Source organism: Rhinolophus ferrumequinum, chromosome 10 (genome assembly GCF_004115265.2).
Source record: "Rhinolophus ferrumequinum isolate MPI-CBG mRhiFer1 chromosome 10, mRhiFer1_v1.p, whole genome shotgun sequence".
NCBI lineage: Eukaryota > Metazoa > Chordata > Mammalia > Chiroptera > Rhinolophidae > Rhinolophus > Rhinolophus ferrumequinum.
Window position 1 is genome coordinate 41,020,870 of NC_046293.1, and position 576,716 is coordinate 41,597,585.

The following is a 576,716-nucleotide window of genomic DNA, read 5'->3' on the forward strand; positions in this document are numbered from 1 at the left end:
AACAGAATGGTTCCCAGAAGTCAACTGTAACAATAATCCCCTGTAGGCTGACAAACACCCTACGTCCTGCATAGAAAAATATAAAACTTCCATATTCCTTCTCATCAGTGCAACTGTCTACTCTAGACTCTGCCCCTGGCAAGTACTCTGAGAGTATTTCTCTTCTTAAATAAAATTTCTGACTTCTACCCCTTTGTGCCTTGTGAATCTTTCATAACCCATGAGCGACCATGACAATCTCAAGTGACCTTGTCTCCAGCTAACTATTACTAACAGGAAAGGGGAACAGAATATAAGGGATAATCAAGAAAAGAAAAGACTTCATTTACAACTTACAATTATTTATTTACAATGAATAATACGCATCTTTTGTAAGCTAGCATAATTTTGTTATAAATAAAAGGCCAACATAAGAGATGACAAACATTATTTGAATCCAAAAGAATAGCTCTTTGGGAAGCACTGATTCAGGAAGAAACTCAAACAAGTGTTCTGGCTAGGAAGGCAAAGGGTGTTTATGAAAAAGAGAAGGGGAACAATTGTATGAATAGAAGGAATTTCTGTAGGTATAGATAAGCTAACATAGTGATGCTGTTAAGGTCTGGAATCGTCCACCCCTCAGACAGACAGAGGACACACACGATAATGCAAGTCACACAGCGAGGTTTATTTCCAGCTAGCTGGGGTCCGAGTCTCTGCCCGACGCAGCGGGTTTTAACAAGGACCCCAAACACTTAAAGCCAAGGGTTTATATAGCATTTTCAAGGCACTCAGTAATTTTTCATAGCTTTAGAGAGTACAAGATAAACTACAGGACTTACATAGCTTCAAAGAGTATAAGATAAGCTACAGGACCTCTGGTCTCCATGCTGCAAACTGCCCACATCTTGGAATTTACAATTAGGTTGTGTTTCAAGCCAGGGGCTATTAACCCTGACCTTAAGATAGCAGTTCTCATGCTAACGGTCTCTTACATTTCCTCCCTGTTTGTTGTTTATAATGAGGAATCTTGCTCATGTGCGGGCCAGCCGTAGAGGTCCTCAGGGGCGGGCACTCTCTCATACTGTTGTCTTAGGACCATGAGCTGGACAGTATTAATACGATCTTTCACAAAATTAATAAGCTTGTTCAATATGCAAGGGCCAAAGGTTAAAATAAGCACAAGCAAGATAATCGGGCCCACTAAGGTAGATACTAAAGTGGTGAACCAGGGGGATCTATTAAACCAAGCCTCAAACCAGTTCTCCTGAGCTTCCCTTTCCCATTTTCTCTTGGCTAACCCTTCTCTCACTTTTGCCATGGATTCCTTTACTACATCAGTATGGTCAGCATAAAAACAACATTCTTCTCCTAGCGCGACACACAGTCCCCCTTTTTGGAGGAACAACAAATCAAGTCCTCTTCTATTCTGGAGTACTACCTCGGATAGGGAGGTGAGCGACTTCTCTAAATGACGAATTGAGATTTCCAATCTTTCTATATCCTCATCTATGGCCCGCCCTTAGGGAGGTCATTCCTGATTGTTGAGTAGCCAGGTAAGCTATGCCGGTCCCCGGCTCCGGCTATTCCCAAACTGAACAGGGTGGCAATGGTTAGTGCAGTGATGGGCTCTCTTTTACTTCTTGTACTTGTGTCACCATCCCAATGCGAATACATACTCTCCTCAGGGTGATAGAGGATGCGGGGCAGCACAGTTACTAGGACACAGAATTCATTGGCGGCATTAAAGACCGAGGTAGATAGGCACGGGGTGAGGCCAGTCTTTGAACATATCCACCATCCATCAGTTCTGGGGATTAACCACTTAGTGTCACTTTTCCAACTAGGAGTGCTGTCTATGGAGGCACATAAACTTTGTTTAGCCTGGGGCACCTTCCCTAGACAGGTACCATTGCCACTCACTAGTTGCAGGGTTAAGCCAATTTTACGATCCCTCCATGAACACTGAGAGGGTTTCTTACCGTTGTAGGTGGCATTAAGTCCTATTGCCTCATAGAACGGGGGCTTTACAGCATAGCACAGCCAACAGGAGGTTGTGAGGTTAGGACTGGTGGCATTAAGGGTCTCATATACAGTGCGCACCAGTTTCCGCAATGAGTCTTCGGTTGCCTGCGTAGCAGATGTCGAAGGAGTTACAGAGGTCTTGGGCTGGGTTCCCGCGATCCCTCCTGCGGTGTCCTTATCCCTTGATATACCTGGGTTCTTGGTAGGGACGAGAGGGGCCAGTACCTTATTTGGACCTACCTGAGTGCTGATCGTTTTGACTGATAGTTGAATAGTTAGAAGACTGCCAGGGTGGGGGCCTATCCATGCCCAACGGCCTACATCTAATTGGAACCCCCAAGTTAATCCTGATAACCAACCACGCTCTTTTTGTGCCGCGTCTTGATTAAATTGGACACGTACCTGAGGTACCTGGTTGTGGGGGTCCCTAAAGGAGAATTTGACTAGATCCCTGTTTCCCAACGTCCCACTGTCGGGGGCCCGTCATTGGAGGTGACACAATTACAACTACCACAATAGTAGCGGTCTGGGCCGCCACAGTTTTCCAATTGTTTCTTAGGTTCCCTGGGCAGGCCCAAAACCCTTGTGCACTATGTCCTTGAGAGGTGTCGATTACGGCCCGCTTGGACCTGACTGAGTAGTCATACTGCCATCCACGTTTAGAGCCGAAAATGTCACGCAGGTCGAAAAACAAGTCTGGCCACCACGTATTGACTGGGGAGGTATGTGTAGTGCTATTAAGGGTTGTTTGGGTCTGTCCCATCTGTTAGGGTCCATGTTAGCTTATGGGGTTGGTGTGGGTTAATCCCCGCGTGGCTCTTCTCCCAGATGTTGAGCAGAGTTAGGGCTAGCAGCCATTCCTTCGTTAGCTGAGGCAGGGGGCTTGACGCTTCCCCGAGGTCGGGAGAGTTGCAGCTTCAGAGGGTTATCAGGGTGTCGCCGCACGGTCCACTCCTCAGCTTGTGTCTGCTCCAGCTGGTTGGCTCGGCGCACGTGAGAGTGATGGACCCAACGCCCGGTGCCGTCAACGTTTAAGGCAGTGGGGGTAACCAGAATAACCACATAAGGACCTTTCCATCTTTCCTCCAGTGTCCGGGACCTGTGTCTCCTTACCCATACCCAATCCCCGGAACAATGCCATGTTCCGGGTTCGGTGCGTCCTTAATTTCATACAGGGAACGCACTAGGGGCCATATCTCATGCTGGACCCCCTGCAGGGCCTTTAAACTGGACAGATAACTTGGGGCCACATTGGGGTCATGTTCTGGTAGAGTACGAACAATAATGGGGGGTGGTGCCCCATACAGAATTTCGAAAGGTGTCAAACCATGTACATATGGTGAGTTCCGAACCCAGAAGATGGCATAGGGTAAGAAGGTAACCCAGTTCCCGCCAGTCTCGATGCCAGTTTGGACAAGGTCTCCTTTAGAGTCCGATTCATTCTCTCTACCTGCCCTGAGCTCTGGGGATTATATTCACAATGTAACTTCCAATTGGTCCTATTGCTCGGGCCAGTCCCTGTAGGACGTTACTGATGAAAGCTGGGCCGTTATCGGAGCCTAAAACCTCGGGGACCCCATATCTGGGAATAATTTCTTCTAGTAACGCCTTAGCAACAACCTGGGCAGTCTCCCGTTTCGTGGGGAAGGCTTCCACCCAGCCTGAAAATGTGTCAACCATTACTAGCAAGTACTTATACCCATACCTCCCAGGCTTTACCTCAGTAAAATCCACTTCTCAACTCCGTCCCGGCACTCTTCCCCGTACCCTCGTACCTGTATGTTGGGGTCCTTTCTTACTGGTTTTATAGCCTGGCACCCAATGCACTGATCTACGATCTCCTGGATCTGAGCTGCTTGTCGGGGAAACTGGAGGCGGGCGGACTCGAGAATTGTCAGCAACTTCTTTTTCCTAAGTGGGTGGCTTGATGCAGGTTGGAGAGAAGAAACAGTCCTAGCTGTGCTGGCAGTATCAATCTTCCTTCTGCATCCCGATGCCACCCCTGCTGATCAGACTCTGGGCAGTGGTGGCTCTGGATCCATCGCAGGTCTTCCGGAGTGTAGTCAGGTCGCGGGGGCAGGCGCGGGAGCTCGGGTGTGGGCAGGGTGAGTGCTAAAGCTGATGAAGCTACTGCCGCTATCTTGGCGGCTTCATCCGCTTGCCGGTTTCCTTCAGCTTCCGGGGTCCGGGCAGACTGGTGCCCAGGGACGTGGACAACTGCGACTGCCCGGGGGCATTTGCACGGCCATCAGCAGTCCTTTGTACCTCAGGGAGATTGCGCAGAACCTTTCCTTCCGCTGTAACAAGCCTCTCTCCCGGTAGATAGCGCCATGCACATGGACAGTGCCAAAAGCGTAGCGGCTGTCGGTGTAGACAGTCACTCGTCTCCCTTCGGCCCGTTCCAGCGCCTCCACCAGCGCGATCAGTTCGGCCTTCTGGGCTGAGGTCCCCGGGGAAAGTGAGGCACTCCAAATGATGCTCCCCGCCTTGGTCTACCACCACCGCGCCCACCCTGTGCACACCGTCTATAACGAAGCTGCTTCCATCAGTGTACCATACCAACTCGCTGTTGGGTAGTGCGGCGTCCTGGAGGTCGGGGTGCACCTGGGACCTTCTGCCATGATCTCTTGGCAATCATGCAGGGGAGCTTCCAGATCCGGGGGTCGGCAGCAGGGTGGCTGGATTCAGAGCGGTGGGTTCAGCGAAGATGATCCGGGATGCATCTAGCAAGAGTCCTCGGTAATGGGTTAGGCAGGCATTGGTCATCCACCTACCAGGGGGATATTTCAGGACCCCCTCGATCGCAGGGAGGGGTCACCAACCTTCAGATGTTGCCCAAAAGTGAGTTTATCTGCATCCTTCACCATTAGGGCTACTGCCGCGATGATCCTTAAGCACGGGGGCCATCCTGCTGCAACTGGATCTAGCTTCTTGGATAAATAGGCAACCAGACGTTTTCAGGGCCCCAGACACTGCATTAGTACCCCTTTCGCTATTCCCCTTCTCTCATCAACAAAGAGAGTGAATGGCTTCAGGAGGTCTGGCAATGCCAGGGCCGGGGCTCTTAAGAGAGCAACCTTGAGTTTATCATAGGCCTTCTGTTGGTCTGACCCCCAGGCCCAAGGGACCTTATCCTTGGTTGCCTCATACAGAGGCTTCGCTATTTCAGCATACCCCAGAATCCACAGCCGGCAGTAGCCTGTCGTCCCTAAAAACTCGCGGACCTCTCGGGCTGAGGTCGGGACTGGAAGTCTAAGAATAGTCTCTTTTATGGCCTCTGTCAGCCATCTGGTTCCTTCTTTCAGCTTATATCCCAGGTAGGTGACTGTTTGCCTGCATATTTGAGCCTTTTTTGCACTGGCCCAACTGCCCCAGCTCCTGGAGGAGGTCTCCAGTGGCCCGTGGGCATTCAGCTTCGGAGGGGGCTGCCAGAAGCAAGTCATCTACATGCTGCAGGAGCGTAACTGAATTATGGCTCTGACGAAACGAGTCCAAATCCTGATTTAGGGCTTCATTAAACAGAGTTGGAGAGTTTTTGAAGCCTTGCGGTAGTCTAGTCCAGGTCAGCTGCCCGGGGGTTCCTGTATTGTCATTATGCCATTCGAAGGCAAAAATGTGTTGGCTGCTGGGTGCCAGGGCTATGCTAAAAAATGCATCCTTTAGGTCTAAGGTAGTATAGCAGACATGTGAAGGGGGCAAGTGACTTAGCAAGGTATAAGGGTTGGGGACCGTGGGGTGGATGTCTTCGACCCTCTTATTCACTTCCCTCAGGTCCTGGACTGGCCTATAATCTTTTCCCCCTGGTTTCTAACGGGGAGAAGTGGGGTGTTCCAGGCAGAATGGCAAGGTTTCAGTATTCCAGCTTCCAGTAGACGGTTAATGTGCGGGGCAATCCCTTTCCGCGCCTCTGCAGACATGGGGTACTGGCGGATCCGGATAGGCTGGGCCGAGGCTGTAAGTTCGACCACTACTGGTGCTCGGCGGGCCGCCCGACCCACACCTGCTATTTCCGCCCACGCCTGAGGGTACGTTGTAAGCCAATAATCCATATCACGGGGCCATTCTGTAGAGGAGCGTTTGTAGGGGTTGTCCTGCAGGGCGAACAGGCGATGTTCATCCACAAGAGACAGGGTCAAAATATGGAGGGGCTGTCCCTGGCCATCCAATACCTTGATGCCATCCGGCTCAAAATGGATCTGGGCCCTGATCTTAGTCAGGAGATCGCGCCCCAATAAGGGGGCAGGGCATTCAGGGATAACCAGGAAGGAGTGGGTTACTTGGTGGCGGCCTAAGTCCACTTGGTGCCTACTGGTCCACCGATAAGCCTTGGACCCAGTTGCCCCTTGCACCAAACTGGTTTTCTGAGATAAGGGCTCCGTAGGCTTGTTCAAAACTGAGTACTGGGCTCCTGTGTCTACCATGAATCCCACTGGCTTCCCCTCTACATACGCGGTTACCCAAGACTCAGGGAGGGGATCCGAGTCCCGTCCCCCCTAGTCACTGTCCATTCCCGCCAGCAGAACCCGTGCGTCCTGCCCGATCTGGCCCTGGCGCTTGGGGCACTCCCTCTTCCAATGTCCATATTTTTTGCAGTTTGCACACTGTCCCCTATCCAGTCAGGCCGCGGTCTCTACGGTCGGGCTGGTCCGGCTGGACTCAGTCCCGCCCTGTGTGTGCCTTGCACGCCTGCCAACAAGATCTTGGCCATCTCCCTCTGCTGCCTCCTGTTTTCCCTACTCTGATGCTCTCTGTCTTCCTTCCTGATTCGTTCCTGTAACTCCTGATTTTCTTTCCTAATTCTATCCTCCCTTTCTTCGGAGTCTCTCGAGTGTTGAAGACTCTCTCCGCTACTTTCATCAAATCCTGAATGGACATCTCTCCCAGTCCCTCCTGTTTATACAATTTCTTCCTAATATCTGGGGAAGCCTGGTTTATAAAGGACATAATTACAGCCGACTGGTTCTCCTCTGCCAGGGGGTCCAACAGGGTGTACTGTCTATAAGCATCATAGAGGCGTTCTAAAAACACAGCCGGGCTTTCATTTTCCCCTTGCATTATAGTTTTTACCTTGGCCAAATTGGTGGGGCGGCGTGCCGCCGCTCGGAGACCCGCCATAAGAGTCTGGCGGTAGACTCGGAGACACTCCCTACCTTCTGCGTTCCCAAAGTCCCAATCCGGTATATTCAGGGGAAAGCGCTCGTCGATCAGGTTCGGCAAGGTCGTCGGCCGCCCGTTGTCGCCGGGGACATTCTTTCTGGCCTCGGTGAGGATCCGCTCGCGCTCCTCGGTGGTGAATAAGGTCTTCAGAAGCTGCTGGCAATCATCCCAAGTGGGACTGTGTGTGTGCATGACAGACTCGAACAGGTCAGTTAGGCCTTTCGGGTCCTCAGAAAAAGGAGGGTTTTGGGCCTTCCAGTTGTACAGATCACTGCTTGAAAAGGGCCAATACTGGTATGCTCGCTCTCCATCTGGACCAGTCCCTCCTAGTGCTCACATGGGGAGAATCGGCGCCCCAGCAGAGGTGGAGGAGGACGGTTCCTCCTCAGGGGTTTCCTCCCGGTGTCTACGAGGCCTCAATCCCCTCGCCGGTCCTTGGGCTGGGGCAGGGGGACCCGGGGGAGGGGGAGCCATCGGGGAGGCGGTTGAGTGAGGAAGCTCGGAAGCGGCGGCAGCCTCAGGCTTGAGCGGTGCCACAGGCGCGTAAGGAGGGGGGGTCTCTTCCAGATCTAGGTCTATCAGGGAGGGATATGTGTCTGCCCCTTCCTGCAGGATGGGTCTTTTGGTCGGCTTCTCCGGGGGTTTTGGGCTGGCAGTGGGCACCGCCGGCTGGCGGGAGGGTCCCGAAACGGTCAGGACCTTAGGGGGATCTTCCGGCTTTTCGGGGATAAAGGGTTTAAGCCAGGAGGGAGGACTCTCTACTAAGGCTTGCCACATCAAAATATAGGGATATTGGTCCAGATGGCGCCAATTAATAATATCTCGGACCTTCTTAATAATGTCTAGGGAAAAAGTCCCCTGCGGGGGCCAGCCCACATTAAAAGTAGGCCATTCTGCAGAGCAGAAGGTATCAAACTTACCTTTCTTCACTTCCACGCCATAATTACGAGCCTTGGCGCGGATTTCAGGAAAGTGGTTCAGGAGCAGGGTCTTAGGTGTTACCTGAGCCTGTCCCATAATGGTCACAAAGAGAAACCAAGAAAAGACAAAAGAAAGGACAAAAGACACAGTGCCAGCAAATACACAACTTCGCACAGGACTTTTCAACACCCCACCGGCCGGTCAACCACACCACATCCACAGGCGCCGTTTCAATCACACCAGTCACACCATGCTCAGGATCCTTACCCAGGGCCCGTCCAAACGGCGTCCACTGCGGACATCGCTGGGCCACCTTCTCGTCGGGGACGTCTCCCACGACTTCCAGTAATGGAGCCTCCAGGGTCGTAACCCGCTCCTTCCTTCCCGTGAGAATTCTCAATTGGGATTGGGTAGAGACCTGTTTCAGTCCTCCCCTATTTGGGACCAGGCAGAGACCTGTTTCAGTCTCTCCGGTCGAGGACCTGTTTCAGTCCTCTCCTCTCGGAGGTGGCCAAACCTCCTACCACGGTTCCCTATGTAAACCTCGGTATCGGGAGTTGTCTGTTTCCCTGAGGGGGGTATCCCGGATGAGCCCCCAAATGTTAAGGTCTGGAATCGTCCACCCCTCAGACAGACAGAGGACACACACGATAATGCAAGTCACACAGCGAGTTTATTTCCAGCTAGCTGGGGTCCGAGTCTCTGCCCGACGCAGCGGGTTTTAACAAGGACCCCAAACACTTAAAGCCAAGGGTTTATATAGCATTTTCAAGGCACTCAGTAATTTTTCATAGCTTTAGAGAGTACAAGATAAACTACAGGACTTACATAGCTTCAAAGAGTATAAGATACGCTATAGGACTTACATAGCTTCAAAGAGTATAAGATAAACTACAGGACCTCTAGTCTCCGTGCTGCAACTGCCCACATCCTGGAATTTACAATTAGGTTGTGTTTCAAGCCAGGGGCTGTTAACCCTGACCTTAAGATAGCAGTTCTCATGCTAACAGTCTCTTACAATGCTAATTATAATGAATGTCTAATTTTCAGCCTGGTAGTCAGGGACTGCTTTCCTATTATTTTTGCAAACAGTTGTTAGGCCCAATCCAAGCTTACTTTGCCCAGTTTTAATATTCCAAATGTTTGAGAAGTCAGACTTACAAGATAGTTCCTCTGGGATAGCGGTCCTGACTCCATTTTTGAAGTGTCTCCATGTTATTTTTCAGTTTCTTACTATAGATATGCTAATAATATCATGCACTTTTCTAAACCTGTTTGTTTTATAAGTTTCAGAGTTAACAAGCCTTAAGCTACCGTGTTTCCCGCAAAATAAGACCTAGCAGGACCATCAGCTCTAATGTGTCTTTTGGAGCAAAAATTAATATAAGACATTATATTATATTACCCTGCTGTTCGGATGACGAAGGTTCTTTGTCACACTGAGTTGTAAATGCCAGAATGAGAAGGCAATGTAAAACCCAGACATTGATTAAACTTACTCCGGGATAGTGTGTCCTCCCTTTGCAAGTCTCCTTGCTGGTGACTCCTCAAGGCTTCTATATTGATGAATGTGTTGATGGAAGAATGTCCAAACCCGTTGAGAATTTTTACTTTTATTTCAGCCAACCTGATGACACATCAGGAAGCTAGATCTCAAATGCTCCAGAGAATGAGAGTTTTGCGGTTCTTTTTATACATTTGGAATTAAGGAGGGAATGTAAGTACAATTTACAGGAACGTGGGAGAAAGTAAGGCAGGGAAATCTGATGATTGAACTACAGGATAGTTCACAAGATCATCAGCTCCCTGGAGGGTGGTTACAAGAATGTCTGGAAAAGAGGATTACTTTTTGGCATTTCAAAGGTATGTTAACCTAGATGCACAAGAACAATGGACAGGGCTTGCTTAAGGCAAAGATAAACCTTCTATAAGCCTGGGGGTGACTATGTACCATGACCTATCCAGTTAGGAATTTAGGATCATATCACCCTGTGAGGTTACTTTCAGTCACTGAATTTGTCAGATTTATTACATAGCCCCTTTTCATTCACAAATGTCAGTTGCATGTTAGGATTGGTGAAAAGACCAAAAACTTTTGGAACACCAGACAAGCTTTACTTATCTAAAGGAGACAGGAGAAAGTCAGCACAAACACAGACAAAGATACATGGTAGAGAGATCAGCAACATCATCCCAAATAGACTTGAAGTTTCCTGGGCATTAAATCTTACTAGGCATTAAGCCTTTCTAAGGCTATATGGGAGTGGGGTCCTTATCAAACTTTCTGGCAGCAAAACACCCTCTCCCTTGGGTTCATTTCTGCTTGCTGACCTATGTGGCTTAGGTTCTGGAAAAACTCGTATCTGAGCTAAGTGCACCAGCCCATGTTCCAGGATCTGCTCTAGGTTATGTATCAATTCATTTCACTGTCTCAGCAATCATATGAAGTAAGTATTAGTGTTAGTCTCGTTTTACAGATAGGAAAACTGGGCAGATACAAATTGCTGTGAGCGGGATGTGACTATCAAAGTAGCAGTCTCACACACGTTTGTGTCTTTCCACAATGTCAGATTTTATAGAATAAAGCCATGGATTTAGTCCTACTGACTCGCTTTACCACGGGCATTAACACAAGGTTCTGGCTAGAGGACTGCCTCCAATACTGGAGGCAGAGTGGTTTCACACAAGAGGGTCACACAGGTTTGCAAGCAATAGGGGTAAGCAAGGTGAACAGAGTCTCAAGAAAGAAGGATGAGAGAGAAAGAGTCCGATGTTCAGAGTCCTTGTGGTGCTGGGGTACACAGTGTTGGGCCTCAGGCCTGGCTGGTGAGACCATCAGGAGGCAAAGGCTTCAAAGTGCTCCTTCTGGGAGGAGTGCAGATGCAACTGTCAGCTTCTCAGTTGAGGTCTGAGCCACCAGCCGTCAGAGAGCTCCGATTTTATGCTCAGGACTGGGTGCGGTACACCAATCTGCAGTCGATAAAGCCATCCAGCTGGTCACACTCCACCCTGCTTTTAGTTATCTGGTTAGGGCGTTCGCTGGGTACACCTTTCACGTGATGCTCTGGCATGACTGTCACTTTGTAACTGACGTAACTATCAGAGTCATAATTAATGCTCTATACACAGGTTAAGTAATTTTCCCAAGGTTGTATGTCTAGTGAATGGCAGAGCCAAGAACTGAACCTCAAGGGCAAAGGAATATCCTGCCCTCCCTACGGCAAGAACCAAACATCTCTGCTTTTTCTCATTCTTAATTACTCGTACAGGATTCTCTTGTTACTTCCTCCTATGAAAACCCTCTTGTAAAAAAGCCTATTTTCTTTTCTTTGAGAGGGTTCCTCTGCTGAATGGACGTTCTCTCTACTGAATTTGGATCTATTGAATCGATAATTTTGCAGGCGTGCGGTGGTGCTCTTCCATCCCTTTTTAACAAGCCCTCCGAGCGATTCCGATGCAAGTTAAAGGCAGAGAATCACTCACTCACTGCTCGAGAAGTTTTCTCCATTGGATTAGTGAAGGTGTTTTGCAAACAGCGGCATGATCCACTGGGGGGCGAGGCTGGCTGCCTCGACTACTTATCTGGAGCGCACTAGGACCGCGGCAGCGCAGGCCTCGGAAGCGGCCGCTGGGGCGGGGCCCAGCTGTTCCGGGAGCCCCGGGTCTTGCAGCTGGACCCGCCCCTGAAGGCGGACCGGAGTTGACTTAAACTCTGAGGCCCGGGAGGCCGGCTGGTCCTCCTCTCTTACCCCCGCCTGGGTTCGCGCCTGTGGGTAAGTGTAGGACTGGCTACCCCGCTGTCCCTCGCTCGCCTCCCTCGGGTCTCCGGCGGGGTGGTGGGTGCGGGCAATCCAGGTGCCCGCGGGCAGGGGCAGGGCGCGCGCCCGACGAGCGCTTTTGTTCTGAGGCGGGGACGGAGTCGCGCGGCTTGCGGGCTCTGGGGCGGCTCCGGGCCTGGATCCCCGCGCGCTCGCGCGTCCCGCAGGCCGCCACCCGGAGCTCGGCTGGCCTATCCCGTGCGCTGCCTTCCTCACGCTGCGAGGACCGGCTCTGGCCAGCCCCGGACGCCGAGCTGGAGCCCGAGGGCGCCGCCTCACCGGGTGTTTTCCTTAAATTGCCTTACCTTACTGTGGAGGTCGCGGGTGGCGTCAGCGAGGACGCATTTTGTTAAACTACGGGGCGCTTGGTTAGGCGGTTGGGTGTAAAAGTAGGTTCTGTTTTTAATTATTTCCTGTCGCTGGCGTGAAGAAAAAAAAAATCTTTGTTTTGCATTTAGTGTTTGTCAAGCGTTCCCTTCCTCCCCGCCCCCATTATGCTGTTCCTCCCCGAAACAAATACTCGGCTTGCATCTCTAAGTGGCCCGCGAACGCCTCGATACCAGAGACGTTTTCTATTCCTCAGCAATAGTTCGTTCCTACAGGCGTTTTTAAATGCACAAATGCATACCGGTTTTAGGTGTTCCTGAGGGACGCAGATTCCCTAAATACGTGTCCTTAGGGTCCTGAGTTCAGCTGCAAGCTTTTGGAGAATCAGTGAAGCCAAGTTATTTGCAATACTTTCAGTGCCTGTCTTCAAAATAAAGAGAACAGCAGGGGATATTGTATGAGCTTGGGGTGCGTTTTAATGGGCAGGTCGCATAGCTTGTTTGCGGATTTTCTCCTTAATGTATTAGCTGTAAATCTTTTCAGTTTTATTCAGCGTTAACATGCACGAATGTTACTTTTTTTTTTTTGTACAGTTGGATTCACTTACTAATCTTAACAAAACTGCCAAAGTGAAATATTTTTGTTTTAGGATGAAAGGAATATAGTGGATCTGGAGGAGGTCACATTAATTGGAATTCTAAGTTGAAAAGTGAATGGTATTTTAGGTCAGCTCTAGTTTCTATTTTTGTTACTTTGCACACTTAAGAATCAATAAACTTAGTATGCTTTTGGTGCAACCTGAAGTAACAGTTTTGCACAGCATTGCCATATCAAGTAAACAGATGAGAATGTACTTTATTATAAATTTAATATAAATAAAAGTGACAAACTTTATATTAAATAATTATTACATAATGTTTCACTATCCTTGCTGTCCCTAGGACCAAAGAAGTAAATATTGGAGGGACAGTGACGTGTTTGGAGGGAAAGGGAACATATACAATAATGAAAGAGTAACTTCTTATTTAAAGGTAAGTATGTCGGTCCCCTCTCTAAGTAGCCTACTCCAATTTATCTATTACGGAACAAAATTATTAAGTGAATCAGCATTGATTAAAAATTAAACTATAGGACACAATAGATTTGATGACAAAGTTTAGGGAGAAATAACGTGACTGGTTTAGCATGGAGTATTCAGTTCATCTTTGCAAGATTCAGAAGAGGAGATTTTTCATGGCCAGGTGACTGGGGTCCAAGTTACTAAGGCAGAGGTCTACTTAAGGTTATTCTCTACATGCTCTGTTTCTTGTTTGATTGTTTTTATTTTATTATTTCTGGCACATGGTGTTGGGGGGAGGCAGCACAGCACAACTCTGGAAGAACCATTCCTGTGATACCAACCTATAAAGCCAAAGTGATCATCTCCAGGGCTTCCATCTTATAAACACCAAGTGTAGGAAACCTTATGTAATGATTAAGAGCATGGTCCGTGCAATCAGACTGCTGATCTTCAGATCTTGGCTCTATCACTTACTGTCTATACAAACTTGGGGAAATACTTAACCTCTCTGCCTTAGTTATCTCATCTGTAAAAAGGAGGTAACAGTTGCACCTACCTCATAGGATTTTCGTAGTAAAATAGCACGTTTGGAACAGCTCCTGGCACATAGTAAGTCTCAGTAAATTTTAACTGTTGTCATATTACAGGAAATATATTTTATAGCCTAAGACAATACTATGTCTTACAAGAAATTCAGTTTGCTAATTGGAGCTCTCAATCAACTTAACCAATTTTGTGTTGATTAAACTTTCCTGAAGATTCCTGTTGTAGGTTCTGTTTTTGTAAGGAAATACCAGACATGACTCCAGTTTTTACCTGCAGTCTTATTTGAAATCAAGAATGCCGCCATTTAATTCTCTACGCAGGGCAAATTTTGCCTCAAAGCTTTGCTTTCCATATTACTTCTGTGATGTGCTAGAAGCTCTCTCCCGTTTAGGTTATCAAGGTCTGGACACAATTGGAGCATAATGTTTAGAGAATTAATCTAGCTTATTGTTTAAAAGTGTTATAAAGGTGAATTTCAAGAAGATTTTATTTTCTAGCCAGTTCTTCACCCACCTCCATCCTCCCACTGTCTGCAAATAGACAAAGAAAGCATGAGATAAAGAGGCAGCAATTACCAACCATGGTTATAGAATGCAACTTAAAATTTAATTTGTAATAAGCTTTGTAAAGAAAGAATCTTGTGGACCTGAAGAATTCTAATGCTTTGTTGGGAGGCAGCTGTGGTATTATGTGTATTCTTAATACCCTAAGTGTTGCTTGTAAATTGAAGAGCAATGTTGGAGGCGGGGCCTGTTGAAGGAAATGTCTCAAGTGAGACATTGCTCAGTTACAATAATTGCAGAGATTTAATGACAATCACTAAGATTCTCTCAAGGTAAATTACAAGTCTTAATTGTAAATTAACTTGTGGTTAAAATTGCAAACTGGTAATAAAAATTACATTGTCCACCTAAGTTTGAAGAAGTAGAAATCATAAGCAGATCATTTTTTAAGACCCAGAAGAGAATTTATTTCCTCATATAATTTAAAAGTCATGTAGCTTGACTGGGCCCAGCTTGGCTGTATCCAGCATCTGAAAGAAAGTCTGAAAGACGTGAGACACCATCTTTGAGCTCAATGAAGTCAATGTTTTTAGCATTGACTTCATTCTCAGGCACACCTCCCTTCATTGGGTGGTCCTTAGTATCTCTAGGTATATTATCTGTTGACATGAAAACAATCCAAACCTATTAAAATTTTTATGAGTTTATTAGAATGTATTTGAGCCAAATTGAGGAGATGCTTGGAAGCAAGGTTTTCAACAATGGACTGGAAAAATGCTCTGGAGAATGGCAATTTTCTAGTTCTATGCATTTGGAATCAAAAGAGGGAAAGTAAGGAGGATTACGTGAAATCCATTGGTGTTAGATTATGGAGGCTGGAGAAAACAAGGGCAGGAAAATCACTGTGACTGGATAAAAAGTAAAACGGAGAGACACATACTTCTTTTATATTGGTTGGTACAGGATAGTTAACATTTACAGTAAGTAGGGATGGAATACAGGGAACAGATCATGTGCTCCCTGAGAGTGGTTACACCTCCCAGGGGTCTGGAAAAGATTACTCTGGGATTTCAAAGATTTGTTAACCTAGATGCACAAGAACAATAATGGACAAAGCTTGCTTAAGGCAAAGATAAACCTTTTATTAAGGAAGTCATAGGCCTGGGGCGTGACTACCCACCTTGACCTGCTCAGTTAGGAATTTATGATGACATCATCCTGTGAAAGTTACCTTTGTCACTGAGCCTGTCAGATTTATTACATGGGGCCTTCTGTTGTTCATTTATCTAATCAGTTTTAACTTGCATGCCTTTTTGTCCGGTTGCTCTATCAAAAGTCTATAAATAAATTTCATTGGCTCTCAGTGGGTCATGATTGCTAATAACAGGGAAATGCCGTTTGGTTTTTTGATTTTCGTTTGTTTTTTTTAAACCAGCTTAAGAGATGTAATTCATATACCATATTCATGTAATTCAATTCACCCATTTACAACGTACAATGGTTTTAAGTATAATTTACATATAGGTATATTTGTGCAACCATCACAATTTTAGAATATTTTCTTGGCCCTCAAAATGATGTAGGATGTTCCTTAGTGTATGCCGGGTTCATAGTCTTGTGGAGCCAAAAAATGGATACACGGACCAAGGAGAGGCAAAGAGTTACAGGAAGACAGTTTATTATAGCAATCAAAGACTTATAGCTCTGGAGTGGGCGGGGGTACCTGAAACTGGGATGCCTATTAGCTCAGGCAAAAAGCTTGTGTTTATATACTTTTATTTCTACCTGGGAGGGGTTATGCTGGAATGTTCGTTGCTTATGGATAGTGCTTCTAAGACTCGCTGTACTGCTCAGCCTGGGGGAGACCTTTGTAAATCCAGTTGCCCCAGAGCATGACTGATGATTTTGCTCTGGTATGGTTGCCCTGGTACAGTTGCCTGGTATGGGTAAGTTATTCAGTGTTCTGTTTTTGCTCGGTCTACAAAGGAATTTCTAACTGCCTGAATTATACTGACTAACCTGCCTCAAAGTGAATCTCCATACTCATGTGCAGTCCACTCCCCATTATCTCCCAACCCACCCATCCACAGGCAACTATTAATGTAGTTTCTGTCTCTAGATGTGTGTATTCTGAATATTTCGTATAGATGAAGTCATATGCATGGTCTTTTGTTGCTCTTCTCTCACCTAGCACAATGTTTCAAGGTTCATCCATGTTGAAGGCATATATGTACATCACCCTTCACCCCTTTTTATTGTCAAGTAATATAGGTATTGTGCAGAGATGACACGTTTTGTTTTTATCCTTTCATAAGTATGTTTATTGTTTATCCTTTCATAAGTATTGTTTATCCTTTCATAGTATTGTAAAACAACACATTTGTATTGTTTCTACTTTTTGGTGCTGTGAATATTCATGTACAGTGTTTGTATGAACATACATTCTCAGTTCTCTTGTGTACATACCTAGGAGTGGAACTGTTCTATCATGATAACTATAGTTGACCTTTAAGAAACTATCAGACTGTTACTCAGTAGGTGAGGCCATTTATATTCTCAGCAGCAATGCATGAGTTCTGTTTTGTCCACATCCATATCAACACTTGTCTTTTTTATTATAGCCATCATAGTGATGTGCCTGAAGTGGTTTCTCACTGTGGTTTTTGATTGCATTTCCCTGAGAATTAATGATGTGAAATATCTTTCATGTGCATATTTGCTATTTGTATATCTGTTTTGGAAAATGTCTATTAAAAACCTTTAGATACTTTAAATTTGAGTTGTCTTTATTGTTGAGTTGTAAGAGTTAGTTATATTTTCTGGATTCTGATTCCTACTAGTGACCATAAATGTGAGGGTTTGTTTTCGTTTCTATCACATTGATTAAGGTCTATCCTGTATCAATACCACATGGTATTGTTTACTGTAGTTTTGTAGTTTATAGTATTAAAAGTAAAATTAAACAGTAAATTTGAAGATCTGATTGGATTTATTGAACGATTCATGAATCAGGTAGCATCCCGTTCAGTAAATAGAGAGGTGCTCCAAGAAGTTGTGCCAAATTAATATAATTTATATGTCAGCTATAAATGAAAAATTAAAGAAGTGCAAAATGGAAGGGTTTTATAGCAAACTGGGGGGAGGGTGGCAGTGGTCTTATCAGGCAGATTACCTCAGTAATGTTGATCAGGAAATTCCAGCTTAAATTTTACTCCTAGGAGGGCTGAAAATGCAGTTAATTCTTGGTTTGCTGTCCTGGAGCAAGTGATCCCACCTTTGTCCTGTTTTTCTTTACTAGTCAGTTTTGAAATTGGGAAGTATGAGTCCTCTAATTTTACTCTTTTTCAAATGAATTTTAGGATCTGGTTCTCAATTTATGCCAAAAAAATCTGAGATTTTGGTAAGGATTACACTGAATCTTAGATAAATTTGGGGAATGTTGCTACCTTAACAGTACTAATTTCCAATCCATGGATGGGTTTTCTCCCCCCCGTTTTTTAGGTCTTAAATTTCTTTTAGCAATGTTTTATAGTAGTATTCACAGTAAAAAATTTACACTTGTTAAATTTATTCAGTTTTATTGTTGTTACTATAAATGAATTTTTTTTTCTAGATTAAATGTTTTAGAGAAATACATTTGGTTTTTGTATATTGAGCTTTGTATTAGGCAACTTAGCCAAACTAGTTTGTTAGTTCCATTAGTTTTTTAGTGGATTCTTTACAATTTTTTTATGTACAAGATGATGTCATCTGCAAGTAGAGATAGTTTTACTTCTTCATTTTCAGTCTGGATATCTTTTCTTTTTTCTTTTTTGCCTAATTGCCATGGCTAGAACTTCTAGTATAGTGTGAACAGAAGTGGCAAGAGCAGACATCCTTGTCTTTTTCCTAATCTTAGAGGGAAAGCATTCAGTCTCACCATTAAGTATGATGTAAGCTGTGGGTTTTTTTTTTTTATAGATGCCTTTTTATCAAGTTGAAGTTTCCTTTTTCTAGTTTGCATGTTTTTATCATGCAGTTACTGGATTTTAAGATAGCATTTAATTTCAGTCACATTGTATCTTGACTTCCCCTGCTGAGATGATCATGTGAGTTTTGCCCTTTAGTCTGTTGATATGTTCTATATATAACATTGAATTTTTTTAAATGTTGAACCAATCTTGCATTTCTGAAATACATCCCACTTGGTCATGGCATACAATTTTTATTTGGTTGCTAGTATTTTTGTTGAGGATTTTTACATCTATATTCATAACAAGTGGTCTGTAGTTTTATTGTGATTTCTTTTCAGTAATATTGGCCTCGGAATTGAGTTGGGAAGTATTCCCTCTTCTTTTATGTTTTTGAAGAGTTTGTAGAATTGGTTTATAAATCTTTAAATTTTTGGTATGATTCACCAGAATGCCGTCTGGGCCTAACTATTTCTTTTGGGTAGTTTTTTTGTTAATGCAATCTTTTTATAGGTTTATTTAGATTTCCTATATCTTCTTGAGTCCGTTTTGGTCAGTATGTCTTTGGGGGTGTCTTTTGGGGTTCTATACCCAATTCCAACGTGTGTGTACGGGAAAAGAAGTTTACCCCCCACACCAATAACAAGCAATTATTTGGGGACAGATTTCATAGGTTAAGGGCTGAGTCCCACTAGACTGCCCACCACACACACTCTGTAGATGCCAGTGGCAAGATCATGTCGTTACTTGTGCTTCTGACATACCAACTGCAGATTGAAGGTCCCACAACCCGCTCCTCGGACTTCAGATGCTAGTCACAAGTTCAGGTTATTACCTGTACTTCCTGTCAACTGGCTATGGATGAGGGTTTTTAAACCCCGTCCTTGAATTTGATTAATTTGCTAGAGCAGCTCACAGAACTCAGAAACATTTTGCTTAGTAGATTACTGGTTTATTGCTAAGGATAGAATCGACAGCCCGATGGAAGAGATGCACAGGGTAAGGTATGTGGGAAGGGACTTCCATGCCCTGTTCTAGCAAGCCATTCTCCCCCGATCTCCCTGTGTTTAATCCTGAAGCTCTGAACCCTGTCCTTTTGGGTTTTTCTGGAGGTTTTATTATGTAATCAAGATTGATTAAATGAAGACACCTTTATTGCTCTCATCACTTAGGAAAATCCAAGGGTTTTAGGATCTCTGTGCCAGAAACGGGGATGAAGACCAAATATGGTAAGTCCAACTTAAGGTCGATAGGGTGCTGCGACTTAAATGAAATGACTGTAATGAAACTGATTTTATCATAGGTTAATTGGTATAAAAAAAGTTAAGTTTCTAAGACACCTCATCAATGTTATAATGAAACAATGTTATTGGAGGACCTGCTGTACATATTTCTTACCAATATCACAGGGGGTTTGTCCTTTTTATCCAAATTATTGAATATGTTGGCCTACAGTTCATAATATTCTCTTTTTTTAATGTAAGCTTGGTATTAATGTCCCTATTTCATTGCAGATGTTAGTAACTTGAGTCTTTTGTTGAAAGAAAAGACTGTTGAGGTTCTTGCAACCCTCTCAACAGAACCTGGGACCACCAGAGTGAACACTGGGATGTGGTCTACAATAATGAGTAACTAACGGAATAACACTTTTATGAGATTTCTCGTCAGAGGCGTTTCAGCGTCTTTTATAGGAGCTGATCAGTTTTACTCAAGGAATTTTTTCCTCTCAGGAGATACAGAATTGGCTCACTCTTTTAATAAGTGATACTTAAACTCCTAATAACAGTTTGGGCGCTGACAGAATACTGCATACAGCTTATACTCCCCCGGTAAACATTACTCGTGTACTTGAGGCAGTTGTCAGAGATGTCTAGATGTTTGAGACCACCACCCCTCTAATGGGTCATGTTTCCTTGATGTGGGTACCTAGAGGGCTCTTAAAATGAGTTGTTAGGCAGACCTCCATGGAAGGATAACTGACTTCACGTGTACTCTATGATCTTTAATTCCCACTTTAGGGAATAACACAACTAGAAAAGATGATCTGAAATTTGTCTTGACACATCTGGAAACAACAACAAACCCCAGTTGACCCTTGAACAACATGTCTCTGAACTGTGAGGGTCCACTTATACATGGATTTTATTTTTTCAACAAATACATAGTACTGTAAATGTATTTTTCTCCTGTTCATGATTTTCTTAACATTTCTCTAACTTTGTTGTAAGAATATAGTATGTATACAATAGAACATACAAAGTATGTGTTGTTTATGTTATTAGTAAGACTTTCCATCAACAAGTAGTTTTACGTTTTTAGAGAGTCGAAAGTTATGCTCGGGTTTTTGACTGAACGCAGGGGCTGGGAGGTCACTGCCCCTAACCCCTGCTTGTTTACGGGTCAACTGTAGTGAAAACTCTAGTGTCAGGATGGGATGCATGGGATTACCAGCACCCCACGCTATACCTGGATTAATCAATCAGGAAAAACGGCATTTTATTTCCCTCTACCCTGTTCTTCATGGGGGCTCTCACTGGTGATGCCAGCCGGTACATACTTAGCTGGCTCCATACGGAAAGCCTGATTGTCGCCTGACCTCCAAAAGGCCTGATCATCCTGCTGGGAGCACAGTCCAGTCACTCAGACCCGGTATTGTTTAAGAGAAAGTACAATTTGATAGTTTGGCCAGTGCTTCTGAATAGACTTTGTAGCTGGATACATGAAAAGCAGGAGAATAGAGGTCTAGGTGAACAGCTTTACCATGGTCCCCGTCTCTTCTCATAGGCTGCAGTCAGTCTCAGTCTGACCCACACCTTGGCAGGACACACTGCAAGTCCTCCTAGAACAAAGGTTGATAAACCCACTGGAGAAATAGCCACAAGGCTTTTCTCTTGTCTGTCTTCCTGGTTTCAGTTGAGCACAGAACCTGACCACCTCCTCCCTTCCCTTTGGGGTGTAGCTGCAGGCTACACAATGGCTGTAGTTGGAGCAGCCTTGTATTCTCGTCCGCCTCCATATCACCTCCTGGGACTAGGGACACCGATGGTTTTGCTGTTTGAGTAAGCAACACACTGTGCATCCATTTCGTCTCGTCTCTCTTCTAACTATATGGCAGTGTGCAGAACCAACATAGCTGTGATGATAGGACTCCCAGCCCTGCTAGCCATGGTGCCGCCCCTTAGGGAAGACTGCTTGACTTCATGAATTTGTCGTGACAGTTAAATGTGAGAATGTATTTAGAGCATTCAGCATAGTTCTTGACATACAGTGAATTCTCACATGTTAAGCTATCATTATTTATAGAGTTGTATTATAAATAATGTAAAATTTAGAATCTATTCTTGAAAGCCTATTTTAAGGCTTTATTAGCCTTATTTCTCCAATGACAGGATACAAAAAGCCAGAGCTAGAATAGGTTCAATAAATCCTAATACTTTTAGAATTACTGAAAAGTGGCTTTTACACTGAGGTGTTGTTGTTTGTGGTTTTGTTGTTTTTTTAATAGAAATATCTATAGCTTTTTCCAATACGAATGAGTTTTCAAATGAAAAATGCTGGCATTCCTCAATTTAACCACATCGGTAGACACACTCTGAATAAACTTTGGCTTGTGGAACACATTAGAGGTGGAACTTACAAAGCCATAAGGGAAAGGTCCAATTAAAAATGCCAAAGCAGGTTTGTTTTTGTTTTTTTTTCAGGTATGAGAAGAGTGTTATTCATACATAAGTGTATATGTCTGTGTATATGTATATATATGATTTTCTTAAGAAGTCTTACATTTTTGAGGTACTAAAATGCTTAGGTGAAATTACGTAATGTCCATAGTTGGCGTAGATGTGAAGAAGGATGAAGTGGGACTTTTTCCCATCTATAAGTTTAAATAAGGACTTCTCTTTAATTTGGTGTTCAGCAATTACAGATAATGTTTATTCATTCAACAAACATTTATTGAAACCTGCTAGATATTGTCTAGGTACAGATCTTTGGGTTGTCCCAAGACAGTCTTTTTTTATGCCTATTATTTTGGCTATTTATAGCACTATCTTTCACTCTAGTAATGTTCCAGTTTCTTTGATAAAAGCACTATCTTTCACTCTAATAATGTTCCAGTTTCTTTGATAAAATAACGGTCACACTTGTATATAAAACAATTCTTGATATGGCAGTTTTTCCTTTCATGTTCTGTTTCTTACTATTTCATTTTGCCTATAGAAGGCCTGGCCATTGCCAGCCATAATATAATAGTTCCATTTTCATAGAGTTCTTTCTGTTCATGGATATATATACCCATGCATGTGTATTTAAGATACTAGTGTTGATTATTCCTCAAAGGTATGATTTTAGGTGATTTTTGGCTTTGTAATTTTTGTAGTAAGGCTGACTTTTAAATAAAGGAAGCTGCTGGGTTGACAAGTTTTCAGTTAAAAGTACATTCTTTGCATTATATGGCTATAGAATACTTTCATTTATTTATTTATTTATTTTTATTGGAGAATATTGGGGAACAGTGTGTTTTTCCAGGACCCATCAGCTCCAAGTCAAGTTGTTGTTTTTTTTTCAATCTAGTTGTGGTGGGCGCAGCTCAGTTCCAAGTCAAGCTGTTTTCAATCTAATTGTGGAGGGCACAGCTCAGCTCCAGGTCCAGTTGTTGTTTTTACTCTAGTTGTGGAGGGCGCAACTCACTGGCCCATGTGGGAATCAAACTGGCAGCATTGGTCTTATGAGCACTGTGCTCTAACCAACTGAGCCAACCGGCCACCCTAGAATACTTTTAAATGAGAAAAGTTACACAAGTATTTTCTTAACCATTGTGAGGTCTTTATGAAATTTTTATGTGAAATCCGCATGCATTCTTAGATTTATAGTAGATTTATAGCCTCCTGCAGCCATTCACTTCCTTTGTTTCCCCTCTGCTTCACAAATTAATTTGATTTTTGCAGTTCACAACTTGCTATTCACAACTTCCCATACTTTGGATTTTTAGAGACTTGGTTTATTCCCAGTTTTCTCATAGGAGTAAGAATAATAATATCATACAATATTAAAAGCCTGAAACTGTCAGACCTAAAAATAAACCCTGTCTATCTCCAGGATGCAAGATGTTTTCTTACATTCAAAATTTAAAAAGACTTTTAATGATGACTCACAGGAAACGTCCATGGATTCTCTCTTTAGAAAGGAGTATGTATGAATTATGTCTCTGAATTCCCCCAGTTTGGGCCACAGCACTTTATCAATGTCAACACAGAAGGAGAGCTGCTTGCCTGCCAGTGAAGACTACCACGTTATCACCATGCACATATTAGTATTGTCTCTTCAGTGAACTGTAAAACCTACAGACAGATAGGTGATGTTAGAGTAGAGCCAAACTTTGTGTGAACGACCGTGTTTCCCCGAAAATAAGACCTAGCCAGACCATCAGCTCTAATGCGTCTTTTGGAGCAAAATTAATGTAAGAATAAGACCGGGTCTTATATTAATTTTTGCTCCAGAAGATGCATTAGAGCTGATGGTCCGGCTAGGTCTGATTTTCGGGAAAACGGTATATCTAGGATCACAATTTAGAGTTTGCTAATTTACCTATAGCCAGTTATAGTAAGGATGTTCCTAGGAGAATTCCCCACAACAGAATATAAGAATCCAGTCCTTTGATGGCTTGATGGTATCTGCTCGCATTACTGGGGTGCTTGCTGACCCTTTCACCATTTCACAAAAGTACTGGGACTATTGGATCCAGCTCACAGTAACTGCCAGAGAGGATAGAGCCATAAACCTACAAGGCAACCAATGGACAATTCACTCACCTACAAGTTAAGGTACTCCAATTCGTTTTCTTTAACCCCACTGGAAATGAATGTGAGAGTGTATAATTTGTTCAGAACTTCTATTTGTTGATTTTTCTGTCAGTTCTATTCATTATTGAAAGTGGGGAATTGAAGTCTTGATGAAATGTCTATTTCTCCCTTATGTTTTTGTTTCTTATATTTTGATGTTCTTTTAGGTGCATATATGTTTATAATTCTTATATTCTCTTGGTAGATTGACCCTTGTATGGGTCCTTCTTTAGCTTTAGTAACATTTTTTTGTTTAATTCTTTTTTGTCTGATAATTAGTGTAGTCTACCTTTTCTTTTTTTTTTGGTCAGTCTCTTTCTTTTGGCTGTGTTTTGCATATCTTTTTCTGTCTTTTTACTTTCAATTTGTTTGTATCGTTGGAACCAGAGTGTGTCTGTTGGAGACAGCGTATAGTTAGATACCATTTTAAAATCTAGTCTGACGACCACTGTCTTTTGGATTGTTTAATCCTTTCAGATTTAATGTTATTACTGACATAGTTGAATTTACATCTGCTATTTTTACTTTTTGTTTTCTATTTCTCATGTGTATGTTTCTCCCTTACTATTTTGCATTAAGTGAATATTTTCTAATGTAGCATTTTAATTTTTTTAATGATTTTTTTTCACTGTATGTTTTTAACTTTATGGAAGCACAAATTATTTTAAAAATAATTTTTATTTCTACATTTAAAGGTATTAAGCATTTAAAATTTGATTTATTATAGTTTGTGATTTTTAACCAAGTTCAAAGACTATCACTGGTGTGGGGTGAAGAGGTGAAGAATGTGGGGCCCAGTGAGGTTATTTGCTGTGTTTTTTTTTTAATACCTGCAACCCTAGAATCTGTGTATATGTGCATACCCATGTGTGCGAATGACCTAATTCAACAGAGACGTCAGTACTAGTAATAAAGGGAAGGGAAATAAGATTTTTAAATTTAGAGATTTGATAGGAGAAAGATCAGCTCTGTCACTGTAAATGCAGATTACATTTACAAGGATATGTGTTTCTCCTGAGGTCTCTCTCCTTGGCTTGCAGACAGCCACCTTCTCTATGTGACCTCACGTCATCTTTGCAACGTGTGCATAACATCCTGTGGTTTTTTTATAAGGACACCAGTCCTGTTGGGTTTGGGACCCACCCTTATGACTTCATGTAACCTTAATTACCACCCCAAAAGTCCCCATCTCCAAATGCAGTCACATTGGGCGTAGGGCTTCAGTCATAAGAATTTGGGGCAGACACAGTTCAGTCCATAACAGCCTCCCATCCCCAGGTTCACATAAAGGGTTATTTGTTAGGCATCATTAACTCTTTAGAAGTGCTGCTTTTTCACTTTGTATTATACTTCTACCTGATCAATCAGTTGTCTTATTAAGGAGCTTTCCTGGGAGAAGGTCTCTGAGGAATAGATAGATCTTTCTACTTAGGACTTGTTTTTAATTTTAAAAAGTACATGACTTCAATCTTGTTTTTCTCGTGTTAATGAATATACTACAACTTATTCTGCCATCCAGCCTGTCCTAATTCACATGTTCATACATGCAAAAGTTTGTGTCTTATTCTTGCTTATTTTGCATTTCCATGTAAATTTTAGAATCAACTTATAAATTGCTACCCAAAAAAAAAAACTCTCAAGATTTTTACTTGGATTACATTGCATTTATAGATAAATTTTGAGATAATCGATACTCCTAATTGTCTTTAAATATTTGAACATGGCATATCCTTACACTTTGTTCATTTTAATCACAGGTCTTGCACATATTTTATTTTCTAAGTATTTGATTTTTTTATGATAGTGAAAATAGTATTTTTTCCTAATTGTTGCTGGTGTTTTCTTGTATATTGACCTTGTTTTCAGGGATTTTTTTTTTTTTTAATTTTATTGGGGAATATTGGGGAACAGTGTGTTTTTCCAAGACCTATCAGCTCCATGTCAAGTCGTTGTTTTTAGTCTAGTTGTGGAAGGCACAGCTCATTGGCTCATGAGGGAATCAAACTGGTGACCTTGGTGTTATGAGCACTGCACTCTAACAACTGAGCCAACCGGCTGCCCCAGGGATTTTAATAAATTATAACTTTATAGGCTAAAAGATCTGTAGATTGTTTTGCGTTTTCTACATAAATAACCTCTATGAGTAGTCAGTTTTATGTTTTCTTTCCCAGTTATTATTTTCTAGGCTCTCTGATACAATGATGGGTAATAGTGGCATTTTAATCTTATTGTTAGTCTAAATTTTGAAATTACCATTTATCAAAATTAAGAAAATATCTAGGTTTGATACAATTGTTCTTTTAATGAATGGATATGGAATTTTATCAAAGTTCTTCCATCTATTGAGATGATCACATCATTTTTTTTTTAAATTACTATATGTAATTACTTTGGTTAATTTTCAAATGGCAAACCTATAATGAACCTAATTTGATCATGACGTATTATCCTTTCATATATCACCCTACTGGGTTTGCTAACATTGTGTGTAGGATATTTTGCATCTATCTTTCTGATTAAGATTGGCTTCTTAATTTTCCTTCTTTTCAGCTTTTGGTATGCCAGACTCGGTAAATGAGCTGTGAAGTATCCCCTTTTTTATCCTTCAGAAGAAGTTGTTTTGGATTATTTCTTTCATAAATGATTGGTAGACTGACTACTCCATAAAGCCATATGGGCCTGGTGTTGTCTTTATGAAAAAGTACTTAATTATAGATGTAATTTCTCCAAAAGAGATGTGGTATTTTTATGTCAGTCTTGGTTAGGTGTGATTTTCACGGAACTTCTTCATTCCACCTAAATTTTAAATGTACTGGGATAAAGTTACTCAATACTTATTATTTTAATATCTATAGGGTCTAGTGATATCCTCCTTTCCTAATACATATTTTTTCATGATTAGTGTTGTCAGAGTCTTAAAGACTTTTATTCTTTTTAAGGAGCCAGTTTGTGGCTTGTGGAATCTCTATATTGTGCATTATTTTGTTTTTTTTTTCACTGTCTATTTCTTCCATTTCTGTGGTTTAACTTATTCTCATTTGTGATGAATGTGGAGACTGTTTCCCAGTCTTTTTAAAATAAGTCTATTTAATGCCATAAATTATTTTCAAGTTATATGTGAACATGGGGTTGGGAACCTTTTATGGACTGGACTGTGTGACCATCGCCACCCCATGACGCAGTTTATATGTTGAAGCTTTTACCAACAATGTGACTGATTATATTTGGGGAGAGGACCTTTAGAGAGGTAATTAATGTTAAATGAAGTCATAAGGGTACGTCCCTAATTCAGTAGGACTGGTGTCATAAGTAGAGAAGAGACACCAGAGATCTTTTTCTTTAAAGTGCATTCCTTATTTCTCAGTTATTTTACAATTTTGTAGTTACCTTTCCCCTGTAATTTCTAGATTAATTCCACTTTGAATTATCTGAATTATTTTAATCCCTTGAAATTTGAGATATGTTTATGGCCCAGCCATATGGTCAATATTGGCAAAAATCAATGTACTTGGAAAGAATGTATATTCTGAAGTTGTTGGGTGTACTGTTAATATGTTTAAATCACGTTTGTTTATTCTGTCTCCTGTCATTTACTATGATTTTGGATTTGTCCATTGTTAGACTTGTCAATATACTGTTGGTGAGCGTAACTTATTTCATCCTTTTTGGAAGTCAGTTTTTCACTGCTTATGAAAATAATTTTAATGTCCTTTAACACATTGTTTTACTTATAGGAATTTCCAGAAACATTTAGCAGAAATATTTAAGCATAAATACACAAATGCTTAGTTTAGTTTATAAATGCAAATACTTTAGAAAACCAAATAAGGTATATCTCTGTGATATTGTCAGTTCAGTTACAGACCACTGCAATAAAGCAATAAAGTATCATCGTAAAATGAGTTGTAATCTTTTTACCTGTGGAGCTTCTTGCCTTTGATTTGTAAAAAAAATGCAACCTTTGTGAGGCTCAACAAAGAAAAATGCAATAAATTTATAAGGTGTGCTCATCTTCAGATAATAGAGGGTTGGTTAAAGGGAGATATTCCCAAAACGTGGAATGCTGTGCAGACAATGAAGTAGCTATATGTCTAGTAAAATGATAAGATATACTGGGTATAAAAATGAAAGTCCAGCAAACTGTAGACAATGTGTTTCGTAGGATTCCATTTGTTTAAAAGATGAAGTTTTATTTATGTATTAGCATTTTTTATGTATAGAAATTTTCTGAAAGAGATGGTAACAGTAGATACCCTTAGGGAGTATATAGACACTGGGAATGGACACTAATACGTTTAAACATTTTTTTTAATAGGGAGCATGGGTTACTTTTAAAGAGCTAGTAACAATAATAAAAGTAGAAAGTACTCACCACTTAAACGTAACAAACAAAATGCTAACTGTTATGTAGAATGGATTTCTGTCACACACCCTGGAAATTTAATTTACATTTGCCATATTTATTGTTGCGTTCTCCTTTGCTATTCCTCTTTACCAAATCAAAGATGAGGATTTGTCTAGTGAGGTTTTAGGAATTACAGATATAGTCAGCATTAGTGTTAAGGTAAACTAATTTTCTTCAAAGTTCTATCTGGGCAAAACAGCTTGGTAACAAAAGATCTTTATTTTCTACAGATTCCTGATATTCAAAAGAACTGACTTTTAACACACTGCTACTACATCAAATCAACCATGAATTGGAATGCAAAACCAGAGAGTGTTGCCTTACCCCCAATATATCCTAAAAACCCGTCATCTTTTTTGGAGCCGACTTTAATAAACACACCATCTCAAAGTTCTTTACATTATCCTGGAACTAACCAAGAAGCATGCATGTTTCTCAGTAATTCAAATCCAGTCTCACAGCCACTCCTCAACTTCAGAAATTATAAAACTCCTCAACAAATCTCTGTATCTGATATGCATAGTGGGACATTTGTGGCCTCACAAACTTCAGTAGAAAGAACAACATATTCAAATGTAAAAGGACGCAAACAACTGAATCACAATTTGCAAATGTCTCCAGGAGTTGCACAAAACGTATGGTTGAAGTCGCCAGTGAGGAATTCTATGCCTTGTCATACAGGGGCAACTATGCCTCAACAAACTGGTTTTGGAACTAATATACCCAAGGTACTTGTACCACAGAATCAATTTGTAACACCAGATACCTATTCTGTGCAAGTACATATGATCCCTTCTAATCCTGCAAGAGTTCCTGTAACTTATCAAGGAAACCGGGGACTTAATTCATCTTTATCAGAGCGACAGGGTGACTGGGCACAACAGTATGCATCCAGTGGACTGACTCATCAAGATTACAGACTACCAAAGCAATACATTTATTCACCACAAAACCTTTTGCAAGATCCTACTCTTCAGAAACAAAATCCTGTGCCACCGATATCATTACAAGTTAAAAATAGTCATCCTCCAAATTCTGCACTGACTTTGCAGCCAAAGCAGACTGCCACTGTACAGTCCTTTCAATATGCAGTTACTCAAACTGACAAAAGACCTCCTCCTCCTTATGACTGTAGATATGCAAGCCAGCCTTTGCAAAGTACTCAGCATGAAGTTCCTCAGAGTCAAGAAACACATGTACCTGAAATGAGGAAAGACTTTTGCAGAGGCTTTCAACAGCAGTGGCAAAACCTTAATGAAAATGTCAGCACAGTTGGAAATTTCAGTAACTTGAAAGTAAATACTAATATCAGTCAGCCTTTTAATGAACCCATTAGATCTTCTATGGATGGTGTTGAGATACTTGCTCAAACTAACCAAGAGGAAAGAGTGGATTCTTGCAATCTAACTTCAAATCAAGCACTGGACACAAGTGCCACAAAAGAAAAGTTAGTGAGGGATATTAAAACATTAGTAGAAATGAAGAAGAAATTTTCTGAACTGGCAAGGAAAGTTAAAATTAATAAAGATCTTTTGACAGCAGCAGGTTGTATTAAAACAACTAAAACCTCTTATAGTGAATCAGCTCAAAATTCTGAACTGTCTCTGAAACAAACTGCCAAAATCCAGTCTGGACCACAAGTAACCGTAGTTACTAAGGAGCCTGCAGAGGATAAACCACCAACAGTAATGGACACTGCAGAAGAAACAAATACAACACACAGTACATTGAATTCCAACATTCAGGATACCAAGTGCAGAAATTTTAACCAGGTCAGTTCCATTTTTTTAAATCCTGTGTGTTCGGAAAAGTTGCCAATGCCAGACAAATTACATGATTTGAAAGTTACGACTTCTTTGCAGACAGCAACTGATGGGAGAACCCATGCAATGTTAAATAACACCCAGTTTTCATCAGGAAATTTTGTCAACATTGAAGAAAATGTGCCAACACAGCCTGAAAAAACTTCAGTTCCTCACTCTAAAGCCTTTGAGGAATGTGCTTCAAAATATCTAAATAAAAACAGGCTACTTCTTAGTCTCCTTGCACATGGAGATAAAATTGAGGAGAAATTATTAAAAGATGTTCATGAAACTATTCAGGATTCTAAGCCACTTTGTTTTGAAATGAATCCCAATACCCAAATCACTGGTAACCAACTGTACTTGGAAACTCCAAGTACTTGTAATATAAATGCCAAAATTTCGGACAGTTCTTTTTGTCTTGAGCGTGAGTCCTTAACACATGGAATATCTCCAAAAAGTGACAGTCACTGTTCCTTGGAATTGCTAGCAACATGTCTTTCTCTGTGGAAAAAGCAACCTTCAGAACCTACAGAAAAAAAACAGTGTAATGAGTCGAGAACCAACAGAACAGCAGTTGATGTTTCAAAGCCTGTGGATATTTCTGATAAGAGTCCATTTTCATTTGTAGGAAATTCTCAGAATAAGATAGTAAACAGCTCACAAACAACTTTGTCAACGGCAGTGCAGAATTATGAGTCACCAGGTGCCACTGTTACAAAGGGAGCAGAACTTCAGGTTGCTGTAGTATCACCCTTAATTCTTTCAGATGTGAAAACGTTGCCAGTCAAAGGAATAACATCTGAAGCTTTATCTGAAACAATGTATCCAGTTATTAAGGAAGGCAGTGTTTGTAGCTTACAGAATCAATTGGCAGAAAATACAAGAATTACTACTTCTTTGAAAGTTAATGTTAATGAAGCAGTAGCAAGTATGACAAGTACCAAGATTTTTCCACTTATACAGAAGGACAAGCAAAATGAGTCCACTAATGGTAATTCAGAAGACATACCTAATACCAATCAAGGAGAGCACATCAAATCAGAACCAGATATTCACTATCCTGTGAGTGATCAGCAAATGAGTAGTGATATGTTACAGATTGACAATATTTGTTCTCTTGTGGAAGGTGATCTATCTTATAATTCCCAAATAGCAAAGATATTCAACTCACCCCCTGTGAAAAAGGTTGAGCCACAGAAATCTCTACCCAATCACCAAGTGATTAGTAGTAAACAACAAAAAGAACAAGTAGATAGTATCACTGTAAAGAAAGACTTTGGTTTTCAAAAAGATAATTTTGTTCAGTGCACAGACATTTCACTTAAAATACCTGATCAGTCACAGTCACTGCAACCTCCAGAATCCAATAGTGAAATTCTGGAGGAAAACGATTTGGAGCATATCACTAAGAAAGAAAACACCGCGAGAAGTATGTGTTCATCAGCTGCTATTCACCAAGATAGTAACTCTCAGGAAATTGATGTGTTCTGCAGTTACACTGCCGAGGATCCTGCAAGAAATGAGATTCTCGGTAAGACATCCATCTTATACTTACATGATCAGCTGTCGGAACTTTTAAAAGAGTTTCCCTATGGTATTGAACCTGTGAACACACATGAAGGTTCTGTAGCACAACAATTAACAGATCAAATCTCAAAAGATCAGACTTGTGATAAAACCAGCTGTGACTCCAAAGACTCACCAGACCAAATACAAATTACAATATTAAACTCGGAGCAAATGAAAGAATTATTTCCTGAACAGGACGATCAATCCTGTGAGGTAGACAAATTGACAGAACCTCAGAAAGCAAAGCCTATCACAAAAGAAGGAAGCCAGTGTGACCTACAAGTGCATACAGATGGAGAAGGTTGTAATTCTGTAGTGGATTCGGAGAAAGATGATGTCGGTTGCTGTGCCTTGGGGTGGCTTTCTATGGTTTATGAAGGAGTACCCCAATGCCAGTGTAATTCCATCAAGAACTCTACTTCAAAGGAAGAAAAAGGGAAAGATCAGTGTTCTCCTTTGGAGACCAACAGTTGTAAGCAAGGAGAATGTACCTCTGATAGAGATGTTCTGACTGGATTTAGTCCTCCAAATAACAATCCAAAGATTGCTCTGACTTTCCCGGATGGGAGAAACGATTTTCCTGAAATAGAACAAAGCAAGACTGCAAAAGATACATACAAAAGAAAACATAACAGCCCACTAAGGATGCAGCAAGAATTATCTGGTCAACCTTTATCTAAAGGTGATAAAAACCTAGATTCCTCGCAGAGTCGCAAAAGAAAAAGAAAACTGAAATTTCATGAGATAATTTTCCACTCTAGTAATAAAACAAAATTTTCTCAAGAGAATCTGCAGAGGAAGCCCATAGCACAAAACTCATATCCACTAAAAGCAAAGACGGGTTTTTTGACAAACAAAAGTAAAGATCTGCATATGAAGAATGGTTCCTTGGTACAATCAATGCCAGAAAAGAGAAAATTGAAAGTAGGTGACACTGAACAAAAAGTTGCAGAAAAAAGGAAGTCAGACAAAGGGAGTATACTTGATTCAGAGATAAAGAGGATGAAATATGATAAACAAGAGCAGAATAAAAATGGAGGTGGTACATTTAAAATATGTAATTTTTTGTCAACACCAAGTGAAAGAGCCAGAGTTAAAGAAAAGATAGTATCAAGTAAGTCCCCAGGCTCTAAGGATAGTTCATCTAAAGTTAATAGAGTTCTGTCACAGAAAGAGTATTTACAAAGGAAGAAGCATAAAGAAGCAATGAGTGGCAAAGCGTCAAAGAAAAACATACCACGTGATTCTCAATACATGAGGTCCAGTAAACTTTCTTTGCAAGTAGGGAGTTGTGGGAAATCAAACGAGAGACACAGTAGCAGTGTACAGACTTCTAAAGAAACAAATATTTGTATAAGCCATGGTAAAAACCTGAAAATCCACCATTCTGAGGAGTCTAAAACACACATTTCGAGAAATGTTAAAGGAACAGTTGGTGGAAAGCAACCTGACAAAATGTGGCTTGATAAAACCAATTTAGCGGAAAATGTAAACAATATAAATAATGAAATTGAATTCACCCAGATGTCTCCCCAAGCAAAGGAGCAAAGAAAACAGTATCTGAACAGAGTTGCATTTAAATGCACTGAAAAGGCGGGCATTCGTCTTACATGTTTTGAGAACTTACCCAAGAAGTTCAATACAGAGAAGAGACTGGAAGGTGAAACTAAGAGCCTTTTACTTTTACCTATGAAAGATTCCACAGAAAAACAAAGCATGCTTCAGTTTAAATTATGTCCAGATGGGCTGATTAATAAAAGTACAAACTCTGCTGAAGACCAGAAGGATCTGCAGCCTTGTCCTAGAAAGGAGCAAGCCCCCTTGCAAGGTCCAGTATGGGTTTCTTTTTATGGTGTCTACAATGTTAGAAAGCATTGTAGGTTAAGTGGGTTAGCACCTCATGCCATCTGGGTAGCTAGGAAAGACTTGAATGCATTTTGCCATTACTTACTTGTTTTTCTCAGAAAATCAGTGGTTCATTGGGCAGTATTTAAGTTTATGCCCCGTATTGTAAATTGTACTAAATTTGTACAACTGATGAAGCATATAAAATTGTAAGGTCTGCCAAACAAAGATTCCCTTCTGTACCAAGATGCCTATAATGTGAAAAATATTTATTGTGTCGTGTATACATTATTTCAAGAGTATTACTTTTTGTTGATTCCCCTTTGGCCTTGCAATTTCAAAGTCCTGTGAATTTGAAATTTTGGTCTAAATGTTAGGAGATATGTAATGATTATTAGTCATATCTTTTTATATATGTTAAATGGTTTAATTTATTAACCATGTTTGAAGCAGTTGGTGACTTATCACTAAAGTGGTAGCGTCCTATCTATGTAGGAAAGGGAGGACCATGAAAGTAGTATTGTCCAGTGTTAAGTCCCTAAACCCAGAATGGCAAGCATGACTATTGATTAGCTGAATGATAAGAGTTCTCAGTGTAGTATAGGAGGGAACGACAAAATAGATGACTAATTATTTGTGGTAGTAAAGAAACATGTAGGTGTTGTGGATATTATATATAAAACATTGTGCTGAGAAACCCAGATTGGAAAACTAAAGGATTTGAATGGAAATCTTAGTTTCTCCTGTACTTTTCAGAGAGTCTTTGTTCGGGTGCATAAAGTTACACCATAAATAAGGTACATTTTCTTGGAAGGCAATAGGGATCTGTGGTTAAGTGGAATATTAAAATTCACTTTGGAAACTATTGGTGATTTCACTTGGTGCCTATAACTAGATGCTTAGGCATGGATGTAATGGGAGCACTGAAAGTGGGTCGGGGCAATGTGAACGTCATTTTCTATCATGTGCCCTGAAATATCTTGAGATGTGTTGGTGTTCACTCCAAGTGGGTGAGACATAACTACATAGTGAAGATGAACTTTTAAAGCAACTCATTTTTCTAATGGGAGATATTTAGGCACCTCAAATGAGAGAAGGCGTTTTTCCAGACCATTTTTAGAATTATGCTATGTAGATATATTTAATACCTTCTAAAAATTATTTTAGGGTTATCTGATTTTCCTTCATTACAGTACTAAAAGTGAGTATCAATGTCTAGAGATCTCAAAATGAATATTTAAATGGTTTCAGGAATAAAAAGTACAAAAGAAGACTGGTTAAAAGGTACATCTGAGGAGAAAAGGATTCCAGAAGCCAACCAAGAAATCGGTAAAATTATCACCTATCTATTTAATTTTTTATTTTACTTCTCTTTTACTCTGTCATGTATTAGCTGGATTATACTTAGGAAACTATTGTGAAGTTTTATTTTCATTCATATTCATTTTTATTTTATTTTTTTCCTCCCCCTTTCTTCCATTTCCCCCCACCACTCCGTTTCAGGCCATTGTTTTCTCAGTCTAGTTGTAGGACTCAGCTCCCTGGCCCATGCTGGTATTATGAGCTTTGCCGCCTTCTCCCCCCCGCCCCCAGGCAGTCGGTGCCAGTTGTCAGTCGGCCGCTCACAGCAGCTCCTGGCTGCTCACAATGGCTACCAGCCACTCACGCCTGCTGCCCGCCAGTAGCCCACGGCAGCACACAGCTGCTTACTCCAACCACTGGCTGCTAACGGCAGCCCAGCTTCTGGGAGAGCTGCTCTTTACAGTCTTAGCTGTAGAGGGTGTAGCTCACTGGCCCATGTGGGAATTGAACCAGCAGCCTTCGGGCGTTAGGACCACGGGAGCTTCAACTGCCTGAGCCACTGGGCTGGCCCCCACATTCATTTTTAAATGATTCAGTGTTTGTGTATGAGTGGTAGAAAGACATTCTCTCCTATTTTCTCTCATCCAATGGCGATGGAAGCAGTGATATCTTTCCTTTTAATAAGAAAATAATTCTCACCACAATGAGTTAGATACGGGGAGGCATACTTTTTCTCTGTAGGGCTAGACAGTAGATACTAGGTTTTGCAGATCATAGCATAGGGTCTCTCCTAAATACTCAGCTCTGATATCGGAGTGAGAAAATGGCCATATAATAATAAATAAATGACTGTGGGCTCTGTTGCAATTAAACTTGATTTACCAAAACTGGCTATAAGCTGGGGTTGGCCTGCGGGCAATACCCTATTTGCCAAGCCCTGGATTAGGTGATTTGCAAGGTAATTAATTTAATCCTCAAAACCGAGTAGGCAAGGATGTTCCCATTTTATCAATGACACAGGTTAGATCATTTGACTAAAGTTACATAACTAGTAACTGAAAATATCAGGGATTTGAATTGGGTTTCTTTTTTTGATATTAAGTGTGGAAAAGTTATTTTTGATGAGAGACTGATATTCCCTGGGTTTTGTTTGTTTGTTTTTGCTAAGGAGTGATTTGGCTTGAAGTTCCAACCAGAAAAACCAGAGCTTTTAGTATCCAATTTAATTAGTGGAATGAAAGTAGTTTGTTTTTAGGATTTTGCATTGAGAACTAGAAGCTAGAGTTCGAAAGTTTTTTCTTGGTTTTGGTTATGAATGTGTAAAGACAAGGGTTGAGAGCCGCTTGAAAATGGAAAGAAACAATTTCACCATGAGTAACAATAAAGAGAAGCATATTTTTTTAAAGCGGCATATGACAGGTTGAGAGAAGAGCTGAAAGCACAAATGCAAGTGGAAATGGAGTCATACACATTGAAAATGCATATAGGAAAAAACTTAAGTTGACTCAAAGGAGAAATGCACTCTTACTCAGAACAGGAAAACAACCAGAAAGTGGGATCTGAGAGTATAAAAAACACTTAAAGTTGGAATACAGTGAGTCAAAAATGAGAAAGATGGAAAGATGGGCATGTAGATTGGAGCAAGAAAGATATGAATGTAGCCCCATAGAGGTGGTAGAGAGACATAAATATTACCCCTCGGAGAAGGTGAGAGGCATAATTGGAATCTGAATATGAAAACATTCAGAGGACAGATGCATGCACAGGTTGACCAAAGTGGCTCAGAGATGAGCATGAGCTAAATGACAGAGGCATAAAACCAGTCACAAACAGGATGAGCAGTAAACAGTGAAGGTGGGACATTGATACTTAGAAACATGAAAAAAATACCACAAACCAGGGTATAAGCACAATGAGATCAGCAACATGAGAAAACCAAGATACAAGTCTTAGAGCTCTGTCAAAGTCTGATGCGACTCAGAGCAAGAGTGAAAGATAAAACATACACCAAGATGAAGAAGCAGGAGAATGTGAACCTGTGTGAAGTGGGATGAAAACAAATGTCATGAACTTCCAAACAGCTATACAGAAACATTTTAATTAAGTATACATCTAAATTTGGTAGCAAAGTTTGGAGTGTGGATGGAGTAAGTTATAAAACTATCAGTCAGGATAAGGTATAATAGAAGAGGAAGTAATGGAATCCAATGGAAAGCAACAGAGAGACCTACCTCAGGTATCAGTGTTACTGATGTTATGAAAGAAAGATAATGAAGGTGTAGAAGAATTTGGAAGTCTAGAAATGCACAGAACTATGAAAACATGGGCCCATCAAAAGAAGGAATAGTGAGGCTAATGCACACGGAACCAGTCTGATGAAACAAGTACAGGCATGTCTTAGAATCTAACGCATAGCAAGGCCAGAATTTTGAAACTATCCATTCACTGTTTGCAACTGGCTGATGTTTGTGCTCTTCACATTGCTAGTTTTAAATTGTTAGGAAGGTCATATTTATTATAGTGCGCAAATGATAAATTGAGGTTTTTATTGAGCAAGGAAAAAGGTAGAGCAGAACAGGCCTGGGCAGTAAAGACAGGAATGAAAGTAGAAAACAGTTCCCAAAGAAGAGGTATGAGTCCCGTGTGTGTGTAATTTATAATTTGATCAGAAAAGAGACATACTTTATTAAATTTAACTCTGGCCTGATTTTTTTATCCCAGGGACGAATGTGTGTTTTCCATTTCTCTTTTTTTTTTTTTGGCAAAACTGAAGATATATTGACTTATATAACCATTACTAAGACTAAGAATTTTGAAAAGTTCAAGAAGAGAACATTTTTGAAAATAATTGAAATACATTTTTTAAAAGGGAGGTGAAATTAAGTTGGTTTTGTGGCACGTAGAATTGTTTCCAGTGTTGTCCAGACCATCTTGAGGCCGTGTCTATAGTATGCAATGTATATATGCTTCCATTTGTAAACAGCATCAGTAAGAATAAATCCATTTTCGGGTGGCCCCTTAGCTCAGTTGGTTAGGGCGCGGTGCTCATAACACCAGGGTTGCCGGTTCGATCCCCACATGGGCCACTGTGAGCTGCGCCCTCCTGAGTCCTCTGCTTAGGGCTTCATAAAATTGTCGTACAGCCCTCAGATCTTACCAGAGGCTCAGCTGGGGTAGGGTCTGCTTCCATCCCCCTCTCTATTTTAATTGATTATATATTGGTTATTAACATTAACTAATAATAAAGTAAATAAATGAAATTTGTTTCCTTAGATGATAATGTTTCGACTAATTCAAGAATTGCCAAGAGAAGCTCCAGTGCAGATGGATGTGAGACACTACAAAACCCAGTGAAGGATTCAAAAGCAATGTTTCAAACCTATAAAAAGATGTACATGGAGAAGAGAAGCAGAAGCCTTGGTAGCAGTCCTTTAAAATAATTGTGAGACTTGAGTTCTTCTGATGGTTCTGTAATTGCCACGAGAAAACTTCTGTCATTTTCTGTTCAGAATATTTTGTTGGAAATACTCAGAATTGCTATGATAAAATGTCTTAGAGAGTTTGGTTACCACTTAGGTTATGTATGTCAATGACATGAAATTAGTTAAAATAGCCTGAGAATCTTATTTGTGGGTAACTGATGTAGATGGTATTTGTCAAAGAAACCATAAGGTATTGAATTTCAAAATTATTGAGCCAAGTTTACCATGTTTTAAAACAAATTCTTAAATGTTATTTTGAAATGCTACCCATTCTGAGGGAGGATATTCCTCAGTTAAGGACTTGTTTATTTTAGCTGGGACTGCAAATGTATTTTTGTTTTTAAAACTTACTAGCAAAACTTAGTTTTCTTTCAAAAGTGCTTACTGTGAATGTCAAAATATATTCCTAAGTATTTTATACCTAATTGTAAACTTTTTGTCAAAAGTCTTGTTTTATACTTGTTAAACTGAACAGAATTTTGGATAATGTTTAAACGTTACTTTTCATACTTGAAATAAACATTTATTTTTTAAAAAAAGATATTTGAAATCATAATGGATTGATTTGTGTTTGATTTCCTACCCTCATGACAGGACACATTTTAGAAAGGTGTTTTTATTTTACTTTTTAAATTTGTCAAGGTAACATTGGTTAATAACATAAATTGCAAGTGTACAATATATTTCGACATCTCTATACTCTTGCATACTCACCTCCCAAGATGTAGCAGCCATTACCATATTTGACCCCCTTTACCCACTTTGCCTTCCCCTCTGGTGGCCACATTTCTTTTTGTATCTATGAGTTTGTTTTTGTTTGTTTTTTTATTTGTTACTTTTTGTTTTATATTTCACATGAGTGAAATATAGTGTTTGTCTTTTTTCCATCTGACTTATTTCAGTTAACAATACTCAAAATCCAGCGATGTCACAAATGTCACTATTTAATCTTTTTTATGGCTGAGTAGTAGTCCATTGTGTATATGTAGTTTGTGTGTGTCTGTTTGTCTCTGTGTGTGTCTGTCTCGCATCTTTATCCAGTCATCTGTCCATGGATACTTACATGGATTTCCATGTCTTGGCTACTGTAAATAATGCAGTGAATATAGGGGTACATATGTCTTTATGAATTAGTCTTTTCATACTTTTTGGGTAAACATCCAGAAGAGAAATTGCTGAAGCATATGGTAGTTCTATTTTCAGATTTTTGTTTTTTGTTCCATTCTGTTTTTCATATTTACAATCTCAATAATGTACAAGGGTTTCCTTTTCTCCATATCCTCTCCAGTATTTGTTATTTCTTATCTTTTTGATAATAGCCATTCTAACGTATAAGGTGATATCTCATTGTAGTTTTCATTTGCATTTCCCTTATAACTAGTGGAGTTGAAGGTCTTTTCATGTTTGTTGGCCATCTATATGTCTTCCTTGGAAAAATGCCTATTCAGGTGCTTTGCCCATTTTTAAATTGGATTGTTTTGTTTTGGTTGTTTTTGAGTTCTTCATATATTTTGGATATTAGCCCCTTACCAGAAGAATTCTTTGCAAGTATTTTCTCCCATTCATTAGGTTACGTTTTTGTTTTCTTGATGGTTTATCTTGCTGTGTAGAAGCTTTTATGTAGTCCCATTCATTTATTTTTGCTTTCATTTTACTTGCCTTTGGGGTCACAAAAACACCTCCGAGACCAGTGTTCATAATCTTAGTGTCTGTTTTCTTGTATGCATTTTATTGTTTCAGATCTTCAATCCACTTTGAGTTAGCTTTTATTCATATGTACAGTGTATGGTAGTCTAATTTCATTGTTTTACATATGGCTGTTCAGATTCCCAACACCATTTATTGAAGAGACTTTCTGCATGCTATATTCTTGGGTCCTTTGTCGAGAATAGGTTGCCCGTATATGTATGAGTTTATTTCTGGGTTCTTAAGTCTGTTCCATTGGATTGCGTGTCTGTTTTTCTGCCAATACCGTACTGTTTTGATTAACTTCGTAGTATAGTATTATTTGAAGTCAGAGTGTGATACTTCCAGATTTGTTCTTTTCTAATGATTACAGTGAATACAAACACTGTATTTCACTCATGTGAAATATAAAACAAAAAGTAACAAATAAAACAAAAACAAACTCATAGATACAAAAAGAAATGTGGCCACCAGAGGGGAAGGCAAAGTGGATAAAGGGGGTCAAATATGGCTATTCAGGGAATTTTGTGGTTCCATACAAAGTTGGGAAGTTTTTGTTCTATTTCTGTGAATAATGCCATTGGGATATTGGCAGAGATTGCTCTGAATCTGTAGATTGCTGCAGGTAATATATTTGGACACTTTAACAACATTAGTTCCTCCAATACATGAACATGGAATATCTTTCCATTTCTTTGTGTTTTCAACTTCTTTCAAGAATGTCTTGTAGTTTTTAGTGTATAGGTCTTTCCTTCACCTCCTTTGCTAAGTTTTTTCCTAGGTATTTTATTCCTTTTGGTGTGCTCATAAATGGGATTGTTTTCATTTCTCATTCTAATATTTTATTGTTAGCATATAGAAATGCAACAAATTTTTGTATATTGATTTTGTCTGTATTTGTTCATTGTTTTCTAATAGTTCTTTGGTGGAGTCTTTAGGGTTTTCTATATATGAATTCATGTCATCTGCAAATAGTGGCAGTTTACGTGTTCCTTTCCAATTTGGATGCCTTTTATTTCTCCTTTTTGCCTAATTGCTCCTGTTAGGACTTTCAGTACTGTATTGAATAACAGTAGTGAGAGGGTGTCCTTTTCTTGTTCCTGATCTTGAAGGAAAAGCTTTCAGTTGATCACCGTTGAGGATGATGTTAGCTTGTTACAGATAGCAGGACCAGAAAGAACCCAAGCGGCACTCAGAGAGTTAGGAGAGTCAGCTTTATTACGCTGGTGGGCTCAGCGGAATCCTTCCCAAAGACTGAGCCCCTAGCAAGGTTTTGAGTAGGTTTTTATAGGTTGGGGACTTCCTTGAGTTGGGGAAGGGGTAGGTGTCGTCTGGTGATTGGCTAGGGGTATGGCTTGGAGGGGGCTATGCGAAAGTGGGCTGGGGCTTAGGCTGGGGACTTCTCTCTCTGCTCGGGCCACCATTTTAGGTCAGTTCCACATGGCAGGGAACCAATTTAGATCAGTTTCTCCATCAAGCTGAGGGTTTTTCACATATGACCTTTATGTTGTGGTACCTTCTTTCTATATCCGGTTGATTCAGACTTTTTATCATAAACGGATGTTGTGTCTTGTCAAACGCTTTTTCTACATCTATTGAGATGATCATACGTTTTTATCTTTTGTTAATGTGTATCACATTAATTGATTTGCAGCTGTTGAACCATCCTTGCATTCCTAGAATGAATCCCACTTGATTGTGGTATAGCCTTTTAATGTATTTGTTGTATTTAATGTGTTAGTATTTTGTTGGATTTTTTTTTCAAGGTTGTTGAGGATTTTTATATCTATGTTTATTAGAGAAATTGGCCTGTAGTTTTCTTTTTCTGTGATATCCTTGCCTGATTGGTATCAGGGTAATGTTGACTTGTAAAATGAGTTAGGAAGCATTCCCTTCTCCAATTTTTTTGGAAGAGTGTGAGAAAGAAGTATTAATTTTCTTTTAATATTTGGTAGAATTCACCAGTGAAGACATTTGTTGAAAATAGGATGCCCGTACATGTATGAGTTTATTTCTGGGTTCTTAATTCTGTTCCATTGGTTTGCGTGTTCCATTTGGTCATGGACTTTTGTTTTTTGGGAGATTTTTGATTACAGTTTCAATTTCCTTACTAGTGATTGTATGAGTTAAGTTTTCCAATTCTTCATGATTCAGACTAGGAAGGCTGTGCTTCTAAGAATTTGTCCATGTCTTCTAAGTTGTCCTATTTGGTGGCATACAGCCTTTCATACTATTCTTATATAATCCATATAATCCTTTGTGTTTCTGTGATGTCTGTTGTAACTTCTCTTGCATTTTTTATTTTGTTTGAGTCTTTTTTTTCCCTCAGTGAATCTAGCTAGAGGTTTGTCATTTATATTTTTCTTTTTAAAGAACCAGCTCTTTGTTTAATTTTTTTTTGTTGTCTTTTTGCTTAATTATTTCCACTCTAATTTTTTATTTCCTTATTTTCTTGACTTTTGGCTTTATTTGTTTTTCTAGTTCTTTACAATGTAGTCTTAGATTGCTTATTTGAGATTTTTCTTGTTACTTGAAGTAGGCCTGTATTGCTATAATCTTTCCTCTTAGTACCATTTTGCTGCATCTGGATGGCTCAGTTGGTTAGAGTGCGAGTTCTTAACAAGGTTGCCAGTTCAATTCCTGCATGATGGAATGGTGGCCTGCACCACCCGCAATTAGATTGGAAACAACTGGACTTGGAGCTGAGCTACACCCTCCACAACTGGATTTAAGGACAACGACTCGGCTTGGAGCTGATGGGTACTGGAAAAAAACACTGCTCCCTAATATTCCCCAATAAAAAATTTTTAAAAGTTTTGGAATGACATGTTGTCATTTACTGTATATTTTTTGATCTCTTATTTCTTCTTTGACCCAGTAGTTGTTCCAGTAACATGTTTAATCTGTACATTCCAGCTTTCTTCTTGTAGTTGATTTCCACTTTTATACCACTGTGGTCAGAAAATATGCTTGGTATGATTTCAGTCTTTTTAAATTTATTGAGTCTTGTTTTATCCCCCCTTTTTCCGCATTCCCCCAAGCCGTTGTTCCACACTCCAGTTCAAGCCATTGTTTCTCAGCCTAGTTGTGTAGGACACAGCTCCCTGGCCCATGCTGGTATGAGCCTTGCACTTCCCCTAGCAGTTGGTCACCAGTCATTGGTCGGTCACTAACAGCAGCTCACGGCAGCTCTTGCAGGCTGCCGGCTGCTCCTGGCAGCACACGGTAGCCTATGGCTGCTCACACTGGCTGCTGGCCACTCACACCACCCGCCGCTCATGGCACATGGTATCCCACGGCAGCACTCAGCAGTTCATGCCAACGTCCGGCTGCTCACGGCAGCCCAGCTCCAGGGAGAGCAGTTATTTACAATTTTAGCTGTAGAGGGTGCAGCTTACTTGCCCATGTGGGAATCAAACCGGCAGCCTTTGGCATTAGGAGCACGAGCGCTCCAATTGCCTGAGCCACCGCGCTGGCCCTGAGACTTATTTTGTGTCACAACAATGTTCTGTCCTTGGGAATGTTTGATGTGCACTTGAGAAGAATCAGTATTCTGTCGTTTGGGGATGGAAAGTTCCCTAAATACCAATTAAATCCATCTGGTCTAATGTGTCATTTAAGGTTGGTATTTCCTTATTGACTTTCTGGATTATTTAGTTGTATAAGTGCAGTATTAATGTTCCCTACAATTGTATAATTGTCACTCTCCCTTTAAGTCTATTAATTGCTTTTTTTTGGTGCTTCCAGTTGGGTACATACACAGTAATTAAGTGATGGGTTGTCTCCCTTATCATTATAAAATGCCTATCTTTGTCACTTGTTACCTTTTTTGTCTTGAAATCTATTTTGTCTGATAATCTGTTAAGTCTGGCTACACCCACTTTTCCCTGGATGTCATTTTCCTGTAGTATCATTTACTACCCCTTCACTTTAAGCCTAAGTTTGTCTTTGGTGCTAAGATGGGTCTCCCAAGGCAATAGTTGAATCTTGGTTTTTAATCCATTCTGCTACTCTGCCATTTGATTGGTAAGTTCAGCCCATATACATGAGGGTGATTATTGATATATGAGGACTTACTGTTAGATTGGTGCAAAAGTAATTGTGGTTTAAAAATTTAAAAATAATTGCAAAAATCGCAATTTTGCACCAACCTAATTAACCACTTTATCTTTTGTTTTCTGGTTGTGTTTAATACCCTCGTCTGAATTAGAGTGTAATTTCCTCCTTCTGTCTGTCTATCTTACTCAAAAGTTTTCTATACTTTCGTCTTTTATTTAAAGATTTTTTTCTTTTTATTGGGGAAGGGGAACAGGACTTTATTGGGGAACAGTGTGTACTTCCAGGACTGTTTTCCAAGTCAAGTTGTCCTTTCAATCTTAGTTGTGGAGGGTGCCGTTCAGCTTCAAGTTGTCCTTTCTGCGTCTTTTTTTTAAGGTTGAAGAGTTCCTCTAAATATTTCTTGTAGTGCAGGTCTTGTGGTGGAGGTAAGTTGCTTTAGCTTTTTTATCTGGTAAAGCCTTTATTTCTCCTTCATATTCTAAAGCATAACTTTGCTGAATATATTATTCTTGGCTGGTGGCTTTCCTCTTTTCGATATTTTGAATATATATAATTCTACTGGCTTTTAGGGTTTCTACTGAAAAATCTGATGATAATCTGATGTAGTTTCCTTTGTAGGTTACTGTTACTTTTCCCTCTGGCTTCCTTGGGATTTCTGTCTTTGTCATTAACTTTTGACAGTTTTAATATGGTTTTTAGAGAAAATCTTGTAGTTGAATGTCTAGCTCCTTCCACAGGTTTGGGAAGTTGTGATCAATTAGTTATTTGAATAGGTTCTCTGTTCCCGTCTCCCTCTCTTCATTTGGTATTCCCATTATCTTTATATGGCTTTTTCTATGAGGTCAGATAGTTCTTGTAGAGTTCTTTCATCTTCTAAAAATTCTTAGTTGTCTCTCCTTCCACCTGAAATATTTCTAGGTTTCTATCTTTGAGCTTGCTAATTCTCTATTCCATCTAGTCTGCTCTGTTTCCACTGTTCTTTAATACACTCTTCATCTCATTTATTGAGTTTTTCAGTTCCAGAATTTCTGTTGCTTCTTTTTATGGTTTCAGTCTCTTCCGTAAAGTACTCCTTTTGTTTATTAATTTTATTCCTGAGCTCATAGTGAACTGTGCTTTTGAGTTTTTTTGTGTCTTGTTGAGTTTCTTCATAACTGCAATTTTGAATTCTCTATCTTTTAAATCACAGTCTTCCATGACTTGAGTTTGGTCTCTGGAGCCTTCATTTTCTTTCTTTGCTACCATGTTACCTTATTTCTTCATGGTACTTGATGGATTGTTTCTCTGCCTGCACATTTGAGGTAGTGAACTCTTGTTTTAAATAGTGTTTTGCTCTTCAGCAGGTTGATAAGTAGAGTTCTTTTATTTTCCAGTAGATGGTGCTATAGTGCAAGTTTTTGTTTTATCTGTACTAGTGCCTCCCGGATTGAAGTGGGACTGCGTTGCTTCTGTTGTGGAAATTTCCATGTACCCACCAGGTTGGTGGGTGTCCCCTCTATGTCTGGCTTGCCTTGGTCTTGGGCACCACCTCCGTGGTGGGAGGATGTAGTGGGTGTTGGGGAACCAGGTTTGCAGGCTCCCAGTGCTGCCTCATTGTTACTAATGGTCTCTGATCCTGCTGTGCTGTGCTGTTTGCCATGTCTCTGCTGTCTCTACTGGGTTCTGCCAAGATGGATGCGGAAAGGGATGCATGTTCATGAATCTGTAGCACTAACTCCTTGTTAGTAATGTCTGTTGGCACCACTGCGCTATTTAATGCATCTCAGCTACTGCTACCAGGTTCTGCCACAATGGGATGTTGGGGAGCAAGTCAGCTTCATAGGCAGGGATGATGGTTCTGTGCTTCTTACCCTCTGGGCTGTATATATTAACGTGCATACACAGTCCGGCTTCTCCACTGCTACACAGTTAGATGGGGCTGTGGCAGGTGCTGAACTGCATCTATAGCCACCGTCCCTGTCATCCACCTTCCCCACCACCACCACCCCTACTCATTCTAATATGCTCTCCTTCAGATGTACCAATGTATGGATCTCTGAGGCATGTTTGTGTGTTGAGCAGAGGCACCTCTAGAATTACAGATGTCTGATTTGTAATTTTAAGGAGAGATATAAAGGGGTCCTCTTTCTCTGCCATGATGCTGATGTCTGTGTTTTTAAAAGGAGAAATGTTAATTAAGCTGTCACAAGTAAATATTTTCAGGTTTCATTCAGAAGAGCAGCAAAATTTTTACTAAGTTCAGGAAATTGCAAGAAAGCGCAGAAGGCGAAATGTAACTTCTTTTGAGGTTTTACTTTGTGACTACTAGAAAAGTGTTACTTTTATAAAATCTTGTATACTCACTTAAAAACTACATTTCTGGGAGTAGGAAGAGATTGGAAGTTGTTCAGTTGGTATATAGTTTCAGTTTTGCTAGTGATAACATTCTTAACTACTGAACTGTACACTTCAAAATCCTTAAGATGGTAACTTAATGTGTATTTTATCACAATTAAAAAAATATTTTGAAGACTTAAGACTGGGCTTCTCACAAAATATGCAGCATGCTTCTGTAGGAAAGGCAGCTGTGCTCATCTTGAGTATTTGGTGGTTTAATATCAATAAAATATTTGGTTAGAAAAGCAGTGGTTAAAACTGCTGGCGCCATAGGACCAGTCAAGGCAATAGCTCCAAACTGTATTAGTAGTCACTGTATTCACCATTGTGTTTTTTACTATAGGGAACTCTCAGAATTCAAACAAAACAAAACAAAAACAACTCTCACTTCAGAATATCGTTTTTTTCTTTTTGGAAGAATTTTATGGTTTTGTTAAAATACAATTTGCACACGAGCAGACTATTCATTTTCTTCACTGCACAGCTGGGCATTGGGATTGGTGACTGACGGCCAGCTGGGCTGCTCTTTCCACAACAGCTTTGTGGTTCTTTGAGGAGACGTTGTGAGCAATCTCAGCACAGTAAGGTTTGTTGCACATCAGCAGCACTTCAAGCTCCTTGACATTGTGGAACTTCCAAAATCCACTGAGCAGCATGTGCTTTGTTTTCTTGTTACTCCCATAACTAGTGTTGGGCATCACGATCTGGCCCTTGAATCTTCTGCCCACCATATTGTCAATGCCTTGGGGATTTCTGCCACTTACGCTTAAATTTGACATGTTGGTCTTACTGGTGCCCTATAAACTTCTTGGTCCTCTTTTTGATGATCTTGGGCTTCATGAATGTTCTGAAGGCAGCCATGATACCGTGTAGGAGATGAGTGCCACCTTCGTAGGCAGCGCAGAGGAAAAGGGGAAGGTGACGTGCAAGGGCTGATGGGAACCAGAATATCTTTGATGAAGCAGTGAAAGTTGTTAACGTTATTAAATCTCAGCTCTTGAGTACATGTGTTTTAAACATTCTGTGATGAAATAGCAAGTACACATAAAGAACTGCTGCATGCATTCAAGCTGCATTTGAAGCAGAGAGACAGAAGCAATGATGTGTGATGGTCATCAAGCAAAATCACATGGAAATGTTTGACTTGTAAACTGAGCTAGTCCCGTGAAACATCAGTTTTACTTGAATGAATCATTGACATATTTCTCAAACTAATTCATCCTGACATTTCAAGGAAAATAAAAATACTTGTTGCCAATGATAAAATTTGAGGTTTCCAAGAAAAAATAGGATTTTGGAAAACTTTTATCTAGAGATCCTGAGCTTGATAGCATCCCACTATGTTGGGATGTGTGCTAAAATATGTCAATATTTGGAAGATCTGCATAATTTAGTGAACCAATACTTTCTGATGACCAATGCAAGGCAATAAGAAATCCATTCAAAAAGAAGAAGAAGAAGATCCATTCAAAAAGCCAGGCACATCAATGGATTTTAATAGAACAATATGAAAATGTCCTTGTTGTTTAGCTTCCATATTGCAACTAACCTGTAGGAAACAACTGCTTGTTGGCTTTTGGTGTAGTATCAAAGAATATGTATGACTATCTGAAAAGGCTATTAAGAGCACTTGCTTTGTACACATAAAAAGCTGTGTTATGTATTTGACATTGTATTTTCTTAACATATATCAAGCAAGACAACATAGCTCAACAATAGAACACAGGTAGGTATGAGAATTTAGTTGTCCTGTAAGAAGTCAGGCATTAAAAGATTTATGAAAATACAAAACAACACGATTTTTTTTCAAACTTTTTGTTTTGATAATTATTTTTCATAAAAATGTTATTTACATAACCATGTAATGGGTTAATTTTTAAATGAAAAATACTTTAAAATTTGTTTCAATTTTTCATGGAATAAATATTGATAAACATTTGGAAATTCCTCAGTTTTTAAGATTCCAAAAAAGAATCTCTTAGAATGTTTACAACAGTGATTCTGGAACAAGCACAATTAAATGGATATGTTCAGTCTTGCATTATTGCCAAAAAGTCAACATTGATTTTCAAATACTTAAATCATATCAAGCATTTAGAGATGCATATAAATACTTAACAATGTTGAATTGGCTGCTATCATTCTTAATTGTTTAATAATTAATGTTTTCACGTTAGGTGTGACTTTTACATGTTAAGGCTAGAACCTATAGGTGCCAATGAATATTTTATGACATTTTATTTCAAAGGTTAACTTCAGGCAAGAAGGAGAGAAAACTATGTATATCCTTCCAAGGAGGTGACTACAGAAAGAAAGCAATAATAAATGAAGGCTAATTTTAGAGCAAAAACACAGAATGAAAAATCCATCTGAATGGTAACATTGATTAGCATGTTACATATGCCTTATTTCCTGGAATAAAATTTGCAAATATTAAAGACCTATAATGTAAGAAGCTTATGGAAAACACGCTGCTTCTATAGAAGCCACAAAGATGAGTAAAAACAAGTTCTTCCTCTCCTTAGGAAACTGCAATCTAGAAGAGGTGAGAAAACAAGTGTCCAGATGTCAGTTGATATTTGTTAGAGACATAAATGTTATGGGCAGTTAAATGAGAGATGAAAAACAATGACATGCTTGAGATGTTTTCTTATGGACACTGGGATGCCTTATATTACCTTACCACAGCCAAGTTAATGCCTCTGCTTGCCTATCCTTATCTAGATGAAAGTGGTCAACTCTACTAGTCTTACCAATTAATTTGTTTTGAGGTTCTCAACAGGAGAGTCTAGAGATAGAAGCACAAATAATATTGCTTTGTTATTACAATCTACGCTTGTACATGTCTCAAGTAAGGCATTCAAAGTTGATTCCCTTCTAACTCTAGATGTTTACAAGTGAAACTTGGAGAAGTAGTTAAAGCTCCTCTATGTTATGTGTAGATTGTGGAGTAGAGATTATGGAGTATGAGTCAGGATTTCACCTAAACTATATACTTAAATGAAGACTGTCACATCAAAAACAGTCACGAGGCCATCAGGACCCAAAAAGCCTCAGATATATGAAGGAAACTTGGGAGTGAACATCAGATTCTGACTTCAAGATGGGAAGGTGCTCTATTAAGGGAATGGATACACTTTTAAGAAAGAATTTCTAGGGAAGATTAAGAATGATGCAAGCTGATAGCATTTTGGTAGCCCTGTAATCATAGTAAACATACTATAAACACAAGTTACCAAAAAGTAATCAACTAGAGCTTAACTATCCAATATGGTAGCCAACAGCCATATGTGGCTATTGAGAACTTGAAATGGGAGCTGGTCCAAATTAAGATGTGCTATAAGTAAAATGCACTGGACAGTTTTAACCTATGTTCTTGGGGGGAACGCCAATAGGACTCAATGGTTAGGTGGATAAGGGAGAAGAAGAGGGAGAAATCTTGTTTCTGGATTGTGCCACTGAGAGGGGTGAGAGGGCTGCCTTGCCTGTGTGATTTAGGGAGTCTTCAGGCTGTCTGGTGATTGATTACCTTAAGCATGTAGCTCCAAGTTTCCATGGAGCTTTGTAAGGGCCGACTCCTTTTCCTGGAGGCCAGCCTGTAAGCCAACAGTCTCCAACAAGTTAACCCACACCTCTTAGAGGTTGAGTCAACCCTACATAGAATCTAGAGAGGAGTGGAGTCATGAATTTGTGCTCAGGCCACCATCTTTTCAGAAAGATCATTATTTTCAGAGCTGGTATTTCAGGGTAAATTGTAATGAAATAAATGTCTGAGGTTTAATTTGGTATCCTCATTAATTTGTCATATCTCTTGCTTTGCCTGAGTAGGATGAATTTGTCTATGATATAATAGAAGTTTTTTTAGTAGTAATAGAAATCTAGATTGTTGACACAAATTGAAAGAGTTGAAAGGGGTAGGAAAAGAAATTTAGCATTTCCTTTGCTAAGTCCCTTCAGTTTGCTTCCTTCCTCTCTCCTACTCTCTGATCTCTCTGTAACTACAAATTAATAATTTGCTTGGGATTCCAGGCTACTGTAATTGTGGGGACCAAATGATAAGGGAACTGATACTGTCACTGTGGCAGCATTTTAGATATGTTAAAGCCCATTGGTCATTGGGAATTTTCCTGCTCTGCTTTGAACTACATATCTAAAATGTGGCTTTTACCTTGTAGTATTGTATATGTTCCTGGGGTCCAAACTCTTAATTATTTTTAAGACATTAAAATATCAAATATAAATCACATACTACTTATAATGTGGCTGCATGGGCTGAGCAAAAAATTAAGTTGTTATGCATGGGGGGAATTATTTTAATTTAGTTTCTCTTGGATGCTTCAGAGAATCTTGTGGGAAGCAAAGTTTCTGGATAGTTATGTGGTTGTGCTCAGGTTCAAGTACACCCTTTATTAATTAACCTTTACTCATTGCCTCACATTATTCACAATAAACCAGTCAATTATATTGCCCTTTTTTTACATAAAAGAAAACTGAGTTACAGAGAAATAACTTAAGGTCAAATAGCTTTTAAGCAATAAAAGTGCACCTAAGAATGAATATAATTATCACACTACTTCAAATTTGATCCAAAACACCAGAGTCTGCAATTAAAATCCATTTCTTACCAAAGAACATTTCCATTACATGATTTGAAGTTCTGGACCAAGTGGCCAGAATATGCCTGCTGAGGAATCCCAGCGTGCACTCACCCAGACTGTCCTTCAACTTCTACCTGTCTTTGGCTTTGCACTTAGAATTTCTAGTGGCCTTGTGCTTTCCTTTCTAACCTAACTTTTCCTCTCTGGGTCAGCATGACCTTAACTTCCCTTACTGCCTCCCTGTTCGTTTTGTGATTTAATACCACAAACCAATTTCAAGAAGCATTCAGCAAAATTATCAGCGGATTTTTGGCACCTATTTTTGTGTTGGTTTTTATGGAACCAAGTTTGGGGACTTGGAATTCGTTTACAAGGAACCTGAAATAACCAAACTTTCAGAGTTTATCTCACAGATTGGAGGGATTTTATGGAGAAAGATTTGGAGAGGATGTGGTTGAACTAATCAAAAATTCTAATCCTGTAAATAAGTATAAAGTAGATTATGACATGATGACGTCCATGGGAAACTTCATGAACAATTCAAGCGGAAGACCATTCTGAGTATTTCTCATGTTTTTCCTTATATTAAGACAAGGGTCCATGTCACTCACAAAGAGGAAATAACACCAATTGAAGTTGCTATTGAAGACATGCAGGAAAAGACACAGGAGTTGGCATTTGTATCACATCAGGACCCTGCGGATCCCAAAATGCTTCAGATAGTACTCCAGGGATCAGTAGGTACAGCAGTGAATCAGAGGCCTTTGGAAGTCGCACAGGTTTTCCAGTCTGAAATACTCAGAGACCCAAAACTCTTCAGACATCATAATAAACTGCAACTCTGCTTCAAGATTTTACTGAAAGCTGTGAGGATGCCTTAAAAAAATAAATAAATAAAGGCTTAATTGGGCCAAATCAAAAGGAGTATCAAAGGGAACTGAAAACTACCATCGCCTTATAGAGGCTCTACAGCCTCTGCTAAACAGAAAGATCCCTCAGTTACACAAGGCAGTATTACCTGTCACCTGCCACAGAGATCCTTCAGTCGAATGAGTCTGCACAAAATGGATCTCTAAAAACAAACATACATGTTTTATTCAGTTGAAAGGAGCCACATATTTAACACTGAGTGTGAAAAGATCTATTGAAAAATAAGACTTGGGACTTAATTCTGGAAATTATGAAATTAATTTATTCATTGAAGAATGCAGTGCTAAAACAATATCAAATGTAGATTGTTGAAGTTTGAGAATCATGGCGATGGCTTCTAATGTTCTGGCAATATGCTGTTATTTTTTTTTGACATTTTAATAACAGGTACACTGCACATTTACCATTGTTTATAACATAGCTAATATTACATTTATTTAAGTTTGTATACTTTAATTTATATTACCATCTACAGATTTACTTTTGGAACCATTTTAAATGTAGTGATGTTTGTTGTAAAGTTACTATTAAATATGTGAACGTTTACCCTAAAACAAACCAACCCATAAACCAGCTTCATATATTTGGAACTTTCGTACTATCCTCATGCGCTTCTTTTGCAGAATGAAGCTCATTGTTAGTGTTCTGCATCAGTTATTGTCACTGTGTAAGGCTTAAAATACCAAACATTTATCACGTCACAGTTCTTGTGGGTCAGAAACCTGGTTGTGGCTTAGCTGGGTGCCTCCTTAAGACTGCAAGGGTGCCTCCTGAAGGGTGCCTCCTCACAAGACTGCAATCAAGGTGTTTGCTAGGACTGTACTCTCATCTGAAAGTGTGACATGAGGAGGATTCGCTTCCAAGCTCACATGACTGTTGGCCTTACAGGCTGTGAGATGGAGGGTCTCAGTTCCTTATCAGCATTGGCCAGGGGTCTCCTTCAATTCCTTGCCATGCTGGCCTCTTCATAAGGTAGCCTACAGCATGGCAGCTGACTTTCCTCAAAGCAATCGAACGTGAGTATGAGAAAGAGCACCAGGCGAAAGTCACAGTCCTTTTGTAACTTAATCTCAGAGGTGACATCTTATTGTTTTTGCTATCTTCTGTTTGTTAGAAGTGAGTCACAAAGTTTCAGCTCACACTCAAGGTGAGGGCGTTATCCCAGGGTGTAAATATTATCGGGTAGGGACCAACCTAGAGGCTGCCTACCACACTTCTTTCCTAAGTTAACCCCTAAATTGTTCCTTTTTTGTATGGGAATGGAAGCATGACCTTTCTGTTAGATTCTAGTAGCTCTCTGCTTTTTCCAGGGAAGCCTGGAAGTCTGCTCCTTGGCCAAGATGAGAGTGGACAATGATGCACCTGGTTAACCTTCGTAGCCTGCTTTTAGCTGCTTGGTACAGAGTCATAAAGACCCCTCAATAAACTCGTGCCTCAGCATCCCTGAGACTACAGTATCTCACTACGTTGGTGGTTCACACTCTGAAGACAAAGTGGGACTGACAGAGGGCCCTGGGAGCTGTGCCCAGAAGCCTCAAGTCTGTCTCTCTCTGACTTGCTTTCTTTGTCCTCCTGTACTGTGTCCTTCACTTTTATTAAAACCATACCTAAGTACACCCTGGTAAGCCCCGTTAGTGATCAGTCCGGTGTAATTGCTGCAATTGGGAAGTACAGCAGGTCCTTGAATAACGTCGTTTCGGTCAACGGTCAATGCTGTTATAACATTGATGAGATGCTGTAGGAACCTACTTTTGTTTGTATCAATTAGCCTATGGTAAAGCTTGTTTCATTATAAGTTCTTTTACCGCACTTCCAAGAACCTATTGATGTCGTTAAGGGAAAACTTACTGTGCTACCACCACTCTGTGTGCACTGCAGATAGAGACACTGTGTCTACATTCCAACCGCATTCAAGTAGCTTTGGAAACGCTCCCGGCATCAGTCAAGTAATCCACAGGGCTGCAAAGAACCTCATTCCAAACCTTTCCTTCAAGTCCATTTTTCTTTGAGGGGAACGACCTTTTTCTGTCCTGTTCTCCATGTCACTCTTTTCCATTGTTCTTTTCTTTGTACAGTACCAGCTTGCTTTTTTTTTTATACTGATGTAAGAATGCTGATCACATTATATTGTAATGAATCTCAATTCCTAGGCAAATTAGGAGCTCCTTGAGTGCAGATATCCTGTCTTAGTTGTATTTGTATTCACAGTGCCTGTTGTCTAGCACAGTGTTCTCCAATAGAAATGAAATGTGAGCCATATATGTAATTTTAACTTTTCTAGTAATCACATTAAAAACGAGTAAAAAGAAACTGGTGAAATTAATTTTAATAATACGTTTTATCTACCCCATATATTTAAAATATATTGTCAACATGCAATTAATATAAAAATGAAGAAGATGTTTTACATTCCCCTTTTTTGGTACTGAGATTTTGAATTCTGGTGTGTATTTTACATGTACAGCACATCCTAATTTAGATTAGCATTGCAAATTCTCAATAGTTATATAGTCACAAAGTTGTGTGACCATCACTACTGTCTAATTCCAGAACACTGTCATCACCTCCAAAAGAAACCCCATACCCATAGCAGTCACCCTCCATTCCCCCTCCCACCAACCCTAGGTAACCACTAATCTACTTTCAGCCTTTATGGATTTGCTTATTTGGGATATTTTATATGAATGAAGTCATGTAATTTGTGGCCTTTTGAATCTGGCTCCTTTCATTTAGCATGAAGTTTTCAAGGGTCATCCATGTTGTGCATGTATTAATACTTCAGTCCCTTTTATGGATGAATAATATAGTCCATTGTATGGCCTTTAACTTTTAAACATAATAATCCACTTAAGGAAAATTTTCTTTGCATTCCATAATCATTGGGCTGAGTGGGTTTGAAGTTTCCAGTGCCAATGAAAGAATGTTCCACTAGTGAGCACTGATATAATTCTGTTAATTTAGAAGTTGATACTCCCTCTTACCATATTAGTTTCCTCATGCCACTGAAATAACAAGAAGGGGAAAGGGGGTCATTCATTGTACTGGCTGGGAGATGAATCTTGATTACCCAGGGAAAATTGGGTTGCTACTAGCTAATGGGCAAAGGTGGTCAGTCCAGGTCTGCAACCCATGGAATGAGGGAACAGATTTCAGAAATGTACAGGAGGAGGTTGTATTGCCAAGATGAGATGTAGGAATTGAGAATAAGTAAGGACTCTTCATTTAGTGGTTTTTTTAAGTCTATATCCTTTTTTTGTTGTTTGTTTTCTGTTGTTCTATTAGTTACTAGGAGAGGAGTGAAAAAATAACCAATGCCAATTGAAACATAGTCCAATTCTCTCGGTGTTGTCACCTTCCCTCCCCCCATGTAACAGTATGTTTTGAAACTATTATTATTAAATACTTTTTTTTCACTTTAATATTATGTTAGAATATCTTTTTTTTTTATTTTTTATTTATTTATTTTTTAAAAATTTATTGGGGTGACAATTGTTAGTAAAATTACATAGATTTCAGGTGTACAAGTCTGTATCACATCATCTATAAATTACATTGTGTGTTCACCACCCAGAGTTAGTTCTCCTTCCATCACCATATATTTGATCCCCCTTACCCTCATCTCCCACGCCCCTAAATACTTTTTATTAAGAGTTTTTACTTACGGTATTAACTGTAGTTCTTTGGTTTTCCACATTCTCTAATCATGGTTTTCAGAATATTATATGTCCTAATTAGCAGGTGTTGTCATCATCAAATAATAATAGATATTTTAATTATTCCTTTTTAGTACCGAGGAAAGAAAAATGAAAATTCATTGCTTAATTACAGCTTTGTGTTGTGTGAGTTTATTAACAAATAGCTATATATAGGTCATTCTTGACAAACTAACATCCCTGAAAAACTGTGAAATTTGATTTTTTAATATCCTGATTAATATATTGTGATTTTAGGCCCTTTTTATGTGCTTCACTTTGATAGAGTTAATCCATAAAATTGCTTTCTACTTCAGCTTATAGAATGAAGTATTGTTGTGTGTACTGGAGGCCAAAGGGTCAAACTTTTTCACAGGTTTTTGAAACTCCACTTGTCTTTACTTGTTTTGGTCAGAAGAACTGGTAATTCTGTTGGAGTCTTGTATATACGTGCCCAAATAATAATTTGTGTCCTCTCTTTCTTTTCTTAGTTAGCCTGAGTAGAGGCTTATCGATTTTATTGATCTTTTCAAAGAACCAACTTTTGATTTTTCTGTTTTGGTTTTATTTTGATTTGTGCTCTAATTTTCATTATTTCTTTTTTTTCTGTTTTCTCTGCATTCAATTTGTTCTTCTTGTTCTAGTTTCCTAAGGTAGAAAGGTTATTAGGTTATTGATTTTGGATTTGTTCTCTTTTGTAATATATGCATTCAATGCTATAAGTTTACCTCTAAGCACTACTATCACTGCCTCCCAGAAATTCTGATAAGTCGTGTTTTCACTTTCATTTAGTTCAAAACATTTTTAAATTTCTCCTTCAACCAATATGTTATTTAGAAGTGTGTTGTTTACTCTCCACATATTTTGGTATTTTCCAGTTATCTTTCTGCTATTGATTTCTAGTTTAATTCCATTTTGGTCTGAGAGCAGACATTGTATGATTTCTATTCTTTTAAATTTGTTAAGGTGTGTTTTATGACCCAGAATGTGGGTCTATCTTGGCAAATATTCCATATGAGTTTGAAAAGAATGTTTATAAAGTCTGACAATTAAGTTTGTGAACTTGTTGCAACAATGTTGCTCACCTTTTTTTGATATCAGAGGGATTATTCATTATGAATTTGTACCAACTGGACAAACAGTTAACCAAGTTTACTATTTGGAAGTGCTGAAAAAGTTGCATGAAAAAGTTAGATGACCTGAACTTTTCGCCAACAATTCATGGCTCTTGCATCACGATAATGCACGATAGTTCACATGGCACTGTCTGTGAGGGAGTTTTTAGCCAGTAAACAAAGAACTGTGTTGTACACCCTCCATACTCACCTGATTTGGTCCCCAATGACTTCTTTCTTTACCTGAAGATAAAGGAAATATTGAAAGGAAGACATTTTGATGACATTAAACACATCAAGGGTAATACCACGACAGCTCTGATGGCCATTCCAGAAAAAGAGTTCCAAAATTGCTTTGAAGGGTGGACTAGGCACTGGCATCAGTGCATAGCCCCCCAAGGGGAGTACTTCGAAGGTGATTGTAGTGACATTCAGCAATGAAGTATGTAACACTTTTTCTAGGATGAGTTCGCGAACTTAATTGTCGGATCTCATATATCGAGAAGATGGATTGCTGGATAATACAGTAGTTTTATTTTTGGTTGTTTGAGGGGCAGGGAAGTGGGGGAAATGGGGACATGTTGATTAAAGGATGCAAAGTTATAGTCTGTAGTATGAGTAAGTCTAGAGATCTAATATTATGGCTATAGTTAATAATATTTATTGAATACTGGAAATTTGCTAAGAGAGTGGATTTTAGGAGCTCTCATCACACACAAAAAATGGTAACTATGTGAAGAGATGATATTTTAATTAGCTGACTATAGTAATCCTTTTACTATATATATGTATATTAAATCATCATGTTGTACACCTTAAGTATATGCAATTTTTATTAAAAAATGAAATAAAAAAATGCCTCTTTTGTAATGAAAAACACAGAATATAAACAATATCACTTCTCTATTGTCCAGCCAAGATTAAAAAGGGAACAATAGATGAAGTGCCTTGCAAAGAGGAACTCTTGCTGGATCTACTATGACTGTATTTTGCATAGTATGCTGTGCCCTAAGTCTTGCTCTGAGCTGACAAACAAGCTTGCCTCTCTCTGTGATCCAAAGAAATGTGGTCATCTGACTGACTGCAGTGCAGCAAAATCCTAAGTCACATGAAAATTAGTCATGCTCTGAAGATGGGACCTCCCTAGTTCCCTGCTGGTTGCTGGCTTATCTTGCCCGCTCCCTTCCCCTAAGCCTCTGTGTTCCAGGAGCTGGAACCTTCCTATCCTTGAGCACAGGGTGCTTGTGCAGCAGCAGGAAACAGCAATGGGAAGAATATGAGCAACAGGTGCTGCAGACTTGTCAATTAGGAGCAGGGTGTTACTTTCATGTGAGGATATAATGACTCTCATGTGAGGATACATCATGTGAGGATATAAATCATGTGAGGAAAGACGCCGGAGTTCAAGACCAGAAAGACTAGGTTCTACCTCCGGCAATGCAACCATGTTCAATGGCATGTTTACTCTCTGTTCTCCTGATTTGTGTATCTTCTAATGCAGCAGTTCTTTCCAGTATAGTCCAGACACCGTGGAGATCCCTAAAATCCTTTCAGGGGTTCCACAAGGTCAAAACTATTTTCAATATAACGCTAAGCCATTATTTGCTTTTTTGACTTTCATTCTCTCATGAATGTGAAATGGAGTTTTCCAGAGACTGTGTGGCATGTGGTATATCACAACAGATTGAATAGATAGCAGATATGAGAATCCAGCTATCTTCTAGTTGGCTAGACAGCAAAGAGATTTGCCAAGTGTAAAACAATGCCTCTCAGAGAAAATTGTTTTGGGATTTTAAAAAAATACAAATGTGTCATTTGTGATTATTGTTGCTATTTAAAAACTGGATTAATAAATATTTTTAAGTCCTTAGTTTTAATTTACAGTACAGTAACTATTGATACATATAAACTACATAAATAAAAGTTCTTTGGAATCCTCAATAATTTTTAAGAGACGAAATGTGTCCTGAGCTGCTAAAACATTTGCTCGTTTGTTTAACTAATAATAAAACTCCCTCATCTACTATAAATGATAGGTTTCTGGTTGAGTTTTCTTCCATTCCATGGAAAGAGATTAGATTCTACTATCACATTATTTTACTACTGATTTTGTATTTAACCATTTGCATTGAAATCTTTTACATCTAGTTTTGTGTTAATTCAGAAGCCTTAAATAATTGCACAGTGATACAACTTATTTATTATTAGAAAATGTTTGTTAATGAACTAGAGGTCTGTTCTTCTTTAAATTATAAATGGCATTACCAATTTTTCCCTCTTTATTTTTCCAAAAGATATATATCAGTGAAAATCTATGGGAGTGAGGGGGGTTGGTCTTCTCTCTGCAGCTGCTAGTTACTTGAATGAAGGTGATTTGGGTTATTTCTAATTCTGACATTTTATTCACTTGAGTTCCCACTGAAGCAGACCCTGAGGAAAGAATTTGAAAGCAAGTAATTTATTTGGGAGGTGATCCTAGGAAACACTGATAGGGGGATGAAGAAGTGAGACAAAGATGGAAAGGAAAGTAGTTAAGGAAAGGGTGAGATATCAAGCTGGCTACTACTGTGAGCATAATCCTCCTGGGGAACTCTGGCAGTCATTGCAGAAAGCCTGCCCCCCAGTCATTGCATAGAGGGGTGAGGGAGCTGGGGAATTTATACACCAACCGACTTCAGTCATTGGTGATAGATTGCTGGAGGAGTGTTTAAACTCAGACAGTTAGAAATCAGCCAGGCACACACTATCGAATCAGGAGCATGGATGGGAGCATCCACTGTGGCAACAGCAAACACAATGCCAAGCTTTTCATCATAAACACTATGGTTTTATATGTTTTGGGAGATTTAGATCATTTGTATCAACTTACCATGAGAAGGTAAGAGTTGAAGACGGAGACTTGAGGTGGTTCCAGATGGCAGATTGGACTAGACTGTATGGAAATAAACAAAGACCACTCAAATGCGAACAAGTCAAAGGCTATTTATTCAGAACTTGCTATAGCAAGGGAGTCAGCCACTTGCATTTTACTCAACTTAAGGCAGGAGTGGGAGGGCTTGGTAGTGGAAAAAGGGAAGTCTTTGGGTATGCTCTGATTGCAGGGTACTGGCATGGAAAGTTGTAGGCTGGCTAACCAGAAATGGAACATCTGATGTGATTGGTTAGGGCAGCATATTTGGTTTTCTTTGGTTGGTCCTTAGTTGGAAGCCAGGGCAAAAATTAAGAAGGCTGGCAGTTATGGACCAAAGCAGGGACGTCAGGACATACCTGAAGTCTTCCCTTTGTGCCTCTGTAAAGCTTTCCCACTCCGCCGCCTGCCTTTGAGTCTCCACCAAAACAAAAGTGATGGTGGCTGACTCCCTTGCTGCAGCAAGCTCTGAAAAAAATAGCCTTTGCCTGTTCTCTTTTGGTTGACTGTTGTTTATTTCCACAGACCAAACTATTTTTACTCTTACCCCCTTGTTCCTATCATATATTTCATTTGTTCCAACTGTGTTAAACTTCTCACTTCCCTCATATGAACACATCAGGCTCTGGCATGTAGGAGCTGCCTGCCCTTGCTCATGTTATATGTCTCCTCTGCCTAGAAAATCCTTTTACTGATTCTCCAGCTGATGGAGCAAATCCTACTCATTCCACTCCAAAGCCCAGCTCAAATGTCATCACCTCATCTGTTAAGCATTTCCTAACCATTGCAGGGAGAAGTAATTGAGCCCCACCTCTGAGATCCTATTACACGTTACTCATGCTATTAGCGTAACCCTTCAAATCCTAGTACAGCCATAGTTTTTCAGGCAGTATCTCTATCCCCTCAGGGAATGGGAACTCCTTTAGGCTAGAGAAAATTAGTTTACCTCTTTATATTGCTCCTCACACTTAGAAAATGCTCAGTAAATGTTTGTGAAATGAAGTTGAATTAAATTATTACTCTAAAACTCATTTTTGCTATATTCTATAAAACGAAAGGTGAAGGAGAGGATTGGTTGTTTTCTAATTAATTTTATTGGCTAAACAATTACTTTGTGCCTCAAAATATATTTAATTTAATTTTTTTTTTTTTTTTTTTTTTTTTTTTTTTTTTTTAGATTTTATTGGGGAAGGGGAACAGGACTTTATTGGGGAACAGTGTGTACTTCCAGGACTTTTTTTCCAAGTCAAGTTGTTGTCCTGTCAATCTTAGTTGTGGAGGGTGCTGTTCAGCTTCAAGTTGTTGTCCTTTCAGTCTTAATTGTGGAGGGCGCAGATCAGCTCCAGGTCCAATTGCCTGTTGCTAGTTGCAGGGGGTGCAGTCCACCATTCCTTGTGGGAGTTGAACCGGCAACCTTGTGGTTGAGAGGATGTGCTCCAACCAACTGAGCCATCCGGGAGCTCAGCAGCAGCTCAGCTAAAGGTTTCGTATTCAATGTTAGTTGCAGGGGGTGCTGCCCACTATCCCTTGCAGGACTCAAGTAATCGAACTGGCAACCTTGTGGTTGAGAGCCCACTGGCCCATGTGGGAATCGAACCGGCAGCCTTCGGAGTTAGGAGCATGGAGCTCTAATTGCCTGAGCCACCTGGCCAGCCTATTTTATTTAATTTTTAATCTATGTCATTTGAAAGCATCTTCAAGTTCAACAAATCTATCATTGCCATCTTCCCCTCTTTCAAAGTCCTTTTTCATTTGAAAAGAAGCTTCTGTTTGTGACTATTTTCTCCCATTCTGTTGATTGCCTTTTCCTTTTGTTGATTGTTTCCTTTGCAGAAAGATTTTAATTTGATGTAGTCTCACTTGTTTATTTTTGCTTTTGTTGACTGTGCATTGGTGTAAAAACAAAACAAACAAACAAACAAAAAAACCATTTCCAAGATCAATGTCAAGGAACTCTTTCTCTATATTTTCTTCCAGGAGTTTTACAGATTCAGGTCTTACATTTAATTCTATAATCCATTTTGAGTTGACTTTTGTGTATGGTGTGAGATAAGGATCCAATTTCATTCCTGCATGTGGGTATCCAGTTTTCCCAACACGATTATTAAAGAGACTATGCTTCCCCCATTGTGTATTATTGGTGCCTTTGTCAAAAAGTAGTTGTCTAGTATATGTGTGTGAGTTTATTTCTGGGCTCTCTATGCTGTTCGATTCATCTATGTGTTTTTATGCCAGTACCACACTGTTTTGGTTACTGTGCTTTGTAATATAATTTGAAATCAGGAAGTGTGATGTCACCAGTTTTCTTCTTGCTCAGGATTGTTTTGGCTACTTGGGGTCTTTTGTGGTTCCATATGAAATTTAGGATTTTTTTTTTCTATTTCTGTGAAAAATGCCATTAAAATTTTGATAAGGATTTCACTGAATCTACAGATCACTTTAGGTAGAATGGACATCTGGTAAGGGGTTAATTTTCAAAATATATAAGGAACTCATACAACTCAATAGCAAAAAACCAAATAACACGAGTAAAAAATAGGAAGAGGAAGTGAATGGGCATTTTCTTAAAGAAGATGTACAAACGGCCGACAGGTACATGAAAAAGTTCTCAAATTACTAATCATCAGGAAAAACCACAATGAGATGTCACCTTATACCCATTAGAATGGCTATTGTCGAAAAGACAGTAGATTACGAGCGCTGGCAAGGATGTGGAGAAAGGGGAACCCTAGTACACTGTTGGTGGGAATGTAAATTGGTACAGCCACTATCCATACGTCTGCCAGTATGGAGTCCTCACAAAATTAAAAATAGAACTAAAATATGATCCAGCAATTCCACTCCTGGTATATAGCCAAAGAAAATGAAATAATTATCGTGAAGACGTATCTGTACTCCTATGTTTAGTGCAGCATTATTCACGGTAGCCAAGATATGGAAACAACTGAAGTGTACATCAACAGATAAATGGATAAAGAACATGTGAGATATATATATATATATATATATATATATATACTGGAATATTATTCAGACTTAAAAAATAAGGAAACCCAGCCATTTGTGACAACTAGAGGATATTATGCTAAGTAAAATAAACCAGACAGACACAGAAAGACAAATATTTGTGATCTCATTTACATGTGCAATCTAAAAAAACAGTTGAACTCAGTAACAGAGAGTAGCATGGTGGTTACCAGAGGCTGGATGGTAGCGGAAAAGGGGAGATATTGATCAAAGGGTACAAGCCTTAAACTATAAGATGAATAAGTTCTGGATACCTAATGTACAGCATGATGACGATAGTTAATAGTAATGTATTGTATATTTGAAATTCACTGAGAGATCTCAAGTGTTCTCACCACATAACAAAAAAATGGTAACATATTGATATTGTAATTACTTTGATAGTTGGTGAGAGAAGAAGTGGATGCTGCTACTGCTGACCACTTGATACATCTGCCAGTTGTGCCATGGCCCATGCTTCCATCCAAGAATTTCACAGGTCATCCAAGCCACCCAATAATAGGTGAGTTGTCTATGAAATAAGTAGGGAAAATAGCTAAGACATCCTGCTGCCCTGTGTACAGAGTAGTCTGGTCACTATTGCTTTAGTGCTTTTATTATATATTGTTTAAAAATATATGTGCAAATATAGATGTATTACATATATAGATATATATATGCATTGTATAAATATATAACCATTTGTTTATTATACTGTATGTTAATTTCCCTCCATAATCTCCATCAGCAAGAATAAGCTTTTAGGGGCCGGCTTGGTGGCTCAGGTGGTTAGAGCTCCATGCTCCTAACTCCTAAGGCTGCCAGTTCGATTCCCACATGGGCCAGTGGACTCTCAACCACAAGGTTGCCGGTTCAATTCCTCGAGTCCTGCAACGGATGGTGGGCTCCGCCCCCTGCAACTAAGATTGAACATGGCCCCTTGAGCTGAGCTGCCTCTGAGCTCCCAGATGGCTCAGTTGGTTGGAGCACGTCCTCTCAACCACAAGGTTGCTGGTTCCACTCCCGCAAGGGATGGTGAGCTGCGCCCCCTGCAACTAGCAACGGTAACTGGACCTGTAGCTGAGCTGCGCCCTCCACAACTAAGACTGAAAGGACAACTTGAAGCTGAACGGCACCCTCCACAACTAAGACTGAAAGGACAATAACTTGACTTGGAAAAAAGGCCTGGAAGTACACACTGTTCCCCAATAAAGTCCTGTTCCCCTTCCCCAATAAAATCTTAAAAAAAAAAAAAAAAAAGAATAAGCTTTTAAAATATTCTCATAGAATGAGAAATTGTCTGAATTTTGGTTTCTGAAGAAAGTTAATGATGAATGTATAAATTACACAAAGTATTTATCTACATTTACCATGGCCAGTGGTGGCTGTAGTAATATCACTGATACGTGAAAAGTAGAAGACCCAGATTTACTGAAGAAAAATCGTCATCTACTTTCAATGTTAGTAGTTCTTTTAAAAAGACTGTGCTTGAAGATGACTGTGTAACAGATGCAGAAATGTATTTACTGATCAGCCTATGAAGCATGATTTCCATTTAGATCATATGATGTCTCTTCTAAATTAATTTTGCTCACTTTCCAGTCTAAGTTTTCTTATACACATGTGAAAACTAAAATGCTATCAATTAATGTGTTGGCTCTCTTAGCAGAAAGAGAACTTTGCAGCCAGTTCAGTAATGTCCATTTTATATTGGTGTCATTGAATATTTAAGTTAATTGCAATAATAGGGTGATTTGTTTTTCTATCCAATTCTTGGAACTGAGGCAAGTTTTAGAAGCTCATTCTGTCAAAGGTAAACTATCTAACTTCATTGTGAATTGTAGTTTCAGTTAAAAAGTTCAGCATTGAAGTAAAATGATTTGGTTTACACTGACAATATAAATTTTGAGAAATGTAAATTTTGAGATAGTATAGTTTTATGGTACAACCATATTCTTATTAAATTAAAAAACCCACAGATCAGAAATGTTCTTGGATTGGTTGAGATGTCCATATAATTCATAATTGTTTTAAAACTGCAATAATCTACCAGTGGCAATAGAAGCTATAAATGTAAAAATTTATGAAATTTTATATACACAGATTAATCAAAGTACAAAATTTTGGTGAGGCAATTTGAATTCAAATAAGAATTGTTATTAGTTAATTTTTAAAATATCTAAGCCTCATAAGAACTACTTTTTAAGGACACTCAAGTGTCCTATAATGGCATTGAACCTTTGGGTTAGAGAGTCCTGGTCAAGTGGCTTGTGTTTAAAATGAGATAGAAAAGTTTAATAAAAATATTTAAGAAATGAAGTGTCAAAAATCCCCAAAAATTCAGCTCCCAAAGCTCTTAGCAAATTGTAATTATTGAATACAAAACTTGCAAATAGGAAGATTTTAAAATTTATCCCTACAAAAGCAAGGAAAAATGGAAAGATCTTAACAGTGAGAAGTGAAATCAATTTAATTTTGAAATTCTATAATTTTTATTTAAAATACCTTGACTTCTAATAAGAATCTTTAACTGGAGCTCTTTCTTTCAACTGAATAAATGTATGTACTGTACCAAATAGAATGGAATTGAGGCCGATAGTTTCACAAAATCCAAATTTGTGGAAACAATAAAAATGGAAATAATCCAAATAATCATAAATAAAGATCACTTATTTGACATGTTTTGCTTTGTGAAAATATTGGCCCCAGAAGGATAGGCTAAAGGGGGGCAAACAGACAGGGCCTGTGAAAAAGTTTGGGCTCAAAAATTTAACACCTTTCACTAAGAAAAACAACTGGATTTGAGAATACCCTTCATTTAGCATAAGTGGCTCTGTGCTTACCAGGTACCTCAGCACTTGATCTAGAAAGAGAAGTCAAAAATATCAGCAACTTCAAATTTATTAACTTTGAAATATAACTTTGAAGATTGCAGACAATTTTATTAAAAAGCTTAGAAAATAATAATGTTATTCCAAAAATTTTGTTCAGAAAAATGCCAGTGACATGATATTTACTCAGATAAAGTTAAGAAACTAATTAAGGATAAAGGACCCGAATAAACAGTTTTCTAAGAAGACGTACAAATGGCCAACTAATACATGAAAAGATGTTCGACATCACTAATCATCAGGAAATGTACATAAAACTACAATGAGATATTACCTCACATATCTTAGGATAGCTATTTTCCAAAAAATAAAAGTAAAACAGATAATGAGTGTTGGCAAGGATGTGGAGAAAAAGGAATCCTTGTATACTCTTGGTGGGAATGTAAATTGGTACAGCCATTATGGAAAACAGTATGGAAGTTCCTCAAAAAATTAAAAACAAAACTACCGTGTGGTGCCAGCCCGGTGGCTCAGGTGGTTGGAGCGCTGTGTTCCTAATGCCGAGGTCACTGGTTTGATTCCCACAGGGGCCAGTGAGCTGCATCCTCAACAGCGAAGATTGTGAACAACGGCTCTCCCTGGAGGTGGGCTGCTATGAGCAACCGGAGGTCAGGCCAAACTGCCTCAGCTGGGGGCAGGGGGAGCACAAGACTCATAACACCAGCCTGGGCCAGGGAGCTGTGTCCTACTCAACTAGACTGAGAAACAACGGCTTGAACCAGAGTGCGTGGGGAGGCAGAAAAAGGGGGAAAGAAAAAAAAAACACAAAAAACTGTGTGACCCAGCAATTCCACTTCAGTATATAACTGAAGGAAACAAAATCAGTAGCTCAAAGAGAATCTGCACTCCCATGTTCATTTGTTCATTGCAGCATTATTTCACAGTAGCCAAGATATGGAAACAATCTAATTGCCCATCAACCGATGAATGAATAAAGAAGATATATATGCAATGGAAAGTTATTTAGTCCTGAGAAAAGGAAATCTTGCCATTTGCAACAACATGGATGACTCCAGAGGACATTATGCTAAGTGAAATTAGCCAGACAGAGATAGACAAATACTGCATGATCTCGCTTATATATGGAATCTTAAAAAAAAAAAAAAGTAGTACTCACAGAAACAGAGTAGAATGATGGTTACGAGGGCCAGAGGAGGGTGGGTGTGAGGGATGGGGGCATGGGAAGATGCTGACCAAAGGGTGTAAGCCTTCAATTATAAGATGAATAAGCTCTGGGGATCTAATATACAGCATGATCATGACTATAGTAAAGAACACTTTGCTATGTGCTTCAGTTTGCTGAGAGTAGACCTGAAGTGTTCTTACCACAAAAGAAGGAGGCGGGGGACTATGGGAGGTAATGGATGTGTTAATTAACTTGATTGTGGTAATTATTTCACAATGCATGTATATGTCAAATCAAGATGTACACTTTAAATATAAACCATGTTGTCAATTATGCCTCAATAAAGCTGAAAAAAGTAACTGATTAGGTATGTGAATATGTACCTAAAATAATGACTTTGCTTCTGTTATTTTTAAATATTTGTATAATCAACATAAAGATTTTAGGTTTGCTCTAATATATGCAGATAGAGCTTGCTTTTTATTTCCTTAGAAAGAATATTATTTTGAAAAAAGTTTGGAATTAACTTATTTTATAGATTTACCAAAATAATAAAAACCAATCTGTTGGTCAGTAAACAAATATTTCAAAAATTATAGAATTATGATTATTTTCGGCATCTTTTAATATCAAAATTGTACTGTTTGGAAGATAATATACACGTATGATAAGCCTCCCGACTCACAGATTCGTGCTCTGGGGCTCCACCTAACTGACCCTCTACTCTGTCTGGCTCAGGATAAAGCACTGAAAATAGCATGGCCAAACATATTACCTCACAGGTTATTTAAAAAGATGTCTTATAGGGGAGGAGCAGGGAGGGTGAGAAAGGAGGGAGGAAGAGCAGGAGCAGGCTCTATTGCAACACAAACTTAATCACAGAATTTCAAGAGCTCCTCTTCCCCAGAGCGTTCTTGGCCACAACCACATCCTAAGCTCAATCAGAGTATCCCCACTTTCTAATAAATCTGTGAATATTGTGTCTTTCCTCAATTGTATTTAAAATCATTTTTCACTTTTGAATTTTACTGTTGTCTTGTGGCTTTTACAAAGTAATTGTCATTCAAAGAAGTTAGCATAATTGTGTACTATGCTATCAACTAGGTGTGGAGGAGTGTACCAACAGGGCTCCTCTGACATTCTAATCAGGAAGGCTGTGATCTCGAAGTCACTACAAAGCTTGAGTTATCTTTATTTCTGAAACCGCAGAGGCTTTGCAATTGGTCAAAATGAGTATTACAATAGAAAAGGGTTTTTATGAAAGCAATTAGTTATATTCAAGAAATGTGGATTGGCTGAAATATTTTTAAAATGCTTCCATTCTTGCATGAACAGGGTGCAAGAATTCAGGGTTCTGGGAGCCTATAGCCCTAAGGATGGCACCCAAATTTTGATCCCTAACCATCAGCCATTGGTTCAGAGGATTTGGTGTCCCTGAGGCTGACTGTTACTCTAATGAACTGAATTAACTTGTTAAGCTAGGTGTACTCTGAGCACTTAAAGGGACAGAGAGCAGGTCTTTTGTCAAACCTACAGAGCAAGACTTCTGAACCTGTTTACAACTACAGGTCTGCTTGCTGCAGACTTGCCTTCACTGCAATCTGGTGGGAAAGTGCAGGTGAGTAGCTAACGGTCACCCACCTCTATTAGAGATGATTAATTCTAACAAAAAGAACCTCATACTTGGGCATGATCTGCCTCTCCATCTGATCTCATTTAATTTTTTTCTGGTCCCATAATGCTCTCAAAATCCATTCATGTTGTTGCATATGGCGTATGGTTTCCGGATCTAGACCAGTGGTTCTCAAAATGCAGACCCCAGGCTAGCAGCAGCATCAAGGAGCCTGTTAGAAATGCAAATTCTCAAGACCCACCTCCAATCTGCTAAATCAGAAGCTCTGGATGCTGTTTTAACAAGTTTTCCAGGTTGATCCTTATGTATGAATATTAGAGAAGTACTGGATCAGATCACCTTTTGCCATCTATTTATCTTTTCTTGGTTGCCTTCCTTTTCTACTTCACTTATCCCATCAAATGTGCCTTATCTGAGACTCTTCACATTGCTCATTTCTCTTAGCATTATGTTTTGTTAAAGATTTTCCATAAATCAAGACCCATGTGTAACTTCTAATCAGGATTCCTTACTAATCAAGTCTCCTCCAGAAAGACTCTTTGTATTAAGTTGATTTCGTTAACAGCATAGTTTCGGAAATTCATCTTCCTGTGTGAGGCAGCAGTGATAGTACACTGTTTATCAATCTCTGTTCCTTGGAACCCTAGACATTTCTCTGAGTCCTGTAAGGGAACACCTGGAAGGTTGGGAAAGGAGGAATAAGGCTTCCCATCCTTGACTTTTTAAAAGCCAACATTTGTTGAGCACTTACGTGAGCCAGGCACAGTTCTGAGCACTTCACGTGCTAAGGCATTCATTTAGGTGGTGTTCTGCCCACTTTTTTGATCAGAGAATTTGTGCTCTCATCTAGTTTACTAACTGGGCTACACATATGCTTTCTTTTCAGGGAAGAGGCTTGAAGCTAAAGACAAAGCAAGCTGCACCCTTTACTCACTAAGCTCCAAGTACTCAGAACTTCTCTCCAGTACTAGAATATACAGGGTGTTTCTTATCTCAAGTTTTCATATGCTCTTCCCTATTGCTGAAGTTTCTCCCAATCAACCATAGCAGGCTCTTTCTCATCCTTTAGTTTTCTACTTAAATGTCACCTCTTCTATGAGATCTTTCTTAACCACCCAAGCTGTTTTAGGCAGTCCCCTTTTATTCTCTCAAAGCACCCTGCTATTTGTGCTTTATAACAGCATTTAATGAAGTTTATTATGACATATGTTCCTTGTTCAATTTTTGTGGTCTGTTTCCCTCCTGGACTATAAGCTTGGCAAGGGCTGGGACCATGTCTGTCTTGTTCCTTCTGTCTACCCAGCACCTCGTAGTGTCTGGCACAGAGTAGGTGCTGAATAAATAGTTGGTGAATCAATGACTAATGTGTAACGAGGCAACTTGAGTTCTCATTCAGGCTCTTTCATTAACTAAGAGTTTCATCCTTAAATGAAGGTTGGATGAGATGCTCTGTGAGAGGATTTCTGCTTCAGCATCATATGGTTCAAAAATAACTTTATAAAAAAATTAATTAGTTTTTTTAAATTAAAGTTTATTGGGGTGACGATTGCTAGTAAAGTTACATAGATTTCAGGTGTACAATTCTGTATTACATCATCTATAAATCCCATTGTGTGTTCACCAACCAGAGTCAGTTCTCCTTCCATTACCACATATTTGTTCCAAAATTAACTTTTTAAAAACTTGAAATGTAATTGCCATATAACATTATAGTAATTTAAGGCATACAGCATAATGATTTGACATTTGTATATAATACAAAATAATCAGCACAGTAAGTGTAGTTAATATTTGTCTCCATACAGAGTCACAAAACTTTTTTTCTTATGATGAGAATTTAAGATTTAATCTCTAAGCATCTTTTAAATATGCAATACAGTATTATTAACTATAGTCACCATGGTGTATATTATATCCCCATGACTTATTAGTAACTGGAAGTTTGTACCTTTTGACCCCCTTTACTCATTTTGCCCACTCTCATGCCCACTCCAGTAACCACCAGTCTGTTCTCTGTATCTATGACTTATTGGTTTTTTTGTTTTTAGATTCCACCTACCGTTATAGGTGAGATCATATGGTTTGTTTTTCTCTGCCTAACTTATTTTCCATAGCATAATGCTCTCAAAGCCCATTCATGTTTTTGCATATGGCAAGATATCCTCCTTTCTCATGGATGAATAATATTCATATATATGTGTGTATACATATGTATGTATATATATATGTATGTATAATATATATACATATATATATATGTATATATATATAAAACATTTTCTTTATCCATTCATCCATGGATGGTGGACACTGAGGTTGTTTTCATATCTTGGATATTGTAAATAATGCTGCAATGAACATAGGGGTGCAGATATCTTTTCTAGTTAGTGTTTTTGTTTCCTTCAGACAAATACCCAGAAGTGGCAGTTTTAATTCTAATTTTTGAGTAGTTTTATTTTTAATTATTTTGAGGAAACTCCATACTGTTGTTCATAGTGGCTGTACCAACTTACATTCCCAGCAACAGCACAAGGGTTCCCTTTTCTCCACATCCTCAACAACACTTATCTTTGTCTTCTTGATGATAGCTATCCTAATAGGTGTGAGGTAATATCTCATTTTGGTTTTGATTTGCATTTCCTTGGTGATTAGTGATGTTGAGCACTTTTTCACGTACCTATTGTGTATGGTTTTCTGCCTATTTTTTTGTTTGTTTGTTTTAAAGATTTTGGGGAAGGGGAACAGGACTTTATTGGGGAACAGTGTGTACTTCCAGGACTTTTTTCCAAGTCAAGTTGTTGACCTTTCAATCTTAGTTGTGGAGGGTGCCTTCAAGGTGTTGTCCTTTCAGTCTTAGTTGTGGAGGGCGCAGCTCAGCTCCAAGTCCAGTTGTCATTGCTAGTTGCAGGGGGCACAGCCCACCATCCCTTGCAGGACTCGAGGAATTGAACCGGCAACCTTGTGGTTGGGAACCCGCACTCCAACCAACTGAGCCATTCAGGAGCTCAGCAGCAGCTCAGCTCAAGGTACTGTGTTCAATTTTAGTTGCAGGGGGTGGAGCCCACCATCCCTTGCAGGACTCGAGGAGTTGAACCGACAATCTTGTGGTTGAGAGCCCACTGGCCCATGAAGAAATCGAACCGGCAGCCTTCGGAGTTAGGAGCACAGAGCTCCAACCGCCTGAGCCACCGGGCCAGCCCTCTGCCTATTTTTAAATCAGATTTTCTGGGGGTTTTTGTTGTTGTTGTTGTTGTAATTGAGTTTTATGAGTTCTCTCTATATTTTGGATATTAACCCCTTATCAGAGATATGATTTGCAAATATTTTCTCCTATTCAGTAGGTTGTCTTTTCATTTTGTTGATGGTTTCCTTTGCTGTGCAGAAGCTTTTTAATTTGATGTTGTCCCACTTGTTTATTTTTGCTTTTGTTGCCTTTGTTTTTGGTGTCAGATCCAAAACATAATTGCCAAGTCTGATGTCAAGGAGCTGACAGCCTATGTTTTCTTCTAGGAGTTTTATGGTTTCAGGTCTTACATTCAAGTCTAATCCATTTTGGATTAATTCTTGTGTATGGTGTAAGATAGGGTTCCAGTTTTATTGTTTTGCATGTGGCTGTCCAGTTTTCCCAGTACCATTTATGGAAAGACTGTGCTTTCCCCACTGTATAATTTTGGCTCCTTGGTCATAAATTCATTGACCATGTGAAAGAAACAGCAAAATTAATTTGGTATTATCAAGAGACCAATTTAAAATGGGGCCGGGAGGCCTCCAGGAGAGCTAAGCTAACATACCCCCTCCATGTGAAATTGAACTTTTGAACTGGGCTAAACCAAACAATTACATCATGATACAATTCCTGGAACTGGCACTGCATCATTGAACTTTGTTAAAAAATAAATTTTTCACCTAGCAATAGACATAGGCAATTAATTATTTATAGCATAATATAGGTCAGCTTGCCAACACCAATCACAGCTCTTTCAAAGAGACTTGTGTAACCCCTTTGGGAGCACACCTTTTTTTCTGTCTTTATAAACTTTGTCCTTCTCTTTCCCTCTCAGAACACAGTTGGGTTTCTACCCAAATCTGTGTCTCCCAAATTTGCAATTCCTAAGAAAACCCCCAAGAAAGCTTTTGTTTGCTTTGAAGTTCTTGGTCAAAATCGGTTGACAAACCTATATGCGTGGGTTTATTACTGGACTCTCTATTCTGTTACATTGATATGTGTCTGTTTTTATGCCAGTGTCATGCTGTTTTGATTACTGTGGCTTTGTAATGTAGTTTGAAGCCAGGAAGTGTGTTGCCTCTAGCTTTGTTCTTTTTCAAGATTGCTTTGGCTGTTCGAGGTCTTTCGTGGTTTCATACAAATTTTAAGATTGTTTGTTCCATTTCTGTGAAAAATTCCATTGGCAAATTAACTTTTAATTCGAAAACCTGTCTGCTTATGCTTTAATGGGTAGGTGCTTTGTATCTTATCTTAATTGCTCATTGTGTAAGGGAAAGAGTTTATGTTAATTTTTTGAGTGAACATGAATAGAGGTGTTAAAATAAAATACAAAATGGAGGTTGGACTTCAAAATTCCTTGAACAGCAGAACAAGTTAAGCCATGTACGTGAAACCTATTTTGTTTTATTTTATTTTATTCTGCAAAGTAACTGAAACTTAACTAGGGTTGTTTCTTATAAATGCCTCTGAAAAATCATTTAATAAGAACCCTAAATTGTTTTCTAAAAATAGCATAAGATGACCACTTTTAACCAATCCCCTGTCATTTGGAAAAACTCCAATGCATAACCAATTATTATGAAGATTAAATAGCTTCCATGTTTTTACTATATAAGCCATCATATATCGACATGCCTCTGGGCTTCATAACACTGTTGGTTTGAGGACTCCCAGTTTATGAATTATTCTTCTATACACAATAAGCCCTTACTAAATACAATTATATTGATCTTGTTTTACATTTAACAGTTTCTGGATTTTGACAGGGGCCACCTGCCAACTTTCATTGGATCAGCCAGATGTATTGATTCTGGACTCTGTCCAGTTATGCTGCACAAAACATTTCTTTGTAAAGAGAAATTTAGAAAAGGTTTGATTTGGATCAAAGAAAAGGAGTGTTGTAAATGATGTACATAGCTCATTTAAAATGAATTAATATATATTTATATGTTGTTAATATATTATTATTAAGTTAATTCAATTAAAAAATGCACAGAAGATCTGAATTTTTTTCAAAGAAGATACACAAATGGCTAACAGGTACATGAAAAATTGCTCAGCATCACAAATCATCAGGAAAATTCAAATCAAAACCACAATGAGATATCACTTCACCTGTTAGAATGGCTGTAATCAAGAAGACAAGAGATAACAAGTGTTGGTGAAGATGTGGAGAAAAAGAAACCCTATGCACTCTTGATAGGAATGTAAATTGGTGTAGCCAATATGGAAAACAGTATGGAGGCTCCTCAAAAAATTAAAAATAGATCTACCAGATGATCCAGCAATTCCACTTATGGGTATTTGCCTGAAAGCAAAACAAAACAAAAATACTAACTAGAAGATATATGCACCTCAGCATTCATTGCACCATTATTCACAATATCCAAGACATAGAAAAAGCCTAAGTATCCATCAACAGATAAATGGATGAAAGAAGATATGGTATATACATACAATGGAATATTATTCAGCCATGCAAAAGAAGGCAGTCTTACCATTTGCAACAACATGGATGAAACTAGAGGGTATTATGCTGAGTGAAATAAGCCAGATAGAGAAAGAAAAGTACTGCATGGTATCACTTATATGTGGAATCTTTAAAAAAAGAAAAACAATTCAACTCATAGAAACAGAATAGAAAAGTACTTGCCAGGGGTTGGGGAATGGGGGGAAGCAGAGAGAGGTTGGTAAAAGGGTACAAACTTTCAGCCATAAGATGAATAAGTTCTGAGAATCTAAAGTAAAGCATGGTGAGTATAGTTGATCACACTGTATTATATATGCATAATTGAAATCTGCTAAGGAAGTACAATTTAAATGTTCTCACTATTAAAAAAGGTAGAAACATTTCCAGATTTTCAGTAGGCTATTTACCTTGTAGAATTTTGTCTTGAAATTCAGGACAAGAAAATCCCTCCCTCTCCTCCTCCTCTTCCTTCTTCCAGCTGTATTGAGGTATAATTGACAAAAAGTTTCAAACCACTTTTGTTTTCTATTTGGGTGCTTTATTATTCTGCACACAGTCTCCATCAGGTGTCAGTTAAGTTACAATATGGAAGCACATTGCTCATAACACCCCTGGGAGTCACCATCCCCCAAATCCACTTAAGCAACTGCTATATGATTAGTAATGTCAAATTGAACCCAGCCTCTTCCCTCAAGATGTTTTGACTCCAGGTAAATCGAGAAAGAATGGAGAGGAATACTAGCTACACTCACTATTTGCCTGCTGTGCTCCAGACAATCCAGTGTACAAAATTTAATTAAAACATCCACACCTCAGTACTGTTCACACACTTCTCTATCAGGGAGCGTGGAGTTAGCAGAAAGAACCCTTGTCTGAAAATATGATGACCAAGCTTCTTGCTCTAAATCTGTCACTAAATTGCTGTGTGAGCTCAAGTAAATCCCTTACTGTCAATGGCAATAACTTTTCTTATTTGTAAAAATGATGGATCTTGGTTTAAAATGTTCTCCAATCCCTTAAGATTATTATCCCTTCTCTTATCCTGTGAGATTATTTTTATTTGTCCATATCTATTTCCAAAAACAAGAGTAGTGTGCTTTTTCTTTATTTTTACCTGCCCTCTTTATTCCTTACAGGCCTACCAGAAGTGAGTGAAAGCGGTTGCTTGCCAGGAGGTGAGAGAAACCAGAAGAGAGTGGTAATGCAATAAATTTGGGTTTTAAATACCAAGATTGGGGCAGCCAAAAACTTCTGGAGTGATTTGGACTACCAGTAATATCAATTGGTACGTTAACTGAGGGAGTGGGACTAGATTTCAAAGCTTGGCCTACTGTTATGTATGACATAAAGTATTAACTGACCCCTTTCTCCTTCCCTTCCAGTAACTATCGGGGATTTCCTAGAACAGTTCTCAAAGGAATACACTTTACATTATGACCTAGGATACATACATACATACATACATACACACACACACATACATACATAACTGGATCAGTACTTACCCTTATGCCGTGCAATGCATTCTGTTATTTTCTATTCTATTGTGTTTTGGTTTGTTTGTTTTTATTTTTAAATTCTTGGCTTTCATCAGCAGTTTAAAAGCATTGTCTTAGGTTAGAGGGAGTGTGGCTAGCAGCTGTCTCCTTTTTGGATCTGGACTGTGGATTTTAGAACAGATGTTTGTTATTCACTCCCTAACTTCCTAGGCAATGTGCCCGTGGGGTTGTCCTGCTGTGGGTCTTGGAATTGATGGCCCATCTGTCCTGGATCTTGATGACAGTGAGGGTAGAAGTGGGAATGCAGGGAGAAAGCTCATTAAACGTGGCCTTTTTTTGAGATTCTGAATGTGGTGGGTCTGCACTACGTAACCCTGTCAGAGAGGTCATTCTTTAAAGGAAATTTATATCTATGATTCAAGGGTTTCTGAAAAAATATAAACAATTTTAGAAATGCAGGCATCTCCTGCTGTACATCAGTAATCTCTTATTGAAAAATCAGTTGTTCTGCATGAAAATGCTCATCTGGAGCCCATTTCTCACTTTATTTTAAATAAGAAAAATTATGCTATGTGAACCTCAAGCCCTCAACTAATTTCTTAAACAGGTAACTAAAGTGTAGTAATACACCTACAATGTTTCCCCGAAAATAAGACCTAGATGGACAATCGGCTCTAATGTGTCTTTTGGAGCAAAAATTAATATAAGACCCAGTCTTATTTTACTATAATATAAGACTGGGTCTTAATATAATATAATATAATATAATATAATATAATATAATATAATATAATATAATATAATATAATATAATATAATATAATATAATATAATACAATACTAGGTCTTATATTAATTTTTGCTCCAAAAGATGCATTAGAGCTGATTGTCTGGCTAGTTCTTATTTTCGGGGAAACACAGTATAAATAATTCTTAAAAACCCAAACTATCTTGTTGGGTATAAAATGCTTAAAACATTGTTTCTTCATCACCAAATAATTAATTGGGTTTTTAGCAAACAACAGCTTCTGTGCAGTAGAAGGCCACTGACCAAGACGGTTTTAATATTCTCCTCAGGCTGACTAAACTTCAACAGGCTTCTTCCAGATTCTAAGTCCTTTTCTTAGAGTATTTGCTTTAGAAAACTTACAATTGTAAATTCTTTCTCTGTGCCTTTGAGATGTAAATCTTTTAAAAAGTCTCTTGTGAGTTTTATAAGCCAAGAAAGGCTTTCTCAATATACTGGGAACCATCTCTTTGGCATGTAATCTAATCAGCAAAAGAGATAGCATCCCATCTCTCAGTTTCTGTGGAAAGGTAGGAGCCTATAGATGCTTTCCTCCAAGTTGCAAAACTATTTCTTGTCATAAAGATGTAAGAAATTTATTTTTCCTTGGATAAAGTCAATTAGCAAATACAGATGGCCTATGACTTCCCCTCATGTCCTCCACTACTTCCCACTAGCTCATTCCAGCCCTTAAAAAAACCCTACCCCGGTTGAACTGAGTTCAAGCTTAGTTCTGGCCTCTCTCCCCAATTGCAGTAGCCTTGGATAAAGTCTTCTCTGCCTGTTTAATTTTATCCAGTGCAATTTTTGCTTTGACATCAATAATGGTCCTGTACTGCATCTCTTTTGTGGACAATGAATTCCACAAATTTAAAAAATTGTAGCATGGACACTATGCTAGTTTCCTAGGGTTGCCATAATAAAGAACCACAAACTGCATGGTTTAAATAACAGAAATTTATTTTCTCACAGTTCTGGTGGCCAGAAGTCCAAAATCAAGGTGTTGACAGGGCCATGCTTTTTTTTTGAAGGCTCTAAGAAAGAATATGTTCCATACCTTTCTCTTAGCTTCTGATGTTGCCAGTAATCCTTGGTGTCCCTTGACTTGTGGATGCATCATTCCAATCACTGCCTCCATCAACACATGGCATTCTCCCTGTGCATGTCTGTCTATGTGTCCCTTCTCTTCTTCTTATAAGGATACCAGTCATATTGGATCAAGGGACCATCATACTTGAGTATGACCTCATCTTAACTTACATTTTAATTATCTCTTCAAAGACCCTGTTTCCAAATAAGATCATATTCACAAGTACCAGTGGTTAGGACTTCAATGTATCTTTTGGAGGGTACACAGTGCAACCTACAACTGACTCTGAAGAAACATCGATAGTATTTGAAATGAAAGACTTTTCCTGCATATCATTTTGTTAAAAATATATAACTAGAAGTTTTATAAATATAAAGATTGGCTGGAAATGTTATACTGAGAAAGAAATATGCTCTATGAAGTTTGGCTATTAAAAATAGAGTTATTTCTTTTGGGAGAAGGTTTTCTTGGGAGACTTTGTAGTAATCTGTCTGGATGTAGTAATCTGTCTGGATGACATGCTTAGGTTTGGTGAAGGTGACGCTTCTTTAAGGAGGAATCAAGGAATGTATCAAAGACAACACTAGACAAGTAAGACTATTGATTTTATTGAGGATATTACAATAAGGAGAGCATTGTACATCCAAAGATCAGAATCTCCAAAGGTTAATTTTGCCTTAGACTTATATAGACCAGGGTTAAATAGGCTATAAGTGGGATGATTTACAACTGGGTTGTTTTATAATCAGAAGTCTCATTGAGGTAGCTGAACAGGAAATGTTTTTCTCTGTGGTTAGCTAGTTTCAGGACAGCAAATAGTTCTAATCTTCGCTCATCAATTATAACAAAGACTGGGAAGTGGGAAGATCTGTGTCTGTTCTTGTAAGCCATTTTGTCAGAGGTAAACAGAGGAGTCATCCCCAAGAATTATGAGTGTCAGCCCTCTAGTGATATGAAACAATAAATATATTCTTAAAAAAAAAGAAGAAGGAGAAGGAGAAGGAGGAGAAGAAGAAGAGCAAAAGCTCATGGGTGCTGTTTTCCTGGGTTTCTCAAGTTTAAGAAAATCTCTTGCTTTTTATATCGAACAACATTCTTGTGTGGCTATAATATCCTGGGCTGCCCTTTCTTTCTCTTGGACCATTGTGAACACTGACTTTTGGCATTAAATGTTGCTGTGGAGAAGGCTGAGGCTAGCTTGATTTTAATCTCTTCTAATGATTTGCTTTTTCTGACTAAATGTTTGAAATGTCATTTTTAAAAAAGAGTATATAGATCTATCTTGAGCTGCTTATATTAAATTTTCCTGGAACTTGGGGGAAAAAAAGAATTATGGGTGTCATGAGAAAGTGGATAGTGAGTTTTATCTAAGTCTTATGGGGAAGGGTGCTTCTTTGAGTAAGCCATTTTCTGGAACACGAAAAATAGAGGGAATTTCTGAAAACAAAAGGTTGAGGGAGGTGTTCTTTACCTTTGCTGCTTTCTAGAAGCATGGGGCTCAGGTAAAGTTCAACATTGTCAATGGTCAAGAGGAAGAAGGACCTGTGTGTGGTGGAGTGCGTGTTGTCCTCTGTTTACAGTTACACTTTTTGGAAGTTGTTTCATTATCCCTGCAAAATGGATCGCACAGTTATGGGACACCACTGCCACCATGTGGTGACACCCACTTAGTGACAGATAAATGTCAGACTTGAAAAGAACATTTCTTTTTTCATACTCTGGTGGGCTGTGTGTACCCCGGGAATATGCAAGGAAAACCACTGGAATGAAGGAAGAAAATATCAGAATTTTGACTTCATTTTATTTTTATTGAAAATGCAAGCAAGAATTTAAACTTACTGATATTTAATATACTACCAGTATGCACTGGGTTCCTTAGTCGGAATCTGTCACATGTCACCTCAGGGAAGAATAGAAGCTTCACATTGTAGTGACATTCCTCCCTGAACCCCTTCAGAATCGAAACATGTTGCAAATTGTGAGTACTTGGTTAAATACAGATAATAGTATCTAGTTTCAGCTAAACCTATACTTAACACAATGGTCAAGTGGCATTAGAAGACTCCTACAGAGAAACTGATGGTTTAAAAAATAGCTCTAATAGTGCAGATACCAGCAAACAGGAATCCATGGCAGCACTGACAAGTATTCTTACATCAGTTGAAGCTCTTTGTCAGCTACTCGACAAGAAAAAAAATAACAAAAATCTAACTTATTTTATAAGATCTTGGTCAAAACATTCAAAATTGTCGACACTGTTTGAAATATGAATTTAACTATTGTTAATATGAGCCTCACCCTAATTGTTGTGTGTGAAGGGGTATCATGATGATATCTGTTTTGGTTATTACACCCACTGGTCTGCCACGATTTGAAATAAGTTGGACTTAGATCCAGTTCTTTACATCACTATTTGATAATGTTAACCCAGCCTTTTCAAAATTTGTGAAATGCAGCACATATAATCACTGATCACTATAGTGGGGAAGACCTGTAACCAGAGTCTATGTTTGTACACTTATAGATATGTTAAACGATAATTTTCAAAAAGGTAACATCATGACTCTCTGGCAAATACAAGATGAACTCAGTTCAAAAATTTTACTTAACTCATGGATTTATGAAGGAAACAGTAAAGATGCTATGACCAGTTCAATGCTATGAGAAGCCAGGTTATTTGTAGGATAAGATTTATAGGACGTGTACTGATTAATGTCCAGTTGGCCACAAATTTTTGGGTGGCCAAAATTATTCACATTTCTTCCATATTCTTTCCAGCAACGAGTTATCTCCATCTCTTCCAGATAAAAATCTCTGAGTTTATAAGTAACTTCACTAATTTTGGGATCTTTAATCAATTGTAAATAATGGGAAAAACTTAACATTACTATGACCCTTTGGCCAAATCTAACCCAGGTATTTTGTAAAAAAAAAAAAGTTTTATTGGAACTTAGCCACATCATTCCGTTACCTATTGTTTGTGACTGCTTTTATTCTACAATGGCAGACCTGAGTATCCAAAGTCCTCTAGCTCCACAGAGCTTAAAATATTTACCATCTAAATCTTTACAAATACAGTTTTTTGATAAGCCTTGGGTGGGCTTTGATACCCATGATATTGAAAGGATGTGAGACTCACCTTTCTTGCCTTATTTGTAATATTTGGGTAATTTTTCTGACAGGTACTTGAGAACTCTTAATACATAGTTTGTCTGTTTCCCTTATCTTCGGGTAGATCTTTTGGTTCACATTTCCTACGTTTTAATTCAACCAGTGTTTACTGAACACATACCATGTGCCAGAGACTGCAATGAACAGAAGCTAGCCCTGTCACTTTCACAGTTTAGTGAGGAAGTCAAATGTGTAACAGTAAAGGGGTTTCTCTAAGAGCGGAACTCGGAATCCAGTCTGAGAAAGATGTCCAAGATATGTGAAGACTGGAGGCAGGGGGAGAAAGGGAAATGAGACACAGGAAATGGTTCCCAGAGGGAGAAATCTGAGTTAACTTGGAATCTCTTCTGGTTTTAGGAAAAGCACTTCAATGAGCCTTTTGATTATGGAAAAGCAAAACCAAAGTCCTATTTCGGAATGCAATAGTCTCAGACAATGGGAAGGTAGGCTGTTTTGCTCAATATTGTAAAATGTTGTCTTCTCATGTAAAAATATGTTGCAACACTCTTCTTACGATATTCATACTGATACTAGCTGGTTTAAATAACAGAAATATATTTTCTCACAGTTTTGGTGGCCAGAAGTTTAAAATCAAGGTGTTGACAGGGTCATGCTCTTTTTGAAGGCTCTAGGAAAGAGTATGTTTCATACCTTTCTCTTAGCTTCTGATGTTGCCAGTAATCCTTGATGTCCCTTGACTTGTGGATGCATCATTCCAATCACTGCCTCCATCAACACATGGCATTCTCCCTGTGCATGTCTGTCTATGTGTCCCTTCTCTTCTTCTTATAAGGATACCAGTCATATTCGATTTTTTAAAAAATCAATGTAATGCTCAAATTAAAAAATTCAGGAGTAGTAAAAAAAATTTTATAAAAATAATATATAGTTAATATGTAAATGTTTGGTATGATCACACTAGAAGGCAAAATGAATAGTGAGCTGCTTGGGCCTCATATAAAATAATAAGAATGTGATGGGCATCAATGCATACAGAAATAGTTATGATATATCACCAACTCAAATACCATAACCAGAGTTGCCTTCAGAGAAATGATTTTCCAAAATAGTGAGGAACTGAATAAAATCCTGGGCCAAGTAAAGCAGAACCTTTCTTAGATTGCACATTGAATACATTCCTGGAAAATTCAGTGTCTAGTAAAACCATGCAAAAGTATTTTGCATTTTTGTAAAACAAAGTGAGGTTTAAGCTCAGGTAATTTTAAGCATATTTTTAACCTCCATAAATGTGTGAAGGGACATCAGAAGTTCATGTTGGCTGAGGGACAATTTTGCATTTTGAGACTGTTCTACACATCTAGTGTCCCTGATCCCCACCTACTAAATGACAGTAGTGCCCATACAAATCCCTCCACTTCCAAATCCTAGTCTTTGGGACAATCAAAAAGACTTTTGTATCTTGGCCACAGTGAACAGTGCTGCAGTGAACATAGGGGCACATATATCTTTACGGATAAATGTGTTCAAATTTTTTGGGTAGATACCCAGAAGGATTGCTGGATCATATGGTAGTTCTATTCTTAATTTTTTGAGGACTCTCCATACTGTTTTTCATAGTGGCTGTACCAATTTACATTCCCACCAGAAGTGTATGAGGCTTCCTTTTCTCCCACACCTTCTCCAACACTTGTTATTACTTGTCTTATTGATAATAGCCATTCTAACAGGTGTGAGGTGGTATCTCATTGTGGTTTTGATTTGCATTTCCCTAATACCGTGTTACCCCAAAAATAAGACCTAACCAGAAAATAAGCCCTAGCATGATTTTTCAGGATGACATTCCCTGAACATAAGCCCTAATGCATCTTTTGGAGCAAAAATTAATATGAGACCCAGTGTTATTTTCAGGGAAACATGGTAGCTAGTGAAGTTGAGCATCTTTTCATATATCTGTTGACTCTTTGTATTTCTTCTTCGGGGAAATGTCTGTTCAGGTCCTCTGCACATTTTAAAGTTGGATTGTTTGTTTTTTGTTGTTGTTGAGTTCTTCATATATTTTGGATATTAGGCCCTTATCGGAAGGAAGTGTTGTTTCCAAATATCTTCTCCCATTTGGTTGGTTGCATCTTTGTTTTGTTGACAGTTTCTTTTGCTGTGCAAAAGCTTTTTCATTTGGTATAGTCCAATTCATTTATTTTTGCTTTCAATTCCCTTGCCTTTGAGATCAAATTCATAAAATCCTCTCTGAGACCAAGGTTCATAAATGTAGTACCTATGTTTTCTTCTATGCATTTTATTGTTTCAGGTTTTATATTTAGGTCTTTGATCCATTGTGAGTTAATTTTGTTAATGGTGACAAATAGTAGGCTAGTTTCATTCTTTTGCATTTCACTTTTCAGTTTTCCCAGAACCATTTATTGAAGAGGCTTTCTTTTCTCCATTGATTGTTTTTGGCTCCTTTGTCGAAATTGATTTGCCCACATATAAGTGTGTTTAACAATCAAAGTGTCCTGCAATGGATGACTGAGTAAAGAAGATGTGGTACATATATACAATGGAATAGTACTCAGCCATAAGAAAAGATGATATATTGCCATTTGCGACAACGTGAATGGATCTTGAGAATCTCATGCTAAGCGAAATATGTCAGATGGAAAAAGCCGAGAACCATATGATTTCACTCACATGTGGAATGTAAGACTGAAAGCAGCAAATGAACAAGACAAACAAACAAAAACTCATAGACACAGACAATAATTTCATGGTTACCAGAGGGAAAGGGGTAAGGCAAGATGTAGAAGAGAGTAAAGGGGGTCAAATGTATGGTGATGGAGATTTGAGTCTGGGTGATGAACACACAGTGCAATATACAGATGATGTATTATAGAACTGTACACTTGAAACGTACATAATTTTATTAACCAATGTCACCCTGATAAATTTAAAAAAGACTTTCAAAAATTTCCAAATTGTCCTCTAGGGGGCAGTATGATTCCTGTGGAGCTTCACGGAAACTAAAGCATCTGCCACAGATAGTAATGCCCTTGCCTGTGGGGTTTGGGTAGGGCAGCATTATTCTGTTGCCTGGATGGCTGGCTTGGGGTGGGAGTGAGTGGTGAATATTTGATCCTCTTGCTAACCCCTAGCAAAGGTTGGAGTGCTGGAGCTTTTTACTTAAAGGAATGACGAAAGTAGTATTTTGACACTTTTCTTATGTGTTTTGAATTTCCCTTCATCAATTTGCCTGACATAGAGAGCTAGAGTAAAAAAACCTTCCCTATAAAAATGATGAATCAAGCACAGGGATATCTATTTATATGTGTGTGTCAGTAAATATCCATGTCTGTATACAGTAGTCCTATCTATTATCTGCGGTTTTGCTTTCCGCAATTTTAGTTATGTGCAGTCAACCACAGTCCAAAAATATTAAATGGAAAATTCCAGAAATAAACAATTTGTAAATTTTAAATTGCACACTGTTCTGAGTAGCGTGATGAAATCTTGTGATGTCCTGCTCTGTCTCACTCTGTCCCACCCAGAATATGAGTCATCCCTTTGTCCCCTGAGCTAGTGCCTAGAATGAATATGTGTTATAAGGTAAAATTTCTTCTCTACTTTCTTCTTAAGACTTTCTACTGTTGTTCAGCCAAAAGATGGCAGCAGAGGGAAAAATCTTCAATTTAATAATCTCTGCTAGCAGCTAACTAGCAGGTAACATTAGTTCACCTAGTTCACCACTGTATCTGTATTAGGATTTATCAGAATCTTTAAGTACTTGAATTTTAGTGTTACTAGCAGAACAAATCTTTAGTAGGTCATGACTTGCATTTTTAATGTTATAATAACCAGTCTTGAAATCACATAAGGTTTCCACACATATCAATCACTTCAGAAGAGGATATATTGTAGTTACAATTCTTAGCTAGGAGAGCAATTAAATAGACTGAAGAACATGCTGCTGAAACCACTTGACTCTCCCATTATTTTTATTTGAGGGGCAAATCATTTAATAATTTCACAATGCCTAAATCAACATATATTAATTAACCACCAATTAATTAATACTTATGTCTTCCAGTGGAATTTGCTATAACTTCAGTGCAGTTCAGCAAACATTTGTTAAGCACCTGTTATATGCCAAGCTCTGTGCTGCCTTGGAAGAGTCTGTTCGGTTGGGTAAAGACATGAAGAGAAATTCTAACACATAAATGCTAAGATAAAGGCGTGTGCAATTTAGGAGCGATAAGAAGGGAACTAAACCCAGACTAGGCGATCAGGGAAGTTATTTTAGGGCTGATAAGGCCTGAGCTGCTGTTCCATGAAAGAGTTAGGTTTAGAAGGGCAAGAATTGGCTGAGCAAAGAAAATTACGAAGACATTCCAAGGTGAGAACAATCACAAGCTATAGCAAGACTCTCAACCTTACAGTGAAAGGTTGGGAGAGGGAGACCTGTGAGCAGGGGACCACCAGCAATTAAGTATTACCTGAGAGTAAGGCTTATTATAGAGAAAGAAGGAGATGGAACCAGGGACCTGAGGAGCCCAGTTCATTGAAGCCTTTGCAGGCTAACAGAGGAGAATGAATTTTAACTAATGTACAGAGAGTGAGGGTCTAAACGGTTTTAGGCAAAGAAGTAATATGGTAAAAATTTCTTTATTTTATTTTATTTTATTTATTTATTTATTTTAATTTATTGAGGTGACAATTGTTAGTAAAATTACATAGATTTCAGGTGCACAATTCTGTGTTACATCATCTATAAATCCCATTGTGTGTTCACCACCCGAAGTCAGTTCTCCTTCCATCACCATATATTTGATCCCCCTTACCCTCATCTCCCACCCAAAATTTCTAATTCGGTAGATCAATCTGACAGTTGTGGCAGATGCGCTGATGCGCGTAAGAGAGAAGCAGAGACATCAGACATCAGGCTATGGCTATTTTCCAGGTAAGAGATTACATGGGCTTGAACTAAAATAGGGATGGTAGGTGGAAAGAAGTGTTTTAATGTTTGGAGAGAATTAAAAAAATTTTAATTAACGGAAGAAGACAAACCAACATGGAGAGGTTAAACATATGAATGAACAGGGACAATGAATACAGAAAGGTTCTGAAGAAGACCTTTCATGAAACCAGATTTCCTATCCATAACTGTATATAGCCATGGCTACTCATTGAATTCCTCTTGCCAAATGTTTGCGAGAAAACTTGGGGTGGTAGGGTTGTCAGTTTTTTTGTCCGCTCAACAATTGAACTCGTTCATGTGTTTTTGCGGAATTCTCCACTGAGTCTTAGTTAAAGGCAGAGATTGCTTTCCGCCTCAACATGCTGGATACTAGATTTTCCCAGCCTATGTTAATTCTAGTGCATAGACATGAGACTTAAGCACTGACAATGGACTTTATAGCCAGTGATAGAAATCACAGGTATGATGAACTTTCTAGCACCTGCTCAAACTTGCGCATGGTTCTCTAGCTCTCCAATTATCTGAGAAATGCAATATCTGTTGAATATCTGCTTAAATCACTCAGAATTGACTACTGCAGCTTGTAAATGGAATGAATACCAAATGAGCAGAAACTTTCCCTGATGTTCTTGGAGACATCACCAGTCTCTTGCTAAGAAAATCACTTTCTCACTTTGTTCAGCCAGGGCCTTATCTGGTAAACTTGCCTCCTATGTGCTCTATCTCCAGGCATCCCTGAAATGGAAATGATTCTCCCCGTGGAAAGTTCTCTCAGAACAGAGTCAACAGTAGAGAACAAGAAAGAGTGAGTGGAGATGCCTGGTCCATGGTGTCAAATGGAAATAATATTCATAAACATTTATGGTCCTTTGAGCATAGGCCAATCAGTACTAATTGTTATCTGGTTTAATCCTCATAACATTCTGAGGCAAGAAACTAATTTATAAACCAAATTTACAGACCCAAAAGTAAGGTTTATAAAGTATGAGGAGGTAGGACTGGGATTTTGATTCAGAGTGTATATTTCTGGAACCTATCGATTGTAATTTCAAAACTTACAGCATCCAAAAGAGTCGATAGACTGGTGTTTGAGGATTTTTACCAGGTTGGTGTAAAGAGAGAAATCATATGTAAAAGATAGGCTGTGACTTGTTTGCTGTGTACTGAGAGGGGCCAGAAGCAAAGGGACAGTAAGAATATATGTGTATTTTGCTGTATTTCAGATTTACCTGTAATAAAAATTTACCTGTACTGTAGAATATAATCTACATGTATTATAGGTTATATCTGTACTACCTGTATTATGTTATACCGTATTTCCTCGAAAGTAAGACCTAGCCGGACCATCAGCTCTAACACGTCTTTTGGAGCAAAAATTAATATAAGACCCAGTATTATATTATATTATACCTGGTATTATATTATACCAGATATTGTATTATATTACATTATTTTATATTATACCCAGTCTTATACTATATTAAAATAAGACCGGGTCTCATATTAATTTTTGCTCCAAAAGATGCATTAGAGCTGATGGTCCGATTAGGTCTTATTTTCGGGGAAACACGGTACTGTGTTGTGCTTAAAAGTTGTATAATAAGTGTGGGGGCAAAAGTAACGTGGGCTTAAATGCTTGCCTATACTAGAGGTTGAATGTAAAACAAATGGTTGAATGTAAAATAAATGGGAATTATTTTAATGGGCAGGCCTAGGGCTAAAGTTGGATACATCTCTTGGCTGGCTGATACCTGGCTCTTGCAGGCACAGCAGGGATAAGATTTTGTCATATGCAAAGCCCTTGAATAAACCAGTTTCCATGGCTTGAATTTATACCACCTTTTCTACTGACACACAAAGAACCAAGCCAATAGATGCTGGGACACCTTACGTGTATACCAGTGGAAAGAGAGATATTTGCACATTTACTTCCTGCTTCATATCTTAAATCTGCTCCTCATGGAGGAGCTGGAGGATGTTGCAAAGACACAAATAGAAGGAAATATGAAAATGGTAGAAAGAACCCAACATAGGCATGTGAAGCAGGATTGAGCATATAAGACCATTAGTCTGGCTCCCTGAGATGTAGATGCCAAATTGTGATTCAACAGGAGGTATTTTACTAGGGGAAATGATCATGGAAAAGGAAATATGAAGGGAGCTGAAGCAGACTGAGAGAGTGATCAGAACCAACAGATTAATGCAATACTGACCCAGAGGGAAGGAGAGGGAGAGAAAAGTTTTGAGGGAAGCATCTTAGACAGTCTGCAGCCTAAGTATGGTTCAGAAGCAAAATCTTTGGGGAGTCCTTGAGCTAAAAATGACAATAATCTTTTAATATCACCCAATACTCATATTCAAATTTCTAATAGAAAGTCTTTATTGAAGTCTACCCAAGTGTCTGAAAATATCTTTATTTATTGATTTGTTTGAATTAGGGTAGAAAAGAAATGTCCACTTACCACATTTGTTTTTTTGTTTCTTAAAAATGTTTTAAAACTTTTGGGGGAAATAAGAAATTAAGACCCAAGGGAAGATGCCCATTCATAAATATAGAATCAGCTATTTATCATTGATCAAAAGTATTTTTTTCATGCATTCAAGTTGACCACAGGTGGTTACAAACCTGTGGTGGATTTTCATGTCTGTTTATCTGTAATTAAAACTACAGTTGTTATACATCATCCTACTGTTGGGGAACAGTCAGTAGTTACTCAATTTACATTAAGTTACATTATTCCTTTGATGTCCTCTTTTATGATTCTTTATCAATGCTTCCTATAGTCGCTCTTGATACTGCGTCTGCTTGACAGTAAATATGGTCAGTCACATTCGACATTCCTCAGTAAAGTTAGATTACACTCAGTTTCCCACAGACTCCTGTAATCTATCATAGCCCACCATCTTTTTAAAAATGCTATTGACTTGATTTAAAGCCAGGTCAATTGCCCTGTAGAATGTCCTCAATTCTGGATTTGACTGAATATTCCTCCTTAACTTTTTCCTCTATCCTCCACATTTCCTGTAGGCTTCAGGCTTGATTAGTTTCAGGTTCAAGGGTTTTGTTTTGTTTTGTTTTTGAAAAACTATTTCGTAGGTGGTAATGTGTATTTCATATTGCATTATATTCAAAAGCAAGTAATATCTAATTGTTTCACTTTTAGTGGATGCTAACTAAGATTGATCAGTGAGTTCAAGTGGTGAAAATCTGATGCCTTTTTATTATATAAAGTTCTCCATTAATCTTTTACCTAATGGTCTTATCATCCATCGATAACAATTGTTTGAGCTGATGCCTTAGGAATTGCAAAATGTTGATTTTCTAATTCTAATGTAAAACTATTATCTAGTAGAGCCATTTGATTTCTAGGGAATACTGGAAAGGCAATATAAATTATTTGTTCTTTCCCTTTAATTATCAATTTTTGGAGTAATGAGGTGGTATCCAGCCACCTTTAATTGTGTCCATAAAGTCTTATTTGTTTCCTTTTTCTCCTTTAAAAAAAATTAGGCCTTTTTATATTTTAAATTCATTTTAATCAGGTAGAATCGTAATTCTATTAGATGATCAAATCATCTCATCTTTGACCAATGGGAGCCTCTTCAAGCTGGCTCACTTTTTTGTGTGTGTGTGTTTTGATGTGTCCCAGTTATCAGCCTTTGATAGCATCTTTGCTTTCTGGTACAACAATCTGTTCCAAGCACATCTTGTACATTTTTTTGGCCCAGACATGGATCAGGCTTTATGCCTTTTAGTGAGCAATGCATTTAATTTGAGGAATTCAATGAGTGTATGGTAGTGTTTCATTGTGGTTTTCAATTTGCATTTCACTGATGACTAATGATTTTGAGCATCTTTTCATTTGCTGATTGGCTATTTATATATCTTCTTGGTGAACGTCTCTGTTCAAATCTTCACCCATTTAAAAAATAATGTTTTTTTTTTTAATATTAAGTTGTAAGGGTTTCTTTTTTTAATGTATATTCTGAATTTTGACAGAATTTGACAGACATATGTATTGTGACTATTTCTCCCAGTCGGTGGCTTGCCATTTAATTTCCTTAATTACGTTTTTCTCAGACCAGAAGTTTTATGTTTTCATGAAGTTCAATTATATCAATTATTTCTTTTATGGTTTCTGCTTTTTTATGTGCTAAGATATCTTTCACTACCCCAAGACTGTAAATATTTTTTCCCTATGTTTTCTAGAAACACTATGGTTTTATTATCTTTAGGTCTATGATCCATTTAGAGTTAATTAATTTTTGTGTATAGTGTGAGGTAAGGATTAAGGTTCATTTGTTTCCCTGTATGGATATGCTGTGGTCCTTGCACCATTTGTTGAAAAGACTGTTCTTCCCTCATTGAATTACCTTGGCATCATTTTGGAAAATCAATTGATCACATATACATAGGTCTATCTCTAGACTCTCTATTCTGTTCCCTTATGCTAGTATAAAATTGTCTTGATTACTCTTGGTTTATGGTAATTCTTGAAATCAAGTAGTATAAGTCTTTGAACGTTTTCTTTTTCAAAAGTTTTACGTTCTTTAAATTTCCATATTAATTGTAGCTTGTCAATATCTACAAAAGAGACTCTTGGAATTTTGATTGGAATTGCATTGAATCTATAGGTCAACTTGGGGAGCATTGATATTTTAACAATATTGATTGTTCTCATCTATAAACATGGTGTACCTTCCCATTTATTTAGATCTTCTTTAGTTACTCTGAGATATGTTTTGTAGTTTTCAGTGTATGGGTCTCATACATATTTTGTTAAATTTTTTTCTAAGTATTTCATGTTTTGGATGTTACTGTAAATGGTATTTTAAATTTCAATTTCCAGTTGTTTGTTGCTAATATACAGAAATAATATTAATTTTTATATAATAAATAGCCTTATATCCTGTGACTTTGCCAAACTCACTTATAGCTTTAGTTGATTTTTTGTAGATGAGGAATGATACTGGAAGACTGCAAGCTAGATTTTATGGATGTTTATTGCTACTGGGTTGTCATTTTTTTTTTTTTCAATTACAGTTGACATTTAATATTATTTTATATTAGTTTCAGGTGTACAGAATAGTGGTTAGACATTCATATAATTTATGAAGTGATCCCCCAATTAGTCTAATATGCACCTGGCACCATATATACATAGTTATTACAATATATTGACTATTGACTATATATCCTGTGCTTTACTTTACATCCCCATGACTATTTTGTAACTACCAATTTGTACTTCTTAATCCCTTCACCTTTTCACCCAGCTCCCCAACCCACCTCCCATCTAGCAACCATCAGTTTGTTCTCTGTATCTATAGCTCTGTTTCTGTTTTATTTGTTCATTTATTTTGTTTTTCAGATTTCACATACAAGTGAAATCATATGGTATTTGCCTTTCTCTGTCTGACTTATTTCACTTAGCATAATATCCTCTAGGTTCATCCATGTTGTTGCAAATGGTAAGATTTCATTCTTTTTTATGGCAAAGTAATACTCCATTGTGTAAATGTACCACACTTTTTTATCCTTTCGTCTATTGATGGACAATTAAGTTGCTGCCATATCTTGGCTAAAATAAATAATGCTGCAATGAACATAGCAGTGCATATATCTTTTTGAATTAGTCTTTTGGATTACTTCAGATAAATACCCAGAAGTGAAATTGCTGGGTCATAAGGTAGTTCTATTTTTAACTTTTTTTGGGAACTTGCATACTGTTTTCTATAGTGGCTGCACCAGTCTGCAATCCCACCAACAATGCATGAGGGTTCCCTTTTCTCCATAGTTCTAATATCACTTGTTGTTTGTTGATTTATTGGTGATAGCCATTCTGATAGGAGCGAGGTGATATCTCATGGCAGTTTTGATTTGCATTTCTCTGGTGATTAGTGACATTAAGCATCTTTTCATATGTCTGGTGGCCATCTGTATGTCCTCTTTGGAGAAATGTCTTTTCAGGTCCTCTGCCCATTTTTTAATTGGGTTGTTTGGGGCTTTTTTGGTATTAAATTGTATGTGTTCTTTATATGTTTTGGATGTTAACTAACCCTTTATTGAATGTATCATTGGTGAATATGTCCTTCCAATAAGCAAGTTATCTTTTTGTTTTGTTGGTGGTTTCCTTTGCTGTGGAAAATCTTTTTAGTTTGCTGTAGTCCCATTTACTTATATTTTCTTTTGTTCCCCTTGGGTTGTCATTATTTCTATGGCTTTTCATTGGATAATTCTAGGAAGAAATCATGAGTATACATTGATATTTTCAATACAAGATTTAGATTATTGTGTTCTACATAAAAACCTTTGATTTAATTTACTTGTATCTCTTTTCTCATGTTGAAAACTCTGGTTCCTAGCATCATGAGCATAAATACTTATTTTAGTCTACAACATACATATATTTGTATCAATATCTTAATATCATTACTAACAGTAAGAATACTGAATGAAGTTCAAGATTTTGTTTTACAGTTCTTTTTATCCTTAGAATATATTCCACTGAATTCATTGGTTCATTCTGCAAATGTAAACACATGTTTTTTGTTTTTTTACTTGTATCTTTGTTATAAACTACTAGAAGTAGAAATATTGGGTCAAAAGAAAAATGCATTTGTAACTTTGTTAGATACTGATAAAGTCCCCCTTACAAAGCTTGAACTATTTTATTTTATTATTTATTTATTTATTTTAAGGAGGGTGAAGCTCACAGTGGCCCATGTGGGGATCGAACTGGCAAGCTTGGTGTCATTGGCACCACACTCTAACCAACTGAGCTAACCGGTCACTCAAGCTTGAACTATTTTCTGTGTCCATCAGAAATGTATGAAAGAACCTAGTTTTCTCACAACCCTGCTAATAGAATATAATGTCAAATTTTGGAGTTCTGCCAGCAGATAGACGATAAATGGTATTTCAATGTGATTTTAATTTATATTTTATACTGTACTTTTTTCTGGAATATTGCTAATGCTACAAAGTTTGCCTTTTAATAGATACTGCTGATCCTTGGAAATGGAAATAGATTTGATTACATGGATCTGACATTAATTATATTCTGTGTTGAATTCTTGATGAATTATAATCAATTACATCTGCATTGCATATTAATTAATGTAAATTCAGAGACTGGCTGTCTATATCACAGGTTGGCTAAACCCTTATTTCGTTTCTTCCTTCTTGTGTCATGTCATCTATGGCCATTTTACCAGTAATTAAGGCTTTTCTCACTAGCTGACTAGGCAGTCAATAAAAAAATATAATGAAAACAACTAAATCAGTCATTCACCATTATAATTAGTTAGTCAAGTTTCTGCCTGGCTTGTTGATTTTAATCATGCATGTTAATTCTCTACCACCTTGGAAAACTGAGTATTACTTGAAAGTTACATGTGCCCTGATAACATATACTTTCACAGACACTCTGGTGAATGGAATGAGAAAGTGGTGGTTTGAGTGAGTGACTTTGCATTTCTGAAGTGTTTTTCATGCTTCTGTTCATATTTGTAATTGAGATTATTGGGTTAGCAAGGCAAACAGCCACGGGCAGGAAAGTGTTTTCAGGCACATGGCAGAGAATTTGGACAAAGAAAAAAGCCCTGATCACAGCTGTTAGAAGTGTAGCCATCTGCATAACAGTTTTATTATCGATGACATACATCACGAGCTCTCTTGTTCTTGATGTATACTGATCCTCAGTTGACCAGATAACGCCCACTATTTGCCAGAGGAACGTCAGACTATGAATACCTAACTGGTAAGAAGCAAAGGTTGGGGGCAGGTGGTATGTGTAGGGTGCTCCAGTTGACTTTCCCTGCACTAAACTAAGTGTAGCCCTAGTTGTCGTGTGGCCCTGTGTGAAAGCATGGGAACATGCTCTAAAAGGCTGGGGCACTGATTTCCTAAAGCTGCCATGGTCTGAGTGTTAGTGGTTATTGTCTCTTCCGAAGTCTCCTGCAAGAGTCTCCTGATTGAAACTTTCCCTTTATACTGTTAGGTCCTTGAAGACAGGATCATGTCTTGCACAACTTTAATCCCTACATGGGACTCATATTTCCTCTCAGCTCAGAGGATACTGAAGCCTTGGTAAGCTGTGGCCTTGGCCAGTGGTTATTTTTTCTCCCACAATTGTTCAGGGGAAACCAGTTAACTCCAGGTAGGCAGGTGCCACATCTGTTTTGCCTATGATTATACAAGGTGTGATCAAACAATAGGGTGAATATTTAAATTAAAATATATATATATTACAGTAAAAGTCACATTGCCATTAATTCCCCTCAAAATATTCCCCCTTACTTCGAACACACTTATTCCATCATTCTTGCCACTTTCTGAAGCAGTTCTGGAAGTCCTGAAAGACACTTTCATGAGTGTCTTTAGTTGTGCTGTTGTAGCTGCCTCCATATCCTGAATCATTTTGACTTTGGGGAAGAGCCAGAAGTTACATGGTGCCAGATCTGGTGAATAAGGTGGATGAGGACACACCATAATGTTTTTATTTGACAGAAATTGCTGTATACCATCTCTCTGTCAGGTCACTGTTCGATTCCCAGCCCGTCTCAAAGCCAGGACTGTGCCTGGTTATGAGAAATGTTCCTTTCCTCGACGCTGCACAAGAACTTCCAGGGCATAAGTAGCAGAAAGAGCACTCTACGACTTCATTTAAGTAGAAAGGGATTTATTTCAAGGTATAGGATAGCTTACAGAATTTCCCAGAATACCAGGGACCAAATTTGAATGCTGCACAGTTTGAAGAAACACCCAACTACATCATGGACTGTCAACAAAGAAACTGCTCCTCTACTTGCATGCTTAATCACTGGGTGTCTGTGACACTAGGGCTTGGTCCTTAGACCCTCTGCCACAGCAGCCCTGGAAGAATCAAATGCCTCGGCCACAAGTGCCAATCGGCCCCAGTGCAGCTGCCTCCTCACAGGGTCATATCTGTAACTATGGCCACAAGGGCGTCCTTAGTTTTCTAGCACATGGAGTGCAGGATGGCAAGTTAGACGTGGTTGGAACTGGCACTGAACAGGAGGATCTGCCATAGGCTTTCTTAAAGAAAGATCTTTCTTTACAGGAGAGTTATTTACTTGGTTACTGCCACAAGTCAGAGCAAATGGATTGCAATTCAGAGGCATCTCGGGAAAAACTAGTAGTGTTAGAATGATTGAAATGGAATTACAGGAATGAGGACCGTGATCAATGAATGAATGATGCCTCCCATCGGGGGAAGAGGAGGAAATAGAGCTTTCTTGCCGTGGGTTAAGGAGTTATTCCTGAAATTTATTTTAGGTAACTCCATACATAAACATTAAAATATTCACATACTTCCTTTTTAAATAAGATGGTGATCTGCTTCAAAGAAATTAAAAACAGGTTTTAACTGTACTTCTGGAGGAATATGGCCAAATTAAGCCTTCCTTCTGCGCCTACATAAGTATATGAAAAGGCAGTCTGTGAGACATCCCTTCTATGTTGCTGTGATCTTGTATGAGATGTTGAATGAAAGGCCTTCTAGCTGGTTAGAAGTCTTGTTGAACTGAAATGGTGGGAGAATGCTTTCTAACTGCTCCCACACTCAACACCTTAGTAATGGGCACATTTTACCACCTTAAGAAAAACACCTGTAAATGTCTTCATTGATTACTCTTTGCTAAACTGTTCGTTTTTTGTTGTTGTTTGTTTTTTTTTCCTCTCAAGGGTGGTGTTCATTCGTTTAATACCACCATCTAGCTGACAGGTTATCCTATAGTCTGTCAAGGACATTGACTAGTGATAAGGATATTGCTTTTCTTGAAGGATTCCGGGGGGGCTTTTCACACCCCCTCCCAGACTGCTGACAGAAAATGTCAGTCCATTGGCAAGGCGTCTCCAAGTGGCAGCTTGAACATTTCCTGCTGCTGCCAGAAACCAGATACCATACAGTGAAGCTCTTCTTTGCATTCAGCACCTCCCCCTGTTCATTCGTTTTCAGAGCCTGTTTTTCCTTTGACAACACTTCTCAGAGAGAACTGTGACAAGTGTCTAAATGAAGTGTCTATTCCTACTTTGCTGTACAACAACATGTCTACTGTCTTAAATCCGCAAACATAGCAGCTTCTAGTTCATTTTCTTGATGTATTCATTATGGTAGCTATGCTGGAGGTTATCAAGTCAAATATTTTGTTAGTGAATATCTCAAAAGATAAAGCGTGTCTCTCTGCAGGATTGCCTACCTTTCATAAAGTTTGCTATGAAGTCACTTTTAAATGAATCATGCTTTGTTAAAATTGACTTCATCTTACAAAGGAGGAATTTCATGCTTATAAAAACGAGTGTCAATGTGTAAGTAAATACACTCAGCAGAATGCAGCAAATTAAGAAAAAATTTTTGCTTTTAAAGGAAAAGGGAACATTAGTAATAACAATTTCAGCACATCAGATTCAGTGTTTGTTGGAGTAAAATCATGTTATTTGAACATTAATCCTCTTGGGTTATTAGGCCTAGTTAGTAGGTAGCCCTTTAAATATCTCAGGTCTATTGCTCTTAGCCATTTGCTGCAAAGGGGGTTGTGTTTTGCCGTTTACTCATCAATTTAGTTTATTTTATTAAAGAGCTGTTTGTGCAGTATGTCTCACTGCTTTCAGAATATCTGATAGATAAAATGCTCAATTGGTGTCTTTCATATGAGTTTTACACTATTGTTGGTGAGCCTGGGACTCAATCTTATCTCCAGAACCAGGCCTACTGCCTGGGTCATAATACATTATCAGTGCCTAAATGAGTTAACCTCAACCCCTGCATGCGGTGAAAATAATCACTTCCCTATTTTTTTTTTTTAATTTCTGTAAGTTTGTATGTCAGCATAGGAGTTGTTATTTAAATGGCATAATATCTAGTAATTAACATTAAAAGATGAGGAAAAAGAAGAAAGTAGATCACTGAGAAGAAAGTTGTAGAAGTTTGGATAACAAGCATTTATGCTTGAACAATTACTAGTTAAGGAGTGGTTTAGACTAGAGCAGGGGTTGGCAAACAGATAGTTGGCAAAATCTGGCCCAATGGCCTGTTTCTGTATAGCCTATGAACCAAGAGTGGTTTTTATATTTTTAAATGGTTGGGAAAAAAACAGAAGTCTATTTTGTGATATGTGAAAAATTATAAGAAATTCAAATGTCAGTGTCCATAAATACAATTTTATTGGAACAGAGCTGCTCCATTTGTTAAGTATTGTCTATGGTTGCTTTCACACTACAATGGCTAAGTTGAGCAGTGTGACCATCATATAGCTGCCTGCCAAAGCTACAATGTTTACTAACTGGCTCTTCCAACGAAAGGTTGTCGAACCCTGGACTAGACTTCTGAGTTTAAATTTTGATACCTTTCTCTTCCTTGCTTCTCCTTTCCTACACACGCCTTTTCTACACACATCTTTGGAAGTCCCGATCTGAGGTCAGAGGTGGCATCTGGTTAAAGTGACGGTCTGCTTTCTACCTGAGTCTGAAGTAGAAGAGGCCTAGGAAGAGCAGATAACTTTATAGAAGACAAACCAGGGTTTAGATTCTGGCTCTGCTGGTCAAACATGTATATCTTTACTTAATGAGCATCAGTTTTATCATCTGTAAAATAGGGATAATACTTCAGAGATATATATATAGTATATAGATATATAGTATGTAGTCAAAAACAATTTGAATATGTACAGTGCCTGATATATACTATTTTCTCAACAAATACTAACTTTCTTTACAATTCCCTAATAAGCAATGCTCTATGCTTATGGTTGCCTAAATTCATAGAGATGATTTGGGGACAAAGAACTCTTTGCATGGAATAGTTATTTTCTCTGGGTCCTCTGTGATGGGATGATTTAAAGTGATCTTCCCTGATTGAAGTGAAACTCCTTTCAAGACTTTCACCCTGGGGTCTGAGGAGCTCTGCGTTGAGACTTTCACCCTGGGGTCTGAGGAGCTCTGCGTTGCACAAGTAACATAGTAGCTGATGCACAGAATCTGTGCTTATATGTGACTTTTCATTGTTTCATTGAAGTTTACAACTTTGTTTTCATTTCCATTTAGTGTTCTCTCTTTTTCTTACATAAACCATGTATGTCTAGATTTACACTTAAAATGAATCTCCTTATTTTATTGTATTTCATTTTTTGTGGAGATCCCTAACACTACATATATTCTGCCGCCCATGGATCAAGAAGTAATTTCAACTTTTAAGTCTTGCTATTTAAGAAACACATTTTGTAAGGTTATAGCTGCCATAGATAATGATTTGCTTATGTATCTGGGCAAAGTAAATTGAAAACCTGAAAAGGATTCACTATTTTAGATGCCAGTAAGAATATTCATAATTCATGGGAAGAGGTCAAAATATCAACATTAAAGGGAATTTAGAAGAAGTTGATTTCAACCCTCAGTATTGACTTTGAGAGGTTTAAGACTTCAGTGGAGGAAGTAACTGCAGATGAGGTGGAAATAGCAAGAGGACTAGAATTAGAAGTGGAGCCTGAAGATGTGACTGAAATGCTACAATCTCATGAAAAAAAAAAAAGAAAAATCTTTAATGGAAGAGGAGTTGCTTTTTACAGATGAGCAAAACATGGTTTCTTGAGGTGAAATCTACTCCTGGTGAAGATGCTGTGAAGATTGTTGAAATGACAACAAAGGATTTAGAACATTACATACAATTAGTTGATAAAGCAGCAGCAGGGTTTGAGAGGATTGACTCCAATTTTGAAAGAAATTCTACTCTGTGTAAAATGCTATCAAATAGCATCATATGTGACAGAGAAACTGTTCATGAAAGATTCGATCAATGCAACAAACTTCATTGTTGTTTTAGTTTAAGAAATTGCCACAGCCGCCCCACCTTCAGCAACATCAAGGCGAGACCCTCTACCAACAAAAAAATTACAACTCACTTATAGCTCAGATGATGGTTAGAATTTTTTAGCAATAAAGTATTTTTTTTTAATTGTGTTTTTCCAGAAACCATCAGCTTCAAGATAAGTAGTTGTTTCAATCTAGCTGTGGACAGCGCAGCTCACAGTGGCCCATGAGGGGATTCCCCCCATGAGGGGATCGAACTGGCAACCTTGCCGTTAAAAGCACCGCACTCTAACCAACTGAGCCAACCGGCCACCCCAATAAAGTACTTTTTAATTAAGGTATATACATTGCTTTTTTTGGACATAATGCTATTACACGCTTAATAGACTACAGTGTAGTTAAACTTAACTTTTATGTTCACTGGGAAACTAAAAAGATTGTGTGACTCACTTTATTGCAATATTTTCTTTATTGCAATGGTCTGGAACTGAATGCACAATATCTCTGAGGTATGCTTGTATATAAATCAGTTTTGCAAAAATCCATCTGTGACCATAAAATCTTTCCTTTCCATCATCCAAGCTGTTTGGTAGTACCCTTCCATAGTGACTCTAGCTCAGCTCTGTGATTTGCTTTGTAAAATAAAACAGTAGGTTTGGTTAGCCATCAAATCAAAGGAAAGGAAGAAGAAAATAAGTTTTGTTTCGATTTGATTTGTTTGGGGGGTAGGAGTATGGTGGGGTGGCATAAAGACAAGGTGGGGAACACAGGTAGGAGAGAAGGGTAGCAATCAGCATTTCCACAGGGGCCCTCACACAACTAGACGCTGATCCCTGGAGTTGCCCAAGAAGAGAGGGTGTCCAGGACGAGGGGATTTCTGTGCCCAGGAGAGGTTTGGGGACTGAACTTTCCTTCCCTCTCAGATATACTTGCATGTGAATAGCAACATGCCCGTGACCAGTGTCCCAGGTTCTACACCTGTTTCTTCTCGTAGAGATGTAGGGAGGGCCTGGTTCCTTCCCGAACTTGCATTAAACTGTTGATTGCCCCACTACAAGACTTTGCTAGATCCCTCATTCATTGTCTTATATGAGCATCCTCTGTAACCATGCCCTGGGACACCAGTGTGGGGAGGAGGGGAGCTCCTGATTTAGTTAGTTGGGCTATTTACAGATTTTTCTAATGCATGCCGAGAGGCTGAACAGAAGAATCCTGACTCTTCTGGTTCTTGTGTAGTGTGAAATTCATTTGCCGTGGGAAATTTTTAACTCAGTGAATGTTTGCATTTTGAAAGACCATATACTTTTAAAACTTTAGATATAATTGACATGTAACATTGTATTAGTTTCAGGTGTATAACTCCTAAATTCCTTATTCTAACCTGCTTAAATCTTACCCTGTTTTCCTTCAAAAACGTAACAACTGAACATATATGCTGCTCCGATGTGGCAAATATTCCTCTATTCACAACAAGCTCATTAGTAGTTATATCATCATCTTTCAGAAGGAGGCCACGGAGGCACACACAGCCAGTAAGGGGCAGAGTTGGATTTGACCAAAGCGGACTAGCTTCTGCTCTTAACCACTATGCTGGATCCCGCCTGTCAATGTTATAACTTGGAATTAGTGTATGAACTTATCTCTTTGTTGTTGCTTGGGTTTTTTGGGTCTGTTTTGTTAGTTTGTCCCTCCCATAATAAAAGCTCCATGAGATCAGGGATCATTGACCATTGACATCACATTGGTCATTGATTTCACAGTGCCTACTGTTGTACTGAGGACATAATGGGTACTTACTAAACATCTGTTTAATACTTGAATGAATGACTGAGAGCAAGAGAATGCAATATTTATGCTGACAAAGTTGGTTTGGTGAGAAGATGGTTTGAGGTACTAAGTCACAAAATACAATTTTTCCTAAATATTTGTAAGTGAGAAAGTTCCATAAGCAATTGGAGGCTGTTAGGATAAAGAAATACGAGGAATCTCTACTTCCAAGAATGGTTTAAGAAATAATTTTCTAGATACTTGTCATTGATACATCTATATCTATGTCTATCTATATCCAAATCTATTCTTATTTATCTGTATTTACACCTACACTGACATTTCTATGTCTATATCTTACATATACATGATATGTATGACATATACATGAGAGAGAGAAATGTAACTATACAGTACTACAAGAGTATGGTGTACAGTATAAGTAAATAAGTTTAATTTTTTCAAGTTAAATACCAACATAGAAAGGATCAAAGTTGTAATAAGCAAAATCTTGTTAGGATAGTGTACATGTCTGAATGAAGTCAGACTGAATACATTAACAAAAATGTATCAATCAGAAAATGGTACAGCATAGAGCATAGGGAATGGGCCGCAATGGAACTTAGAAAAAGGGAAGTCACAGAGGCAAACTCCCTTCTTCATTCTACCCAAAGGAAAGGGAGACGCAGGCAATCTACTCCAAGTGTTATGATCCCTTTAAAAAGGCTATGCTTACACTTTGTGGAGAGATGCCGCCAGGGGCAGACTGGGAGGAAGGCAGTTTTAGCTAGCTGCAATTACAGGTTTCTTTTCTTTTCTCTTCAGCAGTTCATGATCATTCACCATTGTGATAGAGGATGCGTGCTACAGGAGCACACATGTGTGGCTTCCCAGTGCAATGCATAGGTGAAATGATGTGGTCATTATCATCCCCGCTCTCTGCCACGTTAGAGTTCATGGTGGTCGCAAGTGTCAGGTGTTTGCTCCATTTATTTATTTATCTATTTATATTTATCACAGAATATTATGTTGTAATTGGCAGCATCTGGAAGGGAGCTTTCTTGTCTGTTTTGGGAGGCACTGGAAATCACACCATCAGCAACTGTCTTTTTTTCTTTACCATGCACACAATGATGGGAGAGCTGAGTCCTGCTTTCTAACTGAGGAAGCTCTGTGTGTGTGTGTGTGTGTGTGTGTGTGTGTATGTTTGAACACCTGGCCACTGAGAAAAAGCTGTGTAATAAGTGCCACCCAGGGGAGAGGCAAGGAACTGGTCAGACCATTGGTCTATTGATCCTACAGCTTCCTAGTTACACAGAAATGGCTCTTTTTGCTCCTATTGCTTCCTTTCTTCTTAGTTGTTGTCTATTCTCCTCTCTTCTCTCTTCTTATTCTCTTTCACTGACTTTGCCTTGACCTCCTTTTGTGACTTTTCATTGTCACTGTTCATACTGATTAAAGCGGTCATTTTTTGAGCAATTAATATTTAGCTGCTGGGTTTGTATTCGTAATAAGTGAAGGTGAAGCCAACATAATGATCCAGTTCAGGGCTTTGGCATTATGATTGAATTTTGGTTTTACCACTTCAGAGTTGCCTGACTTTGGGCAAATCACTCAAGTTCCCTGTGTCTATCTTTCATCACCTGTAAATTGGGGATAATGGTTCCTACCTCAAAGAGTTGTTAGGTTGGGAGAGAATGTGTGTACCATACTCAGAGGAATACTTGGCACATGGTCTCAAGAACTATTAGCTCTTACTATTTAAAACATGTTTATTGTAGGGTGTTGTTGACATCATATATTGTAAATTTCATGCAGTTTTCCTTTACTGAAGAATCCATAAAATACGTAATGGCACCTAGAGGCTTCTTTCTAGAAAGCTTGGGCGAGGTCAAGCAATCTTTAAAGAAGGCTTCCCTGACGTGGCAATAAGGTTATTTGTTAAGAGTGGGAGGTGAACCATGGCCAAGCTAGGGAAAGGAGGGGAAAGGAGGGGGAGAGAAGGAGACAGGAGCCTTGGGGCGCGCCTGGCAGGCTTTGGAAGCACAGCGTTTGGGTGCCAGAGGCCGGGGAAGAACGCTGAGAGCTCAGGCAGCGAGAAGGATGCTCGAGCCCCGAGCGCGTTAGTTCCTATTTGCTTTTCTTTGGGAAAGGAGCCGATTCCAGACAGTTTGCAGAGCTTGGGCTCACAGCTTAGCGAGAGACCAGGGTCGCCCACGCACTGTCGCGGGCTTGGATGTCCACTCGGGCAAAGCCCTGCGAGGAACTGACGGTGGAGCAGGGCGGAGGCTCCCTCCCCGCGCGCCCCCGGGTGCAGTGGACAGCGGCGGCGCCCAGCGCACCCGGCGGGAGGTGCCTCGGGATGTAACCGTCTGATTCTTCCTTCCTCCCCCCGCGCTGACTCCATCCGCCTCCCCGCCCCCTGCTCGGTGTCCCGGCCAGGCGTGAAGGGAGGGAGCGGGCCGGAGACTGCATCATTCCGCACCGGCTGCAGCACAGCCAGAGGGAGCAGGTGGAGCGAGCGAGTGAGACGCGAGGCGAAGCGCGCGGGGCCTGGGGGAGACCGCAGTGACGCTGCCCGGGAGACATGGCGGCCAGGCGCCTCTGAATAAGCAGAATCCCGAGCCCCACGCCGCCTCCGGCCGCTGCAACCCGGGCCATGCCGCACGGCTGCTGACCGCACGCAGGGGCAGGCCCAGAGGACACATGCGGCAGCAGCTGCCGCCTTGCCCCTGATCCTTTCCCCTGCATTCTCCATGTTGCATTTCACGTCAGTTTCTCGGGTAGGGTAGCTAGCTGCATTGCTCTGCTCGTTCACCCAGCTACACTTTTTCTTTTCCATTTTTACCCTTCCCTCCTCATTTCCTTCTCCCTTACCTGCCTGCTTTGCATCCATCTCCCCCACCCTGTCACCCGCCTCCTGCCTCCATCCACCGGGGCTATGGCCGCAGAAGAGGTATTGCAGACTGTGGACCATTATAAGACTGAGATAGAGAGGCTGACGAAGGAGCTCACAGAGACCACCCATGAGAAGATCCAGGCTGCCGAGTACGGGCTGGTGGTCCTGGAAGAGAAGCTGACTCTCAAACAACAGTATGACGAGCTGGAGGCTGAGTACGACAGCCTTAAACAGGAGCTGGAGCAGCTCAAAGAGGTGAGTTGTGTGTCACCTACTCCCTCCTCTGTTCTCCCCCCGCGCCCCCCCACGCCCACTCATCATTTATAAAGAAGTCGATAAGGATGCGATTGAAAGGATTGTTTCTTCATCTTAGAGCCCTTTGTTGATAAGAGAAGATTGAAAGAGTCCATTGTTTTTCCCATAAGAGGAAAATTGCCCAGGAAATGAATGTATAAGCAGGAATTTGGGATGCAGTGGCTGTGGGGGAGGGAGATTCATAAGAGTCTTGAAGTCTCAGCACTCTAAGGCGACATTCTACTAGGTTGGAATGTGTAAATCAAACTTCTGAAAACTGCTGTTAGTGCAAACCCAGGTTTCCGTGACAATCCCATAATCCCCAAGGTGATAAGTAGGTTTGTGCTGAGGACCCACAATTGCAGGAGGTACAATCTATGGCACCTCTCCGCCTTCTGCTGAATGTAACCACTCTGATGAGAGAAGGAGCTGTTAGAACATCCCGCCAATCTCATTTGACAAAGGCCGGGCAATCTTGATTCTCCTTGGCTTTAGTTATTCTTGTCAACTGGCTGCGGGTGAAAAACAACTCTGCTGGGTGATCCGCCTGCCTTGATATCACCTGAGTGAGGCAGGCTGGGCCTTGCACTAGTCTTATAAGGTCACCCTGACCAGGGAATAGTTAACCCTCCTACCAATGGTCCGAAGAATGGTATAGATCAAGTATGTGGGAGCTGTGCATTTCAAATGAGGCTCTTCTTTTTGAAATGGCTGTATTTATAAAACTGGAATATCACAAATAGACACTTGTCCTCTTTAGTCTTTTGGTATTTGGCTTCTTTTAAAGACTGGCTAATGCATTGGAAGAAAATACTGAATATGCTTTGATTTACTATCAAACACTCATAAGAATACACATATTATTGAAGGAATTCAGTCTTGTTTTATCTGATTCCTGAGGCACTATGGGTAGCGAGTAACCAGTTATAAATTTAAATGTACACACTGCTTTTCTTTGTGGCAAGTCTTTATTTTTTAGGTGCATAGAGACATTTTAAATGTTAACTTTAATTTGGTATATAATATTATCAATAATGTTTTATTATCAATAATGTCTTATAATGTTCTCAAACAGTTTTTTGGGGAGGGGCATATTGTTTTGAGTTGTTAAAAATATTATGATAGAACTAATCAGTTTGCCTTCTAATTTAGTATATAATATGGTGAGCATTTGTACTTTTAGGTACATCTTATTTTTATTCTGATGCCTACATACCAAAAAATAAATATATGGTAAAAATCCTACCTAGAAATCTGATTTTTGTGTATCCGGCTGTACATTTCTAGTTCATGTTTGTCTGACCACGTACATGTCTTAATAACAGCTGGACCTTACTGGTATTTTCCAACTTAGATTAGGTCCTAGGCTGATATGTTTAAATTCAGTTATGCTAAATCTTGTGAAGTCAGGAAACAGGATGGTGAGTGTAATTCTCAGAGATGTTTTGATGCTGAGATGTTTTGATGTTGTCTACCCCTATCACCACTGCTTTGCCACGAAGAGGAAGTACAAACCAGTCAGTGTTAAGCCATCACCTCCTTGATAAAGGACGTAGACATAATTGAATGAAATTTAATGAAAAGGAATGTAACTGTTAACTGACTCTGCTCGATTGAAACAACTCTTCTAGGGTTATTTTCTGTGCCATTGCCCTTCCCTGCGTAGTAAACGTTAATGCAATTGTCTTGCTATTACTAGACCATGAGCTCTTAGGCAAGGAATCTGTCTTAATTTACTTTGCATCCAAAGTGTTTAATGCAAAGCCTAACATAGTGAGTGTGCAATAGATATTTTATGAAATAATAAATTTATACTGGAAGAAGATACCTTTATCTAGCGTTCACTAGTCAATATTGGTTAGTGTCAGAGAAAGACTAAGAAAATTAGAAAGTATAGGAAGTGACTAGTATTAAAAACTACCTGTATTACTTTCTTCAGCAATAATGGGAAAAATGAGAAAACAGTGTTTTGTAGGAATAGTACAATACTGGTTTCTTAATACAGAATAATGCGAATACCAATTATAATTTTTTCTATAAAAATTTTGAGGCATATTTTCTTCTGTATAGCAGGAGGTTAATAAGAATTTATCAGGATTATTTTTACCAAATGATACTTGTTTACATATGTGATTTGAGTTGCATTTAGCATAAACGTAATTCAGTTTTAGGTTCCTAATGACTGGTTTATACAATTATACACTAGTAGGGTAATACAATAATGATTATACTTCATTATTTGATAGTGAGACCTGTTATTTTTATCCTTTAGCTAATATCATGTGTACTTAGTTGGGAGAATTACTTAAATCAGCTAAGTCTGTCTCAATAATTCTTCCTGTTTAAAAAGTAAATCCAAAATAATTGTGCAAATGAAGATATTCCAGTGATGATGTCACACAGAAGTCATTTTTGAAAAATATACTTTGTGAGTGCTCTGATTTTCCAGAAGAAAGTTTTGTTCGTATCCAGCTATATATAGTAAATGATGTTGCATTATATCTATGAAGCCAAATATAAAATAAACCTTTGGCTTATTTTTAGGCTCTGTCAACAAATATGATTCACTTACAAATAATTGGACCAGTTTATGGGAATGTCAACAGAAAAATACTGTACTAAGTCCACACTGGACATTAGTGATTTTCAGTGTGGTAACATGGCTCAGTCTTTACAGGTTGTTTTGTTTCTGAGAACCAGCACCCAGCAGTGTTGCTGCCTTTCTCGCCAGGCTGTGTGCTGTTAGGACAGTCATGCAAGTGAGCAGTGTTGCCTGAAGATGTGCAAAATCAAGATAGTGAGGTCATTTGTTTTTTTTTTCTAGCCGTGTCTTTTCTCAGTCCAGATTGCTTTTTGGCCTGGCTTGAGACCATTTAGAGCTCTGCTTCGTGTGGACATGATTGCTGTAATTCTATTCCCAAGAGAACACACTTCAAAGAAAAGTACTAGGGATCTGGAAAAAAGGATGACTTCTGATGTCATCATGTTCTCCTTTTCATTATCCTTGGGCAGCTGGACAAAGCCACATGTCCACAAGAATACTTGACCATGGCTTTATGATTTCGCGAATATTAAGCATACTTGCTTTTCAATGATGTGATGGGCACACGTGCCCAGTTCCGTTCAGGGCCTGGCTGACTTTATGTTTGGGATGTGCGTAAATCAGCACTGCGCCTGTCCCCAGACCAAAATGGTGTTTGAAGACCAGTCATTCTTCTAAAATAATTGGAAAACTAAAAATATACAGGCATTTAAAGAAAACCCTAAAATTTAAATTTAAGTTATTTTTTAAAACTTAAAAAATGGTTAAAATATTAAATGTAGTGAAGTTTAAAAAGATCTCCAAAGAAAGGCATGATTCAGCATTTCTGGTATCATTTTAGAAAACATCCGCGTGACAACTCTAGAAAAGTTTTACACCTAGGTTACAGTAGACAATGGACTAAGAATCTTCAGCTCATTTGCTCAAACCTGACACCAAGGATGAACACAGCTGCTGAAGAAGCACTTTCTGGGTGTTGAACATCTTCTTCTAGAGACAACTTTATGCTTTTACTAGGCTATAGTGAAATCATTCAAGAAATAAACATTTAACTTACATACTTTTAGAGATTGTCACATTAGGGACCGGATTAAAGCTATTTAATTACCTGGCTTCATCGTTAAAGAGCTAATATTTTACCCTCAGATGTTAGAAAGATTGTTAGCTTATTTATGTCTGTAAATTCTATTCATGAAATCATATTTGGGGGGAAACCCAGCTTCCTTTTCCAATCTATGAATAAACATATAGAAAGTTAATGTTTAATTTATTTACCTAAGCTAGTATTTTCTTATTGTTTTTAAAGAAGATATATTTATATGTATCACATTTATTTAAAGTTAATTAAAACATCTAAAATATATCAACGTATGGTTGTTTATCAACCTCAACAGACATAATAACTTTGAATCACATTTTTTCCCCACGCAATTGCTTTACCTTGCATCATCCCTTCTTTTTATTTCAACTCAACATTTCATCTCTAGCAAAGTTATTTCTCGGTTATCATTTAGCAAGATTTTATAATCTTTCATCACATTCACCATGTTTGCATGAACACATACAGCAACCATGGTTTGAAGATTTACTTCAGAATTTCATGCTTACAAATATTCTGCTCTATTGTCCCCTTAAATACACTTTTGTACTTTATAGATATTACATTCCAATTTTGAAAATATTATAGTTATTTGCATGTTGAAATATATATAATAAAGTACTGTCTCGCACATAAAGTTACGCCTGTAAATATGGCTTTGAAGGAGAAGAGGGCATGAAGAGATGCATAGTCTTACTATTAATTAATTATGCTGAAGAAAAGGTATGTGAAGTCAGGCGGCAGGAGATGAAAGTGGGAAAGTGGCAGTAAGCACATTTTGTCTTGGGAATGGGAGACCGTTGAAAGGAAATGAAAGAAAACACTTAGTAACTGTGTTTGGTGCCTGAGGTCTTATCTCATTTAATCTTCAAAGTAACTCAGAGGCTTATTGCCCATTTTTATAGATAAGAAAATAATAAAAATAATAAAGCATTGTGTGCACTATGTACCAAGCTCCATTTAGGACTAGGTGCTTTTCATGCCTTATCTCTAATTTTTATAATAATCCTTTTACAAGGTAGTATTACTTGAATTATACAGAAGAGGAAGGTACGCCGGTCTTAGGCTAAGGATTCTTCTCGAGGCCACGAAGCTAAGTAAGTGATGAAACCTGGTTTGGGGTGGGAGCCTACTTTCTTATCACTTCACCATACTATCTGAGAGGGTGAAACATCTGTCCCAACTGCAGTTTAGAAGGTCATGGTGTGGTCACAGAGCGTGGATGGGAGCTGTTCAGAGGCCGTAGGGATAGTGAGGAGGGGACAAACCTAAGATCTATTTAGGATGTGTAGGATGGAACTTGGTGTTGGCTATGACTGGATGTGGAAAGTGAGGAAAAGAGGAGAGTTGAGAATCTCAGAATGGATGGACGGTGGTTCCATTCACAAAGGAAGGTCCTGCGGGGAAGAGTAGTTTTAGAGGGTGAAGGTGATGGCAAGGATGTGTGAGTCTTTTTACTCCATGTTTTCTTTGAAGGGAGACATAAGTTGCATGATATTCAAATACTCAACTCTCAGTTTAATAAAACAAATGAATAATGTGTGCAGTTGGTTGTCATTTTGTTCCAACTTAATTTCCAGAATATGGAATATAGAACAATTTTAAGTACATGTTCACTAACTGATTCAGATTGCATTCGGAGTTAAGGGGTGTGCAAACTTAATAAACAAGGGGCAAAGCAGCCGGGCAGGCGCAGTGAGGACCCAGAGGGCCTGGTAAACTGACCTGTTAGGACAGGTGGGCTGGGAGCAACCGCATAGCCTTCCCTGGCTGATACTTGAAATTCCATTAGCACTTTTATGTTTTGTTCGTTTGTTTGTTTTGGTCAAAAGAGTTTAGTTGCTCTTTAAAAGTTACAATTGTGTAATTATGACAGTTTATGACAACAATCCAAGTTAAATAAAATCATATACAAAGTAATAATTTCCTCTTCCTCTCCTCGCAAATCTGTCTGGATTGCTAATACTTAGGTGAGTATTCTTTTATATGTGTTTTTCAATATCTTTACATATATGAATTCATACGTAGGGTTTTTTTGTTGTTCTTATTTCTTTGTTTTTTTAAAAGTGGGATCATGCCATCATGATTTTTCATTTAATAGTATGGCCTTTTAAAATGCAGATATTTCTAGGACTGTAATTTTAAGGTACTGATGTTTAAAGTGTGAAGTAAATGGGACTGATTAAAGCGGAAAACCAGAGAGCCTCGGGGAGCATTGACGCAGCTGGGAGTGGGGTTGCTGGTAGGTGCCCAGGTTCTGATTGGGTGGTCAGCACAGAGCAAGCAGGTGTGGGCGTGTGTGTGAAAGACACCGATGGAGTTTGTTTGGCTGTCCCGTGGCAGACTTGTGTGATAATACCAAGGAAAAAAATGGAAAGTTTTGTGAGTGAATTAGCAGCGAATTTGATTTCTTGTCTTTTCGGCTGGATGGAGCGTAATAGGTGGCTGGTTTCCATGGCCGGCAAGAGCCTGTCCTGTCGTGTGGCCACATCCTGTCCAATCTGGGTCTTGGCGAGAAGCCTAGATGATTCAGGCAACTGGGGCTCATTACATCATCCCATCTTTGCCCTGTGATGGTTGAGTTTTGAGATTGCTGGTTATGATCTTATTCAGCATCTTAGATTTAGCGTGTTATGCAGGCAATGGGGAGAAGAGCGTACAAGAGAGGAAAATGTTCCACAAAAGTGTTCTCCCTTGTCAATGCATACCTTGTCCTCCTGGGATTTAATTACTTTGTCTATAAAATTAAGAGGTTGGAATAGATAATCTCTATGATTTTATCAGCTCTAAACTTCTGTGATGCTGTATTTTAGAGTTACCTGGTCTACTTATTTATCTACCTGTCCTTCACTTTTCAAATTCATTCTAGTTTTTACAAAGTACAGAATACTGTTGCTTAATTGCAATAATTTCCCCCTAGCCTTTAGGGATATGCATTAATTGTTTTCTGCATTTTTCCTTCTATCAGGTTTCCACTTTGGTCACTCAGTTCCAGCCATAAAAATCCACCTGTTTTCACACTTGCACTTTATCTCCCCACAGTTTTTTTTTTTTTTTTTTTTTTTTAACAATTCATAGTTCTCTTCTTTTTTGAATAGTTGGCCCAATCTCATTTCCACTCTGGATGCACTTTACCTTTCTAATCACATCTATAATGTCAGAAAGCTGATTCATTGAGTTTGTTTTCATTGACATATTTGTACTTGGCTTCAGAGAGCAGAACAAGGCCCAGTGGGGTCCCTGGGAGCCAGATTTTGGATCAAAATAAAGAAGTAACAAGTAGTTTTCCAAGAATGGAATGAGGCATCCTTCTTTAGGAAGTAGTGAGGTCCCTGTCACCAAAAAAAATTAAGGAATTTCTAGCCAACCACTTGCTGGGAATACTGCCTTGGAGGGTTCATGCTTGGGAAGGGGTTTATATCGAATGGTCTCTAAGGTGCCTCTCCTAGTCTGAATCTTTCCAGGTGTTCCAAGTAATTTCATGTTTCTGTTTTTTATACTCCCTTCCTTTCCACCAGATTACAGTGTTTCTAACATGGTTAAATATTTCTGTTTTAACGTTTAACATTTAGCATTTGACAGTATTTAGGACTTTTGAATATTTGGAATATTTTCAAAGTGTATCAAAAGTTTATCTTCATTGTGATTTATGTTTTGATTTTCAGAAGAAAACTGGTGCATAAGAGAAAAGTTTAAGATGACTTCATCTGTAAATTTGGGGAAGTTGCAGTGTAACTTTAAAACTTTATACATTTTGAAGCTATGTGTTTGCTTTGAGGTTGCAGGGTGGTCTACTGCCTCCAGGATTTGTCTTTCTTTCTTTTTGATGCTTCACAAAGATGAACGTTTATTCTCAGAGATATCTGCTATTTGAGGAAGATAAACATTTCGTACCAGGAAACTGCAAACCTATTTTCCCCAACCCCTTTTGTTTTCTTCCCCCTTCAAATGGCCCCCAGAGCCATCAACAGCTCACCTGCCATCTCCTGCTGGGTGGGCTGCCCTTAGTCACCAGCCCAGACTGAGTGTTAGCTTCACTGCTTTTCTGTCTCCCCTCCCACAAACCCCTAGGATAGGACAGTGGTCTCCAGGTATACCCCCATTGCCCTGAGCCCCCTGCGGCCATCTCTGCCTTTTCATATATCCATTTATTGGTTTATTGATTATTTATTAATTCCACTAAAGCCACCCCCCAGGTGTTGGGCCCTGCCCTACGCCACGTCCCCCACCAACCCTGGGGTGTCCCATTCTGCCCTTCCAGCTCCCTAATCTGCATCAGAATCTTTGTTTCCATACACACACACACACACACACACACACACACACACACGATTATATGTTTTGTCATTTACACTTAGTCCAATATTTTATCATCTACATTGTCAACTATTTACATTATATACCAATCTGAGTTTTTCCTTTTGCTTTAGATTGCCCATTACTTCTTGTTCTGCTTCATCTATTCATTCACAAGTTTGTATTGAATGGCTCCCATGTTGAGCAGTACGCTACTTGCTAAAGGTAAAATGTTGAACAAGACAGATAAGATGGAGCTCACTGAATGGAGTTTATCTTTCAGACCTGGAAGACAGTTTGCAAGCACACATGGGCTTCAGATGTGAGAAATGCCATGAGTGAAGAGATGGAGACGGGCTGGGGAAAGTCTGCTCAGAAAAGCCTCTCTCAAGAGGTGACATTGAAGCCCACACCTAAATGATGAGAAGGAGCCAGTCCTGTGGAGATTGGGGGAAGTCATTTTTAGGAAGAGGGACGAGTGCAAAGAACTCTGTAATTAGGGGAAATGATAGGTCACCGTATCCTGTAAAAATAACCATTCATATTTGAAAAATGACCATCTATAAAGTAATAAATTGACTTTAGGTTTTTTGAATGAGGTTTTTATCTCAACATTACAAGTATTTGAGCAGGGCCTACTTACCCCCCCTGAGGGCTTCTTTTAGGAGAGGTGGGTGAGAACCAGTGACTTTCAATAAAGACTACTCATTAGGACCACCTGGGTGATTTATAAAACTACTGCTGCCCGTACTCCAGGACAGTTCAATCAGAGTCATTGGAGGTGGAGCCCGCACTTCAGTACTTAATCCCCCTCCTCATGGATACTCCAGGCCGAGACTCCTAGAAACTTTCAACTCTGGAGTTGAAAGGGACAGAAGTGTTTGGTAAGAAAAATTGGGAAGTTATGAGCTAATATGTAAACCTTAATTGCAGTCTTTTTACTTGTCTTCTCTATTTTGGGGAAATGAAGACACTGTAAAGCCTTTCAGAAAACCAACAACGTCATCAAAAACATAACTGCATTAGTTAGATGTATGTTAAATGACTGCGTTTAATTTTTATCCTTCAGGGTTGTTAAAAAAATTTCTTGTAAAAGGTGTCTGTCTCCTTTGTTTTGCTTGTTTTGTTCTACTCTGTTTGAGTTGTTTATGCCAACTTTACAAGTTTAGAAATAGAATATTAAAAAAGAATTGCTTTGATGGATTGATCTTCAACTTCCAGAGTTATTTTCCATTTGTTCTTTTAGTTATACATGCTTACTGGTTTCAAATATTTTATAGAGAAAAAATACTGCTCTAAAATGTAATATTTATCCGCTTGGTTCTATCTTTAAATTTAGAATTGAAAGTAAGAAGCTTGTTTACATGTATGGGAAGTACATAATAACAGTAGCAATTTCCTTAAGAATGTTTTGTTGCAGTTTGGCGTGGGTCTGTAATAGGAGGTTCAGAATGATGGGTCTTTGTTTTTCTCTTGCACACTGCAGAGTAATGTGGAATCAAAGGCCACTGCTGAAGAGCCCTCAGCCGTCAATTTTTGAAACTGAAAGACGTTTATATTATAACGTGGATGTGCCTTGTTGATAAGCCTCACTGTTTGCCATTTTCTACATCTAGAAATTTAGGTGATTTTTGAAGTTGACCTCAGTGTGGGGTAACTAGATGGAGACAGGAGGAGTTTAATCTTGTACGTGACTTCTTTTGTTGAGCTGAAGATACTGGCATCTTGCAGGTTATCTCTTTGTCATATATAACTAACCATTTTTCCCCCTTTTAAATCACAATCTGGCTTTCTGCTAATATTGGTATGTGCACAGAGCCTTTAAGCTCAAAACGTCAAGAAAATATAATTAGGAAGGAAAAGCAACAATTAGAGAGAAAAAGGAAATAATGTGATTCAAAACCAGTTATAAATACCGCTTGACTATTCGGATTATTTTTTTTAATTGATAAGGTTCTTAATTAGTATTGATAATTCAGAATTAACTATTGTTAAATGATCTGGTTCTAAGAATCTGAGCAATAAGAAGATCCCCTTATTGTTAATATTTAAAAATAATTTAGAATTAGAACGCTTTCTTAAGAGAGTCCTCAGGTCTTTTATCTTAATCATTGTAGTTACTTCCAACCCAGTTTTATGTGATTTTTTTATTTTAGTAAAATAAATCATATATCTTTGCAAGTCACATTGACGTGTTTGGGATAATGTGAGCTATTATTTGCTACAATTTAGACCAGGGTCTCAAAATTACAATTACATTTTTAGACAATAATCTCAGTAAGACATTTCAGGAAAAGAATGAAAAGAATTCTAGACCAATGATATTTTTGATCATCACTGATCAATTGCAAGTGAAAAAATTTTAAGTTGCATTTTAATTTATGATGCCAGTGTGATTTAGAAATTAGGAAAATGGACACCAAAGTAAATACTGTGAGCTGATAGATCATTGCATAAAGCCAAAACATGGTTCGTTCATTCCTTCTTCCAATATTGATATATTTAGTGCCTTCTATGTGTTAGGCATAAATCTTGGTGCTGAGACTACCGTAGAGAACAAACCCAACAAAAATCTCAATGCTCCTGAAACTTAAATTCTGCGGGGCTTGGGGGGATGAGGAGGAGAGACAATGACAAAACGAATAAGTAAAATAGAATGTTAGATGGTCCTAAATGGTATAGAGAAACATAGAGCAGGGAAGAGGGAGAGAGCCTGTGAAGTGGGGAAAGGTTGCCATTTTCAAGAGAGTAGTCAGTGAAAGCCTCCTTCAGAGGGATGGCAGGGAGGCCGTCTTGCTGGAGGGCATTCAGTGAAGGGGGTGAATAGAAAATGAGATCAGAGAGAGCAACCATCAAATGGTGGTTGTTACCAGAACTTTGGCTTTTGCTCTGAGTGAGGTAGGAGACTTTTGGAGGGTTTTGAGAAAAGGAGTCACAGCGTCCTACAATTTTTCTCCCCAAATGAGATAATCTTGGTATATATTCAAGCAAGACTCGAACCTCCTTCAGGGAGAAGGAGTTTAAATTAACCTGGGAGCTTGTGAGATATGTTGTATTCTTCCACCTTCACTCTCTCCCCATAGCAAGTGTTTAGTTTAATAGATGTTGATGGTATTGCATTGATTTCAGTTAGGAAAAAAAAAGATGAAGTTATTAAGATAGCCGGCTATTTTGAAAAGAGTTTGAAATAGACCCCTTGTTAGAAAAATCACCATTTGTTTGACTAATTAAACTACTTTACTTGAAAAGACACTGTGCTGACTTGCCTGGTTCCTTGTACCTGATTACCCACCTTTCCTCTACTCTCTATCCCTTATTCTGGAGCATAAGAGCCAAATCTAAAGTAACATAAAGACAGTTTCAACATTGTGTTACTGGTTCTGTGCTGCAGTTGATATTGTGGTTCCTGAGAGCCTGAAATGAATGCTGGTCATTTATTCATTTCTTTATGTATTAAATATTTAGAGAGCATCAGTTATATGCTAAGCATTATGCTGTGTATACAAAAATGAAGAAGACATAGTCTTTAAATTAATTATTTACTGTTGGAGGTAACGGACATGAATAAATGTGATTATGCTATTTTATTCAAAAGACCATAGGCTTTGGAGTCAGAATGAACTGTATTTCAATCTCTTTGGTAGTTATGTGATCTTAGGCTGGTACTTAACCTCTATGAACCTCACTTTTCTCCTCTGTAAATGGAGGAAGATAATCACTGTGGGTGTTAAAAGCAAAAATCCACGTAAAGCATGTAATGCAGTTCCTGACAAATAGTAAGCACCTGATAAATGATGTAGGTGATGGTGATAAAAATAATAATTAATCATAATATTAAAATAATCGTTGGCTGGGTTTGACAGAACACCAACATAGAGGGCAGCAAACTCAACCTAAAGGAATCAGAGAAAATGTCTTGATTAAGGCAACAAGTAAGGAGGCATAAGGAAAGAGGAGGGATTTTTCATGCAGGTGAGAGGAGCCGAGTCGTTCAGGAAGAGCAAACAACCTGCCAAGGAGGGAAGATTAGAGAGATTGTTGCTTGTCAGCAGCCATGGTGTTGCAGGAGGTGGTATTTGTAATAGAATGAGAAGTGGGAGGTGAGCGTGGACCAGTGGTTTGGAGCCCAATGGTAAAGGGTCTTCTAATGATGTTTGTCAGTCCCTGGCAGGCAAGGCCTTGGTGTCGCTGACAGTAATGATGTCTGCCACGGGAAGGCATGGCCTGTGAGAGCCAGGTCCACTGACACTGCAAGAAGTACCTCCAACTAACAATTGGTCGGGAAGTCCCATGCCCAAGACCACAGAGCTACTAAACATGAGGTCAGCTGCTCCCATGCCCCCTGTTTGGTGTGTTTTAGCCTCATGGCCTGCTTTGAATTAGAGGGTGACAACTCCCCAGTCTTACCTCAGTTGTGACCAGGTTGCCTAATTGCCCCTTCTGTGTGGGTTCTCAGTGTCCTCTGTCCTTCCATATGGTTGGGCTGCGGCTGCTGATGACCGTGGTCTCTCACACACCCCGCTGATTCTTGACTCTCTGAGCTCTGAGAGCCACTAACATCCTACTGTCTTGATTTAGATTCTAACCTGCTGCCCAGACAGGTTGGATACTGAGCTCTGTCCACACTAGACTTAAATATTCCCTTGCCCATTGGCTTTGAGAATTAGGATGAATTGACGTTTTTCTCCTCTCTCTTGTCTTTTGTTTCCGTTGCCTTTGATTCAGGTTCAACCTCCATTTTGCTTCTCCTCTGGGAGAGTTTCCCTTATTCCTCTTGAACAGGTCAGGCCACTTATAGGAATGCTGAAGAGCTTAAACTTTATTCTATATGCCATTGGGAAAGCATTGAGAGTTTCAAGGCAAGAGAGTAATATAATTAGCTTTACGTTTTACAACTGATTTTTGGCTTTATTCTGGCAGTACAGTGGTCTAGGACCTCTGACTAACCCTTTTGCTGGGAACAATTAAAAATGCTAAATAAAATATAAAACTAGCCCTTAAAAATGCACGAATAAATTTTCTTAGGATGCTCAGTGGCTAAAACTGAATTCAGACAAGAACCCTTAGAAGTAAGCAGTGCATCAAAGCTGACTGTCGCTTTGAGTGCATTTGCTGAATTAGATAAAACTGAGAGGAAATAGTAGACAAAACCTAGAACTCCGGCCCCACCCCCCAAGTTTTGGGCCCCAAAGGACTTCATGCTCCGTGTAAGGGAGAATGGATATACTGGCCTTCCCTACCTCCATCGGGACCACATGAAAAATTGGGGTATCTCTCCTCAGACTTCATATCACCAATTAAGGATTGGAGACTGTTCCCACAGAGAGTGTGTACGTGTATGTGTATGGAGGGGATGAAATCCCAAAAACCCTGAAGGTTAGAATTTAGAGTGATCCCAGGTTGGTCACGCATGCAGACATCTGTCAGAAGCATTTGCAAACTTGCTTTGAAGAACCCTATTGTCGTGATGGGCTACAAAGAATCTTCACAAATAATATTGTAAAAAAAAATATGAGCCCGCAGCAAAAAATAAAATAAAATATACAAGGAACAAGGTCCCATTGGCTCCACATTGTCCTTACTTTGTCTTGTCAAACTTTAGAGTATTTGTCTCACTGGTAGATGTGAAAGGGTATCTTGTTGTAGCTTTAGTTTGCATTTTTGTGACCATTAGCGAGGTTAAACATCCTCTTAAATATTTACAGGCATTTATGTGTCTCTTCACTGAATTTTTTTCTAATGTCTTGCCCATTTTTCTATTGGGGTTGTTTATATTTTTCTTATTGATTTGTAGGAGTGTACATCTATGTCTGTATTCTGTAGACTAAGCCTTCTCAGTTATATATGGATGTTAGAAATTTCTTTTCCTAGGTTGTGTCTATTCACTCTTTCAGGCGTGTCTTTTGATGAAGAGAACTTCATAATTTTAATTTAATTGAGATGTTACTCTTTTATGTTTATAGATTGTGTTCTTTTTTTTTTTTTACAGTAGAACAAACCTTTTAATTGTTTTTATTACTCAACAAAGCTTAGTTTTTAATTTAGATTTCTGACTCTGTGCTTGTGCCTTCAATACTTTCACCAATGATTTTCTGCTCCTTGATAAGGAAAGCACAGAGCTTGATCCTGTCACGGACACATTTAGCACACATGGCTCCACCATAGGCCCTGCTGACATAGTTTTTCCTTTTAGACAACCTCAGAAGTGAGAACTTTAGATCTCCCAGCACGAACTCCACAAAGTTGACCTGGGCACACGCCACATGTATATTTTCGTGTATTCCTAACCTTCTTGATATAAAGGTGAACAATTCTATTACCTGGGGTTCGGGACAGCCTAGTTTTGTTAGAGGCTGTATTGTAGGACAGTCTCCGACGGTATCTCAAATGCTGGACCATTCCCCAAAAGAGATAGATTGTGTTTTTTGATTCTTGTTTAAGAAAGCCTTTCTTACTACTATAGGGTCATAAAAAGATTCAACTATATTATTTTCCAAATATCTTATGGTTTTATATTTATATGGAATTGATATCTGTGTTTTCCATAATTTTTCATCATAATTTTCTCCTCATAAAATTGGATAAACATGTATCTCAACACCACCAGTTACTGAACAGTCCTTTTTTCTTCCACTAATCTTCAATGTCTGCTTTGTAATAAGCATAGGCCTATTTCTGGACTATTCAGTTTCATTGGTTTGTTGTTCCATTCCTATGCAAATACCACATTGTCTTATTTGAGCTTTACAGTATGTTCTGGCTGGTGGAATACTTCTCCCTAGTTTGTTTTTAAGGAGCCATTGGCTTTATAAGTCTTCTTCTTTGCTCCCATTGACTCTTTGCTTTGATATGGCAACATTTACAAGGAAACATTAAGTGAATAAGGGCAGATCATACTGTTTATTTCCATCTCCCCAGTAAGTAAGAAAGGGAGGGGATGCTGGATGTCCGACTGTGGCTGTTCTAGACTTTGTGTACATTTTAATAAGAACAGCAGGCAAGCTCTAACAAAGGAACTCAATTGTCTAAATAGATGTTACTATAAACCTTAATGGCATCTGTGATCTAATTCTTAAGAAGTTACTTTGGAGAAAAATATTGATAGCTTTTCATAAAGCATTAAAAAATATACAGTGTAATCTCAAAGTCCCTTTTGTGGCTTTTGAGCAAGCCAATGCATGTTTCTAACTTAAACAAGTATCTGAAATATCTTATTACCTTGAGCTCTGTAAAAATTCTTTCTTTGGTTATTTTCCTCTTATCACAGGCATTGAAAAAGTAAATTTTCACACTAGTTCCCAATTAACAGGTCTATTTTGGTATAAAGAACATCATACTCTTGTAAAATTTATAACTTTTATGGAAAAGGCTCAGATGAAATGCTACCTAAGGAGGAATTAATTTCTTTTTATCATTTTACATTATGTATTTCACTTTTTGTATTATGAAAAATGTAATTGTTTCTCTTACTTAGAAAAAATTCACAGTGTTATTTGTGCTCAGATAGTTTTAAAACAAAATTTTTCTTCTGTTCATAGTTTAATTATATTTTCAAGTCAACATTTGTGTTTTTTCTCTTCATAGCATTAACATATGGAGAGGAAAAGGTCAGCAGTGATACATCATGTTAAAAACCCTCTGTAATATTAAAAAATAAGACCTCTCCAGTCCCTTTTTTTCCTCATACGATTTTCTTTCTCATCTTCTTTTATCCCCTCACTCGTCATTAACTTTACCCTAGAGTAACAAGGATTTAATGAATCATTAAGAATAAACTCTAATTAGGAGAAAATTCCTGAGACTCTTTATTAAACATTAGTGTGAAGGAAATCTTCCTAAGCAAGATATAAAACTTAGACTCAAAGGGCAGAACTGACATATCTGGTTGCACAGAAATGTCAAAAACGAATATGATAGACACCATAAACAAAAGTCAAAAACAAGCAATAGATTGGAAAAATAATGCAACCTGGATGACTTACAAAGATTATCTCTAATGTTCACCTCCTGTAAGTTGATTGAAAACAACAATGACATAGTAAAAATAGGCAAAGACTGTAACTAGACCAACTGAAGAGGATTTGCAAATAACCAATCAACATATTCAAAAATGCTAAATCTTAGTAGTCAGTGAATGCAAATTAATAATAGAGACTAGTTTTGACTTTTTTTAACCAATCAATTTACAAAAATTTTCATATTGATAATATACAGTGTTGGAAAGTGTGTACAATGTGAGCATTCTCATACATTGTTTCTGGAGTAGGAATTGCTGTAAACTTTGAGAATGTGATCTGGCAGTCTGTATTAAGATATAAAATACAATGCTTGCGCCCAACAATCTCATACAAACTATAGGTAATCGTATACCAGTCTCCAAATACCATTTGTCAAAGAAAAGCACTGTTTAGCATTTAGTATCTAATCTAGACCTTATCTAAGCATGGATCATATATGTCTGGAACATAGACAGAATCAAATTATACTCATTCCTTAACATATCTTCAGACTTGTTTATATTTAAATAATGCTTCTGTATATTTAAGTAAAATAACATTTTAAAATCTAGATGTAATCCTATACATCCCCACTTATTACTTCTCCCTTAGCCCATTTCTTAGACCTGGTTTGAACTTTTGATTTAGCACTCTCAAGGTGTGATTTAAAAAAAAAAAAATTATGTTGCATTCTTTTTCAACTCTTCTTGGTTTTGAAAATTTGTTAGTGAGCATTTTTGAAGAAAGGTGATGCTCATTCTCTATTCTGGTGGATTCAGGAGTTGCTCCTCCCAAAGGAAAGGGACCACCATCACTTGTGCTTATTGTTGCCTCCAGAAGCAGTCCTGCCCCTGCTCTATTGACCATATTAGCCAGAAGAATTTATACATTTATGCTGAGGTTTGCAAAAATACTGTGCTCACATTATGTGAAAGAGGTTGATACTTGGGACATTTTAGATTTATGTTACCTCCCTGTGCTATGTGAAAATAAAAGTTGTGGAATGTAGAAACAAGTCTTTGAGAATTCATTGCAAAAAGGAAAACTCAGCACAGGACACAAATAACTAGTGTGGGGGCTAAAAACAAATACTTTTCCTCCCACCTTCCAAGTTTTCTAGCTGGGCTAATAAAAAACAAAACAAACAGATTAACAGGAGAAAATGAAGTTAAGACATGCATACAGGAAATTCACATAAGCATGAAAATTCCAAAGACAGTAAGGTAAAATTGGGTATATATGTTATTTTGGACAAAGCAGAAAAGGGGAATAGGGGCCAGATATTTCAAAGGAAGTAGGGCAATTTGCAGGTAGTTGAGGAAGAGTGGAACATACATGGGAGGTAAATTTTTGCTAGGCAACCCAGAAATGGTTAGACACAGAGGGTAACGTAGTAAACAGGCCTCTGCTAGATGCCCTCCCAACTACCATACTCAATTCAAATTAGGCTGCTAAGGAGAACATCCTGAAATATCCTTCCTGGAGGAGGTCTTTCCTTCTCTTAGGCAGAAAAGGGGGAGGGTGAAAGGTTCTTCTTTAGTCTTGTTTCTTAATAACAGCTTAAAATCAGTATCCCAAAAGGCAGCTTTAGGATGGCAAAATTTTGGTCTCCTTCTCTTCACTAGAAATGATGGTTAAATGACATTTCAAAATGAAGTTGTCATTTGAATTTTTTTTTTTTGATTCCCAATCCTAAATAAGAAAAATTATCATAGACATTTATTAACTTCACAGGTTATTATTGAACCCTTGTTATGTCACAGGCATTGTTAGGTGCTGAGGGTACAAATTTCTTGCCCTCAGGGGGTTGACATACCAAAATAATAATTTGGCATAGTGATGTGTGCTAAAAAGTAAATAAAGCAGGGTAAAGGAATAGCCTGTCAGGAACGCTAGTGGGAGGGACTGTTTTAGACATGAGGGGCTTTCGAAGGAGATGATATCCCAAGTGGTGAGAGGGAGCAAGTGGGGAAAAATTTCAGTGTCCTTGAGCTGAAGGTAACGGTGAATGGGAAAACCTGGAATGAGCTTGGTGTTTGTGAAAATGGCCCGGGTATTTCTGGTGTTAGGGTGCAGCGATCCTTGGCAGTGTGGAACTGTGTGTAGAGCACCGTGGATTCCTTGCAGGATGTTTAGCATCCCTGGCCCTGCCCACTAAATGCCAGTGGTGTCCCACTGCCAAGTCAGTGTGATTTCAGAACACTCTCACTGTACAGCACGGTGACTCCAGTTAACAATCCTGTTGTATATTTGAAAGTTGCTAAGAGAGTAGATCTTAAAAGTTCTCATCACGAGAAAAAAATCTGCAACTCATGCTAACGGTCTCTACACAACCATGTGTGGTGATGAATGTTAACTAAACATATTGTGGTGATCATTTCACAATATATACATATATGAAATCATTATGTTTTATCCCTAAATGAGTACAGTGTTATATGTCAATTGCATCTCAAATTTTTAAAAAATAAAGAAAAAGAAAAATCTCACACAACCCCTTCTGCCCCTGGGGTGGGGGGCGGGCGCAGTATTACCCTCAACTAGAACCCCAGAAAGCTGAAGGGAGGGAGGTAGCGGGACGTTAGAGAGGCGGATGGAGAGGTGGACAGCAACCAGGTCCTTGAGCCCTGGTAAGAAGTCTGGATTTTATTTTAAGCATAATGGGCAGCCACTGGAGTCATGTCATCTGATAAATGTTTTAAAAAGATCCTTCTGGCAGTTTTTTGCAGACTGCAGAAGAAGCGAGCCAAGTTAGGAGGCTTGGACTGGGGGAGAATCTAATAGGGGAGAGAAATGATCTGATTCAGGATGCATGTGGAAGGATTTGCTAATTGAATGTGAGAGCAAATGAAAGGGAGACATCAGGATGGCTCCTAGGTTTCTTTCTAAGGAGCTAAGAGGAATACAAAGAAATCATATGGTAAGGAGAGAGAAAATGAAGGAATGAAACTATTTCACAATGCAATTTAGGAGATTATTCCATATTTATTTGAATTTGAAAATTCCACAGATCCCAATTTTGATGCTTTGTTTAAAAAAGAGTTTAAAAATGTGTCTGCCAAAAGCATTTCACATTCGGAAAGGAGTCATCACTGACGGAAAAACAAGCATCATCCTATAGTTATTGTGCGGTATGATGTAATTTACTGGACTTAAGTTGGCTGCATTTCACGATACACATTGAGGTTATAGCCATATTTCTTAGTTTCTATTACAAAGCTAAAATGTTAAGTCATTTTTCGTCCTATAAAACCAAACAAACTAGCCATATATACTCTTATTATCTTGTGACGATCACCCCATCCAGTTACTAAAATGGATGTCAGTATTTTTTAAACTAAAGAGTTAAAGTAATTATTTATAGGAAGTGATGTGTATACTCTAGAAACATGGACACTGGGGCATAAATATATCCTTAAACTGGAATTAAAGTAAAAAAAATGTGACTGATACAAATAACAGCTTTCTTTCCCCTCTACGTGAATCTTTATTGACTTACTTGCAGTGCTAGATCATGCTATAGTTACCCTGGGTCAGGGAGGCCAGTGAAGAAGATTCCTGAAAACACTGATGTGATCTTAGTCTGCAGTAAGGAAACGCTGTCCAGAAAGTGAGGATAAATGTTGGTCCATCCACTCCTGGAATATTGTGTTCTTAGGTATAATGATCCAGGAACCAATGGGTGACAGATACGAGGATACAGAGCTCAACTTAGTATGAAGAAAGACCTTCTTTATGGAAGACTAAAAACAGAGTGAAAATTAGCAGGCCTTCCGAAGAGAGACTGTCCTGGTTAGTGGAGATGTGTTAAGTAGAAACCAAAAAGCTACTTGGTACAGATATTGAGGAAGTGGGTTGAGCATTTGATGAATTTGGAGCAGAGGGTGTCTAAATTGTTTTTAGCACTGTGAATGTCATTAAATGTGCCTGTCTCATTAATACAACAGAGGTAGAATGAAGTCCTGATAACAAAAGTTACACCAGTCCTGTGGTTTGTTTTGCAGTGTCTGCTTGCTTGTTCAACTACAGGTGAAATACCAGCTAGTGAGGTTGGCCATCCCTCATCTAGAGCAGAGATTGTAAACTGGCATTCCACCGGCAGAACCCAGCCCAGGCAGTTAGAAACATTTGATGTACGGAACTTTGTTTTTTAAAATAAGGATAAAAAGTCTAGATGTCAGACCTCTTTCAGAAAAATTAGACGGTTTCACAAAGCCCTAGGCCCGCATTTCTGTGTGACATCCGAGGGCTGGAGCTGAGCGAGTCGTTCTCCTTCAGAAAGGGTGTAAATCTCCACTTTGCCACAGTCCCCACTATTCCACTTCATTTGCATCATCTTACTGTGTTCCTCCCTGATTTACATTCTCTGTCACTTCCTTGTTGAATTTTGAGTTTTGACTTCTGATCTGGATGCTGACACTCTCTTGCTCTTTTAGGGAGGAAGAACAAAAAAGGGGAGAGGAAAGTCAAGAATGAGAAAGTAGAGGAGCTGGAGGAGGAGCATAGGGACTTAAGAAGCCCTAAATTTCATTCTGAGTTCTACCTCTTACACCTCAAAGCCTCCATTTCTTCTTTTTCTGAATAGGAACCATCAACAGGACTGATGTTTATTTTTGAATGAGATAGTATACACGGGAGCACCTGTCATCACCTTAACTCAAAATGTACACTCTGGTAAGCTGGTTAGCTGGTTAGCTGATGTCTCTCTGTGTTTTCCCGTAAAACCTGAGGCAACTGTAATGAACCCCTGTCCTGTGATGATTGATTTTTGTGTCTGTTTTCTTTATCAGATTCTTTATGTCTTATTCAACTTTTTATCACCAAGCACTGCACTTGCCATTTTGAGGAATAAATGAATTAATGAGTGCATTTTGAGGATGGGGGAAAGAAAATAGAGAAAAGGGAAGTGACTGGGCGTCTTCCTTCTTCTGCCTTAGATCCCCCTTCTTTCCTTCCCGGGATGCCCAGTCTCTTAGTCATCCTGTGAACTCTAACCTTTCCAGAAGGATGTCCGTTCATACTTATGTGGACCGTTTGTGCCCAGGGTAGCATTCTTAAGAAACTGAGGTGGTTGTTTGCTAAACATACCCCAGTTCTGTATTTAGGAGCTTTATTCCTTAGTTTACTTATGGCTCCAGAACTAAGCTTTTAGTACCTAGAGCTAACGTACTGTTTGGTTTATCATGACTCTTGTTTTCACTGAATATTTAGTATTTTAACGTTGTTTAATTAACAAGTTATTTTGCTTTTGTGACCTGACGTAATACTCTCAAATATTTATTGTAGTGATTTATTACTCAGATATACTCGTATATTTTTTTCTATATTTTCAAAAGGAAAAAGTCATAGAAAAAAAGAGAACAAGGTAATGTGTTTGGTGTATATTTACTGGAGCATCTGATATGGTTACTCTATGTCATATAAAGCCTTTCATATTTAGTGTCTGCATGTGCAACCAATGTTCCTTTTTGTTATGGTATCACAATATATTTAGTTGTATCTATTTGATTAAATGGTGTCTTTTGTATGTTTCCCAGCAGTGTGGCTGTAGAAGAGCTCTAAACTTTATCAGGAAACTGGGATTTAATTCATACTTTCTGTTTACTGGCTAGGAGGCCAAGGCCAAACATTTAAACTGCAAAAATTGCTAAATTGTATTTGCTGCCTACCATGTAGTGGGTATTGTGCCAAATATTTAATACATCTTATTTCAACACTCTCAATAGCCTGTGAATCTGTTGACTCACTTGCAGTGCTAGATCATGCTATATAGTCCCAAGGGTTTTTATTATTTTCGTTATATGGATGAAAAAATTGAGTCACAAATAGATTAGGTAACTTGTCTAGTGAGTGATGGAACCAAAATTTGAATCAAGCAGTGTGACTTCAAAACTTGCATTTTTAAATAATAATAATAAAACAACAATGATAATGTTACTATAATGGTAGAAGTAAGAGCTCGAACTTACATAATGCTGGTTATGGATCAAGTGATTTTCCAATGCTTTGCGTATATGGATTCAAATTCTACTTTCTTAGTTCATAGAGTTATTATGAGTATTAAATATGAACATGTGTATATTTACATGTGTATATACATATAAATGCTACGGAAATTGTAAATTAACTCTAAATTCCTTAGGTGGCATGACTGTACATTCACACATAAGAAGAAAAAACTTTGTAATTTGATAATATCCTTTAAAGTGACCAGGAGATAGTTTGCTGCATGCAGGAAAGCTACATGTGTATTAATTTCATAAAACAGTATGAACAGTAATGGCTTGGTCCTTCTTTAGGAAGTTTGTAGTTCAGTTTCCATTTTCTTTAAAACTTTTTACAAAATAGAATTCACACAGTGCTATTATTTGGCAACTGTATTACAGCTTCATAATGGTGTGGGGGGGTGCTAATTACCTGTTTTGTGAGTCCTTGTGTTTGCTAAGGTTTAACAACATTCACTTACCTTTGCTGCTGAGGTCGGTTACAGTATGCCATCCTATCTTTAGCCATGTTTTCCACATAGACTCACTCTGTTTCTGTAAATTATGTATTTGTCATATCTCTGAGAATTAAGGCAGAGTTTTAATGGCTTCTGCTGTACTTCTTGTGTGCAGAGTGATGCAACACAAAAACAAAAACGAAGCCCTTAAATTAAATCAGAGTTTGATCCGTGCTCAAATCTAGATGGTAAGCTGCTTTAGACCTTTTCCGATCCCTTAGTCACGGCTCAGTAAATACCAGCTGATTGACTCTCAAGTGAGGATTATTTTTACTGTAGCATATGGTAGGTTTAAAAAAAAAATACTGGTAGTGAAAATCTTGTTGGCATGTATCCAGTTTAAGATTTTTTCTAAAAAGGCCTCATACCAAACGAGAAGCAGCAGAAACCATCTGTCGCCGTCTTTAGGAGGGATCTCAGCGGTCTTCCTTTGGGCTGCCTGTCCTTGTAGTGGATCGCCTTGCTGAGCTGTAATTAAGTCAGCCGGTGGGGGTCCAGTGTTGAAGGAACCTTCTCCCTGCTGGATAAGTACCACTGCCTTTGTGTTACATGCCATGTTATTGTGGAGTGGATAATTTTTTTTCCTGCATGGGTCTTGATTTAACAGCAGGATCCGCTGGGCATCTTCCAAGAAGCAACACGTTTGCTTGAAAATGAATGTTAGATGGATTCTTTCTTGAGATTATGAAAAACTATCCTAAATAAAAGCTTTTCTTTTTCTTATGTTCAAAATAATGCTTCATGTTTATATTAATAATTATACTCCCAATGAGTTACTTGGTTCACTGGCTTCCTTTCTGCTCTGGCAAAGACGGATATTTTTTCCCCCATGGCAGAGAAATTTTATAAAAATACAGTATTTAAATGCCTAAAAATCAAGAATACCCACATCTTTATGAGCCTCTTGGTGTGGTCTAATAAAAAGAAAGGCTGTACAATGGAATTGTTAGAATTGGATTTGAATATCCTTTATTCATCTTTTGTTTTTAATTTCATGAAGCCTTGTATTTCTTCCTCCAGCCAAAGCTCCCTCCGCTCTCTGTTCTCTTACCCTCCCGTCACCCCCTTCTGTCAAACGTTCTACTTCTCTGTCTACTATGAACTTTCTTGTATCTTCTTGTACCTACTTTTCTGAACTTTCTTGTATCTTCATCTCTTCCTAGAATATTCTTTTCCATCTCCTCGACTTGGCTTCCATGTCTTCCTCTGCAGCCTTTTGTAGAAGATATTGCTCATTTTCTCCCACATCCTACAAGTCTAAGAATCTAGAGACAGTGGCATATTCTTTTTTTCCGCTATTGCAACCTCTAAACCATTATTACTATGTCATTGCCTTTACTTTCGCTATGCACTCTTGTCTTTAGTCTATTTTGACGGAATAATTCTGTGAGAAAGAATAGACTCAAGGAAAGAGCTAAGGTGGGGCAACAGAAATGGGCAGTTTATCTGCAAGTGTGTTATGGCATGATGCTTTCACTTTTTTATGAAAACATGTAATTATATTCATAAGCACTCAATTCTGACTACATGGCCGAGTACATAGAGGGTCCAAGAACAATAATATAAAGTTGGGATATTTAATTTGAGGATAGAAATAATATTCCATTGGTACGATGCGTAATTTCACTATGAAATAACTGGTAAATAAAGTCAAAATGGTCCTTTGTTTTCCAAAAAGCATTTTATGGCTCTTTTATTTCTTGCTGGAAATCTTCTCAGGCCTGACCTTTTGAAGTCTGTTATTGCTCCGAGGAGTTATTAATAGTAACAAATATATGATTAGAAATGTAAATTATGAAAATGCTGTATTTACTTGTGGTCACAAGTGTTACTAACCTGTACACAGAGGAAGTAGAAATCTACCTTCTTTTCCAAAAATCCTTACTTATTAGATAAGTAAAACATGGCCTGCCATGCTATTTTGAATGTTTAAATTATTAATTAATTTGAACAATATTTTTCCTCTTCTGTCAGACTGTTTTTGGTGTGTGTCCTTTGTCTTATTATCAAATTGTATGTCAGTACGTCCACTGAAAGAAGTGCAATAGTTGGAGTATCTTTATTTTCTAAGCAAACTATTTATTTGATTAAATGTTGATAAGAAGTAGATCTACAAACAAAAACCAAACTGTTGGGTTTCAGTTTCTTTGGATGAATAAAATTTTACATGCATTTCCTCATTCTCACATGGCTACGTTATGTGTGTGTAGTTTTGGCAGTTGTGGAAACAGAACTAAAAAGAAAAAAAAAGGCACTAATAACAGCATCAACAGCATGATATGTATATAACAGAGGAAATGTGATGACTTAAGTTCAGTGATTGGAAACTCTACATTTTTCAGTGTGATTGAAATCTTCTTTAGAATGTACATGTTTCCTCCACTGAGAAAGGAAAACATGTTAGAGAAATTTATACTAGTTACCTTCTAATTATTTGAAAAATGTCTCAAATTCAAAGTCTTCTGTTACCTTTTGAGAGGGTAAAAGTTCAATTTTGCTTCTTTTCCTTTTGCCAACTGGTTACCTTTTTGAGCCTGTGGCTTTCCTTTGGTGAACATAAGCTACTCCATCTGCCATTTTAAAGGGAAGATTTACAATTCAAACCAGGCCATGTTCTGATCTTATACTCCTGTCTTATAAGATACCAACTTAAAATTAAGAAAATAGAATTACTCAAGACCTTATTATCTTGTTTGTAGCTTATTCAGAATTTATATTTCTGATTTATTTTGTGTTGTCCTGATACCTGCTTTTGACCAATCGTGTTTTTGTTAAGCTAAAAAGTATGAAAAGATATCTCAAAAAGAAATCTGATTTAGAGACTCCTCCTTTGGATAAACTGTTGAATAGCACTTACCACAGTGTACATACTGGTTTTCTTACTTTTTAAATTTTCCATTATTTGTAAGTTTCATGAGTCCGTGATCCTGTCTTACTTGTTTTTGTGTCTCTCCAGGGCCTAGCGCATGGTAGGTGATCAACAAATTATTGTTCAATGTCAGAGCTAAAACATAGTCTAGTTTAAAAAAAAAATGTTTTCCATTTTGCTGAACAAAAGAAGAGATATATTCCTTTTAAATAGGGAAGAAAAGTAATAATGAAAAATACATTTGTCTCTTCACCTTCTTCTGCAAGATGGTCAACTCTTCATACCCCACTGGGCAGAACTTGAGCTGTGGACAGGAGGGCACAGCTTAGACTGTGGAGGTCACATATTAGCATGAATTGTATGAAATTTCCATTTTTGTAGGTCAAAGATGATTGAATATTGCGATTCCACATGGTTCAGCCTAGTGTATTAAACAAAAAGTTGTGAGTGTGAGGGCTTAAAATTTAATCCATTTTGTGAGCCTTTATTGTATGAGAACAACTGACATACAGACAAAGTCAAAGCAAAATGAATTCATTTAAAAATGAGGACCAGCAGTTCATAATAAATAGGAAAATAAAAAAGGATCAATTGTAATTCTTTATAGAGCTATATAAACATGTGAAAAATATGTCGATGAAAACAATGGTCAACTAATTCTTCAAATTAAAAATGATTTATTGTTATTTATGGCATAATTTTTTTTCTGCAGAAAAGGCACGTTACAACAGCCTTCACGTCACATGTAACTCTTGCAGCATTCCTTTAAAGAAATCTCAAACTAAATTTGAACACTTTATTAACCTTTCCAAACCTTTAAAAAATATTTTATCATTAAAATTATTTTTTTATTAAGCATCCAAAACAGACAGGTGTTCTTCCTTTCTTTTCTCCAGTTAACAATCTAATGTGGCCAGAGCCTTACCTATTTAGGTATTACTGCAGCCATCTTTGGTGGACTTTATGAAATCTTGCATACGGCATGGTTAGACATTTCACTGTGTATTCAATTTGCAGTCTTTGCTATGTCCACAGCCGTGCTGCATGAGACTTAGCTGTGGAGACACTGATTCTACAATGTTACTAGTTCTCTCTACTCATCCCATTCCCCTTATCCTGTTTTCTATGTCTTCATGGCAGTTATTATCTCCTGATTATAGTTTTTTGTTTATCCTTTGTTTTATCCCATCCCCTTTCCAGAATATCTAGTCTTATGTGTCTGCATAAGCTTTAAAAAAAAAAAATCTTAAACTTAAATATACCATATATTCAGAAAAAGTACAGCATGAAGCACATTTTGACCAATAATATAAAACCACTATTCATGTAGCTACTACCAAGGTAAAGGGAATAAAATTTGTGAACAGCCAGAATCTCCCTTTGTGCCCCCTTACTCCATTGCAGCTTCCTCCACCCCAGGTAATCCATAATTTTGTCATAATAATTTTCTAGATTTTTATTTTATAGTTTTACCATATATTTGTCTGTTTTTGACATTGACATTAATAGAATTATATTGTACATAGTCTTTCATGCCTTACTCGTTTTGTTTAACGAATTTTGTGAGATTCTTCAGGTTGTTACATGCAAGAGTAGTTATTTCATTTCATTACTATATAGTATCCCATTGTTTAACCCTGACGTTGATAAACCCTGACAAGGTTTATCAGGCCATTGCTAACACACACAAAAAGACTAGTCATGGGCATGGAGTCTAAACCACCCAGCAGCATGGCTTGGTAGGAAAGACAACATGTCCCTCGTCCCAGAGTGTTGCAGGCATTTGTTGTAGATCAGGTAAGAGGGAGAAAGGTGTAAACCATTCTGAAAGGATTTACATTAGCTGTAGACAAAGGGGATGTGAGAAGGTGAAGCGGGGCTAGTTCTTGGATAGGCACAGCAGAGTCTGCAAGGAAGTGTCCACTCCTGTGATTTGGCTGTGGGGAGCGGATTGGAAAGTTCATGTGTAAGTAAGAGGCAGAGGCTCCTGGGGTTCTTTGGCACTTGGCTATTCTCTCTTTTGGATAATTGGGAAATAGCCACCTGGAAATTAATCCTAAACTCCAATAGATAGACAAGAATGTGAGCTGTCTTTTGTCATAGCTGGTCCACAGCCATTATCAGGCTAACGGTTCTCTTTCTCCCACTCTCCGGCTGCTGTAATTTTAATTTAGAACATCTCAGAAATTTTTTCTTGTCACCATTGTATGACTGTTAGAGGGAAAATGATGTTGAAACCTGGGTCTTCTTGAAGGAAAGACTTCAATCAAGAGACAGAAATTTGTGCAGCATGAACAGCAGAAGTTTATTACTAAAAGAGAGGACACTCCGAGCCGTGGAGTGGGCTGACCCAAGAGAGTAAAGCAGCCAAGCTTTTATTTCTATGGGTAGAATCGCCTCCCCGCTCCCTTCTCTTACCTCTCCTTCTCCCCCTGAGGTTCCTAGTCCTCTGGCATTTAGCAATGCATTTCGTTGATTTAGGGGCATGTGTAAACGCCCCCCTTTAGGGCTGTGTGAAAACCTGCAATCCCGTTGGGCTAGTCAGGTATTGATGGCCCTGACAAACAGGATGTGTCCCCCTCTTCTCTGACTTCTAACAATATATCTCTTTAATTTAGAGGTATGTGCAAGCCTGGAGTCCTGCTGGGCAGCCAGGGGTCTTGCTTGACTCAAGTAGGAGCTGCAGCAAGGGGCTTTCTAATGGGGTTAAATTTCTCCTCCCGCTCATTTCTGTCTATCTACCTACCCTATTATGACTATACCACAATTTATTTATCTACTCTTTGGTTGATAGACTTTTGGGTTACTTTCATTTTGGAGGCTATTATTGATAAAGGAAATTTCGTTGAGTTCCGGGATCGTATCTCACGAAATTGAAGAATGGAAGCACGGACCAAGGAGAGGCAAGGACTTATAAAAGAGGGTAGTTTATTAAAAACAAAGGGTCACAGCTCCCGAGGGTGACGGGGTCCAGAATGGGGTGCCCCGTGACTGAGGCAAAAGCTCTTACTTTTATATCTTCCCTTGCCTGCTTGGAGAAAGGAGCTGGCTCCTTCTAATGGAATTCTATCAGGTTTGTTCTGTTTGCCATCCTGAAGGGATTAACGAAATAACCCACTCCTATCTATCACATCTGTTCCGTTTGTCCTGGTGTTAATGAGTTACTTCAGAACCTGGAGTTTCAGGATATGGCTGTCTTTTGTTCATTCCACCAGGGACCTCCCTGTCTGCCTAACAACATGCTAACTGACCTGTCTCATTATGAACAGTGCTACTATGAACATTTTATCGTGTTCATGAATTTCTATGAGCGTAATGGCAGCGGCATAGAAGATAACCTCTCTTCTACCTTATCATGTTTTCCAAAGTGATCATACCAATTTATATACCCATCAGTAGTGTATGAGAATTCTCAGTCCACATCATCATTGAATATTGTCAAATTTTAAAGTTTTGCTGATCTAATGGATATCTATGGTATCCTATTATAGTTATAGTTCACATTTCTCTGATTACTGGTGAGATTGAACAACTTTTCATGTTTATTGGGATTTCCTATTTTTATGAAATATCTAAGTCTTTAGCCATTTAAAATATTAGGTTATCTGTCTTTTTCTTTTTAATGGTATATAGGATTTCTTTATATATGTTCTTGATCCTAAGCCTTTATCATTTGTATGTGTTGCAAATATCTTCTCCCACACAATGGTTTGTCTTTTCTCTTTTTTTATGATGTCCTTTTATAAAATTCCCAGTTTTCATGTAATTAATGTCATTGAATTTATCATTCATTTCCTTTGTTGTTCATGTATTTTTGTGTCTTCTTTAAGAAATTCTTTCGTACTCAGGTCTTACATATAATTTTATGTTTTCCAAAATTAGTTCTTTAATTTTGGATTAGTGTCTGTAAATAAATCTTTGAATCCACAGTAGTTGTATCGCATATATAGAGATTGAGTTCATAAATGATTCTTTCCAAGGGGAGTATTAGCACATCACAGTAGGACAAATGGATTTTTTTCTAGCAGAATCTAATACAGTATTTTTCTTTCCCATTCATGAAAATATTTTGCTAAAATAAAAATGAATATACAAAGGTAAAAATCTGTAGTAGGTGTGAATGCCAAAGATTATGGTTTAACCCAACGAAATACACCTTCTTAGATACAAAAGCATTTTGTCAAATAACATTTGGCTTCATCTGGATCAAACAAATAATCACCAGATGTTATAGTAAATTATTCTACTCATGGTGACAGCACTTGGTAACCACTTTCATTACTCAAAGCAGGTGAATTTATTATCTACTTACATAACAATGTCAAAAAATATGTTACCTACTGAAACCCTTTATACAGGGTCGGACAATTAAGTTCATGAACTTATTGCAACGATGTTGCTAACCATTTTTTGATATCAGAGGGCTTATTTATTATGAATTTGTACCAGCTGGACAGTTAACCAAGTTTGTCATTTGGAAGTGCTGCAAAGGCTGCGTGAAAAAGTTAGATGACCTGAACTTTTCGCTAACAATTCATGGCTCTTGCATCACGACAATACACCAGCTCACATGGCACTGTCTGTGAGGGAGCTTTTAGCTAGTAAACAAAGAACTGTATTGGAACACCCTCCCTGCTCACGTGATCTGGCCCCAATGACTTCTTTCTTTACCTGAAGATAAAGGAAATATTGAAAGGAAGACATTTTGATGACATTCAGGACTTCAAGAATAATACAACGACAGCTGTGATGGCCATTCCAGAAAAAGAGTTTGAAAATTGCTTTGAAGGGTGGACTAGGCACTGGCATTGGTGCATAGCTTTCCAAGGGGAGTACTTCAAAGGTGAGCGTAGTGATATTCAGCAATGAGGTATGTAGCACTTTTTCTAGGATGAGTTCTTGAACTTAATTGTCTTGTGCAGTGAGGCGGACTAAATTTTGCCACCCCAAAATGTGCCTTCTGGGATGTTGATTTTAAGCTGGTTATTAAGAAGCAAAGACCCAGAAAGAACCTTTAAGTCTCCCCTTTCCTTCCTGAGAGAATTCAGATGCAAAGGCCTGCTTCAGGAAGGGAATCTTAGCATATTCACCTTAGCATTTTGAATTAAGTATGCTAAGACAGGAAGGATCCATGAAAAAACTGTTCTGCTAGATTCCACCCTGTGTCCCATTGTTTCTCAGTTGCCTAATAGGAATTTGTTTGCCATGTGTTTGCTTTTTCTTTTCTACTTGTGAATTGCCTACTTCTTGGAAATCCCAGATCCCTAGCCTCCTTCTCTTTTGTTCAAAATGACATAAAAGCCTCAACTTCCCAATTTCTCTTTGGGTCTTACATTTTTATGGACCCTTGAGAGTACATTTGTAAAATGAACTTTGAATATTTTCTCCTGCTAATCTGTCTCATGTTGATTTGGTTATTAGCTCAGCTAGAAGAATTTAGAAGGTGGGAGGAAAAATTGTGGTTATTAATTTTTTGCACCTTAACAGTAGCAACTTAAACTCCTGTTTCCTTTATACAGATTAAGATTCAGATATTAATCTAAACTCCTCAAAATCACTTTGTGTCCCTCACCTTTTTGATACTTGATGCTTCTAGATACTTGCTCCCCACTCCCCTACAAGAGTGACTAAACTGCATTACCAGTCATCTCAGAGCTCAGAGCTCTCCTCTTTTATCCACATACTGGGACATCCATTTCTTTTTAGGACACAAACCTGTGGAGGTGGAGCAAGTGCCATTGTCCCTCATCTAGAAAAAAAGATGGCTGTCTCCTGATGGTTGAATAATATCAAAGACCTATATAGAGGGAGACCTAAGCTTTCTTGAAAGCAGTATGCTTTAATTCTCGTCAATGTTTTAATCAGTACCAGTACGCATATATTGTCTCTGTATATTTTAGCACTTTGTGTGGTATTCCTACATGTTTGGCCTTTGCTTCTGCTAGGGGACTGAGTGAATAAGAGAGGAACAAGGAGGTAAAGAGCCTTAATGACAAGTGCGTCCATTCGATGCCCATCGCCACACCTCATTGAAGTCACGAGGAACGCTCTCTGACATGGATATAACAAAAAAAGGGTAGAGAAAAAGTCCATGGAGAGGTGCAAAGTCGGAGGGATGAAAGGATTCAGTGTTGCTGTCAAAATCCTATGTTTATGTTCCCAACTCTCATTTCTTCTTTATTTTGACTATGATTTGTTGAGCGCCAATTAAATTACCAGGTACTATGTTAAGCCCAGTTATTCCACAGGAGATCCTGAAAATCTTTGAATAGCTCCTGGACTTAGAAGAGGTAAGGAGGATGGAGACGATAAATTAATGATAATTTGTTATCATAATACATGATATTATGCAGAATGCATTAGGAGTACAGAGTGAAAAGCACAGAGGAAGCAGGTTTTGAACGAGATCTTAGAGGACCAAGTTGATAGAATTTGATGAACAGTTAGATGTGAGGGGTTAGGGAGAGGGAGTGTTTGTGTTTGTCTTAAGGCTGGAGTAAATATTATTTCTATAAATTCAGGATTTTAGGGAGAAAGTCTTAGGACAAAGTGCCAGAAGACAGCAGATTTCTATTTTCTGTATATTTATACATTGTGACCATTCATAGACACAAACACTCATCCTTGTTCATAAATTAGTCATATAATATTTATCTTTACCTAGTCTGAGTTGTCAGCTTTGGTAATAGAGACGAAGGAGTCAGCTTCTACGTCAGTGGGTGTTTGGGTGGAATGCTTTCAAAGAAGTTCCTTTCTCTTGGTCCCTTTATTTCTAGTTCAGAGATCTTCATTAGACCTCTCTTCTTGTCTCATACCTCCCTGATCAATTTCCTGGGGAAATTTGATATCAAAGATATCTGAAACTTGTTTAATCTTTGGAAGGGGTTTTAAAAAATAATAAATGACCCTCAAGGTCAGTTTAGTCTTGTCGAAGATCAATCTTGATAGACAAATCAAAGTAAAAATTACTATATGTGAAGCACTATACCAGGTGCTAGGCATACAGAGATTAGCAAAACTTTATTGGTCCTACCCTCATAGAACTTAGAGTTGAATGGGAAAAATGGAATTAATCAATTTTCCGTATGTATAATTACAAATGACATATATATACAAATATAGAGTCTTTCTCATAACCCATTTATTTTTCACTTTCACTCTTCTTCCTAATTATACCATCTGTGTAAGTTAACAGTCATTCGTCAGGCTTATTTAGCAACCTATTCTGCAATTTTCTCTTGCATATTTTTGTTCACAATTAGTATTAGATAGTTACTCTTACGTATTGGCCAATAGTGCCTCCGATTCGTGATGGCTTCTAGATTTTCAACTTGGGAATACAGGTAGATGGAGAGGCCATGAAATGAAACAGAGAGCATAGGAGGAAAGATTTGAGACTAAGAAAAGATAATGTTTTCAACACATGGAATTTAAGGGATTATAAGATATCAGAGTGGAGGCACTGAATAGGCTGGTACAGATAGACTTCTGAGTATTAGGATTGACTAAAGAAAAGGCAAGAAAATTAACAGTGAGGAACCAGTAACGTGTCTTTCTCTGGTTATGCAACATATGGTTTCAAATTACTCTGTAAAAGTCATTCTTTTTAAATTTTTTTCCATTTTTATTAATTTTATTGGGGTGACATTGGTTAGTAAAATTATATAAGTTTCAAGTGTACAATTCTATAACACATCATCTATATATTGCATTGTGTGTTCACCACCCAGAGTCAGTTCTTGCACTTCTTCATGTATTTCACCCGCTTTACCCTCCTCTACCACCTCCCTCCCCCCCTTACCCTGTATATGAGTCATTCTTGAAGTCGGGAGTGGAATGGGATGAAAGCAGACGAAGAAGGAAAAGAGCTGCGGAAGGAGTCTGGGAAGCACAGCCCTTCCTCCGAGCAGAGGAAGAAGCTGCAATGAAACCTAGATAAAAATGGAGAGCGATGAGGAGGACCAGGGGAATGGAGCATATGGAAATCAGCACTAAAGCATTTTGAGAACAAGAGACCAACACCGCAGAGAGGTCAAAAAAGATCAGCATTGGAAAGCAGCTGGTTTGGGAGGTTCACAGGAACAAAAGCAAAGAATTCTGAAATCTGCAGCTCTCATTTCACTAAAAGGAGTAGGGTGGTGTTTTTTGTTTGTTTTCCTGAGCCACCATTTTGGATATTTGATTAATTATCAGACAGCTAAACTTCCTACTTCTTGGTTGTTAAGATTTACCAAGAAGAATTTCTATGTTATTTAAGGATAAATGATTTGTGATTATTGTTCACCTCACTGCTCACCCAGTTTCTTTGTTTTGTTTTTTAACATCTGCCTCAAGGCTACTCTCTTTAGAGTCTTTATGGCGACAATTTTTAAAAAGCTTTTTCAGGTTTTCTAGGAACATGAATAAGTGCACAATAACTTAGTGAATGTAGGCAGTAAGTACCTGGGTGTGATAGTGAAGTGCCTGCAATGGATTTGGAAATGAATAGAACAAACTAGGAGCCAGAATGGAGAAGGAAAAATCTCAAAGAGACAAAATGGCTCCAGGTCAGCAAGCTTTAACTGCAATCTTAAGAAAAATATTAATATCTATCTCAAGACTGTAGCAATCAGAGGTAGGGATGTTTAAAAAGGGAGCAGAGAATATAGAGAATCTGAGAAGCAGATGTTGCAGGAGTGGGCACCCTCCCGGGCCCCTCAGTGGTCAGTTCTCCCGACAGACCTGTGCTGTGGCGACACACATACTGGTTTTCCAGGCCAGATGCAGTTCCATTCGAATCAGACAAATCTCATTTTGTTTTTGTTAGTTTTGTTTCTGTGCTCCCCCAAGTGGCGCCTGGTTAGCTGGTTGCTGGAGAGCTTGCCTTGGAGGAGAGAATGTGATTTCCCTACTGACTGATGTCCTTCTTTGACCTCTTGGCAGTTATATAATTTTTATTGTAAATACATGTGTGTGCCTCGATCTCCTGTGAGTTTAATTCATGTGTGAGAGCCTCCGCGAGCCTGAATGAGTCTGGAACGGGATAAAATTTCCTAGGCCACGGCTCATGACCAGAATCATGTCTTGTCAGATTCATCAAGTGGTGTTCCCTGGTAAGGCCTCTTGGCAGGTAGGCAGGTAGCCACTTTCTTGGTGAAACTCCTTTATATCACTGTAAGGCCTTCCACGGGGAACTTTTACAGGTTGCTGCTATTTTTTCTAAACATGATGAAATTTAATGTAGTAACACTTAATTCTGCAACTGTAAAGATGTGAAACAGATAATATCTAATGTGAAATGAGTAGCTGGTCACTGGTAAGCATGTCATGATTGTTCCCATAGTGCCTCATGGCTCCTTGTGCTCAACCCCATGGGCCAGGCCATTTCTCTAGAGCCTCATCTTCTGAATAAGGAAACTTGATGCTCCTAACACATATTAAGTATAGATCTCGGGTAATATTGGAGTCAATGTTGATCATCAATAGAGATTTTTCTCGTAGTGATGGGCTGGTTTCCTATGAATGATACCATTTATACAACTGTATGTTCTTGTATTTTTTATATAACTTAATACATATAACTTTGTTGCACAAGTCACACAACTTAATAACCCAGTTTGTCTTTTATATGTTTCTATAGATTTTATAGGCGGAATAATTTTTTTCCCCGAAGCTGCTAAATTTGAATGCTTTGTCACAGAAGCATTACCAGAAAATGATCTGAAATGTAGAACACAGAATTGAAGCTTTAAATGTTTTAGATGAACCAAGAAAAAGACTAGTGTTGGAGTTTAAAAAGATGCAAAATGAGAATAAAGGCAAAAACATCGACCGTGTCTGACTTGGAGGAATTCTGATCATGTGATCCTAAGGAGAGTGAGTAACCAGTTTGGGGTTCCCGGATGTCCTGGTAGATCATTTGGCCTGTCTGAAGGTTTATATAGGGAAATAAGAGCAAAAACACATATTTTCTTCTTGACCTTGAGAACTTAGCTCAGGTTTGCTCTGTAGAACAGGAAGATCCTAGGAGACACCCATTCAATTTTAGAGAGGCACATGGATGAGGATAGGGATTAGAAGAACTGGGCTCGGGGGTCGAGCTGAGGGAATGAGGATCTGAAAGGACGCACAGGTAAGCTGCTTCCCTTTAGCTGTACAAATGCATTGCTGGTTAACATCTCTGAATTCACGTTGTTGCTTTCCATGCTATAGACAGGTAATTTCCAGGGCTGCTGTGTCGCCTAACTGTGGTGAGTAGGGATGGAAATGGCACCCCTGTTGTTATGTAGTTCAGGTCTGCACAGACTGACACTGGGGTCTTGGGCTGGTCCATAACATGGTTAAGGGTATGATATCCCGCTGGAGTAGAGGTACTCTAGTATCTTAGGAAATAGATAAGAATATGTGGACTGTTGTTCAGAGATAGTAATCTAAAGAGGAGAACCCCTTCCATAGCTAAAGAGGCAGATAAGACTCATGGTATAGTCATTGGCTCTTCTAGCTGAGCATTCCCTGTCATTTTCATTACCGCCTTTCCTTGTAATCTTAATATAAATTGTATCATGCTTCTCAGCGAATCTTTGTACTTCAGCAAATATTCCAAAAAAATATAGGATCCACTGGCTTATGTCTTCTGTGTAGGCATCAGAACAGATGGTGGTGGCATTGTTGGAAAAATGGTAGCAGTTTGCCTAAAGATACAAGATTTCCTTGATGTAAAAGAATACTGAGATTTATGTGACTCGAAATTTCTGCATAAAGCAGGTGACAGTGTAGCATGTTCCGAGACAGGAGTACAGAGTCCACCTCCCCCAGAGCACATAATACAGAAGTGCAGCTGCCACTCATGGAACCTGCACAGATTCCACCAGTGAGCAGCCACTCAGCTTCTTCTTTCTTAGGTGGTCTTTGTACCCTGACAGCCCTTCTGACTGTTCTGGAACTTCTTGCTGCATGGCTAGCTGCTCACCAGGTGCAGATCATTAATTACTTGTATACAACATGATTATTGGATGATGGTACAGCTTTGCCTAAATCACTTAACATTTTTCACTCTTATTATTTGAAGACATGCACATACCAACCAAACATAATACATTGCATAGTATTTATTACTAGACTAGATGAATTGAAGGTCATGTTCCCAGGCATCCCTAGGTTTAGAACCGTACATTATGGTTACTTCATATTGGGTGATGACTAACCAACTTGATTAGATCCTCCCTCTGGGAGTTTGTGAGACACACAGAAAGGAACAGAAATGCCATTGGTGGCAGCAGAGTCAGCAGAAGGAAGAGGAGCAGATTCGAGGCAGAGCGCAATGAATCACAGACTGAGGAATATGGGAATAGACTCTAAGGTTGACGAGTATCCCGGCCTCCACCTGCATATCTGCTTCTTTCTTCCCTGCCTCTGGTTTGCCTTTTCCTATGGCCATGGTGGAAAATGGATGCTCCCAGTTCCTGAGATTACATGTCTTCAGTTTAAGCAGTCCACGGAGACTAGTGTTTTTAAATCCAATTGCACCTGCCAGGGGGAGCGAAATTGATTGACCCACCTGGGATCAGGTTTTCTCAGCTGGCCTATTTTGCTATAACCAGGGAAACAGATTGGTGTGTACAAACATGGCTGCTGGGACCCAGCCCCGAGAAAATAGAGATAGGAGTACCATGAGAATAAGTTCTCCTATTTAAGATATTATTTCTGTAGGCACATATGATAACCTTTTATTTTTTCTTTGAAGAATCAACCTACTTTATATAGTGATAATATAGTCAAAGAAATGCATAGCCACATCTGCTTAGATTTGGTTGCTCCTCCGACACCTGGATCTGAGGATTGTTCTGTTACATTCTAGAAGCTTCAGTAGTAAAAATGCTCTTTCTAAATGAATCAACAAGGCCCATCAGACAGAAGAGGAAATTCAGAAACATTAAATCAATTCAGGTTTATCAGATTCCCATTGCTTGAAATCAAAGGGTGAATTCAAGACTCACCCAACTCTTAAGATTTTTTGATGGACTTCTTCAAGTTCATCATGGACCTTATTTTAAACAAAGTCAATAATATTTTTTCAGTTTTGAGTATTCCGGACCTAACATTTTAAAATTATTCCTCTTTCTTGGGGCTTCCATGACTCTGTTCTCCTCATTGTCCTCTTACCTCTCTAACGCCAAAGTTTCCCAAATTCTCTTTATCTCCTCACTCTATAAATAGGGCCTCACTTTCAGTCCTTGGCTTTTGCTCTTCTTTTTCTCTCATTTTCATAAGTTTTTCCAATGTGTCGGTGCTGAGAAGGCACATTTCTAGCCCTGATCTCTCACAGAGCTACTTCTTTGTAGATACAGTTGCCAATTACATGACAACTCAGTGGCTTCATGTCTCACAGTTACTAACATTTCCATAATTTGGTCAGTGTCAGTGTAATTCTTCCATTTACGTAGGCTTAATATCATGAACTCATCTTTGACACCGTTTCCTTCACTAAGTCCCATTACCAAGTCCAGTTGAGTTTATTTTTTTGCGGTGACTCTAGGAAGAATCCCTTCTCCATTTCCATCACTAGGACCACAGACCAGATTCTCACTGGAGTATCTTCAGTATTCTCGTAAGAGGGTGTGGGTTTTTTTTGTTTGTTTTTTTGTTTTTGTTTTTTGGCCTTTGTTTTGTTTTTTAAAACTTGTGGTCCAGTGGTTCACAGCCAGGAATCACACCAGAATTTCTTGAAGAATATTTTCAAAATATATACCCTCTGAGCTTCAGAATAATCCCAGTCTCTGGAGTGGTCTGCAAATCTTGAAAAATAAAGGCAAGGTCTACTGTCGCAAGGTCCCCAGCTGATTCTGATGTGTATCCTTGCTCAAGGATCACTGCTCTGGTCTTCCCTCCAGTTCATTTTACTCATCACTGTTAGATCAGTTCTTTAAACACCACTTAAATCCTTCCTTTGCCAGCAGCCTCTCACACCTGTTAGGTCAAGGTCAAGGTCAAGGTCAAGGTCCTTAGCCTGGCATTCATCACTCACTACTCCTCTATGTGAGCCCTGAACTCCATGCAACTAGTATTTCCTTAATCTGCCACATTCATGTTCATTCTGTAACTTTAATGCCCTCATTAAAGTAGGCCTTCCTTAACTCCTTAACCTTCCTCACCAAGCATTGCCAATGAACTTAGCTCCTATTATTTTTTCTTTCCCAAATTCCTGTGGTCTTATCATCTGTATTGTTTATAACCTGATAACTTGATTATGTACTGTCTTGCATGCATGAAATCTTTTCTATCAAAGTAGATTTTCAGTTTCTTAAGACTGGGAGCGTTTTTAGTATCCTGTACACAGTCTACATAGCTTCGTACTCTGACTCAATCATACACTAAATAATGTCCATACTGATGGATCGTGGATAAACGTCCTCCTGCTTTATTCTGTGTCCAACTAATATGATCCCATTTTAGGTTTTCCTCTAATTCAAGCAGTTTACCCCATATTGTTTCTGCAATTAGGCAGAAAGATGAGCATCTGTGAAATTAACCTTTTTGCTTCTCTTACTTGAAATGCAATTTTTAAAAATGAGCTGTAGTTTTCTTACAATTCAGTAGCTGGAGTGACATTTATTTATTTTTTCCAGTTAATTAACATATTTTCAAATTTCTTTAACCCACAGTGCAGACAGGGTCCTAAAAGCAAGTGTGGACTTTGTCCACAGCTGTACCCTATCAGCCACTAACAGTCTGATTGCATTATTTCAAAGGCGCACAGCAGTCATTTACACTCTTTATTACCCAAGGGCATTTCAAACTGTTATTGAAATGCATTCATCCTTGGAGTAACCATCTGCGGATGGTAACACCATAAGGTAGAGTGATGAGCCACTAAACCTAATTGATATGCAAAGAGGAGAATTTCAGCTGTCCAGCTATGGAAATTAAAATTCAACCTTTAGTCTCCTGAGCATTTCAAGAAATTTTTTTTTAAACTATAGTATCTAGTTCAAGAACTCATTGTTTTAAGATTCTCAAAGAGAAAAATATAGTCTTCTTCTCCATTGAGATAAGAACATCTAAAAGTATCTTCTTTAAGATACATTTATTGTAAACCATTCACTCTACTCAGAAAAGAAAGTTCTTGTAAAATGCAAGGGGATTGCTGTTGTTGCTATAGAATACCACGAGAGCAGTTCATTTCCTCGTTTATACATTTGCTTGCACGCCTAAATGCCTGCGAAATTAAAAAACAAAGAACCCAAAGAAAATGCTTTATTTTACCATTTCAACTGCATTGAAATAAAAGGAACTATTGGGAGCAACACTTGTTAAGATATTAAGATATTGGCTTATACTAAGTGGGTTTTATAACAATGTCTGCAAATCGTTGAAAATGTTCTCCGCCTTTATTATATGACACATAAACCTGAAAGGGTCACTGAAATTAGCTGCCTGGCTAGACGTACTAAGCCCTTGCAGTGATGCCAACTCAACTGGAATTATTTTGGAATCTTACAGACCAGTGCATACTTGACAAAAGATGTTCCATGGTGATTTATATGTCTGTGTAAACAAATAACACTTTTAAAATGTAGTGAGGTCTTGAAAGAGCCCTGCTGTTGTGGCCCAATTGAGAGCTAACTATTCTCCTGAGGTCTGCTCCAACGGATGGAAATAAAATAGCAGGTCCTGTCAGTGTGACAGGAGTGTGTTATCAGACATTTGTAAAGAAACAACAGCAGACAGGCCTTTCTGCAATAAAATTGCACTTAAAAATGATTGTTCCTTCAAGAGTTTTTTATATGCATTATTAAGGCGTACTGCAGTTTGGGCAGCAGGCAAACAGCAATCTTTGAATGGCGGGATAAGCATCTCTCTGTGTGTGAGGTGCCTGCCTGCACTTGTCCTGTCTCTGCCAGGGAGGACACAGTGCCATCTTCTCCGCTCCTCAGCATCGCTGGATCCCAGCTCTGGGATGAATTAATAAAGGGATATACCCAGGGCAGCCTTAGCTGGGGCTCAGGTTCCCAGCTATCACATTGCTGAAATGTAAGGATACCCTTAAAGCAACTGAAGGAAAGCGCAGCAGGGTGATATTGGCTCAAGATGAGGCACTCTGGGAGATCACTGTTAACAGCATTTTGGGAGTTATTTGCACTGTGCCCCTAGATCATTTCCCCTAAAATTTCAATATTTTTTTCATGTTCTGGGCTCCAGGTACTTACTGTTCTTTTCTAAAGAGCTGTGAATTGCCTGTAAAATTTACATGTTTACATTTTGAAATAATGCCGTGATGACATTCCTTACCTTGTCTTGTATTACTTACCACATGTAGGGGATGTGTGTATTTCAGAACACACATGTTTAGATCAGGAGAACTGCTTGTGACACAATCTAGCAACAGTCAAGGCTGCTTTTATATTCTTAGTAAATTACTTGAAAATTACTTGTATTCAGGAAAAACTCCAACTATTTGAATTCTCCTCTCCAAATAGGGAAAATGTTGTAAAATTGTTATATGTATGTATGTGTGTGTATGTGTGTGTGTGTGTGTACACACACACACACACGAATGTATATGTACACACATGTGTATTGTATGAGACATTTTGTTCAGTGTTATGTAGTGAGTGATAGTGTTTTATGATGTGTATGAGGTGCTGTGTTTACTAATGTGTGTGTGATTATATCTCCATTTTAAGATTACTACCCATTTCATATTATTGATACTATAACATCGTGACCTAGAATACATCTTAGAAAATCCTTAAATTTTAACTCTCAAAACAATTTCTCAAATATGACAGTACTATTTTATACTGAGTCAATGCTACTGGCTATTATAAAAACAATAATTTTGATATTTACAAATCAAGTAATACTTTTGTAGACAAGCTAATTCTCTGACTTGCAGATTACTTCTCACAATCAGTGTATTATTTAATTCTCACAATAATCCTGTAGCATAATTATTATCTCTTTGTTTATAAAATTGTAAATAATGTGCCTAAGGGAACACAGTCAGCTGGGGGTAGAGGCGGTACCCAACCCAGATTCTCAGACATCAAATCAAATACTGCGATCTCTTGTACATGCTGTCTTCCAAGAAAGAGAGTAATGGGCTCTCTTTCAGACTTTTAAATTACTGATTCCTTAAATAGTTTTTACTACATAACATAGGTCAGTGTTTTAGAACATGGTTTCTAGAGTGAAAATATGTGGGTTTAATTCTGGATCTGTTATTTCCTAAGCTGTGTGAATTTGGGCAAGTTACTTAACATCCATGCCTGTGCCCCAGTCTATTCATTTGTAAAATGTGTATGTTTATAATAGAACCTACCTTGTAGGATTTTGTGTATCTGTCTATGTATATGTTTTTTATGTATATATTTATACATCATTTTCTCTCTCTCATGCTCTCTCTCAATGTATGATGTGAGATCAAACAATACGGTGAATGTTTAAATAAAAAAATTATTACATTAAAAGACATATTGCCATTAACCCCCCTCCAAATGCTCCCCCTTGCTTCTAACACACTTACTCCATCATTCTTGCCACTTTCTGAAGCAGTTCTGGAAGTCCTCTTTCATGAGTGTCTTTAGTTGTGCTCTCATGACTGCCTCGATGTCCTGAATCGATATAAAATGTTTATCTTTCGTGGTCATTTTTACTTTTGGGAAGACCCAGATTTCGCATGGTGCCAGATCCAGTAAATAAGGTGGATGAGGACACACCGTGATGTTTTTATTTGAGAGAAATTGCCATACCGGAAGTGATGTGTGACACGGAGTGTTGTCATGATGGAGGATGATTTATGGCAGACTTTAAAACACACCTTCTTAACCATAGCTCACACCCAACTGACTGCACCCAACAAATTGAAACGTCACACATTGTTACTAGGGTTCGACGTGCCACTTTCTGTATTGAAGATCCCGGCCTTTCTGTTGGATGGCACTCAGCAGCAAAAGCATTCATCTTATTCTTTGGTCATACCTCATATAATAGAAAAGTACACATACACACACACACATACATACATATACAAATACACACACCCCTACATATATAATCGTATACAGAATGAATTTGGATATATCAGTGGTTCTTAACTGGACATAACCCCCACCCCCGGGGTGGGGGAACATCAGACAGTGTCTGGAGGCATTTTTGGTTGTTACAATTAGGAGTTGCTACCTATATCTATTGTTTAGAGGCCTGGATGCTGCTAAATGTCCTACAATGCACAAGACAGCCCCCCAAAACAAAGAATGACCTGACCCAAATGTTAATAGTGCTGAAGTTGATTACCTTTGGATTTGTATAAATCAACTGTCGTCAGTCTGAATACATTTGTGGTGGTGTGTGTGTGTGTATGTGTGTCTGTAGAGAAGGAGAGAAATAGACAAGTGAGCATACATATGCTAAATGAATTAATAAATATAAAATACTTCAGTTGCCTAGAATATAATTACTGGTATGTTTGTTTTATTATTTTTCTAAACCAAAGTTCTGGTTTTCATAGGCTTAAAACCTAATAATGTTGGGTGTTAGTTGGCACATTTTGAAAATACTAGATATTGATTCAGCAGATGAAATGCTTTAGAAATCACTCTTGTCTATTATAATCATTTTGAGGGTAGAGCCTTATTTTCAGAGATAAGTATTTCTGTGTGTCAATTGGAATTTCATTTTTTAGGCTTTTGCCTTTTATATATAGATGTAAACATTAAGAAGGACCCAGGTCCACTCATGTGGGTACTAAGGGGTTTACCTTCTCTAGAGGGGATGAAATATTGGTCGGATAGAACTCTTTGGTTAGGTGCAAATATGGGTGTTTTGTTATTATTTTTGGATAGTTTGTATTTTTCAGATTTTCAGACCCACCCCTAAACATTTGGGGGGATAGGTCCAAAGGGCAAATGGAAGCCCACACATTCTATGTCTAAATATTAAAAGTGATAAATCAGGGGTGCTCCCCACCTTTCTGGTTCTGGAAGCAACTGAGATTCCTGGGTGCTCAAGGTTACCTGTTGGACGGTGCTAGGAGCCATCTGATCCCCAAATCTCCTTGCCACCATTTCTTTATCCTCTCAGCATGACAGTTTATTTACTAGATGGTCTCTCAAGCTTCATTTTTTTTTTCTGTCTGCATTTGCCACAGCTTAGTGAATTTCACCTGAGAAATTTGCTTTTTCACCTATTCACATTAAAAATATATATTTTCACATACAATAGTATCCCCCTTATCCATGGTTTTGCTTTCCACAGCTTCAGTTACCCACCGTCAACCACAGTCCCAAAGCATTAAATGGAAAATTCCAGAAACAAACAATTCATACATTTTAAATTGCACACTGTTTTGCGTAGTGTGCTGAAATTTTGTGCCATCCCGCTTTGCCCGACCTGGGGTATGAAATATCCCTTTCCCCAGTGTATCCAAACTGTATACACTATCCATCCGTGAGTCACTGAGTAGCCATCTCAGTTATCAGATATTGCAAGAGAGAGAGAGAGAGGGAGAGAGAGACCATATTCATTTAACTTTTATTGTAGTGTATTGTTATAATTGTTCTATTGCACTATTAGTTATTTTTGTTTATCTCTTACTGTGCCTAATTTATAATTAAACTTTATCATAGGTATGTATGTATGTATACATATATATACACACACATATATATATATGTGTGTGTGTGTGGAGATATATATATATATATATATATATATATATATATATATATATATATATATAAGGTTTGGTACTATCCATGGTTTCAGGCATCCACTGGGGTCATGGAAGGTATCCCCATAAATAAAGGGAGACTACTGAATTCCCTTCAGTGTCATGATTAAGAACATGGGTTCTGGATCCCAACCTTTCTGGGCCTAATCTTCTCTCTGCCCCGGACTGGCTGTGTGTCCTGGACAAGTTTAACCTCCCTGTGTGTCAGTGTCTGCATCTGCAAAATGGGGATAATAATAATACCTTTAGAAGATTGTTTGAAGGACATACGTGTAGGATAGGTAATAATTCCTTAATACATATTAGTGTGTTTCCCTGAAAATAAGACCTAGCCAGACCATCAGCTCTAATGCGTCTTTTGGAGCAAAAATTAATATAAGACCTGGTCTTATTTCACTATAATATAAGACCGGGTATAATATAATATAATAATATAATATAATATAATTAAATATAATACCGGGTCTTATGTTAATTTTTGCTCCAAAAGACGCATTAGAGCTGATGGTCCGGCTAGGTCTTATTTTCGTAGAAACACAGTAGCTATTATTATTACTGAAAGAAAAGTAAACATAATAATTGTTGCCTTTACTTAAAACTTTTGCCTCTAGTTTTCCCAAACCAAAATCTCCCTTTGTGATTTTGTTATGTGTCAATAAACGTCCTCCTCATCTTCTGTTCTTAAACTTACTCTTTTTTGACACCAAATGGCTATATAAAAAAAAGTGTCTTGTTGAATTTTCTTTGATTACTGGTATTGCAAAGGTATGATATTTTAGGCAGCATTATGTATTGAAACAAATTTTTGTGGGTAGGTAGGGCACTTTATTCCATTTCATTGTGTTTGAGGAATTATTTTCAGAGTTCAAGCCCAGAGATTAATGTCTAGAGCACAGCTGCTTTATAAGTTGGTGCCATACTTGCTCACTGAATTGACAGTGGACTTCTTACCTGGGGTCAACTAGGGTGGCGTCCCTACCTCTGCTCCTTCAGAACCTAAAAGGAAGCCAAGGCCCTTAACCAAATAAAACAGATGTCACAAGGTTTATTTAATTTTAATTTGACTGTTAATTATTATGTGCCTTGCTATGTGCTAAGGATTGGGCCAATGATAATAGTTAAGCGCTTAAAGTGTGGGCTTTGGAATTAGACTGCCTGGTTTTTGATCCTGGCTCCTTCACTTAGTGGCTGTGACCTTGGGCACATTACTTCTCTGTGGCTCAGTTTCCAGAAATAAATAGGAAAAGAAAAATAATAGCAACACATTAGGGTTGTTGTGAGAACTAAATGAGTTAACATGTGGAAAGAACACCTAGCACATAGTAGGCACTCGACAACTAGTAAGTATGCATCTCCTTTAAATTCTAAAGGTGGCAGACTTGGTCCTTGTCCCCATATGTAGAGAAGCGGATGCAATTTATTTGTGGACAACTCTCCATGACTCTCGTGATGGCTTTGCTTTTTCTCTGTGTGACTTTCACACTTGTGCAGAGCTCTGTTCCAGGCTCTGTAACATCCTGCAACGTTATGTTTGTATACCCATCTCTTCATCCCCACTGTTTTACAAGCCCTTCAAATGCAGGAACTGCTGTCTTTGGTTTTCTTTTCCGAGGGCCTTTTACAAGGCCTGCTGCTCTTGATTCAAAATGCTTAAGAAATGTTAGTTGAGTGAGTGAATGTGTGAATGGAACCAATAATTTATATGTAATTTGTACACCATCAAACAAGTTTCATTTACCAGTTTTCTAGCATGTAGACTAGCTACATTTTTGGAGAGGCCAGGTGGAGCGAGAAGGGGAGAAAGACATTGTTAGGCATACTGACAGCAAATGCGATTACCAGTCGGCTGCCAGGGAAGGAAGAGAGAAAAATGATAAAAAACACAGTGGTGTAGGCTATTTAATGTAGACACAATTAAATGTAGACACAGTAACACTGCGTATCTCAGTAGCCCTTTCAGGCATTGCTGTAACGTCATGGTATGATAACCGAAGTGTCAGCTGTGTTCTCCCAGTCCTGTTGGCTAAAACCATTACTGTCCTTCATCTGTGAATGTAGCACCGACCACTTGGTCCCAAAAGCCAGTCCTGACAAGGAGTGTTCAGGCAGAATCAGTTCACTAGCAGACAGGATTCTGGAATTGTCTTGCTGCCAAAGACCCAGTATTTGATGTGTCTCCATTATTACTGGATATGTGTGTCCCCAAGCCAAAATCACCGTACTAACCATCCCCTGGACCAGACTCCGGCTTCAACCCTGTTTGTTTACCTGGTGCTCTGACATTCTTCCCAGGTATTTTGTCCTCTGTGTTCTTGGAGAGGAAATAGGGCAATTAGTTTCTACCTATAGTTTGGGGTTTTCCTTTAGGCGGAGTCACACAACTGCCTATTTTGAACACAGAGCTTTCCTTGTATAGGATGGGTTTGGCCTAAGGGGCTGAGGTTTGAATCCAGGCTTTACCATTTCCTAGTTGGGCCATTCCTGGCAGGTGTTGAACTCACTGAGCCTTAGATTTCTCACCCACAAATAAGGGACAATAATGTCCAGTTGTTAAGAGTTTAGATAACATGTATGTAACGCATCTAACACTTACGTAGCATGTGGCTTAGTCTGGCATATATTTTGTATTCAATAAATGGTCGGTATTCTCCCTCCTGTGACCATGTCCCAATTACTGGATTAGTTCACTCTGGATATGATCCTCTTCTGGAACCAAGCCTACCCTTACCAGGCATTTTTGTCTAATCCCCTACAGATGAATGCACAGCAAGGAGAATCCCTCCCAGCGCACTTTACCCTGCCCCTTTTGACAAGGTTTATAATTCCCTGTGTCATTAAAGTTTTATCATTAAAGTTTTGAAAGCTAAGCTATTGCAAGCTAAGCTATATTTTAAAATCTATTGCTTACTTTAGAAATATTTCCATAAAGATGGTTAAAATAAAAACAACCCCTCTTATTGAGGTTATTTGGGTAATAAGAGCTAGCTGACTCAAATTAGTTTTAATCTTTATAATCTGGTATGAAAATCTGAATCATCTTAAAATGCAGTGGTGACACTTAAAATTGTTTTTGTGTTTCGTATTCATTCACTCATTCATTTAACAACTTAGGGTTTATTATGTACAAGATACTGAGATGGGTAGATATCATGTTTAATGATGAAACAGTTTTTGTATAATTAAATTTTGTATATCACACATACATATACATATTAAGTTTTTCTTTTTCTCCTTATACAATTAAAGGTTTAAAAAAATGAAGGTAGATGTTTTAATTGTACTTAAGCTTTATCTAAATTTGCTTTATTTGCAACAAGACTGTGACATAACCTTATTAATATCTAACATCATTTATTTTGTTTTAAAAAAAACATTTTATAGGATGGGTTAACTCTATGACTTTAGAAGCAGTATCCTTATCTTCTATCTGGAAGCCTTAACGATACAGTAATACCCAGTGTTGCCCATAATCTGTTCAGAGCCAGAAAGAAAAATGATTTGAATGTCGTTATGTCTTCAGACTCACCTAAATCCAATCTTTTACACGATTTACTGAGTCCCCCACATGGTAAAAGATCTGAGCCTGTACATATCCGTTGCCAAATCATTGCCCACCATAATGCTGAGTAGTAACCGTTCTAAGCTGAAAGATGGCATGCCAAATAACCAATGAAAAGGAGCTGACACTAGAAAGAACATTAGTGAAATCAATATTGTCAACCAGAGACATAGACTCCATTAACGGTATGTCAATATGACCAATTGTTTTCCACAGCACTGACATCATGCTTGTATTTTTTTCTTTGTCTTTAGGAGAGAATACGTTCACTTACCGTAATTGTTGATTTGTAATCATTTGCCAGAAGAAGGTCTTGAAAGTTTGGCATTGTCATTGTTACTGGTTTCAATTTGACTTTATTTGATATCTAAACTCCTGATTGTAACTTACCTTAGTTTAAAGGTTAAGAACAATAAACTGGACTAAACGTCAGTAAGTTGATGCGAGTTCAGGAAATTCCTAATGGTATTTACTGCCCAGGGGATAAGATGAAATGAAAGCAGGCAGAATTTTGAGAGTAATCCGAGTTTGTAAACAAACATTTATTTGTATCATCGTTATTTTTTTAAATTGCTGCTCCTCCAACTAGGCTGTAAGCCCCCTAAATGCTCCCTAAATTTTGCTCGTCGTTGTATTCCTATCACCTAGTATGATACAGTGTCTGGCAAACTGAAGGTTCTGAATGAATATTTTTTGAATGCATTTGTAACTTTGCATAGATTTTTGTTCAGTTTTTCAATATTGGGAAGCCACCAGCCTCAGAGTTATACCACTACTGCTGTAGTGCAGGATCTGCCATGGTCAGGAAAATGCACATATTGTTGCTGATTCCAGAACCAAGCCACGCCTCCTATAATTTCCACCAGCAAATGGGTGCCCTTCATCACCCATGAAATGAGGGCATAGACACTGCAACCTCTTGTAGCACAGTCACGGAGAAGGAAAATAGTCTCTGACCAGGCTTAATAGCAGAAATGGCTGTAACCTCAGCCTCACTTCCCCTGTCTAATCCTCACAGGAGTGTCTCTGAAACCTGGCTGCCAAGGAGTTTGGAAAATGCAGTTTTTAATAATATCCCAGCCTCTGCTGGAAAGAAGGCTCATGAGAAAGAAGTTGGAATGGATGTCAAATACCAATCTATCTATCTATTCTGCCTGCTTAAAAGTTTACATTCCATTACATTTGGAAGAATGTAATGTAGATGAAGATTTTTCAATGCCGAAAGATAATTGACATATATAGGGAAGTGGGTAAGAGTGTGGGCCCCAGAGACTTCATGCTATCTGAAGACAAATTCTCTTTCCCCTCTTTGTGCCCCAATTTACACATCTGTGAATGGGCATAAGCTTTCTTCAAAATGAGTTTGAGGAATACATGAGATAAAGAATGTGATATGCTTAGCACTGCGCCTAATGATAACTGAACAATAAATGTTACCTCTTGTAACTCTAACCCTTGTTCATCAAAATTTGTTTCCTAATAGGAAATGGAGATTCTTTGAGTAAAAATATTTTAATTTTCCATTATAATAAATTTTCACATAAGAGTGTAACAAATCTCATTGTTTAGTTCTTCCTGTTTCCTCATACGGCAATTGAGGGTTTATTATGCACAAGGTACTGAGGTGGGTTTATACTCTAGTTTTATTTGATTCATATAAATTCATAATACATGCTTATTGTGGAGAATTTGACAATAGGGAGTCTATAGAGAATAACATTAAATTACCTATAATCACACTATACAGAGAGAACTGTTGGTAACAAAGTGATATTTTTCTTGTTTTTTTCCTGCATATTTATGCTTTTTTAAAACAATATATATCTAATTTAGCATCCTGCTTGTTCATTCAAGACTATGTTAGAATATTGAAAAGCATTTTAATGGCTAGATAATATTTTATTATATGTAATATAAAAATTACTGTTTCTAGTTCTTCAGTATTGTAGTAATATCTTGAACATTGATTCTCCATGTGCCCCTTACATTTCCTAGCTTCCCTTTTAGTTGAGTTAGGATTCTGAGATTAGTTGTAGACAATCACCTGTGAACAGAATTCACTAGTGTCACTTCGAGGCCAAGGCATTTAAGAGCCAGTGTGTTTCCTTTATCTCTTTCTTCCGCTGCTGAAATGAAGTTAGAGGTGGTGTATTCCAGATGGTGGCTGGAGGAGGTCTGCCCAATCTACTTGCGACTTTACCTGAGTGAGAAGTAAACATTGGTTGAGTTAAACGATTAAGGTTTGCAGATTTGTCTGTTCTAGCAGCTTCTTTTAATTATCCTGATAATTTGTAGAATTTATCTTGTTTAGCAATGGTATTGATTTATTATTATACTTTTTTTTTTCCGTTTTAATGACCAGGCTATTACGCACCAATTCTCATTAAGGAACTTAACACTCAGTTCTTTCTACCATGTAAACTGAAAATAAATCAGAATAGATGGTTCAAAAGTGAAGGACTAAAGAAAGCTTACTACCTCATAATCTATTTTTGTCTCTTTTCTTCTCTTTTTTATTGACATCAAACTAGTCAATATTTTAGACAACAAAATTTGCACTGCTTGGAGGAAAGTAAATGGACTGGGAAAGTCACTGTTGTTAAATGAAACTTTCTGGCATTTGTTATAAAGGCAATTAAGGTAATTAGAGAAAGCCAAATATAACCTGTCTCTCTGTCTCTGTTCCTTAATTGTGAGGGTCATAGGGGGATCATGCAGCCTGCATTCAGAAATCCCCTTCAATAGCACGCTGATAGTTAAAGAGGAAGATTGTTCTTCAAGGGCCTCAAAGGACAAAAGTGAATCCATTACCACTAGAAAACAATCTGACTACTGCAGGGAAAAAAAAAAATCAAGAGGTAAAATGGATTTTAGAAGGTCACAGGAGCTAATTGTCAGTATTTATACTCTTCATCAAAATTATTTTTAATGAGCTTCCTGATAGCTGTGTCTCCTGACAGGGTAGGTGAAATGGCGTGGCTAGGGTCTTAGGGGCATTATTAGCTGACACTGCCCTCCCTGCCTTTGCTGAACTAGAGGGAGCTGCCCCCTTGAGAAAGAGCCACAGTGGACAATGATTAAGTCAGACAAAGCATTCCTTGAGAGCTTGAATTTCACATCAGCGCTGAGAGGAACTGCAATAAAGATGAATTGGGTTTATGAATATAAAACAGTATATTATGAGAAGAAAGACTAGAATTACTGGGAGAGAGATCTGAACAGGATTGACTGTTCACATTTGTCTAATAGTGTTTGTGGAGATGCTCTTTCAAAATTTGTTTGTCAAGAGGATTTGGCAATTAGCCTCAAGCTAATTTATAACTTGACTGATTTGAAAATTTGCGAGGATTCAACTATTCAAAAATGAAACACAATAAAACGATGTAGAATACCTAGACACTGCAGAGAAGTACATGTGAATCCATTCAGGAAGCCTGACGGGGCTCTTTATAGATCATCTTTACTGAATTGTTTCTGTGAAAAAGGTCTATCTCTATGAACAGATTATGTTAATCAGACTATGAGTTTCCAAAGATTGTTACAGAGTTCATTAAACTGTAATAGTTTTCAATCGGGGTCCTTTTTTGCCCTTCCACCCCCAATATCTAGAGACATTTTTGGTTGTCATGTCTAGGGGAACGCTACTGACATCTAGTGGGTGGAGGCCAGGGATGTTGCTGAACACCCAAACATCCTACATCACAGTGCACAGGACAGTTGCACATCAAAGAATCATTTAGCTAATGTCATTACTGCCTAAGTAGAGAAATCTTGTGTTAAAATAAACCAGAGACTCTCTGCGCTTCCTGGGCTTGCATATCTATCTTCTTCACCATGGTTGGGAAGTTTTCAGTCATTACTTCTTCAAATAGGTTTTCAGTTCCTTGCTCTCTCTCTTCCTTCTCCTTCTGGTACTCCTATGATGGGAATGTTGGTGCGCTTGATGTTGTCCTAGAGGTCCCTTAAACGCTCCTCAATTTTTTGGATTCTTTTTTCTTTTTGCTGTTGTGGTTGGGTGTTTTCTGCTACCTTATCTTCTACATCGCTGGTTCGATCCTCTGCTTCATCTAACCTACTGTTGATTCCCAGTAATACATCCTTCATTCCTGTTATTGTATTCTTTATTTCTGACTGGTTCTTTTTCACAGTAGTCATGAGAATGTAGGGTATAGCATAAGGAATATAGTCAATAATCTAGTATGTATGGTGCCAGATAGATATTAGATCTATGAGGGTGATAGATGGGAATGGGGAAAGGGGCAGGGTGAAAAAGGTGAAGGGATTAAGAAATACAAATTGGTAGTTACAAAATACTCATGGGAATGTAAAGTATAGGGAATATAGTCAATAATATGGTAATAACTATGTATAGTGCCAGGTGGTTCTAGTTAGGGGGATCACTTTCTAAATTATATAAATGTCTAACCACTATGCTATACACTTGAAACTAATATAGAATAATATTGAATGTCAACTCTAATTGAAAAATTTAAAAAGGGGAGGGAAGATCAATAATATTGTGATAGCGTGGTATAGCATCAGATGGTTGCTGGACTTATCAGGGGGATCACTTCTTTAGCATAGGGAATAAAATCAATAATGTAGTAGTAACATTGTATAGTGCTAGGTGGATACTGTTGAATAACTATGATGTACACCTGAAACTAATATAATATTGTATGTTAGCTGTATTTTAATTTAAAAAATCTTAAAAAAAAAAAGTAAACCTGAGAACTCGCATTTAAATGAACAAAGGGATAAAACTGGGGAAATGAAAGCTAACCACATTTGTGAGGCATGTACCCAGCACAGTGTCTAAGGTAGGATTATAGACGGGAAGCCTGTCTCACTGAGATCATAGGATGAGAGACCCCTGTAGTTCTAGGTGGGTACCCTCAGCGGAGGGCAAGTTTCTAGACCTCTCTAAGCCTCAGTTACCAAATAAGCAGGAATAGTACTTGCCTTGTAGGGTTTTGTGAAAATTAAACAAGAAAACATAAGTGATTGGCATGATGCCTGGCAATCTTTAAGTGCCCAGTAAACGGTAGCTAGTATTGGCACAGAAATAAAATTGAAATGATGTAACTACCGTCTTTGCATTAGTTAATCACTGGGTCATGGGTTTTAACTTTCTATTTCTTAGATTGTGTTTAAAAATTTTCTACCATAACATGCATTATTTTTATAGTAAGAAATAATAAAATTGCTTTCAATCGATTCAAAAGGAAGCTTCAGGTTCCGCATCCTACATTCTAAATATTTTCTTCTATTTTCCAGGTCAAGTCTAGGTTATCTAGGTCACAAAATAATCAGATATTTTAAGCTACTAATTCATGAGTTTGTGGAAAGCTGTGTTACTGAAATGAAATGAAAATGAGAAATAAACTGGTTGTCATTATTCTGAGACAGCAAAAGCAATGATGCCTCTATGACAGACTGGAGAATGGATGAAACAGGATTTAGTTTTGCTGGTTATTCATATATATATAGAGAGAGGGTGCCCAAAAAATGTATATACATTTTAAAAAGGAAAAAATGGTATTAAAATTGTAATATTTAATATATGCTGATAACAAAAGATGGATACAAGTCATTCTTTTGGCACCCCGGTATTAGTGTTTTGCTTAGACTTTAAAATTATTTCTCCTTCAATGGGTATTTAGCAGAAACAGGGAAGTAACTGGGAGTCATTCTTATTTGACATGGATTTTCCTAATATCAGGTCGTATGTGATTAGGAGAAACCTGGAAATTGTCTCGTAGTGGTTAGGGTTAGGGTTGGGGTTAGGGTCAGGGTTAGAGTTAGGGTTAGGGATAGGGTTAGCAGCCTGGTTTCCTTACATCAAATGCCAGTCCTACCACTAATTAGCTTTTTGATCTTGAGGAAGTAACTTAACTTCCTTGTGACTTAGTTTCCTCACTTTTAAAAAGGAAATAATAATGTTCTGATAATATGAAGGTTAAAAGGAGATGGCAGGTATACATATATTTCCCTTTAAATAATGCCTGGCTCATGATGGGACTATGTAAATGCTTGCTGTTATAGCAAGTTGGATACATTTTTTAATTAATTAATTATTTTTAAATTGGGGAATATTGGGGAACAGTGTGTTTCTCCAGGACCATCAGCTCCAAGTTGTTCCTCAATCTAGTTGTGGAGGGCGCAGCTCAGCTCCAAGTCCAGTCACTGTTTTCAGTCTTTAGTTGCAGGGGGGCACAGCCCACTATCCCATGCAGGAATTGAACCAACGACCTTGTCAAGAGCACCCGCTCTAACCAACTGAGCTAACTGGCCATCCCAAAGTATTTGAAGTTTTATTCTCTAGTTTAGTGGCTTTTGAATTCTACCACAGGAGCCTTTGAGGCCTTCTGAGGAGGAGAGTGGAAGGAGGAAAAGGCACAGCTTTGCCTTGATCCATTTTATATACTAGACTTCTCCAGAAGGTTCTCTTTGAAGTAAAGATTTCTCTGCTAACTACACTTCTGAAACTACTTCTGTAGGCAAGTTATCTTATCCTTAGATCACCTAGGTCATTGGACAGCTATCATGGGAAAGCTGCTCGTGTTGCTTAAGCTTCCCAAAGAAACGCCTTCACCAAATTATGTTTCAAAGTTATGCTTTTAGAATTATATTTAAGGTTTAAATAACTATTATTTTTTGGATGAAACTGTAGAATATGTGTCCTTTGAACACATGTTCCCCACGTAAGACCCCCCATGAAATATATCTTTGAGTTTAATCCTTAGAAAAGCCTGTTTACCTAGAGAATGAGTACAATTTCTCTCCTCTGACAATGCAAGTTATATAATGATTTTATTTCCAACTTTTCCTTAGACACCCTGAAATTCTGATCTATTTTTTGAAGCACAATTACAGAAATGATATTGACTTTTTAAAAGGATTGGAATATTTGTTTCCTCTTTGTTCTTTACCAATTTCCTCTATTTTTTATTACTTTCCACTTTATTATATATATGCCTCTTTGCAAGTGCCTCAAATACTTTTTGGAATGAGGCAGGATATAAATTCAATAAATAAAATATGTCTACACCACTTATGAACAAAAATACTTCTTGGGAAAGAGCCTAAACATTACTTAATATAAAAAGATCTGGTTCCCTACCTCCTATAAGCGTATTGTTTGTTCATCTCCCTATATTGTACTTTACTTTTTGAAAATTACAGAATTTAACTTAGCATATTTGAAGGCTCATGCTAGATTCTGTGTTTACAGCAGGTGAAGCCTTACTTGCGGTGTGTCGCTTTAAAGATTATGATTATTAGTTTCTTGGATCAGCGAATTTTTTTTTTCAAGATTTTTATTGGGGAAGGGGAACGGGACTTTATTGGGGAACAGTGTGTACTTCCAGGACTTTTTTCCAAGTCTAGTTGTTGTCCTTTCAATCTTAGTTGTGGAGGGTGCAGCTCAGCTCCAGGTCCAGTTGCCGTTGCTAGTTGCAGGGGGCACAGCCCACCATCCCTTGCGGGGGTCGAACCAGCAACCTTGTGGTTGAGAGGACATGCTCCAACCAACTGAGCCATCTGGGAGCTCAGCGGCAGTTCAACTCAAGGTGCCGTGTTCAATCTTAGTTGCAGGGGGGCAGAGCCCACCATCCCTTGTGGGACTCGAGGAATTGAACCAGCAACCTTGTGGTTGAGAGCCCACTGGCCGATGTGGGAATTGAACTGGCAACCTTGGGAGTTAGGAGCATGGAGCTCTTCTAACTGCCTGAGCCACTGGGCCGGCCTGACCAGCGTATTTTGTATGTCCAAAATTTGGCAAAGGGTCTTATTGGTTTGAACATAGATTAGTGGAGCATTGAATTTTAGAATCTGAAGTGACATAAATCATCTAAGAAGGAAGGGATGGGAGGCAGAGAGAAAGAGAGAGGGAGAGAGAAAGAAAGAGAGAGAGAATGGGAAAAAAACTCTTAGTCATGCTCACCTAGTTTTTTTTTTTAACTTTTAATTTTTTTAATGTGTGCCTTTATTATTTGTTTGTTTGTTTGTTTGTTTTTAAGGAGGGTGCAGCTCACAGTGGCCCATGTGGGGATCAAACTGGCAACTATAGTGTTATTAGCACCACGCTCTAACCAACTGAGCGAACCTGCCACTCACCTAGTTTTAACTTGCTAAATTTCACCTCTTTCACAAATTCAGTAGCTCAAAGATAGATCAAACACCCTAAGTCAGCAATCTGTCGCTGCAAACCGATTCTCATTAACTTTAGGTTAACATTAGAAATTACTAGCCACTTATTTTACTTTGGTTTTCCTCTCTGAAAAATTACATAAACTTATATACAGTTACCAGATGTATTCATCAAGCACTTCTCTAAGAAACATGCACATATTTGGAATTCAGTAAATACTGGTTGGATAAATGAATGTGACCTCTCCAGGAACTGCTCATTCCACTAATGATCTGTTACCAAGATTTTCAGAAACTGTTTTTGTGTTAAATCCAAAAACAAAATAAAACACCAGTCTGCTTCTTCCTAGAGTTGTAAAACAGCTTTTACATAATGATCTTGAACAGATTTTAATCTTGTTTATGGTAAAGATAAAAAGGTATCATCACATTATTCTTTTGTGTAGTTATTGTCCCCCCTATAAACTTGTAGGCATTCTTCGTCTATTATGAATAATATCACTTTGTCTTGAAATAGTTTTTCCTCTGTACTGTTTCTCTATTGAGTTTATTTATGTATTATTAGCCTTACAAAAATGTAAGATGTCTACATAGTCAAATGTATTTATTTTTTCCCTTTCTAGTTTTGTTATTTTCTGTTTTACACAAAAAAAATGTCTACCATATCCCTAGGTTCTATAAATACTCTTAAATTTCTTCTAAAATTTTAAAATTATATTTTCCAATTAAAGCTTAAATCCACAGGAATTATTCTGTATTGATTTTCTTCCACTTGGATAACCAATTGTGTCAGCATAATTAAACTATCCTGTCCTATGAAATGAATTGCCATCTCCGTCTATAATCACATCTTTTTTCAGATTTCTTGTTCTGGTTCCCCAGATGTGTCTTCCTATAGTCAGGTCAGTATAATGTCTGAAAACATTGTCATTAACAGAAATTTTAAAATAGTAGAGACTCCATTATTCTTGTTTTCCATAAATTTTTTTGTTATTTCCAGATTTTTATTTTTCAATATATGTAATTATAAATCATTAAGCTCCAAAACCTCATTGGGATTCTAACTGGAATTGCATTACCCTGTTTCCCCGAAAATAAGACCTAGCTGGACAATCAGCTTTAACATTCTTTTGGAGCAAAAATTAATATAAGACCCGGCATTATATTATATTGTATTATATTGTATTATATTATATTATATTATATTATATTATATTATATTATATTATATTATATTAAAGACTCAGTCTTATACTAAAATAAGACAGGGTCTTATATTAATTTTTGCTCCAAAAGACATGTTAGAGCTGATTGTCCGGCTAGGTTTTATTTTTGGGGAAACTCGGTATATTTCTGATTCACAAGCATGAAATGTATTTCCATTTATCCAAATCTTTTATGTTTTTTAAATGAGTTTTATGGTTTTCTTCATGTAGGATTTGTAGCTTTCTTAAATGTTTTATAGTTTTTTTGTTAATATAATTTTAAAAATTTCCCTTTGTACCTGGTTATTATTAGTATGGAGCTAAACTATTGATTTTTATTAGTCCTTTATTTGTTTAATAGCACTTATTATTTGCAAGCATTTATTAGTTGACGTTTTTGGGGTCTGTTTCCTCTTTTGAATGCAAGCACATAGTAGATCATGTTTACCTTGCTTACTATTTTATCCCCAGCATTCCAACAGTGAATGAATATATGAAAGAATGAATATATGAAAGAATGAATATCCTTTTTTAAAGAGTTCAAGAGGAGACCAATCAACTCTACTTTCCCTTTTCTTTTTTTTAAATGTGTGTCTAACACCAAACTTTTGACATTCTTGGATTCCTGCTCCCAATAAGTTGGGACTATTCCCTAATTTTTTCCTTAACTTAAAAAAAAAATAACTTGACTGAAGTATACATGTATTTTATATATCATAAAAATCATTGGAAGGGCACAATTCAATGATTTTTAGTAAATTTACAGGTACAACCATCACTATAAATCGGATTTAGAACATTTTCATCCTAATAAGATTGCTTTTGCCCATTTATAGTTAATCTGTTCCCACCCACCATCTGCCCCAGACAAACACTAATTTACCTTTTGTTTTAATGAATTGGTTTATTCTAGACATTCCTATAAGTGAGGTCATATAATGTGACCTTTTGTGAATGGCTTCTTGTACGTAGCATAATGTTGCTAAGGTTCATCCATGTTGTAGCATGTGTTGGTACTTCATTTCTTTACTGCTGAATAGTATTCTTTTATATGGATATACCACATTTTGTCTATCCAAAGTGATTACACCATTTTATAATCCTAGCAGCAATGTATTAGGATTCTGGTTTCTCCTTTCTTAACTTTTTCCTCCCAATATATAGATGTATGATTGAGCTGTAGTTTACAATGAAGTACAATTTACATAGAATAAAATGCTCTGACCTTAAATGTGCAATTCAATGAGTTTTTGACAAATGCATACACGCGTGTAACCAACCACTACGTCAGTCAAGATTTGGAACACTTCTATCACTCCAGCAACTCCCTTTGTCTCTCACACCTCAGAGGCAACTATTGCTTTGATTCCTTTCATTGTTGATTAGTATCATGTATCCTAGAATTTCATATAAACCAACTTATACAGATATACCCTTTTGGCTTCTTTCACAGCATAGGTTTTTGAGTTTATCAGTATTATTGTGTTTATCTTAGTAGTCCCTTTTTACTACTGAGAGTATTTCAGTGTATGAATGTACCACATTTTGTTTATCTATTTACCTGTTGATGGACGTTTGAGTCATTTTTAATTTATTGTTATTAGGAACAAAGTTACTACTGAACATGCTTGTACAAGTCTTTTTGTCGACATGCTTTCGTTGTTCTCATATAAATACCCAAGAGTGTAGTTGCTAGGTCATAAAATATGTTATCTACTGATTTGTACCGATATTAATATCTACCGATATTAAGTCACTTTACAAAATTCTATAAAATTAGTTTTAAAATATCATTTCTTTGATTTTCTAAATAATTGTACAATTTGCTGCTATGTATAATTGTGTCTTATGATATTTTACTGGTTATTTAATTTTCTTGTAGAACCTCTGAGATATTCAATAATGATGGGGATATTTGGCACTCTGGTTTCTGATTTTAATGGAAATAATTTTATTGCGTCACCATTTGGTATGATGTTTGCTTTTGGTAAATAATTTTTATCATATTTAAATTGTTTTAAGCTTTCCCTATTTTACTTAGTTGCTGAATTTTACCAAATACATTGACTCTTGTGGTCTTCCCTTGCTTCTCCTCCTTTATCTGTTAATAGGATAAATTATGTGTATATTTATAGATTTCCTGAAGATGAACTATTTTAGTAATTCCTGAAATAAATCTTACACGGCAAAAGATAGGAATTGGATTTTACAGAAAAGGAAGTCTAAATGGCCAACAAATATGTAAAGAGGCTCAACCTTAAGTTTTAGTCAGGAAAATGTATGTTAAAGTAAAATTGATATACTACTGTTTCCCCATCAGATTAGCAAAAAGGGTGATGATACCAGGTGCTGGTGAGAATTAAGAATGCACTCATATTTACTGGAGGAAATGTCAATTACTATACCTTTTTGGGAAAGCTTTCTGGCAAATATTTTTAAACTAATAATACATGGTATTACTTTACGTTAGAGTAGCATTAAAATATTTTTCTTGAATTTCATGCCATACAAGAATTGGATTTCATAATGACTGAGACAGTCATAATCAGAATATTGAGTTCTTGAGTATTAATTAACGCTACTCTTGATTAACATATAAAATGACAACACATTATCCAGACTTTTGATCCATTTGAAGTAACATTATTATAACACTCTAATTATCAGGTCATTATTTTAATAGTATAATAAACACCAGAATTGTATATAATAATAAAAAGTTAGGAGTATGAGTGACACAAATATTAAAAATGCCATCCTTTAAAAAATTTATAATAGAAATCATATGCTCTTCCAAAATGTACCAATCCAAGGGTTAATGAGATACCTGTTTTATAAAGCAATTACTATTTTCTAAAACTTTAAACTTGTAAAGTTTACTACATATACATGAAATGTTTCTTATATTGCATGTTCATGGCTTCTGGTAATAAGATCTCACAATAGGGAAGAAAAGAAAATGCTCTGCTTTTCATATTTTAATTAGAATAATTTAAAGATAGCACGTGTTATTTCCCGTTATTCTTTTTTTAAAAAATTGCATAGTTTTTTTCTTAAAATGTGTATTTATTCCTTTCTAACATGTAAGATTTGGTGGAGGAGGAAGAAATTTTCCTCTACCCTTTTAGGTTATTTTGGCTGGTCTAATAATTATATTGACATGAGAGATTAATAACAGAAAATAACCAAATTTAATTTTACACACACACACACACACACACACACACATACACACACACACACACGGGAACCCCCACATACATGAGAGAGTCAAAGATCCCATATACATGAAAGGTTCAAAGACAGAAAGGTAAAATGAGAGTAGGACGATAAGAGCAGATGTTTAGTAATTAGATGTGTGCCTTGCCCTATAGATAGGTCATAAAAAGTTATTTCTGGTGATAATTCTTCTTATGGGCAAGGACCCAATTTAAATTCTTTAATGAAGAGGTAAGAATTTCTCTTGAGCCCTCAGGGTCTTGAGTGCTTTCAGGTCAAAATAATCCATTTGCCAAAGTGGCTCGTCTTGGTAGGTCTGTTTTGAACCCCTTTGATTTCTATTTATTTAGACCTAATTCTATGTATTTATTAATAGTAGCATAATGTTTAGTTTCAAACTCAAGCTAAATCTTATCTTTTTCAGTATTAATGTGTAGCCTTTTTCTACCCATTTTATCCCAATAAAATACAGATTTTTACAGTTTAAAAAAAAAAGGATAGAATCTATCCTAAAGAAATAAAATCATCGGGACTCAAGTGTTTGTATACATAGATAATTTTATATTATTTGTGTAATGGCAAGAACTAGAAAAATAGAAGTCCATCAGTAGTGGAATTGTTAGATAAAATCCGTATCATGCATTCACATCGTGGGATTTATATAGGTAATGAACAGAATGAGTTAGCTCTTTATTTATTGAGCTGTAGGAATTTCTGGGATTTTATTTTCTTTTTTGGGGGGAGGGGTGGAAATTAAGCAAGTTGTTGAGAAATGTGCACAGTATGATATACATATTATAAATCAAGCAATTATGTGTGTATTTGTTTACAATCTTATAGGCAAAGGAAAAGATTTGAAAAATGTCCACTGGGATTTTAACCCTGATTTCCTGGGTGGAGGAGTGGGAATGGCTAAGGAGAAGTGGAAGGAGTTGAGTTTAAAAAAAAAAAAAGAAGAAAACAGAAACAGAAATATATGATTTTGAAAAGAAAATGATTTTAAAAGAGTGTAAGTATTTTTGTAAAATAATATTATGGTAAAAACTTGTAATGATAAACATTTGGGAACACTATAAATGGTTAGCTTAACGAAATTATTTGCAGCTGTTAAAAATAGTGATATACGTGTGTTTAGAATGTGTATTAAATAAAAATTCAGATTACAGAAGAGTGTGCATCCGATGATCCTGCTCTAATATGATTTGTGAGTATGGGTGTGTTTTTGGTTTTTGTTTTTTTAACCTTATAGGGAAAAAGAGCAGAAGTTATTTCTAGAAGTATAAATTAACTAAAGCACTTACAGTCTGTATTACCTATACTCTTTTTGATATAGCCATAACTTCAAGAGATTTAGTTATGCCTTTAATTAGGTAGTGGGCTGATTGAGGGTACAAATCACTTCTTAAGATACTATATGTCAGCCTCAGAACTCAGAATAATCCTGATTCATAATATCAAGAGACTACCTTTGAACACAACCCGTATGAGAGAATGGGTTCCGCATTAATGAGGTTAGAGCATGAGCCTTTAAAAACAACAGACCACGGTTAAAGTCTTTTCACTTGGCTGCAGTGCTGGTGCTTGCCTGTTGCAACGACATAGTCTTGACTCTAGTTCTTGCTGGGATGTAAGCTGAAGTTTCTAGGAAAAGGACAGAAAACTGAGATAGGGTAGGACTGAAGTTAAGGGGACTGATTGGTTTGCTAGGTCAGCAAATTAGTTCCTGGTTTACAGAACACAATTTAGGAATGTATCTGATTCAAATGTTATTAACTTTGGTTTGATTCATACTGGAGCCTCTACTCTTGATGTCATAACTGATGGATGAACCACGGAAGCAAAACTCTTATGACTTAGTAATATTAAAGTCAAGCAGGTGGCCAGTTGTTGGTTCTGAGTAGTCTCTAAATTTGTATAGCAGCCTGGCAACCATTTGGGTAGGTAAAAAAATGGCAGATCTCCCCATGCTAATGTAGGGAGTTAACTTACTGTGGGCTGGCATCTTGGAGCCACTCAATTCAGCAGCACCTTCCAGCTGTGGTGAGTGAGGCTTTTGTATTACATTTTCATTTAAGGGGTTCACACTTCATTTTAGGGAAAATAGCTGTTCCTTAGTTAAAAGAGTACTCCACTTTTAACAGAGAGCAGCCACTTTTCCCACATTTGGTAGGGATAGGTTTTGGAGCATGTAAAATATTAACCAAAAAGAACACGATGTATTTCATAGTTCTTTAAAAAGGCCACTGAAATGGAAATAAATCAAGAAGACATTCTTTAAGAGGGGTTATTCCATATAGTGAAGAGACCCTGCTTTGCATTTTTCTGTGTAATCTATTTGTGCCTCTGTAGGAAGCAGCAGGCCGCACCTCAAGTGATGCAGCAATTCTGTGGAGAAACCCATTTACACCAGATTCCGGTTGCAATTCCCACCATAAACAATTCCAAGAATGTACTTATATTTTAAATAAATGATAAAATCAATTCCAAGATGAAGTATACATTACAAAGTAGAAACTTTGTATTATTTGTATGTTTATTGATCTGTATTAGCTAAAGTTGAACCTGACAGAAAAATATCGATCCATCCTTAAAACAGATAAAACACATCTTGAGGGAAATTGTTTTTCTTCTTATCTGTGCTAGCCAGTGCTTAAAATCTAATGATGGGACAGTATAGGGGAGGAAAAGTTTTTCTTGACCCTCTTAAGTTTCCTGGCTGGGTCTGAAAAGTAAACTGACAGTCAGATTAACAAGAGAAAAGCATACAAATTTATTTAATATAAGTTTTATGTAGTCTGGGAGCCTTCATAAGGAAGTGTTAAACCTTAGTATTTTTATGTGAATTTTGGTAAAGAGTGGACAGTTGTGGAGAAGTGTGATAGGTTGAGGAGTGTGTGAGGTAAGTGTAGTAAACTGGAGGGCACTTAGCAAGACCTGTATGTTCAGATTCTTAGTGTTCCTTGACCTTTGGAGATAAGAATGCTCCTTTCCTCCCATATAGGGAGGCCACAGGGCATAGCTCATGTGAGGGTTTTATGCCGGTTTCAAGAGAGAAGATGGAGGAGGGAGGATGGTCAGAGTGACCTTCCTCCTGCCATTTTTTCAAAGTCTTTCAGCTTAAGTTATTCGATATGCCAAGGTGCCATATTTTGGGGTCGTGCGTCCTGAAGCCCATCAATAGGTTGAGAAATAAAGAAATCTAAATTTCTATTTTCTTGATTTCCATGTGCCAATTTTACTAAAACTATAGCAATAAACATGGTAATTTTTTTTTTTAGCTAAATACTGATTTAGAAAAATTATATGCATTGGACTGAAGTATCATTTCTTTGTAGCAGAGTTAAAGAGGACTTAATGTGGAAGATTTCCCTGTACTAGACAAAGACGCAAAGCCCTATTTATCCACTGAGCCCGAGCCCAAATTTGAATTTCTCTCCTCTTATGAAGTGGCAAATGTAATGAAGTCTAGATGTAGACATCAGAGCTCCTGAGCGCCTGGGTTCCGTAATCAGCTTAGTGCTGTGCCCAAAGTACCTTGACTATTTCTGCCTAGACCTTGTCGTGTTTTCCGGGTCTGCTTTAACACCTTCCTCATGGGAGGACGCCTTCTCTAATGTCTTCTGGAAGAGTCTCAACAGCACTTTGCCTTCCATCTAAAGGGGACTCAGGTGCCTTAAAATAGGCACCAGAGCACATTCTCCTTACGATTGTGGCATTAAGCCTTTGTCTTGATGTTTCCTGTGGTCATATTTTTTATTTCTTTACTTTACTTTATCAGATTTCTAAATATAATCTCCCTGTGTCTCTTCATTCTCTTCTGCAAAGGATTTCCTAGGCAAGGTTACCCTTGTCCTGCTGTAGCTACATGGTTCCCTCGAGAACACTAAAATGGTATAATAATTCACAACTCTGGTCTCAACAAGTTGCATTTTCCTCCCAAGAGATCTGCTCTCCTAGTCCAAGCTTGCTAATTCAAAATGTTATGGCGTCTTCCAAAAGTCACCCTTTGTAAATATTTTATTAATAATAAAGCTAGCATTTATTGGGTACTTATTTGGTGACATAATCTCATCTAGTTCTTACCGTAATGTTCTTAATGAAGGAGCATTAGCTTTCTCAGGTCTGCAACATCAATGATTGTTCATCTGTGTGTATCCCAGCTTTTCACAGTTTTTTGCTGTTGCCTCCTATCATGTTCTCTTGTATGTATCAATCTATATACATACACATTTAAAAATGTATCCTACTATAGCTTTAGAGGAGTTTCAGGACTATTCAGGGAATAAAAATAAATGTATTCAATCCATGTTTATTCAGAAGATGCAATATTACTTTTTACAGTGGAACCAGAAATGAGTTTAGGAATATTTTTTGACATTTAGAAAGGTACATAAAAGAACTAAAGAGTTGTTTATGAAAAAAATCCCACTTTTTACTAATTTGTCATATTGAATGCCATGCGGTAAAGTAATTCTGGCTATAAAATGAAAACAATTACTTTTAGATTTGATTTTTTCCCTAATTAACATTGGAAATAATTTAAAGTTACTTTCAGGAGCCCTTCACTATATGCATATAAGTGCAATAAGACAGCTGGTTATCTTATGTACTATATGAAGGATTTTATTTTAACACATTTTCACACTCAGCTAAGTTAATGATTCTATTGGAAAATAACATTTCTCACTCATTGGCTTTTGGAATATAATTCAATTTTCTTAGCAACTTTTGTTTATAATGGAATTTACTTTTTATAATTCTAACAGACAAACACTGACCTATGTAACTTTAGTGTAATTAAATTTTTCTTTTTAGGTCTATGTGTACCTCATCAATTCAGCAGAAGCAAAACTAGAAGTTTGCATGGTAGATTGCTGGGGAAGGAATAATTTGCTGATCTGTTCATATTGTGAGACCTTGGTGTCTGGCAGAATTGTGATGGTAATTGCTCTAAGATGCATTCTGTTTACAAAGACTAGTGTTGCAGCTGTTTTTAATTAGCTGCTACAAATGAAAAAACTGCCATGTAGGCTAGTTAGATCTACTTAAATTTATTCCATTTCAAATAAAGGAGAATTTAAAGACTGTCAATGTAGAACAGGAAACTGCTCATTATCAATCAAGTTCGAAAGGTTGTGGTAAATATCTGAATATATCCTTTTGATTTTATGGGAAGGAGAAAAACCTGATTTCCTATAGTACAATTACATTCTGTATTGTTTTGTAGTTTTCTAAATTTATTTTCCCCCTTTTTCTGCCTCTCCCCCCCCACCACACTCCGGTTCAAGCTGTTGTTTCTCAGTCTAGGTGTGTAGGACACAGCTCCCTGGCCCATGCTGGTGTTATGAGCCTTGTGCTCCCCCCGCCCAGCTGAGGCAGTTGGCCACTGGTCGGCCGCTCCCAGCAGCTCACGGCAGCTCTTGCTAGCTGCTGGCCACTCACACTGGCCACCGGCTACTCACAGCAGCACACAGCAGCCCATGCCGACCTCTGGCTGCTCATGGCAGCCCAGCTCCAGGAAGAGCCGTTGCTCACAATCTTAGCTGTGGAGGGCGCAGCTCACTGGCCCATGTGGGAATCAAACAGACGACCTCAGCGATAGGAGCTCAGCGCTCCAACCACCTGAGCCACCAAGCTGGCCCCTCTAATTTTTTCTTATATGGAAATTTCTGTCCTGAGCAGAGGATTCATTTCCGAGGAAAAGGCGCTTTTCTATATTTCGTGCATAGAAAATATTTACTGATGTGAGATTTGTAGTATTTCTAGTCGTAAAAATTTTAGAAATCATTTTGAGAAATGAAGGAGAATTAAAAGTGTTGTTATAATTTATCATGAAGTTTGGTGAATATCACAGAGCTTTATTTGTCCAATGGGTTAGAAAAATGTGTTAATTTTCTTATTCTCTATGCTTCTACAGGCCTTTAGGCCATTTTACTACTCTTTTTAAAAAAGCAAAATTGGTGCTCATAGCAAGTCGAGACTGTTGAAGAAGCTGACATTTTAGGTTACTGTAAAGTGATTAAGTTGTCTATGACGGCATGCAATGCAGTAACTTATAAGGAGAAAACAGATTTATTGATTTGATTTCATGCTACTATATGGCCTTAAATAGTCAGTAATTGACAATAACTAAAATGTTACTTGAAAGATGATAATATTCCATCCTAGGTGAAGACCTGATGAGAGTTTGCTTAAAATAACAGCAAAGGAACTTAGACTTCAGAAAAGCAAAATGAGGCTGATAGAAATCCTTTTGCTATAGGATTCCTTTTGCCTGAGACTTTGGAAATAAGTATAAATAAGATAGCTAAATTCTCTTTCAACTTTTGGTTTAAACTTTTCTATTTCTACTAACTACATTCTTGCAGAACCAACTTTGTGGCTTTCAGTATGATTTGTTGAATTCCAGAAGTTTGTTTGTAAATCAGTTGTTAGGAACATGTTATTATGAATAAATTGTGTCCAGATAGAAGTCTCTTTACCTTTCTTGAGCCTGAACTAATAGTGCTGGAGAACACAGGAGCAGAACCAATCTCAGGAACCCCACTGCCTGCTTTCCACAGCAGGCACTATCTGGCAGGGGAAGCAGGGACTCCACCATCTCAAGCCACTGGTAGAGTCCCTTCCCTAGGACGTGGGAAGTAATTTTACAAGTAAAGGATTCCAAGGTCAACATCGTGCCTAATTTACATTATTGCTTTTGTCACATTCTCTACTAGTCACAGGAATGTTTAATCACAAATCATAAGCAATTCCCATTCTTGATTTATAATACTTCGGAGAGCCAGTCACATCCACTGCTATGGTTTTGATACCATTATTAATTGCTTAGGCTAAGTTATGCTGTGGTAACAAGCAGCCCCCAGAACTTCAGGGACTTGCAACAACAAACATTTTCTCTCATGCTGTATACATCCATTGCAGGTTCCATGTTATTATCATTGGGAGACATGAGCTGAAGGAAAAGCCCTTCTCTGAGGCGTCACTAGTCTTTTAGTAGAGGGGGCAACCCACAGTGGAAACATACAATGAGTCTTAAAGCTTCTACTTGAAAGTGGCACATGTCATGCCATATACGTTTTACAAACTAAGTCAGAGAGGGGCACCGCAAGCCATGCAACTAAATCTGGATTCAATGTGACAGGGATGCATAATTCTTCCATGGTGAGGGCCAAGGAATACTTTTGAATAATGATACAATCTACTGTAGTTACGGAATCTTGAGACTTTTTGTAAAAAGCATTCTCATTTTTTGTATGATGAGATCTGAATGTTGGCTTATTTCTGTGGCAGAGACAGCCGTTTGTACTTACCACACCATTCCATTTTATTCCTGAGATTATAGGAAGATAGCCTTTCTCAACCCCTTTGCATCTATTTGGGGCCAGGAGACAATTTATGGCCAGTGGATTATGGGGAGAAGTGATGTGTGGCACTTCTAGATGCAGCTCCCAAACATCTGGCAAAGCCCCGCCCTGCCCCCGCTTCCCCTTCTTTCTCCTCCCGTCTCATGAATACAGAGGAGCCTGTCTCTCCAAATCACTGCTCACAGAGGTATTCAGAACTCCCTGTTCAGAAACTTCTACTTTGACCTATGGGTTAGAACAAATGAACCTTTGTTGTGTTAAGACACTGAAGTTTTATGGTTCCTTATTTCTGTGTTACCTTATCCTGACCAGTATAACCTTGCTTTCTGGTTTATTTAATGATGCTCTTTTATTAGTGATGGCATTTTGTAGCGAAGTGGACAAGTACAACATACTCTTAAAGACTGCTGCAAGTACATGTACATTTCTCCTGTGAAAATACAAATATGTGACCGAAGAATTGATTTTTAAATTTTACGTAATTTTAATTAAACTTAAATGGCCACATGTGGCTCGTGGCTACCTTATTGGACCACAAAGCCTCGACAGTGGGAAACTGGTTGGTTATGGGACGTGTTATAAATCTTTTCACTATCTCAGCAATCTAAACATAAAAGCAACATGCTTGTATGAGTCCGTCTGCACATACTGGCCCAAAGAAATGCGCGAGCAGGAGTTTTCAGTATAGAAAGAAAAATAGCTTAATATTGGATTGGCCACTTCAGAGACAGAGAGCTGATGTCAAAGACCGGACTCCCTGATGTGTGTCGGTTACAGATTACACAGGGCAAGATCGCAAGACACCATGGGTTAGGGGCTTCGGGTCGTGCTGGGAGCTGATGGGTGGGAGGTGAGGTAAGGGGAATGAAGCGTTTCTTCAGATCGTGAAGACAGTGCTGAGGTCTGCTCCGTCATCCCTCTGTCTGGTCTCACGGAAAAGTAACCAGGGGGTCACTCCACCCTAGGGCTCAGGAACTAAAACATAACTTAGGTCAAGATATTATCTTTAGCCTAGGTCAGGACGGTGTGACCATCAGTCAGGTCTGGTCAGCTGTCTTCTGGTGCCTCAGGGGGTCCTGATTATCAGGGGGAAAGGCTAAGTCTCTCAGGGGCAGGGAGAGAGAGAAAGAGAGAGAGAGAGAGAGAGAGAGAAGAGGAATTCTAAAGCTGGGTTTAAAGCTAAATTTAATCCACATCATAAGGACCCTCAGTTTCACTGTCTAAATTAGACACTGGATGACTAACAGCCATAAAAATGAACAGCAGAAAGTAATCACATCTCTGTATAGAGTGTTTCATTGGCAATGGTTGTGACATTGGAGTACTTAGCCAGGGTTCTTTACTAGTACAAGTTGACATGAGGGGTCATGCTAAGAACTTCTAAATATAGAGTATAGAAGAACAAATGGTAGAATGGACATCTTTGCCAAAGTATAAGTGTGGACTTCAATGAAATAAAATAAATGTAAAATGAACAAGACGTCACATTTATTTCTGAATTTCTTCATAGTGAAGTATGTGAGATGTATTAGAGTTGACAACTTTGCAAATGCTGTGCCTTTAATTAAATCTCTGAATTTCATTTGTGGAGATGCTTTCGAGCCTGGAGTCATTCCTAGGTGTTATAAAAGACTATCTACATTTCTCTATGTTTAAAAGACTGTTTCAAAACAAGAGCTGAGTCATGTAATGGAAAGGACATTGGATTCGGAGCAAAATGTCTAGATTATGTTGTCTGCTCTCTCACTAACTGGCTATAAGAATTTGGACAGGTTATTTAAACTCTCTGGGTCTCAATTTCTTCCACAGTGAATTTATGAGCTTAGGCTGCTCAGCAACCTCTAAAATTCTATGGTTGGTTGAACATCCCTTAATTTCAGTCAAGTTTTTGTCTCCTTAACCATTTATATTCCTATGTGGAATGGGAGATATCAGAACTGAGCCCACCTATGTCAACATGACTTAACTCTTTTCTCCAGGAAAGTCTTGCTCAGGAAGACTAGACAGTAAATTAATAAATAACTTCACTGTTTGCTTTAAGAAATTCTTGCAAATCCATTTCATAGGCCAAACAGTTTACTCATTTGGGCAAACAGCTCTTGTATTAGAACAATGTATTGTTCACCTGAAAAAACAGCTTGACAAGTATGTGAAAGAATGATATTATGCATTGTGGTTTTGACAGTGAATCTGCTGTAAATGCTATTTTGTTTTACTATCTAATTAGGAGGAAACTGTCTTACTATGTGAGGCTAGATAGTCTTCCTGACTAGCCTGAGACTAGTGAGGTTAATTATAACAAGATCAGTGAGGTCATAACCATTGGGTTAATCATAACAAGGAGGGTGAGCAAAATTAATTTTCTACGCCAAACATAGTTTACAACTTTATGTAAACAATCATTTGTCTGTAATATACTTTCTAAGAAGTTCAGTTTTCTCTAACATACATATCCTTAAGGTTACAGGCTACACAGCCTTTGCAGTTAGAAATCGCACATCACAGCGTTTCCCTGATATTACTTACCCAACATTTAACAGCTACTTATTAGTTTGACAAGAGCCAGAGCATGTGCAAGTTTAAACTTGAAGCAGAAATTTGTGCCTGTTGCATAAGTGTTCTTTGTTCAATGTGCTCTTAAGACCACCAACTGAAAGTACTTCTTAGCTCATATTTTTGACCTTAAATACCCTGTACCAAAGTTATTTTTTCTTGAAGTTCCTAAGTACCTTCATCACCCATGAGTTCTCGCTTTAATTTTAATTCAGGCTGAATTAAAATATTTTCAAATTTATAACTTATTTCTTCATGAAGCCTGACAGGAAAAGCTTTGTCCTTAAGGTTCACAGTTTTACCTCAAGAAATTCAACCATGGATCTGAAAGCAGCTGGTTGAGGCTTTAAGAAGGAATAACACTGAGAAAGAGTCCCGTGACATTTACATTCTGTTGCTTTGGCATAGCCGTCTTGATGTGGGGACATTTGATATAGACTGAAAAAGAGATTTTGATTTTCAATTAAAATAAATTACCAATGTAATGTAAAAAGCAGACAATCTTATAGTTTGAGCCTCACCCCACTACTGACCAGCCTGTTACATTTTCTTTCCTTCCTTCCCCTCATTTTTCCCTCTACTCCCCATCCCTGCCCTGTTGATATTGGATATAATGGCAGATCAGAGATGTAGTGAGGCATGAAATTAAAGAGAAGTATGAGATGGGTAGAGGTTTCAATAACATCTGGCAGGCCAACCACATATAACTAATCAGAAGTTTATGAGCCGCACTTACCTCAGGAAAATCTATCAGTGATTCAAATCAAAACATCTCCTTTCTGAGGTTTTACTTATATCTTTAATGTCTTCATCCCAAATTCCACTTCTCTCATTTCTCCCTGAAAGTTAAAGGCATTGATGGGGGAAAGGGTGGGAGTGGAAATGTTTTGGCCTAGGGAAGAAAAATTCGTACTAGTATTGGCTTGAAGAAAATAAACTGCTTATGGTTATCCAATCATTGCAATCAGACCCAAAGGAGGAAATCAAAAAGTTGTAATGTTTTCTTACTGACAAAGGAATGTAAGCACTTTACCAAGGATGTCACACACAGAGAAATGAAGACAGCTTCCTTGACAGCCAGTTAATACATATAGCTTCACGATTAATGTCCATGTGCCCCAAGATATAGGATTAACCTTCTGAAGTCTGGATGTCTCATGGTCACTTGTTACAAAGCAGTTTGGACACTTTTATGATGACAGATACAGATCAGCCATAGGTAAGAGAGGGAAGGGCCTCACCCAGTATGGGTTACGATTTATTGTCTTAGCTATCTCTAAGTCCTAGTAGGTATCGTGACTAGTTGTCACCTGTATCATCTAGCTGTGCATAGTTCTCTAATATAAATCTCTGAGTAACAAGCATGTGTTATTTTTCTTTTTTTTCCAGTTCTTTATAATGATGATTTGATGGAGAGGACCAAACATCCTTATAGTTCTCACAAACTTTTTTATATTTTGGGGGATGGATATATGGGTCATATATATTGGTAAATGCTCCAAAAATACAGAAAAAAAAAAACAAAATAACGAGGAGCCTGAAAGTCTTCCATTGTCAAGGTCAGAGTCAAGGATGAATGTGGAGCTACTTGATAAGAAAAAGCAGCAATTGTGTACTTTGATAGGACTATCTGAACACCCTGCTTTATAGCTGGGTGCTTCTGCTTGTTAGTTTGTTTCCCCACCTTTTATCCTCCCCATGCTGGTGGCGGAGAGTCCCCTCTAAGCCTACTTATTTCATCATCTCACACTTCCCCTTTAGTGCTTAGCCCTGCACCAAGGTCTGCTTTTCTTAAAATGGCCCCATGTTCTCATAGCTTCTGATGGTCTGTCTGTAAATAAAAACCATCCACCTGCTTCCTCCTCCCTCCAAGGCCTTTGCTATACCTGTCACCCTCAGCTGAACGCTCCTTCCACTTCCTTCTTGCCAGTTCACTATCAGTGGTTTCCTTTAAAACCAACATTACAAAGGAATCTTTAGGTTCGAGCCCTGGTTGCATCAATTACTGGACCTGTGATTCTAGAAAAGCTTCTTAACTTTAACTTCCCTTGATCTTCTTTCCCTTTGACATCTCAGGCCAAGCTATTGACTTTTGTATCTACTGTTCATTTCCACATTTCTTGATAGTCCAGTTTTTTCTGTTCATGCAATACGCTACGAACTCCATGAAAGGGCAGCAGTGTAGGGCTGAGTTGCAGTAAGGAATAAATGGGAGGCAGAAAGGAAGTTATTGTGTATTAGAACAAAATTGTTAAGAGTTCTTCTAAATTTCTGGCAAGAACGTATTGAGGATAATTAAAAGTTAAAAAAATTATGTAAGATACTGCATCACTTAGGATTAGGATTCAGCAACATTTTACAGGAAACTCAAATAGGAGTGGCTTAAACATAAAAGAAATCCAGAGGTGAGTAGTTCGGGGCTGGTGTGGCAGTTCCATGATCACAAGGGGCCCAGGCTCCTGTCTCATTCTTTCCTGCCATCCTTAGGGCTGGTGTGCATGCCAAAAGCCTCCTCATGGTCACAAGATGCTCCCAGTACTCCGGTCATCACGTCCAAGTTACAAGCTGAAAGAAAACAGAATGGCAAAGTGTGTATCTCTCAACGGAATCAGCCCCCTTTGAAAGAGCTTCCCAGGCTTCCATCTACTTAATATCTCCTTATAATTCCTTGAACACCTCTAGAAGCCAAGGAATTTAGGAAACGTCTTTAAGCTGGGGACATTGCCACCCCAAGTAACATCAACACTTCTTACTAAGGAAGAGGGAAGAGTGGATATTGTGTAGGCAACTCACAGTCCCTTCCATAATAGCAAACTTAGGGCAGAGCTAACTAGATGATGGTTTTGCTCTAGTGTAGCCTACACAAGCTCTTATCTTTCTCTGCTTAAATTATTTTAGTATCTCCTAGCTTCCTGTAATTTCACAGCAAAAGTTTCATGTTATCTTATTAATGCTTCTTATTAGGTTCCTCATTTCTAATTTCTTGCTGCATTTCTTCTACACACCATATGGAATAGTTGATGCACAGGCTCTGGGATCAGAATCCCAGCCGTGCTGCTTAACAGCTGGCAACTTTGTCAGGTTACGGAAACTTGTATGCAAAATTGGGAATAATGTTATTTGTTATTATAAATAATGCTTTTGTTGGCTGAGGCAGTTTTAAAAAATTCAAGTGAAAGATCACATTACTTCACAGGTGGACAAGAAGACACACTCAAAACTTGTGGTTCCTTCACTTTGTTAACCAATTAAGAAAGTAAGTGCATGCATACAGGGCAAAGGAAACAATATGTCTAAGAAACATTTTTCTTTCCTTACTTCATTAATGATAAAAGTCACTTGATCTAGTCTCTTACATCCTAACCACAACTGAGTTTTAAGAAAATCTAGGTCATATTGATCACTCCATGTCACAAACTGCTTTTTTTGCTAATAACTGCAAAATCAGAAATATTCCCTCATTACTTTCTTCTTTAGGTTTCATAAAAGCCTACTGTATTTATTCTCTGGCAATAGAATGTGATAATATTTTCCTGAATGAAAATCTCCTTTCTACCATTCTTTTTTCTGAAACAAGGCTTTCCTTTTCTGAGCTCTGAACTAGAATAATTTCCTTTGGGGGATCGCTCTTACTTAGGGGGATTGGAGTGAGGTCATTCTGCCTGAGAGGATTTCAGTTCATTTTCTTGAACTGAATTGAATGGTTTCACAAGTTGTTGTTTAAATGTTTAAAGGGATAGGCTTAATTTTGTACAAAACCTGCATATAAATAAAAACCACCTGATTTCTTCTTACAGTATAATGAGGCCTTGACATTCCAGTCATTTAGTACCTAAATGAATACACACTCAATAAATGTTGTTGGAAGGAAGGATGGCAGAAAGGAGGAAAGGGGAAGGGAGGGAAAGTCAGCAAAAATATTTTTTATTATTTTTTTTTTACTGGAGATTGATTTGATTTTTAATTGGAAAAAGGAATGTGAAATTTATTATTTTTATACAGAATATAACTTATGATAATTTAAGAAGTTGAGTTCCTTTGATCTATATTTTAATGACAAAGTCATTCAGGGGGACAAGATCCAGGAAAAATATTTTACCTATATTTTATACATGTTTTGTTGAAAAAACAGAATCTCTAAAAAAGTTGAAGAATTTCTTTCTGTTTATAATATTCATAACATGTGCATTTGAGTTTTCCTTCTGGACAGATCTTTTGAGATTGCTTGCTGAGCACATAAATTTCCTTATGCTGATTCTTAAAGTCTCTGTGCTTTGCTTGGTGGCTGTAGTAACAAGAAACGAACTTCTAACCCAGCTAAAGGAGGCTGAAGTAAACCGTCAGAAATAAGATTGGCCATATACAACAATTAGGGGACAGTGGTTGTCTAATACTTTTGATCCCAAGATTTCTTATGATCATGTATTACGCTGCCAACAAAAAGAAAACATAGGGACCAGAGAGGGCTAAGGAGGAAGCATGGGTGGCAGCCAGCCGTGTGGATGGAGTTCTTTTGGTTGAGACAAGTTCCCGAGGGTAGAAGACCAGATCCTGGTTTGAGGCCCAAACCCTGACGAGTAAGAACAAGTGTTCAGGACATCAAGGGGCCCAGTAGGCAATGGTGGGTATGGGTGGAGGAGAGGTGGTGCAATGGGTAATTGTTTCTCGGCTTTTTGGGATCACCTATATTTTCTGTAATCATTGAATATGTCATTTACACAAAGGAACAAAACCTAGGTTTTATATATTCACGGGCTAAATTTCCAAATCTATATGGATTTGCTCCTTTTCTACAAAGTATGGCATTTTCATTTAATAGATTGCCATTAGTGTATGTTAGTAATGACATCCAGTTTGATGCAGATATTTCAAAGTTTAAATAACTTAATGAAGAAGCTTTAGATGATGAAAGAGATCCCTTTTTTCAAAGGGGAACTACTCCTCACTTCAATACCTTATGAATATCAGTGGAGCATTATGGAATAGCCTAGAAACAGGCACACTTACGTCAATCTGATTTATGGTCGACTTGGCACCTGACATTAGTGGGAAAGGAGGGGCAATACATTTAATGGTGCTAGAGAAATTGATTATTCATATAAAAATAATTAAAATAGATCTGTACTTATTTCATACACAAAAATCAATTGAAGATGAATTAAGTGACATAACTATAAAAGGCAAAACTTTTGGAAGAAAATTTAAAATAGCTTTATGACCTTGGAGGAGGAAAGGATCTTAAATGAGATGCAAAAAGTAGTAGCCGACACAAGGGATTGATCATTGGACTACCTTAAAATCAAGGACATTCATTCATCAAAAGACATCACTAAGAGTGGGGGGTAAAGCCACAAACTGGGAGAAAATACTTGCCATACATATGACTGACAAAAATAATAAACAATAAAAAATACCCATTCTTTAGAAAATGAGACCTTACTTCATCAAAAGACACTGAAATGAGTGAAAAAACAAGCCATAAATACTGGGGGAGGATATTTGCCATGCATATAAGTGACAAATTGATAAAGAAATAAAAGCACTCTGTAGGAAAATGAGAGAAAGCCTTGAGGAGAAACTACTTGGAAGGGAAAATGTGAATGGTCAATAAAAATATGAAACGTTTAACTTTATTAGTAATTGAGGAAATGGAAATTAAAATTGCCTGGTAATACTATTTCACACTACTCCGGGTGGCAAAAACTCGAAAGTCTAAAATTCCACAGTAAGGATATGTTGCCACAGGAACTCCTAGACACCGCTGGTAGCCGTGGGAATTAGTGCAGCCACTTTGGAGAACTCTAGTCTTGTCAGGAAGAGTTGAAGCTGTGTATAAATTACAACCCCGTCATTTACCTCCTGGCCCACACCCTACAGCCATGGTCCTCAACCCTTCCTTACATTGAATCTCAAAATGAGCATGTCAGAAATACTTAGTCTGGGCCTTACCCCTGAACTATGGTTACCAAGTTGTGTACCTAGGTATGCCCAGGGTACCACCACAAACCACAGAGGACGTGGGATATGTTTCAGGGGAACACAATGATTCTTGGCATCTGTTGGCACTGTATCACCTACTAGCTCAAGATCAGTTCACAGTTTTAATGTTAGACTTACTACATTTTTTCCATTATGCAGTAGTTTGCAAAACTAGATTTTTCGGTGGTTGCTGTAATAAAAATCAGATGCCATGTGAAAAATCTATGTGGAACAGGAAATGAGGGTGGCAGGGTCCAATCTAATTGCAGGGTTGAGAAGTTGTGCAGTGCCCAACAGGGGCACACATCCCATTAGTAAGTAATTGTGGTTATTTAAGAATGAAATTAAAATTTTTTTTTTCAACTTACCTGCATTAGTTTTTCAAATAGCTACTATGTTGTTAGGCCATAGACATACTAAGTTGTTTGGACCTAATAACTCTTTAGTAAACAGAATTGTTCAGTATTTCTTTTGTCCTAGGGGTGCCATGCAAAAATGATTGAGACAAAAATGAGTGTACCTTGAACCAAGAATGTTTGGGAATCTTTGTCCCCAATCAGTTAACTCAAAATGTTTGGAGAGGAAAAAAAATATTTTGGAGATGGAGTCTGGGTGTCTTCATTATTAAAAAGCTTCCCAGGTGATTCTAATGGGCCACTGGGGCTGAGAACCACTGCTAGAGAAACTCTTATGCATGTGACTGATGGTAACACTATTCAAAGTGTTATCTGGAGACCAGCACTGATTTGCAAATTATTTCCTACAGGTCTGCATCAAGATAAATATAATTTATATTAATCATACTACAAGTGAATAATGTGCCCCTTGCAATCCTCCCTTTTGCCCCTCCACACTGCTTCCTCAATCCTCCCACCACCCGATTCTCCTGCCCCTTCCCCAGGGCAACCACTCATCTGTTATCTGTCACTATAGGTAAGTTTAGATCCTCTAGACTTTCGTATAAATGGAATCTTGCAGCGTGCACTCTTGTTTTGTCTAGCTTCTTTTGGTCAGCATATTATTCTGCAGTTCCACCATGTTGTTGCATGTATCAGTAGTTCTTTCCTTTTTATTGCCAAGTAGTAGTCCATTGTATAGATATACCATAATTTGTTTATCCATTTACCTGTTGATGGACATTTCAGTTGTTTTCAGTTTTTGGCTATTACAAATAAAACTGCTATGAATATTTGTGTACAAACCTATGTGGACACGTGCTTTTGTTTATCTTGGGTACATAATACCTAGGAATGGAATGGCTGGGTCATAGGGTAGACATATGCTTATAGTAATTTATTTTTATTGTATTTAACAAAAACATCAGTCTACTAAGGATTGGAAATAAAAGTTTTCCTTCACCAAATGTATTTTAAGAATTACTAGCCTAGGAGATATGCACAAGAATGTTCACAGCTACATTGTAATAGGAAAAAACTGGAAGCAATCCAATCATCCATTGTTAGGCGACTAGATCACAGTCATGAGCTGCTTAGCGATGGGAATATGTTCTGAGATATGCATCGTGAGGCGATTTCAGTGTGGTGTGAACATCATGGAGCGCACTTACACAAGCCCAGATGGTCTAATCCACTACTGTAATTGTATGTGCTATACGTTTATAGCACATAGCAAACTAGGTTTGCTTACACCAGCTTCCCTACAAACACATAAGTAATGTGTTGCGCTCTGACGTTCTGACGGCTACAACTTCTCTAAGTGATAGGAGTTTTTCAGCTCCATTATAATCTTATTAGCATGAGGTACACATTTATTTCAGAAGACTACTTTGTAACAATGGAAATAGATAAATGACAGCTACACTAATCAAAATGGATAAATTGTAGGAATTTAAAATTGAGTTATAAAAGCAAATTGCAAACGAATGCATATGGAGTGATTCCATTAGATGAATTTTAAAAAGCGATAATATTAAATAATATATTACTTACAAATACATATATGGTAAAGTATGAAGAAAAGCAAGAAAATGGTATATACAAAATTTAGGGTAGTGCTTACTTGGGGAGGGGTTAGGGTGCAATGAGGGAGATAGGACCAAGGAAGGGCAGACAGAAGCTTTTGTGGCTAATGGTTCATGGTCTATTTCTCAAGCTATAGAAATTCATTTGGATGTTATTTTTTCGTGCTTTTTGTTATATATTTTCTTTAGTGCATATTCAATATATAACAATAAAATTTAGAAAAATCTCTGAACGGTTGAAAAGGGAGTTTGTTAAGCAAGAGAGAACATACCAGTTACAAACCATCAAGGATTGACAGAAAGTCCAGGCTTTAAGTAAATACGTATTTGAATGGTAGGCTGTTAGGCATTGTGCTTGGAAAAATCAGAGGCATTAAACTAAGCTATCATAGAATATTTAGTGAAGAAGTATGAAAGTTGTTCATTAGCGTGATGCCTGGTAGACAACCACATCATATGATGATTAAATCAGTTAAGGGTAGGTGATTGTTTTAGAAAAAACCATAGTCAGTCTCATCCAGTTAAAAATACATAATTTTCATTTTTATGATAAATGAAAGATGGTTTAAAAATGCAAAATGAGAACCAAATGATTGCCAAAATGCAAAAGTTGGTAGTCAAATATTCTGTGTTTTCCAGATGGATGGAATTTATAATTGGTTAAGAGTTAGCTTAAAAGCCAGAAAAAATGGGGGAAGTTAAAAACGAGTTGAAAATTCTCACTAAAAGAAGATTAAACTGAATTATTTGCTAAAGTAAACTGTAGAACCTATGCCTTGAAAAATTTCTGTTTGTCATAAGCATTTCTAATGGCTTAGTAAGAAAAAAGTTATGTCAGAGCTCCCTTTCTGGTAAGAGGTTTATTGTTTCAGAAATAGGGAGCTGCTCTCCATAAAGAGATGAATCATGCACAAGTACAAGGAAAACCTTTACACCAGACGAAGCAATAGCCTGCCAGTGTCAGATCTGAGAGTTCCAAAGGGCAGGAGAGAGCAGGGGACTGATATTTAATAAACATTTACTGTGTCCAAAGCATTTTGCTGTAGATTTTGTACCTCTTACCTGATCTCCTTAGCTTTCAAGGCTAGTGTATTCTTATCTTTAAGGTACATGTAATTATTCTCGTTTTATACATTGATGTAACTGAGACATAGAAATATAAAAATCTTGCCGAAGATTGCAGAGGAGGCAGGTTTAATAAACCCAAATGCATGTGATTCCAAAGCACATCTTCTTCCTACTAATAATAGCCAGCAATTATCGAGCACTTAACTATATTTGTACCAAGAACTGTTCTAAGTGATACATAGATTTTATCTTTTGAGCCTCACAACAACACTATGACATGAATCATTATCCCCATTTTATAGATGAGAAAACTGAGGCACAGAATGTTAAGTAACTTGCTTAATGTCATACAATTAGTAAGTGGCAGAGCTGGTTCAACTCGGGAGCGCATACTTTTAATCTCTTTTGCCTCTTGTGAGTACATGTGCCCTTTCAACGATCAGGCTTGATTCTAATTATCAGGGAAACCTTTGACTTCTAATAATGTTTGAGTCATGGAAACAGATTTCTCCCAGATGGATGCTTTTGGGTTGTCTCACCTCCTCTGCTCCCTTCTAATTGGGTTATACCTTCTAAGATACTTTGTTGCTGGAATATAGAGGTTTGGAAAATGTTTCTTAGCCAGTTCTAACAAGTTTAGCTAGTTTATTCGTATTTTTATGTACTTTTTTGAGATCACTTGGGTTCATTGTTGTCCATGGAATGAGAATGAATTCTTAATAGAACTTTCAGTTCTATTAAACTCTTGAACTCCATTCTTTTAATGGACTTTTCTTACGACTTAATGACAATGAAACATTATTTAAATCATTTGAATGGATTATAACTCATATCCTTTTTCTACTCCAAAAGTACTTGAAGTAGATTAAGGTAAAGGAAAACAATACAATGGGGTAAAAACAATAAAAACTCAAAACTATAGAGAAAAGAGGAGATAGTTATACCAGAAACTTAAGGTATTCTAGTTCATTGCTACAAAGCATTTAATGCTGAATTTCCTGGTAGCTGAGGCAACAGAGAAATATAATTGGTCAAATAATGTTTATTATATGTTCAAAGATGGTACAATCTTCCTTTGGGGAGTGTGGGGTGGGTTTCAGTGACAAGCCAGTTGCCAACCCTTCCCTTCCTGACAAGCACTCAGATTTTAAAGTGCTGTAGTCAAGACTGTAAAGAACGGCCACTGATAGTCTTTAAAGAGGCGCCGTGGCTATGCTGTAATTCTTGCTTAGCAACACTTAAATTTAGGCTGGCTCCTCTAGGGAAAGGTCAGGTTCTGCTCACTCCCTCCTTCGTTCGAGCGTCTGCCCAGAGCAGGTATCTGGTGAGACATATCTTCTCTGATTGTCCTCTCTAAATGAGGCTCTCTTTCTCCCCACCTGCCTTGCTCCCTGTCTCTGCGCTGTCTATCCAACACGGTAGCTACTAGCCATATGTGGCAATTAAAATTAATTACATAAAATAAAAAAATTCCATTCTTTGATCACATTAGTCACAATTCAGGAGCTCAGTGGCTGGTGGTTATCGTACTGGACAACACAGATACATCATCGCAGAAAGTTCTATTGGGCAGTGCTATTTCATGCTCTTACCCTGGCTTTCATTTTCTTTTTAGAACTTTTCCAACATTATGCCATATACTTATTGGCTTGTTTATGTTCCACTAGAATATATGCTCCCAATAGCAGAGATTTTTTTTTTTCTAGAACATTGCTGAATCCTCAGTGCCTGAAGCAATGCCTGTCACAGTTCTCTGTAAATACTTGTTAAATGAACAGATGAACGAACGAATGAACGAATGAATTTTAGTACCAGTTTAAAAATATTTTGTCTAATGTCCTTGGTGACCTAGTACACTGTTCTGCCATAAATTTTATGATGAAAGAATGAAAATTCTGTGTAGCCTAGGATACATATTTTATTTTTTTTAATTTTTTTTTAGGATACATATTTTAAAGATAATGATATTAAATATCCTGGCCAAACTTTTATTGCTTTTAGATTTCACATTATGAAGGTTAATAAGTAGGAAAATTCTGTTTAACAGCTAACATATTGTCCTGAACATGAAAGTAAAAGCTATGAATTTTCTTTGGGTTAAGAAGTCATGTGAGAAGAATGAGAAAACAAGGTATACATTGAAAAGGAATATGTTAAATGTAATATTGTACAATTATAGCTACACGTATGATGAAAAATCACAACGCATTCTAAGATTGTATAGAAATGTCAATTTACCTCAATTAATTTCAAATAAAATTATCCACGAAATGATGGCAGTACCTAAAAGGAATTTGCTGTCTGGACAAAATATAACTAGAAGCATGACTACCCTAGGTTTGCCTATAAATAGACATGGAAGCTAGTTCTGTGATTTCTGCCAAGGATGCAGCTTCTAGAGCATGAAAAAGATTGTTTCTTTTCTCGTGGGCCCAGCTTTGTCAGGATATACTTGGAATGGTGATGGACGAGGGAGGTAGCTGGCAGAGCCAGACAAGCCTGGTAAATGAACTTCCACAATTAGCCAAATGATAAATGTCAATTGGCTGTCATGTTAGTGACAACTAGGAATTAGGTAAAGTAGGAGTATTTTCTCCTTCACCTCCCTTTTAAAAATGCATATATTTTCTGAGCAGTGTTAGTTCTCAGTGGGTTTGGAAATGCAGATCGTTGAGCATCTGTAGCCTGTGCAGGATTAGTGTTATTTTTTCTATTTCAAGTAAAAATGTTCTTGGATAACCTGTCGTACTTTCACGGTTTTCAAATCAGGTCCAGTGAAGGACCAAGTTCTTCATAAAAATAACAACTAATTTTGAAACCATACGTTCAGTTAAGGTTTCTAAGCTGCAATAAACATGAAATAAGGATTCATCAAAGTTTTTATATTTGCAATTTCAATTCTTGATTCTGTTTTTGAAAAATCTATGCATATATCTGGAAATTTTTAATTTCCTTTGGTGCTGGATCCACAATACAATTTTTAAAACTATATCAAGGTAGAAAGATAAATTCACTTGCTGTTAAGACTTTAGGAGTTGTTCTTGCCACCAAGAGAACATGGCCTATGTGCTGAGAATAATATGAGAGCCATAGACTCTCTAAGTCGATTGATTTCACTCAGGCAGAGTAAGGAAAATGGCCTTGTGGAAGTTTTCTGTTAATAGAAGTAGAAAAGTAGTTGTGATAAAGAAGCTAGCTGAGGTGTTTGATACACAGTTGATGCTAATTTTAAATTGTACTAATACTTGACTATGTAGTCAAGGTTCCTTTGCCAGGGTGAGGGGCTGCCAAGAATTCACCAGCTCACTGTAGGAAGATATGCTACCAGATCTCTCCCCTCCAGAGGCTTTTAATATCTATATTAAATATATTGGGATGACACTGGTTAATAAGGTTATATAGAGTTCAAGTGTAACCAAACACTTTTTAATAGGTAGTGCATTCAGAATTGACTTCAGAGAATCTGACCATTCTGATGGAAAAGTAAACATTGCCTCCAGAAATAATTTTTCATCTATTCATGAGACTATGCTTTTTTTTTTTAATTCCTTTTTTTTTTAAATTGGGGAATATTGGGAAGCAGTGTGTTTTTCCAGGGCCCATCAGCTCCAGGAGGGCGCAGCTCACTGGGCCATGTGGGAATCGAACCAGCAAACCTGTTGTTAAGAGCTTGTGCTCTAGCCAAGTGAGCCATCTGGCTGCCCTCATGAGTCTATGCTTTTTACCACATGTAGAAATTTGGCTACACAAATAAGAATTTCTCTCTGTCCAGTGACTGGACAGGCCAAACACCAGGAATATTTTGCTCTGTACAGATGAACATTGATACCAAAATCTTTCTCAGTTGATGCTTAGGAATCATCTTTTGATTTTGATCCATGTTGAGATTCTAAGAAAGATAGTTTATTGAGACAGGGTTAGTTTTTTTTCTTTTTTTTTAAATTTCTGTTTCTGAGTTTAATTTGGAGAAGACTACGAGATTGTACTTAAAATCACTAAATCATGCTGTCCCCTCCTAACTTTTGCTATGTCCCTGATGATGATTGACATATACCTTTTCTGCCTTCAGGTTTGTAACAAAGGTGAAACTGAGTTTCACAGGTTAATTCCAGCTTTATTTCTTTATGAATATATGTAGCCCAGAAGCATCATTTTATGACATTTTAAATTGCAAAATGTAATAATATCACAAGTTACATCATAAAGCCATAGTACTTCTAATTGAATATAGTAGCCCTTTGGTGTGCAAACGCATACGTTCTTTATAACTCTATGTGCCGGTATTTTATTAGATCTTTCAACTCCTTTAGGGTAGAGACTATACTTATTCAAATTTTTATTTTGAAATAACTCTAGACATAGAAAAAAGTTGCAAAAACACTACACTGAATTTAATGTACCCTATACACAGCTTCCCCAAATGTTAACATTTTACATAATCACACTATAATTATTATAACCCAAAATTGACATTGATACAATAATATTAACCAATATAAAGAATTTATTTCAATTTTGCTGATTGTCCTACTAATGTCTTTTTTTAGGTCCAGAATCCCATGGTGCATTTAATTGTCATATTTCCTTAGCCTCATCTAGTCTGGAGGAGTCTTTCTCCATTTTTCCAGCTTTAATACTTTTGAAGAGTTCTCGCTAATAATTTCGTAGATTGTCTCCCAGTTTGGGTTTATTTGATTATTTTTTTTATGATAAGAATTGGCATATGCATTTTTGGCAAGAATACCACAGAAGTGATGGTGTGCTTCTCTCGATGTATTGTATCAGACGGCACATGATGTTGGTATGTCTCATTGCTGCTGATTTAACTTTTGTCAGTTACAGTCTACCAGGTCTCTCCACTGCAAAGTTACTACTTTTCCCTTTGGAGTTAATAAGTATCTTGGGAGGAGATGCTTTAAAACTATGCAAATATTCTGTTTCTTATCATACTGTTCTATTAATTTTATGTTCCACTGGTAATTCTTACCTGCAACAATTATTATTTGGTGTTTGCACAATGGTGATCTATATTATTTCCATCACTCCTTCTACATTTATTAATTAGAGTTTATACTGTGAGAGCTGTTTCTTCTTTCCTCATATATGCAGTTATTATATCAATGTGGACTCTTGAATATTTTATTCTATGGTTTATAATTCATTACTAGAATTATTTATTTTGTTGCCCAAATTATCCACATTTGGCCATTGGGAGCCCATTCTGGTAGACACTTGTGTCCCTTGACATATAATTTTATTTATTTATTTATTTTAAGATTTTTATTAAAATGTAGCTCACATACAATATTATATTAGTTTCAGGTGTCCACCATAGTTATTCAACATTTATATCCCTAAAGAAGTGTCCCTATCATTTTTTTAAAAGCATTTTTTACTTATTCTTTGGCACAGAAGATATACCAAGTTAGTTTTGCTCCAGCCCAAGAATTGGTCATTTCTCCAAGGCCCAATTTTAATTGGAGATTGATATTTAAAAACAAAATTTCGGTGTAAGGTATTCTCATTGCTTCTAGGCCCTCTTAGCTGACAGAGCTAGGAAATACATGTATGTGTATACTCATCCATAACCTCTCTCTCTTTCTGGCTGTCTATGAATATCTAGCTACCTATTAAAGACTGTAGGTTCATCCTGATACATCTGATTACAACCCAGTACTGATAGTTTCTTTCTAGACTTCCTCCCTTCCTTATTTGAAACTCCTTTCTCCAATACTGAGAAACCTGGCTTTCATTATTCCTAATGTATTTACTTATTTGCTCAACCTTAGTATACATATGAAGAAATTTCAGAATTGTAATCCCATAATCCCTGTGAGAAACAAATTTACTAACTAGACAGTAGTGTTTGGGTACAGTTATTTTCATCTTTAGTTTTACAGTATATAGCAAAAATTATTCAGGTTAGATTATTGTCTTCTCTACCTCTTTCAGTGTAGTTATGTTGTTCATTTGTAATACAGCTGGGTTCATTTGTTGCTGTTTGTGTTCCATTTGGGTTCCTCCAACACCGAGAGGTTCATTTTTATTATCACTTACTTTGGGAGGTGTGTGAAACACTGCTATAGTTGCAAGAGTCAGAACTATTTGAAAAGGCATTCATACTCAGAAAAGCACGATTCTCCCCACATCCCTTGTAACCCATTTCATTCCTCCATTCTTTTTTCCCCATTCCCACATACCTCCTGAAGATAACCAATTTCATTAGTTTCTGCACAAATAAGTAGATACATCTATATTTTCTTATACAGTGACTACATTTCAATGTCTTTTTGTGGTACCAGGCAATTTGAATGCTTTTTGGTGATTTTGTCTCTTAAGGGTCCTGGTCATAATTGGTGTATCCTTACTGCTAATGTATTAAAAAGCTAATGAAAGTATTATTTTCTTTCTTGAAAAAATATTTTGGAGATTTGTTTTCTAGAATGAAAATGAGAACATGAATTTTGTTGGGCTCATTAGCACTGAGCTGTCTCTTCCTTAATCAGATTTGTCTAAAAAATGGTAACATAAAGTAAGCAGCAATGTTTTTCATGTTTTCTTTATATATATGTACATACATATATATATACACACACATTAAATATATAGAAATATACATATATATTTCTTTAACTATATATATATTTCATCCAATTAATAAGGAAAAATAAAATTTAAAAATATCATATATATACATTTTTAATTTTATTTTTCCTTATTAATTGGACTTGAATTATTTAAAGTATCATCAATGAGAGCTGGTAGACTCTTACATAAAATATGTATGTTTTGCTTCTGGAGGTCTTGGAGAATAGCTCTCTTTTACAAATAAAGCAAAATGAAATATTTTCCCAAGTCTATTTAACAGTGTTTCATTGTGCACTCTTTTTCTTTTCAAATACTCTGCAGGCTTTTGGGCAGTCCTTCTCCATCCACCGGAAAGTTGCTGAGGATGGAGAGACTCGGGAGGAAACGCTTCTGCAGGAGTCAGCATCGAAGGAAGCTTACTACCTGGGGAAAATCTTGGAGATGCAGAATGAACTGAAACAGAGCCGGGCTGTGGTCACGAATGTGCAGGCAGAAAATGAGAGGCTCGCAGCTGTCGTGCAGGATATGAAGGAGGTAAATTCCCTGCGAGAGATTTGTGTGACAGAGAAATAAGATAAAGTTCTCTCCAGGAGAGAGGAATAAACCTTTTTCTCTCATCAGAGGAGCTGTGTTAAGCAAGAAGCACATAATACTGATGCTAGCACTTTTTCTGCTTTTTTAGTGAAAATGGCAGCTTGTTCTGAGATGAGCTTTTCTCTCTCTTATTGTTAAGAATTTAAGTCATTATTTATTGAGTATTTGGGAATTGGGCTTGTTGCTTCTGCAAAGGTGTTTAAAAAATACAGTGACCTTAGCACTCTCCCCCACCCCCCGCGCGCCCTTACCTGTTTTAATACATTGTGGAGAATTGTTGGCTGAAATGCTCTGTGTCACCACTAATTCAAAATGACAGTGGTATTAGTAGCTCAGGGCTCTTCTCACTGGGGAATGAGACCCTGGGGGAGTGTCCTAAGGGATCTCAGAAGCTGTAGATGCAGAACCATAAACTATTTTTCTGGTTGCAGAAAAGGCAGTAAATTAGAGCTGGTATAAATTAGGTCAGGGAGCCTTCCTTCCCCAGGCCCTGGGCCTCCACTGGATTGACTGTTTCTCTTCATCTTTCCCATAGTGGCATCACATGCCAGCTCGTTTTCAGACTGGCAGAGTCAGTCTGCCAGTGATATTGGGGATACAGGTAACCAAAAGCACTTTCATCCCCCAAACCCCTTGAAGAGCACTTCTGGAAACTTCATATATTATTCACTCCGTTTTTTGACATGGAAGCTGCATAAAAGGTGCTGACATCCTCTAATTCTTACACTGGTGCAGTGGAGACTGACAAACCGGTTCCAGGCCCATTACCAAGTGGGGTTATTAACTGAGCATTGTAATTAATAATAGAAACAGGGAGGATGAAAAAATTGTTCAATGTTGTGAAATATAACAGAAGAAATCCACGGATATCTTTCTTGAAATTAGTGTCATTACGAGTAGGGTTTCATTATTATGAGATATAAGTTGTCGAAAATTCATTGGAATTCAGTTAATAATTTACATTTACACATGTCCATATTACAGTGAACTAAATGAATATCTGCAGTAAGTTTTCTGCTTTACCTAGTTCATTATCTTTGGAAGTGCCCAAACTACCATATGGTAGTATGACTTGGGGAGACAGAGAAAAGAGCCAACGAAGTAGAAGTTAGTGTTTTTAGCACAAAGATTCTAAATACTAAGTAATATGTAGAGCATGAGACAGTTTTCAGGATGCCATGCCTCCCTTTTCTTCACTGCAAACAATTGTTAAAAACAAAGCTGCTCTCCAGTTCTTTATTTGATGCATCTGTATGTGCTGGCTTTGGGCGGTCACTTGCTTACCCTTTGTAGTACCAGACCCTCCTCTTCTTCCTCCTCCTAAGGAATTGCCTTTCACCCCTCTAACCCCAGGCTTCCCCTGTGAGACAGGCTTCCACTTCAGAAGTGAACTTGGGCCATCACCCTGGATCAAGCAAGAGACACGAAACATCCACGGGGGCCACCTCAGCAGCCATGAGCCGCAGGTTCACGTGGCAATTTGGTAGTGAGAGTGGGACATGGGTAGCTTGAGGGCCAGGTGCACACACACATGAGAATGGTGACAAGAACAAGTCAAGGCAGCTGCCGCTGAGGAGAGCCCAGTGAAGATGGAGGAAAGGGCAGAGAATCCAGAGATGTTTTTCTGTTGAGGCAAGACAGTGACGGTTGACAGAGCATCGTTTCCAATGACTAGATCGATCTGTGTTAAGCAGCAAGAACTGGTAATTAAGAATGAGGATGTAAGTTAGAAATGAAGTGAGGCAGCAAAGAAAAAAAAATTTGAAGAGCCCTGCATTCAGATCAGTTCTCAAATTTTAGTGAGCATCAGAATCACTTAGAGAACTCATAAAAACAGAGTCCTGGGCCCCACCCCCAGAGGTTCTGAGTTGATAGGTCTGGGTGGAACCCAAGAATTTGCATTTCTAACAAGTTCCCAGCAGCTGATACTGTGGCTACTACTCTGGAGACCTCACTTTAAGAACCACTCATTTAGAATTTTTGGCCAGCCCAAAGCTGGGGAAGGGAGTATCTATTAATATCATAAGGGAATATCTATTAATAGCACAATTTGAGGAATTGCTGTAAGCACCATAATCTCCTGATGAATCCCTTGGTTGTAGTCCTTTGATTTCTGTGCATTTTCAGCAGTTGATTTGCAGTAATAGGATAACTTGCTACATCTAAATTTATGTAATTTTAATCTAAAATAGCCCTAGGCTATTTAGCCAATGAATGTATTCCTTCCGGTTTGTCAAGTAACTAAAAGGGAAAAAAATCAGGTTGTCTGCTTCCCACTCTTCTAAGTGGGCCAACAATGTATTTATGGACGTTTTCTCCATGGGCGGAAAGCTAGTTGTATCACAACACCCAGAATGGCTTCTGTTTTTCATCCAGCCCTCATGTTTTAATGCACCTAATAAAATTGTTATTAGCATTTAGAACTGATTACATTTGTAAAAGGAGCAAAGGAATCAATTCTATTTTTTGGTATATTGATACAGACTTTTGATGACTCATGTTAATTAAAATTCCAGATTTGGTTTTATTGTAGGCTCAATTTTATTTATTTATTTATTTTTGTACTCTGGGCATCGACTGAGGCCTAGTGATTGGAAGAGAGATCATGAAGCAAAGAAATCATGATCCGATGGACCATGAGAAATAGACAAGGGTAACCAATGCAAAGTGGAGTAAGTTATCAGCTTGACAGATGCTATGTGAATTTAATAATTTAATCATTTTTATTTATTGAGAGATTTTATCTCTTATTTCAATAGGATTGTTGGATACTGTTCAATAGGATACTGCAAAGGTATATGTGTATGTATATGTGGTATGTGTATTGTGGGGACTTCACATGTATGTTTGTACGTATGTGCCTGCATGTGTATATAATTCCGAGCTCAAATTTTCTTCCATATGTGGTAGGTATAGGGCAGTATAGTGGGAAAAAATGGAAAAATTTCTGAATTAACTATTAGAAAATCAATATTCTAGTCTCATCTCTGCTAAAAGTTTTAGGATTTTATTCTTGGTATTTGTAAAAGATTGCTTTAGTATATTGTAAATACATAATAAACATAAACTGTTATGATTAATAACTTTCTGCATCTTCCGTAAAAATATTGTTGAAGATATCACTTATTATGTAGATCTGCTTTCTTAAGTTAAAGAAACATTAGACAAATACCTCTTTGAATTTATTACCTTAAATTCTTTCTGTTGAAATATGAATAAGGCACTAGGAATTATGGATGTTTTTATTTCTACTTTGGTTGTTAAAAAGATCCAGGACTATGTTTGACCGTAAAAACAAACCTAGGTTTTTTTTTTTTAATATACTTCTCATTTTTTAAATGTTTTATTTAGTCTTATTGTGTGTGTGTGTGTGTGTCTTTAATGACAGACTGCTTTCAATAATTTTTTAAAGTATAGGGAGTATAAAGAAAACATAAAAAAAAAGAAAACATGTCACCCAAATCAAATAATCAAATTAGGAGTTATTAATAATTCTACAAGGCCAGTAATAGAGGGAAAGAAAATCCTTGGGTTGCCTTGATGGACATCATTTTGATGAGAGCTTAAAGAGAACACATAGATTACTGTAGTGCCTAAAGAGATATTTAGTGAACAAGTTTGAATTTCATTTCTCCATCTCCAACCTATAGTTCTACGTTAGACCTATTAGGTTGGAGATAGAGAAATGAAATAGGTTGGGTATATGTTCTAAGATAGCCTAAATAGATTTAGCCGGACAATATTTATTGAACACATTTTGTACTAAATTAAACTGCAGTCTACATTGATGAAATCATAAAACAGGATAATGAAACTTCTAATACTACTGAATCCTCTCAATTGTTAGTAAGGTAAGTCAGAATTTACTGCAATATTTATAAACATACCATGCAATTATGCCAGTATTCCTAACCAGAATTCGTGTTTATGTAAAAAAGAAATGTCACAGAAGGTAGACCCCTTCGGGTGGCATGCAGGAAATTGGAGTTGTAAGTAAGGAAAGCAAAGCCTAGAGAATAAAAGTAACTTCTCAATATCATATAGTTGGTAAATGGAACAGCTGAAATTATGCAATTACTGGCATAATTGCATGGTATGCTTTATAAATATTGCAGTAAATTCTGACTTACCTTACTAACAATTGAGAGGATTCAGTAGTATTAGAAGTTTCATTATCCTGTTTTATGATTTCATCAATGTAGACTGCAGTTTAATTTAGTACAAAATGTGTTCTATAAATATTGTCCGGCTAAATCTATTTAGGCTATCTTAGAACATATATCCAACCTATTTCATTTCTCTCTCTTCAACCTAATAGGTCTAACGTAGAACTATAGGTTGGAGATAGAAAAATGAAATTCAAACTTGTTCACTAAATATCTCTTTAGGCACTACAGTAATCTAAAAAAGCAGATTACTGGCTTTCGTAGAGATTAAGCCTATACCTTAAAGTGCAAATAACTAAACGTTTTTTGACGGCCAGACAATGTGTCAGGCACTATACTAAATTCTTTACGTGGGTTAACTTTCTGACTCCTTATACAGCCCTGTTGAGGTAGGTCCTATTATTACATCACCTCATTTTCCTGATGGGGCATGTGAATCATGGACAGGTCAAGTAACTTGTTCAAAGCCCGGTGACAATCCAGGATCTGAACTCAGAAAACCTGGCTGTGCTTTAAACACTCCTATCCATGTCACTGTAGCTGCCAAGAGCCCTGTTTCCCTCTTCTGAATCTTGCCTCAAGCTAATGAAATTTCTGGCACAGTATGTGAAGCTTTAGTACAATAGCTAAAATTGTGACTTATTGGTAACATTTTATTAGCATGTGGCCATTTCGTAGTTTAGAAGCTGCTTAATCCATATGATTTTTATTACTTTTGAAACTCCCATTTTTTCCCCCTCATTGGAATACCCAAGCAAATTTCATAATATTCCAGTAGCTCAATTTCCACAAATCTATTATTAAGCCAACATTTTAGGAATATACCTATTTCACCATAAGGAATCCACATCTGTAAACTTTTAGGGTGTGAAAGTACCTGGTGATTATTTGGTTAAGGCTACACCCAGATCAATAGTTATTTTTCCAATAGCCCTGGGTGGTTATGTACCTTTGCTCAGACACTTCCAGCACTATGGAGAAGATAAACTGTGAGACCGTTCAAGGAAAGACTTGTTTTGTCTGTCATTTATCTTTGTATCCCCAGCACCCAGCACAGTGCCTGGCCAAAAGCAGACATTAAAAAATAATAATGTTAGTTGAGTCAAATTAAACTGAAAGAACATGCGTTGGGAGTTAGCTACCTGCCGAGCTTGAATTTCAGCTGTTCCATTTACCAACTATATGATATTGAGAAGTTACTATTATTCTCTAGGCTTTGCTCTCCTGACTTCCAACACGGAAATGATAACACTAATGTACACACCCTATGCCAGATGCCTGGTACAATGGAGATGTTAAGTTACTGTTCATTTCCTTCTTTCAACTCCCTCCCAAGGCTGCGCATCCTGTTGCTTGGCAGCCCTAATTGTTAAACTCCTTTTTGTTCGGTGAAAAGTTGACTGTGTGTAATTGTCACCGACCAGCCTTATTTCTAGCCTCTGGATCAACAGAGAATACTTTTTTTTTTTTTTTTTTGGTTTCTTATTCTACTTGACAATTTTAGCCCATGCCCTATAGCTGCAAATATTTGGAAAGAACTATCTTGTCTTCTCTTTTTCAGACTAAACATATCGAGATCCATTTGCATGTCCTCGTCTGACATGGTTTCAGGATGTCTCACTGTCCTGGTTATTACCTTCTCAGACTGACATCCAGTGTCTCTTAAAAATGTGTGTCTGCTTTTTAAAAACATGGTATTATTGACTATCTTTAATCCTATGGGGAATCCTTGAAAATTTGAAATGTTGGACCTAGGTTTTGAGTTTCTCATCTTATGTTTTTCATCTTTTCGAATTAACTTTGCAGTCATGCGTTCATTCATTCCACAAAGGTCTCTTCAGTGCTTACTTATTATGATCCAGATGTTTGGAAAGCATCAATGAACAAAATTCAATAATGAGTGGTTGTTTTAAATGTTGAAACAACTAAATGTATTTAGAAATGATTTCCTTCTAATCTTTAGTATCTATGGAAATAGAAAGTGAGCTGTGTTTTAGACAATATATACTATAGACCAAATGTCTATGTCCCTCTAACAGTCATATGTTGAACCCTAAACCCCAATGTGATGGTAGTGGAGGTGGAGCCTTTGGGAGGTGATGAGGTAATGAGAGTGAGTCATTAGGAATGGGATAGTGACTTTAGAGAAGATGTCTCAGAGAGCTCCCTTGCCCCTCCTGCCATGTAAGGACACAGCGAGAAGATGGCCATCTGTGAACCAGGAAGCAGGCCCTCACCTGACACAGAATCTGTTGGTGCTTTGAACTTAGACTTCCCAGCTTCCAGAGCTATGAGAAATAAGTGTCTGTTGTTTGAGCCACCCAGCTTATGGTATTTTGATATAGCAGCCCAAATGGACAAGACAGCATATAACATTTTTTTTTTTTTAGATTTTTTTTTTTTTTATTGGGGAAGGGGAACAGGACTTTATTGGGGAACAGTGTGTACTTCCAGGCCTATTTTCCAAGTCAAGTTGTTGTCCTTTCAATCTTAGTTGTGGAGGGTGCCGTTCAGCTTCAAGTTGTTGTCCTTTCAGTCTTAGTTGTGTCGGGCGCAGCTTAGCTCCAGGTCCAGTTGCCGTTGCTAGTAGCAGGGGGCACAGCCCACCATCGCTTGCAGGAGTTGAACCGGCAACCTTGTGGTTGAGAGGATGCACTCCAACCAACTGAGCCATCCGGGAGCTCAGTGGCAGCTCAGCTCAAGGTGCCGTGTTCAATCTTAGTTGCAGGGGGCGGAGCCCACCATCCCTTGCGGGACTTGAGGAATTGAACTGGCAACCTTGTGGTTGAGAGCCCACTGGCCCATGTGGGAATTGAACCGGCAGCCTTCGGAGTTAGGAGCATGGAGCTCTAACTGCCTGAGCCACCGGGCCGGCCCCAGCATATAACATTTTGTACAGTAATACCACACTCATCTTAGTCTCTCATTAAAACTACAAATAGGTGGTACCTGCCATGACTAAGTAAGTGGAAAACATCATCTGAACAGCCAGATTAGATGCCATGGACCTCAGCCACCAGCACATACTCACTTTATTCAAAGAAGAGCCCTTCAGCCACTGTTTAAAAATCGATTTGCTTCCACTGCATAAATAGGTGGTTTGGTAATAGTATGGAATTAGAATTCAGGAAATCTTGAGTTCATGTCCTAACTAGACCATTTTACCAGTTGGGTGATTAAACTTACTATTTCCTGCATAAACATAATGACAACTGTCTTCCCCCCATAATTTTTATAAAGATAAAATATTTTTCATGAAAGTTCTTTATAGGAAATAGAGGACTAGGTGAGTGTTATTTATTGTATCAGAGTTTGGTAGTCAGACTTACACACAGCAAGACAGAAACAATAAATTAGAAAGATGTATTGGAGTACAGAGAGAAGCCCCAGCACCTTCTGACAGTAGCAAGAAGTAATGGTTGACATCCTGGCACCCAAAGAATAAACAACACATATTTAAAAGCCAGTAGGTTTAAAGAGGAGAGCCATCTAAGTGCTCTTACTATCAGTGTAAACAGCTTTTCATTTCATACCCGGCTGTTTCCTCAAAGGGTCTCTGCGTTATTACTCAGTATAACATCGAATGTGCTTACTGATGACCTGAGTCGTGGGGAAAAGATTAAACTATTTAATTAAAGCATCCAGTAAATAACAAAGCTTTTCTTATAACCGCTGATGTTTCTGGCTGAATAATTGGTCATTGGGAGCTGTGTTTACACAGACCTGAGTGAAACTGACACTCCCAACTGCATAATGATTTTACCATTCTGTAAAGGCCCGGCGTAGGGAGAGCTACTTCCCTAGCATGTCACAGTTTCTCTCCTGCTCTTCATAGTTGTTGGGAATGGATCTCACACCTCTCTGGAATGATGCAAACCATGAAACAGTAAAGAGTTATCACTGTTTTTAATTGGTTTCAAATAACTAATAATATCATAGCTAACATTTATGAGAGCTTACCACGTGCCAAACACGATACTTCCCACTTTACGTTCATTATCTCTTTTAATTCTCTCAAAAAACGTACAAAGCATGTACTGTTTCTAGCCCCCTCTTACAGGTGAGGCAGAGAAGCTCAACAATTGTTCAACAAGTAGTCAAGCTGGTGTCCTACACCAGGCAGTGTGACACTAGTGTTCTAGCCCTTCACCATGTTGCTGCCTGCTTATTGGTTTATTGGTTCCACCGGAGAGAGCTATGTTTCTTTTGGTTGAAAAGTTCTTTTTTCCAACATTTGCTGAACCTACTGTAAACAAACATCCCTGTTAACATCATCAGGGGTTTGAAAGCAAAGTGTAACATTATACAGACAATTCACCTTGGATTAATTGTGATTTGATTGTGCCTTTGGGAAAAATAAGTTACGTCAATGGGTTTGTTTGTAGGGTTAGTTTAATTAATTATAGGCTCATAGAATTTTTTTTGGCATATAGCTTTATGAATGTGACACATAGATTCATGTAACCATAACCATAATCAAGATGCAGAAGTTTCATCATCCCAAAAACCTCCCGTGTGCTGTGCTATTCTTTTGTAGTCATATCCTCCCTCACCCCAAACTCTGATAACCAATCATCTATTTTCTATCACTATAATTTTGTCTTTTCAAGGATGTTATGTAAATGGAATTATACAGTATGTAACCTTCTGAGATTGGGTCCTTTTTCTCAGCATAATAACTATGAGATTCATTTAAGTTGTTGCATGTATCAATAGTTTGTTCCTTTTAATTACTGAATAATATTTCACTGTATGGATATACTGAAGTTGTTGCTGTTTTTTTTAATTGATTCACCTATTGAAGAACATTTGCATTATTTTTAGATTTTGGCAGTTACAAATAGAGCTGCTATATACATTCATGTACATTAACATTTTTGTATGAACAAATGTTTTTCTTTAGGGTAAATAACTAGAAGGGTGGAAATTCTGGGTCACGTGGTAAGTGTATATTTAATTTTTCCAGAGTGGATGTTTCATTTTGCATTTCCACTAGCAATGTGTAAGAGTTCTAGTTTCCCTTCATCCTTTTCAGCACTTGATGTTGTAAGTGTTTTTGTTTTAGCCATTCTAATAGATGTGTAGTGGTATCTCACTGTGGTTTTAGTTTGCATTTCCCTAATGACTAATAATATTGAATACCTTTTCCTTGCTATTTGCCTTGTATATATATTCTTCTTGGTAAAGTTTATGTTTCAGGCTTTTGCCCATTTTTTAATTGCATTCTTTAATTGTTTCTTTTCTTAGGTAAATTTTAAGAATTCTTTACATATTCTGGATTCAAAACCTTATTTTGGACATGTGATTTGCAAATGTTTTCTCCCAATATTCAACCTGCCTTTTCATTCTCTTTAAAGTGTCTTTTGCAAGCACAAAGTTTTTCATTTCTATGAAGTCTAATGTATCCAAAACATTTTTGTGAACTATGTTTTTGATACCAGGTTTAAGAACCCTCTGCATTCCCATCATGAAGATTTTATCCTATATTTTTATCTAAAAGCTTTATAGTTTCAAATTTAGATTTATGATCCATTTTGAGTTAATTTTTACGTAAGGTGTGAGACTTAAGTTGAAGTTTTTTTTGTGGGGGGGCATATAAATGTTCTATTGTCCCACCATTTTTTGAAAAGACTATTCTTTCTCCATTGAAATGCCTTTGCATCTTTGTCCAAATCAATTGGTCACTTTTGTTTGGGTCTATTTCTAGACTCTCTATTCTGTTCGGTTGATCTAGTTGTTTCTCCCTTTGCCAATACCACACTGTCATGATTACCTCTCTGAGGTAACAGGAAGCTGAGTCGTGTAGGGCCTTACAGACCATTGAAAAGATTTGACTTTCACTTTTTAAAAAAATTATTCCTTTTTTTTCAGATACAGTTGACATGCAATATTATTTTATATTAGGCTTTTACTTGGAGTGAAGTGGGAACTACTGGAAGCTGTTGAGCAGAGGAGTAACATGACTTTAATGAGGCAAGGGTAAGAGTAGGAGGCTGATGCATCCAGACATGAGAAGATGGTGGTTTGGGCCAGGATGACAGGTTCAGGTGGTGAAAAGAGGTCAGATTCTGAATAGATTTTGAGAGTGGAGCCAAAATGACTTTCTAGTGGATTGGATGTAGAGAATAAGAGATACGGAGGAGAAAAGATGACGCCACCCCAAGGTTTTTAGCTTAACCAACTTGAAAAATGGAATTATCATTAATTGAAATGGGGAAGGCTTCACATGAAACAAGTTTTAGAAGAGAAGATCAGAAGATAATTTTGAGACATGTTAAGTTTTAAATTTCAATTAGGCTTCCAAGTGTAGATATTGAATGGGTAGTGGGAGATGCGGGCCTAGAATTTGGTAGAACGGTCTGGGGACAGAAATATAAATTTTGAAATTATCAGTAGATGGATGCTATTTAAGGATTGTCACTGACATCACCAATCATGGAAGTGTAGATAGAAAAGAGCAGGGGCCCAGGCACTGAGTCCTGGGCCACCTCAGCTCTGAGATGTTGGGCACAAGAGGGGAAACTGAAAATAATAGTGAGGTAGAAAGAAAATGAAAGAGCCAAATGAAGAAAGTAATATCTATAGAGGAAGTGAGCAATAGTGCAAATATTGCTAATAAACAAGCAAGATGAGGAAGCTGAATTGACCATCGTATTTAGCAAGATACAGTCATCGGTCACGTCAGTGAGGGAAGTTTCTGTGGAGTGGTGGAAGCAAAAGCCTGATTAGAGTAGTTTTAACAGAGAATAAAGGGATGAAAATTGGAGAATAGAGGCAACTTTTCCAGAACCGGTTTGTTTGCAGAGAGGACCAAAGAAATGAGGAGGAGGTAGCTAGGGGATGAAATAGGCTCAAGAGAAAGTTGTTTGGGTTTTTTTCTTTGATGAAAGAAATAATAGCATATGTGAATGCTGATTGCTGCTGGGTGTGACCCAGTAGGGAGGGAAATTTTAATTTCATTTTAAGAGGAAAAAGGGGAGAATGCCTAGAGCAATTGATTTCCTTGAATGAAGAAGAGAGTAATGGGATCTGGTACAAAAATGGAGGGCTTGCCTTTGGAAAGGAGCAAGGGTTTCAGCTACGGTAATGCCTGGAAAAGTAGAGCATGTGGCTGTCGATGTCGGTACATCAGTAGATGTGAAAGAAGAGTCTTTGAAAGTCCTCTTCAGGCTGCCTCAGTTTCCTCACTGAAGCAGGAAGCAAGGTCAGCCCCGGAAAGGGAAGATGGGGGAGGTGTTGGGGATTTGAAAAGAGAGAGGTCGTGAGATAGCCATCTGGAGAGTGAGTCACTCTCACAGTCTGAGCATGAGAGTGAGTGGCTGACGCAGGAGGAGAAAGTCCTGCAAGAGAAGGAATTCCGGGGTTCAGATCATCTGTGTGCGTATTGAGAATCCAGGAATTAGGAACAGAAGTTCTGGAGATGTTGACAGTGAGCCAGGAACTAAAGCCTTGGAGAAATGAGGGGAAATGCGGTGGTGTTTGGTAGGTCACAGTAGCAGTGCTGGTAGTGGACAGTAGACAGTGTCTGTGCCCACCCTGCTGCCCATCTTGTCCCTGTGGAAGTTACTGTTAATTTGTTTCCCCCCCAAAAATGTACATTAACTAGCTTCAAAACAAAAAAAAAATCTCATGATGATATGAGATTTAAAGCAGAGGAGTTTTAAGGGAGGAGAGAGGGAGAATGCTCTGAAAGCAGCCATGTGGTACAGAAGGGAGACCCATCCCACCTCCAGCTAACACTTGAGAGGGTTGCAGAGGAAACAGTGTGCCCACGGGAGAGTCAGGTTTCCACTGGAGCAAGGAGGAGTTGCATTACACACATCTGTAGAGTCATCCTCATGCCTGCCATAATCCCATATGCTCATAGAGTCCGTGACTATTGATCAAGAGGCATGCATTGTTGTAAGGAGCATATACATCTCATTTCTCGTTTTAACAATTGGAAATATAATTTTCCATGATTTGGAAAGTTGGGTTATTATATTTGTCAGTGAGAAATAATGTCATTTGATTTTTATTCAAAAATATCTTTGGCCTTTTTGAGGTTATTTTGGGGGAGGTAATAAGGACCTGCATAGGTCTTATTAATAATTTGGGGGAACCATTTGGGGGAAAACTTCAAAAATGTAAATATTTCCAACATTCAGGTGTTAGAAATCATTTGGACATAGCTTCAAAATCGTACTATGTTTGTTTGTGACTCTTTTCTTTCTGCATTAGACCATAAGAAGAGGCATAAACTTCTGGCCTCATACGACAGTTACATCAACTTCCTGCACAGAAATAGCCAGTGTAATAGCCAGTCATTAAACCGGTGACAAATGGAAAATTAAATGGGAAAGTGCAGGGAAGAGGTCAAGCTAAAGTTAGACATGGTGAGACAGTATAGTTGTCAGAAATGGCATACTGTAGAAATGGCAACTCTGGAGCTGATGTTGGTGAAATAAAAAGTCTGTTTTAAAAGTAACCTTGCATAGTCTTTTTACTTTTTTTAAGGATAACTAAGTTTTTATCAGTTATCTATCATCATTTAAAAATAATAAACAGTGAAAGGCAGCCTACTTTTTAAATGTAGAATCGATACAGTATATACTTAGCATATACCTGCATATACATGTGGATTTTATACATATAATATGTATTGATTTTATATATATATATATATATATATATATATGTATATAAGTCATATATGTACACATACCAGGGGTGTCAAAGAAATATATACACATTTTAAGATCTCTTAAAATTAAAAGGCATGCATTTTTTTTGGTACCCTCTATATATGGATTTCTTTTCTCTCTCTCTCCTCTCCTTTCCTCCCCTTTTCCATCTTGTGAATAGGATCAAACACCAGTTTTCTATGTCTTGGAATATAAGAATAAAGACCCGTGCACAATCCATTTTGTACATATTGATTCTTGGACTAAAAATAGCTCGATTCAGTTTCAAACTTTTTCTTCCACCCCAAGCTCAGGTTTTGCTCCCTGTGCAGGCTGGGTAGAAGGAATAGTAATGCACAATCAGCATTTCAGCTGGAATGCTTAGTGGACAATTTTAATCTTTTTTTTACATCTTGACCTCTATTTCCAAAGAACATCCTGGTTGGCAGGTCTAACCTGATTAAAATTCTGTTCAGGCATTTAATTCTCCTAAGGGAATTTATAGCTTAATCTAACAATCAAGGATACCTCAATCAACTCAGAACTTAGTTTTTTGAAGGTTACAGGAAACTTATAATTGAGCAAAGCAGAAAGAGCACATTAATGAGTGAATTTAGTGATATAATGAATTTTGATATATATCTTAAATTATACTTTTTAATGCTTAATCAACAAAGATATTTTAAAAAATAAATATTGTAGACCAATTATATTACTAAATCAATTAATAGACCCAAACTTTAACTTTTAATTTGAATTAAAGTAGAATACTATGCATTCAACAAGAAAGGCTATATATTACCTTCTTAATTACCTTCCTCATCATCATTTTTTCTATAATATTAAAAATACTTAGATTTAGAAATAGTAATCTTCATCAATTCTTCAATAATATAAAAAATACTTACATTTAGGTACCATTTTGTTTTCACTAAAACAATTTTTCAAAAAGCAGAATTGTAGCTCAACATCTCTTCTGAATCTATCAAAGTATACAAAAACCTCACTGCCTGCATTACATTAAAGAGATCTAGAATATTAAAATGGATTTCCTAATGAGCTTTGGTACACAATATAGCCCTACAGTTGTTTTTAAACAATGAGGTAAGATTTGGCTGCCTGTACAAAGAAGTGGCCAACAAATTTTATCTGAATGGTGAAAAATTCATTGTTAGAATGAAGGATATAAAAAAAGCTGTCAGGATAACACCTCTCTTGCCCCCAACCATTAATCATAATGTAACTGGGTCTTGAGAGTAATAAAAGTTTTGCATCATTGTTTGAATCAATTTTGTCATTGCAGTGCTTGCCAATGAAATGCTTTACAACCTTTTATTTCCTTATTGTCTCCTTATAGAGCTTTTTTTGACACATTTTTCTAATTGCCACAAAATTAAATACTGAGGAACAAGATTTTGTGGGATAGGGTTGACCTTGGGAGGATCACAAACCATTGTAAGTAACCTCTAAGATTTTTTTCACTTGCCCAAGAACCAATCTTCAACCCCTTGAGAGCTGTATTAATTTTCTATGGCTGCTATAACAATAGGCTTCAAACCTGGTGGCTTAAAACAACACAGATTTCTTCTCTTACAATTCTGGAGGCCAGAAGTGAGCAGATTACTGGGCTAAGGTCAAGGTGTTGGCAGAGCCCTATTCCCTCTGGAGGTGCTACAGCAGTATCTGTTTCCTCTTCTGGCTTTCACCCTTTTCCAGCTTCTAGAACTGCATGTCTTGCATTCATGGCCCCTTCCTCCATCTTTCAAAGCCAACAGCATAGTTGTTTCAGTATTGCACTGCCATCTTTTTCTGTGTCAAATCTTCTGCCTCCCTCTTGTAAGGACACTGTGATTATACTTCGGGTCTCTCCAGATAATCCAGGGTAATCTCACCATCTCGAAATCCTTAATCGTATCTGCAGAGTCTCTGTTACCATAGATGGTAACATTCACAGGTTCCAGGTACTAGAACCCGAATGTTTTTGGGGGGCCATTATTCAGCCTATCACAGGGGTTATACGACCCCCTATTGGAAATGCATGTTCTACACTATCAAGAAAGAAAGAATAAAAGATAATAAATATGTAGCTTTGGTTAGTATTCACTTCTTTGTTATATCTTAATTTATTTCAGGCCCTTGCCATTAGAACAGAGTGAGAGAAGATATGTTTAAAATGAACAGGATTCAGAAAGGTAGAGTTGGAGATGCCTGTTTTACTTCTGTATACTCTCCCATTCATTTATTTTGCAACACCTTTTCTGCTGAGGCCAGTCAGCAGAGAAGGGCAATGAGTCACTCCAAGGTCAGACAGTGTTACTGCCTAACTCTTACTGTAATGGGCCAGTCCACCAGTAATCTTCAGAGTGAGACAAGCACTGTTGAACCGGCCAATGCTTTCAATGTGTATGTGCAGATAGTCATTTGTAACCACAATTTTCAGACTCTGTGTGGCAAAGAGAAATGGAAATTCTGTGTTGTAATTTAATTCGCTGCAAAATTTCTCCTTCAGGAATGACCATTCTGTTAAGCACCTACCATGTTTCCCTGAAAATAAGACCTAGCTGGACAATCAGCTCTAATGCGTCTTTTGGAGCAAAAATTAATATAAGACCCAGTATTATATTATATTATATTACGTTACATCACATTACATTACATTACATTATAGACCCGGTCTTATAGTAAAATAAGACTGGGTCTTACATTAATTTTTGCTCTAAAAAACGCATTAGAGCTGATTGTCCGGCTAGGTCTTATTTTTGGGGAAACACGGTACTCTGTGCAAATGCTGTGCCAACCACTACTGGAAATACGGGCATGTGTAAGGCAATGTCTGCCTTTATTAGACTGTTCAGGGGGATGAAATGAATATATAATGAATTCTAGTACTGGAAGGCGCTTCTCTCCACCTGGGCTGTTTTATTGTCAGCATAGTGGCCTGAATTAAAGCAGAAAATACCTGCTTGACATTCTCTATGTACCTAACCTGATTTGTGCCCTCTGGGAAACATCCAGTTGGGCACCTATTGGCTCTCCATCCTCAGATAAGAGTTATTAAACACTGAATTCCACATTTCTTTTTTTTTAATGTGACATATTTTAGGTGGTCCTGAAATTGATCAGTTCTCAATGAACAATTTATGAGTTGTACGTCTATCTGAAATGAGGGCAGGATTATGGATTATGCAACTGCTTTTGGAAACAGACTTTCCCCGACACATTCCACCAAATCATAGACTAGAAACAGTTGTTATTCTTGGGTAGATAGGACCTGGGCATCTTAATCTTTTGTTTTGTTTTGTTTTTTAAACTGGATTGCCACGAAATTTTATTGCAGCCTAGCAATATAAAATTTCATGTTGGATAAAACCGATGCACCAAAGAAAAATTGTATTATGTAGGTAAAATCCCTTACAAGTTTATTACTTAACACTTTGCAAATAATTGAAGTTAGAGGCTTTGGATTTCATTTTTAGAGCCAAATGCAGATTTTACAAGTGTATTGATCTGCATATTTGCCGGGGATTAACACTGGTTATGCACAAATTAGGCATGTGAATTATCCTCTCTGGGCCTCAATATGTTATCTATTAAGTGGAAATAGTAGCAATACCTACTTCCTGGGCTGTTGTGAGGGTGAAGTGAACCCTCATGTGACACACGTGGAAGAACACATCTGGCACATTATCACTGAATCAGTGTTAGCTATTGTATTATTTCATTGCTGTTCACATATATTTTTAAAGTCCATTACTTCTTAAGGATAGTATTCCTTAAGAATTACTTCTTAAGGATAGTATTCCAGATGTATAATTACTGGATAAAATGGCACAAGTCTTCTTAAAAAGATCTACATATAGCTGTGTTGTTCTTCTGGAGTATTAAAGCAATTTATGCTCCCATTAGTAATAGCAAAGAATTCCCGTTTCACTGAGCCCTAGCAGCTATTAAGCTTTATAACTCTTTCAGGTTGTTTATTTAGTAGGTGAATCATGGCATTTTGGTATTTAATTTATAAGGTCATTTAGGGGTAGGGACATGGTTTAGTTTATTCATCAGTATATCCTAGAACAGATCTTGGCATATAATAGATACTCAGAAAAAAAAATGGATAAAGGAGAAATTTGCCACTTTCACTAATTTGTGGAATGATTAATGAATAAATTAATTCATTAATTAACGACAATTTATATTTTGTAATATTTGTACCTACTTGTAGAATTTTCCAGTCTAATTTTCATTCTGCTAATAAGTGTTCAGTATGACACAGTCCTTCCTAAGGACCATTTGATTCTGTGTCTCTCTTTGCCCATTGCTCTTATGCAAATAAGATGACCCCTATAGCCAATCAAATCACAGCAGGCTTTTTCATCATTTCAAATGGAATATCAGCCTTGCCATCTGCTTGCCTGGTACCCAAAGCATAGGCATCTCCCTTCAATCTGCAGCACAGAATACCCTTCAGAGGCTGTCATCAGAGAGGGTTACCTTCAATTGCCTACTTGTTATTCTATTCCTGTCAAAAACCCAGTTGACAGATATTCAAGGGCCAAAACCCAAGTAACTTGCAATCTGCCAACTCCTCCAATTTTTCTTAAATTACGTCCTTCCCTTGACATAAGTATTAGAAAGCTGTACACCCTAATCAGCAGTGTGATGTGATATTTAAAAATGTGGACTCAGAAATCAGATGAGAGTTGAGTTTAAATTCTGACCTCACCACTACGCTCAGTCCTATCTAAATCACATAATCTTTCTAACCCTCAGTTTCTTCATCTGTACAGTAGGGATAAAAATTATAGTGAAGAAATGTATTTCTCTTGACCATCTAATGATATTTTTTTTTAAATCCGATAACTAGAATTGTATGACTCTCTGTTTCCTTTTATACTTGTTTGCTGGGAATCCAAGAGCTCTGTTTAAAGCTCAAAGTGACTACGGGAGACCTGGCGAGCATCTCGCTGTTTGGTATGTGAGCCTTTGACCCAGGTGAGCAGTTTGTTGTCTGAGATCAATTGATTTTCCTAAAGCAAACAGTGAATTGAATTATGTGTTTACAATCTTATCTGCCGTGGGCAAAACCTTCCCTGGAACAGATGACTAAGTCATGTTGACGCCAGAGGTTTCAGTTCTTAGTCCCAATAGCTGCATCTTGTCAATGTTTGTGACCAGACTTCTCCATGATATGTGCTCCCAGTTGGTAGAGCTGGGATTTACTCAGTTTTTCTGGGCTTCAGATTTTAAACCCAATAAGATTTCCCTTTTGCCAAATGATGAGTGAAAATTGAGACAAACTACCTTTATTTTGAAAAACTGAAAAAATAATAGGTTAGAAGGAAACTTGTAAAAAGAGGCAGTGTTGGTTAATGAAGATAAAGTTATTTTCCAGTCAGACAGACCTGGTTTTGCATTCTGACCCAGCCACCAATTGGCTCTGTCATTGTGGATTAAAGGCTTCTCTTATCTTTTGTTTCTTAAAAAGGAAGAAAAAGGAAGTTATCTGTAAAAAGGAAGTTATGAGGATTGCATAAAATAAGAAACACTGGCACTAACAGATTCTCATTGAATGTTTGTTTGATTTTCCTGAACAATATTAACAAAATGCAGGCATCTAATTACTTTGTGCGGTTCAGCACCAAGCACAAATAAGCATTTAATAATTTCTTTTTAATAATATAAAATCTTTTCTAAGCATCACTAGGCTTAGAAATGCAAATTTTCCAGAAATTTCAAAACTATGGAGAAAAGATCAGATACTTTGTTAGGGAAGTAGAAATTATATAATTATGTATGCATAGAATTATTTTATTTGTTCTGGAATATAAAATATGTTGACTTATTACTCACTATAGATACAGTGATCATACAAACTTGTGTAGCATTTTGTTGAATCCCTGTATCTCTTCAAAGACTGCCTGGGCATAAAAAAGGTATGGATATTACCAAAAGTTAGTGAAGATGGGGGTGAACAGGAGCTCTCAAACATTAAGAGTGGGCATATAATTTGGTACAACCACCTTGGAAAACTGTGTGGCCTTACCTAGTAAAGCTAAAGATCTGTAGTTAAAGATCTGAGTAGAATTGCTGCAGGCTAGGCCTGTTCATCTTTAACAGAGACAGCCAAACAAATTTCCAAAGTGGTTGTACGTGCCCAATATGTGAGAGTTTGGTTCACCAATATTTGGTATTTTCCATTTTTTTCACTTTAGTTGCTCTAGTAAGTATATAGAGGTAATGTTCCATGGTTTTAATGTACATCTTCCTGATGACTAATAAAATTGAGGCCCTTTTAATACGCCTATTTGTCATTTGATATGCTATTTTTTAAAGCAATATATTTATTAATGAAAGATGTTACCAGGTTGTGATAATGTTCCTCGGTTCTTTGTCTTCTCGAGGGAAAGAATTCAGTTGAGAGACAGCATTTTGTGCAGGTGTAGGGTAGTAAGAAGTTTATTAGTAAAAGCAGGTACATTCCAAGATGTGGAGCAGACCAATTCCAAGAGGAGAAAGGTCTCTCCTTACCTTGTATGAAGGCTTTTATTTCTATGGGTAGAATTGCCTCCATCTCTCCCTTCTTTTTATCTCTTCCTCTCCTGCAGAGGTGCCCAGTCCTCCCTTTTGGTTCTCAAGGCTTCTGTTAATTTTCTTTTATTTATTTATTTTCTTTTTAGGATTTGTTTGAGAAGCTCACTAAAAGGGTCCTGATAAGCATGATGTCTTCCTCCCTTTTCTGGCTTCTAATAACACATCCCTTTGATTTAGGGGGATGTGTAAGCCTGGAATCCTGCTGGGCGAAGGCTTTGATGCCCTAAGTGAGCGCACAAGGGGTCTTGACCCAAGTGGGAGCTACAGCAAAGGGCTTGTAACAGGACTAGGTCTCTCCTTCTCCTGCTCATTTCTGTCTACCTACCCTATCATAAGGATCATTGGAAACATTACATAATAAGGTTGATTATAAAATATCTATGAAAATCATTGTGTCGGTGACTTGAGGCTAAGTTATCCTACAGTGAAACGTGTCTTGAGAATCTCAGTAGCTTAAAACAACAAGGTTTAATTCTTGCTCTTGCTACACATCTATTTCTGATGGTCAGTGTCTCTGTTCCACATTGCCACCACTCTTGCACTTGGCTGAAGGGACAGCCCCTATGTGGGGTGTTGCTGGTCTTCAGGCAGAGAGAAGAGAGGTGACAGTGTGACGGATTATACACAAGCTCTTCAAATTTCTGCTCAGAGGTGGCAGCCACTTTACTTTCACTCACATCCATGTGTCAACGCAAATCATATGTCCAAGACTGATGGCAGTGAAGCATTGAATAATCTTCTACAAGGGAGGGGTTTATAGGGAGGGGCAGTAAATATTTGTGATCAAGAGAGTGACCCATAACATGTCTTACTGCAGAGTAGGTTTATAAGAATATTACCCTAGGATGGAGGACCCAAACCAGTTGTCTATAGGCTGTCTTCAACACACATACATGTGCTGCACTTCTTTTTTGTTTTGTTTAGTTGAGTTAGTTGCCAGCATTTCAAAATCATAACATTTCAAAGAAGCAGATTTCTGGCTTCTCCTGGAAATCATAAGCTACAGCAAGAGCCATTTGGAGCTGAGTGGCAGCTGCCCCTCTAGGTGGATTTGCACTCTCCAGTTCATGGCCGTTATCTTTGGCTGCTTTCTCTGCAGTGGTGCCTTTCAAACATTTCGTACACAGCCCACAGTAAGCAATACATTTTACTTTGCTACTCAGCACTCACATGCATGCTTATGAGTGTATACACATTTGTGTACAGGAGTAAATAAGCATATGAGTATAATACACATTTCCAAAGCCAAATTTCCTGAAATAGTGCTTACTGTTACTTTCCTCAATGCATGCTGATATCATCTCTTCTGTTCTATCCTACTTTACACTATTCTACTCGTATTATTTCTTTCTTTCTTTTTTTTTTTTTTAAATGCTGGAATCAACTCTCTAAATTGATTTCACAAACCACTGCTGGGTCACAGGCCATAAGTTGAAAACATTGCTCTCGATCATGTCACTTGCCTCCTGTTCCCTCTAAATGCTGCTGGTGAGTTTCTAGACTAAATTTCTGTCTAAGTGCCTTAGGATGCCCAGGACAACTTGTGTGGGCCAGCAGTATCTGCTTTTCCTCACCAAGGAAAGCCCATCCAATTACTGGGCTTTTGCCTGAGGGTCTTAAATAAAACTTACGCTGCTTGAGTACCTGGATGTTTCCCTGGAAAATCTTCCCTTATCTGAATTTCTATCTCAATCAAAATAATCGTTTAGGGAACTAGACCTCTGATTCAAAATATCCTAATTTCCTGGCTGGGCTGGGGAATATGTAATGCAAATATAAGTGAGCGCTATTGTATATAATATACAGTGAGGGCTATGAATGGGGACTTTATTACCTAGGGAGGCCCAAGCACATGGTTTCCACGGGATTGTTTCTTCTATCTCATGGATTAATTAAACAAATATTTATTGAATACTAATGTGGCAGGCCCTGTGCTAAGGAACTGATCCAAAACTTCTACAAAGATATCTCCTAGATGGCACGGAGTGTAAGTAGCAATAATCATATAATTCTATATGTTACCCCTTCCTGTTCTTGTTTCCTTCCCTTGACCCACAAATGTATCCATTGTCAGAGGTCAATTCTGGTTAAGTGTTTGTCACTCGGATGGGTCCTCCTGCTCAGATCTTTGTGGATTCTCTAGGCCATTTGTTTATGTGTGGAATAGGAGTATACATATTGTTGTAGAGAGAGGACATGGGGATGGTGACACCCTAAGTAAAAGTCTGTCAGCCACCATGACACAAGCAGCTTTGCTGTAAAACCAAGTGGAAAGGGTAATACTAAAGGGAAGGAAAACCAGGTCTTTATGTTTTCTTGGAATCAAGTGAGGCTTTGCATTTTTGAGCCATTTTGTTCTGAGGGCACTCTACTACGTCTGTGGTGTTTCCTGAAAGAGTTTCAACCACCTAAGTAGTATGGGCACCAGGTGTACCCAGCATCACCAGGCAGCAAGGCCTTGGGGGATATGGCAGGAAGGGCCATCAGGATCATCAGAGGCTTTAGTCAGGCCCCTTAGTACCAGTTGGGAGGCAGCAGAGGCCAAGGAGTGGACATTGCCAGAAGGGGCCAGAGCAGGAGAGGAAGGAAACAGCTAATTCCTTGACAGGACATGTTTCCTAGCCCGTAAGGACAGCTAGGGGAAACTCCCAGAAATAATTATGGGGATGAGCTGAGTTCTTTATCAGCTGTGTCTTTTGTTCTCCCGGACCGTGGCTTGTCTTATTCTCTTGACATTGTCTTTCACAGAGCCTACACAATTTCTTGCATATTGTATGAAATTCAATGAATATTTGTTGAACTAATAAAAGGAGTGAATGGTTATATGTCTACAAAACCTTCTCCATAAAAAATCAAATACATACAGAATTGATAAAGTTCTAATTTTTGTTATAGTAAAAAATTTATGCAGAAATTAAAAAGAATTGTAAAATTGTGAAAGACTGGTAGATATAATCAAGAGGAGAAAAGGAAATAAGTCATTACCAGTGTGAAAGTCTTCATTATGTTTTAGCTCTGGAAGTGCCCTTGTCCATTATTTCTTTGTGATTCCAGTGTTTTGCATGATGTTTTTCGTAGAATAGGCATGTGCAGCCTCGTATACAGGAAGGACTCAAGGAAACCCTTATGCAGATTTCTGGAGGTCTTTTTCTATGTGGCTCTCCCCTTTCCAGAATTCTACTGGGCAACTTCCAGCCACTTCCACTTCCTGAGCTCTGCACTCCATCTCCTCACCTCAGCTGGGCCTGTGGGTTTCCCTCCCTGAACCTGCAGCCCATGAATTGCCTCCAGGCAGAAAGTTGGTGTGTTCATCACACTAACCTCATCTGTTTCCCTTCTAGAGTTCACAGTCCTACAGGCCTGTTGTTTAATGTCTGCAAACAGTTGTTTCATATACTTTGTCTAGTTTTCTAATTGTTTACCATGAAAGTTTAAGTCCTTTCTTTGTTACTTGATCATGGCTAAAAGCAGAAGTTCTCATGCAACTGTCTTGGTTAAAAGAAAAAAAACAAGGTAACTATAAATGAAGACATTTAGGTTCATGTAGTTGGTTCTGTTGTTGATTGAATTACAGTGCTCTGACTCAATTTGGAAGAGGCTCTGCTTGGCAAATTTTCAGTCTTGGACAGCACTTTGCTTCAGGAACAGACTCTTCCATCATCCCTTCCTGCTCAAGTGAATTAGAATGGAGAATGGTATTGTGAAGTATAGAGAGTGTACATTTGTTACCTGCCCCCAAACATACCTCATAGCTTGTTAGGAGGATAGTGAAAAAGTGTGTCATCTCTTTCCATTTTGTTGTGCATCCATTCTTATAGCCATAGCCTATTAGAATCTTCCATTGCTTTTCACAAATTGGTTTAAACTTTTAACGATGATATGTACAGATTTCCTCATCTAAGCACAGAGACTATTTCTATTTAGGTTATTTCTGTGCAATCAGTCATTTCCCCCTCCAAGGTCATAGTCCTATAATTCTATCTATGTATACATAAACAATTTATTTTAATAGAACACTGCAGGGTTCTACTAAACACTACAGTGGTGGTGGGGACACAGAAGGGAGTCATTTCATCAAAGAAGTACGTTGTATACTGAAGGATTTTCTTGTCTGAGAAACACTCCTGAAATATTTTTCAAAGATTTATCATTTTACTGGTAATTGTCAATTTTATAACAGATGATTTTCTTTTCAGTATAGTGACTATCTAGTGTGATAATAGGGCCACATTCTAAAAATTCATTTCTCCGTTAACTATGACCCGACTCTTCAGAGCTCCTTCATGTCACCTGCCAGAACAGCAATTGAACCACATCACCTAAAAGATATTTTGGGACCCCCAATGGTCCAAAATCCAAGATAAGGACAAATAAGATAGAATTTAGAATAAGCAAGAAGTTAATGAATAATACCTCAATCGCTTTGTGGAAATTAGAGCTCTGCCCCAAGAATCTCGGCCTTGAGACTTGAATCCTGTTATGTTCAGACAGGAGCCCCTTAGAACGTGCATGGTTCCATTGTGTCAGCACAAGAGTGGCTGGTAACAGAGGCTGGCAGATGTCAACTGTCTAAGTCATTCTGTTTACCTGGTTGTTTAGTGTCTCTTCCTGGGTAGATGTTCTCTGAAAAGTATTAATATTCAATACAAAGACCTTTCTCCTCCGTGATCACTACCATGAAAGCATCCATACACCTCTTCTCCAGACCTCCTTGTCCCCAATCTTCCCAACTTTGTCCCTCTGGGTCTCTGTATAGATATATAAGATATATAATTTACCTATAATTTAAATAAACTGTATAATTTACTTATTAAGTCTATTGTATGCAGGCATGTAAGTTAAGAGAACAGGGATCTCCTTTGTTATTGTTTACGTCCCTGGCAGTTAGAATAGTGCCTGGCACATAATAAACACTCAGTGAATAATTGTGGAATGAATAAGTACTAAATACAAGTCTTTGTCAATACGTGTGAGAAATATCTATTCCTAGTTAGAGGCTTACTGTTTCATTTGCTTTATTGTTAACGATATTTGGATGAACAGAAGTATTGAATTTTAATGTAGTTAAATGTATCAATCTTTTCCTCTATGGTAAGCCACTTTGGTTTCTTATTTGAGAAATTCTGCTGCAGAGTGATAAATAGATTCTCATATATTTTCTTCTAGCCTAGCTGTTCCTCACTAATCTGCAATTATAGCTTTGTTGTTTATTAATTTTTAATACAAATGTGAGTGTTTCTGTGCTCTCTATTTTGTTCCATTATTTTGTCTGTCCCACTTATTTGTAATTGCTGGACAGTTGATGCCATTGAATAGCTAAGAGACCAGCTGACTATGAACAACTATTTTCTGGATGAACTTACACTGTTATAAGTTGAATTTTCTTATTTGGATGAGTGGTTGTCAAATTTAGTGTGCATCAGAAGAGCTTGTTAAAACAGACTGCTGGAGTTCCTGATTCGGTAGGTCTGGGGTGGGGCTTGAGAATTTGCATTGTTAACAAGTTTCCATGTGCTGTTGATGCTGCTGGTTCCAAGACCACACTTTGAGAACCTCTGTGATCAATAGTATGTTCACAACTTTAAGTGGTCATTATTTACTCCTTTTCCCCTAGAATTAATATGTTATTAGATTTAAATAGTAGTATATATTAATATTGAACATCATGTTAGAAAAGCAGATTTATTTAAAATGCAATATTGGAAATAGGTTTATGAATACATAATATTTTGGACTTAAAGTAAATGTTGCTATGATTTCTTTAAAAGGAATGTAATAAATATGAATGCTATCCTCCCAGACTGTGGGAGTAAGAGTTTTTATTTTTAATGTAAAGTATTTTCTTAGACTGTGAAAACTTAGAGCATATTCCTCTTCAGACCGAGGTACTATATAGGAACTAACTGTAAGATGTAATTTAACAGGTCATTCTCCATATTCAAAAAAGCATTTTTATTAGTCTAAACTTAGAGCTTTCCAAATTGATTTTATCCAGAAAGAAAAAAATGATAGAAAAATATTTTATCAATGATAGGTTAATATTAGTGCGTCATTAGTATTTCTAACAGTTTTATAGATGAAATTTTAAAGTATTTGGGTTTGTGACACTTTGAACTTGACTTCTGATATTACCATAATTCTTATGGCTGAGACACTTGGTCAGTAATGTATTAGGAATATATGCTAAAAGTGTTTGCTTTGATTTTTAAAAAATACTATCTAATTTTATGTTTACTTAAAATTAACTTGTTTTAAGCCAGTCATTTGTTAATTTACAATTGTAATCTAAAATATCATTATTTAGATTTATATGCTCAATTCATTAATGAAAGAGATCAAAATAGTGATGAATAAAACATTTTAATATATGAATGGAAATAAAATAACAGTAATAAAATAATATATATCTTAAGTATCTGAATGTAACGGATACTATATTTGTGTTATGGATGCTTCTTTACAAAAAGCAGCTCTGGCTTACTGAAAAATTCATATTTCAAAAATGTGTCAGTCTAGTTGTTTCTAGAGAATGTGAGCGTTACTGAAAATATACAAGTTTGAGAGAAGTGAAATTAATAAATAAATGAGGTACAACTAAAGAATCAAAGATGTCTCACATATATTTTGATTAATTAAATGGTGGATGGGAACAAATTGTCTCTCACTATTTAACTCACTGAATGTTAAACAGGTAAAGCAGAAAGATAATTTTCAGGCGTTTTTAGGCATAACTATGACAAGGTGTTTAAAAATACGAAACTCCAACAAAATACTCTTATGAAAAATCCCCCCCAACACACACACACACACACACACACACACACACACACACACACACACACACAGAATTCATTTGGCTAGTAGTGATTCTTAATATACATTTTATAATATTTCTTTGGCCTTGGCCCACAGGCTACATGCAGACACTTCGCAAATAGTCATTTTGTTGCCTAAGATACTAATTGAAATTCAGGGCAGGGAAAAATACATCACTGGTCTTTGTGTGTCTATGAAAGACCTTCTTATTAGACTTTGTTTAGTACAAAAACTCCTATTCTCTGCAAACTGAGAGGGACCCTATGTGTGAAGTGTGGTCAGTGAGGTCTTCGGGAACAACACAGACACCAGTCGCCCACCAGCCGGAAGCCATCATACTCTCTCACAGTGCCACTCTGACTGGATGAGCCCCTCGCCATCAGGTGCCAAAAGAAGACACTCACGCTTTCCAAAATCTTTTCCCAGGGCTGGGGGAAGGGAGCCATCCTTTGAGTTCCGATGTGGAACTCTGAGTACTCCGTGGGGTTAAAGCAAGGTCTCATCTCCCAACATCCCATTTTCCCTCTGAATTAGTGTCCTTCCTTTGAGCCCAAAAAACTGTACTCAGAGCTTTAGGCTGTGACCCCTTAGTTCTCTGTTTTCATAGTACTACTTCCTGCCTCCTCCATTTTTTGGAGCCTCAGAAATTGAGGAATTATCTTCATTTTCTTCTCATGTATTTTTCCTTTCAGTCTGTTTTCTTTGGCTTTCTGCCTGAGTTTCTAAGTCAGGGTGTCCTAATGATAGTAGCTCAGACTTAGGGATCTGGGGGGCTGGATACCCAGATTATTATCTCAATAATGTCATCACAAAACTTAGACCTATCATTTCCTACCTCTGTGAACTACGCCAGTTTCTTTCTTTCATCTCTCTTGGCCTCAGTTTACTCATTATTGTAATAAAATATATTGTGCAAGTTCTTTTTGTTTAACTACTTACACCATATGTTTAATACCAACTGCTAATACATAATAGTTAATATATGGTTGAGTCATAACGTTCTCCTGTTGAAAATGTTCTTTCCTGTGTCTGATAAGTCATATGCATGTAGTTAAAATGACTTTTATTAAAACATTAAATAATCAAGGTTTCCAACTTCAATAGCACTGTCATTGATTGAAAAAGATCACTTTGAGTGATTGTAAAATAAGTAATGACAATGAAGTAGTTGTTTTCATATAAAAGAAAGAGAAAACCAGAGACTTAGAATCTATTTACCTTCACCTGCCAATACAGAAAAATGTTATTGAATATATTTATATATACATACATATATAAGGCTGTACCATCTCTTCTGTGTAGTGTCTTACTGGATGGTTGCTGGAATTCATAATGATTGCACTCCACTTTCCTAGCCTCAATTTCTCTTTTTGTTTGCTTTTACTGAAGTTGCAATTATACAGGGTCAGATCATTGAAGGGAGTCACAAGATTCCAAAGCGTATAGTCATGTAAGACTGTATAGGGGCAGAAAACGTCCCTTCTTTCCTTCTAGGTTCTAGGCTGATCTAATAATTAAATTGACATAAGACAGATTAACAGGAAGACAAATTTTATACATATGGCAGCTCCATAAAAATACGAGACTCCCTGGAAGTCTGGTAATGGAGGCATATGGACCATCCTGAGCTAAGTATGAGAGGGTAGGGGTCTGGGACTTCAAAGCGAGGAAGGCAATTCACATGAAGTGGAGAAGAACAAGTGTTTGGTAAACAGATATTTGCCATGTCACACAGATAAGTCTTTCTGATATAAAAATTCTCTGGTAATAGCTCTCATCCTGGTACAGTTCTCCTACCTAAATTATTTTAGGCAGTTAAGGGGGACTCTTCCTGAATCTGCTGGGCCCTGATTGTCTTCAGCTTGAAATAATCGACATGCCAAAAGGACACATTCTGGGGTGGCATGTTCTGCTCCCCCTCAGCTTTGATAAACTAAAGGATGTGGTACTGCAGGAGGGAGAAAACACAGGCAGACAGACAAAGGTCTGAGTCTTCCTGATGCTGTCCTAGAGCCGTTTCTTAATTTCACAGGATATGATGTGTGTTCAGATACACACAAGATACCTATTTTCAGGGAAGCCAAGTCTCAAGTTTACAAAAAAAGTCTTTATAACCTCTGCTCATATAGCTGAAATTAGACAATATAATCTGTGAAGCCGAGTACCTCAACCTATACATTTTTTATAAATAATACAGACAAACTAGTAGAGTCTGTCAAGGGAGATTCAGGGTTTAAACAGCATATAAGTCACTAGTTCCATTCCATTCTTGTCCTGGCCCTGGGTTGGTCACAGATGTCCAGGGTCCCTGGAGATGAGCATAAAACTCAAATTAGCCGAACCTTACACAATAGTCCATATCCTTTGCTAATACTATTTCCCTCTCACCTGGACCTTGTAACTTTTAAATTTCACTCCTAGGCCTTCCCCTAATTTTCCACTCCTTTCATACCAAAATTCCTTTCTTTAGGTGATTCCAAAGTTCAGTTCCTACTTCTTTCAAAGCAAAAGGAAAAGCTGATACCAGGAAGATCTTAGTAAGGAGAGTTCTTTTGGAAACTTTAATGTAGATCGTAAGAAGTAAAAAATTGATTACCTTTAATAATTACTTGAAAGAGACATCTTTGAATTTCTTAGACTTTTAATATAATTGTTGAAAATTGGAATGCCAGTTAATTTAAGACACATCAATACTTCAGAGTTTGTAACATATTTTAATAAGCACGTATACAACTAGATTCCTATATGAGTTAGCCTGTGTACTCACACTCCCAGAATATTAAAAGCCTTCATAGGGAAATGATTCTGGAAGCACTGTAACAATCAGGGTAACAGGTATTGCTTTGCTTCCACAATAAGAGCTTTTACCTATAAAACTTATTTAATAGGCAACGAGTGTTCAAAATACAAGTATGCAAGAGACAAAGGAATCTGGAAGTATACATAAGATACTAAGAAAAATGGGTTGAGGGTTCGGGGTGGAAACTAGGGTGATATGAGGCAAGATGGGAGTGAGATTTTTACTCACTATATATATTTTTATAATTTCTGAGTCTGGCATTAGTATTTCCTCATCTTAAATTTTTCATGAGATGAGTTAGAATCATATCTACATATTGAATGGCTTTTTCAAAGAATCTTCAAATGGTTAATGATAAAGAACGTTCTCTAAAGGATCTCCAACACAGTCCTACAAAAGCTTTTAACTGACTTTTTAAAAACTACCTATTAATAAAGATGTATGATAGCTCATTACAGTTTACAAATACTTTCTCATTTATTTCTGACAACTCTGGAGTTGTGCAGAAAAGTTACTTTTCTGCTTTTAGATGTAAGAAAACTGAAAGTCCCAGAAATTTTTTTGGTGTAAGCCAGTATTTGAATTCAGGTATATGTCCAAAACTATTTTTACTCTATCACCCATCTCTTTATAAACCAGTTGCCTCTCTGAAGGTATTATTTTTTGATACTCTTCCATATATTGAAGACTTCATTTGAGTAACTATATTCACTATTACTTTAAGCTTACTCCTTTACTACCAATGTTTGTACTAAACTTTATTTCCTGAATAATACAAGTGTTTTATAGCAACAAAAATAAACAGCTAGTTCAAACCAGCCAGATATCCTGTAAAAGCTTCAGGAAATATATGGATGAATGACCAATCAATCAACCTCTGCTATACACACATACATAAAGCATAAACAAAAATAGTGTCTCTAATAACCTTCAGTCTCTTGAGGGGTTAACTTGTGCCTTTTAAATCAAGTTATAAATTATATTAATACTCCCCTTTCTGTTAAACTTTTTCATCCCGATGATACTCATCTTGTTTTTTATCTTCTATCCCTTCTCCTTTCTCATCCCTCTATTTTTTCTTTATTTCAATGTTTACTTCCATTTTTTAAAAAAATCACTTTAATGCATATCATTAATTCCATTTTTGTTCACTTTTTTCCATTTATGGTGTCTCTTCTCAATAAAAATCTGTATATAGGGTGTTACCCTGGTGACGGGAGCTTTTAGAATTTTATTACTTACCATAATCAATGATTTTGAGACTATTGATGCTATTTATCTCTTGAGTTAGATCATTCTTTGTAGCAAGGTCATAGAAAAGTCTGTGAAGCTGAAGTGAAAGGATATTTGCTAGTGATCAAACAATTTCTGGAAAATTTGTGAACCCAGACTTCATGTTTATTGCACAATCTAGATTTCACATCTATTTAGTGTATTACTTAAATTTTCCTTTTCCATTTAATAAATTATTACTGTAATTGTGTAATCAGGGCAGCATACATATTCATAGTTATAAGGAGGTACAGTGAGAAAAGAAAACTGTCATTCATTATGGTGTTTTGCATCTTCAATCTAAAAAGAGAGAAATTAAAAAAAAAAAATCAAGCAAGTTGAAAAATCAAACAAGAAGTAACTAGGCTATTTTGGGAAATGATCTTGGTTTCCTGACTTCAAGGTTGATGATAGAAAAAAGAAACATTCCAGTATTTTTTTGTCTGCAAAAGCTCACCCCAAAACAAATCAGTGTATTCAGGTTACAATACCCAGGTCAAAAAGTCACATTTTTATTGATAAAATATAACTCACAGCCCATTGAGTGAACTGTAAATGATCATGCTACCTTGTGAAACATAGATCGTGATTACTGGGTCTGATGTATGCTGGGTGAATGCTAGCACAATGCAATACTTTGCTGATATAGTGTGAGATATATTTCATGCTGCAGTAAAGCTGTCCATAGACTTCGAAAAACAAAGATATTTTATCAGCAGTAACCAAACTGTATAAAATATTACAGCCTCAAAAGACCACATATTATATGATTCCATTTATGTGAAATGTCCAATATAGGCAAGTAGAAAGTAGATTAGTGGCTGAGCAGGGCTGGAGTGGGAGGGTAGGAGGGTAGGCTGGGATGGGGAGGAGGACAGTAGCTAAAAGGTACAAAATTTATTTTCGAGGTGATAAAAATGTTCTGAAATTAATTATGCTGATGGTCACAATTCTGTGACTATTAAAAACCATTGAGTTTTGTACCCTTTAATGGAACTATAGTTATGTGAATTATATCTTAAGAAAGTTGATTTAAAAAAATCTTATACAGAAAGCTTTCCTGTAAAAACACATGTTCCACCCAACTAAGATGCAATGTAAATGTTTATTAAGCGCTTTTTTTCTTTAAATTAAAGTTTATTGGGGCGACAATTATTAGTAAAGTTACATAGATTTCAGGTGTACAATTCTGTAATACGTTATCACATTGTGTGTGTTTTTTCTTTTACTTAGAATAATATCTGTATTCTTTTAATGTCCTTTTATATGTGTAAAAGAAGGAAAAAATATAAATCAGGGTATAAGAAAATTAGTCATATATTATTTATTTTGTGCCATTTATTTTTAATGTTTACAATAAAAGGGCAGATTTTTTTTGTGGCTGTTAAGATTTTGCTTATGATAAGTGTTTGAAATGAGGCATTGAAATGTGAACTGCTTGTGAAATGGGCTATTCCTTGACTTCTAATGGAGGCAGATATCCCATGGGAAAGATGCCTGTATTGCTTCAAACTTAGTCTAGGATAGTTAACCCTTCATGGTGCCACTTTCTTCAGAGCAAGATTTGAGTATACCTCAGAGTGAGAATTACGGAATTTTGGTTTCATTATAACTTTATTACTGTTGTATAGTCACTCACTCATTGCAAATCATGACCTGATCATCTTGTCTCACCCTTTTAAAATATCTATCCACTGTTCTGCTTTAATTTTATGTCATTATTTAAATCTGATGGTCCATTCAGCCCTCAGCAGTTGGAAGCCATATGGAGTTGGGCGTTGGGCTATAAGAAGCTTGGTGGTTTACCCCACCCAGCTGCACGGATACTGTCATTTTCTATTGTCTCAGAGTAACATTTTCCAGGAATTTGGTCTGTGAATTGTTCAAAGGCTCCTTTCAAAAGGCAAGTCTTGTGGTCAAATAAATGGAGCACACACTGCATTCCATGTCTTGCACTTTCATAGTCTCAGTGTGCACTAGAGTATTAAGGGCTCTGAGAACAATAACAACAAAAAAGTGTATAACTTTATTTAACCTAATATTCCCCAAACTTATGTTTGAATGACTTTTAGTAACCATGTGCAGAACAAGACTACTACAGATCTCACTATGGAAAATGCTGTCCTGAAGTCATAATTCTCTCCTCCTTTGTTACTCTTTGCCCACCTTAGAAAATCTCTTTATGTTTCCTTTCTCTTGTGCAGCATGTGTGTTTTAAGCCACACTTCGAACTTGCCCTATTTGTTTTTCCTATCTATTGCCCCAGGTATTACGTCTGAATTGCTTTTGGAGATCCTGACTCTGTGTTGCTCTGGATAGCTGGTTTTCTTCATTGATAGTTCTCTTAAAGACTTGTGACACCCGTAGTACTGCCTGATAGAGCTGTAGGTCTTGCCTTATTGTGGTTTTAGAAGAATATCTCACTGTGTCCATCAGGTTGTTTAACTACAGAAGGTCAAATATTCTTAGCCCCAGTGCAGAGAATTCCTGGTAAGGGGTGAGGGCGAGGAGAATTATTGTCCACTCCTCTCTTCAACAAGAGGAGAGTTAATTTGGGGCCAGATAAAGGAACCTAAATGTTATGGTGTTGAACTGCCAGAACTCTCTGACAGTGACAACTCTGTGGGAAGGAAGTGAGAAAGCCAGTACCGTGTTCCCCATCCTTTCACCTCTCCAACATCCTTCACTTGGAGAAGAGCAGCTAGCTGTCTTTCTTTATCCACTCACAGATCCAGAAATTCTTAGTTTGACTATCCAAATTAATACTCCTTATAATTGTTTGTAAGACACATAATCAACTCTCTCTTGCACTTCGTTGTAAATTGTTTTTTCCTTCCAAATCTGTTCAGATACTTGTATTCTTATTTAAAATACTTTTATTCTTATTCTTTATTTAGTCCATTGTTTTTTTACTCTACTCTTTTTCTCCTTTCTGTTTTCCTTTATTATCACATTAATCCGCGACCAAGTCCTGTTCATTCCGAGGTGTTCCTCAACAGTCCTCATCACCGTCTTTCACTTTTGGCCCTTGGAGCGGCTGCTTGGCTTATTCCCTGTGGCTTTCTTGTAGTCCCCCCGCCTGCTCTCAACAGTCACTTGCCAAAGCGTACTTCTGATCACATGGCTGCTTTGCTTAAAAGACTTTTCTGGTTCCCCTAATTCCTTTGTTTCACAGAATTTCCTGCAACATTCTGTCTCAAGTTACTTTGTTACAACCACATCAGACCGCTCAACTACAGCTGAGTTAAGAACTTTAAAGGTTCTAAGCATTGAAAACAGTTTGGTTCTTCCCACTGTCTTCACAGGTTAACAACACTAGTCTGTAATTTAACATTTATTGTATGAAGTAACACCAACCATAGACATAAGCTGAAAATGAGCAATTTTCTAGATTTTTCTGAACTTCTCTCTTCTTCTCTCCCTCCGTCTGTGCTCCAGCTTTGTGGTTAGCCTAAGTACATATTACTTGATAATAAATGAGTATGTTACTATGTTATGAGTATGTTACTCTGGGTATTTTAGCATTGCCCTCAACACAAATATGACTCTGCTTTTGTTCAGCAGTTGACCTCTGGCTGGAGCGTCTTGTCCTCCTCTTGATCCATTTAGTTAACTCTATTTGTCCTTCAAGGTTCTGCTCAAATGTAACATCCTTTATAAAACTCTCCGTGACTCACTGGGAGTATTGATTCCTCAGCCTTTTGGATGAGCCTTTTTAACAGCCCTTGTTCTGTTGCGTTAGGATAAATTATGTGTGTCTGGCATCCCTTCTCATTTCCCCATATTATATCATTAAATCCTCACAGTGACCATATAATATTAAGTATTAAGATCCACATTTTACAGATGAATAAACTGGAGGGTCTGTCACTTACCTCACACAAGCTATTATTAAGATCTAATGCAACAATGAATATAATTTATAAAGGACTAAGAGCCCTATAACTGGAAGGCATTATTTTTTATACATTACTCTGTGTGTTAGAAAGTGTTCATGTTTATATTTTCTCCTTGACAGTGCTAGAGGGACATTATTATTCATACAGGAAGAAATCCTGTTAGTGTTAATTAAAATAAAATTTGAAGAATCTGCTATACTCAGGTGCAGTGCATATCATGAGGATAATTTATCCCACACATTTCAGGTTAATCCCCTGTCCCCTGAGGAGGAGCTGGGGCTCAGGTCTCTGGAGGTAAAAGTCAAAGGTGGTCTCTGTTTGCACTATTTTCTCCCCTTTCTCTCATGCTTTATTTTTCTCACTCTCATTATTCTTGATAGAAGTTTTTAGTAGAACTCAGCACCATCTTACCCCAGGAAGAAAACAAATTGTAGAAGATAAATGCATGATGAGTGGTGCAAAAAACAACAGCAGCAATCTTTTAGTTTTATTGTGGAAGCAAAGAATATTGTCCATAGAATTTAATCTTTGGCAATTCAAAACAAGGATTTCTAGCAAAATGAATAGACCAGTTTTCTTCCTCTGGGTCATGTCTGTTTTATTGTTAGCAAGTCTTTCAACTTAACCAGTTTCCCAGCCAGGCTTCTCCTTAATTAGCATCAGGAGTTTTCATTAGTTTTTCTATAAGTTGTTAGTGATTCTCATTAGCTTTGCTGTGGTCTTAAAATTTATCTTATTTACTGTCTTACTATATACGGTATAAGATTTTATGGTTAACTCTCAATGTAGATGAGCTAGGCTTCTGGTTATTACGTGTTTTACAATGTATATACATTTTACAGAATCTCTTGTATCTTAACATTTTCTTTATAGTTTATATATATATGTATATATATATATATTACTGGGATCCAATTTATCAGGCTTTATCATATTTTATACATATAAATAAGGAAAACTGAATATATATATACATATATATCACTCAGTTAATATAATAGTAGATCTTTCAAGAAGTAAAAAATATCATGGTTTCATGTTTCTACAAAATAAAAAAATTTAATGAAACATTGTAATTTCACTTTATAGCCAAACTCTACTATTTTTTATTTTATACTTTTTTGAGACATATGTTTAAAGTATTGTCCAAGAAGCAGGAAATAAAGTAATGTTTCTGCCTCCAAGTCACTGGACTGTGTGTGTAGTGAAGAAGAATTATGATGTCTAGGTATTTCACAGATTAGGCATATTTTTTTTTTCAAAGTGTGTTATTCTTTTTTTGTTCCCCACTCCAAAACAATGCAAGCCAAAAAGCCACTATCCATGCAATAGTATTCTTCTTAAAATTTGTGTTTAACCATTTGTATTATTGTTTTGTTATTCATTCCATGGTTATAAGGGCCTAAAATGTGCCAGGAATTAGGGACATATCAATGAACAATACAGAAAATGTTCATTATGTTCAGATGAAAAAGGAAATTTAATAGATGTAAAAAGTATAAAAGATAAGTAAATAACCAATTTCAAGTAATGATTAGTGCTATTCCTTCAACAATTATTTGAGTGCCTACTCTATGCTAGATGCTGATCTATAAAATAAAGCATATAGCGGGGTGGAGTGTGAAGGGCAAAGGAAGCTGCCTTATATTAGTAGCTGTTGGGGGAAGACCTCTCTGAGGAGATGACAGTTGAACTGAGACCTAAGGGACAAGTAGAATCAGAAGAGTTTCCTAACCTGGGTCCTGGGAGTCCATGGATAGAATTCAGGAGGTCTGTATACTTGGATGGGAAAAATGATTACATCTCTATTTTCACTAAACTCAGACTGAAATTTCACATTTTTTTCCCATTTGAATGTAGACAACAAACCTTGGTAGTATTAGCAGCACCTGTTACTTTGTGATCAGTATTTTCATACCACATCACAGTTTTTGCAGGTATTTTGAAATATCATCATTGCTTCGAAATTATGGTGCAGTCATATGCTTCATAATGACATTTCTGTCAACGATGGACCACATGTACAATGGTGGTCCCATAAGATTATAATTGAGCTGAAAAATTCCTCTCACCTCTGATGTCCTAGTGATGTCAGAGTTCTCCTAATGCAGTAGGACAGCACGTTACTCGTGTTTGCGGTAATGCTGGTGTAAATAAACCTACTGCACTTCCAGTTATATGAAGTGTAGCATATCCAATTATGTACAGTATATAATACTTGATAATACATGAGTATGTTACTAGTTTATGCATTCCTATACTTTTATTATAGTTTATGCATTTACTAGCACTCTTTCTACTTATAAGAAAAGTTTGCTGTAACACAGCATGCTATGTTAAGCCAGCGGCAGCCTCATTCATCTTACGTTTACTGTGTCTCTTGATTGTATCCTTTTCTCATGTGCTTGATTTAGTCTTATTTTGTTTTGTACAGTAACATGCTGTACAGGCTTGCAGCCTAGGAGGAATAGGCTGTACCATCTAGCCTAGGTGTGTAATAGGCTATTCCATCTAGGTTTGTGTAAGTGCACTTTATGATGTTCTCACAATGATGAAATCGCCTAATGATGCATTTCTCAGAATGCATCAAGTGTCCCAAACATATCCCCATCATTAAGTGTGCTTGTCTGTATTTTTTTACTACCCGTACTTTAATCTTCACTTCATAAAACCTAGAACAAGAAAGTTTTGTATTGGGGTGGCCGGTTAGCTCAGTTGGTTAGAGTGTGGTGCTGATGACACCAACGTTGCCAGTTCAATCCCTGCATGGGCCACTGTGAGCTGTGCCCTCCTTAAAAGTAATTAATTAATTAAATTAAAAATAAATAAATAAATGACAGTTTTGTATTGACTGTTGATTTTATTGTCACAGAACAATGAGATGGTGGAGCTGCAGAGAATACGGATGAAGGATGAAATACGAGAATATAAATTCCGAGAAGCCCGCCTCCTTCAGGACTATACGGAGCTGGAAGAAGAAAATATCACGTTGCAGAAACTTGTGTCTACGTTAAAGCAGAACCAGGTAAGGTTTAAGAAGTTTGTGGTTATACTCCAGATGGACCACATCTTCTGACCACTAAGGTTAAATCTTCTCTTCTCAGGAAAAAATATCAAAATTTGCCTTAATCTCTCTATAATATTTGTGTGCTGGAATTTCCCACCCCTCCTATTTCAGCTAAGATTTAGAAGGCAAACCTAGAAGTAGTATAATTTACAATAAAGCTTCATTGGCTGAGAAGAATTTTAGTTTATACTTCAGCCCTGCGTCAATTTATTTCAGAAATAGGTCAAATGTTTTGTAATCAACCTGACAACTTATGAAATGCTTGGATTTATAAGCTTGTTTTGTACTACAAGATTAAGGTCTCCTTGCAATCACTTCTCTCTCTCTCTCTCTGAGAATTGCTTTTATATCCTGCATGGAAAGCAATTATGAAATATAAATCAATAAGAGAAAAATTATAAGAAAAAGAAAATGCCTGATTTCTTTCTTCAGCTGTAACCTGACTAAAAGGATGTGTACATTTAAAGGGTTTTTTTGTTTTTGTTAGTGAGGCTTAGTTTAATTGCTTAATTTTTCTGATAGGTTTGCATTGTGGTTTGTTATAATTATTAGTTATAGCATTCTTGAATCTGTAATTTTAGATGAATTTTTGAATACAGTTCTACCAAGTAGTTAGCAAAGCTGATTTGGATGTTCGAGGTCTTTTCAAAGTGCTTCCTCAACCACAACCTCTATTCTGGTTTAAACGTTATTATAACCTCTCAACACACTATATTCATAGGGTAGGATACTTGGCCTCAGTAAACTTAGAGACCAGCCTATATGTATGCTTCTACTCCCTTCCCAAGTTGGTATCTCTATACAAACGTATCATTGGTTTTGATAGATATAAGGGTGAAGAGAGGAAAGGAAAAAATCCAGAAGAAAAAAGAAATCCAGGTATTGATACAATTGAAATCTGATTTCCAGTCACTGCCACTTGCCCTCATCTTTGACGCGTAAGGGGAACAAGTTGTCTTCTAAGGAGTGCAGGGGGTGGTTTCAGTCCATTAAAAGGTTTACCAGGGTATTGCCATGTGTTTTTACCTCATTCCCTCCCCGTTAAGCACTGATTCACTGTGTGCTCCGGGCTCTCAGTACCGTTTACATTCAACCTTTTGATTTGACTCATCATCAGTGAGCTCACAGTGTAGAAAATTAGAAAAATACTGTAAAAAAATGCTTCCCAGAAACTTCTTAAAATAAGAAGGATATTTTTCTGTGGTTTGCTGTTTTGGTTACTGATGAAGAATGTAGAGGACTTGAAGCAAATTTACTTGAAGTGCAATTATTTGAAGTGGTCATTCCTCCCAATTCCTGAAAATCCTCACTGCTCTCTGCACAAACAGGAGTGTAACCAGACAGCCTCGCTGTAGAGTCTCCCATCACTGCATGTGGTAGACCAATTTACTCAGGAGGTTAATGTAGGCCAGTATTAGGTATTCTTGACAGACTGCCAATGTACCCTGTTAGCATTCATTAACCCAAATGCTGTTTCTGTGGGAGTTTGTACCATCAGTCTGGCTGATGGTTGTTTACAGTTTACCCATGCCCTTCCCGCAGTAATTAAAACATGGGAAGCAAACGCCTAACTCAGAAATTTGAAAAAGAGCCAAACAAACAGGAAAATGTATACATCCCTTTAATTTTATTTTCTGGATGCAATATGGTAATTTTCCCTGTTAAGAGTCTAGTTAATTAATTTGAAATCATTTTCCACACAAAGGGCCATTCTGGCTTACTCCCTGACAAATGGGTGCACTGTAGTGTCACAAGTCTCACAATTAAGAAAATGCTGATTTGTTTGTTTTTTTACACCTACCGTTGGCCTTTATTTACAGGAGTTAGCATCCATCATAAATTCTTTTCTGATTAATGAAGTATTCAATATAATATTTTATGTACAAATACCATAGATTGTTTCAAACAGATGATGATGGCTGGCTTTCAACCTCAAAATTGGTCTGGATGTTGCTTTGTACTGAAGCTCCTTACGCAAAATATACTCCTCCAGTCTGGTTTGATGTTTCTCTAAACAGCAAAGCTACTAGCATAGTAAAATGCTTAGCTCAAAGAACTAGAAGATTCTTTCCTTCTAAAATTTCATTTCCCATTAGCCATTTATTGATTATTTTCTAAATAATTATTTAAATAGCACTTCCTACTTCTTTTATAGTTTCTGTGTATTGGTTTGTTTATTTTCCATCTCCCTCCACTATGATATAGCACCTAGAAGAGAGCCTGGCCCACAGAAGGCATTAAATAAATACTTGTGAATTAATGAATAAATTGTTTTTTTCTTTTAAGTTTCTCTTACATTTACTCTTCAACTTAGAGAGGAAACTAAAAATTAAGATTATTATAATTAATAAAACCAATTATTGGTTTTGAATTAATGAAACCAATGTGATCCTAAATATGAAATGTATTAGAATAGCGAAGAGTTGCCTGAAAACTTTAGCCACTTCCCTCTATGTACTGATTTGGTTCTGTGTCCAAAATAAAATCAGGTCCAACCTTATAAATGCATTTTACACCCTTATACTTTTTAAAACAAGAGTATCTGAAAGAAGTGTAGGAAGAAATAGCAGTCATAAGAGAGGTCAAGTCAACTGTCAGTTCCCCAAACAGACCACCAGAAAAATCCATTGATGAAGCACAGCTGTTTATTAGACCTCTTGCGTAAAATACCACCTTGACAGATCCTTAGTATTGTCTCAAAATGGGAGATATAAGAAAGGGTGTTCATAGGATTTTGGGATCTGGACTGGGTTTTGCCTGGTGGGAAATGGGTTTGGATAGACTGAGTTTATGACATAATAGTTCTGAGTTGGGAAGTACAACAAAGTGAGGGTCTTGACATGAGTCTTGGGGAAACAGTTTTAGTTGGTTTCATCTTCCAGGAGCAAGTATTTCCTGTAAGCAGCTACCTTTTTCATGCCTGGCCCCAGTATTAATAAACACAGGGACAGGAAAATTTGCCTGGTCCCAGATATAGGGCAGGAAATTATATTAGTTTTAAATTTTAGAGATGTGATGATGGGAGAAGGGGAGAAATAATAAATTCTATGTCCCTAATATCTCATATATTGAACTAACGCTCTCAAATATTTAAGCATTTAGAAACCCTTGTTAAAATAAATAATTCAATTATACTTCTGTTATGAAAAACATTTCCTCCAAGGATGCATTTCTAGATCAGGTAATAATATCATAAAAGCACTAAGGAACATATTTAGTTCTGTTTGTTTTTGTTTAACTAGTATTTCAAGGGTATCTTTCTGTGAGTTCATGTACTTTTTTAAGGACAAAAGGCATGGCCAGTGGCTCACAGAACTTATAGTTCCAGTAGGAAAGGCAGGTAATAAACTCATAGCCATCCATGTAATTGCATATTAAAATTATGTGCTAGGTTTTGCAATACAGGGCCAGATTAAAATCTTTAGAGTTCCAGTGCTCGCTTCGGCAGCACATATACTAAAATCTTTAGCGTTCCTAACTCTGAAAAAATTATGGAATCTATTCCCAACCCTCATGCAGTTAAAAATAAAAAGAGCTACTAAACTATGAAGTTGCTATAAGGAATCCCAACAAAGTACTAATTTTTCTCATGGTGACTAGTTTGATGCTATTTTTAAAATATTAAGTACCAATTTTTAAGTGTCTTCATATTCTGTTTCCTGGTGCATCCAGTTTTCTGGGTCTCTAATCATATGATATAGCCTTACAATGATGGCACCAGAAAGGGATGAGCTGTTTGCCTAAGTGGGTCAATGGAGACTTCGGAGTTAGGATTACATTCTTGACTTGGGTCTTGAAGGATGAATGAGAGTTTTCCAGATGTCAGCCTTTGCCTAAGCAGAGAAACACAAAACATCTGGGTAAATACTAGGAGCTTGGACCAGTGAGTGGAGTCAGTAGAGCTGCCAAGATAGAAAGAAATTAGGTCTTATAGGAAGTCTACCACCAATTAAATAAGAACCACTGAATTAAAAAACAAAAAACATAAAACCTACAATACAAACTAAATCAATGACTTCAAGTCTAGCCCAGGAGTCAGCAAACTTTTTCTTTAAGGGCCAGAGAATAAATATGTTAGGTTTTGCAGGCCATATAGTCTCTCTTCCAAGTACCCCACTCTGTTGTAGTGTGAAAAGCAGCCATAGGTAACATGTAAACCAAAGAGTGTGATTGTGTTCCACTAAAACTTTATTTACAAAAAGTAGGTCATGAGCTGAATTTCATCCAGAAGACACAGTAATATTTGACAACCCCTAGTCTAAGCCATCAGTTTAACAAGGATTAAAGAATAAAAGGTCTACAATGCAAACTAAATTAATGTCTACCAATGTAAGCTATCTCACAATCCGGAGGCAGTCAGGGGATTGTTTGAAATACTAGGAAAGATTGGTAACCAGATGTGTTGAGTTGTCCAGGGAAAGAAAATGAGAAGGTGAGAAGGACTTTATAGTATATTAGCAGGCCTGGAAGAAACCATGACGTAACACTCTGTTATCCCAAGCGATTTCCATAATTTGACTCTTTTGAATGATTCTATCATGGACCTGTGAATTTCTATTAACACTGTATAGAAACGAGTGCTCCTTGTCCATCAGTATCCATTCTTCCCTTCTCCCACGTATTACCTAATTTTTAACTATGCACTAGGCTATCCAGAGTAAAGAACATATTCTTCACCTCCCTTGCAACAAAGTGTCCTAGGACTAGTATTGGCCAGTGGGATATGAGGAGAAGTGATATGGGCAACCTTTGAGACATGTCCTTAAAGGGAGAGGCTGTGCCCCTTACTTTGTCCCACTGCTTAGAATATGATCAAGATGGCAAGCCACCTTAGACCCTGTGGACCAGAATAGGAGGAAGCGCAATAAGATAGAAGGCGCCTGGTTTCTGAGACATCATGGAGCAGAGATATCTATTAGTCTGACTGTCTATCTCCATACTGTTACATGAGAGAGAAACAAGCTTCTGTCTCAACTAAGTTACTCTTATTGAGGTCTCTGTTACATCAGCTAAACCTATATCGAAAACTGTTATCCTAACGTGCGCCAGACAAGCCATTGCATTGAACTTATGTGAAGAAGGTTGTGGGGGGAGGATAGAAATATATGAAAATGATAATGGTGCATGATCCCAATCTTTTAGTTTTTAAAATATAAGTTTAATATAAACACAAATAAATTTAAAACTAAATACAGTTTATATTAGTATTTAATATGACTTAACATATTACATATATATATATATATATATATACACACACACACACACACACACACATACATGCACACTTTTTTTTTTATATTTTAAGTGTGTTTTTCCAGGACCCATCAGCTCCAAGTCAAGTAGTTGTTTTAAAAGTAGTTGTTTTAATCTAGTTGTGGAGGGCACAGCTCACAGAGGCCCATGTGGGGATTGAACTGGCAACCTTGTTGTTAAGAGCACTGCGAACTAACCAACTGAGCTAATCAGCCGTCCCCATCATATTACTTTTTATAGTTTATTTTTTCATTCACAACAGTTTATTTAGCAAATGCTTCTTGCAGAGCAGACTTCTGTTGAAAAAATTAGAATGAAGAAGCATAGTGAAGCACTCTGAGAGGCACCTACATGCATACAAAGTATTTCCTCTTTCTAAGGAGATTACAGTGTAGCTGTGGCGATAAAATATTTATTGAAAAGTGCCATATGATAAGTGCCATGCCCCAAAGAAGGCATGTTGGTTTAGAGTAGAGATCTCTTTCCCCCTTGGGCTTTCATGGCCAAGAGGGTATTTGAACAGGCTCTTATTTGACATAATTCAAATGAATACTACATTGATAACAATATTTATCTATCTATATATTTGTTATTGAATGGTTGGTACAGTTATTCCAGATTCTACCCTTAAGCACATAAAATTTTTCTTTATTTCCTCATCTTACTCTTAAACATATTTTATTGAGATTACATTCTTATTGTGATCTTTAAGTAATTTGTCTCTGGGTATAAAAATGTCCTCATTATTAATAATTAAATAAAACAAAGTAATAGTGATGATAACAGCTTTTCTTGCTTGTGAATAGGCTCATAAACGATTATAAAACAAAACAAAACAAAAATCCCTGCTTTATTAGGCCAACAGTGCCCCCTTTTGACCATTGGAATCCATAAAAGAAATTCTAAGACATCTTTTTCATCTCTAAGAAGTGAATTCATATATATATATATATATATATATATATATATATATATATATATATATCTTCTAAAGAAACCATCCTGTGTTACCTTAAGGGTGTATATACTATGTTCTTTTTAGACTAATTTTGTAGACTATTGTTTTGATTTCTTTTTAATGATTAGTTCCATAGAGTGTCTAATGGCAGTTTTATAAGACCCAAATTTTAGTTTTATGAATCTTCTCTATCCTGTCTGATTCAGGTTGAATACGAAGGCTTAAAGCATGAGATTAAGCGATTTGAGGAGGAGACGGTGCTGCTGAACAGCCAGCTGGAAGATGCCATCCGGTTGAAAGAGATTGCTGAGCACCAACTGGAAGAAGCCCTTGAGACCTTGAAAAATGAAAGGGAGCAAAAGAATAACTTGCGGAAGGAGCTCTCTCAGTACATCACGCTCAATGATAACCATATCAGCATCTCGGTAGATGGACTCAAGTTTGCTGAGGAAGGGAGTGAACCAAACAATGATGACAAAATGAATGGACATATCCATGGACCTCTTGTGAAACTGAATGGAGACTATCGGACTCCCACTTTAAGGAAAGGAGAGTCTCTACACCCTGTTTCTGACTTATTCAGTGAGCTGAACATTTCAGAAATACAGAAATTGAAGCAGCAACTTATGCAGGTAAGAATTTTGTTTAGGGATATTAGAGTGAATTTCTTAACAGGTTGTAGGCAGCATGTTGTGGGATTTCTTATTCTCACATTTTAGCTCCATATTATTTTTTAAAATACTGCTGCTTCAACCAGCAACTTTAGTGCAATATTTTAGAAGGACACAATGGAAGAGGTGTTGAAGATAAATCTCTCATTTGCGTTGCTTTAAGAAATTTATGTTGTAGCGCTACAAATTAGATTGCACTCAGGTATGAAGGGAGAAAAGGCAGAAAGCATCTCGATGCATGTATGACTAACAAAAGAATTCAAAGACGTTATACACAAGTGAAATGACAGAAAATGAACTTTTCCATCACACACAAAAAAACTATATAGCTTCAAGAACAATGGTTAAACTTCACACAATAAGCTTTTAAAGACACAAAGGACTTTCTATGGGCGAACTATTAGTTTGGTGCAAAAGTAATTGCAGTTTTTGCAATTATTTTTCACCTTTTAAACCGCAATTATTATTATTATTTTTTTTAATTTATTTTTAATTTATTGAGGTGACAATTGTTAGTATAATTACATAGATTTCAGGTGTGCAATTCTGTATCACATCATCCATAAGTCACACTGTGTGTTCACCACCCAGAGTCAGCTCCCCTTCCATCACCATACATTTGATCCCCCTCACCCTCATCCCCCCCCAACCCCCTTACGCTCTGGTAACCACCAAATTACGTTCCCCAGATTAATTTTCAAACCCCGTGGCCATCCTGTGGTCACCGACTGCCCTCCAATCCCCTCACCCTCCCCCCCACCCCCCACCCCTCCCGCCCATCTAGCAACCCTCAGTTTTTCCTCATTGTCTCCCAAACTGTTTCTGATTAGTTCATTCACTTATTCTTTTCTTTAGAATCCGCAAATAAGTGAGATCATATGGTACTTATCTTTCTCTGTCTGACTTATTTCACTTAACATAATGTTCTCTAGATCAATCCATGTTGTAAACCGCAATTATTTTTGCATCAACCTAATAGCAAGGCTACCATATGATGAAAAATACAGCACAGGTATAAATCTGAAACAAGGAGTTCTTATTCAAACATAAGCCAGGCCTGACTACATTTTTAGCATCTTCCAATCAAATGTCTTGTGAAAAGTCCTAGGTTTAAGTTGATCTCATTGTACAACTTGCCTCCTGACATACCTTAATCCAGTGCTAATCTTGTTTGAGGAACAGCATCACCGCTGTCCTCATCACCTGGGGGCTTCTCAGAACTGCAAATTGTTGGGCTCCACACAAATCTATTGAACCAGGAATCTGGTTCAACAACTTGTTCAGTGATAAAGTTTGAGGCTTATCTCTCCAAAGTTCTTGGCTTATCGCAGATAATTAGAGGCTGTTCAGACTCTGGCAGTCATTTATTTTTACAGCAAGCAGCACTTATTTCTACCTCTACAGAAATGATGACTAAAACCTGAGATTAGCAGAAATACATAAAAGACTAGAGAGCCAATGAAGTTAATTTATTATAAGGTTTATTTTTAATACTACATCAAGAGTCAACATCTCTTGCACTTTACCTGCGCATGGTTTTTTGGCGTCTAAAAGAGAATTTGGTTTTCACAATATTTAATTTGAATCATCGTAAGAGGGCCTGGCTACCAGGAGAAAATGAATTTCATATAGACTTTTACCTAACTAAGTTCTGCATACCGCATTTCCCCAAAAATAAGACCTAGTCGAACCGTCAGCTCTAATGTGTCTTTTGGAGCAAAAATTAATATAAGACCCGGTATTATATTATGTTATATTATATTATATTATACTATATCAGGTCTTATATTATACTGAAATAAGACCAGGTCTTATATTAATTTTTTCTCCAAAAGACACATTAGAGCTGACGGTCCGGCTAGGTCTTATTTTCAGGGAAACATGGTAATCTGGTTCCGAAAAGTTACTGAACTAAAGGAGTTCCTTTTCCTGAGTGCATCCAAGCCAAATGAGACACCAACAGGAGTTTGCAGCAAAGAAAGGTTTCTTGAGGGAATTGGCACCAAGCCAGGAGACACAGGTGAGCTGGTGCTCTGAGACCTGGTTCCTTGATGGCCTGTGGGGAATAGATGATATAGGGAAAAAATCATTAGTCATGGTAGCAAATGGGATCATGGGCTCTGCTTCGTTGGAATTAGGGGAGGAGGTAGTTGATCATTGCATCAGGGACCTGATGTCAGCCATGGAGTTGTCCTGTCTGGTGTGGTGAGGATATATATGGTCGCTGGGGTCGTTCCGCTTTCACAGTTCCAGGGCTAAAATATAGCTGAGGTCAAAATATAATCTTTAGCTGGACAGAAATTTTGCTCTAGTTTGGGGTCTGCTTATTGTATCTTTGTCATGGTCGACAGACCTGCAACATTATACGTACTTAAGATTGAATTTGACATGACCAGAGCCTACTGTCCTAAGGGTTTAATCGTTAAGGGATTAGATGTGCAGTATGTATAAAGGTGGAAGGATCTGGTTGAAAGAAAGCAACTAAATCATAGCTTTGTTAGACTGAACAATGTTAGCTTGAATTAAGGGAAAAGTCATACTTAAAAAATGAAGTTCTTATGTGGTTAGAAAACGAAAAAAAATCTGTTTCTGCCTTCGGTTTCAGGAATGTTTGGTGAGTTGCTTCACTTCTGAATGGCATTCATAAAGGGGAAGGTAATAAATTAGCCCCATTACAAGTCTCTGCAAGGCCTTTGTTGGCATTAGGGTAAAAAAAACCAGATGTCCTTCCTCAGGATATCATACTGCCATCTGCTGGGAAATGATAATAATAAATATAAAAATCTACGACAACTAAAATTGAAGTAGTGCTCCCTAGTGTTGTACGGTATACAATCTGCAGATAATTCTGTTGTAACCATGGTGATGATATAGGATCCTAGTGTCTGGTGTGTTCCCAGGATTCGTGGTCTCACGTACCTGAAGAATGAGAATGCAGACCAGAGAGGCAAGGGTTAAGCAGTACAGTTTTATTGTAAAGCGCAAGAGAAAAAGTTCTCAGGAGAGAGGGGGGATCTGAAAATAAAATACCCGCCACCCACCCACCTACCCAACAGGGCTATGCTAGGAACGATAATGTCTCTGAGTCATAGCTGATTGGTCTCCTGCACTTGGGTGGTTTGGGCGGTTAACTTTGGTGGGCTCTGTAAGCTGATTGGCTCCCCTCCACCCCTTACACCTGAGCTGAGAGTGTTGGCGGGCTCTGCAGCTTGAATGGCTTTGTGAGCTATTAGAGTTATTTCCTCGGGCTGTGTTACGGTCTCCGCCTTAATCCCCTCCACCGTGGCCATGTCCCTGACTGCCTGTGGTTTTTCTATCTCAGTGAGCATCCCACGCCTCCTTTGTAGAGTTGTGAAGAATGAATGAGATGGTAAATATGAAGCCATGCATAGGTCACAAAATTTTATGTTACTATTATCAGTGGAACCTACCATCAGTTTTTGAGGTGTCAAGAAGGTTGCCGCTTTCACTTTATAAAAAAACAGTCAATACATCAAGCTTAGGAAAAGGCAAGGGATGATAAGTCTATGTCTAAATTAGGGGGTGCTTTTTTCACAGAGCAAATCAAAGTGAATATTTTACTAAACTATATTTCTTCCTAGTGTATAGAATAAATTACAGAAATGTTTTCAATTTAGCCAATTATGCTAACTTTCACATAACACAAATGTAAATAAATTAAGATATACCAGGGGTGCCAAAAAAATGTATACACATGACTTATATTCATCTTTTGTTATCGGTACATATTGAGTATTTCAATTTCAATATAGTTTTTTCCTTTCTTAAAACGTATATACATTTTTTGGCACCCTCTGTATACATATATGCACATACATATGAAAAATACATATAAGAAAATACATTTTATTCATCTAAGAGTCCCTATAAACTTGAAAATAGACCTTGAGAGTGAACAACTCAATTAGTGTCATTCTTTATTCACTAAGAGAAATTTTTCAGGGTATTATTGGGTAAATTATTTTGGCTTTTTGGTGCCCTCAAGACTCAGTTATTGCCAATAGATTATAACTGACATTTTCCAGTGACAGTCAAGTACCTTAATCAGTTTTATTAGAATGAAAAAAGCAGATCCTGTTTGGAAAAACTAAATTACTTAACCTATTTAAAGGAGTCTATGCTTGTGCTAAAATTTTTGCTTTTGATAAATAGCCTCTGTTTAACTTCACATCACAGAGAGTCAAACCAAGCTGCAGAAAACTCTTTGGATTTTTTTTTCAGCAACACACTAGATACACAATGTCACATGTAATGTGAGAAAACAGTTTCTGTAAAGCCGAAATTGATGTTTTATTATATCCTCTAGATGTGGAAGAAATAATCATATTGTGTTTAGAGCCATTCTGTTAAAGGCAGTTTTAATTTTTCCAATAATGATAGTAAGTGGTCAATTTGCTAAATGAGCTGTAAGAGTTCAAAGCAGTTTGTGTTTCTTTCTTTCTCTCTTTATATATCTATAGATATAGGTATATAGAGAGATAGATATAGATATATAGATAGATAGATATAATTTGCTCAAAGTCAAAAACCTAGTGAGTGGACTTGCTGCACAGAGTCAAATAAATCAAATGTTATCTATGCTTAACAAAGACACAGAATATTTATGGGGTAAAATTAATTAAAACAAGATTGGTCTGCTCCTGGTTTTTAAAATTTAATGTGTCAAATACAATTTCCTAGTACAAAGTTGGTAACATAAGTAGTTAAAAAAATATATTACAGGCTTTATAGTTAAAGACTACCTTTATAGTTCTGTTGGCAAATACATTTCACAGAAGCCTTACTTTTCTACTATATATCAGTGAACCTAAAAGGAACATTTGTAATCACAGCAATCAGGGGAAGAATCTACATAGATTTTCTTAAGAACTTTCTGGAGATATAATTCATATACCATACAATCCACCTATTTAAAGGATATAATCCAATTTTTTAGTATATTCACAGAGTTGTGCAACCATCACCACAGCCAATTTTAGAACATTTTGATCACCCCAAAAAAGAAACAACATACCCATTAGCAGCCCCTCCCCATTTCCCTGGAACCCTCCACCTCACGTGACCACTAATTTACCTTTTTTTCTTGATAGATTTGCGTATTCTGGACCTGTTACATAAATGGAAGTATACAATGTGTGGTCTTTTATATGTGACTTTTTTCACTTAGCAGAGCATGTTTAAGGTTCATCCATGTTGTAAAATGTATAAGTACCTCATTACTTTCTATTGCCAAATAATATTTCATTGTATGGATATACCACATTTTATTTATTCATCTATCAGTGATGAAGATTTGAGGTGTTTTTTTTTTAACTTTTTGGCTATTATGAATAATGCTGCTATGAACATTCATATACAAGTTTTTCTGTACACATAGGTTTTAAATCTCTTGGGTAGTTACCTAGGAGTGGAATTGCTGGGCCACGTGCAAATTCTGGATATCCTTTTTTTTGGTCCTTCACAAAAGAATCAGTATGCATAAATGTATTTATTGAAAAGGTAAACTTTCAGTGAAATTAAAAATAATTTCTATGGGGCATAAGAGCAACAATAATAGGATATACTGTATACTTACAATGATTAAACAGTTTACAAATTTAGCAGTCAGGTTATCTGGCAAAACAACCAGTTCTACTATGAAAACTAAAATCCGCAGTTCCAGATAGAAGATGAAGATTGTAAAATGAGAAATAAGGCAACTATTCTTAGTCACTATAGAAAATTATAATTAACTCAACAAGTCTCTCTTGGATAAGTTCTTCATAAATGGAGACTAAAATAGTACACTTAAAATGTATAGTAATTTTAATCTTTAAAGTGCTTTGTATTTATTGAAGTACAACGTATTTTCAATAGTTTAAGTACTGCTCTCTGAAATTCAAATACAATTTAAGGTATTGTAAGTCTCGGTAGTTGAGAAAATGCTGGAGTTTTACAAAATTATCCATAATTTAGTAATTTTTTTTTAAGTCAGACCAACCTTAATTGTCTAGAAAAAGTATTTGTGTTTGTGTGTGTGTGTGTGTGTGTGTGTGTGTGTGTAAAATTTAGATACCATTCCATATTCAAGTGATTCCATCAGGGATGTATTGAGTGTGGAAATTAGCACTGTATGTGGAGCATACATACACAAAAGAGACAAAGTTCTGTTTGATGTTTTCTGGAGGTGCTATCATGAAGAAACTGATAGACTTACCCTTTCAGACTTAGAAAATGTTTATGTTAAATGTGAATTTGCAGCATAAAGATTGAAACTCTTCTAAAGGCATTACCTCATTCATTATAACACTTTTGCCTCTTAAGCTTTAGGACATTTTGGTCTGGTCCAATTTTTGTTTTTATTTTAAGGCTTTTTCCATTAAAGGGCTTTTTGGAAGTTGCTTTGTTTGTTGTATCCATATATACTAATCAAATGATGTCTAGACTTTTCAGAGCAAATTCACTTAATTTTCAAGAGAAAAAGAAAAACAATAAAACTCCTGAAATAATCCATTTTCATTGAGATTGTATACACTCATATGTTTAATGAGATAGTATTTTATACTGAGACCTGAATATTTTTCAATATACAATAATACTACCTATATAATAATAAAATTGTCATGTTATTCAGATTAATTACTAATTTTAAAAATTCTTAATTGGGACTGAAGGAATTGAAATGATCTGTAAATTGTTTTTTGAGTCCCAACACCCTATATTCTCTGACTTTTATATTAAAAGCCATCACATTTAGTATTTGTCTATTTGGGGGATTAAATGCTTGTTTTTAAGGACATAGGGTTCTCAGCAGTATTTAGTAACTTAAAGCCTTAAGTTTTAAGCTTGTTTTGGGGTGAAGGTCTGGGAAGGAAAAAGATGACTCATAGGCACCTTGAGACAGTCACTTATCCCACATGAACTAAGGAGCAGATATACTCTAAGGCTCTCAAAAGAAAGACAATGCTAAGTACTATCTCTTGAAATCATGTTATGTTTTCTGGAAAGCATTAAAAGATAAAAATAAGATTGTTTGAATAACATGCAAGTTCTATGAGTGTATTTATATAATGCATGAGAATTTGGATGGATAAATATGCATAGCATAATTCTTTTAGAATGATGTACTTTTAGATTGATTGACTTACTGGAACTGCTGAAATAAGAAGACACACTACACTCCAATTTATTTTGAAATAGGGGGAACATTGGCTGTGCTGCAGTCATTTGAAATGTATATATCCCCGACTGTGAGTGGATTCCATTCGTCAATGACATTTCATTGAAGTCATTTTGAGACTTTCTTTTTGCCATTGCAGGTAGAGCGGGAAAAGGCCATTCTTCTGGCCAATCTACAGGAGTCACAGACACAGCTGGAACACACCAAGGGGGCACTGACAGAGCAGCACGAACGGGTACACCGGCTCACGGAACACGTCAATGCCATGAGGGGCCTGCAGAACAGCAAGGAGCTCAAGTCTGAGCTGGATGGGGAGAAGGGCCGGGACTCAGGGGAAGAGACCCATGACTATGAGGTGGACATCAACGGCTTAGAGATCCTGGAGTGCAAATACAGAGTGGCGGTAACTGAGGTGATAGATTTGAAAGCTGAAATTAAAGCCTTAAAGGAGAAATACAATAAATCTGTAGAAAACCATACTGAAGAGAAGACCAAGTATGAGAGTAAGATCCAAATGTATGACGAGCAGGTGACAAGCCTTGAAAAGACCACCAGGGAGAGTGGCGAGAAGATGGCCCACATGGAGAAAGAGTTGCAAAAGATGACCAGCATAGCCAATGAAAATCACAATACCCTTAATACAGCCCAGGATGAATTGGTTACATTTAGTGAGGAACTAGCTCAGCTTTACCACCATGTATGTCTGTGTAATAATGAAACCCCCAACAGGGTCATGCTGGATTACTATAGGCAAAGCAGAGTCACCCGTAGTGGGAGCCTGAAAGGTCCTGATGATCCCAGGGGACTTTTGTCTCCACGGTTAGCCAGGCGGGGTGTGTCATCCCCAGTAGAAACGAGGACCTCCTCTGAACCAGTTACAAAAGAAAACACAGAGGCCAGCAAAGAACCAAGTCCAACCAAGACCCCCACCATCTCTCCTGTTATTACTGCCCCACCGTCATCTCCAGTATTAGATACAAGTGACATCCGCAAAGAGCCAATGAATATCTACAACCTTAATGCCATAATCCGGGACCAAATCAAGCATCTGCAGAAAGCTGTGGACCGGTCCTTGCAACTGTCTCGTCAAAGAGCAGCAGCACGGGAGCTGGCCCCCATGATCGATAAAGACAAGGAAGCCTTAATGGAAGAGTTTCTCAAGCTCAAGTCACTGCTGAGCACCAAGCGGGAGCAGATCGCCACACTGAGGGCAGTGCTGAAAGCCAACAAGCAGGTGATCTCATTCTACTGACAATGCATGCTAGTTAATGCTTTCTTAACTAGTTTATTCTTCAACGTTTTTGAGTGTCTACTATCATCAGGATGAGAGTTCAGACTCCTGGTCAGCAGAGAAATGAAGCAAACTATATCCTAGTGCCAGATCAGAATGTAAGAATTACTTTTACGTGAGTGAATGGATGAAGTAGCTATGCCCCATTAGGTGGAGGTGAGGAAGTTAAAGCAGGAAAAAAGGAGAAGATCCATGCAGACATAGAAAGGCAGTTCAGGTGGTACTTAGCTGGATTCCAGCTGTCATTGAATGTGAAAACAGGAGATGGAGGGATGGCAGAATAGGCTGGCATGGCAGCTTACACCAGGGAGACACAGCAAGAAAGACACTGGCAGTTAGCTGGAGCAAACAGAGGAGAGCTCTCTAGAGAATGTGCGCTAGCTCTGTCAGTGACCAAATATCTGAAATTTAGGTTCAGTTGGGATGTTAATTCACCTGGGTCAGAGCTAAAGCAATAGAGAATTTTTCTTAACCATGGATCTTGTCCTTCGAGAATAAGTAAGAATGCTATAACATGACCCTACCTGACTAATTCCTGGATCTCCTTGATGACTGAATTTGTTTTCCGCCCTCCAGCTTTACCTGGGTGGCAGTGCTATGAGATATAGACAGGAAAATATTTTTAACTTCTCTTTAGTTTCTCTGGAAACGGAGCCTTGAAAGGTACATGTGAGAAGGTTGCTTTTTGAAAAGGGGTGTTGATAAAGAGAAACAACAAAGCATCAAACACCTTCTTGCAAACGTAAGTAGGGCTAGTGGTAGAAAGTGAGGGTTACTTTCAGATTCAGAGTTCCTTCTCCTTTTGCCCTTGTCCAGGGGAAACCACATTATTATTATGTCATCCATAGTGCAGCTTTCTAGCATTTTTATCTGCAGTTCCCATAAATCCACTGATATAATTTGGAGGTCTATACCATAAGCAATAATATTGCTTGCACTAGAAACATGTTTTATATAAATCTAAGGGCAAAAATAGGACCTTATTTTGTGCCATCATTTCAGAGAAATAGAAAAGATTAGGGTGCATAAACAATTTGTGAGAGATCTGACTGCAATTTGAGGTCAGAATGAAGGAATTTGTTACCATAAACACTGCTGTAATCCAAAGACCAGTGATTTAGAGTGGTTATAAATAACTAATACCACATTAGATAAGACTTAGAAACCTTTATCAAGGACATAATATACCGAGCATTCTTGGTCAAGCCATGCAGATAACTTCTCTGACTTCTTCCTGAAGGGTGAATATTAACAGTGTAGAAACCTAGGTCTGTAAAAATGGCAAGATGCGTAACTGACACAAAGATATAGATAAGAGTGGTTGGTCAGCCAAGAGACACTGATTTGTGAACAAGCATTCGTTGATTACATATTTCATGGCAGGTAGTAAGTAGGGATGCAAAAATAAGTGACTAGTAATCTAGTAGGAGTTCAACACATGCCTGTAATTGTTTATAAGATACCGTGTTTCCCCCAAAATAAGACCTAGCCAGACAATCAGCTCTAATGCATCTTTTGGAGCAAAAATTAATATAAGATCCGGTCTTATTTTACTATAACACCGGGTCTCATAATATAATATAATATAATGTAATGTAATATAATATAATATAATGTAATATAATATAATATAATATAATATAATACCAGGTCTTATATTAATTTTTCCTCCAAAAGACCCATTAGAGCTGATTGTTCGTCTAGGTCTTATTTTCGGGGAAACACAGTAGGACGCATCAAGCACTTTAGAATGGTTATATAAACAGTGCCATAGGAATTCAGAGGAGAACAAAGCATTCCTGGATGGATTTTTATTTTTATAGTGGTTTGTGCTACCATTTGCATTATATTAGAATTACAACCCTCATAGGCTCACTAAACTGAATGAAAACACATTTCTAGCCATGTATTTAGTTTAAATTTTAAGGATGTTCGGTCTATTGCTGTGCTGCTTATGTGTTATAAATAGCTTCAAGTATCCACAGATGATAGCCATTGTATTTAGACATTGTGGAATGTGAATTATTAAGGCTAAGGTGAGAATTCTGTGGTATAGGAAAAAAAAGAGATTCTTCTATTTTAAAATAGGCATTCGGCATTCTCTGTGAATCTTTTAATATACTTTAGGATTTTTTTTTTTTTGTAGGCACAGTGTCCTCTCGATGAAATAAGCAAATGTTTATGAAGTACCATCAATGTACTAAACTGTGCTAGATGTTAAAGATTCAAAGAAGACTAATCCCTGGTCCTTACTCTCCCGGAGAGGACTCAGACTAGTGGGAATGTCAGAATAGAAACAGATAATTACAGTTTGCTGTTACACATGCTGTGATCCAAGTTATGGGAACTTTGCAGAGGAAGTAACTAATGCCTCTTAGAGGAGTTGGAAAAAACTTCACAGAAGCAATTACACTTGAATTTGTTTTTAAAGGGTAAGGAGTCGTTTTCTAGAAGAGGAGGAAATAACTCCAGGCAGAAAGAACAGTAAGGAGAGAGGCGCAGAATAGGATGATGTACTCAGGGAATAATTTTGAAGGTCTCTGTGGCTGGAAAGAATTTTTTTTTTTATTTAGAAAGTCAACTTTGGGAGTGTGTGGAGAATGTGGCAAATGCAGATGTCAGCAAATCTAATAGGTTACGGATATTTAGGATTACTTAATTCTGAAAAAAGCTTTGAACAGTCTGTGCACGAAGTTGAGTCCTTTGAGGGCCTTTCTCACAAATAATAAATAATTTTGTACTTTTATTTCAGATCTGTGCTTCTCTCCTCCCTCCTACTCTGCTCCCCTTGGATAACTGACCATGTGGCTCTACGTGCTTACAAATTTGTTACATCTACATTTTCACAACTTAAACTTATCTGTCCTAAATGAATATGTATCTAAATTTAAAAAAATTAAAAAAGTTTTTAATGGTCATTCTTCCCAGGTCAACCTCTGCATTCTGGATAATTTTCTGAATTTATAATACTTCTGAAATTTTAACTAAGTTATAGCACTATGGGACATATTGAACTATTAGATGGGTAACTTCTCATTTTAATTTGAATTTAAATTCAATCAAAACTAATAAGAAACTATTCTGGAATCAAAACATGAAAAAACTACCCCATTCCAACATTGTTTTAATTTAAAAAGAATCTGTTTATAGAATGTGACGCTTTGCATAAGAAAGTTGAAGTGGTTCATTTCAAGCACAAAAAGAAATGTGAAAAAACCAGGGTAGTCTACCTGAAAAATCCCATTAGTAATGGATATTTTTCATTAGTAAGGGACTTTTTCATTAGTATTAAATATTTTTACACAGTCTGAAAAGCTGTAGTTAACAGTTTGTAAAATTTGTGTGTTTCCAATTTGGCTTAAATATTCCTGCCATGTGCTATGCATCAAACAGATAGTCCCTAAATATGCATTCATTTTATGCGTTGATTCAGTCAACATTTTTTTTGCTTCCTACTGTGTGTCAGGCTAGTTCTCACTTTTGAAACACTATTACCGTGTTTCCTCCAAAATAAGACCTAGCCGGACAATCAGCTCTAATGTGTCTTTTAGAGTAAAAATTAATATAAGACCCAGTCTTATTTTACTATAAGATGGGGTCTTTATGATATAATGTATGTAATGTAATGTAATGTAATGTAATATAATATAATACCAGATCTAATATAATATAAGACTGGATCTTACATTAATTTTTGCTCCAAAAGACACATTAGAGCTGATTGTCTAGCTAGGTCTTATTTTCGGGGAAACACGGTAATTCCAAGAACTTGAGACATGTCCATATCCAAAATTCAAACAAATATTTCAATTCATTCAACATTTTGGAATCTTTGCTTTTATGGAGATTGTGAAGAATTAAATTTGACTATTAAAATCTGACTATTATTTTTATTTGATTATCTGATTATTGAAATTTGATTATTAAATTTTACAATTGAATTTGGCTATAATTCATCATTTTGAAGAAGCTGTATGCAAAGACTTAGAAAGTAATTGGTTCTTTGTTAATTCTTTTCCTTAAGTGTAAAATATAGACTGTCATATACTCATGTCATAAATTGCAATGACCTGTAACTTTTATTCTATTTGTTTCAGCCCTGCAGAGCACAGGTGACACAAGAATATTTGAGTTGTATTGTATCTCAGTTGGAAGCTGTGCTTCTTCACTAACTTCTCCATGATAAAATTCTTCTTGTATAAAGTTTCATTTTGGCTCCCTTCATGTCTGAAAATCCTACACTCTAAACAATCTGCATTAAATATTTACTGAATTACTATAATTGCCTCCTGATACTGACTCAGGTTCACAGCTGGCTTCTAGGGCAATTTAACCACATTATGGATTCACAACATGTTTTGACATTAAACTGCCTTATATCCAGAGTACACATATATATTTATATAAAATTTAACCAAATCAATTTCACTTTCCTTTTATGAAAGAAAGTAATAGACCCATGAAGAAATCTGTATGATAGATTTTCCTGATGAAAATTGTAAGCATTGTGATTTTTCTGCTTTAGACAGCTGAGGTGGCACTAGCTAATCTCAAGAACAAATATGAAAATGAGAAAGCAATGGTGACTGAAACTATGACGAAACTTAGAAATGAACTGAAGGCTTTGAAAGAAGATGCAGCAACTTTCTCATCCCTGAGAGCAATGTTTGCAACAAGGTAATTGGTTTTTCTTCCAAGATTAAGTGTGGTACTTGGGGAAAAACTTTAAAAATTTACATTTGCATCTTTGTGTATCTTGAGTGTATTTGATGGACCATCTAAAAGGGTAAGATGTGAGGAAAATATAAGAGACAAATCTAAAACGTTTTGTGCTGTTTTCCAGAGCCCTCTACTGGAAGTACTGAATTAAGCAATTCTGTTACATAGAAGTATTTTTAAATCAATGCAACAGATATATTTTTCTAGAGCTTATGTGCCCAAAAGAATTAGAACCCCTCCCCCCCAAAAGCTTCTAATAAGGGAAAAAAACTTACTTGCTAAAATGGCTAAATATTATATTATCACCACTGAAATTTATTTCTGTGACTAAAATACATAAAAGTGCCTTTCATTAGTATTATATGAGATAGATGCCATCATAATAAAGATTAATATTCATATGAGCTAATTATTTACTTTGATACACTGTGATTTAATGAAAACTTCTAAAATATATATATCACCAAATTCTTCACATTGCCCAACTAGTTAATTAGAGAAGTATTAGTTATTACCTCCCCCTACCAGTTTCATTATGAAGTGCCCCTGTATTGTGTTTTTAAACTTCAGGTGATTGTTAAGAATGTGTTAATTCAAGGCATTCAAAATCCTGAGATTTTTAATACGTGATCTTTCCTGCTGTCACTTTTCAATGCCAAAACAAAAACAGTTATATATCTTATCTGATGGAAACTGAGTACAAAGTTCACAAAACATAACTAGGGCTTTAGCTGCCGATTCAATAAATAATTTACATGTAGCTGATGTAAGTGTAAAAGAAAATGTTGGGTTTTATAGGAGTCCAGGAATCTGCTCAGCTTTCTTTGGGTGTCAGGAGAGAAAGGTTCAAGCTTATACTTCATGATTGAGTCTCTTGGAGATTGTGATAAGGAGGCTGAGTGCCCGAGGGACCACACAGGTGTGCGGGCACTGAGCAGAACTGACTTCTGGGTCTCCAAACATGGTAAGAGTTTGGGGAGTAGAGTATATATACCTCTGGCCACTATATGGTGGCAGGACAGAGAATGAGGATGGTGCATTAATGAAAAAAATCAGTCAGGCTTATGTGTAGAATCAAGAAAACAGAAATTTCCTCTTTGAAAAAAAAATCAAAACATTTTTAAAGGGACATTTAAAGTCTCATTCTAGTTTATATAAGAATTGTTACCCCTACATACTGTATTTTCATTGAAATTTGTTTTTTTTCAGGTATAGCAATTTCCTTACTCCATAGTATTTTTTAAAGAAAATATTGTTATCTGACCAATTAAAACATATCCAAGGCCCTGCAATTCACATTGTATTTTACTAAGCCCTGAATTTTCTTATGATATGCCAACGGTGCTTTTTGACATTCAAGGTTAAAGAAAATAGGGACCCACCCGGATCTCAAGTTCTTTCACTACAGGGCCTATTTTTTCTTTAAAAGGCCACAAGGCTCGTGCTGATTTCAGAGTTTGTACAATACATTTTGCATAACTCCACAAAGTCATTAAACTATCTGCTAGTGCATGAAGAGTATTTGTTATTATTATCTTAGCGGGTAAATAGACTCAGAGAAAAACTCTGACTAATTGTGTGAATAATTCTTCCTTCCAAATGTGTATGTGCTCAGCTTTTACCTTTGGTGGGGAAAATAGATCACTGAGCTGATCTTCCTGCTGCAGCACAAGTATCAAACCTGAACAAAGATGGCTGACAGCCTTGTATATCTGTATCAAATGCTGTGCAAGTCTTGGTTTTCTTTGACACTTATTGCTTTATCATCTGGGTGAGAAATCATTGAAAGCATTCAGGTTTCTAATCCAGGCAAATCTGTCACACTGAAAGCAGTGGCAGCTGCAATCTGTACTCAATTAAAATAAAACCTATAGATATAAAGAACAAATGTTTTCCTCATAGATATTATTATTCTTTTGCATGCTACAAGCATAGCCTATAATAAACTTGTCACGTTCCTCCATGGAACACAGTAGAAAAAGCCATTGTAGCGCATCTAAGATGCTGTGAACACCACCTGAGACTTTATTGTTTATTCTTCTGCCACCATGAGCAGCCCCCACAATAACTCTGTCCCTGGGGTTTAACATGTCACCTATTACAAATATCCCCACATGTCCTCCATTGTATAGATGAACCATCATTTATTGAACCTGCTCTACTAGTTCCAATTTTCTACGAGAGTAGGTTACCTCATTTCTTCTCTATGAAGGCCAGTGTTCTAAATTCCAGTAACATTTATTACTTTCAACCTAAATTCCAAATTCAGTTTCACCAAGATTTTCTACTGATCATGGTTTTTTTGTTTGTTTGTTTGTTTGTTTGTTTTTTAAGATTTTACTGGGTAAGGGAAACAGGACTTTATTGGGGAACAGTGTTTTTCCCAGGACCCATCAGCTCCAAGTCAAGTTGTCCTTTCAATCTTAGTTGTGGAGGGCGCAGCTCAGCTCCAAGTCCAGTTGCCATTGTTCAATCTTAGTTGCAGGGGGTGCAGTCCACCATCCCTTGCAGGAGTCAAACCGGCAACCTTGTGGTTGAGAGCATACACTCCAACCAACTGAGCCATCCGGCCTCTGGGGATCTCAGTGGCCGCTCATTGTCTTCATTCTAGTTGTGGACAGCGCAGCTTGCTAGCCCATGTGAGACTCGAACTGGCAGAGCTCACATTCTAACCGACTGAGCCACCCATTGGCCCCCTGACCACGTTTCTGTTTTGGTTCCAGATGTGATGAATACGTCACACAGTTGGATGAAATGCAGAGACAGTTAGCAGCTGCAGAGGATGAGAAGAAGACTCTAAATAGTTTGTTACGAATGGCTATCCAGCAAAAACTCGCCCTGACCCAGCGGCTGGAGGACTTAGAGTTTGACCATGAGCAGTCCCGACGCAGCAAAGGCAAATTTGGAAAGAGCAAGATCGGCAGCCCTAAAGTAAGTGGGGAGGCATCAGTCACCGTGCCCACCATAGACACTTACCTCCTGCATAGTCAGGGCCCACAGACACCCAACATTCGGGTCAGCAGTGGCACTCAGAGGAAAAGGTATGCATGCAGCAATCTTTATAGTATGGTGCAGTGGCCAGATTTTAGTTAACTGCAAAAATTGATATGTTCTTATTGCGGAGGGTGGAGGAAGGGAAGGAAGGAAGAGAAAAACTGGAACTGGGTGGATAAATGGGTCTTACTAATGCTGGTTTTTCCAAATCAAAACCTTTTTGATAATTGTGTTTATTTACTCCTTTGTGTCGCCCACACCCCACCTCATAATATAACTTCCAAGTGTCTTGTCATTATTTTTGCTGTTCCTTGTATGCATAAATATGCCTCTCCCTTACCTCCAACCTAAAAAATCCATAGATAAAAGGTGGATATTAAGAACGAAGCTATATTTTACATGGGTGATGATTTTAAAAGTCATTGTACCTCTGGTAATGGTGCTATTTACCAGCTTCTCTTTAATGGGGCAAGGATATGAATATGTTCTCTTAGGGGAACTTTTGTCCATGTTACCAAAACTGATGACTGACTGAAGCGAAATGTTTATATTTAGGTAAAATGGAATAGAATCTGTATAACCTTTTTCTTAAAAGCAGGTTTTTGTGCTTTTTCATTTCGTATGTGAACATTGCTCAAAGAAATCACTTGTAAGGTTTTTAGTGGCTTGATTTTCTGACCTTTTTCCAGAGTCCTGGGTGTTGAATTACTTACCCTGTATTTTCAGTTAATGGTAAAATTTTTATTTTAGGAACTTTCAGTAAGGAATCAAATAATATAAATATTTTCTATTTGTGGTTAAAACTGACTAACTATAATAAATCTCTTTTTCAGTATCCAATACAGTTTTCAAGTAGGGTTGTATCCTGGTGTGGAAACTAAACAATTAGCAAAAATCTTGATTTACATGTTAAAAAAGTCAAATACCAATATAAATAATGTTGTCACTGGTGAGGCTTTGAAAGGTAATTAAAGTAAAACTTTTTTGTTTCCTATATGTATTTTCTTGGATCTCCTGCAAGACAATTTTCACCTTCCCTTTGTGATCAGAGCCGTCCCAGGACTTCAGGGGCTTCCTACCTACAGAATTTATTAAGAGTTCCCCCTGATCCCACCTCCACAGAATCATTTCTTCTGAAGGGCCCCCCTTCCATGAGTGAATTCATCCAAGGGCACCGGCTCAGCAAGGAAAAAAGGTTAACCGTGGCTCCACCAGGTAAACATTTTTTCCTTGGGTGCATGTGATGCAAATGATTAGTTGAATAGACAACTCTCCCCTTCCTTCCAACCACTCATGCCCACCCCACATCCTCAGAGTCTAACTTTGATGACAGGTAAATTCCTCCAGCTCAAGTGAAAACGCCTTTACACTTAGCCTCCTATTTGCTCCTTTACTCAGCCAGACCATCATTCCTTAGGACTATCCAGGGACTTCCTTTTAACAACAGCCATGGATGGAAAATGAGAGTTGAAAGGAATGGGATAGATAACGGGAAACGTGCAACAAGCACAGTGCAGGACACATACCTGGATCCTGGTTGCAATTTGGTAGCTCATAGCAATTCCATCTTGGTCAAATTTTGTCATTTTGTTCCTATCATTTTTAATGTACTTTCAGTAACGGAGCCATCTTAATAAAATCTCCTTTTGTAGTGACTCAGAATGTCTCCTCAATCCTTGTAGAGAAATAAAACTAAAATTCTCTAAGGTTTTGCTCCTCAGGAACATTTAGGTCTTATTATAATGTTCTTGTTGATTTATGCTTACCGATATGCTCACAATTTACTTTAGCTTCACTGTTTTGCATTTTTCTTTTTCTTTTTCCTATGAAGAACCTCACTTGAAAATGTGACTTCTTGCAAACAAAGATCATCCTTTCAAGAAGTCCCTGTATGCTAACTATAGATCAGAGGTGGCACATAGGAAGCCTATGAAACTAAATAAGCCCAAGGGCAATGACTTTTTTGGCTATCATAGAGAATGAAAAATGAAAACGAATTCAAGTTAGTTGTCAACAGTTTGAAACTCAGATTTCACATGAACATCTATCTTTCTGGCTTCCTTTGAATGATTATGAATATCTGGCCGCCGTAGGTCTGCATTCATGCATATCAGCAACCTGTTGGAGCTGTGTAGTGGTTGCTGCTTTTAAAAAGGGCAAGCTTTGCAGTGGACCACAGCCCCCCTCACTCCCTATGACTTATACCCAGCCTGTTGCACTTGTTTCTGTTACCTTCCAGCCCCTACTGTAGCCTGTGAGTTTTTCAGCTTTGCCACAGATTTTTTTTTTTTCTGTTAATTTACTTAAATTTTACCTCCTACCTAATTTACTTCCATTTTACCTTAATTCCTTTTTGGAAACCTCAGCCTTTGGATCTCTAATACTTTCCTTATCTGATTCATGTATCAGCCTACTGATTGGAATAAGAGATGTGTGGAAATTTACAGAATATAATGTTCAAAGTTCTAAAAATGTTTGAGGAAGTCAGTAGGGGCAATAAGTTGGAAGAGTCTAACAAATGTACACCTAAAAAAAAAAAAAAAGCAACAAGTCTGTTGGGTGTTTCTATTTTCAGAGCTGATTTCCTATTGTTTTAGACTCCATTCGAAGGTACCTTGAAGTATTTGTGAATCACCAAAATGGTAATAATTCATCAGGACACCTAACTTGAATAAATCTCACAAGTCTTTTCAGTGTGCCAGATAGATTTAGTAGCATTATCCACTAGAACTTAGAAAAGAACGGTATGACTGATAAGTAACCCTAGTATTTTAATTTAAAAGGTTTTATATCAATATGATTAAAAATTAATAAATATAACTAATAATTTTTCGTTTTGTTTAATGACTGTTTTATCATTGTTTTCATGAATATATATTAGGTTGGTGCAAAAGTAATTGCAGTTTAAAAGGTTAAAAACAATTGCAAAAACCACAATTACTTTTGTACCAACCTAATATTTTACATTATTGTCATTATTGTCATTACATTGTAGAAATCATTAACATATATAAACTTTTCCATGTTGCTACCTAGTCTTATTTTTGTTTTAAAAGGTTGTATCATAAATTTCATTTCAGATATTACCACATAATCACTACTTCTTCTTAACCACTGAGATAGTTTTTCATTATTAAATGTTATAGAATGCTGCTGAGAATATCTTCATGCATTCGATTTCCCATCAGTTTTTTTCTCAAGAATGAGATTACTGGGTTAAAAGTATGAACATTTTTATGTTTTTGCTGCATTTTGATGTTGCTGTCAAAAAGGGTATTATCACTGTAGTAACAGTCCCACAAAATATTTTTCTCATTCCCACACATTCTGAATCTTTCTACTACTTAATGCACACTGTACACATCTTGCAACTCTAAGGCTAGTAAACATACATGGATGAGAGTACTATTGTGTTGTCTTAAATGCTTTAGTTTTTAATAACCAAAAAACGTCATTGGCCTTAGATATAACGACTGTATACAAGATTAGAGATGTAAATGATATAGAATTCAGAATCATCAATAGGCCAGAAAACCACTTTATGACAACTTAGCATATTGCTAAACCTTACATTTTTAACCATCTCTTTGAAATTAAAATAATAAAAGAGGGGTGGAGGTAAAGATGTTATTATATTCCAAAGAATTTTTAATTGTATATCATGCAGGCAACCAGATTAGTTCTTAATAAATTATTAGATCAACCCAGTAGCATTTTCTAAAAAGTTCCAGTTAAATGTATTACTATAGAAACTGACCAAACATCTACAACAAACAAATTGTAGCTTCTAAAACTATTTGCATTATTGACTATATATTATTTTTTCTAGGCTGAACTATATTGGGTAAGACATAGTAAACATTATTTATGATGACTTTACTATATAAAATGCTTTTATTAAGCTCATTAAGGAAAAATATGCCATATATATCCAATCCTAGGTTCTATGCAAGAAATATCTTAAACCCATGGGAAATAATAGATTTTCTGAGTATTTTTTATTCATGAGTTTATAAGTTATTGATTATAAAATTTAATGCTAGTAATTATATATATAGTCATCATTTTTAAAGGGCAATTAGCTATTAATTTATCAGAATGTTTTTTGATAACCATTTTTTTCTAAAATAAATTTAGAAATAGATTTTTAACATCTTTTTAGGTAATTTTATATCTCATTCTATTAAACAACTATAGGGGTTTTTCTATTGAGGATCACTGAAGGGATTAAATCAATAAACTGGAATTAGTTTAATTTGATTTGGGTCCTTTGGTTGAGGAATTGAGAGATCTAAATCTCATTTAAAATTTTAAGACACAAAAGATAAAATATTATTTACCATGTATAAGAGATCTTTTCAAATAGATTTCATTTCTGTGAGGTGGTCAGCAGAAAACCCCATCTTCCTCAAGGCACAATTTCCCAGTTTCTGGAGAATCAGCTCTCGGTGGGGCATTGATTTTCAAAATTAGGAGAATGTTTTGTGCTAATTGATTAGTACATTGTACTAATTGATTTGCAACAATTTAGAGGAAAATGCTAATCCTTGCGTCTGACTTTGGCTCAGTCTCTGCTACCTCAGCCCCTGAAATTCTGCGTCTGGCCATGGCTTGTTGACTTCCTTGTTCTTGACTTTTTCCTTCTGCATACAAACTCCAGTGTCCTCCCACATGTGCCTGCCAGCTTTGATGAACTTGAATCAAAAAGGGACCCTGTTGTCATCAACAAGTTTGCAGTCAGGCAGCAGATACTATACCTTCATAAAATAATAATTGGTTATTTTGTAGCTGACATTTTATCTTGATGGCTTAACGACCTAGACCTACATAAGAATAATAAAATCTTACATTTAATCAATAATTAAAATCAGTCTACCAGAATATATAAAAGAAATCTATGTAATTCACAGACAAGAGATGTTATTTCTGTTATTTCAGAAATAACTGCTTCATTTGTACAGGATAGGCAAGAAATCTCAAACTTGAGAAAGCAAGTTTGAAACCTCTTCATGAAGAAATAGCCTAAGCAATTTGCTCCTCCCACTGTATTTTCCATGTAGAAGTTTTTTCTCTTGTATGTTTTGTTTCCCTGTATCATTTCAATTCTGTCTGTCCCTCCCCGTCTCTTCCTTACCTCCCTTCTCTGACACCATTACTGAACTAGTATGAAAGAATGGCATTGTTTTAAAATCTAAAAAAAATTTAGATTTTAGATTTTACTGATTTTTAAAGCAGCTGACAGAAAGTGTTAACCTTAGCTAGGCAAATCACCCCTTTAGATGTATAATCAACACTAGACACTAACATATTCATTAGTGAAAATTGCCTTTATATTTCATTACATTCAAACAAGTACGACATTTACTCGTCTGTTTGTTATATGGTAAAGCCTATGTTCTTGTGTAAAACTACTTTTTTTTTCCCCATTAACCGATTTGCTTATTCACTCATTCATCCAAATTTAACAAAATATATCGAGCATCTATGTGTCAGGCACTTTAAGCTCTTGATATAACGATATTCAAATAAAACTCCATCCATGATCTTCAAGAAACTCATAATCTGGTATGGGAGGTAAATAGACAAATAAATAATGATGTTAATAGATGCTCCTGGGATAAATAGAGGAATTATGGTGATTAGGAACATCCTCCCAGAAGAGAGATGAGCACTGGTCGTGAGACGTGACCTTAATAGACAGAAGATAGGAGTGCAGGTGTGGGTCATGAAAAACGCCTTATAGGAAAGCAGGTGAACTTGGGCAAAAGCCATGAGCTTGGGGCTAGAAACTGGGGCCAGACTTGGGAGTGATGGGAAATGAGTCTGGAAAGGTGGGCAGGGATCTGAAAACAGGGCCAGTTTACTGAGAGCAGACTTTATTCTGTGGGCATAATTAACAGTTTTAAGAATAGGACCAGATTTTCATTATATAAGATCACCCTAACAGCATATATACGGAGACTAATGAAATGAGCAGATGAGAGGTTGTAGAAACTCAGAATCAAAATGGTGAGGAATATGCATATTCACATGTGTCTGAAGTTAGAGAAGTCTAACTGTAGCTGAAAGGCAGCATGTCCCGTGTACATACAACCTACTCTAACTGCCTTTGCTCTTTCATCCTCCAGTGGTTTGTATATAGAAGGGACTCAGTAAATGCTCTTTCAGCTTACTCTGAACTGATGGCCTCAGTGGTTTTTTCCCCCCTAAAGTATGTTTTTTTCCTATAAAAGCTTTTTATCTTTATGTGTGATCCATTCCCCCATATCACTATACTTTGTTTTTCCGCAGGATTCAATTCTTGAAATAGCTGGAGTGAACAATCTTCTGTTGAAATCTGTAATTGTTTACGCTCGTATTCTCTTTTAACCTGGCTTCCATAGAGTTCTTCCCTGGGCATTTCCCTGGGCAACATTCCTAGAGAATGTTGCCCTGAGTTTGGAATCTGCCAAAACAAAAGTTAATTCAAAAAATTACCAACACATGTTGGAAATACATTTTTCTATCTTGCTCCAATGTAATATGCAAGTTTTAGAAATTACATCAAATCTGCAAATTTTAGAGTATCATGTAAGTTTTAGAAATTATATCAAATCTGCAAATTTTAGAGTATCATGTGTGCCGCAAGAGTGTTTTTCTTTCTTGTTAAGGAATAATCATGATTCATTTTACAGTGGAAACATACAACACCCTTAAATTTCATTTCTTTCAGTATTTCTTCAAGTAGCAATTTCATTTTTATAGGAAATTTTTGGTATAGAATGATCTCAAATTGAATGTGCAATGTGAAGAATGTCATCTGAGAGATGTGTCATTAGATTCTGTCCATCTCTGTAATGACAGCTAATTGAAAACTGAAAAATACAGGAATTTAGCTAACTTCTTCCCAAATAGTTCTATATTTGCTTTGTTTAGATAAATACCAAATGTCCTCCAATATTGTTGAATGTTTTGATTTTCATCCAGATAAGCAGTTTTATACAAAAATATTTTGGAATTTTATGATGTTTTTCCCCCTTATTTCTGTTGCCAAGGGTTAAACTATATGTATCATATATACCAGTTTTACCTTGTGCATATAAATGCACAAAAAATTATGAAGGTTTTTTTGATCCTTTGCCATCTCTTCTAGGCAGAATTAGCTGCTTCCTCCTCTATGTCCCATGACAGATGCCACAGTCACAGTTTGTCTTCCTAGAGTTGTCCTTACCAAAAAGAAACAGTCAGTAAGCCGCTTTTAATCCCTAGAATCTTGCCCTGTACCTTGCACACAGGAGGTCCTCAATTTGTTGGATAACTGGTATTCAATTCAGATTTTCTACACTATCGCAAAATATATGGCTTTATTGTTGTTTATCATGTATATAGGTAGTTCTTATGTTGTACAGTATTATAAATAGTATATTTCACATTATGATTTACCATAGGTGATGTAATAAAATCTGCATAACAATTGCATTTGGAAATTTTTAGTCAATTATTCACTTTTCTTATTATTTAATCCAGGCAGCACATACCTATATCATTTTGGAGTTTCTTTATTTGGTTGTTTTAATATATGCATCCCCCAAACCAAGGCAATTATAAGAAAATATCTATTTTAGAGGGCAAAATTCATAAATATATGTAGTGTAGAGTAAAATGTTGAATATAAATATATAGGCTTTCCTTATTTTATTTTTCTTATTCCTTTTCAAATGTCTTTATAGTTTTTAAGTATATTTTTTTCAATAGATAATTATGGTTCAAAATTCAAAAGGTAGAAATGAGTGTACAAATAGAAAGTAGGTCTCTCTGCCACACTGTGCCAAGACAAACTTGTGTATCCTCTCAGAAATATTCTCTACATATACAAGCAAATTTATATAACTATATACATATACTCACAAATATGTATTTTTATATATGTATTAACAATAACATTGGCACAACTACAAACATTGTTACACATGCTTATTTTTTACTTAATATATCTTGGCTTTTTTTATATCAATACTCATCTTTTTGTTTATTTTTAACCAGAATTTACAGACGAGAAGGAAGATATACTTGAACTCTTTAAGAAAGTTTGAAATGTTTCCATGTGTAGAATAGAAATATTTCTTTCCTAACAATGAAATGACAGCTATAAAAATGCTTCACTTTCTAGACCAGAGATATTCAATAAAAAGATAATGTGATAATTATATATGTAAGTTTAAATACTCTAGTAGCCACATGAGAAAAAAATAAAAAGAAGCAGGTAAACTTAATTTTAATAGTATATTTTATTTAACACAATATAGCAATAATATTATTATTATAAAATGCAACCAATGGAAGCAATTTTTTAAAAAATAAATTTTATTGGGGAATAGTGTGTTTTTCCAGGGCCCATCAGCTCCAAGTCGTTGTTCTTCAATCTAATTGTGGAGGGCACAGCTCGGCTCCAAGTCCAGTTGCCATTTTCAATCTTTAGTTGCAGGGGATGCAGCCCACCATCCCATATGGGAATTGAACTGGCAACCTTGTTATTGAGAGCCCACTCTCTAACCAACTGAGCCACCCGGCCACCCCCTGGAAGCAATTATTAATGAGATATTTTACATTTTGTTATTATTACTCAGTCTTTGAAATTCAGTATGTATTTTGTATTTACAGTGTAGCTCAATTTGAACTAGCCATATTTCTAGGGCTCAGTAGCCAGATTTGGCTAGTAGCTACTGTATTGGACAGTGCAATTCTAGACCTTCTTACTTCCCAGTGGTTTTAAGTAGCTAAAGGTAGAAGCCTTGCCTTCATATCCCAAAGCCTCCCATGCGAAGAAGAGTTTTAGTCCTCTGTTCTGGTGGGCAGCTGGGGCTTCTCCCTCATTGTATTCCAGGGGAAAATGGCCGTCAGTGTCTTCTGTGCTAAGCTCACACTAGTTAACCCAATCTGTTGGCACTAGTCTATTGTATTCTACTGTTTGCCCTCACTGTAACTACATAACAATCTCTATTATATATAAAAAAAAAACCCTCTGATTATAAGCATTTTCTGGCTTGTTATATTTAAACTGCAGCTTTGAAAGGGACTTTTGCTATCTATAAAGAATACTAAGAAAAACATAATAAGAAAAAGCCACAATAGGTCAATAGGGACCCAGCAAAGCCAATCTCTAGCTTAACAACTGTAGGCTGTCCTTTGCATTTATAAAGATATATGGGCAGCTAGAGTGAAAAAATACTGAAGGAGATTCTCCCAACTCTGAGACTCTGATTCTATGAATACAAATTATTCTCTCCATGATTGAGACTGGAGCTCATTGTGTACAATCCATCTTTGTAAATAGAACTATATTAAAATATCTTAGCACCATATAGTTTACTTTCCATCAAGGAAAAGGAAAATTCCCATTGTCTAATAAACAGAACACTTTTTTTTGGACAATTTAAAATATCTATGTGTTGTGAACTGACTGTACAAGGCAAGAAGGTGCAGTGTTCTGAGTTCACACTAAATTCTTGCAGTATGCTAACACTTTGGTTTCCTTTTCAAAACTGACGGGCTGTTCTAAACATGTACCTATTTTGTTACACTAGATGTGGAAGCCACTGATTTAATACAGAAGTGCTTCTCTGGTACCCTTCAACATGGCAGCCAACCAGACTCTTCTGAGCATTAATAAACAGTTTGGAATGAACCCTTCTATATGCTAAAGCCTGGGTTCAGCAGCTCTCCTGAGTGCTGAGCAAGTTGGGTAGGATCTGAAGGAACAGCCCGAGTTCTGGCTGTGAGCGTGATGCACTTGATGGGTACTTCTAATGCTCATGGAAAGCCTACGCTTGCTACTACCTGTTCCTTTGTTTTAAATGATATAGTGAAAATGTAGTTCCATAGAACTTACACCTACTTAAACTGACCTAGTAATTAAACTTGTACAGTTAATCAACCAGAAAAGAACTACAGTGCACTGGACTCATTACACAACAGTGAAGCATACTGTCACCCTCTCATTTTTCAATTGCACAGCTGTATGGCCCTACTTCCACACACACCTCTCTTTAGTCATCTATTAACACTTGTTTGGTTTTCTTGTATTTATTATGCCTAAAAGGTATAAGAGAAAAAGCACACAACTCAGAATGGTTGACTTTACCCCTTTCTATGGTTTACTTAAAAAAGGTAAAGTAAAAAAAAAAAAAGGTAACGTCATAAAGATGTCACATACTCATTAATTTTGTTGTCCTTTAAGCCAAAAAGAAACAGTCAGTGATATACTCTCAATATCACAAATTTAAAGTTTTTGTGAACTGTACATGTAAAAGCCAAGTTTGTTTTGGCTTTACTCATTACTGGACTCCCAAGATTTTCTTTTTCTGTATGATTCATAGGTTACTTCTGTCACTTCAGTGTATCCAGTCCACAAATCAGATCTCCTTCAGAGGGACTGTTTCTTACGATGGTCTCTCATGTAATTGCATGAGTCAGTGAATATTCTTTAAGAGGTTGACTAGGTTAGAAGTAGACTAGATTGTTACTCTTATAATAATTATTTAAAAGAAATAACTTCTGTAGTTTCAAGTGTTTGCATTTAAAGGTTTACATGAAAACATGTACATTTATTTTGCAGGGTAATGGTTTAGAGCAGGACTGTCATTTTAACTTCACCTACTTTGAGTGCATGTAAAGTTTGTACTTTTTCAGTTGAAGGAAATATATACTTTCCTCATCTTAAGAACTTTTTTGCTGCTCTGGTGCTGTTCATCAGTCTACTTTTCTAAACTGAGCCTCATTTGTCAGTTCTTCATTGCACTTAAGATTATGTCTTAATAAAAGTTGAAAATCAGTTTGGATCATAATAACTGAAATTAGAAATTTAGAATAGGAAGGGTTACCATTTACTTTGGCCAAATGGTGCCCACGTTCCTGGCACAGACATCCCAATAAGGATGCTGCTTAGTTCACCTTAAATACCTATTTCTGGCTGTCCAGGCAGTCCTGGCTCCACTTCTATTCATAGGATCCTTTAAAAAAACAAATATAATATACTCATTTAGTCTGCATAGGTATTTATAGAATAAGCCAGTATGTTGTGACAGTAGAATCAGTTAAACATAAATTCTTTTCTCTTTTTATGCACTACTTGACATCAAAAGCAAAAAGAGGTAAGTTGGCTATAAACCTGTAGGTGAATCTTATTTTCTTTAATAGATTTATTCCTGATAGCATTGCTTTAATTAAATTTGTACAAGTCAAATACTTTTACATTAGGAAGCTTGTCATTGTAAATCTTTACTTTTTTTCTTTGAAAAATGAATAAGCACGTTCTATAAACTTGGATTTTTAAAACACTTAATGTTTAAATGTACTGTTTTTTCTTTAACTGAACTAAACTTATGGTTTAATTTGCTTATGAGGACATGGCGCATTTTGAAACACTTGGTTTAGTTTTGGGTTTTCTGAATTGTTTTCCCCAAAAAAATGGGGGTTACATTATTATAAGTATTTCTTCTTTCTTAAAAAAAAAAAAAAAAAAAAAAGCCCAGAAACAACTGACATTGGTGAAAGCCTATAATTTTCAGATCCATCGCTTTATAGAAGAGGATGCCCTCAACCTCTCAGAGTATTTTCTAGTATTGATTTTTTTTTAAATGAAACAAAAATTAAATAAGAAAATGAAACATATTTCACTGAGTGGTGTCTCATATTTTTCTTGTTTGAGACATTTTTGCAATTGATCCTTTTAGTGGGTTTTTGGTTATATTCATTTAACTCAATTTTCTTGTTTCTTTTTGATGATGATGACTTTTGACATTTCAACAGTATAGCTGGTCTTTATTTGATACACACTTTTTATTGACCTTACTTAATGAGAACAGGCTACCATACCACCTTGCACTAACTCTGTGCCAGCTGACATTTTTCTTGGGAAGGTCGTTTCTGAACAAAAGGGTGTTTTCTACAAGGTGTTTAATTGGTTTAAGAATCTGGCAGCAAAATGTACTTTTACCTCTTGGTGCCACTGTATTTAATTACCCTCTCCACCTTTACTTTCCATATCTTTCCTACCATAGGCTGTTGATTACATGCTCATGGTTTAATTGTAAGTTGTTCATAAGCAGAAAGTTGACTGCACTGCAGGGCATTTTTGTATTTCTCTTTTGCAAGGTTTGAAATAAAAATACATTATGAGTATTGCTTTGTTTTACCAGCTAGTCATTTGATATTCATCAGGCAATGAATATTCATCAGCAAATGGAAAGCTTTGTGAAAATTTATGTCTAATCTATAATCATCCAACAATATAAAAATGCTCCCTCTCCTTAGCAAGTCACGCTTTGACTCTACGTTGTTGAAGAATATTTTAATGCTTGTCACCAAAATGTGATAAACTATATAGAGTTGTCATTATATAAAAGCAGAGCCAGATAGTTTTAAGGATTTGTTACCTAGTTATATTTTTGCATTGTCTATATTGAAATTTTTTTGTGTTTCAAAAATTCTGTCTATTGTGCTCTGGAAATTTTTAATGAATGATTGTACTGACTATCAAGGGTATAAACATGTAATGGGCTTTGCTGTGTTAAACATTGCCATAAAGTTAAGGCTGAAGTGCCTGGTGACATAAATTAGCAGATAACACCTGAATAGTTGTAAGTTATGATGTTGTCTTATCTATGGGTACTTTCTGAGAAATTAATGTAATAACAGGATATATGATATGTTTGGCAAAAAGGGATGAGATAGCCAACTCTATGTGTTTGATTATAAAGTGCTAAAAGTTGTTCGCGACTATCCATTTTTATTTGTCAATGCACAATTAAATTCATTATTAGATTTTTGAAAATATTTCAACTTTTCCTAACTACTGTTTATATTTATGTAAATGTTTCTATCTCATGGTCTCCTTATTATTTTTCTTTATGTGATGTTTCTACCTTAAATCTTTCCTTTTTTTCCTAAATTCTCTACTCTGTATGTCTGTTATTTCAACTTATGCGTATAGGTGTCTAAAGGACTACTTAAGTGTTCAAGTTGCTCCTACTAGGAGAATGTATTTTGATGCTTCTTTCCATTAACTTTTCTGTTAATTCACTAATTAATCATTTTGTAGATTTAGTGAGGAATAATTTAGTATTGATGTCATTTGGTATACTTTAAATAATGGCAATTTAAAAATTATTTTCAAGATGTATATGTGAAAGTCTTACAATTATCAAAGAAGAATAATTAATCACCTGATATCACTAAATTAGCTTTAAAATCTTGATCAGATCACATTTTCTCCTTCTTATTCCTTTTATTAGACAAATGTGGTGATGACAAGAATATCTAAATTGTAAACTCTTCTTTGAGTGGATCCATCAGACAATGGCATTTAGAAAGAATTAAATAAAGCAACAAATGCAAGGACGCTTTAGGGGAGGTGAAGTCAGTATTTTACCACATGCAAATTCCCCAGGCAAACTACTGTGGGGTAAAAAAGAATTATCAGGAAAGGTCCTCTCTACTTTCAACTGTGTAGCCTGATTGAGGAAATTAGATCTACTGCTCAGAAAGTAGTCGTCGATAACTGTATACAAGAAACGCTGACAGAGATAAATGCTGGAATTAGAGGAAGCAGACACTTCTGGAGTGGTCAGGAAGAAAGACTGAAACTTGTTAGTTCTGAACAGACCAAGAAAAGAGAGAGCATTTCTGATGAATGTAATGATAGGAGCAAAAGGTTTGTCAAAATGATTTCATTGCTTAGTCTATTTTGGGCATTTTTAATTTCACTCCTGTTAATGGCATCTACTTTTGTTTCTTGAAGCTGAAAACCTCAAGGTCATCTGACCAGCTCCTATCCATGGATCCTGGGCTACATGCTCTCACAAACATTCTTTCACCTGATCTGCGAGATTGGTATTTAATGTCCTCACTTAACAGGTAGAAAAACTGAGGTTCAGACAGTTAAGTTACTTCCTCAGTGTCCCTTAGCTACTGGTTGGTGGAGCAGGGATCTAAACACAAAGTTCTCTCTGAGGGTCTCTAAATCTCAGGCTGAAGTGAGGAAAAGTTGAGGAGCATAGAGGAGAGAGAATAAAAAGGAAGGCAAAGAGACCATATACTATTATACCACAGAAACATCATTGGCAAATGGAAGGAAATTATTGTGATATACCCATTATCCATTCAAATGGATTATCGTGTAAAACCCACACTTAAAACCTGAGTGTATGCAGAAGTTATTTCAGGAATTATGGGGAGCACCTTTGAGCTATTGTCATATTCACAAATACCAGAATTCCTGAATTTAGGAGGCTTTTTTAAAAAAAAAAGTAATTATGCAGTTTTTCTGTCATCACTTGAGTGCACAGTGCAGAGAAATTTATATTTTTATACTAACATAATTACTCAAATTTCACATACTATCATCAATTTAGTTTTCCCCACTAATGGCTTGACCACTTTCACATCTCTCTAAAACACTTTGCTAAGAAGAAAGTCTGCTGAAATTCAAGTGCAGATTTTCATTTAGAATTTGTGCTTCTGTCCTTCTGTATATATTTTTTCCTCTGAGTATCTTTGAATTAAAATGTATGTATGTATGTATGTATGTATGTATGTATGTATGTATGTATTTCAGCCCTTGGACTGCCTAGATTTTAGAAGAATTCAAGAAAAATTCTTGGTTTATTAAGACTGAAGAGATACTGTTGGTAGAGGAAGAGGGAATAATAACTGCTTCCACTGGAGCAAGTAAAAAGTCTCTGAGGGGCTTAAACAACAAACATCTTCTCCCAGTTCTGCAGGCTAGAAGTCCAAGGTCAATGCGGGCAGGTTTGGCCACTGTCCTTGACTTGCGATGGTTGTCTTCTCACTGTGCCCTCAATAGCCTTTTATCTGTGTGAATGCCTTCCTGGGTCTCTCTGTGTGTCCTATATCTACTAATCTCTGTTTATAAGGAACTCAGTCAGATTAGATTAGGGTCCACCCTAACTTAATTAAGTCTTTAAAGATATGATCTCCAAATATAGTCATCTTCTAAGGTACAGGGTTAGTGTTTCAACACTTGAATTTTGAGGGGACACATTTTGTCTTTAACAGGCTCAATGGGACATTCTACGGAAAGGGCATGGGGTCAGTCAGACCCTGAGCTCAAGTTCCTCTTTCCCAGGACCCTCAGAAAACGACTTAACTCTTCTGATCCTCAGTGTTCTAATTTGTAACATGGGAATTATGAGAACCAAAGTCAAATGAGTACCCTGAACACTAAAAAGCTTTTGTTCACTATAAAAACTATACAGAAAGTGACCATGCATAAATTTTTCACCTCCCTAGGCCTCAGTTTCTCATTTCTAAAATAAAAACAAAACCTATTTCTTTGCGTTTTTATGAGGATTTAAAGAGCTGTTGCATGCAAAATGTTTAGCCTAATGTCTGTGCATATATAGCACTTAATAAATATTACATGTTACCTTATTTTTCATCCTTTCCTCTTCTACATTCCTTCTGCATGCTCTTCCTTTTCTGTTATTGCTCAAATCCCAATTAGGCAAATACTTTGGAAGAACCTGGCTAGGTTTGCAGAAAGGAGAAAGAAGGTTATCCTATGGACATAAAAGAGGATGCCTCTATGCTTTGATGATTAACTATGGAGTTCTCTTAGAACAATCCATAACTGTCTCTGTCCATTCTTAATCTAATAGCTTCCAAAATTAAACATTTTCACTTTTCTACTAACTGTTAATCATCGGTCCTTATTGAAAGGTCCTTAATGAATATTGACTGTTTACTCCAAGTAGGTAAGAGTTTTGTTCTGAAGTGATATCTATTTGAAAATAATAGTGATGTCATATACTATTGTTCAAGCAGTTGTTCAAGTGGGTAGATTTAATTAGCAAACCTATGTTCCTTTAACAGTCTTAGAAGCAGTACACCAAGTTTACAAAGATATTAACTGTCTCGCCAAGTGGTATGTTTGCTCTTTGTATCATGAATTGCCATTTTTCCTGCCAATATTTGAGTATATGAGTTGCCGTTTTCAAAATGAGAAAGGAAAAAAAAGGAAAACACATATCCCTTTCCTTCTCACTTTTCTTGTTGAAGGAAAGAGGCTTAAAAATTGTGGCCTTATGAAAGACAGGGGAAGAGGTCTGAGGAAGAAATAGAATACGGAAGTGAGAAGGTGAATTCCTAGGTGTGTCAGAAGAAGAAATGTGGAAGTATAGTTTTTATACAATGGAAAAGAAAGTAGTTTCTCTGACCTGTAGACCAACAACCGTGACTCTCATCTGAGGAAAATTTCTGGAAATTGATGGGTTTTTTATGTTCAATATAAAGTACTGAACTTGCTAAAAGGTCAGTTGGATTGCCAATAACCAGCATGAGTTCATCAAGAATGACTTACGCTGAGCTTACCCTCATTCTCTATCTCATAAGACCAAGGAAAGTGGTAACATAATACATCTGACTTTTGGCAAACAACTAAACAGATATTTTATAATATTTTTAGACAAATAGAGAAATTCTAGATGATAATGTAATTCTGTGGATTCATAATTGGTTGGACATGTTCAAAGGGTCCAAAATCATAGATTGATATTCATGAAATATTGTCTCTACTTAGCCTGGCCTTATTATTAGTTGCTAATCTTAGATAAAGATGAAGATATCAAGCTCATAACTATCACATTTTCTGATTTAAAAGAGAAAGGGGAGAGACAAGTTAATCTGCTAGATGGCAGAATAGGATCTAAAAGATGTTTGCGGTAGGAAAGGGTGAAACTTATTAGAGATAAACGTAAAGCTAAAGGTATATAAAATATTGCATTGGAATTCCAGACACAGTAAGTACAGGATGGAGGAAGCATGACTTGATAACACCATCTATAAACAAAGTAAGCTCAAGGGAAATCTCAGTGTGATGTGACTGCCAAAAAAGTGCCAAGCTTCTGGTGTTTTAATAGAATCAGGATGTCTCAGATGAGGCAAGACTGCCACTCCACCAATCACGTCTTATCATACCTGATTTCCTTTCTGGACTCCTCATTTTTAGAAGGTTGTACACAAACTGGAACATAGTCGGGGAGCAAGGAGAAGAATGAGGGAAGTTGAAATAGAGTCTTAATGAGCAAAAACTTGGCCTAAGGAAAGCTCAGGGGACAGAGATATTTTTCATGGGAAAGTGCATAGCTTAGCACCTGGCAGAGTTTATGGTCATGAGGGAAGGAAATGTGATATGGAAAATAAGATTACGTGAAATGGTAGGGATACATTAATACTCAAGTCAGGAAAACCAGGGGTTGGAGTATAAGCCATTCTGTAGGAGACTGTTGATCACAAATTGCTGCTGCTCTGCCTTCCCCAGAGCATCTGGGGACCAAGGACGCCATCCCTGCAGCACCACTATTCATCCTGACCAGGTATGGTCTCTATAGGTCAGTTTTGACCCACTCTGTCCTCTCCAATTCCCACCACTGTCATCTGAGCCAGGTGTGAAGCACAAACCTAGAGGTGTGCTTCACTAGAGGCTCTCACCCTTCCATCTCGAACAGCCACCAGTGGGCTCATGGACTCCCTAAGGCATTGACTTTTCTAAATTGCATTGAAAAGTTTAAAAATAGCAGAAGCCTGAGGAAATGTATAACAAGGCTTTCTCTCCCTGCCAATGAAATTCATTAATTTCAGCCACCTCTTTATAGAAACAGGATATTATCCCCATCCCAGCACCCTTTCTCTTGCTTTGTGTTTTAGAGGTAATTGGTTGCCTTCAAATTACTATGTCAACTATCTGGTGAAGTTCTTAGATTTTTTTCGATTTTATGACCCTGATATTTTCTAGCGGTAGCTGGTGTCAATTTGAGAAACAATTAGAGTAGTGAGTAGAAAATAAGCCTTAGTGTCAGAAAAGTCTAAATTTAAATCTTTGCTCTGCCACTTCCTAGCTGTGTGACCTTGGGCAAATAAATACAAAGGGTGCCAAAAAAATGTATACACATTTTAAGACAAGAAAAACCTGTATTAAATTGTAATACTCAATATATACTGATAACAAAAGATGAATACAAGTCACATTTGAATTCTGCAATTAGAAGAGATGCTCAAAGTGGTTACCATCAGTGTCCAGACACTTCTAATAACAGCGAACTACTGCTTGAGCATTGTTGGTGTGAGGCCTCCTGGATCTTCCCTTGTGCATATCAAACACAGTACCATGTGTCTCAAACTTATCACGAATGAATGCAATTGTTAGGTGTATTGGAGGTTCTGTTGCATAGCCACGCCTTCATTATCATTGTACTTCCACAATGTTCTCGAATTTCAAATACCACTTCAAAATGATCTTGTGCACAAAGAACGGCAACCATGCTTCTGCCATTTTCTTTGTCCTGCCTGTCGCATGGTGATGTTAGCATTCATTTGATTAATGCCATTTTTTGAGTGAACGTCATACTACACATTGCTACCATAATTCAATTCAACTTCAAAAAGTAATACATAGATAACATCTCTTAAAATGTGTATACATTTTGGCACTTCTGTATATGTGGTGATCATGTATTAATTTAATCAATAAATGTTTGTGGAGCACCTGCTGTGATGCCAAACTCTGTATTTGTTTCTGGTAGGAAAGATCTTGAAAAATGTTAAAGGAAAAGGTCTCAGGATATATGAAATTTTGATGTACTCCCATACATCAAAAATACTTATTTTCCTCATGATCGGAATAGTGAAAATAAGAACCCCAAAGTGTTGCTCAGACAGTTATCTAAATAAAGTTCCTAGGACAAATTACATCATGGTGATTCAGCAAATAATTCCCTTCCTTCATTCCTCTCTTTTCTGCCTTCCTTTCTACTTGAGGCCTTTGTTTGGGGAGGAATGTCATAGAAGGGTATTCTTCCTATGTAATCAAGACAGACCTGTATCTGGTTTAAGCAATACTATCCCGTATTTATCTCTGCCCTTGAGACACTAACGATCTCTGAAGTATGCTGTGACATTTCTCAGGCCTATCACCTTATAATATAAATGTACAGTGTTATTTAATTCAGTTCTGAACATTTCAAGTAAACGCTTGAGTTTTTATAAAATATTTAATTACTATTAGTAGACAACATAAACAGTTTATAGTTGCTAAGAAACTTCTTGGCCAACTCATTTTTTTAGGTGTACAGCATAAATGTTACAACCTCCAAGAAGCATTCCCTGACCACTTAGATTGTTTCTGCTCTGCGATCCCTACACTTCCCTGTCATGGGAAGCAATACAGTGATGTGTCTGTAGGTTGAATTCAGCCTATAGTATCCTGGATTCAAATTTTAGCTCTAACTCTTAGTGGACTTTGGCAAGTTTCTTAACCTAAGTCCCCCTTCTCTCATCCCTAAATTGGGATTCATAAAACGGGGTTAAAGAAGAGCATGCACATTAAGTGCCTGCACAGTTCTGGGCACATGGAAAACAATTAGTAAGTGTGAGGTGTCATCGTCATCATCATCATCATCACCATCGTCATTGTCATTGTAAGTGCTTGTTGAATATGCTTATCTTTCTCAATTGACCAGGAACCATATCTCCTCCATTTTCCTTTTATCCCCACCTCCTAACATAGTTTCAGAAACATCATAGCAGTTTAATAACTTGACTGTTAAATGGTTGAGGCAAATTTTGGTGACTCGCATGACAGCAGTGGCACCTGGGGTTGTGCAGAGCTCCTCCTTGAGACACATAATTTTCAATCTTTTATGCCCTCAAAAGCAGCGAGATGAGGCCCAGTTCCTTCGGGAGTGAGTCTATGGTACCAGCTCTTAGAGGAACTGAGATCGTGTAAAGCCTACAGCATCTCGGAGCTCGAAGAGCTTTTGTCAGTCTCCCAACCCACCCCTTCTATTTTACACAGTACATGCTAACACACACTGGCCGTTCAGCTAGGTCAGACATGCACGTGATTCGAGTGCAGACCCAAGAAGAACTTACAGGGCAATTAAGTTGGAGTAATACAGCTATTTTTCAAGTGTCATTGTTTTCATCTGTCACCGTCTTATTTATGGAATTTGTTTTAAGGATAATGCTCAGCTAATTACTTATAAATAATAAATGCAATTAATAATAATAATAATAATAATAATAATAATTAGCCAGAGATGATGATACTTTTAAGGAAGAAAAAACTGATACCCACCACAAATGTGAGGAATATCCACCACATATTTAAACAGTTAATTAAGGGAGTGCGTTATAATCCTGCTCACCTGCTTTCTACATTTTATCACAAAACATATTTCAAATGAATGATAATAATCTGTGACTGCATTGGCAAAAAAATATTTCTAATATAAGTGAGATATGGAAAAACGTTTAAACCATGTAAATACTCTAATTGGTTTAATTCTAGGGCTTGCCATTACACAGAGGCCGAAGGTCTGCTGTAGAAGAGCTTCATTTACACACACACACACACTCGTAATGTAAGACATAAGGCCAGACTCCAGCGCAGTTTTCCAAGGGTTCATGTTCATTTGCATCCATTGCATTTACCCAAATACACCCTAGGAGGACAGCACACACCTGGTTAACATAAACAGAACTACATGTCTGGTGGCCATAACAACTTAGTCCAAGACATTCCTAAATTACCACTTAGATAGGAAAACTGTTGGGAAAGATAAAAGGAGCAAAAGGAATTCATTCTCTAAGACTCTGAGTTTCTACAAAAGGGCATCATTGAGCTAATCAAGCTGCAAAATGGGGAAACAAAGAGTTAAAGAAAAAAAATTGCCCATAGCTGAGAAAAAGGAAATATTTGTTACATTTGGAGGACTTTTACTGAGTGTGGGATCTGACAGTAGTAAACGAGAATCAGATCTTGTTCCTATTCATAAGTAATAATTAAGTTACTCTGCAACAAAGACCACCTTACAAGGGGTTTCTTCAATAATGATGTTCTCTTGAAAGAACTCAAACCACGCTTGCCTTATATTGTGTTCTACTTCGCGTCATGGGCAGCTTTAGTGTGTTTCCAATATCTTATACAAAAGCATCAGCAATTTTCACAATTTTTGGTATTCTGGAGTTATAGGCAGGTTTTGTTACAATAGAGAACCTACTGGTTTTAGAACATGTGATACTTAGGTACAAGCTTTAGAATGTAGGTTTCAGTACAGCCTCACTAACTCAAGGCTGTAAATCTAGAATTTGTGATAATTTGCCTTAAATATTATGTATATAACATAAAGGGAAAAGAGGTATGCTAATAAGCAAATACATAGTCTAAGCAGTTAGCAAGAGCAAATGCTGCAATTATTTAACATTAATTTTTAAGTCTAACACTAATTATTTAACATAGAATTTTTAAGTCTAACACTAATTTTAACTTTTTTGCAAAATCTTTTTTGTGGAAATGTAATCTATGCTTTTAGAACCAGCTTTTTGGGTGATTCTAGTATGGTCAGCCTGCTCCAGTAAACAGACTGTTCTTTGATTATTTTAGAACACCCAGCACACGGTCTTTCTTAGAGTAGGTGATCAGCGTAACTGATCAGCTAAAGTGTGGACTTTTTTTTACTAACTAGCACTTTGTTAACCTAGTGTGAGTTATCTTATATGAGTTTAAAATGGAAAAAATAGAACAAAAGTAGATTTCCCATTCAGGTTAGCTTTCTCTATCAGTCCAAGCTATGAACAATTTACTATATAATAAACAATCTAAGATTTCTGCTAACAATTCTTGCTTTTGATACATAAAATCTATTTTCAGAAAATTGTAAAGATGATTTCCTTCTCCGATATCCTTCTGTTAATCATGGAAAAGATTATTTTGCATGCTTTTCTCAATGTACCTCTGGGATTGAGAATATGCCCATGTGTCCTGATAAAGTCAGTTATCTGAATATATTCCACTTTGGAATAGCAGATCTAAGTGCTAACTAAGTAACTACCATCATGTTCAAGTTCAGAACTTGAAGATACTTCATAGTATTAATAGACCCTTTATTTTTAGATGTGTCGAAATATCAAATATCAATGGTCACATATGTCCTAATGTACTTGAGAAATCTCACTACTAATTTTGTGTCACTAATTTTTTAATATTGTGTTTAAGAAAAAAGTCTCTATCCTTTCTGTTGGCATGATTCAGAGGGGGAACAAAGCTTAATCCAGATGTTTTGTGTGAATGCACATTCCTCACTAAATCTCTTAGGCAGCTGCTTTAGTGACTGTTACTAACATGATACTCTGTCGTCTCTTTGTATACATGTCTAATTTATCAGTTTCTTGTAGATTGTCAGCAGCCTGCTGCCTCCGTACCGCCACAGTGCCCACAACTAGCCGAGAGGCAAGACTGCCCGACTGTCAGGTAAATTCAGATGTCCTTTCTTGCCCCAACCAGCTGCATGTCAGATCCACAGACCCCAAGCTCTCCTTTCCAACCCCATAATCTCCCATACATAATTATATTTGCTACATTTTATTTCAAATGTGGGCAACACAAACACACATTGGAAACCTGAGGTCCTTATGTGCCCTGTGGAAATCCAAGAGAGCTAGAGTTTATTTTACTGGCTACTGGTGGGTAGACCAAAGGCTGCTTTCAGCTCCCTTGTGTAAGGAAATATTTGGATTACTCCAGTGTATCATTACCTTCTAAAACAGAAAACCTGGAATCGTTAGGATGTTTCGCTTACTTTTTCTTTTGTTTGTCTTTTGTCCTTAGAATATAATTATGAGGCACACAAACAGGAAAGATATAAAGTATGTCTACTGTCTGTTCCAAGACAACTTTATGAAAGTTTCTGTGTTCTGTCCATTCAGTGCCCTCATTAAAACTGAAATTAAAAGGTGGAGAAAAATTTGTAATTGACATTCAAAAAAGAATATTTACAGTGATAGAGCCCTTCGTGTGACATTAACTGAGGAATTTTAAAGGCAGGTTTATATACTTTCTGGATACTAAACTAGAGAGTTTGCTGACAATCTCTGTTCCAATGAAAGCTTTGCAAATCCATCCTGAATTCACTCGATCTCGAGTGAACTTCCCCACAGCCTCCGAGCACCTGTCCGGACCTCATCATCTTCCTGGGATACTTCGTCTCCAGTTGTTTGGCCTCTGATGGTGTCAATGTTTTATAGTCTGGTGTGGCTTTTATATCTGCGTGTTGCTCTTTCCTCATCTTAATGTATCTGTTACTCTTCTACCAGGGCAAGGCTTCTTTTGGGTAGGGACAGGCCCAAACGTATTTCCAGGTATGTCTGAGAAGTAGATGTCAGCAGCAGGCTGCATATGGTCACGGGTTAGCTGGAGAGCTGGGAGCCACAACTGCTGCTGAGATACACAGCAGCAGCCAAAGCCTCAGTGTGACTTGGTCTCTGGGGCAGTTGTGCAGCCAGCTGTCTAAGTGGGATACCGAGTTAGCAGGAAAATATATATGATTAAACAGGCCCCAAGCCAGTGTCTCCTGGTAGGTGTCTCAGCCAGCCATTCACATCACGTCCAGCAACAAGGTTTTTACTCCAGGAAAGTTCTTTGCGAACATCCAAATGCCATATTATAACAGTTGCCAGCTGTAGAGTAATTTCAATTCTATAGGTAATTAAATATAACGGTTAAACCCATCGCCATGGGTTTATGTAGGGCTCATAACCTACAGCCTGTTCTCCACCAAGCACCCCTCACCCTACCCAGGGCTGCGACAGTGCCAGGCACATGACATGTTCAACACCTATTGTTTCCAGGAATGAGTGAATGAGCTCTGGAGTCAGATTGCTTGGGTTTGAATTCCACCTCTGACATCTACCAGTTGTGTAGCCTCGGAAAATTGCTTTGACTGGCTGAGACTGCGTTTCTTCAACTATCAAGTCATGATGACAGTGAGGCCCAGGCCTGGCCCATTGCATGCTCTTCATTTATGTTGTGACTAACTGTTCTTAGTACCTAACTTCCTCAAGACCAAGATCTGCCTCTTTCAGAAGTTCTCCTCTGCCCAAGTTGCTTGGGCAAAGTATGGAAAAGACTAGAGGGGAATGTTTTAAACTTGAATTTTATTTCACCTAGCTTTTTTTTTTTTTTTTTTTTTTTTGAGAACCAGTTTGACCAAATGGTTACCTGCCTCAGTTTCATATATTCTGAGATGACTGAATTTAGATTACTTGCTACTTCCCCCCAGATGATTTACTTTAAAGAAAAGCAATTTAATGAATTACAATGTTTCTAGTTTCTATCCACCTAAAGGCAGCATGGTTCAGAGCAGGCTTCCATTGTCCCCCATTGTGGTCCACAGAGAAATGATAAAATGCATATAGACCTAAAATGACTGTCCTTTTCAAAGTCACTGGGATATGACTGGCTTCTTTCCACCCAGGCCCGCTGCCAAATGGATTGCATTTTATGTCCTCACTTCCCTTTCACTTCTTTCTGGCAGATAAGTTAACACATAGCCAACCTTTGAATTCCTACCATATACAAGTGTTAAATTCTTTATACTTATTAGTCATTGCAACCCTGTAAGGTAAGCACAGTTATTACACCCATTTGAAAATGAGGAAACCGGAGTTTGGGGAGGTAAAATGACTTATTCACGGTTTCCCATCCTGAAAGCAACTGAGCCCAAATGACTCGGGTACCCATTTTCCTAACCACCACTGTACACAGTGGCACTACAAGGAGATGTCCCGTTTCCTCCCCCCACCCTCTTTTAGCTATGCTGTGAGGAACATAAGGAACAAAGTCAGGGAGTAGTTAAATCACCCATGTTGACTCTTTATCCCTGAATTGGAAAGCAACATCTGTTTAAATGAGAAACGAAATGTGCTAAGAATGTTAAGTGATTACAGTCTGCTTTCTCACTTTAAAAATCTTTTATACTTCCTATAGCTTGTACATATATCCAGGAAACTATAGCTGTATGGTTTTGAATAAAAGAGTATTTTCTCATTTTTCAAAATATAGAACTTTCTTATACGTGCTTTTTACAGACTGATTTCCATTATAGAGCTAAATTATTAAAGTTGTTTATAGATAATAGAAATCATAATATGAAAGGGATACCCAAGGTGTTGCAGCCTTAGATATAATATTTATAGAGAGGTTTGGTATTTAGCACTTCTCCCCAATAACTTGCTTACTTGGGAAAAAAAAAAGAACCCTTTCTGGATATATATCCATTTTTATATCTTCGTACTAGCTCCTAGGCCTACTGTTCACAGCATGGTTTTACCTACCAAAGTGAGCTCTAAAATGGTGTAGGTTGAATAATGAATGATTCTTCATTATTCATTATTGCTAAAGATATTTAGCAATCAGAACTGAAACTAAATTCATCGTATCCCTGAAATGATTAGAACATAACAAATATTTGCATTAAAGAAATAATTACTTAATCTGTAAGCCAAAAATATGCTTCACTCACATAACATGCAGTGTGTTTGCATTTTATAAAAATTCAAAATAGTAATAGTATAATATAAATTATTTATAATCTCACTTTACATAAGAAATCTGAAATAATGAGAAAAATTTTTTCAATTTTTGTATTTTTTAATTATAGTTGACATTCAATATTATATTCGTTTCAGGTGTATAGCGTAATGGTTAGACATTTATATAACTTGCAAAGTGATCCCCGATAAGTCCATTACCCACCTGACTCCATACATAGTTGCTACAATATTATGGACTGTATTCCCTCTGATTTACTTTCCATCCCTGTGACTATTTTGTAACTGCTAATTTGTACTTCTTAATCCCTTCACCTTGAAAAAAACTTTTAATTATTGTGAATGACTTAATGTTAAGGTGTTGGGCTAAGTGAGCTCTAACCTGTGTTTAAGCTGTTACACACTTCAGCTGGTCAAGCAGAAACACTTGTCTTCCTTTATCAAGAAGATAAGGGGTCTTCAAAAACTTATTCCTCTTGTGCTTCTTGCCATAACTTATGTTGAATAATGTGTTTAATACCCTAAAAAGAAACTCATTCTAAGTCATACAGATTGAACAGAAAAAAAAACTGTTGGGTCTGTAGGAAAGTCTGTCTGCTATTATGTTTCTTGGGCCATCTGACCAGGTCTCCCATGTTTACCTACCATGTTTTTATTAGGTTGGTGCAAAAGTAATTGCGATTTAAAAGGTTAAAAGTAATTACAAAAACCGCAATTATTTTTGCACCAACCTAATAAAATAGAGAGGAAAAATCATTTTTATCACTGGTTGTCCTAACTAGTACAGAGAAGCATATCTTCTTTTCAACTAAATTTATAGCAGTTCAAAGACTTTGGGGGTAAGTGACCTCAAGCAGATCGGTATTTTACATAATTATGATTTTGTGTCAACATTCAAGAGGATATATACATAAAGGATAATTTCAGTACCAAAGATTAAATTGTTAATGTTAACTTTTAATGAGTTCAATGGTAATATTAGCTTTAAAAAACACCCTATGTTTATAGAAATAAATAATAATGAAACTTGAATGCTTTTCTCAAACACAACTACTGGCAGAAATGATATTACTGGCAGAATGATCCGTAATATTAAGAGGAAAAGCAGAATGTTACAAAAATGCCAGTCTCTTCCAAAATCCCCATGGTGGGATTTTGCTCCTGTTAGATTTCAAAAGATCTGAACCCAAATATGAATTTGTAGTTTTACCTTAGGAAATTCAATAATTCTGCTTCCTTATTCTTCAGGATTATTTCTCACCATATCGATGAGCCTGAGCATTTCTGAATTTATTTAAACCAGAGGCTCTCAGCGGTTGTTTGGAAGTCTACATAATGTACTTAACAAATAGGAAATGCTTTAAAACTTTACAGTCTTATTTAAACTACCAAGCTAAAGTAGATAGGGGAATCCTTGGAGCAAAGTAGGTCTACACTGGCAAATTAATTATCCTATTGCATCCGGATCTACCAGAGAACTGATTTAGAATCTTCTAAAGCCTTGGTCCAGCACCGCATCCTTGCGACATCCTTAGAAATGCAGATTCTCAGGTCCCACCCCATACCTATGGAACCGGAGTCTGCATTTTTCCAAGGTCCCCAGGTGGTTCATATGCACATTAAAGTTTGAGAAGAACCAATCTAAAGAAACCTTGCAACTAACCCAGAGACCTAGGGGAACGAGACTGAAAAATTGAAAAAGTGATCGCAAGGAGGAATTCACGTATCATTTACCTAACACATTTTCTTTTTCTTTTTTGTGCGTGTTTTGTTTTTTTTTAATTAAATTTATTGGGGTGACATTGGTTAGTAAAATTATATAGGTTTCAAGTGTACAATTCTATAATACACCATTTATCTATTGCATTGTGTATTCACCACCTAGAGTCTTAAAAAGCCACTGTTGTCTTGGCATGCTTTGGATTTAAATCATTCTCCGTAAAAGAAAATTTCTGTTCGGGTTTTTTTTTTGTTGTTTGTTTGTTTTTTAATTTCTGTGAAAATGGCGTGTCTGTCTAACCTTACAAGTATGGCTGGACCCTTGTCAATGAGTTTTTGGCTGACACCCTTGTTTTTCATTTTTAGTCCTGACATAACTCTCCCTGACGAGCAGCCACATTCCAGCTCGCAGTGCACCCCTCTCCAATGTCTCTCCAAGCCTCCTTACCCCTAGTCTTCATCTTCCGCGGACGAACATCTGGGGTGAACCGTTCTGGAGCCACACACAAGATACTGCCCGAGATCCAGCGAGTGTTTCCTTCTCGGTTGTTCCGTGTATGATGGGATTAACGCCCATCACTTTGGAAGACAAAAAGAAATTGAGAAGAATAACACAACGCCCAGACTCCAGTGTGATCAAATGTTTTATGGTTTCTCTAAGTACAGATAAACTTCTGCAATCAAATGGCTACAGTTCAGTTAAATAATAATAATAATAAAAAGGAACAGGACACATATATCTCAGATGGATGGTGTTACCTCCATAGAATACGAGAGACTTACGACAATGTAAAATACATATATTGTAAAATCATCTTTCCTCATGCTTCAAATTTGGCTATAGAAGTTGATTCCAATATTTTTTCATCATTGATATTTATTTTGTACTTTATTTGCCACATGATTTATGTCTATAAAAATCATTTCTGTGAGAGGTGAACTTAATTCATTTATTTTTAAATAAGCATAATTTGTTCAATTAATTATGTTTTAATTTAGTTGGAGATCTGGAATTGGCCAGACTCTGGTCATTTTTCTTGCACAGAATGTTAAATAAGGTGCATCGAATGTTAACAATAACTATTTTGCTGCTACACTGATATTGTTTATGCACTTATTTTCTAATCATTAGCTCATTAACTGCTGGATTTTTTTTTTAAACTAGAATACTTCACTGGACATTAAGTAAATCTAAGAAAGACTATGTTATGATTCATTGACTTATTCAACTTTTGACGGCATCTTTAATTTTTTAAATTGCAGGCAAGTAGATGCACTGGTGCTGCTCCTTTGTGTGTGTGTTTGTGTGTATGATAATATTAAGAAAGCTAAATAACATGAAGGGGGAAAATGGTGTGTTTATTTAATGGCCAGAATTTTTTTTTACTTCTCCTAAATTCAGGGTCCTACTATGAGTCTTTCCTGCTAACAGGTATCAAATGGGAAAATATATACATAGATAGATGTAAGTTAGCCTTTGGTTAATGAATTTACCCAGAAAGTGTTCAAATTTTGATTAAAATTGTATGTTTTGTTGTTGTTAGTTTTTTCATAATGAATCTTCCTTGCCAAAAAAAAACAAACAAAAAAACAATAGATAATAAACCTTAGCTCATTGTCTACTTTTGACAAACACTCAGGTGCCTACAATCATTACATTATCTGTATTGAGATAATACATGTTCCTAGTTAATTTACAGATTCTGCTGGGTAACCTTTATGACTTGACTTAAGGCAGTGGATTTTCATAGCAAAATTTATTTTGCACATAATCTGACAAACAAGGAAAACAGCTAATTGAGCTGAAAGGTCTAACACTCTTGGGCTCCTTAACTATCATGTGCTGCCCACACAATTGCTCCTAGCCCTGATTCCTTGTCTGGTCAGGTAGCCTTAACTTATTTAAAACCATAATGGTTTGACCTTTCATGTAATGATATCTGTAACTTCTCTTTAAAACAAAAACAATCCTCACAAAAGATAGTTAACAATGCAGGGCTCTAACAATGGAGATCTAGTAAGAGCCACTCACCTTATTGAGTGGAAGTGGGTGGGACATGAATGGAACAGTCCATCAAAGATGGCGGCCAATTGGGAAGTCATTAAAGCACAGTACAGGAGCTTTCATTAGTCATACACCTTTTAAGTAGTGGTCACTATTACCAAAGCAACCAAGAGGTTTTAAGGTTCTTATATGAGTGCTATTTTCAACAGTGTCCTTTATTATGCAACTTGGAGTAGTTGGAACTCTTCACCATAAATAAGGAGTCAGGTTAAAGTACAGAAAAAGAAACAAGTCTTCATGAAGTCTTGGTCATGGTAGCCTAACCTTCTGTTCTTTCCTACCTGTGTTGCCTTGCTGTTCCTAAACATTTTCTTCATTGTATTGGTGTTGTATCTGCCTGGAACCAGTGTTAGTGAGACAGTGTGGATTATATTAGAGTTCAATTAAAGGAAGTTACCACCCCCCTACCCTTGCTCTTTCTTTTCTTTTCCTTTTCTTTTTTTTGAACATCATATGTTTAGACCTGAGAAGTGGCATGGATGCAAAGCTGACTTTTAATAAAAAGTGTTTGTGCCTGAGGGAAAATATGCTGTTTTAAAAAGTACCTCAGAACATCTTCCTATATTATCTCATCAATGTTGTTGGTGGTACATGAATTCAGCAGTAAGTGTTGTCTCTGAAACTATAAGGCAGTAATGCCTACTGACAGTGCAGTATTACATTTTTTCTCCCTTACTCTGTATTTATGACCTGGTAAAAGACCGAGTCACAGACAAAGCATTTATTTCTTCCAATATAAAGTTTATCAAGTCTATTATATATGAATTTTATTTCAGTTCCTTTATGTCAACAGAGGGGGAAATGTCTGTTTTGAAATACCAATTCTATAAAAATTTTAGCAAAACTTTGCCAAGATATAGAAACTTGGAAATACATTTCTAATTTTCAACACAAAATTAGGTAAAAGTCCGCAAGCAGTGAGAGAGAATTCCATGTATTTACACTGTGGCATCATTTAGTATAATTTAAACTGAGCTGTATCTGTAGGCATTTATTTATAGGTATTTAAAATGAATAAATATGTGTAGCATTGATAAAATTAGTACCTGTAAAGAAACATGATGATTCAAAAGGAAACTGAAAAATTGAAGAACTAGTGAAAATAGAAAAAACCAAACCTCAGTAAGACCAGTTGAAAAGAAATGTGGGGGGGCCGGGGGAGGGAAGTCTACATAAACACAATAAAAATAATGGCTAATTAAAGGTAACTATAGTAGCAAGGGTGTTTAGCAAAGTAACCAGGTAGTTTTTAAAAAGTAAGCACAATTACCATTCTGGAAAGTATAGAATGCAGAAATGCTTTCCTACTGAGGACTTTTCTTAGTTAAAAAATAAAATAAAAAGGAGCAATAAATTGTCTTTGGCCTGAGTGCACAGGGGCATACAGGACCCTTGGGTTAATCTTTCCAATCAACTCATGAGTCACTGGAACCCTTTTATGTATCCAATTCTGTTTCAATAAGAGGAATTTGGATAACTTTGAGAAAATAGTCTTCAGTGTGAAGGAATTATATTAACTCTAGGAAAAAGATTCTTAGCAGTGGAAAATTAATCATTGAAATTGATAATTCTAAGGATTTATTTTTTAAATTAAATATTGGTTGTCGTAGGGATTAAGTGGCTAGATATCTTATGATAATGTATTATAATTCTAGGATTTCATAATCCTATAATTCTTTTAAATTTAAAATGAAGTTATTCTGGTTAGTCATAAAGTATTTTATTCCTTGAAAATAGGACAGCAATCTTAATTTTTCCAAGATATTTGGTAAAAAAATAAAATAAAACAGGATTACTATTTTTTTCTTGTAACTGTGTTTCATAATATCTTTAAAGTTGTCCTGAATGTAGTAATTTACTATAAAAAGCTTCAACTGTCAGAGTCTAAAAAAACAAATGTCCTCAGGAATACTTCAGAAATAGAAGGTGTATGATTCCTTAGGGGGGGTAAATGCCTCTCAAACTTTACCTTTACTTAAAAGAATCTTCAACGTACAATATTTACTTTTTCCATGCTTTGGAAAATATTCTTGAAGCAGATAGTTGTTCAGTTTCAAACAAGCATGAAGCATTGGTCAAATAAACCATGAATATGAACATTTCCTGATATTTTGCATTAAATAAAATCCTCTGCAATTCTCAAGTGGTAATTACAAAATATGAAAAGGAAGAAATATATTTTCTACTGGGATGAGTCAGCAAAAAGACATAATCTGTCTCTCAGAAAGACGTATCAGGGAAAACTGGTCGATTTCCAGTAAGCAACTCTGCTGGTTCAATCCAAGGATGCCACAAATGCATTAATATTGTAGATATAAAGTAGGACTAGATTCAAAAGGAACTCTTAGGATAAAGTTCACAATTTTAAGAATTTATACTTCAGTTTGTTTGTTTACTAACCAGAGTGATTTAAAATAGCCCTTATATTTATGATTGCAAAATTCACAAGAATATGTTTTCAAATAAAGGGAACATAATTCTTCAAAAAGCTGTTGAACTGGAGTTGTGATACATAATATGATCAGTGCTGATACTGACGTAATTTTTACTTTAAAATCAATTGCTATGGACATACAAGACCAATCTAGCTCCCGAGTGACCTTTTCCATTGTCTATAATAATACCCCCAGATGAGCTGTGTCTGTAATTAAATTCCTCTTTATTTAAATGCCAAATTAACTGCCATTGTCCCTGCTGTATTGCATTTGTAGCCTGATTCCATTCTAACATCTGAAAGATTTTGTCTAGACATCTCTTCCATCCTTCTTACTCAAAGTATCACTGAAAAAGATAATTAGTATTAAAATATGTTCCCCAATGAAGGATTTTCTAGAAAAAATATTCAACTTACAAAGAAGAGCAGAAATTAACTGCCTTTAGAGTAAGGGTATGAGTGCATAAAAGTATGCAGTGTGAAATGTTTGCATGAAATACTTTGCATCATGTAAGCTTTCCCATATTCATGAAGTGAACACTATAGAAATCTTATTTCTCTTGTGATTTCTCCATTAGGAATGTAAGGAGATTGTTACCTATATCTGGTCTCCTTTCCATATTGAAATGCATGGCTCTAAACTTCATTGTAATTTTATCCCTTTCCTCTGGAGTTATTTAAAATTTGTCCTATTTAAACTGAAGTCTAGATAAATTGCTGAGCCAGATTATTTCTGTGATTGGTGTTTAATTGCTGTATAACATTGGTTGAGAACACATTTTTATTTTAACTTTTTTTCTCTCAGAGTTATTTGATCATTATGGTTCTCTAATGAAAACACTGAGAAGAAAATCTGATGTGTTTTAGTATGGCTGTGTTTTTCTCTTTAAAAAGTGTTTTTAAAACAAAGATCAGAGAGCTATAAAGAGAAATGTCATTTTGTTGACGAGTCATTATTCGATGATAATGGAGATGCAGAGTAAATCATTTTGTTGTTTGGGTTCATAGTATGATTGTGTACCAAATTGTAGAGGAAGTAAATAATTTTAACATCATCGCCACAAGATTTTTAAGCTCAATGGTTTGACTGTTAGAGTCAAGTAAACAATTCTTTGAAAATCTTTTATGACTTTGTAATCTACTCAGTGTTTTTATTTGCATGATTATGCATATGTGATGAACCATACATGATTCCGATACTGTATTTCTTTCCAGTATTAAGTTATGTAATGAGTGGCCAACCCCAATTTCTACACTGTATGATTATTGTTATAATGATTGTGCTATTCCTACATTTATTTGCAATTTTGTTATTATGCCTTTTGGGGTTGGTTAAATGATGTGAGGTGTTTCCACCTAATGATAATACCATATACAACATGACTAAAAGACTGACCTAAGAAACTCTTTTGTTGCTAATTATTTTTAACAATCCAAATGTCAAAGAAAACTTGTTCTCAAAGACATATGCATTTATTTTAAATTCAAGAAAATTCTTACGAATTTATTATTTCTTGTCCTTTTAAATTTTTTATTGTAGACAATCCCAAGTGAATGTCTCATGGGAGTATCCATATAGGTGCTTGCATTTGTGTAATCTGATCATACACTCAACGGTTGGAAAAGGTACTCCAGTGCTAAGAAAATAACTGAAGCCAATATATTAATTCTCATATCTTGGTTTATGTTACCAACTGAATATGGTGTAATGCATAACACTTTCCAGTAAATAAACTGGTTATCTTTTGTTCATTTCATCTATAATAACTTTTTATTAGCTTGAATAATTTTTCTGTATGTCACTTTGGTTTTTACCTACAAAAGAAAATAGTTTATGACTTTCTACATGATTTATATATTTATTCAAAGTGAGTGCTTATTTGAACTAAAAACTGAATACTTTGCTTTGACATTTCTACACATTCCTTATGAAGAAATGTGTATATCACCTTTGCCCGTTCTCTCCATTTATCACATCTCCTTGTAATTTTTACTAAAAGGTTATTTTGGCAGGAGGATACCTTAGCTTAATTAGATTAGGAACATACCAACATGAAAGAAATACCTGTTCTAAAAAAGGGAAATGTTATTTTACTGACAGACACATGATTTGAATGAAAGAAGAATGCTTTATTTTAGGGAGAGAATTCTTTGTTCTCTTCATATGAAGGAATTGCAGTCCCACAACTTTGAGAAAGGTTAAGTTCCTAGCTCCTTCTTCAAATATGTGTTGTAGCAAATCAGCTACTTTGGGACTTACCTGCTTTGACTTGATTTTATTTCAGGAGGCAGGAAAGGTGGTGCGTCAGATAGAATATGGACTTATGTGAGATTCTAATGAGGTAAAACCTCTAATACAATTCTCATTATAATGAATCAGATTAACCCACCATGGGCATTGCCACAAACCCAGCTAATGTTGCCTGCTTACCTGTTGTATAAATACAACACTAGAAATAATAGCACAAACTTCACTGAAAAACTCTGATTTTTCTCTTCTGAAAACTATTGTTTTTCTTTGAAGTTGGATCTACAAGTCTATTTGATCCTTGATCTTCTCTTATGCAATAAAGCTGATAGTTTGTTATATTCAAAAGCTAGAACAACAGGCTCAGCCTTCAGGACTGTCAAGAAAGTCTCTTCTCATTCTTACATTTTGCAAGTGACTTGAATAGCACTACATTGTTGTGAGGGCAACGTGGAGGGTTCCTGCAACCCCACTCACTGGGTGTAAGAAAGAGACCAAAATTGATGGGAATTTGTGCAAGGGATTTTCTTAGTTTTTTTATTGTACACTCATTGACTAGTATATTGTAGGAACTCACTAAAGTGTGTTCCTTGCCATTTAGCTTTTTTCAAATAACACATCTGGAATTGAGTTTATAGAACCTAATGTCACCTACTACAATATCAGCAGGCACTAAATACCAACTAATTGGGCAAAATGGTCTTTAAGTGAATGGTTATTCCTATCCTTGTCTCTTGGTCAATCTAAAACCTAGATCTCTAACATTGTATTTGAAGGAGACTTAATGTGTACAATGAAATCATCTGACAGAGTTCCTTAAACATTTTATGAATCAACTATCACTTAAACACTTTAGGAAGAAAACTCAGAATAATTCGCCGATGACATAACTGTCATGGAAAATCAATCTTACTGGAAAAAATATTGCCAGTGTCAAAAGTAGACCCAGTTTATAATATAATTTAAATGTAGAAAACAATACAAAGATAAATCATAACTATAAATGACATCTGTTAAATAGTAAAGAAATGTTGCAGTTGTCTACATAATTTGTGAGACCCAGTGTAAAACAAATATGTATATTTCCTTGTTCAAAACATTAAGAATTTCAAGACAGTGACAGTAGAGCATTAAACCAAGCAGGGAGTCTTAAGCACGGGACTCTGTGTGACAGTAGAGGTACACAGGCTGCCCATGAAGCTAGCGTTGCCCCAGAAAATGCAGAAATAATAATTTAAGACCTCAACACTGAATGTAGCTATTCAAAATCTGGGCTTTATTTTTAAGAGTGGATTTCCCAGGTTCTGTGCTTAGATGAAAAAATAATGTGTTTATCTTCGGGGAAAACAAATTAATGCTATTATTCAAAATGTTGTGAACTCCAGTCTTGCAATATTCTCATATTCCAATGCAGCCATATGTTTCAATTCAAAATTTCCAAACTCTCATGTACATACCAAGTTTTACAGAGATTATAAAAATCATTATTTCTTCAAAACATCAGCAGTAAACATCTTAATTACTGTATATTAAAGTAAAAATAATTTAAGAACCCTACTGATACGTTCATATCTTGACTTCCTTTGAAATTTTAAATGATTAATAATGTCAGTCAAATGTCACAGGAAGATTTACATCATTTGAAAGAGCTATTAGCCCAAGATTAATAAGTGATTCAAATCAACTTTTCTTCCAAATAAATCAAAGGAGAAATTATTTACTTCATTGAAGTCCATTGACATTGAAAATATAGGCTCTCGTGTTATATAGTAAGGTATCTTACATGTAAAAAGTGGAGAAAATAAGAACATATATATTTTTTTCTTGTTTTCGATAAAATAACAGTGGAAACCTATAGAAATGGTTATAAAAGAGCAAAGGATTGGTGGGAGGGAATGGGGATGAAAGGGGAGTTTGGTGGTCAGATTCCTCTGTAAGAAAATGTCTCTTTATATTATTTTCCTATTTCAAACACGGAAATACAGTATCTATTTAAAAATGAAAATAAAAAGAAACAATGGGCCCTCAAAAATTTCACAGTGAAGTCAGAAATAAAAATTAGCATGAATTCTGGAGAACTAATTGTTCTAAAGTAGGCTATGTCAGCAGAAATATTTTTAAAAGCATAGAATTTTGTGCAAATTATAGCCATGGCATTTATCAGCTCTGAGACTTTAGAAAGGTATTTAACCTCTCCCAGCCTCAATTGTCTCATTTTAAAAATGAGGATAAAAAATTGTCCTGGCAATTGCCCTGAGATAGATGAGCAGCATTTATGTGTGTAACAAATCATAACAAAACCACTACAACCAGAACTAAACCAGAAAAACACGCTATAGGTAGCAGAAAGATGTGAAGGCCTATTCCACAGCAATAGAGAAAGTTTTCTAAAACCTCCTATATGTGCCTGATTTAAGTAAATTTCCCAAATATTTCATTCGTTCATTTAGTCAGTCAGTCAGTCATGGAGGTAGTATATTCTTTGAGATGAAACATTTTAGGATTGATTAGGTTTTTAAAAAATCTAATGGCCTATAAAAATAAGGGATGTGGACAGCTAAGGTGATTGCTAAAATGCAAACCTAATGACATCACTCTTTACACAAAACTCTTAAAAATCATTCCCTTGTCATCAGAATAAAGTCCTAACTCTACCATGATGTACATGATCATTAATGATCTGAGCTTACTTTTTCTCCAGCTTCATTTCTCAATTCCCATGGCCCTGGAAGCACAACTTTGTCTCTCCGCCTCTCTGTCTCTTTTCCTTCCCTCTCTCCGGACCTCGGTTGTGTGTCCTGTTTCTTCCACTAGGATAACTCTTTATCCCCTTCACAAGGCTAGCTATTCATTTTCCTTTAGGAATCTTCTCCTGATAGGCCAGATTCAAGTTCGGTGTTCCGCTCCTCATCTCATGGAATTATGGGCTCTGTGGTGCCAGGGACTGTGTGCTTTAGAAAAGTAACTGCTTTTTTTCCAGTTCCAAATGATTTTAAAACTCCATCGACTGACCACTTCCTTTGAAAGAGCAATAGTGGTCAGTTTGAGTACAAGGCCAAATTTATACCATGACAGATTCAGGTGACACCTCAAATTTGTGCAACTTCTAAGAGGTATGTATGTATCTTTATATCCTTACAAAGGTCATTATGTATGCAATACTGGATCAAAATGTAGATAGAGAAATTAACATGTTAGAAATAATACAATCTACATATATATGATTTCACATGTATATGAAACTTGACTGAAATCTCAACTTGCACCGACTCAAACTATCATACTGTTTAGTACATTCCTATTAAAATAAATATATCACCTTCTTGAATTAGGTTTTTATGAAATTATCTTCTGTATGTTAGCCCCCTAATGCTACTACACAAAGTCAGCATGATTCATGCCTTTTAGTGACTTTTCTTACTTTAATGATATCTATGTAAATTCCTACGAAGTGATAGCATCAAAGTAAATAACTAATAAATTTATCATTCATTTACTGAGGAAATAACACAATTTATTATTAAAGTAAACAAATTTTTATCTTTCTCTAGTGAGATTAAAGTAAGAACGAATCTGCTGTAAAGTGTTGGTTTCTGTTAAATTCTAGTTTGGGAAGTAATGTTCTATCAGTAGTTGAAACAGCTTATTCATTCGCTATTTTTCTTCCGAGTATTTTTTTTGGTTTTATTTTGTTTCTTAGGGACTAGATCAATCGGAGACTGGTTGTGTTGATAAAATTAAATGGAATGTTTATTTAAAACATTTTAATTAGAGTTAAAAGACATCAATATGCATGTAATTTTGATACACTGAAAAAGATAAAAATACAATTTAAGGAACATGAATCAGCCCATAGTCTTCCTGTTGTTATGTTAATTTCCAGAAAAGTGAATTAACAGAAGGGTGATTCTGGGCTGCCAGCTCCTCTGTACATCATGGCTGTCCCGTGGCCTAGGGCTCCAGGTTGCTCCACTGGCCCCTTGGCACTCCTAGAGAATTTCACCGCAAGGGCGCAGAAGCTAGGTCTGGAAGTGATACATGTCACTTCTACTCACCTAACTGTAACGGAAGGTTTAAATCAGTCTCCTTGTGTGCCCAAGGACAATGATACAGGATTCAGTCAGTGTTCAACATCGTCTCTGCCACAGATATGAAGTATAAGCACCTGTGTATTGTATGTATCTCTGTATTTCAGGACCCAGCACAGTTTCCATTCAATATGTAGTAATGAATTAGTGACAAACTTCCAACTAGCTATATAAACAATAAAATAGTATATGGAAAGACGATATGTACGATGATATTCAATACTTTGTTGTACTCTAAGTCAACTTGAGGTCAAATAAAGTTTGGTTGACCCATTCATTTAGTGTTGCAAAACATAGTCATCAAATGCAAAGTCCCTTCTATCAGAAAGTAACAAGCAGCAGTAACATCAATAGAGGTAATGTCAGATGATATATATGTTATAAAAATTCCGTCTGAAAATACACCCACCGATGTGAACTAATATATTATTAGGCAAATGAAAGCAACTTGAACCAAGAAAGAAATAGAAATATGTATACTATAAACAACAGAAAATATCCAAATGAGGAAGCATTAAACTGCTGCCCTAAATACTTGCGGTAAAATACATTTGGCCCCATACAGGTGTGTTTACAGCAATTCTCTACAGAAAGAGTGAGCATCTACTGAGAAAGTATTTTGCGGGGAGGGAGTCTTTTAAACTTCATCAGTAACCAGTTCTCTAAAAGAGAAGATTGTCAGCATCTTCTCTCTTAAACATAGGTTACTGTGTGCTAGGTTGCTAGTTTGGTATTATTGATTGCAACACCACCCATTTATTGAAGCAAATAAATTACGTTAGACATTTGCATTTAAATTATAGTTAGCTTATGTATATGGAGATAAAACCCCTTTCAGTATTAATTTATATTTGAAACTAGTTGTTTAAATAATTTTCGATACTGTATGGCATAGTAGGTAACACAGTAATTACACAGAAAGAGAAACAATAATTAGGTGCAATGAGGTGATACAGGGATACTAAATCTGAAGAGAGCAAAAGCTGCTTTTCACAAGGTCTGAACAGATGTATTAAAAATTGGGGGGGGGCAGTTTCTTTCCCTCAGGGGCATATTTATTGGAGTAACAGCCAAGAGACTGAGACAGTTGAACTGACCTCCTAAAGGATTTCTTGAGGAAGACTGGGCTATACCTCAGGAAGCTGGAGGAGACGTTCCCCGAGTGAAGGACTATTTAAATAAATGTGGAGTGGTTTCCAAGGTGCAAGTAATGGTTGGGGAAGTCTTTCTGCTTGACCTAGGGTACTTGGAAAGCTGTCCTTTCTCTCCCTATCTCTGTGGTTTTGGAACACAGCCTCTTCATTACTAGAGAGAGTAGTAAATTTTAAAATGCAGATAAGCACACCAATTTTAAAAATGTATTTTCCTCAATTTGGTATTTAGCTGATGTTTAAAAAAAATTGCTTGACAAATTAAAGGACTCTAAAGCGCATTACTAATGAAGTCCTGAAAGTTCATGGTGATGGAGAGTTTGACATTCTTCTGGAATCTGTGGATTTTTAGCTCCATTTCTTCTCTTCCGCACACACACACCTTCTGTATTCTCTGGCCTGATGCTCCTGGCAAGGTGATTCAATTCAGTGAGGTAAGGACAGACCTTGGTGCAGAGATCCGGGTAAGGATTCTAGCTCTGTGCTGCTATAGACCCACCGTCGGTTTCGCATCTTGGTTTCTTTATCTGAAATACTTAACTCACTGGATATCTCTATAACTTAAGTAAGGTTATTATCAGTGGCTCCGTACAGCGGCTTGAGACACACGTATGACCCTTGGCGTGATCTGCGAGATCACGGACCTGAGAGAATGGCAAGCCTCTGGGCAGAGTCCAGAGAAGCTGTAATTATCTTTTTTTTTTTTTTTTTCCTAAAGCCAGTACGTGGCCCACAGGTGAGCGCTGTTGACCTTCGGAGCACCTAGGTGTACGGCCGCAGGTGAGTGCCGCACGGTTCCTCTCGGCCAATGGGCGAGCTCGGAGCGGCGGGGCGGGGCGGGGCGGGGCGGAGCCGCCAGTGGCGAACCCACTCAGGGGCCGCGCCCAGGGCGCTCCACTCTGCCCCGCGCGTCCTTGGCTGCTTCCTCGGCCGGAGGAGGAGGCGCTGGCGGTGGCAGTGGCGGTGGCGGTGGCGCAGCAAACACTCCTCGTCCCGGCCCCAGGGGCCTCCAGCAATTGGCTCCAGAGAGGAGGGGGTGCCGGCAGTCCCCGGCGGGCCGCTGCAGTAAGCGGCGTTAGGTGAGTGCGGGAGCCGCAGAGACCGGGTGCCAAACTCTCCGCGCGGCCCTGGAAGGAAGGGACGAAGAGGCACTTGCCGAGGAGACCCTGGAGCAGAGGGGCGTCGGCGCGGAGCAGTCCCGGAGTCGCCCCTCTCGAGTCGCGCCGAGCGTGGCCATGCAGGCGACACCTCCCTGGGTCGGGTTGCCCTTACGGAGCGCGCCGAGCGCGCATCTGCGTCCCGACCAGGGCGGGAGAGAGCGCGGAACCCGGAGCGAATCCGGCACCCCGAGGAACGAGGGCAGCTACAACTTCAGGCGGGTGGCGATCCGGTGGAAGTCCAATGCCTACCTGCCGCCTGGCACCCCCAGACCCTGGAATAGGCCCTCACCGCAACTGCGATGGGCCGAGACGGCCACCTTCAGGGCCCAAGCATCCGCGGACGCCCTAGGTAAGTGCCTCGGGAGAAAAAGGGCGGATGGGGGCGTTGGCGCAGGTGAGGGACGCGACGAGTGCCCTGCAGGTGGGCCGGATCTGCTGAGGGAGCCCGCCGGGTAGGTTCTCCCAGAGGGCTGCTCCTGGCCACCTACCCTCTTACGTATTTTGTCCCTTCCCCCAAAGGACCTTGCTGGGGCAGGAACCCGCCTAGGGTTGAGCCTGCCCTGGAGGTGAGTTATCAGAGAATTCCGGAAGTTAAGGTATAACTCTTAGAAGTTTCGTTATAATGCTCATTTTCTCAAAACTGAAGTTTAAGTTTTTTTCGCTAAATTCCTACTGTGGGCAAGTCCGTGTGAAGGAGTAATGAATGGGGGAGGCTGATGTTCAACCTGGTCCGGCAGCCTGGCTGTTGAAGGACCTCTGCCCAGCTCTCCGGAGTGCTCCGGTTTTCCCTTTTGAAATAGACCCTCGTCTCCCACCCTCAGTGTGAATAGCTGCAAGACTCTCACAAGGAAACATGTTCTTAATATCAAGAAATTTAATTCTTATTGTTGTTTCCATATTGACAAATTCAGATATCCGTAATGCAGACTTTTGAGTTCTGAATTCTCATGGAATCTTAGTATTGGAAAAAATCATCAAGATGATGTATTCATGCCCGCATCTCCTTGCTCTTCAAAGGCATTCCTTTCTCCCAACACGAACTTTAAACTATGCAGAACACACGAGACATGTTTCTCTTGATTTGTAAAAACTGTTCTTTAAAATTCCCATCGCTTTTTTGTATTTTTATTATGTAAAATCCCCTCACCCCGTTTTTGTACTCTTATTATGCCACAATCAGAGATGTCTTGTATTAAATTGGTGCAAAAGTGATTGCAAAAGTTTTTGCAATTATTTTTAACCTTTTTAAAATCGCAATTACTTTTGCACCAACCTAATATGTAGACCAGTTATGAGGCAAAACTCTTATTTAAGTAACAGAAATACAAATACTTTTATTCGTTTTCACTCCTTTTGTTCTTGTTTAGCAAAGCTGTTATGACAGTTTAAATGTGATGAGTATTGGAGGTTGTTTAAAATTTTTCTGTCTAGTCCTTGTCCTGAAGCTATAGTAGTCATAGGACAGAAAAATATGATGATGACTTACAGTTATGATGACTTTATAACTACATTAGATCAAGCAGAAATAGTGATGTGAGAAAAAAATGTAACAAGTAACTGAATTACAGTGCTTTAGGTTTCAGTTTCTTCACCTGCAAAATGAAGACACTGGTGAAATAATCTCTAAAACGATTCATTCTAAAATGAATGGAAAAATGTTTTCTTCCTTTTAAAGTGAAAATGCATTACTTTGTGTTAAAGTTATTTCTGAATTAATTTTTCAATTGTTGGAGCTGTTTTCAGTTTGAGAGTAATGGGATCCAAGTTTTTTTTACATCATTTTACTCAAGATCACTTGCGTAATTTCAAACTGAGCAGGTGAGCAAAAGATAAAAGTGTCCTTCTGAAAGTAGGAGTCAGTAGAGTTGTGCCAGCTTGTAAATCATTTCTATGAGGCAGCTATGCTTATAGAAGAAAGAGTCCTTTTATCCTTTTCTATTTTTTATTCAGAGAAAATCCAGAACACCGTTTTGGTTTTTTTAAAATGAGGTGGAGAATCTAGAAATAACTTTTCTAGATCTGTTACATTGTCTCAGTATTGTTTACAAGAACTCCAAGTTTTTGCTGCCATTTTCAGAGTTGAAAAGTAATTACTGTAGCTTTTCAGGTACAGCTGTTTCTCTTTGCCATAACCTGTAGTATCTGTTGGAGAATGATCTGGTGTTTTGACAGGTAGTCTTAAACTACTGAATGACCACACGTATTCAATTTGGTGGGGTAAGAACATTTTACAAATTGCTTCCTTCTTTGAATCAAATCTGTCTATGAAGTCTCATCCAGCTACCTATCATTATATAAGTAGAATCCTCTCCTCATCAAAAAAGTAAACAAGGTTTAAATTCCCAAAAAGTGCCAATCTATAATACCTAAAAAAGTATTTACATATGAAAATACACAACAGACCCATTACACACAGAGTGGATATTACTCATAATCAAATTGTTACTTTCCCTTTTGAAGAGGGGAACAAAAACTGAGAGGTCAAGAACTTAAGGGAGAATTCAGTTTAGTGGTGTTGTGTTATATTGTATGATTGTGAAACCCACTATTTTTAGAGTTCTCTGCTTTTTGGATAAAAAAAAAAAAAAAGAAAAGAAAAAAAAGAAAATCTACCAACTGCATCCTCCATATATACCTGAATATGAATCTTCTCACCTAGGGGAAGCAGAGAGGTGAGGTACTTAAAACGGGCTTTGGGGTCATGTAGCACCCAAGTTCTAGTTCCTCTTCCATTACAGGCTGTGTGAATTGGACCAAGTCTCTTAACGAAGTTGTTAGTTTCTTCACCTGGATAATGGAGATAACAGTACTTTATAAGATTGTTGGGAGAGTTAAGTACAATTAAATAGGTAAGTGTTTGGCACAAAACAAGCATTCCAGATAGTATCTTAACCAGGGATCATTATCTGCCTCTGTGTCCCAAGGAGTCTGGCACATAGGAGACACTGAATGTTCATAACAGCTCTATTTATTGAGTGCATTTTCTATACTAAGAACTCTGCTATGTGATACACACATGAATATGTATGTGTGTGAATTTATTTCACAAAAATTTTAATAGGTAGGTAGTACAGTATCATGCCCATTTTGCAGCTGAAGAAATTGAGGCACAGAAAGTTTTTACTAACTTGCTTGGAATTATAAACTGGTATTTGGTTAGCCAGACAATGCTTTTACCACATATCACATAAAACATATCATCATTGCATTATGGAAAAAGACATAAATTCATATATATATACACACACACACACACACACATACAGAGGGTGCCCCCAAAATATATACACATTTTAAGATAATATCTATACATTTTTGTGCACCGCTGATATATATACAAAAAAAGTAGGGTTAAAATTATCCTGTGCTCTTTTTTTTTTTTTTTTTTTTGGTTCAACTTTTTCCATAATCTGAATATCTGAAGTTCTTGGGGGTGGGGATAAGTCTATTAAATGTCTTTTTCTGCTATTATTCAAGGTAGCATGTTTCCTTAATTATTTCTTAGTTTTGTGGGAATCCTGAAAGGTCTATATTGAAGATGCCTTTCTGTAGAAAATGTTTGTTTTTACTTTCAACCCAAGACCGCTTTCATTAGCCAGGCATTTCCATACTTGGAGATAGTGTAAATTTGAGTTTAGGCTTGCTCGGGGGAGATCAGCGTCATTATCTTCATTAATTAACTTGGACTTAATGTAGGTCTGCAGATTTCCTCATAAGTTTGCTTTGATGGGAGGCAGATTTTTCCTAGGCAAACTTTTTATCCAAGATGTAGCTCCTTCAGTGTAGAACATTAGTGTTGGGTCTCAGATTCCGTCCTTTTCTATTTCCCAAGCTCAAGATCAAGTCTTCCCTCCATCAACACGCTCAGGTCCCGGCCTCTCTCTAGGTTCCGGGAAGGAATGGTATTGCCTCCAGGGAAGCATGAGTTTACAAATTACTTTGCCACTAGGTTTAGGTTTCAAGTTATTTTTCTTTTTTCTCTTGTCCTTAAGAACCTTCTTTATCTTCTTATCATCTCAGCTGTACACTTGAAAGTATATCTTTTGTTATTTGTTGAGCATCTGGGTGCTTTGTGGTAAGGACTCTTCATATTTTATGGTGTGCAAGCTTTCTGTAGTAGAGTTCCTTTTTACAGTTCTCAGCATAGCTGGAACACTCAGGCTTTTGACACTACTCCAATATCTTAGCACTTTTAGAGGATTAATTTCACCTTTGATGGCGGGGGAGTGGGGAATGGAGATTTGGGTAAGAGCAATCAGAGTAATTATTTATTGAATGCTGGCTCTGAATCAGGACGATATGCATTTTACTTACAATTCTTGTTCTTATGACAACCCAGCAAAATAGATGGTATTATTACCATTTTAGAGAAGAAAAAGACCAAGTTTCAGAAAGTCTTACCTGTAGTGCTGTATAACCAGCCTACTTTCAAAGGCAGGATTGGAACCAGGTCTTTCTGGCTTCAGTTCTCACACACTTACAACACTAGTTTCAAAGATGCCCCAGGGCTTTGAAAGGCAAAGTGCAGTGCAATAGCAATATGCCCTGTGTGTCTATATGTATTAAGGCTGATATTACTTGTAACAGGAATGAATGTGCATTATATTTAAGATGATGATCTACATAAGTAAAGATTTATAATAAAATGATAATATACATCAATATTGTTAATGTTTCTTAGCAGCTGCTTTAAGGTGGACTTTGAAATTGGAAAGTCCTTCAGAGGAACAAGAACCAGGAAAAGTTTTTATTATTTGTTTTTAATTTGGGTTTCCTTCCAAGAGCAGTTTAATGAGTAGTCAGGCATCTTTTAATAGATAGCCATTCATTAGGGGTCTGCCCAAGTCACTACCTCTTCCAGGTACTTGGATTCAATCCTGGCGTAGTCAAGGTTGTACTGAAATTCTTTATCACATGCATTTGCTGGAAAGTTGATTGAAAAAGGATTCAAACATGCATTTAATTTTACAGCTGTGAGTGTAGTGAGATTCACTAGGTTTGGACAGGAGCTCATGAATCTGTATTTTTTAAAAGTATATCATATAGGTACTGTGGCACTGACCGATTGTGGCACTGGAGCTTGAAAAGTGTATCAGATAATTCTGATGATTTGCGTGGTTTCCAAATGCCATCCTACTGGTGCATCAGAATTACTTGGAGTGCTAATTAAAAATTCCCAGGCGCACCCTAGAGATGAGTCAGAATCTCCAGGGGTAGGGTTAAAGAAGCTGTTTTTTTTTAACAAGTGTCTCAGATGATTCTGAATGCAGCCAGGTTTATGAACCACTGTGCAACTCCACCTTTGGTCCTGAACACAAGCAACCAGGATTTGCAGGTACAAGGCAAAGAAAGATAGAGATCCTCCCTCAGTTTACAAACCATCTGGGTCCTCTGTACATTTTGGCAAACTTTGCCCGTTTCTGGTTGATTCCTAACTGTAGTTTCTACCTCTGCCATTTCTACTTTGCTCTTGTTTCTCAACCCCACCCTGTCCCTTTGAAAGTAGACTTTAATTTATGCTAATACACAATTTATATCCAACAGGTGTACTTGATGTGAGCTCAGCTGACCTCCTTTTATTCCCTTCTCCTCCTCTCTTCCCTCCAAATGAGGTCTTCCTAGAGTTTAAACTTTGATATTCTCTGGAGCTACTGCCTAACTTCTCCCTTAAACTACTGTATGTACTTCCCTCCACTTCTAGATAAAGCCTCCATTTCTTTATCCATTTCTCCACTTCCTTTTATGCTCATTCTGTTCCTAACACCGGATCAGTATTCTAAATCAACAGTCAATTCCCAAGTGTTACCTAATGACCTAAGGCCTGTTTCCAGCCCTTATTCTTAATTTTTCGGTGGCCTTTGCTTCTTTTTTAAGCTCTTTTTTTTTTTTCTGGATTACCCGAGATCTGATTTTCCTTCTTCATTGGATCTTCAAGTGTCTTCCTCTGGCTAGCCCATTTTTCTCCTTTCTTCTCAACAACCTCTATTATTTCCTGCCACTTCTATTCTTTAGTGATCTCTCCACTCTGGGCTTCTCTAGGCCATCTTGTATACTGCTCTGCATTTTCAAGGGCCTGCTTGAGAAATGTGAATGTCCTAAAGCCACCAAACTGCAACTTCTTTTTCTGATGCAATCCAGCCCTTCCTCCTGACATTCCCTGGAGTTAGTACCAACCTTGCTTTTGTTAGGTTTCAAAGTTAATTTAAATCTGTTCTTCTCTGTTATCTACTGGGGACGCCAAAAAAAATATATATAAGTGGACACTTTGGTCAAGGTTGCTCAAGCAGTAGTTCGCCGTAATCAGAAGCGTCTGGACACTGATGGTAACCACTTTGAGAACCTCTTGTAATTGCAGAAGTCAAACGTGGCTTGAATTCATCTTTTCTTATCGGTATATATTATTACAATTTTAATACAGCTTTTTCCTTTCCCAAAGTGTGTATATGTTTTTTTCTGGCACCTTTGTATTTGCCACCCAGTCAGCCACCAATTCTGATTGGTTCCCTTTTTTCATAATGGCACCTTTGTCATATTCCAGGCCCATTCTCTCACCAGCAGTGTTGCTGTCCACTTTACTACACCTCCCCCACGCCAATTAATTTTCTGAAATCTGGGTATCAATCACACCCTTCCCATGGCCAGAAACCTTCTCTGGCTCCCCAACTGCATGTTATTGATGTCCGTGATGGGATACTCTGTCCAAAAATGATCATTTGGTGACTGTTTGTTAAACCTTTACCAGTAACCCCTCAGTACAGAGATGGACCTTTTGAATTCATACAAATATTTAGTCTTATTTGAACCACTACAGATGGACTAATTATGCATTAGTCACACAGTAGGAGTTGTGTGTGTTTTTAGGAATAAATTTGGCATTGTTCGTAGAGCATTATATAGAATTAGTCACCTGTCCTTGCAGTGCAGTTGACAGAGTGGACATTAGCACCAGCAAGTATCCTGGGAGCCCAGTCAGTTTTATATTATTGCCTTACTTACACAGGGCAAACCCAGCTGAAACTGAAAACAAACCCAGCTGTTGGGCCCCTTTCACACACGTACCCATTCACCAGAATTAAACTGTCAGCTTCACCATCTGCACCACTATGCTGGGGACTTCACTGAGCCACATGTCCAGCCAGCTGCGCAAGAATGGCTTGTCCCCTGGGGCCTCTAGCAGGCAGGATTTTGTGTTAGGCCACATCTTAATTGTAGCCTTACAAAGTGCAATCCCCATAAGGTTATTTGTATTTTTTAATATATGCTAATGAGTACATTTAGGAGGTGAAAAATCAGTGTGTAGAATCAAATAAATTATAAGATATCCCAGCAGAAGAATACTAAGGGTCATTGCTTATAATTTCAAGTGCAGTGCAGTATAATGTATGTGAAGTTATCAAACTATACACAAATTTAGTTAAAAATAATTACTAAAAACTTTCCATGGAAAAGTGAAGCTTTTAAACAGTGATGTGTATTTCCTCTGCAGAAAGTGAACGAACATGTAACATGTTTTTTCCTAAAACATGCTACCTTAATGCTGTTATATTGCTGACTTACAATACGAGAACTGGTACTGGGAACCCAAAGATGAATAAAACAAATGCCTTGACCTTAAGTAACTTTCAGCCTAGAAGGGGGGATGTGATATAATAAGCAATCAGATATAAGGCAGTGTTGGTATAAGAGCAATGCGCAGAGTGGTTGTAGGTTAGAGGAAGGCACACTTTGGGCTGTGCTGCATCCAACTGTAGGGAAAGCCTGCATAGCTGACTTGGACCTTCCAGGTCTCCCATAAGCCTATGTCGGCTGGCTGGAGCGGCATCCTGGTGACACAATGTGGAAATCTATACTAGGTTGGAAAAACAATTTCTCCCCTAAGTTCCATTCCGAGCCCTAAGCCAATTAATTCCACCAGTATCTGTGTTCTCTTTTCAAATCCCTAGGTCCTTCAAAGTTTGTCTCCTCTGATCCCACTAAAGTGATGGATCCTTCAGTCCTTCAACAAATATTTGAATGGTTACTGTGGGTTGGGCATTGTGTTAGGGCCTAGAAATCAAGGTGAAAAGAATACACTATGATGGCTTAGAGTGTGGGCTCTGAAGTTCTACTGGCTGGGTTTGAATCCTTCTCTAGACATGATCTGGGTGATTTGGGGCTCTCTTTGACTTGATTCCCTCATCTGTAAAATGGAAATATAAATATTACCTACACCATGGAGTTGTTAGAAGAATACATAGTTAATAGTCTTAAAGAGCTTAGAACAGTGCTTGGGAAGTATTCACATAACAATTTTTCAGCACTTCCGTTAGGATTAACACACGCACTATCCTCACAATCTGGGTTTCTTTTGGCATTTTATGTTTATCTCTAATCTCTCGCTATCTCATTGGTTTGTGATTGGTTGTTTACAGTTATACCTGCAGAAAGTTACTTACTGCACAAGGTGCAAGCTGTTCAAGGCACTTGTCTTCCCATCCCCATTCATAATGCTTTGTGCTTAGCCTTCTCCTCCCCTTAGTCCCTGCCCAAACTGCTTTTCATTACTGGCTTCTCTCCTCAGTCTTTCCTCCTGTGCTGACTTGAGCCCCACCCACTTTATGTCAGCCTTCCCTAAAGCCTGATTGCATCACAAGAACCACCACCCTCTTCCTCTGTTTCCTGAATCAAGCCTGGCTTTCTCCTCTTCTGATTTTTTCCTCTTTCAACATTTTATTTTATTATAATTTTTTTTTATTTTTCAGTAATAGTTGACATACAATATTATATTAGTTGCAGGTGTACAACATAGTGAGTAGACATTTACATAACTTACAAAGTAATCACCCCGATAAATCCAGTACCCATCTGACACCATACATAGTCATTACAGTATTATTGACTATATTCCTTATGCTGTACTTTAAATCCTCACAACTATTTGTAACTACCAATTTCTACTGTTTTGAATCCCTTCCTCTTTTTCCACCCACCTCCCAAACACCCTCCCATCTGGCAACCATCAAAATATTCTCTGCGTCTATGAGTATGTTTCTGTTTTGTTCTTTTATTTTATTCTTCAGATTTCACATATAAGTGAAATCATATGGCAGCTGTCTTTCTCTGTTTGACTTACTGCACTCAGCACAGTACCCTCTTAGGTTCATCCATGTTGTTGCAGATAGCAAGATTTCATTCTTTTTTATAGCTGATCAATATTCCATTGTATATACCGCGTTTCCCTGAAAATAAGACCTAGCCAGACTATCAGCTCAAATGCGTCTTTTGGAACAAAAATTAATATAAGACCTAGTCTTACTTTAATATAATATAAGACTGGATCTTATAATATAATGTAATATAATATAATATAGTATAATATGATGTGATGTAATATAATATAATGTAATATCGGGTCTTATATTAATTTTTACTCCAAAAGACGCATTAGAGCTGATGGTCTGCCTAGGTCTTATTTTCAAGGAAACACAGTATGTACCATGTCTTCTTTATCCAGTCACCTATTGATGGAGACCCAGGTTGCCTCCATATCTTGGACATTGTAAATAGTGCTGCAGTGAACATACAGATACACATGTCCATGCAAAGTAGTGTTTTGGTTTCTTCAGATAAATACCCAGAAGTGTATTTATCTGGGGATTACTGGGTTCTTCTTTGTCTCTTGTTATAGCCTTTGTTTTAAAGTCTATTTTATCTGATATAAGTATTGCTACCCGAGCTGTTTTTGTTTGTTTCTATTTTTATGAAATATCTTTTTTCCATCCCTTTACTTTCAGTCTGTGTGTGTATTTCGATCTGAAGTGACTCTCGTGAAGGCAGCATATATATGAGTCTTGTTTTCTTATCCATTCAGCCACCCTATCTTTTGATTAGAACACTTAATTCATTTACATTGAAAGTAATTGTTGATAGACATGTAATTATTGCCATTTTATTATTCATGTTTTTTTCCTTCTTCTTCTTTTTCTTCTTAAAGAAGTTACTCTAACATTTCTTGTAATACTGGTTTGGTGGTGATGAACTCTTTTAGCTTTTTCCTGTCTGGGAAGCTCTTTATCCATCCTTGGATTCTGAATGATAGCTTTGCTGGGTAATCTTGGTTGTAGGTCCATGCTTTTCATCACTTTGACTATTTCGTGCCAATCCCTTCTGACCTGCAAAGTTTTTGTTGAGAAATCAGCTGACAGTCTTTAGGGAGCTCCCTTGTAGGTAACGGTAACTAACTGCTTTTCTCTTGCTGCTTTTAAGATTCCCTCTTTGTCTTTAACCTTTGCCATTTTAATTATAATGTGTCTTGATATGGACCTCTTTGGGTTCATCTTGTTTGGGACTCTGTGCTTCCTGGGCTTGTATGTATATTTCCTTAGCTAGGTTAGGGAAAGTTTCTATAATTATTTCTTCAAACTGGTTTTCAATCCCTCGCTCTTTCCTCCTTCTCATACCTCTATGATGTAAATGTTGTTACACTTGATGTTGTTGCAGACCCCTTAAACTGTCCTCATTTTTTTGGATTCCTTTTTTTCTTTTTTGCTGTTCTGATTGGTTGTTTTCTGCTATCTTAACTTCCAAATTGCTGATTTGAACCTATGCTTCATCTATTCTACTGTTGGTTTCCGATAGTGTATTCTACATTTCAGTTATTGTATTCTTCATTTCTGACTGGTCCTTTTTATGTTTTCATTTTTATGTTTACTGTCACTTTATTGAAGTTCTCATTGAGATCATTGGGCATCCTTATAACCAAGGTTTGGAACTGTGCATCTGATCTATTCCTTGTCTCCATTTTGTTCGGTTCTTTTTCTGGAGTTTTGTTCTGCTTTTTAAATTGGAACATGTTTCTATGTCTCCCCATTTTGGCTGCCCCCCTGTGTTTGTTTCTATGTAGTAGGTAGAGCTGCTATGTCTCCTGGTGTTGGCAGAGTGGCTTTATGTAGTAGGTGTGCTGTGGGGTCCAGTGGCACAGTCTCCCTTGTCACTTGAGCCAGGTGCTCCAGGTGTGTCCCTTGTGTGGGTTTTATGTGCCCTCCCGTTGTAGTTGGGCCCTGGTTGCTGTTTGCACCTCAGGGGAAAGGATTGACCCTCAGGCTGCTTGGTTGTAAGGACTGGCCATGACTACATGGAGGAACTGTTGTGTAGGGATGACCCTATGAAGCAGGATTTGCTTTAGCGGGGCTCTCGTGCCTGCCAAGTATGCTTTTTGGGTGTGTCATTTGTAGAGGTGATTGGGATGGTGCTCTGGATATGTTGGTTCTGGGGGCTTTTGGGAGGGGCCTTGGTGCAGGCCAGGATCAGCTACTGCCTGTGTCATGCCCAGTGCCATTACTATGAGCTGCAAAGTGATCTGCAGATGGTTGCCAGTTGTGTGTGGGAGAGGCTAAGCTGCGAACCAAGGCCCACTGCCACTAATGCCTGGCTTGAGGCTGCTTAGCAAGGGGTATGGGGCATGCCGAGGCTGCTTGTTGCTGCTTGTTTGGGGTTTGTGAAGGTTTGAGAGATTTTAGTAAAATCTGCAGCATGAGCCAACACAGGCCATTTGTATGGAAAAGCCGCTGGAAGTGGCTTGGTGCACCTGCAAATTGGGGGGGCAGCATCTCAGGGAATCACAGGGGTGGGATAATTGGTGTTAGCCAGGTTGTCCTGTGTCCTCATCCTGGGTGGAGTGAGGGCTCAACAAAGGAACAATGGCCTCTGCCAGCACTTCTGTTCGGGACAAAGCTGCCCCTCCTGCCCTTACCCTGAAGACAGACAATTCAGTTCTTCCTCTCATGTCCCTAACACCTTTGGAGCTGCTTCCCCAGTGCTGGAGCTCAGAGTGAGTGAGTCCCTCAACAAATAAGTCTGTGCATGGGCCCTTTAAAAGGAACACCCGGGAGTCCAGCTGCCTTCCATCTCACTCAGTCACAATCCTCGCTGGTTTTCATAGCTGATTGTGGAGACGTCGCTCCCTGGCACTAAAACCCTGGACTGGGGAGCCTTGTGTGGGGTTGGGAACCCCTGCTCCTCAGGGGGTACCTCTGTAGCCAAGATATCCCTCCCAATTTTTAACTGCTGCTATTGGGTGTGAGACCAGCCCATTGTGCACCTCTGCCTCTCCTCCTAGTCTGGAGGTGGCTTCTTCTGTATGTCCTTAGTTATAGGACTTTTGTTCAGCTAGACTTCAGGTGATTCTCAGTGATAGTTGTTTCGTAGTTTTGTTGTAATTTTGATGTGGTTGTGAGAGGAGGTAAGCACAGCATTTACCTATTCTGCCGTCTTGACCGGAACTCTTGCTTTCTCTTTTTAACACTGATACCCTGGTGAGTCAAGTGGCAATTACTCATTTCCATATTCCACATAGCTCCTGGTCAGGACCTGAGGTCAGCCCTCTCCTAGCTTTCCCTGACTATTTGTCTTCTTCTCTCCTGCATTCACTTTTGCCAGCCACCTCAATTTCTTCACTAAAGTTCCCCTTGTTTTTCTATTGTACCTGCCCACCAGTCTCCAACTCAAGTCATCCATTGCCATTGCTCCTCAAGGTCCATTCAAGGGCTCAATAAGTATTGAGTAAACAGAAGACACTAGCCTGACACATCTTGCTTCAATGCAATAATTTTCTGACAACACTGTCAGAAAATGAAATTGTGTTCTTTTCAAAAAGAGGGGGTGCTATAGAGAGACAGAATGTCAGATGTAACCCTTTCTGATCAGTAATTCCCAGCTTGCAAACTAAATCTTCTAATATCAGTGATTCTCAGCCTTCCTGCTGTGTCTACACCATTTGTATGCTCCTGTCAGGAATATGTAGCAATTTTGTACAGAGGTGTACAAAAGAAAGGCATGGGAATAGTATACTAGTTCTCTTTGAGAATTAAGATATTCACTTTAGTTTAATAGTTTTGATTATTCTGGCATCCTTTCATGTCAAGATTTTATTTTATAGCTTTATAATTCCCCATTTCTACTGTCTCCTTTTCTCCTGTCATAGCTTTTTTCTTGTTTCTCATTACTAGGGCTTGGCTTTTAAGGTCAAAAATAATAAAAGTCCTTCTTTCTTCTGCCCATTTCTAATTGGCTTGCCTTAAAAAATAATCTGAGAAGCAGTAACTAGGAATGCTCAGAAGCTAGATTTTAGTTCTCAGCTCTTATAGAAAAATCTGAGACTGGAACATTTGACACCTGAAATACACTGTATCATTTTCCAGCTTTTAATATATTTCATCAAATCTAAAATGTACACTTTCACACTTAAACATCTCTGAAATTGTGATGCTTCTTTCAATTAATGATGTTTTTAAAACTGTGAAACTAAAATGTAGACTGGTCTAAATTTTAAAATATAGTTGCACAATATTTACTGCCTGTGAATAATTTTAAAGACAATGACATATATTCCCGGATTACAAAACTGAAGACATTGACTAACCACTTCCCCACCTCCCTCCTCTAAACCCAAAGCATACTATCTGTGGCTGTCTCTCCCATATCTTTGCTTACTTCTTTAGCCCTCTTAATTATAATTATAACCAGAAGTCATAGTAATAGCAGCTATCATTTATTGACCATTGACTTTGTTGGTCAGACTCTGTCCTAAGTGCTCTATGTGCATAAACTCAATCATCACAAATAGGACCCATGATCCCCATTTTACAGAACAGGAACCAGACGCCCAGCCAGGTTATCTATTTTGTCCAAGTTCACATGGCTGGCAGAACCAAGATTCAAACACATGCCCTTCTGTACTTTCTATCTACCATAACTTTTTAATTTTTATTGTCAGTTTTTAACATCTCTGAACACGAAGATCCTAATGGGTAATCTTTAGTAATGGAGAAAACACTTTTCTCTATTTTTATCCAATTTACCCAGAGTATTCAATACAAAAGCAACTCTCTAAGCTATTGTAGCTAGTGAGGAAGAAAAGAAATTTTTTCCAAGGAGAAAGAAATACATATTCATAGAAAAGATTCTGGAAATGGAAACAAGAAATAGCTTTTTTTTAATCTTTGCAACCACATTTCTTGGGAATACCTAGTTCAAGCTCTCTACTACTTTCTTTCTAGGAACTTGTTTGACTACATTATATTATACTCATATCTCATCAGCAGGGTGATAGTTGCCTAATAAACTTTGAAATTATGTGAATAGTGTTAATTTTCAAGAATCCTGTTAATTTTAGGTGTTCTGCAAAAACAGGCAAAACTGCATTTCTTTCCCTCTCTCTTTCTTTCTTTCTTTCTTTCTTTCTTTCTTTCTTTCTTTCTTTCTTTCTTTCTTTCTTTCTTTCCTTTTTTACCCCATTAAAACCAAAGAACTATAAAAGAATGACCATAAAATAGAATGTGTCTATATATACACATATACATGTACATGTGTATATGTATATATGTAATACTAATATGTCAATATCATGATTTTACTGGTATATGTTGACAAACTACTTCAATTTTTCTAAAAGAATTATACATAGCTTTCCCCTCATTTTTTTAACATCTTAGTGTAATAAAAAAAAATTGGGTATCATACTCAGAGATGCTATCCACTGTGCAAGCAGTAGGGAACTGACTAGGGTGCTAATTAGAGCTCCTCTATAGTCCTTTTATAGAAAGTGGTAAACTCAGGCCACTGGTTATGAAAACAGTGAAAAGCGGGGAAGAGGAGGATTCAGGAGGAAACAAGGAGGAAATTGCCAATGATGAAAATCATTGTTCTGAAGTCAGTGTGGTGCCCAGTTTAAGCTCATTTTCATTGAGAACTAATGCCAGTTTCCAAGTTTTGGAACTGAGTGACCATCTTGTATGTTTTTGTTAACCTGGGAGATTTGCTTTAACCACATTGTGGGCACTGGGAAGGTAGGAAAAAACTAGAACATTAAAAGATACTCACATAACCTCCATTTTCAGTGGGCAGCTGACATCATATGATGCCACAAAAGCTCTCTGATGAGCCAGCAGGTATGAGTTAGGTGCTTCTCTCCTATAGGGTCTGGATGGCAGCTCATTTCTGTAAACTGAAGGAAAATTATACTGGCAATTGCATGTATCACTGATGCTCTAGAAAGCCCTTTTCTCAGAATATTCATTCCCACAGATCTTTTGTTACTTGTTCATTTCTGGCTGAGATACCTGGGTCCCACTATAATTTATGCTTTTTCATGTGGAAAAGGATTTTTTATTTTTATTTTTTTTGGGGGTCTTTAAGCCAGTTCCTTACAGTTATTTCCTGCAAATGTTAGAGTGTCTCATTCAGCAAATAGGCTTAGTTAATGGACTTTTGGAAAAGATTAATAGATTAAGAAAATAGATTAAGAACAGATTAAGAAAATAATTTCCCATTATAATTTTTTCCTCTAATATTTTCTCTTTCCTCATGTGCTAAATGACACCACTTTTTATTGTTGACTTGAAAGCCTTGACTAATATGAAATTTCAATCACTTGAAGCCTTACTTTCAGTGTTTAAAAAGTACTGAGTTCATCCACTCCACATTTTTACTTAAATACATCTTTTCACTGCGACTTTTCCCTGGCCACCTTATTTAAAATGGGAAGCTCCACTCCCATACTCCTTACCTCGTTTGACCACTATCTAACTCTGTAGTTTTTTTTATTTTCTGTCCCCCCTTCTCCCCAACCCCACTGCAGTACACACAGAAACACACAAACCCTATGAGAGCAGGGGTTTTGTTTGTTGCGGTCTCTTTTTCAAAGGCAGGATACAGTCAGGATTCCCAGTGTGGAGACTGTGAACTTAGGCCTGAGCACCTGGTCTGAGACAAGGAAGGAGGTGGTGGGGGTGTGTGTTTGGAGTAGGTGGTGCAGGTGAGCATTGCACAAACCTTACAGGTAGGGTGCCAGACCTGGGACGTTTGCGCCAGAACACCAATGGCCACAGCACCTGGGACACCATGGGCTGCTATCTTGACTGGAACAGGTGGAGGCTGAGTGTGGGATCAAACGGATTTAAGAATAAGGTAGAGAGGCAGTAGTTTGCAGTAGTTTCCAGTGGACTCTGCCCAGTGGACCCTCCTCTTACTTTAATAAGTCTTCCTTTTATATTTCTACCTGACTCATGAATTCCTTCACGGCCCGCGAGAGAGGAGACACAATGATTATACCTTAAATGTTGTGAAATGTAAGAAAAGAATAAATTTATTTCCTAATTACGTTAGTTGTCATTTTTCAAGCATGAGTTGCACTAAAATTTCTTTTCACTCTTTACTAGGAAAATTTAATAAAATTTGTCATTTTCCTCATCTGTGAGGAAAGTAAAGACCTTGTAAACCTTAACTTGATAAAAGATATAGAACAGAGACCCCTGCCCCCCCCAAAAAAAAATAAATAAGGGAGAGAAAAGAGTTGTCATGCGGCCTTCAGTTCTTCAGGTTGAGAGCTGTGTGTACAGAGCAGCTTTCATCATCACAGTAGTTGGTTGAGTCACTTGAACATAAAGGTGAACCTTTATGTGAGCGTCATGAGAGTAGGGACTGTCGCTGTCTTGTTCCCCACTATTTCTCCAACACCTAAAAGAGTTCCTGGCTCATATTGGGTGTTTGTGAAATTCTAATTGAGTGAGTGAGTGAATGAATTCCTGTGTTGAGGGCTATATTTTCAAAGTGCACATTTTATGCCAGTCCAATGCGTAATTTAAATACACTTGTACTAAACAAGTGGTTCTCCTCCTGGGTGATTTTGACTCTCAAGGAGTGTTTGGCAATATCTCGAGCTACTGCTATCCAGGGAGGAGAGGTTACGGTGTTGCTAAACGTTCTACAGCTAATACACAAATTCTATCACCATCTTACCTCCTTAATTTTTCTTCATTCAGTGTCTTTTCTTTTCCCTCCTCTCTCTCTCTCTCTCTCTCTCTCTCTCTCTCTCTCTCTCTCTCTCTCTCCCCCCCCTTCCTTCTTTCCTTCCCTTCCTTCCTTCCTTCCTTCCTTCCTTCCTTCCTTCCTTCCTTCCTTCCTTCCTTCCTTCCTTCCTTCCTTCCTTCTTTTTCCAAAATAGGATTCCTTTAAATAAGTTTCCTTGGTACTTTGAGAGATGATTCAATTTAAAAGTGCTTTTAACTGTAGCTTTCAAAAGTATAGCTGTTTGGAGCAGCCAGTTAGCTCAGTTGGTTAGGGCCTGGTGTTCCTAACGACAAGGTTGCCAGTTCGATCCCACATGGGCCACTGTGAGCTGGGCCCTCCACAACTAGATTGAAACAACTACTTGACTTGGAGCTGATGGGCCCTGGAAAAACACACTTAAATAAATAGAAGATTTTTAAAAAGTGTATCTGTTTTATGTAACAAAGTATCCTTTGATTATAGCTATTGAAGTTACGTTACTGTTAATTGTTTCTTTGAGACAAAGTTACTTCTTTGAAAATCTCTATTATGGGTGAGGAGTGGGGTAAAAGGAAAAAAAAATCCATTGGTAAAGTAAAGGGATTTGCTGTCCTGTGAGATATTGAACCTGAACTATATAACAAGCTGAGACTTACCCTTGAGTTTTTACGGTTCTTCACACAGTCCATCTCTTTCCAGCTCTTTTCATTTAATACTACATTCTAAAATTTTCTGTCTACATTTTTAAAATGGAGGAGAACCTTAAACCATGGTAATTTGTTCTGACTGTTATCTTGCATTAGATATTCCTTACTCACAGAAAAGTTGGTTATTCTGTAACTAAAAAATGAGGCTCAGGGTGCCGGCCTGGTGTCTCAGGTGGTTGGAGCACTGTGCTGCTAACACCGAGAAATGTCTTGAACCGGAGTTGGGGGGCGGGGCGGGGAAGAAGGGGGAGGCTCAGGTAAGCAGTAATAATTTGAATACAAATAGCTCTTTACAGAGTTATTTAAAATAGTCTCTCCCTTCCTGGTAACTTTCATACATAGTAATGTTTTAAATTTTAAGTAATTAAAATTTTTTAGGCTAAGTTAATTTCTTAGCTACTTTGAAATAGTCTGGTCTTTTCAAAGAAGAAAGCTTTAATCACACTGTCTTCTAGAAGGTCATTTCCTTCATGTAAGTTAGTATTTTTGTGCATCTGGGCCCACTCTGGTTTTTTTATGAGTATAATTAACTTAATTGTCTTCTCAGTGCTTTATGCTAGGAAAATGGGAATTCCTCAAAACTTTTGAAGATACTGACATTTAGAATATGATTAACTTGTGCACAAGGTTCAAATTTATTCTAATTCAAAAACCTACACAATGTGATATGAAGCCACATGGTATTTTGACTGAATTTTGTCTGTGTACTGCCTATAAGTCAAGGAGTAGTGAATAAGATTTTTAAAAATTACAATGGTTGATAAAAGTGAACTGACATCTTCGGATGCTTAACCATGGAGCTGGGAGGACTATGGGTGGAGCTGGGCCCCCTGTTGACTCTCTGGCCCTGACTTCCTGTTGAACTTGATGGTAACTTCAGCGGGAGGGATGCTAATAAACAGAATAGCCATCTTGGAACCAGGCCATTATTTTCCTTCATATGGGAGCCAGTTGGAGCCCTGGGTTCCAGGTGTGCGTTTCCCACACTGTGGTGGTGGGTTTTGTTTCTTTTTCCTTTTTGCCCAAATAAAGTGTTTTTCTTGTGGATTTACCTGGAGAGTTATTTTTTGCCAGTCGACATGGTGAATGACAGAAATTTTTCTGTTCTGAGAGGAGTAGATTTATTTAAAAGTGTGGTTAAACTAGTTGAGAAATCTGGCTCAGTAATCAGCCAGGACTGGGTTCAAATCCTGCCTCCACTAGTTTACAGCTTTGGGCAAGTTGTGTTACTTCCTTAAGGCTGTTTATTTACAAAATTGGGATAATGAAAGTATTTATTTTGTAAGATTGTGAATGATTAAATTAAGTAATGCATGTAAAGCTTGGTACATTTACATATTCGGTACTCAAAAAATGCTAACTACAAATTTTATCCATATATAAACATGTATACGTATATATGTACATGTATGTATATGTGCATATACATACATGTACATACACATGTACATGTATGTACATGTACATATACATACATGTACATACACATACCAGAGGTGCCAAAAAATGTATGCACAATTTAAGAGATGTTATCTATGTATTACTTTGCGAAGTTGAATTTAATGACTGTAGCAATGTGTAGTATGATGTTCACTCAAAAGATGGCATTAATCAAATGAATGCTAGTATCACCATGCAGCACGCAGGACAGTCAAAGAAAATGGCTGAAGCACGGTTGTTGTTTGAGGAGTGCAAGACTATTTTGAAGTGGTCTATATTTGAAGTGGACTATATTTGAAATTCAAGAATGTTCTCCTGACTTAACACCCTTTGACTTCTATCTATGGGAGACCTTAAAGGATGTGGTGTACCACAGAAAACCGGCTATACTGGCAGTGCTTTGGGAAGAAATTGAAATGGCATACTCAGCGATACAAGTGGACACTTTGGTCAACGTTGCTCAAGCAGTAGTTCGCCGTAATGAGAAGTGTCTGGACGCTGATGGTAACCACTTTGAGCACCTCTTGTAATTACAGAAGTCAAACGTGACTTGTGTTCGTCTTTTGTTATTGGTGTATATTGAGTATTACAATTTTAATACAGTTTTTTCCTTTCTTAAAATTTGTATACATTTTTTGGCTATATATATATATATGTGTGTGTGTGTGTGTATACACACACACACAAACACACACACACACACACAAATATACATATTTTATGGTATTTGTGTGTATTTTTTGGTAATTGGAGTTGGCCTGGGCCCTTTTGAAGATATCTGATAAAATTAATGTGGCAAAACTTATAGATCGATACCCATGATATTTATTTGAGTAGAAGCAGCAGATTTCACATTTGCAGATGTTTGTATTTGCTCCTAAAAATCTTACAAAGTGAACTTATATTAACATATCATATGAATTCCTTGTTATCCTTTTGGATGTTTTGTATTTGACCAGTGTCTTCTCATTTTTAACAAAAGTGAAATATCTTCTGTAGACATATAATTCTACTATTGCTCATTATTTCACTGTATTATCCCACATATCACATGTACATTCTATATACTACTGATACATGCTTTTTCATCGTGAAAATGATTTTTTTTTAGAATGTTATTGCTCCCCAGTGATACAGGTAGTAATATGTAGGAGTGGTCCTTGACCCACTTCTTGTCATCTTAGAAAATACTAAATTCTCATTTGCTTTATGGAAATGGTTTGGAAATATGTAACATCTAATAACACTACACTCACATAGGTCAGACTCGGGGTACCAGTGGTAACCACTAGGACATTAGCTCAAGTTGAAAAAAAGTATCTGCTCTTAAAATAATGTTGAAAACTCTGTACTTTATTCACATTAGCCTTTATTCAGCAAATTCTTTAATAAGCTTGCTTTTAGTTTTTCCATTGTTCACAGCAGATGAAAAGTCAAATTAGGAGAGGAACAAGAGTGGCTCTGGAGGGAAGTAGCTCTAAAAGTGTGCTTTTAGATATTACAACAGAAATTGACTGACAATCTGACATGACAAATAGAAAAAATTTGCAACAATACCACCCATTTCAGTAATGCATATTAATGCAATAATAATAATATTATAATAATTAATGCAATAATAATATTGTAATAATAATCTTAATGCAATAATATTATTAATGCAATAATAATATTAATGCAATAATAATCTTGTCATTAAAAAATGTTTAATGCTCGGCACTATAAACAACAAAATAGTGTGTAATTTCCTAATAATTTCAACCAAAATGTTTTTCAATTATAACTTCATGTACCAGACTAGGTATATAGTGCAACATAGTAGAAATGCATTCTGGCCATTAAATGACAACAAGGCTTCTTTTTCCTCCTATGGTTTCTATTAGCCCACTCTTACGTCTTTGTGAGATCAACAGAAACAGTATAGACAAAAGGTCTTCAAGTTCTCTATAAATGAAAGTCGTTGGTAAACAAAGGATTTTCTTTAACTGTTGACACTGATGACCATCACCAACATATTTGATTAGTGTAGGATTTCTCAAGTTCTCCCTATTGACATTTTGGGCTGGGAAATTTTTTGTTGTGGGAGCTGTCCTGTTTAGCAGCACTCAAACCTTTCCTCCCTGGTTACCAGTCGCTCTAGACATTGCCAAATATTCCTGGAGAGTCAAAATGACCCAGGCTGAGAACCACTGATTTAGTGTACATGTGAACTTAAATTCGGTGTGAACTTAAAACCAGATGCATGTCCAAATACCATCATCTCTGCTTGGTCATTTTGGGTACTTTGTATTCTTACTTTTTTTTTTTTTGAATGGAAGCAAGAACTGCCTATGTTTGGATTTGTTTTCTACGTGTTTCACATTGCTCATATTGTGACTTTTATAGTACTGAAAAATATTTTTATGATTCACACAGGGAAGTATACATCATTGTTTTAGCTTCACATCACAGAAGCTTCTAGATTCTTTGGTTGGCCATATAATTCTTAGTAGAGTGCCAAGTTCTGGTGGGTGAGAATACTTGCAACTTGCCTAATTGGTACTTGGTGCTCTTGAAACCAGTCTCTGGATATGCTGAGCTGTGTGGATGCAGTGGGGCCTTTGCTCCCCTGGCCAGAGCGGGAGCTGAAGACCTCATTTTCTTATTGAGCATTCTCAGGTAAAGGCCATAGTCTTAACCACAGTATTCATTATTCAGTTAATATGCTGCTAAAAATTACATTTCTAGTTTGTGGGATTTAGAGGTACAAAATAGTAGAAACTTATTTTTTGTCCTAATTAAATGAAAAGGAACTAAAGTACTTTGGGCCATTGAGGAGAGGAGAAATAAATTGTTCCCTGCCCTGTGTGAGCGTTCACATCTTCTAGCAGAACACCCCCTTTATTCCTTTTTTCCTTGGGTGTGAGCACATGGCTTCCTGGTGTTGGTTAGAAGCTTGTTAGTCTAGGTGGATGTTTAGGTAGATTTTTTTTAGGTAAATATTTCTCAGGGTAGGGAGGAGATTACATACCCCAGAACTGTTGCTTTATGGTAAGATAAATGTATATAAACACCCACACGTATCTCAAACTGTTGTTCCTGCCCACTGCCATCTGCATAAGTAAAATCTCTGCATCAGCTGTTTTCTGAGAGAATTACTTTAGGTGATCCAAATTTATGAGCAGTTGGCTGGTAGCCCTCTCTGGTTTTATGGTATGTTTTATGATAAATAAATTCCTCTGTCACTCCTGCTTAAGCAAAGTCCATTGAACCATCAGCTCTGGGATCTGGTCACAGGGGTTCAGCTCCTTCTATCCCCAGCTATTCCTCAAGCAAAAGTTTTCTCTTTAGAGCCCCATCCTTGTTTGTAAATTGTCACACTCCACAAAGTGTTGGCCTGTTGTTATCACTGAGAAAAGGTTTGTGAAATACAGAATATCAGGTCAAGAAAATCTGTTATTCTGGTAGAGCATAGTACCAGTAGTCATCAAAAAGCCGGAATGAAAATGAACAGGATAGCCTTCAAGTTCAGTTTTTTTGCATTTGATTTTGATGACTGTTTTGAAAAAGGAACGGTATTTGAAAAGTCTTAACACCAAACTGAAGTAATGAATTGTGGTTTCAAAAGAATTTGACAGGCTAATTTAAAAAAACAAAACAGCTTTATTGAGATATAGTTCAGAAACCATACAATTTACCCATTTGACACGGACAGGCTGATTTCTGAGATGGAAAAATTTTGGATTGTTTCTATGCATCTCCATAGAACTCTGAATAAGGCAAAGATTTTTGACAGAGGAATTTTCTCTCATCAAAAGTGCTTAATTGGGCAGACAGATGGCTCAGGTGGTTAGAGTACGAGCTCTGGGAAACTAGGCTGCTGGTTCGATTCCCACATGGGCCAGCGAGCTGCACCCTCCGCAGCTAGAATGAAATCAATGAGCTGCCGCTCAGCTCCCCGGTGACCCAATGGCTCAGTTGGTTGGAGCGCCTCCTCTCAACCACAAGGTTGCCGGTTCCGTTCCACAAGGGATGGTGGGCTGTGCCCCCTGCAACTAACAACGGGCAACTGGATCTGGAGCTGAGCTGCACCTTCCACAACTAAGATTGAAAGGACAACTTGACTTGGAAAAAGTCCTGGAAGTACACACTGTTCCCCAATAAAGTCCTGTTCCCCTTCCCCAATAAAATCTTAAAAAAAAAAAAAAAAAGTACTTGTTGTAGCAAGGTAGGACCCGAGGTGAGGATCAAGAATGAGTGGCATTTCTTCAGAATTTAGCAGACAGTTTTTTGGCAACCTTTAAGAAGACTCTCTGTCCTAAATTTGTAATCGTTTAAATGCTTTCTACCAAATTGTGTAACATATTTGAAATGGTGATTGAAAAATGGACATGGTTGTCTTACTGGACTATCTTATTAGGAAATTGAGATAGAAGACATGGGTCATTGATGAGTAGGCTCCCATGCAAATATGTACCTTCCTCTAAGGTACATATTGAAGACTTTTGGGTGTGTGCATGAATTGGCCTTGAAAAAATGTGAGACCAATGAAGTGTGAAGATAGGTCAAAGGTCCTTCAAGAGATAGCAGTCTGCACTTGCATAATGAGATTTGTTAGAAAAAGAAGTTGGTATCCAGTGTAGTCTTTAGTGAAATCTCAGTCTGTCTAGCCCTCACAAGAAAAAAAAAAATTAAAAAGATACAGAATATTCATAATATGACTCTTTAAAATTAAGTTTCTACATGCTTAGTATTTGTAAAAGCCTGTATCAAGGTTTTCTTCTCTTTATTTAGCTATTTTTGTAGTATAAAATAGGAATTTAGAAAATTTGACTTTGGCTTACGTAATTCTTACCCTTTGACCATTGCTTAGGAATGATTAGTTTGCAAATTGGGGTTGCCTCTAATACAATGGCTTTTTATATGGGTAAGGACTGAAGGAAACAGTCATGATAGAATTATTGAATAAAATCTGTTGTTTCTGTGGGTGCTGAAAAATGACAGTCAGAAAATATTTTTGTTGCATTTTATCAATAGTTCTTTATGCATTGGGTTTCAGGGACTGAACTTATACATCTCATGTCAACAGTCATGTTGAAAATGAGGCATAAGTTGACCCTAGGAGTTACGCTATACTGTTGAGTTGTGAATAAGATACATATTATTTCCAAGAATGTAAAATTTCTTTGTTAAACACAGACTCAAAATAGCTCCGGTGAGGACCTCCTGCCTGCGGAACTTCTAATTTTTGCAGAGAAGCCTAAAAACTGGAATTTTATATAAAATGTCAGTTGCAATTAATTTAAAAAATGTAAGTTTGCTTTGTGGACCACACAAACCACGCCTATAGGCTGTTTGTCCATGTGCACTTGCTGGCCGAGGTGTGGGAGGTGTGATTCTACCCTCAGTGGAGAGACATCAATACCTATTGTACCAGCTAGAAAGTGACCATGCGGAGAGTACATAGAATACTCTCTGTCCCCAGAGACCTGCAGTGGGGACAATGAGGAACAGCCCACAGAGGAAGAGGCGTTGATCTGGGCCCTGATTTAGAGGTGGCTCAGTGAGGGCCATGTTTCCTGCTCAGGTTGGCTGTTGTGAGTAGCAATTATTAGTTCAGTGTGCTATCTGCCTTGGCTTATGGAGATATTCTAAGTAAAGAATAAAGCAAAGCCCTTTGCGTAATCTGTGTGCGCCCCAAAACCCCAAACCTCCCCACATGAATTATGTAGTGGAGATCAGAAGAGAATATGAAAATTTGAAAATAAGAAAAATCAGCTTTAAGATAAGTCCCCTTGCCCACCTAGATTGTTGATTCTTAACAACTCTTCTGTATAGTGGAGTTCCTATTTTTGTGTAAATAGTCACCCATTTTTCATTTGGGGGAGTCACTAGGCTAAAAATAAAACCCTCACACATCTTACTTTTAAGTGAAGAAGATATTGTCTCAGGACTGGAAGAATTTAAGTCTTTAAATTTTGTTTTCCTTCACTAGACTTTCATATTTTGGGATCACCTGTATATTTCTCAATGAGTAGTTTCTAGGGTGTGGTTGGATGACTCAAACAAAGGCTAGTAAAGTTATTTTTTAACCTTCCCAGAGGTAAAGTTCATTGCCCTTCCTTTAAGCATTAGATTTGTGATTCAAGGTGACGCCATTATGATATTTACACTATTGTGTTGTATTGAATGAGACTTTCCATTTGAAATATGGGAGATAATCTGACACAACTAATAATTAAATGTATAACTGAAAGGCTTAGCATTCTGGTCCTGGCTCATCCATTAACTTGCTCAGTGACACAGAGCAAATCACGTACCTTAAATGATGTGCTTTGTTTTTCACCTGTTAAATAGAGAAGTGTAACCTGGTTAAATATTTGACAGAGTAAGGTTTGCAACTCACAAAAATGCCGCCCCTCCCCACCAGTACACAGGGTCTGATTTGTTCACCTTGGAATACTAGGATGGTGCCACATGTATAGCAGGCCCTCAAATATTTGTTGGAAAAATCTATTTCTTTTGTGGTGTAAGGAGAGGCAGTAGGTATATATTTTCAGAGTGTGTTTTTATGAGGGTGCGTGTGAAAAAACCAACCACCAGGCAAATAATCATTAAGAGGGAAAGAGCACAGCTACAAGACAACAAGCTGTTCAGCAAAAATTAGAAGTGAATGCCTGCCTGATCTGTCCCCAAATATTCAGGTGCCTCAAATTGTGACCATGCCCCTTTTGTGCCGTCACTTGCTCATTCACTTTGGTAGATTCATTCATTCAGAAATCATTTATTGATTGATTACAACATATAATCATTTATTGATTACAACATATAATCCTTGGGCCCTATTCAAGTTTTACCAACTGCCCCAATAATGTTCTTTCTGGCAAGCGGATCCATTCAGAATTACCCATTGCTTTTAGTTGTCCTATCTATGTAGTCTCCCATAGTATGGAACAGACCCTTAGTCTTTCCTTGACTTTCATGACCTTGACACTTCTGAAGATTAAAGGCCAGCTCTGTTGTAGAATGGCCTTCAATTTGTGTTTGTCTGAGGTTTCCTCATGATTAGATTCAGGTTAGGCATCTTTGATAGGAATATCACAAATCTGATTCTCGGTTCTTCTAATTGCATCTTATGAATCATGAGGTGACTCGTGGTTTTTCTTTGTCCCATTACTGATGCTGGTCACTTTGATCACTTGGCTGAGGTGGTATCTGCCAGGCTTGTCTACTGTGAAATTTCTTCCTTTGTAATTACAAAGTGTTTTGTGGGGAAGTCCTTGGAGACTTAAAAAATCTCTTTTCTCATGAAACTTTACATTTACTCATTTATTGCAGGGTGTACTCATCATTTCCTAATAAGTTATAATCTGATACTTTCCTTTCAAGGTGGCTTCTGTTATCTTTTGACAAGTTCCCATAATTGTTTGAGCACTTCTGGCTGGCACAAGATGTTCTAGGGTCATCATGTTCTTTCCTGCCCTAGTCCTGGAATCAGCCATTTCTCAAAGGAGCTCAGGTTTTTTTTTTAGTGGAGAATGGTATTTGGAAACCATGATCTGGGTGCTAGATATGATCATGGCTATTGGGGTGTTCCTACATCTTCTCAGTTACATATACACTTATATACATATACACATATTTTAAGTGTATACACTTATATACATACATATGTTCATTTACTTATTGTCTATCTAAAAATCATGAGTTGTTCATACAGATATGTCCAATCCCAATCTGACACCACAGCATTCATTCCAGTTTTTCCCCTTGCCATATTTGCAACTTCCTTTCCTGAAAGAGTGAAATCTGGCTCCTATTGTCCTTAATATAGTTCCTTATTTGGTCAGTCCCTCTGTACATAACTAATTTCCCATCGCTGTTGCCCACCTCTCCCTCTGTGCGGATGTCCTCACACCACCTTGGGTTCTGATACTTTGTGTCAGGGTGACCCACATCTGGACACCCTCCTAACTCAGCTTGTGCTTGGTTCTATTTTTAAGTGTGCCAAGTATGAAAGGACTAATTTACTTCTCTTTTACTTTGGGTAAAGCTTTGTGAATGGGGTAACTGTACTCCCTTAGTCTTAAATTGCACTTTTTTTGTTAGAGTTTTTTCATTTAATTAGGTATCTTTTTGTTTGTTTTGTCCTCATCTACAAGAGCAATGAATATATTTATGTGTGGATGTTTTGATTCTTGTTTCAATACTTAAATACATCATTGTTGGACAGCTTGTGGTATGTTACATAAATGTTATATATGGTGATATATTTTAGGCATACGTAGTAAAGCCGTATGTTTGTGTAGCAGCATAAAATGCAAAGATATTAGAACTGGCTTAAAAAATCTCAAGTGTCTACCTTTAATTCTCATGACCATGGATTGCAATGTAAATTAGAATATTGCACAAACTTGTGATTCTCTGATTTTAAAATTATATAAAGACATTACCATTGGTGTTTTAGTTTCTTTTGGTATTTGTGTTATCCCTTAGAAAGATGTCCTTTTTTTTTTTTCCACGTATGCATTAGGAGAAAGTTACTGATTAAGGTCATGCTGATGTTGTACAGATAACAATAACAGGGTTTCTTACCTTCCTGAACTACATTCCTTTGGAGATTTTTTTTTACAAACAAGCCAGTTCGTTGGAAAATATAGTTTCCTGGACATTCTTTTCTTATGTGCGCTTAATGTATTTTGGAGGAAGCTGTGTAAATGTGGGCACTCTGAACAAATGTTGACTGATCCCTAAGGTTCTGATTGATTAAAAACCATGTTGACTTTAAAGTTCTTTTAATTTTTTTCTTCTTTACATTTTCCATTATTAAGTCTTTCCTGAAATAACACTTCTGGGAAGTTCCTACTCCACTATTTTTTTTTCCCCCAGTGATTTGTGGAGCATTTTATAGAAAAAGTGTTTATATCTGTGCCTGTGGTACATGGTCCTTCTTGTGGAATTCTGAGTGTCAATATGTAGCAGATACTATTTAGATCTCTCTTGTGTAATGAATCTAGAGATCACTGTTGCACCCATGGGTGGGCAGATCACTGTTTATCCAAAAGTAAATGTATTCAGTTGTCTTAAGAATGGGATTTTGGTGAAACAAGTGGGAAGCTGCTGAAGAAGCCATCAATACAAATGTAGGTACATCAGTTTGTGAGGTACAGTCAGACTGTAAATACAACTGGCTGGGTTGGTTAGATTTACTGTTCTTTGATTGGGATCCTGAAGCAAAAAGAGGTTCAATGATCACATGGTAGGTGAATAATTTCATTTGAGCATTCTCCGTGCTTTGCATTCGTTCTAGTTCATTGTTGTCCTATGGAACCATGTGACACTTAACACCCAGAGTGATTTAACACCTTATGATAAAAAATGCACGAAGTAAATAATTTATTTAACTTTTTATCATGGAAAATATCAAAATTAATGCAAAGTAGAGAAGAATATGACCTCCAGCTCCATCACCCAGCTTTGACAATTATCAACATATAGACAAATAACTAAGTTATAAAGATTTTTTAAAATGCTTTGCATACTTTTGATGAAATGGGACTTATTTATAACTTTTAGCTTGTTATATTCTCAGAACTAAAATAATTTATATTTTAAGCAATTATTCATGCATGAACTATGTCTGCCTATAACATGGCAAATGAGAAATTTCACTTGGATTCCAGTTCATCATTGTCTTAGGTACTCTTTATTCTCTTCCTCCTTTTATTTTGTGAAATAATTAGGACTACTTTCTGGAAAATAACTTTCCCATAGTCCTGACCAACAGTAAGTAAAGCAAACAGAAACCTTATTGCATTGACGACAGTTAGTTACCTGAATGAATTAAAAGTGTTCAATGAGATATGCATAGCAAGATTTCTTCCCTCCTGATTTTGTGATATTCTTTCCTATTACTTCCCTGTCAGTTCAGCACATCCGAGAACTTGCGCCCTCTCCTTTTTTTTTTTTTTATCGTGGTACACAATAGCATACACATAACATAAATTTTACTGTCTTAAGCATTTTTAAGTGTGCGGTTCAGTGGTATTAAATACGATCACATTGTTGTACAATCATCAGAACTATCCACCCCCATAACTCTTTCATCTTGCAAAACTGAAACTCCATACCCATTAAACAATAACTCCCCATTCTCCCTTTCCCCCAGCCCCTGGCAACCACCAGGATACTTTTTGTCTTTATGATTTTGACTACTTTTAAGTACCTCATGTAAGTAGAGTCATACAGTATTTGTCGTTTGGTGACTGGCTTATTTCACTTAGCATAATGTCTTCAGGTTTCATCCATGTTATGACATGTTGCAGAATTTCCTTTATAAGGCTGAAAAATATTCTACTCTATGTATATATTACATTTTGCTTATTCATTCAACCGTCAATGGACACTTGAGTTACTTCCATGTTTTAGGTATTTGTGAATAATGCTGCTATGAACATGGGTGTACAAATATAGCTTCAGGACCCCGCTTTCAATTCTTTTGGGTATATACCCAGAAATGGAATTGCTGGATCATACAGTAGTTCTATTTTTAATTTTTTGAGGAACCACCATACTGTTTTCTACAATGGCTGTACCATTTCACATTTCTATTAAAAGTGCAAAGGGATCCCAATCTCTCCAGATCCTCGCTAAAACTTTTTTCTGTCTTTTTGATAGTAGCCATCTTAATGGGTATGAGGTAGAATCTCATTGTAGTTTGATTTACATTTTCTTGATGATTAGTGATGTTCAGCATCTTTTCGTGTGCTCATTGGCCATTCTTATATTTTTTTTTTGAAGAAATGTCTGTTCAAGTCCTTTGCCATTTTTTGAATTAGGTTATATTGTTATTATTTTAGGAATTATCTCTATATTCTGGATATTAATTCCTTATCAGATTTGGAAATATTTTCTCCCATTAATGTGGATTGCCTTTTTACTCTTTTGATAGTGTCTTTTGAAGCACAAACATTTTTTAATTTCCATGAAGTTCAATTTATCTATTTTTCTTTTGTTACCTGTGTCTTAGTCACAAAATCATGGCCAAATCCAATGTCATGAATCTTTTGTTCTATGTTTTCTTTTACGAGTTTTATTGTTTCAGATCTTTCATTTAAGTTCTTGATTCATTTAGGTTAATTTTTGCATATGCTGTAAGGTACAGGTCCACCTTCACTCTTTTATATGTAAATACCGAGTTTTCCCAGCACCATTTGTTGAAAAAACTATCCTTTTTCCTTTGAATGGAGATTTGTCATTTGATCATATACAGAGGGTGCCAAAAAAATGTATACACATTTTACGAAAGAAAAAAACTGTATTAAAATTGTAATACTCAATATATACCAATAACAGAAGATGAATACAAGTCATGTTTGACTTTTGCAATTACAAGACATACTCAAAGTGGTTACCATCAGCATAATTTTAATACAGTTTTTTCCATTCTTAGAAGGTGTATACATTTTTTTGGCACCCTCTGTATATAAGCATTAATTTCTGGAGTTCTCTATTCTGTTCCATTGGTCTATATGTCTCTCTTTATGCCAATACCACATTGCTTTGATTACTGTAGCTTTGCAGTAAGTTTTGAAATCAGTAAGTGTGCATTGTCCAGTTTTATTCTTTTTCAAAATAAAAGGCATCCAAATTGGAAAGGAAGTAAATTATCTCTCTTTGCAGATGATATGATCTTCTCTGTAGAAAACCCTAAAGATTCCACATACAAAAAAAGTTGTTAGAACTGATAAATGATTTCAGCAGAGTCGGACATAAAGTCTACATACAAAACTCAGTTGTGTTTCTATATGCAAACAGTGAACAAACTGAAGAGGAAATTATGAAAACAATTCTATTTACAAAAGAATAAAAAAGAATGAAGTATTTAGGAATTAACCAAGAAGGTGAAACACTTGTGCAATGAAAACTACAAAATACTGCTGAAAGAAATTTAAAAAGACATAAATAAATGGAAACATATCCTATGTTCTTGGATTGGAAGACTTAAATGTTAAAATATCAGTACTTCCCAAAGCAATCTACAGAGTCAATGCAGTCTCTATCAAAATCCCAATGACATTTTTTGCACAAATAGAAAAACCCATCCAAAAATTTATACAGAATCTCAAGGGATATCAAATAGCAAAAGTAGTATTGAAAAAGAACAACAAAACTGGTCAGCTCAAACTTCCGGAATCCCATGATGCATATTTTGGTCCACTTGTTGATGTCCCACAGGTCACTGGGCTCTGTTTGCTTTTCTTTAGTTTGTTCGTTTTTGATATTCAGACTTGAAATTTTGCATTGTCCTTTCTTCAAGTTTGGTGATTATTTCACCTGCCTGCTCAAATCTGCCTTTGAATCTCTCTAATGAATTTTTCATTTTAGTTATTGTACTTTTCAGCTCCAGAATTTCTGTTTGGTATCATTTTAGGTTCTCGGTCTCTTCATTGATATTTCCACACATCATTTTCTTGACTTTCTCTCCATCTTCCTTTAGTTCTTTGAGCATCTTTATGAGATTTATTTTAAAGTCTTTGTCTAGTATATCTGCCATAGGTCTTTTTCAGGGACACTTGTAATAGATTTATTTTTTCATTTGAATGAGCTATACTTTTCTGTTCATTTGTTGTCATTCTTGAACACTGGACATTTGAATCTAATAATCGGTAACTTAGCAAGTGATATTTTCCTTTTTGTCAGAATTTTCTGTGGTTTATTACTGTTTTTGTTTATTGTTTGTTTTTTTGTTTTGTTTTGTTTTGTTTTTTGGATTTTCAGAGACTATCTCTGTGCTGAGGATCAGCCTGAGGTGTAAACTGAAGATCTTAGGTCTTTTCTGAGCCTTACCATGGCCATGTGTCTGGTCAGTTTCTAATTTTTCTGTATGTGTAGTAGTTTTGGAATGTTCTAGTCTTTAATGTCTGACTCCTGAAAGGTGAAAAATTGAAAAATGAAGCGAGAAAAGAGGACTCTGACTATTTAAATCACCTGGAAATCACTTCAGCTGGCAGGGGAGGGCAATATGGAAAGGTATAATGACAATGGCTGCCATCTTTTTTGTCTCCTACTCTGTGATCAGAAGCAGCAATCAGCAATGAAAGCACAGTTCTCTGTTGTTTGGAGAACAGCGTCCTTTTTGCCACCCTGGTTCCCATAAGCTATGTGCAGCTGCTCCAAGAACATGTGTACATGCTGCCTGCCAAGTGTTTGTGGGGTGGGAAATGGGTCACTTCTGCTGTGCTAAGAGCTGAAATTGACCTATATTAACCATAGTTTACCATCCTGGTTTTCCTCTGGAAATTGCAAGCTGTCAGCAGACTCCAGAGTTCCAAAATTGTTACATCAGACAGATTCTGCCAGTGCAGTTGTTGTCTAGGTGAGGAGACAGATTCAGATTCCTGTTGCTTCCTACTCTGCCATCTTTCCAGAATCCTCTCCACAGAGAACTTTTTGAAGAGCACAACATCTCCCCACTACTATACAGATTGAGTACTGTGATACGAGTACGCAATTCTATTTGACTTTGTTTAAAATTTGCTTTTTTTCTTCCCTCTCTGATCAGCTCATTCTAGAATCTGGTCTTTTAGATCATATTACTTTTTTGCTAGTTGACTGTTAGGTTTGGATGATCACAGAAGAGTTCATGAAAGAATACCCCCAAATGATATTGAATTTGATGTTGAAGGATTGGTAAAATTTAAAATGAGAAAGGTGGGATGAGACTTGGGAAGGATATATTCCAGATTTCTCGAAAGTACAGAACTATATCCAGTTATAATAAAATAGATGTCTTCTTCTGTGACAAACCCTGTTAGATATTTTAAAGTATTGTTTACAATTCAACAATAACCTTAAGAGACAGATATACTTATCCCCACTTTCTGTATAATGCTAGTCTCCCTGGGACTTCCCTGGGTTTTGTACTGGTATCTCATCTTGCTTAGCATTGGTCCTGGATAAATGTCCTAGTTTGGCTGATAAATTATATGCTTGTCCTACAGAGAAGCAAAATGGTATTCAGACTTATTAACAAACTTGTCCAACATGCTTGCAAAGAGCCTGAATTCAGCTCATTATTTCATATTATAACAAATAATATTTTCCAAAAGCTATCTTGAGTGGAATACTCAGGATGGTTTTGCACTAATAATGGGGAGTAATTAGCTCTAAACCAAACAATGCCTTACACCTGCCTAACAAATCTTAAAAGCAAGACTTAAAAGGCACAAAGTGTTCCAAGTAATTTCTAACTGCATCTTGGATCAAAACTCAAGAATATAGGAATATAAAAACATCCAACATTCAGCAAAGTGAAATTTACAATGTCTGGCATCCAATCAAAGATTACCAGGCATACAAAGAAACAGGAAAACAGAACCCTGAATGAGAAGAATTATCACTTGATATCAACTCAGAACTAATACAGATTTTAGAATTATCAGGGAAGGTAATTAAAGCAGGTTATTATAACTGTATTACATGTTTAAAAAGAGTTAAATATAGATATGGGAGATGTAGGGAAAAAACTCCACATATTATTAGAACTAAATGTAGAAAAATATCTGAGATGAAAAGTACACCAGATGGGATTAATGGCAGATTAGACATTGCAGAAAAAAAAGATTACTGAACTTTTAGGTATAATGGTAATTATCTAAAATGAGTCCCTGGGGAAGGGAGAAAATGAGGAAAAAAGTGAAAAGAAGATAAGTGAGCTGTGAACAACTTTAAGCAGCCTAACAGTATACTTGTAATCCCTGAAGATTAGAAGAAAAAGGTGGGGGACAGGAAAGAAATGAAGAACTAGCCAAAAAATTTCCACATTTGATAAAAACAATGAATCCATAGATCCAAGAAGCTAAGTAAACCTGAACACAAGAAATACTAAGAAAGTTACACTCAGCCACATCATAATTAGAGTGCTCAAAACCAGTGATAAAGAGAAAATCTTCAAACAGCCAGAGGAAAAAGGTTTCATTACATATGGAGAAATAAAGATAAGGCTGTTTGGCAGCCAATTTCTCCTCTGAAACAATGGAAGCGAGAAAACAAAGGAGCAGCATCTTTCAAGTACTGAAAGGAAGAAACTATAAACCTAGAATTTTATACTCACTGAAAATATCTTTCAAAAATAAAAGAAATAGGGAAGGGGTCCGGGGATAGGTGGAAAAGGGGAAGAGGATTAAGAAGTACAGACTTCCAGTTATAAAATTAGTCATGGAGGTGTAACGTAGGCATAGGGAATAGAGTCAATAATATCGTAATAATTATCTATGGTGACAGGTGGTTACTAGACTTACTATAGTGACAACTTCATAAAGTATATAAGTGTTGAAACACTATGTTGTACTCCTGAAACTAATATAATATTGCATGTCAACTGTAATTACAAATATTAATAAAAATTTTAAAGGTGAAATGAAGACATTTTAGGCATTTTCTGACCTACAAAAAAACAAAAGAATTCATTGCCAAATGGATGGGCTTTCAGGTACCCTGTCTGATTGGGCATGGATGATTTAATGGGCAGACCTTAGCTGGGTCAGTCAGAATATCCTTCTAGGAATGTGGATCTTGGACTGAGAAAATCATATTAACATATGAAATCGGGGCCTATGTGTATGTAAAGGAAAGACTATTCCAGGATGTGACCACTGCCTAAGCATTGCTGGACCTGCCAGCCAGATCCAAGGCAGAACAGAGGTTGCTTCCTCTAAATTCCCTCAGAGACTCCTTCCCTATGCCCCACAGCAAGCTGGTTTGTGCTGGTTGGTGGAACAGGCTGTTGCGCCGCCTCAGGCAAGCATGATAGGCATTTTTCCCTTATCAGGCAGGTCACTCCCCAGTACTCCTGTCCATCCTGCCCTGTCCTGTGTAACCCCTTAGCACCTGAGCACAGTGTGGAGGATATGCATGGTGTCTCCTGCCACCTGGGACTGCCTCCTATGTAAGTTTCTTTAATACGTTAACAGTTTAACATAATGATAAGAGTTGTGAGCCTCTTCCTCTGGTCTCTCAGCTCCCAGAAATTTTCCCAGCAGTGAGGTAGGCCAGGGAGACTGAATAACAGAGTGGGTTGTGGGAGAAAGAATAGTCCATGAAATGAGATGTAGAGGTCGGAAGCAGACACTCCCTAGGTTTCTGTGGTCTTCCAATTCCCCGCTTTCTTGTTTCCTGATATTGAGGTGCAGCCTTGCATTTGGATTCTGTAAGAAACCATTCCATCTTTAGAATAAACTTATCTCTTTGTAAGCTAACATGTTCTTGGATACTTGTCACATACACACAAAAAAAGTTGCAGATTTTCTTCCTTGTTTATTTTAGAGTAAATGATTATGCCGAGGTTGTCACATCTAGACATAAAAACAGAAATAATAGTCAGTTGTGAAGATTTAACATTTCTAGGCCCCTTGTGTTTTCTTGGTGAACTTTAAAGCCTTGGGTTGCTGTTGAGTCATGGAGGAAAAAAGATGCAATAGGTTTAAAAGTTAGTTCCCTTTCTTACCATTTAGCATGCCCAGGCAGCCAGAAATTGTTGAAGAATGAGAAAAACAGTGACTTGTGCCTCTCAATGTTGGTTTTGGAGTCTAGGAAAAATTAAGGTTTTACATATCTATTATTTGCTTTTCAAGCATTCTCCACAAGACACTCATATGTTCTGGTTGTTATTAGATATATTAAACAAAATTTTTAACTTCCACGCCTTAAAGTCTTTTAAAAGAAAGGGCTTATTGGGCTATTGCTAGCAAGAAAAATACCAGGCCCTGGGGCATGAAATCTAAACCACCAGCAGCAGTGCCAGGTGGAAAGGGCAAAATGTCCGACATCCTGGAGCTGGTCCATTTTTATACATCAGGTAGGAGGGAGAAGGACTCAAGACATTTTGAAAGAATTTGCACTGGCTGTAGATAAAAGGGGTGGGAAGGTGAAGCAGAGCTAGTTCTGGGACAGGCTCAGCAGAGTCTGTAAGGAATCAGTGTTTGCTCCTTCGGATTGGTTGTGGGCAACTGTTTGGAAAGTACATGTGTAAACTACATGTGTAAAGTGGAGGTTCCTGCGATTCATGGTACCTGGCTGTTCTCTCTTTCAGATAATTGTGGAAGTTAATTCAAGGTTCCAACATATACTCAGGAATGTGAGCTGTCTTGTTAGGGGGCCCCTGGCTACTAACGGCCTAACTGCTCTGCCTCCTTTTCTCCAGCCCACTGTAATTTAATTAGGAACATTTCAGAATTTTTCTCTTGTCAGAATCTTTGATTTTTGCCCTTTCGTTAACCACTAGTCCTTTTATAAGACTTTTAAAAATTGTTTTTTTTTTAATCACGAATGTTTTAAGAATATATGAATCTGATAGATTCCAGCTTCTGAGGCCATAACAAATGGTTGTGTTAAACAAGTTTTGATTTCTATTTGTATCTCTAATCTAGTAGTTTAGTTTTACTTTCTTTAATTTAACAGGAGCATAAGTATGCTTTTAACCGAGTATTTTGTTGGTAAATATCTTGAATTGACTAGATTCCAATTTAGAATCTCAGACAATTCTCTTTTAATAGTTGCCCTTTAAATCCTCAGTGTTCTTGTTTCTAACAATGTATCTTGTGATTCTTTGTATTTTTCTTCCTTTCTGGGTGAAGTGACAGAGCATTCAAGTCTTTTTTGAAGGTTTTGGTGATCTAAATACTGTTTGGGGAGCTCTGACCTACTTAGAATAGTTCTTTGTGCTGGAGAGCGTGTTTATCCCCAGGGTGACTGCTGCAGAATTGCCCTGTGTGAATGCATTGAAACTTCCCACTTGCCAGATCTTTCATTACACCAACACAATGAAGCAGCATGCAGCCAAAAAGAAGTAAGGAAGGTTGCATTGTATTTGACTTCCTTGAATTAAATTTTATTCATCTCAGTGTTTTCTACAGATTCTTTAACAATAATATTATGAACAAGGATTTCCCAGCAATAGTTCCTTGCCATGTGTGTTCATTCTCAATGTTTGCTGGGTTGAGAAACACCTTTATCCATTTTGTTTAATAAGACTTTATACTTACAGATAAAATTTTACTTTATACTTAGAGCTATTTTTAGACATACGGTTCTATTGTAGCAGTGTAGTCCTTTTAGATTTAAAGATAAACTATCAGATAATTGTATTTAAACTTACAGTATATATTTTTTAAATATTTGCATTTATTAATATTTCATTTTTGTGACTGATAGCAGAATATCTGTCATTTGTTCTCTCTCTTCAGTAGACTTTACCCCTCACCATTTCAGCTTTTTAAATGCAGGTAGATCTTTATCGAGAAATTAGAAAAAGAATCACTTAAAATAATAAAATAAGCAGGGCATGTTCTGTTTGGTCATTATCAAGAAGTATTTGAGCATATATGATGTTTGTTAAAACTAGACATTGTGATGAATAGAGAGATGTTTTATGCACCTTTGGCCTCCAGGAGGCAGCATGATCTGGTTAAAATTTCTGGATTCTGTCTAAGTGAACTTGGTGCTTTGTCATTTTAAGAACTTACCCGCATGAAAATATTTGCCCTCTGAATTACACTGGCACTCTTAAAAATATTACATTGTTATTTGTGTCCAGAACAGCATGAAGTACATGCAAATTTCAGGAGAAACCAGAGTCCTAGGGCTGAAAGGGACCTTGGAGAATGTGTACAGCTTTGGTCCTCTAACTCTGCTGTCAGGGGCTGGGGTGAAGAGTTCTGCAATTGCAATTAAATGATCAATTATTAAATTCAATAATGACAGGATTGCTTTCCTGTTAATTAGGTAATGAATGGAATTTCCTCATTTAAAATTTTTCGGCTCAATTTTTTCTTTTTTAACTTTCATCACTTCCTGCCATTTGTCTGCTTGGAAGTTCTAACTGAATTCAAGATACAATCTATCCAGGTACAAATAAATGCAAATTAAGATTAAAGCTCAAAAGGTCCAATTTTTTGTGGCTTTGTTTGCTCACAGCTGTGATTTTTTTTTTTAATTTGTAATAGGTATAGTATAGTCATATTTTCTGCTCACAAGAGTCCCCTGTGTGTGATAGCAATGAACTTAGTTGGTAAATCAATATTTTATTTCATCCTACAGGAGCATGTTCTGTAAAGAGCATCATGAATTTCAAGTGCTCCGTCACCCAAACAGTTATTAGTGATCTCGTCCAGGGTTCTTACCAGTGAGGCCCCAGAGATTTCAGGACTCAGTTAAGGTCACCCAACAAATCAATGGTAGGGTTAGGGCTCTATTATATGGCTTCTAACTTTATGTTCATTGTTCTAGATTTAGCAGCAATACTCCACAGGTGTAACTGAATTTGAAGGGAGCTTTTTTTGTTGGGAAACCATTCACCTATTCTTTAGTAATATTATCCCCATTTCTACAGGTGAGGAAAACAGACCATAGAGTTTAAGGGATTTGCCTAAAGTTTGCTAAAGTTTCGCTGCTACTTAGAGAACAAGCCAGGCCTTGTACTGGAATTGCTGGTCCTTTCTTCGTATAACTGGCTATTTGTAGGAAGAAAATTATGAACAAGAATGATGATACTTTCGAAATTTCTTGAGTCATCGACTCTTTAGAATTAAAAATTTTCAAGGATTTAGCCAACAGGAAGAGCTGGGCCAGCAGATAGTTATTTGAAAGAGAGTATCAGTTTGGTTGGTAAATTGTGGTTGTTTGGGGGATGTTTGACTATCGCTATCACAAGGGTCACAAGAAATAAATTTAAGCCACTTAAAGACACTTCTATATTTGGATTTATCACCCTCAACAAAAATATTTTAAAAAGGAATCATATGCATTTAAAAATATAAAAGTAATTATCAAGAAAATAGTGTAATTTATTTCAAAACCAATATCTCAGATCAATATGAGAAACTAAAAAGTTGATTATGCAGCTCACTCAATTTAAATCATCTTATTTATTCACAAAATATTTTCCTGCTATAATTTATCTGTCCTTTGCATTCTAAGTTTGATATTTGAAAGAGTTGTTGTTATTTAAAGGAGCCCCGGTGGTTAAATACTAGGTTATCACTTCCTAGTGTCTGAATACAAATAGTCAGATAGTTACTGGGACTTATAAAGACCTAAGAGTCGTGCAGGTTACTGGAGTGTGCTCAGTGTGTGAAAATTCACTGAGCATGGTATGTCCATTTTCCGCATGTGTATTATACTTCCATTAAAAGTTGCAAAAATGTATCATCTATAGAGCAAGTATGTTTCTTGGATTAATCTTAACTTTAAAAATTTTATAATTATCATTAGGTGAAATAATTATTTTGCAGCTTTGCCCAATGCTTTTCAACATTTGAAGATTCACCTTTGTACAAAATTTGAATTGAAAATGTCATTATGAAATAGCAGTAGGGCCATAACAATATGACAAAGTAATACCTGAGTTGCTGGGAAGAAGTGACCAAGTCTTTCCAGGGCAGTTTCTAAAGTAGAAATTGACATTTGAACTGGATTTTTGAAGAATTACTAAGGTTATCAAACAAAAAATAAAAGAGGTAAGTATATTCTGGGTGAAGGAAATAGTACTTACATGGAGCTAAGAAATATTCAGACTCGACTTTCGTAACACTTTGTATAAATTTCTGTTAGAGTTCTTTTCACGTTATGCTGTAATTTTATTTACTTGATTATAATGCTGGGGAGACTGGGCCTTCAAGGGTGTTGTTTATCTTCCCCAATGCCTGCTATATAACAGGTAGCCAATAAATGCTTGCGGAATGAATGAAGGTGTGCAAAACCATGTGCAGGAAACACCTAACAGTTTGCTGTAGCTCCAGAATAAGGCATAGCGTGGGCATTGCTAAGAGATGAAGCTGGATTTTATGAGTTTTGGGACTAGACTTTTTATGCTATAGGCTTTTTCTGCCATGCTACACAGTTTGGATTTACCCTGTGAGGAGTTGTAGTGCCATTGAGGATTTCCGAGAGGGATTGGGTAGCATGACCAGATTTATAATTTAGAAAACTAACAGTTGTAAGCAATGCAGAAGATATAGGCTGGAGGATAGAAGAAGATGACATTGGTTAGGAGGCTGTTTTAAGAGTTTAAGCCCAAGTGTGATGTAGGGTGTGGATACACTAGGAGTATTCAAGACAATCCGGGTGTTGGGAGAAAATATTAGAACTTCTGTTTATTTTTTTTAAAGTCTTACTAACATTTAATATATATGTTGAAAAATCATCTTACTTATTCTATATGTTGATGTTCACTTCCTAGTCTGAATGTCACATTATCACATGTTCTATCCCCCGTGGTAGGTAAAGCTTCCTGACAGTGGCAGTTCCACAACTCAGAGGGCATGGCAGGGCTTTTTTGCCCTTTGTGGTTAGTATTTTAATAAACATTGCAATTCCTATGTGCATGGCTTAGTGAATTTATAGAATATATTGTCTAGCTTTAACTAAACTCTCACAAAGTGGTACATGAGTGTAAAAATATTCTCTTAAAGAAACCACAGTTTGAAGAGATAAGCCTAACAACACAGGTGAACAGTAAGTAAATAGTAGAGCTAACACTTCTAGTAATTCTGAGTCACATTATGAATCAAAGACAATGACTGTCTAACTAGATGGGATAAGAAGGTGACAAAAAAATAAAATCAGAATTATCACGAATTGACATCCAGTGTTGTTCAGTATGAACTTTGGCTTCAGTTTTGTCATGCCTTGAGATATTAAAAATACTATGACGCCAATATTTAAAACTGGGTTTTATCTTATCTTTATATCATCTTATTAAAAGTTGTTTTTGTGTATTTTGTAATAGTACAGTGGTATGTGTATAGAAATTATAAATGTTTATATCCTAGGTTGCAGCGTCAAGAAGTTTTAATGGGTTGTATGATGAAAAAAAATTTGACATGATTGGTTTAGAGAAAGATGTTGAAAAACTAAGGCATAAAGGGGGTGGGTTGTTTGAGGATTTGTTTAGATTCTGTTAGGTGCTATAGACTGTGGTTTCCTTTGTAGTATATGGTATGTGACAATGTTAACAGTAATCCTGTGACACAGATGTTGCCATTTTATAGACTGCAAAACTGAGGCTCAAAGGAGTCAATCTTTCAGCCAAGCTCTCTTAAAAACCCATGGTTTTTGTACATATTGTTTTTATTGAATAACTGAGCATTTGAAAATACTGTTATCTGAGATAAAGAATGCAAGAAACTGACTTTCTCCAGTAGATTACTAGTGAATTTTTTATAAAGTTGTACTTACCGTAACCCTACCTGAATATCTAATCCATATGTGATGTGTCTTATTTGTTTCTGTCTGGGAGTCCATAACTTATTCATCATGTTCAGAGTTAATATTGGCTCTTACAAGTTTGTGTTTGATAATAGAATATTCAGTTAGGAAAAACTATTTTTCTCTTGGGAAATGATCGTATTTTGAATCAGAAGACTGCTGGGGGGTGGGGGCTGGGGGGATAACTATTCCAGCAACTAAAACTAGTGTAAATACAAAGTTTACTGATTTTGTTGTTGCCCTTTTCAGATAAAGTTTTTCATGGCTCCTTACGATTCATATATCTCTAGGCTTGTCACAAAAGCTTTCAAGTGATTTCTTCAGTCTTTGAAGCTAACAAGATGAAGAAAAATGCCACAATGCTTAAGAGGTTTTTACCTGATGAAGTCAGTAGTAATACTTCCATTTCTTCATGTGTTTCTCTGATTACTTTGATGTCTTTTGCCAAGTCGTTTATTTGTCTGCTGTGAATTTATACGACTAGCAGAGTGGAATTTGAATCCACATATTTGCACAAAGCACTGAGAGATGCCATAAAACAAACAGAAACCTTTCTGGGTGAATTTCAAGAATGTTGTGCATTTTGAAAATGAAATAACTTCGTCTCTTGTTCCTGGTTTATGCGCTCTGTCTGACTATTATCCTTCCTTTTGGCTTTTTAAAGGCCTTCACTCTGACTTTTTTAGTTTGGGATTTGATTTGTTTTTCTGAAGAGTATCAGGTGGTTAATAACAAGTAAAACTACATATTTGTCATAGGAAAGTTGGTAGAAAAATTACTTTTCCACTTTTGATGTGGCAGCTATAGATGCCTTCACTGCTTATTCCATGGTTTGCCTTTTCTGATGAGTGTCAAATACAGTGGTGCATGCAAAACCTTTAAGTACGTAATAATTGCTATTATTACATTATTTTCTCCTGTATTTGACTCTCCCTTTTCTGGTTCAAGGCCATTAACTTTCATTTACACATTCTCTCCAGGGTTTGTTCACCTTTTAAATCAATGCCATTGAAACCCCACCATGCATTAGCATTTGCTTTCTGCCTATTTTTTTCATCTATGAGGAAGCCACTATATACTTTTATTTAAAACGAAACTAATTTTTATCCAAATAGGTTTCCAAATATTTATAAAAATAGACAAAAGGCTGGAGGCAATTTATAAGTGTAAAAATGCTTGGAACTCTACTTAGCTTCCCCAGGGGTCCCCTCTCTCCACCCATTGTTTCAAGAAAGTAGAGCCAGGATGATAGAAGGGAAAGAAGGCAACCACCATATGCCAAGCACAGGGCTTAGCTATTTGGTCAACATTACAGAATGTCTTATCCCCATTTTATATTGGAGTCTTGTGGTTCTTGCCTGGTGGCTAAGAACTTGGTTGGCTCCGGGAATGGCCCAAACCTTTCTGTCTCTTGAACACAAGGAGTCAGCATTGATCTAGTCACGTGAATCTTGCTGCCACTAGGTGGCAAGACAGAGGCAAGAATTGTAGGCGGACTTATGAGACTAGGGAGCCTAGTGAGCCATACTTGCAGGGTGGGAGGTAGGGAGAGACCGTCAGGGTGCCACTAGGAGAGAATTGGAGTCCTAGACTTTATTTCTCTGCTATTTATTTCAGTTCTACCTCTGGTGATGAAGTTTCTGGTGATGGAATTTAAAACTTAGCATGTGTCATCTTAAAGGCATGAATCATAAAATCTTAGCCGTTGGAAACTTTGCAAACCTCTGTCATCAGGGAGGTAAGGTACAGTCATCCTTGCTGTATATATGCACAGAGTTCCATAGAAGTAGGTTTTTGCAAGATCTCACAGCAAGTCACTGGCAGGTCTTGCTCTTGATTTCCAGTTTTGTGGCAATTAAGCTATTGTTTTGAGTGCAGTCTGTTTATGGAAAAAATTGGAGACTGGAAGATGTTCTAAATTATACCTTTTGGTTATCCATAACCCTGAATGTAGGTCCTATTCAGCCACAACCAAGCACTGCTGATCGACGGTGGTAATGACCACATTTGCCAGTCCTGTGACGACAAGAAAATGACCTTCATTAGGTCATCACTTAACATGCAATACTGTAAAGTCATAGCAGCTACCACATTGTGATACTTACAGAATTGTGAGGATGAAAAAAAGGAAGCCTAGATGTGTGCCTGGCATATAGTCTAGTACAACACCTGGCATTAATAAAATGTTTTTCCCTCTGTACCTGCCCCCTCCCTAGTGAACTTTTCATAAGATTGTGTCTTGTCTTGAAAATGTATTTCTGGCATATACTAGATTTCTGGGCATATTAATGATCAGTTGGAACCAAAGCACTGAAGTGGGAGGGAACCCTTTCTTAAGAGTCCAGCATTTTAAACTGTCTTCTTTTTCTTTGTTACAGCAAATGGACTTTTACAAAGTAGTGTTACCATGGAAACTGAATATATAAATGCTTTTCTACTTATTTTCAGAAGGAGAGTAGTCAGTAACTATGCTTTGGAATAGTGGCTTTCAAACTTTTTAACTACAACTCAGTACAACAGTCTGTGTGTACATGTGCTTGCGTGTGTGTGTGTGTCTGAAATAAACTTATCCTTTCTGTGTGCTTATACACTGGGCTATTTTCTATCGGACCCACTAATGGGATGGGACCACAGTTTGAAAAATCACCTACCTTAGAGAAAAAGATAATAAGAAAACATTCTTTTAAAATTTGTTTTTCTGTCTTAACTGAAGACTTTCTAGGTTGTCAACCTCCAGGGCCATACTCAAAATGAGAAAGTTATACCTTTTGAAAGATGTAAGGTTGGATCCTAGACCTTGATCTTCAAATAGTATTTGGGGGGCACTGACATTTTCATGAGCTCACCCCACACTTATTTGTGTTATAGCGATGATTAAAGGCAGTGAGAATAAAAATGCGATGTAAGTACTGTGAATCACAGCTGACGTTTTTGCTAAAACTCTCACTCACCCTGTATTTCTTTTGTGGGTGGGTTTTAACCTTATTTCGTTCAGTTCTTGGATCAGTGGGCTTGTGTGAACTCACATCACCTAGCGAATCTACTTGAGACAACTTCAGCAGTTCAGGTGTGAACTGTTGAATGAAATAGACTGCTGCCTCAGCTGCTGATGGAATAGGAGCAGTGTTGACTGGTGATTCTTGTTCATAACGTGGTATGTGTGATCTTATTTGCTCCTCATAACCCTGTGAGAGAAAAGGTGTCTTCTTTATTCAAAACACCCACCACCACTGAAAAAAAAACAAGTAAACAAAACCCAAGGATTCAAAAGGTTAGCTTGCTCAAAGTCACATAGCTATGTAATAGGAGTAAAGCTTCAACCCAGCTCTCCCTTATTACTAAAAGTCTTGATTTCCAAAATCCTTTATAATTTGTAATTTAAAATGTCAATGTCAAGCGTACCTTTGTGGTGGATGAATATTAATTAAAATAGGAACTCTCTGGGAGACAATTTAAAGAGTATAGCACAAGAACTACATCACTGTTTAAAGGTACGTAGCCCATTGTTGACTTTGTGCTGCAGATACTTAAGAGGCGTTCCTTGGAGGAACATTGATACCGTCCCCTAAATATTTTTTCTCCTCTGTGCAGCAACCTGGAAGCCTGTGGTAAATGGCTGTGTGTTATGCTTTGTTGTCTTTACTGCTTTTGCTCTGAAGAAATTGTGAAGTAAGGGGACAGGAGGTGTCCTTGTTGGCAACATTGAGGTCTGAAAAGATTGTGTGAGAATTTAAATGAGAACTCGGTTCTGCTTCTTTGCAGAAGCATTAATCCATGTGGGCAGAGCAATTGAATGTTATGAATAAAGGCCCAAGGTCAAAAATGGCAAAGGAAGAGGACCACACAGTGAGTTTGCTTCTTGGATTTAGAATGTAGCCACATCGAGACTGCTTTGTGAGTGTTCTATAAAGTGATCCCATGAGGCAAAATTAAGTAAAGTTCTGCACTTTCTGGCTATGTCACGTAGCCAAGAAGAAGTCATCGCAACAGGTAGAAATGTTCTTTAAGTTGTGATTTTTCTTTCTGTCCCAAGTTTCTCTAAGCACTTATTTACATGTGACCCAATGAAGCATGCTATGTAAATAAACACTGGGTTAGTTATAGTTTCTTAAGTGCATTTGGCCTCATCCAGCTGAAGTTCTTGATTCTACAAAAGATTAAAGAAAAAGGACAAGTGTGAGTAGGACATTTATATTACATCACCATTGAAAGGCTGATTAAATAATAATAAGAAGAATGGATAAATTTTTTTGAGAGCGTCCTATGTTCCAGGCAGTGTTCGCAGTGTTTTACACATTTTATCTCATGAAATCTTCTCAATATCTCAGTGAAAGTAGATATTATTATTATTCCAATTTTTACAGCTGAGGAAACCAAGCCACCAATAGTTTAATATTGAGGGTCATAGTTCGATAAGTGGTGGAGCAGGTATAACTGTTTTATTGCCTCCTTGTATAATAAAACATTAAACTAAGAGTTATGAGAAAATGGGTCCGAATTGTAGTTTTATCCTTAATTATAGTCTTAACTTGTACAAGTCACTTTATTCTTTTTGCCTCTGTTCTTCATCTCTAAATTATATATAATAGCTGTTCTACCTACAACTTCAGTTTGTGATAGGGATTAAAGCTAGACATGTATAGTGGCTCTAGGGCAGGATGCATTGTGGAAATGAGAGGCAAAGGGGAGGAAGTAAAGATGATTGAAATACTTATTTTTAAAAAATGTTTACATGCAAATGTTGATTCGGCAGTGAGAGAAAAGTAACTGCAATACCGGAGGGTGACGAAAAAATGTATATAGGTGGACACTTTGGTCAACGTTGCTGCCCAGTAGTTGTACGTAATCACAAGTGTCTGGACGCTGATGGTAACCACTTTGAGCACCTCTTGTAATTGCAGAAGTCAAACGTGACTTGTATTCATCTTTGTTATCGGTATATATTGAGTATTACAATTTTATGCAGTTTTCCTTTCTTAAAATGTGTATACATTGTTTTGGCATCCTGTGTATGTAACTTGTCAGGGTAGTCTATGGGCACCATCTTCATGGGAAGACGAGTGGGAGGGGCCAAAAGTAGATCCTGGAGAAGGAGTGCTTTCAGTGAGAAGGGGGAGGTAAAAGGATACCCTGTGTGTGCTGCCTACCGGGGACCGGGCTGGATTGGACAGCAGCAAGATGAGACAGGCTGACATGATGCGGGAAGTTAGGATGAAACATAACCACAAGGCAGCACATTTACAGCAGGTCATTTGCTTCACCAGGCAGATGTTGGGGAAGGGGGTGAGAGCCGGATGGAGAAATTCCATAACTGTTTAGGTTGATATTGGATCATAATGAGTTATTTTGAGGCAGGCATGACTAATTCAGTCATTTGTAACGGGGAATAATGTGTGCGATGTGTGGAATCAGGGTTCATTGTACTTTCTACCAGTCTGTTTATTTTTTCCTCCCCTTTTCCCCTCTCACTTCCACAGTGACCTCAACAAGACATTGCTGAGACTTATCTAATAATTATCTAACTTTTTAATTTGTTTTAAAGCTTGGAGCAGAGTATGAATTGTTTTCAAGAATCATTTTTCTTTTTAGGAATCTAATAAGTAAGGGATAATCAGGTGTGCCTGGCTACTGTGTTTCCTTGAAAATAAGACCTAGACGGACAATCAGCTCTAATGCATCTTTTGGAGCAAAAATTAGTGTAAGACCTGGTATTATATTAATTATATTATATTATATTTAGTATATCATATCATATTATATTGTACCGGGTCTTATATTACAGTAAAATAAGACCGAGTCTTATATTAATTTTTGCTCCAAAAGATGCATTAGAGGTGATTGTCCGGCTAGGTCTTATTTTCAGGGAAACATGGTATATTCACTCAGGCATATTCATGTATCTCCACACAGCACGGTTTCTGAGCACCATGATAGGAAGAAAGATTAAGCCATTTGTCCTTCACTGAATGACTCTTCCTGTGTGGGTATTAAACTGCTGGTAGCCAGGCTGTGACTTCCCAAGGGGACTCCCTGTATTCGTCAGGATCCTCCAGAGAAGCAGAACGAATAGGGTGTGTGTGTGTGTGTGTGCGCGCGCGCACGCGCGCTTACCAAAGTATGTTATAAGGAATTGGTTCGTGTATTTATGGAAGCTGACAAGTCCAAATCTGCAGCGTGGGCCAACAGGTTCAAACCTAGGAGAGCAAGGTGATGCAGATTGAAGTCCAAAGGCAGTCTGCTAGAGAAGTTTCTTGTGCTCATGGAGGCCGGTCTTTTTGTTTTATTCAGGCTGTCAACTGACTGGATGAAGCCCACCCACATTATGGAGATCAATCTGCTTACTCACAATTCACCGATTTAAATATTAATCTCATCCAGAAACACTGTGCAGTTAACACATAGAATTAGCCATCACAGCCCTCTATGGGGTGTGCTACAGGTTAGGCCCCCATAAGAGAACATCAGCCCTCACCACTCCATGGAGACCATATGTTGAATACACCCCAACCTCAGAATTTCTCTCAAATGCCAGCATTTTTTAGCTAAATGCATTAGGTAGAAATCCTATAACCCATTTGACTCAAATTAATGGATAAGAAAGCACTTTTAAAATTGTGAAGCAGTTTACAAATGCAAGGAATTTAGGGAAGTGGTAAGTGAAGAGGGTGTGGGTGCAGTTTAGTATAATTGGATGGATGGGCACCTGTCATGAGGATTACAGTTTGGCGAGAGAACAATAAACCCTTCTTTTACCATGCACAGTTCAGTGGGCGCCTTCTCAGAACCTTCTTTTAGACCTACAGGAAAATCCCTTCTCCATCCATGGGAGAGTGGCTTGGTGTGAGACCTTTGGAGCTTTGGTTCTGCCATGGAGCTGTTGAATTCTCACGTTTCTGACTGAGCTGCCAGCTCTTCAGAGGACTCCTTGTGGCGCTGTGCAATCCATGGGTTGAAGAAATGGACTGATGAAAAATATAATTTGTTTATATAGCAGCTATCTTTTGAGTCATATTATCTCATACAGACTTTGGGAGAATCTAATAAAGTAGAGGGGGCTATTATGTTGCTATTTATACTTTCAGATAGAGCAACCACAATTTTAATTCTTCTAGTCAGTGTAAGGACAGTATTTTGCACATGGTTGCTTCATAGATATCTGGTTTAAAAGAAATCTTACTTTATTTCTGTATTCTTTGCATTTATCTCGCTTACCTCTGATTTTCCCGCAGCTCACATCTGAGTGCCTACTATTATATAAAGAATGTTGTATTATTTTTCAGGTGAAATTAAGTACATAGAATTTAGACTGCTCCCTGAGGAATTGTAAATGAGATTCATTTATCTCAAAATCACAGTGGAAATAAAGTGCTTAATACTAAATACTACATACCATTTAATACTACCTACCATTTAATACCTTTTAAAGTACTTTTTAAATAATTTAACTCTTTCATTGTGTTTCAGAGAGTAAGCCTTTCTTTAGTTTAACTTGCATAAATGGTGGTGTTTTATTTTCCAGTGAACTCTTACAACAAAATGCTCATTAATTAAAAATAGCTGCCCGTTACAGGAAACAGCTCATATAGCAGCTTCTGACATTGTTCTAAAAACAGATGAGCTGCTCATGTGCTAAAGAAGAATGAACATTGAAAACTGTGTGAACAAATTCAAGTAAAAACATGCTATGTTTTAAGAAGGCTCTAAATGTGCATTTACAGTAATGTTTTTCTGATTATAAAAGTCATATGTACTTACTATTTAAAAAAACAGCAACAAATACTATAGCAATATATTATGTAGAAAGTGAAATTCCCACCCAAATTGTGATGTCTATTTAGTCTGATGGTGTCCACAAGATTTATATCTGCACATATACAAACAGTATATACTTATTTTCTAAAAGGGAGTGTGTTTTTTCGTTTATATATATTAGGAATTTCCCATGTCAAATCTTGCAAATGTTCAGCCTTTATTTTATTTATTATCTCTTTTAAGGCGGCATAATATTTCACTGTATAGCTGTACTATCATTTGTTTAAACCAGTTCCCTATTAATAGACTTGTGATTGGATACTCTTTTATTTGAATTTTTTTTCTTGAAAGTCATTGTTCTTAGGGCACATACATTGCTAATTGAACAAATTTATCAAATGTAATATGTTGATAGTATAATATAGTAAGAGTTTACTGTGTGTCTGGAACTATTCTAAGCACTATCCTGTGAAAATTAGAAGAATCGTTTGACCATCTTATCAGTGATTTACTATTATTGCCCTGTTCTTGAGATGCAGGAAGCCTGGTCCAGCCATTTATGCCACCATGGCTACCAATAGGATGGACTGAAAGACACAGTGACCAATCAGACATGTGAGGGCCCTTTAAATCTAAACGAGCAAAGCAGAAGGATGGCAATGGTGTCAGCATAAGAAAACAGAGCTTACAAATTCTTATTGGAGTTACTGATGCTAAAAATCTTTGCTGGTTGCTATAACAAGAGGCTTTGGAAGACCTGCCATCTTAACCCTTCTGACTGTGCCTTGAGGATTCCCTAGCTATTACCACAGATTACTTGATGTCTGTGTAGCCCTTGCGGACGTCCCAATTCCTGTTGTGAATTTCCTTGACGCACAGGGCATTTCCTCAGATTTATCTGTACCCCTGGTGTGCCTTGCCAGCCCTCCATGATGGCCTGGGTAGCTGCTAATTGCTTTCTACTGTACATGAAAATTCTCGTTTTGTCATCAGCAGTGACTTAGGCTCTAAGATCTGTCTCTAAGGTAAAGTCTAAAAAAAGTCATATTTCATTTGCTCAATGTTAGTTTAGTTCATCCTAGCTAAAATGCCTTACATTTTCAGGGGTAAAAGGTTATTGCATGTTATATTTTTTCATAACTAACTAGCCTATCATGACTAGAGAGAACCGAAGTTTAAAATACACCAAAAGGGACCTGTGTTTTTGTTATTTATTGCAGTGTAATAAACCATCCCAAAATTTAATAGCTTTAAACAGCAACTTTTAACCTCATGATTCTGTGGGTTGACCAGGCAGTTCTGTTTCATGGGGTGTTGGCTGGATGCTGGAATGGCTATGGTCCTCTGAGGCTTGGATAGGAGCTCAGCTGGGATCCAGGGGCTGCTTAGGTCGTCTTGTGGTATCTGCATTCCAAAAGGGAAGAAGTGAATGCTGCCCACCCCATTAAGGGTTAGGCCTAGGATTGGCCCTCCATCATTTCTGCCTTATTTTAATGGGCTAAGCAGTAACAGACCCGTCTCAGAATCAATGTGGGAAGGGACTGTACAAGGACGTGAATACGCGGAAATGTAGTTCTTTGGTGGTGATCACCAAAATAACAGTTTACCACAGTGTGCTGTCTGGCGCCTGACACATGCAAAACATTTTAACCCACACAAAAGACCTTTGAGTCTCACTCCATTACTACATTAGCTTGAATCCAGGATCTTATCTCATTCGGGTTAAGGTGCAGATGAGGCTCTTTCGATACAGCTAATCTCAAACTAATACCTGTGAAGTAAAGAAACAAATGATTTACTCTCCTCCCCCATGCAACATAGAATAATAAAGAGGGACAGGAGACTGGCAACAGACACTCCCCTTCAAAAAGATGTTAGAGGCTGTGGAGAAATCATATACACTGCTGGTGGGAAGGGAGAAAGAGGCAGTCACTTTAGAAGCAGTCTTACAGTCTGATACAGAGTTGCCATGTGACCCAGCAATTTCATACCTAAGCATATTTCCAAGAAAAAGGAAAACATACGTCCATACAAAACTTGTACATGAATGTGCATAGCGGCATGATAATAGCGAAAAGTTGGAAACAACCCAAATATCCATCAACTGAGGAATGGATAAATAAAATGTAGGGTATCCATACCAAGGAATGAAGTACTGATACATAGTAGAACATGGATGAATCTTCAAAATGTGCAAAGTGAAAGTATCAGTCACAAAAAAGTCTGCATGTTGTATGATTCCATTTACAGGAAGTGTCCAGAATAAGCAAATTTATACAGACAGAAAGTAGATTCGTGATTTCCTAGGGCTAGTGGGGATGGATGTATTGGGGGATGATAGCTAAAAGGTACAGGTTTCTTTTTGAGGTGATAAAAAATGTTCTAAAATTAACTGGTTGTAGGTATCTGTGACTATAGTAAGAACCTTTGCATTGTAAACTTTGGGTAAATCGTATGGTATGTGAATTATATTTCAGTAAAGCTGTTATTTTTTTTAAAGGGAGGGAAGGAGGGGGGAAATGGGAGGCATGTAGCTGTCCCCTATCCATGGCAGTTCTAGAATCCAGCTGGTTATTTGTCGGTGGTTCCTTGTTTAGGGAGCAGCTTATAACCTGGGTGGTTCTCTGTGGCTCTTGTCTCCACCTTCTAGGCTTTCTTGGCTGTGTTTTCTGAATCTTCTTACTTTTCCACAAGAAATGAATGGTTCATGTTTATAGCCTCTTCCTGTCTGACTAAGGGCGCTGATAGTTTTCATTTTGAGCTGTTTCTGTCTTTTCAGTCCAGGCTGATAATGTTTCCAGTGATACACTTCTCAAAGTCTGTATGAGATCTTTTTGGGGTCACAGCATTAGATAAAAACCGTTTCCAAATCTCTTTGAGACAGGGCTCACTCTACCTTGGACTGCCTTTAAGTCAGAATATTGTGTGAAAATACCTTGAAGATTCTTAGAAGCTCTAGTGTCTAGTAGAGATGGTCCTTAAGAAGTACCCTTAAAATTCTTCAAAGCCTTTTGGTCTAGCTCCATGATTTACAAAGTGTGATATCCATACCAACAGCATAAGCAGCACTTGGGAACTGACTACAGAGGTCAGACCTTGTTCTAGGGCTGAATCAAACTGTGAGGATCCAGCCTGGTGATCTGGGTTGTACAAACCCCTAGCTGCATTTGACACAGACAGTTTTAGAACCACTGGTCTAATGGAAAGAGTTATGAGGAACCATCTAAAATCTTTGTGGGCTCAACAAAGGGTTGTACAATCACATCCTTGAGGCCACATTTTACTGGCAGCCCGGGATTTGATCTTTGCCCTGAACTATTTTTTACTTTTGTGTGTCTTTTGCTAAGATGCTGAAATAAAGACGTTGTGTATTGGAACCAATCAAGTCCAATTCCTTTATGTTTCCTCTAAATAAGCCAGTTGGTACTTTCAACATTCTTCCTGAAATTCTCCTTAGTCAGATCCATGAGTTCATTAGGTAATCTTTCTATCTTCCACATTACTGCAGGCAGTGGGCTGTTTTTAATTGTTCTGCCAGTACTTAACTGAAGTCCTCCTTTCTTCAGCCGCCTATAACCTTTCTTCACTTTTTCAAATCTTTATTGACATTCTCCTCAAGCTTCTTCCAGCTTCTGACCATCACCTGGATCCAACACCAGTACATATTTTAGGTTTTTATGACAGTAGGGCTTCACTTCTGATACCTTCTCACAGTATGGCACCTGGATTCCAAAATGGAAGAAGCAGAAGTTGCCAGGCTTCTTCAAGATTTAACCTAGAACTGGTGCAATGTCATTTCTGCCCTTTGCTGTTGGATAGTCGTAGGCCCAGTCCAGATTCAAGGAGGTAGAGTTATAGACCCCACCTCTTTGTGGGAATAGTCACAAAGAATTTGTGGCTATTATTAACCCTCTCTAATCAGGTAGGTTTGTTTGGGTTTTTTTTTTTTAGTAGTACTGAAAAGGCATTCTTGGCTTAAATTATGAGTTGGTGAAAAGTAATTTGTTCATCACTTGAAGAAAGGTTCAAGCTCTGGAAGGAGGTTTAAAAGAAAACATTTACATATAAACAACCTATTGATATCTGTTTGTGGACATTTTAAATGTTTCATTTCACTGGTGGACAGAGTCTTTTTTTTTAATTTTTTTTTTGGTAGAATTAAACTTAAAAATTTCTCATCAACAGAATAATACTTTTCAGTACCTTTGGTTGTGCCAAGATTTGTACGTGACGGGGACATCTGAATGCATTTATATATCTTATTTGGTCTTAACACTGAACTGTTTGTGTTTAGTAAATATTGCTTTTTACTGTATATTATCAAATGCAGACAAATAGTCCCCTTCCATAGACTCTCATTCTTAAAATAGGGACTAAATGCTGTTCAAGAGTTGTGAACAATGAAAGGCAGATTGTGGATATATGTAGAAATGATTGTGGTGAAGGCAGAGGGTGATAATGGGATGAAAGAATCCCAAGGTTTTCTGTCGTTTGGAGCTTTTGTGTGCAGCTGCTTCCAGATTAGCAAGAGAGGACGAAACAGATGGCCGCAGAAGTTGCCTCTGCTTTTGCTTATTCACCCGAATCATCTTTTAGGTTAGCTCATACAGGCTAGTAAATGGCTTCCTGAATTTGTTAAGCACTTATATTAGTTAATTTTTCTCTATCCAATTTGGAGCTCTAGTTTAAAAAAATCAAGTTACTGTTCTGTTACAATAGTGATTCAATGGAGTTTAAATACATCTTGTAGTTTTAAGACTCATAGAATCTGACCGGCATTAAATCTTTGACCTTTAACTTTAGTTCCTATTTTTAGCTTTGGTTTCATGCTTTTGGATTTGTTTGTATATTATCTTGATTGTTCCAGTACTTTGTTTAATATTGAAATAATGTGAATATTTTTTCTTTCATTTGATTGTAAAAATGTTTGGGCCACTGCTATTATTGGGCCCTTACTTGCTTTTAGTTTTACTCGTCCACATCTGAGTAGTTGTCAAGTGTGACTAATAATACACTTTCTCCTTTTCTCTCTCTCCTTGGTTCTTCTATTAATGTTTTTCTTTTTTATTCTCCTCATACCCTGCTAACTCTGGTGGAGTGACGTATTTAGGGTAGTATGAGTTGATTATGATATAGGTTGTTTGATTCTATATGAGGAATCCTTCTAGCTTTTTCTTGATACTCTCTACCCACTGTTCAACTTCCCTGTCATATCTTTACCAACAGTTTAGAAAATGATGCCCACACTCTTAGTTTTCAGAAATTATCTTCTGTTTCTCCGCAAATTATAATTCCATTTGCATTGGGATATCCTAGTATGCACTCATCAATCCACAAGCAATTATTGTGTGTGAACAAATAATGCATTCTGGAAGACACAGAGGCAAACAGAAAATGATCAGTGTTATTTGCTTCCCAGTCTCCAGTCTTCAAATTCTTTATTCTCAGTCAGATTTGAAATCTGGGCATGCTTTTCTGGAAGCTTGGATTATACATTCATAGAATGTTTGGGGGCAGGGTGTGGTCTGTGACTTATTTTGGCACTTCCAGGCCTTCACAGCTATATTTCACTCATCATTAGAAGGACCTCCCTTATTTCATGGTTTGTACAACTTACTATTGCCACAGTATTTTGAGCTCCAACTGTTAAGAATGTATTCTTGTATATATTTTAAAATTGTCTTGCACTTCCCTTTGGTAAGTATGACTCTCTGATTACCTTCCAGGCATTTTCACTTAAAATTCTCATTTCTAGGTTAAATAATTTCAATCCCCTTGATTTTTCTCATAGCCCACTTTTCCCCATAGCTTTAGTAAATTGTCCAAATAATCATATACAGTTACTATTCAACAGAATTGTTTTTTTCCCCAGTATAGATATTTAAGCAGTAAAATGCATAAAGCAGCAAAATTCAAAATTTCTACACTTACTCTTCAAAAATATAATTCATAAAATAACATAATGTAGGACATAGAAGAAACCTTTAAAATTATGTAATTTAAAGGTCTCATCTTGCACTATTATTGCACATGTAATGCAAGGTTTGATACATAGAATAAATATAATAATCCAAAAAAGGGAAGAAAACAGTGCTGCATGTAATTGGAGGATACTCACTCTATCCTTCTTTATACCTCGGATCTCTTCTATTTACTCTTTCAATTGCAAAATTCCTTGTGGTGCTCTTTTGTTTCTTTGTAAACCACGTAAAGCCTCTCTTTCAGTAAAATCTACTTATTTGCCCCAAATGGATGAATTCGTTTTTGTTATTCTTGATTTTTAACTTTAATTGTCCAAGATAATTTTGACTTCCAAAACTTGTTCAGACTATCACTTTTTATTTTGGTAGCATTTACAAGCTATTTCTAGCTTATCATTTGGATTGCTCTTAAAAGATAGACCCATGAAAACTACGAAGTACTGATGAAAGAAATCAAAGATCTGAATAAATGGAGAGACATACTGTGTTCATGGATTGGAAAACTCTCAGTGTAGTAAAGATGCAGTTATCCCAAATTGATACACAGGTTTAACAGAATTCCTATCAAAATTCTAGCAAGATTTTACTAGCTATAGGCAAGATTATTTTAAAATTTATGTGGAAAGGCAAAGTAAGTGGAACAGCTGAAACAGTTTTGAGGAAAAAGAATACTGTGGGGAGAATCACTTCATCCAATTTCAAGACATTATGTAGCTACAGTAATCAAGGCTATGATATTGCCAGAAGGATAGACAAATAGATAAATGCAGCAGAATAGAGACTCCAGAGATAGCCCCACACAAACATAGCCAACGGATTTTTGATAAAGATGCAAAAGTAATAAAGTTTGTCTTTTCAACAAATAGTGCTAAGCAATTTGATATATATGGACAAAGAAAAAAAATGAACCTCAACCTAAACCTTAGACTATAAATATATATATATATATGTTAACTCAAAGTAGAGCATCAATTTAAGTGTAAAACTATAAAACTTTAAAAAAAACCATAGGCAAAAATCTTGAGGAATTGGGGCTTGGCAACAAGTTCTTAGCCATGTCACTAAAAACATGAACCAGAAAACAAAAAATTGAGAAATAGGATTTCAGCAAAATTTAAAACTTTTGCTCTATCAAAGACTCTGTTAAAAAGGTGAAAAGACAGGTTATAGACTGGAACAAATATTTGGAAACCCTATATGCGACAAAGAACTCTATTGAGCCTATATAAAGAACTCTCAAAACTCAACAGTAAAATAAAAAAACACCTCTGTCTAATTAGAAAATGGGCAAACAACATGAAGACACATTTCACCAAAAAGGATTATAGACGTGACAAATGAGAATAAGCACATGTAGACACTCATCATACGCCCGGTCAGTTGCACTTCTGAGCATGTATCCCAGAGAAATGAAATCCACACTAAAACCTGGGCAAGAATGGTCGTGGCAGTTTTATTTGTAAAAACCGAAAACTATAAACAACCCAATATTCATTAATGTGAATGGCTAACCTAACTGAAGTCCATCCACAGTATGGAATTCTATGCAGCCATAAAAAGGCACCACACTATTGATACACGCAAGAACTTGAATCTCGGGGGCATTCTGCTGAGTGGAAAAAAGCCAGTCTCAAACGTAACATAATATGTGATTCCACTTATATAGCATTCTGCAGATGACAACATGATAGAAATAGAGAGCAGATTAGTGGTTGCCAAGGGCAACCTGGTGGGAAGAAAGGTGCTGGGGCTGACTAGATAAGGGTAGCATGAGAGAGTTCTTTGTGGTGATGGAATCGTTGAGTTGTCTGATTGATAAATTGGTTACACCAATTTATACAAATGATAAAATGGCATAAACCTGAACACACATTGTATCTGTGTCAATTTCCTCGTTTTTATATTGTACTATAGTTATATAATATGACATAATTAGGGGAAACTGGACCTCTCTGTACTATTTTTGCAACTTCCTGTGAGTCTGTTTCAAAATTAAAAGTTGTTTTTGTTTTTGTTTTTAAGAAAGATATACCCAGCCTATAGTCCTGTGTTACCTACTACCCACAGGTTGCTTTTAGAATTTTAATTAAAGTACCATTTCAGTTCCTTGGTCACACAAGCCATGTGCAGTGCTCATGTGGCTGCCTTATTAGATAGAAGTACAGCACATTTCTATCACCACAGAAAGGTCAGTTGGCAGTACCCTCTACGATGCCAAATGCTATACGTGTGGGTACCCACACATTTTTTAGTGATCTGCTATAAATTTATAAATCAAAAGATAGTCTGTGCCAGTAAAATTTAGAGGGAATGGATTAAACAAGACAATTTTTAAAAGTATCATAATTTTTAGGCTATATCCCATATTTTAAGAAGAAAGGGAAGTGAAATATTTGGTTGATATTTGATATAGGAATAAAAGTTTTTTTCCTCATCTGCCAAGGCCGTTGCAGTTTCTTTCCATAATGGCAATCTAGGATATACGGTACAGGAAATGGGCAAAATAGATGGGATGGACAGGTAGGGGAAAGAGATATCAGCAGGAAAAATATTTTAAATATTGCATACTTTTTCTTGTTATTTTCTGTTTATTAGTGACCAGCTTACCAATGGTAGCTTACCATTGCAGAGGAAGTGTGGTTTAGTAACCAGACCTTAAACCAGAATCTATTTCTGGCTCAAAGTGACCTTGAGGAAGTGACAAATTTACTCTTCTCATTCTCATAACCAATAAGTAAGTTAAAACTAGGTGTTGCTGGGTGGACTGTAAGATATTCTAAAATGATCCTATGATTTTAGTTTATGTCTAAAACTTTGCTTACAAGTAGATTCAATTCAAAGTTTTGAGGAATTTGGTTATGAAAACAGTCATGTGATGGAGAAAGAGGAAGTTTAACAGGCATGAACAGTTTTAGGTTTTGAGTTTGGGGGTTAAAAACAAGAAAACTCAGACATAGGGTAAAAGTGTTTCTTATTCCATCCCGGGTTAATAATTTTGAGACAACTTTCGGAGAATAAGCAGACATTTTACATTTTAGAGATCTAGTTTTGAAGTTAAACAGTCTAGGGTTTGAATTGCGACTCTACCATTTACTCTCTGGGAGTAATTTAACTTAGTTTTCAGTTTCATCATATAAGAAATGGAGCTAATAATACCTTTTTGTTAGGGTTGTTATGAGCAGGGAACATAATAAGTTAAGCATACAGCTATAATTTACTGATAATAATATTAATTTTATTGAGACTGGAATGAAATGATGGTGGTGTTAAGAGCAGATAAATAGTTTTGTTTGCTTTCCTTTTAGGAAGATTTATGTTTAGCCACATTATGATATTTTTCAGGGGGTACTAATTTTAGCTTTGTAACAAATTCGTTAATATAATGGTTCCTAAAGCCATTCTCAAATTTAACTAATCATGTGTATGACTAAATTGATCAAAATCACTTCATTTAAAGCTAAGAAGAATACATCTGTTTTTATAAAATCTAGCAGACCAAAATATGTCTCAAAGTAAAAAAGTAAAAGCACACATGTGAGAGAAGTTTTATTTTAGTACAATCCCTGCAGCATCACACAATACCTAAATAAACTGTGAAAAGGTTAGTTACTTATAAAGATATAGAAAAATGTACAATGTACAATGTCAAATCATCAGAAAATATTCCATATGACTTTTCTTTATCTTTGCCTACCAAACTGCTCAAACAAGAACCAGAGCCAACATACTCATTAGTGTGCTTCCAGACCTGTCGGTACACTGGAGCAGCGTAGTAGGGCAGTTTCAATTTTAGCTAAGAGTTCGCTGGCAGTGGTCAGTTTGAAGTTTCCTGCTATTCCTTTGAACTAGAGAGGAACCAAAAGTGTTGACAATCCTCATTTGACTCCATCACTCATGCCTGAGCACATACGTCAACACTTCCTGTGCAAAACCTGCCCTCACTCTGCTGAGGACGCCCCCAGCCTTCGGCTGACCTGGGGGAGGATGATGGCTTGGATTGGTGAAGTCTGGAAAGTATTAGCCCCCAGTTGGATGCCAGCACATTATACGAACATGCGTGTTTTTTTTTTTTTTTACCATACTCTCATTCCGTGGAGACCAGCTTTAAAGCTTGTAGTAACATTTGTTGACAGCAAGTGATTGTCGCAGGCAAGTTACTAGCTCTCAAAATCACTACCCTGTGAAAGTATTAAGCTGGATGACAGCATGTTTAAGACAGAGCTGAATTAGAAACATAATGCCATGGAAATTGCACTGAAAAAAATCTTTCAGAAGATTTGAAACGTATATGACTTGTCTTCCTAATGTCAATATGGCTATCTCTAGCCTACCTTAACACTCTTGGCCTCAGTTTTCTTATCCATACAATGGGAGGGTTTATAAGACTTAGTGATTTTAGAGTATGTTTCGCTAAGTAGTTTCCTCCATGATTTCACTTGTTGGTTCATAATCATAAGCTACATTAAATGTTTATTTAGTTTTACACATCAAAATTTCCTCAAGTACTTTAAGATGGTATACTATTTTCAGTTTGTGTTTCTTTCAGAAACTCCGTTCCTTGGAAGACGTGATTATTGCCCCGTTGAACTGCTCAGGCCTTCTCGTTTTATTTTGCCTCGCGCATCTGTCCCTCCGTTCCCATGGCCCTTCGCATTTGCCTTTTTGCTTCATTACCCCTTGTGATGCTGCCCCTTTAGGTGTTTTTGCGCGTCTTGTTCTCTGCTCCATTCCCTACCTCTGGCCTTTCCTCCGTCCTTTTCTCTTCTCTCCTGCCCGGTGCGCCCTTTGCCCCTTGGTGCCTTTCGCCCTTTCCGATCTTGCTGTGTTTTTCTGCCGCGTTTTTTGGGATTGCTCGCTGACCTAGGAAGAAATAGAGGCCCATTTGCTTTGGGGGAGATGGAGAGCTTCAACATGGTTTTTATTATGTAGTATTTCTTATGACTTTCTAATGACCATGAAAAAAACAAATTTCCAAGATCCTTTAACACCTAAATTTGAAGGATAGTTTGTTATAAACCTAAAGGCTGTAATTACAATAAAAGCACATGTAGTTGGCCTCATCCGTCCCATTCCACCATAGCATTCTAGCGCTCTCTCACTACATTTTGAAATATCTACATGGAATTTTGAAATGCATTACTTGCGTAGTTCTTTGAGGCTCCATCACTGCTAGAAATAGTTATGAAACCTCGCTCTGCACTTCCCATTAGTTACTTCTTACCACGTCGAACAGAAGTCGTGTGTGTGTGATATCTAAGTACAGAATGCCTATAGATTTTACCCACAAAGCATAGATCCAAATAATTCCTCCATGAGCAGGAAATGATGATTAAGAAGAGTAAAAGGCACCGCTGGATATTTGAAAGGAATCCTTTATGGGGGGCTGTAAGTATTGTTATTTTTACAGTTTCCATTTGTGAAATATCTCAGGGTAAAAACATTTGCAATTTTTGAGCATACGAAATATATGAGTCGATAAAGTAACTGGTAATTTTTTTTTGTTTACCACTAAATAATAAGTAATTTCGAATCATTATTGAAAAATTATCATGGCTCTTGTTTAGAATGGTTTTATGATGTTGGCACAAAGGTGTACTGTTTTTTTATTTTCGTGGCTCACGTACGATTTACTTGACGTAATGGTGTTTCTCCCTGTGGATTCATAGCACAGCAGTAGAGAAAGTGAGCTGTGCTTTAAGTGCAATCTCTGTCGACCTTTTTTATGGGAGACTTTTTATTACAACCTCTCTGCTCTTTGTTTTTAATCTCTATTTCTCTTCCTTTTTTCTGTTACTAATATGTAAGATCTATACTTTAGCCAGTTTCTTAGAACTTATTTTTGCACTTAATATTTTCTTGATAACCAATTCTTCAGAGATAAAATTTTCTCTACTTCTAAAACAGTAGCAAGGTACATTGGTAATGCACAAGTATAGGATTTCTTGAAATTACATATGATTTATTAGAATTTGAAGTCTCATTGATCTATCATTGTGCCTTTAAGGTTCTTGTGGTCTTTTCATATTTAACTAAAAAACCGTTTTAGGTGAATGTCTTTGATCAGAAAAACATTTTTAAGTATAAATTTTTGTTGGGTAGTAAAGGAGAGAAAGAAATTAAACATCCAGGTATAACTACTGGTAACATTTTGATGTGTTTTTTTTCTCTTTGTGTCTCTTGTTTTGCATATTGTACATGGATATAATAGATGGAGTTTTAAAAATCATGCTTTTCCTTTCTCCCACATAACATTAAATTATTTCATGTTACTAAAAATTTAATAGCTGTATAATATTTTGTCACGAAGTAGTACTTTATTATGGTTAACATGTCCTCTATTGTTAGATTTTTAAAAATTTTCAAGATTTTGGATTATAAATAACTGAGAACACCACCATTTTTAAAGACTGTTTTACAAGGTGCCTTGGGGAAAATCCTACCTTATTCTTTATTCAAGATACTAATAGCCTGAACTAAGAATTTTAAGGACAAATATTGAATTAGGATTTTAAACAAACCTGGTGGGTGCCATGTTTGTTTACATTTGTGGATGTCACATTTTTAAAAAACTTTCACTTCTATGTGGCAGACAACCTATGTACTAGGTTTTTCAAATGTGGATTACATTGCTTTCTTCATCGAGACAAACTGGAGTGGGAACTGTAGAACTTTTGCAAATAGGTGGAACATTGAGGGAAACTGCAAGAGGACTTCCCTAACTAAGGCAGGTTCTTCTATGTCAAAAGCCTTATGTGAATGAAAAACTAGATCCATTCATACAAGACAAATGCAGCATGGGCTATGAAAATACTGGTGCCTGAATAACACAAATTCATAAGGCTTTGGCCAGAGTTTTTCTTTGTTTCACTAGGTTAGATATGGCCTGAGATTCTCCCAATAATTCAGTCAGAAATAAAAGAAAAAGTTTATTGTTCGAAATTCCCATTGTTTAGAGCCCCTTTGTGATAGACTTGCACCAAGATCTAATACTGACCTTTCTTGTGGAATGAAAGGAACTGAGTTTAGAGGTCTTCGAGTCTTCTATTTAAAACTATAAAGGCATGAAGATAAATTTTAATGGGGGAGAAATAGCTAGGGTAATATACAATCTAAATATGGAAGTTTGGAATCTTATTCTTCAAGTAGTTATTTTGGATCAGAAAATTTGATTGCAAGATGTCAGGGGATTTACGTTTTTCTTTGCCCTGCCTCTGCCTTCCCCTTGCTAGTTTAGATTGGTCATACAAGTTAATACCCTGACTTTTCTTTGTAAATGAGTAAAATTTTATTGATTATGTGTTCTTCTTAAATAATAATTTTTCATTTTTATTGTAACCTTAAAATTGAGGATTTGGTTCCTACTACCTGTCAGGTACACACACAAACACATATACTCATATATTTTACATTAAAAATAAGTCAAAGTGGAATATAGTATAGGATCTATGTATTTTATTCTCTAATGACAAGTATGAATAGATTTATTTATCAGACTGAAGGAGACTCAGAATTAGGCTGAAAACTGCAGTAATACTGGGGGGGGGTTGCCCCCATTTCCTTTCTTTTGTATTTCAGGCCTCCCCACCTTCATATGCTGGCTGCTCTTCAGAGCATGATACAGTGCACAGAGTGTTCTGAGGATCAGCTTTGTAACTGAACCAATTGGACATTTCATCCAGCACTTGCACACTTCTTGGCATTTCTCCTGCCCATTTGTTTAATCTTTCCAATTCACTTGATCCCCTAGCATTAGAACTGACAGCTGCAATTGCATATGGGGTTCATGAAGTAGTTGAATAATAAAATGCCATGACCTAGTTCTTGGATAGTTTCACTGATGACTGAGTTGGCAACTCAGAAATGCTATATATTTATTTGGCAGGTCAGGTTGAACGTTACCTTTATTTTACAGGAAAAGAGTTTATGTATAAAAGGGATTGGTAACTGATCCTAAGTGATGTAAGTTACATTTCTTACATCCTAGTCTTACTGTTTATTGAGCATCGATTAGACACAGTGCTTTGTGTCATATGTACATTGTATCTAATCCTTAGAATAATTTTGTAAGAGAAATGATATGACCCTATTTTTCGGATGGAGAAAGCAGAATCAATGAGGTTATATACTCATATCTACATATTTAGTTTTACATGGTAAATAGCAGAATTGGAATTCAAGTCCAAGATCATCTGTTCCCAAAGCTTGTGGCCTATCCATTACACACTGTAACAATAATATTTTTTGTTGTGAATAGTATTTTATTTCCATTTTGCTTTTGGTGGACATTGACTTTTATGATGAAAGGTACAATAAACACTATTATACATGTCTTGGTAGAATTATTGGGTCATGGGGTATGCATATGTTCAGCTTTAGGAGATGTTGCCTGTTTTCCATATTCTAGTTGTTCTACTTCCTTGCTAATACTTTCTGTTGGTTTTAAAAACTTTTAGCCATGTAGCAGATGTCTAGTGGTATCGTTTTGTGATTTTAATTTGCACATCTCTGATGATTAATATCATCAGACTTTTATATGTTTATTGGAAATCTTCTTTTGTGACGTGCCCAATCAAAACATTTGCCCATTATTAAAAAAAAAAAATTGGGTTGTATTTTTGTTTGAGTTCTTTATATATTCCAGGTCTAGTCCTTTGTCCAAATTTTGAATTACAACTTTTATTTTTTTATCTCCTGTAAGTCTTCCTTTCTTATACTTAGTGATGTCCTTTGAATACTGATGGCCAATTTCAGTCTTTCCTTTAAAGTTAGCTCTCTGTGTTCTTTTTAAAAATCCTTTGCCTATCCAAAGGTCATAAAGTGGCTTTGCTATAGTATTTCTAGAAGCTTTATTGTTTCACCTTTCACATTTAGGTCTATGATCCATCTGAAATTGGTTTTCAAGAAAGATGTATGAACTAGATATTCATCTGAATATCTAGTTTACTTAACGTCATTTATTGAAAAGACTGTCCTTGGCCCACTTTTCCTGGTGACAACTTTGTTTTATGGTTTTGGCTGTGAATTCTGACATTTGACATTTCCAAAGTCTGAACCATCTCAAATTCTTTTTGTAGTTTTACTTAAATTGTCTCAAGCATGGACTCATATCACCTCATACAGTGTTTTGTGTACACTGTAGGAAAGAATAGAGAATTTACCAGTCATGGAAATGTTCTTATTAATGGGGAGACTGCAGTTGGGGTATACAAAGTCAGACAATTAAGTTCACAAACTCATCCTAGAAAGAGTGCTACATACCTCACTGCTGAATATCACTATGGTTACCTTTGAAGTACTCTTCTTGGGAAGCTATGCACTGACACCAGTGTGTAGTCCACCCTTCAAGGCAATTTTGGAACTCTTTTTCTGGAATGACCATCAGAGCTGTCATCGTATTACCTTGATGTCCTGAATGTCATCAAATATCTTCCTTTCAATAGTTCCTTTATCTTCGGGTAAAGAAAGAAGTCATTGGGGGCCAGATCAGGTGAGTAGGGAGGGTGTTCCAATACAGTTGTTTGTTTACTGGCTAAAAACTCCCTCACAGACAGTGTGAGCTGGTGAATTGTCGTGATGCAAGAGCCATGAATTGTTGGCGAAAAGTTCAGATCATCTAACTTTTCACACAGGTTTTTCACCACTTCCAGATAGTAAACTTGGTTAATTGTTTGTCCAGTTGGTACACATTCATAATGTATAATCCCTCTGATATAAAGAAAAGGTTGGCAACATCGGTGCAACAAGTTCGGGAACTTAATTGTCAGACATACATAGTATCACTGAAGGGGAAGGAAGGGGAAATGGCGAAACATTGCTGGATGAGAACAGTTTCTGTGTTGTTTCGAGATCTTCCTAGCTGCACTTTTCCCATAATTTCTTTCCACTGAAAATTATGAAGATTTGGATGATAGTCCCTCTCATCTGATTGTAAACAACTATCAGATGAATCATTCATTCAAATCAGAGTTCTCTAGCTGCACTAACTGATGTGTTCTGTATGGGTAATCTGCATATAGTTTACCAGAGTGGGGACTGGTTTTTCCCCTCATTTGTTTTGTTTCATTGGTTCTTCTCGATAGCCAATTTGATTTTTAAGTAAAGGATTCCATGAAAAAATTTTGGTTTTGGCCGTAATGAAGTAATGTATTTTGGAATATCCACCTGCCATTAAAAAAAGCCCTGTAAAACAGTAAAAATATACTCAGCACCTTTTTTGCAGGCATATATGCCTTACATGCTTATATTAGAAAGACAATAAGGTTTAGAATCAATGATCTGAGTGATCTGAGCTTCTGCCTGAAGAATTTAGAAAAAAAGCAAATTAAACCAAAGGTAAGTAGGAAAAAAGTAATAAACATAAAAGTGAAAAATACACAATAGAGAACAGGCAGAATAAAAAAAACAGAAGTTTGTTTCCTTGAAAAGTTTAAGAAATTGATATATCCCTATCAAGACTGATCTGGAATGTGAGAAGGCAGTTCCAACATCAGGATTCTTACAGACATTAAAAAGATCATAAGTGATTATCATGAACAACTTTATGCTGATAAATTCTACAACTTAGATAACATAGACAAATTCCTTTCAAAGACAAACTAAATAAAACAAACCCTGAAACAATAGAAATTTGAATAGCCCTACTACGTAAAGGAATTGAATTTTCAATTTAAAGTCTCCTAACGAAGAATGCCAAGATGCGGCTGGCCCAGGAACCACACTTTCTAAGAACCACTGTGTTAGGCTGTGAGTCCATGAGGACAAGGAATAACTTTCAAAGCTCTTTTTATGATCTGAGGGGGACATTCTTGGTAAATGTTACATAGAATTGAATTGAATGAAGAATGTGGAACTAAGTAGAGAGTTTCACTCCCCTTCAGAAATCTCACAATTTTTTGCCTGCTTTCTTTGCTAAGGAACCTTTGGTTTTCTCTCTGATTCCTTTCAGAATGTGTGTACACTCTATTGCAATTCCTTGTGTTTATGAAACTACATGTGATTAGGAGTGCCTCAGGGTTTCCTTGGTGAACATCTAAAGCACGTTGGGTGACAGTATGGGCTGTAATGTTTCAAGGCATGCTACTGTAAGTTAAAAACCATTCATCCTAGTTTCTTATATGAGTTCAACCAAAAATAACATCGACCTTCTTTCTAGCAACGGCAATTTGGTTTGGTTTTGTGGGTTTTTTTTTTTTTTTTTTTTTTTTTTTTTTTTTGAGGGCAGGGCAATGTGTGTGTTTGTTTCCTGGCATTATAGTTTATTGAACATTCTGTTGTCTGATTTTAAAGAAAGACCTAAATTGCAGCATCCCAATTATTTCTTAAAATTCAAGGGTTTGATCCAGCATTCAGAATTTTAAGTTGAAAATCCTCTAAAGTGAACAGCATTTAGGAGGCGATTGGCAAGCCTTGTTATAAAGTCAGACAGTGACTCTGAACAGCGAAGAGTTCAATCTGCAGGAGAAAACTGTACATTAGCTGAAAATAAAGTCTCTTTTGAGTCAGGTTACAAGTCTTTTGGGGCAGAGAGTTTTGTTTATTTGAAGACACTTGAAATAAATATACACATATTTATTGGGCCATTATAAAAGTTATGTTCCTGAGCATAGCCAACTGCTATTAAATCAGTTAAGTAGCTTAACTACATATCAACGTCTTCTCTCAAACCCCAATTACCCTGGCATGATTGAGAAAACAAAGAAGCAAACTCTTCTTTTGAAATAATTTAATAAAATTTCTTATAGTGTACAATATTCAAAAAAATCCCCAATCCCGATATACAAAAGCTTTTAAGGAAATGAATTAAAATGCTAATCACGATTACGTCTACATCGTGGTTTTATAGGTGATTTTAATTTTCCACTATTTCAGTAATTTGCAAAAACATGTTACTTTTTGTGATTTAGTTATTTTTATTGTTTAATGGAAATATTTGGAAGAGTTAACGAGAATAAAGCAGAGATTTTTCTCAGAGTAAGCTTAGCAGTTAAAATTAGTTGTAGCTCACATTTTAAATATACTTAGAAATATATTCAACAGAGTGTATATCTGAAATTGCTATAGGATAAAACAGGATGTATAATTGCTTTCGAAAAAATAAACTATTTGTAACATACCCATATATGTAGGTAAATGAATGTTCAGAAAATAATCTGGAACAAGTACCCCAAGATATTAATAGGGATTATCTCTGAGTGATGAGAGTAAGGTACATTAATTATCTTTTTGCTTATTCTCTTAAAAATTGTTTTGCAATGAATATGCATTACTAGTTTATAAAGTTGTTTTTTTTGTGTGTTTTTTTTTTAAAGCACGTATGGGAGTGAGCATTGCTTCCAGCTTTGACAAAGATGTAAAGCTGGTGCTGCCCTAAGCACAGCAGCCCTGCTCTCCAGTGACAGACAATGAAGGTGGAGACGCATGAAGAGAATGTAGTTGAATGCTTATGGACTGACCGGCTGTAATAGACTCCTGGGTCAGCTGACTGTACTTTGTGCTTTCAAGAGGAAAACTCCATGGTGTGAGCTCATTGGAATAGTGTTGGGATTTAGATGACTGCCAGGTTTAGGTCACGAGGGTAAAGTCTGGGTCATGGCTAGGGTAAATGGAGCTCTAGCATCAAAGCTGACAGGTGGTCATTGTCCAGCCACCCTGGTGAGCAAGGAAATAGGGAGCTGCAAAAAGATTTAAAAAACTGTTTTCACTTGATTTACAGGCTCACTGTGTGGACCTTTCTTTTTCAGTTTTCCCTCAGAAAACATACGAGTGTAGTGGATCAGTGAGCTCTATAGGGTCCTTCGTTATCTCCTGGGCTGCCAAGCATCTCCCCTTTGAACTCCACTCTGTTGTCCTGGAGAAACTGTGGTATCTTGATAAGTAAAGTTCATTAGTCCTGGGACATAAGCTTCCTGCCTACTGGTTCCTTGAGACTAGAGAGCACACTTGCTGCTTGACTTATTTCAGAGCTTGTCACCCACTCCTACTCCCAGTAGCTCAGATGTGTCTATGACCTGGTTCCACGATCACTGCCTGGGTAAGTTGTAGTGGTCTAGCCATTTGTTATTCTTTTGTTCTTTCAACCTCTGTGACAAGCACCTACCAGACACTGGGGATTCCTCGGTAAACAAAACAAAGCTCCTGTCCTCCTGGAGTTTACCTTCAAGGGTGGGAGCCAGAAAAGTAAAATGAGTCCAAAAGCAACGTTTAATATAATGTTGGGCAGTGATAAGTGCTATTAAACAACAATAAACAGAGCAAGGTACTGGGATGAGTAGAAAGAAACGGAGACAGCGTTGTGAGGAAGGAAAGACCCACCTGAGGTGGCATCTAAGTGCAGACTTACATGAAGTGTGTTATGAAAGCAAGAGGAAAATCTGGGTGAAAATGATCAGGCAGAGGGAACTGCAAGTGTAAGGGACCTGAAGCAGGGATGAGACTTGGCAGGGAAGTACAGTGGTACCTCGATTTTCGGATGTCTCCGTGGACGAACATTTCGATTTACAAACGCCATAAATTTTATGGACCTATGGTATCATTAGATAGTAAAATTCATGCTAACTTTGCAGTTTTAGGGGTTGATTTTAAAGGTCTGGAACGGATTAATCCATTTTGCATGACTTTCCATGGGGAAACTGCACCTCGATTTTCGAACGTTTCAGAACTCAAACGGTCTTCCGAAACGGATTACGTTAGAAAACCTCGAGGTACCACCGTATTTAAATTCCTACAACACTGTTACCAGGACTAGCTCATAGCAGATAATAAGGTCTTTACTTTCACCCCCTTCCAACCATATACTCAGTAAGATATTCTTTAGCTTGTTTTCTTATAAAGATTAAAAGCTTCTATTCAATCAGCGGGGTCCCGTGTTTGAATTGATGACTTCATATTTTGCCAGTGAATTGCTATGTACCATCTAAACACATTTACTTGTGGTTTGTTTCATGAACGTTTCTTCAGTGAATGTTTATGGATCTCACCTGATAGATTAGATATGAGGGAGGTGGTGGAAGGTGGAGAAAGAGATGAAGAAAGGGTTTGCTGAAGAGAATCCTATAGAAAGAACCAGGAGAGATGGTCATGAGGGACCCCGGAGGAAAGTATGTCAAGAAAGAGCATGAGATGCGCTCCGAGAAGCCCAAGGATACAGGGACCACATGGGGAGCCGAGGATTCGCCAGTTAGAATGTCCCCACTGGTCAGCTGTGTGTTGGTCTGACTGAGGTGGGCTGAGGAGCTCCGAGGTGAGGAAGTACAGGCCGCTCCTGTAGAGTTCCCATCTTTTGAGAAGTGTGAAAGAGACAGAAGGAACAAGGGTAGACAGCTTGACAAGAATATGAACGGAGCTTTTTTCCGTGATAGGAAGTTATCTCCTTGTTAATCTTTGCTCACAGAGTAAACAGTTGTTTACCCCTGCCCCCTTTTAAACATGTTTAAAATTTTGTGCCGCTGTATAGTTTGCCGGGTATGCAAAGAGAATTCACTTAATGGGATCTCACCTTTTCTTGAGAGAAAGGTGCCAAATATGCTATACCTGTTTCTTAGATGAAAGCCTCAAAGCTTAGTGGTTGTCGCAGAGAACTCATCCCACTAATAAGTTGTGGGGCAAGAATTTTTATCAGTATTCCAGCCCAGAGCTTGGGACTCTGTATTTATAGCATTAATTAACCATGATTTGCCCCATGTTCAACCAGTTCTCCTCTGGTTACCCTGGAAAAGAATCCAGAGCATTTAGATAGAATTTACAGGGCTGAGTAACAAGCTTTTCAGAACACCTCTGTATGTTCCCCCTGCACACACACACCCATCTCACCCACCTATGCACTCTCATATATACACACACCGTCCAGCCTACATACATATCATGTCAAACACACACCTTAAAGTCGGACACCTTCAAATGTTTACAATTGGATACGCCACAGTCCTAGTCTCAAAGGACCCTTGCCCACAAAGCATGGCTCCTGCCTTTTCAATACTTTCCTCTTTCTGGGATTTGGACTTGGGGTACAAAGGTAAAAGTTAGGTTAGATAGACTTGATTTTATAAAACTAGACTAGAAGCCATAAATAAATCCCTAGGTTTCAACAATAAGGGTTCAGTTGATCATTATATTGCTTTCTCTCCTGGCAGAGGAAACCCTGTAGAACTTAAGCTAAACAGCTTTGTGTACATTTGGTCTAAAGCAACAGTTGTTTACATGCTTTGGTCCTTTTGGATACTTTTTGATTTACAAGGATTAGCTGTTGAGCATTGGATTTTATGAGTACAAAACCTGTTACAATTTTCATTCAGATCTCAGCCCCTAAAATATGAAAAAGGAGGTTCATAACGTTGATATTTTGATAATTTTTACAAGATGACATATTGGTGTATTTTTGCTGCTTACCTAGTGCTACATACCTGTATCACTGTTTTAGCTTGTTAATGCCATTTCCCCGCACCCACAAGAGTAAAAGTCTTTGTTTCTCAAACGTGTTACAAACTATCAAGAGAAAGGAGCCAATGTTTCCTGTTTTTGTTTATAGATTTTAGATCGGAAGTTTGCAAATTGTGGAATCTCCTAAGTCTTGTTTATAGAACATTCTTTGTTCTTAATCCTTCTTTCCCTTGTCACATCCTCTCAAAATATGTAGCATACATATATTTATTAATGTAATTAATATATTAGCATAAATATATACTGTATTGTACATGTGTACTCCCTGTAGAGAGTCTTCACTTTCATATATTTTAGAAATTTTCTTAACAAAACAGAAGAATTTAAACATCTAGATTCCAATTTGGATGAGTCATTTCTTGAAAGAATGTGGATAAGAATGAGGAGTGTGGAAGGCAGCACACCAGGACCCAGATGCTTGTATAATTTCCTTCCACCTCTGTTTTAGAGTCAATATTAAGGAGAGGGAATATTACCCTAATGAAGGCAGTAACAAATAGTCTAATGATGTGAGGAATTGTATCCCATTTTTTTCATTTGACTTAAAGTTTTAATTAAAAAATATCCCTGGGGCATTGGTAGACCTGGTTTAGAATCCTGAAAGTTGAACTTTATTGAAAAAGGGCTGCTAATATGAGACCTCCTAACATAGACTTATCCTCCTCAAACACTTGTTGTTTTCTTTGCAGTGTGGTACCTGGGCAGGTCCCAGAAGGGAAAGCACTTCTCTGAAATGCTCACCACAATAGAGGAATGACAGGCAATTTTTAAAAAAATGCTTCCATAAACTCAGGCTAGACTCTATTCCATCATTTTAACCCCCTGCAAACTGGGCAAAGTTCCATTTATTTCAATGTGTTTTCTTTTACATGTAAGGTACTCTGTACCCTGCAAATACATTTTTGTTATAAATCATCACAAAAGGAAAACGAATTGCAAAGGAAAAAAACAGTCACAGTAGAAAAAAGACAGCAACAAACAAACAAAACTTGCATAGAATGTTAAGTAAAAATACAAAGTTCATGGTCACAGACTGAAAATATCTAAGGAAATGCCACCTCTTTACAGATATACTTTTGTGTTTCAGTGTCTGTGGCTGGTTCGCTCTGTTGTTTCATCTGGTGCTGTGTAGGCTTACTTGGTAAATCTGCCCTCCAATTAGGATAGGTAACTTGAGTCTTTTTCATTGTCACAGACTCCAACCCTGACAATTTCCAGTCACTTCATCATATAAACCATTTGTTGAAAAGGAGTTATAGCAAGAGTAGGAAGAGAACATGGAAAGAGCAGAACTGGAGGCCCTGTTATTGAAAGTGCACCCTACACGGGGTACCTTTGTGCAGGTACAATTGCCGTCTCACCTGGTGCTTCAGTAACACCTGCTCAGACCATTGTCACACCACATCTAAGGGTTGTACCCAGAAAACTGTAGTATGCCATGTCCTTCTGGGAAATACATATTTGTTCTTGTCTTTGTTGCTCTTGCTCTTTCTCCTTTTCCTCTGAAACCAGTGAGAATGAGAAAGAACCCTCTGTTTTCTAGAATTTCTTCTTCTTATTGTACAACAGAAAAGGTCTTTGGAGATGATCGAACCGAGCTCCCTCCTTTTGGGACTGAAGGGCACAGAACCAGAGAGAGTAAATAGTTTGTCCAGGTCATACCACTGGCTAAGCAGGGACAAAAATCCATGATTCTGAACTTCTAATTAGGGAGTCTTTCTATCGTTGGCTTCACAAAAGCTAAAGTGATTAAAGACATCATACCCAAAATATGTGCCTAGCTGCTCTGGGGTACCACTGCCACCTCACAGGGGTGTACCTGCAGGGTATTTTGAAATTTCAAGGGAAACACAGACATCTGTTGAACACTATGGAAACTATTAGCTCCAGGGGGCTCACAGTTTTAGTATTAGATTGTACTGTATTTCTTTCAAGAACATCGGAGTGTTGCAGAGCTGGGGTTTTGGTGAGTTACTGTGATAACAGGCAAGTACCTGGTGAAAATCAGTGTGTAACAGGAAATGAGGATGGAGGTATCTAATATGTACCTAAGGCACGAGAGTCTGTGCAGAGCCCTACAGGCCCCCATATCCCATTAGTAAGTAGTGGTAGGGAGTTAAGAATGGAATAAATTTTTCCATTTTTCTTGAAATTGTTTTATACTATATTTTCCAATGGTGCCAAGTCACTAGGTCAAGAATAGTTATTAAGTTGTTTACTTAACAAGTGGAGCTCTTGAGGGATTGCTCTTGGCCTGGGGCATCATGAAAAAGTTACTGGGATGCTAAGGACTCCGTGATTCAAAAAAGTTTGGGAACCTCTCACTTAAAATATCTTCTTGTATGAAGCTTCTTACCAAGGAAAAGAAACATGCTAAGGTGAATGAAACGGGATGTATTCAGTGGTGAGGGGAGGCAGAACAAAACTCCAGGGTTGTTGGATCACTGCTTAGCCACACAATGGTTGTTGGTACAGCAGATTCTAGGTAAGGTTGCTTCCTGCTCAATATTTGAAGAAGATGAACTATCAGGCTTCTCTGCTTCCGACACCTTTTTATAGGGATTACTGGCTCTTTGTCACATGCCCTGCTGCTTACTTTTGGGGGCCCTGGTATTAGACTCTGGGCAGTGTGGCTTACAGTGTGACGTGTGGAAACAATGTCAGAGCACTCAAAAGTGTGGAGCTGAAGAGGTCACCACTGCTTGCTTGCTTGTCTTAGATCTGCCGTTGTTTTCCTTTTTGAGTAATTTTCATAGGATCAATCTTCTAGAAACTGTGAGCCAGCTTCTTTTTAGCTTTTATATTGGGTCTTGCTAGTTAGTAAATCTACCCAAGAACACAGTGGAGGGAACCTTGAAAAATATCTGTAGGAGGAATGAATAATATTTTTAGAAAATTATCATTTGACATTAAAAATTGTGGAAAACAGGAGAGCAACATATCACCAATATTTATTTCTCACAACTGCTTTTACATTTTTGAGGTAGGTAACCTAGGCTTTTGTTCCCTAAGAATCCTTCCTTTTTTATGAACGTTTACTCATAGTAAGTGTTCAGATGTGTTTTCTAAGTAGCATAATGACTTAGACCTAAGCTTTGGTCTCAAATGAGGTTCTAGTCTCAGCGATGAGCTATAAGGCAATGAGCTTAATTTCTGAGTCTCAGTGTCCACATCTGAAAAATAAGGATATTAATGAGTTCTTCCTAGTTCCTGTGAGATTTAAATAAAATATTTGTAAAGAGCTTATTAGAGTGCCTAGCACACACTAGGGACTCAGTGATAGTACATTGTCATTCATATACCATCAACATTTCCCTTTTGCCACATAGTCTTTATGACCATGTTTTTAATAACTGCATGGTAGTCTATCAAGTTGTATGCATTCTTATGTGCATAACTATTCATCTATTATTAGATTCTTAGGTTGCCTCTAACTTTGCACTAGAATAAAAAATTTTGCAGCAAACTGTTATTCAGCAGATTTGATAAGTGCCTCCTGAGTGCCAGGACCTTTGCTTGGCATTGGGAACACAGACTGCAGAGTGGCACAGTCCTGGCCTTGAAGTGATCACAGTCTGCAGGGGGAGATGTGTACAGATAACTCTGGCCTGTGGTAAACACCATCACCTCCCAAGTTACTGAGAAAATGCAGAGGAGGGGAGAAAATGTCAGACTCTGCCTGGAGAGCTCAGGGAAGGCAGGAGAGGGTTGTAGGAGATGAGTTAAACGAGGGCTTTTTAAGCCATCATACAGATTTGAGCTTTTATTCTCAGTGGAATCAGAAAGTCGGTTTTGAGAAGAGAATTGGCTTTATATCCACTTAGGTTTTACAGCCTGTTAGGGGACAAAAGGGAAGCAGAGAGTTCAATTAGGATGTTATTAAAGAATCCAGGTGAGAGATGGTGTGGCCTAGATGGGAACGGTAGAGGTGGTATGAAGTGGCCAGATTGGAACAGTCCACAAGATGAGCTGTAAGGTTCGATGTGAGGTGTCCAAGAAAGAGAAGAGTCAACGATGGACTTCTAGGCGTTTAGCCTGAGTTGATTGGAAGGGTGGCGTTGCCATTTCCAAAAACAAGGAAGGATTCGGGAGGAGCAGGTTTGGAGAGAAAATCAGGAGTTGAGTTTGAGGATATTATGTTTGAGATATTTATTAAACAGCTAGGTAGAGATGTTCGATAGGTAGATGTAGGAGTTTGGAGTTATAAATGCAGGACGGATCAGTATATTTATGGCATAACACGTTTTAAAATTTGGTACAGTTAGTGCTTTTAGCCATCACTCCTCTCGTATAGAATTTCCTTTGGTATTTTCATCTTTTTAAAAAATCCAAGTAAACATCAGAGTCACTTTGTTAAATTTATTTTTTAAAGTATATTGGAAATTTTACTAGAAGATTAGATGTATAAATTTACTAGAAGACTTGAAGTCTTCTGGGTAGGCTTGGCATATTTAAAATGGATCTTTGTATCCAGTATCACATTGTCTTTCCACTTAGTTTTCCTTTTGTTTCTCCCAATAAGAGTTCATTCTTTTTCCCCCCCACATATATCACACACATTTCTTGATAATATTATTCCCAAGTGTCATACACTTTTTGTTGCCATTGTTAGTAAACCTTTTTTCATTGGTATTCTGGTAGGTTTTGCTCGTATAAAGGAATTACTATATATTGATATAGTTGGCTACTTTATGAAACTTCTGGTACGGTAAATAATATCCTACCTGGTTTCTTTGATTTTTCTTTTCCCCTAGGAGTAGAATCATATCACCTGCAAGTAATAATTTTGTCTTTTTCCTTTCAATATTTGTGTCTCCCTTCTGTTCATGCCAAGAAAAAGAAATCCTAAATTTAAGATATAGGGGGAAACTACAACATAAGGAGGCAATTAATACCTAAAACAATCTAGTCACAGCTTACCATGTTTGTTTTGTTTTGTTTTCACTTTAGGCTTGTCCTAATTATTTCTTTTCCTAGTCCTTTTATAAATTCAATTTTGATGGCCTTTTTGAGTGCCTAGAGCTTACCTATTTTGCATTTGTGCATTACCCTGAATGGTTGATTTTGGTGTGGTGTATTTGGTTTTCAGCCATTTCACTCTTCCAAGGACTTATTCTGGTTGATCACCACGGATTGGGGGAAAAGCTCTTTTCCTGCTGAGTCAGCATTTAACTTTCATGGATGCTAGGGAGGAGAAAAACCCAGCAGAAAGTACATTACCAAGCGATTTCAAGCCTATAATTGGATAAGGCTCTAATGAAAAATTTAAATTCAATAGCTTTCCCCCATCCCATCAACATCACTTAAAAAACAATTGTTTTGAAAGCTGTTGTTTTCACACTAAAATACTGTAGTTTTGCAAGGTTGAAAATTATTTTTGTTTAAAAAAATCTAAATACAAAACCTGTTTCACTTTTGATGTAAACTGCAAATCAGAAAACAACTGGCTGCTGCACCTTAGATTTATTTGTAGAATGCTTTATCATAAAATTTTCAAGTTAACTTCCCAGTTTTGTTTCCTGTTGGTTAAGTTTAAGCCTCCTGTGACCTTTCTTCTTGAGTGAGCAGTGGACACTATCTGAAATGTTAGGACTTGGTACCATGAAGGACGAATTGGCTGGAAAGCTTTTAATTGGCCTGCACTGCCTTGTTTAAATAGCCAAACACCTGCTAGGCAAGCCCTGCGCATGTGAGTGGCTATATGTTCCTTCCTTTAGGATTTGCAAGGCTGGAGCACAAAGACAGCGATTGTTACCCAATAAGCAGTAGTCACACACTTCTACCAATCGCCTTAGGAGGGCTGGTTACCATGGAATCCACCATCTGTTCACTCCCCGCCGGAATGTGATTATCCTTGCTGGGCTGGGAACTGGGGGAAGCCGGGGAGCATGTGCTGTGTGAAAAGATCTGCAATGGACTGGGTTAATGGGAGGCTAGATTTGGCTCACTGGAAGGACAAATGAAGGGAGTTTTACTGCTACCTTTTGTGACTTCTAACCAAGAGAAATACATTCAGTTTCTATAAGGTAAGTAACCCTGGTACTATGTGTCCAGTTTGTACTATGTTTGCTGTGGGGCATTATCTCCATGTGGTTGAAGGAAAGGGAACTATAAGCTCTTCTAGAAGAAATCTCCACGATTACACACTTCTGTCGTATTGGTTTTAAGCCGCTCTATGATGCCCGTTCAATTACATGTTAATGTTGCAAAAATGAAAGAATTATTCTTTACTCTTTAAAGAAAGATTTTGTGCCTGTGAAATTGTTTTATGACCCCTGAAAGTGGCAAAAAGACAATCATTTGTAATGGTTTCTCAGAGTGAATTATACCGATATTCTTTTTGAAATACGCCCTTGGCCACGTGTTCAGTGTCTGTTCTTCAAATAAGAAAATGTCTCAGGTCAGGGACATTTGTAGGTTATGATTTAATGAATGATTATTCTGGCCCACATGACTGACTTACCTTCACTAGCTCAGGTTGTGAAATATGTTTATGCAGTTTTATTTTGCAATGCTTTTACACAAGTTTCAAGGGCCTAAGCATGTGGAAACAATGTGACAGTGCTTTAACGGCGGACATGCAGGCACGCTGATAAAGGAAGGGGCAAAGCTAGGAAGATCTGCTTCTATTTCAAGGGCTTCCTTTGTTTTCCTGTTCCAACAGCCCCTTAAAATGTGTGGTACATATTGTAAGCAGTAGAAGGAGATTTTGGTGCTAACAAATGGATGACTGACATTTTTCTGTGTGGTTAAGAGGTTGGTAGCTCAAACAAGGGACTTCTATGTCCTTTGTAAAGCAGCATTGTATCCCCTTCCCCAAAACTGTGCCCTAAAATATAAAAGTGAAAAACAAAAAGAGTGCTGTCTATACTCTGGATACTTCTTTTGTGTAAGTTTTCTACCATTTAAACCGCCAGGGCTCCGTGAGTCTAGCTGGGTCTGCCATTTTTATTTGCTATAGGAAGGATTGCAAGGACAGGCTTTGCTTATGCAGCTTTAGTCTTTCTAATTATGCTGTTCAGCTGTCATCTTGGACATTCATGTCAGTGTCTGCTCGGAGAACCAGAAAAGGTCATTGCTAATAGACTGTTTAATTTTCTTTTTTTTCATGATGATATAAAATTAGATTAACCTTGTGTTGGTCAAGGACTCATGTTCTTACATCGAGAACAGGTTATTAGGACCAACTTACCAGTTGTGGGTTCTTGATATTAATTGTAGTTGACTTTAAAATTCTTACCTTTTGCACTTATTGGTCTTTATACCTTATTATTAGTATTTAAAAAAATTTTTTATATGCAACATGACATTAGGTATATACTATCTTTAGAAAGCATAATTTTCAATAATAATAGGTGTGTGTCTGCCTGAAATTTTCCTCAGCAGCATTTGCAAACATTTGTAGGCTAATCTTGTAGTACCGGGATAACATTTTTACCCATAAAAGTCAATCGTTCATAAGCAATGTAAGTTTTGGAAGCAAATGAGAGTGTGTGAAAGCAAACCTGAAAAAGGCTGTGAGTGAATGGGTGTGAAGTGTACGAGCATCTGTGTGCCTGGCATTCTGTCACCTTAGCAGTTGCACTGGGCAGGATAAAGCTATACATTTCTCTAGTGTTTGTGAATTTCCTTACCTTTTTTTTTATTTTATTGTTACTGAGTCAAAGTTATGATTGTGTACTTTTAAGTGGGTGTTGATGTCGGAATTTACCCCAGCGTTTTATGGGTATTGGCAGGCACGTAGTCATTCATTTTCACTTTTAAGCATATTTCTTAGTATGTTCCTTGACTAAGTTTTCCAAGTAATTACATAATAAAGCCAGAAGGTTTTCAAAGTACATTGAAAACACTTTATTCCATCAGCCACTGACAAGAAGCTTAGGGTTACCCTTTCTGAAATTGGTGAAGAGGAGTGGGCAGCAGAGACGGTCCCTGGAGCACCTGCAGTGCCAAGCAGTGTACCTGAGGGTGAGGAGTGCATGGTCATGGGATGTGTCGTTCACTTGAAGTGCTGTGGTTTGGGGACCTGGTGTTTCTTATTGCCCATGGTGAGGTGTTCGCTTCTATTCACAAACACTGTCAGTGGTGAGACCCACCACCATGTCCAGCGTCTTGTGGTAATGAGTTTAGAGTATCCTGAATTCTCAGGCTGCTATGAAGCATTGCCCTCTGGTTCTCAGTGGCCTTGTCTGTGAGGCAGGGGAAAGATACTCGATTTCAGTGAGTTCTTCCCACTTTTCAGACTTTTTGATGGCATGATGCTTTTCAATCCTTCAATACAACTTGAAGATTTTACTAAATGACAAGTTTATATTTATGTTTGTAAATATGTAAAGCTACCCTTATTCAGAGTTATTTCTTACGAAGTGTTATATGGATGAACAAAACAGAAGCTCTGAATAAAGTGCTGGGAGTGATTCAAATCCCTAACAGTCTGAGTAGACAGCAAATCCACCCACCACTAGTTCAGCGCAAGTAGTCAAGTCTTTTCTGCTTCTTCCCTTTGACACATGCTGGAATGCTGCCTGACTTGACTGATAATTGAACAAGTAGGCTACAGAGCTAATGAATAGCTATTAAATTCTTAACATTTTTCTTCCTATATTTTATTGCATTCTGTCTAACCTCTAAATTGAGTCTTTATTTGCTTTTGTGGTACAGATTTATAATCCATTTTTTGAAGTTAGCTATTTTTGGTCATTTTTTGAAGTCAGCTATTTTTGGTCATTGTGATCCATTTGGCCCATGACCTGTCTGAGCTGTCGGGATCATCTTATTTTAACTCTCTCATTTTACAGAGAAGAATCTGTAGCCCATAAAGATTAAGCAACTTGTCCTGGGTCACAAAACTTGAGTTGCCGAAACAGCTAATGTTGAGTGTTGTGTGTTTAATGCAAAGATATGGGGTAAGTTCTGCTGACTTCCTGCAGTGTTACTCTTCTGAGGAGCAGAACATTGTCACCTTGAAGTCTCACAGATAGGATTTTTGGGGATCTGAAGTGAAGGAGAACCTGCGGTTGCTGTCATTGCTGATGCTGTGTTCACATGTCTCTGGTGTTCAAGCTGTTTACAGTGTACATGACTTTTAAAAATAGATGTCCTGAAAATTGCCCTCTTTTGCCCTCTCCCACAATTCCATATTGCCACGGTTTCAAGAAATGCTTAGAATGAGTTCATTTTGTGCATTAGTTAAAATACAGAACTACAGGATGTGAAGGCTATAAAGCGTGCATGTGAACGATGTACTCACCCAAAAGCTATGGCTCAGAGCTGGTCGCTGCATTTGGCAGGATTTCTGTCTATATGAGTCTTCCATATATTTGATTATCAGCAGCTGTTTCTTCTGAGATACTTTCTCTTCTGTTTTTACAAATGTTCCTATGCTTCCCTGTAAAATAAAAAGGCAAACGTTCTATAAAGTGCCAATGAGTGGATCTGTGTAGGCAGCAGCACATCCTTGGCACCGTTTCGTGCAGTGCCCTCATTCCTTTCTCAGTTGCCACCACCTTAGGCCCAGGCATGGCTTGATGGAGTTGTAGAAGGGTGTCCAGCAATATCTCATTCTTGGAAAAGTTCCCTGTTTTCCCAATAGCTCCCACTCGGTGGGGCTGATTGTTCTTTGGTAACAAATGTGTGGAGTTACTGACGTCCCCTGTAGTCAGTTGTTTCCTTCCTTTCTTCCTTCTTGTCTGCTTAAATCCTGTGTTTTTAAAAAATTTTTTTACCAGTTTCCTGGCCCTGAATTCAGATTAATGAAATCACCGACAAGATGTATCTCCATAAGGAAAACAGATGGAATCTATTAGACTTTTTAGATCCCTATTATATATGCATTGCTAGATGTTTATTTTCACATATTGTAAAGCTCTGTTAGGATCCTCTCATTTTAATTTTCTGATTTTACAGAGAAGAATCTGAGGCCCATAAGAATTAAGCAACTTGTCCCAGGTCACAAAACTTGAGTTGCAGAAACAGCTAATATTGAGTATTGCATGTTAAATGCAAAGATATGGGGTTAAGGTTTTCGGACTTCCTACGCTGTTACCCTTCTGAGGAATAGAACATTGGGTGTCACCCTAAAATCTCACAGATGTGCTTTTCAGTATGCCCAGAGCAAGAGCAGGTTTGAAAGATATTTCCTCAATAACCAAGGTTCTAAGAAACAGACCTATTTCTCATTATAAATGCCTAGTTTTAAAAAAGTATAACTGCCACGCCAACTAGATATTTGTGCTTTTTAGTTTGCATGTTCCCTTCTTTATATCCATGTCTATGGAAGTAAAATGGTGATCATAATGTTGGTTGGTGACTGGAGCCCAGAGCAGGTGGGGCAGAGCAGTAGGAAGGACAGCCAGAACGGCAAATGTAATTCTACTCTAGGGCACACTTGTCACCTGGACAGTACATTCCTGTTGTGGGTTAATGCACCCTCTTCTGTGGACATTACTGGAGACATACAACCTGTGTTTGCTTACCCAGCCCCCCTTTCCTCCGCTACCCTCACCCCACCCACCTGTTCCAACTTGGGAGCACCTGCGACTTTGTTACTATTATCAGTGTTAACCCTGCATTCATTCATCGAATATTTATTGAACATTTACTCTGTGCTGGGCAGTGTTGTTGGTGAGGAGGGTGGGGCCCAGAACACAATAGGCAAGGTCCTTCGTGAAACTTACATACTGAAGGGCGGAGACACAGTGCACAAATAAGTGAACAGTGTCATTTCAAATGGTGACAAGTATGTGAAGACAAAATATGATGTGTTAAAGAGGGATGTTAGGGCAGCCAATTTTAGCTTGGGTCATCAGGAAATGTTTTTCTGAGGAGGCCTCATATAAGCTGAGACACAAATGATAAGAATCCAGGTGATCCAGTTGGAATGTGTTATCCCTACTTTATTTGGTGGAAATTGAGGAAAGCCTGTCATCAGGATCATTCCTTGTTCAATTAGTGCGGCAAAACCACACTGCATGTTGCCTTTTCTTTCAGGACTTAATACTGAATACATGTTCTTTGTCAAAATCAGAGTTTGGTGGGTAGCATGGGGAGGCATTTCTGTACCGTGATTCAGAGCACAAGCAGACCTAGATTACGTCCCATCTCACTGGCTCCCTGGAGGTGTCTAGGACAGTTACTTAACCTCTCTAAACCCATTTCCTGCTTACGAGAACTTATCATTGGTATTAAAGGAAGTAGATTGGTATGAGAACTTACCGTTGGTATTGAAGGAAGATTATCATTGGTATTAAAGGAAGTAATATACTCAAAAACCCTTTTAGTGCTAAACGTGATGATAATCGTTGTGATGTTCTCTATGGTGCATCAGTAATAATCCTATGAATGTTAAAGTGTTTGTTCCTGTAGCAGTGAAAGTCTGGAGTACTGTTAGCCTTTTCTCTACAGGATAAATGTTGCTTAGATCTCTCGCATTCACTCTCTCATCCCTTACACTTAGTCATTCACCCCTCACACTCATTTATTCAACAAACTTTTAAAAAAATTATTGAGGTATGAGTGACATACAAAAAGCTGCACATATTTAATGTATTGCATGCAACTTGATGAATTTTGGAGATAAGTATACACTCACAAAACCGTCACCACAATCTACACCTTAAACATATTCATCACCTCCAAAAGAACACATATTTATGCATGTCTGCCCACCCCTGCTAGATTCTAAATGAAGAACGAACGTGGTCTGTGCTCATGGTGCTCAGGTGACGACCTGTTAACCAGTCAGTTGCATCCGTGTGATTGGTGTCACTGTGGAGGAGAGGTGCAGGGGCCAGAGAAGCAGGTAATGGACTGTCCAGGTGAGGTGGGCTGGGAATTCCTGTCTAATTTTTGCTTTCTGCAGCTAAAGCAGGAAGGCATGATGGGCCTGGGAAGTGCCAGTAGCTGGGTACAGAACTTGAGCTAACTAACTAAGGTGGGGCGGGATTTGAGAATGGCGAGCTTGGCTTGCAAAGACACTTTTACTGTGTCCTGTAATGAATCAGAAATCTTCGAACAACTGTAAACATTCAAGGAATAGATCCTCTGTTTCGTAGTCTAAACGATAACTGACAGTTTAACTGGTAGAAACTTTGGAGGGAACAATGTTCAAGGCAGGGTGAATTCTTCTTTTTCATTTTCATCGTCTATCGTCATCACCACAATATAGTTAAGTCATAGCTGCTTCTTGTTATTTAGATTCTAAACTCAGCACTTAAAATAAAACTTGCATAGAGCCAAAAAAGTCCTTGAGAAATCCTTTAGGAAGGCATAGCTTTGGAGACCAACTCTCTCGTTAAGTCCAACCCAGTGTGCATTTTTTTCCCAGGGTTAGAAGAGATTGCTGATTCTTTGCTTGGGCATGAGATGCAGTAATCACTTTGTTTGCATTTAGGGGCCATGCTGTACGAAATATGAGGGAGCAGAAGGTTCATGAGCTCTGTCTCAACTCCTACAGGGCACATGAGCGTTGGGGTCGTGTTGCTTGAACAACTTAAACTATTGCACCTGTGTTTGTGAGCGCTCTTGGACAGCTGTTTTCTATATCTGCAAAACATAGTTCAACTCGAGCAAGTTTAAATGCAGTTATACTACAACTACTATAATTGCAATATGAACTTTTAGTATTTTTTTATGTCAGACAATGCAAAGTACATTCATCATCTCATTTAATTTTTAACAGATATTTCAGGTAAGTGGAATTTATCCTCACTGAGTAAATGAAGCTCTTGCTATGGGATACATACTATTTTCAAGTTTACTCATAGTTAAATGATGAACTGCAATTAAAACCCTGATCCATTCTGGCTTGAATCCTATATTCTTAGTTTTTATGAGTATGCTCAGTTTTCTTTAATTAGAAAGCCATTGCAAAAAAAGAAAAATATGTGTGTGTGTGTGTATATATATATATATATATACACATATACATATATACATATATACATATATATATATATATGTATATATATAACTTAAATATTGCTTAGCAGGGGCATATAGAAATGATAAAATTCCAAAGAGATGAGAGAAAACGGAGTTACTGTCTTTAAGAAGCCTTTAGGTAGTCAGTAATTGTCAAAAAATATGAACAAATATTTTAAAAAGGGAGAAACACAAATGACTAATACGTGAGAAAAAAGTTTCGTATAACTGGCAATCAGAGAAATATTGAAGTAAATATTATTACATTGGCAAAAATTTCCTGACTGGTTATATTTTGGATTGGCACCCTTATAAACTTCAGATGACAATGTAACTTGATGACAGTGTAAATTAATACAACTTTTGAGGAAATAATTTGACAATATGTGTTATCTTAGAGAACATTTTGTTGCAAGGAATCGAAGAATCCCACTATAACATAGAGAAAAGAGGGATGTATAGAAACAATAAAAACTTATCTCCTAGAGCCACGGACAGTAAGTTCAGCTAACCTCACAGGAGCTTGGAACCAGGACAGTTATGTTCCCTTTCCCTCAGACTGGTGTGTTCTGCATCTCTGTATGGATGGCACTTTGCCACCCCAAATCTCAATTACACCACTTCCTAGTCCCAATGCTGAGCAGAAAAACGCACACGTTCCAACTACTGATGCCTTGGAGAGAGACTCTGGTGGGCTAAGCTTTGGTCAGCATTTACCCTTAGTCCCATCAGATGTTGCCACAGAATACAGAAGTCACTTGACTTAACTACCTACTCAGAATGCCCTGTGAAGCAAGAACTCTTTGAAAGGAAAATAGCTCAACACAAGCAAACAGAAGAACCTACCTGAGACATGTATCAATGGCACTAAAAATGTCCATGTCCTTGATCCCACAGTCCCAATTTTAGAAATCTACCAGTAGTAAGTTACTGAGTGATCCAGTGAATGATTTCTCACATCATATCACGTTAGGTGCTCCAGAGGGAATGGGGGAAAATGGGAAACCACTAACATGTTCAACAATAGGGAAATAGCTGGTTGAATTATGATCTATTCATGAGAAGCATTTGTGAATGTTGAGGCAAGAAGTGCCTATATGATGTTGGGTGGTTGTTTTTTTTATGACAGAGAAAAATTTCAGTGTTAATTGGACTCCTTCAAGACACTGCTCAGCTACCAATCTTTCCAGTAAAGCTTTTATCCCAACAGCATTACTTTAGCACTCTGTGATTTTATCTGTCATCAGCATATTTTGCAGTAGGCTGTTATCTTGTCTCTCTCCCCAACTAGATTGAGTTCTTGGGGCTAGGAACTATTTTACTAATTTTTTAAAATTAGTTTCAGGTGTACAAAACAACATAGTGATTAGAGATTTATATACCTCGCAAAGTAATAACCCCAATAAGTCTATTACCCATCTGACACTATACTCACTCAGTTATTAGAGTATTATTGACTGTTTTCCCTGTGCTGTACTGTATATATCTCTGTGACTATTTTTTTAAATGATAGTTGACATTCAGTGTTATTTTATGTTAGTTTCAGGTTTACAGTGTAGTGGTTAGACATTTATATAATATATGAAGTGATCCCCGCCAATAAGTCCAACACTCACTATATATAGGTTTTACAATATCATTGACTACATTCCCCATACTGTATTTCACATCCCTGTGATTATTTTGTAACTACCAATTTGTATTTCTTAATCCCTTCACCTTTTCACCCATCTACCAAATTCCCATCCCCTCTTGTAACCATCAGTTTGTTCTCTGTATGTGTGAGTCTGTTTTGTTTGTTCATTTATTTTGTTCTTTAGTTCCACATATAAGTGAGATATTACGGTATTTGTCTTTCTCAGTCTGACTTATTTCACTTAACATAATACACTCTAGGTCCATCTATGTTGTTGCAAATGGTAAGATTTCATTCTGTTTTATGGTGGAGTAATATTCCATTGTGTATATATATACACCACATCTTTATCCGGTCATCTATTGATGGGCATTTTGGTTGTTTCCATATCTTGGCTATTGTAAATAGGGCCGCACTGAACATAGGGGTACATATATCTTTTCAAATTAGTGTTTTGGATTTTTCTTGATAAATACCCAGGAGTAAAATTGCTGGGTCATAAGGCTAGGTCTATTTTTAATTTTTTGAGGAAACTCCATACTGTTTTCTATAGTGGTTGCACCAATTTGCATTCCCATGAATAGTGCTCAAGAGTTCCTTTTTCTCCACATCCTTGCCAACACTTGTTTGTTGATTTTTTTTGATGATGGCCATTCTGACAATTGTGAGATAATATCTGAAATAATATCTTATTTGCATTTCTCTGATGATTAGTGATTTTGAACATTTTTTCATATGTCTATTGGCCATTTGTATGCCCTCTTTGGAGAAATGCCTACCTAGGTCTTCTGCCCATTTTTTACTTGGATTATTTATTATTATTATGTTTATGGTGTTACAGTGTATGAATTTTTTATAGATTTTGGATATTAACCCTTTATCAGATGTATCATTGGCAAATATTTTCTCCCATTCAATAGGATTGGTTTTGTTGATGGTTTCCATTGCTGTGCAAAAACTTTTTAGTTAGCTGTAGTCCCATTTGTTTATGTTTTCTTTTGTTTCCCTTGCCCAAAGAGAGATATATCAGTAAAAATATCGCTAAGGGTAATGTCTGAGAGTTTACTGGCCTGTTTTCTTCTAGGAGTTTTATGGTTTTAGGTCTTACACTTGAATCTTTAATCCATTTTGAATTTATTCTTGTATGTGGAGTAAGAAGGGGGTCCAGTTTCATTTTTTGCATGTGTCTGTCCAGTTTTCCCAGCATAATTTATTGAATAGACTGTCTTTACCCCAGTGCATATACTAGTTGCTTTCTTTGTCATAGATTAAATGATCATATAAGCATGGATTTATTTCTGGGCTCTCTGTTCTGTGCCATTGATCTATGTGTCTGTTTTTATGCACATGCATGCCATGCTGTTTTGATTACTATCGCCTTGTAGTATAGTTTGCTATCAGGTAGCAGGATACCTCCAGCTTTGTTCTTTCTCAGGATTGTGTTGGCTATTGGGCGTCTTTTATGATTCCAGATAAATTTTAGGGTTATTCTAGTTCTGTGAAAAATGCCATTGGTATTTTGATAGGGATTGCATTGAATCTATAGATTGCTTTGGGTAGTATGGACATTTTAGCTATATTAATTCTTCCTATCTATGAGCATGGTATATGCTTCCATTAAATTATCTCTTCAATGTCTTATGAGTGTAGGTCTTTTACTTCCTTCATTAAATTTATTCCTAGCTGTTTTTTTATTTTTGTTTTGTTTTGTTTTTTGATGCAATTGTATATGGGATTGTTTCCTTAATTTCTCTGAGGTCATTATTGGTGTATATTTAAAAATGCAACCGATTTCTGAATATTAATTTTAATTCCTGATACTTCACTAAATTTATCAGTTCTAATAGGTTTTTGGTGGACTCTCTGGGATTCTCTGTAGTATATAGTATCATGTCATCTGCAAATAATGACACTTTTACTTCTTCCTTTCCAATTTGGGTGCCTTTCATTTCTTTTTCTTGTGTGATTGCTGTGGCTTGGGCTCCCATTACTGTGTTGAATAAAAGTGGTGAAAGTGGACATCATTGTCTTGTTCCTGATCTTAAGGGGAATGCTTTTAGCTTTTCCCCTTGACATGATATTAGCTGTGGGTTTGCCATATATAGCCTTTATTATGTTGAGATATGTTCCCTCTATTTCTACATTGCTGAGAGTTTTTATCCTAAATGTATGCTAGATTTTGTCAAGTGCTTTTCTATATCTATTGATATAATCGTATGATTTTTATTTTTTCAATTTGTTTATGTGGTGTATCACATTGATTAATTTGCAGATATTGAACTAACCTTGCATACCAGGAACAAATCCCACTTGATTGTGGTGTATGATCTTTTTAATGTATTGCTGAATTCTGTTTGATAATATTTTGTTGAGGTTTTTTGCATCTATGAGTATGTTCATCAGTAATATCGGTCTATAATTTTTTTCCTTCCTTCCTTCCTTCCTTCCTTCCTTCCTTCCTTCCTTCCTTCCTTCCTTCCTTCCTTCCTTCTTTCTTTCTTTTCTTTCTATAATGTCTGTATCTGGTTTTGGAATTAGGGTAATGGTGGCCTTATAGAATGAGCTTGGGAGCCTTCCTTCCTCTTGAATTTTTTGGAATAGTTTGAGAAGAATAAATGTTAATTCTTTTTTGAATGTTTGGTAAAATTCACCTGTGAAGCCATCTAGTCCAGGACTTTTGTTGTTGGGGGCTCATTGATTATTGATTCTATTTCGTTAGTTGTAATTGGTCAGCTCAGATTTTCTGTTACTTCTTGATTCAGCCCTGGAAGATTGTATGCTTTTAGGAATTTATCCATGTCTTCCGGATTGCCCAAATTGTTAGCATATCATTGCTCATAGTATTTTCTTAAATTTTTTTGTATTTCTTGTGTGTCAGTTGTGACTTCTCTTTCATTTCTAATTTTATTTATTTGGGTCCTCTCTTTGTTTCTTCATGAGTCAAGTTAAAGGTTTATCAATTTTATTTATCTTTTCAAAAACCAGTTCTTGGTGCCCTTGATCTTTTTTTTTTTTTTTTTTTTTTTTTAGTTTCTGTTTCATTTATTTCCACTCTGATCTTTATTATTTCCTTTTTTCTTTGCACTGTAGGCTTTGTTTGCTGTTCTTTTTCTAGCTCCCTCAGGTGTCAAGTTAGATTGTTTATTTGAGATGTTTCTTGTTTCTTGATGTAGGCCTACATTGCTCTGAATTTCTCTCTTAGGAATGTTTTTGTTGTGTTCCATATATTCGGGGCCATAGTGTTTTCATTTTTGTTTGTTTCAAGGTATATTTTGACCTCTTCCTGGATCTTATCGTTAACTCATTCATTGTTTAGTAACATGTTATTTAGCCTACATATGTTTATATGTTTTTCAGTTTTCTTCTTGTAATTGATTCCTGGTTTCATACCATTGTGGTCAGAGAATATGCTTCATATGATTTCAATCTTCTTAAATTTATTGAGACTTGTTTTGTGGTCTAACATGTGGTCTACCTTGGAAAATGTTCCATGTGCATTTGAAAAGAATGTACATTCTGCTTTGGTGTGAAATGCTCTAAAAATATCAGTTAAATCCATCTGGTCTAGTGTGTCATTTAAGGTACTGTTTTCTTGTTGATTTTCTGTCTGGAGGATCTGTCGGTTGGTGTCAGTGGGGTGTTAAAGTCCCCTACTATGATTGTGTTACTGTTGATCTCTGCTTTTATGTCAGTCAATATGTTTTATATATTTATTTAGGTGCTCCTATGTTGGGTGCATAGATATTTACTAGGATTATGTCCTCTGTTGGATTGATGTTTTTATCATTATGTAATGTCCTTTTTTGTCTCATTATAATCTTTGTTTCAAAGTCTACTTTGTCTGTTATAAGTATTGCTATTGCAGCTTTTTTCTCATTTCCATTGCATGAAATATCTTTTTCCATCCCTGTACTTGCAGTCTATGTGTGTCTTTCAATCTGAGGTAGGTCTCTTGTAGACAACATATGTATGGGTCTTGTTTTCTTATTCCACTACCCCCTATATCTTTTGATTGGAGCACTTCATCCATTTATGTTTAAAGTGATTTTTTTCTTTTTTTTTTTCATGAATTTTTTAAAGATTTTTTTATTGGGGAAGGGGAACAGGACTTTATTGGGGAACAGTGTGTATTTCCAGGGCTTCTTTTTATTGGGGAACAGTAGTGTGTTTTTCCCAGGACTCATCAGCTCCATCCAAGTCAAGTTGTTGTCCTTTCAATCTTAGTTGTGGAGGGCACAGCTCAGCTCCAGATCCAGTCACCGTTGTTAGTTGCAGGGGGTGCAGCCCACCGTCCCTTGTGGGAGTAGACTTGGCAACCTTGTGGTTGAGAGCACACACTCCAACCAACTGAGCCATCTGGCCACCCGGGAGCTCAGTGGCAGCTCATTGACTTCATTCTAGTTATGGAGGGCGCAGCTTGCTGGCCCATGTGAGAATCGAACCTGCAGCCCTGTTACCCAGAGCTCGTGCTCTAACCAAGTTAGCCACCCATGTGCTCCTAAAGTGATTATTGATAGGTACATAGTTATTGTCATTTTATTCATATTTTTTATGTATTTGTTTGTTTTCCCCTTTCTTCTTCTTAAAGAAGTCCCTTTAACATTTTGTGTAATACTGTCTTGGTGGTAATGAATTTCTTTAGCTTTTTTTTGTTTGTTTTGGGAAGTTCTATATCTCTCCTTCAATTTTAAATGATAGCCATCCTGGGTATAGTTGTCTTGGTTGTAGGTCTTTGCTTTTCATCTCTTTAAATATTTCATGCCAGTCCCTTCTGGCCTGCAAAGTGTCTGTTGAGAAATCAGCTGACAGTCTTCAGGAGCTCCCTTGTAGGGAACTGACTGTTTTTTTCTTGCTGCTTTTAAGATTCTCTCTTTGTCTTTAACCTTTGGGATTTTAATTATGATGTGTCTTGGTGTGGGCCTGTTTGGGTTCATCTTGTTTATGACTCAATGTGCTTCTTGGATTCTATATCTATTTCCTTCATCAAGTTAGGGAAATTTTCAGTCATTATTTTTTGAAATAGGTTTTCAGTTCCTTGTTCTCTCTCTCCTCCTTCTGGTACCACTATGATGCAAATGTTGGTACACTTCATGTTGTCCTAGAAATATCTTTATCCTCATTTTTTTTGGATTCTTTTTTTCTTTTTTTATTCTGATTGGGTGTTTTATGCTACCTTGTCTTCTAAATCACTGATTTGGTCTTCTGTTTAATCTAATCTGCTGTTGATTCCTTCTAGTGTATATTTCATTTTCACTGTTGTATTTTTTATTTCTGACTGGTTGTTTTTAATGGTTTTTATGTCCTTCTTTATGTTTACTGTCTCTTGATTGAAGTTCTCACTAAGTTCCTTAAGCATTCTTATATCCAGTGTTTTAAACCGTCTCTGGTAGGTTGGTTACCTCTGTTTCATTTAGTTCTTTTTCTGGAGTTTTCTCCTGTATTTTCAATTTGAGACATATTTATTTGTTTCCTCCTTATGGCTACCTCTCTGTGTTTGCTTTTCTATGTATTAAGTAGATTTTTTTATGTCTCTCAGTTTTTGCTGGATGGCCTTATGTCGTAGGTGTCCCAGGTTTGGTCCAATGGTGCAGTCTCCCTGGTCACCTGTGCATGTGTTTCTGGAGTGTCCCTGTGTGTATTGTGTGTATTCTCCTATTGTAGTTGAGTCTTAATTGCTTTTGGTTAATCAGTAGGTGTGACTGACTCCCAGGCTGATTGACTGTAAGTACTGCCTATGCCCACAGTATATGCACTGCTGTGAGGCTGCTCCCTTAGAGGGGGATTTGCCCAAGTGGGTTCTTGTCCCTTTGGGTGTGCCTCTTGTGGGGCTAATTGAGTAGTGCTCTGGTGTGGTCTAAGGCCAGCTTCTCGGGATGTTGTTTCTGGTGCCTCCTCAGAGAAGCTCCCAGGCTGGCCAGTTTCAGGCTTGCCTGTGACTGGCCTGGGACTACCTGGTAGTAGCTACAAAGCTATGTTCAATCGGTTGCTACCTGTGTTGGACCTGGAGACTTGTGGAGGTGGCCTCACTGTGAACCAAGGCCAACTACCACTAGTTGTGGGCCTGGGGCAGCTTAGCAAAATACCCAGTGTTCCCCTAGGCCTATTGCCACCTGCCAGCTGCCCGTGAGACTCAGCCGCTGAAAGAGCCTTCTTAAGTTCTCTGACCAGGCTATTTGACCTGGTGTTGACAGTGCCCCCAGCAATGCCACCCGAGTTGGGTGTGGTGGGTTCCCAGGGAGTCATGGGGTGTGGCCAATGGTTTTCACAAAGTTAATGTAGATTCAGTCCTCCCACCAGTGCTAAATCTGTGTCCATTCCACAAAACACCCTGAGTAAACCACAGCCAGCCACCACTCTCCTTGGGTCTGCAGATTTCCAAGAGCCGCCCAAGAAAGGCTGAAGCATGAGCTAGGTCTGACCATCCACCACCAAGTTTCCCAGGCCTCTATGGGCCGTCCACTGCTGTACAAGCCTCCAGCAGTTTGTTGGGTGGGGCCAGACTCCCAGGCGCCAAGAGTGCTCCCATCAATGCCCAGCTAGCTGGGAGCTGCAGGGCCCCAGGGAGTCTGCAAGGTGGTGTGCCCACACGCAGATTTTTACCAGACCAATGGGGTCTCAGATTTGGCCCTTTGGGGTGGGTTTAACACAGAAAAGAAGGCCCCCCCTATAGCTTACACATGAGGCAGGCTCAACACACACATAATAGTGGCTGTCCCTCTAGCCCTCACTGTGAATCCACACAACTCAGACATTCCCTGAATGTCTCTGGCACCTCTTGACGTCTTCAAAGTGTTTAAGAATCACCGAGGAATATGAAGGCTGTCACCAACAATAGAGATACCGAATTAAAGGCAACGGTAATATTTTTGAATGAAACAAAATTCTCATTTTTTTTATACCTATTTGTTTTGGTGTAAAAAATCTGCTTTCCTGCCAGACTATACTGATATTCTGCTTTCCATACGTGGTACAAAATCAACAACTGCATTTATTCCTGAATTAAATAATTATTAACTTCCTACCTCCATTTTAACAGAAGGAATAAAGGAAAGGTAGACAGAAATTATTTTTGTAGGCATATATGCATGCTTGTGTCTTTCAAATATGAAAATGACCATGGATGGGTGAAGACCAAAATCCCATAGAGGATCATAGCATATATAATATAGTAGCCCCTCCCTTATCATGGGGAAGGTGATGCCTGAAACCACAGATAGTATCGAACCTTATACCAGGGTGCCAAAAAAATGTATATAAGTGGGTACTTTGGTCAACGTTGCTCAAGCAGTAGTTTGCCATAATCAGAAGTGTCTGGATGCTGATGGTAACCACTTTGAGCACCTCTTTAATTGCAGATGTCAAACATGACTTGTATTCATATTTAGTTATCAGTATATGTTGAATATTAAAATTTTAATAGCTTTTTCCTTTCTTAAAATGTGTATATATATTTTTGGCACCCTCTTTATATACTACTTGTATGTTTTTCCTATACATACGAGGTCAGACAGTTAAGTTTGCGAACTCATCCTAGAAAAAGTGCTACATACCTCATTGCTGAATATCACTATGGTCACCTTCAAAGTACTCCCCTTGGGAAGCTATGTACTGACACTGGTGCCTAGTCCATCCTTCAAAGCAATTTTGGAAATCTTTTTCTGGGATGGCCATCAGAGCTGTCATCACATTACCCTTGATGTGCTGAATGTTATCAAAATGTCTTCCTTTCAATATTTCCTTTATTTTTGGGTAATGAAAGAAGTCATTGGGTGAGATCAGGTGCCAGAAGTCATTGCCAAATCAGGTGATTAGGGAGGGTGTTCCAATACAGTTATTTGTTTACTGGCTAAAAACTCCCTCTCACACAGTGCCCTGTGAGCTGGTGTATTGTTGTGATGCAAGAGCCATGAATTAATGGTGAAAAGTTCGGGTCGTCTAACTTTTTCACGCAGCTTTTTCAGCACTTCCAAATAGTAAACTTGGTGAATTGTTTGTCCAGTTGATGCAAATTCATAATGAATAATCCCTCTGATATTAAAAAAAGTTAGCAATATCGTTGCAACAAGTTTGCGAACCTAATTGTCAGACCTCGTACATATCTATGATACAATTTAATATATAAATTAGACACAGTAAGAGATTAACAACAATAAGTATAATAAAATAAAACAGTTTTAACAATATAATGTAATGTAAGTTATGTGAATGGCTTTGGAGCCAGTATAAAGTAAAATACGGGTTACTTGAACATAAGCCCTGTGATACTGCAACAGTGGACCTGATAATGAAGAAGATTACTAAGTGACTAAGGAATGGATAGTGTCTACAGTGTGGAAATGCTGCACAAAAGGCTGATTCACTTCCTGGGCAGGATGAAGCAGGACAGTGTGAGATTTCATCACAATACTCAAAATAGCACATAATTTAACTTAAGGATTATTTATTTCTGGAATTTCCATGTAATATTTCTGGACCATGGTTGACTTCAGATAATCAAAACCATGGGAAGCAAAACCATGGGTAAGGGGGAGGGTGGACTACTGTACCACTCTTAAAGGGGCAGTCAAATGAATTTTCAAAAGTAAGGGTAATCGGGGCAGCCGGATGGCTCAGTTGGTTAGAATGGGAGTTCTGAACAACAGTGTTGCCGGTTCGATTCCTGCATGGGCCAGTGAGCTGTGCCCTCCACAATTAGATTGAAGAACAACAACTTGGAGCTGATGGGCCCTGGAGAAGCACACTGTTCCCCAATAAAAAAAATAATAATAAAAATAAAAATATTTTAAAAAAGCGTAAGGATAATCAACTGAATAAGTCAAACCCAGTCTATAACCAGTAGCTTGATTTTAATAATCAACTGGTTATTAATCCAAAATTAGTATATGATGTAATAACTAAATTGTCAAAAGTAAAACTTAAACTGTTCTCAGAAGCAAGGAGAAAAATAGCAGTGTTAAGTGGGAAAAGCCCTTTGAAAAGTTATAGGAAGTGGAACTAATTTTCCTTTTTAAAGTTAGTCTCGTCAGCATTTTCTATTTGCACTGAGTATGCATAGTCTTTTAAACACTACACCGGTCAATAGTAATTATAGTGAAACTGACAAAAGTTATCTATTCTAAACATTTATGCTTACATTGATGCATACTATAGACTACAAAATGTATAAACTATAAAGTGGTCTTTTAGCACAAACTTTTAATATTTAAAATAGAATCAAGTTTATTTTAGTAGAATAAAAATGTCTCGTGTCAAATTCCCAGGTGGTTATTAGATGGTTTATAAATAAGTAAGAGTAAAAATTCTTCTCTAGTAAAATGTCTCTGACCTATGGATATACCAGAATTTTAATTCATTACTTAAATGAAGAGAGGAATGGGAAACTTACTGCATTGGTTTGAGATGATAATTTTATCTAAGGAATATGTTATCTATGACATATTGGAAATATTAGTGTACAATACTGTAATAGGTCTGGAAATGACCATAATTTAACAAATTGGGCAATTTATTAAATTGCCCAGGTCTAGTGTGTTTTTGGTTGAGTACTTCAAAAAAGTGCCTATATATTTAGTAGTAAACACTTTATTAACTCATTCAAATTACCACATTTCTCTCTCTCTCTCTCTCTCTCTCTCTCTCTCTCTCTCTCTCTCTCTCTCTCTCTCTCTCTCTCTCTCTCTTTGAATTTGATTAACAGTGTGTCTTTTCCATGACCCATCCGCTCAAAAGTCAAGTCTTTGTCCCTCAGTCTAGTTGTGGAGGGTGCAGCCCACCCTCCCATGCAAGAATCGAACCGGCAACCTTGTTACTAAGAGCACATGCTCCAACCAACTGAGCCATCCAGCTGCCCCTCCAGCAGCTCAGTGGCAGCTCAGCTCAAGTCGTTGTCTTCAATCTAGTTGTGGAGGGTGCAGCTCACTGGCCCATGTGGGAATCAAACCGGCAACCTGTTGTTAAGAGCATGCGCTCTAACCAACTGAGCCACCCGGCCTCCCAAATTATCACATATTTCATGGTTTCTGTGTATTTCAGACTGACCTTTTTTGGGGGAAGGGAATATAGTTATAAAAATAATTTTGTTAAACTGTTAGGTTGCTTCTAATTTTTCCTTGTTCTAAATGACTTTACATTTATCTCTATGTGGATAGCTTTTTTTGAAGGTAGCTTGCCCAAAGCGATAGAGCTAGGTGATGTGAAGTTTTCTGGTACTTGATATTCATTGCCATTTTGCTTCCTCAATGGCTTTTTCAACATACTTGCCATGGGGAGTGCTTGAGATGACAGTTTCTTCAGGATTAGATTTTATAATTTAAAAGAAGTTTTTCTAATCCAAGGCTAAAAAGTGATATTTTAACTGTTATCCTTTATTATGGGGATGACATTCTTTTTCAAATACTTCTTTACCAATATTATTCACTGTTACTTTTAGCTAAAAATGTAATGGCATCCTTAATTTCATGAAATTTTCTTAATTATTCATTATCATAATTTATATCCTAGAATCAAACCTTAGGATTAGGTAGTCTTCATATTGCCTAGACTTACCTTGATACTATGACTACAGTTTTGGAAGAATTCAACTTAAAATCATTCTGGAGATTTTTTTTCAGATGACTATAGTTTTTTCATGTGGCATGTACTGTTTATGCTGCCTAGTTTTTACAGTCATCACAATTTTAACATTGGTACAATAGCATTTATGTCAATTTTTTGACTTACCTAATTTCAGGAATAACTTGAAGATCAAAGGGTTATCAGACGAAATGTACAAGATCCCTGTGAAAAACTACCTAGGAGCATAAACACTACTTATCTTGCTTGTGGAAGATGTCTTCTCCAGAGCAATAGTCCATGAATGGTTATGTGCCCAAGGAAGTGCAAACGATGAACCACTGGAGTGCAGGAAGCAGGTCCTAGAACTTGGAACCTTTTCCTTAAGGAGCTTTTAAAAAAGCACCTTAGCATTCCTATTATTTATGGACTTATTCACTTGGCATATCCAGTTACATGTGAGGAATTGTGAGGGTAGGATGGGAGCTGGCCATGGCCAGCTCACCTGTCCTTCTGCCCAGGGCAGTTTCGGCTTGGCTGGCTATACTGAGTGAGATTACATGATCTTAGATAATGGGATGCTGGGACTACTTGGACATAGTGCATAAACATCTTTTGTACCACCCAGACATGTGTGGGTTATATGATGGTAAAGTACTTAAATGAGTTGTCACACCAAAGAATTTGTCTTTTTCTTTTACAAAAAAATCACAAAAGTTCCCCATTCACTAACCTGTCATTTGAAGACCAGCATCTTATCAGCACATGTTTGGCAGGTTCTTACCTAGCAGATATAGTTGAAAAAATAAACACAATCTGTCCTTCTGAGGCAAAGCTGAGATTTGAATGAGTGAGAAAGTAACTGCAACCAGCGGAGGAAAAGTGCTCTCTGGACAGAGCAGTTTTGAAATGGTTGTTTGGAAATGTTTCAGTTATTATGTAATTTTATCACCAAAATTGATATGTATATCTTTTTTAAAAACTCATTTTTAAAAGCCTCATACATTCAAACTTAAATAGAGATCTTTTTAGCCTTGCTTAAAAAACTTTGAGATAGTTTTAGTAGGTTTCAGACCACATTTTCAAAAAAAAAAAAAAGTAACGCCTTCCAAGACATCAAGGCAGATGGAAATGTACTAGAAGAATTTCATGGACAACCTTTGCATAGTTGGTAGATGGGATATTAAAATGTACATCATTATTTTAGTAAGTGGAGCCAATGATGTACTTCTGAATATGACTTCCTCAGCGAGGGCAATCATGAAAATCACATATGGAAGTAAACTAACTGAGATCTGTTCTGTGAAATGGCTGTATCATGAAATATTTAACCAAGATTTTAAAAAACAAAGAAGACTGAAACACATTGTTGTCTCAAAAATATTTTATCTTTACCTTATCCTATTTTAAGTTCTATTTTTGTGTTTTACAGTATGCAATTTAGTGTAATAATAGTTGCATTTAACTTATGTATACACGTATACATACATACATACTTGGGACTGCGATGCCCAAATTCCATACTGAGATGGATGTGTCCTCAAAAGCTCGGAGATAATTGTTCTAGAAAGCCTTTCCTGACTCTCCTCTATGTACCTGTAACAGTAACAGGGCCCCGCCACACATGTCAGTCACCACTTTACTTGTCTGCTCTCCCTTTGACCCCTTGGAAAGGGTCCATTTAATGAGATTGTAGTAAGTGTCTGACACAGTGTGCATGGGGACCGTAATAATGACCAGGACAGTCATGGTCCTTGCTTTCCAGAAGCTTTGCCATTAGTAAGGACAACAAATGCTAAACAAGGACGTCTCATGAACATTCATTTAATTACAGTTGTAAATAAGTATTCAAAGGAAATTCATAGGGGATAGTGAGATTTGTTATATGTGAAGACCTTAAGGACATGGGAACTGGAAAGGATAGTGTGGCTGAAGGAAAATGGGACTCCAGGAAAGTGATGGCCAGGACTTTCTATGAAAACGTTCTGAGTGCCTAGCAGTGTGCCATGTGCACTGTATTGAGTCCCGTATAAGGGCTCAGTAACTCTTTTTCAAGAAACAGATAAAACAATTTTAGAAGGGATCTTAAATTGATGGCTCATCATTTCCTTTGACACACCCAATGTTTTTGGGTTTTAAAATTTAAATAAAAAAAAATCATTCTCCAGTTTGCTACAGCTCTTAATTCATATTGTTTTGAACCTGTATCCTTACCCATTGGTATTATCTGCCTAGATGCTAAATACATTTGCCTTTGCTACCGTGTGTAGAGGATAAGGATAGAGATACTCCATACTCCATAGACAGTGAGATGTTTGCTAATATACGATTATTTATCTTGAGTTCGAGTGGTGAATGTACAAACTAAAGTCTTAAAGACTATATGGATATTTTATGATCTTTCATGTAATGTTGGAAACCTGTTTGTTTCATCATTATTGGTAAAGTTCACAATATATAGATTGCTAGGCTAATAATTTGAAAATTTCAAGCAAGTAAGTTTATAATTTATCAAGTACCCATTTATCAATTAAGGCCCATGTGACAGAAATGGACTTTTTAAAAAAAAATTAATTCCCTTTTTATCCTTGATGTTATTTCCTACCACGAAGACAGCAACTTAGATAAAGCTTTCTAAAAGTTTACTGAAATCTGGATCTACTAATTTTCTTTTTTTCTTTAGAATTTTCTTTTTATTCCTGTAATATACTTCTGAGATTACCTCAAAAAAAAGAAAGTGCATGTTTAAGTATGTCAATATCTGTGAGACAAAAGGAAAGAAATAAATAGAACAGGTGATTTGCAAAGATAGGATGGTACTGGTTATAGTTAGGGTATCTTTTCTTTCCACATTCTGAGTTTCTCCTTTAAGAATATTTGGGCCAACACAAAAGGCCTAAGTGTCTGCTGTTACGCCAACAAGTTGTACATTAGGGTCTTGGGGAAAGGAAGACAGTAATTAAAAGAAATCTGGATGAGACAGTGAATCAAAAAAAAGAGAGAAATGAAAGTCCTTCCTCTTTTTCTCCCAAGTTAGTAGCAAGTAACTAGATGTGCTTTACCCTTTATCTGACCTGGCTAGAGCAAAGCCTAAGTTTTATTTTCTTAAGGTCTCAGAGGAGCCTTTTCTGGAAGCTGCATGGTTATTTCAAAGTTGGAAAAAATAATAGTTAGGTTCCTGTGGAAATTTATGAAAAGAAAACATTTTTCTTGACTTCCTTCTCAAAACTGGTGATTGATAGGAGGAATATACTTTGGGAATGTATTTGAAAGAAAAGTGGCAAGGCATGAGGCTAGAAAGGGAATCAGGGCACAGAGACTTCAGGCCTTACATGGAGTTTAGATTTCATTCTAAGTGCAGCAAGCAGCCATTGAGGATATATCAGCTGCTAAGTGAGGAACAGTTCTGCAAGCTATAATGAAGTTTATAGATCTGCCCCAGATTTCCTCACTGCAGACCTGAAATGCAATCCTTTCCCTCCTTTTGCTGCATAATGAAATCTCACTTATCCTTCAAGATGTAGTTCAAACTTTTCCTCTCCAGTGAAGGATGTAGTTTCTAGACATGTGGAAGCGAGAGCCATGAGGCTGAAAAGACAGGTTGGTACTGGAAATAGATGGTTAAAACTCTTCTGCATAATGGAGGAGTTGCAGCCATCAGGGGAGTCAGTTATCTAGAGTAGATGACAAAGGAAGAGCAAAATGCAAAGGAACAGTACAGGCAGTAGAGAGTATGTAGTGACCTCATAAGCATGAACAAATAGATTGGGGGCACAGCAGGGACAGGTTGGGTGGCATACACTGAGGGTGGAAAATGGTCTAGTTGCAATAATTTTTGTGGCAAAATACACAAAACATAAAAGTTACCATTTTAGGCATTTTTAAGTGTATGGTTGTATACATTAGTACATTCGCATTGTTTAACCACCATCACCGCCATCCATCTTGGAATTCTTCCATTTTCCCCTGCTGAAATTCTATATCCATTAAATAGTTGCAGTAATATTTTGCTCACAATACATGGCAACCTCAGCACTAGAACCTTATAAGTAGACGTTGTCCTGATAGGTATAGATGAAAGAGATGCAGGTGAAGGACACTAAATGGCTAGAAAAAGTATTTTTAAAGAGTGACTCTGTTGTGAGGTGGGTGAGGCAGAAGGACTGTGATCGGGAAGGACTGAGCAGAGAAGAGAAATCAAAATCTACTGTTTTCCCAGCATGATATTAAGTGTTTTGTATACGTCCTTTACGGAAGTTATGGTGAGAGCTAAGAATGGGTGCATCAAGAGTTTTGTGTAGGAAAGGTAGAAATCTAGGTGGTGGCAAGACTAGAATTATAGAATTGGAAATCTCATATGTATCCTTGATGTTATTTCCTACCGAATGTGATTTATTTATAGGATGTACATAATTCTTCCATTGTAGGGTGGTTACTTGACATTGATCAAGTGGAATCCAAAGAAGTTCTGTGAACATAATAACAGTCTTAATTAAAGAAGAAGCAAGCACCATATTTACCCATTAACTTTGGTTGTGCTTTGAATTTAGATATTATCAAGTACCAGAGATTAGTGAAAAAATAGTTAGATAAAAGTCATGCCAGACTTAGAGAAAAGAGTGGACCGTGATGGGGGAAATGCCGAAAGAGAAGAAATACCAACTTAAAGTGTGTTTACCACTGAGCTGTTGATTTGAACCTATGAAATGATTGGTCTGATCCAGGAAATCCACACAGGTGTGATCAGACAGGCTATAAATTGGGGCATCAGGATCAATTCCATAATTTATGTAAGGAAAGAGTGATTTTGTTTTCTAGGATTATGTATTTTTAATTGGAAGAGAATTATTAAAGTTAGATGACATTTCAGATACAAGGTTTCTTCTCCTAAATCAAATACCTAAAACAGACAAACGATCCCTAGTCGCATGACATTAGAAAGCTGTATAGCTTTCCATGGCCTTCCGAAGTAGAAGACTAATGGAATTGAATTAGAACCCACAAGGGGCAGCAGTTTAATCGAAGGTTATGCTATCATCCATCCAGAAACCCTGGTTTGAGGGGTACTGCCTACGTTAACAGTACTGTGTGATTGGGACTTCTACGGAACATCTAGTTAAAGAATTAATATAAAACATTAACATTAAAAAAAAAAAGAATAGAGATTCAGGGATAATAGGCTTGCTTTGAAGATCTGTATAAAAATAGTTTGGTACAAAACTATTCAAGCAGCAGGACTTACCTGGCATGTAGTCAAGAATTTCCAGGCCTCACTTCATAAAGGCTCGCAGACATGCAAAATGGCAAGTATGCATCACTTGGTTGGTTTTTAAAATTAAAATGTGGTTTTTTTAAGCCCGTGAGGGAACCATTTTAATAGCAAATGGCTATTTGATTGTGTTAGATTGTTATTAGAAGACTAAAGAGTGCAAAATGGGTTAAGATTCAGATTAATTCCATAGTATGAAAATGAAGACTGCCTTCGAGTTAAACAGAATTGGAGAATCAGTCTGAGAATTTTACTCCCTAGTGAGTAACTGAACGACAGAAGTACGTTAATTATTTTTTTCCCACTCCTTGTTCTATCTGGACAAAGTGAAATAAATTGTCTTGTTATTTTATTGCCAAAATATGTGTGGTAGTAAATAATTATTAAAGCAACTTTGCTGTTGGTACATGAAGTTTTAAATTACATGACAGATGATGTGCCAGGCAACTTTACGTAGAAATGGGAGGGCAGACAACTTTGTCCCCTCCTTACCTTTTTTTTAAACATTGTAGATTAATTTTAATTCAGGAAGCACCGGTTGCATGGTAAAATTTTTGTTTTAAATTATTTCTATTAGAAATGATAATCTCTTGAGAATAATACAGGTAGGCTTTAATAAAAAGTAAACTAAGTTCAATATAATGAAAAAAACAAGTGGTTATGAAGTACCATGTGAATGTTTGGAAGAAATAACCTATGCTACTAGGAGAAGCGTAAGAGCAGTGTGTCAGCCCGTTGAGTCTGCCATGCGCGGGGTATTTTGTGAAAAGCTGTAAGTTGGTCAGCATGAATTTTAAATAGTTTCCAGGACTGATATCTATGACAAATAATCTTTTACTACATTACCTAAACATTTACTTGAAAGTTCCTTTTAATTATTCTATTATAAACTTCAATGTTCATAAATGGAATTCGTGTGGGGAGCTAATGATGTCACTTTTGGATTCCTCAAGCTTCTAAAATTATTTTTTTATTTTTCAGTTACAGTTGACATTCAGTCTTGACGTGACTTCTTTATATCCTTAGTTATAGGAGTACTGTTCAGCTAGTCTTCAGGTGATTCCCCAGGGCAGCTCTTCTATAATTTAGTTGTAATTTTGATGTGGTCATGAGAGGAGGCTAGAATAGTGTTTATTGACTCCATCATCTTGACTAGAAATCTGTCACAGGAAACAGATACAATGAACCAGTAATTATCTCTACTTTTTATGATGAGAAAGGCAGTAGATGTACCAGAAATCATTTATTTTTGAGTTTATACTATCTAAGCCAACGTTTATTTCATTGCCTCTTGCTTTTTAAAGAATAAATTGCTTTTATTTGCTGCTAATTTTTTTTTAATGTAAGGGATAATTTATATACAATGAAATTCATCCTCTTTAGAGTACTATTCTGTGTTTTGACAAATGCATACAGTCATGTAACCACTACCACAATGAAAATAAAGAACAGTCCAATCACCTTTGAAAAGTCTGTCATGCCCTTTTGTAATCAGTCCGTCTCTCCCTGTATCCCCTGCAGTCTCAGATCTATTTTACATTCCTACAGGCTTGCCTTTTTCAGAATGTCATATGGAATAATATCTATGTAGCCTTTTAGGTTGGCTTCTTTCTAATGCACATGCGAATGTCCGTAGTTTGCTGATCCATTTGCAAATTGAGGGACAATTGGGTGTTTCCAGCTTTTGGTGATTATGAATAAAGCCTCTGTAAACATTCATGTACAGTTATTTATGTGAATGTTAGTATTCATTTCACTTGAGTAAGTACCTAGGAATGTGATGGCTGGGTCATATGAAAGTGCGTGTTTAACTTTATAAGAAAGTGCCATGGCTACTACTGGGAAGCTTGGAATTTAGTTAGAATTTTGTGGTAGATGCTGAATATAATGGCAGATTATCCATTTGTAGACAGTGAGAGTCAATGATAATAGTTACATTTTATTTTAATTATCACTTTCTAGCTGCAAATCATGTCTTGGCTTTCTGATTTTCATTTATAAAGATTCAAAAGTGGATTCCATTATATCTTAATTTATTGTTTAAAAGTGAATTAAATTTCTTTAAGATTGTTGTTTCACTAGTGTTACTGACCAAGATTTTTAACCCCTTAAAACTAGTTTTCTCTTCTGCAAAATGGTAATAAATTGTTATTCCTTAACTTATCTGTATTATTCCTTTTACAGAAGAGTGGTTCTCTTCTGTAAAATAGTGATAAATTATTATTACCTTACAGTGAGGATTTAATGAAATGGAAGGTGTTTAATGTAGGTGCACAAAGTAAACATTCGCTATAAAAAAAGAAAACGTTTTTGTTTGAAAACCAAACCTGAGATTATAATTTAAACAGTGCTATCAAAGCTCAGGAAGCACAGAAGTTGGGGCATTTTTATGACAGGAAAACATTCTGCTTTCTACATTACTGAAACTTGCCAAGGCTAAGTGGTCTTGGAATCAAATATAAAGTTTTCCTGCCACATTGAAATTTAAACACATGGGTAGGATTTGTGGAGGAAATAAAAGACAATTCAGGTTTCTTCTCTTTCTTTGACTCCTTTTCTCTAATGTCTATTCTTTTTAGATTAGTTGTAAAACCTGTTCATGCCTAATATGCAAATAAATTTATTAAAATTACGAAGTTGATAACCTCACATCCTGATGAGCAGTGACTCCGAGTCCCATTTGAATGTGTACGTAAGACCCCCTCTTACCTCATCCTGAGTGTTGTTCTCCTGCCTTGACTTGAAGCCATTCCTAAGCAGGTGCAATTGAGCCAGAGCTTTAGGCCATCAGTGAGTCAAGACTCCAAACAAGCAAGTCTCTGCCCCAGTGGTTCTCCTAGTGTGGTCCTGGGGGTGCAGTCCCAGAGCAGCAGTGTCAGCATCCCCTGGGAGTTTGTGAGAAAAGCAAATTCTGGGACTCCACCACAGACTGGTTGAATTCAGCTCTGGAGATGGGACCAGGCAATGTGTGTTAAAATGTGTGACCTGGGGCACCCTACAATGTGAGAACCACTGCACCTGCACACACCAAGGGGGCTGGAGGGTTGGAGAGGTTATGTTCCACCACGAAGGTGATGTCTATAGCTGAGTTACTTCATTGTGATGGTATAAATATTGCAATTGACATTTTCTCATTTTTTCAGGGCCATGAGAAAAATTTAAAGTACTGATTAACTGATACAAACTTATAAAGATAGAACAATGAGGAATAAATACTTTACCAGTGAAACAGTGTTCTGAAATAACATGTAGAACTTGCTTTCCTTAGGAAACGTGTGCATAATATTTATTCACTTCGCACTATTAATTCACCAAGATCGATGAACTGCATTAAAATGGAAAGTCATAGTTGGCAAAATAGCATTTTGAGATTATTCAAACTGGCATTTTAACATCTTAAGCCTGTGAATCCTGAATCTGTAACCTCTTCGGTCCAGCGCATGGATTCAGTTAAAGTAGAAACAAACTGTTTTCATGTTGGCTTTTTTAGAGCATTACTAATGGTTAAGGAATTAGTCAATTTATAAACCATCCTATTCCCAAATGTGTTTCTAGTGCATTTGAAGCTTCCATGTGCCTCCATTGTTGTTTATTTTACAACAGAAAATAATAGAAGCCTCTCCATCCTCACATACTTGGTCTCCTGAAAAACACTGCCCCGGCCCTTCCTCTGGGGAGGTGTGGCATATTATGCATGAGGTTGTCTATGAGCAAGGAGGTCTAAGAATGCCCTGAAGTAGAAAGTGCTCCGATCTAAGCTGCTGGCTGATGAGTGTGATCTCCAATCTATCAGAGGCTTGAAGGCCAGGAGTGAGATTTTTATCACATGAACTTTAAAAGAGTAAAGCCAAATATTTTCTTATCAAACCCGAGTAGGTTCATCATCAGTATATGTGAAATCATGTCCACTGATCAAGGTAAGTGGTTTCATTTTCTAGTGTATCTTTCTCGTGGTTTTTGTGTTTTTATTTTCCATGTGTGTGGGTCCGTTTATAACAGCATGCTGAGGGAAACTGAAGTAGAAGAGTATGGTTTTGTTTTCAAGTTAATAAGGTTCACATTATTTTTTCAACTTGAACATTAAAAATATGTACTGTATTCATGGGGGTTGGCTCTTCCAGGAGGCTTCTTCTGGGCTTGCGAAATACAAATTTGTTTAATAGTTCTGTTTTCTCTGACTCATTCTTGGTTAACATTTAAACGAGTTTGAAAATTCAGTCACCGAAGGGAAGAATGTGGAGAAAAAAGCAAAAGTTTCCTTTCCCCCCCCTTCTGTTACTGGTGTTGAACAAAGCTAAGAAATGTTTACCAGTAATCGTTTTCTAGTGCTACTGCACGGAAAGCGGTTCTGTTCAAACAGACCAAAAAAAAGTCTTCTCCACCATCCCAGTCTTCTTGTTTTAGCAAAGTTCAGGGGAGGGACTGTGGCTGCTTTTTCCATATACGATAACATTGTAGACACAAGCATGGATTTGTTATTTAAAATTGTTAGTGGTATTAAGCCACTGCTTTTTCCACCCACTTTCTACAGTCTATCAATGAGGAATTGATTGTTTGAAGGAGGAATGAAATGTTACACTGTGGTCTAAATATAATCATGTGACAGGAAATTTCTGCTAAAAATATTTTTAAAAGCTGAAATGGGTTCGTTTTCTGGAGCAGCAATTTTCCCTTTGTTACTGCACGAATAATAAACCTTCCTGAAGAATGTCTGCACTGCTAAAAAAGATGACCTGTACCTCAGAACAGGCAGTCTTCCGAGTTACCCGTCTCTTCCTTGTGGTGGCACTCCTTCCTTCTTTTGGCCTTAGAGGGGCTTGCACTTTGTGGAAGCTCAAGCGGGCGTCGGTTCCAGTACTGCAGCACGAAGCCGAGGCTCCCTTTGCAGCTGCATAGCCTCAGCTGGCTCTGTTCCCAGGCTCTAGCGGTGGCTAGAGATTGAGTAGCCGGCCCCGGCTTCCTCCATCATCCAGGCAGAAGCCTCGATTCCTTTGCAGGGGTTCCACTATTGTTGCATAAAGTTCAAGGGTTGTATGATCTCTGCATGGTTTGCCATGGCATTCTAAACATGACAATTTTTAAAGTGGCAAAAAAGAAGTATTTTCTTCCTCCACCGATAAAGTTCTCCCAGAAACAGCTTCTGCCCCTTTTCATTCCATCTTCAAACAGGTTGCAGTGATTGAAGAGAATTAGTATTCCCTCCTAGAAGGCAGCTCTCAAGTGGAGGAAGAACTGCTCCTCGAATTTTCTGTGATAATGGACAAACGCCCTGTATTGAGTGTCCACCACAATGATGTGGACTTTCAAAGTTCCTTTTAAGGTTTTCAAACTAAAAAGACCTTAATAATGATAGCACTTCCTGTCCACACTACTGGGTTATTTTATTGCCCAAGTTGCTTCAGAAAAATTTTTAAATGTGCACATTTAGTGTACATGTTATTTGCAAAGTGTTTACCTTTTTTTAAAACTTGAAGAAACTTTCCTTTTTTAAAAACCTGTGCTTGTAGGGAAACGCACAGGAAAACTCAACAGTGAAAAAGAGTGTGACGAATGACTCAGTATTGTTCAGTCTTTGCAGGGATGATAAGATGGTTTATGATATTCATCCAAACCATATGTAACTTAAATTGCAATCCAAGATTAAGATTTAAATTTGACCACCTCTCCCTAAACAATGAAAAACATTCATTCCAAAAATAAAATGGCTTTTTCTTAGAGCTTGGGGACCTTTCCATTCCTGCCCCCTGTCTGATCTACCCTCTGATGAGTTAAGAGCACCTTAACTCTCTGTGCTCTTTCTTTATAAAATGGGGAGCTATTTGTATAGGTCTGAAATAATATTTTTAGAGGTCTTCACCAGATATAATTGTTCTCTGACTGATCCCCTATCACAGTACTTGTTAAGTCCTGCTTAGATCAGATTTTTCTAAGGTATTTTTCCTTTGCTAATTGACCCAGGATCTGTCGTCGGTTAGCCATATATCGAAGCAGGCGGAAGCAAAACACCTTTGAGAAGAAAAATAGTGTTAGTCGTGGAAGTTGGTCATTTTACAGGGTGATTATTAAAACCTGGCCTGGGGAAAACCACTCTTTACCCCTCTTAGAGAATGAATACAGACAAGATTTGTTTTTAATTTTCAACCAAAATATAACAGTAAGTCATTATGGGCTCAGTCTTCTCCGTGTCATTATATAACAATTGTTATTTCTTATGCTCAGGCCAAACCCCTTAGTCTTCCTTGAATCTTTCGTCTTTTTTTTTTTTTTTTTTAATTTTATTGGGGAATACTGGGGAACAGTATGTTTCTCCAGGGCCCATCACCTCCAAGTTGTCCATCAATCTAGTTGTGGAGGGTGCAGCTCAGCTCCAAATCCAGTTGCCGTTTTCAATCTTTAGTTGCAGGGGGCGCAGCCCACTATCCCATGCGGGAATTGAACTGGCAACCTTGTTGTTAAAAGCTCGTGCTCTAACCAACTGAGCCATCCGGCCACCCCTCCAACAGCTCAGCGGCAGCTCATTGTCTTCAATCTAGGTCTGGAGGGCACAGCTCACTGGCCCCTGTGGGAATCGAACTGGCAACCCTGTTGTTAAAAGCTCGTGCTCTAACCAACTGAGCCATCCGGCCACCCCTCCAACAGCTCAGCGGCAGCTCATTGTCTTCAATCTAGGTCTGGAGGGCACAGCTCACTGGCCCCTGTGGGAATCGAACTGGCAACCTTGTTGTTAAAAGCCCGTGCTCTAACCAACTGAGCCATCCGGCCACCCCTCCAACAGCTCAGCGGCAGCTCATTGTCTTCAATCTAGGTCTGGAGGGCACAGCTCACTGGCCCCTGTGGGAATCGAACTGGCAACCCTGTTGTTCAGAGCTCACCCTCTAACCAACTGAGCCATCTGGCCGCCCCAAGTCTCTTTTCTTACACATAGCCAATCTGTCAACAATACCTGCTGTAAGAGACATCAACCTGACCATACCTTAATGGCTCCACTACGACTATCCTGGTTCAAGTTGCACTCAACTTTTCCTTAGATTATTTTAGTAGCTTCCTATCTACCCTTGATCTCCTAAAGTCTGTTCTCTACCCAGCAGCATGAGTGCTCCTTTAAAAATGGAAAACAGCTCACTGTCAGTCCCCTGCTCACGATCCTTCAGTGGATTCCATCTCTCTCAGAGGCACAGCCTCTGCCTCTCTCTCATTGATGTGCAAGGCCCTACCTGTTCTACCTGCTTTGTTAACTCTCTGACCTCAATGCCAAATATGCTCCAGGCTCATTCTCATCTCTCTGTGTTGTTTCCTTATTTCCGTTTGAACACATCAACCGAGCTCCTGTTAGGATTTTGTAGTTTTATCTTTTGTTTGGATGCTAATCCTCCAAATATGTCTGTGCCTCACTCCCTTCATGTCTCTACTCAACTGTTACCTGTTTAGGGACGCCTCCCTTGAACTCCTTATAAATAATAGCAGCCCCTCGCCCAACAGCACTCTCTCCGTCTCCTTTACTCAGCTTTATTTTCCTCATAACACTTTATAACATCTAGCATGTTATGTAAATGCTTTCCTGATGTTGTTGCATCGTTCATTGCTGTATCTCTAGGGTCTAGAAAAGTAACTGATACATATATTGGATACCTCATTAATATTTATTGAATGAATGAATACACTTCTCATTTTCTGTTTGCAAATTTAAGGTTAAATGAGCAGGACTATACAAGCTATTAATAAATTATAAATATTTGTAGTGGTCTCCATTTCTTCCCCTCAATTATCTTTTAAAAAGTAAATATGCTTACTAGTTTCTGACCTTTCTTGCTGAGCAGAATCTCAGTAATGAGTTTCTTCCCGTTGGTCTAAGAAGCCAAGTTGATCACAATTGTAAAGTACGGAGACTAAGGAGGATGGGTAATTAGACCTAAGTGTATGGATGGGCTCAATAAACGGTTTTGGATTACAAATTACGGGCTCTATTGGGAGAGAAGAAAACAGATGGGAGAAGTTGTGGAGTGTAAGACCAAGCAATTTGGAAAACAGTTTGTCTGCATGAAGAAAATTGTGGCAAGATGAAGAAAAATTATTTAAGATGTTTTGCTGTACTAAGAGTGTACTCCCGCCACCATTTTTTCTTTCTTGTTTTTTTTCCTCTTGCAGTTAAGGCATTTGACTCTGAAACTCTTACGTAGAGACAGAAAAAGAAAGAAAATAAATGTTTCCTTTTAGTAGTTCTTGTAAAGCTTAATTTGAAGGGGTAGAAAACCAGTACATGAATTAATGTGTGAGAATTATTTATATACCATGTTTTATATACCATTTATTTATATACCAATTTATATACCAATTATTTATATACCATTAATATAAGACCTGGTATTATATTATATTATATTATATTATATTATATTATATTACATTACATTACATTATACCCGGTCTTATATTACTTTATATAAGACCAGGTATTATATTATATTATGTAGTATAAGACTGGGTCATATATTATAGTAAAATAAGACCCCGTCTTATATTATTTTTTGCTCCGAAAGATGCATTAGAGCTGATTGTCCCACTAGGTCTTATTTTTGGGGAAACATGGAATTTATACTTCATGCAATTTCTTTCTAAATTCATCTGGATAATTGGAAATTGACCTGCATTTACAATTCTATAACTAAGAGTCAAATTTGTTGAGTTATTTTTTGCTATATGATAATGTACTCAATCTGAATATTGATGATGACACATTATTAGATCACACAACTTCTTAGAAATATGAAATCTACTTTGAGTATATAGTAAAAAGAAATATACAAAGCTTAAAAATGATTATTTTTGTAATTTTTGTAAATATATGCCCCTTAATGACATGAACTGTTGGAATTGCCAATTTATATGGGATATCATCAATTCCTTTCTTTTCACATTGCCCAATAAAAATTTTTCCTTGATTGACTTCCATCAGAGTTGCTAATTTGGAGAGTACATTAACAAAGTAGTGAATAAGACTATTGAGCAAAGAAGACATTTTGTGTACCTCTGTAGTCCAAAATAGATTAATTTATTAGACACAGGGCAATGGTAACAAGACATGCTGAGTGATAGGAAATATAACTGTATTTACTAGACTCAATCCTAAAACCTTCAGTACTCCTCCCTTCAAGAAAGTTTGTCTGTTTCCAGCATAGACATATAAAAGCAGTGACTGCGCATGACAAAGTCATAGTAGAAGTACAAAGTATGTGTTTGGAGAATAGAAAGGGAGCATCAGCAACTGACTGTTTATTTGATTCAAGGAAATGTCCTCAAAAAAAGGTGATATTGGAACTCTATTAATGTGTCTAAAGAAAGACTATCAAGCTAAGGGAACCAACACAGGCAAAAACATACAGAAAACTGGAGAAAACTGGAATTTGGCTACAGCATGAGGGGTACATGGCTGGGAGTAGATATATATGAAGATAGGTTGATGTCTGATGGTGAAGGATCCTTTATTCAAATTAGAGGTTGTTTCCCCTATGATCTTGCAGTCCCTTTAAAGGATTTTAAGCAAGGGAGTAACAAGGTTGGCATCATCATTGAACGAATAAAATAGTTAAACTTTTTCTTTGTAGGAGCAATCATATTAGACCTAACCAGACATGCCTTATGTAATCTAGTTTTAAAATTCAGAATTCAAAACATGGTTATGTTGATGAATTGGCTTATTTTTCTTCCTAACTTCCTTCCCCTGTCAGCCAGAAAAAAATATAGGAAATAATAGATAAGTTAGATGCAGTATTTGTTTTTTAAGTTTTGTATGACCGAAACAATCCCCTACACTGTTAGAAGCTGAACACACAATGCTATTGTGCCTCTGGTTTAGAATTTAGCCAGGGAAAAACTATGAGGCCTGCTGGTCTGATTACACAGCAGGGAGTAAGGAAAGCAAATGTCTAACTTTGTAAGCTGTTAAATATAAAAATTTTGAGGAAAATGGGGTTTATATTAATGTTTATCTTAAAGGAGAAAGTTTATTTTTATCAAAATAAAAAAGAGTGTTGGGACAGACTAGAGGCTGTCACTAAGTCCTTTTTTTGTCAGATGTGTCGTTAGAAATTGCCCCCAGTCAAATAGAAGCATTCGGAGGTCTATATCTACCTACCAGTGACCTGTCCCTAAGCAATGACACGATAGCAGTCAAAATTTCTCTATAAGGAAGTCCAATAACTTTCTCATGGTCACAAAACAAGTCGTGTCATAATTTTGACCTTTCAACCTTTAGTTTTACTAATCCACCCTGTTTTCTCCTAGGGGGAAAAATGCACTTCCCAGAGAAGCATAGCCTTGCTTCTCCCAGCAGGTCTGGCTGATTCCGGCCATGGATGACAGTGGCATGGTTAAAATAATTAGCTTTTGGGATGCCGGAGTGGCTGGCCCTAAGGAGCTTTTCCTACTTGGTAGAGTTCATTTTCTCCATCTTTGCCATGAAGCTAAATTTAAGTTTGAAACCTGAATGAACAGTGTCAATAACTGCAAAACAAAGTGTTGGAGGACAGTTGGCTGAGAAGTGGACGTCGGCCAGTAATTTTAAGTAGGCAATATGAAGTAGGTACCTACTAGAAACACAGAAATCAGTTTACAGAGAGTGTGAGGCTGGAATGTTTTAGCTGCTGTGAATCAGGTTTAGATAAATCAAGTTCAGAAAAATAAATCAGAAAAGCAGTTACAAAATTAATGAAAATCAGCAAGGGCAGGGGACTTACTTAGGAAAAGCATGTGTTCCTTTTTGTGAAGGGAAACAGTAGCCTGTTCTTGGTTGCTTGCGATTAAGATAATTAAAAACAATTATGTTTGGTTTTAGCAACATCCTTGTCCAACCTTATGAAACATTGGCCAGTTTGATTTTCTTCTCTCTGGATCTGCAGATAAATTTATTGTGAATAAATGGAAAATAGTTTGGCAGTGGGTAGAAGGAAGAGAAAAAGCCAAGATTCTGTTCATTTATAAACCAGACATCTTGAGTAAATGAGTTGGTTATAGCTCTTAGGGAAAAAAAAAAAAAACAAAAAAGCGATCTTTTGCCCTTCAAGTTCTTTTCTTACATCTGTTTTTATTTCTTTCAGAGTTTATGAAGTCGATAAATTTTTTTAATTTTATTGTTTCAGAAGCCTCTCCTTTCATAGCAGTGCTTTCCATAGTCTCCATCAATCAGAAATAATCTCCCTCTTTTGAATTTTCAAGGTTACTGGTTGGTACCTTTTCATATAAACTAGGAATGCCCTTATAACTAGTCTTTGATTAGGGGGAAAAGTTGGCATGTATTCCAGCTATGGTGAAGAAGTTCACTTTAGTTTTTAAAGGTCTGTGGCAGGTTATAATTGCTGGGTTTGGTAGAATTCTTGAAGTGAATAGAGATTTAATTTGCTCTTTGAGGGTACTTATTATTGTCCTAATTTCCTAGAGCAGATTCTAAGACTTTACTTAAAAATTCAAAGCATTTCTTAAACTTGTTTTTGTGACTATTAATGATATAGAGAGCATGTGTAGTTTCTCAAAACAATATTTCAATTAATTTGGATTTAAGATCGCTATCACACTTGTATGGGGTGAATGGTTATTCGACAAAAATGGAGCAAATACTGATGAGTCCTCACAGTCCTAGAAATACTGAAAATACAGCTCCAGATCATAAGCCCATTTCCAGTGCAAAAAGCCAGTGGGCCTGACAACGGGGCCAGCAGCGGTTTATGGGAAAGAGCATCAACCTTGGAATCAAAGCCCTGATGTGACTCTTGGGTTTCCCCTATTTACCAACCTTACTTTCTTCAACTATCATATACAGATATCTGTCCTACATATCTTTCATGGATGCTGAAGATGAAATGTGGTATGAGCTATGTGAAAGTCCCTCATGAGGTCTTTTCTGACCTCTCCTTGAAGAGGTGTGGGTCCAGCCGAGCAGAATCAACAGCCATGTAGCCCAGAGAACTACGTGGACTAGACTAGACTAGGACTAGACTAAATAACATGGAGCGAACCGAAGGGAATATGCTCATTGGTTTCCAGGGAGAATGTCCAAGAGTGGGTAATGGAGAGACTTCATCAGCCCAGTAGAGTAAAGAGATGAGAAATCTGAGGAGCTGAGGAGCAAATGGAAAGGAGGTTCATAGCTGTGAAGAGGCAAAGAAGTCTGGAACCATGCCTTGATCTGTTTAGTTATCCAAAATCCAGATTCACGTTCTTATATCATGTTTCATAAATTGGACTGCGTGTGTGTGTGTGTGTGTGTGTGTGTGTGTTGGGTATTTTGAAGCTCCTGGCTACGCAGTATTGGCTGAAATAGAAGCATAGGAGGTCAGAGCCAAAGAGCTGTACTATAACAGAGATAAAATCACTTGGGTTACCTGCTGAGCGAAAGCCAAAGGGTTATGAGCTGGAGTCCCTGGCCAGACGTACTTACAAACTATACGTAGATGTGACATCACATATTGTCACACGTCAGTTAACTCATCTCGTTTACTCATATTTCTTATAAACATAAAAATGCCGGCCGACCTTTATCTCATAGGGATTTTGAGAGGAGCGAATACTTACACACTTGGTACAGACTAAACAATATTGTTAGCTTTCATTACTACCATTATTACTAAAGTAGTAAAAACAGTAGTAGTAAGTGCAAGCAAATTTGTTGTAAATGGTGTAAGTTTTACAACACTGTGAAATCCCAAATTACGATTGTTAATATTTTTGGGTGTATGTAACCGAAGAACATGTCCCTTACCATCAGTGTATGCCTGCCTGAAGCTATGCATTGCTGTGCATTTCTACAGACTCTTCTTGGTGTCTATAGAGAACAAATCAGTTGAGAAAAGGCCATTTTGCAAACTGGTTTTTCCCAGGGATCATAGCCTATTCTAATGCCCTGTTGGTATATGGTTTATAAGTCTTCAGAAAGAAGTCTAGCTTGCAATTGAAGTATTTTGCCTGATCTTGGGGTTTGAACCCACAGGGAGGGCACAGAGCAAAGGAACAGTTGTGTCTGTTTGTGACTCCACAGAAGGAAAGTCCAGTGTTGTGCTTTCACATTCAGAGTATGTTTAGTTTCATAAAAACAATATTTCAATTCATTTAGATTTAAGATCACAATGCTTATATGTGGTGAGTGGAGTCTTTGGCAAAATGGAGCAAATACACACATTCTTACAGCACTTGTCTCAATGAAATAAAACTGCCCTCATTGTTCCACATATGACTGCTCGCTGCATTGTCAATTATCTGTAACACCTTATGTCCTGTTTTATAACCACTTTAAGAGAAAATCCCTTGGGAGATTTTTCTGTGTTACTAGATTGTATGCCTCCAAGTCTACTAGGCTGCGATTTGCAGCTTAGAGGAAGAAGGAGGTACCGTAGAAAGAATGGAGAGAAAGTGGACTGGGAGAATTACAGAATGTGATTTCACCTGATTTTTTAAGCCAAGGGGCTACTCCACGTTTAGACTTCCCAGAGCAGAACTCAGGCATCCCGGGCCGGCCGGGCCGGGCCCTGGTGTGCTTTTGTGGTTAGAACATTGTGGGAGTGTGACGTCTCGAAGCGGGGGACAGCAGGGTCACATCCAAAATCCAAGGGCAGGTTAGAGTTTCGGTTCATAACTTGAGAGCCAGGGTCATGAGGGCAGCCAAGATGATTATCGGGAAGTCAGGAGCAGGTACCAGTAATAGAGATGGGACAGTGTGGGAAATAGCCAAGGCAAAAGCTGACAGGACGTGGGGAAGGAGTCCCTGGGGGTGGCTGTTCCCAAAATGTGTTCCAAGGCACACTAGCTCCATGGGATGTTGACATAATATATAATGGAAAGATTTCCTAGACACACACTGGGTTCCAAATTAATGTTTTCCTACGATAGGGCTTTTCACAGCCTCGAATACACCCACGGGCATCTTGAGTGTACTCGTATAAGATAAAACTGTAAATTTGGTAGGTCACAAATATTTCATATAGAATCATGGTCGTCTGTGGTGGGGGTGGGGGTGGGAGGAGTGGATGGGAGAGAGAAAGAATCCTATTGCTAGCGTCGTGTTTCACAGAACACACGTTGGCAAAAGTTGCCCCAGGTCATGTGGGGTGTGCCGTGAAGATGGTGACAGTATGTGACTTTTCACCTGGGCTCTTGTGTCCTCCTAAAGGAACTGGCAAATACCCAGAAATTGTTCTCTTAGTAAGTGCTTTTTTTCTCCCTCCAGCCTAATCACTTAACTGATATTTGTTACTGCTATTAATAAAATTAAGGATGTCAGTCTTTATAGGAAGAAGGAAAAATGTTTTAACCCATAATTACTGAGACCAGAAACAAACAAATAAAATGGACCAGATCCTCTGTACAAATGGCCCTGCCTTAGGCAAATAGGCTTTCCCCCACCCTCCCTTAAAAGGCAATGAAATGATATTTTAAAGAAAGTATCAAAAGGAATACATCTGAAAACTTCAACAATGAAATTGAAAAATGAGGTAGTGTTAACCCTTTTGCCGCGATGGTCTGATATGTCCAAATGAATATATCTGAAATTTTTATACATAAAAATAATGCCATTTATATACAAAGCAGCTCAAATTGTTATTAAGTGCATAAAATAGTCAAAATATCAACCTTCTGTTTTTTGGGGATTTCTGACACATTTTTTGGGGGAAAAAGCTGGAAACCAATTAATGCAGCAAAAGAGTTAAGGATGACTGAACCTAATGACTATCTAATGACTATCAGGGCAGACTGTTCATTCTGAACAGTTTCACAGGCTTCTAAAACTTATCACACACAAAACTGTGTTCTTCTTGCATTCTTATGTAATCGAAATGCAGTTTCCATGTCACGTCAGCCAGGAGGCTAAGTAAGAGTCGTCCTTTACTCCTCTCTGTCCCTGTCCCTCCTTCTTCAGCCAGCCCTGTATCGATTTTCTCTTCAGTGTGTCCCACAGCCATGCTCCCTCTTTACCCTCAGCCATTGCCACAGTGCAGGGTCTTAGCCTGTGCATGGACAGGTGCCACGGCTTCCTAACCACAGTTAGCAAGGGGGTGGGTGGGTGGGGAGGCAGCTATTCCAGATAACTATGGAACTGTACATCTCTTTCCCCCTTTAAACCATGGATTACACAAAGATAAGGATTATGTCTTATTTGGTCCTCCTGTGCCCAGTAATTAACAGAGTACCTGGTACTTTTCATTGGGAGTTATCACTGAATACTTTGAAGTAGGACCAAAAAGGAAAAACAAAGAAAGAGTGGAAAAAAGTAGACGCCTGATAGGTTTTATTACTGTCTTTGCAGTTCATCATTAGATATCCTCGGTGCTTACAGAACAGTTTGTACTTTGGGGGCATAACTGTGAGAGCTATTAAAATTAAATACTTGAGTTTCTTTAAGTGATCATAAGCATATTTAAATGTGCTTTTCTGAAAGTGATTCATTGTCAAAACCAGCAATTGTGATGAATGTCAAATGAAGAAATGTCAAATGGAAGAAAAAAATGAAATAAGTTTGTGGAATCCAGGACACACATTTACAATCATGGTAAAGAGTGAACAATATGATTAAATCATTTGGGATTAAAATTATCTTCAGTAAATTCTCCAAATGTCAGACATCATTCTATCATTACTAATACTGTTATCATCGTTAGTGAATAAAAGAGTCATGGTTGATATACCAGACCATAAACTTATAAATAATTCATTATTGAATTAATTTGCAAAGGAGTCATTATTTGGCCAAAATTTATCCAGAATAGTCTGTTGGGAATCCCTGAAAGTGGAGGAATTGGACACTGAAGCACATGGCAGGTGCTGAGAACTAAACCAGCAGAAACAAGTACGAGGTGGAGGTGAATCAAAATGTAGGCCGTGGTCAGAGTAAATATAAGCAGACAGGAAGGAAGGAAGTAAAGGCCTGGAGACTGGAAGGAGAGACACTGCTCTGCTACTGTGAAACATCGAGTGTCATATAAGTAATAATAATAGCAAATAGTTATACAGCACTTGCCATGTGCCAGTTACTGTTCAAGTACCTTCACTGGCATCAATCAAATGATAATCCTCACAGCCTTATTAGGGGGTGCTATGACGAATCTTATGATTCTTATTTACAGATGAAGAAATTGAAGTACAGAGAAAGTAAGTCAATCACCTAGCTAGTAAATGGAGAAGCCAGGAGTTGAACCTAGGCAAATGATATTAATAGTAGTTATATGACTGAGGTTCCCTGAAGAATATTTGAATTGCCATAAGGGTATATTTAGTGTTTAATAATATACAATAACTAGTACAATTGGCATAGAAAAAGACAGATGGCATGCTTCTGGGGATCCGGGAAAGCTGCATAGGTGTGCATGTACATAGCATCTGAGCTGCCCTTCGACATAGATGATCATATCAGGGAAATCTAACATTATTTATCAGATCCATCTGGACAATAATATACTTAGAGATCATTGTGGTATATTCATTTCATTAATATCAAAGCTTAAAACTAACGAATCTTAGGCTCTGGCAAAAAGTATGACGGCTTCAAAACCCCGCAGTTATTTTATTGCATCGATGGGCAGCTTCTCAGGGATATTTCTCATCACCAGCATGGCAGTTAATACAGGGTGTTTCAATAAGTCTAGGGTACAGGGGCTGGCCAGGTGGCTCAGGTCCTTGGAGTGCTGTGCTCCTAACACCAAGGTGGCCGGTTTGATTCCCACATGGGCCAGTAAGCTGTGCCCTCTACAGCTAAGACTGTGCACAACAGTTCTCCCTGGAGCTGGGATGCTGCGGGCTGCTGTGTGCTGCCATGAGCGGCCGGCAGCCAGTGTGAGCGGCCGGCAGCTGGCGAGAACTGCTGTGAGCTGCTGTGAGCTGCTCACCGATGACTGACTGCCTCAGCTGGGGGAAGCGCAAGGCTCATAATACCAACACGGTCCAGGGAGCTGTGTCCTACACAACTAGACTGAGAAACAGAGGCTGGAACCGGAATGGGAATGGGAGGAAGAGGTGGAAGAAGGGGAAAGAAAAAATAAATAAATCTAGGGTACAGTTTCTTCCTCTTAGTTATGCTTAGCAGTAGAAGGAACCAAGAAATGGGTGTTGTTATAAATTAGAAACAATGTATCAGATAAAGCACAGCAGGCTGCCTATGAACCTCCTCCAACTCAAGATGTTGGCAACTAGAACCACCTTTTGCAAGTAAGCAAAGAGAAACACATGTAATTGATTGTGGTTTTTCTCTACTCCCACCTTCCGTTCTAGTCTGGGGCAGATACAGAGTAATTTTTGTGCTTTAAATAGTAAGAGCTTTCTGTAATCTTGAACCCACATTCTTAGTTGAATGTAGGCAAAAGGGGAACTTTCAGCCAGTATGGTTTAGGGTGGGAGAGCTACCTCCAGCTCCCTTCCCAACATGGGGATTCAGGAGGGAGTTCCAGTCTCTAACAAACACTGAGCCAAGGCACAGCAGAACACACTGACAAGCCTGTCTCGGCACCAATCCAGATGTCATCATGGAGTGTGCACTTCCAGTACTTTCTGTGCAGGGATTCATGGTGCCTAACAAATGGTCACCCTGTAAATGAGGAGCAGGGATTCGGACCCCTAGAGTCCACGTTTAAATTATAATGATTATAATATATGTAGTCTCCTACATAAGAGGCGCTACGGCCATGGGCCTCATCTGTGAGTGCCTACTCAAAGCTGGAATTTTGACAAGCTTAGTGAAAGGTGTTTCAGTTCACCTAACAGAATTCTGTTACCGGACCACAAACAATAGCATTCTTTGGAAACTTTATTGTTATCTTCTTCATCTCTTCTGGGTAGCAAAGAAAATAATCATTCAGTAAATAATTATGGAGAATATTTCAGCAAAATAAAATATTTCTAGTTTGAAAACAAATTGTTTTTGTGTTTTTAGAGGCTGCACATTTCTTTTATCTCATTGCATGCATACATTGTTGCATTTGCTTAAAATACTATGATAACAGTTGCCTTTTTACACATTTTATTGTTGCCATTCAGCTGTGGGACCTTTAGAAATACTGAATAATCTATAGTTACCTACCTTCAAGGCTATTTTGAGTTCACATTGCTTTTGAACTTTAAAGGCCTCCAGTAATATGCGTTTCCTGACAGTATAACATTTTATAATTTTAGGGTAGCAGCAGAGGATGAGTCAGAAACATTGGCAACCCATAGTGCATTTTAGTGTGTGACTCTAGTAAATGTAAACAGAATCACAGATCATACTAAGTGGAAACATTTCAGTCAGTTGCTGGGACTTTTGGCTGCTGCTGTTTTTTATTAAGACAAACATCTGGAGTCCACAATTCCAGATGTTTAGAAATCTGAGTTGTAAGGAAGATCACTTGGGTACAAGCATTTTTCTAGATATTTAGAATTTGTGTAGAAATAACCTTGAATGTTTTGAAATTTAGATAAGGATGGAAAGGTTGGAAATTTTATGTAGAATGGGCTCTAAAACAGCTACATATTTAGTTACTGTTGGAATTTAGAAAACATATCTCATGAAATAGCAACTAAAGATGTAAGCACATGAAGAAGAACTTGCCTAAGGTATGTAGAATTCATGTGTTCAACAAATATTTATTGAGCATGTGAGAGGTGATACCCGTGGGGTACACCAGAAAACAAAGATCATTGCCTTCCCAGAGCTTACATTCCCAGAGAAGACACACAATAAACAACAAACAAAATAAATAATGTAGTTTCTTAGAAGGTGATAAGTGCTTTGGAAAAAATAAACTGTAAAACATGATAAGAGGAGCACTTATGGTAGGTAAAGTTGTCAGGGTAGCTCCTATTGACAACAGCTATCCCAGAGGCCCTGAGGTGTGCTTTGCCTGTTGCAGGAACAGTAAGGAAACCAGAATGACTGAGTGGAGTGAGCAAGGGGGCAATCCCAGCACTGAGGTCAGTGGAAAGGGGAAGAAGGCCAGATCACGTAGAGCCTGTCAGCCACTGTAAAGAGCTGAATTTTTACTCTGAGTGAAATATGGAGCCATTAGAGAATTTTAAGCCCAGGGGTGACATGATCAGACTCGGGCTATAAAAGGGATCGGTCTGGTCCTGGTTGAAAATATGAACTGTACTAAGGACAAGGGTTAGAGCAGGGAGACGGGGTAGAGGGTCTTGCTGCGATCCAGTTAAAGATGATGGTACTTGAGGCCAGAACAGTAGCAGCGGAGGGGATGGTGGTAGATGGCAGGCGCCAGAATTTTTTGATGAAGAGGATGTGGAGTGGGAGAGAAAACGAGAGCACTTGAGCATGCTTCCTCATTTCCATTCGCTGAGATGGAGAGGACGGTAAAGGCAGTTGGTTTTGTGTGAGAGTTGGGAGATGAGGAAGTCACATTTAGGTATGTGGAGTGTGAGATAGCTCTGACATACGAGTAGAGATGCTAAGTAGGCAATTGAATGTATGTATTAATATTTCTTGATTTCTTCATTAAGCGAGAGATATGCTAGTTTTAATATAAAATTTTAAAAATTATGTTAAAAGTGCACAGCAAAATTAACCATCTTAACCATTTTAAGTGCACAATTCATTGGCATTAAGTACATTCACACTGTTGTGCTGCCGTGACCACCAATCTTGCAAAGCTGAAACTCTGTATCCATTAAACAATAACTTTGCATTCTCAAACACCTCCAGTTCCTGGCAACCACCATTCTACGTTCTGTCTCTGATTTTGACTACTCTGTGTACCTCATGTAAATGGAATTATACAGTTTTTTTGTTTCTGGCTTGTGTTGTTTAGCATGATCGCCTGGAGGTCAATCATGTTGTAGCATGCTTTAGAATTTCCTTCCTTTGTACGGTTGACTAATATTCCATTGAATGTGTATGCCCAATTTGAGGGACAGTCTACAAAATGCCTGATCCTCAAAAACGCCAGGGTCATGCATGACAAGCAACGACTGATTAACTCATAGATTGGAGTACACTAAGGGAGACAATGGTATCTTGGATTGGATCCTGTGACCGAAAAAGGATGTTTGTGGGAAAATTGGTAAAATCTGAATGAAATCTGTGATTTAGTATTGCATCGATATTAAGTTCTTAGTTTTGATAAATATGCCATGGTTTTGTAAGATGCTAAATTTAGGAACCTGAGTGCAACTCTTCTGTAAATCTAAAATTATTTCAAAATGAAGTTATTTTGTGTTTTTAAGGTATCTCTTCACTTCTGGACAATGTACTACTGAAAAGATTGTCTCCCCGAGAAAACTACTTCTGTCCTCTTAAATTTAGGAGATCCTCTTGTTCTGAGGAGTGGAGTCCATTGAGATATTCTGGGCTAGAGATTTGGTGCAGTTGGGAGAGGTGTTATGGATGGGTGAGGCAGTGTAGACACAGCCAGAGCAAAGCCACAAAGATGTGATTTGAGGTCTTGGATACCATGGAATGAGATCAGACCTGAAGAATCAGAGAACTGATTGAACCTTGCTTTCGAATAGATAGCCAATGAATAAGTACAACCTTAAAATGTGAATGAGCCATTCAAGAATGATTTGGCAAACAGTGATATGAAAGTCAGTTTGGGAAATATAATCAATAATGTTGTAAAGATTTTGTAGGGTATTTGATGGACACTTGTCTTATTAGGGAGACCACTTCATGGACAGTGTAGGTGCCTGACCACTGCAGTGTACACCTGAAGCCGAAGCTGAATAATACCGAATGTCCACTATAATTTAATATATAGTCACAGGGTGTAGAGTACAGCATAGGGAATAGAATCAATGGAATTGTAACAGCTATATACTATGTCAGAGGGGCAGTAGATTGGGGGAGGGGAGTTATCCCTTTGTGAGGGGTATAAATGTCTAACTATTACATTGTTTTGTATACCCGAAACTAAAAAAAGAATGATTTGGCAAAACGAACAACAAAAAATTTTGCAAATAGCAGACAAAGTCAGAGGTATTATCTGCCACTCACAAGTGTCCTGCAAAAGAAGATAAATAAATGAAAGTTAAGCCATAGGGGCAACCTCTCCAGTTGGAACAGGGAGCCTAATGCAGTCAAAGATGGGGCTGGATTAATTGAGAATATCTGAGGAGCCCCTTCAGTTTTCATATGTCTAGGACATTCTTTTTAGGAGATAAGACTGAGCAAGTGAAAGTGAGAAACCCCAAACAGAGGAATTCACAATGGTTAGTTAGGACCAGTGGCTAAAAAGATTACCAATCCTCAAGAAAAAAACAGGATTCCTCCCCCTGTGCAAATATAATGTGACTAGTTGTATCTGTGTCCAAGATAACTGTTTAATCACTCCTTCGGGTTTTTCTCCTCGGTAAATTAAAATCTAAAAGCCTCTATAACTGATACAAATTTTTTTGAATGGGTGGACCATCTGGTTACAATTTCACTTTCAATTCCCTGTTATGCAACTGGCACCCAAATGAGAACTATCTCCAAAAGTGAGTAGACGGAGTCAGTCAGTCATAAACAAGCAAGAAGTTTAACTTTTTATTGCTAGCATCCAAGAAGTTAGAAGATGAAGTATTTAATGAAATGATGCTTCGTTTAGGCAAACATTCTTTACCTTGATGTGTTTGATCTAGATCAGTGGTCAGCTAACTTTTCCTGTATAGTAAATATTTTTAGCTTTGCAGCCACATACGGTCTCTGTTGCATATATCTGTAATTACTTTAAAAAAAAAAAAACCTTTTTAAGAATGTGTTTTCTGTCTTATCATATTTTCATGCTATGCAATAATGGCAGAAGTTTGGAGACTGGTTTTAAACAATGATCTGAAATGAAATTTTTGGCCATGGATTGACTGTCATGAGCAAAAGATTTGTAATCATGACTTTAATGGGTTTATAAGAAAGTGAATTTGAAGTTGATCTCTTACTGAAGGCTTTTCAGCACATTCATGTGAGATAGTCTCTAATAAATGACACTTGTAAAACCTATTGTTACCCTGTAAGTCTGCTATCCAGAAATTAAGTATGGAGTTTCCAATTTCAAATGATTATTTAAGACATGCTTTGTTTCTAAATAGGCTAATTAGTAAAGTAGTTTCTTTTCTTAAGAGTAACAGGGATCTGGTATATTTTTAAGATTCCATTTCATTTGCTTTCTCTTTTATCCCGTTAGCGGCCCACTTTTTATAGTTTTGTTTCTATAAATTGTCATTAAAGCTGCATTCTTGCTTTTACAGTGTCTCCTTTTTTACAGTCACATTGCAGTTGAGCTGTGGTTTTTCACTGTTTGCCCATCCTTCCCTAGGCCAGCAGGTGGCCTGTAGGATTACCAAACCATTCTTGGGAATCACTGTGGAACAAACATTCTCCTGCCCCTAAAAGCCTAAGTGGTTAGATGATATGCCTAACCACTTTTAGGGATTTTAGGGATATATTTTTCCTACTTCACATGGTTTTTCTAAGAAGATAGATAAAACAACACATTTAAAGATTTGAGCTTTTACTTCTTCTGTTTACAATTTGAGTAATATAATGTCAAATAATCTTCCATTAATCTTGCGTTCAAGGCCTTTGTCATATTTGGCTAAATAATGCTTACTCCAGCTGGCAGCTCATTTTAGCAGAATGGTATGCTTTATTTTGTTTTACCACTGGGTTTCTAACAACTTCTCAGACAATACTTGGAATTACAATACTTGTAATTAATATCTTCTAAAATTTGTTTTACCAAGATAAATTGTAAGGGGAGCACAGAAAACAATAAAGTAATAGTGTGGTTTTTAATCAATATTATTTAATAATCAATTGAAATAAAAGGGAAATTTTTTACTTAATAGAAATTGGGTTTTATTAGCTTTTCTTGTTTTGAATAATAAACGTATTGTATCTCTAATAGTTCTCTTTTATAGATATTTGGATTCTGGTTAAGCAAATCATAGTTTCTTAAATGACATACTTTTATTTAGTGACAGTTAATTCTCTTGTAGAAATTTTATTTTCTCCTAAGTAAGATCCAATCTGTTATTAATATCACCATGTCAACTAGATGAAAGGGAAATTTAATATGAGTATAAAAAGAACACATTGGCATATGGTTTCTTTAAAAGTCTCTGAAATTCAACATTTAAATTCTTCTGTCAGAAATCAAACAAAAAAATCAATCTCGTCTCCATCTATCTCATGATGCACGAGTATTTTAGTGTTTTAAAGCATATTTGGGGGTTCTGAGTTGTAAATATATGAGTGTTATCCATTTAATCTCACCACTCTTTTTTCTTATTTTTAATTTTTTTTTTAACATGGGTATTAGCTGATATATGTTGATTTGGAGTCAGAGTAAGCTACTGAGTGAGAGGAGTATGTGAGTGTGTTTGTTCATTTCTCTTTCATTTTGTTCATTTCTTATTGAGCCATTCTCAGAATCTTTATATCAGCTGTCATGTTGGTGCTTTCCTGCTTTGTTCTTCTGAGTTGCTCCCTGGCTGGATGCTGGAAAGGAAAGCTTTTAACAGATTAGTGCTAGGGCCCTCCCATCCTCTCCTTAGCCTGCTTGTCTGCATCGTGGCAGCTGCATTCTGCCCTTTCCACGGCTCTGTAAGGAAAGGAGGTGTGTGTGTGTGTGTGTGTGTGTGTGTGTGTGTGTGTGTGTGTGTGTGTGTGTGTGTGTGTGTGCCTGCGCATGCGCACGCAGCATTCTCTGTCAGTATGCATTGTGAGGTTTCCCAAGAACAAGGAATGAGATCTTCTCCAGGAAAACTTTGTCAAGGCCAGCACACATGGAGAAAGTATTTCTAGGCTTAGTCTTGTAACTGTGATTGGTTTTGTTTTATGGAGTCAGAAGAAATTTAAGTCACGAGACATCGTATTGCCCCGCCTCTGTATTTACCTGCCCCCTTTTTTTTGAACTCTCTCCCAGGCAGCAGTACCTGTCCAAAGACGATAGTTCCACCTTTTTTGAAAAGGAGCACAACCAGACTGAATGATCAGAATGTATCCGACGAAGAGGCTCAGGGAATAAATGGAAAAACGCCAGCGAAACACACGGCTGCAAGTCCAAAGCCACAAGGTACAGCTGTTCAGGAATTTTTCTTTTAACAGGTTGGGTACTTTGTTCATCAATGAGGTCTACCCAGAAAGAATAATGGCCACTAAGAAAGAGTTTTAAGCTATAACTGGGAGGAATTGGGTGCATTTATTTTTTTTCAGAAGAAAAGTCAGTCTGTGAACCTGCTCAGACAGAGTTGAGCATTTGCTCTGCTCCCAAAACATCTTATCATTTCTCTATCATGGTTCTTTTGATATTGCAGAAATTGGCTCCATGTCCCCTGAAGAGCACTGTGGTCTCTTCATGCATTATGTTTGACTTAGTAGCAGGCCTACCTTAACTTTTTGTGTAATAAATGTGTAACAAATAAATGTGTTTGCAGGTACTGTCAGAAGGCATTATGACTTGCTAGCTGTCAGAGGATCTGTGAAACAGATCATTCCAAACCATTGCTTAACAGATTTAGCAAAAAGGTGACAACACTATTAAGGAACCCAGACTTGAAAAGCCTTCTTAGTAAAGTCATCACAAAAATTAATGTGTCCCTCCATTGAGGAATGGAGTAACAAACAAGTGGTAAAACAATTACAGTGGTAGAACTCTTTGATTCATTGTTTTGTTCAGTGACCATTTCCTTTTACAAATAAATTTCTAGTAAAGTTGGTATTAACTTTGAGGAGCACAAAATTATAATTTTGATGATAGCAAGGCCTTCTGAAATGCAGTATAGAGCTAAGCTCCAATGTTGTTTAATGTGTACTTTCTTCCTAATAGAGTTTTATTTACATTGAATGCTGAACAGTCAACCAAGAAACGATACTGGGAATTTGTAGAATGACTGTACTTTGGAAAACTCAATTTCTATGTGGTTTATTTTGTATTTACTTTGGTCTTTTTTTCTATTCTTGCAAGGAAGAAAGTATTATAGAGAATGCATTATAAAAGAGCTGGTGTTAAAGTTCTTAAGTTTTAAAGATTTCTGAAAGAGACCCTTAAAAAGGATTTAAAATGGAATCTTCCACATATTGGATATTTTTCTTTTTTTCTCACTACTAGCTATATTGGTGGTGATATGAAGTACGGCTACGGTATCAAGCAAGGTGAAATAATTGGTGATTCAAATGAATAGTCCATTATAAGCTTTTCTTTCGATCATACACCTCTCTCTATAACATTGGTGTGAATATGAACATAGAAATATTTTGATCTTGATTTAATTAAGCTGTTTATTTGCAAACCACAAAATTCCATTTTGCTCCTTAGACCCAAGCTGACAAAAATCAAATGGTGTAAAAATGTAAAAAATGAATGCCATTTAATTTTATGTAATTGCCCAGATCAAAAGCAAGAATTTTATTATTTATAAAGCCTTTTTTTGGAAGCATCATGGCATTACTCCATTATTTTTCAGAGTTCATAGAGATAAAGTATAGTAGTGTCCTCCCTGAGCTACTATGTGCTGAAATAGCATATTCTCTGGGGAGACAACATTTGACCTTGCTTTTGCTGTTTGTAGTTATAGTAAAGTCAATATATTGCTCCTTAAATTACATATTTACTTCCTGTCTTGATTTGAATATGGGTTCATATATACATAACTACAATTTTACATAACTGCAGGGAATATTTCCTGATATAACCATGTGCCACTTAACGATGGGGTACGTTCTGAGAAATGCATCATTAGGTGATTTCGTTGTTGTGCAAACATCATAGAGTGAATGTACAAACCAAGATGGTCTAGCCTGTTACACCTCTAGGCTCTGTGGTACAGCCCATTACTCCCACACTCCAAGACTGTTTGGCATTTGCTGTACAAAGAAACATGAGATTAAATCAAGCACAAGAGAGTATGATGCAATCAAGAAATGCAGTAAACACAAGAAGTATGAGGGTGATGCCTGCAGCATAACAAGGCATACTGTTTTACAGCAAACTTTTTTTTATAAGTAGAAAGAGTACCCTCGAAAATAATGATACAAAGTATAGTATAGTAAATACATAAACCAGTAACAATTGCTTATTATCCTTATCAAGTATGATGTATGTAATTGTATGCGCTAAACTCTATAGGACTGGCAGTGCAGAGGGTTGGTTTACACTAGCATCCCCACAGACACTTGGATAATGCGATGCGCTCTGATGTCTGACGGCTAAAACATCAATAGGCAATGGGAAATTTTCAGCTCCACTTTAATCTTAAGGGACTGCAGTCATACATTCGGTCCTTCATTGACCAAAATGTTGCTTTATGGTGTGTGACTGTATTAAATAAATTACATAGAGTATTTTATACTCCTTTTTCAAAATATTCTCACTTATTTTTGGCCCTTCTCTGGCCCCCATAGTTAAAATTTTAACTCCATCCCCAACTCGGACATTTCATATTTCCCCATCCCTACTGTATTTTTTCTCATTCATTACAATTGACCTACTATATATTTTACGCATCCCTGTTGGGTTTTTTTCTGCCTTTTGCACTACTGCATCCCCCCCCATGCCTAGCACACAGTGCAGCACACTTTCGGTGATGCTTGTTGAATGAATCCCTTCTCCATCACCACGTTTGCGCCCCTTGCTTTGTTTCTGCTGTTCTTTGATTACAACTTAGAATGAGTGTCATAAAGACACCAGTGTCCCTGAAGTGGGGCTACATCTTGGTATTGTGAGATCTACTGCCAAATAGGTTGGGTTCTACTTATTGACTTATTGACCAGTAATAAATGTTCCCCACCCTCTTGTGGAGAGAAGCTACTTTCCATTTCTCCAAACCCTTAAGAATATCTGGCTGACCAAGGCCGAGAAGGGCAGAGGATGTCAATAGGGACTCCTGTGCCCATGGAGGGATTCTCACATGACATCTCTATTCCCGCTGCTGTGCAAATCCCTTTCGAGTTATGAATGGTAAGGCTGCTGAGGCTTCAACATCCATTATATAATTTTAATTTAATTGAAGACTCATATTGTAGACCAGTGGTTCTCAACTAGAGACAGTCTGACCTTTGGAATTGTCTAGAGAACTTTTTGCTTGATACAACTTGTGGGAGTTGCTAACGGCATCTACTGGAGGCTGGGGGTCTGCTTAACATCGTACAGATCACACATCAGCCGCCCCACACCCCCGTCCCAAACAAAGAATTCTCCAATCTGAAATGTCAGTGATTTGCGAAACTCTGGTCTAGATCCTAAAAATAGTTCATAATGAAATCTAGTTGGATTGTTTCTCATGTGGAGTGCTAATAAGATCACAGCTGCAGTTTATTTTGGTGAGTTTTAAAAAGGAGAGACAATACTGAATAACTTTATTAGTGTTGATTAGGTAGTAATGTGTCTGGAACAATATCAGGTGTATGTTTGTGTTTATTAATTATGAATAAGTAAATATTTTCAAGTAATTATAGTATATAAAAGGGTAAAAGTGCTAAATTTTACATTAGAGATTAGATAAGCTTGCATTTCCATCTAAAGTGGAGCCGGTACTTTTAGAAATGGGTTCCTTTAATAGTTAGGGCTTATTTTCCCCTCAGCTTTGGAAAACACCCTAAGGCCTGAGAAAACAATGGTTTATTCACTTCATACCAATCCTACCAGTCAAAAAAACAAATAAATTACTGAGCAACTTCAAATGTAAGTCTTTCTTCTCGTTCGCCACTTTTAATTGTCCTATTTCCTTCCATGCTAGAGATAACTCAAAATAACTTTCTTAGCAATTAAAACTAATGGTTCTTTTTTTCTCCTGAGAGCTTTGATCCACAACATTCTCCATAGTTAATTATTTTCATAAAACCCGTGTACCCATGTATTGTCAATTCTCAATCATTAAACCTAAACGTTTGAAAAAGTTTCATGAGCTTGGAAAGCCACATTATTGTTTGTATAATTTAAGTAAATGTATTCAAACCTTTTTCATTTGCTTCTAAAGTAAAGCATTCTATGTGTACTGTTCCATTCTTAAGGTATTATTTGTGATAAACTGATAATGCATTAATATATAGCCAGCTATTGTTTTTCATAGTAAAATAAGAGTGATCGAAATGCAGTGGTCATCCCCAAACTGAAACTGCAATTAGTGTCTCTTTTCATTCTTAATTAGTTTGAGTAGTTGGAAATTTTTGAATAATTAGATTGTGTAGTTCTATGTACTGTCTGTATAATTGGCTGTAATAGAGCCTATTTTATTTGTAGCTATCTAGATATCTCAAACTTAGCATGTCCAAAACGGCACTACTGATCTTCCCTCCAAAAATTGCTCTACCTACTGTGTCAGTGGATGACAAATCCCATCCTTCCTGTTCAGGCCAGAGGTCTCAGAGTCATCTTTGACTCCTCTCTTTTTCTCTCATACCTCACATTTAATCTATCAGGAAATCTACTTTTAAAATACACCTGGAATCCAAAGCTTTCTCCCCATCTCCTTCTAAACACCATTATCTCTTGCCTGAATTTTTACAATAACCTCCTAACTCTTCTACTACCCCGCTCCCCCACGTTCTTAACACAGCAGCCCGAATGAGGCTGTTGGACTTTAAGTCCAGTCATGTCCCTCCTCTGCTCAGAACTGTGCAGTGACTTCTTTCAGTCACAATCTTCCCAGTTCTCCACAAGGTTGTACATTACGAGGCCCTCCTGCTGACCTCGATACGTACTCTTGTGTACTTTTGCTCCTTGGGCTCCAGTCTCACTGGCCTCCCTTGGTCTACGTGATGGAATGCTCTTCCCCAAATAACTTCCTCAGTTCCATCAAGTCTTGGTCAAATCAGAATTTCTCAAAGAGGCCCATTTTGAGCACCCTACTTAATACTGCAATCTGCCTTTTCTCCCCACTGCGTATACTCCCGATTCCCTCCATCTTGTTCTTTTAATCCCTCCCCTTTTTTCTTAAGCACTTAACACCTTCTGATATATGATTTACTATGTTTTTTGTTTCTTGTCTTTCCTTTTGTTCATGGATATGATCAAGTGCATAGACCTTAATTGATCTCCGCCCTTGGTAGTTAATACATATTTGTTGAAATAATGAAAAAGTAAACATATTAAAAAAAAAACCCTGTACAGTATAGATGTGTAAGATTTCTGTAGGACAAATAGTTTGGAAATGTCGAGTTCTTAATGGTTGTATTAATTTATATTCCCTCAAAATGTATGAGATTTCACATTGCTTTATACCCTCACTGACAGTATTGTCAGATTTAAAATTTTTGGTTAATCTGATGGAGATGAAGTAGTATCACATTGTGGATTTAATTTGCATTTCCCTAATTATTAGTGAGGTAGAACACTGATTTTCCTGTTTACATCCTTTTGGCTGTGGGAAGGAGTAGTAAGTTCTGTTCTAGTCATAATGAACTGGAGGTGCTGATAAGACACCTAGGAGATGTTCTGAGAGCATTTCCAAATGTTGAGCCTCCATAGCCTAAAAGAAAGATCAGAAATGGTGAGAGAGAGAGAGAGAGAGAGAGAGAGAGAGAGAGAGAGAGAAATCATTTTCACTTGTCAGTTATATTTGAGAAAAGTATGCATTTTTTTCCTCTAAGACTGTGATGAGCCATTCAGGTACCATCTTGAGATTTTTGTCATATTCGTGTGACCTTTGTGCTCTTTTATTTAAAATGTGTATATTTACTGATTTTACTATACATTTGGATCATCTGTCTTGCCAAAATAGATGCCTCCTCTTTGCTCCTCTTTGCCCACCTTTATCAACATCATTAAACTGTCTGCGCTCTAGATTATCGGCTCCTTGATGACAGAACTAATTAGTTCCTTCATATAGTTCACAAATTTGCCAAGCACTGTGCAGGGGAATATAGTTATGATCAAAACACACATATTCTTTACCCTTACAGAATTCCAGCGTTGTAGAAGAGAAAGCTTTACATCTATTATGTATTTAATATTTTATTGCTGATCTATTATTTAATACTACTTACTACTAATTAATAATCATATAATAATTTATTATAGCACTTTGGAAAAAAGTACACAATGTTATGAAAGATTTTAAGAGACAGGCATAACTGAGATGGGAAAGGTTGGTGGAGTCATCTCTGAAAAACTGGCTGAAACGTATCATTTTGAGTCTTTCAAACATCTAACAGTATCTGGCACATGATAAATAAATGTTTACTGTGTGAACTGTAGATTAGGGTGAGTTATTTTATAACAATCTTTACACACAGAATTATAAAGAACACACTCACTTCCTTCTTTGAATATTCTAGTTAGGAAGGTTGAAATTACTCCTAATTTTAAAACTTTTTTTTTTTGGTGGAATATTGTGCTGGTTTACTATCTTTGTATGTATGTGTTCTGCACAGGAAATAGTTCCCTAAGATGAAGAAATATCACACTTATATAATCCCATCCTTCCCAATAGATACTATATTGGCCGTTCCCCCCCAAGCATACCTTGGAAAATAATATTTTCATAAAAAGAAGCATGTTGTTTTTTCATTGGGATTTTCTTCTCATTTGTGTTGAAAGTAATGAGGCGAATTAATTGTTACATCTGTAGCTCATTGTGATATATATGTATTTTTTTCTTCTCTGTAAGAATTGATAACTGGCACAGAAATGACCAGCTCTAGGCCATTGAGCATCAGGCAACTGTCAACTGAGTTTATAAGAGATGAGATGACTGAAAACCAGGGTAACCAGCCTGGGGGAAATGGGACATATAATTAAGAGACGTGATTCCCCACCTTTCTTCCGGAAGTTAGGAGAAAGGTTTAAAAAAAAAAAAAAAAGATGATTTATTTGATTTGTTAAAACTAGTTATAGAAAAAATCCATATGTGTTATAATCTTTTGTCCAGAATGTAAATTAAGCTCTTACAGCATATCTTCTTATCTACAAATTTTCTCATTTATTATGGGAAGTTCTGTAGATTTTAGTATTTTGGGAAACGATCTGTTCCTATTCTGTTAATTGAATGAAGAACTTATTAATAAACAAATGATTTGTGGCACATCGATGCAAGCTAGCTATTAATGTAGCAGATAATAATAATAGATCTCTATATCTGCCTTTTGCTGGATTTACGATGAGGAGCAGTGCTGATAATTAAAGGAGCCAGAGTCTGGATACTAGTCGTAAAATCAGATTAGCCTTGTTACCCCAGGCCAATCACTTAACCTCGCTGAGCCTTCTTAGACGTAAGAGGTGAATGATGGTACCTACCTCAGAGGACTGTAAGGTAAAAATTTTATCTAAAATCAAATGAGATAAGGTGCTTTGGTTAAATGAGAAGATCCTATAGTGATGCAACATGAGTGTTGTTATTGCTTTGTTGGCTTTTTTTGTTTAACTTACTAGCTCTGGATTCTGGTATATCTGTTATTCACTCTGTTACTCGAAAATGTGTTTTGTAGCAAACAGTGTATCCCTAGGAATTAATTTCAACGTTAGCACTTTCTTTTCTCTGTTTAAACAACCGCTATGTTATCTCTAATAGAGTTTGTAATGCTGTAGCTCTTTGTAGATCCCTAGGTGTTTAACAATACCATATTTAAAATGACCTAAAATTAAAAGATCTGCCTGAATCTTGGAGATGGAATTTTTATAGGACACAGAGCAAATGTCCAGATAGATAAAAGTCCTTTGGTTAAATTTGCAGACCTCTTTATAAAAATTTGATAATGCTGAAGATTTTTATACCCAGGATACCAAATTTCGTGTGTGTGTATGTGAAGAAAATACTGAAATCTGTTAATTCTTTTTCTACAGTGCCTCCAAAGCCATTACATCTGCAAAATTCACCTTTGTCCAGTATACACCAAACCCCCAGGCATAAAGCTTTATCTAGTGCAGCACCAAGGATGGAGGAAGTTAAACCTATCTCAAAAGAAAAATCCAGTAAAGTATCAGATCTCATCAGTCACTTTGAAGGAAGCAGGTAAGAGCTAGTTTACAATGGGAGAAGGCAGGGGGGAGATGAAAGCTGGTTTTTGAAAAAGATGATGGAATTAATACGTTTTCTAAATCAAAAATAGATCTTCTGCTATTAGGTTTGTTAGGCCTTTAGAAAAGTGATTTTTAAAAAATATTTAATCTTGCCCTAATATGAACTGTCATTTACTGTACATTACCTATGTGTAAATTCTTCATTGTATGCTATATAGATCTGTAGATATGCTCTCTCTTACTTCCCCTGTATGTGTGTATGTCACTCTGTGTTACTCTTTGTGGGCCACTGTTGGTTGCTGGGTATCTGGGTTGTCTGTTTCTCACTTACAGTGGAGCCTGTCCGGTGAGCCTGTCCCATCCCACAATTCTGACCCACTTTATTTAATGTAGGTCTTCTATATCCATTCAATCCCTGTTTTCCCTCTCCCCACACCCCTGTACTAGGTTTTGTGAAGAGATATTGACAATAGCAAAAATCATGCTAAAATTCAGTCTTACATTTATTAGATACAATTATATATTCTTTGGTCCTAATGTTTCAACAAAGATGAATGAAATACTGCATATTTCTCACTTAAAGATAAAAACAAACTCACATAAGTTGTTTTTCTACTTGCGTGACCCTCAATTGTTTTTTCTTAGAATTCCCATCACTGACAAACAGAATTAAAAAAAAAAAATTATCAGAAGCATTTAATTTTTATATGTCACCAAAAGTCTGTATATAATTAAACAGAACTGTATATATAACTTTGCTTTCATCCTTGAAGACACATATTTCCATTCTGGTAATATTTGGGAATGGCCTCCGTTGGGTGATTTTATTATTTATTTGCAGGAGTTATTGTTATTTATGTAATGAATCATAGCTTCAAGATGCTTTCAAAATCTTCTGGAAATTGTGCCCAATGAGAAAACGCGTGTGCCTCATTTAAAATGAGACTACGTTTAGGAGCAAGTTCTGGAGAAAATTAGTTCAGAAGCCTGTCTTCATTCCCAGTCAACTGTGGGAACTTGGATCGTGACTATTTAAACTTCAACCTCTCCCCCTCCGAGAAGGATTTTTAATACCTTTGCTCTCTTAAAGTATAGTCTTTTTTAGCATATTTAATTCCACTTAAAAATGTTTTGTTTCTCCGGGCAAGTTCATTTAATTGCACAGAGTGACCCCTCACATTTGCAGGGTTCCAGGGCCATGTCTAGTGACTGCATTAATATGAGGAGTCGCTGGATCCCTGACCCCTATTTAGAGTGCCTGCCAGAGCCTGAATCCCCTGGACGGGGCCGTATTCCAAAGGCTCAGGCCTCTGAACCTCACAAATTTGGTAACCCACTCTTTGCATTCCTCTCCCTACATGAAAGGCACCCAGTTTTCCCACTTATTAATACCAGTTTTCTTGTACTCTTTCAGACTTCACAGATTCAAAGTCATATTTTGATGCAAAGCTTGAAGGTTGGGTTCTAAGGAGCGGTGTGCTATAACTTAGGACCTTTTAAGCAAACTTGCTTTAAGTGAAGCTAGGGTGTCAAGTGAGCATTTCGGCACATCTAGAGAAGGGCCGTTACTTGTGGCAGCCTCCACTGCCAATACAAAAGATAGTTACCTGTTCTTAGTGAGGTGTTATCAGGAGGAACTGCACTAAAAGTGTCTGAAGGGGTTAGTGTTGCATTAGGTCTACAGGACTTTAATGGGAAGTTTGTATTTCCTGTGGAGTGATGTCCGTGCAGTGCAGCACTTGAGTTTTAGCCCAGTTATTTTAGCTTAAACCAGCACTTTGTAGAACAGAGGGAGATTTGGCAGGTTCTGAGTTTCCACAGTAAATTGACAAGAAGAACTAATGTCTGTCACAGTGGGGTCACAGAAGACCACGCCTCGCTACTACAACCTTATCCACATATCATGCTATTGCTCTTTGCAGTAATCTAAAGAACTCTGCTTTATTAAGATGATTGACTTAGAGGATGCATTTGGAGCAAATTAATTTAATTTTTTTTTTATCATGGTCTTTCTTTCTTTCTTTCTTTCTTTCTTTTTTGATAGTAAGAGAAACTAGTCTTTTTAACCTATGAAAGACTTCAAGACTTTAGGGAGAAATAAATAACATTTTCCCACAAAACTGAACGTTGGTTTTTCCCAAAGACACTGCCAGGCCGACTGTTTTTCTCCATTGCAGCAGGAATCTCCTACCTACTGGTTCAACCATGGCTTTTACTAACCTTCCTTCCCCACCTCATCCCTACCCCCACACATACGCCCTGGATTTCACTTATTACAGAAAATTCCCACCACTCATCCAAAACAGTCCTTTCCAAAAATCCTAAGCAAGCCCAAAGTTTGGTCCAGAGAGTTTCCTGGGGGTCTTTGGACTGGGTGGCTGGACATTGATGGCCAGCAAAAGGAGGACAGTGTGACTCAGACCTCAAAGGACTGCTCGGGACATTATCTAGGCCAAGGGTGTACTCTCCTAGATAGCACATGTCAATGGTGGAGTGTGTCACATTCATTTCTTTTGACAACCTTAAACTTTTACGTAGATGACATTTTCCCCTACCAGTTTTTCCCTTCCCTTCCTATGGCACTAAACTCTACCATGTCCCTTCTTTCTTGCTGTCTGTTGCTATTCTCTGTTCCATTCTCCAGTCCAGCTCAGCAGTGTCTGGGAGGGTGGGTGAAGGAAGAATGTAACCCACATCCCAGCGTTATCCACGGCCTTTGCTGCTGCGCCCTGCCCCCATCTCCCTCTGCCCTGTGACCTCCACTTGCAATGGGGATGATGATGTGAGCCCTGCACTTTCTTCCCATGTTTGTATGCAGCCGACTCACCTGCTCCTCACTCCATCCTTCATGGTCCAGTATATTATAATGTGCAGTTAAGACCAGGGGATTTAGCATCAGATTTCGTGGTTTCGGAACTCGGGCGTTGTCATTTGTGAGCCATGTGACATTGGCCACATTATGTAAGTTTCTAAGCCTCAATTTATGGGATCCCAATTTTGGAATTATTATGAGGATGAAGCAAGATAATTAATATGAAGGACTTAGTATACGTTCTGGCACTTAATAAATGTTAGCTGCTAATATTGAATTAGTGCCATGATCATCATCCAAATCACAGTTATTTATTACTCATTGAATATTTATTGAGCACTTTCCATATGGCGAGTGCTATGCTAAGAAGTGGGGACAACGCAGAGAACAAGACAGGCACATTCTGCTCCTGCACAGAGTATTAGTCTATATTTATCTTTTCTCCTCATTAGGTCATAGGAATCTCTCCAAGACTGCAGCCCAGAGTTTGATGTTTTTCCTCTCTGGAATCCTAGATTAAAATGCTGTACAAATATTTCCACAGGAACATTGTAATATATTGGCAGTTAGGTTCCATCGTACTACTCTGGTTCTATCTAATGTCAAGTAATAATAAGGGCTTCTAAGAAAATAACAAAAAAAAAATGTGTAGTCAGTGGTGGAGTGTGCTGTAACAGACTAATCCAGGAAAGCTGCTTTGAGGTGACCTCTGAGCAGAAAGCTGAATGCTAGGAAAGGAGCAAGCCACACTAATGTCTTGGAAAAGGTTGTCGTAGGCAGAGAGAACAGCTGCTCAGGGGTGCATGCATTTGCTTCCTGGGAGTGGGGCACAGCGAGGAGACAGTGATGGCAAGAGCACGTGACTGAGGAGAAATGGAATTTAATGAGGCTAGGGCTGGTAGAGTATATGGAAGCTCGGAGGTCATGGTCAGGATGCCAGGTTTACCTGGATGTATGCGGGAAAGCCCTCACAGGGTTTGATCCCTGTGGCTGACGTAGACTAGATTGGAGGGGATCCGGAGTGGAAGCAGAGAGGTCAGTGAGGAGGCTGTGGCAGCATGTGTAAGAAAGTTTTTGAGAATATGTGTTCCTCTTTCCAAACAAAAATGACTTTTGGTTTCTAACCTGTTTATGAATTGAGGGCTGACTATATTTAGTTTTAAAATGTTAAGAAAATAAAAATCTTGGGTAAAGATGGTTTTATTAAATACAAAGATTTCTCATATCTAGGTCTATACTAACAATTAATAAATAGCCCAAGGAAATGTTTCATCATACAGGTAAAGCTCAGGCTTATCATCTTTATTGAAATGTTTAAGTGTGGTTAGCATCCCGTGAGACTGAGAACTGCACTGGAATATTCTTATCTATGTTTCTAAAAGCATCAGAGGCGAAAAAAGGGCTTCAGTAAATATCCCTTTTGTGCTGAAATAAACTTGTTTTTATTCTAGAACTGTCCGTGCCAATGTTTTCACACCTCCTTTGTGTTTTATCTTTTAGTACATTATCAAATTATGGTGATTTGAAGAAAGATTCTGCTATGAACCTAAATGCTCCTAGAACCCCAGGAAGGCACGGACTGACAACCACACCTCAGCAAAGACTCCTCTCCCAGCACCCACCACAGAAGCAGGAAAACGATCCAGAGCCAACTCAGGGTGTACAGACTTGTGTGGCTAATGGTGTAGTGGCAGCACAAAACCAGATGGAATGTGAGGAGGATAAAGCAGCCCCTCTCAGCCCAGATACTCCTATTCAAACTTCAGAACCCTTGCTCGATTTGAACTTAGTGAATGGAGAAAGAGATGAAAATACCCCGGGCCCTGCGTCACCCACAAAAAATGACTGGCATGGGGATGCTTCTGACAGTCGCTGCAGGACTCCAAGTGTAGGCCCAGTCTTCCTCCTGGAAGAAGAAAGGGCGGACACAGAAGCCAAGGTACAAGAAAGGGAAAATGGAGAGAGCCCTCTGGACCTGGAACAGCTGGACCAGCACCAAGAGATGAAGGTAAAGCATGAGACTAGCTCAGAAGTAGGAGGAAGCACTGCCCATTCCACTACAGTTTTTTGTTTGTTTGTTTGTTTTTGTTTATTTTTGTTTTTGTTTTTGTGAGCAGTCATCAGATTTATAAAAAGATGCAACAAATTTTAAAGTGATACAAAAATACTATTTCCAAAACAACCTCAAAAAGTGAGTGTCTTTAACCATATTCAGCTCATCACAGAGCAAAGGGGTGAGTGGAATAATAATTCACGCTATAGTATAGCACGCTAAACTGGCAACAGAGAAAGTTGGGTGAAGGAAAGCAGAGGAATTTTGTCTTTTAAGAATTAGAATCGCGGGTCTCCATAGTCATCTGGCATCGGCTCCACGTTGTACCTATGGTTAGAAACGTACCTGGTGGGAACTGCAGGGATCTTCCTGATGCTTCGTTTAAGGTCCCGGCCAACCGTGGCCACAATGTAACACTTGTGCTGAGTTACTCTCTGTCCTAAGCAGTCGCCTGCATGGTAATGGTTAAATCTTGGATCCTTGGCAATCCTTAGAGCCACTCGATACGTTTGTCCCAATTTCTCAATTTCAGCCATTACACAGTCAGTTATAAAGGGATACACGTGGCATACAGACAGTCCATCATTGACTGCACCAAGTCTAGTTTGGCTTTAATGGAAACCTTGATAAAGCTGGTATCAACCAGGATGTGCCAGGTGGGCCCCACTGTGTGTTACACTGGAAGAAGAAGCAGGAAGGGTGTTGGGGGACTTCTCCTGGAGTGCACTGGGATCTTTCTTTTCTTTCTTTTTAAGTTTTAACCTGTCCTTTTCTTTAAGCCTCTGATCTCTGAGACCAAGCGTTCGCTTCATGGTCACAGACTTGTTGTCTTTTGCTTCCTGGTGTTCACACCACTTGTCTTGTTTCCTCCGGAATCCCACTACAGTTTTAAAACTCTATTTCATAGCACGGTGAAATGAATGAGTCAGATCACCCCTACCACCAGTTGAACAATTTTTAAGCTCCAGCTGCTAATGGGTGTTTCCCCTACCCTGTGAGGAGATATTTCACTTTTTCTCTGCGTAATCGTTTCTGTTGACCTATTATGATTTCAAGTGTCAGAACAGTGTGAAGACTTTGATATAGGAAAACCACAAACATTGTTTTTATTTACATAGGAAGAAAATGTTCGTTGTTGCTCTAGGTGTTAGGGCTGCATCCCTCATATTTATGGGCTAAGCAAGAGGAAATTGTATAATCTTTGTTTTTCTGACATTTCTAATCTAGTAAAAGAAATAGACCTGGAAGATAAATTTGTGCTAGCGAATGTTTCTTGAAAGGACATGAATATGGAAGTACTTAGAAATTATTCAGCAGATATCTATTACGCTTCCAGGCTTCTAAATTATAAAAGAAATTCCAATGAATACACAATTTTATAATTAAAAGAATCTTTGAAAATCACCTTAGTTTATCAATTCATCTATAGAAGCAAAAACAGTCCCAGAAAAATTGGTGTGATCACAATCATAGCCTGACTGCCATGCCAGTATTGCGTCCCTAATGCAGGAAGTCACAAACATGAATGTGGGAAATGTAAATGAATACAGCAGTCATGAGTAATACACTAGAGAGAGGTGAGACTGGGGCAAACTAGAAAGTTCAAATACTTTCTGAAAAGGGTGGTAATTCCATGAACCACCTGAATGGCATTTCTGCTCACATGCTAACAAAGTGCTGATTTCCCGGTGAAATGTGGTTATACTTTATCTGTGTTACTGCAGAAACTTTGATACCATTCCAGTGACAAGACCATTGCATTTGTGTTCTTTATTCATGTCAGTATAGTGCTTTTGAAATATTAATAAATATGACTTTTACAAAGTACTTGGAATTTCTTGGATCAAAGGTATGGTATAAGCATCATTGTAGAGTTCCCTGGAATAGAAAGTTGTTTGTCTCTGAAGACAAGAAAAAAGTTTCCATTACTTAATCTCTCTTATCAATTATCAATAATAATCTATGTAGGAGAGTTTAGAATTGAAAATTTGATTATTATAGAAAATTTTGCAAGTGACAAATCCAAGTCCTAAATTTGTGTTTTATTTTTATGGTGCTCTGTTTTAACTGACATTAACATAGGCAGAAAATCAAAAGAGCTGTTAACTAAAATATTAGAGTAAAAAGTGATTGAACCTTAAAGTAATATCCACTTTATGATACAATTTTTACTTACCCTGAAAAAAAAATTCCATATAGAAAAAAGAGCCAATGGTTCATTTTCTTGAGGTTAGTAAATAAATTTTAAATGCTGACGTTCAAGCAAGGAAAGTTAAAATAAGGAAGTGGGTGAGAGAAAGTATGTCAAACTTGTTAACATCTGAAATAACAACAACAAAAAAAAAAACCCCAAAAATAAGGACATTGCAAAGTGAATATCAAAACAGCTTGATAGAGTGTTAAGTTTTAGTGTCTCTCTGCTTGAACCATGGCGAACTGAAGAGAAGATTAGAACCAAGAAACTCAAGACTCTTACTTAATATCTGTCCTTTTACCTTTGGGAGGATGCCACCAGCAAGTATTTATAAAACAGTAAGAGCTGTTTTTATCAAGGGAAATATTTTAGTTGGGGATGATGCCGGTGGTTGCTGGGTGCTATTTTTTCCCCTCCTGTCATATATTATTATGTATACATTTTTAGAGCTGAATCTTATTTGGTTCGGGAGACACTTAATAGGGCTTTCTTATTAAACTACTGAAACATATACTAGTATAGCTGTCCTTTCTCCTAAATGAGAATTGAAGTACATGTTATATGTGGGAAGAAAAAATGTTTTTCTCTGCAGAGCTGTTGATCCAAGTACCACATGTCTCTCATCTAAAAAGGAGTGTCAGGATTTAATTTCTACGTGCTGACAATGTGTTGTTCCCCTTTGTTGCTTTGATGTTTGTTCTTTGTCTTTCCTTGTTCCAAAATGCAAACAAAGATGTTAGAGTTAAGGGGGTAAATTTTATGTTATGTACATTTTACCATAATTTAAGAATAAAAACATTAAAAAAAATTAATGCTACGTAATATACTGAAGTAAACAATTGGAACCAGGAAATCTCAATGCTGCTTTTGTCTTGTCCACTAAATAGCAGTATGACCTTGAACAGGTCAATTAAATTCTTTGTGCCTTTAGTTAAAGGATATAAACTGAGTATAATCTTAAGGCCCTTTTCAGTGATAATATAATGATTCTATGCTTGCTATATGTAGGTATATTCCTTTGTTAGCATAGCCCTTCAGATTGTCAGCTGCTTTTTAAACTTATGTATTGAACTTCTAAGACATAATGGAATATTTGAGTTTCACTATGCAGACAACTGAAAAAAAAATTACTTCAATTTTTATATAACTCAATAAAGAAATTTACATCAGAATAATTTTAAATAAGTTTCATTTCAACCAGAATTAAATTTAATGGATGTTTCCTAAATGCCCACCAGGAGTGGGAGAATGACGGATTGGGGGATATAAGGTAGGAGTAGAACAGAATGGCAAAGATGGTTCAGGAAGTAAATACATATTAAAATATATCTTGAACAATTATTTTTAGTAATTAAGAACAAACTTAAGAATAGTCGCAGCTTGTGTAACTGTTTCACTGATTATCCGATGTAGTTTGATCAAAAATCTCTTTCAACAATGCGTACTGTTATTTTTATGATGTAAAAGGTAATGAAAACCTAGCTAGTTGAAACTATTAGTGTCTCCACTATACGTTAGTGATGCTACACTTTTCTAATGTTTAAACATTTTACAGCACCTAGAATCTACCCAGAAACCTCAAAATAAGCAAATTAAAAAAAAAAAAAAACACCTCAGAACCAAAGGAAAATGAACACTTTGTGATGCCTTTATCTCTCACCACCCAAGGTGTGAACAGCATCTTTAAAGTAAAGTTAATCATGTATTAGAGCAGATTAAAGGATTGAAATCTACTAAAGGGGACATGTTGCTGTAAGGAAACATGTTAGAACCTGTAAGTTCCAGGGAGGGTGGAGGCAAAGGACTGTCTTCTGAGGGTGCACACATGTGCCTGCCCCGTATCCATACTTGAGGACGTGGGGAAGGGTGTTGTAATAGCATAGAACTCCTGCTTGGCATGATAAGTTGGATTATCATAAATAGTTTAAACTATATTAGGAGACTTTGGTAAATGGGTCAGTACATTTTAGAATGAATTTCTTTAACAGTGGTCCCCCTTTCTCAGATTTGTAGGCTTTATAGGTGGTAAGCTTTAGTAGAAATGCACTAATGTGGAATGCTGCATTCATAGATTGTGCCAGTTTTCATGAGCCTTTTAATGTCTAGTATATATTTTAGTGGGTTGTATTGGTAGGTTTTTCTGGATTTCGTATTTTCCTCTATATTTCATACAACAAGCCAAATATAAATGTGTGTAGATGTGAGCTTTTTAAGACTAAATTTTATGTAAATAACAAATCTCTGTTATTGGCAATATAAGCTCAGAATAGCAATGTATTAAAACTCTAATAATAGTTTTATTAAGGTAATAACAGAAACAGATTTTCTATCAGAGTAATTTTATTATGTAGAGTTAAATACCTACTGGGATGATTTCATACCTGATAAAATATAATACCAAAATAGATTTAGATATTTTCTCAGTGTAAGTAATCTCCCCATAGTCCTCTGATTTCTTGCCATTTTCTTCTTTCTTCACACCCCCCAGGAAGGTATTGAAGTTTTACAAATAAATTTACTGTGTATAAGCAAGATCCCCGCCCCCCTTTTTTTTTTAATTCAAGTCCCCTGTCCAAAACTTTTTTAAAATATAAATTGCCCTAGGATCTTTGGCTTTTACTTTCATATCAAAGACTTTTTCCTAAACCTATATCCGTAATTATGCTGAGTGAACTACATTGTACTCAGTTCATTGGCTACAGAAAAGTTGATTTAGTTGTATTGTCAGGCTTTGACTTCATGACTAGAAGTAACCTAGTAACCAGGCCAGATTCTGGACTACACATACCGGGCAACACTCTTGCATTTCATCCCAATCTTCTGCTATTTGTCTTCCTTCTTCTTTTTCTTCCACATTTTTTTGGGGGAATCATTATGAATGCAGTGGCTGATGGACTGTCTCTCAGTGAAATCAAAGGCATGTGGCAAGCTGTTTTCAGTACTGCATGCCATCCCTCTAATGCAGTCTGTCTTGGTCTCTCTGTACAGAGGGTGCTTTCTGCTTCACCTCGGCATTCTAGGGTTCTCTCAGGGGTGTCTTGTTTTTGAATAGTTGTTTGCTGTTCTCCTTGGAGGTGGGGAGTGAAGTCAGGAACAACCTATGTCACCATACTGATTACATCACTCCCTCAAAACAGATTTTTTTTTTTTAAGTTTCTCATTTCACCAAAAATGAAATTATGTAATAAAGTGGAGGATAGATGAAGAAGGAGGTGTCTACAAAGTAGAGATTTATAGAAGCATTTTCTTTTTAACTAAAATGTTTATTTGCTGGTTATTTCTGGTTTTTAAATTACCATTTTATTTATTATATTATCATAGAAGCCTTGAGGGTTTATAACTTTTGAACATACTCAAATGAAAATTAAAAAGATAATCATCTCTTAGGGAAAAATACGACAGAGAATCAAATTCAGATATAAATCGTGACTAGCAAACCAGTGCTATAATCCAAGTTCACTTACTTTTCGTATTTTTCTGTCACTTTCCCCTCACTAAGTTTAATTATAATTCTTAAAATGATTGATTCATTTGAAAGGATATAATGGGAGGTATCAATTTTTTCTGGGAGTTAAAACAATGCTTACCTTGGTTATCCGTTTCTTATGATGGGCAACAAGTTCTTTTTTATTTTTTTGTAAAGCTTTAAATTTCTTGCTGTTTACTTTTTGAACAATAAGGACACTGTTGAGGTCTTCTTAGATTTGACAAGTAGTAGGTTACTCCTTAGCGTGTCTTCTCTTGCCAACCCAGCTTTAAGTCCAAGAAAGTGAAAAGTCAGAACAGCAAAGAAATTATCCATCTTTGTTACCAATGTTAGGGTTCTTGGACCCCACCAAGATAGAAATCGAGAGGAAACCGCAGAAAGATTTTCCAGACAAATTTTATCAAGCTTACTCTCCAGCCCAAGGGAGGCAGCACAGAGGAAAGGAAGGTCCTGGGAACTGAGGGCGCCGGCTCTGCTTAGCTGCTTTTATAAGCTGGGCCGCGGCGGGCTTTCGGGAAAAGGCGGGGCTTCTTGAAAGTGGCGGGCTTCCTTTACGCTACGGGGCCTGGTACATGCGTTGGCACCTGCGCGACGTGGGCCACGGGCGGACCGCTCATTATCGCCACCCCAGGACGGTCTCGTAGTGGTCAACCTTGATAAGTGGATATGCGGAATAGTGGTTCCGACATTGTGTAGACCTAACCGGTTAGAAGTGAGATAATAGTCAGCTACTTCTGCACTTTTGTGTAGAGGGTGATGGGTTGGTGGTCAGCTTATCCTGTGTCTATTCCTCCTGGCCATCAGGCATTCCTTCCGCAGGGCCCAGTCCCTAAGCCATCACAGCTTGACTGATCAGCCTTTGTTGTTGCCATTATTATAATGAAATCTCAACTAAAGTTGTAGGGGTTTTAAAACCATGTGTAGGATCATGGAAAAGTTGCCCCACTAACCATATGGATAATTCATAAAGTCTTGATAGCTTTTTTTGTTATTCACTTAAACCTGAACGGTAAACTCAGAAACCTTCTTTATTTTGTGTTGACTCTATGTAGTATATTGGGAAGGTATAAGGAGGAGAAGTGAGAAAAAATGTACTTCCGAAAACCTATACCTGAAAAAACCAACTATTCAGTTTGAAAATTCAATGTGCCAGGTTCACTCTCCGAGGTGCAAGCCCCGCCTACAAAGCCTCAGTGTACTGAGGGGAGACAAACGTAACTAAATCACCATAACATGGTACAGTAAGTGCTTCGGAAACACAGATGAGGAAACCACTGTGCCTGGGGGAGGGCTGGCTGAGGGGCAGGCTGCTGAGAAGCAGTTAAATTGGGCATGAAGAAAAAATGGGAGATGCTGAGTGGTCTGAGCAGTTGGAAATGGGGTGAGGTAGGGAAGAAGAGTGAGTCTAGGGAGGGAGAAAGTGTGAGAAATGAGCAGAGGCAAGAGATAGATGCCATATTTGGGGTTCTTTTTGGCCTCATAATACGAGGTCAGAGGACTAGAGAAATGAATGTGGGTGGAGAGGGATAGGCTTAAAAAGAAAATGTAAACTCAGGACAAATTGCCATGGGTTTGTATCGCCAACATTGTATTTTTACCCCCTGAAAGCAATGGAGACTTTTAAAAAATAGTTTTGAAAGTTTGAATTAAAATTAATAATTCTCATAGAAAATCAGGAAAATGCAGCAAAGCATAGAAAATACAAAAATCACCCATAGTTCAACCACCCAGAGAGAACTGCTTTGGTATTTAACAGTCCAGCTTGTTTTTCTGTGCTGATTTTTCTTTTTCTTTTTTAAAAAAAGACATACTCGATTGCACAATGTATGGTCATTCTGCATCCTGTTTTGTTGGATTAAACATACGTATTTTCCCATATTATTTCAAACTTTCCATAGGCCTAATACTAGTTGGTCTCAGGGGCACTTAATCAAAGTGTAGAAGTACTTTAGATTATGCATCTGTGGGTTTTGGAAAAATGAATCAGATAATAGGAAAAACAGATGGAGCAAGGTCTATAATAAGCACCTACAGAGTCCAGGTGTGAGGGGATGAGGTTCTGGCTGCAGCAGAGGATTTTAGGATGAGAAACAGAGCTTGCTGAGGACCTTGTGACTAGATGTACGGGATGAATCATGTTCAATTCCTACTTTGGATGAAGTAGCAGATGGTGTACCGTTTATTGAACTACGAGGAAAGAGAAGGAGCAACATATTTGAGGGGCAAAAAAATTGAATTGGATTTAGACATACTGAATTTGTGGGACTTCTAGGAAATCCAGGTGAAGGTGTCTAAAGCAAAACCGGAATATTCTGGAGACATTATGGTTTATTGGTTAAGGATGAAGGTTTTAGATTAAAGAGAGGAGTTCAAAGTCCAGCTCCGTCACTTACCTGCGAGGTGACTTTGGATATGGCATCTTAACGTCATTCTCCAGGCCTTGTTTTCCTAACATGTTAATGAAATAGTTGAGGTGGAAGACAGGAAGAAAGGTAACAGTGCTTGGAATGAGGGGAGGGAGTCGAGTTGTGGATTAGGATAGTTTTGTACCGTGTTTGTGGCACCCGCAAGTTGCTCATTTGGAGATATCAATTAAGCAAGTGGAAATACGGATCTGGAGCTCAGGAAAGGAGATAAGAATGTAAGAGGATGTACATAAGGGCATGATTAATAATGCCGAAATAAAATGTGTAGGAACCGAACGAAGGCCAAGGACTGAGCCGTAAAACACAAACATAATCAAAAGGGGAGCATAGTGAATTGTCTGCGAGAAAAAAGAAGAAGAGAGAGCCGTGTTGTGAGAACCAATTGGCTTGAGAGGGTGGAGGACATGGGAGTATAAGTGACCTTGTGAAGATGGTCATCATTTAGAATATGGGAACTAGAAGTAAACCTGGAGACCTAGGCCTTACTGGGACGTTATGGCTAACTAGCTCAGCAAACCTGGGTAATCGAATTAAATGATGTGGATTATATTGCACATATACTCTTTCAAGGCACTGCAGTGAGTACAAATTGGAAACAGTTGAGAAGGAGGAGTAAGATAAATAAATGATTATTGCTTCACAGGGTAGGGGGGAAAGGAGAACTCAAAGATAAAGCTAAGATTCCGGAACATGACTGAAAGGAGCATGTTGTGAGCACAAATGGAGAAGTCGGGTGGAGAGTCTGGAACTCAGTGAGGTACAGAGAGACCACAGTGTCACACAGATGTGACTAGGAGGCGTGTTGCTGGATGTGTCGATTTGGGAAGTGTCTGTAGAGATCAGTGAGGTGACCTCAAGGGGTGGGGCTTGAGGACAGTGGAGAAGGTTAGCTCTTTTGATAACTTGTGACTGTGGCTCTGAGGACCCAGATCAAAGGTAATGAGACCAATCAGAAGTCTCTCCAGCATTGCTGAGTGGCCTGGAACTCACAAAAGAACCAAACCTGGAATGGAAGTGAGCTACTAGGTCCAACAAGTCAGCAGTGCCAGGAGAACAGGAGGATAACAGAATCAGGGATGGGGTTTAACAGAATGTTGCCATGAACCAGAAGATTTGAGAAAGTCAGGTGCATGGAGTTCACATTGGTTTAGTGTGGGTGTGAGAGAAATGGAAAGGTCAGATCGTGAAAACATAGCAGTTGTATGTGGCTTACAAAAACAAAAAGAAAACAAAAAGAAAACAATACATCATAACCTGGCAGTCAGGAAGACAGGCTCAAGAGCCAGATTCTCTAGGTTTGAATCCCTGCTCAGCCACTTATCAGCTGTGTGACTGTGAGCAGGCCACTTAAACCTCTCTGTACCCAGTTTCCACATCTGTAAAATGGAGATTGTAAAATCATAGCATTGTTACGAGGCACAGATCATTTAATAGTTGTAAAGGACTTAGAACGGTATCTTGAAACATAATATTAGTTGTATGTTTGTTAAATAAACATAAAATAAAATGCTGTTTCTTCATTTGTAAGTCAAGATGAATAGACCTATGATCTGAGGTATGTCCCTTATTGGATCCAAAATTAAACACATTCTACCTCTTGAATATCCCACTCAGTACCTTCTTTTCATTTCCGTTTTAAACTGAGGTGTACTCCTTTGTGGGATACACAGAGGTAAGTTTGCATGCCTCTTCTTTTTTAACTAAGATTTCCTATATTTTTGTTTATTTCTCTTGCGTGAAAAAAATAGGCTATTACCACATAAAGCACTCATATATATGTACAAGGTTTTTAACTCCAGGCAATATCATTGGAAATATTTATAAATGACCTAATTTCTTTGATGTTCTACTTAGACTTGGGATAGGTTAATTCAGTTATTATTGTATTTATTAAGTTCTTCTTGGTGTCTGCTCTTTAATTTCTGCAAAACCCAAAGGACAGTTTAGTCCAATGGATAGTAAATTGAGTATAAGAGCAAAGTTTCTCTCTTTTCTACCACTTACTTCTTGTCTGATCTTGTGCAAGTAACCAAATTGTCCTTCTCAGTGCAAGCTCTGTTTCTTCCTCCCCAACTTATCTCAAAAGGATGTAATTAAAACCTTCAGATCAAGAGCTCTCACTCACCTATTTTCCTGTTTTGAACTGAGTAAATTGTGTAGAGGACATAAGATAGTAAAAATATTGGTGCTGGGTTAAAAAGTAGGCTTAGACTTTGCACCCAAAGCTTCTTGAAGGATCGTGCTAAAATAGACTGTCTATGCTCTGAAGCATAAACTCCATTATGAAGTACTGCAAAAGGAATAATGTCTCTGTATTGTATAAAGTATTTTCTTTTTCTTGTAATTTGAACCTGGTGATAAATTTCTTGCTGATTGCAAATCTACCCTGAGACCACATGACCTTATTTATGGCATTTTTACATGATCTTTATCAAACACAGAATCTGTGTTTTATTCCCTACTTACTTTCTTGTTCCCCAAATCCAGAAGTTCACTTAGTTACAAGGCTATAACAGAGCAAGAACTTTGTTTTCCAGACCTGGATTTTGATTCTGGCTCGGTCACTTACTAGCTGTATGACTTTGGGCAGGTTACCCAGCCTCACTAGGACACAGCTTCCTCACCTATGAAATGAAAAGATAATGCTACCTGCTTTGTGGGGGTAGTATAGGATTATGTTAGATAATTCATGTGAAGCATGTAAAATAGTGCCTAGCACACAGTAAGGACTCAGTAAATAGTGGGGTTTGTCACTCTCTTTTACCTGTGATAGTTTCACTTGAGTTCTCTGCTCCTTAGTATAGTAAGGAATAGTACCAAAATGTAGGTGTCTGACACAGGTTAGAAATTTTAAGAAGCTTTTGAGATGATACGCCAGTTATGTATGTGACATTCACATATCACCGTAATCTAATTTTAAATTATCACTTGGAGCCATATTGAAGACTTTGACGTCTAGAAATACATTTAAAATGACATATCAAAATTTTGATGCATCTCGTGACTTGTCATCCAAAATTGAGTGTTTATTCCCTAAGTTGACTTACCGTGTTAAGAAAGAATGGATTTCAGGGAGCGCAGAGATGTGTGTATCCACACAAAGCCACATCTTTCTCCATGGAAGAATATAATTAACTGACAGCAGATTTAAAGGGTAGAAACTCCCCAGGAACAAGGAACATTCTTTCTGGTCTTATAAACACCTGATAATTTATATACATATTGTTTTTAATATAATTTCTCAAATACATGGAAAAGGCTATAAGAAGTTTTAGTAATTTTGATTCAGGGCTTTTATTAAAAAAAAGAACAAAACTATTCCTGCTTAAAACAAAATCACATGAGAACATGTTTTGAAGAGTTATAAAGCATAATTGAAGCTATAGAACATAATACCGATGTCTGATTCATTTTAAAATAATTGAAGATTTTGCCCTTAAAGCATCCTTCAGGAAACAGTAAATGTTCATTAGCATTTGTGAAATTCTTTCCAAAACATCTGCTCCCCCACTTGGTGGTTTTGAGGCATGTGGCAGGGCGTATGGCAATAAGAGTTAAAGAATGACTCACTGGCTCCACAGTAGCCCTTCTGCCATGTAGTTAATGAACTCTGCAAACGGCAGTGGGGGTTCTTTGTCCAGTTCTGGCCATATGGAAGAGTCATGTCAAAAGGGTCTGAAAAGAGCTGCACGAGCTGGTGACATCTGCAAATAAGGAGGCAGACCTGACACTGAGTACAGCTGTGAGCCAGCAGGTACAGTGACAGTTAACTAGGCTGAACCTATCTCACCCCGTGAGAACAGAACAGATCTCTGAGAAAAGTTATTGGAGGTATGAGGTACATGGTGATAGCCCAGGAAGTGCATTCATTAGCAAGAGAAGTTACAGAAGCAGAGAAGATCATCTATTTTCATAAAAAGAGTGTATCTTAACTTTTTTGGTTCTGGTACTTCAGGGGTACTCTAATGTATTATTGTTTAAGGCAATAATACTCTGAGAATCAGCTTTCCATATACAAGTATGTATTTGCAAGTAAAAAAAATACCTTATCTTATAGAGGGATATCAAAAGATGCTTTTTAATAGTATATTTATCATTATTTTGAAAAGTCAAGCCTGTGTATTAGCTTCCAAGTGAAGCAAATAGGTTTTTCTTATTGAATCAATATTGTGGTAACCGTTAACAAGTTTCCAAAGAATCACAAGAATAAATGATTTCTTAGTAAAGTGCTAAGCACAAAGTAACGGTTATGTGTTTTCAAAGTGGCAAAATAGTAAGAAATCATATAACTTTACCTATTTAACTTTCTATTAAAAAATATCAGGCTGAGGCCCCAATGCATCCACAATTTTAAAACTGTTTTTGTATTTAAAAATGTCTGATAGAGTAATAAGAGCCCTGTGCATGCAGAAAGATCATGTATTTCTCCTTAATGTACTCATAGATGAGTTTCAGTAAAGTAAGTCTTTAGTAACCGAACTAATTTTTTTAAAGTTGGAAGCCATCATATTATTTGCATCAATATAACTGAATTTTTTTTATATCTGAGAATTAGTGCTAAAAAGGCAGAAAAGTCTGCTTAAGTAGAATTTTGTTGAAAAAATTAAATATATAAATTAAAATGCATAGTGGGAAACACATTCTGTGTTTTTCAATGGCTAGTTGGTATTTTGTTAATCTGTTTCACTTGCAGGCATTTAATACCGTCTTGTTTTTTTGTTGGCTAAGAAGGATTCCAGTGAGAGCCAACGATTTACTAGTAGTCACTTAAATCACATACCACCATTAGAAATCTGATTCAGTTACTTTCTAACTGTGTGACCTCAGACAAGTTTCCTGGTCTCTTGAGCCTTGGATTTGTGTATGTGCTGCCCTTAGAATAAGAATAATGGTGCTTATTTTGTAGAGTTGTTGTAAGGGTAAGTCATTTATGTAAATACTTACACCAGTGTTTGGCACATAACAAGCAGTCAGTGAATAAAGTGTCAGTTGTTCTTATGATGGTGATGTTGTGAGGAACCCACATCAGGGCTCCATGTGTCAGCGATTTCCTGACCTCAACCACAAAATCCCCAGTCACTTCTCACAGACCTGTATGTGCATGGTTAAACTGTGTCAGCCAGCTTACTTTGCTTATCTGTATGTTGGCTTGGCAAGGTCAGGGACCTAACGGTAGAAGACCATCTGTGTGAAAGGAGCATCGCTATTGCTCATAACGGCTGGCATCCCCTTGGATTTTACAAATATGACCAGGATACCCACAATTTGCCTCGTTCAGCTAAAGTATGATCTGCAGTCAGCAAAATATCGTTTCTCATAAGCTCCTTGTCTAAGATCCCGTAGGATGTGGAAGGCCTCAGGGGTGACTTCATTGTGTAGCAATAATAGACCGTGTGACCTGGTAGTTAAAGAATTCCCTGACTCATACAAGATGTATTATCATGGCACACATGCTGCTGGATTGTTTTCTTAAAGATTTTGTCAGAACTAGAATCCGAACATCGTATGTAAAAGAGTAAAGGCAAAAAGTACATCACTACTGTTACAATAAAACTGGGAGCTTGAAAAGAGCACACTGCTTGGTAGTAATAACAACAGGCAGTATCTCAGATGCATTTTGATAAGTGAAAGAAGCAAGACTCAAAAAGCACAAACAGTTGGATTCTATTTACATGACATTCCGAAACAGGACAGAACAGGACCTGGTGCTGGGAGAGGAGTGTGGCGGACTCCAAAGAGACCTAAGAAAAGTTTCGATGGAAATGTTCTATATCTTGATTGTGGTGGAAGTGGTCTTGGGGGAGACATGATTATAGCATTTATCCAAACTCCTAAAGCCATACACCAAAAAGGTGAATTTACTATTGTTTGTAAATTGCATCTTAATAAATCTGGCTTTGAAACCAAACAAAACCAATGGCTTGTAGTGTTGATACAGGTCAGTATTTCCTGTGAGGATGTACAATAAAATATTATTTTATCTTCCTCTGAAATGGTGAAAGATTTCTCATGTATTTACTGTGTATTTGTGTTCGCTTATTACAGGTTGAAAGTTACTTTAAGTTCATTAAATAATTTACTTTCTCCTCTGTAAGTAGTAATTGTTTAAAACTTACTTGAAAGTGTTTCAATTTCATGGAATACAATTGCATCTGTTTCATAGTATTTGTTTTCTATATTAATCAGGATGCTACAAATACGTAGCATCGGTAATACTTCCACCTGGCTTACACAATAAGGGGTTTTATGGCTTTATCTCTGATTATAGAATTTGCTAACTGCATAGTTCAGTATTTCAATACTACAGAAACAGTATTATATAACTCTACCTAAAGACTTCATATAAGTGAGGCTGTAAGAAGCAACTTGGTAATTTTCCACATTAGAATGGATATTACATATAAAGCATAAAGTAGATGTCATACTCATACATATATATTGAACACAGTGAAGCAGTCATACAACTTACTAGCATTTTATACACAGTTTAAAATGTAGCATTTACATAAATTAAATACTGGTTTAAAGTAGGTTTGGTCTGCTTTGGTACTGGAGTTTTTACTAACCCTTATTATACTTCATACTCTCCTAGAGTGAAAATGGTATTTCAGCAAAGTACCTAGGTAGAATTTCTAAATAAAAAAGATGTTTAGGTATAAAATATAAATGCATTCTAATAAGACCAAGTCCAACAGTGTTGCATAAAGAAGGCTTCGTGAATAAGGAATGGAAATCCAGCGGGTCATCAAAGGAAAATAAGTCTTAAACACGTAGAGAGATACAGCAAGAGCGTATGCCAGGCAGAGGACAGAAGAAAGATTTGAGGATGGCCAGGGACGTGTTTGGATAAAGGTGGATAGATTAGTGTGTTTGGAGCGAAGGGTGCCTGTAAAGACAGACTGAGAAAGTCAGAAGAAGTGATGAGGTTTGAACAGCCCTGAAATGAATGTACATGCAATCTAGATTTATCCTGTCAGTGAGAGGAGGATGATTGATGGCTTTCCTTTCTATGGAAAGTAGGATTATCTGGGAAAGCAGAGCTTTAGAAATATCCCACGTATAGAATCAGAGCATTTGGGAACTATTGACGGTACAAGCAAAACAGGGTGGCTGTTATGAGAACTTAAAGGACGGATGCTAATGACATAATATCATGAGTAGGAGTTGGTAGCTGACTGGATTTGTGTTAGAGAACTAAATTGAAAGTAATTCAAGATGCCAAAGACAGCTAGAAAGGGATGAAACCATTTCCAGGTTGGTCAAGTTCAGGGATGGTGGTAGGATAGAGGTTTCCCACAAAAGATGAGTTTGGTCTTACACAGACACCATGTCAAAGTGGTAATAAATGTCCAACAATAGTTACATATTATGTGAGACTTTTTCATTCAGCAATATTTTATTGAGTGCCAATGTTTTATTGAAGCATTGTAGTAGACACAGGAGATGGAGCAGTCACAAGGAAAAATGTTCCCATCCTCATGGAACTAACAAGATTCTACAAATATATTTAAGGGTTAAGTAAATAGAAACTGAATAATATAGTGTGGATTTAATTAAAATAATATGGGTAGTAGGAGGTAGGTGGAAGCATAGGTAAAACAAGATTAACAATGAATTGATAATTGTTGGATCTCAGTGATGGACACATGGGGGTTCATTTTACTCTTTTCCCTACTTTTATATACCAGGGGTGCCAAAAAAATGTATACAAGTGGACACTTTGGTCAACGTTGCTCAAACAGTAGTTCGTCCAAATCAGAAGTGTCTGGACGTTGATGGTAACCACTTTGAGCTCCTCTTATAATTGTAGAAGTCAAACGTGACTTGTATTCATCTTTTGTTATTGGTATATACTGAGTATTACAATTTCTTAATTAATAGTTTTTTACTTTCTTAAAATGTGTATACATTTTTTTGACACACTCTGTATGATTGAAATTTTCCACGATGAAAATTTTTTGCAACAGCATAAAGTTCTGTGCATAGAGCTAATAATTAGAGAAGATGTCTGAGAGAGTGAAGAAATCGTATCTGAAGAGTAGCCCGAGAGAGGTAGGGAAAAAATGAAGAAAGTATAGTGTCTGAGAACTGAAAAAGACAAAAAAAATGTTTCAAGGAAAAGATGGATAATAGTGATAACTGCTACAGAGATCAAAGAAGAAGTGATAATTTAAAGAAGTTGTCACAGGTTATATCTAGTAAATTGCTCATTTCTAACGTTCATTTCTGTTTGGATGTTCCTTAATGGCTGAAAAGAATTGTGTACCTGAGAAGCTTGAGAAAACTGTTTTTATCAAACAATTTGATAAGGTGTTTATTACTTAAGAAATACTGCCCAAGCTTTATTTCCTAATATGTGAATATCTATTCCATTTTTCAGGAGACAGATGAGCAAAAACTTCACAAAATAGCCAATGAACTTTTGCTTACAGAAAGAGCTTACGTCAACCGACTTGACCTCTTAGATCAGGTAATATTTTGTTTTCATAATTATTTTATTTTTTGGCCCTGTATATTATCTTAACGTAGTAATTAAAGTGTTTTAGAAACTACAAGCAGGTCCTGACTTTGGCCAGTAAAAGGAAATTTTTAACATTTTCAGCTTTGTCAGTGAATTTACTAGGGTATAAAGGTTTTTATACATCGTAAAGAACAGACTGAAGGACTCTCTGTACAAGTCACAAATGCCTTTATCTGTGTCTTTCAACCCTAACCACTAGTCTGTTCCTTGACCATTTATTGTGATTCTGGGTACCATGTTACTATTAAATCTGAATAAGAGATTGGTGATTCTAATGTTGACATGAATATCACTGATTCCTTTGCTGGTCAGTCCTACGTGAGTGATCCAAGTTGCTACAGTCAAAGGACCAGAAGGGATTTTGAGAGTTCACTTGGTCAGCCTTATATGAAACATTTAATACAGTGCCTGGTGTAAAGTTGCACAAAAAGTCTTTGTCGAATATGTGAATCTACTTTATCATTTTGTACTTTCATCATAGTGGAACCTTGCGTATCATTTCAAATGTACATTTGTAAAGCAAGTTTTGAAATGCGTCAGAAGAATAAGTGTTGAAAACAAAGGCCTCTTAATCCTGTCTTAGTGACAAAAAACCAAACTCGTTATTAAGTTGTCTGCTAATACAGAGTACTCTTCTTAGAAGAGGAAGTTGCCCATCAACTTATTTTGAGTTTGCACATTTGAAACAACTTTTCTCCTCATGGTGCTCACAAAACTAAGACTTTTAGGTATTCCCAGAGTGGAGATTTGTCGAATTGTTTTCTTTTTTCAGCCATATTAGCTTGTTTAGCTATTGTAGCTGACCTTTTAGAATTTTAGAGTCTTAATTACTACAATATCTTATCTATTGGAGTCTCTAAGGACATAATTTTGTGTTCTTCTTGCCTCCCAAGAAAATGCAGTGGAGGTGAATTTAGAAAATTAACAACCATCTGGACATTATGAAGGAACAGACCTCCTTCTGCCTACATTTAACAGAATGGCAAGAGGTATAGTAGCCCAAGTGGAGCATAGCTAAGACTGCACATTTTTAAAATTATCTTTAAGACACCTGTTATTATGTGCAGGAGAAGATCTTTTTATCCTCCTATCAGTGTTTTAAGTTATGTATTGTAATTTTTTACTAAAAAGCAAGAAAACATCTTGAGAACAAAATATTATTTTTTTTATCCACTGACCAGATATGTTTTAGGCACCTACCCATTCTGCTGTGGGGACTAAATCATGATGTCCTCCCTCCCTAAGGAGTGTACAGTTTTAATAGGGAAAATGAGATTTATGCCAAAAAATGATAATGAAGGCAGTATGTAGTAAGTGCCAAAGAAGTCATTCAAAACATAAACAGTAGCGGACAATACCACAATTATTATGTGTAAAGTTTTTTATATCTCTTTACCTATGGATAGAAAGGGTAAATCCTGTTAACCTTAACTGGAAATTCTATGGTATAGAAAAGGTTAACATCCACAGAAAGAGGCATAGCCTAGGTTCAATTCAGTTTCCTAATTCTAATTCCTGGTTTTTCTCAATCAAAGCATATACTCACTCCCACATTTCAAAAATGACTGATTTCTTGAACCAGGACCTTTTCTATTTATTCAACAAAGAGTTATTAAGAACCCAATATGTGTCTAACACAGTTCTGAGTGGTTAACCAATAAATTCGAAGTAATGTTTGTTTTATTGTCTTATTCAGGTATTTTATTGCAAACTATTGGAAGAAGCAAATCGAGGCTCATTTCCAGCAGAGATGGTGAATAAAATCTTTTCTAATATTTCATCAATAAATGTCTTCCATAGTAAATTCCTATTGCCAGAACTGGAGAAACGAATGCAAGAATGGTAAGAGGAGTAGATAGCAAATGATAATGTCTATGGCCGTCATACTGAATGCTGTTATTCAGCTTTTAAATTGAAATACTAATTCTGCACAGAGCTGTAGCCAATCATTTGTGCTAAATTTTTATGTTAAAGACCACTAATAAAAGTTGTGATACATTTTTAGCTTTAGTTGTAAAGGATTTCATCTCTGCTCTCCAAACTATCGTTTGACTAGTGGAGATAAGATACTAGGGGTAACCTGGAGCTTTGAGAATTCCATAGCATTTCTCTTTCCTATGTCATTCCTAAACTTCCTTTAATTCTCTCCCTTCCTTCATTCTCTACAAATCTCACAGCAAAATGGATGTGGTAAAGCACAGGGTGTGTATAGAGTAGTGATTACTTCATTTGAAGTCCCGTGAATCCACTCATGCTATAAGAAATCTTAATGAATTGTTTCTGTATTTTATACAGGGAAACCACCCCTAGAATTGGTGACATCCTTCAGAAGTTGGCGCCATTCCTTAAGATGTACGGAGAATATGTGAAGGGATTTGATAACGCAATGGAATTGGTTAAAAACATGACAGAACGTATTCCCCAGTTCAAATCAGTAGTTGAAGAAATTCAGGTAATAGGACTCTTTTGTTTAAGGCTATAAATTAAATTTTCTGTACAAACCATATAGTCTAGGAGATCTAAAATTTAGATTGAGAAATCTGAGACACCTAGCCAAATTCCATTCTACTCTGAATTATGCAAAAATCATGTCTTCAAAGTTAAAATATTATTGAGCATATGCCATGTACTGAGCAGTAAATTCTCCATTTGCTTTTGAGACCAGGAGAGTCTGGTTTTATCAGGGTCCACATAAATATACAAACTGAATTCCCATTCAGTTCTATACCTCTTGCTTTCTTTCAGAGGTTGAGATGTTGGAATGAATATAAATGAATATAAAGAATGATTGCCTATAAACCCTGACATTTTGGAAACGTAATTATTCAGGGGCTTTTTGTCACTTTATGTATGCGTCCTGATTTTTTTTTTTTTATTTCGCCCCACCCGGCTAATACATTTTATTAATACCATAGGAATTGCTGTTTGATTCTCTAGTCAGAATGGTTAATAACTACCCCTTGTTAAAGTTTAGAGATTGAAAAGGAATTTAGATCACATAAGATTCTTGGTGTGGGACACTATTGCTCCTTGACTGCTGCCTTTTGTGTTTCCTCATTCTCTATGTTTGCCTGCGAGATAATATATACAGGGTGCTTAGCATGGAGCTTGTTGGATATTTCACTACATTATTCTGGTGACAGTGGTCATTATTGTTTTATCAAATCTTAAAATTCTGTCTCCGCAATGTCTGTCTTCACATTATGAGGAAATGAGTGAGTTGTGAAAGGAGTGGTGGATTGAGAATCAGCTAACCTAGGTTAGAATCCTAGTCTTCTGCTTATAGTTACTTGACCTTGGAAAACTCTCCTAACTTCTCCGAGTCACAGTTTCTTCATGTACAAATTTTGGGGTCAGTAATACACACATACAGTATCATATCAGTATATACATACATACATGCCTACACACATAATAGGTTTGTTAGAGAAATCAAATGAGATAGCTAAACTTACAACATTTATAGTATTTTACAGTTTATCAAAGAAAGCCATTAGCCCTTGGCTTCCATGCTAATTTCAGGCCCTTTTTACTTTTCCTGATCTACAATAATAATTTCCAAACTAGTTTCCCCACATCTTCCTAAAGACATATTGTGGCAGGTTGAGTTTACTAGATCTCAGATCTAATATCAGTCCCCTGCAGGAAAACCTCCCTTAGATGAAGCAAGTGTAAACCCAGTTTGACATTATTACCCCACATGACTATTTCTTTGTCAGCCCCTTTTTCTCTACATATACATTATTTGCAAACAAAACTCAGTTGTTCCCTTTTGCTGAATATCTTTCGTGCCCCCACTGTCTTGGACCTGTTCTCCAAGGTCCCTCTTTCTGCACTTGCCTCCCGGTCTTCCTCGCTTCTCTTCCCTCTACAGCCTGCCCTCGTCTAAATTCACGTTAAATGCTCCCTTCTCTGTGAAACCTTTAGTTTCTTGTTTGCTTTAAATGCAAATATCATGTCTTAATACAACGTTTATAACCTGTAGTGCCTTGATCATGGTATGAGTTCAATAAATATTTTAATGAGATTCACGCTTTGTTTTATATGAAAAGAACACATCTTATTTTTAAGTAATCATTTCCCTCTTTTATGTTAACAGTTTATTGAAAGTGAGTGCTGTTGTCTCAATTTTGCCTTAAGAAAAGTAGCTCTATTTACAGAGTTTGGTTTCTAATGGAAAAGAATTCCATGACCTAATGAACAATTAAAATTTTCTGACAGATAATAAAATGCTCAGATCCTGTCATTCTTCTTTGTAGTCTTTTTTAAGTTCAAAGGAAATGACGTTTATGATAGCCTTATTACGAAATAGTTTCTGCTGAATCCAAAGTAATTTAATACAGTTGTGCTTAGTGAAGCTCCTTGAATAGATGTTTTTGTTTTTGTTTTTGTTTTAATCTCTGGAGTATGATTTAATAATGTGCCTCACAAACCCTTGCAGTGACTAATTTAAGTGGCTGACAGCAATCTGGAATTTTCTTGCTTAATATTCAGCTTGATTTTCCTTTCTGTTCTTACACTAGATTCATGGTCCTCAACCTTTAGTGAAAGAATCTGGGGTATTGTTAAATGCATATTCCTAGGCCCTAGGCTCAGAGATTGTGATTTCTTTCATAGATTGGGATGGGCCTCAAAATTTCCATTTTTAATAGCATCCCAGATATACCTAATGTAGGTGATGCAACTTTGTAGAACACACTTTGTAGGGAAATATTGCCCTTGATGAAAGTTCCGTATTTCAGTGTGTTTTTAGACTGGTTAACCTAATTTTTAAATCTTTCTTTACAAACCTTTCTCGTTACAGAAACAAAAGGTCTGTGGAAGCTTGACTTTGCAGCATCACATGCTAGAACCTGTCCAGCGGATTCCCCGATATGAGTTGCTCCTTAAGGACTACCTAAGGAAACTGCCCCCTGATTCTCCAGACTGGAATGATGCTAAAAGTAAATGCTTTCCCCTGCCTCTTTTCCATTGTGGGATAATTCAGTGGCCATGCAGTCTTGTGGTTCCAACGCAAGATAGGTCTCATAGCCACTTTAGTAAAATGTTGGTGTCAGAAAATAACCTCACTGGAAATTGTTATCAGGACCTCAACCAGGCAACCATTTTTGAGCCCAAATCACAGGTTTAGAGCAATGCAAATCACATTTCTCATGCTGGTTTCGTGTTAATCATTAACTCTAAAATATAAAACTATGGTCTTAGAGACATCTGGAATAGTAATACACAATTACCTTGTCACAGAAAGTATACAACCATTCAGAATTACTAGTGCTGCTGGGTAATTAGATAGGTTGATGCATACCAAGAAAGTTAAGATGGCAGTTACTATGTAAAAATAACCTAAGCAAAGGTTAGCTCTACCTGCTCAGAAGAGAAAATGGTGCTATTTAGTGTCAGTTAACATCTTTTCTTAGAAAACTTTACTTCTATTCTGCTGGTTGTCTTTTATTTTTTTTCATTAGATTAGAATGAAAGGCTTTTCTAAGGCTCAAGAGTTTCAATAATAATTTCACTTTCTTGGGTACTTTTAAAAAATCAATTAGCCGTTAAGGGAAGAATGAAAGTTAAGAACTAGAAATGGGATAGATTTCAAGAAGTACCAACAATACTGGTGTACAATCTTAAGGCATTGCTGCTTTCCCTAATAATGTCTTGTCTTCTATTGTAAGTGAACCTTGATAAGAGACGAGGAGCACAAAACACAATCTTTGATCTTGGAGCTTGGGTCTTTTTCTGAACACAGGCTCTGATTTGAGTCTCCCACCATTCAAGTGAATCAGTGACCACAGGAACTTCTCCCCTTTCTCCTTCTCCAGTTGAAAACTTTCCTTGCTCGCCTTCTTCCATTTTCCACTCTTTTGTCCTGAGTGCTTGGTCTTAGTGGCAGAGCTCGTGGTGGGATTGGACGTGGAAATCACCACTGCTACTCAAACAGGTCTCATGAGCAGTGGCCCCAGCCTCTTGTGTTGTCTCCCTTTACCGTGGATCCTATATGGAATGCACGGAATTGCCCATGTCAGGATAGTTCTCTAAAATATCAATACAAATTCAGTTTGTCCCACACTCAAAGTCTTTGCCTTCCTCTAAGTTGCCAATGTCAAAAATGAAATGGTAGCAACATGGTAGCGTATTTTATTGCTCTTTTCAGTTTCCCATTGCTACTTACAGTAAACTTCTAAAGAAATAAGAGAAGCGCTTTGAGAGACCTGAAAGTATAGCAAAAATCCACAAAAGTTCATTTCGTTCAGCCGTGGAACAAAGAAGACAGAAAATTTTGTCCAGAGGTGATAAGGTGGTTGTGGTAACAGAATTAACCTGACAAGTAATCACAAGATAGTAAAGAAAGGAAGAGAGCAGGATGTGATTTAGGATTGAGAGCGTTCCCTGGGGTGGACCGTGCAGGAGGCCTCAGCTTCCCCAGCTTTTCACCAGCAGTCCCAGAGCTCCTACCTTGCACGTTCCAAAGAGTTCCCATTCCCATCTCTTGCTACCACCTGTCCCCGCAACAAAACCCTCCATCCACATTGGCGTCAGAAGATTCTCTTTCACCTGACCTAGGCTAGGACTGCGAGTGTGTTTTCCCAAAGAAAGTGGGTTATGCTAGGTAGTTAATTTGCTCATAAAACGAATAAAATAATACTGTTGAAATGTTATAGAAATTATAGAGTTGGAGGACTTAGGTTCAAATGTGGCTCTTTAATATCATAGTTGTGTGACCTTAGCCAAGTCACATCACTCCATTTCTTTCATCTGCCAAGTGGAACTAATAGAATTTCCGTTCAAGGTTGTATAAGAGTTCATTGACATAATGTATATGAAAGCACCTGGCAAAGTGCCTGGTATGAAGCTGGTGTACATGGTGTCTGTTGATTTGGGATTGCATATATGGATTACATGTACCTGTGAGCCTAATCATTGCATATGATTTATGAGAAAATACCCTTTAAGTTCCAAGTGATCTGCTTATAAATGAACTTTTAAAAGGACCCAGTTTGTAAATGGAAATTGCCCCTGCTTTTATTTTGTATCTTTGGTCTCAGGTTTCTTCTTTTCCTCCTTCTTTTTTCCAGATTTCTTCTTATTATCAGGTATAGTGTGTGTCAGTTATCTAGTAGCATAGTACGGACAACATATATTTATTTTCTTTTCTTTTGTCCCCATTTAGAATCACTTGAAATTATATCTACAGCAGCAAGCCATTCTAATAGTGCAATAAGAAAAATGGTAAGTGGTTTTTCAGAGGAGACAGGAGTCTTCTATAGTTAGATAATTGTCAACAATATAGACTAATATTATGTACAGGTTTCAATCAAAATGAATTGGTACAGATGAACAAAAAAGATTGTTTACAAAATATTTAGTGTTACCTATAATAATACTTTCTCCCAGGTTTTAATTTCCTCATAACCGATACATTTTATACCTAAATTTATGTTTAGTTCCAGTTACTTCTGAACGATTTGTGTTCTCCCTGAGGTTGTTATATTATTAAAGCTACTAAAGTGAAACCACCTTATATTTGACCTTGCTGTTTTTTGTTTTTATTTTCTTAGGATAACCTAAAGAAACTCTTAGAGATTTATGAAATGTTAGGAGAAGAAGAAGACATTGTAAATCCTTCAAATGAACTAATAAAAGAAGGACAGATCCTCAAACTAGCTGCTCGGAACACATCAGCACAAGAACGCTACCTTTTCTTAGTGAGTAATGTAGTGTGGGTAAATCATGTAAAAATAATTCTAAAACATTGTTATATACATCTTGGACAAGTAGGGTGCTTGCTTGCTCACCAAAGCAATTATAGCTAACCTGGTACAGTCACCACTGTCAGGATTCCACATAAGGAAATGTCCTCAGTACCTGAAACTTGTTCTTTCAAGGACACAAATCTTGTTTGGAAGTATTTTCTATAATTTTTCTGGGTAATTATCCTATGTAATTTACTTCAGTAACACTGAAGTAAATACTGAAATACTGAAGTAATACTGAAGACAGTTTAACCTTTCCATAATGATCATAGCTATCATTGTGTTTGTGGGATATGATATGCTTTCTGGAATTCTCTTTTTCTTGTTTCAGATTTTTCCTTTCATTGTTATAGGCTAAAGGGTACCATTTTCTGGATATTTTGTTGGCATACTATTTCCTGACAACAGTTCTCTTCCTAATCCTCTCTAAGCACTACTTTAAATCTTTCTAGTGTAAAGAAATGTATAAGCAAGTTTGGAAAACTTGTGCCTGAAATATCTATATGAAAAGTATATGAATTTGGGGTGGCCGGTTAGCTCAGTTGGTTAGAGCGTGATGCTCATAACACCAGGGTTGCCGGTTTGATCCCTGCATGGGCCATTGTGAGCTGCACCCTCCACAACTAGATTGAAACAACTGCTTGACTTGAAGCTGATGGGTCCTGGAAAAACACACTCAAAAATAAATTTAAAAGTTAAAAAAAAAACACACAAAAAACAAAGTGCATGAGTTTGCTACATAGTCCTTTTCACTGCAGTCAATGCCTGCCCTGTCCCTTCCTTCACTTCCTGGACATGACAATTAGTCTGGGGCTTATCTCAAATGTAAGAGCTCTTCTTCGGGTAGCCAGGCTATTTATTTTTAGTCACTGGCAATTCCAGCTCCTTTTTATATCTAATGGTATGCTGATGATTATAGTAATAGCTAACATTGAGTAACAAGAAGCTAACATTGAGTAATAACTCAGTAAATGTAAGCTGTTATCATGATTGTTAGAGCCAAAGAAACAGAGACGTTGGTAAGGAGGTTGCCCAGTGACTGGCACACATTACAGTCTCAGGATGTTACTCACATCTGAAATTTCTGCTGCAAAGCAATCATCTCACCACCGTAATATGAGTTGTCATTGGGGGAATTTGAGGTTTCTGTTGTTTGGAAGGAAAATTTATAAGAACAAATTGTCATGCAGAGGGGTATTCTCATTTTTAAAAAAAGAACATATGGTCACCATTTGACCCAGCAGTTCTACTTACTCCAAGTTTGTATAACTAGAGAAAATTGAAAACATGTGTCTACACAAAACTTGTACATGAATGTTCATGAGAAAATTATTCATAATAACCAGAAAGTGGAAACAACTTAAAGGTTCATCAACTGATCAACGGGTAAGCAAAATGTGGTATATTCGTGCAATGTACTACTCTATGGCAATAAAAAAGACTAAAATACTGATACATGATATATGGATGAACTGAAAACACTGTGTCAAGCTGTTCGCAAAAGGCCATACACGTATGATTCCCTTTATATGAAATGTCCAGAATAGGCAAATGTATAAAGATGGATGTAAGGAGTGATTGCCTAGGGCTGGTAGAGAGGAGGAAATGGACACAGGGTTTCCATTTGGAGTGATGGAATATTCTAGAACTAGATAGTAGTGATTATTGCACAATTTACAACTATATTAAAAACCATGAATCGAACATTTTTAAAGGGGGTAAATTTTATGGTATATCAATTATATCTCTAACATTTTTAAATGTATAGATATTATCCAAATTAACTATAAAAATCTGCATTTGAGCTCAACAGAAGTACTTCACCTTTCTGAGGTTATGAAGTGAACTAAATATAAATCAGGGACACACGATGTCCTGTCATAGTTCAGAGGTCTACTTACTTTGAACTGTAGGGGTTTTTTTTCAGGTGTGGTAAGGCTACCATATAGGAGACAATTGCCATTGCAAAGATAGTTATACTCACAGATTCCCAAAAGAGGGGACATGCCAAACCATGGGGAAGTCGGGGGGAAGCGGGGGGCGCTACATGATAAAGCACCAGAGTCACGAGGCAGAGGGAACAAGCTGAAAGCTTGAGTAGAGCCTTATTGTAGTCACTGCAAAAAGGAAAAGGCAGCGCAGGAGAAACAGGTTTAGGATTCCCTAGTGTAAATAACTATCAGACTCTGGGAATTAGTGTCTATTGTCTGGGACCTGGCCCTAGGGTGAGTAGGGCGGAGGAATACTGCTCAGAGTGAGAGCCAATGAAAGAGGCGGATGGGGGTTGTGGGCTCTGGATTGGTTGGTTTCCATCTGGAAGGTGTGTTTGCAGGTTTCATTTGCTGTCTCTAGGAGTCGAGAGGGACAGTTCCTCCAGTGTCAGGAAGGCCATGAAGCATCAAAAATGCAGATTAAACAGACGTGCTTAATACACTATTCTGGGCAAAATGCCTGGGAATCAGTGTCTTCCCTTTGTCTTTACCCTGCCTTTAGGTGCTTAGGTAGGTAGTTGTCTTTTCCCCTCTTCCACATTAGTGTTACAGGTTCTATAGTTTTAATTCGGTCTAACCAGTTGCCTTAGTTTACTTTTCACATTTGAGAATTCTGGAAATAGTTTTAGGTTGAATACCTTGACATGGAGCCAAATTAAGCAGCTTTTTGGAGGACAGATGGCAAAGAGCCTTGGGGGAAATACAGTAATAGTAACTTTGAGGCAAGGACCCATCTTGTTCCCGTTATTATAAGCTATCAAACATATCGTGCCATTGCCTCCTGGGAGAATGGAGTCATACAGCAAGAATTGTAAGAAAGCCACATTCATCATTTGAAGACCATCTTCGAAGCATTCCCTGCAGTGTTCATGCTTTAATCCTCCCCCTCCAGTACTGTACTTGTCACAGAATCTCTTCTCTCACCAGCACACTTTTCCCATAGAGCTTCTTGGGGTGTTTTTTTTTTTATATGTAGAAACTTCAGAGGTCCCATTTTTATTCTCTCTTCTCTCTAGAAAGGAAAAGAGGGCAACTTTTCTATTTCCTACTATGGGATGTTACATTTGTCTGGAAAGTCTAATTATATTTAGAATCTGGTTTTGGCTTTTTTTAAAACAAACTTGAATGAAACAGTCACTGGTGAGACATGAAATTGAATTATTGCCATCAAATAAATATATTTTAAGAGACTTGAAAGAAATAGTTAAATAACACTGAAGATCAAGGAGGGGGACCCTTCCAGTACTTTTTAATACAGTTGAGACTTGCTTCTAGCTTTTGACACAGCTTAGCATTTCTAGACTTGCCTTTCCAGCCAGAGATTGCCTGTCAATAACTACTTCTGCACAGTGGGCATGCGATAAAAAGGAACGTCCTGTACTGAAAGGAAAAGTTGATCTACTTGGTGCTACAGTTGCTATAACTTCCTTTTTCAGTGCCAGTGGAAATCCAGAGAGAAGGTGGCGGTGGCTTTATCTCAGGAGCAAGGTCACAGAGGGAACAGGACTAGCTAGCTACCTAATTCCTTTACACATATGGTCTCTTCTACTTTGTAAGCAATATTTTATATTCTTTAAGAGGTCTCACCTTCACCTCTTGGAAGAAGAAAAAGGGTATTTATTGACTAGCATTGAATTGTGATCTGAGTTATAAAAGGCTAACATATAGTCAGTGACAATTTGGAATGTGAAGTCCCACTTAGGACGACAATAGTCGGGGGAATGTAATACTGAAAGCATGAAAGGGAAAGAGAAACATACCATTCCTTATAAGATGGTCTGGCATCTTATCTGACCTCCATAACTCCAAAAAGCAAATGCATAAGAACGTCCACTTTCGTGGACTTGTGTTTCTATAAAATAACAAGACTTTGCTGAACTTTATAAAGTGAACTTGAGTACAAGTATCAGATAACTTGGAAATTTTATGCCATAACAGTACATTTGTCACTCAGGTTGCAGAAAATGTGGTGGTTGTTGCTATCTTGAAAGTGTGAGTCCTGTCCATTTTGATGGTGGCTCTGCAGGTCCTGCTGTACCCGTCACGGTCTTCACCAAATGGCCTCCTGAGAAAGTCTTGGTAGAAGAAAGAAATGGTAACATGAGCAAGTAACAGACTAGCTGTTGCTTTAATCAGGCTGGGATGGTGATGAGAACCTCTCAGTGTTTTCAATGAGGCTCTGATCGCCATAGAATACAGAGGACAGTTAGTAATAAGGCCTAGGTCATTAGTGTTCTCTTCCAGAAGTGTAGATGCAAAATGTGGTACTGAGATATATCTGATGAAAATGTATTTTGTGTCCTTTAGTTATCCAGTTGTGGAAATGAAATTTAATGATACTGGTTACAGGAAGTTGCAAAATAATATATAAGGAACAACTGGTGAGAAATTGGCTTTCTGAATGAGTACGAGAGACGGTGTCACATAGACATGTGGACGTGTGTTAAATATCCATCAACATTTCTTATCTTTATGGCTGTGTGGAGCCAGACAGAGGGCCTGGCAGAACAGGACATCTTTCCTCATTTAATCCTGTCAACCATCTATGACTTTTCCAGATAATAATCCTGAGACATTAGAGGTCACATCGCGCACAAGGGTTTAAGGCCCCGGTTGCTCTTGTCTTAGAAAAATATATGTAACTCTAGAAATCGCGCAAGAAACAAACATGAAGTAGGAAGATAGGTACGGCCCTTCTTTAGGAGTCTGCCTACAAATTAACTTATATACAGAGGGTACCAAAAAAATGTATACACATTGTAAGAAAAGGAAAAGCTGTAATAAAATTGTAATACTCAATATCTACCGATCAAAAAGATGAATACAAGTCATGTGTATACATTTTTTTGGCCCCCCCGGTATTTAGACTTTCATCCTTTTCCACGTTTTGATAGATCAGTGTGAATTCCGTGCCCTCCCAAAATCATTGCTTGAGCCTGACTAGCAGGTACTGTTCATTGTTGACTAGAAATGAGGCACAATACATAATTGGATTACATAATTGGAATACATAATTGGAAAATAAAGCTTTTCATTTTTAAAAGTAGATTGTATAAAGATCTTTAAAGACTTTTTGCTAAAATAGGTGACTTTTCTGTTAATTCATACATGATGAATTATTAAGCAGGATACGGGCCAATATAAAACAGTGACTTGGTTATTTACATAAAGTTACTGTGCTAACCCGACGTGTTCTAATGAAATTGAAATTAATAATTTTAGCTGTTTTTAACTTAACATTAAACACACTGATAAAAATAATAGCTAAATATTGCTCTAACAGCTATTATAGAATTATTCTCGAAGACACAGCAATTGGAAATTTTGTTGACTGAGGACTTCAACTTATATGGTTGAGAATAGCTTGAAAACTTAGTTGATTCTTAATAAACTGTTGCTGAATTCAATTGAACTTTTTTTTTTGCCCCTGCCCCTCCTCCCCCCTGTTTTTTTTTAAGCCATTGTTTCTCAGTCTAGTTGTAGGACAGAGCTCCTTGGCCCATGCTGGTATTATGAGCCTTGCGTTCCACCCCCTTACCCCCCGCCAGGCAGTCGGTCACTGGTCGTTGGTCAGCAGCTCAGGGCAGCTCTTGCTGCCGGCCACTCATGACTGCCAGCCAGCGTGGCCACCGGCTGCTCACAGTAGCACACGTCAGCACATAGCAGCCCATGGCAGTACACAGCAGCGCACACCAACCACCAGCTGCTCACGGCAGCCCAGCTCCAGGGAGAGCCATTGTTCACAATCTTAGCTGTAGAGAGCACAGCTCACTGGCCCATGTGGGAATTGAACCGGCGGCCTTCGGCATTAGGAGCACGGCACTGCAATTGCCTGAGCCACTGGGCCGGCCTAATTTTTTTAATAGCACAAAAATGATTGGTTTACTTAAATTCAATAAAACATTTATGAATCAATGAAGGGACGTACATGCGATAAATTCTAAAATATGATAATTTTGATATAAGCGTAAAATCTCAATATAGTATTTAAATAATTTTGCTCACATAGACAGTAATGTATTCCTTGGAAATTCCTTGGAATATTGTCTAAGGTTACTTTCAATATTCTTCACTTTTCTCTCTCTCCTTTGTTTTCTTGTTTATTCATATGTGTTCTGCTTCCCTGCAGTTCAACAACATGTTGCTATACTGTGTGCCAAGATTCAGCTTGGTGGGCTCTAAATTCACAGTTCGAACCAGGGTTGGCATTGATGGAATGCAAATTATAGAGACTCACAATGAGGAATATCCACACACTTTCCAGGTATCTGGGAAAGAGAGAACACTAGAACTTCAAGCCAGGTAAGAGAACCATTTCTATCACACAGCTTTCCAAAAGCATCAGAATGGATCATAGGATAGAATAATTCTGAGGATCTTTGCCAAGTGAATGCTACAGACCTCTGGGAATCTGGTTGGGCATAAGTGGAAAGATGTAACCTCTTGAAAAGCAGGAATTGTGTTTTCCCTTGTGATTCCTCCATAGTGCCTAGGATAGTGGTTTTCAAACAGTAAGCATTCAGTAAATTACATTTGCTCTTCAGATTTACAAGGTGCTTAGAGAATGAAGTTGTTAGATTCAAGCCAGAGTTTTGAATCTTGTAGGAAAAGGTTCTCCCCTCCACCTTTTTCCCTCCATCATTCCTTTTGGTCCACAAATGTTTATTGATGCTTATTATTCCATGCTAAAAGTTGAAGCTTTAACTATCAGTTCTTCAGAGGCTCTGCATTCATGGGATTTAATGGCACTTTGATGGAGAGACTGTTTGGAGAATGCAGGGTGGAAAAGGTAATGATTCTCCTACCACCGTTGGAGGATACATGGAGGAGGCCATTTGGGGCTCTAGTGGCCTTTAGCAACCAGGACTTCTGGAAAGGGTGTCCCCTCTTATATGCTTTATTGAGTGGGAGAGAAAGGATTGGAATCGTAACATCTTGTCTGCTAGCATAACCATGTTTGGAGAAAAAAACATGAGAACCACTCTGGTAGAGTACAGCTACCTCGTGCATGAACCACTGGGAGACAGAGTTCTATCAGGTTTTAAAATAATTGCTTTTGAAGACTGTCACCCATTTATCCTCATAAAGACCTAGCATGGTGAAAAATGGGGATACTCCAAAAAGTCACAGATCAGAGGGTTAAGTACCAATTCCAGCTCGACAGTTCCCATACCCTAGAATCCATGGAAAGTCAGAGAGCCCGTGTCTTCCTTTGCACCAATGGCATGTGGTTCTGGCTGCTCAGGTGAATTCATCCTGGATATTTATACTTAGTAACTGCCAAAAAGCTTAAACTTCAGACTTTCAAAAGAGAATAAATCAGTTTAGCAGGAATCTATGCCTGGAGTCAGGGAATTGGTGAAATTACGGTTGTGGAAGATGGGGTAGGCTGGGAAGGTTTGAAGAAATAGCCACCCAGTTCTTTGATTTCCCACTGAAAATATGTACTGAGCCTGGCATTACTGAGGGAGCTACCAGGGGATTACTCTAAAAGTTAAAAAGTGGCATTTCAAGCATGAGTTAAAATGGTGGAGGGCTTGGCTTTGAATACCATGGTTTTCCTACCTTATCTGATGGGGTTTGGGCCCCAGTCATCAAACCCCAGAGAAGAATGTATGATGTTGACTGAGTGATTGGACCTGGCCACAAGGACTCACCAATAGTTCTGATCACCATAGAAGTCTTCATGGCAGAAGAACAAAGGTGCTGCTGGCTCAGAAATATCAGCATACTTTCAAATCTGCAAACCCGAGAGGTGTGTCTAAACAGCAGAAGAGAGATTATTAAGGTTTCTTGGGTTGCCTAAATGGGGACTCTGGTCCTCCATTAACAGGTTGGGCTGTTTTCTTTTTAGGAAAGGGCTAATTCATGAGGAATTTTCTTAAATATAGGTAGTTACCACTTTGTAGAGTTCCAATATGCAATATTGGATATATTCCAATTAGTATTGAAAACGTGGTCCTTTTGCATTAAATTTCTTATGCCCCTAATATCATTGCTCTAGTTATATTTATAATTATATGGTGAATTAAAGATCTAAATTAAGCAATTACTTTTCATCTAGTCTATAATGACTCTCTCAAGAATGGACAAACAACAGTGGTTCCAGAAAGGTAGAATGTTATAGGGATTACATGGAACTCCAAATTAGATACATATAAAGAGAATTCACTTCTGACCACCTGGGAAAAAAGTGTTCTGCTTTTCTTGCTAAATAAGCTAGCCTCAGGACTGATTACTTCTTATACTCTGTGCACTCTTCCATATTCAAAGGCTTATAAAGTATTCCTGTTTTATATAAAGTTTTTATTCATTGGTTTTCTATTGTTAAATGAATATAAAAATATAGTGATAAGTAAATTAAACAAAAAAGTTAAAAAAAATCATCTATGACTAAGAAAGTAAGACAAAAAACACTAAAGATTTGTCAAGTTTCTTTGCATTTAACAGGCTGAAATCAGCTTGCAGATAACTGCTTTCAGGGCAACAGAACTGATTTTGTGGGGACAGAGCACAGCAGTATGGAGAAATCTTTTTTTGAGGGGCAATATTGAAGGCCCACCACCACCACCACCACCACCAGGGTTCTTGGTCCAAGGTTCCCCAGATGAACAATAAGCAGACTCTTACATTTGACAGGCACAGATTCCAGCACACCATGCCACTTAATAATAAATTTGCTGGAAAGATGGTGTCACAGGAGCACACCTCCTGCCATACTCATGCATATGTGATATCTGTGGGATCAAGGCATGTGACATTCAGGCTGGAACTCAAACTTAGCCCTAACCTACCAAACACATGCAAACAGAGCCCACCCACTCTTTGACTCTCTTGAAAATCCCTCAATTGGACATTTTAGTCCAGAGTATACTAAGAGGGATTTTTCTACCATAGTATATAACAACAGTCAGCTACATAAGCTACCTACAAGGGAGATGAAATAAAACTTGTCTTAAGAAGAAAACAGGAGATTTGACTGTAGTCAAAGAAATTTTTTCCTCTTAGTCCAGAGTCTACTAAGGGGGATTTTTCTACCATGGTATATAAGAACAGTTAGCTACATAAGCTACCTGCAAGGGAGATGAAATAAAACTTGTCTTAACAGGAAAACAGGGGATTTGACTATAGTCAGAGAAATTTTTTCCCAACAGAAAATTATTAAATACTTCCAAATCAGCATACTTCCAAATCTGCAAACCCAAGAGGTGTGTCTGAACAACAGAAGAGAGATTATCAAGGTTTCTTGGGTTGCCTAAATGGGGACTATTAATATGTGAAACTTCCTTCCTACAGGTATTAACATTTTTTTCTTTTGCTTTTATCTGTTATATAATTGGTTAGGTATGGTATTGCTTGAAGCCTCCTAACAAAATAAAATTAAATTGTTTATCAAAGAAAATGTTAAATAACTCCGTAAGGTCTTACAAATGTATTTTAGATTCTCAACGATGATTATAATTTTTTTAAAGATGGGCTATGACTAGTAGCCTTTAAAAGTTTCATCTGTTTTTATACAGGTGAATTGGAAGACTAGTTGTATATGCAGTATAAAGCTAGCTCTACAGTTACTTGTTATGTACAACTTGATGGTGGTTGTTTAACTTTATGTCAGGGAAGTTTATTAACAGAAGCTAAACGTATCTCTCGTCATCGGAAATTATGTGTACCAGAGTAAATGGATAGTCTAAAATTCTGTTTAAGAATTTATTTTTTTAATTGCCAGAGATTCTGTTTAATTTTGATTGTAACTCCCTCTTGGACATCCCTGAATTTTCCAGAAAGTTGAAACATCATTAAAGCATACTTTTGTTCACCAGGTGTAACTGTTCATTAATGGTCTCTGCATTCAGTTTAATTTTGTTTTGTTTTAGTTCTGAACAAGACAAAGAAGAATGGATCAAGGTAAACCTGATTTCTATTTTCATTTTTTGGTAACCTCTGTATGTGTACACAAACATGCACATATCGTGTTTCCCCAAAAATAAGACTTAGCCGGATGATCAGCTCTAATGCATCTTTTGGAGAAAAAATGAACATAAGACCCAGTCTTATTTTGCTATAATATAAGACCTGGTCTTATATAATATAATGTAATGTGATGTGATGTGATGTGATGTAATATAATATAATATATAATATAATACCAGGTCTGACATTAATTTTTGCTCCAAATGATGCATTACAGCTGATTGTCCGGCTAGGTCTTATTTTCGGGGAAACAGGGTATTGTTGCATTGTGCACATATTGTAGTCTTCGGATCAAGGTCATTTAAGTGTTAAGGTGATTTCCACCATAAATATTTATTTAATAAAGTAGTTTCACTAATTTGTATGTGATATTCTAATGTGAGCTTTGAATTTTACTTATATTTTAGGCCCTTCAGGAGACTATTGATGCTTTTCAGCAGAGGCACGAAACCTTCAGAAATGCAATTGCAAAGGATAATGACATTCATTCAGAGGTTTCTGTGAGTTGAATTAAGTTTTCAACTTTTATCTGTTTTCTCTTTGCAGTTACAAAAGATCTATCTGGTCATTTTGTTCTCCAGCCTTTTCCCTTTGCAATGCTGGAACTGAGGGCCTTTGCATACTGCTTAACCTTCTTTGAATCTTTTACTTTTCTTCCTGCATCTAGAATTTCAGAATATAGTATGAGCAATGTTAGTAAAGTGCTTTGAATGAATGAATGAATGAATGAATGAATATGACTGTTTTGTTTTTTTTCTATTAAAATTGAATCTCTCTTTCCTTTTTAGACTGCTGAGCTAGGAAAAAGAGCCCCAAGATGGATCCGAGATAATGAAGTGACGATGTGTATGAAATGTAAAGAGTCTTTCAATGCACTGACAAGGAGAAGACATCACTGTAGAGCATGTGGGCATGTGAGTAAGATTGTTTGCTCAGTCAGGTTAAGTGTTATAAAATCATGTACTTGGAAAAGACCCCAAAAAATCATTCAGTAAATCACTTCCTTGATAAACGTATTTTAGTGACAACTATGTACAAAGCACTGTGCTGGGTCCTGAAAACTGGTAAGCAAAATGATACCCAGCTTCACACAGCTTACAGTCTAATGGCGAAAATAGACCAATGTCCAGTAAATGGACTAATAAGCATTTCAAATTACTGTAAATATAATAAGGAAGCAATCAAGAAGTTAAAAATGGAGAGTAATGGTAAGGAAGGAGTTTTTGGAACCAATTTTAGCTAGAAACATGAAGACTTATCTGAGGGGTTGGTATTTTGGCTGCTGCCCAAAAGGTGAGAAAGAGCTAAGAACCACAACAAGGGAGGTGGGAAGAAGTTCAGGCGGTGAGACTCTGTATGTCAAAAGCCCTGAGGTAAGAAAGACGGTGGGCTATTCCTGAGACTGCCAAAAGGTTACGCGGCAAGAGCATAAGGAATAAGTTGAAGTGTGACATAAGAAATAGTTAGAGAAATAATAACCAAAGGAACTGATGGCTTTGAGAAAATAAGAGATGGAACCTTTTTTCTCGATTTCATCATAATGGAGCCCGTTAGCATGAATGGAAGTTCAGGATTTTGATGGAAACTTCCCTCCATTGTAACAGAAAGGAAAAAGGTAAAGATGGGCACAAATGTGGGTGTGTTTTTAATTTAGTGGGGGAAAATGAGGGAATTTAGGTCTGAGGACATGTATATTTTCATTGAAGTATGAGGAAGAGTCATCAGCTGAAAGTGAAAGGGGCAGAAGGTTGGGGGGGGCGGCTTCCAGAAGGAGGGCTAAGTATGAAGTAGTTGTCTCTGAGCAGGGAAAGCAAGCCTATCAGAGAAACAGGTGGACTGCGGGTGTCCATTACAAATTTAAAAGGGCACATTTGTTCATTTAATGGCAATAATGTTTCTCTAACAACTCAAGCTAGAAAAGGCACATAACAGGTTTTCAGCGCTTAAGTTGTTTCATGTGGAAAGAACGATAAGGAACAAAGCACGAAATGAAGCTGGAGAGAGGTAGCAGCAGGCTTTGGAGAGCCTTGTAAACCAAGTTGAAGATTATATTTTCTCTAAAAAGCAACGAGTAACCATAGTGGAGGATATTGCAGTGTTATGGTCTAATATAATACTAGTATGATTAAGTGCAATAATTTTTTATTAATAGTTCTTTTAGGTTAGTGTTACACTACCGATTTATTCTTTTTTCCTAAGTTTCAACTCAGCGAGACAGTTTTGTAATCAAAATTAAATTGATAGCAAACATCTTTTACTCCCTCAGGATAAGACTTTTAAAATATCTGTCATTGAGTTTGCTTGAAATTATTTCAGGTACTGACATACTTACCTTCTGTAAACAAACAAAAATGTATTTGAACGTAGATCATCAAAATACTATGGTATGATTTGAATATAAGATATTTGTTGATAGGAATTTACAGATACAGACATATCTAATTCAAAATCCTAGAGTAATTTCATTGTAATTATGAGAAAACAGTAGTTTTTTATCCTGAATTTTACATGCTGTGAACCTAAACCAGAAGTTTTACTAATATTTTTATTTCTTAAATAGAGTTTATCCACTATAAATTGGGGGGAAATATGCTTCTAGAAGCAAGAGGATAACTTTTTTAAACTAGAAGTTATAAAAAAAATTATCCTATAATAATTAGGAAAAATACCATTCATTAAGAAATAGCATCTATTCATTATAGTCATTCACTCCTTGGCATTCTGTAAATGTTTATTGTGTACTGGTGAGCAAAATATACAAGGACAATCTCGTAGAGATTACAGCCTAGTTCGGGCAACAAACATTATTCAAATAATCACACAAGTATATGATTATAACCTATAATCAGTGCATGAAAAAGAGTACAGGGAACTTTAGAGTAGCATGGTGACAAGAGATGTGCTCTATTCTGGAAGTTAGAGTCGTCTTCCTTGAAGAAGGAAGATTTTGAGTCAACATCTGAAGGATGAACGAGAGTTAACTCACTGAAGCAGAGATGAGAGAGGGCAGGAGCAAGCACTTTCGGGACTGTAGAAGCCAGTGCCACTAAAGATACAGGGAGTAACAGGGATAGATTATGCAGGACTTTGTGGACTATAGTTAAAAATTGGTGGGGCAGGCCGATGGCTCAGTTGGTTAGAGGGTGAGCTCTTAACAACAAGATTGCTGGTTCGATTCTCACATGGGCCAGTGAGCTGTGCCCTCCACAACTGGATTGAAAACAATGACTTGACTTGGAGCTGAGCTGTGCTCCCCACAACTAGATTGAAAAGCAATGACTTGACATCCTGGAAAAACACAGTTTCCCAATATTCCCCAATTAAAAAAAAAAGTTAATTATCCCAGAGCAAAGGGAAGATTGAAGGATTTTAAATAGAGGAGAAACATATCAGATTAGTATTTTTAAGAGAACATCTGATGCTGTTTGGAAAATAGCTTGGAGGGATGTAAGAATAGAAGCCTGGAGGCCAGTAAGAATGCTACTACAGGGAACAGTCACAAGGCTATAATCATCCAAGCTAGGACACTGATAGCTTGGACGCAGGTAATTACAAGGAAGATGTAGAAAAATGGACAGATTGCAAGACTGTTTAAGAGGTAAAATCAGCAGGACTTTGTAATATGAGTCTCGGGGGGTGAGCTGTAGAGAGGTGTCGGGAATGATTCTAGGTTTCTGACAGGGCGTGGCTGGTTAGATGGAGGTGCCATCTCCTGTGATAGGGAGCCCTAGGAGAGGGGAACAGGTGGGGTGCGGTGTAAGGAGAGAACTGAGGGGCAGGGAAGATCATGAGTTCATTTGGGGAGAATATTGATGAAACATCCGGGGGTATGAAGAGTAAAGGTCTGGACCAAACCTTTGAAGATCTCCCACCTTTACAGGCCAAAGAAAGAAACGTGAGCAAGCAGAGCCCATCACAAACAGCATTATACTACCATGATAAATACTCCTAATGTTCATGAAGATATTCATAGTCTAATAAAAATTTGCCTTTTATATTTAATTCTTTCTCATTTATTATCATTATAACTGATTCTTGTTTAAATCTTGTTCTTTAAATAGGATTATTCACTCTTCATTATCTTTTCTAATTGAAGGTGGTTTGTTGGAAGTGTTCTGATTACAAAGCTCAACTTGAGTATGATGGTGGTAAATTGAACAAAGTTTGTAAAGACTGTTACCAAATAATAAGTGGATTCACAGACAGTGAAGAAAAGAAAAGGAAAGGAATTTTAGAGGTATGAAACATTAAATGTTGGCTATCATTTGGGTTTTTATACAAGGAACATAGAATTGTCTTTTGACCCTGAAGAATACAAATAACATACCTGGTTATTTCTTAGTATTTAACAATTTGGAGAATGGCAAACAAGGTTCATACTTTTGTTCTATATTGCTGAATTTGGGGGTCATACGTGGTTGTCTAGAAAGAGGGGCAGTACTATGTTAAACCAACATGCATTTGAGAGTGAAATATATTGTGTTTTTGACAGTAGCTATAGTCAAATATTAGAGTATTGTCATCTCTTCTAATGCCCAAATTATTATAGTATATTTTTTTCATAGGAAAGCTTTTTTCTCAATTTCATCATATTGGCTTTGTAAACCACTGCATGAAATTATTAAAATTTAGATTAAAGTATTACTTTATTACGTGGAAAACTCTTCCAACTTATTGTCCTGAAAGAATCATTTAATAGCCAATGACAATAATCTTATAACTGCACTGAAATATTGAAATGTCTTGCAAGTGCATTTGACTCATGTTTTAGAATAAATTCAGACCCCCTAAGCTTCAGAACTAGAAAGCAACTTATATCTGAAATGAGTTTTACACCCAGAGATATTAACAACATAAGGAATAAATTATAAGGCCTAAGTTCAAGATAGCCTGGAAAGTCTGTGAAGAATAAGATCATGGTCAAAATTCTATGTATCTAACGTCATAGACATACTGGTTTATTAAGAATCAATGAGTGTATATTGAGCATGTACACTCTACAGGCATACAAAGGTTATTTCGGGTAACTGAAAAAGGATCATAAACTTCAAGATCCATTTAAGGTTAAAGTATAGGCCCATAAACTAAAAATATAACTCTGAATTCTAGGGTATATAGATGTTACTTGAATGGCAAACCAAAATGGGACTGTCTCAGGCAGAGAGGGTGGAAAGAAATGCTTCATTGGCTCCCACGACCACAGCCTCAATACTTAACAGCAGCAACAGATGTTACAGACATAATATAACTTGTTATAAGGGCTGAGTTTCAGGCTGTATCTATGAAATGAAAATCTCTAGGTAGATTTCTAGGAAAACCTATACTTGGGGAAAAATCAATTACTTACTAGGTTAACACATTTAATCAAATAAATGTACAATGTGAAATCCATAAATAGAAGATAAGTATGTATATGTGCATAAGCACACACTCATACATGCATATTTGAAACTTGTTTTGTGTCAATTATTTTGTTATTTGTGCTAGACCGAGGGTCAACAGACTTTTTCTGTAAGGGGCCAGACAGAACCTATTTTAGTTTTTGCAGGCCAAGAGGCAAATCTTAGAATATTACTTCTATAACAAGAGAAAAAACAAATTTTCACAAATTTTTATTGACCAAATGTAAAATATAATTTAGTATAATTTTTTATTATGGTAAGAGGAAGAATGGAATTCTTTGGAGGAGAGGGAAGATAACATTTCATTAGAGTCCAGAGTTAGTGTTTCCAATTATCAAATCGATTTTAAATGTTCATCTGTAAAAACTGTTCTTAGCTCACAGGCAGTACAAGTAAAGATAGATGGTGGGCTGGTGACTGTAGCTGGCCAGCCAGTGCTTCTTAAACTCTCTGTGATGACCAGCCATTTAATTTACAAACCATCACAGCTCGGAATTTTTGTAAAATACACAATCATGTGCTTGGGTGTCATCACAAAGTCAAATTGTTATGACAGTTTCTTAGTGCTTCCTCTTACTCGCTATGCTTTTATCTTAAACCAGTAACAAAACAGCTTGCAAAACAGCACCATTCAATGGACGACGCTGAATAACACTACCCTGAGGATTTGAACAATAGAAAATAGAAGCAAACCAGTTGCTTTCCATAATGTGTGTAGTAAAAACCATCATTTCGTCAAATTGTTTTGTTCTCTTTTTAGCCAGTGAGATATATAAATATAATCTATTAGGGGGCAAAGCAGAAAACTGTAAATGGCTCTACAAAGAGTTAATGTAATTTTTAAAACATTTAAATTATCTCAGGTTCCAGGACAAAGTTTGCTGGTCAGTACGTGGCATTTTGTTATTGCATTTTTACATAGTCAAAGTTGGTATGCATTGTGGTTAAAAGTTTAGGCTCTGGATCCAGACTCAAATCCTAGCACGCCAGTTCCTAAATGTGTGATCTTGGGGAAGCTATTTCATATCTGAATCTCATACATAATGAAATTTGTAACTTCTTGGTGTTGGTGTGAGGATGAAATGAAATACTCTATGTAGAGAACTAAGAAAAATGACTGCATAGTAAGCAGTCAGTAAATGAATGTATTATAACTTTATTTAAATTCAAGGTCTGGTAATACAGAGAGTTAAAATTGGCTTAAATAGTTTCTCTTGCTAGTAATAAATCTAGATGAGTATTTAAGTAATAATTGTAGATGAACTTTTTTGGACTATCCCAGTAGACATTTTATATAAACACATTGTACTTTATGAATTTTTTTTTTTTACGTTGAATCACTTCTCTGGTCCATTTTGTGTTTGTTCTCTCTTTCTCACTCTCACTCTTTCTTCCCGTTGTATTTTTCTAGATTGAATCAGCAGAAGTATCTGGAAACAGTGTGGTATGCAGCTTTCTTCAGTATATGGAGAAGTCAAAACCTTGGCAGAAAGCTTGGTGTGTGATTCCCAAACAAGATCCTCTTGTGCTGTACATGTACGGTGCCCCCCAGGTATCTAAACTGAATCTATCTAAAGGGACAGAGGTCGTCAGGGACAGGGGGAATGCGAGCAGACACTGAACTCAAAATGCTTCCATCGCTCCTCAGTGCAACAAGAGAGCTCAGATGGTTTCACTGTTTTCATTGCAATTGAAAAAATAAGAAATAACTAAAATTCAAGTTTATTTAAGCTGCTTGATTCCTTTCATAGCCAATAATTTCTTCACCCTCTGGATCATTCTCCCCTTCTCATTCCCATTCATTGTGGGATTGAGAAAAAGGTGAGTTGAATTAGAAAAGGACTTAGGGAGAAGGGGGTGAAGCAGAGGGAGAAGCAAGAAGGAGAAGGAGCCTTTTTAATGACAGGAAATAAATAGTAAGCCTTTCACCCCCACCACCCCCCTGCCACGGCCCCGATAGAGGAATACCTGGAAGAGAAATTGAGAGGCAGAGGAATTTAAATCAACCTTAGAATAACATTATCTAGTAATACATTTTTGAGACCCATATGTGCATGAATCTGAGATAAATCTGTGGGAACAGCAGACATGCAGGTTTAGCATCTAACCAGAGCGTTGCCAGGCACTGCGGATTGTGTGGTGCTTAAATAACAAACAGCACTTAAATCAATTATACATTCACCTGGAAATATATAAAAGTTTAAATGTACCTGTTGTCTTTTAGCCTATATCGATATTAAGGGCTAGTAAAACTATTTTATGTTAGAAATAAACTTAAAAAGCCAAGGTATATATTTTACTCTGTTTCATTGTTTTTCCCATAACCTTTTCCTGTCCATAAATAAATTGATGGAGGAATGAATGAGACACCAAATAAAACTGTTTGATAATGAAAGAATCATTAACATTTGCTGCTTTTATGCAGTAAGATGACTATTCCTTTCTTTCCTTTTTCACTGAATGAAGAGCTGACTAGGCTCCCTCACAGGGAGGAGGTGTAGGGCCAATGAATCCTAGCTGGTTTGAGTGGCAGCTCTCATTCATTAATTCATCCAGCCAACATTGTTAGTGGCCTCAGGTGCAGGGGCTATGCTAAGCGCTGGATCACGATTCCTGTGCATAGAGACCTCACCGTGTAAGTCCGTGTGGCCTGGTGGTAGGAAAAGAGCTTTAAGGGAGCCAGATCACAAGAGGACATGCATAGCAAGCTATCACATCTCACATTCTTCTGTACCAATGTTCTTTCTTTAGGATGTTAGAGCCCAGGCCACCATTCCACTCCTGGGCTACATTGTGGACGATATGCCAAGGAGTGCAGACCTGCCACACAGTTTCAAACTTACCCAGTCCAAGTCTGTGCACAGCTTTGCTGCAGACAGTGAGGAACTAAAGCAGAAGTGGCTGAAAATCATCCTTTTAGCTGTCACAGGTGAGACACCAGAAGGACCTAACGAACATTCAGTCATCTTGCACGATCATCCTGACCCTAAAAACTCAGATTGTTGAACTCCAGGACCAACCATAGCGTGGGGGTCTGAAGACTTACAGCTTCAAGACATTCCCAGTTCTCCTTATTCATCTCTTAGCACTTTATGTTGAAAAATATAGGTTCATGAATGCATCTGTTAGGGCACTATTTTCCTATGTTTATGTACTCCAGTGAAATTAATGTGCAGAGCCATTCTACCGATAAAAGTTGGAAATAATGTGAAAAATGGAGCATTTTTTAATGAGCTATTCCTTGAAAATGTACTTTTGTCTTGAAGAAAAGGGTATCAATTGATTGTCTCACTATCAGGTTAGAATAGGCCACTTTCATTTAAGAAATCTTTTAATGTCTGTCTTCTCTATCACATGTAACAGTTTGAAAGATATACCTCCATGTTGCCAAAATAGATCCATGGTTTAAAAAAATACAGGGACGGTTTAGGCTGTTATATTAACTTATTTAATTTAGTTTATAAAGCTCAAGCAGCATAAATAATGTATGTCCTTTAATAACAAAAGAAGAAGGACAAATTGTTGGTGTTGAAACTTTCGACTTACTAAGAAAAGATAATTGTTTTTGTAGAAATAGTCCTAAGAATAAAATATCTTAAGTAAATAGCAATTGTGTATATATAGCATTAAATATTATATATACATATGTATATGTATATATGTGTATATATATATATATATATACACACACATATATACACATATATATGCTTTTTTCTTCAGCTTTAGGTTCATATTTGTCTCTAATTTATTTTTTAAATATAAAGCATGTTTTATCTTGGAATTGAACAATGTTCTAAACTTAAGAAATGTTTTTGGTGATTTATGTTTAATGGATTGACATCTAAAAGTATTAATATTTTTATAATAAGAAAAAGCAGCAATTTATGTGGCATGGGATATATTAGTGAATTCCAACAGTATTTTTAAAGTACTATTTTTTTGTTCTGTGCCTATTAAAAGAGTGCCTCTCTTTGAAGGTGCTAATAATTCCTAGTATTTAAGTATAAGATGAGGATTTAATTAATGCTTCAGTCTTGATTATTCTGAGATAAAATGCATTTTGGTCACTGGGATGGTCCAAGTCATACAGGTTATTTTGTCTTTTATAATCCTCTAATTTGTAGCAGTTAATATCAGCATGTACAAAAAATTTCACCAAAACCTGAACTGTATACAAGATATCTGACCTCACACAGAAAATGGGACATAAGGAAACTACATTTCCTTTACATTTACTGTAAAGGTTTTCTTTTCCATAGGACAGTTAACGTGGTTAAAAGAGGACTATATGTAATTAACACTTAAGATACCTGTGGGCCTATTCCTTGGTCAGATATGAAACAAAATTCACATGCGATAACCTCTGTTTGAGGGGGTGGATAGATATTAAAGGAAGTTTATGCTCAACTGTTTAAACCCGTTCACTAAAGAAGAGGGGGGTGGGAAACGCAATACTGAAAACCAGTATTTTAATGATAGGTTTTTGGGAGGTACAAGATGACTGAAGAGAGTCTGAGCATTTTTTTCCCTTTTATCCTTCTGGGGAATCTTGATAGACAAAATATAATTCCTGTGACGAAGGCTGCTCTTCATTATATTATAGTTATAATTAAAATCTTACATTAAAATCTCACATGGCTATTTAGCTTAATCCTTTTTTCAAATTAGATCTAGGTTTTTGTTGTTTGTTTTTTCATTTACCCTGTTATGCCCCAATTATCACTTTTAATATATCAGCCCAGAAATCCACAAGGATGACCCCACTATCTTCTGCCTTTGGGGATTACACCTTAAATGTAGAATGGATTCATTCAGAATTTCAAATTTCCACTCATTTATTCTGGCCCTTTTAAGAAATATTTGAAATAGCTCCTATTTTTCTTCACCCCAAAGGAGCAGAAAAACTTAATTATGGCTGACATGATTAGGTTGCCTTCCTCCATGAAAGGAATACCAGCCATGATCATTTACCTTAAACCAAATACTTGGAGCCAAAAAGTGATAAAGGTAACCTTTTCCTATTAAATCAGGGACAGACTAAGAAATATTTTACATTGCTTCTCTTTTCTTGTTGCCAACTGTGTGTGTGTATGTGTGTGTGTGTGTCGTCATGGGTGGTTATTGAGAAAGTTAAACTATAGCTATAGATGATGCTTTGCTTTTCTTAATCTCAAGAAAAGAGAAGCAATAAAAATGGAGAATGATTATCAGGGGAAGATGACTTTTAAATCTGGATAGAACAATTGAAATGTCAGGGCCAAGTAGAAGATTTATGGGCCAAATTTTTTTTGAAACTGTTTTGAACAGCAAGTCATCTTACTTTCCCTCCCAGTAAGTGCTTCTCCTGGAATGGAAGTAACATGGACACACTCAAGTTTTGGCTCAATAAATATCAATGTTATTTAATTTAGAATATTGAAAGGATACTCATGTGAACAGAATATTTATTATCATGCTCTTAATGTTATCTTTAATTTGTTTTAAAAATTAGAAATGGTATTGTAAGAAGAGAATTTGTTTATCCAGTCACCATCTTCACAGTTACCCCATGTTCTTTAGTCAAGCACAAAAAAAAGCAATGAAGCAGCCTAACCTGTTTATTATTAAAGAATCACTAATGCTTTTACTCGGAGTAAAGCAAAGGAATACTCGTAGTCAGCCGTTTAGTAAACACTCAACTAAACCAAAAGACCTCCAAGTGTGATTGGTTACAGGAACAATCTATGCCTTTTGCTTTCTGAGACACCTAAACAGTCATGACAAATTGAACGTAAAAGAAATAATTGCTTGCTTTTCTATTAAAACCCACATTCCATTATGGGTGTTATGCTTTATTTTCTCTAATTTGGTGCTTCCCAGGTTATCTTTTCTTTAAAGTGCCCTTCCTCCACACTTGAAAAAAACACTTCTTTGATAAAAACTGCTCTTCATTATAAAGCATTCCAGTTTTTTAAACTTAAATTTTGCTTTATTGGAAGTCTATCATTTGGTATATTAAGTGTGAAATGTAGTGCAGACTTATCTCCAGGTTTTAAGTGGGACTCCATAAGGTAAAATGCCACCAGCCACTTTTGTCATAAGGGTATCTGCAATGCTTTTGTGTATGCAAGCAATAAAACTCTTCAGGGTATGTTTTTATACTGAAATTTTAATATGAATGCCCCTAGCCACAAGGACATAGGAATTCACTTCTAGAAGTGATAATGTAACTCATTGCTCAGTATACAGAAGAGAAAGTATGTGTGTGGGGGAAGTGGGCATTATTTCTGGGATTCAAATAACTATCAAAAGCATTTTGCAAAGCGTATGGATGGTGAAACAATTAAAGCACATCTGCACTACTTCAAGCTACATTTTATCTTTCACGAAGTTTAATGCTACATACAGGTTGGTGTACTTATCTTCACTGGGTGACCTACCCCAATTTTTTAAACACCCCAATTTTTTAAAATTACCAAATGCTTTTTAAGAACTAGCCTTTTAAATGTGCCCTGTCCCCATATATAGATATACATTTGGATTTTTTTAAAGAATACTTGTAGTCATAAGTATATAAAGAAAACTACAAACTTTATAGTACTGCAGGGTCATTAATGATTCATTGATGCCTTCTGAAAACTTTATATCAAAAATACTTGTGCAAGTTTGCAATTATGTTTTACTTTTTCTTGTCTACTTTGTGGAAACAGGGTATTTTTTTTTTCCCTTCACATTTTAGATCTCATTTCTGGTTACATTCAAAGCCTTAAGTTCTTATTCTGAGCCTATTGTCTGTGATAACCCTAATTATGATCTTTCTGGGCTGGATCTATCCTGAGGAAAAGGCACCAACAGGAACAAATAAACTTCTAGGGAACAAAGGTCTTATTTGTTTGCAGGTATCCTTGCTATAATGCAGAATAGAAGAGTGATAAAAATTTCCTACATCACATGATGTTCGTGTTAGCGGGTCTAAGATTAAGCACATGTTATTTATAAGCTAAAATTAGTTCAAAAGATAAGAATGTCTTAATGTTTTCGTTCTTAAAGTTTGTATTCTTCAAGAATGTATTAATATAAAAACTGTGGCTAACCAGTTCTTAGACTTAGGACTGTATTGACATTTGTAGTGGATCGTGTTATTTCTTTATTCTCATCCAATTTTAATTGAATCAAATTGATTTTTTTCCCATCTTACTATCTACTGTAGATTCTCCTGACTTAGTAAATATGAGTAAGATATATAAAGACGGCTACATCTACTTTAAAAACCCTTTCTGTGAATTTATGAGTATATGTATATATGTAAAAATACTGTTGATTTCCAATTCTTTTGTTTTCATAGGAATGAAGTTTTTATAGAAACTTGTTTTTAATGTAAACATTTCAACATAAATTATTTACATGGATTTTTAGTATCATTCATTCTTATGTGTGCCCTGTAATCATGTCATGAGAGGATAACTTTGCTTTCTTTACCGATATGCTAGAGAGGAATAAAATTAGGAACTAAAATGAGCAAGAATGAACAGAGAGGTGCACAGAAAGAGACTGCTGGTCTTCAGATCAGAGCAATGTGTGTTAAAATAAGAGAAAAATACTTAAACTGCAGAAAGGATATAAACTATAAGAAGTAAATCTGTGTAACTGCATACTGATGGGATTTATTGCACCCAGGCCATTCAGTTTGCCTCTAAATTATACAGTTAGTATCTTGTCATTACTTTCTTTTTCCTTTGGGTTTTTTAAAAAAATAATTTCATTCTATGGGGTCATTTTCTGCACTGTTTACTGAGGTAAATAATTCATCTGAAGTCCATCATGGTCTTCCACTTTCTAGATTGAACATTTGGCAGAATGCAGTGTTTTTTCCGTGTTTTGAAGCACATGGCTTCCACACGGTTGTTTTTAACTTGTTTGGGGCTAGTTACATGATGGTCATCCCTTCCTAAAACTCATTATAGGTTGAATTAGTGAGATGTAGATTTAGTGAGAAATTAAATCAAGAAATCTCATTGTAGCATATTTTAATAAGTGAATACCAAATACATAGAATGATATACATGTAGGTTTAGGAAGAAACGTAATAGTCTGTGGGGACCATTATGATAACAGAATTGCATTATCTATTACACATTATATGGATAGTGAAATATATCACTTGGTGGGGTTCTCCCTTCATTAGCAATCATGTCTGTATATAAAACTGGTTTTTGTTTTTGTATTACCACACTAGCATTTCATTTTGTGAGTGACAATTGACTGATATTTTTGAATAAGTGTTACCTGCGTTTTGAATTGTTGACTGAGCAGTTTGAAAAAGTATGTTATCAGAATTTTAGAGTTTACTCAAATGTGAAAAGTGTACACAAATGTAATTTTTCTTTCTAGCTATATAAATGTAAACTACTGGCAGATAGTGTATATATTGTGTAATATATGTATATTTGGTCATAAAAGCAGAGAATTGGAAACATTGTAAAATTAAGCACTTTAATTCCTATTAAATATTAAATATTTGTATCTTGTAAATAAATACATCATTAAATGAATACTAACGACTTAGATGTTATGATTTTGATTGTCAGAAATTTTGGTCGGTTCGTCCCCTTAGCCCCAATGTCAATTATGGAGACAGGGGAGTCTGTTAAAGTACAAGTCAGATCATGTTGCTTCTCTACTCCAGTTCCTCCAGGGGCTCCCCATTTTGCTCGAAACAAAAGCCAAAGTCCTTTTCTTGCCATCAATGACGTTGTACCTCAGCTCTTTGTCTTCTCTAAGGAAAGGATTCAGTCAAGAGACAGTTTGTGTAGCATGGAACAGCAAGAAATTTATTAGTAAAAGCAAGTACACTCCGAGACATGGAGCTGACTGACCCAGGAGAGGGAAGCAGCCTCTCCTTACATTACGGGAGAATTTTTATTTCTGTAGGTAGAATTCTCTCTCTCTCTCTCTCTCTCTCTCTCTCTCTCGCTCTCTCGCTCTCTCGCTCTCTCGCTCTCTCGCTCTCTCTCTCTCCCCTCTCATTCTCTCACCCGGCAGGCCTCCGTACTACTCCCTTCTTGCTCCTAAGGTTGTCTGAGCTCAATACAATGGCCCCGAGAAGCAGGATGTACATTCTGAGAAGCAGGATGTATTCCCATCCCTCCCTGGCATTTTCCCTTCTTCTTGCTTTAGGGGCATGTGTGAGCCTGCTATCTTGCTGAGCTAGTTGTTTGTGCCCAACTTTGTTTACAGTATCCTGCAGAGCAGGATGTCTGCGACCTAAGTAGGAACTGCTGCAAGGGGCCTCCTAACTGGAGCTGGTTCCCTCCTGCACATTTCTATCTACCTACCTACCCTATCATCCCCCACTCAAGAGTTTGAGACCCTGAAATCTTCTAGGAGACGGATGGTGTGTCTCTTCTGTATCTACTTCCTGCTGAGAGGGGGCCACGTCGTAGTCAGGGTCTCGTTCTCTTGTTCTCTGTCAGGATGAGGAAAGTATTGTCCCCGTATTTTTGGCAGGTGGGAGGCGAAAGTTGTGAGTGACAGTGTCCAGAGGAGACGGTTATAAATTTGGAACTTCTATTTCCAGAGGAACAGGTTGGAATCCCTGGAGAACCATCATTTTTAAGTGGAACTGCTGTAACCTGGAGGAGACAAACTTGACAAGTAGATTAAAAAGACATGGGCTGAGCAGTAGTAGAAGTAATATACAAACTAAAGGCCCTAATAAGGTTAGAAACCAAGTTATGGAAGGTAGAGTATCTCTTGTTGCCTGCCAGATGGATTCAGTTGTTGGACTTTTTCCTTTGCAAAATTATTCACCCTGATTCTACATTTTTGTAATATCTTCCTCTTCTTGACTGGTGGCATTTATATAAGTGCAGCCAGTCTTATTAATTACTGCACATACTCCCCCTTGTTCAGCTAATAAATAATTAAGAGCTAGTTGGTTGTCAGGGACATGTGTAAGCAAATCAAAGGACTGCTGGAGATTCTGGAGGGCGCCGCCGGTGTCTTGAACTATGGCAGCTATGGACCTTGTTAGGCTGGGTAAGGTAGCCTTATAATAGGCAAATCCTCCCGATGGGGCTGCTAGACCTATGGGAGCCCCAACACTGGCTAGAATAAGTCCTATGGCTCATTTGGGTCAGCAGTGAATGATGTTATGAATAGTTACTGATATGCTTCGGGGACCTAAAAACCCTTAAGGTGCATTGTCCTTCGAACTGAGAATTGTCAAAACATGGGTAGGCCAGGGCTATAGGTGGTTGGTGGTAGACCCTGTTTGGTGACTCTTTGAGTGGCCTCATAAGGTCCCATATGTCTCCGCCCACTACGACTCAGTACCATATGTCTCCTTGCTTTTCTTTAAACAAGCCAAGTACAGGCCAGCCTTATAATACGCACAGCTAGCTGTTCCCTCTTCCTGCAGTGCTCCTTCCCCTACATGTCTGCATGATTAACACCTTTGCCAATTTAAAGTCTTTGCTCAAATCTCACCATCACAATCTCACTTGACCACGATATCTCAGATTACAACTGCCTCCGCTATGCACCTGACACTCCCATTCCTCCTTAATCTGATCTATGTTTTCCCATAGCACTTATAATTTTGTAACAAACTAAATAATTAGCTGTTTTTATGTTTGTTTGTATTGTCTGTCTACACCTTCTATAATATACATAAGCTCTATAAAAGTAAAGATTTTTATCTATTTTGATTACTGATGTCCCCAGTCCCCAGTAGAGTGCCTGGTACATCATAGGCACTCAGTAAATAATATAAAAGCTTGTTATATAAAAGAAAAAAAATGAACAGAATCTTCTAAAGTATCAAATTGTTATGGGTACAGACACATTTGGAATAGCGGCTGACAGGAAAAGAAATCAACATTTTGCATACCCTGTTTCCCCCAAAATAAGACCTAGCCAGACAATCAGCCCTAATGCGTCTTTTGGAGCAAAAATTAATATAAGACCCGGTCTTAGGTTATATTATATAAGACTGGGTCTAACATTAGTTTTTGCTCCAAAAGACGCATTAGAGCTGATTGTAAGGCTAGGTCTTATTTTCGGGGAAACACGGCAGCTAAATTGTTTTCATACAAAAACCAGATTTCTGATTAAGGGTTTAAAACATAGTCAAGGACTTCAAAATATAATGGTGAAAATCTTAGCCAACCTTTGCATGATGGATTATTGCTTTTAAAAAAAAACCAGTTGCAACCCATTATCACCTCCATCACTACAGCACTTGGACTGTGAGGAAATTAGAAACAGCTAGTCACTGTGGCTGGAAGAGCCAGAGGTGCTGAAAGACTTATGTCCTGAGGAAGTGGGGCCGGCAGAGTGGACCTGGCCCAGTTTGAATAATGAGCACTTAGTCTGCAGTCACTCTCTTATAGAGGAAATGATTCATTCACGTTTGGGTCCTGCATTTAAGTGAAAACAAAGCCATGTTTTGTCTCAGTAAAGGAAATACTCTTTTATACCGTAAGATGGCACCTCACAGTCCATTATGGTATTTTCACAAGAAACAATATTTTTAGTTGATCCCTTAAATATAGCGTTACCAAATACACTGAACAGAGTCCTGAGTCACTGATACTGGGAGCTGATTGTCTAGGTGAAGTCCCAGTCTGTGCGCAAAACTCTAGGATGCTACTTCTTGGGGATTTGAGTTGGCTTTAGAGGCTTGGGTTCGCCTTCTATCAAAGAGTGCAGCTGGGTCTCAGGCAGGGACATAAAATAACTGTAAAAGCCTGATTAGTAACTTATCAAATCTTAATTCTTCTAAAGGCCACTTTTTAAAATGTATGTGTTTTTTTTTTTTTTTTTAAACTTGGAGATACAAGGAACTCCTAAATCAAGGAGGTTTTGTCAAATGGAAGGTCAAGAGAACTGAATTTCTAATCCTTTCTCTTCTAGTAACTGGAACCGTGAACATGGACACATCATTTTACCTCTCTGAGCCCTTGTTTCCTTATTTGTAAAATACTACGGTTGGACTAAAATTTAAAAATGATGAAAATTGCTAATGTTCCTTTAGGCTCTAGTATGATAAGATTCTTATTTATATTTTTGTTATTCATTGTTCCTGATTCTGCATGCCTTTTAAAAAACCTATATTTGGTATCATATGCAAGTATAATTTAACTGTATTTATAAATATATGTTGTCACTTCTATTTTTCGAAATGTTTTTCAAGTGCTTCCTTAATATAATGCAGTATGGAGAACCTTTCCTCCATTGCTGTGCAGCCAAGGTTCCAATCTCTCAGCCAAAGCCCCCTGGGTGTCAGTGGATCCTGTGAGTGCAAATAAGTAGCTGGTGGGCTCAGCATTAGTGCTAACAAACATATAAAAATCTCCTCTTCAAGAGTCAAAGTTTTTACTCAGGCAAATAGGCTGGGCTGATTGCCAGGTCAGGCATTCAAGTGGAGCATTTAGACACTGAGAAGGCACTTAAAGGGGCCATTTCTGCCCTGAGCCAGCTCCCATGCCTAGAATCTGATTCCTAACCCCCAACACACTTATCTGATACCACCTACCTGTAAAAGGGCCAGATTTGACCCTGTAATTTCACTTCCATACACTTAAGAATACCATTAATGAAATTAAAAGACAAAAATACATATTGAGAGAAAATATTTTCAACATATTGAAGAGCTTATTTTCCATAATAAATATAGAAAACTCATACAAATGAATATTTTAAAATACCAATGCAATGGGGAAAATGGGCAAATATTATGAATAAGTAATTCACAGAAAAAGAAATATAAAGGACTAACACATGCAAAAAATTCACTAATAATGGAAAGCAAATTTTAAAAAATGATTGCTTTTTTAGCCTATTACATTAACAATACTAAAAATATTGATACTACCCTACGGTGGGAATAGGAAATAGGTACTCCCACATGCTTCTACTAGAAGTATAAACTGTCACAGCAATATTTATTTAGATTTTAAAGATGCATACCCTTTGACTTAGCAATTCCACTTCTAGGAATCTATCCTACTGAGATACTGATAAAAGTATGAATATATACATGTATAAGGGTATTTTTTGCAACGTCGTCTATAGTAAATTCAAAGTGATCTATTATCTACCAAGAAAAAAACTGCTAAATAAATTATAAGAAAACTGTTAAATAAATTATAACCCTTACAAGAAAATACTATGTGTCTGTTGGAAAAAATATTTTGGGATTTTTATGTATTGATACGGAACATATCTACACTATAGCAACGAGTGAAGAAAATCTATATATAAAAGATTTCTTCACTATGAGTGAAAAAATAGAGCTATAGTGTGTAGTGTGATCTAATTTATATGTTATGCCAGAACAGTGAAAAGTATAAACAGAAAGAAGTTACTAAGAGTGGTTCCCATCTAGAAAGTATGATTAGAAGTGAGATTTTCATATTTTATATTGTTTATTTAATGATATTGCTTTGGACCAAACTGTGTCCCCCTAAAGATGTATTTTGAAACCCTAATCTCCAATATAACTGTATTTGGAGATAGGGCGTGTAAAGGGGTAATTAAGGTTAAATGGTCCTAAGGGTGGAGCCCTAATCCGATAGGACTGAGTCCTTATAAGAAGAGGAAAGGATACTAGAGGGCGCTCTCTCTCCACAGGTGCACAGAGGAAAGGCTATAGAAGGAGAAGGCAGCCAGCTGCAAGCTAGAAAGAAATATCTTAACCAGAAACCAACCTTGCTAGCCTCTGAAGCAAAGAAAAGCCCACAAGGATGTTGAAATACATTTTGAACAAGCCATTCTCTTTTATTTTTCCTTTTTGGTCACTATTTTATGGTTTCTTTTGGTCACTATTTTATGGTTTCTTTAACATCTTTCTTCCATCTCTTAAATATTCCTATTGCCCGTTCTGCCCTTGGCTATTCCCCACCCCGGCGTCTAGACAAGTACATCTATTCTAAATTCATCCGGGTGTTTCCATCTCCGATATTACTACCTTAGTATACATTACCATCATTTCTGACTTGAATTACTGCACCATGCCCTATCTGGTTTCCCATTCTCTCTTACCTCATCTCAGTCCCGTGGGATGGGGGTGATCTTTATAATATTCATATGATCATGTGTCTCTTTGCTGCTGCTTCTGATTTTTCTCCATTTCCTTCTCCATTACCTAGAGGTTACATCTCTAACTCGTCACTATCATGAGTTCACCTCTGACCGACCAGATAATAGCCTTGCCACTCACCATTCCCTCACAGATCCTCCTGCTCTGCACGGAGCCGCACTAAACTATTTAAAGTATCCAGTGTATCATGTTCTTTCCTTCCTCTTCACTTTTGCACAAGCTGCTCTCTCTGCCTGGTTCTTTCTCTTCCTCTTTCTCTGGTCAACTCCTATTCATCCTTTAACCCAGGAAGCCCAGTCTAGGTCCCTTTCCTATGTGCTGACTTCTGGTATATTAATTCTGGTTACTTGTTCGTTTTCTTCTTGAGAGGAAGGAATGAGAAGAAAGGAGATTTTTTTTGGAGGAATGCCAATGAATGTTTTATTTGCCTTTGTATCTTTAGTACTTAATATAGTATTTAATGCCTGTTACTGTTTTCATTTTTATTTTGTTTGCTTTTGTTTTTGCTACTGGTGTGAATAGTGGCACACCTATAAGACTGCTGTCTGGATTTGGGCTACATCATTTTCTATATTTTCATTACTTACTAGTTCTGCAAATGCTTTTTAAGAATTTACTTCTATTTGGTTGTAGGTCTCATCCTTAGTAGTTATATTAGTAGTCCTATTTCATAGAGCAGGGGTTGTGAGTAAAGATCATGGCTTCGCAAAGAGGATAACTAATTCAGAACTTTTTCCCTTATACTGTACTGGTTCTAAAATAACAACATATTATTTTAGAACCTGACTAGCCCGGATAAAGTATATTTAATATGCAAAACCTTGTTCATTCATTCACCCATCCATCCATTCCTCCATTTAGTCAAACATTCAGTAACTGAAGAGGAATTTGAATAAGTAAAAGCCATCAGTAAGAAACAAAAAGTCACTGTTGGATAAACTTTTACACATATTACATACGCTGTGCTTAGTGCTTTATGATACACTGCCTTATTCACTGATTTTACTAATTGTGTCACTAATGTGTAAGTCTTATCCATCACGATTACATGGAATTTCTACACAATTGGTTCTTAAAACTCAAATTGACTTACACTGCCCACTACTGTTTAGATGAACTGGTTGGGGAACTAGAAAGCAAAGATACTCAAAGTCTCTACTAGATCTGGCTGCTGAAGGAAGAAATACAGGGTGGATGTCACACAGGTGAGCCTTTGATACACAAAGGTAGCAATCCAAGGGCTGAAAACATAAGTGTCTCTCCAGCGGAAAGTGTAGGTTAATAGAGTTGGTGTAGGGAAGAGAAACAGGAAGCCTAAGAAACAGAGGAGAAAGGAAATTTGAAGAGTTTCTGAGAACGCCACACAACATTTTGGGATCCTCGAGTGCAGTTGTAAAGAAAAGAGGCTAATGAGAAATTCCCAGAGACAGGGTAAATAGAGTAGTTTAAGGACAAGGATGTCTAACATGGAACTTTCAGTTGTTGGCATTACTGTGATGTAAAATCACTCTATTATCTCAAACAGTTAGTAAAATACGCCACTTGTTTTGAGGGTGGGAGGATTAAAAGAAGGGTTAAATTCCATTGGTGTATGGGTGTGGAGCCAAGGGAAGAAAACAGTCTAGGAAGATGAGAGGACTCTACTACTCTTAATTGTGTTGTCACACTGCCCTCTAATGGGCTGTCAGTATCTCGCCAGGTTCAATTGCTGGCTTCTGAACCATCTGACAGACGCCACCATCTGCAGACCATTTCCTGCACTTGCTGACAATGTCTGTGTGAAGCTTGACGCCTATGGAGTAGTGCAAATTGATCAAAGCTGTTTACTTTATCATTTTGGCAAAATAGGGCAGTTTCCAAAATATGACAAAGAGGCTTCCCCATCAGAGTTGTATATTTTATAATAATATTAGATCTGTACTTTTGTGGGGACAGAGCCAGGAGAGCAGTTTCCAGGCTCTCAACCTCATATGGAAAGGTGCTGGCTCGGGTAGTAGATGGCCATCAGCTGTGGCTAGTTGGCCATCAGCTGTTACGGTTAGCCATTAGCCACTGATATAACTGCCGTGGCTAAGCTAGCAAGCGCGGACTGCAGTTACCAAGTGGGATCGGCGGAGAAGCGGACGGCAGGTTGCGAATCGTGTGGCTCCTGCCCCCTGTGTCTCCAACCCAGCTGCCAGCGAGAATATAGTGGTATGACTCCCCTATCTATGGCTCCGTGGGTGTTCCTTTTTGGCCTAGCCATATCCTGCGTTCTTATGCGGGGAGCAGGACCAGAGTCCCCGCATGACACCCCGCATGACAACTTTCCCCTATGATTTGAAGCCATGGATAATGGCAACTTGACTATGATTAATGATCAGTATGTTGGCATAAAATGATTTGAATACTTATGCTATAAAAATAGTCTCAGTGATCTTTTGCAAGAAGTATTAAATCTTTTCCTGTTATAAATTTAATTTAAGATAAACTTTCTCTCTTTAGAAGTTTTAAGAACAAAGCCAGTCTACCCCCTAGCAAGAAAAGTAACTTGACAGCTATTCTGATGAGGAGTCCTATGCCAGGCCAATCTTATATGTTTTGGCTGGGTTTGATTGCAAATCCTAGTTGCAATTGTACCAATTTAGAGGGGCTGGAATCCTTGCTATTCCAGACTTTTCATGTAAAAGAAAAGGGAACCCCAAGTTTACTAGAGTAGTACTATGCAACAAGCACTATACTGGATAGTGGAGATAACTGGCTAAACCTGACACTAATTCTCCTCTCAGTGACTAGCTCTCTGTTGGCTAAGGGGGAAGGACATGTTACTATCATGTTCATAGTCCCTCCTCTCTTTAGCAAATACAGTGCCTAAGATCCATATGCCTAACGGGTACTTGATACATATGTGTTGAATAAATGAGGGAATGAATGAAGAAATGCGGCAATATGTATAGAGATTAAGAGATTAATAGCCTGTTTTGATCCCAGCTTTGCCACATACCAGCTATGTAAATGTGTCACTTTACTTAAACCGCTGGACCCTTGGTTTCCATATCTGTAAACCTATCCCACAGGAAAAACTATAAAATGCTGAGCACAGTGGCTGGCACACAATAAGTTCTCACAAAAATAATAGTTTAATAATGTGTGAAAAGGGCAACAAGGAAAAGAGGGAGTGATTAACTATGGGGATTAGAATTCCTAGATTATGTCTTATATTTGTACATTTAGAAGTATGGGACAATTGTTGGATTTGGAAAATTTTTTTACGGTGAATAAGGAGTCTACTTTATTTTCCAAAACCAATTTATTATATGTGGTAGGAAACATGCTCTCTGGTGACAGTGACTCACATCCGTATAGGTCACATCCTTATAACGAGAAAGAAAATTCTCTGGTTAATTCAAGTTAAAGAATACTCTGGGAGGGTCTCTAAATGGCCTTGCTTGGGTCAAGTCCATCCCCGGACCAATCACTTTAACCTGGTGTGGTAGGCAGCATAATGGCCCCTCCAATAAGTCCAAAGCCTAATTCCTGGTACCTGTGAACTTTACATGGCAAAGGGACTTTGCAGATATAATGAAAGGCACAGAAAGTGATGGGGAAATTGTCCTGGTTTATCCAGGTGAGCTACTCTAATCATGGGTTCTTAAAAGCATAGAACCTTCCCTGGCTGCAATCAGAGAAAGATGTGATGGCACATGAAGGGTCAAAAAGATGTAACATTACTAGCTTTGAAGATGTTGGAAGGGAGTCAAGAGCTAGGAGTGTGAGCAGTCTCAAATCTAGAAAAGGCAAGGAGATGGACTCTTCCATAGACGCTCCAGAAAGGAGCTACAGCCTTGATGATACCTTGGTTTTAGCCCAGTGAGACCAAGTGTTGGACTTCTGACCTACAGGGCTGTAAGATGATACATTTTTGTTGTTTTAAGCCACTCAGTTTGTGGTCATTTGTTGAGGCAGCAATAGGAAACACATACACCAGTGGACCAGGGTGGAAACCTAGTTTCAGTTCCTCCTCATATTCGCTCCACCTCATTGGCCCTGAGGCATCTGGCTTGGTGAGATCCCTACAGTCTCCACCACTGTCTGCTCACTTCATCCACAGGAATAAATTGACTGGAGAGAATGAAGTAGATATGCAGAGAGAAGCAGAGATAAGAGGTAGAGAGAATTCTGATGCTGCGTGAGCCCGTGGTTCCAGTTAGTTTTGAGGCCAACGTCATGTTAGCCCTTTGGTTGTACAAGTTAATTCCTCTTTTTGAGCCAACTAGACTTTAATTTCTGAGACTTGTAATCTAACTGTCCTGCCTAAATCATAAACTTATAGTGAGAGAGGGATGGCAGAAGGAGTTTTTTAAAAAGCCTTTGGAGAGAGTACCTGAATAATGGCTTAATTTGATGTCATAGCAACCCACTGAGAAACACATTATCCTACTTTAGATGAGGGAAGTCATACTTGGCTAAGTGGCTGTCCCACAAGCAAGAGTGTTCTGAACTTAAATGTGAAAACCCAAATTGGTTTGCTTTGTTTGTCTCCAGTGAAACACATTGCACGTTGAGTACCCTGCCTTATTTATTTATTTATTTATTTTTAATGTTATCAAGTTAGAGCCACTCTTTTTCAAGGCCTCACCACTTCCTGTTTCTCTAGCCTCAGACACTTCTCTTCTGTGCCCAATGAACTCAATGCTCTAGTGTCTGGACAAGTACTGGACAAACCTGCTTAAATCTAACTGTGGTGGTAGTGATAGAAGAACTTGTGAGAACTGGCCTGAGATCATTCTTCCTTCTCCTAGAAAAAGAATTAAAAAGCAGTCACTGTTGTTCCTGAGCATGTTCATACAAAGATCTGGATGTGCTATCACAAATATTTTATAATATAAATGGAAATAGATAATGCCATGTAAAATTCATGACATTTGTCTTTCTGGAATACATGTATGGTTGCTCTTTTAATTTTGCCATTAGCAAATAGGAAAAGACTATGTCTGTTGGGGCCACAAATAAGGGAAGGCCTATTTGTAGGTTGTAGGTTGTAGCTGCATCATTTTTGCCCCAGGTCACGGTGCCCCTATGAAACAGTTACTGGTTATACCCATGGAAGTTCACCATGAACCTATCCCCTCTCTTTTGTCTGCTCTGTTTTTTGGAGTTTTGAAATTTTCCCCCACTTTGTCTCTGAAATTTTTGTTTTTAAAAAGAATCAAAGAGCAGGGAATGTTCATAAAACTTGGTATGATGCCAAAACACCATTAGTGGACCTTCAGGTCTTAGATGACAGTTCATTCGTTTGTTCAAAAATATTTATTGAGTACATACCATGTGTCCTGCTAAACAAATCAAGCTTGTTCCCCAGGGCTACTGTGTGAGGCTGTGCTGGTGAATGGTGTACCCACTGAAGTTGTGTAGTGCACAACTTGCACTGCTGCTGGTGGTCTTTGCCCTCATGGAGATTAGATCTAGTGAGTTCTAGGAAGTCTTGCTTGAACTTTCACTCCTCCCCTCAGGCTAGAAAAACTCCTATTATGTGGTCCATAATACATGCAACCATAGGACTTTACCCAGTTATTTATAATGGTCCTCAGTTAGATTGTAAACTCAGAGGGGACTGAGATTGAGACTTTCTTGTTTGTCACTTTCTAAGGACTAAGGATTCATCAATGAATTAAACAGTTAAAAGTCCCTGGCATCTAGGAGCTGATAATCTAGCAAAAGCAGAGAATAAACAAGTTCAATGTGTAGCATGTTAGATGGGCATAAATGCTATGGAGAAAAAATAAAGCAGGGAAGGGGGTTTTCTCCTCACTTACTTTAGATCTTTGCTCAAATGTCACTTTTTTAAAAAAAAACTTTGAGATAGAAAACCTTGGAGGTTTGGCGTAGAAGAGAGATACTATCTGTCTAAAAAGAAAAACAACATTTAGGAACAGAACAGTAGGCACACTTAGCAAAATGCTAGAAAGGCAGTTATCAGATCTCCACTTTGCCGGAATCAGGCCACAGCAAGTAACATTTTATACAGACTATAGAAAACAAGGGCCCAGCCCTTCCCCTCTAAAACTCTGACACTTTTTAAGATTCTTTTTGAACACGTTTTTACACAAATCCCGGAGAACCCGCATCGTCTAACCTCGGCTGGTTTTGTATTATTGCAAAATAGTACCCCATGCCTTCCACTGTCAGCCTACAAACTTTTTGCACCTGGCTGGGGTGTCTGAGGACATGGGCTGTTTAAGCCTTTCCAACCCGCCCTTATTGAGAAAGCGTCCTCATAAGGAAATGACACCTTAGATAATCAAGAGACTCCGTTGTACTTAACACACGTTCGGGATTTTCCCACCCAATACGCCTCAAGGACTGTCAAAAACGTCCGAGTTTCTTCCTACAATCCGAGCCTCGCTCCCTAGTCATCTGACAAGAGCCAGGGAGCTACCCAATTCCCAAGCACTCGCCACTCCCGGCTCGGGGTCCGCCCGCACCGCGAAGCCTTCTGGATGCCGTAGGCCCTGGCTTTCCTCTGCTCCAGAACTACAACTCCCGGCAGGCTTTGTTTCTCGCCACCGCCCTCTCAGCGCACAGCCTGCCGGGAGGGGGCAGGTAGCGGCAGGGCAGGGTCCAATGGGTGCCGGCTCCGGAGGAAAGGGCGGAGGAGAGGAGGAAGGAGGCGGACTCTGGGCCGCGGCCCCATTCATTGCCGCGGCCGGCCGGGCGGGGGTCCTGTGTTTTCGGAGTTATGGAGGCGCTAATTCCTGTTATCAACAAGCTCCAGGACGTCTTCAACACTGTGGGCGCTGATATCATCCAGTTGCCTCAGATCGTCGTGGTGGGAACGCAGGTGAGAGACGAGGGCGATGTCTGCCAAGGCCAGAGCCCGGGGCGCGGGCCTGGTCGGGACTGCGGGAGCGCACGCTCCCGGGCCAGGCTTTGCGGCCTGTGGCAGGAGGACGCTGCTTGGGGCCCCGGGGTTCCCCGGGCTCTGCCGCGTCTGCTGCCCCAGGTTGCGTTGCATCAGGGCTGGGAATCGGGGCCTGGCCGGGAGGCGAGGGGCGGAGCCGGCGCGGTGGGCCTGGCGGGTCCCAGGGGCGGGGTGGGGGAAGGACAGCCCGTCGGGCGGAACTGGAGTCCGCGGGGACCGGGCGCGGTTTTCCCCGCAGGCCGCTGCTTCCAAGGGCACCTGGGGGTCGCGCCGGGCACGCGGGGCGCACTGGCTCGTGGTGGGCCGGCTAGCCCCTACTTGTTTGGTTTCAGGGCGGCTGGGTGTTTTATTTCCTTCCTTGCCTTGCTCTGGGGCTGCGGAGTCAGTTTTGGAACCGTGCGGTGGGGGCTGAAAAGGCCGCTACTGTGTAGCACCTGAGTGTTTTTCTGCAGTGTAATCGCCAAGGTTTGGGGAACGCCAAAGCAGTTAAAAACCAAAATACCCTCAAACCACTTGGATCTGGGTATTTGGAAGGAACATCCCAGTTTTTGGCATAGGCTGTAGTTTTTGTCTTCCATCTAAACTGAACGTCAAGGTTCTCTTGTCTTTCCATGTTGGGTGTCTTAAGACATCATAATTTCTTGTATGTAGAAATGTTGAAGAAATAATGTTATTTCTAGAGTGACAGAAGTATAAGTTCCATTTTCTCTGCTTGCTGCTTTTCTTGGTTGAAGAGGAATCATAGGACTTTGATCAGACTTCAGAGATGCTAGGGATTAATGACTACTTAGTATAAAGATTTTAAGTCCTTTTCATTTCTTGATGGTCATTTCTATTGAGAAGGGGACGCTTCCCGATCGTTTTCCATGAGGTGCATCGCTACATCTTGCTACAAAATTAAAGTGTAGAGTATAAGTATTATGACAGGGAACTTAATGTTAAAAATGCTACATGTATTTCCAAACACTGGAAACCGTGGAAACCATAGACATCCTGTACTGTGTGTGCTTTTAAATAGTTAAAGCACTGGAAATTACTTCAGAAACAAATTTCCTTGGTCTGCTATAAGATCTGTATAGATTCTGTTCAGCCCTGCCTACACATATTGTAGTATTTGTAACTCTTAATATTTGTAATGATTGGCAACTCTCAATCATCAACATATAACAAATTATAAGTAATGTTTTTATTGAGACTATTTTGTTCACTTCTGTGGTCCCATTCCTTGCCCATGGAACAGACTGCGGTATGTAGCAGGTGCTCCATAAATATTTTGAGTAAATATTGTTCACTGAAACAAGATAATACTTTAAAACACAGAGATTTTTATCATCAAAACCTGTTTTGTAAATGGAATCAGAGGAGATGATATAAATCAAATCTTCTTTGGTGGTATTTTCAAGGTGTTTTGTAGCAGTAGACTGGAAACTTTCCATATAAGAGGTGTGATCAAAAAAGATGGTGAATGTTTAAATAAAAAAAATTTATTACAGTAAAAGACACATTACCATTAATCCTCCTCAAAATACTACCCCTCACTTCGAACACACTTATCCCATCGTTTTTGCTACTTTTTGAAACAGTTCTGGAAATCGCCTTTTGTGAGTGTCTTTAGTTGCGCTGTCAGGGCTGCCTCCATGTCCTGAATCATTTTGACTTCAGGAAGAAGCCACAAGTCTTACGGTTCCACATCCAGTGAATAAAGTGGATGAGGGCACACCGTAATGTTTTTATTTGACAGAAATTGCTATGCCAGAAGTGATGTGTGACATGGAGTGTTGTCAAGATGGAGGATGATTTATGGCACACTTTAAAACATACCTTCTCTCAACCATAGCTCACCTGACTGACTGCACCAAACAAATTGAAGCTTGTCACACACTTACTAATGTTCAGTGCACCCGAATTAAAGATCCCTGCCTTTCTATCTGGTGGCACTCAGCAGCAGCAGTCACCATATTTGTTGATCACAACAGAAAGGCTCCGTGTCACACATCACTTCTGGTATATGGCAATTTCTGTCAAATAAAAACATTACGTTGTGTCCTCATCCACCTTATTCACTGGATCTGTCATTGTGAGCCTTCTGGCTCTTACTCTAAGTTGAAATAACCATGAAAGGTAAACGTTTTGAATTGGTTTAGGTCATTGAAGCAGCCACAACAGCTCAACTAAATACATGAAAGAGGACTTCCAGAACTGCTTCAGAAAGTGGAAAGAATGATGGGATAAGTGGGTTCGAAGCAAGGGGTATTTTGAGAGGGATTAATGACAATATGTCTTTTACTGTAATACTTTTTTTTTTTAAATTCGTTTATTGGGATGACAATTGTTAGTAAAGTTACATAGAGTTCAGGTGTACAGTTCTGTAATACATCATCTGTATCTCACAATGTGTTCACCACCCAGAGGCAATTCTCTTTCCATCACCATATATTTGACCCCCTTTACCCTCTTCTAGAACTCCCGTCCCCCTTTACCCTCTGGTAACCACTAAACTATTGTCTATGTCTATGAGTTTTTTGTTTCTTCATTTGTTTGTCTTGTTCTTTTGTTGTTTTCAGTTTTATATACCACATATCAGTGAAATCATATGGTTCTCTACTTTTTCTGACGTATTTTGCTTAGCATTATAATCTCAAGAGCCATCCATGTTGTCACAAATGTTCTTAGATCATCTTTTCTTACCGCAGAATAGTATTCCATTGTGTATATATACCACAACTTCTTTATCCATTCATCTATCAGAGGACATTTTGGTTTCCATATCTTGGCCACCGTAAATAAAGCTGCAGTGAACATTGGAGCACACATGTCTTTATGGATAAATGTTTTCAGATTTTTTGGGTAAATACCCAGGAGAGGGATTGCTGGGTCATATGGTAATTCTATTCTTAATTTTTTGAGGAACCTCCACACTGCCTTCCATAGCAGCTGCACCAATCTGTATTCCCACCAACAGTGTATGAGGGTTCCTTTTTCTCCACAGCCTCTCCAACACTTGTTATTTTTTGTCTTGTTGATAACATCCATTCTAACTTGTATGAGGTGATATCTCACTGTGATTTTTATTTGCATTTCTCTGATGATTAGTGATACTGAGCATTTCTTCATATGTCGATTGGCCATTTGTATGTCCTCTTTGGAGAAATATCTCTTCAGGTTTTTTCTGTTGTTGAATTGTATGAGTTCCTTGTATATTTTGGATATTAGCCCCTTACCGGAGGTGTTGTTTGCAAAAATCTTCTCCCATTCAGTTGCTTGCCTCTTTATTTTGTTGATGGTTTCTTTTGCTATGCAGAAGCTTTTAAGTTTGATATAGTCCTATTCGTTTATTTCAGATTTTACTTCCCTTGCCTTTGGAGTCAAATTCATAAAATGCTCTTTGAACCCAAGGTCCATAAGTTTAGTACCTATGTTTTCTTCTATGCAGTTTATTGTTTCAGGTCTTATGCTTTGGTCTTTGATCCATTTTGAATTCATTTTGATACATGGTGGCAGACAGCAGTCCAGTTTCATTCTTTTGCACGTGGCTTTCCAATTCTGCCAGCACCATTTTATTGAAGAGGCTGTCTTTTCTCCATTGTGTGTTTTTGCTTCTTTGTCAAAAATTATCTGTCCATATTTCTGTGGGTTTATTTCTGGGTTCTCAGTTCTATTCCATTGGTCTGTGTGTCTGTTTTTCTGCCAGTGCCATGCAGTTTTGATTATTGTTGCCCTGTAGTACAAGCTAAAGTCAAGGAGTGTGATACCTCCAGCATTGTTCTTTTTTCTTAGGATTGCTTTGGCTGTTTGGGGTCTTTTGTGGTTCCATACAAATCTGATAATTTTTTTGTTCTATTTCTTTAAAAAATGCCATTAAGATTTTGATGGGGATTGCATTATCTGTATATTGCTTTAGGTAATATGGCCATTTTAACTGTGTTGATTCTTCCAGTCCATGAGCAACGGAATGTCTTTCCATTTCTTTGTGTCTTCTTCAATTTCTTTTAAAAATGTCTTATAGTTTTCAGCATATAGGTCTTTCATACCCTTGGTTAAATTTATTCCTAGGTATTGTATTTTTTTTGTTGCGATTGCAAAAGGAATTGTTTTTTTATTTCTTTTTCTGAGATTTCATGTTAGTATATAGGAATGCAATGGACTTTTGTACGTGGATTTTGTAGCCAGCAACTTTACTGTATTCGTTTATTGTTTCTAATAGCTTTTTGGTGGAGTCCTTAGGGTTTCCTATATATAGCATCATGTCATCTGCAAAGAGTGACAGTGTAACTTCTACATTCCCAATTTGGATGCCTTTTATTTCTCTTGCCTGATTGCTCTGGCAAGGACTTCCAACACTATGTTGAAAAGCAAAGGTGATAGGGGACAGCCCTGTCATGTTCCTGAACGTAGAGCAAAGGGCTTCAATCTTTCACCGTTAATTATATATTAGCTGAGGGTTTGTTATATATGGCGTTTATTATGTTAAGGTATTTTCTGTCTATACCTATTAAGTGTTTTAATCATAAATGGATGTTGCATCTTGACGCTTTTCTGCATCAGTTGATACAGTCATATGATTTTTTGTCCTTTATTTTGTTTATGTGATGTATCACATTGATGGATTTGTGTATGTTGAACCATCCTTGTGCCCCTGGGATGAACCCCACTTTGTCGTGATGAATAATCTTTGTAATGCTTTGTTGCATTCGATTTACTAGAATTTTGTTTAGGATTTTTGCACTGATTCATCGAAGGTATTGATCTGTAATTTTTTTTGTGTATGTTATCCTTACCAGGTTTTGGAATCAGGGTAATGTTGACCTCATAAAATGAGTTAGGGAGTATTCTCTCTTCTTCAGTTTTTTGGAAGATTTTGAGAGGTATTAGATCCTCCTTAAAGGTTTGGTAGAATTCACTAGTGAAGCCATCTGGTCCTGGACTTTTGCTTTTGGGAAGGTTTTGGATGACTGATTCAATTTCGTTACTGGTGATCAGTCTGTTTCGATTTTCCAATTCTTCATGGTTTAGCCGAGGAAGGCTATGTGTTTCTAAGAACTTGTCCATTTCTTCTAGGTTATTGAATTTGGTGGCATATAGTCCTTTATAGTATTCTTGGATGATCCTTTGTATTTCTGTGGCATCCGTTATAACTTTCCCTTTTTCATTTCTGATTTTATTAGTGTTTTCTCTCTTTTTCTCTTAGTGAGTCTAGCCAAGGATTTGTCAATTTTGTTAATCTTTTCAAAGAACCAGCTCTTTGTCACATTAATTTTTTCTATTGTCTTTTTGTTCTCTATTTCATTTAGTTCTGCTCTGAGTTTTATTATTTCCTTTCTTCTGCTGACCTTGGGTTTCATTTGTTCTTCTTTTTCTAGTTCTCTAAGGTGTAACGTGAGGTTATTTATTTGGGATTTTTCTTGTTTCTTGAGATAGGCCTGTAATGATATAAATGTTCCTCTTAGAACTGCTTTCGCTGCATTCCAAAAATTTTGGTAGGATGTATTTTCATTCTCATTTGTTCCTATATATCTTTTGATCTCTCCTCTAATTTCTTCTTTGACCTGGTCGTTCTTTAAGAGTATGTTGTTTAATCTCCAAGTATTTGTGGTTTTTCCTGCTTTCTTTTTGTAGTTGATATCCAATTTCAAAGCCTTGTGATCAGAGAATATGCTTGGTATGATTTCAATCTTCTTAAATTTGCTGAGGCTAGTTTTATGTCCCAATATGTGGTCTATCTTTGAGAATGTTCCATGTACACTAGAAAAAAAATGTATTATCTGATGTTTTAGGATGAAGTGCTCAGTAAATGTCAATTATGTCCATTTCACCTAATGTGTCATTTAGGGCTGATATTTCTTTATTTATTTTATATTTGGATGATCTATCCATAGCTGTCAATGATGTATTTAGGTCCCCTAGTATAATTGTGTTTTGGTCAATTTCTCCCTTTAGTTCTGTTAGTAGTTGCTTGGTATATTTTGGTGCTCCCTGATTGGGGGCATAAATATTGATGACTATTATGTCTTCTTGTTGTATAGTCCCCTTTACCATTATGAAATGTCATCTTTGTCTCTTGTTATCTTTTTCACCCTGAAGTCTGTTTCATCTGATATCATTATGGTTACACCTGATTTTCTCTGGATACCATTTGCTTGGATTGTCAATTTCCACCCTTTCATTTTGAGTCTATGTTTGTCCTTGTAGCTGAGATGTGTCTCTTGGAGACAGCATATGGTTGGATTTAGTTTTTTGATCCAATCTGCTGCTCTGTGCCTTTTTATTGGTGAGTTCAGTCCATTTAGGGTGATTATTGATACATGAGGATTTCCTACCATTCTGTCTTTAGTTTTCTGGTAAGACTGTGTCTCCGTTGTTTCTTTGCCTTTTTGTTGTTGTCTGTTATTTCTGTGTGGTGGTGTTCTATGAATTTTCCCTCTGTTTCTTTTATTACATTATATATTTCAGTTCTGGATTTTTTTTGAGTAGTTACCATTAAGTTTATGTAAAAGAAAGTTTGATATTTAGAGTATTCCATTTTCTTCAGCATGCTTACTTTCTCCATTCCCATATTCCCATTCAGGCCTTTACTCTCCCCCTTTTTATGTTTTGGTTGCCACAAATTGTCCCTGTTGATGGTGGTCAAATAGCCTCCTTTAGTATTTCTTGTAGTGCAGGTCATGTATTAGAAAATTCCTTCAACTTCTGTATGTCTGGAAAGGTCTTTATTCCAGCTTCACAGCTAAAGGATATCTTTGCTGGGTATATTATTCTTGGCTCATAATTTCTCTCTTTCAATAATTTGAATATTTGGTTCCACTCCCTCCTGGCTTGTAGAGTTTCTGCTGAAAAATCTGATGATAATATAATGGGTTTCCTTTGTACGTTACCATCTTCTTTTCCCTGGCTTCCTTGAGGATTCTTTCTTTGTCTTTGATATTTGACAGCTTCAATACAATGTGCCTTGGAGAAAGCCTGTTGGGGTTGAAGTAATTAGGTATTCTATTTGCTTCTTGGATTCGAGGATCCAGTTGTTTTCACAAATTTGGGAAGCTCTCATCTACTATTTGTTTGCATATACTCTCTGTTCCCTTCTCCCTTTCTTCTCTTTCTGGTATTCCCATTATTCTTATATTGCTCTTCCTGATGGAGTCAGAAAGTTTTTATAGAGTTCTTTCATTCTTTTAAGTCTCAAGTCTCTTTCTTCTTCCAGCCGAGTCATTTCCAGGTTTCTATTTTCGATGTCACTGATCCTTCCTCAATCTGGTCAACTCTACTACCTAAGCTGGCTATTTCATTCTTCATTTTTTCTATTGAGTTCTTAACCTCCAGAAATTCTATTTGATTCGTTTTTAAAGTTTCAATCTCTTTGGTAAAATGTTCATGTTGTTCTTTGATTGTGTAACTGAGTTCATTAAACTGTCTTTGTGTTTTTTTGCATCTCGTTGAGTTTTTTCAGAACTTCAATCTTGAATTCTCTGTCATTTAAGTCACATATTCCATGTCTTTAAGTTCATTTTCTGGAGACTTCATTTTCTTTCTGAGCTGTCTTGTTGCCTCGGTTATTCATGGAAATTACTGATTTATTATTTCTCTTCCTAGACATCTACAGGAGTGGGTTCTGCAACAGGTTGATAGGAAGAGGTCTTTCTTTTGTTTTCCAGTATGTGTTGGTAGAATGTTTTATTTTCTCTCCAGCTGCAGCCTTTTTTTCTCTCTCACTCTGTAGTGTTATGTTTTCTCTGCACTATTCCAGCTTCTCACACAATGGGGGAATTCCCTGGAAGGCAGGTTTCTCCTCTGTTAACAGTTCACCTGGGTCATAGGGCGCCGCGTCCCTATGGGTATGCGGAGAGCTTTTGAAGTTCCAAAGCCCAAAGCTCTTCCTGCACCGGACTCAGAGCCTGTGTGTTTCAGCAGTTCTGTTTACTCCTCCAGGGATCCGCCCAGATAGGTGGGAACAGGGGCGGGTGGGTTGTAGAGGTGGCCCAGAGCTATGGCGGCGACCACCACCACTGCCGGTCCTGCTTCCACAGTCCCCTCCCCTTTGCCAGAACTAGTTGGGCTGCGAATCTGTGTCTGTGGACTACAGTTCTCAGAGCTGCAAATATTCTGTTCTTTTGAACTGATGCTGCTACTGTTCTGCTTCTAGCACTGGGTGGGGGCAGGGCGCGCTCTGGGAGTGTAGGGGGGGGCGGCTAGTCTCAGTGCCTAAGTCTGCCATTCTCTGCGGCAGTGAGGGCTTAAACAGCTGTTTTCAGCCTTCTTCCCTCAGTCTTTGCTCCGAGGTCTCTGGCGTGAGTGTTGGGTTTAGCTGTGTTATATGCTGTCCCCTCAGCCCTGTGGGCCATAAGTGGAGCCCTAGCAGTCCGAGTTCTTCCCTCTCCCGCAGCTGCAGTAGTTCTGGGATGCAGCGAGCTCGGGGCACTGAGCTGGGTCTGCGTCCTGCGCCTGTGCGGCCCCGTCTCCGCACTCTCCCTTCCCTCCTCCCCTGCTTGCGCGATTTGCCCACCTTTAGGTGAATTCAGTAGTGAGACTCTTCGTCTTGCCTGTCTGCTGTTCAGGGAGTCCTTTGTGGAGTTATAGTTGTTACATTTGTTGTAAATTCCAGGGGAGATTTACAGAGGCTCACCTCACGCTGCCATTTTTATGATGCCATCCTCTGCAATACATTTTTTTCAATTTAAAGACTCACCATAGTTTTTCACCATCTAGTATGTCTCCTATTTTTAAGAGATTCTCAATGCTTTTTAAGCTTGAAACTAAAAGAATATTGTGTATGTGTGTCAACATAGTTTTAAAGTCAAGGAGCACTTTTTACACAAAATAGTTTTTTTCAGTAAGTAAACCTGTTGGGTGAAATTGGGAGGGGCGGGGTAGCCATTGATACATACTAGCAAAAACCACTCTAGTAGTGACAGTTTCATGCTACATTTGCATGTTGATGTTTGAAATTACTCAGAAGGAAAATTACTCAGTTTTTAGATTTGTTTTAATGAAAGGTATCTTCATTTAGGTCTGAAATTCAACCCTTTATTATTCAGGTACAGAAGAAGTAGATAAGAAAGAAACAGTATCTTTTTTCCATATTTTCTTCTATATGTTGGAAAAACCTCTTTTACTTGATTTGAATGCAAGTACTTTGTCATCTGTGCCATTTAATGTTGTGTAAAATACAGAGCACACGCCTCACAATCATATTTAATGAGTAGTGTACAGTGAATGAGTTACAGGCATAAAAAGTATTCTGTACTTATTTCTAACTGGTAAACTCAATGGCAGTGATAATGTCTTCATAATACAGGTGTAGTCTGTATCTTACACATTACCTATACCTTAAGTGGCTGCAGGTCCCATTTGTTGAACTTTTTAGAACAGTGATTCTCAAACAGTGTATATAAAAATCACTTTGAAAATAAGTTTCCTGGACTCCATCCCCAGAGATTCTGATTTTCTAAGTCTAGTGTGGGTCAGGCACAACAGGTGATTCTGATGTAGATTGTTCATAGATCCTAATTTGAAAAGTATATCAGTGAGTCTTTGATTTTAAAATGCATGAAACTGGTAAAAGCAGGGAAGGGAAACTGAGTCTAAAGGCATGCCACCATCTAGTAGTATGTTGAGCTCGGTGGCATTCTTGCTCCAAAGTATCAACTCCCAAGCAACCTTTGCTGACCCCTAAATGTTTTAAAATTTAATGTCTTAAATTGCCCAATACTTATTTGGGGCCTAGAGAGTTGGAGGAGTTGAGGAGAGGGAATCATGTTTACAACTATGGATCATTCAGATTTCATGATTTAGCTAAATAAATTATTTTCCTCTTTCTCTGGCTGAGATCGTCTATGTGGAAAGAACAGAAAATGGGGAGAGAAAGGTTGATACTTTTGACTATGGTGTACTTTGCAGGTGGAGGAGGAGATAAGACTTAAATAACTTTTGTGAGTCAACTTGAGAAATTTAATCGCTATTTGTTAAATTGAGAATTGGAAGGGGAAGCCCTCTAGGCATGTAATCCAAACCACCACCCAGGATAAGAATCCCAATGCAGATAACATGAACCTGAGACTTTGGCTCAGTGTTGCTACCCTGTTTCCCTGAAAATAAGATGTAGCCGGACCATCAGCTCTAATGCGTCTTTCGAAGCAAAAATTAATGTGAAACCCGGTATTGTTATATTATATTATATTATTGTATGTATTGTATTATCATATCATATCATATGATATCATACCGGGTCTTATATTAATAGTAAAATAAGACTGGGTCTTAATATAATATAAGACTGGGTATAATATAATATAATATAATATAATACAATATTGGGTCTTAATTTATGATCCAAAAGATGCATTAGAGCTGAATGTCTGGCTGGGTCTTATTTTTGGGGAAACATGGTAGTTTTATTAACTAAGAAAACATTCTTCCCTAGGAACCCTTAGGTCTGTAGCATTTTATCGTTTGGATCCAAAGTGGTTTAAACATCAGAACGATTTAAGTTTGCCAGTAGGTAGAGGAATTGTGATAGAGATGGCATTGCATCTGTCGATCATTTTGGGTAGTATAGACATTTTAACAATATTCTTCTAATCCATGGGCACAGAATGTCTTTCCATTTATTTGTGTCTTCTTCAGTTTCTTTCATCAGTGTCTTATAGTTTTCCATGTACAGGTCTTTTACTTCCTTGGTTAAATTTTTTCCTATTTTTTTTGATGCAATTGTAAATTGGATTTTTTCTTAATTTCTATTTCTGATAGTTCATTATTAGTGTATAGAAACAGCTAATTTTTGTGTATTGATTTTGTATCCTGAAACTTTACTGAATTTGTCGATTAGTTCTAACCATTTTTTGGTGGAGTGCTTAGGGTTATCTATACGTATGATACCACGTCATCAGCAAATGGTGAGAGTTTTACTTTTTTCTTTCTGATTTGGATGCCTTTTATTTCTTTTTCTTGTCTAATTGCTTCAAATGTCCAATGCTATGCTGAATAAAAGTGATGAGGGTGGGCATCCTTGTCTTGTTGCTGATCTTAGAAGACTAGCTTTCAGCTTTTCACCATTGCTTATGAAGTAAGCTGTGGGTTTGTCACCTGTGGCCTTTATTATGTTGAGATACGTTCCTTCTTAACCTACTCTGTTGAGAGTTTTTATCATGAATGGATGTTGAATTTTGTCAAGTGCTTTTTCTGCATCTGTTGAGATGGTCATACAGTTTTTGCTCTTCATTTTGTTAAAGTGGTGTATCACATTAATTAATTTGTAGATGTTGAAATAACATCCTGCATCACTGAAATTAGTCCCATTGATCATGGTATGTGATCCTTTTAATTAATGTATTGTTGAATTCGGTTTTCTAATATGTTGTGGAGGCTTTTTTATATCTATGTTCATAAGGAATATTGGCTATTTATAGTGTCCTTGTCTGGTTTTCTTGTCAGGTTAATGCTGGCCTTGTAAAATGAGTTTGGAAGTGTTCTCTCTTCTACTTTTTGGAAGAGTTTGAGAAAGTTTAGTATTAATTCTTTAATATTTGGTAGAATTCACCAGTGAAGGTATCTGTTCCTGGACTTTTGTTCATTGGGAGGTTTTTCATTACTGATTCAATCTCCTTGCTAGTAGTTGGTCTGTTAGATTTTGTTTCTTCACAGATTCAGACTTGGTAGGTTGTATGTTTCTAGGAATAGGAGGTCTGACAATTAAGTTTGCAAACATGTTGCCACAATGTTGCTAACCTTTTTTGATATCAGAGGGATTATTCATTATGAATTTGTAACAACTGGACTAACAGGTAACCAAGTTTACTATTTGGAAGTGCTGAAAAGGCTGCTTGGAAAAGTTAGACGACCTCAACTTTTCGCCAACAATTCATGGCTCTTGAATCACGACAATGCACCAACTCAGATGGCACTGTCTGTGAGGGAGTTTTTAGCCAGTAAATAAACAAATGGATTGGAACACCCTCCCTGCTCACCTGGTCTGGCCCCCAGTGACTTCTTTCTTTACCTGAAGGTCAAGAAAATATTGAAAGGAAAACATTTTGATGACATTCAGGACATCAAGGGTAGTAAGACGACAGCTCTGATGGCCATTCCAGAAAAAGAGTTCCAAAATTTTTTGAAGGGTGGACTAGACGCTGGCGTTGGTGCATAGTTTCCCAAGGGGAGTACTTTCTGACTGTAGTGATATTCAGCAGTGAGGTATGTATCACATTTTCTAGGATGAGTTCGCGAACTTAATTGTCAGTCCTCGTATATCCGTTTCCTCTAGGTTGTCCAATTTATTGGTTTATAATTGTTTTTAGTAGTCTCATATGATCTCTTGTGTTTCTGTGGTATCAGTTGTAACATCTTTCATTTCTGATTTTATTTATTGAGTTCTGTCTCTTTTTTTTTTGGTGAGTGTAGCCAAACAGTTGTTTATTTACTCTTAAACAAGCAAACAAACAATCTTAGTTTTAATGATTTTTTTCTAGTAGTCTTTATAGTCTCTATTTCATTTATATCCCCTCTGATCTTTGATATTTTGTTCCTTTATCACTAACTTTGTACTTAATTTGTTACTATTTTTCTAGTTACTTGAGGTCTAAAGTTTGTTTATTTGAGATCTTCCTTATTTCTTAATATAGGCATTTATTTCTATGAACTTCCCTGTTGGGACTGCTTTTGCAGCACCCCTGAAGTTTGGTATGTTGTACTTTTGTTTTCATTTGTCTAAAGATGTTTTTTGATTCCTCCTTTCATCTTTTGGTTGTTCAGTAGCGTGTTGTTTAATCTCCACATATGTGGGAATGTTCGTTTTCTTATAATTGATGTCTAGCTTCATATCACTGTGGTTGGAAAAAATGTTTGAGATGATTTCAGTCTTCTTAAATTCATTAAGGCTTGTTTTATGGCCTAACACAATCTATCTTGAAGGATGTTCCATGTGGGCTTGAGAAGAATGTGTATTCTGTTGGATGGAATGTTCTGTGTATATCTGATAAATCCATCTGGTCTAATGTGTCATTTAAGGCCACTGTTTCTTTATTGATTTTCTGTTTGGATGATCTGTACATTGATAAATATAGGGTATTAAAGTCTACTATTATCGTATTGTTTATTTCTCCCTTTAGGTCTGTTAATAATTGCTTTATATATTTAGTGCTTCTATGTTGGATGCATAAATATTTACAAATGTGTATTTTGTTGGACTGATCCCTTTATCATTATATAATAATGACCTCTTTGTCTCTTAGTACAGTCCTTGTCTTAAAGTCTATTTTGTCTGCTATACGTATCGCTACCACAGCTTTCTTTTGGTTTCCATTTGCATGGAATATTTTTCTATCCCTTCACATTCAGTCTGTGTGTGTCCTTCCATCTGAATTGAGTCTCTTGTAGGCAACATATAGATGGGTCTTGTTTTTTAAATCCATTCAGCCACTTTATGTCTTTTGATTGGAGAATGTTCATTTACATTTAAAGTAATTATTGATAGGCATGGATTTATTGCCATTTTCTTAATTGTTTTCTGTTTTATAATTTCTTTTGTTTCTTTCTCTCTGCTCGCTTCCTTTGTGGATGATTTTCTGTAGTGGTATGTTTAGATTATCTTTTGTGTATCTGCTATAGATTTTTGTTTGTAGGTACCATGAAATTTACATAAAACATAGCAGCCTTTTTAACTTTTTTATTTTTTAATATTTCAGGTTTTTATTTTTAAATTAACTTTTATTAAAAACTTGAATACATTTAAATTACTTTTTTCATTTGCTGAATTTTTGTTTTTGCATTTTAAAATTTATTTATTTATTTGAATTAGTTTCAGCTGCACAAAACAATGCAATAGCCAGGCATTTCATCCCCCACAAAGTAACAACCCCCTCCCCCAATCTATTGCCCCCTTACATCGTACATATTTATTACAATTCCATTGACTCTATTCCCTGTGCTGAACTCCATATCACATGATTTTATATATATATGAAATTATAGTTGACATACAATATTATTCAGCTTCAGCTTCAGGTGTACCGTGCAGTGGTCAGTCATCTACACTGTCCATGAAGTGGTCTCCCTAATAAGTCATGTGCCCATCTGACACCCTACAAAATCTTTACAACATTGTTGACTATATTTCCCAAAGTGTCTTTCATATCCCCGTGGCAATATTTTAGTTACCAATTTGTGCCTTCTAATCCCCTCCCCTTCTCCCACCTCCCATCTAGCAGCCATCAGTTTTTTTCTCTGTATCTCTGAGATTATTTCTGTTTACTTTGCTCATTTAATCTGTTCTTTAGATTCCACATATAAGTGAGATCATACGGTATTTGTCTTTCTCCGTCTGACTTATTTCACTTAGCATAATGTTCTCTAGGTGCATCCATATTGTTGCAAATGGTAAGATTTCATTCTTTTTTATAGCCGAGTAATACTCCATTGTATAAATGTACCACAGTTTCTTAATCCAGTGGTCTATCAATGGACATTTAGGTTTTTTCCATGTCTTGGCTATTGTGAATAATGCTGCAATAAATGGGTGTATATATTTTTTTCAAATTAGCATCTTGGATTTCTCTGGATAGATACCTAATAGAATTGCTGGGTTATAAGGCAGTTCCATTTCCAGTTTTTTTGAGATACCTCCATACTGATTTCCATAATAGCTGCACCAATCTACAATCCCACCAGCAGTGCATGAGAGTTCCCTTTTCTCCACAACCTCACCAGCACTTGTTGTTTGTTAATTTATTGATGATAGCCATTCTGACTATCATCAGGAGTGAGGTGGTATCTCACTGTGGTTTTTGTTTACATTTCTCTAGTGATTACTGAGGTTGAGTATTTTTTCATATGTCTGTTGGCCATCTGTATATCTTCTTTAGAGAAATGTCTGTTCATGTCCTCTGCCCACTTTTTAATTGGGTTGTTTTTTTGGTGTTGAGTGAGTGTTTTATAAATTTTGAATATTATAACCCCTTATCAGATGTATCATTGACAAATATCTTCTCCCAATCAGTAAGCTGCCTTTTTGTTGTATTGATGGTTTTCTTTGCTGTGAAAAAACTTTTTAGTTTGATGTAATGCCATATGTTTATTTTTTCTTTTAACTTCCCTTGCCCTAGGGGATATATCAGTAAAAATATTACTCCGGGTAATGTCTGCAAATTTCCTCCCTATATTTTCTTCTAGGAGTTTTATGGTTCGGGTCTTACATTTAAGTCTTTAATCCATTTTTAATTTGTTCTCGTATCTGGAGTAGGAGGTGATACAGTTTCATTTTTTTGTATGTGTCAGTCCAGTTTTCCCAGCACCATTTATTAAACAGACTGCCTTTACCCCAATGTAAATTTTTGCTTCCATTGTCATAGATTAAATGACCATATAGGAATGGATTTATTTCTGGGATCTGTATTCTGTTCCATTGATCTATGTGTCTTTATGCCAGTATCATGCTGTTTTGATTACTATAGCCTTGCAGTATTATTTGATGTCAGATATCGAGATATCTCCCACTTTGTTCTTATTTCTCAAGATTGCCCTGGCTATTCGGGGTCTTTTATGGTTCTATATCAATTTTAGGATTATATGCTCTATTTCTCCCCTGCCCTTCTTTCACCTCTTCCACCCCCACTCCAGTTCTAGCCGTTGTTTCTCAGTCTATTTGTGTAGGACTCAGCTCCCTGGCCCATGCTGGTATTATGAGTCTTGCGCTTCCCCCAGCTGAGGCAGTTGGCAGCTCATGGCAGCTCTCACTGGCTTCCGGCCAGTCACGCTGGCCTCCAGCAGCTCACGGTAGCAGACGGTAGCCTGTGGCAGCACACAGCAGCCCGTGGTAGCACACAGCAGCTTATGCTGGCTGCCAGCCACTCACGCTGGCTTCCGGCCACTCATGCTGGCCACTGGCCGCTTGATGGTGACACACGGTAGCCTGCGGCAGCAATCAGCAGCTTGTGGCATCTCACAGCAGCCCACAGCAGCTTATGATAAGCTCCGGCTGCTCATGTTAGGAGCACGGCGCTCCAACCACCTGAACCGCCGGGCCAGCCTCCATATGCTCTATTTCTGAGAAAAATGTCCTTGGTCGTTTGATAGGAATTGTGTTGAATCTATATATTGCTTTAGGTAGTATTGACATTTTAACTATATTCTTCTTATCCATGAACATGGTATGTGTTTCCATTTGTTTGTGTCTTCTTTGATTTCTCTCTTCAGTGTCTTATAATTTTCTGAGTACAGGGCTTTTACTTCTTTGGTTAAATTTCTTCTTAAATAATTGTAAATGGGATTGTTTTCTTGATTTCTCCTTCTGAGAGTTTATTATTGGTGTATACAAATGCAACTGATTTCTGAATATTAATTTTGTATCCTGCTACTTTACTAAATTCATTTATCAGTTCTAATAATTTTTTGGTAGAGACTTTGGGGTTCTCTATATGTAATATCATGTCATCTGCATATAATGACAATTTTACTTCCTCCTCTCCAATTTGGATGCCTTTTATTTCTTTTTCTTGTCTGATTGCTGTGGCTAGAACTTCCAGAACTATGTTGCATAAAAGTGGTGAAAGTGGACAACCTTGTCTTGTTCCTGATCTTAAGGGGAAAGGTTTTAATTTAGCCTTTCCCCATTGAGTATGATGTTAGCTGTGGGATACAGTAGTCTCTTTTAAATTGGTAACAACTGAATGCATTCTAAAGCTCTACATTTTTATTCCCCCCCACATGTTTTATGTTTTTAATGTTACAGTTTACATATTTTTATCTTGTGTATCCATTAATAAGTTATTGTCATAGTTATTTTTACTACTTTTGTTTTTTAACCTTCTTAATAGATTTATCAGTGATTAACCCACTGCCTTTACAACATTTGATTATGCTAAGGTTTATATATTTACCTGTACTATACTAGTGAAATTTATACTTTCATATGTTTTACTGTTATTAATTACACACTTTCAGCTTAAAGAAGTCCCTTTAACATTTCTTATAAAGTTGGTCTAGTGGTGATGAACTTCTTAAGCTTTTGCTTATCTCCAAAACTATCACTCCTTTATTTCTGAAGGACAACTTTGCCTGGTAGTGTGTCCTTGGTTGGCATTTGCTCTTCCACCCCCCAAATCTTTTAGCACTTTGAATATATCTTACCACTTCCTCTGGCCTGCAAAGTTTCTGTTGAAAAATTTGCTGATAGTCTCCTTGTACGTAAGTTGATTTTCTCTTGCTGCTTTTAAGATTCTCTCCTTGTCTTTAACTTTTGACACTTTAATGAGTCTTGGTGTGGGGTCGTTTTGGGTTATTCTTATTTGAAATTCTCTGGACTTCTGGGATCTAGAAGTTTGTTAATTTTATCAAGTTAGAGAAGTTATCAGCCATTAGTTTTTCAAATAAGTTTTCTGCCCCTTTCTCTCTTCTTCTTTTGGGACCCCTATAATGTGAATGTTGGTCTACTCGATGTTTTTTAAGCTACCTTTACTCTTTTTGTTGCTCTAATTGGTTGAGATCCACTGCTCTGTCTTGAAGTTCACCAATTTAGAGTTCCTAGGGAAATTAATTGTGACTAAAAACATTCTGTATTCATCCATACTATAACCATTGTTTAAATGGTTACAGTGAAACATAAGCAAACAAAGAACAGTTTTTTTTATTGCTTCTTTATTCCTATCAAAGATAATGTAAAATAAAATTGAAATATTACTTGAACTGCTGAAATATTACCTGAATTGCTTCTAGATCTATTGTAGCTTCAGTGAAGCAATATTACCTGCATTGCTTCTAGCTCTGTTGTTACTTTGAACTTAGTGGAGTTGGACACTTAATTTATTGTAGATAACTTGTGCAAAATGGCAGGGTGGACACAGGAATTGGCCTATATAACCAATATCTAAGCCGAGTGGCTGTACTAAGTGTCCACATAGGATATGGGAGGGAGGGGGACATGTAACGTCTTTAATTATCTCTTCAACATGAGATCTTGTACCACATTTGAGATATTAAAAAATTACTTTGAAGTAGTATTGACATTGTAGTACTACTTTCAAGTAGTACTACTTTCAATACGAAGTAGTATTGAAAATGTCAACAAGGTATAAGGAATGATACTACAAATACCGTTGTATCTACCTCCCAGTATAAGAAATAAAACATTAACTATCCAGTTGAATTCCCCCCCGCCACATAGAGAGAGAACCATTTTCCTAAATTTGGTGTTTATTGTACCTTTGCACTTAATTAGATGTATTTTATATATGTAGATAACCTAAATAATAAATGTTGATTTATATACACTGCTTTCTAATTATATGAATGTACCAAAATTTATCCTCTTATTGAGGAACATTTGAATGTTTCCCATTGTTTTCTATGTAGTTTATTAAACTGATATTAGGGACATTCCTATAAAATGTACACTTCTGAGAATTTCTCTAAGGTATCAAAAAATACAATTACTAGATAGATCATAGGGTATATTTTCATTTTTACTTGAGATTGCTACTTTCTCCTCAGAATGGTTGTAACCGTTTACATTCCCACCAACACAGAGAAGTTTGTTTATATCTGTGTTTGGTATTACTTTTTTTTTTTTATGGTATCTCATTGTGGTTTTTTATTGCATTTCCCTGATTACTAATGAGTTTGGCCATCTTAACATGTCCTTAGTGGTTCTTAACAGAACCTTAGTGGTTCTGTTTTGTGAATTTCTCTTCGTATCTTTGCATGTAATTTTTATTATGTTTATCTTTTTATTGATTTGTAGGAGTTATTTATACATTTGGTTACTAATTCCTTGTCAGTTCTGTGGATCACAAGTATTCTCCCTCAACGTTTTTATATGAGTAAAAGAAATTTTAATTTTACTGGAGTTGAATTATCTTTTCTTAATTAGTTTGTATATTAAGGAACCATTCCCTATTTCAAAGTCATGAAAGCATTCTTATATTCTGTAATTTATAAAGTTAGGCTTTTTCTCATTTGTTTATAATTCATTTAGAATTTGTTTTTTCTCCTTTGTTTTTTAAGAGCTTTATTGAGATCCCACTTAAATACCATAAAGTTCACCCATATGAAATGTATAATTCAATGTCTTTTTAGCGTGTCTGTGGAGTTGTGCAACCATCACCATAATCTGTTTTAGAATATCTCATCGTCCCCTGCAGAAACCTTGTATCCATTAGCAGTCACTCCCCACAACCCTCTACTACCAGCGCTAGGCGGCCACTTAGTCTACTTTCTTGTCTACTTTGGACATTTCATATAAACAGGACCAAAAAATATGTGGTCTTTTGTGACTGACTTCTTTCACTGAGCATAATGTTTTTGAGGTTCATCCATGTTGTAGCATATCAGTACTTTATTCCTTTTTTGTGACTGAATATTCAATATATATAAAAAAAACTTATGTAAGACTAAATATTAGTCTCAGTATTTCTGAGTTGGTAAATTTTTCATATTAGGGATTCTGGCAAGATGACAGTAGTGGTAGAATAGTTTCCTAATCTCTGTATGACTTTGCCATAAAAATAGATTAAATAGGATAAGAAAAGCAAAAAACCCACAAACTACATTTATAATATAATTAGTTGACCATGTTGCTCCACAAACCCTCAAATACCCTAGGTTGGGGACAAACCACCAACAGCTCCAAACCTTGTGTATTATTATGTAGAAAGGAGAAGAAGGAAGCAATGAAACATCAGATGAATCTGAGAGTTGAAAAATAGCCAAAAGGCCATCATCACTAGAAAGCTTGCAGGGCCAGTTTGAGTATACCAGCTGAAACTGGGAGGGGTTTTGCACATACTATTAATTGGTGAGTGAAAGAAGTCTGTTGTAAAGTCTTAAGGGACTGAAGCACCTTCATGAAACTTTAAAAGTAACAAACCAAAGCTCCCTTCCAGGACCAATCCTATAGTGAGAAGGAAAGGAGAATACAACTGAGCATTCCCTGAAAAATACCAAAGAAAGAGAAGGTCCAGATAAGAGTGATGGAGAGGAGTAGAGCCAAGATACTTCAGAAACAAATGTATTTTCAAATTCTCTATGAAAACAAGCAGGGGTTTTAGAGTGTGAAGTTAGAATAGCTATTCTAGGCCAAGCCTCCTGTAAAAATTAAGGAAAATGAATTTCATTTAAATACCAGCAATATGTAAAAATCTCATATAAAGTTTTTAAAGAAAAAGGAGACTCTTAATAGCATCCCTATAGACAATGAAAACACATCAGAAAGATACGTCCAGAATAGAGATGAAAACCATTAAATATTAAGACAAAGGGCACTACAAAAGACATTGTATAATTAGAACAAAGCTTTTCAAAGAAAATTTTGCATAAGAAAAAATTAAAAATTAGGTGATAGAGCTTATTAAAGTATTAGAAATGAGAGAAAAGTTACTTTTTGGAAACGACATAAAAGGAACACAAGAACAAATGAACATACTATATTAATATCTTAAGAGAAAGGCATTGAAAGTAGAAAGACATTAAAAATAAAAAGGATAAGAAAGGTGTAAAAAATTTAGATAGAAATTAACATTCAAGACAGGCAAAGGTCCACCATAGCTATAAAAGGAGTCCCCAAAGAAGAAAAAACAATAGCAAGGGAACCAGAACAGATATACTAAAAATTACAGTTTAACTGAATTAAAAACAGATTTGGAACTCTGTTTTGAAAGAACAGAGCACATACCTGAGAACTCTGACACAGAAGGACCAACACTGAGACAGTCGAGGAAAATTATTGGACTTTAAAGGAAAGATAAAAATCTTCCAGACATGCAGGCAGAAGTCACAAAGTTTCTCATAAGGGAAAGAAAACCAAATTATTATACTTTTCTACAATAACTATTATGGAGTTTGATATTTAATATACTCAAGAAACAGGAACCCAAGATTTTATATATAACCAAAGTGAATTTCAAGTGTAAAAGTCACAAACTCTTTCTAGTATGCTAGAACTCTTGAAGAATATTGTTCCCATTAGCCCTTCTTGAGTAATTTACTAGAGAATAAGCTTTAGAGAATCAAAATGACTAGGGAGACATTGACATAAGGACTGATGGTTACATTATACATATTGTTACAGAACCAAGACTAAATGAGAGTTAAAAAAGGAGAAAGTACAGTCTGCAAAGAGATTGGAAGGAGAGTGGAGGGGTCATATGCAAAGCATTTTAAAAACTATTTTCAGTAATCACATTAGTGATGGTAGTATTGGTATTATTTGGAGACTGTGTGTAATGTGAAATAAAAAGCAAATGAGTAATCATGTGTTATTCTAATTCTGTCATAAACTGTGTCCTTGAAAACCACCATTCTCAGCATTGAAGAAAGAAGATAGAGACAACTCAGATTGGAGGATATATATGTGTGTATAGGGTGGACAGGGCAAGTGTTGGTTGCCAAGATAGAGAAAAATAAGCTCAATATTTAATTCCAGGAGATTTTCAAAAGGAGAACAGGTAAATAACACCTCTTACCCAAACAAAGAAAAAAAACAGGAAGAGGAAATTAACAGTATAAAAAAAATTAAAAAATGAAAACAATAAAATATAGGTTTGACCAATAAAATCAGTTTAATGGTCAACTGGAAAATCTGGTCAGAAAAAAACACAAAGACAAAATACTAGAAATAAAAACGAACCATTTCTAAGAATATTGTAAGTAGTTACATCTATAATTTGAAAATATAGGAGACTTAGATGACTTTTATGGACAGGTTTTATCAAACATACAGAGGGTGCCAAAAAAATGTATACACATTTTAAGAAAGGAAAAACTATTAATTGTAATACTCTATATACCGATAGCAAAAGATGAATACAAGTTATGTTTGACTTCTGCAATTAGAAGAGGTGCTAAAAGTGGTTACCATCAACGTCCAGACACTCTGATTATGGTGAACTACTGCTTGAGCATAGATAATATCTCTTAAAATGTGTATATATATTTTTGGCACCCCCAGTATAAAGAACAGGAAATTTCCGTGTTGTTTAAATTATTTCAGAGTACAAAAAAGAAATGTTGGAAAGCATCCAATTTTACTTAATGAGAGGGATAAACCTTGATATCAAAACTTAGCAACACCAGATATGCCACAGAATCTTCAATATGACCCTCCAAATCCTATTCTCTATAATATGGGACTTTTCTGGACCACATGAATGGGCCCTTATGTCCTCTGGCTTCTGATTGGGTTTGGAAATGGGGAGACCTGGCAAAAAATGGGGAAAGGAGGAGACTAAAGTTCGGGTATTTATTCCCCTGGCTCACTCCGGGTATGTAGGTGCTGTGGTCTGGCTCTCCCTCTTCTGAAAGTTCTAGGCCTTCCTTGCGGGACTGTGGGTGATAAGAGCTTCTCTGTTGTTAACCAGCCTAGGTTATTGCATGTCCCTTGTAATTCTCATAAGCCTCATCCATAGCTTTGTAAATAGAACCTTTGTAAGTAAACACTCCCTAAAATAACCTGAGTGGACCGCTTGCTTCCTGTAGACCCTTTCTGATAAAATAGATGAGTTTAGGATTTTGCATTTGTAGAAAATATGAAATTAAAAGATGTACTAGGTTTGACTGCTAAGAAAATATATAGCACAAAAAATACTCTGTACAGAAAAATATATTAATTACGAAGTTAAGAAAAGCAGGAAATTTATAAGTATTTGAAATGTGTAACAGAGACTAGAGGTGTATATATTATTTGATTATCTACTACTACTAGTACAGTTAAGTCCTCACTTAACATCATTGATAGATTGATAGGCTCTGCAACTTCAAGTGAAATGACATATAATGAAACCATTTTACCTTGGGCTAATTGATATAAACAAGAGTTAAGTTCCTATGTCATCAATGTTATAACGAAATAACATTGAACAAAATGAGGTTGAAGGAAATGACATTATTTGAGGACCTGCTGTATTGTATCTATGTTAAATTTTCTGAGTATGATCATTGAATTGTGTTTATATAGAATATTCTCAGAGATATGCCTCAATATTTAGGGGTGAAGTTTCATGATATATATTTTACTCTCAAATGGGCCAGTAATAGAAAATGTATGTGTGTGTGTAAGAAGAGACAAAAAGTGTCAAAAGGAGAAAAAAATGTGTCAAAATGCTAGTAATTAGTGCATCTTTGTTACTGTATATGGGTATTCATTTTAATAAACAAAACTTGTGGCTTTGAAAATTAAAAAAGTTGGAGAAATATTGAAAACAACAAAAAATGAAATACTTACATGGATAAAGAGCTTTATAAAACTACTAAGAAACATAAAATGCCAGCATTTGAACAAGCAGATCACTGAAGGAGAAATACAAAAAGCCCATAAACAAAATGATGCTTCACTTGAAAAATAAAGGACCACAAATTTAAATGAGGTGTCTGTGTTCATCTATCAAAGTAGCAAAGATTCAAAAAGTGATAATGCCCAGTGCTGGTGGGAATGCATCAGATGGAATCGGAAGTATAGCTTGGTGCCTGCCATTTGTGATTCCTTAAAATCGGTATGATCTTTAATCACAGCAATTTCATTTAATAAACTAATGAGTTTAATAGGAGGAAGGTTATATAGTATGTACAAAGCATGTACATTGAAGCATTGTTAATAGTAGCAAAAACCATTTACGTGTCCATCGATTGGGGTTTGCTTTTTTACACAGAGTACTATTTAATTGTTAAACACAGCAATTAATATATTGTTACAGAATGATATCCCTGATTGTTACATTAAAATAAAAGGTCAGTGAAAAATGCACATAGTACTACCACATTTAAAGTAAAATATATACTTATGATTGGCATAATTTTATATATATACCAATATTATGTAGGTTTTTGAAGCCTAGTTGGGAGAGTACCAAAAATGGTAGGAAAATTATGGGGGAGCGGCACTTCTCTGTATTTTTTTTTAAACTTTAAAGAAATAAAGATCATGTAATAGAAAATATAACAACTTTCATTTTAAAAACCTGCAATCATTTTTTCTTTAAAATGATTTCATGTATGCTGCCTTGTTAGTATAGTCTCACTGAGGTGTAAAAAATATCTGTTAAAAAACTAATTTTGGGGGCCGGACCGGTGGCTCAGGCAGTTAGAGCTCCATGCTCCTAACTCCGAAGGCTGCCGGTTCGATTCCCACATGGGCCAGTGGGCTCTCAACCACAAGGTTGCCAGTTCGATTCCTCGAGTCCTGCAAGGGATGGTGGGCAGCGCCCCCTGCAACTAAGATTGAACACGGCACCTTGAGCTGAGCTGCCTCTGGGATGGCTCAGTTGGTTGGAGTGTGTCCTCTCAACCACAAGGTTGAGGGTTTGGCTCTCGCAAGGGATGGTGGGCTGCGCCCCCTGCAACTAGCAACAGCAACTGGACCTGGAGCTGAGCTGCGCCCTCCACAACTAAAAAAGGACAACAACTTGAAGCTGAACGGCACCCTCCACAACTAAGATTGAAAGGACAACAACTTAACTTGGAAAAAAGTCCTGGAAGTACACACTGTTCCCCAATAAAATCCTGTTCCCCTTCCCCCAAAAAATCTTAAAAAAACCCAAAAAACTAATTTTGCTCTTTTATATTCTGTTTTCAGAGCAGTGGAAAGAGCTCAGTGCTAGAAAGCCTAGTGGGGAGGGACCTGCTTCCCAGGGGCACTGGTATTGTCACCCGGAGACCTCTCATTCTGCAGCTAGTCCACGTTTCACCTGAAGATCAACGAAAAACAACAGGAGAAGAAAATGGTAAACTTTAGAATCGGAATAAGAATTATTATTTTTGATTGAATCTTAAAAAAGACATGAATTGATTAGATAGCAAATTAGTGTTTGTAGCAAAATCAGCATTCCTGTGAAGAGAAGTAGTATGCATCTTTTCTTACGTAAAGTAAAGAAAAAAAGTAATTTTTGTTGTTTTGAAGACCATGAGTAAACTTGTTTAGGATAGTACTTTTTTGGTAAGTAGCTTAGTAAACTATTGTGAATGCTATTAAATAGGGGATTTAGTGAGATACTCAGCAAACAGGAATCAGTTATTTTAAAGAAAATGTTTTTGTGTCTTTTGGAGTGTTTTAAACTTTTTTTTCCTAGTGTTTAAAACAATGTTTTTGCTTTTTTACTTTGACTTAGAATTTAAATAATTTAGCTTCTAATTTAAAGATTTTATTTTAAATAAGATTAAAATGACTGCTTTTCAGCATACCAATGTTCTCTCACCTTCCCTTTTCTGCTCTTAACATTGTATCTGCTAAGTTTGAATCTTTTGCCCTTCAATCTAAGATGAGTATTATTTTTAGAATTTTGATATTTTTATTATTTTTTTACTTTCCTTCTCTTGCTAAGGCTTACCTATATAGGACATACTATTTTGATTTTTAAGATCCACCCACCCCAAGTAGTAAATGTGGATTATTTAGATAAGACAATATGCACCATCATGCTTTGTCCATCATCAGATTCGAACTTGCTTATTAAATATGTTTCCAATATTAATCTTTTATATGAGTGAAGTTTGAAATGTTGGATAAAAGTAATCTTCCTTTTTTTAGTTTGATGTTTGGTTCATACTTGGTCTTATTTATAGAAGTATAAAATAGCTCTAATTATTAAGTGACGTTTGCAGCACAGTACCATGTTTCTCATCTGAAGAGATCTGTTTTCAATGCAGTTTCATTCTACTTCTTATATTCTGATCTAAGATAAGATGATAGTATTGATGAAATTGAAGTTACTTCAATTTCTGTATCTGATTTTTTTCTTTCACTTATAGGAGCATTGGTGGTGGTAGCTTGATTTTTTTGTGTTTTTTAGGGGTAAAAAGACCTGTCGTGAGCATCTACAATGATAGTAGAAAGTTAATCACTGAAGCAAGTTAATGAAGTTGTAGATGTTAACAAGTGATTTTAGAGGATAGACTGCCAGACAATACATAAAAGCCTTTTAATTATATTAGGTAGCTTCTTGGTATATTATTCATTACTTTGCATTTCTGTAACATTGCTTTATCATTGAAATTCTGGACCTTGAATTTAATCATTTTGCACTAATTTATGGTCCAGCTTCAAAGATACAGAATAACACTTTTAAAATTTTATTCCCTCTAACTTATTTTGTCAAATTTACTAAATATCTTAAACTAAGACTTTAAGAAACTATGGCATTCATTAGGTGTCTTTCTTTTAACTTTTCATTTTTTTCATGATATCTTGTCTCTCAGAACCTCTTTGTAGATGTGGGTAGTGTCTTTAAAAAAGGATGAACATTTCAGCTATAGAAGTGTCAGTTTCTTGCTCTTTGCTTGTATGTCCACTGTTTCCTTGATGTCTCTTGGTGGTTGGTCAGTAAATCTGCATATCTTTACCTGTATATATTATAAATAGATATATATATTTTCCAAGCTTAGTGCTTATTTTTTATATAAAAAAACAAAACCTTAAAACAACTCTGATACCCAGAGCACCAAATAGTTTCATAAATTTTGAGTACTAAATTTCATTTGTCTTTATTAATAACTAAGATAGTTTCTTAGTTTCTCCCCAGTCTCTTTATACTCAGGATAAACAGTTCTACCTAGTCGTAAGTCATTCTAACCCAGAGGAAATTAGAAACAATGAAGTAGATAAACATTTAGTTAGCCAGAAGAGTATGAACTACCTGACAGCCTGACAACCAGAGGAGAAAGGGAGGAAAATGTAATCAAATAGAAGAACTTCAAAAAAAGAAGAAAATCATTCTCTAACCATTTTATGCAGGGATTTCCAGCCTCAGAGGGTTTTGCTATATAACAAAGACCTAAGTTACAAATAATAGGCTAATTTAAGATGAGTGTATTCTGGGATGACATGGAGCAATATAATCTATTTGAGATATAGTGACATCAAAACTAGCTCAAACAAAATATTTTAATATTTAATATGTATAATTTAATTGTCAAGAAAATTTACTTAATGTGAGATTCTTCATTCTGCCAAATACACAGGATAATTGAGCTGTCAGTATATAGATTTACAGTATTTTTCAGTTTGTCCCCCACTTTTGCCAATGTAATCTCTGATAAAATCTTAATAAAAACAAAATCAAACAGTTTAGAGTGGGATGGTCTAAACTTTCTAAAGTTGTAGAGTAATTTGAACTTTGAGCTCCATGATTATGTTTCATATATTTGTAAGAAATAAATTATGCTTTCCTCAGATTTCCTTTTAGACAAAATCCAAAAGTAGCATGCTGATCAAAGACTAAAATTGTTTCTGTGCTGTTCTGTTAAATTCAATATGTATTTCCAGGAACATAATCCCCTATAAAGCTCAATCTTAGTGATTCGGGTAAATATTTGTGTATATTTATTTACTCTTAAGGTTTTGAAAGATGTGTTTGGTATGTTTTTGTAGATTTTTCTTTTTGACCAGGCAATTTATCTTTTTTCCATAGTCAGTTGTCAAATATCTCAGGCAAATTTTTGAATAGTAAATTAATTTTAATTCATTTTGTATTAGAATTAGAAACCAGAGGTGACATAGTTAGTGGTAATAGAAAATAAAAATAAATTATGGCATACAACATGCTACGTTTATATCACTTAAAATATTATATACATCCCTCTAATTAGAATTAATTGTAATGAAAATTATATAGTTGTAAATTTTGAATAATTGAATCCTACATGCATTTAAAATGTGTCCAGGTTTCTGCACGTTTTTAAAAAAGGTTTAATATATTAGGGATAAGCACTAAACTTATCATTCTGTGCTATTTCTCTTTAACTACAGACCCTGCTACATGGAAAAACTCAAGACACCTTTCTAAAGGTTTCCTTTATCCATTTGTTTTGGGCCCTTTTTCTATTGTGCCTGCATGTGTGCTTCTATACTCTTTACAGGCTGTGTGCATTTTTTTCTTCCTTTATTATTTGCATATCCACATTTATTGTTGCAGGTTTTAGTGGTTCTTGTTACTTTCTGGCATTTCATTAGAATGCAGGCTTTTTTTGGTGGTGAATGTAATTTATTTTTATTTTTAAAAACATGCTTGTAAAGCTAGGCATCTTTAATGTAAGGTAAATTCAAAACACCCCTTCGATATATAGTACCTGCTTCTGTGAGTTCTGTTCACCTAGATTACTCCAGTCCTCCAATGAGACTTCTTGGAAGAAGGTACTAAGCTTCAAGTAGGTGAGCATTTTACTTGCAAAAAGGATCCAGTTTTACCTTTATTCCACCAAAGAAATTATCTAGTTTTTCCTCAATAAATATTTATTTGAATATCTTATAGTCATTTTTATTTCTATTTCAGGTGGCATTATAAAATCAGTTGTTAAGACATTTAAAACTCTGAATTTGGCAAAAGCAGAATAGCTTGGGGGAGGTAAAGTTAGTTTACCTTTATACAAGTTAGTTCTAGCTTCTCTGTGAAAAAGAACAACACCTGCTCTCTAAGTTTTAGACCACTTGAAACAGTGCCCACAGTGAATATATTGTTCTTTTTTACAGCAAGTGTGGGAGGAACAGGTCTACTGGAAGCTAATGGAGAGTAGCGACTCCGTACTGTGCATATGCTAGGGTTTCCCCACTGCCCCCTATTTAATTTCTTTTCCTGTCTTCAATCCTAAGGGAAAACATAGTGTTGGCTCTGGGTAAAAAAATCACCTTAACAAACAGTACATATAAATTACAGAATAGCTTTATACTTCTGAGAGAGCTCTTTAAAGGACCAATAAATTGTGACTTTATAGGTAACCAACAGGAAACCAAATTTTAAAAAAACAAAATGGATTGAAAAATTAGCTCTTTCATTCACATATGGCTACTTTTTGCCTTGAGTTATGTGTGTAAATGTATTATATATGCTTTTTGCATTACTCAGTAAGAGTCTTAATTTTTCTTTTAAGCCATTAGTTTAATTGAGTACTTTCATCAGTTAAACTGCTTTTATGTGTAAGATATTTAAAAGTAAAGAATATGCTTTTACTATAATGGAACGTAAAATATGAAGAGAAGTGAACAATTTTATTCATAAAATCTAGATTTCAAATGGTGGGAAGACCCGTGAGCAACTCTATCTGAAATTAGTTATGTTTTTGAGATACATGATACAATTTTTAAAATGTGAAAGTATAATTTAGCAGATCTTAAAATACTTGTTAACTTGTAGTTAGTGGCAAAATAGGAACAAATAATACCGTGTTGCCTTTTTAAATCCCTAACTAAAGATAAAAAGTAATTACCATAGTTTCCAATAAATGGAACTTTTCTTTTTCCAGGGGTTGAAGCAGAAGAATGGGGAAAATTTCTTCACACCAAAAATAAGGTAACGACACAAGGACATTTGAAGAAATAACATGCTGAGATCAATTTTTGTACAAGTAGCTGATAATTTAGTTTCTTATCATTGGCAATGTGGCATGTTATCTCAAAGCAACTGCTCCTTGCGAAATAAAGCTTATCTTAGTAACATTTCTAACCACAGTAGTTTATTTGGAAAACACTTTAGGTTGAGCCCTATTGTCTCTAATTTGGAGGTTCTTTTTCATTTTATTTTTAAATAATTATAGTTGACAGACAATATTGTGTTAGTTTCATGCATACAATATAGTGATTAGACATTTATGTACCTTATGACGTGATCACCACGATCAGTCTAGTACCCACCTGGCACCATACATAGTTTACAATATTATTGACTATATTCCCTATGCTGTGTTTTATATCCCTGTGACTATTTTTATATGGAGATTTTTAACTGCTGTGGGATTAGGCATCCTTCAAAAGCTCATATAAACTATGATTCCTTGACTCAGAAAATATATGTATATATTAGAATTTGTTTACTAATTCTCTGAAGCAGATCCATAGACATCCTTGAAATTTATCAACCATCCCACTTAAGAACTTTTGATATTGTTTTGAATATCATGCTTTTTTGTTTCAATAATTTTTAGCTTTACACGGATTTTGATGAAATTCGACAAGAAATTGAAAATGAAACAGAAAGGATTTCAGGAAATAATAAGGTAAGCATCTTTTTAGAGCTGAAAAGTATAAACATCAGTAAATGTATTGACAGTTTTCTGTATGTAATGTGTGGTGAATACTGTAAATTCATAATCCTGGTGTATGAAATTAATGGAGTATTTTCATAAGTATATAAAAACTTAACATCCCTTTTGTTTCTTAGAACTCATATATTATCAGATATTTCATTTAGATGTTTATTCTTGATCTTGTGATATACATACCACTATTATATAATTTTTCTATTTAATACTACAATAAATTATCTTTTTCTCATGGATTGATTATAATCTAGTTCAAGAAGCATTAAATAACTTATGAGATACATATATTTTGAAGAGCTCTCTTTCTTACCTCAGTAAGGCTCAATTTACTTATGAATGCAAAGAGAGAAATTAAGTATTTTTATTTCAGTGAATACGAAAGGTGAAGTTGGCCCCTGAGCAGGAGTTAGTGGGGGCACTGACTGACCATCAGCACAGTGGAAAATCCTCTTATAACTTCATTTAGCCCTCTGCATACACGGATTCTCAACTGAGGAGTTGACCCTTAAAAAACACGGGTTTGAATATATGGTCAATTGAAAAAAATCCACATGTGGGTGGAACAAGGCGGTTCAAAACTGTGTTGTTGAGGAGTCAACTGTAATGTTAACAACTGAATTATTTTCTTGTTTTCTAACATTGTGAGAATTTAAGATAAATTAGGTGTCTAAGATACCATTAATAGTGACACCCCCCAGGCAGTATCAAACTGCTTCCATTAAATGTTTGTTTTCTCTCTCTCCTTTATTCCTCTTACCTTTCTCTTTGCGCTCTTTTTGTTTTTACCTCCATCCTGTATTATCCGGAGGCACATTTATGAGTAATCTCACAGGTGGGCCCCAGTCTAGTACTAATATTCAACAAAGATTTATTGAGCCCTTTAACTTACCAGATACTGTGCTGGAGAGCTTATTTCTTGACAAAAAAACATTCCGAGAGGGATGTTAATTATTTATGCCTGTTCTGGATATTTGTCTCTTTTAGTGGTTGATTAAGCTTTGTTCGTTATTGAACTCTGGGCTGGTAACCTTTGAGTTACTGCTACTGCTGCCATACTTCCCTGAATTTCTAACAATTGTGTTGTACAGAAGAGGAAGAAAAAGTGCCAGGAAACTAAATTAGCTTATCCTCAGTCCTGTAATTATATCAGGGATAATTTGGACTTTGGGGATGTTATTAATCATAACATCAGTCTTAATTGTCTCTCCTGCAATCCCCATGGATTTGTTGAACTCAGAAATTGGTGGTAATTTTACACAGTATTAGAATTTAGAGTGGATGTGATTGGTGATTCATAAAGAAAAGTTTTTAGAATGTCATGAAAGATTGAGTTTATGTACATACAAGATGTTTAATTTATGGTGGGGATATGATATACTTACCTAGTAGGTTTTCTCATCCATAGTGTCCAAAAGATGAGAAGTTCCCTACCCCCAAATCTATGAAATATCTTTCCTAAATCATGTTTGTAATGAAGTACATGATAAAAGAAGTTAATTTTACATGTGTAAATATTTAAATGATTTCATATGCCTAACATAAAGCCTTGAAGGATTTAAAATGTCTATGAGATTGGAGTTGTAAAAGCTTTTGGACAAATCTTTGTATTGGACATGATAAGGGAATGCCTAAGAAATATACAGCTGAGGTAGATATACTGAATATCAACATATAACGACTTTGGAACTTTAGAGTATTTAAAAATAGGCAAGTAATTTAGAGTAATCTAATACAGCAAATGTAATTGTATAGAGAATTCAGAGTAAAGGATTTTGCAAAAAAGCTCTCTTGTAAATTAGAATTTTCAGTGGGTTAGTGAAGGAAGATATAATATAAAGTGGATAAATAGATGAGAGGACATCTTAAAGGATAAAGAAGAGCATGTAAAAAGACAAGTTATGAACATTACTACATGTGTGTCTTTTTACATGGAGCTGACTCAACTCTAAAATTTGTAGAGGGCCAGTGGTGAAGAGGAAGGAGTCTAGGGGAGAGAAAATATGGGTATCTCTGACTATCCATATTCTTTCTATTTAGAGATTTGGAGATCCAGATAAATTTTCTGAGGAATCTCTTAATATATACTCTTGGCACTTGATATTCAAAGATTAGGAACCAAATTGATTTGGATAACTTGTTACTCTCTGACTCCCAAGATTAGGAACCAAATTGATTTGGATAACTTGTTACTCTCTGAACTCAAGAACCTCATAAATTTGAATATTGTTATATTATTCTTTTGTATCATACTAAGTCTGTTAAACATAGAAATGGTACCTGCTTAGAATCAAGAGAAAAGAATGTGAAGTAATACAAGGGAAATATATTGTATATATTAATGGTATAGGGTTTGATAGAATTATAACCTGCTGTATGCCTGGTTTCCTTACTTTCCATGTGTTTTGTTTCTTGAAATGTTTTGATTGTGATTGTTTCTTGAAAGGTTTTGATTATTGAAATGTTTTAGGGATCATGGTTTAATTTAATATATTTAAAAGCCCCTAATGTCTGTCTACGTGAAATGAGGTTTATTTTAGTTTTTTATATTTCATTGAAATTTCAATGTGATTTTAATATGGTATTTTAAAACTTATTTTTAGGGAGTAAGCCCCGAACCAATTCATCTTAAGATTTTTTCACCCAACGTTGTCAATCTGACACTTGTGGATTTGCCAGGAATGACCAAGGTAAAGAATACTTGTTACTGATTGTGGATTTGGTCATGTTAGTTTTCACTTGAACAAATGTGGTTTTTCCTTAACTTCATAGGAGAATGATTTAGTCAGATTTTTTTTTTTTTTTTTTTTTTTTTTTTTTTTTTGCAATCAATTCGATCAGTTAGCAGCGTTTGACATGGTTGAGCCCATCTTCCTTGAAACACTTTTCTTCTTTGGCTTCTGGGATACCATATGCTACAGGTTTGTCTCCAATCTCACTGGCCACTCCTTAAAGTCTCTTGATGGTTCCTTATCTTCCCAGTGTCTAAACAGTGAGTGTCCCAGAGCTCAGTTTTTGGACGTCTTGTCCAGGGGGTACTTAGTTAGCCCCTTGATGATTTCTTCCAATCTTATGAGTTTCAATACATGGATGCCTGTGTGCTGACAGTATTCAAGTATCGCCAGACTTTATATCTATCTCCAGACTTGTATATCCAACTTGTATATCCAAGTGTCTACTTGGCATACACACTTTAAAGTCTCATAGACACTTCAAACTTGATGTGTGTAATACCACATTCCTGACCTATCTATTCCCTCGACCTGACTTGATCCCTCTGTAGTCTTCCCCGTCTCAGTAAACGGTAACTCTGTTCTACCAATTGCTTAGCCAGAAAGTTTGTGGTCGTCCTTGGCACTTGTCTCTCACTCTGCTTCCTCTTGTCAGCAAATCCTCTTGGCTCTCCTCACCTTTAAAATATGTCCAGAACTCTATCATGTCTCACACATTCATAGCTACCATCCTGATCTAGCCACTATCATCTCAGCTGAATTACCGAGAACACTTCCTAACAGGTCTTCCTTATAATCTATTTTTAACTAAGCAGCTAGAGTGATGCTACTAAAGTGAAAATTACATTGTCATTCCTTGGCTCAAAATCTCTCCAGTGCTTCCCATTTCACTCAGAGTAAAAGCTTAACTTCTTGAATAGATCTAAAGCAGGGGTGTCCAAACTGCGGCCCGCGGCCAACTGCGGCCCTCAATCCATTGTTAATTGGCCCGCAGCAAATTCCAAAAATATATTTAGTTTACTTAAATAAACCAGGTGAGGCAATACGTACTTCTCCTCGAGTGAGTGGCCCGGCTATTTGTGTATTTTACCGCATATGGCCCTTGATGAAAAACGTTGAAAAAAGTTTGGACACCCCTGATCTAAAGTATCTACTTGATTTGTCCCTATTACTCTTCTCCTAACTCCTCCTGCTCTAGCCTTCTGCACTTATTCATTTTTCTGGGATGTTCTTCCCCCAGATATCTGCATGTATCTCCCTTATCTCCTTCAGTTTCTGTTCATTCTCTCAAATGTCATAATCTGAGTGAGGTCTTCCCTGAATACTCTATTTAAAAGCACAGTCCAATTTAAAATAATAACTTAAAAGTACAACCTTCTCTCTATTCTATAGCCTCCTGTTCTGCTTTATTTTTTCCATAGCCCTACCACTACCTAGATAATATGTTTATTTATTATCTGCTTTTCAGACTAAAATACAAATTCTATAAAGACAGGAATTTTGGTCTTTTTTTAATTCACAACTGTGATATAATCTGTCATGTATAATAATGTCTGGAATATAGTAGGCTGCCAATAAATACTTGCTAATTGAATGAATGAATTTGTCTCTAGGTAATTAACATTGACCAATCCTTAATATGGTAAAGTTGGTATTTGCAAGAGTTACATTTTTAGACTTTCACATGCTACAAATTCATATATGCTACTGTAGTTCATAATTTCTTCATTTTAACTATTTGTAAATGGAGTAATATCTATAATCTGTGGATTAAATGGGGGGAAAGCTGTGTTGATTTTTATTACTAGCTCCTTGCTCATCTGTTTGGTTCAGGTGCCTGTAGGCGATCAGCCCAAGGATATTGAGCTTCAAATCAGAGAGCTCATTCTTCGGTTCATCAGTAATCCAAATTCCATTATTCTTGCTGTCACTGCTGCTAATACAGATATGGCAACATCAGAGGCACTTAAAATTTCGAGAGAGGTAGATCCAGATGGTAAGTCCAGATGTTAATATTTAATGAGATGCTTGGTTAACAATGGCAAATCTATACTCAAGGAAGGAATTTTTATTTTTAATAGTAGTTCTAGCTGCTAATACAGATTTTTAAAATAATGCTTTCCTATTTTGCTTATGTTTCAAGTAGACATTCTGATGGAAAATAAAATTTTAATGGATAAATTGCTATATAGGTTATGGAAAAATACTTCACTATAATGTCTGTATTTGTAATGGTTACCTAATGATTTAAAAATAATAAGATGGCTTTGCAATATGAGTTTCTTGTTATGATTTAGGTTTTTGAATGGCTGACTTCTTGATTTTGAATAATTAACTCACAGTACATAATCATTATAGGTTATGTTTTAGTAGATTAGTACATTTAGTAGATTTAATACATTCTACAGAGGTAGAAAACCTCATTTAGACATGCTCAAAGCAGAGGAAATTCTTAGAAATAAAGTTAAAATCCTTTTATGAAGATTCATAACCCCAAGGATTCATACTGTGGGTCAGTGTATACTTGGCTAATGTTGCAGTGTACATCTCTTAGAATATACAGTGCCAGCTTGTAAGAGACTAGTTATTGCTGCTAATGTATGCTTTGCTTCATACAGGAGCCATTTTTTAAAAAATGTCTTAGTATTTGGCGGGGGTCTGTGGGCTCTGTCATGTTTCTTTTTTCTTGCTTTGAAGAATTTCAAATTAAAATTTGGTAGGAAATGTTACTGCTAAGACTGCTAATTAAAATTCCCATAAACAGGGTCATTAATTTTTTTATTTCAAGTTTTTAAGAAGTTTTTTACTATGTGAGTAATTAATGTTCATTTTAGATTAAAAAGATAAAGTATATCAAAAGATTTAAATTTTAAAGTAAGCTGTTAAGCATTTTATATGCATTAATTAAATTTTAAACAGACCTTTTGATTTAGATTAAAAAGATAAAGTATATCAAAAGATTTAAATTTTAAAGTAAGCTGTTAAGCATTTTATATGCATTAATTAAATTTTAAACAGACCTTTTGAGCCATAAATATCATACTTTGGATCTAATAATCTGACTCTCATAATATATTATAAGGAAATAATGAAATATTATTTATAGTATCAAAAAGTAAAATCAATATGTGGCACGCAGGAATGATTAAGTAAATTAAGATAATAGAATATGAAATCATTAAAAAGGGTGGTTTTGTAGATTTGGAGCAATTTAAAAAAAATGCTTGTAATTGAAAAATACCATATGTGAAATTGAACACTATGCAGAGCAGCTGGAAGTCACACACTGCTGATGGGAATGGTACAGCCACTTTGGGAAACAGTTTGTCAGTTCTACTCCTAGGTTTTTACCCATGTTAAATGAAAACCTATATTCATATGCAAACGTATATGCAAATATCTATAGTAGCTTTATTTGTAATCTCCTAAAACTGGAAGCAACTCAGATGTTTCTCAAATGGGGAATGGATAACCAAACCATAGTACATCATCCATACCATGAAATACCATTCAATAATAAAAAGGAGTGAATAATTGAAATATATGCAACATTGATGACTCTCACATACATTATGCCAAGTGAAAGAAGCCAGATTCAAAAAGTTATGCATACGATTTCATTTATATGACATTATGGAAAAGGCAAAGTTAGGATGGAAAATGAGTTTGATTAGGTAGTACAAGAAAATTGGGGGGAGGGTAATGGAACTGTTTTGTCTTGACGTGGTAGTGACATAACTTTGCATTTGTCAAAACTCAGAACTATACACCAGTAAAAAATAAATTTAAACAAATTTTTAAATGCTTATTAAAAAGTTAGCCCTAAAACTTAATAAAAAATTGTATGTGAAAATTTTTTTAAATGTACATGATGATACAAAATGAGTACAAAATGAGTTTTTAAAAGTATGTGTAAGCTGGGGGATGAGGGTGAGGGGGATCAAATGTATGGTGATGGAAGGGGAGCTGACTCTGGGTGGTGAACACACAGTGTGATTTATGGATGATGTGATACAGAATTGCACACCTGAAATCTATGTAATTTTACTAACAATTGTCACCCCAATAAATTAAAAAAAAAAAAAAAAGTATGTGTAAGCAAAGGTGAGAAAAGCATTACCAAAGTGATGACAAGAGGTCATGTTAGGCAGGATTATAGATGAGGGTTTTCCTTTATTAATACTTAATAGCTTTTCTTAATGGGTCGTTTTCTTTTCTTTTTTGCGTTTGCCAGGTCGTAGAACCCTAGCTGTAATCACTAAACTTGATCTCATGGATGCGGGTACTGACGCCATGGATGTGTTAATGGGAAGGGTTATACCAGTGAAACTTGGAATAATTGGAGTCGTTAACAGGTTAGCAACCAAGAATGGGATAAGAACTGCAGCATTCTCATTTCAAAGCAAAGCTGGATTTTTACAATCAGTATGACATGGGATAGTTTCCCTATTTTCCCCTCTTACTATAAGCTTGGTATTGTTCAAGAATTCATTGCTCTAAAGGGAGAAAAGGGATTCATGAAAGCCTCCTATAGATGTTTTTAATGGAAAATGTTTCTAAAGTAAACCATGTCATGAAATGGAAGAAAATTTAATAGCTGGGGTTGAAAAGTTCCTGCCTATTATGTATGAGGAGGGCACTGGATAAGGGGAAAAAGTATGATATAATTTGCACCCAATCAAGAAAGAGTTTGTTAAGGTGGTAGGACTTTAATAGATTGGTTTATCCCCTAGCATTGGTGATTTTATGTAATTGTCAGGATGTGACTTGGAGAAATTTTATGCAAGGTATCCTAATTATAAATAACTGGTATTAAAAATTTTGGAAAGGAAACTAATTACTATTGAGTGTCTAATTATGTTTTAGACACTCTACTGTGAGCATTTGGCAAATGGTATCTCTCTGAACCCTTACAACATCCCTGTGAGGTAGGTATTGATGTCAATTTTATAATCAGAAAATCCAACTCCCACATTTACCAAAGTCACATGGCCGGTGAAAGCAGAGCCAGATTCACATGAAGATCCCTCTAGTCCAAAGCATTTGTAAAGTAGGAAGCACTAAAATTATCATGAGATCTGGGTTCTAGTCCTGTTTTGTCCACAAACTAGATATGATGTGGGTTTACATGATACCTAACATCTTTGGATCTCAGACCTTTTACCATGAAAATGTTTTTACTACGTGGTATCTAAGATCCATTACAGTTGTCTACTTCTGTTCATATGCCCTTCCACCTCACCCTGACTCCAACTTGCTTTTTAAATTCCCACTATTTCTCTTTCCAGGGAAGGAGGTTGTATAAAACTGTTTGTTGTATTTGTAGATGACTATTCTTCGAGTTAACTTAATTATTCTGGTAGAAATTAGTGGCCTGTCCGTGGATAAAAATAGAGTTGATTAAGACACACATTTTTTTTTACCTTTCCATCCCTGGTCTGTAAAGAGTACTGCTTTGATGGTGTGGTAATGTTAATGATGAGGCCTAAACTATTTAGGCTTTACTTACTTATAAGTCTTATAGTTTGAATCTTGGCTGAACTACTTCATATGTGACCTTTGGTAAGTTGGTTAATCTCCCTGGGCTTCCATTCCTTTGTTGTAAAATGGGCTAATGCCTATCATACAGAATTATTGTGAGAATTAAACAATCCGTGTCAGGCATTATGAACACAATGCCTGGTGCTGCTATCATCATTATCATCACCATCATCACCATCATCATCCAAGGTACATTGAGGACCACAGTTGACTTCGGCTGAACATTTTCAAAAATTTTTCATCCTTAGGAGTCAGCTAGATATTAATAATAAGAAGAGTGTAACTGATTCAATCCGTGATGAATATGGTTTTCTTCAAAAGAAATACCCATCTCTGGCTAATAGAAATGGAACAAAGTATCTTGCTAGGACTCTAAACAGGTAACATTTTTTACCTCTTGGAAAATGAGATGTTTTTGGCTTGCCAATAAGTATCTGAGACCTTTCACTTTTAGTTCCTTACATTTTCATAATGTTCTTTCATGTATAACTTCACTTTTTCTTTCTTGTACAGTAGGTTCTTGTAATGCAGATGGTCTATTTTTATTGGGGTGGTTGGCATTAAATCATGTAGTCTAGAAATGCTAAACGTGGATTTTAAAAGGTCTTAGTTATGAAATTCTTGATAGTCAGTTTACTTTTGATGACAGAATTAGATAGCAGATGACTTCATTTCTACTTTGTATTTTAGGCACTGAATTAAAATTTATAATTTCCATATAATCTATCCTAATTTAGCATGTCTTCTGTTCCTATTCATAAAAATAATTTAAGCTATGTATCTTGAATTCTGAATATCCACTGATGGTAGAGAGACTGGAAGACCTTTCTAGGTAATTTATAAATGACTGAAGTGAAAACTGTTTTCTCTTACTTTTGTCTTATTCCCTAAATAACTAAAAAGCTGGATGGACTTGGATCGTAAGATTTTCATTATGCTGAGTACCCATCGTAAAAGATAAGTCAGGAATCAAAATCATGTAGGTAAAATTGGATTGAGTAGCTTACTTTCTTTGAGGTAATTACAATAATTTAAAATAATTTTTTTCAATTTACATTTGAAAGTTCTCTAGCAGTTGCTACAGTTTGATGGGTAAAGGCAAATTTAAAGAGCATTGACCAAGACAGTTTCCTTCCTGTCATTATTTTTCAGACTTAAGTATTTACCTCTAGTCCAAGATTGCATCATTTCTTGCCAGGACAAATTATTTGGCTGGTTTCCCCGTTATTTTCATTTTTAAAATTTGACCTGTTTGGGTCTTCAAAATGCACAATTTTACTCTAAAATTCTTCCTGTATAACCTTTGTTAGATTACTGATGCATCACATCAGAGACTGCTTACCGGAGTTGAAAACCAGAATAAATGTTCTAGCTGCTCAATACCAGTCTCTTCTAAATAGCTATGGTGAACCTGTGGATGATAAAAGTGCTACTTTACTCCAGCTTATTACCAAATTTGCCACAGAATATTGTAACACTATTGAAGGCACTGCAAAATATATTGAAACTTCAGAGCTGTAAGTAAGAAATTTCTCTATCCATTTGGCTGCTTGGATTGATAGGTTACTTTATCTTTTGTTACGGGAAAAAGATATTCCAAGATCATCTGATCGTGATTTTATTACCTGTAAAACAGGAATATCATTTGTAGAAATGATAGAATGATATCTGATATATGTGTAAAAACACTTTATAAACTATGTAAAGCATTGTGAAAATTTCAGGGTTTTTTCCCTTTTTTCACAAGACTTTAATTGGTAAGCATTTAAGAATATTTCATAATTTAACTTTGAAAATGCTTGTGTCTTTTTAAATTAATTTTAATTTTAATTTTTTTAGAAAATGCTTGTTCTTTAATATAACAGTATAATTGTTCTTCATAAAAATAAGAAAATATAGATAAGAAAAAAGAATAAAGCATAAGAACAAAATTACTCTTAATTTCATCATCCAGGAATAATCCCTGATAACTCTGGCAGTAACCTGGACATTTTTCTTTGCATTTATAAAGCATCAATATGTCTGTGTTACATCTTTGAAAATCAGATGCTATACATGCTCTTTTGGAATCATTTCTTTAATATGTCACAAACAATTATATACATTTGTATTATCAATCTTAAGATGTACATAGTGTTTTATTTTTTAGATATACTATAACTTGTTGAACCAGTCCCATACAATTGATAATTTATTTTCAGTTATACACAAATATGAACAATGTTGCGATGGACTATCTTTGGGGCATGTATCCAAGTAAACCCTTAGGATAAATTCCTAGAAATGGAATTACTAGATCAAAGGATATAGCATCCTCAAAGTCTCTTATTTCTGTACTATTAATAGATTGTATTGTTTACTATTAGCAATATATAAGAATGTCCATTTCTCTAAACTTTCACTTTGAAAAAAAATCTTTCATTTTGAAATAATTATAGGCTTCCAGGAAGTTGCACATGAATGTACAGGGAGGTCCTGTTCACCCTTCACCCTGTCTCACTCAGTATTGCCGTCTTGCGTAACTGTAGTACAGTAACAAAATGAGAAATTGGACATTGGTACAGTCCACAGAGCTTATTCAGATTTTACCAATTATACACGCAAATGACTCCTTTCCATTTAAAAAACAGCTTAGAAACTGGTTCAAAATAGAGTTGAGGAAACATGGAAATAAGAATGGTGTAAATGTAATTGTTTATCTGAGATGTACTCAGAAAATGAGACAAGCTTAAAGCTCATAGAAAGACTTCTAACTTGTAGCTTCTTTCCCTTTCAGTAATACCAGAAACCATATACTTCATTGCCTTTCAGATGCGGTGGTGCTAGAATCTGTTATATTTTCCATGAGACTTTTGGGCGAACGCTAGAATCTGTTGACCCACTAGGTGGCCTTAACACTATTGATATTTTGACGGCCATTAGAAATGCTACTGTGAGTATGCTTAACTCAGAATATTTTTGACATGAGGTTAAACCTTTATTATTTTTTAACCCATATTATACAGCTTGTAACTTTGCTCTCACACTGGAAATTAGGAAGCACTTTTCATGAAAAATGCGAAAATGTGACTTAATTTTTGGGAAGAACTAAAATTATATGTTAGCTAAGAGCTCAAAAATTTTTTTAGGGTCCTCGTCCAGCTCTGTTTGTCCCTGAAGTTTCATTTGAGTTACTCGTCAAGCGGCAGATCAAACGCCTGGAAGAGCCCAGCCTCCGTTGTGTGGAACTGGTTCATGAGGAAATGCAGAGGATCATTCAGCATTGTAGCAATTACAGTACACAGGTAACTGAGAAATGTTAACGGGTTTCATATTAAGTAGTAAAAGACATGCGGCAGCATTTCATGGAGTGAGAAGAAATATATAAGGTGGGCTAAAAGTTAAAAACTGCAGTTCCATTGTCTAAAAGTAATTTGAAATATTATACTTACATTTAAGTAGCTTCCAAATCTAATTCAGTATTTCAGTGGTTATTTAATTTTCCTTTAAGCAAAATAGACTGTTACATTTTTCTTTCTTCTATCACATATAGGAGTTGTTGCGGTTTCCTAAACTTCATGATGCTATAGTTGAAGTAGTGACTTGTCTTCTTCGTAAACGGTTGCCAGTTACAAATGAAATGGTGAGCTGTTATTTCACAAATCATCATGGTAATCACTATTAATAAACAATTTTTTGTACAGCATTATGATTAGAGATTGGGCAAAAGGTTTCCCGGTGTTTTGGAAAGAAAAAGTGAGTTTCAGTCTTATTTCAAAGAAAACTTCAATAATTCTGATTCAAAGTATATTTTTCTTCGTATTTTAATCATTGTTAGCCTGCAGCCACATGAGAATGGTTTTCATGAGAATGGAGTTATTGTTGAGGGTTGTGAATAGCTTTGCTCTATTGTGTACTACCGCTGAGCTAATGGAAAGTTATTTTTATCTTTAGCCCCAGTAAACTGAGCCTTTATAGCAAGCTCTAATTTTAATTGATGGTACGTCAGGATAATTTGACCACTTCTACGGTTTGCTTGTTTGATTACCTAATACTTTAATATCATGATTGCATGCTCCTATTTTATGGGTTGCTGCTATCCTTAAAAGTCCTGAAATTTGCAGAATCATAGGCATTTGAAATTGCCCTTATGCCTAATTGTTGGTTGGGTGGTTTTTGTTTTGTTTTTTGTTTTTTTCCTTTCTGGTTACTAAAAGTGCATTTGGGTCCTTCGCTCAGGATGGTGAGCCCCAATGGAGGTTTACTAAGAGTACAAACCATGGAAATAGAGAATGTAAGTGCTGCTGCTTGGTTTCCCTAGCACGCATAGCCCCCAGACTGAAAAGAGTAAGAACATAGCCTGACCAGTGGCTAGACACTGATACCACAAAAGCATTGGGATTCATTTGAATACGATCCTTTTCACCTGGTTCTTGACCTTTTAATGCTGTTCTGATACCTGAGATTTGTCAGGACAAGGCAAATGAAGAAGTTATTTTAATCTTTCTCGGATAAATTAATTTTAACTTTCCTTTTTGATTACTTTCATTAGGATTTTGAACCACATATAATATTTAAACTAGGTGCTTCATAATTAAGGTTAGTTGATCATTACCTCAGGTTTTTAAATGTATCTTTTACCTAAATAAAATTAACATCTTTATATCTGATTATGAAATGTGTTCTTATTGTTGAAAGTGACCTAAAACTTTGACATGGAATAGTGGATGATCTGAAGTTTTAATACCAAAGTTGCACAAAGCCTTGGAACATAGGGGGGAAAAGTTACCTACCTTATGAGAATCTAACAAAATACTACCAACTATGTTAATGTCATTTTCCCTCCTTAGAAATGTAATGTTAGATGCTGAAATAGAAATAATTCGGAAGATAGAGCAAATTACTATTTGGCATAAGATTTATCACTTTGGGTATAATTATCAAATATTTATTTAGGCATCAGTTTTCCTATGCTGTTGTTTAGAATTTTCTATTTCATAAGATATATATAGTTTCCTAAACTAAAACTAGGTTGATGTATTTTTGTATATAGCCTAATTTTATTTTTTTCTAGGTCCATAACTTAGTGGCAATTGAGTTGGCTTATATCAACACCAAACATCCAGACTTTGCTGATGCTTGTGGGCTAATGAACAATAATATAGAGGTAAGTACAATTTGAATTACCTTTTTTGAGAGAGAGAAGAGTCTGCTGTAACTCAGTTAAATCAAGTATATTAAACAAAGGGTAATAATTAAACATGCGTGCAGCATATTATTGTCTTATACGCTAGGAAGTATGCCAAAGGCATTATTTTGTTTTCTCATATTTAGTTTTCAAAATCATCTGGAGGCATTATTCTCATTTTCTGCTTAGGGAACTGATTCAGAGGATCTGGGATTCACTGATTTAGTGTTGAAGGACTGCCTGGCTCCATTTCAGTAACTGTTTTTGCAGTTTATTCAGGTTGGACTGTGTAAAACAAATGTTTTAAATTGTTTTCATTTGTTTCTGAAATCTGTGAAGGAAACATTCCAAAAATAATCCAAATTATAGTAAATTTGGAAAAGAAGAGTACTCCTTTTACCACTATTGGGGGTGGCTGCATTTCATAGATTTTTCTTCCATTTGAGGTTAATGTTGAAGTTGCATAAGATCACAGACGGAGCCAAAGCTGGTGGATACAATTTATCTGCATGCTGTTTTTTTCCTCTGCCACTTTTATCCAAGAACAGTAAAACTTTCTGCTACTTCTTAATACAGTAAGACCTCAGAGTCTCCTTCTCTATCACATTTCCTGTTATGCATATGGATGGAAAGAATATTGTAAAAACAGAATTTGGGAACTGGAAGGGACCCTGGGTTATTGACTTCAACCCTTTGGCTAAACTAACAGATGAGGAACCTGAGGCCCACAGATGATAATAGCTTTTACTGTAGTGCTTATGTTGCTGGGCACTGTTGGAGGAAACAAGCACCTTCTCTTTAACAGGTACAAGGAACTGTTTGTTAGCTACGTAGCTGAGGTGACTCCTATTGTCAGAAAAACTTCTAAAGTGCACAAGAGTAAGGCACTTAATTTAAAACACCCGGAAACTAGGTAATAGTTATGTTAATTATCACGTAGACATTCTTAGGATAAGGATTTAGTTCTTGTGACATTGAAACCAACTTCATGGAAAATTGGTGTCTGGAACAGTTTTTGTAATTACTGACAAGGACACTTATGATAGATATGATTTCAGATCAGTATTTTTCTATAGACGAGTATGTCCCTGGTTTTAATAACTCTGTGCTGAAAAACCTTATGCGGATTCTCATTTAATACAACAATCCTGTGAGGGTAGGTAATGTTAACAGATTGGGAAACCGAGGCTTAGAAAGAGTTGGCGGCCTGTGCAGAGAAGCCAGGACTGCTGGACTCCAGGCGAGCTAAGGCCGTAGCTGGTGGGAACAGATGAGGGTGAGAATTTCTGGTCTTCGGAGTCCCCTGTCTCTTACTTTGTGTCCCCCTTCAAAACATACATTTTAACTTTTGATTCTGAATATAGTTAAAATCCATGTTTTAGCTGCTGTATTTTTTAATCACTGGATTACCTCCCATGAAAAAATGAAAATGGGTCAAATTTCAGTCAGAAAATTTTATTAACCATGAAACATTGTGAAGCTGTTAACTTACAACTCTTTGAAAGTTTGAGAGTGCTCATGAAATGCTTTCTATTTACGAACAATTTTAATTGTATTTAACCTAAATGCTTTTCCATTGTATTTGATGTTGTGTGTGAGAGAACTATATTAACACCTACATCCTTCTGTCTTTTCGAGTCTTGTACCTGTTATGGTGCTTGACATATAGTAGGTGTTCAGTACCTGTTGATTTGACTTGATCAGTTGCTTTAGAGTTACTTTGATAATATTTGCAAATTAGAAGAGTGGGCAGTTGATCAGTCTGTTAAATTAGCCAGGTTGTAGAACGGACTACCAGTTTTCAACGCTACATTTATTTCCTGGAGATAGCTTAGGATAAAGAAAATGGAACATTCTTTCAGAATAACCTCCACCATAGATATTTCTAAAAGATAAGGTTTTGTGGGTGGTAATTGTGTGAATTTAACACAAAGTTGTGCAGGTTGGAGTGATTTTTAAAGACTTTGTTTAGTTTTCTGTGATCTGTGCACTTCAAATTCTACATAGCATGCTGAACACTTGCATGCTGAAGACTTGCATAGCATGCTATACAAAATTAGTGGTTTTTACCTTAATGGGAAAGGCAGAGATGTCAGTCCATTGCCCCTCATTTGAGAACGCCTGGTATAGGGGAGCCACTGTTACTGACGTTGTATTGTATCCCTCAGGTGTGTTGGGGCAGAAAAAAGATTGAGAAGCACTGGGTTAAATGATTTCTTGTTTGTTTTAAAATATAATTATGACATGAGTCCCAACAGTGAGAGGATATATACTGTAAGTTATTCCACACTTTTCATTTAAGCTGAACGTTTTTTAGTAGGCTTGTATCTCAATGCTTTGATAATCTTGTTTTGCTTGGTTGTGTTTTATAGGAACAAAGGAGAAACAGGCTAGCAAGAGAATTACCTTCAGCTGTATCACGAGACAAGGTAAAAAACAATGTTTTTAAAGCACGTTCCCATATACAAAGATGGATTGGTAAGCCTGAGGATACTACTTAGTCTTAGGAGCAATTTTTTCTTCTTCCTCCTTTAATATTCCATTGGAACTATTTCATTGAGTAAAGCTATGCAATTTAAAGATAACAGTATTTTTAATACATTGAAATAAATGCTTAAAGGTAGATTTTAAGCATCAAGCTTTATTTTTTAAGAAAATCACAGCGACTTTATCAACTTTGTAAAATTAGTTGAAATGACTAATGACTTTATTATAACAAGGTTTTTTTGAAGAGGGAAGACAATATGCACATTAACAGGTTAATACCTGGAATAGTTGCAAATATTAAACTGTTTGTATGTACAGAAATCTACTGCCTTGAATTCTTTACCAGCAAAGATCTTACCAAATTTCCAAAAATAAAAGTGAAGTTTTTGGATTTGGATTTTTCTTAGGTATTCATCTGAAGAAAGCCTTTAACAAAGGTGACAGAAGAGAGGAGAAAAATTCACATTTATAGAACATTTCTGAATGCATTTTTGGCATCCTTGATTTTTTCCCCCCTGCATTTTTTGCCTTTAGTCTTCTAAAGTTCCAAGTGCTTTGGCACCTGCCTCCCAGGAGCCTTCCCCTGCTGCTTCTGCTGAGGCTGATGGCAAGGTCTGTTCTGATTCTTAATCTAAGTATGCATGCCTAGTTGTGGTGCAAATATCATCTGGAAACAATACACTGAGCTTAATATTAATATGGGCTACTGTGCTAAGGTCAGATCATTTTAGTCTAATAGAAATGTTATATATGTAACAATGTATATTTCATAGAATATTGTCAACATGCTTTTGCTTGCGATATAGAAGATGCACAGAGAAAAAGAAGTTTAAGAGGAAATTACCCTGCACTTTTTGAATTTCAAGCTACTGATACTGAAATTTTGCTTGTTAAACTGCATGTTTTAACATATCTTTTAACAGTTAATTCAGGACAGCAGAAGAGAAACTAAAAATGTGAGTCTCTTGCTTCAGAATGGCAATGTTGGTAACCTTTGGTTCTAACTGAAACACTTTGAAAACCGGTGAAGAACCTGTCTGTACAGTGGCATCTATCTCGTTGTCTGTGTTATGTTTTTAATGTTTCTTATCTGTCTAACCCTTCTAAGATGGCATTAATTCTAGTTTTAACATTGTTTTAAATGATAACAATAATAGGCTTTCCCACTGTTTTCTGTTACCTTCAAGAATAGTTTTGAATTTAATATTTTGGTAGGGAATTAAGATTCCTGAGATGGAAATTGTACTTTTGGACATTTCCTCATTAAAAGTTCCAGGGTGTAGTACTAATGGATAATCCTCTCATACTTCTTTCTTATGCTTCTCTTCAGCTTGTATTTGTCTTCCCAAACATGTAGCTTAACATGTGCCTCAACAGCTCATTAAAACAAATAGGGAACCGTGAGACTTTGAGACTGCTGTCAATTCTCAACATTTTTAGGGGAAATTAAGAGTCTGTGAATTATTACGACCCATTCTTATTTCTGGTTTTACCTCCATTTTGCTCCTTTCCTTACTGTCCAGATTTAAGGTTCTGAACCTCAAACAAAAGCTGATACATGTCTTATCTTCTCTCAGCCCACTATGCTCAGACCTCAAGAGAACCATCTAAAGTATTTGTTTAAGTGTTATTTCACTCATGGCATCACCCTGAAGTTGCTTATTTTCCTTAAGATTTTATTTGGTAAATCTAAACATACTGCCTAGAGTATTTATTTATTTTTAAAAAACTTTTATTTGTGTTCTTCCAGGATCCATCAGCTCCAAGTCAAGTAGTTGTTTGAATCTAGTTGTGGAGGGTGCAGTTCACACTGGCCTGTGTGGGGATGGAACCAGTAACCTGGTTAACAGCACCATGCTCTAACCAACTAAGCTAACCGGTTGCCCCCATGCCTGTAGTATTTAGACAAAACTCATCTTAACTAACATATTAGAGACAAATATAGACAAGTGTTTTGATTCAATGAGAATGATACTGAAAACTGACATTTGTAAACAATTACCCTAACACTCTTCTGTTAAATATATATGTGTATATATGGCAGATTTATTTCTGTCTATCAATTGTGGATGTCATTTCCGTGTCAGATTGTACGGCCTTACATGTTGATGAAGTACTTTTTTCCCCATTATCCTAAACATTCATTTTTCTTCTAGAAATCAACACTAACAGATATCCTAGGAAAAAGAGTTGCAAAAGCAGTTCTAATTAATGGTAGCACTAGATTTCTTTCAGCAGATCCTTACTCAAGAGTGTAGACATTGAAGGAACTTACTTTGTGTTTATGTCACATTCCACATTTCAGGCAGTTTAAAGTTACTATCGACCTAAGTAAGACTCGTGGGTAAATTCTTGTTTCTTTTATTAAAGAGTTTCTGTTTTATGATATTTTGTTGACTATTTCTCAGGTCACTTTATATTTAAACTCTTTAAGTTTTGGAGATATGAGTTCACAGAACTTTTGGAGAGATTATAGTTCAACAATGTTTAAGGTTACTCTGAAGAAATTAAGCTGAACGGCAGTTCTGTTTTTCCTTGTGCTTTTAATAAGCAGTCTTATTTTTAAGGGCAGCTTATAATTTGCCACAATCTAGTGTTAGCGGAGTTGAAAAAAAGGAAATATTGGCGGAGGCCTAGCAAACATTTTACAACGGAACCTCGTTACATAACTCAGAGTCCCAGTTAAACTTGCCACCCTACCTCTTTCTGACCTTCTTATCCATCGGAATAGATTAAACTCCAGCTGGGTACTGGATGTGTGTTCTTCTTGACTACTGTCAAAGAAAATAAACTTGTTTAGTTAGTGTCAGATTTGATATGGTTGGTATATGTTTTGGAACATCTGTTTCTTTCAGGTTGCATCTGGAGGGGGTGGGGTTGGAGATGCTGTTCAAGAACCAACAACAGGCAACTGGCGAGGAATGCTGAAAACTTCCAAAGCTGAGGAGTTACTAGCTGAGGAAAAATCAAAGCCAATTCCAGTGATGCCAGCCAGCCCACAGAAAGGCCATGCTGTGAACCTGCTGGATGTGGTAAGCCGGGAGAATCTGGTGGGAACTAGTAAGATAACCAGTTATGAGGAAAACACTTCAAAAGACAAAAGGAACTAGAAGTCTCAAAAACTTACTGATCTCTGAATGCTAAATGTTACTATTATAAAATTGCACAAAAGTAATATTCTTTTCTCCCCCTCACACTATTTAGCCGGTTCCTGTTGCACGAAAATTATCTGCCCGTGAACAGCGAGATTGTGAGGTTATTGAACGACTCATCAAATCATACTTTCTTATTGTCAGAAAGAATATTCAAGACAGGTTAGTACTATGGAATATAAATCAAGCTATAATACTGCTAGACGATTTTGTAATGTTTTGAAAATACATGTATTTTTTTTAAATTTAGGCCTTCATTCTAAATCAAATGGATCATCTCATCATTTTGTTTTACAGTGTGCCAAAGGCAGTAATGCATTTTTTGGTTAATCATGTGAAAGATACTCTTCAGAGTGAGTTAGTAGGACAGCTGTATAAATCATCTTTGTTAGATGATCTTCTGACTGAATCTGAGGACATGGCACAGCGTAGAAAAGAAGCAGCTGATATGCTAAAGGTATTATTGTGGTTTCTTTTTTTTTTTTTTTGACTTACACACTTGCTTTGTAGATATAAACATTCAGATAAACATCTGTTGTTTAAAATGCATCCTGATCCTTGGCTACATATATAATCTTCATATGATGGCTAATTTTTTTCCCTTGGTACTTGATTAGATTGAAATTCCAGAGAAAATACTGCTTAATATAAATTGACTACCCTTGTTTCCCTGAAAATAAGACCTAGCCGGACAATCAGCTCTAATGTGTCTTTTGAAGCAAAAATTAATGTAAGACCCGGTCTTATATCTTATATTACAGTAAAATAAGACCGGGTCTTATACTAATTTTTGCTCCAAAAGACTCATTAGAGCTGACTGTCTGGCTAGGTCTTACTTTCGGGGGAACACGGTACATATAAAGTAGAGAGATTAGTCTGCATAATTCAGATTCTTTGATATAACTTAATAAGCATTTATAATTTTTATCTTTAATGCAGGCATTACAAGGAGCAGGTCAAATTATTGCTGAAATCCGAGAGACTCATCTTTGGTGAAGAGAACTATGTAATACTGAGACTTTGATGACTCAACTTGCTAGTTACTGCCTACTTGAGTAGCTTTTTATTTATGAACTGCAGGGTATTACAATGGTATGAATATGCTCATGTGAAGACTGGCTATAAACTGAAAATTGTACTCTGATTACAGAACAAATCACACATTTAATCCAAATAAATGGATGTTTCTAAAGTTTCCCAGTATATATAAAATACATCAAGTCTGTCTTGTGACAGTTTCATTTGAGCTTAAAAGGAAATGTTAGTGTTTTAGTTGTAAAGCAGTTTGCCTGTGGATAAGATGACCTGTGTGATCTGTTAGTAGTCTTACAGCTGCCGCCATAGTCCTTCAAGAAGACCGCACCGAGACAGCATTTCATACGACTGATGCATGCACTGTATGAACTCCTGTGGGCTGACATGTTTTTCACATAGTCACTGCATTCCACCTGTCCTTCCACTTAGCTTTATGGAGCTTCTCTGCAACCTCTGATGATAGTAAGAAAGTTGGATGCACAAGAGGATCTGTGACAATGATAGATGCGGTGTACATAACGTGTGGCTACACAGCCCTTCCCCTTCTGGGTCCACGTGGCTCTAGTGCACTGAAAATATCTTTGATTCTTACCTGGAAGCATGAATTACATTTTCCTGTATTAGAAACAACCATCTAAGACTTAGTAATGACCAGTTCCTTTTAGTTTTTAGAGGTTCCAATAAATGCCCCTTGGTTTCCAAATGTAATAGTAGTAATTCATATACATCTTCAAATTGGGCCACTTACACCATACTCCAGGATTCACTTGGAGGTGGGACTTAAAACCAAATACTGCGCTGATCACAGAAGCGTATCTTTTCTCTATGAGTATTAGTTGACAATAGTTACTTTTGCTTCATACCAGCAAAATGCATTAGAATAGAGATATGAAAATGCTGGTGGAGCCTTATTATTTAAAAAAAAAAAACACCTGGACACACACACCTAATAGCTTATAGACTACTGAACTGCATTCAGGGCTTGGGGGTGAGGTTTAGAACATACATACATTTTATTAAAATCCCCCAGGTGAAAGGGTCAAAATCCTTAAGGCATCTGGCTCTATCTCTAACAGATAAATAAATTATGTAATATATTACAGATATTGAAATTTTTTTAAAATTGTGACATTTATTGAAGCACTATTGGCAATATGAATGTATCTGTTAATTTTAGCTTATGGTACCCATTTATTAAGAAACAACAAGCTTAGCAACTAATCCCATATAGAAAAAAAACAGATTCTGTCTCATGATATGGAACTACTTTCAATTGGTTCGTAGGGCCATCCTTGATAGAATACATACTACCAAAATGTTTGTTAGCACTTAAAAATCACCTGCCATCATTAAACCTCAGTTTTGAAATTATAGCCATCCATGATTTACTTATTTCAGACAGATCAGATGACTACCATTCTAGCTTTTTTAATTTGAATTTGTAAGGGAAAAGAAAGAAACCTTATAATATACCTTTCTCCAGATTTCTAATTAACAATGTTATCTTTAAAGACATGCTACAGGAATGCACTTTCTAGTACTATACACCTTGTACAAAGACAAAAAGGCAAGAAAGATATGGAAAGAGCAAACCTTTCTCTGTTGGCCCAAACTGAGAGAAGCTCTGAAATGTGGAGATGATCTATGACATTTATAATGGATACCTGTATGTTCTTGCTATGTAAATAAAACTGCTGGTATGAAATGACATTAAAGGTTATCAATAAATGAATTCTTCCTAACTTTACTCGCAGAAAAAGGTTTAAACTATAGATTTAACATGTAAATCTACTTTGGAACATAATAGTACAGCTTATACCGTATGAAAATTTTATGACTTTCTTCTATTAGATTCTCACAATTCACTGAGGTACTATTACATCTCCCTTTTCCTATGTAGGTAGGTGACTTGCTCCAAGTAATCCACGTAGCAGATGGCTAGAATTTGAACACTAAAGCCATGCTTTGCTGCCTATAAGGTTTTCTAGAAAAAATTTGTGAACCATTTTGTATGTTTGTGTCTTGTCTTTCAGTTGATCCTTAGGGAAATAGGGGTGCTATCACCTTGATTCTTCAGATGTGGAAACAGTTCTAGAGATTAAACTTGCGTAATGTATGTAGAGCTTAGTAAGTCTTGCACTAGATCGTTTAAATTTGACCTGAAACTTCCTTTACCTGAATTTCTCTTGAAATTCTCATGTAATTGGATATTTGGCATATCTGCCTCTATTTTATCTCTTTGGTTACTTAAGTTTTCAGTTTATCTCAAGTTGCAATCTAATTGGGGACAGAAGTTGAAATTTAAAACTAATCTAAAAGTTTACAAATTTATAAAATACTGCTACCTTAGTAATCTGACAAAACAAGGCTGTGAATAAATTTAATTATATTGAAACACAGGCATGGGACAGGAAAAGTGAATGAGAAACTTTCTGAAAAGTCATATACGGATTTTTACTTTTTTCTTTGAAAAGAAACCATTCCTTTTATAATTTCTAATGCCAATTAAAGCTTTATTTAACTTTTCTTCTTTTTAAGGAGAACTATATTTGCTTCCTCAACTAAAAAACAAACAAATCAATTTCCAGTACTAGATTTCGTGTTTCTAACAGGATGCTACTGGTTTTGAGCAATATACACACTAGTGAGATCAGTGAGACATCTGAGCCTGATGTGAAAGTATCCACAGTTCCTTATACTACCGCTTTTTCATTGTTCCTCATATCCAAAAAGGAGAGCAAGGATAGGATAGGAAAGACACCATTTAGTTTTTTTATGAAGTATAATTTTTATAAGGGATTAACACTGGAAAGCCTGGTTTTCTGTGGTAGTCTGTAATGTTTAAGGATTGGGAAATAAAATATCCCATCATTACATAAACACTTATTAACCAATCTATGTAAATAATACAATTACTCACACTGTGAGGCCTAGAGTATACTCCATTCTCTGTTGATCTGCGTAAGTGAAGGTAAAAGTTCTGGAGCCAACCTTCCCGATGTCTTGAGAATGAATAACTGATAAGTTTGAACCAGCAGAAGGATTTTTCATCATAGCTGAAGCCATTTTATGATGTAGAAATTCCTTTTTCCTATTTTAAGTAATGAAAGTCCATTCTTAAGAATATGTTGTCCAACAACTAAAACACTCTCAGGATTCGTTACTTGTCTGTGATTTATACTGACTCCGCCTTCTGTTATCATCCGATACCTAAAAATAGAAATGTTTGGTAACTAGATAAATCCAATCACTGTTGCCCTCTCCCAATAATACAGATACACCATTACTGTATTTCACTTAAATTTCAGAGGCTCTCCAATTGAAACCTTTTAGTGCTGAATTGTTACCTTCATGTTTACTAGATTCTTCCTTTAGTGCTCTTTTAAAAGAGCAGGTTTAAGGCATAAAAGGTATCTTGTTTAGTGGAGAAAAAGAGCTGGGATATCTCTCAGCTCTTCACAGAACTGATCATTAGTAGTCGTTTAAAAATGAAGTGAATCGGAATAATGAAGGATCATTTTCTGGAGGGCTGCCGCTACCTTGGGGACAACAAAGAAAAAAAAATCACAAATAAAAGAGGACAGTGCTGCTTTTAATGAGATACAAGTCACAACTACAGTAAGTCCTCACTAAATGTAGTTTAGAGGTTCTTGGAAACTGCAACTTGAAGTGAAACAACATGTAACAAAACCAATTTTACCACAGGCTGACTGATAATGAGTCAAGTTCCTGCGGCGTATTTCTGGTCACAATATCACCAAATTTCTAAAGACCCAAAATATTTCTAATATTAAACATAGAAACAAATGTGAGGTATACATACTTTTAAGATAAAAACAAGATAATGATTTTTCCAACCCATTGATTCCACTTCAGGGTCTCATGCTGGAGCTTCTCACAGCAGCTCAGGGTGCCAGGCGGGAACTCACCTGGACACGACACCCACTGCAGGGCGCACTCACACCCACTCACACTGGGACAGTAGAGACACGCCAGTGCACCTCACGTGCACATCTCTGGGATGTGGGAGGGAACCAGGAGTACCCGGAGAAAACCCACGCAGACATGGGGAGAAGGTGCAAACTCCACAGACAGTGGCCCTGTCTGGGGATCTTATTTTTTCTCATCAATGTTATTACTAAACACTATTTGAGGACCTGCTATTGTAGTGTTATATATAGAAATCTTTAGAAAACTGGCTTATGAAACTGGAAAATCCTTGCAAATTACATTTTGAGACTGCAAATAATAGCAAATTTTGTTTGTTAAAACCAAAAATTTTCTTTTAAAAAGTTGGCTGATTTCAGAAATAGAAAATCAATAACTGATTTAATAAATCCCAGATTACTAACAGAATTTTTGTTGGCCTGTGTAAATAGGTTTTAGTCAAATTACTTAGTAATACAATTCATTCAATAAAGATTTACAGAGCCCTTACTAGGCGATAAATATAGATACCGTGTTTCCCTGAAAATAAGACCTAGCTTGACCATCAGCTCTAATGCATCTTTTGGAGCAAAAATTAATATAAGTCCTGGTCTTATTTTAATATAATATATTAAATATAATTATATTATACCCGGTCTTTTACTATATTATACCTGGTCTTATATAAGACCCGGTATTAAAATAAGACCAGGTCTAATATAAAATATATCAGGTCTTATATAATAAAAGACTGGGTATAATATAATAATACAATAAAATATAATAACAGGTCTTATATAAGACCAGGTCTTATATTAATTTTTGCTTCAAAAGACGCATTAGAGCTGATGTACCAGCTAGGTCTTATTTTCGGGGAAACATGGTAGTATTGTAAACTAGTAGAGAAAGCCAGACAAACGAATTAACAATTAGAACTCACTGATTAAATGCTGTTAAGAGCTATGAGAGGTTGCTCTAGGAACACACTGAGGGGTGGGGGCTGGAAATTTTCCTTAAAGAAGGGTCACCTAAACTGCAAAGAATGAGTAGCAGTTACTTTTACAAACAGGATGAGAAAACACGGGAGTAGCCAGAATGAGGTGAGATTTGAGAAGAGGATTTCCATGAAAGGCCTTGGAAGTCCTTTTACAAGGCACATGTTGGTTTTCTGTAATCTGAATATGTTACCAAATGAAATTAATAAATGATTACTATGCATGGTTTTATAAACACTCAGTAGTAAAAGATTTTCTATTTAAAGGCAGACTTCTTTCTCTTAGGAAGTATTAATTTAGGCTGTTTGCTAGTTTCCAGATCATGTTCTACATTTTGATTAAATTCACAAATCCACCTTACTTAGCTTATACAATCTAAAAAATGTCGGTATTACTTAGAACTCTGGCTATATCAAATATGGTGTCAGTAGCAGTAAAATTTCCACTATCAGTAAATAGCACAGTTTAGAAAATGAAAAGTGCTTCCATAGTGAGGAAAATGCTTAGAATCAGTGATTCACTGTGGGGAGGTATACATATAACACCAGCCTCAAATCAGTGAATATTAAATAAAACAGTATGTTACGAAATCATTAAGGTGGAGTGGCAGGTGATACACAGAGAGATAACGAGTATTTTCTCTGTATAATCTAAGGCTCTTTAGGATAGAGGCAAATAATCTAAAACAAATGGAAGAAACCCTAAACCCCAGCAACTACAATACAACTAATGTCCTTCATCACTGTGAGCCCAGACTGATAACTGATTTATGCTGCTACTCCTGTGGACGAGGCACCCCAGGGTCTTCTGGGTAACTAATACTTCTTCTACATCACACTGTTTCATTTTTAAGCATCAAGCACATGCCAAATAACTTCTTTGTGGAACGTCTTATCCCCTAATAATACTACATAATTAACAAATTCAAATATTCTACCAACTTCCTGAATAAGAAAATGCAATGTAGTTTACAATAGTCTTATGAAGTTACATCATATGCTTATTTCATTTTCAGAAACTCAACTATTTCAAATAGGTTGGACAACCCTTCTACTCCCCAAACTAAAAAGGATACAGGCTGAATTTAGAGGGGTTGTGTGAATCTGTTCACTTAGGGCCTCTGCTCTTGTGATCTCAAATTGTGACCATCCCTGAGCTGACTAATCCTAGTGTATTTACACAGTGGTCCCTTAAATGTAAGCCTTTTCCAATGCTGGAGAAAAACTGACTGGGTTAGAATGAATAAGAAACAGTATAGTAGTACTAGACTTCATAGAAAATTTGAGGTATTTTCAGCAACAAGTCCTCTGTTTTCACTTGCTTCTCAGACTAACCCAACTTCTGGAAGGAATGAGATGCCATTAAGGTGTTACCAGGTAAACACTCTCTGGACACACATGCTGTGAACTGGAACGTTGAAGGTGGAATTAAGTGAATCACAGTTAAATAATCTTACCCCCGGGGACCATCGGGAATGGCATTTGCTTTGCGGCAGGTATCTAGGACGCTTGTTCCAGGGTCAAGAACTAATTCAGAAAATGAAGCTTCTCTGAACAACTCCTTTAACTCGCGATCAGACATGCCCTCCAGGGCATCGATGCTGCTGTGATAAAGGGCGTGTGTGCACCTGGAAGACATGTTGAGAGCAGCCATGTGAGTGCTGCTTCAGATACACGTTCCAACACCCAGTAACCAGTAAGGAAGTGCCCGCTACGTTCTAGACGTAACGTTTTTGTAATAGCAACATTTATCTGCCTAATTTATAAACTGAATTCATGATACTCTGGCCATTAAAGGAGGCTATTTTAAAGCAGTGAAGTCACACACTGATAATCCTCGTTAGTCGTAAAAGACAACTCTAAAGGAGTGCAGTTCTACATTTTCTCAAGTCTATTAACTAAATACTAAGTGTTAATTATATTAAAAGGCCACCTCTTAGCGGAATCCAGCCCTTCTTGTCCATGAACAAGCTTCGTGACCTCTGCAGCAAGTCGTTTCTGAGGACCCCGCTTTTCTGGTTCTCTGACGTGCAGCTGCATTATGTGGTCAATCTCCGGCAGGGGCAGAAAAGTGAAGAGCTTCAGGTACCTGCAGGACAAGAAATCAAGTGGTACAGTTATATCAGACACCTAATTTTTATCTCCAACTTCCTAACCTTTCAATATCTTTAAAGTTACTTTTAATTGTGAAACATAGGAAACATGCAGAAATGTACAGAACATAAGATAATCATTGAAGATGTTACTATTTTGCCATCTTTGTTTCAGATCTTGCCTCTTCTAAAGTCATAAAATAATATAGGTATAGATGAAGGCCCCAGCTACATCACAATCTCCTTCTTGCCCCCAGAGAAACCACGAATCTAAATTTGTGTGCGTCCTTCCCAAGCACATTTTTATACTTGTTTTCTGTGCATGTGCCCATAAATAAAAAATACTATGTACTTAAAAAACTGACAATATTTTATATGTATTCTCTTTTTAAAATATTTTCTTAGGTGAAAAACACACAAAAGGACACAAACCACAAACATATAGCTTAATGGAAATGTAAAGCAAATACCGGGTAACCATCACCTGTCTAAATATACAACATCGCCTCCATCCAAAAAAACTCCCTCCAAGCCAACCATGTGTCTGCCTTTTCTGGTAACCACTTCTTTTTCTTTACACTTTTACCATCGCTGTATGCTCCCGTACACAGCATCACTTAGTTTTGCCTGTTTACAGACGATGTAAATGGAATCACGGGATCTATCCTTGTGTATGGCTACTTAGGAACACCACTATGTTTAGGAGATTCATCCCTGTGGCCATGTGTACAGCTGTTGTATACAGCACTCCAGGCTATGAACACTCCATAATGTATTTATTTATTCTACTGGGGGTGTTCATGCTGTTTCTGCTCGTGGACCATTGCTAATAATGCTGCTGTGAATATTCCCATGTATTTCTCTTGGTGCACACGTGCACTCATTTCTGTTGGGGACGTACCCAGGAGACGAACTGCCGGCTCATAGGTTATATGAGTATTCAGCTTTAGGAGGCCTAGCCACGTATTTTTCCAAGATGGTTCTGTAAGTGTAGTATAAGGGCCTGACACTCAGTGTTGATTGCCAAGGTATCCATGCAGAGACATCCATCTTGAATAAACATACTACCAGCTGTATGACACGACTAGTCGCAAACCACCAGATAAGGAAGCAGGCTCCCCCCACTCGTGACGTTTCCCTTTTGGAAAGCCCTGAGTAATGTAGATAAGGACTGCGGGCGTGACCCTGCTTCTCCCTTCCCACTCCTAAACTTCCACTTTTATGTTTTACATTTGTCAATAGAGTGAACCCATGAAACCCTGGGCACGCCACCCTTGACCCCAATAAAAGCAGAGCCCCAGGTCCACACACTGCCTCACCCCTCTCTACCCATGATCTCAGAGTGCCATGTACTCTCCAGGACTTGGGAGTAATAAATCTTGATTTTTCAAAGTCCCTGATGATTGCTGCTGAGGTGCGTCCCGCAATCATAAGACCCACAAGCGCTGGTCCAGCCACAGCATCGTCTCCTGTGGAGGAAATGTCTGGGGGCTCGCCACAGTAGTATGGGCCCAGGTGAGCACTCCCAGGCATTTCTAGCCAACAGCATCACTAGTAACAGGCTGAGATCAATACAATTGGTGTAGTTGGCAGGGTTGTATGGTTGCACGTGCAATTAGCTAAGGGGAATGCCTTGTAGCCTTCACTAGCTTATTAACTAGTTGACCCAAGTGGGTAACACCATTTGGGAAGGCAGCCCCACTTGCTGGAGGTCCATCATGCTGTTACGTGCTTTTGCATACAGCCTCTGCCAGGTATCCATTCCAATATGTCACTGCTGCCATAAATCATTCACTGATCTCCACAGAGCAGCATGAGCAGGGCCATATGGTCTAACAAGATGGTGAGACCACTAATTATAACGACCATAACTGACTACTAATGTACATGAGGGTCCTCATGCCTCGGGCCAAGAGAGCTAAGCACGGTATCTTCCTCCCCCAAGAAAGGATATTTCTGTAGGTGAGGAAGGAGACCTCCCGCTGCAACCACCGAGTGGTGGGTCACACCAGGACTATGTGTCCTAACCTGGATGAATTGAACAGCCGTGCAACAGGCAACTAACGGCACCTCTAAAGGGGAAATGCAGCCAAGGATTGCTGTACCTCTGGGGCCACTACATTCACTGTTGTTCCTCTCTGTCCCCCTAACCCAACGGGACATCACAGGTCCAATCTCTGGTGCAATGTTGCTAGACAACTAATGGGCAAATATAAATGGCCTGATCATTTTGTACAGGGCCTCCTAAGATCCCTGAGGGGGTACGCCAGCCCCTGATAAATGTAAAACCCCACAGAAGCTTCCTGGGCATTGCTTAGTGCCGTTGTGGACTACTAACATGCCGTCTCTGGGGTTAGGCTCCAGGGAGGCCTCGGCTTTCCGAAAGACCGTGGGGTATTGTGCCAGTGGAGGCACACCCCAATCCTGGGGAGATTGACCGGGACACCCTGGGAAGGGAGGCAGCTGCCTTAGAGGGCTCACGTGGACATCTTCCACAAACTTTCTGGTAACAATATACAAGATCAAGGTAACGAAGTAAATCAGGAAGTAAAAGTTGAGATTAGAAATTACACTTTAACTGAAATTCTAATCTTCCTTAAAGACTTCGTGCGGCAGGAAGAAAAGGGAGCTGATTGGCTATTGCAGGTTTTTGGAACCTAAATTGTTCCTCATGGTGCCAAAATGCGCCAACTGGCTGGTCTCTCTAAAGACCCTAAAACCTGTAAACGTCCAGAGATCGATCCAGGCCTATGTCCGTCTCCTCTGAGACACCCCATACCCTGAGTCCCCTCAGTGTTCCCCTGCATGGGGCAGATCAAAGTCAACACACCTCATGCAGGACCCCTGCCACCAAGGGAAAAGCTGGCAGAGTTATCGAGGCCTCTAGTGAGGATGAAGAGGGAGAAGAGAGGCAGAGGCCCCTAGAGCCACTGGTATGGGAACCAGGGCCCTCGCTCTTCTCACCTGGGTATTTATTGTCTGACACTATGCCCATCCTTCCATCATGGATCCCTGCTAAGGATCCAGTGAGTGGAAAAATTAGATGATGCCTGTCTCCTGTGCAAAATTTGCATGGCCCCGTGGGTTTATCCTTTTTGACCACAGTGACTCAAATGACCTCTTCTTCATTTCCAACCCTAAAGAGGCCTCATTTGACACTAAGTCCTGAGAATTCTTTTTCCAAGGAGCTCCCCCTAATTATGGAGCAGTGCTCCATTTTACTGGGACTTTAAAACCATTCAAAAGGCACTGGACGGCACCGTCATGGTTTCTAGATGGGAGATTCCCACCCAGACACCCAGATATGTTAAACTTATGCCCCGACACCCACACTGCCCCTAGAGGTCTCCCTCAATGAAAAGTGACCCCCACTCCCTCCTCAAGAGACCCCCAACTTAATTTTGCCCCCGTTATGGGAATACACCGGCTAACTTCTACTGGGAGTTATGAAACCTTGAGGTTCTTGGAGCCTTAATCTCTGGACAGCCAGTCTCTAAACTCCAGACCTAAACTTAGCATTCTCCCAGCTACAGCCTCCTTCTGCTGGCCATTCTCTTGCCACACAGCCGCCCTCTATCCCCTCTGGCCCCAACCCACTTGCCATTACTATCTCTGCCCTTTTCCCTACCCTCCAGGACTGGCAGCCACCTAAGCCCTTACCCTAGGAACTGGTGGGCAGCCAGCACTCGGCCCACCTCGCAGGGCCAATCGCTCCTGTACCACTCTCGTAGGCCACCAGAACAATAAAAAGGCACAGTCCTTTTCGGCCCAGTAAGACCAGGGCCCAAGTCATTCCAGGCAATCCCTCTAAATTCTTGCAAGGGAAGCCCTACCAACAGGGCACTGCCAGTGAAACAATCAAAGGTATACAAATCCATTCGGATGTAACTAATGGGACCAATCCCTTCAGATTCCTCTGATGGAATCCCCCTTGGCTCTTTCTTTCCCTGTTATAGGCGTGAATGCACTGACCCAATGCTATGCATGCCACGTGGAACAATTCCAAGTTCTGAGCCTTCCTGGTGGGACTCACCAAATGGATGGCCAGTTGACTCTTCCTCTTCTGGTCAAGATGATAAACACCCCCAATAGCAACTTAAACAGGACACTGAAGTCTACACCCTGTTATTAAAGACATGCTGGAGACAGGAGTCATCAAGACCACAATCTCCCGTCTCAATAGCCCCATTTGGCCGATACCTAAACCAGCCACCAAGGAAGGGTGCCTCACCACTGACTATGAAAACCTAATGTTCAGGTTCCCCTGGTGGAGGCTCCAATGCCTAATAGTAGAGAACTGAGCGAGGACATACAATGGGCCCAAGGAGCACGCATCCTTTCTGGTCACTGACCTAGCTGATATGTTCTGTTCTATTCCCATTGTAGAGGAATCCCAAGCCCAATTTGCTTTTTTTTTTTTTTTTTAATTTTACTTTTGAAGTGACTCAATATCCATTTATGCTGCTCCTAATGGGTTATTTAAACAGTCCTGCAAATGCACATAACCTCCACTGCCAAGATTTAAATACCTTACAACTGGAAGCTTGCAGTTTTTGGCATTTACTGATGACATTACACTGAGGGAAGCATCCACTCTGTGGAAGTGGTATGGGCAGATTTACACATCCTCACACACCACCTACACCAGTGTGGCCGGGTAACGGCTCCTTGTCAAGTTTCCGTGCATCATCTGATCCTCTAAGGGCCAAGAAACCCCAACAGTCAAACATCAATTCCTATTAAGCACTCATTACACTCAGACCGGTACAATGCATACTGGGTCTCTTCACGTTCTGGGGTCAACACATTCCTGATCTCTCACTAATTCTTTGCCTTATACACACTATCTCATGCAATCACATGCAAGTCTGTCACCTCCCATTGGGGCGAAGCCCAACTGTGTTTTAGAAGCTGCCCCACAGACAGCCCAACAAGCGTTACTTTCATCCCACCTGGCTCCACATTCTGATCCAGTCCTTGACTATACCTGACTATGCCTCCGGGAGGCTCCGGACCAAACATGAGTCGACCTGATCTCCTATGGGGTTTGGGATCAAGTGCCTAGCCCTTGAGTAGCAACTTTTGGCATCTTACTGTGCCTTTACCTTGTATTTTTCTTCTCATTATTAAGGCTGAGCAATCTCTGCACATGTCTTTGGCCTTTTGGATAGAATCTTTGTGATGTGCCTACTCAAGTCTCTTCTCATTTTTCTACTGGGTTGTCAGTCTTTTTATCATCAGCTTATAGAAATTTCTTTATATTAATTTGAATATAAACTCTTTATCAGTTACTTAGGTACATGCACTGAAAATATATTCTTACTCTTAAAGACGAATTTTTGATGAACAGTTGATCTTAATTTTAATTTAGTCTAATTTCTCAAGGTTTTCTTTGTGTCCCATTTAAGAATCTTTCTCTACCCGTCATGAAGATATTTTCTTATTTATCTCCTAAAAGCCTTTATTTATTCTGTCTTTTGTAATACATTTAGGTTGATAATCAATCTGGAATTGATTTTTTGGTACAGTGTGAGGTTAAGTTTTATTATTTTCCCCACATAAGACATCTAATTATCCAAGTGATATTTACTGAAAAGACTGCCTTACCCCACCCACCACACTGCAGTGCCACTGAGATCAGGTGACTATATATGCTGGAGTTGGCCTGGATTCTCTAATCTGTTCCATTGGTCTCTTTACTTAACCTTACATTGAAGCTTGTACTTTAAAAATTTAAAGGTTATTACTAGATTTAATAAGAGAGTTTAGCAGGGTTGCTGAATACACAGTTAATATATAGAAATTAATTTTATTTCTATATTCTAGAGCCAAATAGAAAACGAAGTTTTCAAAAGGTATCAGTTCTTGATACATCAAAACCCTAGGACTGTATCATCAGATATGCTAAGAATAAATGTACAGGAAAAAGAACCCCCTTATCTACTATAGTTTTACAATAAGGCATATCTTCTCCTCTGCCCTTAAAAAATGTCTTGGCCAATCTCAACCCTTTTTATTTCCATGCAAATCTTACAATGAGCTTGTCAAAAAAAAACTTGACATATCTAAATACAAAAAAACCCTGTTTAGATATGGCTGAGATTGCACTGACTACATGGATCAAATCTAGTAGAACTGATATCTATCAGTTCTATCAGACTATAACTCTCCATTTATGTAGGTCTTATTTTTGCTCAATAGTGTTTCTGAATGTTCTGCAGGAGTGTCTTATACATTTAAAAAATTTTGAAGAATTATTCTTATTTTGATAAGTCGTATCAAAAATGACTTTTTTTGAAAAATTCATTTTCTTTGTTGCATTTGTATTTGTTTTCTCATTTCTAATTTAAATTCTTCCAAGAGTTTAAGATAATGTGAATGAATGAGGAAATCATTTTTAAAAAGGCTCTTCAAAAGGTGTTTTATGCTACAATAAAGAAAAGGGGGGCTGGCCAGGTGGCTCAGGCAGTTGAAGCTCCATGCTCCTAACGCCGAAGGATGTCAGTTCGATTCCCACATGGGCCAGTGGGCTCTCAATCACAAGGTTGCCTGTTCCTCAACTCCCACAAGGGATGGTGGGCTCTCCCCCCTGCAATTAAGATTGAACATGGCACCCTGAGCTAAGCTGCCGCTGAGCTCCTGGATGGCTCAGTTGGTTGGAGCACAGCCTCTCAATCACAAGGTTGCCGGTTCAACTCCCACAAGGGATGGTGGGTTGTGCCCCCTGCAAATAACGGCAACTGGACCTGAGCTGCACCCTCCACAACTAAAATTTAAAGGACAACAACTTGACTTGGAAAAAGTACTGGAAGTACACACTGTTCCCCAATAAAGTCCTATTCCCCTTCCCCAATTAAAAAAAGAAAAAGAAAAAGGACTTTAGAGACAAAGGTAAAATAAGGCTTAGTGAAGATGAAGATGAAAGGAATGAAAAAACCAGAATATGCAAATGATAATGTTCGAAATACATGCTAGCTGTAGATCACAACAGAGGCTATAAGTTTTCTAGCAACCAGAGTGCTTTTCTGCTTTAACTAATCAAAACTGTTTCAACTTTAGAATACTTAAAATTACAATGTTCTGTGATGTAGTGGTTTATGCCTTACATAGAATCTAAGTTAAAAAAAAAATTATAAAGGGCAGAGAGATTCAACAGCTAAAATTGTATCAAGCTTATGCATTTAATTTTTCTCAACACACTACTAAGAACTCACCTTTCTATGGAATCATCTTGCTGCCTGACAAAGAACTGATACAATTCAAATGGAGATGTTTTATCTCTGTTTAGCCAAACAGCGTTTCCAGCTGACTTTCCCAGTTTTGCTCCAGTTGTACTTGTAATTAGAGGAACAGTGATGCCAAATACATCTTCTCCAGTCAACCTATGCATAAAGAAGAACTACATTATAAATCAAGCCTAGGTGGTGGTAGGTTCTGAAAATCACTTCAAATTTCAGTGGTCTCGCTCGAAGAAAACTTCTTTGACTTCCTAAATCTGGATTCTTGTCCTTACTGCTTTCACAGCATTCATTCTATTTTAGCATTTGTCATTCTGAACTGCGATTGAACCAGTGCCTCTGGGCAAACCAGGGGGAGATGCTGCTTCACTAGGGCCTAGAAATTTTTAAAGGTTGGCTGGGAAGAGGAAAGAGACCTGGGTAAAGGGGGAGTCAGGTAGAGACACTAACGGAGATGACTTAAAGTTATTTTTTAAGTAGCACAGGGGCTGGTCCTGGTTCATCTCCCTCAAGAGAACGTCATTAAAATCTACATTATTTGCCAAATATTTGGAGTTGAAAAACAATTTTGGATGCCAACCAAGGACTAACAACAGCTTCATGGACGGTGCAGCGTCAAAGCAGAGGCTACCCAAGGAGGCCCAAATGCGTTCAGGTATAAACAAAGAAAAGCAGTTTCTCAAATCAGAAACACAGAAAGAGCTATTGAGGGGAAGCAAAACATACAATCCGAGTCCTTACTAGTGGTGTACTTCCTGCAGAACTCTGTAATACATCCCATACCTAATACTTTAATTCAGCCCTTTAGTTCTCATTAGCCGGTGATAACACCACCATTACAGATCCTTAATGGGGATAAAACCAACAAGGGCGTCATTTCACAATCTGAATAGTGCACCACAGGCTATTCGTATGTAAGTTACTTGGTCCCGGGATTTCTCCCGGGTCTAAAGGCGCTTACTTATGGATGAACTCGTATCCGGACATGATATTGCCCAGTTGATCAGATCCACCCAGCTGAACCCGGCATCCATAACGTTGGAACAGGTAGTAGAAATCATAGGCCTGGAGCACCTGGTATAAGAACTCGGCCAAGCTCATGCCCTCGGGGCTCTTGAGCCTCGTCTGTACGCTCAGCCGGCTCAGCAGCGTGCCCATGCGGAAGTGGCCGCCCACTGCCGCTAGGAAGTCCACCAGATGCTGCTTCTGGTACCAGGCAGAGTTGTCCAGCACCGTGAAACTGCCCCATGTGCGCCCATTGCTGAAGAGCTGCTGGTGATTAGTCGCCAAGGCCTCCAGTCCTTGGCGCAGGGCGCTCGCATTCCTTCCCACGCGCTCTGCGTCCAGCATCTCGCGCTCCTTGGTGCGGCCACTGGGGTCTCCCAGGCGCGCAGTGGCGCCTCCCACCAGCGCGATCACGTTGTGGCCCGCTCGCTGGAAGTGAAACAGTCCCAGCAGCGCCAGCAGGTGCCCCACATGAAGCGAGTCGGCCGTGGGGTCGAAACCGCAGTAGATGGTCTGGGGAAAGTTGCCCGCCGTGCCGCGATCGAAGAGCATTGGGAGCTCTATCTTCGTACCCCTCTCGGGGAAGAACTCCTTGAAAAGACCCCGAGCCTTCTGCACCGCCAGCAACCCCTGGGCGGCTGAGTGGGCCTCACGAAGTCCCAGGGGCAAGACTCCTGGCGGGCCCGGGGTGAAAAACCATCGGCCCCGAGAAATGCCCCGCAACATGGGCGCCACCATCTTGGCGGCGACACGAAGGGAATGCTGGGATCTTAAAGGCCCCGCCACGCCTCTCAGTGCCGGCCTGGTGCGATTCCCACAGAACTTGCTTCAGGGTTTTTGTGCGCATGCCCGGGTAGGGCGAGGCGCTTACTTAGGGTAGTGGAGTGCTAGGCAGTCTTTAGAGTTCCGACTACTCAAGGGAGCGTTGCAGCTAACGTCCAGTCACCTTCAACTCCCTAAAACTTAATTTCTTCATCTGAAACGTGGATATGTTTATAATAATTCCTATCTCATAGGGCTGTTGTGAGGTTTAAGAATTAAATCGCTTGGCACATAGCGCTCTGCAAATGTTAGCTTTTGTTTAAATTTTCAGGTTAAAAAAATGGTGATGCGCAAGTTCTTTGAAGTCTTCGTTCTATGCAAAAACACTTGTTCACAGAGGTTGTAAGGAGTTAGGAATTGGTTTAACTGCATGGAGAGACACGAGTTGGCGTTGAGACTTAACTTCCTGATACTGATTCCCTAGGCGGGTGGGAGCGCCACAATCCCCAGTATTCATTAGCTTCTCCAGGAGGTGGCAGTCTTGTCCAAGCTATTGCGAGAGAAAATGCAATACAATAAATGCAGAAAGCCCTGTGTTTTATTTATTTTAAATTACAGGTAAGCAGGTGGGACACAGCTTCAGCATAAGTGGATTCAAATTAGTACATTGCCACAGCACTGCCAGGTGCTGTTAGTACTCCAACTCACGGGATTGTGTGTTCTAGTTGACAGCTGGCTGGCAGGGATTCAGCTCCAAAGTCCCATTTTAGAGTCTCGTTTCTAGGACCACTTTCAGTACCAACTCTCTAAAGTTGAGTTCCTTGGGAAACAGACTGGAGTTGGAGATTTGTGTGCAGGAGAATTATTGGGGTGTACTCTTGGGAACAACACCTGTAATGGAGTGATGGAAGCAGACTTGGGCAGAGGGAGAAATTGAACTAAACAATTTGCAATAGAGGCCTCAGACAATCCCATAGGGGGCTCTGGAGCTGGGATTTCTACTTAACAATCATCGTGAATTGAGGGACTGGTCCCATGACTTGAGCTTGGGGTAAGAAAAGGTGCACAAGTTGATTCTTGTTTTTATAAAAATGAATAGTGTTAAAAAGTATTTTAGAAAATATGGCTCAAGTGATAACTGGAGGTTAGCTGACCTTGAATTAGGGGCATATCTATTCTGTAATTACCCCATGTATAATAAAATGTCACATAAATATTCACTTTGATAATGATCCCTGTTTTATATTATTTGGTTTTCAAAATGTAAACAATTATAAATATATAGGCATATCTCGAAGATATTGTGGGTTCTAGAGCACATCAATGAAGCAAATATTGCAATAAAGCAAGTTACAGGAATTTTTTTGATTTACCAGTGCATATAAAAGTTACATTTACACCATACTATAAAGTGTGCAATAGCATTATGTCTAAAAAACAATGTACATACCTTAATTAAAAGATACTTTATTACTAAAAAATGCTAACTATCACCTGAGCCTTCAGTGAGTACTAATGTTTTTACTGGTGGAGGGTCTTCCCTTCAATTTGTAAAAAGCACATTATCTGCGAAGCACAATAAAGTGAAGCCTAATAATATGAGGTATTCCTGTAATAGGATTCAAAAGGCACAAACATTAGATATTAATAGTGTTTTAACTGGTATCTGCTAGGATATGTCCAACACTTTAAAGTTAAGCAGTCCCACTTAATTCGGAAGCATTTCTCTACCGGTGGCATGGTACACATTTAAATTACAGCAGAGATCTGGCTGGGACTAAACTATGAGCTGGCTAAACATCACAGCAAAAGGAGTCAGGAATTCTGATCATTATAATCACTATGAAATATTATTCCTACTTGTGTTCTTTCTGCTCTTGGAGACTGGAGGTATAGGTTTCTTCTGGAAGAAAAATAGTGACATAGGATGCAAAAAGAAGTGGGTAGGAACAAGGAATACAAATTGTAATTCACTTCAGGGATTTAGTGATGGCCTTCCTTCTAATTGAAGTATTTCCATGATATTTCTATTTCCTACTACTTGAGAAAAAGAATAATTTCTAAAGGCTCATTTCAAGCCTTTATTGTTTTGCATAAAAACTAATAAATCAACCTGCCTCATAATTTCCTCCTCTCTCATGGTTTCACTGATGCCATTATTCTTGAAACCTATGCCGTAAATCCTAAAGAAGCCTCCCACCATGCCCGTCCTTACCTGCAAGCCAATTGCTTCCCTTTCATTCCAAAAGAATTCCTTCCAGGAAGTTTCCTCTGCGTTAGGTAGGACAAGAGAAAAATGCTCTTACTATTCAGGTTCATCATACCCCTAAAATGTGTTAAAATGTGCAATTAATGCGTGTCATCCTCACAATAAAGGAAAGGCCATTAAGTTTGATTGAAAGTCTACATTCATGTAAGTCAAGTGCCTTGAAACCTAGTCTATGTCCTTTTATTGACGTGTCTCTAATGCTTTTTCAGCTGGTGATTATCTTAACACAAACATTTTTTAGAAGAGATTAGTTTCTTTCATGCTGTTGGTTATAGGAGGATATCGACCAAAAAATAGTTACTAAATTTGCATTTCCTTTCTGTATTCCTGATGCACTTCAGGCCTGGGATTGCTGGCCCCACTAAAGGTTCCTCCGCTCCCTTTGAGGCTGGGTAGTGCCTAAGTACCAGAGGCCTTGGAGAACCACTGTGAGCTTGGCCAGTCAGGATGGCTAGAGTGACCAGAATAGGTTGGAGATTAGAGAGATTATTTCCCAGGCATCATGTAAGATGATCAAATTTTAGTTAAAATTTTGGAAGGAGGAAGGAGCCCAGTAATGACTTAGAAGACATCTCCTACCATTATCGTGGTTTAAGGATTCCAAAATTTGCTCATTCATTTAACAAATAGGAATTTATCATAAATATTCGATGAGTCAGACGCTGCTATACCATCTAGGTTTATGTAAGTGAACCAAAGAAAGATCCCTGCCCTAATGTCAATGAAATTGTTTTATGAAGTTATGTTTCTCTGAGCAGTCCTATTCTTCACCAACTTCCTTTCTAACCCAGGGTCCTTTTCCTCCCGCGAGTCTTGGAGCAGAGAGAGAGAGAGAGAGAGAGAGAGAGAGAGAGAGAGAGAGAGAGAGAATGACTCCAAGGTTGAGGAACCTGCAGGTTAGGATGGGGCTTTGGGAAAGAAACATTGCAGAGTATACGACAAGGGAAGGATACCTCTTGCCAAATAGTCCTGATAGAGGCATAGAGTTAAAGGGATCCTGGGCCACAGAATTCAAACAATTCTTCCTCTTTCATTCTGCTATTGTGTCTTCCTTCACAACTGCTGCACTGAATTGTTTTCCTCAAGTAACCGTCCTTTTGCTCTGAGTTTGGTGAGAGCTGGTGTAGTCCATACCAACATTTTCTTGTACAGGCTCTTTGCCAGGGTCATGCTTCAGGGGTGATTGGCAAGCCCTGGGAGCGGCTTGTCTGTTTGCTAATGTGATGAGAAAAGTGGCCTTGTCTCCTAGAAACCGAATCTTGGAGACACCAGTTGTGACTGTATTTTGAAAAGCTTAGTTCAAAAGGATAATGTCTTTAAACAAGGTAATTTTAGAATTTTTCTATTTCTCAAGTTACCTTGGTAATTTTCTGGTCTCTCTGACATAATGTACAAGTGAGTCAATCAACTCGTCATTGTCCTTCCATTGAGGCCAACTGAAGTTATAACTCCATTGGAGAAGAAGCAAAACAATAAGCAATCAGTCTGTGTTTTGTAGAGCATTTCCATTTTGATTCCATCTATTTTTGCCTCTTTCTTTTCAGTGTTTTCAATATAGGCTTTATGTGCTTGTGTTGTAAGCCTTGTATGGTCAATTATCTAACGAGAAGCTAGTCTGGAAACATCTTTCTAACTACTACTCTTCTGTAACATTATAATGGGAATAAATACCTTGCATTTACTTGCCCCAAATAGAAAAGTCAAACATTATTTCCTTCACCCTCGTAACAACAATAAAATGTGGTTCTGAGTTGTGGCACAAATAGAGTCATAGGAGTCGCAGATCCGGGTGGTTGTCTCAGCTCGACCTCCACCAGCTGTAGTCTTTACATAGGTCACCTGACATTCTTGACCTTGGTGTCCTCATTTTACAGATAAAGGGCCTAGATCTCATCCAGCTTTAAAATCCTGAGATGCTTCTTTGCTATTACATTAGTCAAAGCCCACATTTATTGTTTCTTAACTTTATCCTCATTCTTTGAGCTGCCACACTAGAGAGGAGGTTAAAAGTGTGTTCATTTATGTTCATCTCTTTCCACGTCTGTTGGTTTTCTGAAGCCAGCTTATGTCAATGTCTACATGGCTGTAATTAGAGTCAAATTGCTTTATGATAAGGTTTTAAAAAATGAAGATTTAGAAAGTGACAAGCACCGAAACATGGATCATATTTGCAGAAATGTACAATCAAGACCCAAGCAGCTATGCTCAGATTCAAGCAGTTTTGGTCCCCAGTGATCTCGTTTGTAGCTATACATGGGTGGGAGACCAAACGGGAAGGGCCTCACTAACAGAGACAGCAAATGAGAACAGCCCCTCTGTATGCACATAGCTGCTTTTCCTAAAACCAGTAGAAACTGTAGATGCCTGTGCCCTCTGCCCATTATGTATCTCTTCTCCAAGCATGAAGTTTAAGAAAGGTTTAAAGGAGTGTGAATTAGGGACACTTTTGTGGGTGTCACACTATGACCAAATACATAGCACATATCACCAATTTAGACACCTTTCCTACAGACTGTTAATGTTATTTCACACTACATATATATTTTTTAACTTTTATATATTTAAATGTGTTTTTCCAGGACCCATGAGATCCAAGTCACGTAGTTGTTTCAATCTAGTTGTGGAGGGCGCAGCTCACAGTGGCCCATGTGGGGATCGAACTGGCAACCTTGTTGTTAGTAGCACTGCTCTAACAAACTGAGCTAACTGGCCGCCCCCACACTATAAATTTGAGAACGATCCATGAAAGTAGGTGACCATAGCTCTATTTCAGATGCCTTTTGTTTCAGCCTAATTCTTAATATGACTCCTTTTGCTCTCAAAAGTGTCCTGTTTTGACAATAAGTTATAAGGTCATTCTATCTAAAATTTCTATACTGGAAACCATGTATAAAGAACAATGAAATCTTTGTATATTTTGGTCTTGATCATATGAAATACGGAAAAGACAGGCACAGAGATGTGTATCAGGTTATATTTTAAATAGCACACGTGGGGGGAAAAAACTAAATATCCAAAGATAGAGGATTGATAAAATATGTTATGGTGTAACCCCTGCTGGTATAGTTTATAACCATTAAAACTGTGATAATAAAATAAGTAAAATTAGAAACAAAAGTATACATATTTCATATTGAGGTAGGAAAGAATTCTCTAAAAATAAAAAAGTGGGACCATACATGAAGAGTATAAGAATATCTGTTTGAGATAACAAGTGTTGGTGTGTATGTAAAGAAAAGGAAACCCTTGTGCACTGTTGGTAAGATTGTAAATTGGTGCAGCCACTATGGGAAACAGTATGGAGGTTCCTTCCTCCCTCTTTTCCTTCCTCCCTCCTTTCCTTCCTCCCTCCTTCTTTCTTCCTTCCTTCTTTTTTTCCTTCATTCCTTCTTTCTTTGGTTGAGAATTTTTAACTTCTACTCTTTTAGCAAATTTTGGTTATAGAATACAGTGTTATCAACTATAGTCAACATGTTATACCTTAGAGCCTCAGACCTTATTCATCTTACAGTCATGCATCATGTAAGGACGGGGATCCTCTCTGAGAAGTGCATCTTTAGGTGACTTGTCATTGTGCAAACATCATAGAGTGCACTTACACAAACGTAGATGGAATAGCCCCACTGCACACCGAGGCTAGATGGTAGAGCCTATTGTTCCTAGGCTACCTATAAACGTGTATATAGTATGTTACTGTATTAAATACTGTAGGCAATTGTCACACAATGGTAAGTACTATTTATGTGTCTAACCATACCTAAACATAGAAAAGTTACAGTAAAAATATGGTTTAAAAGATTTTTTAAAACGGTCTACGTTGACACTTACCATGAATGGAGCTGGCAGGACTAGAAGTTGCTTGGGGTGAATCAGTGAGTGAGTGGTGAGTGAAAGTGAAGACACAGGATGTTACCGTACACTACTGCAGACTTTATAAACACTGTACACTTAGGCTTCACTAACTGTATTAGATTTTTTTCTTTCTTCAATAATAAATTAACCTTAGCTTACTGTGGCTTTTTTACTTTATAAACTTAAATTTTTTTTAACTTTTTGACTCGAGAAATAACACTAGAAATAACACTTAGCTTAAAACACAAACACATTGTACAGCTATAGAAAAACATTTTCTTTCTTTATATCCATATTCCATAAGCTTTTTTCCCATTTAAAAATTTATGTTTTTTTCACTTTGTAAACTTTTTGTTAAAAACTAAGACACAGACACACACAGTAGTCTAGGCCTACACAAGGTCAGCATCATCAGTATCACCTCCACGTCTTGTTGCACCGGAAGCATGGAGCTGGCACCTCCTGTGACAGCAATGCTTTCTTCTGGAATACCTCCTGAAGGACTTGCCAGAGGCTCTTTTTGACGGGGTGTTACTCTTTTCACAAATATGTCCATGGTGATTTGCTCAGTTTGTCTCTTTTTTTTCCTCATAGATCCTCTCTATTAATGAAAACCTTTTGTGTTGGGGTCCATGTTTTCAAACTTTTAAGGAGCTTGTTGAGGTCTACAAAAGCTTCTGCTAAACTTTTCACTCTGAATTTTCTTGGGGGTACTTCTTCCTTTTCTTCTGACATTTCCTTTTCTCTTGCCTCTTCTTCAGCGATGTGTTCCTGTTCCAGTTCCAACAACTCCTCATCAGTCAGTTCCTCAGGGACAACCTCTAGGAGCTCCTCCATGTCGTCCTCACCCACCGCCAGGTTCAAGTTGTCTGCCATCTCAACGCAGCCTTGTTGATTTTTTTCAACCTCCTCATCCTTGGCAAATCCTTTGAAGTCATGGATGAACGTCTGGAGTGTCTTCTTCCAGATGCCATTCATGCACTCCTTGGTGACATCACCCCAAGTCCCAGCAAAGTTCTTGATGCAGTCATACAAGTAGATATTGTAATCCTTTGAGAATTGCATCAGTGTCTTCTCAGTGTCTTCTTCAGTTGCAGCAATAGCCCGGGCAAAGGTCCTCCTCAGGCAGTAGGCCTTAAAAGCTGCTATAACTCCTTGATCCATTGGTGGGATCAAAGAGTTAGTATTTGGAGGGAGAAACATCGCTTTGATATTGGGATGAAGATCACCAATAAAAGGAGGATGTCTAGCAGTATTATCAATAGTAAGCAAAATCTTGAAAGATATGTTACGCTCCATATAGTACTTCTCCATTTCACTGGCATAGAAATTCAGGAGGGCATCTTGGAAGCGGAGTTGGGTCATCCATGACTTCTTATTGCTCCTATAGTTCACTGGCAGTGTGTGCTTACTTACATGCTTCAAGGCTCTGGGATTCTCTCTGTGCCAGCTCGCAAAGGGTTTCCATTTGTAGCCTGCAACATTGCCCTCAAACAATACTGTTATCCTATCCATAAAAGCCTTGAAACTTGGCTCTGACTTGGCCTCCTTATGGATGAAAGTCCTTTCAGACATCTGTTTCCAGAATAGGGAGTTTTCATCCATATTGAATATTTCCTGTGGCAAGTAATTTCCCTCCACGGTCAGCTTCTCTAGAGGTTCCAAAAATTCTTCAGCTACCTTCACATCAGCACTCGCAGACTCACCACTCACTTTCACATTATATAATGAATAACAAACAATTCTTGAACCATTTAAACCATCTAGAGCTAGTAGTACGTTCAACATTGTAGTCAGGTCCAGCCTTGTCTTTCAACATTACAAAATTTTTGCTTTGGCCATGATCATCATGGTGCTGAGAGAAATACAATTCTGTGTCTGGTCTTCAGGTCATTAGAAGTTTCTCCATAAATTTTGAAAAATTTGTTACTCTTATTGCCTTCAATTAAGCAGATCCTTTAATAGCTTCTGTCACTTTGTTCTCGTTCTACAATATTGTAGCTATAATGAAATAGGACATACCCAACTGGCAAGCAATAACTATCACTGAGTTTCCACCTTCGTAGTCCTTAATCATTTTTAACTTTATTTCTAGGTCAATTACTCGACATGGCCTCTTACTGGCAACATTAGCAGTGGGTTTTGTATGCTGAGGGGCCATGATGAACAAAACAATACAAGAGTAAATCAAGGACAAGAGAAAATGATGCAGTTAAGAGATACAGTGGGGTGGCCAGATGGCTCAGTTGGTTACAGAGTGAGCTCTGAACAACAGGGTTGCCAGTTTGATTCCCACAGAGGCCAGTGAGCTGTGCCCTCCACAACTAGATTGAAGACAATGAGCTGCCGTTGAGCTGTTGGAGGGGCGGCCAGATGGCTCAGTTGGTTAGAGCGCGAGCTTTTAACAACAAGGTTGCTGGTTCAATTCCTGCATGGGATGGTGGGCTGCGAGACAGGAGTAAAGGAGAGACAGGTAAAAAGGAGATGTATGAGGCTGTTACCATTGTAACATGCATACTGTTTTACAGTAAACTTTTTTTTAATAAGCAGAAAGAGTACACTAAAATACCAATACAAGGTATAGTATAGTAAATACATAAACCAGTAACATAGTTGTTTATTATCAAGTATTAGGTACTGTTCATAATTTTATGTGCTATACTTTTATATGACTGGCTGTAGGTATATTTACATCAGCATCACCATGAGTAATGCGTGTGTTATGACGGCACTAAGTAATAGGAATTTTTCAGCTCCATTATAATCTTATGGGATCACCATTGTATATGAGATCTGTTGTTGACCAAAATGTCATTAAGCAGCACAAGACTATACAGTAGGCCCCCCTTAGCTGATGAGGACTTGTTCCAAGACGCTGAGTGGATACCTGAAACCACAGATTGTATCAAACCCTATATATACTATGGTTTTGCCTATACATGCATATATACCTTTGCACTTAAAGGAAGCACTATATGGCTTCTCTTTGGCATGTCTGAATCACCAGCATCACTACTCTTGCACTTTGGGGCCATTATTAAGTTAAATAAGAGTTACTTGAACACAAGCACCGTGATACCACGACAGTAGATCTGATAATCAAGTCGGCTATTATCCTGTTTGCCCCAAAAATAAGACCTAGCTGGACCATCAGCTCTAATGCGTCTTTTGGAGCAAAAATTAACGTAAGACCTGGTCTTATTTTACTATAATAGAAGACTGGGTCTTATCTAACATAAGACCGGGTCTTATATTAATTTTTGCTCCAAAAGACACATTAGAGCTGATGGTCCGGTTAGGTCTTATTTTTGGGGAAACATGGGAATGTATAGAGCAGGGAGACACTGAACAAAGCGATGATTAACATCCCAGGACGGAGAGGGACACACAAGATTTCATCACGATACTAAGAACAGCATGCAATTTAAAACTTATCGATTGTTTGTTTCTGGAATTTTTCATTTAATATTTTTGGACCTAGATTGACCAAGGTTATCTGAAACTGCAGAAAGTGAAACTGTGGATACGGGGGTACAACAGTACTACTGAAATAATATATTAATGTATGTTATAAAACAATCACAAGTTGAACCAAAAATATAAAAATTCTAATTTTTCATCCTGTATCCCAGTGGATAAATGGGCACCCTCCTTGGGGTACACACACTCCATTTAAGCATGAATGACCTGCAGTTCAGGATAAAATGCAAACAAGCCAACCCACTGCAGTGGTAAAGCTCCCTTGTCCCCCAAAGAATATTTTTAAACTAGTTTTTACTGGCTTTGTATTAGTTTCTTAATGCCTACATGTAATCCTTTTTACTTTGTGCTTTAACTACCTTAATCCTTGATTTTTCTTTGTCTTTCTTGACTTCCGTCATATTTTTTTTGCTCACTCTTCTTACTTGCAGTCTTGTTTTCTCTCAGGCAATCTATTTCACCTCACATTTTAACATTTAAAAACATATGCATTTACACTGACTTTACAAAATATTGTTCCAAGCAATACTGACAAGATAAACATGCAAGCAAGGAGAGAATGAATTCTTTTAGAGTCCACTTGGATTCTGCCCAAGATGGAAAGGACCTGGAAGCCATTCAAAGACTGGATAGATTGCCAATTGGGTGGAAAATTGAAAAGTAATTTGGGATTTCCCACATGTAAAAGTACATAAAAGAGACACAGATAGAAATAAAATCTGTATACTTTTCACTAGAAAAATAACTCTTTAATATGCAACAAAAGTTAAGATCTTAGCCATTTGGCCATACTATCCTAGGATCAATGTCAAAACCTCTGAGTCAAATTTGAGGCATTTAAATATAGGTCCAGTTTTTTTCCAGAAGACAACCATTGTTACCAGTTTCTTTTGCAACTTTTCAAATATATCATATATAACACTAATAATAACATACTAAGACTGTTCTGCATCTTTCTTGTTTTCATTTAACATTATATATTGGCAAAGTTTCTGTTCAGTACAGGAAGAGCACTCATTCTTTTTTAATAGTCTCATGAAAAGCTGTCACTTTATTTTCTTTTTAAAAATTGAGATATAATTGACAGATAACATTATATTAGTTTCAGGTGTACAACATAATGATTCAATATTTATATATTGTGAAATGATCGCCACAATAAGTTAACATCCATCACCATAGTTATAAAAATGTTTTTTCTTGTGATAACTTTTAAGATCTTTTCTCTCAGCAACATTCAAATATGCAATAGAGTATTAGTAACTATAGTTGTTACGCTGTACATTATATCTCCATGACTTGTCTATTTTATAACTGGAAGTTTGTACCTTTGACTCCCTTCACTCATTTTGCCCACCTCCTGTGTCTTGCAATCACCAATTTGTTTTTTTTGTGTCTATGGGCTTGGTGTGTTTGTGTGTGTCCTTACAATGCTGGGTATAGTGCTTTACAGCTGGTAAGAATCCACATATTCACTGGTTGATCTGATTAAATGTTGTAAAATCAAATAAAGCAACATATATGATAGAAATGGAAAATATAAAGACTAAAGACTTCAAGACTAAAGCATAATTTATTCTCAATAACTTATTATTGCAAATATTCATAAATATTCTCAATAATAAATTCAAAATCAGCTCATGTTAGACAAATGAGTTCCTGGCTTTATATTGCTTCCTTGTCCTGGCCTGGGCTCAGAAAGATAACTCAGAGGCAAGCTATGCATCCAAACTCCACCCGAAGCCTATATAGATGCATCATACTAGCTGCAGTGGCTCTGGCTTCAAAAAACTTTTGCTGTAACAAAGAAGGGTAATGTTCTGTTTTCTAAACCAAAGAGCAAGAATAAATCATTTTCACAGGATCTGTTTGTTCAGATGAGCAACAAAGCTTGCTTTGTTCTTCCAGGTGCACTTCTTTTGGATAAAAAGATATTCCCGTTAATGCCTCAAGTGAAGTCAACCTCCTGAGCAGAGGATATTGTTCAGCATTATCTCCAGTTGAAAGCATTTAGGCTATAAACGAAATCCTATTGGCAGGAAAGATGACATCAAGATGCCCAGAACTCTGAAATGAAAATGTACAAAGACTTAAGGAGTAGACAGAGGATGCAACTATTGGGCACGATGATTGGTGTTCTGGCATTTGGGTTTGCGTTTCTATATTGTAACTTGTGCTGTTCGTACCTTTACCCCAAATGGTGCAGATTATCATCAATGTCATCTCCTTCGTGTTACATAAGCTCTATTAGAAATGCAAAACTCTTTAGATGACCAAGACTTTGGCTGTAAAGGATACACACAGAATCTCGCCTTGCTCTGAGAGCTAAACACACTGACATGGCCATATGCACCCACATCTAATAGCAACTTAAAATGAGAGCAGAGGACAGATAGGCCATGTCCTGGGATAAGGGGTCAGTCCTGCCCAATTTTACTGCTCTGTGGATACCCTCTATTCTTAAAGCTTCTGTGATGTTGATCCCAATCCAAACAGGTCTAAACTTCATGCTCCTCTGCTTTGTTCTGAGTTGGTTTAAGCCTCGAATCAGCCTGGCTCTTGCACTCCACAATACTTAGGTTAGACCATTGCATGCTGACCTCTTATCCATGGTGTTTAATTCTTCATTCTTACCTGCTTACCTGGGCTTTGAATTTTGCAAGCGCCTCACGTGAGGGGTAGTTTGACACTTGGCTTTTAAATGTCTGCTTTGCTGTTAGAAGTCATGGTAACCATGTGCTTTCTTTCTATGAGAGCTGGTCCATGGGGATCCCTGCAGCCTTCATCCTGCTTTAGCAGCTTTACTGGCCTGCTAGGGTTCAAATTAGAGTCCCTCTGAAGCAGAGGAGCCATATAGTGAAGATCCAGGTTTTGGAGTAAGACAAATATGGTCTTGCATCTCTGCTCGATTTCTTTCTGGCTATGACTTTGTGCAAGTTACTTAGCTACTTGGAGTTTCAGCTTTCTCATCTGTAATATGGTGACAGTGGTGTCGACTTCATGAGGATTTATTGACAGGACTGGAAGCAATAATGTACGTACCATTTTTGGAAAAGTACTTTGCAAGTACTTTAGTATTGCAGCTCCATCCCGCAGCTCTCTTTCACCAGCGCCTGCTTTCTCCCTCTAATCAGTGAGGACAGTGGTGGTCCGGATTGCGTGTACGCCCTAAAAGAGATGAAGGGGAAGCGTTCCTTTTTCTTCTCTTCCAGTGTGATAGCTATGGGAACTCTTCGTTTTCATGATCCTGAGTAAAGAGACGGAAGTATTCTTAAGGCCCCTGATGGAGCCCAGTCAATCCGCTAAGAAGACAAGTGGGAGGCCCCAGCCCAAGTGCTGTTTTTAGTGTTAGAAATGGTCTTTAACGAGGGTTGTACTGGCTGTAAAAATGCAGGCTTTCAATATAGAGCTCAGCTTAGCAATCACATATCCACATTCTTTATAATTATCTTTGTATTTCATAATAGCATAAAAGGTAAGCAGATTAGAAATTACTCTTTCATCATGGATATCCTTACACTGAGAAAGCCAATAAACATTAGTTAATATACAGATACCTTCCAAGAAAACCAGAGATAAGAAAATCAGACTACTTTGTACAACAGGTCATAAGGAAAAGTAACAGGTGCACCTGCAAACACAAAGCACTTAAAAGAGGAGTTATCTTATTCTAAGCCCAAGAGAGATTCAAAATTATTTGTTACTGTTCTTTTGCAAAAACCTTTTAAGTCTGAAGACTATTATAAGTTTGCCTCCTGCCACTCCCTACCAAGCTAAACGATTCTAATTTTAAAAAAGTTTTTAGATATTCTGTTTTTCAATTGTTTGATTCCACTTTGAATTCTCCTTAAAAATCTTATTTTTAAGTGGAATAATCTACAAGTGATCATAGTTTTCTACTGAGATTTAAACTATTGTTGAGTAGAGCCGCAATTATTTTATCTAATGCTTTATTACCTGGAAGACAAGAAACCAATATTTCTGCTATACTGAAAAAAAATCTTCAATCCAGGAATACCCCTATCCAAAAGAAAGCACTATCTGCTTTGAGAGTTGCTAGAGGGCTATAACTAGGTCCTGTGTATATGTTGGAATTTAGGGCGAGAGGGAAATGTCAATCAATGGCAAACCTAAAAAGCTGCTGATAAACAATGATAGTCAGCTCTTTTAAGGAGGAAGGAGCCGAGAGAAGAAATAGAGGAACATGGATAAAAATCACAGGATATTTTAGAATTGGAAGAAACTTGCTGATCTTTTGGTCTAAATGTTTTGCTCAAAAGGCAATGATCCAAAGTCATGACGCTAGAAATTGGCAGGTACAACAGCTCTATGACACAGGTATAATTTTTATACCAATCTTATGGATGATGAAATTGAGGTGATAGAAAGTGGTAGAGCTAGAAATTTGGACCTAGATTTGGTTGGCTTCAGGGCCTAGGTTTTAGCTTCTGTGCTATCTCATACACAGGCCTCTACGAGGTTTTTTTCCATCATTAGTTCAAGTTATATTGGTTCATAATGAGTGGCTGTATTTACTCCATTGTGGTTTGCTCATATTCCCGAAAGGAGTTAAGTAGTTTTAGTTTAAGGAATTAAGTAGTTTTAGTTTAAGTACTTTAGTTTAAGACACTCCCTTATGTTTAAAAGACTTGAATTAATACTCGTGCTTTTCCCTTTAGGAGAATTTTAAAATCTCCAGTGCATCCCAGTAAATAGAAATGACAGAGGAAAAAGGGTCTGAGAGTCAGGGAAGGGCATAGGAAGGCCAAGCTGAGGGGCCTACATAAAAAATTAAGGTCAGGTGTGGGAACAATGACTTCTAGTAAGTCAAGATACTGAAAAAAACTACTACTTATACTTTAAAATTGGAAAATAATGTTGGTAAAGTAGGTAAGTCGAATTGAAAGGCTGAGTCAAAAGGATGCTACTATGAAATAGTATGAAATAAAAAAGGACTGGCTGTTTTTCCCAAGGCCTATCTTGAAGCTGTAAACATTTCATGAATTTTTACAGGATAAGTAGGCAAGAAGAGATAGGAAAGTAGGCGGTCCTACATAACACATACTGCAGAGGACATATTTATTTCAAAATGTGTTAAATCTTCACCACTTTACCTATTCAATAATTAAAATTTATTGAGCACCTACTCTGTGCCAAGTCTTAAATGAGATGCTACATATCCATAGATGCTTAAGACACCAATCCTGACCTCAATCAACTTACTTCCCAGCAGGAGATAGACAATTAAGCAAACATTGCAATATAATGGGCAAGTAAAGAACAGGACCACAGAACTTTAATACAACAAGTTGAACAAGTAACTCAGCTTGGGGTATCTGGGATTATCATCACAAGTTTCATTTGAGTTGCAGCCTGAAGCATGAAAGGAAGTTTGCCAGGTGAGGAAATGGGGAGAAGGTATTTCAGGTGAAGGGTATTGCATAAGCAAAGACATAGAATTATGAAAGGACATGCAGGGAAGGTCTGAAACACTGGGAGACGTTAATGTGGCTGTATTTAGAGAAGTGAGGGTGGTGGCTATTATGTTAGCTAGTTATAATAAAATTGTTAATAATCTTTATAACAAGTTAGCTCCATTTATCCTAATGCCAGACTGGAATGCAGGTTGAGAAAGGCTGGGTTTATGAGAGTGAGAGGGAGTTTCTGCATATGATAAAGGTTATTAAAGATAAGAGAAAGATAAGCCTCATATCAGAATGATGGATAATATAACCAAGCTTGTAACTGCCAGAGTTTAAAGAAGTCTCTACAACAAAGAGATAGAGCCAAATGGATCATTTATCCCTGAGACAGCAGTGGTTAAGTGCTTTCTTAAAGACCAGATAAAACTGGGAGAAACTGGAAGTAAACATCGTACAATAAACAGAAAAATCCGTGCTATCCTCTAGGATTTTTCTTTAAAAAAAAAAAAAAAAAAAAAAAAAACACGTGTAGGAAAGAGTATGGCATTTGGAGTCTGAAAGTCTGGGGGTTTGAATTCTGGCTCAGCTATGAGACTCAGCTCATTTACTAGCTATGTGGCTGTGGACAACTTAACTTCCAGAGCCTCAACTACTTCCTGGGGAAAATGGAGCTGTGAGGGGTGCCCTGCAGAAATGATAGAGTGAAAGACCCAGCACCATGCTTGGCACCCACTGTGAACCCCCATCATGACAACTGCTGTGATCTCAGGGGTATTACTTTGAACATATAACTAAAGTTGTTTCCTTCTTCAAAACAACTCTAAACTCTTTCGAATATGCTATGTTTGCCATGAACCATCTGTGTGGGAGGGTTGTATTTGGTGGGTGTCTGTCTATGGATAAATGAGCAACTGTGAATGAACTTGGGATAAATATATCTGTTGAGAATCTGATTTCGGTGTTGATTAATGCTTTGATCTAAATCCTCTACAAGTCGTTTTTGTACTTCACTCTTGGGGGTGATGTTTGCATCACCTGGAGCTAACTCTGTCAATTCAAATCCTTCTTTCAGACTATGTGTGAAAGGAGACTTTCCCTCTTTTAATTTTTGTAGCACTCTAGGTCAAATGGAAAATAAGTGGCTTTATACATTTCTTGAGCTCGTCCATATGTGTGCATTCCGCTTCCCCAGCTATGATGCCAGGTTCCTCAGGTAGAAACTAAGAACAATGCTGTGCCCATTTTAAAGGTTTAAAAGAGAATTTTTCATTAAAATAATTTTAGAACAAACAAAGGGAAATTGTACTTTATACAGCAGGTGAATGATAACTATATGAAGCTTTCTACTGGTCAATGTTATATAGAGACTGCTAATTTTCAGTGAAGCCATAGACCCTGCGAAAGAAGCTCCGTAAGGGCAGGGTCATCTTTATCTTGTTCATCACATCACTAGTGCTGAGCACTGTATCTGACACATACTGTGTTTCCCCGAAAATAAGACCTAGTTGGACCATCAGCTCTGAAGCGTCTTTTGGGGCAAAAATTAATATGAGACCCGATCTTATTTTAATATAAGACCGGTTCTTATATAAGACCAGATTATAATATAATATAATATAATATAATATAATATAATATAATATAATATAATATAATATAATATAATAATTAATATAAGACAGGGTCTTATATTAATTTTTGCTCCAAAAGACGCATTAGAGCTGATGGTCCAGCTAGGTCTTATTTTCGGGGAAACATGGTAACAGGCACCAAGGAAGTCTGTTGAATGAGTGAAGGGAGGAAGGAATGATATTGAAAATTGAAAGGGTGTAGGTATGCTCCAAGATGGCTGTGGGGACAGAGCCCCAAAAAGCAGTTTCCAGGCTCTCGGCCTCACATAGAAAGGTGCTGGCTCAGGTAGTAAATGGCCATCGACTGTGATCAAATGGCCAGCAGCTGTGGCTAGTTGGCCGTCAGCTGTAACCAGTGAGCCATTAGCCATGAATATAACTGCCGTGGCTGGGCTAGCAGAAAAATGGGGGCTAGCAAGAAGATGGTGGCTGAGCCTGCAAGCGGCGCAGTGAGGGTTGAGAATTGTGTTGCTCCTGGTTCCTGTGTCTCCAACCCAGCCACCAGTGAGAGTATAGTGGTGTGACTCCCCTACCTATGGCTCCGTGGGTGTTCCTTTTTGGCCTAGCCATATCCTGCGTTTTTGTGTGGGGAGCGGGACCAGAGACCATGCAGGCCACCCTGCATGACACTTGGCGTAGTCCGCAGGATACCCCGCAGACCCCGCAGGCCTCCCTGCACGACAATGGCAGAGCCTTAACTAAATCCAAGGGAAAGTTGACTAGTATTTTGGGGAGACATTGGCTTCTTTATGTTGACACTGAGGTAACAACTGTCACACTATCCCACTAAATATTCCTTTGTACCAGAGATAATTTCACTGGCTGAATATCTGAGCAGATGAAGTTTTTAGAAATTCCAGGTGGGTAGGTTTTTAGAGTTCCCCTCTAAATGGACATTGTTATACAAAAAGATTGAAGGAAGGAATCAAAATGATGGTGAGGTTTTACATTTCTCCTTTACCATGAAACCCAGGAGCCTTCAGATAATTTCTGTACTCTTTTCCCTTTTCAGCTAAAATAGATTCTTTCTGCCTCTCTCAAAATTTCCCATTTGTTGCATAACTTAGGAGGCCTTCTCAGAGCTTGCCTGTTGTTAAGCAGAACTGACCAAAGGGTGATGTTTTCTATTTAAGGCAGAGCTTGGAAGTTACCAATTGATTCTCAAACAAGACTGAAAGGCAAATGCTGGTATCGTGTTTTGTCCTTTTGACTTTTTAAATCCTTGCCTGTAAATAGCAGCCCTTAAACAGCAGCCTGGTGATAACTGACGTGGGATTATTTGCAATGGTAATATTTCTTTAGAAGGCAAATTTTAGGCTTTTATATTTTGCTTTCATTACATTTAAGAATGCCTCACATCCACTTAAACAAATAAAGCTGAAAATTCCATGTTATAGCACCTTTGTTACTCTAAGAGGTCTATGATGAAAAACACCTCCACAAGTGGAAGAGGTTTGGCCAGTATGCAATTTTGATAACGTCATTTTATAGAGTGTTATCTGTTTTCAGTGATACATAATTGGCATTTTTTCCTCAATGAACCTCAAATCTAATATTTTGCTTAATGATTTAGAGCATGTTTATGTCATCACATTTAAATCCTATGAGGGGCACAGGGAATAGACCTTTATAATCTCAATTTAACCAGTCTGTAGATATGGGCTTTCTCTGGGAAGGGGGTGTGACCTTGAGTTCAAGGCTGTTTTCAGCCAAAGGCAACTCCCACAGAGGGACTGAGCTGAGACAGTGATTGCCAACACTCCCAGGAGCTGGGCTGTGTGCTTCAGACCTGGGGTTGGGGACCTGGGGGTGCACCATGGCCTGTACTAGAGATAGGGGTGGAACAAATATGAATTCCCAGAGCTCTGGCCCTCTTCACTTTTTAATCATAGCAGCTGATCTTTAATTTTAAAATTAGTTTCAAATTTTTAAATCATGACATATACCACACTAGAGAACTCATAATATATGTATAACAATATACCATTTCCAAAACTTTGGAAGCACCCACACGGATCTCCCTTAATTGTATCCTTCTTTCCAGAGGTAATTGCTGACCTGTTTGGTGGTAATCATATACTGACTAGTCTTCATAGCTTTTTTTAAAAATAAGGACACCAGTCAGATTAGGTTAGGGGATACAATTCAGCTTCGAATAAGATTTTTTTTCCCTTAGAAACATCTTTATTACAAGTGTTCCTAAATACTTCTCTACATGCATTACAGGATGTCTGTGACATCCATTTACTGATACAGCACTGTTCTCAACATAGAAACTACACTCTTACAAACATCTTTTTTTACATGGGTTCTTAAACACTTCTCTTCATGCATTTTTATAGTTTGTTAAAGGAACATAAGTATCTATTCCCAATCAATACATTTTTAGTTGTTTTGTTTTTGAACTTTAAGTAAATGGATGACCCCAGTTTATATTGTCTTTATATAGTCTTTTTCTGCTTAACAAGATCTAATTTTACTTTCACTGATGCTTGTGGCTGTAGCTCATTCTTTTTCTTTACTATTATTCCATTGTATGAGGATTTATTATGAATTGCCATTGATTTGTTTGATATGGTCTTCTGCAGTTGGTTGGACTTTTGGTGTTAACTTGTCTATGAGAGTTTTTATTTTAAAAGAGATTTCATATTTAACCAGATCCTCAATCTCTAATTGTTGAATTCCAGGTACTGGAATATCTTATTCGAGCAGGAACTTTTTTTTTTTTACAGAAATGTCTTTCTTATACTACTTAATTAGACTCCACTGACCCACAAAGGATGGTTGGTTTTTGTGAAAGCATAATTCACATTTTAAAAATAAACATTTTATAATTGTTTGATAAACTGTGACTCTATAGTTGAAAGACTAAATAAGAAATGCCATCTTTAAAAACATGAGGTCAAAAGGATAAGCAAGAATCAATAACTGATATATAGAAACAAATTCTGCACATGGCACCTCGTGAATAACTATGACCATCATTTCTGAGATTTATTTCTGTGATTATCAAACATGGGGTCTCAGCCCAGAACACACCTTTCAAAATAATGAATCTTGGGCAGTGAGGCAGGAAATGTTGAACTTCAGCCCACAACTCTAAGAAAGGAATTTGGCTAATTGCTTGGGTTTTTAAATGTACTAATGTTGTGAACAGTCTTTCAACAAAGATGAATTTGCCAAGCATAGGATTGCTGGAAATGGTCTTTCTCTAATGGTTTTCCTGATGCAGAAGAAATTCCTACTAAACAGAACAAATCAATGGCTTTAACTATCTGCTCATCAAAATTTAACCAAAACTCTTGAAAGCAAAAGCCCCAGTAGGGGCTTGTTAAAAAATGATTTCAAAACATCTATAAGTGTTAAGTATTCTTTTTGTTAAATTAAAGTTTATTGGGGTGACAATTGTTAGTAAAGTTACATAGATTTCAGGTGTGCAATTCTGTATTACATCATCTATAAATTCCACTGTTAAATATTCTTGATCCAGGAAAATTTATTTGAAATAGGATATAAATTCAATACCTAGAAGTATCTTTCATTTCCCATAAACTCAAATCTATTAAACTCTCTGGGACAATAGTTTTTCCCCCCAAGAAGAAAAATGGAAAAAAGTTTTTTCTCTTTCTTTTTAAAGGATTAATGTTTTTTATTGTTTTTATAATTTTTAATTATTCTGGACCTTTTGTATCAGGGCCCAAAGTCAGCAATATCCACAATATTTATTTAAAAAATGATGGCTGGGGAGCTGATTGAAAAAGGTGAAGAAACTAAGAAGTACAAATTGGTAGATACAAAATAGTCACAGGGATGTAAAGTACAGCATAGGGAAAATAGTCAATGATGCTGCAACAACTATGTATATTACCAGGTGGGTACTAGAGTAGTTGGAGAGATCACTGCATATTATATAAATGTCTAACTACTATGTTGTACATCTGAAATTAATATAAAATAATAATGAATGTCAACTGTAACTGAAACAAAAAATTAATGTTAAAAATGATGGTTAAAAAAACTTAAAATTCTAAAAAATGATGGCTGATGAGCTAGGTAATAAAGCAAAGCATCAAAACATTAACTACCATGTACATATGTGCTTGCAGAATTCTGTGAACTCTAATCAGACAGCAAAGAGATTAGTTGCAATTTTACTTGGCATGTCTGATTGTGTGTGTATGTGTATGAGTAAGAAATTCACCTCATATAAGTAAAAAATTGTTGCTAGAGGTTGGGTAAGAGGACTAGGGATCAAGAAAAAGCATGTGCTTCAAAAGTTCTATTACTTTAAGAATGATCTGTGAGAAAGGGCATAGAGAGGTCATCTGTGGTTTGGGTAGCTTGGGTAAAATCAAATGGAACCACCACCCAAACCTGATGCCCAGGTCTGGAATCTGCCTGCGACAAGATCGGAAACAACGTTTGGTGCCGGACTTCATACCAAATGGACTCGGCTATCTTGAGATGGTAAATCTGCTTTCCTTAGTTGCATAAATGACTTTGGAACCCTGCAAAGACTGAGAAACTACTATAGAAATAATGACATAAATCAAAACAATAATTTTAATACTCCTATGTACACCTAGAGGTAAATTTTAAAAATTATCATTATAATCTGCCTATATTTGTTATTTAACACATTTAAGAGAATTTGACATTTTGTACTTGTCATTTTAATTTGAAATGTTTCATTAATACTAGTCTTGTGATTTTTATGAGAAAAGTATTTGACTTATTTAGCTTGCAAACAGTATTGGAATGTTTAAAGGAATCCGATGCCTGTATTTTAAATCTCGGTTCAGGTTTCTCAGCACCGTTTAACTGCTTAGGAAAGTTTAGTTTGTTAAATGTCTGCATCTACCCTGATGGGTGTATGAAGGCCTTGAGATACACTGACATTTTGTGATTACAGTTTAACATGCTTAACTGAAGATAATTAATGAAGGTGTTCATTATTTGGAATAAATTATTCTGTTAAACTTGTCAGTTCTTAGAATGTTAATCAAAGATCAAGTTTTATAGAACTACTAGATTTATATTGAAATGACCAGATAGTTCAGTTGAACTTAATGTTTAAGAAATTCATACAAATCATATGATATACCAAAGATCCCTTTCTAACATTAAAAAGTTAACAAATAAAATTAGGCTCTTCTGGGAAGCTAATTCCCCCATTCCTAGAAAATAAAAATATTTGGAATACTGTATCGGGTTTCAGTGCAGAAAACAGAATTCACTCTAGATATTTGAGTAGAAAGGATGTGTTACAGGAACTTGGGTCTTACATACTTGTGGAAGAGTTGGTGAAGCAGAAGTCAGGGGCCAGGTGCT

The 576,716-nt window shown here is 37.4% G+C and overlaps 5 protein-coding genes and 3 pseudogenes across 24 annotated transcripts; 4 read left to right on the plus strand and 4 right to left on the minus strand.

Annotated features, from left to right (window-relative positions):
• The first annotated feature begins 10,713 nt into the window (after window positions 1-10,713).
• RESF1 (retroelement silencing factor 1) lies at window positions 10,714-39,011 on the plus strand. Of its 2 annotated transcripts, XM_033117207.1 has the most exons (6): window positions 10,714-11,855; window positions 13,169-13,258; window positions 19,459-19,515; window positions 28,759-33,730; window positions 34,999-35,076; window positions 38,323-39,011. In XM_033117207.1, the coding sequence occupies exons 4-6, from the start codon at window positions 28,816-28,818 to the stop codon at window positions 38,487-38,489; spliced, it is 5,160 nt and encodes a 1,719-aa protein (XP_032973098.1). In that variant the 5' UTR covers window positions 10,714-11,855; window positions 13,169-13,258; window positions 19,459-19,515; window positions 28,759-28,815; the 3' UTR covers window positions 38,490-39,011. The 2 variants fall into 2 exon arrangements, with proteins under 2 accessions (XP_032973098.1, XP_032973097.1); XM_033117206.1 differs by lacking the exon at window positions 19,459-19,515.
• An 8,101-nt stretch (window positions 39,012-47,112) lies between these two features.
• LOC117029338 (60S ribosomal protein L32-like) lies at window positions 47,113-47,564 on the minus strand (annotated as a pseudogene).
• Window positions 47,565-103,121: 55,557 nt separating this feature from the next.
• On the plus strand, window positions 103,122-280,937 carry BICD1 (BICD cargo adaptor 1). Of its 9 annotated transcripts, none has more exons than XM_033117928.1 (11): window positions 103,259-103,471; window positions 189,516-189,728; window positions 226,865-227,017; window positions 233,480-233,905; window positions 241,264-242,358; window positions 246,941-247,092; window positions 249,858-250,175; window positions 251,150-251,343; window positions 261,249-261,257; window positions 272,359-272,434; window positions 277,597-280,937. In XM_033117928.1, exons 1-11 carry the CDS (start codon window positions 103,259-103,261, stop codon window positions 277,682-277,684), a joined length of 2,937 nt encoding a protein of 978 aa, XP_032973819.1. In that variant the 3' UTR covers window positions 277,685-280,937. The 9 variants fall into 9 exon arrangements, with proteins under 9 accessions (XP_032973825.1, XP_032973820.1, XP_032973819.1 ...); XM_033117930.1 differs by having other exon boundaries at window positions 249,858-250,065; window positions 251,178-251,343; XM_033117929.1 differs by lacking the exon at window positions 261,249-261,257 and having other exon boundaries at window positions 103,162-103,471; window positions 277,597-277,935.
• On the minus strand, window positions 117,467-117,846 carry LOC117028252 (60S ribosomal protein L34-like; annotated as a pseudogene).
• Window positions 280,938-290,132: 9,195 nt separating the features above from the next.
• Window positions 290,133-471,220, plus strand: FGD4 (FYVE, RhoGEF and PH domain containing 4). 4 transcript variants are annotated; one of them, XM_033118451.1, is made up of 17 exons: window positions 290,133-290,725; window positions 414,981-415,130; window positions 422,835-423,003; window positions 427,324-427,831; window positions 444,364-444,453; window positions 446,201-446,346; window positions 446,800-446,956; window positions 449,309-449,447; window positions 451,673-451,731; window positions 452,061-452,207; window positions 458,376-458,548; window positions 462,121-462,151; window positions 462,625-462,717; window positions 463,006-463,131; window positions 466,314-466,454; window positions 469,031-469,171; window positions 470,371-471,220. In XM_033118451.1, exons 1-17 carry the CDS (start codon window positions 290,452-290,454, stop codon window positions 470,623-470,625), a joined length of 2,799 nt encoding a protein of 932 aa, XP_032974342.1. In that variant the 5' UTR covers window positions 290,133-290,451; the 3' UTR covers window positions 470,626-471,220. The 4 variants fall into 4 exon arrangements, with proteins under 4 accessions (XP_032974342.1, XP_032974344.1, XP_032974345.1 ...); XM_033118453.1 differs by lacking the exon at window positions 290,133-290,725 and adding an exon at window positions 350,538-350,692; XM_033118454.1 differs by lacking the exon at window positions 290,133-290,725 and adding an exon at window positions 366,590-366,768.
• On the minus strand, window positions 428,155-428,688 carry LOC117029279 (rRNA-processing protein FCF1 homolog; annotated as a pseudogene).
• Window positions 471,221-488,260: 17,040 nt separating the features above from the next.
• Window positions 488,261-540,021, plus strand: DNM1L (dynamin 1 like). 8 transcript variants are annotated; one of them, XM_033116397.1, is made up of 21 exons: window positions 488,261-488,525; window positions 513,148-513,295; window positions 516,316-516,354; window positions 517,806-517,852; window positions 518,484-518,555; window positions 521,201-521,287; window positions 523,163-523,325; window positions 525,564-525,684; window positions 527,119-527,250; window positions 528,181-528,387; window positions 529,682-529,802; window positions 529,999-530,154; window positions 530,403-530,492; window positions 531,924-532,016; window positions 534,410-534,466; window positions 535,059-535,136; window positions 535,448-535,480; window positions 537,380-537,556; window positions 537,729-537,838; window positions 537,974-538,133; window positions 538,616-540,021. In XM_033116397.1, exons 1-21 carry the CDS (start codon window positions 488,424-488,426, stop codon window positions 538,670-538,672), a joined length of 2,250 nt encoding a protein of 749 aa, XP_032972288.1. In that variant the 5' UTR covers window positions 488,261-488,423; the 3' UTR covers window positions 538,673-540,021. The 8 variants fall into 8 exon arrangements, with proteins under 8 accessions (XP_032972288.1, XP_032972289.1, XP_032972294.1 ...); XM_033116398.1 differs by lacking the exon at window positions 535,448-535,480; XM_033116399.1 differs by lacking the exon at window positions 516,316-516,354 and having other exon boundaries at window positions 488,269-488,525.
• Window positions 540,022-541,581: 1,560 nt separating this feature from the next.
• On the minus strand, window positions 541,582-554,726 carry YARS2 (tyrosyl-tRNA synthetase 2). Its single transcript, XM_033116406.1, has 5 exons — window positions 553,925-554,726; window positions 552,940-553,107; window positions 545,566-545,721; window positions 545,090-545,260; window positions 541,582-541,921 (listed from the first exon to the last, which is right to left on the minus strand). The coding sequence occupies exons 1-5, from the start codon at window positions 554,704-554,706 to the stop codon at window positions 541,762-541,764; spliced, it is 1,437 nt and encodes a 478-aa protein (XP_032972297.1). The 5' UTR covers window positions 554,707-554,726; the 3' UTR covers window positions 541,582-541,761.
• Window positions 554,727-576,716: the final 21,990 nt, after the last annotated feature.

What these genes read in the sequence shown, in the direction of transcription:
- FGD4 (XM_033118451.1), top strand. Translation starts at nt 290,452, where the DNA reads ATGCAGGCGACACCTCCCTGGGTCGGGTTGCCCTTACGGAGCGCGCCG. An exon ending in AGCATCCGCGGACGCCCTAG is followed by an intron (nt 290,726 to 414,980) that starts GTAAGTGCCTCG and finishes ACTCTCTCCCAG; the next exon opens with GCAGCAGTACCTGTCCAAAG. An exon ending in AAGAACGCTACCTTTTCTTA is followed by an intron (nt 452,208 to 458,375) that starts GTGAGTAATGTA and finishes GCTTCCCTGCAG; the next exon opens with TTCAACAACATGTTGCTATA.
- BICD1 (XM_033117928.1), top strand. Translation starts at nt 103,259, where the DNA reads ATGGCCGCAGAAGAGGTATTGCAGACTGTGGACCATTATAAGACTGAG. An exon ending in TGAAGCAGCAACTTATGCAG is followed by an intron (nt 233,906 to 241,263) that starts GTAAGAATTTTG and finishes TTGCCATTGCAG; the next exon opens with GTAGAGCGGGAAAAGGCCAT. An exon ending in AGTGGCACTCAGAGGAAAAG is followed by an intron (nt 250,176 to 251,149) that starts GTATGCATGCAG and finishes ATCTCCTGCAAG; the next exon opens with ACAATTTTCACCTTCCCTTT.
- DNM1L (XM_033116397.1), top strand. Translation starts at nt 488,424, where the DNA reads ATGGAGGCGCTAATTCCTGTTATCAACAAGCTCCAGGACGTCTTCAAC. An exon ending in CTTGCTAGGACTCTAAACAG is followed by an intron (nt 527,251 to 528,180) that starts GTAACATTTTTT and finishes AACCTTTGTTAG; the next exon opens with ATTACTGATGCATCACATCA. An exon ending in CTGCTGAGGCTGATGGCAAG is followed by an intron (nt 535,137 to 535,447) that starts GTCTGTTCTGAT and finishes ATCTTTTAACAG; the next exon opens with TTAATTCAGGACAGCAGAAG.
- YARS2 (XM_033116406.1), bottom strand. Translation starts at nt 554,706, where the DNA reads ATGGTGGCGCCCATGTTGCGGGGCATTTCTCGGGGCCGATGGTTTTTC. An exon ending in CAAGATGATTCCATAGAAAG is followed by an intron (nt 545,722 to 552,939) that starts GTGAGTTCTTAG and finishes CTTGTCCTGCAG; the next exon opens with GTACCTGAAGCTCTTCACTT. An exon ending in GGGCTGGATTCCGCTAAGAG is followed by an intron (nt 545,261 to 545,565) that starts GTGGCCTTTTAA and finishes CATGTCTTCCAG; the next exon opens with GTGCACACACGCCCTTTATC.
- RESF1 (XM_033117207.1), top strand. Translation starts at nt 28,816, where the DNA reads ATGAATTGGAATGCAAAACCAGAGAGTGTTGCCTTACCCCCAATATAT. An exon ending in GGAGCAAGCCCCCTTGCAAG is followed by an intron (nt 33,731 to 34,998) that starts GTCCAGTATGGG and finishes AAATGGTTTCAG; the next exon opens with GAATAAAAAGTACAAAAGAA. An exon ending in AGAAGCCAACCAAGAAATCG is followed by an intron (nt 35,077 to 38,322) that starts GTAAAATTATCA and finishes TTGTTTCCTTAG; the next exon opens with ATGATAATGTTTCGACTAAT.